This window comes from Acipenser ruthenus, chromosome 4 (assembly GCF_902713425.1).
Source record: "Acipenser ruthenus chromosome 4, fAciRut3.2 maternal haplotype, whole genome shotgun sequence".
NCBI classification, from domain to species: domain Eukaryota; kingdom Metazoa; phylum Chordata; class Actinopteri; order Acipenseriformes; family Acipenseridae; genus Acipenser; species Acipenser ruthenus.
Window position 1 is genome coordinate 70,563,863 of NC_081192.1, and position 509,155 is coordinate 71,073,017.

General features: G+C 38.6%; 6 protein-coding genes and 2 long non-coding RNA genes across 11 annotated transcripts; 4 read left to right on the forward strand and 4 right to left on the reverse strand.

Annotated features, from left to right (window-relative positions):
• Positions 1–13,608: 13,608 nt before the first annotated feature.
• Positions 13,609–32,398, reverse strand: LOC117400133 (catenin beta-1). The gene is made up of 16 exons (XM_033999580.3): positions 32,236–32,398; positions 20,621–20,678; positions 19,479–19,703; positions 19,025–19,278; positions 18,677–18,915; positions 18,157–18,358; positions 17,921–18,065; positions 17,736–17,839; positions 16,964–17,302; positions 16,670–16,828; positions 16,469–16,588; positions 16,169–16,319; positions 15,572–15,693; positions 15,425–15,485; positions 14,743–14,973; positions 13,609–14,304 (listed from the first exon to the last, which is right to left on the reverse strand). Exons 2-15 carry the CDS (start codon positions 20,631–20,633, stop codon positions 14,765–14,767), a joined length of 2,343 nt encoding a protein of 780 aa, XP_033855471.1. The 5' UTR covers positions 20,634–20,678; positions 32,236–32,398; the 3' UTR covers positions 13,609–14,304; positions 14,743–14,764.
• A 137,176-nt stretch (positions 32,399–169,574) lies between these two features.
• Positions 169,575–180,582, forward strand: LOC117400172 (tumor necrosis factor receptor superfamily member 16-like). 2 transcript variants are annotated; one of them, XM_059022717.1, is made up of 6 exons: positions 169,575–170,626; positions 174,742–174,874; positions 175,232–175,594; positions 178,344–178,554; positions 179,793–179,941; positions 180,243–180,582. In XM_059022717.1, the coding sequence occupies exons 1-6, from the start codon at positions 170,561–170,563 to the stop codon at positions 180,545–180,547; spliced, it is 1,227 nt and encodes a 408-aa protein (XP_058878700.1). In that variant the 5' UTR covers positions 169,575–170,560; the 3' UTR covers positions 180,548–180,582. The 2 variants fall into 2 exon arrangements, with proteins under 2 accessions (XP_058878700.1, XP_033855532.1); XM_033999641.3 differs by having other exon boundaries at positions 169,577–170,611.
• A 10,136-nt stretch (positions 180,583–190,718) lies between these two features.
• cmtm6 (CKLF-like MARVEL transmembrane domain containing 6) lies at positions 190,719–205,712 on the reverse strand. Its single transcript, XM_033999259.3, has 5 exons — positions 205,556–205,712; positions 205,037–205,148; positions 194,661–194,837; positions 193,828–193,926; positions 190,719–193,219 (listed from the first exon to the last, which is right to left on the reverse strand). Coding segments are annotated over exons 1-5 (564 nt in total). The 5' UTR covers positions 205,558–205,712; the 3' UTR covers positions 190,719–193,045.
• A 5,050-nt stretch (positions 205,713–210,762) lies between these two features.
• On the reverse strand, positions 210,763–233,046 carry dync1li1 (dynein, cytoplasmic 1, light intermediate chain 1). The gene is made up of 13 exons (XM_033998740.3): positions 232,848–233,046; positions 232,583–232,656; positions 226,251–226,367; positions 225,262–225,492; positions 222,229–222,395; positions 221,303–221,396; positions 220,713–220,848; positions 220,272–220,383; positions 218,365–218,424; positions 217,917–217,961; positions 217,156–217,273; positions 216,492–216,626; positions 210,763–211,619 (listed from the first exon to the last, which is right to left on the reverse strand). The coding sequence occupies exons 1-13, from the start codon at positions 232,940–232,942 to the stop codon at positions 211,495–211,497; spliced, it is 1,509 nt and encodes a 502-aa protein (XP_033854631.3). The 5' UTR covers positions 232,943–233,046; the 3' UTR covers positions 210,763–211,494.
• Positions 233,047–242,751: 9,705 nt separating this feature from the next.
• LOC117399631 (copine-4-like) lies at positions 242,752–397,416 on the forward strand. Of its 3 annotated transcripts, XM_033998924.3 has the most exons (17): positions 242,752–242,998; positions 254,523–254,712; positions 321,256–321,435; positions 326,987–327,058; positions 334,303–334,377; positions 337,041–337,124; positions 343,934–344,023; positions 353,330–353,428; positions 357,339–357,425; positions 367,411–367,470; positions 370,708–370,841; positions 380,091–380,145; positions 380,867–380,878; positions 381,390–381,441; positions 390,350–390,483; positions 391,229–391,465; positions 395,786–397,416. In XM_033998924.3, the coding sequence occupies exons 2-17, from the start codon at positions 254,542–254,544 to the stop codon at positions 395,915–395,917; spliced, it is 1,674 nt and encodes a 557-aa protein (XP_033854815.1). In that variant the 5' UTR covers positions 242,752–242,998; positions 254,523–254,541; the 3' UTR covers positions 395,918–397,416. The 3 variants fall into 3 exon arrangements, with proteins under 3 accessions (XP_033854815.1, XP_058878701.1, XP_058878702.1); XM_059022718.1 differs by lacking the exon at positions 380,867–380,878; XM_059022719.1 differs by lacking the exons at positions 242,752–242,998; positions 254,523–254,712 and adding an exon at positions 306,850–306,898.
• On the reverse strand, positions 328,112–330,040 carry LOC131736928 (uncharacterized). The gene is made up of 4 exons (XR_009328521.1): positions 329,694–330,040; positions 329,374–329,485; positions 328,599–328,702; positions 328,112–328,202 (listed from the first exon to the last, which is right to left on the reverse strand). It is a non-coding gene; the product is annotated as an uncharacterized LOC131736928 (long non-coding RNA).
• Positions 397,417–410,359: 12,943 nt separating the features above from the next.
• On the forward strand, positions 410,360–485,977 carry mrpl3 (mitochondrial ribosomal protein L3). The gene is made up of 10 exons (XM_033998868.3): positions 410,360–410,619; positions 411,624–411,802; positions 425,140–425,231; positions 425,822–425,920; positions 442,005–442,104; positions 442,957–443,017; positions 460,552–460,663; positions 471,244–471,321; positions 472,331–472,408; positions 485,558–485,977. The coding sequence occupies exons 1-10, from the start codon at positions 410,531–410,533 to the stop codon at positions 485,705–485,707; spliced, it is 1,038 nt and encodes a 345-aa protein (XP_033854759.1). The 5' UTR covers positions 410,360–410,530; the 3' UTR covers positions 485,708–485,977.
• An 18,276-nt stretch (positions 485,978–504,253) lies between these two features.
• LOC131737059 (uncharacterized) lies at positions 504,254–507,472 on the forward strand. Its single transcript, XR_009328624.1, has 4 exons — positions 504,254–504,436; positions 504,939–505,086; positions 505,397–505,485; positions 505,881–507,472. It is a non-coding gene; the product is annotated as an uncharacterized LOC131737059 (long non-coding RNA).
• Positions 507,473–509,155: the final 1,683 nt, after the last annotated feature.

The window sequence follows — 509,155 nt, forward strand, 5'->3', positions numbered from 1 at the left end:
CGCTAGCACCTTTGTGATCGCTGGTTGCCTGTTCTTGTCACTTGATTTGGCTGGAGTGATGTTCAATGATTTGTCCTCAGTCTTTGAAGCATGTTCAAATTTGGACTGTCTAATATTGTTTTTTGAAAACACTGCCCGCAGTTAGCTTAACAATTGGCCTACATGTCTAGAAGAAAACAAAGCACTGCCTGATCTGTGTAAAAGATTTTGGGAGATATGTAGGGTGTAATTTTGGCTCAACTGTTATTCACCCTTGTTGTTTATGACCCACTATAGCATTGTATCAGGGACTAACTACACCTCAATGAAGTTTTTTAGGTAAAAAATCCCCCTTCACACAGCACAAATTCTATGCCAGTATAATACCATCATAACCCTTTCACACAGCCAAAGGGATCCTGTGAGTACAACTTTCAAATCTGTCAGTCAATAGATTGTTTTCATGGCAACGGCAACGGAAACAAATCAAAACAAAATAAATAAATAAACAGAATAACATGGGTAAGCCACTTAAAAAAAGAATGTTATTATATATACATTTCCTATCTTTTAATGGCACTGGAGAACTGTAGTGTACTGTAAACTTCCCTGTGCTCGCTTTGTCCTCTCTATTAATAATATATATGTGGAAAATTGAAATAAAAATATTTAAGTAGGGATGCATTATTAATATTATTTTCATTCAGCCGTCTGATACCAACGTCAGTGTATTAAAAGTTGTAGGCTTGTCGACCATCAAAAAAAAAAGTTCTACCTATTGCATATACTGTCAACAGCTACAAAAAATTGCAGATATATATATATAATTCAACTGCCTGTTGTGTCTGTTGCACTGCATTCTCAAGAAGTCCCCACATTAACTGGATTTGCCCAGGGTCTGTGCCCCCAAATTCTACTGCACAGTTTAAAGTGTAGCATCTGTTTAGTAGCTGCCACTCCTAGAATTGTAAAGTTAGAAATTCCTTAACTTCTTCTGGTCTCCAATTACTACCTCGTTCTTGATCAGCCATTGTTTTTGAAAAAAATTAAAACGTGTAACACCGACTACAAATATAAATATGATGACGGTATAATTCACAGACTAAAATGCTGCATCGGTGCCAGTTCTGAGGGGTAAATGAAACTCAGGTTGTACATGCATGCAAGGTAGATGTTAACAAACCAGAGTAGAATTCCATTATCTTAGCTTTAAATAGTAGTGTTATAACTACTGTTGATGATGTACTGCTTAACTTACATGGAGCTACCTTTGCAGATTCAGTCAGGACAATCTTGCATTAAATAACCACCTTTATTATAATACAAAATCTTACAGATTTCCAAAAACATTCAACCATCATCCTTTGGGGGAGGCTGAGAGATTCACAAAGGAATGAGAGGCTGAGAGATTCACGGGGAATCCACGTTTGCTAAAAATTGGTGTGCTGTGTTTCCCGGTGAACAAAAACCAGTTGTCAAAAACAAAAATAAAAATATATGTAAATGCATATATAATTATGGCCACCTACACCACCTGACACATTTTGTTGAATGAGCAAAAAACAGTGAACTCCCCCCAAAAAAAGTTGTGACCGAAAGTAATGGAGGGAAGAAAAAAATACCTAAAAGGAAAAAATCTCCGGGGGCCCTAGACCTTCAGCCGCCTCCCCTCCAGGCATGAAATCCCCCATGAACATGGTATAATTATACATATTAATGATGGCATCATATAGCAAAACAACTTAATATACAATATAACAATATAACAGAGCATGTAAACAGTCTGGTACACAAAACACTCGAATAGACCATCCCAGTCTACAAATAGGTCTTTGTGTAAAAATGCATTTTAAGTTTACATTTAAATGTATTTAATGAATCAGCATTACGAATTTCGAAAGACAGAGTATTCCACAACCTGGGTACATAATGACTGAAGGCTCGTCCACCAAGAGAACTATGCTTAACCACTGTAGACACCAGAAGTCCAGCACCTTCTGATCTCAACTGGCGTCCAGGGACATAGGGTTTAAGCATGTCATTAATTTAAGTACGGGCCATTTCCAGAAACAGCCCTAAATTAACAATATTTTGAAGATGACTCTATATTTTACTGGAAGCCAATGTAACCGGGCAAGAACTGGTGTAATGTGTTCAGATCTTTTTGTGCCTGTCAGAATACAGGATCCTGGAATAAAGTCCTTCATTAGGATGCCGGTTCCAGGTGTTGTTGGGCAACGAGAATGTCTTTAATATTGCTCCTTGTGTAAATCGCATAAGCATCTGAAGACCACCGACCAAGCTTTTTGATGGCGTGTGCAGGAATGTTTGCTGAGTAGCTGTGGTTGCAGCTCCAATCCTGAAGGAATGGCACAAATAGTTCAATGAAGAAAGGTTGCCTTTTTGGAGATCTTGGAGTCTTGCAGAAAACCAGGATCTGTGTTACTATAACGGCGATGTAACATTTTCATTTATTTCTCCTGTAATCCTGTTGTGATTGCTCTTGCATTTGGCCCATGGCATTGATGCATCCCTGACGGACGCATTGGAAATGCGTCACGGGGCTGTGTCTGAGACAGCTAAGCTGAAACAAATCTGAAAAGTTACTTTTTTTGCACGAGGTGTTGCAGTCCTGAACTTGATGTCAAGTATTTAAAGGAGAAGTAACACTGACTAAATTTACGTTCCTACCTTGTGAATTTTGAGCATGAAGTTAATGGAACGAGAAGTTTAAATTCAGCAAGCTCTTTAGAGATTGTTCGCAAATGTAAGCCTTTCACTGATGGCAAATATGTGAAGAGCTGTATGCTTAATATAGCCAAAGAGCTATCTGAAGAATTTCCCAAAGACAAAATTGTGCAGCAAATACAAGTTATGCCTTTATCTGCAAAAACAGTTCACGATTGAGTTGTGAAAATGGCGGATTGCCATATTTTTGTTTGCTTTGGATGAGTCAACATATGTCTGTGATGTTCCAGTTATGGCCGTTCCTCTTATTATGCAATTGCTGTGGCAGTTATTATGGATTTCAGTATCAAATAATTTTCTAATCCAAGCGCGACATCTACTGGGCATTTATAATAATGCAGCTGATACTCTTTCTCATTTACAGACTTAGATCGCATTATTGAGGCGTTTGGTGATAAAACGAGTGATCAGGAGATGATTGATCGGTATGTACGACTATTATTATTATTATTTATTTCTTAGCATATGTGAAAGCGATAGCGAGCGAAAGGGTGGGGCGGGGCTGGAGATGCCTAGTGAGTGCTTTGTTGATATGCAGGGCCTTTTAAACCCGTTTGACTGTGGAAAAAAAATACTTTTAAACAGCTCGTCTAAAATTAACTGCACGTGTGAAAATAAATTAGACCTGACATGCCTGACACGCACTTAATAAATGGACTGCAAAGGGTTAATCCGACCCCATTCAACCAGGACTGGATTATGGCTTTTATAATACACGCAAAGGACTCTTTACATCTTGCACCAGCTACAATCCAATCCTAACTGTCAGGAATACAATACCAATTTCGCTTGATGTCCATTACTTCCCCAACTCTCCAGCTGTCTGTCTCCTCCTGAGCGGAATCTCTAAGAGCTCTCCATCCAACTGCTTCTCCTTCTCGCCTGCCTATTTCTATAGATATTCTGAGCAATTTGATTTCAATTCTCCGTCAAGGCTGCTTCTCTACATTTGATGACCTAACAATGGAAACTATATGTCTAACTGCATTTTTTGTTTTTCTAAGATGCTCAGAATATGCAGTTCCTTCTGTTGCCAGCTTTCCCATGCTGGGTATTCGCTGCAGTGATCTCACGCTCATCTTAGATTCCACTTCCTGCACATTTCCAAAACGGATCAGCTTCGGCAAGGTCAATTTATTCAGCTATTAAAAATGGACTCTCCTCTATGCCTATATGCTTCCATCCAAAAATAAATCGCAGAACGCAAATCTATTTCGAATTCTGACCCCTGTTCATCAATTCAAGCAGGACTGTTATATCCAGACATTGGTTCACATCTAATCTGTCTACGTTGGTTTCCAGACCAGGACTTCCCCCTCAATTCTATACTCCTCATTCATTCAGAATCAGGGCAGCCACATCAGCAGCAAGAGCAAAGATTAACCAGCATCTAATTAAAAATATGGGGCGCTGAACCAGCAGTTGAATCATACATACGTTCTTCCACATCTGAGATATCTTCTGCACAACAGTCTATTGCTAGTATGTCCGGAGTGGGGACGACCCTTCCGCTGGGACCACCAAAGGTTTTCCCCCTAAAAAGAAAGGTTTTTTTTTTTCCTTTACACTGAGCGGAGGGTCTTCACATAGTAAATAGGGAACCAGTTACTAGCATTCTTTGTTGTGTTAAAATGTTTTCTTTCTTTCTTTCTTTGTATATGCAGTGGCGATTTCTTTTGTTTGTCTGCACATATAGGATTCTTTAGCGGGGAGCCGGGGGTCCATTCTTTGGGGTGTTAGTGATCTCATTTTCTCCAACCCTTGGTTAAGCTCTGCTTCCTTTACCTCAGCAGGAGGTTTCTCCACGAGTCAGAGGGGACCCCCGGTCAAACACAAACTTTTAAGCATCTCATGATCTATCACTACCCTCGCAATCTGAGGGGCTAAGCTTATTCTTGCTAAACCTAGCTGTAGGAGCTCTCCCTTCGTAACACGAGGCTCTCTTCTCGTTTCAGGTTCTCAGGGCGTGCGTCTCTGTCTCAGCTTTGGAAGTCTTTTTTTTTTTTTTTTAATTTAGTCGTCGCCAATTTTTTACCCCGGTTTTCTCCCCAATTTAGCATGCCCAATCATTATTTGTATCCTCGGCCCACCGCTCGCAACCCCCCCGCCGACTCGGGAAACGGCGGCTGGAGCACGCGTCCTCCGAAACGTGCTCCTGCCAAGCCGTCATTTTTTGCACTGCGGATCCACAGCAATGCTACCAGACCTATAGTGCCGGAGGACAACACAGAACTGGCAGCTCCACTGCAGAACCACAGGCGCCCTATCGGCCACAGGGGTCGCTGATGCGCGGTGAGCCGTGGATTCCCCTGCCGACCTAAGCCCTCCCTACCCGGGCAGCACTCGGCCAATTGTGCGCCGCCCCCTAGGAACTCCCGATCACGATCGGCTGTGACATAGCCTGGATTCGAACCTGCGATCTCCAGGCTATAGGGCACATCCTGCGCTCCGCATGGAGCGCCTTTTACTGGATGCGCCACTCGGGAGCCCCTGCTTTGGAAGTCTTTAATTCACCTCATCGAGGGCATCTCTCCGAGCCAGAGTTTCCCCTTTTCTTTCTTCCTTCCAGGTTCTCAAGCTTCTATTTATGTACGCCCCCGCCCCCAAAGAGACGGGGACCCCTCTTTCATATGTCAGATCCCCCAAAAGACGGGGACCCCTTTTCTATATGTATTCAATCTTTACTAACTCTGTGTCCCTGAGGGTGCCGTGCATCCAGCCTTGGAGGTTGCCGCATCACGACGTGGTCTCACCTATCTGAGGAGGGAACTTCACCACGACGTGGACCTTGACCTGCCGAGGGCTTGACAAGGGACCTTGTCCTGCCGAGGACTCCAAACTGTGGGCAGCTCTCCGAGAAGTCAGGCGACGTCACTACAGGTAGCCTGGCTCCCGCCCCATGAAATAATACATTGTGGCAATGTGCCCCGCCCCTGTGTGCATTTGTGTGTTTATATGTTGTATGTTGCGTGCGTGTGTTAATGTTGGTGTATAGAGATTGGTACACGGGATATAAACGGGTCTGTGTTTCACGTGTATTTAAAAAGTGTAGATTTGTATTTAGGCACGAGGAGAGCACAAATCACTTCACGTGCTGGTTAAATGTAATATGTGGTCACGGGAGTACACTTAACTAATTCACGTGCTGGGATTCAAGTGAGTAATTAATTAGTAATTGAATCCCAGCACAATAGTATATATAGACGCACATTTCTTGCAGTCGGGGTTGGGTGTTCGAGAGTGGAGAACGGGAGAGAGAGAAGGAGAAAGAAAAGCAAAATAAAACGTAAAGTGTTTGTTCTCACCGTGTTTGTTTGTCTCCGTGCACCGTTTGTTAAGTGTTAGTTCGTTTTGTTTGTCTCTTTATTTTGGCGTGTAGTGCCGTGTCCAGTGTTTTTGTGTTTCAAACCTTTTATTTTCTGTTCTGTTTATTAAATGCTGAGCGCAATCACGCGCTCAGCCTCACCAAAACCCCAAGTCTCTGTCTGTTTATTTCCTGGCTCTGGTCTGACACCACCCACTCCGGCCGTCTTTGTGACATACATATATATATATATATATATATAAAAACTCAGTAGCTTTATTTATATCCTATAATTGAATTGCCTTAGAGTACGCCAAATTGCCTTAGAGCACACAGAAGGCTAGGCATACAGTTCCTTTGCATATATGCACCACATGGCTGCCTTTTTATTTAATAACAATAATAATTTATAAGCGCTTAAAAATGTTTTGTTTACTTTTAATGCATTTGAGTTTTGTTTTTTTTTAAATCCATCATTTTAATATTAACATAATTTGACTTTGCATGCTGTGACCCCCTGGCACATGCCAATAAATTGAATTTCAATGATTGCTGATTTATGATTTATGATTGTTAATAAAAGGTCAGTCACTTTAACAGGTCGATCACATTATTTATGTTTTGTTTTTATTTATGCAATGCTTCTATTTCCACTGTGATTAATATCAGAGAAACTTATGATTACAAATGGCATAGAAATGCAATGTTCCCTGCCCTGGTCCTGAAGAATAAAAGCAGACATGCACAGGATTCTTGCCATCAGCCTACATTTTATTCATCAAACATTCCACTGATGAAAACTGATCATGAGAAAATTCAGTGTGTTGGAAATGGGGATGCATTTTTATCAAGACATACATGTAGCTTCAAACATGTTCTTAAATATATTGACTGTTAAACTTTTAGGTTATGCTGTCCATTTAAATATCCTGCAGTACACCTCTGACCAGGTATTGAAAAAAATAAATAAAATAAAAGCCAAAACCCCAGAGATTTGTCATATGCAACGTTCTTAAAACCCATTACATCTATATCATAGTACTTACATATTTAAGACACAGTTTTATTTAATGGAACAAACCCACCAATACATTAAGTGGCATAATTTATGTCATGGGAAAGTTCTCAGATCATTGAAACATCACTGGAATAGGCTGTAAATGTCAGGTTATACAGTCACAGACAAAAGTATTGGGATCCATAATTCAAGGAAAGAGATGAGGGACAAGCATGTAGCAAACCTTTAACCATGTTTTAATAAAACAAAAAGCAAAATACACCATTTCTAGTAATTAAACAAATAATCATTATCAAAAAACAAACAAACGTATTTCATTTAAAGTATTTGTTCATGACAAAAGTATTGGCACTCCTGCTTTAGTATTTTGTGTGTCCTCATTTTGCTTTTATTATGGCGTCCATGATAATTCTTAATGGGTATGCCTCATCTTGTTGGTGAAATCTGGGCCCATTCTGTCTTGCAGAGTTCCTTCAACTCAGACAAATTGGATACACAATGCTTGGCTACGGCTTTTTGCAGATCAGTCCAAACATTTCTATTGGATTGAGATCTTGTGAATGCGAAGGCCATTACAGAACCTATATCTTTGTTTTCTTCAATAATTCCAGTTGACTTAGCTGCATGCTTTAGGTCGTTGTTGTGTTGGAAGACAAACTGTCTGCCAATCAGCCTACAAGCAGATGGTATCATTGTACATTGTAGAATGTTTTGATACATGGCTGCATTCATTCGATCTTCAATCACATGAATGTCTCCAGTCCCTGAACTGCTAAAACACCCCCATATCACGATCAAACCACCTCCATGTTTAATTGTAGGTCCAAAGTTTTCTTCATTAAAGGCTTTTCATTTTCCCCCCAACTGTGGTCCATTTTTTAGTTCTATTTTAGTCTCATTGGACCAGCAAATTTTGTTCAAGAATGCTTCAGATTCCTGTTCATATCTCTGGCAAATTTTAGATGGTTTTCTTTTCAACAGATGTTGGAAATAATTACTTCTTTTTCTGGTTATTGACTTCATAATGCAGCTTAATTACTGTGTAATGGTTTTCAATCAATTAATATATTTAATTAGTTCTATAAAAAAAAATACTGACTATTTTTGTAAAGGTGACAATACTTTTGTCATAAACAGATATTTGAAATTGCTAAAGAGTTTTTTTTAAAATTTTTTTATAAAGATTGTTTGTTAAACTAGCTGAAATTGTCTATATTGGTCTTTGTCATATTAATTTGTGGTTAATGTCCACTAAATGCTTGTATTTAACATAGTTTCTTTAATTATCTTATATTAAGTATAGGGTCCCAATACTTTTGTCTGGGACTGTAGATGCTTCATTGAGATGCTGGGAGGAATCTCCATGTTTCACAGCTCCTAGTCCTGAATCCTTTTTCTAGACATAGTCATAGATCAGAAAGAGAAATGTTAAATGTCCAGCACATATTTCTTTACAGTTGAGCTTTGGGGAAGATGTTATAGATGGTGCTCATACCACACAAATGATCTTGCTGAGATATTAATTATAAACTTGCTATTTATCGTTTCTGTGATATTTTGATGTAGAACATTCACCTCAGTGTAACACTTTATCTGAATGATTTAGCAAAGCTGGAATCTAAAACTGTGTATTTCATTTTTAGCCCCTGTCCAACTCTTAACTGGGTATTATGTGGAGTACATAATTAACCATATTTCGTTCAGTGGCAGGGTTTTATTTTTTTAATATAGCACAATACTTGGCATCACATATATAGTCAAAATACACCAGCTACAGTGGCTCTCAAAAGTATTCACCCCCCTTGGACTTTTCCACATTTTATTGTGTTACAACATGGAATCAAATTAGCAGTTTTTGCCACTGATCAACATAAATAAAGTCCATAATGTCAAAGTGAAAAATAAAATCTACAAATTGTTCTAAATTAATTACAAATATAAAACAGAAAATAATTGATTGCGTAAGTATTCACCCCCTTTGCTATGACACACCTAAATAAGCTCTGGTGCAACCAATTGTCTTTAGAAGTCACATAATTAGTTGAATGGAGTCCACCTGTGTGCAATTAAGGTGTTTCACATGATTTCAGGTTCAATACACCTGTCTCTGGGAGGTCCCACAGTTGGTTAGTACATTTCCTAACAAAAACTACATCATCAAGACAAAGGAACATTCAAAGCAAATCCGGAATAAGGTTCTTCAAAAGCACCAATCAGGGGTAGGATATAAGAACATTTCCAAGGCATTGAATATCCCCCGGAGCACAGTAAAGTCCATTATTAAGAAATAGAGAGAATATGGCACAACTGTGAATGTGTCTAGAACAGGCCGTCCTCAAAAACTATCCAGGCGAGAAGGGCACTAGTCAGGGAGGCCACCAAGAGGCCTATGGCAACTCTAAAGGAGTTACAGTCTTCCGCGGCTGAGCTGGGAGACACTGTGCATACGGCAACAATAGCCCGAGTGCTTCACAAAACTGGCCTTTATGGGAGAGTGGCAAAAAGAAAGCCATTGTTGAAAAAAACTCACATCAAAACTTGACGGAGCTTGAGCAATTTTGCAAAGAAGAATGGGCAAAAATTGCAGTGTCCAGATATGCAAAGCTGGTAGAGACTTATCCAAATAGACTCATGGCTGTAATTGCTGCCAAAGGTGCCTCTACCAAATATTGACTCAAGGGGGTGAATACTTATGCAATCAATTATTTTCTGTTTTGTATTTGTAATTAATTTAGAACAATTGTAGATTTTATTTTTCACTTTGACATTATGGACTTTTTTTGTTTTGATCAGTGGCAAAAACTCCTAATTAAATCCATTTTGATTCCATGTTGTAACACAATAAAATGTGGAAAAGTCCAAGGGGGGTGAATACTTTTGAGAGCCACTGTATATACTCACAACATACTAGTTTCATGAACACTTGTCAAGTAGTTCACATGATATAGCCTTCAATGACTCAGTCAAACAGTTGTCAGTATAGTAAAACAAACAAAAAAAAAGTTGGTCACAGTGACAACATCCACAGTAAGTTGAATTCTTTCTTGTAAAAATGTAGGGTGTTTATGTAGAGTTTTAGAGAAAGCTTCATTAGCCTAAACAATCAGACAACATAACTCGATCAAAACCAATTCACCTTGAAATGGATTCCAATAACCTTAAGAATGTGTTCTATAAAGGAATGCCCACACCACGCCAGAGGTAACAAAGGAATAAACCGTGATTAAAAGTGATAGTGATCTTTTCAGGGTCTTGTTTGGATAATACAACTAATCCACTGTCTTTTGATTCACTTCAAACAAGGTGTCATGTTAAATAAAAATACAGTACAATTTTCTATGCTCCCCCAAAGCCAGGTGCATTGTAGAATATTCATTGTCGATTCTAATTTCATGGTTTAACAAATTGTTGTTTTTATTTATTATTCAAATAGATTCAAATTAAACAGCACAATACTTTACTGCTTTGACACAGTGCATTGCATACAAACCATTAAAATAGAACACTGAATACACACAATACTACAAAGTATGTAAATTCAATGCCAGCCAGGTATAAATAAAAGTAAAGGAGGTCATGCCAAGTACAAAATAAAATTTATATTTGTAAATTAAATAGTCATAAATCCAATATTATATGCAATGTTTTTTGTTTTATTTATATTTTTAAATAACATTTAAAAATATAAATTTCTTGGTGTCTCGATACTGAAGACTGGGATTTGTTACAAGCTCTTTGTTAATTAAATATTAATAGTTTTCTATAGTGGAGAAATAATAAATAATGTCACATATCTTCTGAGCAATTAAACATCTGAAGTATTCCATATCCACAACATGATAGACAGAGAGGTATAGTCAATGATATGCTAGACAAAGATCACATCTCCTTCACTTTGTCTATCATCTCTGGACTGATATGGCTACCATTTAATATATCCACAACAGTAACCGTTAACAGTTCAGTAACATTTTTTAGAAGAAAACTACATTTTCAAGGCTTGAATATGCTTAGAGGGTTTTTAAGGGGTAATTTGATAAATGTATCCCATTAGTTTTAATTGCAGATCACTTCAAATGAGAAAAACATACAGTGCCTTAAGGGTGGGGATGATCTTGTCCACACTCTTGAGAATGGCTCAGGCAGTCAGGTGAGTTCCCTAGGGGCCTGCAATTATTATTATTTTTTATATGGCTTGGAAACATAGCGACAATGCTCTGCTATAATCACCTTCCATGCTCTACAGGCTTATCATGTTACCATTACCCCTTTCTGGCAAGGCAGAACTGTACTTGGAACTCCCCTTTCAAAGCTTCTCTGTACTTTTGTTAAGACTGACTTTGTTCCATTGATGTGGGAGGCCATAATAGGGTTGCATGATGAAAGATTCTTAGAGCTGGAATAGGCCAGATACTGGCCTATTGTTGAGCAGCTAGCTGCCTCAAAGCCCAATTTGCACTTGTTTTAGAAAAAAAAAAAGAAAAAAAAAAAAAAAGAGGCTGCCCTTTGATGTCTAGTGGTGAGACTAGTGCCAGCAGAAATGACTGGTAAGCTTCACTGTGTTGTGTTTTTGGAAAACCTGCAGTGGAATTCCTTTCCACTAAACTAACTTAAAATATGCCTTAAAGGTATTGTCTCCTCCCAAGCAAATGATTTGGATTTCCACCAAGTACAATGGCAAGACTGGATTAAATAGGATGGTGGATGTAAACTGTTTAAATGTATGTGGATTTAGCACGGTGTTTAAATCTTTTTGGTTTGTTGGATTCTCTCACCACAAGCACACTAGATTGTGCTTAAACAGTACCAGTACTAATATGTGCATAGAATGTAGCATTTTGAAAACTGGGTTGAGAGCAGCAACATTTTATTTTTTTTATAAAATAGTCTGTCTTTGGCTTGGTGTTGGAAGTAAAGCAATAAAAGGAAGACATTTTAACCTGTAAACCTCCTGTGATTACATTTGCTCAAGTAATACAATACCTTTAAATGATGTTGGTTTCCAAGTTCAAATGCAATAAAATCGGGTAACACCAATTCAAGCTGCAATATCTTGATTTTATACTGAAATGTTTTTTATTCTTAGATCGCATACTAATGTTGCAGTTGCCTCACTGGCCTCCAAAATCCTGAAAAGTATTGGCTATTAAGAAACTGCAGTGATCAAGACTACAACCAGTGGTGCACCTTAAGTTAAAGTCCTAGAACAGGGAATTACTGAATGTATTTTGGCTTTTCTATCAATAATTGTTTGCTGGTGTTGCAAAGAAAGCTGGTGTGTGAATGGGATTATATTATTTAATTTCAAGTAGAAATAATGCAATTTGTTTAGGAATTTAAAAAAAAAAAAAAAAAAAAAAAACACCCCTCTTTAAATTATGTATTTAACCATTATGCGATTTAATTATTTCTTCATTTAGGAACAAGTGTGACTAAGGTAGTCTCAAATGCCTCATTTCATTGGGACAGCCACTTTGGTATCGTTTTACTTCTCCCGAGGCATCTTGATAAAGTAGTGCCAACTGTACACCCCCTCAAATATCACTTTGCTTCCAACTGTAGAGGTGTTAATTCACATTTGAATTCCCCAATGGTACTTAAAACATGAAAGGAAAAAGTTTTTTTAATTGTCAATTAAGGAAGCCAGTTGTAAATAAAAACCGTTAACATTACCTACATAGACAAGAGCATTTGTGTCATTGTTCTTAAATGCCAGGGCTAGGACACATTTGTATTTCTTGCATAATAGTTCAATCAATAATTATTGTATACAAATTCATAAAAACAAACAAATATTGGGAACAAGAGGCTGTTGAGCCCACCAAGGCTTGCCCAGTCAAACAACCCAACTAATGTGTATATTCAGCCATCCCTGGACAGTCAGTAAATATGTAGTCATTTCCTAGAAAGAGCCTAAGGACAGACACTAAATCCAACCATGAAAGACAAAAAGCAGTCAATTTGGTACACACAAAATACTGCCCAGTCAAATCCAAGGGATTTGGTTCAGACTTCAATAAATGTTGCCAGGTAAAACAAACTCTACAACTCAAAACAGGCCCATGTGCCTTTTTTTTTCGCATGTCAAATCCAGCACTGTAACCTTTATTTTAGCAATACATGGCATGACTTGAAAGCCTTATTAGGTACATAAATGGTTGTACCCTTGATTTCGTAGGGTAAAGTTGAAAAGTGGTTTACTTTTTTAGGTATTAACAGCCAACAATGTGTTTAATGTATGAATAGATCAAGTTAAATACTAATCAAAATAAGTTACACTTCCTGTATAGAAGTAAACACTACATCTGCCTATTGGATAGGGGATTGATGTGAATACATGTGCTTAAGTTTTTGTAATTTAGCCAATTGGAGGCTTGAACTAATAAAGTAGTTTGCCATTAACACTTGAAGACCCTCAGACTTCTGGCTTTTGTCTACAGACCTACTGTCATTCCACCATGCTGGCACCTCATTCAGCTTAAACAAATTACATATATATTGTAGTCCTCTAACCTGGTAATAGTGAAATGCATTAAAGAAATCAGGCAGCATTGAAATGTCAGTTTGAGTATTTATTAAGCAGTTTTAACCAAGTTCCCATTAAGCACAGCAGGCTACAACAACTTTGGGATAAAAGATTTATTTAAAAACTACCTTAAGTTGTTTGCAAAGTCAATCCTGCCACCACCCACCCAAGGGCACCCTCCTTCGAACAATACTGCAACACTGGAAAGTTAAACCTGCTTACTTCAGCATTAAAAACGTATTTGGACCATCTAATTTGTTTTATACAAAAGCTACACTTTATTCAAGAATACAGTTTAATTGATTATGTATTAGTGTTCTACACCAGTACTTTATTCGTAAGTTAGAAATGGCTGGAACATTACCACTATAACTTAACACTACAAGAAAGACTCAATACAAAATTACTGCAAAAATAAAAGAAATTAAAAAGTGACTAGACTAGTTTAAAAGCAAGCTAGGTCAGTACCATTACAAAGACTGAATTAAAAAAAAAAAAAAAAGCTAGTTTTAAAATCCATCTTTAGATCCACTCTTATGCTTTCTTCAGGATAGACAGCTGCTCCCAACATCCATTCGCAGTTTACTCCTCAACCAAAAAAAGGACCAGAACAAATTTATTTCAACTGTTCCCATAGGAAAATCCACTTTAGTGCATCAGGCACTTTGAGATACTCTCCCACCCCAACTCCACAGGCCAAATCACAATGCAAGTTCATTCAGACGACAGCTATGGAAGAGAAAAAGAAAACCAAGGTAAGTACAAGTGATAATTCCTAAATGTAGCAAACTGTTAAGTACAGATGTGCCAAAAGCTTTAGGCTTAACCCTTTGCGGTCCAATGTCAGACCAGGTCTGACATTACAATTATTCCTTTCTGGGCCAAATACAGTGAACAAAGGTGTGGGGCTGGAGATGGAGATGCAGTACTGAGTGTCCTGTTGATATGCAGTGTCTTTTAAACCCGTTTTACTGTGAACTTAAACACTTAAAACAACATGTGTAAAATCAACTGTGTGAAAATAAATTGAAATAAATGGACCGCTAAGGGTTAAACTGCTCATTAATAAATAAAAAAAGTCCAGCAGTAGCATTAACATACAAAAAAGTGTGGTTTGTACATAAAGCCATTAAAAGCATGGATAACTAGTACTTTATTTTCTCTTACCTAAAAACAAGGCAGTAGCAATTCAGAGATCCGTATCAAACCAGGCCAGCTGATTGCTATCACCTGGGGGCAACCCATCAATCAGGTCCTGGCCATGTCCAAGATCTGGCAGCCCATCAACTGGGTACTCTGCACCAGGGTGATGACCACCCATGTCATGGTCCATCATTGGGTCCATACCCATAGCATCCTGCCCATATCCACCAGAGTGGAAGGAACGGTAGCTAGGATCTGCAATTACAGTGATTAGGAAGGAGAGAGGAGAGGGGAGAGAGGAGAGAGGAGAGGGGAGAGAGGAGAGAGGAGAGGGGAGAGAGGAGAGAGGAGAGGGGAGAGGGGAGAGGGGAGAGGGGAGAGGGGAGGTTAAAAGCAGCAATTTCAGTTTGAGATTTTAAATGAAAATCAAGCTTACATCATTTAGTTCAAAAGGAAAGGACTAAAAGGTTGTACAGAAAGGGCAGCACACCAACATGCTATGCAGTATGTTAGTCTTGTCTGCTGTGCTGGCTGAAGCTGGATGTCACTTCCAATTGCTTCCTCTGTAGCCACCAGTTGCAAAATGGATATTTCAGGTCTTTATGGTATGGGTGCATGAACCATAAAACCAAACTTTGTAATACATTAACACCATTTGGCTTTAACTGAACCCTCAATGTATTTCAGAAGTAGATTTGTCACATACCATCGTGACGGTATCCAAGAGGTTCTCCCTGGGCTCCAATATCAAGTCCAAGATCTCCAGTCTAGGAAGTTAGGTTATAGTAATACTTTAAGAAACATTGTTTCAGTTATTTGGCAAATCTAACAAAATGACTTGACAACTGCATACCTCATTCCAAGTCATAGGTTCAGTTCTGAACAGAGAGCTTGTCAATTCAACAGACAGACGTTTCTTGTAGTCTTGTGGTTTGTCCTCAGACATACGGAACAAAACTGCAGCAGCATAGGTGGCTGTAAATGTAAAAAAAATAATTACATTTATGGTGATTGAGGTTATGTCAACTGTATATTTCTTAGCAGAAGCCCTTATCCAGGGAGACTTGATTGTTACAAGATATCACATTATTTTTTACATACAATTACCCATTTACACAGTTGGGTTTCTACTGGAGCAAACTGAGGTAAAGTACCTTGCTCAAGGGTACAGCAGCAGTGCCCCCCCACCACTACTCATATTATTTATTTATTTATATATTATATATATATATATATATATATATATATATATATATATATATATATATATATATATAAAATAAATACTGGTCTTAAAGCAAAGCACCTGTGAATCGGATCTATACTTCATCTTACTATGAACAAGCAATGTTGTGCAGCTATATAATTAATGCTTTTATATAAAAAAAAACAAAAAAAAAACACCACATACTACACACAACCCATCCCAAACACCACACACAATACTTACCAACACCTTCATTCCTGGAGTGAAGAAGCTCAGTGAGAGGAGCAGTGGCACCCTCAGCCTCAATTGCCTCTGCAGCTTCCTTATCCTGAGCCAGTTCACAGAGTACTCCTGCAGCTACCCTCTGGATGTTCTCAATTGGCGAATACAGCAACTAAAGAGAAACATTTAGTTAATTGTGTGTTATGCAAACATACTCTTATCCTGGAATAAAAAGAGACCAGTCATTGCTTAGAACTCCATTATGGTTCTTGACCCCATCCCTTGACCAATACTAAAAGTAGACTGAGCTATGCTAGATACCTGAACAAAGAGTGGAATGGTGTTCAGTCCTCTGATGACAATTCTGTTATGAACATCTCTTGCCAGAATGTGCAGAGCTCCTGTGCAGCCTTCAACAATTTCCTCCATACGAACTCCCTCCTGCAATACACATTATTTGTTTAGTGGATGATTAATGCAACAGCCTTTTACTCCATTAGACAAGGACATATTTGAACCTACCACAAACTGCTGTTGTGTTCCACCCATAGAAGTACGGCGCTGGGTGTCCTGATGTGCTCTCACCAACAGCTGCACTAGTCTTGGAATTGCACCCTGTTCACGCAGGGGAGCATGGTTTGCTGGGCATAAAGCCAAGTTGCGAATAAGTCCTACTGTTGCCTGCAAAGCAAAAAAGATCAAATGAGTTCTACTAGGTGGAAAGATTTACATGTGATTAACACCTTCACATGTTTAAATGATTAGTGCAATATAACTTCTGGCGAGAGAGAAAAAGTTAATGTGCACCAAACTTACCTTAATCAGAGGCCAGTGAGATGGAGGATGCAGCAACTTTACTACCACAGGCAGGCCATAGTGGAGACGAACTGCATTTTGAGCCATCTCAGCATCCTGGTGTCTGCTGGTTAGGTGGCGAAGAGCACAGATTGCTGGCTCAGTGATATCTTCCCGGTCACCAGCACGGAGAACAGTACGAACCAAGGCCTCGATACCTCCTACTTGGCACACCATCATTTTGTTCTTGTAGTTGTTACAGGTAAGATTGGATAGAATACCAGCTGCACAAGTCACAACATTAATGTCATCAGAACCCAGGAGCTGGACAAGTGTTCCAAGGAGACCTTCCATACCCTCCTATAAAAATAGGAAAGAACACAATTTAGTTTACTGCAATCAGGATACAAAAATCCTTCAAACTGAGGAATCAACACTGATTGCCATTCACTTTAGGTCAGGTTTTAAAGACATGATCGCACATTTAAGTAGCGAATAGGGTATTGGCCATCTGGTAGCAATCTTTCTTCTGTAGCCAACTATTTTAAAAGGACTAAAGATTACAAGTACTACAATAGCAGTACTGTACTTGTTTCATTTACCCCTACTTATCCTTTAATTCAGGAGGACTAGAATATATTAAAAAAAGCTGACTTTAGAACGTGTGCAAAATTAGACGGAAAGGGTAATTTACTAAGAAATCAATTACCTTCATCACATCTACTTCAACTATGGCTCTATCCTCCTTTGAAATATTAAAGGAGACAAATTTTAGCAAAGTTCAATCTGTTACCTGCTTGGTAGCAGCATCTGAAAGATTTCTCAGGGTCCACAGACAGTTCTGCACCAGGCGCTGACTCTGGTCTGTTAGGTGGAGTCCCAAGGCCTGCATGCCACCTGATAAAATAGCAATGACATTAGGATTCTGAATTTCAGTTGTTTAGGAAACATACTGCAATAAAAAAATTGGAAACATACCAGCTTCAACAATGGCAGGCTTGTTACTGGAACAGACTGAAAGGACCTTCAAGACACGACTGGTGGTCCAAAGCAGCTTTTCATAGGTGTAGGTTCTCATGATGTTAACCAGTGCCTGTGGACCACCACTGGCCAAAATGATGAGCTTAAAATAAAAACACAAAATTTACAGAGAACAATTTGTGTACAGGTTGGGCAATCCCAGTACAACAGAAATTTAAGCCACATTTCCCTACCTTGCTTTCTTGGTTGCCATATGCCAAGATCTGAAGGCAATCTGTTGTGATGGCCAAGAATTTGACATTGGTCTTATTCAGTAGGGCAACCATCTTCTGGAGACCGCCAGCAAGGCGAACAGCCATCTTAGCTCCCTCCTGGTGCAGGAGTAGGTTATGAAGTGTTGTAATGGCATAGAACAGTACTGAGTCAACAGGCGATCTGATTTATAAAATAAAATGAAAGGAAATGATTCAGTAAGAAAAAAAACAGTAAGAAAAAAACACTTCTGCATTAAGACCAAAACTGGACACACTATGCTATAAACTGTAAATGGAACGGCTAGACTAAAGGTGTTTAAGCAATCCAGGGACATCAAAACTGCATGACGCAACAGAGGTCCTGCTACCCGATACAATATCACCCCTGCATTTTAGAAGTCTGCTACCGACAATTACAGCATAACTATTCTGGGGGGGGGAGGGGGGGGGGGGGAGAAAAAAAAAAAAAAAAAAAAAAAAAAAAAAAAAAAAAACTTACCCCAGCATCTTCACTAAGGCAGGGATACCTCCAGACTTGAAGATGGCAAGCAGGCCCTCACGATGGTGCGAGAGGTTATGGAGAGTTCCAGCTGTGCAGCGTGCCGTCTCAACGTCATTTGTGTTTTGCATGGTGCGGACAATGGCTGATACCATCTGGGGTGAGCGCATGATGGCATGGCGGGAGGCTTCTTTTTTAGACAGCTGATGGACCATAACTGCAGCCTTGTTCACAACAACCTTTAAAAGTTAATTTAAATTTATTTTATTAAGTTATTTTAAAAGTTATTTATATATAAAAAAAAAAAACACACACTACACCCAACCACACAAACTCTTGGATCTGTACCTGGTCCTCATCGTTCAAAAGTTTGGTCAACTCTGGGATGGCACGTGTTGCCAGTTCAGCATCATCCTGATAATTGATAAGATTGACCACGGCATGCTTCAGCATCTGGGATGGTTCAGCCAAACGTTGTACATTAGTAGGATGTGCGCCATCAAATTGTGTGGAAGGGATCTGCATTCCTTCATCCAGAGTTTCAGGGAACATAGCAGCTCGTACCCTCTGGGCTCTGGTCATGGCATACTGGCCATCAATATCTGAAAGGAACATCAATTGTTATAGTTCATGAAAATTAAAAGCAAGTCCCATTAAAATAAAACTGTGTTCCAAACAATTTAGTTCACCAACTTTCAGGTGCAGACATTTAGCTATTTTACCATTTTTTGTTAACACAAGATTCTGTGTTACTGCGCTGAGGTGACTGTTCATGTGGCATTAAATTAGCAAGAAGGCATACCAGCAACTTGATCCTGCGTGTAAGACTGTGTGAAGCCCTGCTCCCATTCATACAAGACTTGATTGTCCACATCCTCCTCTTCTGGGTTGCCTTTTCCACTCAGAGAAGGTGCTGTGGTTGTAGCTCCAGAGTGTATACCAGAATCCAAGTACGACTGCTGCTGCCAGTGGCTAACTGCTGCCTTACGGTCTGGCTCCATGGCCATGTCAAGCTCCATCAAATCAGCTGGAAAGAAACCAAAAAAATTATCCATTTATTGAAAGCAACCATCCTACCCAGGACAAAATGTACCTTTTATTTATTTCATATTTATTAAAAAAAAAAAAAAAAAATTCACATATATATATATACACACATATACATATATATATATATATATATACATATATATACATATACATATACACATATATATATATATATATATATATATATATATATATATATATATATATATTCTAGATAGATATAAAATTGCACACACCTTGGTAGAATGGAACTAGTAAAAAAACCAGGACAAATTAGATCATTTATGTAAATGCACATCAGGCACGACGAGTCAAGTACAATATTTAGTTAAGTTATACAATTCTAGTCAAACTTACAAAGCTTTGAAATAATTGCATGTACAATTTCCTTCATTAAATGTGCACAGTGGTGTTTCCACTAGGAAAAACTGGTCGCTAGATGGTTTTACCAGTCACAACTCAAAACAGTAATTTGTGCGACACCTGTCCATTCTTAAAAGCAAACCAACATGCAGCTTCAGTCTGCCTATCAATTAGCTTTTGAAGCCATCTGATGGGTAATTCAGTCAAACTGAAACGCTGCGCCATCTTCAAGAAATACATGTTGGTGCAGGTGTGGCTTTGACTGCATACTGTAGATTTACAAATTTACCTTCAAATATTCCAAGTAGTCTACTCAAAACACCAAATTCAATATTTAGACAATCTGTACACAACAGTTAAATGTTTCTTCCTTTCAAATATATTCCTTGTAATTGGAAACTAGGCATTAAGGAATACTGACTGATGAGAATTGCAGTAGAGCTAATTGAAATTATACTTGCATATATACTTGCATACAAATTGTGCAGGTTTAAAAAAGTTAAATGTGCATCACAGAAAAATGATTCTTACTCTGGGTAGCCATCTTCTCCCTTCAGAGCAACACCTGTGACCTGCAGAGCTTCCTTTTCTGCAGGAAAAGAAAAAAGGTTACACCAGAGGAGTGGAAAGGCAGTCAATCTGAACACACAGAAAGTTGCTAAAAGTTGAGAAGTTAACCACTACTTAGCCAATTCAAAAACCAAGCACAAACATGTCTTAAGTCTTTTTATGGGGAGTCACCCTGCTCACCAAGCTATGCTGTACAGTACATCTACCCTTGAACAAAGGAAACCCAGAACAAGGCCACACACAGTGCCAAGTGTAGCCAAGGCCTTGCAATTCAAAGCATTCCACTTGAACAAACCCCCCCTTTCTGTTAACAATTAAAGCATTTAGACTGCAAGAACCAATTTAAAAAGCAAGAGAAACATTAAGACCCGAATTCAGATTTGGACTAGGATTTGTCAAAAACCCCACACTGGAAAGCAAAATGCTTACCCCGACTTCACCTGGTTATTTAATAAAACATCAGGAATGACTGCCTATAGATTGAGCTAATGAAGCACTGCTCCCCATTTCAACTTAAATAGCTAAATTATCTTCCATTGTTCTCCGACCCCCCCACACATGAAATGTAATCTAAATACAGCAACTCAGAAAGTTGATACTTTAAATGCTGGGTTATTAACACCATGGTGGTCTGGTTTAATATAGAACACACACAAATAAAAAACTAACCCTGCACGTGTGCTCAGCATTCCTACAAGCCTATTCATTTATCACTAAATCAATTAGGATTTTTTTTTTTTTTTTACAACTTCACTTAAATCATAAGTGAAAGTTTTATTTTGATACATTGAAATATTCTAAAAATACAAATGCAATGCAGTGAAGTGTAATTCAACTAATTACAAAACAGATAGTCTTCCATAGTTAATTACAAAATTAAAACAGATGTAGAAATTTACTTGACAATTCCCGTGCACAGGACAGGATATACAAGTATGTAAAAGCTTACCTATATACAATTTGCTGGTGCAGAACATGTCATTAAACTTTACCTGAATAAAAGTATACATAGCACCAGTAGAAAGGCTGCTACACACTAAACATGACTGTTGGGGAACAAGATACCACAGTGACATGACCACATACGAAGCAACAGATTGGCAAACTACCTGATCTATAAAACTACACAAAAATTGCTTTTGCCAAGTGACCAAGACTGGTACATATTCGTCAACATCTGGAAATGAGCATCCTGACAGTATTTTAAAACACATGACATTAAAATCTTACATACCAGGCATATCCAGTTCCTTAGAACTAGACTCCCATGCCATCTTCCATCTATCTAATTGCAATGATCTTTGTCATACTGCTGAGTTTTCCGATGGCAAGAATTTCTCAGTTATTTTGACTTCTGCTTCAACACATTACCGAACAAAGGGTCAAACCTTCGATAATACTAAATTTGCACAACATACTGGTGACCACCATAGCAACTAGTTTATATTAGATTGAAATTATTAATTTTGCAGGTAATCCATATAAATGGAATAAGTCACATGTAGTTTAAAAACACATTATATTGAACAGTAATGTTATAATAAAAAATACATGCTTATGTACTTGCAGTAGTGTTGGACGAGGATGCAATTCTGTTACCGATTATCTGTAAATGACCACAATCAGGGATGTCAAGGTATCAAATTGACGGTATGGAAACAGTCAAAATATACCAGTTATCGTACTGCAGTATGTCATTTTTTTGTAATCCATTTTTAAAATGGCTATTTAAAGAAATACTCAAGTCAAGTAATTAAGAAAAATAAAAGCTTCAAAACAAATAACACTGGTACTACAGTTCTATCAGGCACTACCTAACTGGAAGTCGTGTTCACGCCAGCTCACACAGGCTCAGCAAAATAATGCTGCTTTTTTATTTCACCAAAATATTAACATTTTCTGGGCTGTCTGGAACGATAGGGGGTAAGGATGTGGCCACTGCAAATGAATACCCTCTTCATCTTAGTTTGGACGGCATCCTATTAGTTAAGAGAAGCAAAGTGTTACCTAGCAATAGCCAAAATCGAGAGTTTAAAAGACATGCAATGCCCGCCCACTGATTTCTCAGCAGAGTGCAAAACTTAATGATAAGACTGCAACTGCAAATTTTTTTTTTTGGACTGCATGTTAACAGCACACAAAGGAAAAAATAAAGTTAAAAAAAAGGTTGGGTAGGACACCGCTGCAAAGTAAAGCTGCATCTAGGGGACTTTTTAAATGGGAATAAAATCGTATTCATTTACTACATAAAACCAAAATCCCTACAACACTATCAACTCAGACGGCTCACCAATGGACAAACTGAATAATAATAAAAAAAACACGCTCATATCACCTTACTGTAAACTCTGTAAGCATGGTATAGAAAAATAGCTGCGGTTACAAAAGCGTGGCAGTTTATACCGTGGTTTACCGTGGCATCCCTACAGCTGAATAAACCAACTGTATGCAACGTGTCTTGTTGCTAACTTGTTTAGCAAACAGGTTTAAAAATGCTTCAGTTTAAACAATTTCTAAATTGAGATTCAAAATATCAGCTATTTAACAGTTTCACATTTCAAATAGATTGTTGTTGTAGCCCCCGGTTGGTCTCTTCATATACAACTCTTGGCAATTTATATATAGTTGCAACTTAAATGATCAATTAATACTTCCACCATGACCTGCAACTTCCATAATGCAGGGTACCCTTATGTATCTAACATTTTATTCCCCTGGTCCTAGTGTTAAATAAACGCTAATATTCTCCAAAACATAGCGCCGTGAAAGAGTTAACTGGGTGAACATCTTTTTGCAAACTGTAGATGAGGTTTCTCCCCCACCCCCAATCTGTCTTAACTTTCTGAAACCCGTTTCTTGTACACTGTAGAGGGGCCTGCCACTGTACTGTGACTTAACACTGGTTTGTGAAGAGATAAATATACAGTGGTGCTGTAGCCTATTCCGAAACCAAACCATTCACAACTAAGGCAATACATCAATGTATCGATGCATCATATTGTTTGTGTAAAGGATTAACAAAGAAACTTCTTTAAAATTTGGAATTTGCAATTTTATTTTTTTGCATTAAAGCAGAGCTTCTCTGCTTCCATCAGAGCTGACTCTCTGAATCTGCATGCAATTGAGCTCACCAAATAACGATACCTGTAGTAGAAAGACAATTTTTTGAAAATCCCCCATTCGACGTAAAAATCAGTGTTGTAGAACATGTACCAATGTCTCTGCGGGTAGCTGTTAACATTATAACCATTTACAGTTTTGCTACTGAAGTTACTTAATTTCTCTTTTAGCACCCAAGTCACTGCTCTGTATTTTTTTTTTTTTTTTTTTTTTTTAAATTAGTGAGTAGTTTCTTGATGTGAACTAGATGCAAAGAAATGCAAAGTCCTTTTCAGATTAATTTATTTCATTTCAATTTATATATGCAGCTTCATTCCAGAAAAAAATGCTCAAAGCAAAAAACAGTAGAGATCACACTTTCATATGCTAACTGCACAGAGCAAAACAAGTTCAAAACAAAATACAATACTGTAGGTTTGATCCTCCAGGACTTGATAGGTCTCCAATACTAGTCTGAATAAAAGTAAAAAGTGAGCTGAGCGAACCTTGAAGTAGCCACTGACCTCAGCCCCCCTCCTTCCTTCTCTTTGTGGGTTTAAAATCACTATGTGGAGGGTCTCGTACATGTCAAAGAAAACTGGATCTGGCTTGCACTGCCTAAGATGGTATTATCTTTGTGTGGCCCTTTGTTCTTAACCTATGTTATCTCTTGAGCGCATCAGTGTCTTCAGCAAAGTGCTGTTGTGTTTATTCTAGCAGTCAGACGGTCGTCGTCAGCGCAATTAAAATACAATCTCGCATTTACCTGCTAGTATACCTCCTCTGAAGAATCGCTTTTAAAAAAAAAAAAAAGAAAAAAAAAAGTACAAACCTGTAAATACGTGTATCTTATATTGCATTCAAACTTTTCCATGTTTATCCAACATGCGCTTTCCAAATTAAAGTCTTAATTCTCAGGAACTTCCATTGAAAGTCATTTTAGATGATCCTCATGTAAAATGCCCTCTGTTCCGACAGCCAAAACCCTCTTCTGCTGGTACACTACATGGCACTTTTTAAATGCAGGGAGCAGTGGAACCATTTACACATTGCACTGCATAAAACAATTGGATAGGGATGAAAAAGTAAAGGTCTTTTACATCTGCATTTTAGAAAATGCACTGCTGTTACTGTTTTGCGTTTTAATGCCCTGCCTCGTTTCTGTCGATTGGTTGTTACCAACTAGTAATGGATTTAAAAACAACTTATTTTGCTTTGACCCCCAACTTGTACAAAGTCAACATAAAGGTAAAAAACTATTCCTAAACTGATTTAAATCAATTTAATATGCATTTTTTTATATTATATATATATATATATATATATATATATATATATATATATATATATATATATATATATATATATATATATATATATATATATATATATATATATATATATGCGTTACTTGCAATGTTACACAGTAATCAACAGCTCCACATGTATTACTGCATTTTTTTTTTACCCTTTCATAAAATCTATGCACCTGGTTTTTTGGAGAACTATCAATAGCAAAAAATTAGGCAACAAGCTGCAGAAGGGTTGAAGAGCATATACAGCAGCACTTTACAAGGCAAACAAACTCTGGTGCTTTCAGTTTGGTCTACTGCCAAGGCTGCTGTGGCCACCGACTGTGTACAAGGTTTTTTTTGTCAACAGTTGAGAAGCTGGAAGCTTTAAATCGGTTCATGTCAGGAAATGGTTGAGAGTTCCACGCTGCCTCAGCAGAGTGGGACTTTATGGTAAAGGAATACTGCAGCTACCAGTCTCTGCTCTAACTGAGGAGTTTAAGTGCATCGGTGATATTATGGGGCAAGTTGAGCATGGAAGAGGGGGTCTTGGTCTCAGTTCAGCTCCTCCTACATGGCACAAGGCAACCCCAGCTCAAGGAAGGAAGCTTTTAGTCAGAGGTGCAAAAGCAGGCGGAGAGGATGAGGTGTGTACAGGCCGTTTCCCAGGCCAAGCACGGAGAACGGATGAGATGGGAGAGTGTGCAACAACGCAAGATCGGCTGTCAAGACCTATTTATTTCTTAGCAGGCGCCCTTATCCAGGGCCCTTACCCTATGGGCAATGGAACAGAGCAGGATCAGTTTCCTCATCAGAACCAAAACCTGAGTGGGTGAGGATCCCTCATGTCCTTTCTGTTTATCACCTGCAACATTAAGGCACATTGACAGGATGCAAGGTGGGTCTTAGCCAAGGACCGTTTACATGGCGCCATGACCAGGTTCTGCAATGTTTGGCCTTGGCATTGGAAGACAAGTGTAACATGACCAATAAGTTGCCACCAGTTCCATCAAAGCATTACACAGAAAATATTCCTCTGTCCAGGAAAGCAACCACCAAGAAAAGGTGTTAAAACCAAGCCTTGCCCAGGACAACTGGAAGCTGCTAGGAGACTGGAAAACGTTGGCCAAGGGCTTATTTTTCCACCTGAGATTGCCACCACTAAACTTCGACCAGACATTGTCTTGTGGTCTGGATCAGCATGCCTTGTTCATCGGGTAGAGTTAACCCTTTGCAGTCCATTTATTAAGTGCGCGTCAGGTCCAATTTATTTTCATACGCGCAGTTAATTTTAGACGCGTTGTTTAAAATTATTTTTGTCCCCACAGTCAAACGGGTTTAATAGGCTCTGCATATCAACAAAGCACTCACTAAGCATTTCCAGCCCCGCCCCACTCTTTCATTCGCTATAGCTTTCAGATATGCTAAGAAATAAATAGTCGTACATACCGATCAATCATCTCCTGATCACTCGTTTCATCACCAAACTCCTCAATAATGCAATCCAAGTCATTATTTTATTACTATAACATCTCAAAAAAGCTCTGCAAATGTCCGTGATAGTCTGTGCGCTGATACACTACAGCCACCTTGCTTCCTTATGACCGCCACTATGTAATGCCAGGGGCATGTATGACTATTCATGAGATACGCCGTTTTTTTGATGATGTCGGACAGGGTCCGACAATGGACCGGATAGGAATAATTGCAATGTCGGACCAGGTCCGACAACGGACCGCAAAGGGTTAACAGTGCCATGGGAGGATGCTGTGGCTGAGGCGTATGAGGAAGAAACTTTGGCACGCTCAACTAGCTGCTGAGGCAGAACAGCAAGGATGGAGAGTCCGGGATTACCCAGTGGAGGTGGGTTGTCAAGGCTTTGTGGCACACTCTACAACCCAGTTTCTCAGATGTCGGGTTCAGTGGCCAAGAGTGGCGTCACACAGTGAAGAACTTCTATTAAGCAGTAGAAGAAAGGAGTAGCAACTGGCTGTGGTTGAGACGTAAATTCTGGCTGGGGATCTCAAACAATAGAAAGAAAGCACCTCTGATGTACGGGAAAGCAAGCTGGGCTGAGGAGTGTGGGACAGAGGGGGGTGATGCTGGGACGCCAGAAATCACTGGTCGAGCCCTCTTGAGGTGTCGTGGGCTAGTCAACAAAACAGAGGATGGAAGGTGCCCACTTGAAGACCCCAGAGATGTACCCTACTTGGCTCAATCCAGACAGTTGTCATGCTGATACACTGGGGAGACCAGACTGTGGTTGTTCCCTGGAGCCAGCATCGCAGCAGTTGTGTGTGCTGATGCGCTGGGGAGGCAAAAAAAGCTGATCCCTGGAGCAGAGTTCAAATCAGCATGAAGTTTTAATATCTACTCATGTAATGGAAATCTTGATCTCCACAAAAAAAAAAGCTATTAAACAGGATACAACTCTGGGAGATTGTTCTTCCCAGTGCTATTTGTCTTTGAATTGGGACAGTTCTCAAATTAACGGAGATTGCTTTTCAGAGTAAGACAGGTCGCGTAGCACAAAAAGTACAGGATTAAATTAACAAGTGTGACTAAGGTCATCAACAGTCATTTAATTGGGACAGCCACTTATGAGGATATTTTTCCTTCTCCCCGAGGCATCCCGATAGAGGCACCAACTAATATACAGAGGTGTGTGCCATATTAAAACACTGAAGAGCTCACTCCAAACACTTACAAAAGCACAATGGCCAGTTTAAGGGGAAGTGGAAGACAAAAACATTTCAGGCCATGCCTGCCAATGACAGAGTTTCACACATTACAACTGACATTAACTGTCTGATAATCACCAATTGTTACCAAAAACCACATTACACACCTCATTCATATACTAGAGGTCCATTGCTGCCATTAAAATCCAGATAACTGGAACTAGTCACACATTAACACATACTATATCCAAACTGCTAAAATGCAAGGACAAACCACTCAACCCAGGATTCAACTAGACCACTGAAACATGCAATGAACTTACCCAGAATACTTTAATACTGTAAAAAGTACAAAGAAAACTAGTCTACAAAAGCAACACTGTACTACTCTCCTAGTCAGTTACATTAGTAATTAACACTAGCTTTTTCCTGCTATGACTTCTAGCAAGATTTGTCCCTGTGCACCATTTTAGGGCTCTGTGGCTGCAGCTCCCATCTCAATAGGTCCTCTGCTACACAAAACACAGCACTCTGGCTGCTTTGTACTGAGATTTGCAGCTCAGAGTCCTCTGTCAATGTCCTAAGGCAGCATTAGTAATATCAAATAAACAGTAAACATGTAATCATAAGAGCTGTCTGTTACAGTACATGGTCAGATCAGAACTTGACTAATGTGGAGCATTGAAGCTGCAGCACCTGGTTTCCCATATTACAACTGTACACAGTTTAAAAAAAAAGTGCATTCACCAATTCAACACACACTTTCTCACTTTCTGGGCTAAGTTGATACAAAAGGGTACAGGGCAGTATTAAATTTGCATACATATAAATTACTGGTATCTAGTTGTGGCCAGTAATTCAGTCTTAGCAGTGTGCGACACCCAGTCGGGAAAAACTCAATTGTGACGTCAAACCAAAACTGAGCACAACTGATCTGTGCATACTGTGTGCGGCGGGCTTAACACGTTTTGGTCAGGTGACAAATACAATGAACTGTTATGATCTACAATACACACCTGAAGTTTAATATTCAAATTATGAATGTGTTACTAACAGTTATTTTAACTGCACCAGGAGTTGCTACATGCTGTATTGAAGAAAGAAAACAAGCCTGTTTTTCATAATCTACTTTGTAATTTATTGGGACCCCCAAAATTTCAGCTGGGACCTTTTTTTTTTGTCGAGTCCTGGACCCTCTATTTTAATACAGCAACTTTTGTTTAAGTAATATGCATTATACAAATAAAGATTGAAATTTGCATGCAAGTGACATTTAATGTGTGATTTATAGTACTCAGTCAAACTATTTCTTTTACAGAAAATAAAGTGCGTGAATGGCGTCCGACGAACCTTTGAAGGTTCAAAACAATCTTCAAATTCCTGGCTAGCAAACAAGCCTTCAAACCTTCCAAAACAGCCCTAAAAGATTGTCAACTTCCTTTACTCCAAATACCTTAACTTGTTCAATGCAGACTAGTATAGAGGTGCAAGAGAGCAATTTAACTGGAAGCAGCAGACCGACAATTCTAGACTAGACAAACCCAAAACTACAATGAATTCAACATTTAAAAGTTCTGGAGTTGAATATAAATTAAATACCTACCAACACTGACTTAAACCTTAAGGAATTGCTTCACAATATCTGAAATGTAACATTGATAGACAGCAAAACATATGGTGCTGGCATCTTGCACATAGGCCAGTTATGACTGCCCAGAAATGGTCTGCATTTTGGTCTTAATTGCCCACACAGTCATGGAGCCATCATATTTTATGCAGTCTCTGAACCACCTGGGCTCTGAACTGTCTTAACTCATGTGTGAAATGCTATGCCGGTGGAGCACTTTTAAAATAGTTAACTGTAATCTATGGCTAATGGGTGACTATTTCAAGCATACTTGTTTAAGTTGTCTTGCTTCAAAAACTACAATCATTCTCTAGGTCTTACAAAATGTATCGCTACACAACATGTTTTGAATATGTTATCTTGTTTAATAAAACGTTAATGAAAAAATGTTTTAGAACAAATACCAGATAACATACTAAAGTGTAACTCTTGTACATATTGATAGAACGTGTATATTACAACTGTTTTTTCTGTGTACTTTGTACATTAGTTTATATATATTTTTTTTTTATTTCTTAGCAGACGCCCTTATCAAGGGCGACTTAATCGTAAGCAAATACATTAAGTGTTACAACACAAGTAATACAATAAGAGCAAGAAATACAATAACTTTTGTTCAAGTGTGACAAGTTGGCCATCTGTAATAAACGCTGGCATGGTTTCTAAAAATTAGCCTTTCCCCACTGTTCCCTTTAAGTGTATCGGGGTATTTCGCGTTTGATAAATAACTGAATATTTCTTTAAAGTTGGGCTCCAACAGCTTTTACCCATAGTGTTGAAACACTGTACGTGGTTGGGTTGTGATGTTGCATTGCATTTATTATATATATATATATATATATATATATATATATATATATATATATATATATATATATATATATATATGCGCAACACATTGACGAAATAAAACCAATAGGCTAAAATGTATTAAATGTAGCTGGTTTTATTTATTTAAGCAGTGATTAGAAAATATGGTATATGTGCGTATTATAAAACGGTTTATTGATTTGATTGTGTTACATGAAGTGTTTTCGGCGCACGTAGTTGCTAGTGTTTTGGTCTTTAAAAGGGAGAGTTTAACGTGAATTCAAAGTGCAGCATAGTGTTTTGAACGCTCATTACACTCGAGTGTTGTCAACTTCCATTCCATTCAGTGTTTTATACTGTAGTGTTGTGGGCGTCCTCCATCGATACTGAAGCGCTACAGTGGGCGTAGATTGAAAGTCAACATCCCGTGACCGTACACCGGACGTGACGGGTTTTGCTGTCCGTGTTACAATATATCTTTTTTCTAAATACAATTGCTGATCAAGAACGAGGTAGTATATGGAGTCTAGAATAAGTTAAGGAATTGTTCAACTTTACGGGCTGACGAGGAGCTGTTCACAAAACAAAAGGTGGTACTGTGTGTGCTGCTGTACTTTTATGGGCGAATCGCCGTTGCTATTTGGCTGACTGAACGGGTTATGGCGGCATTATACCGTATAGATGGCGCAATTTCGTTTTGTGTGAATGGGCATTTTAAATTTTTAAACCAGTAGCAGCATTTGTGCGTGAAGGCGCAAGACGCAGCAGCAGCACTTCTAACTTGCTCCGGTATAGTTCAGCAAGGGCCTTCACTGGCAACGTTACCCTGACAAGTCACTGATTTAGTTAGTCCATCACCATACATCACTTTACTACAACATTATATTTTGTTTAAACGAATACAGGACTAGACGTCTTAATTTCACAAAACGTTATATTAGTACATTTAAATATCGATTTGAACAACATGATCAGGATAATGGCCCGGCGGCAGCAGACTACGTACTAGACTGCTTATTTCTCACAAAGTTAAACTCACTTGATGAGCAGTACATCATTGGAAGTTTAAGGAACATATTTACAGCGTGCAAACAAAATACTCAAACCAATGACACTCCATTTTTACAAACGTGGTAATTTGTTGCTAGTTTGTAAAGACATATTCATGGCTTGACCTGCTACGCTTAGTCTTGATGTTCACAGCAGATCAAAAGCCACTACTCTTCAGCTCCCCACCCCCACAATCACATACCAACAAGCGCTTTAATTTCCAGTATGCAACCTACCAGTCTCCAGACAGACTTTTCACACATGCTCCTCTTCGACTTCCTTTCAAATCACAAAGGCTAAAGAATTTCAGCTCCAACTCAGGCCTCAGTTTAAAAAGCGTACTTGGTTTAAAGGCAACATTTGTATTCACCTTCTCCCTGGCTTTATGACGCTGTAAATATTTAAAGCCACATTTAATTTTTTTTTTAATTTTTTGTTGCAATTTATAACCATACCATGCCTGCATTGAATGTGCCAATTATATAAAAAATAAATTAAACTACTTACTGTAGCTAGGTAACGGTTTCCACCGGCACATTAACTTTCTAGTTACGCAAAAAAAGTGCCATTACAAATAATATAATTATAGCCATTTAAATGGACTAAACGTAGATAACGTATACACAATAGATAAAATCAACGTTGTAGATAACCGAGTTGATAATTATTTCGGGAAGAGGGCGGCGTTCTACGGTAATACAAATGTAACAAATCCCATTTAAAAAAAGCACCAAACAATAACACCGCGATAACCATACCCATCACAAAAAATGTTTATCAGCGGCCGCAGGAAAGTGAAATTCTTTCTTGGCATGGGTACCGACATCAATTTGTTATTTAATTTGAAGGCTTAATTTATAGACGCACAACTTGTATCGGTTTATATAAAACAATGAAACAAAGAAAATAACTTCTCCGGTTCCAACACAGGCGCACAAAATAGAAACTCGTTCTGAGACTAGGTTTCACATCCATGGCAGACGATCCTTTTCGACACGACGAGCTCGAAAAACTTACCTGACACAAAAAAGGTATTTCCCTCTTTCAGGCAGTAATATTCAACCACCAACTCGTTTATTTTCAGAAAACGATAAACCACCTTTTTGTGAACCCGAACTTCTCCAATGCTGCCGCAGCTTACCCCTTCCACACTAAACAGTGAAACTCAAAATGGCGTCTCTGAGAGAAAGCTCTTATAAGAACCCCGCGGGGCTGATGTATCCCGCCGCTCAAAAGAAAAATAGATCCCTAAATTGCGTTGACAAATCGGGGTTCGGGTGTTGACTCTTTTAAAACATTAATGTTATGTTTTATACTGTTTATTTTAAAAGCAGTTGTCTGGTTTTGCAAATGTAAAGTTGAACATTACACAGTACCATCGTAGCGAAAGGATACAGTGGATGTACTGACGGCAAGGTACCTATTCTCATTATGTTGGAATGTGTTTGTGAGGAGGAGGTGCAGATGAGCGAGAGTAGGTGCGACTGCGTGCAATACCACTACCTCACGGAAAACTGGAAAACGTTGTAAGCAAACTGCGGTCTGAGTTGCCAAGTCCGCTTATAATAAGCGGGATTAGGCTTGTTTTTTTTCTGAGAGTCGCGATTGGAATTTGCATAAACGCCCATACTTTAATGTGGGTTGCGCGTGTTTGGGGCTTGTTTTGAACGAGGTCGCGTTTTCTGTCAGAAATCTGGCAACCCTGACTCCGGTATTAAACTACAGTTCTTGTACTTTATACATCTCTTTGTGCTTCATATAGGAAAAAAAAAAAAAAAACGGAAACCTAAAATATTTCTTTGAGCTTTGATATTGTAAAGTGCATAACTTTGGTCGATTCGTCTAAATACTTTTGGTTTTGTAGATCTGCACTTATAGCTGAGCAGATGGGTCACGTTTTTTGAGTGACATAATGCCTGGACCCATTGGCCACACGCAGGACGCCGAGAGATCCCATATATTATTTGTTTATTTAGCAGACGCCTTTATCCAAGGCGACTTACAGAGACTAGGGTGTGTGAACTATGCATCAGCTGCAGAGTCACTTACAACTGCGTCTCACATGAAAGACGGAGCACAAGGAGGTTAAGTAAATATACTGGGATCTTCAAATAGTATTTCTCAGTCTTTACGCAGTTCAGTACAGTGAACCGGAGTTCTTTGTCTGGACATTTTAAACAGCGTTTACTTTAAGTCATTTGACTGATAAATATGTTTTTCAATTATGTTGTGTTTCCAAGCTAAATTTTAAAATATAATTGGAATTATAACACTTTAGTGTCAGGTTGTATTTTTTTTCCCTGAATTCTTACATTGGAAATCACTCACATTTTATTGATGCAAGTACAAAAAACAGTCTTAAGGCATGCTTTATTTCAGAAAAGAGAGAAAAGCCTAAATTAGATTTTGAAAACGTTTATTGAAACAGTATCAATTGATGGGTAGCCAATCAGCCAAATTATATTATAATATATAAAAGAATATAAATTGATTTGATGGCAGAGTGCAATTCAGAAACAAATATTTAAATGAGTAGAATTTTTAGAAATTGTACAATAAGACATTCAATGTTCAAATCAATTTGCAATGTTAATTTTCAGTGGTTTCATCATCAAATTGATGAACTGTTATGGGATTACAGCATCCCTCCCCTCCCTGGCTTGGGCAAATTTCAATACATTGCAGATTTTGCTGACGACAACTACATCTTGTTAAAGAACAGCAGAGACTGCCAGTACATACCAGATCCTGTAGGGCTCAGAAAAAGCACTGTCACTGTGCCAGTATCCTCCATTCTCCACCCCATGGTCTAGTGGAGATCATTTTTGTTTAGTTTGCCGTGATGCCGCTTCACATGTTGTTTGAAACTGTCCTCACATGGTGGTAGCTTTGCAAGGCCAGTATTATTTTTGTTAACAGTTTAACTCGCAGCTTATTCACATTTTCATGTTTTTTTCTTTCCTTATCTTTAGAGTCTTACGTGACAGCTGTGATTTTGAGAGTATCATCTCCCCTGAGCGATGTAAGATCTTTAAACATGTCTGGACCCTTTTCTTGAATTACTGTACTTTGAAAAACATATATTTTTTTCCATTTCCAAAAATAGTAGATGTTGTGTCACATCCAATGAGGGCATGAGGAGTAGGAAGTATATTACAAAATACTACAGACAAAGATCAACATATTTCATGGAGTGGAATAAATCATAAGTATCTGGTGTCTTAATGACAATTCTCCCCTTGCTTCCAGTTTCAGCAAAAAAGATGTTTACATATATGTTTACAGATGTATACATACTGTATATTCCAATACTTCTTGCACGCCATTAGCAATGACACATTTTGTGGCCTCAGGCCCAAATTTATAAAGGGGAAAAACAGACCTCAAAAAGCCACGTATTGTGCGTGTTTAGTACGGCCGCACTCAGCATCAAAATAACAAACTATTTTATAAGACTAATTAGGTGAAGCAGGCAATTCTGCAATCAAACCATTTAAATACCCCTCACCGCAATTAGCGGTGGAGAATTACACACCTCTCACAATAAATAGTGGGTTTGGGTCAACCCTGTGTGTGTAGGCTACACATTCCAAAAGAAAATGAATGGCACACAAAGACCTCAGCCTGGTACTAGCCATGGTGATGAGGATGCTCGGAAGCGAAAACTGAAATTTACCAATATGGAAGTGGAGATTTTGGTACAAGCAGTACTTGTAACACATGAAGATGTGTTACAAGCTCGAAATACATCACCAGGACAAATGAATAAAATATGGAATGTGTGGTAGCTTCTTAATAAACAAATGTACCACTTTAGAGTTTGTAGTAGGTTGCTTATACATTACGACCCATCATCCAGTTACTGTGCTTTGCATATTAGTTCAACTTCATATTTCATATAGAATAATTTCAGGCGTACAGACTTTTCAAATTTCAGAAACAATACGTTTTATTTACTTACATCCATGGCAGTGAAACGGGTGGATAATCCGTCCATTGTTGTACAGCAATATGTTTAGCAACAATAACTCCATACAGCTTCATACGAACAGTCTTCAGTTTAAGTACGACATATATCCATGGAGACATGGCGGCATACCCCACACTAAAAGTATATTTATTGGTAGGACCGATAAAAGATCACGTGGTAGTAGGGTGGAAGAAAGGTTGCCACACCCAGTTATTCTGGGCCGAGACTGGCCAAAATTCAAATAATTAATGCAAATAATGGCAGTCTCAGCCACACACGTAAACGTGGCAGAAAAAAAGAAAAGGGAACGAACTGATGTGTTTTCTTTTCAAGCTGAAATGTTTTTTCCTATTTTCCGTGTTAGAAAAATTAATAGAGAGAAGGACTGCAAAATGGGAGGCAGCATCATTGAGACAATGCTGGGGTCTTGTGGGAGAGCGCTCGGATGTTAACAAACGCCAGTCAAAGGGAGTCGGAACGCAGTGTGACTGAGAGGGCGAGGTTACTGGGCCATCTAGGGCAGATGCTACTTCAGCCCCTCTCAATATACCGGACATGTGGTACTCAAGCGCAGACATAGTGTGGGGCCAACATAATGACCCCTCACTAGTGCACGCTTGGGGGCAAGTCCGGTCTATTGAAGGTAAGGATGTTTATGGCGCTGGGGCGCTAGTATATCCACACTTCAGTATCAAGGGGCAATTACTGTAATCTAGCCACGGGCACAGGACAGCCTGTAACACAATTATTGGTTTCCCCGTCTTGTTGGACCGAGGTCATGAGGCTGGTGCATGATATCCCTTTTGAGGGGCACCTCGGAGCTGTCAAGACAAGGGAGCAGATATTGGCTCGATTCTATTGGGTAGGTCTTCATACTGATGTGTCGAAATATGTAGCCGCATGCCCAGACTGCCAGCGAGTAGCACCGGGTCGAGTGCGCCCTGCCCTTTTGGTTCCACTGCTGATTATTTCCACTCCTTTTGAACGCATTGCAATGTACATAGTGGGCCCTTTGCTACCTTCTGACTCCAGGTATACGCATATATTAGTAGTGGTAGATTATGCAACACGATACCCGAAGGCAGTTCCATTGAGGTCCACTAGTGGCGCTGCAATAGCCACAGAGTTAGTACAGATTATGGCTAGAGTAGGGATCCCCAAGGAGATTTTGACTGATCATGGAACAAACATTTTGTCTAACACATTACAGCAGGTATATAAAATATAAAAAATACATCCCATCAGGACATCTGTTTATCATCCACAGACGGACGGTTTGGTGGAGCGATTTAATCAGACCTTGACGCAGCTGCTGAGAAGTTTTGTAACACAAGAGCAAAAACATTGGTCATCGCTTCTTCCCTACCTCCTTTTCGCAGAGAGAGAGGTGCCGCAGAGCCCGACAGGGTTCTCCCCCTTCGAGTTCTTGTGCGGCCGACAGCCTCACGGCATCCTCGATCTGTTGAAAGAGGGGTGGGAGGAGCACAAAGGCTTGTCCAAAATTGTAGTGAAGCATGTGCTCCTGCTAAGAGATTGCCTGGATTTGGTCGGTCGTTTGGCCCAGGACAACCTCAAATCAGCTCAGCACCGGCAACCACAGCATTACAACAAGAATGCAGTAATTCAAACCTTCCCTTCTCAGAATTTATGTCGGCCAGGGTGTTCTCGGCTCACTGCGCACCAGTGACCCCTGTAGTCTGGCCTTGCGGGTTTGCCTGTAAGCTGCCCAGAGCTGCGTTGTCCTCCAACGCTGTAGCTCTGAGGTGGCTGCATGGTGGGTCTGCAGTGTGAAAAGGAGCGGTCGGCTGACAGCACACACTTCGGAGGGCAGCGTGTGTTCGTCTTCACCCCTCCCGAGTCAGCGCGGGGGTGGTAGCAGTGCGCTGAGCTTAAAAAATAATTGGCTATTCCAAATTGGGAGAAAAAATGCTAAAAACAATTGGTGACTACTAAATTTAAAAATAAATAAATAAATAAATGATGTACCTGGTTTTTCACTGAAAGTAAAAACTTTCCCAGTGAAACAATGAAGCAGCACACCTGATGGAATCCACGGTGATAACTCAGGTGGCATGGCTCAGGTGGCAACGTTATGGGTAAAGTACAGCCTTTTTGTTGGATTGCTTCTGTCAGGTGGTCTTTAAAACATAGTTTTCTGCTTGGGCAATGTTTAAACAATTTTTTTAACGGTTGCAACCAGTGTGTCTGCTTTCGGAAAATGATTTGCCCAGATATTGCTGGCAAGGGCTATGTGGGCATTACAAGTCAAATGTACTGAATTTGGCAGTAAACCTCGAAGAATGTCATTGTATGCCTTGATCATGTAACTGGCATTATCAAAGACAAATCCAGTCACATTATTAAAATTAACTTCAAATGCATTTAAACATTTCACAACGCCCTGTGCCACCGATGAGTAATTCACAGAGTGCAGATTAACTGTATCGGCTAATATTACTTTCAGTTCAAAGGTATTCGATAGACCTTGGAGAACAAACAAAATGTGTAAAACATACTGATCTTTTGCATTTGTAGACTTGTCAGTAACTACAGATACACTGTCAGACATCTTTACCAGTTGTACAATTTTCATCTTGTGCAATTCATCAATTTGGGGTAGATATTCCCTTCTCAGTTGACCTGCTGTAGGAATTGCTCCTGTATTTATTAAATGTTTGTTCAGAAATGCACATAGTTTGGGATTATCAGTTTTTTTTTCCAGGGGAATATTTGCACAAACAAATGTCTCTGTCAAATTGAAAATAACATCTCGTCAGCGTTCATTACTTTCGTTCCCCTTACGTTTTTTACTGGAGGACGTCGTATCATAGCTGTCAATCTCAGCCTTTGGTTTTCTGTGTTTTTCTGATGATAAATGTCGGTTTACTGTTGACTTTCGAGTGTGGTCCAAAGATAAATTGCAGGTTGTGCAAAATAAATTATACCCATCGGTGTACAGAACACCAGGTGGATATTGTTGTGTGCGTTCAGTCAATGAAATGCTTTTTGATTGCAATGTCTTTGACTCCATGTTTAGGTCTCTCGATTTTTCTTTTAACACATCAATTTATTCAATTACCATTTATACTCATCATAATTAGCTTTTATAATTTCAAATTAGTCAAAGCGTAATGTGTTGATTTCTTAATTGTGAATTTGATTACTATAACTGGAGCGGCTGCAGGGACATCTAGAGGATAGCAGTTGAATTACAATTGAAAAAAAACAGGTTGCGTAAAACGCAGGACCTTAAACATGGGGTCCTAATACTTCTGAGCAAGACTGCTGCTAATACTTCTGAGCAAGACTGTAATGTTTTTGCATCCACCTTCAGGTTGCTGAGATTGAACGAAGTTTACAGTGTAGGAATGTTCACTGCTGTTAGAAATGTATGTACACTTTTAAAATTATAAGCCAATGGTTGCGAGTCACAGATATTGTTGAATTAAACCAATTTTAAGACAATTTTTTAAAATGTATTTCAAAATAAAATTACATATTATCTGTCAGAAGAGATGGTGATTGAGATGCTCATTATTAACATTATTTCGTAAATCAGCATAATTTCCGAATTTACATTAGGACGATTATTTACAACCTTTTGAAAATCCTTTCCCCTATGTCTTCATAAGCTATTTATAACCAGTTAAAATAGTTCACTGCTCTATTCAAGCTTAGTTTATACTATTTTTATGGTTTAGGAATAAGCATACTCTAATATAATATAATATCAATATTAACAGTTTTAAATTAAGTTTCTGTAAAAATCATAAAAGGGTAATATAAAACACAAGGTTAGAAAGCTTTAACTTTGTAGTTAATTTTTGTTCTTCATACTTTCTTTCAATATCTTTGTGTTTTTGAAATATGCAGCATTAATTACAGTGGAACATACTTCTGGAAGGGTGGAATGTTATGGAGCAAAATGAAAAAAATACATAAAACATTAAAGGGCACACTGCTGTTAACAGGAGACTCTGATATGCCCAGCTTGTCTTCCATATGATCAGGAAGACTTGTGTATTTAGTTCAGGGGTATCAAACTCAGTTCCTGGAGGGCCGCGGTGTCTTCTGGTTTTCGTTCCACCCGAGCTCTCAGTTACTTAACTGGTCTAATTATTTGATTAATTGGACAAATGTAAAACCTCCATCTAGGTCTCAAAATGTTTCATAGGTCGCGTACCTTGAATCAAGTGCATTAATCATCAACTGTAAGACCTTGAAAAATATGAAATATGTCCAAATGAATAAATAATTAGATTAATTATGTTAATTGAGAGCTTAAGTTGGAATGAAAACCAGAAGACAATGCGGCCCTCGAGGACTGGAGTTTGACACCCCTGATTTAGTTGCATACATTGAATTGAGCATTTTGTTCAACAGTCTTCAATACAAGACTAACAATTGCCACATATTGCACATTTTATAGTCAAAATGATCTTTTGGGGGGGATGAAAAGGGTAAATATTTTCATGAGTAAGGCCTTTAAATGATTCAATTGTATCACATTAAAACTGTCATGTTTCAACAACCCATCATACCAATTTTGGTGAGAACAGGATTATCAAGGGTAATAAAATGGTGATTTCCACAATGTTTATGTTTTCCATGCATAGTTGTATTGTTTAAACCAATTTGTACAAAAACTGTACCACAGTGGCACAGTACAACATGGCTAATCTTGATGTGGACAAAGTTAGCTTTAAAATGATACATGTTGTTTATATAAACCTTTTTTTCAGGTTATCTGCTCATCTATTAGTGCACGTTGCGCTGGCAGGTTTCATAAGCCTACACGATGTTACAATTTGCATATGGATAATGTGCCCTGAACAATTGGGTTACTGAATCTTGAATAGAGTAACCTATACATGCTTGGTGAAAGTAAATCACAGAGCAAATAAAATGATGTGATATATATGGGCTAATGAGTGACATATGTGCATGTAATTGTTTTTTTTTTTTACTGTACTGTGCTAGCAGGCTGTATTTTTAAAGAATATAGCGGGCTATGTTTGTGTAGAAATAGCATGTTTATCAATAATGTTTTGTTTTTTAACTAAAAGACGATAACATTTAGATGACAACAGATTATTGTTATTATTATTATTATTATTATTATTATTATTATTATTATTATTATTATTATTATTATTATTATTATTATTAACAGGCTTGGTTAATATACTTAGATAAATGTCTGGAAATGTGTGAAAAATGTGTCAAAATACAAACTACTTTGGAAATACTATTTTCAATACAAAATAAAATTTGAAATTGCAAAATACCTTTTATAAAACAAACCAATATTTTCATAGGTCATCAAGAAAAATAAAATATTTTGTCAATAAAGGAACTGAAACAGTTAACAATGAACATTTCAAGCTACATTAAGCAAACATGCAGTGGGTCCTTGTTTCCACCAGGGGAACCACTATCTAATAGTGTGTAGGTCGCTCAGGCCCTGTTACTAACACTGGCTACTACATTTTGATAGATATCTGGTAGAATATTATGCCAATTCTACTTCAGAGCATTTGACATTTCAGTAAGGGTTGGTGGTCTAATGCCTAAGGTGGCATTTCAAAATGTCCCACAGTGGTCACTCTGCGCCAGCCACTGCACATTTTCAAAATTACTGTCCATGAACCACAGTCTAACACCAGTGGCTGGTTTTTCAAAATGTGTAATCTGCATAACAGTGATCCAGTTTTGTAATCCTATATTTTGTGATCGAAATTACTTAAAGAAAAAAAAAAAGGATTTCATAATTGTAATTATTTGTAATCTGGATAATTGTAATCCAGCAGTGATATTTTCTGAGAAAAAGAAATCTCGATTACAAAATATAGGATTACAAAATCCGGATCACTGTTATCCAGATTACCAATTTTGAAAAACCAGCCCCTGGAGTCTTCCAGTGAAAAAAGAACATCTAGGATCACGTGGCTTGGAGGGCCGCGATGGGCCCAGAGCTCCTCGGGCTGACAGGAAGAAGCTTGACTGGGAAACTGGTGTACATAGAATTAGGCACCACTAAAATCGTGAGGAAAACAGAAAATATTGGACACACTAAATAAAAACAAATAAATACATAAAAAAGAGACTACGGTGTTCTCCATGAGTTCTCCTTTAACAAAACAAGTTTCTGGAAGAGGTCATCCAACAGTCAGCATCTGTGAGAGCTGAAAATCATCCCAGCAAAACAAGCAGATGCTCAACAGGATCAGCAGATGAAGGAAGAATGGTATTAAAGCATTCAAACAGTTTCTTTATGAAAGGGTATTGCTCTGAAGATACCACACCCTTCCTCGTGTCTTCAAAAATATGAAGGATTTCAGCTTTGTTGTTATTGAGGGAGAGCATGACGTATAAGCTGATGGAATCTCTTTGTTTCTCCAGCAGAACGGTGTGGCAGCTAGCACATATTAAAAAATGTATTGGTGATTGTGGCCAAAATTGATTCATTAACCTCAGCCTTTAGCTCAAGAAAACTGCCAAATCGTTTCTGGAATCCAGTTATGATGGCCTGCAGTAGATGGGAGCACTGGCATAGGTTTGTGGCCTGCAATAATTTTGACTCCACAGCAAAATGAGTGGAGATTAGATCACCATAGTAACAGGTTTTCTGACCCTGAAGGTGAGCTATAGTAGTGGCAATGGGCTTCAGCACTTGGCAGTGAGTACTCATCAAGAAAGTCTAAGCACTTCTAAAGCTAGGAAGTTGGAGTTTTTCCATCAACTGGGGAAATTTCTCACAGATATCAATTAGTAGGTTCAAACTGTCATACAATTAATTCCATTGAGTAGGGCATGGACTAATCCATTGGCAATGGCAGATTTACAGAATTATTTATCAAGTTTTTGGTCGACCAGATGCATTTTACTTGAGCTGTACAGCGTTTTTCTCTCCTTAAATCAAAATCCGTACTCAACAAAGTATGGCAATTTTCTTTTCGCTTTTCTGCTATTACCTATGTATTTATCTTTTTATATTTCTACCCACCTACTTTGATGGGAATGCAATCAGATTTGTTATTTTTAAATAAGAACACGGTTGATTTTAACTCACATTGGTCTTTGTTATTATTAGAATGAAATTAAAAGTACAAATGTGGCAAACGGCACATCTTCACTCAAAACTTTACGTTCATTCCCTTCTGATGTTCTGTTTTTAAACATTGAACACAATTATAGATAATGCCAAATAATAATAATAATAATAATAATAATAATAATAATAATAATAATAATAATAATAATAATAATAATAATAATAAACTACTGTATATAGCATATATTTTTCTTACCTGATGTGCTAACAAGTTAACAGTTTTCTTTGGGCTACTGGTGGCAATTCCTTATTGGACAACTTATATATACACAAGGAAGAATTCAGGAGAAAATGTCACTTTTAATCAGATAATAGTCTACTTTTTTCAGCTAAAGACCATACAGGAACAGAAAAAGTACACATTTGTGTATACACAACGTTGTTTACAAAACTCTATGTTATTGTGTTCTCGCAGCAAAAAAGTTGTTTGCATCTGAAATCCTGCAATAAACGTAGATCCAGATGGCATAGCAGCAATGTATTACAAAATTACAAAATACTCAGGCATGTGTATTTTAAATACAAAATACAAAATACATTCAACTCCATCATTAACTGGCATGAGAATGTTACAACAATATTAGCTGAGCTAAGTTGCAATGTACATCGACTAGGCTTTTACTTATATATTATTGTTTATTTGTGGATGAGTCAAAGCCTTCAGCAGGGGTATGGTGTTATTTTTAGGTATGTGAACTACACTGAAATACTAAAGTGAATAGGAGATGCATTGTGGAATTGTTACCTGCATGGGACTGGGAGAAAACAGGTAGTAGAGACTGTAGAGAGATTATGCTATAAATATATAAATTAGACAAGACTGTTGCATTGAAAATTGGGAGGGTCATGTTGTTAATGAGAAAGTCTGTTGGACTGCTGACTGTCCACATATTATGACACTGAAGCCCACAATGCACAGCTTCCTGTTTCTGTGATTTTCACTTTTGCATCCGACCAGGGCTTCCTGGTGTTCATTTCCTACCCTTGCTATTTCAGTAACACCCCATAGAGACTCTCTTGCTAGACTCATTGGTCAAAGCAGCGACTATGCTGAGGGATGAGCATTTATGCCCCTTGGGAAGTCAGGGAGATCCTTCTGCTTTCAAAACTTGTTGCTGCATTGTTGCCCACAGCTCTCATCAATCACATGAGGTAGTAATAGCCACTTCCTTGCATCAAGTTTTAAGTTACTGTTACATGGGAGTTGATGCTTGTAAAACTGGTCTCTGAATAGAAGACATTTCATGACAAATATATAACTTTTCAATGTAGCTGGTTATACACCAGTTTGTTATATAATTGGGGCAGCAGTGTGGAGTATAAGAACATAAGAAAGTTTACAAACAAGAGGAGGCCAATCAACCCATCTTGCTCGTTTGGTTGTTAGTAGCTTATTGATTCCAGAATCTCATCAAGCAGCTTCTTGAAGGATCCCAGGGTGTCAGCTTCAACAACATTACTGGGGAGTTGGTTCCAGAACCTCACAATTCTCTGTGTAAAAAAGTGCCTCCTATTTTCTGTTCTGAATGCCCCTTTATCTAATCTCCATTTGTGACCCCTGGTCCTTGTTTCTTTTTTCAGGTCAAAAAAGTCCCCTGGGTCGACATTGTCTATACCTTTTAGGATTTTGAATGTTTGAATCAGATCACCGCGTAGTCTTCTTTGTTCAAGACTGAATAGATTCAATTCTTTTAGCCTGTCTGCATACGACATGCCTTTTAAACCCAGGATAATTCTGTGTGCTCTTCTTTACACTCTTTCTAGAGCAGCAATATCCTTTTTATAACGAGGTGACCAGAACTGAACACAATATTCTAGGTGAGGTGTTACTAATGCAGTAGTGGTTAGGGCTCTGGACTCTTGACCGGAGGGTTGTGGGTTCAATCCCAGGTGGGGGACACTACTGCTGTACCCTTGAGCAAGGTACTTTACCTAGATTGCTCCAGTAAAAACCCAACTGTATAAATGGGTAATTGTATGTAAAAATAATATTTTGTAACAATTGTAAGTCGCCCTGGATAAGGGCATCTGCTAAGAAATAAATAAATAAATAGATAATAATAATAATAATAATAATAATAATAATAATAATAATAATAATAATAATTGTAAAACAATGGTAAAGGCTGTGGCGATGCTATTGTCAGTAGTACTCACACCATGTATTCTTCTAAAGGATAAATAAAAGGAAATTAAACACATTAAACAAAAAAGAAATAACAGTGGTGCCTATGCTATTAATACAGCTACCTGAAATTGAAACTAGTACAAAATGACCAGTTTGTTGTTCAACTTAGGAAGAACAAAAATGAAATGTAATTCAGCACTTAGTAACCAACTGTTGTAATTTTCCAATTTTCCAGAAAGTTACATCAAATGCTATTTACGAGAAGTAATGTAAGCCTGTCAGGAATGCTTAAGAATGCATACTTCAACAAATGCACTGTTTAAAGGACTGACATTATTGGCAGATATGCTTTATCGTGTTTTGCATTGCTATTCAAAAGAAAAACATATTTTGTACCATGCGGACAAAAAACATTATTTAATTTATCTCAACATCGATACTGCTGTGGCTTAAATGATTTAGACAGGGCCCCTTTGTGTGTCCAAGTTATGAAAGACAACTCTACCAGGGTTAAGTCTATTTACTTCATTTCTGTATTTTTAAACATGTGTAGAATGCCAAGGAGTGCCTACATGTTAAACACACGGATAACACAAGGAGTGCCTACATGTTAAACACACAGATAACCCCCTGCACAAGCACATTTTATACATATATTTGGAGAGTCACTGACTGGTCATGTTAGATGTGTGCATGCAAAATTAGATCAATTGAATAGATCCTGTAAAGTTGAAATACAGTATTTTCCCACTTTAAGACAAAAAAACAAAAACAGGGTCACCTGCCATAACACTGTCAATAAGGTATTTGTCTACAATGGGAGGGATTTTATGTAAAGGAATACATGATAACTGTCTCTAATTCCTTCAAGGAAGTTGGGGTGGCAATCTGCAATATACCCTGTTATTCAGAAAGGCGTTTATTTATTTATTTGACTGGATGGCTCTCTGACTGGATGGTAAGAGCAGGTGACCACAAAGACAGGATATGTTGTCTGAAACGTAAGTTTGGGAGAAAGCTGCCCCCTGTATACAGAACCTCATCTAATTCTAACCTATCTAAAAAACATATAGAAGCAAATAACTCGCAATCTTGAGTGTTATATTCATCCCCTCCAGGTACCTCTTAGTCCAATTAAATCTGTCCTGTTGCCCAGGCAGTGGGCCCTCAAACCATGATAGTTTGTGGAAAATGTCACAATTTCATGTCATGTATGCAAACATCAACAAATTTTGGATAAAATGAATTACTGCATTCATAATCTGAATAGGAGATTGATTGTCCTTAGAATTTGCTACAGTTCTTCCCTATTTTCTGCCCTTTAAATGCATTTACCTTAAAGTTGAAAAATGACACAGCTGTAAAACATGGCACTACTGAGTTACACAAAATGCTTTTTTGAACACAAAACAGTGATTGTTTTTTTATGGACCTTAACCACTTTTCTGTGGTGTCTGTGGTAATCAAATATGAGAGAAAATAGAGAACATGTCATTTCTTTTAAACTAGTACACTGCAATCACATTAATATGCCTGTGATTGATCACCACTTCCTTTTTGAATATATAGTACAGGACTAGATGTGTTTAAAATGAAATCAGTCTATGCACTCATTCAGAAGCAACTGCAGTAAGTCAATCTTTTTGAAAATCACACACAAAACTATATAGTCATGCACAGCTAGTAGCCTGTGTGTACTTACAAAGGTCTTTAGTGAGCTGAATAATATATTGAAAAACAAAACCAGTTTTACCTAAACAAAAGGCATTGAGGAAGGTTGAGATACTGTGATAATAAAGTACTGTGAGCCATGGTTACCTTTTCTAGAAGTGTATGAGTCCTTTTCACAAACTTATTTAAAGAATAACTACCTTGTGACAAGCTGGCTTGTGCGGTGATGTCAGACCCAGAAGAAACACACAGCACTGTGAAATGAATGCGCTGCGTGCACGTTTTAATAAATAAACAAATAAAACAGTTGAACAAAACCCTGCACACAAAACAAAATGGCACGTTGGCCAAAATAAAGACAGACAACCAAACGGGACGAACCAAAACAACTATCGTGTGGGTTCTCCCGCACAAATAGCAATTGTTATTTAATAATTTTTCTCCTTCTCTCTCCTGTTCTTTCTCCCTGAACACACCAACCCCTAGTGAGGATTCAATTATTAATTAATCATTCACTTGAATTCCAGCACATGAACTAATTTGTGCAATCCTCGTGCCCACATATTAATACAGAGCCCAATTTATACCCTATACACCAATATATATATATATATATATATATATATATATATATATATATAGCAACAATAACACACCACATACAACATATAACACAAACTACGCACAGGGGCAGGGAACCCCATCACATACCTGTATAATAATAATAACATTAAAAGTAATCTATACATTCTGACAGATTCTTGATTATCAAACAGTATTATAAAACATTTATTAAATAACTCTTGAAGTAAGTGAAAGTATTGTGAACAGGGCCTGATTTTTTAAAGTTGTTCTTTTATGTATTCACACTCTGTATTCTGTTCATTTCAAGGTTATTCCCCATCTTGCAATAAATGTTTATTTTATTTTTCCATTCAGACTTTGTTCTGAATCCAGTTGAGCATTGCTGGATGGTGTAGAAGTTTGGTGAAGACACTCTGGCTACGTACACACACAGGCTAAATGCGGTTGTGAGTTTGCCTTTTGCTCTTAATACGGTTTGTATACACACAGTTTGGTTACAAAGGGCAGCGACAACCTCACTAGTTAATCCTGTTCGGAAAACAAGTATCGAGTGCGGTTATTAATTCAGTTTGGTTAGTTAATGCGCACTAACTGTGTGTGTATTATAACCGCACTAACACAACCTCAGTTGGTGCTTAGTGGATTTCTGCGCAACTAATGATGTTATTGTTTACCGGACATTTCCGTGTGATAAACAAAAAAAAAGTAGGTGCCTGATGAGTCAAGTTGATTTTGTAATATTGATGAATAGTAAATTCATAACAATGATAAATAGTGCATACATATAATACACTTTTTGTTATTTAATCAAAGGACAGTTTTGTAATGTTTTGTTATAAGAAAAAAATATATATTTTTGGTTTTACAACTTAAATAAAACAATATGGGACAATTCATATCCCCAAACGTCACCCAAATGTCATGGTACTGCAGATCGTCACCACTGTATTTAGCAGTGCAGAAAAAGCTAAATGGCGTCTCCGCTGGTTTTGCAGTAAAGAGCATAGTTGTGCTTGACAAGCTCTCGATCGATTACGTAGAGTACTTTCTTCCAAAAACATAAACAAAAACAGCCTCCATGTTCTCACACAAAGGGCATAAATAAAAGGTTAAACAAAAACAATTTGGCTGTCAGGCTGGACATTCGCCTTGACTGACCATTTTCTCCATAACAGTATAGACCCAACTCACCAGCACTAATCTCAAACATCAACTCCCTAACAAAGGATTTCTTCCCTTTTTATACCATGTGGCTGGAGCCTAATTAATCATCAATCATTCAATTAAGGCTCCAGCTACAGTACTGTGCAAAAGTTTTAGGCAGGTGTGAAAAAATGCTGTAAAGTAAGAATGCTTTCAAAAATAGACATGTTAATAGATTATATTTATCAATTAACTAAATGCAATGTGAGTGAACAGAAGAAAAATCTAAATCAAATCCATATTTGGTGTGACCACCCTTTGCCTTCAAAACAGCATCAATTCTTCTAGGTACACTTGCACAAAGTCAGGGATTTTGTAGGCATATAGTCAGGTGTATGATTAAACAATTATACCAAACAGGTGCTAATGATCATCAATTCAATATGTAGGTTGAAACACAATCATTAACTGAAACAGAAACAGCTGTGTAGGAGGAATAAAACTGGGTGAGGAACAGCCAAACTCAGCTAACAAGGTGAGGTTGCTGAAGACAGTTTACTGTCAAAAGTCATACACCATGGCAAGACTGAACACAGCAACAAGACACAAGGTATTTATACTGCATCAGCAAGGTCTCTCCCAGGCAGAAATTTCAAGGCAGACAGGGGTTTCCAGATGTGCTGTCCAAGCTCTTTTGAAGAAGCACAAAGAAACGGGCAACGTTGAGGACCATAGACGCAGTGGTCGGCCAAGGAAACTTACTGCAGCAGATGAAAGACACATCATGCTTACTTCCCTTCGCAATCGGAAGATGTCCAGCAGTGCCATCAGCTCAGATTTGGCAGAAAACAGTGGGACCCTGGTACACCCATCTACTGTCCGGAGAAGTCTGGTCAGAAGTGGCCTTCATGGAAGACTTGCGGCCAAAAAGCCATACCTCCGTCGTGGAAACAAGGCCAAGCGACTCAACTATGCACGAAAACACAGGAACTGGGGTGCAGAAAAATGGCAGCAGGTGCTCTGGACTGATGAGTCAAAATTTGAAATATTTGGCTGTAGCAGAAGGCAGTTTGTTCGCCAAAGGGCTGGAGAGTGGTACACGAATGAGTATCTGCAGGCAACAGTGAAGCATGGTGGAGGTTCCTTGCAAGTTTGGGGCTGCATTTCTGCAAATGGAGTTGGGGATTTGGTCAGAATTAATGGTCTCCTCAATGTTGAGAAGTACAAGCAGATACTTATCCATCATGCAATACCATCAGGGAGGCATCTGATTGGCCCCAAATTTATTCTGCAGCATGACAACGACCCCAAACATACAGCGAAAGTCATTAAGAACTATCTTCAGCGTAAAGAAGAACAAGGAGTCCTGGAAGTGATGGTATGGCCCCCACAGAGCCCTGATCTCAACATCATCGAGTCTGTCTGGGATTACATGAAGAGAGAGAAGCAACTGAGGCTGCCTAAATCCACAGAAGAACTGTGGTTAGTTCTCCAAGATGTTTGGGCCAACCTACCTGCCGAGTTCCTTCAAAAACTGTGTGCAAGTGTGCTGTTTTGAAGGCAAAGGGTGGTCACACCAAATATTGATTTGATGTAGATTTTTCTTCTGTTCACTCACTTTACATTTTGTTAATTGATAAATATAAACTATTAACATGTCTATTTTTGAAAGCATTCTTACTTTACAGCATTTTTTCACACCTGCCTAAAACTTTTGCACAGTACTGTACATCTTCACATGTTTTCTGGCAGGTAGAATTTGAACCCCCTTCCTGCCAACCCTATATCCACACACACCTTTCACCCTGCCACACACCTCCCCTCATGTGCGCAGTACACATGGCCGCAACTAGCCACCTACCCCATTGAAACACCAACTAATTATGTCTCAATTCTAGAATTCTCTGTGATGCAAAACTTTTGGCCATAGCTGAATTGTATTAACCACCTATCTGTGGTTATCCTGGGGTTACACTTAAAATTTGTGACAGATGCAATCAAGGTGGATTCCGTGGTATTGGCTTACCCCCTGCCAAGGCGGAACCTAGTTTTGAGGTGGCCTCGGAAGCCAGTGCTCCACTACTGTCGGACTCGACATCGGCGCTGATAGTGTGCGCTGCAGCGTTTCTGCAGGTCCCCTGAACACCAACGGCAGAGCCACGCCAGTCCATATTTCAGACGCAGGCGATGGCCCTGCACTCTCAAAAGTTCATGGCCTATCCGGACTTCATGGAGGAGGTCCACTCCTCCTGGGATTGTCCGGCCAGCTCCAAGCGTGCTGAAGCAGGCCGCACATCTTGCCTCCCTGGAAGGCGCGGACAAGCTGCTCCGCTGGGTGACCTAAGGCCTCAATGGGTTCTTTAAAGAAAGGAGGTTCCAGATGCTGACTCACCGTCATAATCTCCAGTCAGTCCGGCCGGGCGACTGGTTCACCACCGTGGACTTACAGGACGTGTACTTTCATGTTCCCATTCATCCAGAGCACAGGATGTATCAACGCTTTGCCTTTCAGGGAAGCGTTTAAGAGTTTGCTATGCTGCCATTCGGCCTCTCCCTAGCTCCTCATACATTTTCAAAGTGCGTGGATGCTAGCCTGGCCCCCTTGCGGCTGCAGAGTAGGGGATCTCAACGACTGGTTGATCTGTTCCCAGTCACAAGAGGGAGCAGTGGCCCACACGGCAGTCGTGACAGAGCATCTGGTGAGGCTGGGCCTCACCATCAACGATGCAAAGAGTCGTCTTGGGGCTCCGGCTGGACTCCAGTATGATGCGCACATACCTTACGGACGACAAAGTAGCAGCTATCCAAGAGAGCCTCCTTGTTGTAACAGGTCACTCTCATATTGTGCCAGAAACTACTGGGTCTGATGGCCGCAGCCATATCAGCCATTCAGCTGGGTCTACTTCGCATGCGCCCGCTTCAAGCGTGGCTCAATGCGTTCCACCTCCATCCCAAGCGTGACAGACACCGTCGGCTGACAGTGTCTCATACGTGCTCGGCAGCTCTACGCTGGTGGAGAGCGACCTCTCACCTGTGCGAGGGTGTGCAGATGGGAGTAGTGTTAAACCGCCAAGTGATGACGACAAACGCCTCCAACTTGGGTTGGGGGTCGGTCTGGGAAGGCAGAGGAGTACGCGGATCCTGGTCGGACCGCTGGATGTCCCTGCATATAAACATGCTAGAGTTGCAAGCGGTCTCCCTTGCTCTCCACCACTTCCTCCTGGTGCTGCGGGGTACACATGTGTTGATCCGGACAGACAACACAACAGTGGTGGCGTATGTCAACCGCCAGGGTGACCTATGGTCCCCGGGGTTGCATCGCATGGCCTTCAGGCTACTGACATGGGCTCAGAGGAACTTGCTGTCCCTGCAGGACATGCACATTCCCGGAGTGGTGAACTGGGCAGCGCACCTCCTCTCCAGGGAGGGTCTGCATCAGTCGGAGTGGCGACTCCACCCACAGGTAGTGCAGCGAATTTGGGACCGGTTCAGGAAGGCGCATTGCCCCCTGTGGTACTCCCTCCACCACTTAAGCGGTCCACTCGGCGTCGACGCCCTAGCGCATGAATGGCCCAAAGCATTTTTGTACACTTTCCAGCCTATACTGCTGCTCCCAGCCTTTCTCGAAAAGGTCCAGTTAGAGGAGGCGTCAGTTCTCCTAGTGGCCTCCAGGTGGCCCAGGAGAATCTGGTTCTCGACCCTGTGCTAGCTGTTACACGGCCAGCCCTGGCCGTGTAACAGTACGAGAGGCACTCTTTGGCAACCGGAACCGGGCAGGTTCCGGCTATGTGTCTGGGTCCAGTGCGGGCACTGAGATGCTACGTGGATAGAACAAGAGCTGTGCATCAGTCTGACCAGCTCTTTGTCTGTCACGGGACACAGACCACAGGACAGCCCCTCTCAAAGCAGCGTCTGTCACATTGGATTGTGGACACAGTCTCGACTGTGTATGATGGTGCTGGCTTGCCCCCACGTGGCAGGGTAGCTGCACACTCCACTAGAGGGTTGGCTACATCTTGGACCCTCTTCAGAGGGGCCTCAATATCTGATATTTGTACTGTGGCTAGCTGAGCTACACCGCATACTTTCTCCAGGTTCTACAGCCTTAATGTGGTAGATCCTGCCCTGCCTTCATTACTAACGAGGATCCTTGAGGATGTAAGCTCACACCGCTAACCCTTTGCGGTTCTGATGCATCCCTCACATGCTGCCGTTCCTTCTCCCTCGCGACGGCTCTGGTATACATTATCCCCTACACTGGTGGTCGTCTTCAAATTGAAAGGGAACATTAGATTACTTACCGTAACCCCGGTTCTCTGAAAAAGAAGACAACCACCAACCGCGAGGTCGCATCAGTCGCCCTCACGGGTTCGATGGAAAAAGAGAAATGGCTTCCTCAGGAGGCTTTAATCCCTCGGTGGGCAGGACCGAGTGCGTCATCCCAGGAAGGGGCCTATCAGGCAGCTCTGGTATAGAGAGCTCAGCGATAACTACCCAATGGGCAGGCATTCCAGTTACTGACACTTTATAGAACAATGTTTTTTTTGTTTTGATTTGTTTTTTTTTATCCCCATACAAAGTTATGATACTCTTCTATACCAAATATGTCATATACATTGTTTTAATTGTGAGTCTATTTAATGAAAGATATTAAACGTTTATATACAAACATAGAAATACTGTATATAATTCATATTAGTACTGTATTTTGAAACAAACTATTGAAAATGTATATTTTCTTAATGGGTAACATGTATGTAAGTGGTCAAATTACGTCAAAGTGTGCTCGCTCACCGGGGGTGCACAGTAAGGGTCACAAATTCCAAGTATCTAGCATAACATTTTGTGATGGAAGATACTGTTTTTGCATTATTAGCCACCATAGTTGTTTTTACCGTCAATATGGCGGCGTAGCCTGCTGGGGTCACGTGACTGCAACCCCTCACTTGGATGTTTACATCACGTGGATATGTTCGTTGTCAAAGTATGTTCGTTGGGACAAAGTAGAATGTACAGATCTGTACTAAACAGTACAATGCTATTGAGGTAGTGGAAATCCTTTAAGCGACTAATGTATGTCAAATAAAATATTAAAGGAAGGTTGGTGTTTCTCATGCGTTTCACTTAAAACTGGACATTAGGGTGTCTGGGCTTGTTAATTCCTGCCACCTGGGCACAGATGCCAATTTCCAGACTGTCTGGGTCAAACCCTACTTATAGCTGCTTTTAAAAAGTACATAACAACAAAGCTGTGATAAAGGCTTGGTTTACATGCACAACTAAAAATAAGTCTCACCTTTTTTGCACGGTTTGGGTAGGATCTTTCGGGCAGTTTATTTTAGGGAGAGAAATTCTTCATCAAAATTCAAATGGCCTAATTAATATTTTAATATTTCTGTCAGTGTTCCAGTTTGCCCTTGTATGACTCCTGATATTGTGTTTCTTAAACTAGGTTTACAAGGAGTTTTCAGGTTGTGTTGAAGAGCTGCAAGTGCAGCCTTGCCTCATTTGGCCTCCAACAAAACAAAAACCCAGAAATAGTGTTACACAAATACAAAAAAATAACAACATTATATCAGACAGCGCTTTGCACTATCCAGGTATTATTTGCTCAACAACAGTTTTGTTTGTATTCGAGATTTGTTTTTGTATGAACTTTTATTTTGCTCTGTGAGCATTATTTTTGTTTAATTATTTTGTTTAAATAAATACACGCAGCAGCACATTCACCCGTAGTACCTGTGTGGGTCTCTGTCAGGCAGCTTCCATTTCCCTTACAAACTACCATCACCTTAGTTATTTTATACATTGACTGCTGAGCTGGTAAATCTACACATTTACAGGAATATATATATATATATATATATATATATATATATATATATATATATATATATATATATACACACACATACATACTATATATACATACTGTGTGTATATATATATATATATATATATATATATATATATATATATATATATATATATATATATATATATAAAATCCTTAACCGCTATAAGAATGAGCCTTCAGTTGGATTCAGGGCCAAATTCGATATTTATTAAGCTTGATAAATGATCAAAGACAGTATAACAATTGTTAAATAACAATTAAACAGTTAGCTGTGGGCCACGACCTACTCCGCTACACTAATTAATTAGTGAAAAGGAATCTCAGGGTGGAATTACTTCATCTCAATCTGTTGTCTTCTCTCAACCACACAGCCACCCCCCCCTGTCACTGGTATTTTGCCCCAGTTATCCTGTGTTTCAGGTAATAGGATCACAAGTATAAGGCTCAGATAGGGGCTGTTTTTGGCAATTACATATGTTACACTCAATATCAGTTTTGTTTTTGGTCCAAATGTTGAATCTTGTTGTGGTGAATGTGCAACTTTTAACAGTTACAGTATTATACTAAAGAATAAACACACATGCCCTATATACAGGTCTCGGTTAGTACAGGTTAGTAAGATAATGTATATGTTACACATTGCTATTTTGAAAGAAAATAACATTTTTACAAATGATGTGTAACACACAAAGAGTTTTATTTTAAATATTACACTGGCATAGTACTGTTCTGATAGCTTTTTGCATTGTTTCATAATTAAACAGACATTCCACTGCCACTCTTTAGAGTCAAATTCACAACTCCTAGGTTAGACCTTTCAAAGGGCATGAGATTAAATGAATAAGAAATAAGAGAGAGAGAGAGAGAGAGAGAGAGAGAGAGAGAGAGAGAGAGAGAGAGAGAGAGAGAGAGAGGATAATGACCTGACAGTTCATAGCAATGGTCTTCCTACTTTATTCCATTTAGAAATGTCTCAGTATTGGCTTTAATTAAAAAAAAAAAAGAAATTAAGTTGCCCTTGATCAGTTAATGTTTTAAGTAAAGAAGATGGCGGGGAACTCCAGTTTAAACTATAAAAAGGCATTATTGATCATTTAGAACCCCAGTAAATACCAAAAGACTAAATAATGGTAATTCTTTTTATTTATTTTTTTCCAGATTACAAACATCATTTAAACGATTCGTTTTGGAAAATATTATCTTTAGTAGTTACTTCAAAGTGATACATCTAAATCACAGTGAAGAAAACAACATGTCGGTGTGTCCTGGAATTTCACATTTCCAGAAACACAAAATAGATACTGAAGAGATTGTAAAAAAATACTTGGATGTGTTTTGAGGTCATGCTTATTTTATTTGCATTTTGGGTTTCATATGACTTTAACTGTAGAATACAGGCTTTGAAAATACCTGCAAACAATATAATTATTAAACCACTGTGATGCCTAATGAAATGATTTTAAGCTCCTGCAAATGAGTGGGAGGCAGTAACTTTGGTCCTTAACTCATGGGTTTATCTTTTTGATGGGTTAAATAAAATATTTTTCAAACATGAAACTCTGACTGTTGTTAAAGAAACCATAACTAGAACAGTTTAATAAAAAAAGCCAACATGTTTTTTTTACTAGGGCCCATTGGTTTGTATTATAATAAGTTCACACCTGCCTGTAAGTCCCATTCTTGCTAACTATACTATGCAAACACTTAGTGGAGGTGTACTAACTTTATTCTTTAAAATATTTTAGAAGGTCACGAGTACATAGTTCTCAGTTTGACCACCTCTAGCTGTCTCTCTGTGTGTCACATTTCAAGTCAAAGATTCTGTGACAGCAGATGTTCTGGTTTGATTTGCTTACAGCAACACCTTCTGTGATGAGAAGTTGCCTTTTCTACATAAAATATTAATCTCAATGTAAAAATACCAATAAAAACCTATATGTAAAAATATTGTGAAAATAATTTAAATAAACATTAGTCTTATGGAACAGATTATAAACACAATGTAGTGTTTTCTTTGTTATTATTATTATTTTAGTCTATACGTTAGACCCATAAAAAACTAAACAAAATACTCCAAAAAGCACCTAAATAAATGTTACAACACTACATAACTGTGAAAAGTATGTAAAGATGAGTTTATGCTTAATTCTAATTGCTGTATTTTTGAAAAACAAAAAGCTCAGAGCTTTCCTGACATAGCCACTGTGCTGGGCACAGAAGAACAGTTTGTTATTCCTTTTGCTCTAGATATAAACAGACCTGCACTGTCTTAAGAAGATACTTTTTTTTTTCAACAGATAAAACTGTTTTGTTAGATAGTCTACGATACACATTTTAAATCAACCAATTAAATCCTAAATGGTAGTCATGTATGCTTATTTAGGAATTGACTACTAGAGTTTTCCTTTTACTGAAACAAATTTCTCATTGTCTTGAAAAATGTGAAAATTAATTAATCAATTCGAAAATATAGAAGGAAATATAATATAGTTCTTCCCAATGTTTTACATACAGAACTCTGTAGGCCAATGTCCACCATATTAAGCAGAAAAGGGTCTACAGGGTGTAAAGAAGCAACATTTAAACCTAAATTAGGAGGATGCATTGCTTCCTTTCCTGTTGTTCGCATGTTCTCTTATTTTACACTACAATGTTAAGAGTGCATGTGTTTTTTTTGTTTGTTTTGTTTTTTAACACTTACATCTTAATGTCTAATGTGAAAAAAATAAAATAATATTACTGGGACAGTGCTACCTCAATATATCTGTCTTACACATACAACATAAAATATTTAAACCAATGAAATTGTGAAAAGGGCCCTTATACAATAAAGTAAATATAGTGAACATGGTCTAACAGTGAATTAACAACATTCACGAATTATTGAACTGTGAAATAACCTATTTTATTTCCTATTGTATTTTGATAAAGTAAAAATCAATATATGATTTTTTTTTTTGGAATTTAAAATCAAACCATTTAATTGCCTTATTGTAAAGTGTGTATGTTGTTTCTAAATAGTTTTGTATTAGAAGGTGTTTTTTCATTTTGAAAAGTGTAGTGCTTAAGCTTATGTGGGAAAAAAAAAACATTCAAATTTCAAATGGCATCTTTTCCTTATTTAGTCCAATTATGTTTTGCTAGTGATACATATTTTATCACAACACAGTGTATTTTTAGAAGTTGGGTTTTTGTCCTGCTTTCCAGTAACATACTGGTATTTAAATAAAGTGTATATACCAAATGCCATATTTCATTCATATACGGTAGTATCTTTCATGAACAAGCTTCCCAGGACTCTTTGAGAAATAACAAATTAGCAGAGTTCAAGACTGCAAGCTAAGCAAGGCTATATCGGAAAATGTTTTAGGTGTGGCTGTAAAAATAAAACAGATTCAGATTATTTATTTTGTATGCAATTTGGGTAAAATGCATTCTCCCTGCTAGCAAACACTGAAAAGCTGGTTCTACACCCTAAATATCTCCTTTATTCAGTAGTGGTTAATTGTCAGATCATGAGGTTACAATGTAAGTAACAACAAGAGAAAACAATGGGAAGATTCTAAACCTTTAAATAGAAATCTGACTGGTTTTCTAAATCCACTTAGGAGACAAAAAAGAGTATGGTTCCTATTGAATGTATTTAATTTATTCATTAATAAATCTGTACAACAAAGCAAATGTTCTCTTTGTGATTAACATTAAAATGGTTTTTAATGTTAATCACAACCTCATTCAAAGTTTATTTATTAATACTATACTGTACAGTATACATTTTCTGATGATTTTTGAAAGGGATAAAAAAGTGTTAGAAAATAATACATTTGTATTTTTTCCACCCTTTTGAAAATCCTATTGTTGGTCGTAAAGATTAAAGTATTGTCAGTATTGTTATATAACATGAAAACAATGCATGAACCATTAGAATCCTAATAACTGTAATATCTTGCTTTTTTAGCCACCATTTTGACTGGATTTCAGTCTTTTCATCCCTGAATAGGTTAAAAATGTTTCTCTGTCGCAGAAGGGATTATGTACTGAGGATTCTGGGACTGCAGATGTAGACTGCGGCAAAATCCTTAAAATTGTCGTAATAACAACAATCTTTTTGAGTCCACGCCCCATTATATATTTTTTGAATTACTGTGTGAAATTATTTAATACACATTGCCATTGTTTGTGAATAAAATGTACTTCATAAGTTGTACTAAAGTAATTTTCCTTTGTGAAATGCACATTTCTTTTTTTTAAATTGCTTATGTATCCAGAGCACGCAGCGCCATGAAATCGATAATTTTTGATCTCCTGGTTAGTAGGCAACATGGTGAGCTACTGCAGCTACTGAGCTGGCAGACATCTTCTTGTCAACTAACAATGTGTAACTCGTCAGCCACAGTACAATATAAAATTATGACACTTATGCGTTATGAGAAAAAATAAAAAAATAAAAAGCCCAAAACATAACTCACAACTGAAATAAGCATTTATCCTAAAAAACTAAATAATAATAAAAAAAGTATAAGAAAAGAGTAAGTAAGAATATAATCACATCATGCAGGGTCTACGGTTCCTATTAACTGAAAATTCACAGAGGGCAAGTTCTTTAGAACAGCCCTGCTGTGCAGAGTGAAAAGCATGAACAAACCAAAGACAGAACACATCTGTGTTTATATTTTTCAGACAATGAAAAACCTACTCTTTGTATGCCTTTTTTTCTTTATTATCACATGAAAACTGCAGCTTTTTCCCTCTCCCACCCATCCTCTCCACCTCTTCTCCATTGCCTTAGCGTTGCAGATAATCAATGTCTTTCACCACGTTTTCGTTCAGATTTTTTTTATATATATTAAAAAAGAAGGAGAGAGGACCCATCTTCTTAAAAATCTGCATGCCTAATTTTTTGTCTGGTCTCCCTTTCATGTCTGCGTCTGATAGCTGTTATTTGACTGGAATGATTAATTTAATACACATTTCATCTACTGTTTGTGATACACATTGAGAAGAGAACCTAAAAAAAGACAAAATAAAGACCATGACCTTTCCAATGTGAAAATAACCTGTTGTGAGCTATTATGAGCAAACTAGTATGCCTGCTACAAAAGCAGCTGCTTCAATGCACATGTAGGCTATTTGATAATTAATGTGAATCAGCCAATTAATTCACTGCAGGTGCTAGTTGTAACTGGGAATTTCAATACTCTGGACATTTTGTAGCTTGACACTTATCTCATTTTTACCATACAATAACCAAATGTCAGATGAAGCATCTTTTTTTATTATAAATAAACTGTGACATACTCCGTCCACTACCTCTGAGTGTGTTACATCTTAACAGAATAAAATAACACAGAGAAATACAAACAGAAGCAATATATATATATATATACTGTTGCTGGCAGAAAAAAACAGTCTGAATTTGCTTCTTTTATGTTTTTTTTATTTAAAAAACTAAAGTATGTTTTTGTCTTTCCCTGAGGATGCTGCTTTTGTATATTTGATAAAATTAAAACATAGCACTGCATTCTGTTCCACATATTTGCATTCATAAGCATTGCATTTTTTTCAGATAGTACGCAATATTCAGGTTTGAACAGATCAGTTTCTCATGCAGTTATACGCCCCGTTTCAGTGATTGTCATAGATCAGATCAGCTGCATTCATGTGGGCACGATGATTATGCAGCCAAATTTCTCATCAGATTTGTCGATTAACTTCCAGAGTAATACAATGTTGCTATTTAAGCACCTAAGCATCAAACTGGTTTTAGCCATAACCACCTTTGAGAACGCGGACCCGTATCTTCATAATCTTCTTGCATGGCTCACTTCAGTTTTTCGTAATAAAACAGGTATATTTTTTACTGCATTGGTAGAATATTTTAGAGCAGTGCAGCATTCCCAGAGGCATAACCAGAGCATGGTATGTAAGAGCAATAATAAAGAGAAGTTTATCCATAAGATATACATAAGCAGGTGAATGAAATATTCACCCCAACATCTTTTAAGGCTTGTCCATAGAAATCAATTGAGTCTAAACTGAGAGTTACATTACCTGACACTATAGTACTGTATATAGTTGTGCAACTTTTTTGGCTGAAATATGCTGATGACCAGTGGCTTTTAAAGAGCCAACAAATCACAAATTATATAAAATGTAAACCTTAACCTTAAATAGAATAAAAACTTACTCAAACTAAAAAGCTACTGTACCAATAAAAGTAAAGAAATAACAAAACATAGAAAATTCACTAAGAAACAGTCAATTACATTTTGACTTCACCTTCTACCAAAAGAAAAATAAATATAAAAGATACGGGGTAGATACTGACTAACTAGATTGTGTACTGAATGTTTGTCTGATATATCTATACTAAACTTAAATTTAACCTAGCACTATATATCCTGTCTGCTTTTTAATAAAACTTTACATTTTGATAAATCATTTTTCAAATAGCTTTTCTTAATAAGATTCTGTTTCCATGGTTGATATTTCATTTGAATTTAAAAGAAGATTTCAATATTATTAATTAAGTAAATGACTACCATTGAACTCAAACATTGCTTTCTAATCTATTTGTATCCAAGATTTTCAAAGTTTAAGAAAACCAGATGATTCATTTTACTACAGTACTACTTTCAAATAAATAGTGCTGTGCATATGTATGCCAGCCTATGACTTTTTAATATACCCTAAATAAAAAAGCAGCATTGTTCTAACATGTAATTGTTGCATTTTAAAGATAACAGACAAAAATGTGATAGAAGCCATGAGACCCACAAAACAAAAAAAGCAACTCACAAAAGTTTCTATTACATTAATGAAATATGAAAAAGCAGGCAATTGCCAAACAGATTGCTGTGGTAACAGCATAGCCTTAGCCTTACTTACCTATCTTCTTTTTCAGTGAGCGAAATATATACATTAATTGTACAGTATATAAAATACTATGTTTGGAACCAGTGAAAGTACGGAAGACGGAAAAGAACTCTGAGCTCTACAAAGATGCTCTGTATGCTTATTCGGGACTGAGATCAAGCTCCCATCACAGATCTAATGGAAATTAATATGAATATTACAATCAAAGCATTAAACAACAAGTGTACCCGCTGGTAAACCTTCCCATTTATGTGTGAGACGCATGTAAATGTGGCAGCAGATGCCATGATACTTTTTCTACATCTGCCCAATATTTTAAGCTCACTTTCTATGCCTTTCTTAACAGGCTATGTTCTTGATGTACAGGGCTTTGAGATGGGACGCTTGCCTCAGCAGGGGCCATTAGACACAGTTTGGTGGGCAACATGAAAAGAGTTCAAGGTTGAAAAGCAATATCTTTAAAAGAAGTCTAAAATTAACCCAACTATATATATTTAAAAAAAAAATTAAAGAAAAATGCTTCAAAATGTTCTTCATAGCAGAAACCATCTGTTAAATAATATATACATATATATTAATACTTCCTGGAAAATTACAAAACAATATATTTATTTTAGAATTTATTGAAATGTATACAGTATTTGTATTTAATTAAAAATAGCCAATTGAATTGCTTAATAATGTGCAACTTGCATGTGAATAATTTAAATAGTGGTTTTAGTTCACATTTTATAAAAATAATTACTGGCAACAGCAGTCTTACTAACAGGCAGTAAGAAGTAAGGAAATCAGATACACACATCTGCAGGATGATTAATCAAAAATCATGCCATAGTTCCAAAGGCGGATTAATGTACGGGCCCACATGAAAAAAAAAACATAACATATTAATGACAGAATACAATTTTTTAAACTATTGTTGTAGACTGGCCTAAGACTTTTTTTGCAAACTATAAAACAGAAGCACAAAAAAAAAAAGATATGACAGATGCACAAGCGTAATGCGCGTTTTAATATGCAAATGACTTGCTGTGCGATTGGTCCGATGTGAACAGTGTGCGTCTGAACTCACCAGTGTTGCCAGATTGGGGGATTTTCCCCCAAATTTGGGGCATTTTTAAATGCCCAGGGGGAAATTTGGGGGCAACATTTGTATGGGGGGAAATCTTGGGGGATTATTTTTTTAATTTAGGGGGGTTTAGAGGATTTGCAATTTTTTCACTGGTGATTTACAATGCTCTGTCGGGGGCTGAAAACACTTACTGTCTCCGGATTGGTTGATGGAAAATTTATGGGAGGGTCTTGTGTCTAATACCACAACATACTCCCTCTAGATTGGTTTATGTGGTGGCGGGGAGTGTCAGTCTACCGCACATTCTGTACGTACAAACGTATACCTCATTCACTGTAATGTAAGAGCGTCAGCGTTCACACCGCGCAGTGCACAAAAAATACATCTTGCTCGTTGCCACTGAAGACAGTAGGCTAGATATTATATTAAATCAGCCACACACCTCATAAATACAAAATAACAAAAAACATAAATCAAAATGCCAAAGCAAGAAAAATACAAACAAAAATATAAAAACTTTGGGAAAGTGAACCTGTACTGAAAGGTGAGTTGAGGGCCATATGCTTAAGGTTTATGAATGTCTTGTGAAAAACAGTATAAGCGTTACTGTAATGAAAAAAAAGTTAATGAAAAAATAGTATACTGTAAAATTAAAACAAGTTCATTTTACGAGCAAGACATTTTTTTGATAAAATGAATGTGCCGTGAAAAATGTATTATTCATAAAATACATGCGCCGTACATTAAAAGAAAAGGCGCGAAATTAAGCTGCTGCAATTTTTATTTTATAGCTAGTAGTATATTTTGTATAGGCCTAAAAACAAACATTCATTAGAGTGCGATTCCAAATATTATATTAAGTTTTTAGTTTAATTATGAATTTCAGTCGTGGCCAGATCTTTGAAAATAATCAACATAATGAATGTATCATAATCCTATGTTATATTTCGTTATATTTTATTTTAAACTTTAATATTTTGTTTGCTATTGTTGTCAGGTAATTTCACACATTTTATAAAATGGAAACCATATACAGTAAATAAGGTTTCACGTCACCTGTGGTTTATATTTAGTATAAAATCAAATGGTTTATTATTTAGTTGTTCGCACCGTTTGTGTGCAGTGGTTTGAACACATCAACTTACCTAATATGTTTACAGTATTTTTGTATTGACAGTTAATGATTCCTCAGCACCATTATTTGATTTTTTTAAAATTTGTTTTTATGAATCTTCTTATGAGAGAAGTGTAGCTCTATATTTATTTATTTATTTATTTAGAGAATGGATATCTCCGGTTCTTGGAGACGATTTTTCAGCTCGCTGTGTAAGTACTGTCAGGCGGTTCTGAAAACACACAAAAAAGATTTGTTGGCCCATGCTAACTCAACTAAACACCAGAAGTGTGTTAAGTTAAACAGAGAAGCAAAAACGTCGTCTATGTCACGTTTTGTGGCGCCAGCAATATAACAGACAGTCGTAAAGAAGCTGAATTAAAAATAGCAGTTTTCCTTGCAGAACATGGCTCTATTGCCTCTGTTGATCACCTGACAGAAATGCTGCCATCTCTTGACCCTAAATCAGATCTACTGAAACAGATCAAAATACACAGGACCAAATGTACTGCATTAATAAAACGGGTAATTGCTCCTGCATTTACAGAGGAACTGTTGGCAGACATTGGAAAGAGCTACTACTCATTAGTTACTGATGAAAGTACAGACATCTCAACAGTTAAGCTACTTTGTGTGATGATTCGCTACTACAGCGAGTCGCAACATAAACTTGTAACTACATTTTACAAACTTATTGAGGTTGAAGTGGCAAATGCATTTTTTTTAAGTATTTGACAAACCTTATCATTAAAACACTGCATGCTGATGGATTAAAAATCGACCATTTAATTGGCATTGGTGTGGATGGTGCAAATGTGATGGTAGGACAACATTGTTCAGTGTCATCGATGCTTAAAGAGATGTGCAGTCATTTAGTTGTAGTGAGGTGCATTTGTCATTCTCTCCATCTAGCAGCAGAAAAAGCTTGCAGTGTGCTTCCAAGAAACCTGGAGTTTCTAGTTCGGGAATCTTACAACTGGTTTGCTCATAGCAGCAAGAGGCAACATGAATACAGGCAAATGTTCGATGTCCCAGGAAATGAAAGATGCATCAAACTGGTTCAACTGGCTAACACTAGGTGGCTTTCAAGACATGAGTCAATATCTGTAATTTTAGATCAATGGAATACCCTTAGGCTTCACTTCATGCTGGCCAAAGACAAGGAAAGATGCTACACAGCTGATCAGCTTTACCAAATGTACAATGACAGAACTTGTAAGATGTACCTGGTGTTTCTGAAGGGAATACTAAAAGATGTGACCAGGGTAAATACATTCTTCCAAAGTGATAATGTTGAGCAAATTAAATTACTTGAAGACGTTACTGACCTTTACATGTCTTTACTGACCAAGATTGTTGTGCCGGCTCAGCTTCAGACCGTGAAAAGGAATGAACTGGTAAACTACAATTTCAAAAATTACATTATGCCAATAGCAGCCATCAATTTTGGATACGAATTCACCTTGGAATGTGGGAATGCTGAAAATAATATCCTTCTAACGAAGTAAAGGAACGTTGCAAGGAATTCCTTGTAAGTCTCTGTACTGAAATTCAGAAACGTCTGCCAGACAATATTTCGACACTTGAAAAAATAACAATGTTGCATCCAAATGTTGCCACCTCTCAGGTACGGCCAAGCATCACGGAGCTTGCAGTGGCATTTAAAGCAGTGTGCCTTGACACTGATGCTACAGTAAAAGAATGGCAAATGATCCCAAATAAACTGTGGCTGCACACATCTGGAAGTGAAGAATTCTGGGCAGAAGTTTCAGGAGATTGCAACTCTGGTGGCAATAAAAGATTTGAGCACATTAGCACTCTGGCACTTGCCCTACTTACTCTGCCTGTGTCCAACTCAACAGTAGAACGAGCATTCTCAAACCACAACTGCATTAAAACAAAACTAAGAAACAAAATGCACGTCGAAACTGCAGAAGCCATAATGAGAATCAGATACAATTTGAGACGAATGAACACAACTTGTGTACTGTTCAAGCCCACCAGAGAAATGCTAAGACGTTTTACATCTCAGAGCTACGTAAGCAGCAGCACCCAGGGTGGAAATGAAGAGCAGTTTGGTATCATCGCTGACGCACTGGCATGCTGATTTAAAGGTAGGCTTTAGTTTAAGTTGTACTGTCGATTTAAAAACTCACACGTCATTTCACAAAGGGTGGGGGGTATAGACCAGTAGCAAATATCGGTAGGGCTATATATTCTATTAACAGTATAAAACCAGGTTTCAGTTTTTTTTAATCTTATTCATTTTTAAAATTTGGGGGGAAAATGTGTGATTTGGGGGATTTTTAGGATCAGTCTGGGGGGAAATTAAGGAGAGGACCTGGCAACACTGGAACTCACAGACAGTAAAAAATCTGGCAGTTATTAGTATTTGTGTACAAAACACCCAGTATGAATCGGCGGTACTTAAGAGAGAGTTCTAAGAGAAAGCTGAAGCATTTTTTTACATTTATGGCAATCCCATGCATCTAAGTCAATTAAGGTAGTTATTTTGTCAGTTTTGTGGGTGGCAGAATTGAGTAGTTAATTTTGACATTGCGTGTCGTGATTTGATTTGCTTCATTATTAATGCAATGTGTAAACATACATTTAACGGGTCTATTTATTCATGTTTTTAATAGGGTGTGGGGGCCTCCAATTTTCTTTGTGCCCAGGGCCCCAATACATCTTAATCCGCCTCTGCATAGTTCCAAAATCTGACACACTTCCAGGTATATAACTACACTGTAGCTACATACAATATAATTATATGAACAGGAAAATAGCTTCTTGTTAATATATGACATTCCACCCTAACAATCACATAATTCTGTGTAACAATGTGTAGTTAATGTACCTGGAAGTGTGTTAGATGGAGCATGTGAAGTGTATCCTTTTATCTTTGCTTCAAATCCAGAGGAAGATTATTGCTATAGCACTTCAAATGTGGGGAAGCAAAGATTGTGACTGGGTTCGATTTTGCTTGTTTTTACAACATGAATTTACAGTTTTAGCTGATTGACATACAATGCTATCCTGAACCTGTAGAAAGCAGATTTATTGTAGGTGCCTATCACCTGTATCATTGTGGAATCAAGGACCACTGTGTCTCACATCCTCAGGTAATGGCAAGCATTTCTAAATGCTGATCTGTTTACTTGTCATCGAAAGTGACTGGTAATAGTGTAGAACTAAGACTGATAATTGTGATATCTGAAAGTGTACTGTGTTGTAATATTGGGATGGACCTAAATAATACTGCTGTGCGTCATACAAAAAAATGCTTGTAATATCCCTGAACGTAAAGGGATAATACTGTCGTTGCAAAGTGATAATACTATTGTTCAGACCCAGTAATACTATCGTTTGGCTTATCATTTAAACACATCAGAACCAGAATTATCCTATGACAAATGGTCCCCCCAGAACAATTTTCATTATGAAATCTATTCCCCCCATGAAAAAAGTTCCACACCTTACACTGAATTTGGTCCCCCATTAAATATGGTCCCCCCACGAACTACTTACTATTTTTCATAGATTATTTTAATAAAAATAGTATGGGGGACTATTAGCGATTCAGTTTAGACTACATTTAACCACAACAAGGCTAGTTTTGTTTATCATTTTGGGATAATTCTGTATTACAAAATGCATCAAGTAGACTATTATATTTTGCGGTGGTATACCAACATCTGTACAAGCAAACAAATAAATATGTTTTTCTACTGTGTTGTTGCTTACTCAGTTCTAAAAAAAAAAATAATAATTGTCCGGGGGGACCATTTTCCAAAAGGGACCATTATTCGTGTGTCACCGGCTTTCAGTCTAACCACTGCCCAGACCCGAAAGCTGACTCCCCACTCAAGTAAAACCAACAACGTGAAGTAATAGCTCTCTCAAAGGAAAACAGTACTACCAAAGAAAGACTGGATTTTGTCCAAAAGCAAGAGAATCCGAACACCATAAAGAAAACAGTCTTCGACATTCGTCTACTGCAGTCCTACCAGTCAGAAATTGGTGAGTCGGGCAATTGAAACCATACCCACCACACAGCTCAACAGTATTATAGCAGACTTTATCTTTCAATTAAAAAAACAAAAACGTCTCTGAATACGAGACAAGCACCATTAGAGGAGTCCTGTGCAGCACAGACAGGCACTACTACTCTGCTTCAATTTTCCAGAGTCCCTCCTCAATGTTAAAGCAAACCCTAGATACCCTTATAGCTAAACAAAAGTACCTCAAAAAGCTTGGCATGGGGAACAGACCTAGGCAAGCAGAGCCACTGTCAGATGAAGACATTCATTTGCTGTATGCCAGTGGCACACTCGGATTCCACTCTGCTACAGCTCTGCACCACATGCTTTTTTAATATAGGGCTGCATTTCGCCTCAAGTACAAGTGAACAACACCAGCTGCATTAGAGGGACATAGTTCCAGGGAAAGACAGTGAAGGGAATGACTACCTTCTTGAATATTACGAAAGGTAGACCAAGCCCGGAACAGGTGCCAATATTAGAGATGTGCGCCCTGTGTCACCTCACATGTACCGAAACAATTCGACCCAATAGCAGCATGTGAAAAGTGTGCCCTCCACATACCTCCAGACATGAATAAAGCAGATGCACCACTCCATCTAGCGCCTAACCTAAAACTAAAATCTACAAGCTATTGGTACAAGTGCATGACAATAGGTGAGAACAAAATCAGAAGTATAATGAAGCTGTTATAGAAGTCAGCTGGTCTCCCCCCAAGACAAACCAATGGCTAATCATTCCACAAGAAAAAACACAATTCAGATGCTAATAGGTTCAAATATAGCACAAACTGATGTTGCCAAACTATCTGGCCACAAAAACATCCAATCAATCAGTAATTATAGTACATTGTCGGAGTCCAAGCAGAAGAAAATGTGTTCAATACTGTCAGGACACCTTGCTGAGTCATCAACCTCCCGAGCACCACCAGGATCTCCCACAGTGTCAAAAAGCACCCCAGGGACTGTCACATCAACATCATCAGTCCTGCAGGGATTGACACCAGCTAACAATCTCACTGATGAACTACCGATACTCGGGCACAGCAGGGAACATCTTCGGTTCCCATTGCACCTTCTTTGGAGACGTTTCAATTAACATAAGACTCAATCAAAGCCAATGAAATGTAAGTATGCCATCTACTCAGGCTCGGAGTCTGACTAAACAAACCAAAAGTGCCAGCGCTAATCAAAAAAACTTGTTCAGAGTTTCCAGTTGTTGTTCACGTTTCATAGCGTTTCTCAATTTCCCACACTTAGACAATGTTATCATTATTGTCACAATTATTGGCGAACTCTAGATGCTCCCATAGCTGCATCCAGTTGTCTGCATTTCCCTGCTCCCGACCAATAAATGTAACTCTCCCATGAAACGTATGACGCATATTTTTCAGACTCGGATCCATGTAATACAAAAAATAATAGCTGGTTCAGGGTGTATAACCAGGTGTAATACCATCTCTAGGGTCTGGGCTTTGCTCTTGAAGGTCCACTGTCCCCAGAACCTCCCAATGGTATTATTCCCTGGTAATACACACTGAACCAGCCATTATTATATTTATAATAAGAATAATGGAATAGTCAAAATGTAAACGTTTATACGGCTGCAATAATTGAAACACTAAATGCAGATAGTGAGGAAACTCTACTGACCAGAATAGTTTTTTCAGGAAGAATTTTCTGTAGATATGACCACTTATCTTAGGGATTTAAGTTTTAATTGGAATTATGTTTAACATTTTGCTAAATACAAATCATGAAGAAATAAGGACGATGGTAATCATGTAGTGTGTTGTCGCTTGGGATTAAAATAATGGTGCGTGATCTCCCTTAAAATCTTTTTTTTTCGATGTTCTCTCAGAAGGCTATTTTATATAGTGTGTAATAATGAAGTATGTAAACAGACATGAAAAGCAAACCACTGTGACTTACAGATATGAACAGCAGTCTCCACTATACTAAAATGTCTGCCTACACACTGACTGGCTGTGCACTCAGTCCAACACAACCTTTAGTCTCATGTAACAACAGCAAGAGTGCAATTTAGAATGTCCAATTATGTATAGCTGATCCCACGAACAAGTCACCTCTTTACATCCAGAAACTTTACAACTTTACCCTTTAGGTGTCTGCTGTGAAACAAATTTTATCCCCCAAAACCACAGGAGAACCAAGTTCAATTTAACACTACTGGGATCTCCAGCCAAGATCGGATTGCATACTATCCTGCCTATAACAGGTGAGCCAGATTATTTTCTAGCAAAATATACATTGAAAACATAATTCAAGTGTAATATTGAAATATCTAACCAAGCATGAAAATCTAGCTACACAGGTCTAAATGTCTGTGTTTTCCATTTGACAGCTGTAAACAAATAATCTGTGCTTTCAATTTTATGTCTATTCTGGGAAAGATAACATTTTTTATTGAGATCAGTAGTGACTGTTTACTGTTTTAAAACTGGTGACATTTCTGAGCAGGACTGGTGAGAATGCTTGCTGCTATCCTGCTAACCTCAAAGGGAGGCTGAGCTGTTTGGCTTCCTGTAGCTTTGATTGTGCTCTTAGTAGCACCCCCGTACCCAGCACCTTTCCTACCTCCCCGCCTCCTCAGCAGAAGCAGTCGTGCTCCAAAGTAAACACCACTCATGAGAAACAAAAAAAAATGTATTTTATCAGCTGCTTCCTGTTGTCAAATAGTACATTACTGTGCACTGCAGAAAAGCAGGTCGTCTTGTTGTCTGAAGCAGATTTCAAGGGCTGCCACTGACTGTATTTTAATAATCTAGAAAGTTAATTTAGCTATTTATACACAGCCACATTTTAACAGGAAGGATGCAGAGCATCTATCACTTTTGATTAATGCTTTTCTTAACATTTAGGAATTCACTGCTGGACATATTAATTAAGAAATTACTCAATCACCATTAAATTCATACAATAAAAACAAAAGCATGCAGACTCACTGGCACAGCTGTTAATGTGTATTCTTGTTTTGCTTGGAATAGCTAATGATCTATTAATATTCTCAAACTGTTGGGCGGATAGATTCTCACACAAATCTGGCCAAACCTTCTTTAGAAAAATACTTTTTTTTTATTTCCATGGAGTTAACAGAGAGGTCCCTTTGAAACAGCAGGACCCCAGTGACCTTAAACACATTCTTGTGATGATAAAAGCAAGGATCAACAGGGCATTTTATTTATTTATATATTTTCATTAGATCTGTAGATGCTTAAACAGTTATTGTCAACACCTCATTTCATTTATCAGATGTATCTATCTATTTACTTAGGTGGTAAACATAAAATAATATGACCAATATAGCAATATAGTTTATATTCTATTTAGTGATTTGTTTGGTGTACTGATTGTTCTCCATCCATACGAAAAATGACTCTAGTCTTTGTTTTTACGCTTTTGGTAACTAATATTTGATCAAAAATCAGTAATAACCCTTTGAACAAAAATATTGAGACAGCCTGTGACAGAGAGAGATGGAATTTGAGCTGTAAATCTCCCTCTCGACCTGAAAGAGCGCGGTGTTATGCTTCCCAATAGATGGGCTGACTCGACGGTAGGTGGAAACCGGAAGTCAGCCATTTTGGAGGAAGCGCATAGCTGCAAGTGCACTAAACAACTCCATTGAGATAAGCTGCCAGGTAGACAGCGATTGGATAGACAAGGGCACCGGGCTGATCACAGGGAGGAGTTTGGTAGTACAAAGGGGACACAGCTGTGTGAGTACGGCCCCTTACGCTGGAGATGAAACTAAGCCAGAGCGTTGTGTATTTGTTTGTTTGTTATACGTGTTGTTTGTATTGCAGAGGAGTACTGAGAGTGAGGAGCTGCAGCCACAGAGCCAGCACAAACCCTTGAGCAGTACCCTCACTTCACGGCATGGACACTCATCAGTTTCCCCACCGAAGAGCACAGTTTCGTGCACGGAGGACTGTGGTTATTGGAGTGTTATTTTCTGTTTGGGACTGTAACCCGCTGTGGTAACCCCAATATACCCTACATGGTAGAGGGTGGATTTATTATTTAATTACCTTTAATAAACATGGACGTTTTTCCCTGAAAAGCACTGTTAGGACATCGCCCTCTGTACCCACACCACTCACATCCTGACACGTGGGATCAGCAGCGACTGGAAGATGGACCCAGCCTTGACAGCAGTGCTGGAAGCGCAGGACCAGCTGAGGATTGTGGAGGACAGGAGGAGGGAAGACAGGGAGGCCCAAAGACAGACGGAGAGCCTGATGGAGAGGGTGGTCAACATGTTCAGGACCGGTCCTGAGAGGAACCCGACACCAGAAGCGGAGGTGGGACTACCAAAACCCAAGCCTAGTAATATGACGCTGGAGGATAAACCCAAGGCATACCTGGTCGCGTTTGAACGTCAGGCAATGGCAGCCAGATGGCCTCAGCAGTGGTGGGCCAATTAACTGGGCCCCTGCTTGATTGGGGAAACCCTGATGGCCTATCGGGCGATGACGCACCAGGCCACCCTGGATTATGTCCTCGTCAAGCAGGCCATTCTCCAGCATGTGGACATCACAGAGGAGACCTACCGCTGCCAGTTCCGAGAATACCAGCAGCCCTCGGGAGTCAGTCGGTATTGACCCACCCCGCTGGAGGCAGTCGTCCGCGTGGCTGAGGCGTTTGAGGACTTCCTGCCTTCATAACAGCTCACTCCTCTCTGCCAGCAACCCCGGGCTCCTTCTGTCCTGAAGACCACACACCCCCTCCACAACGCACACCCTCCCCCAACGGACTGGCACACCCTCAACATCCAATGGGTGGCCTCACTCCCCAACCACTGAGACCGAGGTCGACCCCCAGCTGGGTAAGGTCTGGGGCCCCGCCCCGCTGCCAGGCCGACAGTGAGACACACAGGCTCCGAGGGTGCCTTTTACCCTGTTTTGCTACAGTTGCTACTATCGAGCACCAGAAGCAAATAAGTCCAGGTGTAATTGTTGGGCGGGACTTTGTATTGTTGATGTATGGGGTGGTAATATTAGCACCCATGCATTAGTGGACTCAGGATACGGGCAAACCTTGATTGAAGAAGCTGTCTTGGTGGGGTGTGACAGTGTGCGTGTGTTTGTTAATTGTTCACGTGTGGAATGTGGGGGTGTTTATTGATTAATTCTCACGTCACTAATATATAAGGGAGGAAGGTGCACTGTTTGAGGAGAGTGTGTTGGAGAGTGTTGTGAGCCATGTAATTGTTTGTTTTGTTATAAATAAATAAAATACAGCTAAAAACTTACCATTTTGCCTCCGGGTCTGTCACATTTGGTGTCAGCAGCGGGAGAGAGCGAGCCCGACAGATCCGGAAGTGAGTAGGCGGCAGGAGCAGCAGCGGCAGCCACAGCAACCACAATGGCAGCACCTGCAGCAAGAGGGGGAGGAGCCCTGGGGCCTCTGGCCTGCATGCACGTGGTGTGGCCAGGAAAAGCACCACTGGTGCGGATGTCCGGAAGTTCCCCCAGACTGGTGCTCCCGCTGGAAGGGGTATGGGCAGTGCTGGATGGAGTGCCCCTATACAAGACCCGCCTTGGCAAAGCAACACCAGCCGGACATTCCCTCCCACCCACCCAAACTTTGGATATTTAGCCCAGAAGCATTGGGCTAAACTCCTTCCCTACCTATTGTTTGCAGTGAGAGGTGCCTCAGAGTTCGACCAGGTTTTCTCCCTTCACGCAACTGTACGGGAGGCAACCGAGGTGTCCTTCATCTTGTGAAAGAAGATTGGGAAGAGCAAAATAAGAGTTCTAAAAACTCTCTGAAATTAGACAACCTGATTACCATAATGAAACCCAAATTCATCATATTAATTTGCAAAAACCCTGGAAAGAAATGGAGGCCCTGTTTATAGCTAATGACAATATAGAAAAGGATTTTGGTCCCACTACTCTCTCTTGTCACGGAGCATGCTCCTTTTATGGTGGTTACACACAGTGAAGGACAACAACGCCCGGATAACTCGTGGTATCTAGCGCTGCAACCCTTCTACTACACAGGTATATGTACATACAAAACTGTAAAAACTAAATTATTTTTTAATTTAAAATGAAAGTAACATTGTGTCACTCGGTACAGCACTGAATCCAGGTTGAGCTGCAGCAGCCTGCTGCTTTGCAGTTATCTGATCAAAATGTTTCTGCCGAAGCGCTGTGGCTAGCTTCAAGATGAAATCTCTCCTACTGATATTTTCCCCGGTGCATTACTTGTACAAAACAAAGGAATTGATGGCTGCCAGGTCCAGTAGAGATAACAACAGGCTTGTATATACACGCAGAGTAATTTAAATTTGAAAACTTCAAACCATCAAAATGCCTGCCGTGGCGGTTCTAGTGTTAAACTCTTTTGCCCCCGGCACCAAACCGATTTATTTACGAAATGTCTATTACACTCACACCTGCATGCATAGTTTCAGCAAGTCATTTTCATTTGACTCTGACTTCATTTCACACACCATGCTGGGAAAAAAATAACAATCATATTATTAATATGCAACTCAAAATGCAGTAAGCTCCCTTATGTCGGCACTGCAAGCTCCAGTAGATGAGAAAAGCAGCAGTCCGGTGAGGAAAGAGCGTTGGTTTTTAATTGAAGAGCGGAATTCTGGGGAGGCTCCTGGGATTAGTGTTTCATTTAAATATGTGGTTTATTACATTGATTCATTGCCCAGTTGGTATCCTGGAAAGCCCAACAGCTGCTGGAAAGCTGCTGGCTGAGAAAGGATGCAATGAGTCCCATTGATCCAGATTCTGTACAAATGAAGACTGCAATATAACAGGTCTGGTCCTCTAAAAAAAAAACTGTTCTTGTTGTAGCTACCCAACTGTTTTGACACAAATCCTTGCCTGTATATTAACCAAATCTTTAGTAATACTCATGCTGGACATAAGAGCCCCCCACCCCATGTGAAAAACCTATATATGTAGTGTATACAGAATGTAAAATGCATTTCATATGTTTAGCCTTTTAAAAAGGCCCAATTCACAAAGCTAAGTCTCATTATAATAATAATAACAATATCTTTATTTTTACATAGCACTGTTTATAATGGACCACTACCTCTGTAAAGCATTTTACAGAGGTAGGCTGTGAACTGTGCATTATATGCATCTGCAGGATGGAACACAAGGAGGTTAAGTTATTATTTTTTTTTATTTCTTAGCAGACACCCTTATCCAGGGTGGCTTACAATTGTTACAACATATCACATTATTTTTACATGTAATTACTTTTACACATTATTTTTACATATAATTGCCCATTTATGCAGTTGGGTTTTTACTGGAGCAATCTAGGTAAAGTACCTTGCTCAAGGGTACAGCAGCAGTGTCCCCCACCAGGGATTGAACCCACAACTCTCCGGTCAAGAGTCCAGAGCCCTAACCACTACTCCACACTGCTGCCCTTGCTCAGGGTCACACAGTGAGTCAGTCAGAGGTGGGATTAGAACTGGTTATTAGCCCTGGACTTTAACCACTGGACCACACTGCCTCCTGAGTTAGGAGTTATTTAAAGTCTTTTTATGTCTCCCGCCAGCTGTCATCCTCCTGCACCGAGCACACTTCTTGACCTTCTTCAATGTGTTCCGTCCAGCACATTCCACAGAAACTGCCCTCCTCTCTGTAACTGACTCTCTCCTCCATTCTATATCTCCTTGACTTCTCCTCTGCTTTGACACTGTTGATCGTGCTATTTTCTCCTCTCTCTCTCTGACATGGGGATCTCAGACACTGCTCTTGCCTGGTTTTCCTCCTATCTCTCTAACAGTTTCTTAAAGGTTTCCTGGTGTGGCTCTCTCTTCTCCTCGACCGTCTATACAGGTGTTTCTTAAGGATCTGTCTTGGAACCCCTCCTCTTCTCACTCTATACCCATTCGCTAGGTACTCTCATCTCTTTTGGCTTCTTCTACCACCTTTGCTCTGATGATGCCCAGAGCAAAGGTGGTAGAAGAAGCCACCTTTGCTCTGACTCCCACATCTCCTCCCACATCTCAGAATGCCTCTCGACTATCTCAGCATGGATGCATTCTCACCATCTCAAACTCAACTTCTAAATCTGACCTCCTCTACTTTCCTTCTGCTTTCTTTCCCTCCTCTGAGCTCCATCTCAGTGTCCCTTGACTCTATCACTCTCTCTCAATCTCCTTCTGCTAAAAACCTAGGTGTTATTCTTGACCCCTTCTTCTCCTTCTCTCAACACATCTCTTCCATGACGCGCACTTACTGCTTCTTTCTTAGCAACATCTACTGAACCTGTTTTTTTCTCACTACTTATCCCACCCAGCTCCTGGTCCAAGCTCTTGTATTCTCTAAATTTGACTAGTGTAACTCTCATCTTGCTGGTCTCCTTGCTTCAGCTATCCGCCCCCTTCAGCTCATTAAAGATTCTGCTGATCGTCTTGTATTCTCCCAACCTTGCTACTCTCATGCTACTTGTTGCATCCTATTTCTTCTAAAAAATGGCCTGCCTCTTATATTTGAGTATAGTGTTGTGTGTACTAAAATCAGCAACAAAATATATGAATACCCAAGTACACAAACAGCAACATGACTGGCTGCTGAGAAAAGATGAACAAAGACATCACTGCCCGATCTCGAATCACCCATGACACAGGGGCAGCCATTTTCAAAGAAGCGTCATTAGCTTCCTGAGAAATTCAAAAGAAGCTTTTAAAGTTCAGCGTTTTGCTATTAGGCATCCATTCTAAAAAACAGTACGAGCTTGGCACAGATCAGCAATGCTGATCAGATCCCTGTATTTTTTGACATGCCAAGCAATACCACAATTCACAAAAAGGGAGAAAAACAGGTGCAAGTAATCATGAATGGACATGAGAAGCAGAACATAATTGTAATGCTCTATGTGACAGCAGACGGCCACAAACTGCCTCCATGCATCGTTTTCTTATATGCATAATTGAGGTTGTGTCTTTGTAAATGCAGCTTTATTTGATGTTTTATTTTTTCCTCAAATTGAGGGTGGGAAATTTGCACTGTGTCTTAAATTCGAGGACGTCTTAAATTTAAAGGAATTCGTAGTGCCTTAACCACCAAAACACAATAGGATTTACTTTCAAAGCTTTTTTCTCAATTTTATTGTAACTTAGAACATATGTTTCAGAAAAAAAAGTGAATTGCACCTTTTTTCTTAATTTTTTAAAATTATATTACAGTATATGCTTTGATTGTACATAATTCAATTTTAATGTTTTTCAAAACAGAGGAAGATAAACAAAATAAATATGCAGTCTGGTAATATACAGTAATACAATAGAGACAATCATTATTTTATGCTGTGAAATATGAAATAAAAATTATTGATACAAAGTGTACTTTGTCAGATGAATAAAATGCTTATGAAATTTAGTCACAATACAACTAAGTACCAGTGCTAGGATTTACTGGGCCCTGGTGCAAGACTGTGAAGTAATGTTGAAATGTTCCGTATTGACTGACCAGATTTTTTTTCGTTTTGTCTTCTCCAGGGCCTCCTTCGTGGCAGCGGGCCCCAGGGATATATGCCTGGTCTCCCCACACTCTCGGTGGGTCTGTCCATAGCATAATTAAACAATTTACATAAAAACAACACTTATTTTCCAAACCATGAACTGTAAAGCCTGGGACAGACAGGCACGGCACGCGAGGCATTTTGCGGCCTGTATTGTTGGTATTGCTTTCATATGGTGTTGGACAGATCAGCGGTACTGCTCAAATCGACACCAGAGCGATTTTTTTGGACTGCCACACGGTACCGTTGGTGGATTAACCAATCACAGCCAAGTGCTGACAACACGTGCTTGACAGAAAAAATAATGAATGAAACTGTTGTCTATGGAGGTGTCCAAACACACTGAAATGTTTGATCACTCCCATATTTCATACAAGGACAGGCAAGTCAGTATTTTATACATCACCCCTGATAAGCATCCTTCCTGTAGCCAATTAGATACTGTTATCATGTTTTGCCATTTTTTTTTTATTTCTGTAGTTCACTACTATTTTTACTAAATAACTGGCTGTAAAATTATATATTTTCTATCACTTTAGTAGTAGGCTATTTGCTGTCAGCAATGTATTGTATGTTTCTTTGCTAAGCTGATCGCTTATTTCATACACCTGCATATAGAGGACAAAAAAACAACTTTGAAAAACAAACCACTGTTTTTATTAGTAGATTATATGGGGGGCATTACAGATATGGCCAAAAGTTTTGCATCACGCCCTATAGAATTAATAATGTTACGTTGACATACTGAAATTACATATCACTTTCTAGTTTTCCAAAAATTGAAAAATGTGACATTTTGAAATCTAAAATGAAATACTGTACTACTATTGTAGACTTTTGAGATATCATTTTGTAGTTTCTTAGCTTGCATGATGTTAAATAAAACATAAAAATTATGTTCATATAGTTTTCTGTTTTATTTTAACTATGTCTGCATCCTAATATTCTACTAGGTGATGCAAAACATTTGGCCATATATGTAAATTATATTCGAGTACATAGCCTACGGTGTGGTACTGACAACTACTGTACCGCGTGGTGCATACCGCTCCTGTGTGTCCAGGTGCAGACTAGCGGTACCACACCCTGAAAATGCCCAGGCTTAACTGGCTGCAGAGTTCAGAAGCAGAATCTACAGTTATTGTAAATAAAAACATACAGCATACAAATTCTTAATATTACGTCAAATCAAAACTGGTAACGTTTTGTACCCAGTACCTCAGCACTGATATTTCAACAGTTGACCAGGTCTACAAATCCCCAGTCTGAAATGTCAACTCATCTTTTACAAACCAGTCTGTTGTGAATGTAGACACGTGAATAATTTTTAAAAGCCTTTCACAATTGATAGTCCAATGGATTAAGATCCTGGCAGCTCTCTGGTCTGGTCTTGCTGCAAAAATCAGTCTGATGTGTTATTAAAGTTTTCACAGACTGCCTTATAACAATATTCAAGTACATGTAGCACACTCCAAAACAACACCTATCCATTAATATCCTTCTTCACAAAACTCTTGTTTGCTACAGTACCTGTCGTCCCATTCTGCTTGGTCTTTTGAAAACTAATTATTTTATTTTAAGTTGATTTCTGCAAATTAGACTCCTTGTCCCCCTTTTGTGTTTGTTCCTGTGGTGTAAGTATGCAGAAGCATTTAAGATGGGTTTGCTTTGATGATTCTGTGGAGTATGGCATATGATTCCCGCCTCCCCTCCCCCCTGCCCCCAACTGTGCAGCCAAGCTTTTTTTAATTGTGTTGGTATAATGTTGATTTAAAAAAATGAAGCCAGTTTTCTTCATGATTGCTTAAACTTACAATTTTTATTTTTTTTAGCAGTAGTGTACCCGTTTTTACACAGTTTGTCTAATAATTACTCATATGAAAAAATAAGTACAGTGCTACCTCATTATAAAGTCATAGTCTGAAGCCAGAATTAGGAGAACATGCTATGAAAATGGGTTTAGCCTTATAATGAGAATGCATGTGCTACTAAAATGGCCTTATCTGGAAAATGGAGGCCACAGCTATTGCAACTTATGATGATGATGATGATGATGATGATTATTATTATTATTATTATTATTATTATTATTATTATTATTATTATTATTATTATTATTATATAGTTTAGTAAAATGCATTAACAGTATTTTTTGGTCTATTTATTTTATATGATTGTGGACCCTCATGAAAAGCCATAAATGAAGACTTTACTTCTTTGTTTTTAAGTCTTGTTGTGTATAACAAAAATTGATTCATATGTATTGCCCACCCTGTAATTTTAAATATTTGTGATTTACAGATTGTTTAAATTCAATTAAACTACCTAGATTGCTCCAGTAAAAACCCAACTGTATAAATGGGTAATTGTATGTAAAAATAATGTGATATCTTGTAACAATTGTAAGTTGCCCTGGATAAGGCTGTCGGCTAAGAAATAAATAATAATTATTATACCATATAGGTCATGGTTGTTTTTCTAGATGTTAGAAATGGATTGCATTTTATATATATATATATATATATATATATATATATATATATATATATATATATATAATATTAGGCAACCAGTCAGCGGTACCAACACTGCCATACTGCAGATAATAAATCCTGTCATCTTTACAGCCCTAAGCCCTGTTACAGAACACTGCATGTTCCGTTCTTCATTGTCAATAAAGGCTACTCTCACAAGCAGAACACACTGCACCACTGAGCCAGAATATATCAACCAATCAATCAATCTAATTTTATATAGCGCCTTTCATAGTGGACCACCATCACAAAGCGCTTTACAAGATGCAGTAACAAGAAGAAAATCCATAATACTTTAAATACAGAGAAATGCATAATACATTAAATACAGTGGAAAGTGCATAATACATGATAGTAGCATAATACATGAAAAAGTAGCAGTAACACAGCAGCTAATAGCAGATATCAGGCTTAAAGAGCATGGAAAGTAAGAGAGAACAGGTGGGTCTTGAGAGTTGATTTAAAGCGAGCGATGGTGGGAGCATCACGCACCAAAGCTGGGACAGAGTTCCAAAGAGTCGGAGACATGAAGCTAAACGAGCGTTATCCAAGTGTGGTGCACTTTTGCTTGGGGATAACAGCAGGTTGAAGAGGTACTCGGGACCTGTGTGATGAAGGACATTGTAGGTGAGCAGGAGAGTTTTGAAAATAATCCTGAACTTTACAGGTAGCCAGTGCAGCTGGGCAAGATGGGGGGTGATGTGATCACGTTCTTTACATCTGGTAAGGATCCTGGCAGCGGCATTCTGAACTAGCTGCAGTCAGTTTATGGTGCGTGCCGGGAGACCACCATATAGAGAGTTGCAGTAATCGAGTCGAGAGGAGACAAATGCATGACAAAGTACCTCTGCATCTGGGAGGGAGAGGTAGGGATGGACTTTGGAGATGTTTCAAAGACACATCTCCAAAGGGGGCATCAAAGAGGTTGCTGTCACTAAATACACCAAGGCTTCGTCCTGCGGGGAAAGGCAGCAGAAGACAGTTTCCGAGGTTCAGGGCAGCTATATTTAGATTCTTAAGTTGAATTTTAGATCCTACTATAGTAGGAGTTCAGATTTGCTAGTGTTCAGCTGAAGAAAATTGGCAGACATCCAGGCCTTGATGTCTTGAATGCAAGCCGAGAGACGGTCCAAGGCAGAGGGGCTTCCAGGGTCGAGTTTTAAGTAGAGGTGGGTGTCGTCAGCATAGGAGTGAAACATGAGGCTGTGTTGGTGGATGAGGTGACCCAAGGGAAGCATGTAGATATTGAAGAGAAGGGGCCCGAGAACAGATCCCTGGGGGACACCACAAGTTACTGGGTTTGCAACGCCACTGCATCCAGCATAGAAAACAGAATGCATGTGTCCGGATAGGTAAGAGGACATCCAGGAGAGACTGTTCCAGAGATACCAGCATACTTCTGAAGGCGGTCAAGAAGAATGCCATGATCTATGCGGCTGTTAGGTCAAGGAGGACAAGCACAGAGGGAGCACCAGCATCAGCATTAAGCAGGAGATCATTGTTGTCAGTGAGATGCTTCATTAGCTGACTGGCTACAGCCCTTTCAAGAGTTTTTGAGAGAAAAGGGAGATTGGAGATGGGACAGAAATTAGATAAGTCAGTGAGGTCAAGAGAGGGTTTTTTTAGTACCGGCGTAACTCGGGCTAGCTTAAGGGCAGCAGGAAGCCAGAGTCCAAGGACAGGTTGAGAGTGTGCATAATGGAGGGAGCAAGATCAGAAGCACAGAGACGAACAAGGTTAGTCGGCCAGGGGTCCAGGGGGCATGTGGCAGTAGTTGATTTCAACAGTAAGTTGGAAAAATCAGCAATGGAGAGAGGAGAGAAGGAGGAAGAGGGCAGGAGGGGCAACAGGATGAGTGTCAACTATATACTGTATATATATATATTTTTTTTTATTATTATTTGTTTATTTAGCAGACGCCTTTATCCAAGGCGACTTACAGAGACTAGGGTGTGTGAACTATGCATCAGCTGCAGAGTCACTTACAATTATGTCTCACCCGAAAGACGGAGCACAAGGAGGTTAAGTGACTTGCTCAGGGTCACACAATGAGTCAGTGGCTGAGGTGGGATTTGAACCAGGGACCTCCTGGTTACAAGCCCTTTTCTTTAACCACTGGACCACACAGCCTCCTTTTTTATGTATGACAGGCAGTATTGCCAGAGCCCCAGTGAGACACTAAACCAATATAGTATAGAGAGCACACTGTAGCAAGCCTAGTGTTATGCAGATTAGTTTTGCTGAGGGGTAGAATATTTTCAGGCTGTGACATCGATAACTTCCATTAACAGAAGATTAGGGAATGCTGGTGTTCTGTTCTCTTTAGAAACTGGTCTTCAGGATCTGCTTAATCCTCTCATCACTTGTTTTTCTTCTGGCGCTTCAATTTATAGGCCATGCTGCTCAGTTGCCAATGTGGATTGCTAATTATATATATATATATATATATATAGCCTTGTTAATGCGTATTTGAACATAATTTAATTTCCCAAATATGTGTTTGTATTGCAATGCATTACATTTAATTAGGTCTAGAAGCACATTCAGTGCTCCCCTGCATGTGCATCTCAGGTACAACACCAGGCTTCTCCTCCATGTTGGTCCGCACCTATTGGAGTTCTCCATGCTCGCTTTGCTTGACAGAGAACGGGTGTGTAGCAGCCCAACAATAACTTGTGCACATTTTTCCTAGAAAAGAAAAATGTACCTTGGCCAAAAAAGAAAAAGAAAAATGTAAAAACTGTAATAAAACACATAATGTAATAAGCTGCTGAGTTGCTCAGCAGGGTTCCCCACTGCTGCTATTGGAACTAGAGTAAGAACATTTTTATGTGGATTGATAGGTATGGCAAAACAGAACCATTTAAAACCACATTAGTGCAATTTGCATCATAATATGAAATTCACAAAATGTAAAAATTGTTTTTTTTTAATTACTAAATAACTAATTAGCAAATTATTATCTGGGAATTTCCTTAAGATGTTTTTGAGTTTCAGTTTTAATTAATTCACCATTCATGGCATGTGCATCTTATGCAAAATTTTGCAGAGCAGCAAAAAACAATTTCATTGTTTTTTTCTTTTCATCTTGTGTCATCAATGAACCTTTTTAATACTCTGCTACCTACAGCTTCTTATACTTGATCCATCGCACATGGTAAATCAGCATCCATGAGCGAAAGCAAGTAAACAAGCAGATAATTAAGCAAACAATTTAGGCTGGTCACTGTAGTATAGGTTTAATATGAATGTCTGGATATTGGGCTCATTTTCTCAAGCTGACCATAAAAAGCTGCTGCAAGAATTCCAATGCTACTAATTCTGGATCTCCGGTGATACTGGTAACAGCTTTCTGGACACAATAAACCTCAGCTGCTAAGTGTGCAAATAGTAGCTTTCTGTTAGTGTTGTCCAGGATAAAAGGCAATATAGGCAACTGTGGGTGTTACTTGATCCTCTAAACAAACCCAGCAAGGAATACTGTGCAAAAGAAACAGAGCTTTAAATATGCACTTAACTTGCTCAGCTGTTGATTTAAAGCAGAGATGACACAGAATGTAAGCTTCTGCTTTGAAGGGTGCAACGTTCTCAATAGCCCATTGGTTGGGTGTGGTCTGCGCAGAGCTCTGCCATTTCCCTTTCAGAGTTTCCTTTAATTTGTCCTGCTGAACTAAAACAGCACAGGACCGGGAAGGGCTGAGAGAAGGAAATGTTGGGGGGGGGGGTCTTAACATATTTATTTAGCTGAAGTGTGACATCCTTTTTGTCCAAATGCAGGATTGTGGTTTAATATGGCAAATCCAGCTGAAATGATTTTTTTTATGGTTGGGTGACCATAAAAAAGTAGTGTATGATCAGAGATATTTTGAATAAAACAGAGCTTAATCATTTTGCTACCAAATATAGACACCAAGTATTAGGACCCCAGTATTATTACTCCCTGTGTTATGTGTCTCTTACCTTGTTATATTCTGTTGAAAAAAAGGTAGCGGGCTAGCTTTATTAAGTGTTACTATAAATACTGAGTTCTTATTAAGTGTACATTAGCCTTTGGTGCATTGAGTAGCTTGTATATTCTGTTGTTGGGTTCAATTACAAATGTTATCAGGAGCAACCCTTGAGATTTGTTACTGAGTAGCTTCTGAGAAGCTGTGCATAAACAACATAGATACCATATCTGAGACAATGTGCAGTAAAACAACATTCAAGCAATAGCTGAGTGACATACTGACGCTAGATCATCCAGAAACAATTACCTAAATTCACAAGGGGAATGGAGAGCTTGTGATAACATTGGCATGTAGTTACATACAGTAGGGCCTGCTGCATGTTGAGAAATGAGGAATGCATGTGCATGTAAAAATAAAGCTGGGAGACTCCCACATTATCTATATTAGGTATGACATTGAATGCACTTTTGAAGGGAGAACCAGGAATGATGGAAAGCAGGTTAGGGGTTAAAACAAAAGACTTAATAAATGACATTTCTAGAAAGCTTTGTCACTGGATAGTTAACAATATGCTCTTCGCTAACGATAATCATTTGATGTTTGTCTACAACTCTTTCATGTGGCATTGTACTTAAAAATGTGGCTAGGCCATCAGGCTTTAACATGGATACTGTGGGGGAAGTGCATTAATGTTGAGCTGATATTTAAAGGTGTTTTGTTCTAAGAGGGACAAAAAAATCAATGGTGTTATTCATGGAAGACATTATAATTTCATCAGCTGGCAGAGCCCATCAATACAAACATTACACGTAGGGCATGATTTTTAAAACTTGGTCAGGGGAAACTGTGCCTTTGTGAAATCTTGCCTCAAGATTTATCTCTTTTTTTAGCTTTCAAAGTTGAATTTGAGAGGCGTGGAGCTCTTTGATACAGTCCGGTTATAAGGCGTTATATACATTTAATGTTGATGTTGGTGTTGCTGTTTTTTCTGTGGTCCATAAATGGTATAAATAAAAAGTACCACAAGCTTTGATTGCCAAAAACCCAGTAACAATGGGCTCGGTAGGTGAACCTGAAAGCTCATGAAATCTTTTCATTCATAAGCACACCTGGCACACTGAACTCCATTACCCATGATGTCATCTTAAGTAGTGTTATTATGTTTTGACTTTATGTTGCCACAGCAGCCAGCTATCTTTTACACTGGAATGGAATGCTTTGGCGCAGGGATGGAGAATGTATTGGCAGCCCTCTGACTGTAAATACAGTAGGCATGAAAGAAAGGGTCAGGGAGCTTCGGGGTGGGGGTAAATGAGATTTGCTGGGAAATATACTTGTGGCCCTTAAAAGGTTTACCATCATATATATGCAATGTAAGACAAGGCAGCTCTATAACTGCTCGTGCAAACATGCTCTGCTCATTTGTACAGTGCTAGACTCTGGAAGTGCTAGATGCTGAGTTTGCACCCAGGCTCCATCTATGAATCTAACTAGAATCAAATTGCTCTGTGCTTTAGCTAACCAATCACTGCTTTTCAATGTGTTTTCAATGTCTTTGTGTAGCTGTATGTGAACCAGAAACCACTACCTCACTACCTGTTTGCTGTACTTTTCAGGAAATGCGTTGCTATGTAGTTATGATTTAGGAAAAATGATATTTAAATGTCCGTGTCTGCTTACTAAGTAAGGAAAGAACGACTCTGAATATCGTGAGGAGAGCTTCATGCATTGCCATGAAGATAAAAACATTTAACAAAAGAAATTAATTCACGTGTTGTCGAGCACATTTTGAATTATGCCGCACATTAGCTACTTGTTTGACTGGTTACCTTTCTAACACACAAAATTATATAAATATAATTTCTACATGTTTTACTACTTAGAATTTATATTTGTGTTTGTGGGACATCTAAAAGTTACATTTCATCAACACTAGAACCGCCTTTTACAATACATGTTTTTATTTTGAATATAACCTACAATATTCATTTTTTTTTGTATATATACAAGCTTGTTGTTATCTCTACTGGACCTGGCAGCCATCAATTCTTTCGTTTTGTACAAGGTAGGAGAGATTTCATCTTGAAGCTAGCCACAGCGCTTCAGCAGAAACATTTTGATCAGAAAACTGCAAAGCTGCAGGCTGCAGCAGCTCAGCCTGGATTCTGTGCTGCGAGTGACACACACGCAAGAGAAATCATATGTTACTTTTGTTTTAGATTAAAAACTACTTTTGTTTTTGTGTGTGTGTGTGTGTGTGTTGGGTGTGTGTGTATGTTTTGTATGGCCTTTCTGCTGGATACTACATGATATTAAATCAGAAGAACTGGATCTTCACTGCTGAAACCTCGTGAGCCACAAGCACGATTCCTGCTCCGGCTTACATGGGTTTTTACAGCTATTTTTATCGTGAGAAAGCGATTGACCGTGCCCTTAAAGTCACGCTGCCAAAAGGATATCCTTTTGATGTTTCATGATGTATTCGCTTGACAGCGTCACCCAGTCATGACTGTAGAGTCGATTTTAAAGAGCATGTAAACCAGGCCATTGTATCCAGGCACCTTAGAAAGTCTATACTTTCACTCCACCGTCATTATTATTATTATTTGTTTATTTAGCAGACGCCTTTATCCAAGGCGACTTACAGAGACTCGGGTGTGTGAACTATGCATCAGCTGCAAGTCACTTACAATTACGTCTCACCCGAAAGACGGAGCACAAGGAGGTGAAGTGACTTGCTCAGGGTCACACAATGAGTCAGTGGCTGAGCCGGGATTTGAACCGGGGACCTCCTGGTTACAAGCCCTTTTCTTTAACCACTGGACCACACAGTCATGATTTATAGGATGTAGCACGCACATATCACACGTGAGTCTAAAACACTGTGCAACTTTAAAGGGTGGGAAAAAAGCCGTACAATTGACCAAAATCTTTTTTGTGTGGAAACACATCCAGAAGCCCTACCTTATGATTACAAGACTTCAGCAGTGAAAACCCCATTTGTGACATAACCTCGTGCAACTTTCTACTATAACAGGGGTTCTCAAACTTTTTTAGCTGGGCCCCCCTTTTGAAATCTTTCAGGCTGTGATTACCCCCCACCCCACCCCGGGATATCATATGAAATTACTGTACACCAGTGGACCCCAACCTTTGCTGGCCCATGGGAAACCACACTGAACAAGTAACTCACCGCGGGCAACATCATACTTTGCTCTACATGTAAACCTGAAGAAACATTTATTTGTGGCAAGCACAATATAGCAGACAAAATTGCTCTCCCTCAGCCTAAGGGGAAACATTTATGTGTGTAAAATAAAATATCTGCCTGTCACAAGGCTGGCTGATGTGGTGACTCCAGGCCAGAAGCAGGGACAAAAACAAAAAGGCAAAGTACTGCGGTGCAAAGGATCAAAATAAATAGTCAAATAAAAACAAAGTCTCAAACACAAAAGAATGCTAAGGTCAGGCTGAGCAACTGCCTTTACTGATCCTTATACATGTAAGTTAATCCAGTTTTCTTACTTTTAGTTTCGCTTTTGTTTTTCTCCTCACAACAGTTTCCCCTTCCAAACCCCCACCCCGAATGCAGAGAACTGCAGGCTTTTATCCAGGTGACCATCTCCCAATTAGCAACAATTAATCAATGAATTAACTCGGGAGATGGTCACCTTCTGCAGAAGGTTTTTCTAACTGGATGGGGCTTCCCCCTCCGCGCTGCCAAACAATAACAACATGGCTTTTCGCTGTCATTTTAAATACACATTAAATATAACATTTGGGTTTGGAAACTGGCCCCTTAGCAACAGCTCCAGGATAATTTAGCCATCTAACAGTGACAAATACAACAATTACTGACAGGAGAAAACAAACAAAACACTCACAGTTAGTACACACGTCTTTCCTCGTAGGTCTTTGCGTTACCATATACATTCAGTCACGAGTGAAATTATGTCTCCTCCAATCCATGACTGATACATCGCCTACCGCAGTAAGGCACTGACTTCTAGGATTGTGGCTTTGCACCATTTTAGGATGGCCGACTTCCGACTGACCTTGAAATGAACTGTCAAACCATTCAGTCCGGGGCACACTCTTCCTGTTATACCGTGCCCTCACAGGTCAGGAGGGAGATTGTTGACTCGGATTCATTCGCTCTCTGTTACAACCACAAATATAATATATTGTGAGCAAGAACAGAATGCACGGGCCAAAGTAAAATAGCACACACAATAATCATGTGTTGATTTGGACAACAAATTATTTATCGAAATCCAGTACTATCAGTACTGGATTACCTCTCACTGCTTCCTGTAGTGCTTTGAAGGCCTGGTTTGCTGTGTCATCCCATTTCACCATAACTTGGCCTCGGGCCTTTGTCATATCGCTTAGTGGAGCAGCTATGGTGGCATAATTCGGAATGAACCTCCGATAATATCCTGTTAAACCCCAAAAGGCTTTCCCTAATTCTAATAGTTAATCCACCTGGGGCATTGGGTAGGCACTGAACATCTTTACCTTCAATAGACCGGACCTGCCCCCAAGCGTGCACTAGTGACGGGTCATTATGTTGGCCCCACACTATGTCCAAGCTTGAGTTGACCATTTTCCCTGCACTTACCTATCTTAGGTGCCCAATTACACGTGGCCACATCACACGCCATGGCAGCAGGGCATGACCTGGCCAGATGTCCCGGTTGCTTGCACCTAAAACAAGTTGGGGGGACAGAGGGAGCAATGGTTAGATATCTGTCCCGTTGCTGGTATGGCAACGGGGCAGGTGCAGCACCTCTACCCCAGCTGGGGGCCAACCTTGGTCTCCATGAAGAGGAGGCAAAGTAGCCCACTGGGGTTGGCGGTCTCGGAGGTCTGGGTCCCGGGGCTGATGGTGGTGGTGGTGGAGGCGGAGGAGAGAGAGGAGGGGCTCGGGAACCGACAGTATCCTGGTCCAGGCGGAGACTAGGGAGTCCTCAAAATCCTCTGCCAGTTTCACGGTGTCAGGGTGTCGGGGTTGTGGCGCCGTATCCATGCTTCGGTATTGGCGACGACCACATGGCAGAATTGAGGTGATGGAGAATGGCCAGCTTGACCAGGTCATAACTGGCGGCACTGAGGTCACTCATATCCTGGTAGGCTGCCTGAGCCTCCCCCGATCAGGCAGGGTCCCAGCTGGCTTGCCCAGAGCTCCCGCGGCCTTGACGCGGTGGTAGTCAGCCGCTCAAAAGTAACCAGGTACACCTCTGGGTCATCCTGTGCCATCATCTTCATCGCCCAAGCCTTCGGGACCGACATTACTGGTGTTCCTGTAGGGGCTGGTGCTGTGGAAAGTGCCAGCCCTACCCGTTCAATGAGAGCAGTGTAACGCTCCTCCCTCCTTCTCTCCTCTGTGTCCTGTCTGATGTCCAGTGCCTCCAGCAGCTCCGCCAGTGCATTACGATCCGTGTCCCATGTCTGACACCACCTGTGACAAAGTGGCTGAGTGGATGCAGGTGCAGGGGTGATGTAGTGCGGTAATGAAACAGACAGAGAGATTTAATCCAGTTTGGAAAAAGGGGTCTTTTATTTTTGTATCCAGGTCTGGTGACCAGTAACAATAACAATAAACAATATCAGGTTTGCAGACTCAAACAGTAATAATAAACCACACGTATCCGCCCCACAATTATACAGACATGGTAACCAGTCCTGGGTAAGTGCAGTAGTGCTTGTGGTGGGTGGTACAGTTTATTGTTGTGACAGTAGTACAGTGTTGTTCTGGCTTTAGTGCTGGCCCTCGGCGACAGTGCCGGAATCGTGTTAGCCGTCTAGTGCAGTGTTACAAACAAGACGATTACACACACAGACAAACAAACAAAAAACACTCACGATACTGTTTCACAATACTTGGAACAGGGTCTCTCACAGTCCTTCTCGGTTATATCCATATAAACTAAAGCAAAGGGACAGATTGCGATTCTCTGTCCCCTTTTACGTCATCACACATTACCCCTTGGCAAGCGAGTGCAACCGCCTCTCCAATGCCACGTCGTTTCCCTTCCGGGTCAATGTGTTATTGCAACAGTCTCGTCCTCTTCCTGGCTGGCCGACTTCCCTTGAACCCTGGGAAAGAACTGTCGGACCAGCCTGTCCAGAGAACTCTGTTCTTGCTGCTTAGCACCCTCACAGGTCGGGAGGGAGATTTAAAACCAAGAATCATTGTATTTCTGTCACACTATCCTATCCTGCATGGCTGTCACATGTCCAATTACACTGTTGAACAGTGTAGCCTCATCCTCCCATGTTTCCCGCACAATATCTGATATCCCCGTGGGGTGCCTACCATAAATTACCTCAAAGGGAGAGAACCCCAATGATGACTGTGGGACTTCTCTGATCACAAACAGTAGGTAGGGCAACATGAAGTCCCAATTCTTCCTATCTTTCTTAATCACTTTCCTTAACATCGATTTCAATGTCTTGTTAAACCGCTCAATAACTCAGTCCGTCTGAGGATGATAGACTGACGTCCTTAATTGTTTAATTAACAACAATCAGCCATTGATCGGTTAAAATCTCTTTAGAGATTCCAACCCTGGTGGACATAAGCATCAGCTCCTTGACGATCCCTTTGGAGGCCACGGTTCGCAGGGGTATTGCTTCCGGATACCTGGTGGCATAATCAATTATCACTAAAATATACTGATGCCCCCTAGCGGATTTTGGAAGTGGTCCCACTAGATCCATGGCGATTCTATCAAATGGGGTCTCAATGATGGAGAGATGCACTAAGGGACTCCAAAATGCAGGTTTCGGGGCCACTACAGTGTTGAGCTACCTCCTCATGTATCTCTGGCCAATAAAACCATTGTATCACTCCTTCTCTGGTTTTGTCTATCGCTAGGTGCCATCCTAAGATGTGGCCATGTGCTAAATTCAATACAGTCCGTATAAAGGGTAGGGGAACTAGTAAGTGTTCCACCATCTCTACCCCAATTTGGTTAACGCGATACACCAACCCCTCTTTAACCATAAAGTAGGGATAACTGTTGGGCATGTCTGCTCCGTTTATTGGTCTCCCATCCACCACTTGGACGCTCGCTCTAGCATGTTGAAGCGTGGGATCCTACACTTCAGTGCAGTTCTAAACCCAGTGGGGGATTCGCCTATTTCAGGTAACCCAAGTTCACCTCCTTCGAGGTCTTCAATTTCTTCGGTTTCCCCTTCCCTCCCCGAGTCAGGGTCAATCTCTTCAGCCACAGTGGGCTCCTCTACATTGACCTCCTCCTCTTGCCCTAACAACACCCTGGCTGGGGTCTCCATAGAGACCACACCCTCTTCTAGTTTCAGGTTTGGACTCGAGGTTACTTCCTCCTCATTTGAGGGGGAGGGGCCAATTTGTTCCACAACTTCTCAAAGTTAGGGAAATACTGTCCCAATATTACATCATATGGTATACTGGGAACTACCCCGACCTCAAGGTACCCGCCTCTGTTTGCATGGTCACCAAAGCCATAGGGGAGGGGCGGATATCACCATGTATGCATGTAATATTGATATCATGGCATTTGTCCAATTTATGGATCGGTACTAATTTTTCTGCCACCAAAGTGATCATGCTTCCCAAATCAAGCAGTGCAGCCACCTCTTGTCCATTTACTTTCACATTACATACATGTTTCGACTGTACGGTTTCTCCTCTGGCCATAGCCATTATTACAGGGTATGCATACAGTACTTCATAACATTCTTCATGGTGACGCATGTTACATTGCATAGGTTCATCTTTGTTGGGACAATAAGCAGCAATGTGTCCCAGTTTATTACAATTATAACATATAATCACGTGGGGGCTTGACTCTTGGTACACTGTCCCCTTGGGGCCGGCATTTGCCGATACATTAGACCCCCAGTCTCTGTCTCTCTTCGCAACGGTCCGCTGGTTCTCCCAGGCCGGGGGAACAGATGTTTGTCAGGGTTGGTGATTTCCTCGACTCGGCTGTGTAGTACCTCTTGACAATAGCGACCAGTGCATCGGCAGAAAGTACCTCATTCTGCCCCACCCAGCGTCGGACCTCTTTGGTCAACCCCCGTTGAAAATGATCCAGGACAATGCTCTCCACCACCTCCGCTGCAGTGCAGTATTCAGGTTGTAGCCATTTCCTGGCCAAGTGAATTAGATCAAACATCTGCATATGAGAGGGGTGGGCCATCGTGTAGGTCCACTTCTGAAAACGATGAGCCCTCACTATGGGAGTTACTCCCAGTCGAGTCAGGATCTCTGCTTTCAGTTTGTTGTAATCCTGGGCTTCTACCAGTTCCAGGTCCTGGTATGCTTTCTGGGCATCTCCTGCTAGAAAGGGATAAATTAGACCGGCCCACTTTTCCTTCGGCCATCTTTCCTGTTCTGCGGTCCTCTCAAAGGTCATGAGGTATGCTTCCACATCATCTTGTGCAGTCATTTTCTGCAAAAAATGACTTGCGCGGATTGCTTGGCCCTGTGTTGGTTATGTTACCAACTGGGTGGCCAGCTCCTGTATACTGTCTCTCATCTCCTTTGCTACTGCCTTCTGCTCCTCCCGCATCATTTTATTAGTTTCATGTTGGAGTTGTAACGCCATCCTATTTGCATCCTGCTCTGGCGATTGCTGGCTTGTTATCACTTGTAACAGTGCTTACAGCATTGACTCCATTTTGTTGCGGGTGTTTTTTTTTTTTTTAAATCGCTCGGTTAGCAAGGTGTCCGCATTCTCCACCATGTGTGACAAAGTGAGGTCCGCAAAGTCAAACTTGTACACAAATCGTCTAGAGATACCACACCAACTACACATAACAGCAGTTCAGGGTTAAACAGAACTGTACCTGCACTTTTATGGTCTTTCAAGGTTCAGGCAGAGGGATCGTCATTTAACCTTTTCCAGGCCGGGTTTAGAATTCTATGCTGCAACTCAGAGCTGGGTTTTTTTGGGGGGAATTTTGAAAGAAAATGCTAACACTTATTATAAAGAGACACAAATAATTTAAACTTTATTCAATTACCTTCAACCATATGTCATTTAAAGCTTAGACCATGAAGAATATGACTGTCAAACAGTTTACAGAATCCAGAGAATGTAAAAATATTAAAAATTGGCAGAAAAAAGTTCAATCACAATTTATTCCCCAACTCCCCCATTTTAGTATTTTAACTCGAAACACATGGTGCTACAGATGATGGAATGTCTCGTAAAAGATACAGTGGTAGGATTTCCCTATGCTAGAAATCTGACCAAGGTTTATTCTTTAGAATTTTTAAGGAGAATGCAAACACTTGATTTTAAGAATCATAAATCATTCAAGCTTTATCAAATAACCATAAACAGTATATCATTATAAAGCTTAGGCCATGAAGAATGTGATTATCAAACAGTTTACAGAATTCAGATAATGTAAAATTATGAAAAAGGACAAAATTGGCAGAAAAAAGTTAAACTTTTTTTTTTTTTTAAAGATTGTCAATCACAATGTATCCCCCAACTCCCCCATTTTAGTGTTTTAACTCCCAAAACATGGTGCTACAGATAAAGGAATGTCCCCTAAAAGATACAGTGGTATTTCTCTATGAGAAGACCCTTTTTTGCCCAGTTCTTAAGTAATTCATAACACGCAAATATTCTGAGCTGGGTTTTATACAGCTAATCGATACCCCCTATCTAACAGTCCCTTCATAAACTCCATAACAACACAGAAACTAGAACCATGTTGGCCATCAAGCAGTTGTTGGTATTGCCCAGAATACAACATGTATTTCCATGTGTAGTCGGTCTTCGTCTCACATAGCTCATACAATTTCATTTTGTGTGAGGGTATCCTCCATTCAAAATACCCGCCCTCAGATATCTTCCATTCCTTACTGTACCCCTTGGTTTATCACAACGGGTTTAAATGTCTTATTACAGAATATAATGTAACCAACTGAGTAATTTCATAGTTATCTCATTTGTTAATAGGTTGATTGACCCAGCTTTCTCTCACCAGGCCACATGACCAAACAGGTGTCTATAAATGACACGTTTGCTCTTTTATCCAACAAAATTAAAGTTGCTGAACTCTTTATCTATTAAGTTCTACCAAAGATCGTCTTTGCTATAAGAAATTGCTGGCTGAAAATAGCATTTCTTGTTCCATAAAAAATTGGCTTACTGCAAAGCAGTGAGTGAAGATAACCTTGTGGATTATAATTGATTCTGATTCAATGAAGAGGACTTTGTTTTTTTTCTACCTAGGATCAGTTCTGGATGTCTATAGGAAATCGTTACAGAGCAAAGAAGGGTCGTGAGTTTGAACTGAGGGTTTAATAAGACACTTTATGGACTTTGTTAGTTTTACTTTACTGACTATTCATTTTGAACAATTTGTGAGCCGTTATAATGAAGCTAGCAGTAATTACAGTATTTTGTTAGTGTGCGTATATTATTTTGTACATTAAAACTCTCCCGTAGCTAGAGAGAGGAGAGAGAATGCTGGGAGAAAAGTAGGAGTTGTTGGTTGTATGGGAGACGTGGTAGAGTGCAGATCAATCCCGACTGCATCCCATTACTTTTATTATTTCCTAACTGTAATCGTATCACAGTTTCTATACTGTCTGCTGGCCAACTACGTTGTGTGTTTCCACTATTGCTGAGCCTGTATATTGGAGTCGCTGTTTAATAACAGCTGACAGAGACTGTACACAAGATCAAGCGCCTGGCCTGTTTCATTTGTCCACGCTACAGATCCCCGGGAACTGAAGGTAACCCACGGCCTTACAAATTGTTTTTTTCTTACAATCTCTGGTTAGTTACAAATGCATTTTATTTTTCAGCACTATAAAATTGGTTACAATGCAGTCTGAATTTTTAGCAAATAATACAAGGATAGTACACAATGCTTTCTTATGGAATGTGCTACCAAAATAATGTGAGAAAGACAAGACTTATTTATTTTCCATGGAAACTGCCCCATTGACAAGTATGAAAGTTTACTTGTGCTTATCTTTGTTTTGTGCATGTCACCTTTTCTCGGATATAATGTTTAGTCTCTTACTTGCTGTTGGAACATTAAAATAATTATATATCTCCCTCTGTGGAAAGGTGGTGGGCAATTCACTGACACACACGGGAGACAGAAAGTTTAGTTGAAAACACTGCACTGGTGCCCAGTTTTATTATTTTCCTTTTTTTGTTGTCCATGACCTGAATACCGACAACGGTAAACAGGACTACAGTAATACCAATACAGGTAAACAGTCAAATGCTGGCACACTCACAGGTGCTCTGAAATAATAATAAATAACAAAAGGCGAAAGAAAAAGGGAAAATAAAACACAGTAATAAAACTACAAAATAAAGGTGCTGCTTACGCAGTGGCTCCACTGCCGCTAAGTCTCCGTCCTACGCTGTGCACTATACACTGGGGTGGCCAAGGTTCCCATCTATTTACACACGTCCCCCTTGGGTACGTAACAATTTATTTTAATTATAATTTTCTTTATTTAAGACTGGCTGTCTTCTTCAGCCATGCTTGTCTGTTTCGTTCATGCTCGCCTCCTCAGCTGGCATCTCTGGGTAACCCCTATTTTGGCCACCCGAATGCATAACCAAGCATAGTACTTATGGGCCAAGCAACACCCCAAGGCCTGCCTCTCAGCCACTCAGAGAGAGGGAAAGCCAACACACCCTTTTCCCACTTCTCAGTGTCATCGCCATGACTGACAGGTGGATCTTACGAGGCTGCTGCCCTCTTTTTACAGAACCATGTATGCGCCAGACACCCCAATTTTCTTTAATAAACTTTGCAGTAAACTGCAGTTTTGTACTCTGATTTAATTTCCCTGTGCACCAAAAAAGAAGAAACTGTGTTTTTCTCAGAGCAGAGTGTCCTCCTCAAACCAGAGTGAGGTGTGGAGCTCTGCAAGAGTGCATCCAGTTTGCAAGAACTACAATCACTATTGTAGAATAATTAGTTTCATTAGTTTTATTTTAAATCACACAATTTTTTTTTACTATTGTGTAATTTTAAGGTTGTTAGTATGGAGTTTATTAGCTAGACATGCAAGTCAATTTATTTGTAAACTACATTGTTGTCTACGATTTTAAGTAGTCTACACCTTATGCTAGAAACATATTAATCCTATTTATCATATAGACCATATGTTCCCAACCTGGGGGTGTCAAACATGACAGGGGGTCTGTGAGGCTTTGGTAATATTTAAGTTTTGGTATGGCTTTTACCCACTCCCTCCTGTAAATTAACCTGTTCAGCTGCTGTCCTCAATGAAGTTACTTGTGGCCACTTATTTGTAACCAGTGGGTCCTCATAATCGCAAAAGTAAGAATGGAAAAGAGTGCATGTGCTGGTTAAATTATCTGTGTAAATGTATCAGGTTATATCCAAATCAATTTACAAAATCTGTTGAAGGCTAGGAGTGTATGATAAAAGATTTGTGCAAAATGAAGCCAGTTATTATGTTCATGTAGAGTGCAACAGGCAGGATGTATAGACAGACACGATTAGGCAAAATTGTGAAAGAGAAAGGCTGACATGACATTGCAAGTAGAGGTATGTTTCAGTCAAAAAGCAAAGTTACAGTTACTACTAGCAGTTTAAATTGCCCTTCCTGTTGGGCAGATCTGTTTTTAGGCATAACTGTTCTAATTCTAACATAGGCGAATATATAAAAATTGTAATACTGTATAATGGCAACTTACTGCAGAAGCATATGTACATTTTTGTTGTATACTAGTATTCCCCGGGGCCATGCATCTGAAAAAGCTTTATGGAAATGTTAGCAGTTTTGTATGGTAATTGCAGTTGTGTCCTCCAACCCCAAGGATGGTGTTCATTTTAAACAACATTAAATATAAATGATGTGCATTTTTTATTAATCACAGGATTCAACAAGAATAAAATCAATGCTTCTTTTTTTCTGCATTGATTTCTGATTGTTTTGAATCCCTCAGAAACAATTGCTAGCGGTAACATTTAAATTAGAGTACCTTTTTATTCTATGGTGGGTGTAATACGTCAGAGGTAATTCTTGTTGGCCCTGTACAGTCTTCCAAGGTTCTGAGGCTGATTGTGATAACTTTGAAAGAGCAGGGTGATGTATTATTGTTTTTATGTTCAAACTGCATCCAAAAAGCAGTGCAATGCATTGGAGTAAGGGAAAACTTGGACGCAAAGACGGCAAACTTTGTTTCTTAAGCTATCAGACCTAGAAATATTCCCTTTAAGCTTAGTCATTATAAACCAATATGAAGTTACAGCTACAGTTTGTATTACAGTACCATTAAGAACGTCTGTATGCATTGCATTATTAATGTGCATTATGTTGCCTTTAACAAAGTTTTATCAACATTTATTCCTGCAACATTACATAAAGTTAGAGGTTCGTATTAAGGTTCCAGAACTGGATGCCTACATTTGGCTATGAGAAACGGTGGCACAGCCTTTTACGACTATCACAAATCTTTTTCGGCTAAAGCAGCTGCAACTTTAGAACAATTCAATCTTATGATTAACTGGGGTATTCTAGACAAATCATTATTTTGTCGCCACTCCACAGGTCTAACGGTATTTTCTTGTCAGATCTGTGGCTCTGAACCACAGAGTTCCTTTATGTCCTCAATCAGCCCAATCCTCTCAAAACAGCGCCATACCCCCCTTTCTTCTTCATTCAACCTTACCAACCCTTTTTCCCAAACCCAGACTGCATTCATTCCATCCCGCCCTAGCCAATCTCTTCCAAATCCTTCATTTCAGATTTGCCCTCAACAAACTAAGGACAGATGGGGAAGACCGATAACGTTCGCCAGAGGGAAACAAATATGTAATAATTTTAACGAGAATGTCTGCACTTTCCAGTTCTGTTCGTTCCATCACATCTTCTGCAGAGACGGACTTAGCAAAAGTGTTTGCCCTTGGAGCAGCACCCGCAGAAGTTCAAATCATGTTACCATCCACTCCCATTAATCCAGTAGCCCTGGGTGCTTCACTAATTCACCACCCCGACAGAGTGTTTGTAAACTATCTCCTAACAGGTTTTAACGATGGATTCACCACGGGTGTGGAAAAAGACCCATGTGTCTTTTTCTTCCAGTAATTTAAAATCTGCTGTGAATGACTCCAAAGCGGTAGACATGCTTCTGCACAAAGAAATAACTAAAGGGTTCATGATCGGCCCATTTTCCGATGCCACTTTTCCGTTGTACCGCATTAGCCCTTTAGGGGTCGCAATTCGCAAATACTCTGGCAAGAAAAGGCTCATCCTCAATTTATCATCTCCGCACTCCAGTTCCATATCCAGCATTAACGATTTGATCCCCCCAAACAATTTTCCCTATATTATGCCAGAATCGATGATGCTATTCGTGTCATTAAAATAGCAGGCCAAGGTGCATGGATCTCTAAGGCTGATATCGCCGATGCCTTCAAAGTCCCATTCACCCCTCCCAGTGGCACCTTTTGGGGGGTTCAATGGAGATATGGAGTGCCTATAGATTAAATTCTTTGTCCGAAGCCTTATGCTGGATTCTCTTTGCGGTCCATTTATTCAGCACGTCTCAGGCGCGTCAGGTCCAATTTATTTTCACACACGCAGTTTATTTTAGACGCGCTGTTTAAAAGTATTAGGCACTGCATATCAACAGGACACTCAGTACTGCATCTCCAGCCCCGCCCCACCCCTTGTTCACTGTATTTTTCCCATACCTCTTCATAGTAGTGCATACCGATAAATCAACTCCTGATCAATCGTTTTATCACCAAACTCCTCAATAATGCCATCCAAGTCATTATTGTATTACTATAACATCTCAAAAAGCTCTGCAAATGTCTGTGATATTCTTTGAGCGCTGGATGCAGAAGCAGCTATCTTGTTTGTTTATGTCCGTGTTATCTCTGTGGTGCCGGGGTCTAAGTGTATTGCTCAGATCTGCCCCTTTTTTCCGGCTTTTCTCGGCTCCTATCGGTCTTACTCAGCCATTGAATGGGTTTTTTGGCTTTTCCCAGAGAAAAAACAACTAGAGACCTGTTTTTTACGTCTTTTTGATGATGTCATTTTGATGACATAAGACCGCAAAGGGTTAAACGAACACAGACTTCCATTCATGCTCCATTTATTAGATGGCTTTCTATTAGTAGACTTCAAAGACCATCCCTCCGCTCACTCCTTAAGAGCTTTGAAATCTCTATTTTTACCTCTATCAGAGGAGAAAACTTCAGGACCAACTACTAACCATAAATTTCTCGGATCGAATTGGATTCCAAAAAAATGGAAGCTCGACTCCCTCAATACAAATTATAGTGGATTATAGTTTTTTTTTTATTTCAGCTCTCAGAAGACTTGTACCAAATGTGAACTACTCTCTCTCGGTCATCTTAATTTTCCAATAAGGATCGTTCCTCAAGGCCGATCTTCTATTGGGTTCCTTCTGAGATTAGCCCATTCAGTATCTGAATTACATCACCATGTTAATGCTGAATGCCACACAGACATCACTTTATGACTCAGCTTTCTTTCAAGCTGGAATGGTATCTCATTATTTTATGACGACATCATCTCATCCCCCACTGCTCTCAATTTGTACGCCAATGCTGCTCCCTCGCAGGGTTTCGGTGGTATTTTAAGGAACAAATGGTTCTACGGAAACTGGCCCCCAGAGATCCTGCATCTACCCAAAAAAAGACCTGTATCCTATCGTGATTGCCACAGTAATCTGGGGCCATCAATGTTCAAGGAAAGTGATCGCATTTTATTGTGACAATTTATCTTCGGTAGCATTCATTAACAGAGGCAGATCCTCTTCCCCTGTCATTATGAAATTCATGCGGAAACTCACCTGGGTTTCCATGCTGGGTAATTTTAAAATTAAAGCCATTCATGTTTCAGGCTCAAAAAACACAATAGCTGATTCTTTATCTCGTTTTAAATTCCAGGAATTCCACACACTGTTTCCGGAAGGGGACAGTCTACCAACACCATGCCCAACTTTCAAAGAGCTCGTCCTCTCTTAGACAATTGGCATTCCCCAGATTCCAATCTTTCTGAACCAGCTCTCAAACTAATGGCTAACTTGGTTTCCCCAAGTACCCGAGCAAGCTATAACTCAGCCTGGCAGTAGTTTTGCAGATTCTGTACCCTATCCAAATCTCATGCTTCCTCTCCCTCCGAATGTTCCATCATCAAATTCATAACGTTTTGCTACATTAAACAAAAACTGTCCATTTCTACCATAGAAAGCTGCCTAGTAGGATTACAATTTAATTTTCGCGTAAACTACCAAAACTACCCATTAATAAAGAAGTGCTGCAATCTCTCAACATTCTCTGCGGCGGCTGCTTCACTCTATACAAAGACCTCCTGAAAGGAATGTTCATCTCAGCCTACTGCGGATTCCTTCAGTGCGGCGAAATCACCTCCCGGACCCAGTCTTTCGACCCCTCTTCCGACCTCTGCATCAGAGATCTCCAGAATACATGACCTTCATCAGGTCATGTTTTCCTTATATTTTAAACATTCTAAGACAGATCGCAAAAGGAAAGGGGTACTCTTTTATTTATTTAAAACAAATTATGCAATATGTCCTTATTCTGCTCTTTCTAGCTACCTGTCAATGCGCCCGGATGCTAGTGCATCCGACCCCCGCTTTCTCAATCCAGAAGGAACCGCTGTTCCCAGGATTTGGTTTTGCAACAATTTGCATACAGCTCTTCATTGCGCTGGATTCCCTCCCGATAACTACTCAGGCCATTCTTTCATGATCGGTGCCGCCACTTCAGCTGCTTCAAGAAACATTTCGTCACATATGATGAAGTTTCTGGGATGATGGACTTCTGGGGCATATGAGCTGTACATACGAAAAAATGATGTACATTTCTGCAGCACAAAAAGCATTATGTCTTTATATATATATATATATATATATATATATATATATATATATATATATATATATATATATATAGTAACATAGCAGGGAGGGGGTTAAAATCCTCCCTGCGTAAGACATGTGTGCAGGCACATTTTTGTTAGTTTACTTTATTGTTTAATAAATTGGTTAATTGTTTTATTGTTTAATTATCCCCTGCACCTGGGTAGTAATTGTAAATTAGGACCAGGTGCAGGGTATGAAAGAGAGACAGTCAGTTTGCTCAGGGCTGCTGAGGAAAAGGAGGCAGAAGGGATGTTCTGCTTCCAAGCAGTCGCGATAAGGACAGTAAAAGTAAGTTTACAGAGCATAGTGTTTTGTTGTTGGGCAGGTAAACGGCTTAGCCGTCCTGCCATTTAGTTGAGGTCCTGCGTGTTCAGTTAGTGCTCAGTGGAGCTAGGTGTTTGTTTTGTGTTTTATTTTGTTTTTGTGATTATTAAAAATAGCGCGTCAGCGCGAGAAAAATCCATTCTGTGTGGGTCAATTTTTAAAAAGGGCAAAGAACCATGAGTGGTGCGAGTTCATTTACTATATATATATATATATATATATATATATATATATATAATATAAAATTAAAACAAATTGTCTCTGATACAGCAGGTATGGCAGCACTCTCATGTAGATTGAAATGGTGATGAACAATTCAAAAAATGTGAACCGACAAATTTTTTATGTCAATAAATAAACTTTGATGGGATACCTGTCTATTCACCTTTTTTGTATTGTTCGTCACCATTTGGATCTACATGCGCGTGCTGCTATACCGTCTACTACGACTAAATACAAGTGAGCTTACTACCTGCTGTATCAGAGACAATTCATTTTAATTGTTTTTTCCTTTGTAGTAAGCACCTCACCATAAACTTGTTTGTGCACAAATGACATATATAATATAATATATATATATATATATACTGTTTGAACCTGGAGGAAGGGTAACCCTCAGCCATGGATTCCTTAAGGTTTCCCTTGGGTTGTTCCCTTGGGTGAGTAGGGGCTTTTCCTTACCTGAGTGTTGAGAGGTGGGAGGTCGAGAAGGACCAATTCGGGCGTAAGTATAAAAAAATATATTATTATTATTACTATTATTATTATTATTAATAACAATCTAATTGAGTAAGTGGTTATAGTAGCACAAGGCAGGCTGGGCAGCGCTCTTTTGTTGTTGTTGTTTTTTTTTTTTTGGACGGTAGGTGGCTTAGCGCCACTGTTCGTCACTGACATGATATGTTGGGCATAATAATACCATTAGCCAGTCACAAGCCTGAGGTGGCCTTGTCTTTTTGGGGGAAGGTGGCCCAGAGTGCCACTGGTCCTACTGCTGTCATGACTGTCATTAATCAAAAACCGTTACATCACAGTCAGCCAGTACACGGGGCAGTGGAATGTGGCCCAGGGTGCCACTAGTCCTGCTCACTGCTGTCATCAAGAAATAATCATTCACCTCAGTCAGCCAGCACACGTGCAGCTCTAGAGCTCAATGGACAAGGCCATGGGCCAAAAAGTATGTTACGTCTCTAGTCCTTTGTCAAAATACAATAAAGATTCGGTCAAATTGATCTTTGGTGAATGTCTCCTTTCTGAATGTGTTTTTTCATTGAATTATGCTTATACTACTTATACTACTAATATACTACTTCTGACAAAAAATTGACCACACTCAGAAATTAGCTTGTTTTTATTATAACTGTTTTTAAAAAATAAACAAAGAATAGATACATCACTAGAACAGATATATAAAACTCTATGTTTCAGATCTAGTCCTGCCTTTGTACAGATAAAATTCTGTTTACTGCTTGTTCAGTGCAGTTTTGCGTTACAATGTGAATCACTTCCACAGGAAGTTAGGGAAAAAAAAACAGGACATGAATAACATCTAGAGCTTATGACATTTTCAGATTGACAGCAAGTAATTTCCTTTTCATTCTGAGCCTGGGGAAAAACAGAGGATTAATTCAGCTGATAGGTATAATCAATTGATTTGTCAGCTTGGATAAAGGATACATTTGTTGTTGTGTAAAAACAGAATGGGACTGAGCAAAGGTTGTTATAGAGATTAAATGCTGTTCAGATTCTTTGTTTCTGGAGTTCAATGAATCAAAGTACCACCACTGTTTAAATATTAAATTAGGACCAAACCTTTCATTTTACTTACTTTTAATACATAACAGACTTACTAGATACACACACATATATATATATATATATATATATATATATATATATATATATATATATATATATACTGTTTCAGCACAAGCAGCAATTGTTATCTTTTATATCCTGGTGTGGTGTTAGGTCATTGATTAAGACAGGGACTCTCATCTTTGGTCCTTGGCAACATCCAATAGTCCAGGTTTTTAATCCAACCAGCACTTAATAGTTTGTTTTAAAATGTACTCTTCTTCCTGCAGCCATGTAGAATGCGGACCTGTAGTCTCCATGGTTACCACAGTACACAAGCTTGAAAAGCAGCTTTCCATGCTCAAAGGCACTGGATGTACTGTTGTCTCTTGCAGCCCCTGAGAAAAAAATATTTTAAATCTTTATATATTCACAAAAAATTGGCTATGGGTACCTTATACAGGCAAACCGGATTTGACATTGACCCGAGTTACAAACATTAACATCTTATTCAACTTTGTTGTTAATCACAGATTTAACTGCAATTAATTGACCAATATTAAAACATATTCTATTACAGTACTTGCAGTAACTTCATATTTGGATGCACAAGTTACACTACAGTTCAAACAGGGATGTGTGGGTTTTCTCTAAGATATCAAGAATGAAATGTACAATTCTATAAACAAAATAATGAAACATTGGATTATAATATGGAGGTTAATGAAACAATAATAGTTAAGTCTTAATTCTTAATAGTTACAGCTACCTTCCCTAGTTTGTTTTACTATGGTAGTACTACCCTGTACAATCAATGTACCATGCAGTACCACATACAACCATGGTAATCCCATGGTACTTTTTTGTAAGGGCCAAAACAAGCAGAATGTGGGCAAACCCAGTTGGTGCTTTTGGATTATGAGTTTGTGGGATGGACTGTGGTCAGTTCAGTTTATACATAAACACAGTTCATACATAAACACAGTTTAAACTTCTCTGCAGGGAGGGGGGTGTAGCAGTTGTAGTCATGGTAGTTATTATCAGCAGTTACCCGTCTTCAGTCCACTACACTTGGCTACATATCTTTACTTGTTCTTTGTTTTGGACGATGCTCCTGACAAAATTCTTCTGCAGTGAAATCTGTCTTTTATAATCAAATAAACTGTGGTTCACCATCACCTGTCTGCGGCTGATGTCAAGACCCCCCTTGCCTTTGATTACAAACGTGGCAGATTGAAAGCTGAGCACATCACCCTGTTCCAGACTCAGATCCACAGACTACCTGTAACGTTTCAAATCAGCTTTAAGATGTTATGACTAACAAAGCCCTTCAGAATCATGCAACCAGGCCTGGCATCATGGGGTGCGCGAGGGATGCGGGGACCCAGACAAATCCATTCTTTTTCTTTCTGTTTTCAACCTAAACTCAGCCCACTCTAATAACAAAACATAAGGAAATAAACATATGAGCCGTCGCCGACCAGCGGCAACTGTTCTTGGGAATTCAAAATAAATCGTGGCAAAGCCTGTCAGTCAAAACACACATTAGCAAATCAGAGCTTAATATTGTATATCTGTAGGTGGGACTAGATCAGTGTTGAGTATTACAAAAAAAAAAATCCAACGGATTATTCCATTTACTAATAATAATATGAGGATGTTCACTGTGTGCAAAGCATTCTTTGACAGCTACTGTTTGTTCGTAAAGTAAGATATCCCCAACAAAGAGAAAATATTATATGTGATCATAAATATTTCTGAACCAAAAAAAAAAGAATACCAGTCAAGTTAAATTTGTTATGCAAATTCCATGATAACAGCCGCCCACCCCCCCCCAACCCGACCGGCCCACCACCCCACCGTCTTTTTCACTTTTTCATAAAAGAAAAAAAGTCTGCAGCGGGAAAGTAAACGCTTTATTCAATCTGTTGTCAAATATGCTACGAAAGGAAAAATCGTGTTTGTATTCAGTGCATTTATACCCACATGGTATGTGTTTTAAATTGTACACATATAATAATAATAATAATAATAATAATAATAATAATAATAATAATAATAATAATAATAATAATAATAATAATAATAGGTTTAATGCTACAGATATGTTTTTTTTGGGGGGGGGAGGGAGGTTCTACTTCACATAGTTGCACCAGGGCCCAGTAAATTCTAGCGCCGGCCCTGCATGCAATCATCTATCTGCCAGCTATACAAAAAGTACTTGGGCTCCTGTCCTTTCCAGCCCAACTGGTAGGTAAGTGTACTGCCCTGGATGGCTGGTCTTCGCATTGAACCTTGTATGAGACCCTTACCCACTCAAACAAGATGTATGTTCGTTTTTTAAATGTGCCTCCCTGCCATAAAACCTTGGTGGTAGCTCAAATCTCAATTAACATGGAAATCTTGATAGTGAAAAGATAGATAAATAGATAAATAAATAAATAAATACATAAATAAATAAATAAATAAATAAATAAATAATAATAATAATTTGCTATGTGTTTGAGTCTTCAGTAATAAAAATGGAATAGGTTAGCTAGACTCTCTTTCAGGACAAGAAAAAAAAAATCTAAAGGGCAAAACATATTGCCATCAGAGTCATTGACAGATTCTCTATTGCATGTGCTTTTTTCTACTGTCTAAAACTGGAGCCACTCAAGGAACACCCCAGTCCAGCATGCAAACTCCTCTACCCTGGGGAATCTGCTCTTCTGATCAGTCAGTGTGGTCACTGTTTCCATTGCTCTGCCTTAACTGCAAGCAAGACATGCCCAAGTGCTGACAGAATCACAGTTTAGCTGGGAATCTCAATTATCAAATTATAGCCCTCTACAGAGAGGATGAAGACAAGGACTGAATTGAAATTGGCAGTTACACATGTACAGTAGTTTGCTGCAAGATGTTTCTTTTTTTTTAAAGCTATACTGCCTTATAAGATCGTACAAAAACAAACCTCTCCTTTCCATCAAAACAACAAAACCAACAGAATGATGATAGAGAACCTCCTTCAACAAGTTCAACCGTAAGGGCTGAAGAACAGCAAGGAGATGGTGTTGTGAGTAAAAAAAACATAAAGCCCTAATTAACCCTGCAAAATTAAGGAAATATGAAGACAGCTACTTGAATTTTGGTTATATTTGTACTGGAAGTGGACAAGTACTGTCCAATGAATGTTTGAAACCCTCAAAATTACAGAGATATTTAATTACCAAGCATGAAATATATAAAAACAAGCAAATGTAATACTTACTTTCTTGAACTCACGACGGATGAAGCTGCTACAGACCTGAGGGCTACAAACCCCATTAGTGAGAATATTGAAGCTAAACTGCCACCCTCTGTCCCATCAAAGCTGTTTGAAGAGCTCATTGACATTTCATCAGACAGCTCCCTCAGAACCAAGTTCAATGAAATGCCGCAGGAGACATTTTGGTGTGAGTGCTCTGATGAATACAGCACTGCTTCTTCTGCAGCACTGAAAGTGTTGATCCCATTCAGTATAACCTAATTCGACCAGTGTAGCTTTGGCTGTGTGCTTTGGGTCGTTGTCATTCTGAAAGGTGAATATCCGTCCCAGTTTCAGCTTTCTTGCAGACGGCAGCAGGTTTTCCTCAAGGACTTCTCTGTACTTTGCTCCATTCATTTTCCCTTCTATCCTGACAAGTGCCCCAGTTCCTGCCTGTGAGAAACATCCCCATAACATGATGTTGCCACCACCATGCTTCACAGTAGGGATGGTGTTCTTTGGGTGATGCTCTGTATTGGGTTTGCGCCAAACATAACGCTTTGCATTTAGGCCAAAAATTTCTATTTTAGTTTCGTCAGACCACAAAACGTTTTGCCACATGGCTACAGAATCTCCTGAGTGTTTTTTTGCATACTTCAAACAGGATTTAAGATGGGCTTTCTAGAGAAATGGCTTCCTTCTTGCCACTCTACCATAGAGGCCAGATTTGTGGAGTGCTTGGGATATTGTTGTCACATGCACACTTTGACCAGTCTTGGACATAAAAGCCTGTAGCTCTTGCAAAGTTGCCATTGGCCTCTTGGTAGCCTCTCTGATCAGTCTCCTTCTTGCTTGGTCATCCAGTTTGGAGGGACGGCCTGTTCTAGGCAGGGTCTTGGTGATTTGGTGACTTCTTAATAATCGTCTCGACCGTGCTCTAAGGGATATTCAAGGCCTTTGATATTTTTTTATACCCATCCCCTGATCTGTGCCTTTCAACAACTTTGTCCCGGAGTTCTTTTGAAAGTGCCTTGGTGCTCATCGTTGAGTCTTTGCTTTGAAATGCACTGCCCAGCAGAGGGAACCTACAGGAATTGCTGAATTTATCCTGAAATCATGTGAATCACTACAATTTAACACAGGTGGAGGCCACTTAACTTGGTGTGTGATTTTGAAGGCGATTGGTTACACCTGAGCTAATTTAGGATTGCTATTACAAGGGGGGTGGACACTTATCCAACCAAGCTATTTCAGTTTTTATTTTTAATTAATTTTCTACAAATTTCCAGAATATTTTTTTCACTTGGAAGTTGTGGGGTAGGATGTGTAGATAAATGAAGAAAAAAAACTATTTTAATGCATTTTAATTCCAGGCTATAGGCAACAAAAGGTGAACATTTTGAAAGGGGGTGTAGACCTTCTATAGACACTGTATATATATATATATATATATATATATATAATCAGGGATGGAAATAAGACTCCCATTGCATAGCAGTTTGATCCATTCTTAGTTTTAGTATATATAATTATTATTATTATTTATTATTATTTATTTCTTAGCAGACGCCCTTATCCAGGGCGACTTACAATTGTTACAAGATTTCACATTATACAGATATCACATTATTTTTACATACAATTACCCATTTATACAGTTGGGTTTTTACTGGAGCAATCTAGGTAAAGTACCTTGCTCAAGAGTACAACAGCAGTGTCCCCCACTGGGGATTGAACCCACAACCCTCCGGTCAAGAGTCCAGAGCCCTAACCACTACTCCACACTGCTGCCCACCATATATAATGTATATGGTGGGCTGTGGAATTTTTATAGCGGCGGGGTGGGGGCTCAGAAGCAAAAAGCTATAGAGATTTAGAGCACCCATGCTGACTAAAGACGAGTATTGAACTAAAATATGATATGATGTCATACGTCAGAGTCAGACTCAGTTACGATACTAAAATGATAATTTATTTTAATTGAGATACAATGACATTGTAAAAATAATTGTATATGCATTTCTGATTATTCAATAATTAACTGTAAGAGATATGTGGTTTAATTAAGGTATAAACTTAGACTTAAATTATAAATATTACAGTACTTTTATTTTAAAATGATTATATAAACAGCCTTAATAGGAGATCCACGATACATCAAGTGGAAACATTTGTTACTGGACAAAATTCTTCATGTGACTCACTCAGATTACATTTAATTTGCCTTGAGAGCAGCCCCCCCCCCCCCACACACACACACACTGTCCCATCTGAATTGTCCTCCCTTTATCGTATTACAGTTCTCCCCTGGAAGCTGAAAATGTTCTCCTCATGAACTAAAAGTAGAATATGAATATAATAAACGTACACTTACTGACAGTAGTGTTTATTTGATAGAAACCATTTGTTTGTACAAAAATACACAACTGGGGTCAACTTGGCACCTTCAGTTTGCAAATAGTAATGAAAGCCAAGTTTAAGTTTATTAATCAAATAAAAAGTAACAGAATTACAGTAATTATTATATAACGTGGACTTCTGATTCACTGGCAGACACGAAATTCACATAGGGAAATTAATTCAAACATGGGTTCCCACAGCCAAACAAATCAGTACGCGCAATGGCTAATGAGTGAATAAAGATAATGATTGCAATCATATAAAATCCTAAACGTTAGCCTGTTCAGTATGTAAAGTGTTTATATTGGGACTCACAGATATAATGTCACAAACACAGACTCAGCTGAGAGACAGGTGAGCTAAGAGCCAATGGAAACATCTCACAGGGAAGTGACGAGAGGAAACTGGTGGCATCTTAGAAATACGAGATCAGCTTTATAGATAGAAGCTGCTTGACTAAAGTGCTACCTTCTATGTCACACTTCCTCGCCTCGTATTTTCCTTTTCTCTCTCCCCTCCACCACATGAAATCCCTCTTGCCCCTCCCTCCCTCCCTCCCTGCATCTCTCTCTCCCCCTCCCTTCACCCCCACCACTCTCCCCTCTTGCTTGTTCTCTTATTGGCTGTCATATCAAAGGACCTAGTAGAGTCAGCCCACTGACCTTGAAATTGGCAGCAACTTTCCAAGACAAATACATCTGTGTGTACAGTCTGGAAATAAGAGATGTACATTTGCTTCTTCTAGTCATGAATAACAAATTGAATGAACCTGTCTGGTAAAGCTTTGTGGAAAGTGTCAGCAAATGAAATGTAATTATAGTATGTATGAACCAACAGATTATATTTAAAATGACTAGGAATGAATTGGTATGTGCAAGAGATATTTTAAATGTAACATATATATGGTTTGAATTCTCTTTATCCCTCTCTCTCTATATTTATAAACCGGTAACTATATGTCATAATGTATGTCCCACAGATTCCTACCTCAGTTGAAGTGGTGAGCGATATTTTCACTGTGGTTAAGCATTAAGGTGCAGGGATTTTCATTTTGTGGCAGAAAAACATTTTCTATTGTAAGTTAATACATAGTGTGTAGGGTTACTGTTATTATTATAAGAGATGTCATCTTGTACAGTATGGATGAGAATAATATAATAAGACATGACCAATTAACTCATTATAAACCACACAAAACTAAGATTGTTCTTGTGAACTACTATGAAAATAAAAAAAGGGTTTGTATTTTTTATTTTATAACGATGCCATATGTTCTATGCATGGGTTGATACGAAAGAGGGCTTTACTGTCTTTGCCTGTCTCATGTAGGCCTTTACAATACAAAAATTAAGTTCCTCTGTATTTTTTCTTTATTTGTTTTAGATTGTTAATCTCAGGGTTGTGTGCTATATCTTTAAATTACCAGTGGTTGATGATGTCACGACATGGGTATTTCCAATAAAAAAACAGTTCAGGCACCTCGCACACAAAGGGCAAACATGTTTTGTGATCTGTGTGTTTATAAAAAATAAAACTACAGATAACTTTACATTTTTTTAATTAGGATTTGAGTGCAGGTTAGTGTATTTCTGCAAATTTACTTTACCAGGGATTAGGGCCCTCATATTGGGCAATTGGAATAAAGGAAGCATTGTCTAATGTTTATTTGTTTATACTTACTACAGTATATTAAAAAACGTCAATTAAAATGAATCTACTCATTAAAGAAAGCAGCGATCTCATGCTGTCATCATGCAGGGTGTGCTGGGCGTTTCAGGGGTATTTTGCATTTAATTTCTTAGCCCAGCATTAACTGTTACTATGACTCCACTCTGTGCTCATATTGATTCTCTGTAATTAGATCAGTTGCACAACCACACAGATTTACGTGCTTTATTGCTATTCTGTTTTTGTCATGGGTCATCAGGGACTAATTTCAAGAGCACCTAAAAGGAAATTTACTAAATTCTCTTTACTTATTTAAATATTGGAAAAGCAGGCAGATATTATCTTTGAGTAGGGAACCACAGCATGCAGTGCCCTTTCCTGTAATTAACAGCTTGATTTGTAACTTTATTGGGTGAAAAACCAGTTTGAGAATGAAGTCCACATCACAGATAGACTTGAACCCGATCCCATGCTTTTCAGGGCTAGAAAGTACTTTTATGAGTCCCAACCAACAATATCATTTGTTCACTTGTGTGACTTTTTTATGTTAATTCAGTATATGCAACAGTATAGATCAACTGCTGCATCTAAGTGCTGCTTTGAACAACATTGCATGATTAGCAACTGAAAATGTTGGTAGGAAACAAAGGAAAGAACCAAAAGATCTTCAATAAAAAAAAAGAGGAGGGATAGCTTTCCTTTATGTAGTAAGTCAAAGTAATCAAACAAATTTGTTTAAATATTGCATCATTTTAATATTGTACATTGATTATCAGATCCTTCTTAATTAGAATGCTGATTAAGAAGGATCTATATATATATATATATATATATATATATATATATAGATATATATATATATATAGATATATATATATATAGATATATATATATATACACACACACACGTGACAGGATTGACCGAGGTTTGAGACTCAGAGACAGTTTGAAGTTCAAAATAAAGCTTTTTAATAAACGAAAATACAAAATAAACAGGCACAAGGGCCAAACAAAACAGTTTCAAAACACAAAATAATAAACACATAAAACAAAACTTACAAGATAAGTCTCCCAGGCTGGGCGTTGCCTTCACTGGTTTACCAAGCTCTCTCACACACTCTCTCACTCTCTCACTCTCTCTCACACACACACACACACACACACACACACACACACACACACACACACACACACACACACACACACTCACTCACACACACTCACTCACTCACTCACTCACTCACACACACTCACTCACTCACTCACTCACTCACTCACTCACTCACTCACTCACTCACACTCTTTTTCTCCTTCCAGAACTCTCCCTAGCCAGGGCCTCTCCCCTGGCTTTTATCCCCTGTGGCTGGATAAGCAATTATTGATAATTAATCAATAATTGCTGATTATTCAATTAGGGCTCCAGCCACATTCTCACATGTTTTCCTGGCAGGGAGGAATTTTAACCCCCTCCCTGCCAGTCCCAACCATGTTCATAAAGACGGGGCAGTCCCCCGTCACAATACAGCTCTGGAAAAAATTAAGAGACCACTGCAAAATTATCAGTTTCTCTGGTTTTACTATTTATAGGTATGTGTTTGGGTAAAATGAACATTTTTGTTTTATTCTATAAACTACTGACAACATTTCTCCCAAATTCCAAATAAAAATATTGTCATTTAGAGCATTTATTTGCAGAAAATGACAACTGGTCAAAATAACAAAAAAGATGCAGTGTTGTCAGACCTCGAATAATGCAAAGAAAATAAGTTCATATTCATTTTTAAACAACACAATACTAATGTTTTAACTTAGGAAGAGTTCAGAAATCAATATTTGGTGGAATAACCCTGATTTTCAAGCACAGCTTTCATGTGTCTTGGCATGCTCTCCACCAGTCTTTCACATTGATGTTGGGTGACTTTATGCCACTCCTGGTGCTAAAATTCAAGCAGCTCGGCTTTGTTTGATGGCTTGTGACCATCCATCTTCCTCTTGATCACATTCCAGAGGTTTTCAATGGGGTTCAGGTCTGGAGATTGGGCTGGCCATGACAGGGTCTTGATCTGGTGGTCCTCCATCCACACCTTGATTGACCTGGCTGTGTGGCATGGAGCATTGTCCTGCTGGAAAAACCAATACTCAGAGTTGGGGAACATTGTCAGAGAAGAAGGAAGCAAGTTTTCTTCCAGGACAACCTTTTACTTGGCATTATTCGAGGTCTGACAACACTGCATCTTTTTTGTTATTTTGACCAGTTGTCATTTTCTGCAAATAAATGCTCTAAATGACAATATTTTTATTTGGAATTTGGGAGAAATGTTGTCAGTAGTTTATAGAATAAAACAAAAATGTTCATTTTACCCAAACACATACCTATAAATAGTAAAACCAGAGAAACTGATAATTTTGCAGTGGTCTCTTAATTTTTTCCAGAGCTGTATATATATATATATATCTTATAAATGGTTCCCATCGTAAAAGAATAGTGGAAGCATGGCAAAGCATTGGGAAGCATATTATATGGTAAACCTTTGTAAGGGATATACAGCATATACAATTCATTTTCAGTTAAAATAATATGTGTGTAGATGAGACCACAGTTGATTGTACAGTGGCAGTTTTCCACTGAAAGTCGGAAACACAGGCACGGAAGGGTTGCTATGGGAACTCAGTAAGGGTTTGGAGGATGTGCCATTGTTTGTGTTAGCCAGGATATATGGTGGGGAAGGCCTCACTCAGTAGCTGTCATTACTGGAGTAGAAAACTCAGTTTAAATAATTAAAATAGAGATAGACATATTGTATGATGTCATCCTTGGATATTTTTATTAGTTGATTTGTTGCTGTGAATTTGTAATAGAAATCATGGAAAACTGGATAAATAGAAACCATGGCCCCCTCTGTAGCCAACTACACCTAATCAATAAAAAAAGTGCAATCCTATTTTTGAGTACACAACCCTTTTGAATAAGTTTCAGGTGCATTAGAAAATTAAATTAAAAAATGACTCAGTACCATCAGCCAATCAGCAGTAGATGCATGTTGTCACATCAACGTATCTGCTGTGATTCAAATCAATCCACCGGGCACTGTTATTTAAATAATACACAGTTATTGTGTTAATGGCAATTTTTATTGGCTGTCCTCTACCATTATGATTGTAAAAAAATATTAAATCAAAATATGCCAGGAGAATTGTAAAATGAAATGGTGGTAAATTGGTATATTTTAACATCTTGAATGTATTCTGTATTCTGCATTCTGAGTCTACTCATTGGGCACTGGCACTATTTAAAAATATTGACAATTATTATTTTCAATTAGTACTGAATAGATGATGCCAACTTGTGTGTACTATAAACTCCAACATAAAACTCTTTATACTGCCTTATTGGATTATTTCAACCAACCACCAAATATATTCTAAGTAATTTATCACCTTTTTAACTTTTTAACACATGCACTTCACATTTTTGAGCACTGCTGGCTTTTTCAAAAAAAGAAGAAAAAAAACAGCATTCTGCAGAGACTGCCAAGAGAAACACATGGCCGAGCTCTGTGCGGAAATGGCTGGCTAAGCAAAATGCAGGGCTCATTGTGGTTTGAGAAGGAAAATTGACTTTAGCTGCAGCAAAGGCAATTCATAATACACTGTAGTTGGGTGAGTTTCTTTTTGCAGCCATCAACAGTGAACAGCTAGACAATGTATCTTTTGTGAAGCACTTGATGTGAATCCAAGGAATTAACATTTTCATAGTGTTTTTGCAGGTTTTTATTACGGGTGTGCATACGGTAAAGAATTTGGGTTGGGATTAAAGCCAGATTTACATCCATGCCATTCATAGATAATCTTCCCTTTTTTCATTGCTGTATATACTTTACACTCTTGGACAGTAATGGGACTTAATTGAGGCTTAGGTTTACATTGGTTACTGAAGGTTCTGTAAAATATAGCACTTTTCATGACAAAGCACTTTACAGTTCTTACATAGTTTAGTGTTCTGTGCGTTCTCCTCCTTGAAACCAGTTTGCTGTCATGTTGAATTAGCTCATCTAATGAATGACTAATGAAAGTTGTTTTTAGGTAATCATTAAACATCTGTTTGCTAACTTGTTACCAAATGGTCTTCTGTTTATGCCTTCTAATCTGTAAATCGTGTGTTCACAAATTGTCAATAAATCTGACGTGCAGTCCTTCTCTAATTAGTTAATTAATTTAGAACTTAATTGATTCATTATACTTTCTAGTAAGATATGCAAATAGTTATTCAGGACTTATTCTAAGCCAATGAATTAATAATGTGTGATTAATATTTGCCTAATAGTTTTGCTGTTTAAACGGTTCAAAACAAATATCACCAGAAAGTATATACAAACTTTACAACTGAACATGACTCAGGAGTAGAGCTTCAAAAACCAACTATGTGACTGTTGTGAAGCAACTATCTAACGCACTGTTATCTCCTGGTATCACTATATGAGGACTGGAGTCCAGACAGGTTCTGGCTGTGGCGCTGTCTGTGTTTAGCATGACGGTGTGCATGTCACTGAACACAAACACCCTGAAAGGCTTCCTCCATATCTCTCACAACATTTCCATAAAGGGGTACAGCACTGGGAAATGCTGCCAGTTGCAGGATCAAATATGAAAGAAAAAATCCTGACAATTCTCATAGCAATTAAACATCCCATGCAATCAGTTTAGGAGGTGCCAAGGTCATTCAGTGAAAATTAGTTTTCTGAAGATTAAAAAAGCGAGACAGCTCATTTTCCCTATTGTATGTTTTTTACATTGTTTTTACCAACTCTGAAAGTGTAGATGGACTGTGCATATTTAAAACCAATTTGTTTTATCTAAAAGAATGCAGTGGAATAGCAGTTGTTTTTTTTAATAAAAGTAAAAACATGACCAATAATGCTCTGAATCAGTGAGGTTGTCAGATTTTCCATTGCAATCCCTTAACAAACTGTTTCAAGGGCAGAGAAAATGACTGCTGGATACTGCTTGTGGTTATTTTTATGCTGGCCTCATTATTGAGAATTCTACCTGACTCTAGTATTCCTTTAACATGCAGTATTACTCTGCTCGTGTTTTATAATTCCATAATTTATATTGTACAGTTTTATTTTACTTCAATTGCAATATCTTTCCTGAAAACTCAACTGTAATGTAATTTATACAAATTTGGAATCCCTATTTAATTGAAGGAGTTAGTTGCATTTTGCATCATATGCACAGCAGCACACATTTAAACAATATAATCTCAGTCTAGGCGCGGCACATCTTGTTAAGTCTGCTATTATCAATCAGTGCATCTGTCTCAGAAGGACTGAGTGCAATTTGCATGCAAAGGGGGGGGGGGGGGTTGGCAGGGAAATAGAGTAAGAAAGAAGAAGGCTGGTTGTTATCGAAGCCAAGCTGAAATAAAACTGTACGTATTCGGACCTCTTGAATGCCCTGACAGAAATGACTCAAGCAGCACTGAAAATAAATCACGAAGGACATGGCACACAGGTGAAGCATGGCAGGAGAGGGCCTATTATGTTTGCTACTGGCAAATGGCATGAATAAATTCCTAACTGCAGTTTCATTAATTTGTGTTTATGTGGGTGACCTTTTTGGGGGTGGGGTTTAGGTTTAGTTTCAATTATTTTATAGAATTATAAAAACTAGTCAGGAGTATTTAAAGTAAGAACCCTTTCTTTTAGGAACTGAAGTGTAACTGAAAAATATCTGCAACCTGCACAAAGCTTTTTATTTTTAATAATAATAACAAACTGTTGGGGACCTCTGTAAAGCAGCAATGGTAATCCACGGAAGCAATGCAGCACATTGTATAAAAAATTATCATAACACTATTCGGTGTCCCTCTGTCACACAGGAAGGTGTTCTTCTACAGATCTGTTTGTGCAGATGAGCACACTGAAAACCTGTAAAACAATTGCAGTCGAAATAAAGCACAATTACAGCCACAATGCGGTACGGTAAGGGAAAGAGCCAATTGAGAAATAAAAAAAATATGGTATGAAATTGAATGCAAGTTGGTATTTCAATCCAGCTATGAGATTGAGGGTATGATTGGGGCCTAAAGGAGACGTATCCCCATGGCAAATACTTCAAAGCTGCAATTCAAAGGGGTAATTGCTCAAACAGCAGAGCAGACAGTCTTGTCAGTCAAAGGCAAGGACAATATTAGAGGTTCCATCTGATATTTGTATTACCTTATAATACTTCCATAGCCTTTGATGCCCAGATCCCTGTGGAGTTTTACACTTGAAAATGTAACTCTATTGATATAGAACATTTTATGATTCTGTTAATTGGTGTGTCCTTGAATCTTCATATACAGTAAAAAACTAATTGGTATAATTATGAACAACCATCTATAAAACATGGATAGTAATGTAATTTTCAATTAATCCATTGCAATTTATGCCTGGCTGTCTGTCTGTCTGTCTGTCTGTAGTGGTTTATGGTCAATAGTGTAATGTTCAATTTGCAGCACTTTAGATTACAGAGACCTGCCAAAGCTATTAAGAAGTCAAATGCATTACTAAAACCTATGTCCACTTGATCGGTACATGTCAGATTCTGACCTGATTAAATTTAACCTGTTTTTACAAATTAAATTCTAAAAAACTATTCCATTCCACCCTTAACCCCTTAAGGCAAAGGAAACACATCCCGGGAAATTGGATATAGTATCTTAGTTGATCATATCTGGTTTACTAGCACGTTTGTGGCTTCATAAATAGGACACACATGCGCCTCAACCAGATGATCACGCAGTTTCAAATATGGACCAACTCCATCTACCCACTGTTCAGCAGGGTATCAGGAGGCTGTGAATTATTTTGAATGAGTCAACAACCTAATTCCCCATCTGCTTTGCAGATACTGAGATTGGTATGTCTACAGTTTTCTGTCCAAATGTATTGTCCCCACCTGGTCCCAGGTAAATGGGTACTGCTTGTGATTGTGATCAACTCACTTTTCACACAGAGAAACAGAGGGGCTCTAAACAAACCAAGCTAGTTGGAGCCACATCTGACTCAATGGGATAAGAACATTCTCTGCTAGTCAAACAGCTGAACAAAGTGTCATCAAGATTCAGTCACTGCGACTTGATAACTATTGATGGCCTGCATTGTGTCCAGCACGACTGGCCATTTAATTGTGTGCCAGATACCACTTTTTATTTAATCATATTGTATCTGTTTCTCTTTCAACACATTCACCGATTTGAAAATATAATCTCAACCAGCAGCTTAGTTTGTAACTTGTGATCCAATATGCAAAAAATCCTTAAAAATACATTTAAAGCATTGTTACAGGAATTCCAATTGGATAAATAAAAATACCATAACATACCTGCAGCAGGATAGCATCAGAAATTGGCACTCCAGTCCACAGTGCGTGCTCTAGTGCTCATGGTGAATACAGTTATTTAGTGTTAAACAAAAGTGCAGTGTTAATCCTGGTTTAATGCTGGCTTTTGGCGACAGCTCCGGATCGTGTTAGCCATCCAAATAATTACAAACAGTATTATTAACGACAAACAAAAACAAACAAAACACTCATGTTTCACAATATAGGTTCTCCTTGTGGTCTTTTAATATAACTATTCACAAAGGAACAGATCACATCACTACGTCCCCTTTTTATAACGTCACCCATGACCTCTTGGTCAATGAGCGCATCCACTCCTCCAATCCGCAGATGCCACGCCGTTTCCCGTCCGGGTTATTGAGTTTGTATACCATAGCTTTGCCCCCTTTCTAGATGGCCAACTTCCACCTAACCCTGGGAATAACCTGTCGTGCCATTTAGTCCAGGGTATTCTGTTCCCTTTATGCAGCTGCCTCGCAGATCAGGAGGGAGATCTAACACCAATAATCATTCGATCTCAGTCACAGGACCAAAAAGTGAAGAATATAAAATATACCCCCATGCTCCAATAGAGACTCCTTCCAGAAAAAATAGAAACACGTGACATGCGACATATAATTTTGTTGAATCTATTGGTGGTCGGGCGGAAAAACCTGTTTACTGAATTGTCAGAAAGCAAGCAACTGCCAACCGAGCATCCAAATGCATATACCATCCATTTGTGTTTACTGTACAACCGAATTAATGGTAATAGACTTGACAAGGACACCCTCAGAGACAGTCCACTTGTGTTCATTGATAATTCAACCCCAAACATGCAAATAAATTTGTAAACTGTATGATTCGGTTAGGCACAGTCATCATGATGTAATATGTAAAATGTGCAAGCTCTCGGAAGGTAATCCTCCCTCTGGTAAAATACCGGCGATCAGGGAACAACCCGACAAAAAGAGCTATAAACTTCCCCCATTCAGCTCTGAGCACCTTTCTGACTATACCAGCCAAAGAAACAGGCAGAGGAGAGAAGGCAGAAGAGAGGGCAGCAACCGATTTCGTAATCGAGCAGGAGGTGGCCGTGGCAATAATTGGCAACCACACCAGGGGCCCACCTACAGAGATCTCTTAAAAGAGATTCTGAAGTTTAAAAAACAAATGGAAGGGACAGATACGGACCCAGTACTGACTGGTTTGACGGATGGGAATGCCAAGACACCCCTGGGTGGATGTACATAAACAAAAGTGTAAAAAGAAACTCAGTAGCACAAAACAAACAAAACACTCATGGTTAGTACACAGGTTTTTCCACGTAGGTCTTTGCATAACTATGACACAAGGAACAGATCGCTCGGCCACACCCACAGATATACCTTCAGTCACGCCCCCCTTTGGTAGCGAGTGCAATACTGACTTCTAGTATTGTGGCTTCGCCCCCTTTTGGATGGCTGACTTCCGACTGACCCTGGAATGAACTGTCAAACCATCCAGTCCGGGGCACACTTTTTCTGTTATACCGTGCCCTCACAGGTCAGGAGGGAGATTGTTGACTCAGATTAATTAGCTCTCTGTCACAGTGATCTCCTCTGATCTATGTTTTCGATGTACTCTGGTTACTATATAAAGAAATTCACTGTTACCACAATACCCATTGAAAATTGATCGCGGAAGACACATGACAGCAAAGCAGTGTTTGGAATTACTGCAAAGTTTACCAAACAACGATTCTGAAGCAGCAGAGACAGACAATGACAAATATGTCTCTGAAGCACACTAGGTTTGCAAAGATGAATCTTCCAGCAGCAGTGACAGAGGATGCCAGCGAAGTGCCAGGACTTAGTGTGCAAATAAGGTGCAGGAGATCCTGTGAGAGAAGAAACAATCCTGTGGCAGCCCCTGCAAGGATTCCAGCCACTTCACCTGCATCAGCCCCTGCACCTGATCAAGCCGCTACTTCATCTGAGGCACCACCTGGCACTCAAGAGGCTGGTAATGATGGCACTGTTTGGAACACTACAAATCCTGGTGAGGCTGCAGGTAGAAGGGGTGAACATAATATTTTGAGGGAAGTTCCAGGGCCCACAGCATATGCAAAACGAAACATTGATAGGAGCACATTGAGTGCTTTTCGTCTATTGATTGACATGCATACGCTTCACCACATACAATGTTGCACTGAAGCAAAAGCCCACCGACAACTACAAGATGATCCCTGGTCAATGCCCTTGGAGGAATGAGAAGCTTTCACTGCACTAGTATATGCCTGTGGAGCATTTGGTGTCAGAAGCCTGTCACTGTGCAGTTTGTGGTCCAGTAAGTGGGGAGTTGCTTTTTTTTCAGCGACAATGCCACAGAATCACTTTTGTGAAATTTTGTGATTTCTGCATTTTGATCTGAAGCAAACCAGACGTGCCCGACTTCAAATGATACATTTTCCCTGGCATCTGAAATTTGGACCCGCTTCATTGACAATAGCATTCTCTGCTACAAACCAGGACAGAATATTACAGTGGACGAGTAGCTTTTCCCAACAAAAGCAAGGTGTCACTGGACTCAATACATGGATAATAAAACAGACAAATTCGGGATCAAGTTTTGGCTGACTGCGGACGTCCAGTCAAAATATTTGGTGAATGGTTACCCCTACTTGCTGGATAAAGAGTGTGTGAAAACGTGGTACTTCCACTACATGGACCCTATTTAGGGAAAGGGAGGAATGTTACCACTGACAATTTTTTTTACTTCATTGCAATTGGCAAAAGAGATGCAGAAGAAAAAAAAACCTGATTGGAAAAATGAATAAGTAAAGGAGAGATCTGCCACCATCTGCAAAAAACCTGCAAACACAACAGCACTCCACTAAAATCCTCAAACACTCTGACTGCACGCTGACTGTTTATAAATGCAAGTCGAGAAAGAATGTGATTATTCTCAGCTCCCTTCATCCATCATTTGTGATCATGACAGGTGAAAAAAAAATGAGAGACTGCTGAGTTCTACAATTCAACAAAGTATGGAGTTGACATTTTAGGTCAGATGGCATGGAAATATTCTGTAAAAGCTGGTTCTTGCAGGTGGCCTGTCCAAGCTTTTTACAATGTTCTGGCTTGCAGCTATCAATGCCTTTGTTCTCTACAAGGAATGCACTGGTGAAAACATAGGAAGGAGAGACTTTATATTGAAGTTAGCCAAAGAGCTTTGCCAGCCGCATTTTCAGCAAAAGACTGATAACCCAGTAGAAGCAGCTGCAGCTAAAGGTGCAGATGCACCCAGTGCCAGCCTCAAGAAACGACAATGCCAGATTGCAAAATGTAATAGCAACTGTGCCAAATGCCGAAAGAGAGTCTGCGGTAAGTGCACTGTATATGTTGAAAAGCACAGAATCTGTGTGATTTGTGCCAGCACTTAGACTGCAAATGAAGCCCATTCTGTTTATTTATTCATGTCATTTCGATTATACAGTGGAAGGTCGCATATCCAACCGTCACATAACCGCCAATTAACCACCTCACTAAATAAATAAATAAATATTAAAAGTAGGCTATGAGAGTAATGGCATTGGCAGCAAATGCAGCGATGGAAACAGAAAGAAAGCGTTATAGCAATCAGCCTTTTGGTGCGTTCCCCTTTAAGAGAAGCGGGCTGTGTACTTGTGTCAGTCAGCTGCGTGTAGCAGTGACGTTTCAATACAACAGTCGACAAAGCTTTTATTTGTGCAATGTGTTTATATGATGGAGCGCACGCTTGCACATACTGGCAGCATGTTGTTGTAGCTTTTAAATGCTGCTTATCGGCTGTTGGCAATATCAAGAAAGAGCGTAAAGTACCGTAGAGATATTGTAGCATGCACAGGGGGAAGGCAACAACAGGCCTGGTAGGTGACGTAATCACACTCTGGGACATAAGCCCGATATACGCTCCTTGCAAGGGAGCCGGCTCTTTTGTACACCAGTATCGGCGCTATGCTTTAATGCGAGGTCCCGGGTTCGTGCCCGCCCTCCGCCTGTGTGTGGATTGCTTCGCCCAGTGTGATGCGCCTGCCTGCCTGCATTAACCGAGATCGCTACATTGGAAGTGAGACTCAGGGGCTTCTAGCGTTAAGAAAGAAGCCATCAGTTGCAGGTTACTGTACATTTATTGTTTGTTTTATATTTTTTTTTTAAAAAAGCTTTTCATGGAGATGGCTTATAGCAAACCACATAGCAACACTGTGTATTTGTAGCCTAATTAAACTCGTTTACGTTTGCTTACTTTTAAAGCAAAAAATGTCCCCATGTTTAAAGCAGTTTGCGTGTTGTTTTTGTTCACTAACCTATTTATGGATGTGTAAATGCTTTTTCTATAGATGTTCGCAAATCCGACTTTTTCACATATCCGCCTATACCCCAGTCCACAGGGGGTCAGATATGCGACGTTGTACTGTATGTTTGTGTATAAGCACAAACCTCCTGGTTACAAGAGCTGGACTTTAACCACTGGACCACACTTGTTTATTTAATTTTTGACAGTTTTTTGAGGTTGTGCTTTATGTAATGTGTCTGTATATAAGCACATTTCTGTTCAAATGTCCTTTCATTATAATATTTATGTTGTTTTTAATACACCGGTCAAATTGAGAGTTCATGGTTGTTCTAGGTATATGTATAAACAGGGTTGCTCTAGTCTTAAAATATTTTTTGTGAAATGTATGTTATTAAATGGAACAATTGGGGCAGTCTCCCACCAGTATAGTTACCAATATACAGGAGATATTGACTGAAGGAAATATAAATAATAATATTTTTACTGCTCTTAGTCGAATTTGCTCTTAAATGTAATTATTTACTGTATTCTTTAGTTTGCTCTTATTTGTATTTGATCATACTAGCTACTGATTTTATTATACTTATAACTGCTCTTATCTGTAATGTGATGTTTTATAAAGTGATATTGTGTAATGTGATATTTTGTAACAATTGTAAGTCCCCCTGGATAAGGGCGTCTGCTAAGAAATTAATAATAATAATAATAATAATAATAATAATAATAATAATAATAATAATAATAATAATAATGCCATTGCTAATAATTTTCAAAAAATATTTAGAAGTGAAAGTTAGCCGGGGGTGAGCATACCTGTCACGTAATTTGGAGTGATCTCTCATTGGTTACTAGTGATGACATTATAATATATCAGAGAGAGAAAAAATACTGGTCTCTCTTGCAAGCCTGAATTATAACTGACAATAAAGCTGTGTGCAGTGCAGATAAGGCAAAAACAAGTTGATTATATGATTATTACCTGCAGCCTCTGGCCGCCTAGGACTGGCTCCTCCTGAACTCTGCCACCATACTACTGGCCTTACTCATCCTCCCTTCAAGTGCTTGCCTTTACAGAGAAGGCCATTCCCAATTAGTTTGTCCCCACAAGCCCAAAAAATCAGCTAAAATCCAAAAAATCACTGCTAATGCTCCAAAATGACTATTACGATTTCTGTCCACCCCTATTAACATCCAAACACTAGCCTCAGAATTACATAAGCACCCTGACCCTTCTTTTGTATTTTACTTAATTAATGGTCTCACTAAAGGATTTTCTACTGGTCTCTTTTCTTTCCCTGCCTCTTCCAGTTTTTGCAGAAATCTCCAATATGCCATCTTAGACCCCGACTGTGGATAATTTACTAAAGAAAGAATTAGACAACCTGTTCACGATTGGTCCCTTTTGAATCCCCTCATTTTCCCACTTTTCACATTAATCCCATCGGGGTTGCAATTAGGAAATACTTCAGCATCAATAGTTTAATCCCTCACGAATACTTCTCCCTGCAATATGCAACAATCAACCATGCCATATCTTTAATCAAAATTGCTGGGGAAAATGCATGGCTGGCTAAAGCAGATATGTCAAATACATTTAAAATCATGCCCATTGATCCTGCGCTCTGGCACCTCTTCAGAGTACAGTGGCACTCCAAATTTTACTTTTCCCTTCGCCTGACGTTTGGCTGCAGGAGCAGCCCCAAGATATTTGATACCCTGTCAGAAGCGCTGTGCTAGATCCTTCTTAACAACTACCACATTCCCTTCCTGCTGCATTTCCTGGATGATTTTCTTCTCATTGACTTTCACCACACACACCCTGCCCAGAACCTAACGATCCTCACATCATTATTTTCAAATCTCTGCATCCCCCTTAGCACCAGAAAAGACCTTGGGTCCTCTCACTTCCATCAAGTTTCTAGGCATCACCCTGTATTCTCAATCAGAGCTCAATACATTCACGGCCACCTGAATGTAATCTCTTTCTCATTTTCCAATGCAGAGATTCAGAGCATTAGCACTGGAAGCTGACCTCATTCCAACTTAGATTCCTCCCTTTTCAGACCTGACATTCCTCTGAACCACCCGCTGCATTCCCTGGTTCTGCAGGCTCAAGAAACAGCTCTTCTCAGAATCGCTCCATGCTCACTACAAACGTACTGGCCATCCTGGAATTGCTTTAAAAAATGTCACATTACATTCAAAATTCCCTTTCCTTCATTTTCAATGCCCGTAGTATCATCCTTTATTATGTCCCTTAAAAATAGAGCTATAAGAGTTTCCTCCATCAAAGTTTCAATTTCCAGTGTCCAGTTTTCCCACAAACTCATTTTCAGTGCCCCCAGCTCTACACTCAGCAACTCACAAATGTCACTAATTCTGAAAGGGCTTCTATGATCAGAACCTCCCTCTCCCCCTGCTCGCCTACCTATCAACGTCAATATACTCTCCCAGTGCATCTCATTCATTCGCTTCGGCTACTCTTCCCAGTTTTTAGATAAAACCTTAGAAGTCCTTTTTCTCGTAGCCTTCTTCGGGCTTCTTAGGTGCTCAGAGTTTACTTCACAATCAAATAAATTCAACCCCCAGATTCACCCCTGTATCACCGATCTATCTATCATCTCTTCTGATACCCTTTCCTTCCTGCTCAAAAGATGTAAAACTGACCAGGCAGGAAAGGATTCCTTAATCTATTTGTTTAAATTAAACTCCTATGTTATCCCCTACGAACCCCTTCTCTCTTTTCTCCAACTCCGCCTTTCTCAGGGCGCATCACCCTCAGACTCGCTGTTTTTTAATGAAAATGGAGCAATTGTCACCCATCATTGGTTCCTCTTTCACCTTCGCCAGATTCTTTCCAGGTCCAGATTCGCTGTATTGTCAGTCCTTGTATACCCCGGATTCTTTAATAAATATTTTGTATCTAAAGCACTTGTGATTGGTGTTTGTCCCGAACTACTGAACCAGCAAGATATACATATATATATATATTGTTATAGGTTCACAAACCACTGGAATATACCTGGTTATATATGGTTATTTATGTTTGTATAGTATCAGCAGAGCCCAGCTCCAATACAATACCTTGTAACAGCAACCAGTGTCGCTTCATTGAATTATGGTGAACAGTATCTGTGGCCATCAGATTGAATAATGATACAGGCTAGCCTTATACATATTATTAAACAATAAATAATGTATACATCATTTTCTTGCTGTGCACACAGGCACTAATGAAAGTGTCTCTTTTGTTTTTACATGCTGCTGTTGTTATTATTTATTTATTTCTTAGCAGACGCCCTTATCCAGGGCGACTTACAGTCGTAAACAAATGTTGCTGTCATGGGTCCACCATTGAAACAGGTTAGTCTTTTATTTTCCTTTTAAACTAACCGCCTTCTTCACAGGGAATCAGTATGATCAGTTATGGGATTAGGGTATGCAAAGTGAACCCGCACGCCATGGGATGGCTCATCGTCACAGTGAGAATACAGTTCCACAAGCACCACAAGAACATATTGAAGCAGATTGTATTTGTCATTTTTATTCAAATTAAAATATAACACTTTTGGTGCTTCAACATGTGTCAGATGAAGATAAATGTCCCAAAGTTTTTCTCAGTAGTTTCCCAGGATGACCTAGTGGGCATTACAGCTAGAGTTACGTCCTGAGTTGGATTGACCTGACCTAGACATATTTCAGCTCTGTAACTAATGGTCCAGGTGTGGCTATGTGACTGCCTGGAGAGAAGGCAATTCCAATTGGTCACAAGAATTATTCTGTCCCTTTTTTATTGTATGAGAGGTATGCCTGAAGCACAGTAACCCCCAAATCACCTGCTAAAACCTGATGAATACCTACAGTTTGTTGTATGAAATGTATTTGCCTTTTACTGCTTGTAAACTAATATACTAAAATCCTGAAATAATATTGTGCTGGGGTGTAGGTATTTACTCACTGTAAACATTACATTTTTTACTTTAGATAGGAAAAGTCTGAAGAGTTGGGTGTGACTCGTGAATTAACCAGCTAAACTATGAAATGTTCAACTTTAGCTCACCATTGTATGTGGATTGGACCTCTTTTGTTTAGCAAATTGAATGTCAAGTTTAGACACACAAGTAATATCCCCAATTGATAGCAGTGTGAGTTGCAAGAGTATTTTCTTGTTTAACCAGGAACATATAGAGTGGTCAAAGATGAGAGAATCTCAAAGGAGACAAATACCAAAAACAATTACAAAGGAGACTAATACATAAAACAATTTGTTGAAAAAGAATGTGACCTTGTGTGACAGAGAGCGAATGAATCCTAGTCAACATTCTCCCTCCCGACCTGTGAGGAAGCTGTATAACACAAACAGTGTGCCCCGTACTGGATGGTTCGGCAGTTCATTCCAGGGTTAGTCGGAAGCCAGCCATCCAGGAAGGAGGCGGAGTCACAATACCAGAAGTCATCGCCCTAGTACGGTAAGCGATGTATCAGTCATGGATTGGAGGAGGCGTGATTGAACTAGCTATCTATGCTTGTTTGTTTATTGTACTAATAGTGTTTGTTTTATAATTATTAGACGGCAAACACCGGGAGCTGCTGGTGTGAAGCCAGCATTAAAACCCGGAGTACAAAACACCACACCAGTCACTTTAACTGTGTGTTCACCACCAGCACTGGAGCACCACAAAAAGGACGCAGAGCCATGCTTGTATTATTGTATTTTTATTTCAGGACTGAAACCCTTATTATTGAGCTGTGCAAATACACATTGCTATGTAGTTGCCAGCATTATTATTTGATGGTGCCAAACCATGGCAACAATTAAAATAACTGTTTGGACCATGAACACTGTGTTATTGTCGTTGTTTGAGCACTGCATCACCTCTACACCTGCACACTACTAACCACTTTGCCACACCTTGTTACAATTTGACTCCAATGTGACACAAAGACAGAGATCCACAATTCCAGAAAATTGTTCCATATTTTGTCTATTGGCTCCATCATTTTAAAATGTTAGTCAGTAACATCATGTTTGTGCAGCGGTTATATGATTGCTGAAAAGTGATAATGTGATTCTAAAGAAGACAATTTGGTACTGAAATGAGTGCCATTGATTCTGGCTGGACTAAGGGTCTTGCTGCTGAAATACACGCACAATAATCAATACAATGCAATATGGAATTAATCTCCAGAACGTGATGTAAATACTGTGCTGCGAACAGATCAATACATTCTTACAAGATTTTCTTTTCTGGTGTGTCCTCAGTCAGACCTTCTTAGACCCCCTGCTGATCTATCATCTCCCAGGCAATCTCTTGACATTTCATCCTGAGAAAAAGTAATAAAATCCCTTGCAGATTCATTCAGTCTATAACTGTGACATTTAGTTTGGAAATCTGAGGTAAAATTACAATGCATTCTGGGAATTAACTAGCAAATAAATTCTGCTTCATTGCGTATTTGAATAGGTTTTGTGTTTACCTTTCTTCTGGATGGCCGTGTCAGTGACTTCACCCATCTGTCCTGATTTGGTGCTGTCGTCCTTGCCTCTGTTATCATTATACTTCAGCACTGTCACACATTAATCACCTCTGTGTGCTCTAGGGGATCACTACCCTTCAACAGGGCCCAGGATATTTTCTTTAGTTCAGAAGAGCCAGTCATGTCATTGTACAGAGAGCTGTGGCAAGGTGCCCGTCCCTTTTATTATTTATGTATTATTATTATTATTTGTGTTGTATTATTTGTATCATAAGTATTATGTATTGTATTTGTGTGCGGACGGACGAAAGCCGTCCGGCATTATTGTTTCTTGTTTGAAACCAACAAAAAGCCAGTCTCGTAAAGTGTAGCTGGTGGGGATGTTAAATCCCCATTCCAGAAAACCCTGTGGAAATGTGGCTGGAGCCTTAATAAGGTAATTGTCTAATGGGTAATGAAGGCTCCAGCCACAGTATAAAAGACCCACTCCGGGCTCAGACATCAGGAGAGTATTAGAGAGTTGTAAGGAGGAGGATAGTAAAGAGCGAATGCTACCAAACCAGCGAACAAGGTACTCATTTTTATAATAAGATTTATAATTGTTTGTGTTATTTTCACTTTGGACAGAGTGCCCTTTTCTTTTTGTATTTTGTTTTATTATTTAATAAATATATGGCTGCGGCCATTTCAGCCCCGTACCTTTTGTTTTGACTGCTGCTTCCTGAACTTGACGTCACCACCCACACGCCACACAAAGCCATCTGTGACAAGAGTAAGTTGCACGCTGTTGCTTATAAATATATATTTAAAATAAAATAAATCTAATAACACAAATATTGTATTTGTGCGTAGAACAATGAGGAGGGTTTGTGTGGTTTAAATTCAGAGAGAAAAATGTATTAAAATGCAGAAACTTATTAATCTTTTCTATAAAAACTTACTAAGGTATTGTGTATATTTCTGTAAATAACCTGTTAAACAAAACTACTTTGAGAATAAGTAGGCTATTCCACTGCAGTGGCTAATCTATGCTGAGACAATGTATTCTGTGTCGTTGACAGTTTCCTTCATTATCAAAAGACAGTTCACAAAAATATATTCCTCAGAGACTTTGCTAAGGCTGCAAGTATCATTTGCTGGTTTAGAAGCATGTTTGCAATAGAAAAATGCAAAGGCAAAATGGCGATCATGATAGTGATTGACAGTAAAGCCCCTTCTACAATGGCATACTCTATCCAGGATGTGCCACAGTGTTCTGCGGGTCGGCTATGTGATTTCACGTTGCTTTTTGAAGAAGGAGGGTCGACCTGGGTGACAGAAGCAAGTACACAATGTGCGTGTGCAATGCCCCGGAAGCAGAAACATTCACATGATCACCCTTTCATCTGTTTTTTCAAGGTTTTCAAGATGTTTTACAGACACTTCCATCCGCTTCTCTTGATTGAATCGTCAGCCCAAATATTGATTAGAACAAATGTTTCTTCCTCCCTCCTGCAGTCTGGCTTAATCAACAGAAATATGGCTAAACAGAATAAAATTAAATGGCTCCCAAGTTCCTTGCAGAAGTGAACCCTTCACCCAGGCGTAGCTGTTTGTTACATCTTCTGTTTACGAATGGGCATCGTGCCGGGTCAAAGCGTGTCAACCCACATCCTGAGGTGGGTCAAGTTAGAGTCGACCCGGGTACGTGGTTTCACACTACATGGAATTGTGACCCGGGTAGCCAGAACCAAAGTCGGGACACCCAGTGTGAAAGGGGCTTAAGATAGAAGTGGATGGAATGTTCAAGTGTGAGACTAGACGAGAAAGCTGAGTAGTGCTAATATACCATAAAACATCTAATGTTATATGGCGTAATAGTTGTGTCTATTTCAAAGCTAATAGAAATAATGTGCTGCTCCAGTGAACCTACAGTGGTATGCATTAAATTGAGCACATCTTTCCTTTCATTCTTGTACAATATATATTTTTTCTCATAGGCCTCCAATCTTGGCAGTCTTGCTCACTTGTAGCACGTCTTATTCTTGTTAATAGTGGCTCGTCCATTATTATTATTTTAACCTCTTTTGCGTATCTGTTAGAGAATATAGACTGATGGTTGTTGTTGTGCTTTGACTCTCCACAGTAAAATATAGCTATCGGGTTTCATTCTGAACCACAGCTGTATGAGTTGCGCATCAGCTGAAATGACAAAAAGAAAGCTGCTAAAAAATGTATGCCACTGGCAGCTCATGCGATTCACAGCACAGCAGGAGGGCTGGCTTTGATATTTCACACTCTCAGAACAAAATGCAAATGATTTTCTAAGCGAAAGGAGAAAGAAAATATCCTTGGCAAGTGAAAAAATCTGATAAAGAAAGATGCCACAGCTAGACTAAAGAGAGTGTTATTTTTTGTTAGTCTGCACCAATTCTGTTTTAAAAATGATAACAAAAGATATATACAGTTATGTAAATATTGTTTTACAATATGAAATTGATGTGATCACATTATGTAATTAGATGGTCAGCTGTTTTTTGGGAGACTGTGTTGAAAAATAAGAATATTTTCATTTTAAAAAATGTTGTTGATTGCAGAGACATAGATTGCTTCTTGTAAATATGCCTTCTGTGGCCTATCATCAAACGCTGCAGTAAAAAAAAAATCTATTCTTTACACACACACGCACACACACTAGGAGTTCTGTGTCTAGAAGTTCTGTGTCTGAGTGTGCTATTTCTGCAGCTGACCAGCCTTGACCGCCCGCCACTACGCCACAAGCTCTTATAAACATTTTACCAGTGAAATATGGTACAGCATATTAAAACATGGTAAATACACAGGATAACCATTGGAAAACTGCAAAATCACAATGCAAATTTACTGTGGTTACTTTTAGTAAACACAAGTACTTGTTACAGTTACAGTATGATAGGAACGACATTTTTAAAGCAAAAGGTAAGCGTCTGTCAAATGATTTTAACCACACACAAATATAAATTATAAAAATAAATGTCATTTTTTAAATTACATATATTTATTTTTTTGCTAAAAACACATTTCATTAACTATTGAAATACAGCCATTTGTTAAAGAATTAAAAAAAAATAACATTGACCTCTCCTGAAAATAAAAATAAATTAAACATGAATTTATTTTACACCTAGATAGATAAGATGACAAATGTCAAATATTTCAACAAAAACACCTTAACAGGAATTTGTATGACCCCCTTCTCAATAGAGTTGAGTGGAAATTATCTGTTTTAAAAAAAAGTTGCAATATAGTCTATATATCAATATTGAAATTGTATTCATTATTTAATTGAATATGTGTATTGTAGCAAACAGGCAGCGCGTCTCCCATCCTAGCTATCACTGCGGTCTGACGGCAGCAGAAACCATTGTTTGCATACCGCAGGAACGTTGCAAGCTGGGACCTAATTTGCATATGCTGGACAAGTGGACTGTTTCTATTTCCCTTTTTTGGACTTTAATCCTTGTGTTATTGTTTCCTTTTGTGTGTACCACCGCCCTGTCCTTTCTGGAGTAAGTGTGATGTGTTACTGTCAGATGTGTGTGAGTTGTTTGGTGTGATCCTTCTGTCTCACCGCACTGTGTGAAAATTCCTTGACTTGTGTTATGCTCTGCAGCTGTACAGGTTGGACGAATAAAGCTTGGTTGGTTCAATGCTGTTGCAGGTGTCATCATTTCCAGGTAGAAATCATGTGTAGTGAAAGGTGTTAGGAGTGGGATCGGGTAGAGGTTGAACAGAGATGGGACCAGCGGGAGAAGACCCTCACTGTGGCAATGCGCCCCGCCCCTGTGTGCATTTGTGTGTTGTGTGTTGCGTGCGTGTGTTAATGTTGGTGTATAGTCATTGGTACACGGGATATAAACGGGTCTGTGTTTCACGTGTATTTAAAGTGTAGATTTGTATTTAGGCACGAGGAGAGCACAAATCACTTCACGTGCTGGTTAAATGTAATATGTGAGCACGGGGTTGCACAGAATTAATTCACGTGCTGGGATTCAAGTGAATAATTAATTAGTAATTGAATCCCAGCACAACAGTATATATAGATGCACGTTTCTTTCACTCAGGGTTGGGTGTTCGAGAGTGGAGAATGGGTGAGAGAGAAGGAGAATGTAAAGTAGTAAAGTAAAAATAATATCTAGAAGTGTTTGTACTCACCGTGTTTGTTTGTCTCTCCGTGCACCGTTTGTTAAGTGTTTAGTACGTTTTGTTTGTCTTTTTATTTTGGCGTGTAGTGCCGTGTCCCGTGTTTTTGTCTGTTCAAACCTTTTATTTTCTGTTTATTAAATGCTGAGCGCAATCACGTGCTCAGCTTTACCAAAACCCCATCTCTCTGTTTATTTATTTCCTGCATCTGGTCTGACGCCACCCACTCCGGCCGTCTTTGTGACACTCACCCAGTGGAGTCCCGGGCGACGAGTACTCGAAGACGCAGCAACGCACTGGCTGCATCCTTGGGGTTAATGGTGACTAGTGTGAGAAGGCACACTCCATGGGGTCCATAGGGTGTCCAATCCCAGCTCCATGCCTCAGTTTGTCAGTTTCCTCGGCCTGGCGTCCTATTACAGGTGGTTTACTTTGCTCGTATTGCACTACCATTGCATCAACTAATGGAAAAAGGGCTCTGGTTCCACTGGAGCAAGGAGTGCCAGGAGCCATTTGACTGGCTGCGGGGCACACTGACCCAGACTGCCAGTGTTTGCCTTTCTGGATCCCCAGAAGGACTTCAACCTGGATACGACGGCAGCAACGTCGGCATCAGCACGGTCCTGTGCCACGATGACCAGTAAACTGTATATATATATATATATATATGTGTGTGTAAATATGTAAGTTATGGGTAGTTACAATTTCAGCAAAAAAATTACACAACAGATTAAAAAGGCAATGACAGATCGCCTAGTTATTATTATTATTTATTTCTTAGCAGACGCCCTTATCCAGGGTGACTTACAATTGTTACAAGATAGCACATTATTTTTACTTACAATTACCCATTTATACAGTTGGGTTTTTACTGGAGCAATCCAGGTAAAGTACCTTGCTCAAGGGTACCCTCCGGTCAAGAGTCCAGAGCGCTAACCACTACTCCACACTACGGCAGAAAAACATTACTTAGAGATTATTTTACGCACTCTATGTACAATTATTTAAATAGGTCTATCATTTATCTCCTATGGAGTCTCAAACTGTTTTTCTAGTCCTTTCTATATCTATGGGTATAGCTTTCAAACTTGTTGCCATGCAAAAAAAAACATTAGATTGTAGTCAATTTGCGTGGGTTTTTATCATGAGAAGGCGATTTACCCATCCTTTTTAGCTGTACCATGGAGTGGAAATTTGGAGTTTGTAAACCACATGTAAACCAAGCCTATGTGAACAAAAATAATCTTACAGTCCTTATTTTGAGGTTCCTTTGCAATCAAAATAACTCATACAAGCTTTGCATCTGTTTGATCATTAACCAGAGTGGGACTGTTATGCCAAACCAGTCTACTATATGCAATACAAATACAAAATATGATATAGCCAACATACATAAAGCCATGTTAACAATGATTGTCTTTTGCCATTGATACATGTAGCATAGGCTAGATCAGCATCTAGTGAACAGATACAGGGATAGATTTACTAATGTGTTGCGGCTGTAAACGAGTCGTTAGTCTCGGGTGAAATGTACTAAACATGTGCAATGCTGTTTGTGACTTTTTAGGGAATGCTTTGCGGCAGCAGTTTTTCTTTGCAGTTCAGCTCTAGATGAATATGTAATTATGGACTAAAGCTGCCGGCAATTGCAATACTTACAATTGCATCAATTTGTTAAGAATTTTTGCAAGCACATTTTAAACAGTCGCAATTGTTGCTGGCGTTTCTCAGTCAATTTTTTTCTCATGCGTTGCCAGTTGTCCTCAATGCATTTTTGAGGCAAACACCTAAATACCTATGTTCCCTAAAAGCAGGGTGTACTTACAAGCCTTGAAAACAAATTTCTGTGACATTTCTGCTTTCCCGAGCAATAGACTGCACACAAGTGCCGCTAACCCCTCCCGCTCATTCTGAACATCTGTATAGGAATAGGAAACACACCTATTCTATTAATGCGCAGGTGGTTTGTAATTGTGCACAATTTAGCACTGCACCCCTGACTAACTTAAATAAAAACTGACCGCATACAATTGGCTTAGTATAATGCAAAATTTGTTGCTGGTTCCTTCAAATTCATATTAACGAGAATTAACTGTCCTCCTGTAAGGTATCGTAACTTGTCAATGTGGCGCCATGATCTATTTTGTGTTAATTGTCTAGGCCAGCATTTCCCAGCCTTTTCCAGCCCAAGACACACATAAATAAACATTTCTGCGGCACACCACCCCCCCCCCCCCTTTATTATTATTATTATTATTATTATTATTATTATTATTATTATTATTATTATTATTATTATTATTATTACTGTAAACAAAACTTACTTTCAATGTGAAATCTGAGCTTGCCTCGATGTACACAGTCGCTTTATCCTGGCAGTGAAACTCGGAGCTCTTGCTCAACCGATCTCAGACATTCTCTTTGTTTGTTTTTTTCAAGACTTTTCAAATGCTGAGAAATTACATCTACCAAAACACTAGTTGGATCTGCTGAATTTGCCAGGGGGAACATTTCTAATGTGCCTTTTGCTACATTTTCACACCCTAGAGCTATCTTAGCTCTAAACCCATGTAGTTTATCAGTGCTGGAGAGAAGGTTCTCATTTCTTCCTTGCATTTTCCTGTTCAGATCGTTGAGGTGTCAGAAAACATCAGCCAGGTAGGCAAGGTTTGAGCACCATGCTACATCAGCAATCAGGTCCGCGTGTGCAGATTCCTCCGAAGTTAAGGAGGTTTTTAATTCCTCTCTCAGTTCATACAAACGTGATAAAACTTTTCCATGGGAAAGCCAGCATACATCCATGTGCAAAAGTCCTCACACAACAAGTATATCCTCACACAACAAGGAGAAAAGGCGGCTTTTCAAAGGCCGTGTTTTTATGAAGTTCATTATCTTTATTGTTCTATCCAACACTAAAGAGAGTTCATCAGGCAATGTTTTGGCCACAAGCGCTTCCCGGTGAAGAAAACCGTGGGTCACCAGCACATCCGGGTTTTGTTCTTTGACCTCCTTTCACCTTCCCCGTCACTGAAACAGTCCCGTTTGTGCAAACACTGTCTGTCAACGAACCTGACGTTAGCCAAGAGCTGAGCATGACCACTGATGTCTGTTGATTCGTCAAGCTACAATGCAAATTTTCTACTTGATTATTTTATTTCTGAACAACAGTTTCAATGTCAGCAGACGTGTCATCAATGTGCCGACTTATCGTATTGTCTGAAAGGGGAACCTTTCTGAACCTAACATTACTCTTACAATGTCTTTGCACGCTGGTCAAATTGAAGACGTGATTGTATGTGGCTTTGTTGTCTTCACAACAAGCTCAAGTAGCTTGCTTCCAGCGCTTTATCAGACACCATTACACTGTCGCACCTGTTTTTCATTTTGATCTTTCAAACGCTTGAAATAATCTTTATCCTTGTTGGCAAGAGATGGGTGCTTGGTTGTAAGGTGTCGTTTCAATTTACTTGGCAACATGGCGTGATTTGAAAGTTTCTGCCCGCACACAAGACATAGTGTAATAGGACAAGATGGTTAAAAAAAAAAATCCATAATGCAATTAACTCTCACAGTAGTGTTGGCTCACCGTTTTTACTTTCTTGTAAAGTAAAGCTCACATTCAGCTTTGTCGCTGCAAGTAGATGTGGAGGCATCAGAAGCATTTCTTTTCAAGTATTTATCCATTTTCACTCTGCACTGTTCAAAAATCACCACTGCATTGCACAACCCGCAAAAACTCTGCCCAGCACACGATTCAAAATACCACGTGAACAAGTCACCAGAGCGTAGCCTCTGTCTCACATCTGTACACTGAAAGAGTACACAACCACAAAATTAGTCTGGAACCAACTCCCCAGTAATGTTGTTGAAGTTGACACCCTGGGATCCTTCAAGAAGCTGCTTGATGAGATTCTGGGATCAATAAGCTACTAACAACCAAACGAGCAAGATGGGCCGAATGGCCTCCTCTTTGGCCTCCTGTTTGGAAACTTTCTTATGTTCTTATAGTATACTGTGCGAATTGTCGGAACAAAAATGCAAATTGCGGTATGTTTGGGTTGCGACTGACCCATCTTCGTACATCTACCCCACAGTATGGTGCACATATACTACATATTGTCAACAATACAAATCTCTAGATAACGCTGACTCTTAAAACTAAACAGACACTTTGCTGATCTAGCCTACATTACAAATATCAATGATGAAAAATAATCTAGCAATTCAGGTCAAAGCACCACAGAGCATATCCAAATCTGAATGAAACACAATGAGTAATTGCAATAATAGCCACTCAAAGACTACTTATTCTGTGAAGTAAAACATTCTATGGATATTACAGAAGGACAAAATGTGCACCTTTTAATACAGAGATGCTCTCTTGTGATGACATTTGTTAAATGTTGTTAAAGGTGAAGGGTTTTTGTTCAGCTGACCCAAAGGTCAAGCATTCTAATTAAATCAATTTGATTTGTTCAAAATGTAACTAATCGAAGTAGTCTCTTGCTGGAGAAAAAAAAAAAGTAATATTCAAAATAAGCAACTGTATCAGGGATTTGTTGACCTGACAAATTGGATTAGGAACCAAATCTGCACCTAAAGGGAGTTGGCAGACAAGTTGTCTGGCATTGCTTGTTGTAAGCTTTTAACTCTTTCTACGATATATTGAATATTTTTTTATTAGGATTTACAGTTTTTGTTATACAGAACTGAGAAGGCTGTAGCTGGTGTTGAGATGCACTGCTTTTTTGAATTTGGACCCCTGTAGGTTAATGAAGCTCTATAACCTGTCCTGCAGACGAGTCTGAATAGTGGTTAGCGTGCATCGTGTTTGGTCGTCTCCGTCCTGTTAAATTGGTGTCGTGATTCAGATCTCATAGATCATTGAAGTTAAAGGGAAAGGAGTTGAACAGGCAGTGCTGTGTGATATACGGCCGTTACAGATTTTGATCTTTCAGATTTCGCTGTATTTAAGAAGTATATTGCCTTATACACTATCACCTGTCTAGATAATAGTGTAAAACAGTTTAAGTCTTACAAAGAGCAGTTTAGGAAAGGCTTTCTCATAATTCCACAGAAGGAAGAATGTAGTAAGTGGACACAAACTAATTGTATTATAGTGTAAGCTTCAACATGATTGTGGGACAATGCATCTTTAAATACTTTAGTTGTACTTCTCATGTATTCATATGACGCTGTACTTGGTAGAAAGTGTCTAAAGCTAACAGTGAGTTTGCTGCTTCACAAGCCCACCCTTCTTTCTGCTTGAGTTTCAGTAGAGAGTTTTATGTTGAGCGCTTACTAATTACAGGGTAGAAAAAGCTATATATGTAACAATAAAAGAGCCAGACACACTCAAAATGACTCACGCATATACATCATGTCTCTGGATTTTTTGACAGCCACGGCAAAGTGCATGGAATTCAACTGATACGTAGCTTTTTACTATTGTCTATTTTAAAGGCTGCCACATGCAATGCAATTTTTTAATTGGCGACGAGATACTTTCGCAGCGACATGACCATACACACCAGAAGCGACAATGCGACAAGTTTGAAAACTGTCAGATTTATACAACTGTTAAAAATTGCTATTGACAAAACTATGATCAAGACTGGTACATATTTGTTTTCTGACGGTATTTCAACATATATGGCAATAAATCATACATTCAAGGCTTATCCAGATCCTTTGAAATGGACTCCCATATATTGTCTTTTAAATCTGTATCTTTATAATTGTGATGACCTTTGTCATAAAGCTCTGGGTATTTTTTCAACAACATTATTGTTTCCTCCGTCATTTTGGATACTGCTTCACCCTGCTGGACCATGTGCATTGAAGTTGTTCTCTGATTGCTCAATGCCCTAGTTGACAAATCGCAAAAAATAGAATTCAATCCTATTTATTTTGCATTGCCCACTCCCGCATCGCCTGTCGCATCGCTTGTGGTGTGAAAGATACTTATCAAAAGTATAGGTTCTATTCATTTTGTCACATCACTGCACAGTTTCGCTTGACGCATCGTGTCTGGTGGGAAGCAGCTTTGTATTAAAAAAAAAAAAACTAACAAAAACAAACAACACATTCTCAGAATCACATGTTTCTGTATCTATTCCCATACTGTGTGTGTGTGTGTGTATATATATATTTATAAATATATATAACCACCCCCCTCCCTGTGGTTTTTTGGCATGATGCATTTCTGTAGCAGATGTTTGTTGAGGGAGAAAATAGTGCATGCCAGATTGTGCCACACAGCTTCCATGATTGAATTGCTCTTCTCTGTACTTGAAAGCAATATAAGGTTGGAAAAGAATTCCAGTTGGCAAAACAAATTCTGAACAGTATTAATAGAGCAGCAGTGTCTATCTATAGTTTTTTCTACATTACAATATTCAGTAGCAAGGATAGCCATGTAATGTCATTGTAATAACCATGTAATTACAGATGGCCCTTGTTCTTGCGTGTGTAATTACATGCAAAGTCCATTGTACAAACATTTCCATGTAAGAAAAATGTTTGTACAATGGAAAGTTAGTTACCTACCTTTATGTGCACTGCTTGATGTCTTTCTCAGGACCTATCTGAGAGCAGCACAATTATGGACACACTACTAGAAATAGGGTAAGACAAAGATTTAACAGCATTCTAGAGAGGCATGATAGTGGATGCACGTCGAACAGGTATCACAGTAGCAAGGATGGGGTCTTCAAGTGGGCACCCTCCATTCTTGGTGTTTCGTCGACTTGCCCACAACACCTCAAGAGGGCTCAACGGTGACTCTGGAGTCCCAGCATCACCCCCCTCCGTCCCCCACTCAGCTCAGCCCAGCTTACTTACCTGTGCATCAGCGTTGCTTTCTTTCTATTGTGCTTGAAATCCCCAACCAGAATCTTTCCGTCTCAATCACAGCCAGTTGCTGCTTCTTTCTGCTGCTTCAGATAAGTTCTTCACTGTGCGGCGCAACTCTTGACCACTGAATCCAACATCTCTGAGAAACCGGGTTGTAGAGTTTGCCACAAATCCTTGACAACCCACCTCCACTGGGTAAACCCAGACTCTCTATCCTCGCTGTTCCGCTTCAGCGACTGGTTGAGCATACCACAGTTTCTTCCTCTCATACACCTCATCTACAGCATCCTCCCATGGCACTGTTAACTCTACCAGGTGAACGAGGCGTGCTGATCCAGACCACAAGACAATATCTGGTCGAAGGTTAGTGGTGGCAATTTCAGGTGGAAAAATAAGCCATTGACCAACATCTGCCAGCATTTTCCAGTCTCTAGCAGCTTCCAGTTGTCCTAGACAAGGCTTGGTTTTAATACCTCTTCTTGGTGGTTGCTCCCCTGAAGGAATGTTGTCCTTACAAGTTTATAGTGAACAATCGTGCAGTGCAGTTCAGGTTTAATACTGGCTTTGTAGCGGCAGCTCCCGGATAGTTCAGCCGTCTAATAGAGACAAACAAATATTAGTTAATACAACAAAACAACACAAAACACTCACGGCTCTTTTTCGCTTCACTCCTTTACAGGTCCTTTCTTAACCGTAACAAAGGAACAGATTGCACCGTCACATCCCCTGAAATACCCTTAGTCATGTCCCCTCCGATAGCTAGTTCAATCACGTCTCCTCCAATCCATGACTGACACATCGCTTACAGTACTAGGGCGATGACTTCGGGAATTGTGACTCCGCCCCCTTCCTGGATGGCCGGCCGGCTTCCAACTGACCCTGGAATGAACTGCCGAACCATCCAGTACGAGGCATACTGTTCCTGTTATACCGCGCCCTCACAGGTCAGGTTGGAGATTGTTGACTAGGATTCATTCGCTCTGTCATCAGAGAGTATACAGAGGGTTTTCAGGCTAGCGATGCAATGAGGTACCTAAAAAACAACCCCTTTCCCCCAGAGTGACTGTAGCGCAATGCACTCTTCGGGTGCCCAAATGGGTTGGGCAGCAGAGGACACAAAGTCCTTGTACCAAGCAGGTACCCAGCTGCAGCATTGCGGCCGCGCCTCACTTTGGGTAGAGTCCCTGCAGGTCCCGAGCTGGTGGCGTGGGTCTGTGGCGTTGTTGGAGAAACGAGAAGTTTGGTGTGGCACCTGGTGAGGAGACAGCTGGTAAAGTGGCTCTCACTGCTGGCTCCGGCCCATGATAAGGGGCGAGGCGGTCACGGTGGGGCACAACTTTTTGATTTTGGATGTAATGTTGCACCCGGTAGACCACCTCACCCACTCATTGCACCACAGTACAAGATCCAGGGAGCGTCCAGTTTTGGAGGCCGCTCCTTCCAGCGGAGGCTGTAAACCCACACAAACTCCCCAGTCTGAAAGTGGTGTCCTCTGTCTTACAGGTAGTAGTTTCACTGCTGTCAGACCCCGGCAGTTTGGAGCTGCTCTCTGGCAAAGGCATGAGCGCTGTCCAGGTGATCCTGCAAGCACTGCATGTATTCCTTCCCAGACGGCTGCTTTACCCTTGACAGTTGCCCATACGATAGTTCAGCTGGCGTTCACAATTCCCGCCCCATTATCAACAGGGCAGCGGTGCACTGTGTGAACTCCTGCATGGCGGTGTGACTCGGCAGCAGGTTCAACGGCAGATGCAGATCCCAATCCCATTGGTGCTTGCTGAGGGTGAAGGGGGTGGTGTGGGTCTTGCTGATTCCCAGCCACTTGCAGACATCACTGAAGACCTTACTCTCAAAGTTCCGTCCCTGGTCGGAGTGGAGCTCCTGGAGGACCCCCAACCTGGAAAAAACCTGCCTGTGAGTGCTTCCGCCACTGTCTGCACCTGTTGGTTTGGCAGCGCATAGGCTTCGGGCCACTTCGTGAAGTAGTCCCCCTCTGCCAAAACTAACCGGATCCTGCTTTCTGGGATGGGGAAAGGGCCCATCAGGTCAATGGTGACCCTCTCCTTCGGGTTCGCTGACCCTTCTTGGCAGTGCAGTCATCACAACACAGGCAGTGGGTCTCCACTTTGGTTCGGCAGCATCGCCAGTAGCACCAGTTACATAGTTGCGGCAGCATCTTGGTGATGCTGAAGTGCCCCGCCCCTGACGCACCGTGGCGTAAAGTGTGTTGGAGTGAGGCAGGCATCACCAGCTGCAGGCGGATTTCACCGGTGAAGTTCCAGGGCGGTCCACTGTGACCACAGTCCCTTCACGACTCGTGAGAGTGGGGCTACTTCAGCCCAGTCGGTCCACCGGTGCCCAAACACCTTCTTGCTGCACTGCCGCCACCGTCAGGTTGGTTGGTCTGAGGTCTCTCCTTGCTCCGGGTATCCAGTGCAGCACTCTGTGGGACCTAGCCAGGTCCCATGTGCTCTGCCACTGGTGAATGCTGCACTAGGAGATCTCCCTCGCTGGCCACCTGGGTGATCTCCCTCTCACACTGGAGCAGCTGCATCTCCTAAGTGCTTCTGCTTGTGAATCCTGCTTCTGAATGACAATGTAGCATTTCACAGGAGGCAGAATACTTGAGATACGCTTGTTTCTTTTCAGCGCTTTATTCCCATAGGGCGCCACTGAGTTGGCACCATAGCCGTATGCTAATGTCAGTATTATGAACTCATCAGCCGCTAGGAGGAGATTCATTACAGGTTCTAATGATGCATGACATCTGAAATATTAGCATTGTCCCTCCCTAAATACCATAAATAGACACCCACTGGTGCGGCACTTTAGAAGTTTGTAGTAAACCCATGACAAAAATAATAACAGGAACAATAGTGCTACTATCAGAGTGTGTTTCCTCTATTTTTGTTGTCAACATAGCTATTGTATTCTTTTATTTTAGGTCTGGAAAAAAATACCAACCTCTGCTTTTTCTTTTGCTCACAGCATTTTGGACTTTCATATTCTCCTTAATAATAACAATAATAACACACTCCCTTGCAACTGCAATACTTTCTCTTAGAGCACTTTAATTAATGTAGTGTTTCACAGGAGGCAGAAAACTTGTGAGATGCTTGTTTTTTTTTAAAGGTTTATTTCACCAGAGTCCACAGCTCTGCCTGCTTCTCAGGAGACACACAGATTGCCGGGTACAGCCCTTTTTATAAATTTTGGGCACAGACAAACAACAGCCAGTGGGGACAGACAGATAACATCCAATGGTAACAGACCAGGGAAAGACAAGGAGGCAGGCGGATTACATTACACAAGGTAAACAATGCGGTACATAAACACATATTCAAAGCGGGAATTACATTAACTCCCATGGTATTATCTTCCTTTCTCCAAGTTTACTCATCTGTAACCCATGGATTAAGAAATAAAAAATTGTCACAGAACCATCAGGGAGTACCATCAAACCTTTATATCCACTTTCAATTCTGCTACTCTAGACTGTGGAAGACATAAAAAAGAAACAATTCAGCAAGCTTAATTCGCTTTCTCAATTACATTTCAAGGACTATGTAATCCTCATTTTATAAAAGGTGTCAAAGAAGAGACCCATAAACCTGTAAGAGTTTAGATATATGTTTTCTTCCTGTGCATTAACTGTCACGGTATTGTAAGTACCCACTCAGATGCCTTTAATAGGCCAGCTGTACAGGCATACAGATTTGAAATGGTAATTATCTTTTAAAGGAGTAGTGCTCTATACTGTGGCAGCTTGTGTTGCAGAAATCAGCTCTCCAGTTGGTTCTTCTTCAGTGTACTTAAGATGGTTTCTTATAGTTTTCTCTTTTTAAATTATGGATTATGACTTACAGATGTTTCACTTAAAATTAAATTTTACAGTAAATTAACCCAGATAAACAGCTCTTTGTTTTCATTACAGGCACTTGATTTAGCCGCTGGTTGTTGCACCTTTAGTATGTCTTCTATATATATATATATATATATATATATATATATATATATATATATATATATATATATATATATATATATATATGTTGCATATAATATTTTTAATGAACAGTAGCAACAATCAATAGCTCACCCTTAGCTACAAGACACTTAGCTGTAAAATATGTAAAATGTAAAAATACCAAAAGAAACTACTACACTTCAGGGAAGGTAGTCTGGTTTTTGCTTCCATACAATCAACAAAGCAGTAATGTAATCTGTGCAGCACATGAAATATTGGATTCTCCAGCTCTCTACTGTTGATGTACTTGGAGGGGAAAAGCTCCAGTACAACTGGAAACAGGGGGCTCCTAAATTAGGTACAGGAAGTCTGTATGACTTCTCATGTTTTGACTACTTTTCCCACCGTCAATGATGATTCATCATTCCATGATAAATCATGCTGTTGCGCCAGAGAAGCTGCACTGTGGTTGATCCCTGGAGCCAGCATTGCAGCAGTTGTGTGTGCTGATGCGCCAGGGAGGCAAAATAGGTTGATCCCTAGAGGCAGCATTACATTTCAGCCATCAACACCAGGCAGAAGGATATCTACGTCATCAGATGGAAGGAAACGCAGATGGAATACATTAGTTTACAGTAAAAGAAGCTATGTCTTATTTGGTGCTTATCTTGGCGAGAGCCGAGTCCAATATCAGCATGAAGTTTTAACACCTACTCTCATGTAATGAAGATCTAGATACGTCCAGTGACTGCTGTGAATAGTGCAGCTGGCGATGAGGAAAGACCTTGTGAGTTAGAGAAAGGAGGCAGCTGAGGAAGCAATGGAGAAGAGCAGAACAAAGTCTTAAGGAGGCACTCAAGCTATTACAAAGGGTCATAAAAGCTAAGCTAGCGGCATTGCGTAGAGCTGAGCGCCAACGGAAACGCTGCAAAAAGAAGGAGCGTGCAAGAACTAACGTCTATAAAGACCCATTCAAATTTGCAAATAAGTTATTCACCAGGGAGAAAAATGTCACACTAAAAGCATCAAAGTCTGAGCTGGGTAGATATCTCGAGGAAACACACACAGATTCAAAAAGACAGGAGCCTATGTCAATTCCTTCAGACATCCCACCTATCAGTCCACCAGAATACCAATTGGAGGACTGCACACCTAAGTGGAAAGAAGTAGAGCAAGCTGTGAAAAAGTCAAGGGTGTCATCATCTCTTGGTGCCCCTGGTGTTCTACGAATCCTGTGGAAATTGATGAAAGTAGCATGGGAAAAACAGGTTGTACCAAGAGCATGGCACCGAGCAGGTGGGATCTTTATACATCAGTGTGATCTGGCAGCAAATTCAAACAGCTAAAAAGGAGAGGAAGGAGCTCCGTGTGATATTCCTGGATTTAGCTAATGCATACGGTTCAGTACCACATGAACTTCTTTGGGCAGCATTTAATTTATTTAGTGTGCCGAGGATAATAACAAACTTAGTGAAAGCCTACTTCGGCGATTTGCAATTTTGTTTTTCAAAATCATAATTCACGACTGCATGACAATGTCTAGAAGTTGGAATAATGGCAGAATGCACCATTTCTCCACTGGCTTTTACCATGGCAATGGAAGTAATTATTAGGATGTCAAAATGGGTAGTGGGGGGAGAACGCTTGGCTTCTGGAATGCGACTGACACCAATTAGAGCATACATGGATGACATGTATGCTCTAATTGACATGATGACAATGCAATTGACATGATGACAAATGCAATTCAAGCCCACTAAGTCAAGGAGCATCTCTTTAATTAAAGGTAAAGTAGTGGATAAGGGGTTCTACATTAAAGGTGAGGTAATACCAACAGTGTCTGAGAAGCCTGTGAAAAGTCTTGGAAGCATTAATCAGTTGATACGTCAGGAAATGGTTAGGAGTTCCACGCTGCCTCAGCAGAGTGGGACTGCATAGTAAAGGGATACTGCAGCTGCCAGTCTCGGCTCTAACTGATGAGTTTAAGTGTGCCAAGGTTCGACTGGAAATTACATTGGTAGAGTCACATGATGAATGTGTGAGGGCGGCAGCAACTGTGTTGAAAGCTAGAAGAAAGTGGGCGGCAAAGGAGGCTGTGGAAGAGGAATAGAAGGAGGAGAAGATGGAGGAGAAGATGAGGTGCGTAAAGGCAGTTTCCCAGGCCAAGCAGGGAGAATGGACGAGATGGGAGAGTGTGGAACAATACAAGATCGGCTGGCGACATCTATGGACAATGGAACAGAGCAGGATCAGTTTCCTCATCAGGTCAACATGTGATGTTCTCCCATCACCACAGAACCTTAATCTATGGGGAGGAGAGGACCTGTGGTGTCCTTTGTGTTCATCGCCAGTTACATTAAGACACATTTTGACAGGATGTAAGGTGGGTCTTAGCCAAGGACGGTTTACTTGGTGTCATGACCAGGTGCTGCGAGGTGTGGCCTTAGCATTGGAAGACAAACGCAGCATGACCAACAGGTTGCCACCAGTTCCAGCTATATGTGACACACGAAGAACAACATTCCTCCATCCACGGGAGCAATCTCCAAGAAAAGGTATTAAAAACCAAAACTCGTCTAGGACAACTGGAAGCTGCTAGAGACTGGAAAAAGCTGGCAAATGTTGGACAACAGACTATTTTCCCACCTGAGACTGCCACAACTAACTTTCGACCTGATTTTGTCTTGTGGTCTGGATCTGCACGCCTTGTTCACCTGGTAGAGTTAACAGTGCCATGGGAGGATGCTGTGGATGAGGCATATGAAAGGAAGAAACTTTGGTACGTTCAACTCGCTGCTGAAGTGGAACAGCGAGGATGGAGAGGTTGTTGACCTATGAACTAAAAAAAATATTCAAGTAAAACATTTTAATTTTTTTTTATGTTTCAGTTAAAGCAATATTTTTTTTTTAAATAAAGACTTTAGATAACTATAAAAAAATCTTGCTTAGTTATATATCTGTGAGCCCTTCCTGCATATTCTACATAACATTGTCTAGCATATACTAAACAGCGAAGGAGTTTAAGGTGCTTTGTTGGGATGAAGATTATTAATTAAATCAAATTGTATTTTTCTTTTTTTAGAATGCCAGTCATTTAAGCATTTAACAGCCCAATTTGTTTGTTTTGTGGTATTAATTTAATTTTGAGGGTTTTTTTTCTAGTAAGAAAGGCGAGAGTCAGATGGTTAAGACATCAAATGTAGTAATGTAAACACTGTCAAAAAATATAAAAATATCCACAGTTAAAAATGAATGAAGAGTCAGTTTCACAAAATGATGGCTCATACCAACTAAAGGAGGAAAATAAAACTGAATATCTGACAACTGGATCCGACCAAAGTTACAGAAAATGACTGGTACGTACTGCAAATAAAATACCAAAACACAGTCTTGTTTAAAATAGCAGACTGGTTCATAGTGGAAATTAATATAAACTGGAAGATATGACACGATACCTTGATGTCTTCAGTATCTTCCATGACAGGAGGTATTTTGACAGGTGTTTTCTTTGATTTTGGTGGTGCAGTGGTACGTGGTTATCACAGATGCAGTGATTTGCCTTTGTTCCTAAGTAGTTCCTAATCGTGACATTGTGCCGGATATTGTAACGGCTTGAAATTCTGATGGACCAATCAGCATACAGAATTCTAACAATCCATTTTATAATTTGTTTTAACACTAGAACAACCATGTTTATAGGCATACCTAGAACAACCATGACCGGTCAATCTGGCATATTAAAAACAACATCCATATTATAATGAAAGAACAAACAATTGAATATAAGTCGTAGTTTTATTGTAAATAAATGGACATTTGAACAGAAATATGTTTATATACAGACACATTACATAACATGCATCTTCAAAAAATGGTAAAAAAATGAAATAAACAAATATTTGAAATTAAATTTGCTGAAACAATGTAAATAAGTATCTTTTTTTTAAATAAATGAGTTGATATTGCCTGTATAACAGGCAACTGAAGCTTTGTGTTTATATACAGACATACTAGAATCGAAATAACATGAATAAATAAACATTTCAACAGAATGTGCTTCAGTCAAATGTGTATATATACAGTTATATAATGTACATACAAAACTGTACAACTGAAACGATGACATGAATAAATAAACATTTCAACAGAATGGGCTTCATTTACAATTGTTTACAAAGTCTGATAAACACAAATAATACCACAACATTTAATTGTTATAATATGTGTCGGTCAATTTGACTGCACCTGGTTGGAATAGGCATGACAGTATTTTATCTCGCTAATTTTTGCTGCTATGCGATTCTGTCTTTGTCAGGGGAATTAGTACATATATTTAGGGAAAGTCAGGAAAGCGCGGCTTCTTATCTTAAACACACGCACAGCAATTGAAATTGAAATTCCAAAAATTGTCAAAATGATCGCCTTGGTCGTTTAGTGTTAAGGTGCTATGGGCAGGATTTTCAAAAGGTTGTAAATGATAACTCCAGTGTTAATCAACAAATCAGTATGTAGCATTAATAATTAATAATGTTAATATCTTAACGAGCAGGGCTTTTTGCGACTATTTCTTTTGTTTGCGTGGGAATTTAAAAGCAAATTCGTGTTAATTGTCATAATTCATCAGGAGTTAATTTGCAGTTGGAAAATAAGGATTTTAATTAACGAAAGAGTATACTCATATTGAAACAAAAATGTAACAGACCGCGTCTGTGACGCTGACGTACAGAGAGAATGTATCGTAACTACAAATTCAATATTTGTAGTTATGAAAATATGTTTGCCTTTTCTATACTTGTAGCTATGAATGAGATTTATTCACTTGCTTTAACCATTTGTAACCTAACAGAATGTTTGTTGGTTTGCTAAAATTATATTATTATTATTATTATTATTATTATTATTATTATTATTATTATTATTATTATTATTATTATTATTATTGATTTCTTAGCAGATGCCCTTATCCAGGGCGACTTACAATTGTTACAAGATATCACATTATTTTTATATACAATTACATTATTTTTTCCACATTATTTTTACATACAATTACCCATTTTATATGTTATTTGCACCCAGTGTAAAGTTACTACCAAGAAATTATCAATGCAACTGGAGCCTATTTGAATTCAGCAAACATATGACCGCTGACCTCTACTGTAGATTTTATTTGAATTATACAACTGAAATCTTGGTATAGAAAACAGCATATTAGATATTACAATAAAGTTTCCTTAGGTGATTGCAGATTTGCAATGCGTCCCTGGCTTTTAACACTTGTGTCTTATCTACACAAGAACGAAGAACAGGCATACAAGGACACACAGATCCACTAGGAATGACATATTAGTTCCCTTTTAATTCAAAGATGACCAACAACATACTTATGGGATATGCCTGCCTATTTGTAGGTATTACTGAGCTCTTTATATCACAGCTGCCGATAGGTTCCTTCCTGGGGTGACGTCCTCGGTCCTGCCTACCGAGGGATCAAAACAGTCAACCCACGGAAACTATTCCTCTTTTTGCCTCTCAAAACAGTTCCCCTGCATTCGTGCTGAAAGCTGGCTTGCCTCGCTTCTGTTGCAGGCTTGCTTCTTTACTGTCTTTACTTTGTGCAGTGGATTAGCTGCATTGCAGTTTTAAAAAAAAAGCCCTACACTGCATTTCTACCTGCCCTGCTGCAAAGTAGACCTTGCCGGCTGCCTCGGCCCACCCACCCCAGTGTGTCGGGCCTCCAAAAAAAGAAAAAAAGTGTGTTTCTCCAGAGGTCATGACCCCAGTTATTGCCGTATAGCAACTATTTTGCAGTTTCTGCAAGATCTGTTAGAGGCGGGTCGATCCACCTCTATGTTGAAAGTGTACCTAGCAGCGATATCTGCATGCCATGTCCCCATTGTCTCCCAGGTGCTCATATAATAGCGACCCATTTTCTGAAGGGTGCTTGGCGGTTACACCCTCCAAGGAGGGTCGTTCGCCCCGAATGGAACCTTGATATTGTACTGGAGGCTCTCAGGAAGGCCCCGTTTGAGTCCATACACTCCATGGGTTGAAGTATCTGTCTATGAAGACAGCCTTCCTCTTGGCTATCACCTTCGTAAAGCAGGTCAGTGAGCTACAGCTGCTGTCGGTGAACAGCTCCTGCATGTGTATTTGGGATGATGTGATCACAGCCTTCTACATGAATCAGTCTGTGGAACTGGAGTCCTTCCATCCACCTCCATTTTCTTCGGAGAAGGATAGGAGATTGAACTTCCTCTGCCTGGTGTGGGCATTGAGGTGTTACGTGGATAAGACCTCTGTGTCCTTCTGACCAGCTCTTTGTCTGTCACGGACCCACCCAGTCTCTGAAAGCAACAAATAAATGGACTTTGGTTTGTCTTTTACTCAACATGGTTGATGACTAAACAAAGACTATTTTCTTTCATATTCTATGCCGTTTTGGGTCAGCACCTGCATGAAAAATTTATGAACTTGGGCTATGCACGAATGAGTTTTCCACTATAATTGTAATGTTGTCGGACTCCCCCCCCCCCACACTGTACACTGTAATACTCTTGTAATACTGTATGTGTTTGGTGGCAACTTCTAATCATGTTGAGTTTATTTATAAACAAAATTGTGTATTGGGTAAGGCCAGGAGTTCTATCATAATTTTAAAAGCATAATACATATATAATTAAGTGTTACATACATGGTATACATGCGTAATATAACTCACAACTACAAACTACAATCATACATGCTAAAATACATACAAAATTTGATTTCAACATAAGAAAATACATTTCAACCAATATACATAGATGGCCTTCGTTATTATTTTTTTCTTTTTAACCAAAAAAAGATTTCAAACTGCACATTAAAAGAGTTATCTAATGTTATCTAAATAAATGTACATTCTGCATGACAAAATGCACAATTTTAAATGAAGTTTTTAAAATTATACACAAAATAGATATTCCCATTATTTTTTATTTCCATTTGGCTGCTGCTCGCTGATAGGAAAGCTGTCTCCCTGTACAGATAGTAGTTTCCATAACAGATTATTCTGCTTCCATTCATTTTTCTTGACCTTGTTAACATGCATTTTGATTAACAAGTTTTCCTTATCTAGTCGTTGAGACTGGAAGTGATGTAGGGGAGACCGGGGACAGTTGTAACACAGGACGGTTGTAACACCTTGAATTTCTCCAATCAGAAGCTAGCTAGAGTGCCATCACTCACTGGAAGAGGAGCGCTCTGTGTCAATGCCTTGATATTTTATCTACAAAAATTGATTTTTGACCTAGAAAATTGTTTCCCCAGTTTCTTTTTGTGATATATACCTGTGTTATCCAGTTTATGGACCCAGGCTTTTAGCATTCTCATCCCTGATCTCTGTACTTATAATTGACACAATTGATTGCTCTTAGTTTGGTTGTTTCTTGCTGGAACATGAGGTTTAGTAATGGCTCCCTGGGTTCGGGCCAGTTGTAACACGTGTTACAATTGACCGCATACAACATTAGCTCAAATATATTTGGGCACATGAATCTTGCACTGAAGGAAACAAAATGTACATATATCACAATTGTGAATCAGAGTGACATATTCTTGCTTGAAAAGGAGGCCTATAATTTTAGGGATGTTAAGTTTTAAGAATAGGACAACAAAAAAAAAAAATTCAATAAAGATATCCAGTTTTTAAATTAAATAAAAACAAACATATTTGCTTCATGTGAAAATTGATCTTCAATAAAATATTCAATTCTTGAGTTAAAGTAAATTTGTTTTTATTTATTTAATTGTTCTTCACAGAATGTTACATCTGACCCCACCCCCTGTTACAACTGACCCTGGCCATGGGGTCATTTATAACATCGGACGCCTTACATTTCAAGCCGTCTTGCTGTATGTATATTGGTACAGGACAGATGTATGATTCTGATGTGAGTGGTGTGGTGTATAAATTGACTGTCCAGACAATATTTCTCCCAAAACGTCAGTGTTTATTCAAACAAAACAAAAGAGCCGTCCCTCTACCAGCATTGGTACCGGGGGGAACACGTCGGGCTTGGAAACCCAAACAAAAATACACAAGTAATTCCCCAATCCACGTCCATAGTGCACAAAATAGTGCTCTTCAAATCGGGGGAATCATGGTGAGTGTCTCTGTTTGTGCAGTGAAGCAAGTGCTCAGGGGGGTGTGCTGGCTCTGTAGCGTCAGCTCCTGGAACCCTACTCCTCCTCTGTAATAAACAAACACGTAACAAAACTAACACAAGCAAGGCCCCGGCCGTAGGTTACGTTCTCAGAGCAAGGGGCTGTACTCGCATAGCTGCGTCCCCTTTGGTCTACCCAACTCCTCCCTGCAATCAGCCCGGCGCCACTGTTTATCCAATCGCTGCCTGGCCCGCAGCTGATCGTATTGCATTCGTGCTTCCACCAAGATGGCCAGCTTCCCGTTTCCGCCCATCGTCGAGTCGACCCATCTATGGGGAAGTGTACCAACCTTACATAGCACCCTTTCTGGTCAGGAGGGAAATTTACAGCTCTGGTTTTTTTCTTTCTTTATCACAGTTGTTTGTAGCAAAGTCTGGTCAAACTAGCTCAAACCATCTGTGTGTAATGGAGAGAAAGGTAAAACGTTGCAACTGTCCCCGGTCTCCCCTAAGTGACCTGCGACAATTATACTTTTTAACAAGAAATGTGTTCATTAACAACCTCGTCGACTCAATTTCAAAGCATTAACGGATTGATTTAATTAACACATTTTGTTTGAAAATCACTTGCTACTAAAGTCCTCGTTACTTTACCACGAGATCGATACAATAACACTGTTTTTTGAAAATCCTGCCCTGTGTCTCCTTGTTGTTCAGGAACCCATGCAGTTCAAGAGAGGAATCAATGTTTATTGCCAGCTAGACCACTGGAGTGATTTGGTACCAGGAAGCAGTAGCCACATTTTATGTAGTGTTGGCTTTGAACTATTTGTACTTTCCGAATGTATGTACAAAATACAAGCATAGAACCAAAAGACGGAAAGGTTGACTTGTGACAATGTTGCTTTTCCTAAGAGATTCTGCTTTAATAAAGTAATAAAGTGGTTGATCCCCGGAGCCAGCATTGCAGCCGTTGTGTGTGCTGTTGCGCTAGGGAGGCAATAAGCTGATCCCTGGAGCCAGCATTACACTTCAGCCATCAACACCAGACAGAAGGATATCTACATCATCATATGGAAGGAAGCGCAAATGGATGGAGACACATATGGATCACATTAGTTTACTGTAAAGCTAAGTCTTAGTTGGTGCTTATCTTGGCGAGAGCCAAGTTCAAATCAGCATGAAGTTTTAACATCTACTCTCGTGTAATGGAAATCCTGGATATTTCACTATTCGATAAATCACTAATTTTGTTAAATCACTGTTACTGAAGTTTTAACATCTACTCTTGTGTAATGGAAATCAAAATAATAATAATAATAATAATAATAATAATAATAATAATAATAATAATAATAATAATTATTATGAATTGCAGTTGTTGTAGTAGCCGCAGTAGTAGTCTTGTGGATTTAAAATCATATAGTATAGTACACAGTGGAGTTCATCATGCTGTATGAATAATCTGTATTATATATAATTTTCAGTGTTGCTGTATACAGCCCTTATATTCGGTCAAGGGTACAACACTTCACTGACCAGTCACAGAGTGTCATTGATTAACCAGGATAGTGTTATCTCAGAAAAGAAACTGAAGGAGTCTTCAAATATTAATTGCCGGCTTAGAAAAACTATAGCCATGTACATCCAGCTCATTCATTATATATTTCTCCTTGATATATTACTGGCTACAATACTGTTAATCAACATGCAATTAAAAGTGCTGTGAACTGCAACATTACATTATTTGTCATGGTAAACTTTTATAAGGTAAGGGGAAAAAATTACCTGGGAAAATATATCACTTGTAAAGCTATAAACATGTTCTCTTTGAAATCCTTCTTCGGGAAGCCGTTATGAATATATTTGGCCAGTTCTGTTATTTTTCTGAAAGACCCCAGTTTTATTGTCTGCCATATTGATGTGTGTTGCTATCCCAGTTGCTAAGCTATGCATCTCAGAATACATTGCTGGCTGCCAACCACACACACTTGAGAATGATGTTGGTGGCTGTAGGTTTCGTGTCAGAATACATTGGTCAATACTGGTTTTGTTTTATTTACTGTTGTTATTATGAGGCTGTGTGGTCCAGTGGTTAAAGAAACAGGCTTGTAACCAGGAGGTCCCCGGTTCAAATCCCACCTCAGCCACTGACTCATTGTGTGACCCTGAGCAAGTCACTTAACCTCCTTGTGCTCCGTCTTTCGGGTGAGATGTAGTTGTAAGTGACTCTGCAGCCGATGCATAGTTCACACACCCTAGTCTCTGTAAGTCGCCTTGGATAAAGACATCTGCTAAATAAACACATAATAATATTGTGCAGTGCATAATCCATGCAAATGTAAGGGGGAACAGTTGTGATGATCTGAAGCATGCCGATATTTTAATCTGCATTGTATCAGAGTCTTGAATTTCTGTCGGTTTCCATATAAAATATTTTGCATTCAATTGGTCACAGTCTATTTTTCTTCCAATCAAAAAGGGTCAGGTAAATAATGTAGCAACTGCCTACCGATCAGGCAGGGTTTGTGTGCACTGCCATCTGGTGGTGAAATAGTTTAGTGGAGGTGTTATCTGAAATATTCTGTATGTCTGCCGTGTTGAAGTCTGAAAATTGAAAAGATATAAATAATTGTTTTATTTGCTGCAGGTTATTCGTTGATGTCTTGGTGCTTTGGAGAAATAGATGGCTTATAACAAATAGATAAGTACCTATAGTTAATCTAACTATTTTGAAGTGCATCTATTTTCATTTTTAAACTGAAATAGTAATTGTTGAAAGCCTTTATGAACTACATTAAGATAAAAATCACAACACACATTCTTGGTCAACAATAATTAAAAGAAAAAACAACCACATTTAAATAATTGTACACAGATGGAACAGTGGGAACCTATACTGACATCTACTGGCAGTTATAGCACTGCATTACTATATGTGAACTTTTGTTTAAAAGTCAAATTAAAAATAATATGGATAATCTTCTGGCTTTCTTGTTTTAGTTTTTTTTATTTGTTTTCATGATTGTAACAAAACACATGAAAACCTGATTCAGTAAATACTTAAGATACATAGAATTAAATATAAATCTTACTGAATAGATTCTAAACACATTGAGTACTTATTTTATGTGTAAAGTATATAAATACTAAAATGTGTTTATAATGTGTTGCATACTGTTTCTGTTTACTTCTTAAATTCTTGATTGACGGTGTGTTGCTGTTTAAGCAGTAAATTGAAGTAAAATAGCTTCTTAAAACAAGCTCTTATTATAAGCTGAATGAACAGGTGATTTGAAAAGCTTGTAGCTCTAACAAATCACTGTGTATTGTGATAGACCTTGAATATTCTAATGAACTCTCTCCGGTAGCTGACTTACCCTCGGATTACATTGTAATTATGGCACCACTACCTTTGTGGTAGATTTTAAGAAGTACCAAATAACAACATAAATGCCAACCGTGATAAAGGTAATGACTGTTTTTGGTACTGTATGAAGTGTTACCATTGAATAACTGCACGCAGTTATCATACTTTTTGTTATTTGGTATTTTTTTAAAAAGGTGCCACAATTAAAAATCACGCCTGTTTGCACTTAAAAATAATTTCTTGTAAATAATTAATGCCACAAGATTTTTGATTATTTAAGCAGCTCTTAGTTAGCAATTTATTAAAAATTGTACATATTATTGAACAGTTTTACCATTCTAGGTGTCATTTAGTTTTTTATGCAAACTGTTCTAATTTAAGTTGCATCCAAGTGTTTTTTTTGTTAGTTTACAGCATATTGCTCTCATTAGAGAGGTACTTTAACATTTGGGACTGCATCTGGTGGACTAAATTGACTACAAGTCTGGTTACTTTATTTTACATCAATATTAAAGAAACCAGGCAACGGTATGGTTAAGCGTCAGAATATTTATGTAAGGGAATGATAGCAGGTCAACCAATTGTTCAAGAGCTGTGTGAGTATGTTCCAGTTGTCATGTGTGACCGGGTAGCGTTAGCAGGGAGACTCAGAGACCAGAAAGCTCACGCACATTTATTTACAATTATAAACAAATGACCACCGCACAGCACCATACCTTCACCATCAAAATTCTCATCTAATACCCCTGATCAACCTATTTATGCACCTGTGGCACGTTCCATTTCCCACGTGTTTTTGCAGGGAGGAATTTAACCCCCTCCATGCCACCCAATATTCCTGGCATTCACCCTGCCACACTGCCACATTCCTGCCCTCGTGTGCGCAGCACACATGGCCACCATCCGCCACCTCCCCTACCCTTAAAACCACTACCCCCTCCCCTCATGTCCATCTTTCCCCACAGTGTGAGGCATTCCGGCAGTGGCAATGCTGACAATGGCACCGCGGGCAGCGACAATGCTGACAGCAGCGCGGGGCACTCCGGCAGTAGCGGTGGCGCTGGGTACTCCAGCAGGGTCAGCGGCGCTGGGCAGGGGGTTGAGCACAAAGTGCCCCCACTCCCCACAGATGAGGCACAAACATGTGGCTTCATCAGCGCTGAGGTAGTAGTCCCAGCTTCTCTCCCTTTTTGGTGCTGGAGATGGCTCTGGCTCCTTTGCTTGCCTCTGGGGATGGCCGCTCCTCCCCTTCTTCCACTTCGGGGCAGGTAGCTGGGGTTGGATTTCTCTCCACAGGAGCCATTCCTCTGTGTGCTCACCTCACCCCGCTGTAGGCCTAATGCTAAAGGGACACACGTCTGGGAAGTGCCCATACTCCAAACAGGCCTTTTGGGCAGGTGGAAAAGGGCAGTACCTGGTATAGTACCCAGGCTCTCCACAGGCGAGGCCCCATGAAAGCACTTTCCCGTCCAGGCTTCCTTTCTCCATTTTTTCTTTTCAATTTTTTAAAACTTTTTTTCTCAAATAAACCTGCCCTTCTATCTCTGAGTCTCAGGGCCACGATCCCACTCTGACACCATATGTGACCGAGTAGCGTTAGCAGGGAGACTCAGAGACCAGAAAGCTATAGTTTAAGCGCTCATGCACATTTATTTGCAACTATAAACAAACAACCACTACACAGCATCACACCTTCACCATCACAATTCTCAACTAACACCTGTGATCACCCTTTTTATACACCTGTGCCTCCAGCAACATTCCCATGTGCTTTTGCATGGAGGAATTTAACCCCCTTCCCTGTCACCCAATATTCCCCACACACCTGTGCTTTCACCCTGCACTGCCACATCATGTTACACAAAACTCTGTAGTGTTTTGTGTCAGGGATCACTAAGTCTGGAATGCAGCTGAATTTAGAAAAAAATTAAGTAATAACTTACCGATCTGCAAAACACAGTAACAATTTGCTTTAGAATGCTTTGATTACCATGATTTAGTTGATTGTACACCATGTTGCTGTTCCCTTTTTCATACTCAACAGGTAAGTTTATTAGGGAAGTGTCTTATACTAGGGTGAGTGTGTACTGGGATAAAAGGCTCTTCATTAAGCTTTAATAAAATCGTAATTGTCGGTGCAGTAAGCAGCATTTTGAAAAAATTCACTGGTTGATGAATAAATATTATTAATAGTACTTTCTCATACAATATTATTACTGGTGACCCTCTGGTTCTTTGTTTGATTATACATTGATTCAGGATATGCAGCTATTGTTTCAAATGCACTGCTACAGGATAGAATTAAAGGTTGCTCTGCCTCCTGCTAACTAATCCTAAACACTGTACTGCAGCCCAAAATGGCCTTGACACAATTTATTACAATAGGCAGGCTTATTGTGAGAGGCCCTGGGCTGAATGTGTGTCAAACCAAAGAGCTGTGCCAGACTATAAGCATACCAGTGTCCCTCTCCTTTCATGAGCTTTTAAGTTTTTATATTTCTAAAAAGCAGTCCAGAATGATAAGGGAGCTGTGGACATGATTGTGTAGTAGGCCATGCACACAATTTCTGACTATGCGAATGAGCTGGAACATGCAAATGAAACTGTAGTGGAGGAATTGTGATTTTAAGGTTTTGTTTTTTTTTTAACAAGGGGTGGATGCTGTTTTTGAGGGTCCAGCAAGAGATAGCTGATAGTGTGGATTGCTGGTTGTATGCATGTATGCCATTGGTTTAAATTAGATAAATGCAGACAAACATTAGATTGCAAGCATAAAATCGCAAACATAAAATTTAAACTGATGAAGCGTGTGCACATTTTGAAGAATTTTCTAAACCAAGAAACAAATAAAAATGCACTTTAATTGTGTGTCCAAGCAGTGCTACCATTTTCATTTAAAACATTTATTAATGTATTTGATTTATGACCGAAAGCTTCAGTACATTTTTTGGGTTTTAACATTAATTTGATATCCATTTGCTATATTGTTGCAGTCCAGAGGTAATTTGTTCAATAGGCTCTTTTACACTGAGTTTTCACTGCATGCAAAGGGCAGGGTGTTTGTTAATAAAAGTGTAATGGGCTTGAAATTGAGCCCTGAGGAACTGTTTTTATTGTTTTTACAGCAACATCTGAATGTCGTCTCCCTTTTGTATCAATTCAAACCATACAGGCCCACATGTTGGTTACTTACTTTCTTAAGTAATACATTATTGTTTATCAGACAACACTGACTCTCCCAATTAAATAATAACACTGATCAGGTGTTCACGCTGTCTGGTGTCAGATATAGTGAACAGCTGGTCAGTATTAATGATTTGAGCAGGAGAAGGTGATATACTATTAGAAACTATAAAGAAACGTTAAAATATACATTTGTAAAACTATTAATAAATCAGTATTGATGATGGTATTTATTTAATTTGTTAAAAGATATTATTGTATTGCCATGCTGCCTCGAGATAATGAATCAACAGAATCAATTATTATTATTATTATTATTATTATTATTTATTTCTTAGCAAACGCCCTTATCCAGGGCGACTTACAATCGTAAGCAAAAACATTTCAAGCGTTACAATACAAGTAATACAATAAGAGCAAGAAATACAATAACTTTTGTTCAAGTAAAGTACAAGTTTGACAAACCACAATTCAATAATACAGCAGGTAATAGTGATAGTTACATCAGGATATGATTAAATAGTGATAGTTACATCAGGATGTGATTAAATACAAAGTACTACAGGTTAAAAACTTGGCAGATTACAGTATTCTGAAGTACAGGATTAAATGCAGTAAAATAGGGGCTGATAAGAGCAAAATAAAGCACATTTACATGAAGGGTGATAGTGTCCCAGGATACAAACAGAGGAGTTCTACAGGTGCTCTTTGAAGAGGTGAGTCTTAAGGAGGCGCCGGAATGTGGTCAGGGACTGGGCAGTCCTGACATCTGTAGGAAGGTCATTCCACCACTGCGGAGCAAGGGTGGAGAAGGAGCGGGCTTTGGAGGCAGGGGAGCGTAGCGGTGGTAGAGCTAGTCTTCTAGTGCAGGCGGAGCGGAGAGGTCGAGTGGGGGTGTAGGGAGAGATGAGGGTCTGGAGGTAGCTGGGTGCAGACTGGTCAAGGCATCTGTAGGCTAGTACAAGAGTCTTGAACTGGATGCGAGCAGTGATCGGGAGCCAGTGGAGCGAGCGGAGTAGTGGAGTAGCGTGGGCGAAGCGAGGCAGAGAGAACACTAGGCGGGCAGCAGAGTTCTGGATGAGCTGGAGCGGACGGGTGGCAATTTAGCAAAGGTTTAGCACTCAGTTCATGTGTTGATTTCGTTCAGTTTAAAGGCAACTTCAAAATCCTGTTCTGTCTCGCAGTGTTCTGGAATTATGGGGCCAGGTGGAAACCCTAGTTGCATTCGATGGCATGTCCTAAGGATGCAAATGTAGTGTCATTTTTCAGCAGATGTATGTAGCTTCTACCAATAGGTTTTTTTATGTAGAGATTTTCTTTTAATGTTTTTGTATAATACATCTTTTTGTTTATCATCACTGTGGCAGGGCTAAAGCCCTGCTTGTGTAAATAGTGTGTGTGGGAATGTAAGGTTGGCAGGGATGGGGTGAATTCTGTCCCGGACAAAAATCACAGGTGTGGCCATTCCCCAATTAGGTAACTGAGCTAATTGGAGAATGGCCACCTGTGTAAAATCCTTTGTTTGGTGAAGCAAGTTAGGTGAGTGCTGCTGCTTTAAACAAACTTTATAGAGAAAGGGAATGGGAATGTGAATGTGAATGTGAATGGGAATGGGAATGTGAATGGGAATGGGAATGGGAATGGGAATGGGAAAGGGAATGGGAAAGGGAATGGGAATGTGACTGACTGCCCAGTCTATATTTTATTGTTGGGTGTAAACCTTTTGTTTTGCCCTTTTTCTTTGTGTCTTTTTATTTTGTAATTGTGTGCAGCAGCGTGTCACTGCAGCTTCTGTATCTCTCTAATTCCTGCCGGTAACATCTTGGGCCACAGCGCTATCCTGTCACAGTCACTCTTTTCTGTATGTCCGATACAAGCTACCTGATTAGTCATAACAAAAAAGCTACAAAACTGTTCCATCAGCTAAGCTGATCCACAAAATGCACTTTGGTAGATGTTTTTACTTATCAATCAATCAATCAATCAATTGTTATTTTATATAGCATCTTTCAAAGTGGACTGCCATCACAAAGCACTTTACAAGATAAAGTAACAAGAAAATCCATAATACTTTAAATACAGAGAAATGCATAATACATGATATACAGTAAAAAACAATGCATAATACATTAAATAGTGAAAAATGCATAATACATGAAATAGTAGCAAAAACACAACTTATAGCAGATATCAGGTTTAAAGAGCATGGAAAGCAAGAGAGAACAGGTGGGTCTTGAGAGCTGATTTAAAGTGAGCAACGGTGGGAGCAGGCCAGAGTCGGAGGACCTCAGCTTGCGGGCAGGGACATAGCGGGTCAGCAAGTTGAGGAGGTACTCGGGACCTGTGTGATGAAGGGCATTGTAGGTGAGCAGGAGAGTTTTGAAAGTAATCCTGAACATTACAGGTTAGGCAGTGCAGCTGTGCAAGACGGGGGGTGATCTGATCACGTTTTTTACATCTGGTAAGGATCCTGGCAGCAGCATTCTGGACTAGCTGCAGTCGGTTTGCGGTGCGTGCCGGGAGACCACCATGTAGAGAGTTGCAGTAGTCGAGTCGAAAGGAGACAAATGCATGACAAAGTATCTCCGCATCTGGGAGGAAAAGGCAGGGACGGACTTTGGAGATGTTTTGAAGATGGTAGAAGGAAGATTTGACCACGGAGGAGATGTGGGCATCAAAGGAGAGGTTGCTAAGAAGTACACCAAGGCTTCGTACTGTGGGGGAAGGCAGCAGCAGACAGTTTCCGAGGTTCAGGGCAGCTCTCTATTGAGATTCTTAAGTTCTGTTATAGATCCTACTAGAATGAGTTTAGATTTGCTAGTGTTCAGCAGAAGAAAATTTGCAGACATCCAGGCCTCGATGTCTTGAATGCAAGCTGAGAGCCGGACCATGGCAGAGGGGCTTCCAGGGTCAAGTTTTAAGTAGAGCTGGGTGTCGTCAGCATAGGATTGTAACATGAGGCTGTGTTGGCGGATGAGGTGACCCAAGGGAAGCATGTAGATATTGAAGAGAAGGGGCCCAAGAACAGATCCTCTTCTTGGGCCCCTTATTATTGTCATTAAATCTTTTCCAGTTTCCCATTTATCAAGGTAAACTGTGAATTCAGATAGCCTTTGGCTGAATTAATGATAAGAAAATAGCCATATTATTTAACTCCGCAACCTTTCTAAAGCGACAATAAGATTACATTTTTAGTAAGGGTTATCGAATCCTACATATCAACTGTAAAATGACGGAAAAGTGTAGCAGTGTAATTGTAACAGGCGTTTTAAAATAGATGTATTTACATTTACAGAAAAATATATTTAAACTGGCAGTTTTACATAGTTACCAGTGACTGTCTGTTGCACTGCTACATTTTTAAGGAATTTTACGGAATTCCCTGATGCCTGCTGTTTACCACATTTGTTCCATAGTTATCAGAAAGCAAACTGTTTTGTTTACATTCCCAAAGGTAATGACGTTTTAGTAGTATTACCACTCTGTGAGACAAATAAACGAATTAAAAAGAGACCCCTTCCCCAAATTGTTGTTTTTGTTCGTTTTTTCTTGTGAAACAGCTGCTTCTATTGTGCTAAACTATTGTGGTCTTGAGCGTCAATTCCAAGTAGAGCATTTAGAGGTGTAACAACCAAAGAGAAACAACCATTAGGTACACTGTAGTTTTATTGATCTATTGTATGAAGCTTAGAGTACATATGCTGCTATTTTCATACTGTGCTCTCACTGCTTAGAGCCTTGCAAAGCAAAAACATGTGTTATAATGCTGGTATAGCCTACATTATGGATGGTGCCAGACAACATTTCTTCTCCATTTTAAATGTGGATGTAGAAAAACTATAAAACCACAGTGAAAATAAATTTGGCAGCTGATATGCAACAATATTCTTGGGACCAGCCATATAAAGATGTTATATGTAAAAAAGTGACCATGTTACATACATGAAAGTGTAATGTAAAAATGAGACAACTGGGGTAAACTTCCCCCACCCCCATTTTTATAGCAGTAGTAATTAGTAACACAATGCAGTGGGGGCAAAGCTGTAGCAGCATTTAAAGGTGGTCTACTGATTAATATTATTGAGTTCACGTTGTACCAGCCTAGAATGCTTTTGTGTTTACAGAACTTATTTCAAAAACCAAACATTGCATTCCACAGTAAGAACCTCATACCAACGGTCAAGCATGGTGGTGGTAGTGTCATGGTTTGGGGATGCTTTGCTGCATCAGGACCTGGACGCCTTGCCATCATTGAAGGAACCATGAATTCTGCTCTGTATCAGAGAATTCTACAGGAGAATGTCAGGCCATCCGTCCATGAGCTCAAGCTGAAGCACAGCTGGGTCATGCAGCAAGACAATGATCCGAAACACACAAGCAAATCTACATCAGAATGGTTGAAGAACAAGAAATTTAAAGTTTTGGAATGGCCGAGTCAAAGTCCAGACCTAAACCCCATTGAGATGTTGTGGCAGGACCTGAAATGAGCAGTTCATGCTCAAAAACCCACAAATGTCACTGAGTTGAAGCAGTTCTGCATGGAGGAGTGGGCCAAAATTCCTCCATGGCGCTATGAGAGACTAATCAATAACTACAGGAAGCGTTTGGTTGCAGTTATTGCTGCTAAGGGTGGCGTAACCAGTTATTGAGTCTAAGGGGGCGATTACTTTTTCACACGGGGGCATTGGGTGTTGCATAACTTTCTTTAATAAATAAATGAAATATGTTTCAAATGTTTGTGTTATTTGTTCACTCAGGGTCCCTTTTATCTAATATTAGGTTTTGGTTGAAGATCTGATAACATTCAATGTCAAAAATATGCAAAAATGCAGAAAATCAGACAGGGGGTAAATACTTTTCACGGCACTATATATATATATATATATATATATATATATATATATATATATATATATATAAATAATCAGTGGTGTGTCGTCAGAATCTTCATGGTATTCTCTGCTGACCAGACAGTGCCAAGTAAACCGTCAGTCAAATGACATTACGTTGCCTCACTCACTTGCATACAGTGTGCTTTGTTATACTATGAAACATACTACTTTAATTATTATTTGTTCATTTGTCTGATGCCTTTATCCAAGATGACTTACAGGGTTTACTAGAGGTTTTTTAAGAGTCTAGGGGTTTCCTGAAGGGGGTGTGATCAGCCAATAACAGATCTGCATTTCCCCCGCATAAGTCTAAAACAACGATCAGACGCTAGAAAAAAAACAGTTGAGGGTATTCTCCGTTTCAGTTGAAGGTCTTGAGTGAGTTTAACCAATAGGCGAGTCGAAGAATGTCCTTTTTTTTTTTTAGACAGGCGACCAATCAGGAGTGTGCAGAGGCGGGCCATAAATCTCCAAGGGTATTCAAATTCAAATTCAAAGGTGCTTTATTGGCATGACCATTATTCACAGTATTGCCAAAGCAACGCATACACAGTACATAATCTGAACATTAAGTAGACAATAACACTGATGAGAATAATAATGATAATAATAATGGTAAACAAATATAAATAATAACCACGTTATTAATAAGTTAACAATAACAACAATGAAATATAACAAGATTTGAACTAATGTAGAGTGCTCACTGTTTGTCCCTCAGGCTGTGACAGGCGGCTGTGTACTGGGCTGCCAGTTGGACACAGCTGGACTCCTCTCCGAGGAGGATTGGGAGTTTTTGAGAGTCTGGCAGGTCTGGGAATGTTTTGCAGAGATTTTTTATTTGTGGGAAGAAAGTTTCCCTTATTTCTGTGTATTTTATACACTGCAGTATAAAGTGCATCTCTGTCTCTACTTGTTGGAGTTGACAGTGATGACACAGCCGGTCCTCTTTGGGCAGCCAGGTCTGCCTGTGTCGGCCTGTTTCTATGGCCAGGCTGTGCTCACTGAGCCTGTATTTGGTTAGGATCTGCCTCTGCTTGTTGTCTTTCACCCTGCTCAGGTATTCAGCCAGAGTGTAGTGTCTTTTTAGGGCCCGATAGCACTCTAATTTGCTTTGTGTTTTTGTGTGTGTGTCCCAATAGGTGAGGTAGTTTTGTTTGTGTTGTGTTATAATTTGGTTAACTCGAATTGTCTGTGTTGGAGCAGTGCTGTCCTGAGGCTGGTTGGTGTTAGTGTGTGATAGTGCAGTGAGCTTCAGGACCAGCTGGCTGAGGCGACTCTTCTTTTGGCTCAGTTCTTGGTACTGCAGGGCTTGACTGTGGTAGGAGTTTGGGTTGCTTTGTTTTAGATGAAGCCAAAATTTAATTGCTCTTTTTTGTATTGAGATCAATAATGGATATTGACCTAGTTCTGCCCTGCACGCGTTGTTTGGTGTTTTTCTCTGTATTTGCAGGATGTTTTTGCAGAACTCTGTGTGTAGGGCTTCTATTGGGTGTTTATCCCATTTAGTGTAATCCTGCTCTGTGAGCGGACCCCACATTTCACTGCCATAGAGGGCAATGGGTTTGATAACACTTTCAAAAATTTTGAGCCAAATTCTAATGGGGAGTTTTATATAAAGCTTTTTTTTTATGGAATAGAAAGCCCTGCGGGCCTTCTCTCTTAGTGCATTCACTGCCGGGTTAAAGCTACCTGATGCGCTGATGTTTAGGCCCAGGTAGGTGTAGTGCATGCAGTGTTCTATTGTGGTGTTGTGTAGTGTGAAGATGTATCTACTTTCCAGATATCTGGGTTTTTTCTGAAATATCATGATTTTAGTTTTGTTCATGTTTACTGCCAGGGCCCAGGTCTGACAGTACTGCTCTAGCAGTGACAGGCTCTGTTGCAGCCCCTACTCTGTGGGCGACAGCAGGACCAGGTCATCTGCGTAGAGCAGGAATTTAATTTCAGTATCAAGCAGAGTGAGGCCAGGGGCTGCAGATTGCTCCAACACTGTGGCCAATTCATTGATGTAGATGTTGAACAGTGTTGGACTCAAACTGCACCCCTGTCTCACTCCACGCCCCTGTGCGAAGAATTGTGTTCTTTTATTGCCAATCTTTACACCACATTTATTTTCCGTATACATTGATTTAATTGTGTCATAGGTTTTACCTCCTACACCACTTTGGAGGAGTTTATAAAATAATCCTTCGTGCCAGATTGAATCAAAAGCCTTTTTGAAATCTATAAAGCAAGCAAATAATTTATTTTTATTTTGGTTTACATGTTTGTCTGTTAGGGTGTGTAGGGTGTAAATATGATCAGTAGTGCGGTGTTTTGGAAGGAAGCCAATCTGACTCTTACTCAAGACACTGTGTTCGGTAAGGAAGGCCAGTATCCGAGTGTTAATGATACTGCAGAATACCTTCTGTCTCACTTGAAGGCCCTGCTTTAGCAACCAATGGGGAAGTCAAAGCTCTGACATTAGTGAGCAACCTCAAAACATGAATATTCCTTGGTTAGCACTGCAGTTAGGAGGATAGCTGGATTTTGCACGATATTGCTTATAAATAGACATTGATAAATACAAATACCTTTACAACAACGAATTATTTCGAATTTTATTATACACTAAAATAAAAAATATGTGAGAAAACGGAGACATCATAGTCGATTTGGTTACGAATACTTTTTCAAGGAGAACGTTCTCTGAAAAATAGCAGATTGTTAGAAAAAGGAAGATAAACACCACAGATCCCCGAGCTGACACAGGAAGGGAAAGGATATACTCGGCACTTTCAGAATTCAAATTATGAAAGGTATCTGTGGCTTACAGGTAGCTGCCACTTAAAAAAGTGTGTGTGGGGGGGGGGGGGGGGTTGCGACGACTCTGCTACCCCAGTCCATTTTGTCACGGTAGCTGGGCTCCTTCCTTCCTGACTTGTATCTCACATTGATTCATTCTGAATACTTCAAACCCATCCCAACTACTGAGTGGCAGCAACTTCCTACATTACTATTGGAGGATTGTAACACACTTGCAAGATTTAAAAATAGATGTTCTTGTTCGTGAGATTTAAAGCTTTATTACAGTACAAAGTATTTAGACACTCGTGGAATTTAAAACAGAATTGCAAATTGTGGCGAAATTTGCCTAAACACACAAAAAACCCCAGAAGAATACGCTCGTGCCCATCAGGACTCCATTGTGGAAGACAACAAAAGAAAGACGGTGCAAGTACTGTCGAGTTACTACACATGTTGTGACAGAAAAAAAAAACAATGTAACCGAAAACAATAATTTCATAAAGTACTGTATATAAAAAGCAAAAGCCCCTAAAAAACGATTTACATTTAACTCGAAAATAGCTAAAAATAAGCACTGATAAATGAAATGAATAAAAACCAAAAAACAGAAGCCCTCTTTATGTGTATCACCTGTAATGCAAAAGATATATGTACACATGCACTAACAGGTGCTTTGTTATTTTGAAAAGGAGTACCTGTCAATATACAGTTGTACTCAAAAGTTTACATACCGCAATTCAAAATTTATAATTTTTTAGAAATTTCTCAAAAACGAAGACTTATAGAAAAGATTTTTGTTACAAAAGTTTTGATTTTGTGGATGAGGAAAAAAAGTTACAAGAAATAATTATTTATTTCAGCATTTTTTTTTTTTTTTGCAAAACTCCAAAAATGCTAATTCAAAAGTATTCATACCTTTTGATGCTATTATAGTATTGTCTACAAGGTGCTAGAAATTTTAATATAATGCAGAACCTAATTCTAGAAAAGTCTAGAAAATGCTGGACATTGTAGGTGAACATTGTTAGAGAGTATAAAAGGATTAGGCATATGATGATTGCTGTCATTACCAATAAGTCAATATGGGAAAAAGTAAAGAGCTATCTGAAGACCTTAGACAGAAAATGATTTATTGTCATAAAGCTGGAGAAGGATACAAGAAGATTTGTAAGCATCTGAGCATCCCAATTTCAACTATTGTTTCTATTATCAAGAAGTATATATATATATATATATATATATTAGTAAATATGGACTGGAGAGGAGGGCTGTGGGAAGACTATTGTTACCGACAGGGGGCTATAATGCCCAAAGCCACAGGGTTGGATAGTAAATATGACTTATATATTTTGTTTAAATATAGCTGATACTGTATAAGTAAGTAAATAAATAACATACACAAATAACAGAACATGTTTTTGAAGTTCATACCGTATAGTTAGCAAAGCTTTTCTTTGTCTCCGTCTGGTTTGCTGACTGCTGCATAATCCAGTTTATATCCCGCCTGTCATATTTGTTGACATCATCAAGTTGAATTTAATTTTTTTTAGTGTTTGGAGCATCTTTCTTTTGTAATATGTTTTGTAATTAATTTTCTGTTAACTCGCAAAATCTGAGAAAGGCATTCCTTTGAAAAGGGTTGGGACTGACAGTGATGTGAACCAATCACATTACAGACCGAGACTATTGACCGGTGGTGTAAGGATGTCATGGCAATAGTTAAATCTAATGGTTTTAACCAATCACAGGCCAGAATTTCCAGTCGCTGATTCATATATATTAAAAAAAATTAAAATATTTGTTTGTTCAATTGCTTTTGCTAACTTTCAATCATGCCCATTCCACACTCCACACCCCACACCCCATACAAATTCACTTAGTATCACAGCAGATATTTGACTCAAGTAATGTGTCCTTCGCTTACATTATTGTGCCATCTGTTGTGCAACAGTGAATCCATTCAACACAGGCTCAGAGCATCTCCATGAAGCTGGTGTCAAAATGTTAGGATTCACATACATTTATTTCTCCTGATTTAGAAAGATGTTGTTTTTGCTGGTACTGTACTTTATCTGGAACACTGAAAATGAACATGCAGTATTATTTTACAGATTCTGTATGAGAAAGTACCACTTCTTGCAGAGTCTTGCCAGCATAGATTGAGTGTGTTGTATTAATGGAATATCACTGGGTTCAAACAAAGTATTTTACAGTAATTTAGAGGGTGTAACATCAGTAGGCGAAAAGGCTGATGTTCTTGATGAGTGATTATCTTGTACGCCAGGCTGTAAACATTATCCAAAGCCATTCCAAACAAAAATATTCCAGTTTAACACGTACACATCTGCGTGCATTCTTCTTAAATCATTCTACAGCATGTACTGTGCTAATCATGCTGTACACAAAAATAACAGAAATCTGCACTGGCTGTAAACTGCTGGGCACAAATTATGTTCACCCATTTAAATATGTTCAACAGTGTGTAAGACATATTTACCAGGACAGCATTTTATTAGAGAATACAAATAGTTGCCATAACCATACTGTATCACAGCATCTTTTGGCCAACCCCCCAGACGAGGCAGGAAATGAGATGAGGTTGAGGAGGTAAACTCAATAGCACAGCACTGACTGCAATACAAGGTAGGTTTCAATGTACCTGGTTTGAATACTATTGGTAACTGCCACTAAATGAATGTTGACATTTATGTGGGAGTTACCTCCTTGACATTTGGTGATGGAATTGTCCTGTATATCAAATTATATTCAGTTTCCTGAACGCAACATATCAGAACCTTCTGCTAAAGGATTACCACTGTAAAGATTTTAAAAAAGATTTTAAAAAATATTTTAAAATATTAAAAGACAAATTTGAGTTGAGGATAGCAGTAGTTAATATAACTAGAAGTTCAAACAACCTTTCAGCTTCCAAGGAGTTATTGTGAAATATAAGCATTTTGACTGGTTGCCATCATTGGTTGCCATTCAGTCAGTTGTAGACAGCACTTTTTAAAAAAAAAATTAAAAAAAACTTGACATTAATAGTAACAACATATCTGACCTTAAAGAGAGGTCAAAGGTCACGATCAAGGTAATTTTTGAATAGCGCCCATATGGGTTCCTATCTGTGCTCCATAACCCTATCTGCACTCTGTAATGAGTTATAAGCTAGTTTTACATTAAACCTTAAGGACAGGTCAAAGGTCAAGGTCAATATTAAGGTATTTTTTTAATAGAGCATACATTAACCCTTTGAGTAGTAGGAACGTACCGGTACGTTCTGCAACTTTAAACTTGAATTACTGAGCCTACACAACCCCTGATCACATAATATTGTAACAGTAGGTTTCTGTAACACATTTTACTGGTCTCTTGTTAACCTCTGAATGGCAGGATGCACTATCGAAATCCAATACACAGCGAGTTTAGTTATGCTTGTAGATTAATCCTGCCCTTCCCCGCCCTATAATTAAGGCCCTGTGAAAATCGCGATTTCACGGGCTGCGTGGCAATCATGAAATTAGCCCAATACTGTGATTTTTACAATATTCTTAAGAAATAAAAAAAAAATCAGAATTATTTGTATTTCATACAACAAAAAATCTCATTAACAAAACTGTACAGCTCTGCTATGTGTCTGCATATAATATTCGCCATGCACACAGTGCTGTGCAGTGATTATATGCAGAGTGACAATATGCAATCTAAGAGGTTAATTAAAATACTACACACTGTAAACAAGAAAATGGATGTCTCTAAAAAAGCTAAAAATGTGTCTGCAGCAGATCACGTAAAGCAGTATCCAGCAGGAGTTTTACACAGCGATGGAGGTAAGCTCTTTTGTATGTCCTGCAACGTTACTGTTGATCACTACCGAAGCTCGTCTGTTGACAGCAAGTAAGTATTCACCGAAAGAGAAAGGCAGAAATCCAGAGCAGTACTGCAACTGCTTTACTTGCAAAGAAACAAAAAACGGTGACTTCCATGTTCCAAGTCCATTTATTACATTTTGGCCTAACAGAGGCGTTTGTTTACGCAAATATTCCTTTGGAAAAATTGGACAATCAAAAGTTACGGAAATTCTTCCGACAGTGTAGCAAATGGTGGAGTGATTCCTTTATCAGCCCAGCTGAGACGTGAATACTTACCTAAAGTTACCGAGTATCACAAGCAGGAGATTATGGAATTGGTAAAATAGTCTGGTTGCTCGTCAGTGGTCACACTGACGACTCCACTGATGCACGAGAGCAGTATAGGTTACACGTTGTATTTGTTTTGCAAGACCTAAATGGTGAACATGCACCTGACTTACTTTACCTACAGGCTGTTAATTGCAACACCGTTTCACAGGCTATTGTAAAGTGCTTGAATAACTGTGATGTTAATTTTGATGTCAGTGCATTTATATGTATATCGGCTGTTTAAAAAAAAAAAAAAAACTGTACACGTAGCCTAATTTATAACATATCTCCGTGCCACTGCCGTGAATCTTAAAGGACATTTCCGCAATGTTCACAGGGCCTTACCTATAATTTAAACAAGATAGTGTTTCTCAAAGAGGTAGTAGTTTCTTCAGTAGCCCCTACCTGGTGATGACGTGGTAGTAGTAGATCTTGCCCTCGGGGTCCCGTGCTGCTTTCCAGTTGGGAGGGAGGACAATGGTTTTGGGTTTTGGGTTTCGGGGGTGAGGGAGGGGGCAGGTCCATCAAACTGTTTGGCACCAACAACTCCTAACACAGAATGAAGTAGACAGAATGAATGAGGATTGAATTACTGCCATTTGACAAATAAAAAAAAAACATCACACACACACACAATTATATTAATTACATCCATTATAACCGAAAATCCAAAAAGGCATGAATTTACTAGTCACTTACTCCATAATATCATTTATCATAGATCATATCTATACTGTGCTCTCTGGATATTTCACTATTCGATAAATCACTAATTTTGTTAAATCACTGTTACTCTATGTTTACAGTAAATTGTAAAAGTCCTATTATATAAAAGTCCTATTATATAAAAGTATATATATATATATATATATATATATATATATATATATATATATATATATATATATATTACACGTGCAAGTTAGATAGAGAAATAGAGAGGGCGCACTGTACTGTATATGTATTGCAGGAGCCAATAGTAGTGCCCTCAGCAGGGCACACCTGTTGCACATCTGTGCAGTTAAGATTGTGGTCACTGTTCCTGCCTGCTGCAACACCACCCCCTGCTGGTGAGCTGAATACAACTGCTGGCCCTGGATGTACGGGGCAGCGGGCTGTGCGTAGCCCTGAGGAGGTAGCCCACTATTTATTTATTTTTAAATCAAGAAATAACCAAACCTTCCAGCAGTGTGTTAGGGATTCTGGGCCTTGGATGAAACATTACATTCTTTCTTGTGGACCATCGTTGCCACTATAATTATATTTAGAGTGTAAACCAGGGAATTAACCCTTATATCCAAGAGTGTTTAAAGATATGAGCAATTTATGTATAACCAAATTAAAAATTAAATCAAAATGTTGGCCAATGGCTTCATCAATGTTACAACACAACTCAAACTGGGTCCGGATAACCCCAGAGAAGAGGAGCCCAGAGAAGATGGCGCCTCCTAGAGACACTTAAATCTCACAATAGCCTTACATCCAGTCCTGGGTTTTAGAAATTATCTTGTTTAGGTACATTATTGAAATGACTAAGTGCCAGAAGTCTGAACAGTCACAACACCTGGTAAATCTGCTCTGAACTGATCACATTTATATATCATCAAAGCATGAATAAATCACACCTTCTAGTCTGTAGATTTACTAATATCAGTCGTTTATGCAGCAATAAGGGACGGCAGACTGTGGCTGCATTGGATCGGAGAACTAAACCGACTTCCTCAAGCAGTTTAGTTTTGGATACGTTACAATTACCGCAGATTATCTGGCGATTGTTTTGCTCAGCCCTCACATATTTGGGGCTGCTGAGCACTGTGGTCCCACAAGGCGTAACTCTGCCCTTGAACCTGCTGCTGCCCTGTTGGCGTGGGCCCTCTGCTGCATGTACTGCGGAGTGCTGGATACTTCGATGGGTGTGGGAACATGCTGTATGGTTATGACGGGCCGCTGTGTGGGCGAGGAGAGTCTGGGGTGTCTTCTGTTCTTAGGTCAGTGTGCCGCATGGGCTTCACTGGAGGGGTGGGGCAGCAGGACCTTTCGTGCATCTGTCCGGGACGGGAGGGAGAGAAGCAGAAGCAGACAAAAAGACAAAGAAAGAAAGAAAGAAAGAAAGAAAGAAGACACACAGTATCTGAAACAGAGAAAGCGGCTCAACCAAGAAAACAGAAAAGAGCAAATCCTTTGGAATAAATAACAGACCTCGTTTTTTTTCCTTTCGAAGACGGGGAAGAAAAAAAATAAGAATGTTGCCGTTGTTTGTTTGTTTGTTTGCATTACTCGCAAACCTGGTTCTTAAGGAAAAATACACAAAAAAGTTGAATTAAATTTCAGAACTGTGTTTTGCAAGCGGATCGGATCGGAGAACTAAGCCGACTTCCTCAAGCAGTTTAGTTTTGGATACGTTACAAATTACCGCAGATTATCTGGCGATTGTTTTGCACAGCCCTCACATATTTGTATATATTATTATTATTATTATTATTATTATTATTATTATTTATAACAGATGAGACGACTGTTTTTCATTATCCGTTTCTGTGGAAAGCAGCCAACTATTTTATTAGATTACTAGCGGCACGCCTTGCTCTGTTTTAAAAAAAGACTTATTTACAAATAAGGGAAGAAGAAAAACGCAAGATCCTGGATTTCTATGATTTTTTGGAGGAACCCCAAAGTTCAGTAACTTGATCAGAGACTGCAATGGATTCGAGGAGGATCGCATTTTCTTGCTGTTTCCTGATTCTTGCAAAGGTACTGTATTTAAAAGTAAAGTTACAATTAAAGAAGTAGCGACATACCGTATTGCATGTAATATACCTATATCCATAGGCATATCCAAATTATATATATATATATATATATATATATATATATATATATATATATATATATATATACACACACACACACACACATATACAGTGCCATGAAAAAGTATTTGCCCCCTGTCTTATTTTCTGCATTTTTGCATATTTGACACTGAATGTTATCAGATCTTCAACCAAAACCTAATATTAGATAAAAGGGACCGTGAGTGAACAAATAACACAAAAATTTGATACGTATTTCATTTATTTATTAAAGAAAGTTATGCAACACCCAATGCCCTCCTGTGAAAAGGTAATCGCCCCCTTAGACTCAATAACTGGTTACGCCACCTTTAGCAGCAATAACTGCAACCAAACGCTTCCTGTAGTTATTGATTAGTCTCTCATAGCGCCATGGAGGAATTTTGGCCCACTCCTCCATGCAGAACTGCTTCAACTCAGTGACATTTGTGGGTTTTCGAGCACTTCTGACTCATCTGTCAATAGAACATTGTTCCAGAACTCTTGAGGATCATCCAGGTGCTTTTTGGCAAACTTGAGAGGAGCATTCATGATCTTCTTAGTGAGCAATGGTTTCCGCCTTGCTACTCTGCCATGAATCCCATTTTTGCCCAGTGTCTTTCTGATGGTGGAGTCATGAACACTGACCTTAGCCGAGGCGAGAGAGGCCTGGAGATCCCTGGATGTTGTTCTAGGGTTCTTTGTGACTTCCTGGATGATTTTACACCTTGCTTTTGGAGAGATTTTGGCAGGACGGCCACTCCTGGGAAGATTCACTACTGTCCCAAACTTTCTCCATTTGGACAATATGGCTCTGACTGTGGTTCGGTGGAGTCCCAGAGCCTTAGAAATGGCTTTGTAACCTTTTCCAGACTGATGGGCATCAACAACTTTTTTCCGGAGGTCTTCAGGAATTTCTTTTGTTCGTGGCATGATATGCCTCTAGAACCTGTGTGCTGACAACTTCACTCTGATGGTAAGGGCCAAAGTTAGTCTGATTTATATTGGGCAAGTCTGGCCCAAATCAGGCCTGGTTGTTAACCAAAGTACTCAAACAGCTGACCCTAATTATCCCTTTAATTGGGTTGAGTTAACAAGGGAGGGCAATAACTTTTTCACACCTGAAGATTGCATGTTTGATTACCTTGCACACCAAACAAATGAAAGAAGCACCAAACTTTGGTGTCTTTTTTTGTCTCAGACTCCCTCTATATACTACTACAACCCACAAAAAAATCTGACCAAATACAATGTGAAAAATGTGCAAAAATGCAGAAAATCAGGCAGGGGGCAAATACTTTTTCACGGCACTGTGTATATATATATATATATATATATATATATATATATATATATATATATATATATATATATATAGTGCATAATGTATATGTTAAACCGATTGCATTCTATAGCCATGTTACTTTAAATGACTCTGCAATATGATTTTATTGATTATTTATATATAATATAGCCAGCTATATTCAAATTAAACCAAATGTATATCACTTTTTGTAACTGTATACTAATATAGGAATCCACTGTACAATGGTGTAGAATGAGGGTATATATATTAGTTTACCTAATCACCGAATATGACCAAAATTCCTGCTGTATAGTGTGTATTCTGGTGTCCCTTGGTATTGGCCCCAGTTATAATATTCTCTGTTTCTCTTTCTGCCTGCTGCCGGGGTGTCAAGACAGACCTTCCCAAATATTTATATTAGATAATGCAAAGCCAAGCTATTTCTGTCCCGAAGAGTAATCGGTCTTCTTTAGTACTCCACTTTGTTCATATAAAGGAAGGGCTTGTGAGTGTACAGTATACTTGGGTGATGGTTAAAGACAGTGGAAAATAAAGTGAACTGGACAGACGGCGAATTGATACTGACTGGCATTCTGGTAAGAGCGGCCAGGTAAATATTATTGATAAGTCTTTGCATTACTTGGAAGCGGCTGGCTGTCTTCAATTACAATCTTAGTAATCCATCCCTTTGTTTCTGTCCTACAAATAAACTTAAAGAAAGAGACTCTTTGTTGAAACTGTCCAATGTTCACAGCTCTTTACAAGACAGATGCCTGCTAAAGTAAAGTTTAGGCGATAAGATTTCTGTTCTAAGTCTTAACTGCACAATAGGATAAAAGGTAAGAGTGCGTCTGAGAGGTGATTTGAACCCAGCTCTTCCTGTCTTTAACCACTGGGCAAAATTGTCTCCTGAAATAATAAATTCTTTGTTCACTGGAGTGAGACAGAGTGAGAATGTCTGAAAGGAATTTGAGACCGTCTGCACTCTAGGGAGCTTGCCTTTGATTCAGTTTATATGTTTGTATCGCTAACCACAGAGAAGCTTTCCAGGGAGTTAGTACCCTGACTGGAGCTTGAACCCACACCTCTCACTTTGCTGCAGTCCAGTGTTCAAACACAGCCTCCTGGCCTACAGAGGACCATTTGCTGTTTAGGGTCAATGTTTGAGGATCTTAAAATAAATAAATAAACAACCCTCCTCGCACACACCTTTCTCAACTCTAGAGGTGTCCTGTTTCAGAGACCATGGAGAGGCCCCGGTAGCACACATCAGGTCACTTTACACCATTGTGTACTGCCTGTTGAGTTCAAAGGACTGCAACCATTACAATTCAATTACAACCGTTACTTGGATAAAGCATCCGAAGCACAATTGCAACCTGTATTTTGATGGCCTGCTTAACTAGTTTGAAATGGTGCCCTTCTTTTTAGTCTAGTGCTGCTAGGTTTGAAATTGAGGTGGTTAACTATAGGAATAGGTACTGTACGTTTAAAAAAAAAAAAAATACTTTAAACGCTTAACCCCAGTCCTAACGTGGTTAATATGTTGTAGAAACTTTACATCGTCCCCATATACCATATAAAGCAACTTTCCATTTGGTCATAAGGCATCCAGATTTTGCTCTGCAATTCACTCTTAATTTTTTCACATGCGGGCATTAGACAGTGTGCTCTAGGACCAGGTGGAGGAGGCTTCCAGCTCAGTTCCTCACATGTTCCTGAGGTGACGCTGGCAGCCCCCCTGTGAATTTGTATAAAGATCAGAGGAATTTTTAGAGAGGGGAGGGCAGTGAGACATCTGTTTGTTCCCATCACACAGGCCCTGGGGCTGCCCAGTGCTTTTACAACTATGTGCATATTTAAGATTAGGGAGAGGGAAAGAGAAGGAGAGGTGCTAGAGGAAACTCTCGACAAACCTGGAGTGTGAAGGGACATCAAAGACTCCCCTCTGCCCAAACAAAACCACACAAACAAATAAACCCCGTCCTGTGATCTCCTCTATCACACAGGAGATAGTTTACAACTTAACAAACTGTGAAGCTGTTCACATCGGTCTGGGATATGGGAATCCAAGTTAAAACCTTTCTTCTTTTCTTTTGCTTCAAGAGCCTAATTAAAAACATTCGTCTCTCAATAGATCTGCAGGGGCTCCTTGTAAATCAACATTCAGTGTGGCCCTAAACCAGACTTCGTAGGTGCATTAATATGCATATCATTGAGCGAGAGCAGGAACTGCTTTGGTCTGTGGCCACCAGCACGGACTGCATTAGCACCTATTATAACAGCAGTCTACTCCTGGGTCTGCAGTTTACAACTTTATCTTTTAAAACCATCAATGTGAAACATCTTCGGAAGTTTCAAGTTAAGGTTGCTAACATCCATCAAACGTGTTAATTACCAGTTTTGACCCTTTACGTAGTGGTTTGTGCATTTTATTTATTGCAAATGAATCTGGAGTGAGCAGCTCTTGTATAGCATGAGTCGTTTTGTGTTCGCTACAAAATGTTCCTATGTTAGCTACTTATTTGTTTTTCCAACCCATATTTATTTATATGTTCTGTTTCGTAACAGATTGAGAGCACAGAGAAAGTCAGGTCTTCTTGAACGGAATGGAAATGCAACAGTGATCCACACAGTCTACAGCTTGCTATGACACTAACACTTTTGATTCTGTTACCTAATAACAAGTGGAGTTGACCAAGTGTTGCCCTGGGCGCAGTCTGAGTGTGTCTGTGCTTGAATCGCAGGTTGCTGCGGGAGACACCTGCGAGAGTAACCGCTTCACAGAGGATGGCGAGTGCTGTGACCTTTGCCCCTTAGGATTTGGGGTCACTGTCGAATGTGGCAAAACAAACACTCAGTGCAAAGCCTGCCAGGAGGGTAAGTTTCTGGGAACTGTGGTGTATGCCTACAGGGGTGACCTGCTCCACACCATCTGGTGGTCAGGATTGTAGGCTGGCATCGCAGTAGGGGCGGGTACTCCACTCAGGGCCAGAAGTGATCTAATACTCCAGCATGGTGTTAGAGGGAGGGAGGGGGGCTGAGCCTTTGGAGAAGATGTTGCACTGGCTGGGATCCAGTTGAAATACCAAAGAACAAATGTAAGAGTACATTTGTATTGTAATGTGTTGTTAACGCTGGCTTGTATACTTGTGAGATTTCTCCCTAGTGTTGTAAATGCACTATCCTCGTATCTCTAAATCCCTAAGCAGTGTCTCCCCCTGCTGGCTATTGCAGGTGTGACATTTTCTGCGCTCCCTGGCACCCCCTGCAGCCCGTGCTCGCTCTGCCCCCAGGGTATCCAGGTGACGGGTCTCTGCATGGCCACGCAGGACACGCAGTGCAACTGCGGCGACGGCTTCTTCCTCAATGTGGTGAATGGCTCTGACCCTCTGTGCGCTCCCTGCTCGTCCTGTGGGAAGGGGCTGGGTGTGGAGTGGGAGTGCAGGCCTCACTGGGACACCAAGTGCAAGGCCTGCCCAGCAGGAACCTACTCCGAGGAGAACAGCCAGACTGAGACCTGCCTCAACTGCACAACCTGCCAGGAGAGCGAGGTGCAGATCCGCGAGTGCACCGCCAACTCCGACACACTCTGCATGGGTAAGACAAAGACACACACTAACGCTGTTTACACTTACAGCTGGGACTTGAGTTGGGTTAGGTTCTGATCAGATTAAAATATTCTTATCATTTGAACCACCCTGTTTACACCTGAGCACAAACCTAAGATGGTTTTGGCTCCATAAGCACGCGCACAGCCCCAGAACTGTAATGTGTGCCCACTGGTGTCCTATCAACCTTGTGTAAAGACATTTTCCCTCCCCAAAACACAGATGCGGAAGTGTTTCTACTTCTTGGTGTTGTTCCATACTAATTAAGATTATTTGCCATCAGAAAGGGAGCGAATCATTGAAAACCTGCATATTGGTACCATCAGACTCCTCTGATATGTAATTAACACCTGTTTCTTTAAATTTCCACTTCCAAAGTCTCTTCTTCAGGGGTATGTGGACATTTAAAGAAACAGGTGTCAAAGTATATGTTTACACGTCAGTCCGACAACTCTTCTTATGTTAAACAATAACACCAGTTTATTTTCTTACCCATGAAAAATACTTCTTTTTGCTATTCAACAAAAGTGAAACTCATTTATTGAATAGTTAAAAATAAACATCTGCAGCTTTCAAAAAGTCCTCCCCCCAGAACTCAAGTCTCAAGTTTATTCACCACATACTACAGTGCATCAGGGTCCTATCTGATACAATTAAAAAAATAAAGCCTTTCATATATCATGGGGTGAATTCAGTCCTTTGTTTAGAAGTAAATTGCTTTTGGACCTGGAGCTAGTGCTTATACATATAGTCACATCATGACACATATGATGATAAAGCCTATACATTTAAATTGAATACACTTCCACAAGCTTGTGGCTTTATTTTATAATTGTATAATTGTGCCGTGATTCATAAAATTAAACATTTTTATTTTCAGGTTTAAAAACAGCATACTTTTATTTTCTTACCGACTTTACTGGAATTATTTTTTTAAATTCCAGATAGAGGTACCCAAAAAAAACATTTCCTCATAATGATACGTATCAAAATACGATCACAGGTTACGTTTGTAGATATGTGTGAAAAGTATTATTTCTGACAATAAAGTTTCGTGGCAGCTAGGCATTTATCTCACATAAATTATACGTGTTTCAATGTCTTTTGGAATCCTCTGCCTCTGCCTTTGTTTCTCTCGGCGTTCTGTCAATGATATCTTTTGGTTCTGTTGTCTGAGTAAAAATCCCAACTTCCTGTTGCTGTTGTCTGTGCCTGTTTGACAATGCCCACGAATGTACGTGGCAAACGTGAACCGTCTCGGGAACCGGTGTGTTCACAGTAGAGCAAAAAAACAGACCAAAGCCGTAGCAGAGCCCCCCTCTGGAGCAGACCACTTTCAGGACGGCTGCGTTTCAACTACAAAAAAATACCTAAGCCTGTTTAAGTGGCTATTGTAAATGAGGTATAAGACGCACACACACAGATGAGAGTACTTCTGATAATATTAAAGTGGCTGTTGGTATTGCTCATATTGAAATATATGTAATAGTAGAGACTTCTAGTGAAACTTTTTTCATTTATTAGGTTTCTTTTAGTATTTCTAAAATCAACACTATTGAGTGTTTTAGTAGTTACAGATAATTGTGCTCATGTTTATTGCAGAAACTCAAGAACGGGGGGAGGGGGGGTGGGGGGAGAGACATATTTACAGCTGTCCACTTGTCCCAACTACATCTAGTGAAGATTATTTAATCCTCTCTGCTACTTTGGTCCCCCCACCCCTTTTGTTCCCTATCTCTGTCTTTCTTACATGCTTCCCTATTCCCCTGGAACTGTTGAATCTGTGTGTTTGTAACAGGGTTGAAAGAGGACTTGGTTAATCAGCACACAAAGTTGGAGCAGCTCATATGTGAGGTGAAGGAAAGGTCATGACCTATGGCCACTAAGAAGGAACAGCAGCTTCCAGGGCTCTGGTCCTTAAAATAGCCATTCTGGAGCCAACTGGAGCAGGGGGGTAAATAGTGTGCAATAGCTGTGAGTCAGGAAAGGCTTATACCCAGCAATTTTATAGTTTCAGCATTGAATCCTGCTGAATGGGAAAGCAAATAGATCTATGAGGATAATGGTGCATCTATCCATCTAAACTTTCCACAACTTTAGTAACTCCTGTGGCAGCTACTTGGCCAGTAATTCATAATTGCATATCAGTGCTCGTCAAGTGTTTAAGAGCAGAGTAATCCCGGGCCAGGCTTGCCCTCCCCCCGGTCGGCGCATTAACACCCGCTCGCCACATGGCCTTTGGAATGTTAGCCCTTCCTAATAAGGGCAGATCACAGCCAGCCGCCAGCAAGGAGCTCTCACAGATGCATTCATTACTTCATTTTTGTGAAACAAACCACTTGGAATTATATTTAAACACTTTCTGCTGAATACTTTCTTAACCGTATTCTTGTTACTGAAAGTAAAAACAAACAAACTTTGGTAGCACAAGATTATGATCTTAATTTTGAGTTTGTGTTGTTTTTATCAGAGTTGCTTGTTTGGGGCACACTCTAGTATAGCCATTCCCCTAAACAAAGCTGATTATATTTAAATCACTTTAAATATAATCAAACTGTTGCTTTACTATATCGGAAAAACCTGATACAGTACCTATATAACCTTATAGAGAAGTCATAATTTGTCACGTGAAAGACTTCAAGGTGTCAATATTGAAGTATGAATCCTGTCAGAAGTTTCCACCAGTGTGCGTGTGCTTGCTGACTAACCCTCCACCTCTCTCCCTCTGCCCCATTCAGACAAGAAACTGATGATCTTGCAGAGACAGGGCACTGCCTCTCCAAAGGACTCATCTCGTCGTGTGGATCCCATGGAGTCTGAGACCAGCACCTACCCCAGCTCCCCAGACTTCATCCCTCAAGAGGACAACGGCAAGAACATCATCCCAGTGTACTGTTCCATCCTGGCAGCCATCGTCATTGGTCTGCTCATCTACGTTGCCTACAAGTGGTCAGTACAGCCTCTGTCCGCTCAGTCGCCGGTGTCGCCAGACTCAACTCAGTGTTTTCATGCTTTAAAAAGTGATGTGAATTTTTCCCCCCCGAGCCTGGGTGATTCCAGTCAAACCTTGATTAAATGAACAGACTGTCTTGTTGTGTGCTCTACTGCTCTGTTTATCACAGAAAAATTTGCTATTCAGCCTCCAATCTCTGGTATTTACTGAACAGTGCAGTTCTGTATACTGTATATTTAAAGGTAAAAAGATGAAATTATATCTTTTTCGGGGGGTTTGTTGATTGGGAAAGTCATATGAACAATTTCACAGCTGTGATTTGATTATCCGAACACCTCCTGGTCTCTGTTAGTCTGGGTAATAGAGGTTTTCCTGTATTTGCACAACCCTCCCCCTTCCTTTTTAACATCACAAAACACAATGTCAAATACAGTGGAAGGTCCGCATCAGGGCGGGTTAAAATCCAGAACTGTTTACATCATAAACCAGACCCTGGTATTTCAAAGTGCTTGACAGAATCCTAGTAGGGATAAGGAGAGGGATGTAGGGTTGCATCACAGTGTTTTAGCAGCTCTCCTCTGACACTCCTCAGGTTAGATTGCATTCAGAGCAGAGGTGGTAAGGTAATGTCCTCTGTATTGTTGATAGACAGGGCAGGAAGAGGAGGAGGGGGATGGAGGGTTCTCCACACTGTGCTTGCAGTGTGGATGGATAGACAGGCAGGCACTGGGCTTCTTTACGCTAGTCTCTGCCCCAGTGCTGTTGTGTTGCACACACTAGTATAATTCCTCTCCCCTGCACACTGGCTAAAGACTTCAAAGCAGAGGATTAAACTTCCCCCAAAACAGGTCCTGTCAGGGCCCCACTGTGCCAGGACACTGTCCCTCCAGGAGTTGGGGGATTTGGAACTGTTCAAAATGCTTCAGTCCCCTATTATTAAACTCATTCAAGCCTCAAACAGCACTCAAGTAGCAAGCTTGAATGGTCCGATCCAGCAGACAAACAGTGTATGCAGCATTAGTCTTGGTGTGTATGTACCAACAATGAAATACACTGTCTAAAATGCCTTCTGAGATATAAATAAGCGTAGATAATAGGGAGCTCTCTGTTTTGGTGTGTTTGGAGTTGATCACCAGCTGTATTTCCAGTGATAGTTTAATGATTGTTTTATTTCTCATCCATGCTGTGTTTAATAGTTTAATAAATAACTCACACTTCCCTCTCCACTTCTCAGCTGGACCTCATGCAAGCAGAAGCAGCAGCAGCAGCTGGCAAAAGCGCATGCCAGCGAGCTCAGCTGCTCCCCCGAAGGAGAGAAACTGCACAGCGACAGTGGGGTCTTCCCGGATACACACAGCCTGCAGGAGACACAGCAGCTCAAAGGTGAGGGGATGAGAGATGCAGGCAAGGGCTGAGGGACCGCTGTGAAAACCAGATCAGTCAAATCTAAATCTAGGTCTAAAACAGCGTGGTAAACACAAATCTCCAGATCTCCTTATCAAGCATCTAAAAAGAAAACCAAGCCAAGAAACTAGGATAGACAGGAATTCATAAAAGAGAAGGAAAGTGTTGGCTGTAAAAGGTACCAGTATTTATAGGAGAATCATGGGCTAGCAACTCACAATGCAGTCTAGTCTGGTTATTTTGCACTGTTTGCTGACAGTTATTGTTCTTCCCCTTGCAGGCAATAAACTGGAGAGCCGTCTGTACCTCAACGTTGCCCCCCAGAGGCAGGAAGAGATTGAGCAGCTGCTGCTGGACACCAGCGGTGGGAAGGGCTGGCGCCACCTGGCTGCTCAACTGGGGTATGAGCAGGATCGTGTGGACATCTTCGGGCGGGGTGAGGACCCCGTGCACACCCTGCTCTGTGATTGGTCGGCTCAGGAGGGCACCACTGTGTCGGCACTGTACGCTGCGCTGAACCGCATTGAGAGGAGTGATGTGGCCGTAGCTCTAAGCAGACCAGCTGAGGCCAGCTCTGTGGTGTGACCTGAGACAGAGAGAGAGAGAGAGAGAGAGGACTGCGGGGGAGCGGGAGGGAAGGAGGGAGGGAGGGAGGTAGGGGTTAACATATGCATATCTCCCAGAAAGAAATCCAAATGACTAGAGGTGTGAAGGTTGGAAATCTAAGAAATGAAACAGCTTGAATCTTGAGAAACTGAAAGGCGGGGCGCACCCTTTTGAAGTGACAAGCCAAACATCTGATGAGGCTGCTGGCGGAAGCTGACTGCCAAGTAAAAGCAGCAAATCTGAAATCTGCAGAAGGACCATACTTCACAGAATGAAGCGTTCACTTACTTTCCACTCCAATTTTCCCACTGCCCTGTATGTAACAGACTATTGTTAGTGCTATTGCCAGGTAATCCTGGTTAAAACCACCAAACACTATTGACGCCCAGAAAGAGAAATGACAGCCACCAAGAACTGTCCCGGGAACCTGGGATTCCAGCTGGTCAGTTGGCCCAGGGGAATCTGAAGAACAGACATGGAGAAGTCTAAGGTGGTCAGACAACAAAGTGGCAATATACTGGGACTGTAGCCCTGTGAGTCTTGGTTGGACAGTCAGAAGTACAAGACACAAGGAATGCTGTTTCCATTGAAGAATATTCTTGGATGTGTTCTAGTCTGGTATATTATAAGTTTAGTTCACATTGAACAAAATGGAAACTTAATGTTTTGAGACAGTGTGGCCCAGGGGTTACAGCTGGGGACTGGGGGCCTGTGGGGGCCTTGGTTCAAATCCCGTTTCAGACGCTGCTTGACATGTGTGTGATCTAGTGCCTCTTGTCGCAATATCTCTGGATCCAAACCGCAGCCCGCTGGAAAGGGATCTGTTGTTGTGTATTATATAAATGTATAAATATGTTTACATGTTTCAAACCTCATGTGTAAAGATGCTCTATGAATTGGGTGTGCTTACTTTCCTCAAGAGAATGGGTTAGATTTGCAAAGATATTTACTCCAAATTGTCATTTACTACATTTTTTTTCAGAAATAAATGCACCAAACTAGGAAAAAACTATTCAGAGCGTTTAGGGGCTTGTCTTAAGTTGTTGCTTATTTGTATTAAAATTGTAAGTGCGTTAAAAAGGAATTGCATGACGGTTTGGCGTAAAAATATTTGAGAATCAAGCCCAGAGTTTTAGAATGCTTTATGTGATACAACCTAAAAGTCAGACTGACTCCTTGAATTGTACCCAGTGCCATACGCATATAATACCAACTTGCAAAGAGTGCTACCCACAGTGCACTGGGCATTTCAAGAAACCCATGAGCTATTTCTAATGTATGCCATGTACACAAAGAAGCCTCTGAACTCTTGGACAGGAGTGTGCCATTCAGGGTTCGAAGCCCGACCACAGACCTCTGCACACCACCACCCTGGTTCTAGCTTTCTTTTTATATATGTTTAGTTCTTTCCATTCATTCATTCCTTCTCCTTTTTTATTTCTTACACTAGTTGCTATTTTCAAATTATTATGATGTATTTTTTGTGTGTCTGAACATGTTAAGGTCTTTTTATGGTTAATTTCATGTTAAATAAATATACAATTGCATTTTATTCTTGTATTACTGTTTGGTGGGGGGGTGGGGTTGGATCTCCCTAATCTGAAGTAGGACGTGAAACCTTGTCAACGTGTTCTGTTGCTGTTGTAAGATGACCTCTTATAGGGGGGCAATCTAGGTGGTAATGTTACAAATCTATTAACAACTAATAACTAACGACCTTAAATTAAAGGGTAAGTAACTTCAAATGAAATGTTCTTTTTTATACTGTTTTATGAATCTTTATGAGTGGTCCTCATTGCAATTACTCAAATATTGTTTGTATTATTTTCCATAAGTCTCAGTGAAGGTGCGTTGACTGTTTGAGTTCCAGAGCTGCTCTTCAGTTCTAGTTGCTTACCACAGACATATGGGTCATTCTGTGACCAATCACCCAAGAGGTGACACCCTAGCATTGCAGATTTACACCGAACTCAGTGCTAAGGGCTGTTTCAAAAACAAATTATTACATTTTTAGACTGATCCGGTCAAGGGTTCAAATGTGGTTGATGGGTCAAGGGGTCAAAAGTTATAGTGAGGTCAAATGGTATTTAAAACACATTTGGAAGACAACCAAGGAAAGTTACACCTTACCAAAGCTTTTGATCTTTGACCTTGAGGTGAAACTCCAAAAATATGAATCTCAAAAAAAATACAGTGCAGGAGGGTAATATTTTTGGTTTGCTGTGTTATTATCAGAACCCTGGTTCCCTGAAATAGAAATGTAACCATTACCCAATAGGATATATCTCTTATAGCCCAAATTACCTGAGCACTTATGTCAAAGCTGCTCCTTTAAGAGCCCTGTCTGCGCCAGGCATCGCCTCCACCCCTAGGAGATCTCAACGTCTGTCGCATAGGGATGAGCGCCACTGTTATGATAATAACCGTTTCCTTTTCAAATATAGCCATTACCGAATGGGATACAATGCCCAAGCCATTGCAAGTGAAGGACTTGCAGCACTGGCAGATGTGCTAAGAAGAAAGATAAACGGCCTTCAGGTCCACGGCATATGGCCCACAGTACAGCGAGAGAGAACCCTCATGCAGTGGATATGCTGCAAGGTTACACTGAGTAACATTAGCATTAAAACACGAGAAGTCCAATTAAGGTGTGTGACTAACTACCCCAGGACTTAAAGAGGAACACAATGAAAAGTGTGTTAAAGGGTGGAATGAGTGGCTGCTCTTAACATTCAAAACCAGGGTTCTGCTGATCAACGACATTCAGTCGGTATAATCTGGTAAAAGTATGAGGCTTGTCCCCTACTGCAGCGTTGCAAATGTCTGAGACAGATGCGCCCTGGAATAATGACCAATAGGCAGCACGGTCTCTTGTGGAGTGACCAGTGACCTTCTCTAGTGGAGGCAGGTTAGCTGGATCGTATGCAATCCTGACTGTGTCTACAATCCACCTCGACTGCCGCTGTTTGACATTTGACATATTTGTTTGTGGAACTTAGACACAAAGCAAACAAACAATTGCTCGGATTGACGCCAACTCTGGTACGGTCAGCATAATGTGCCAGTGCCCTAACTGTACAGAGTGTATGGAGTTTTCTCTCCCTGTCAGACTGGAAAGGAGGTGGATGGAAGGCCCTCAATTCCACTGGCTGGTTGATATGGAAAGCAGGATTAGTACAGAGAGTAACTTTAGTTCTAGCATCTGCAAAAAACAAAGGCTTCGCCGTTGAAAATGCTTGCATTTCACCTACCAGCTTGGCAGAGGTAATTGCAAACAAGACATCTTTAAAGACAGGCATTTAAGCTCTGCTGAATGTAGGGGTTCGAATGGCAGTCTTGTAAGTGCGAGATCTTCTCCACGCACAGTGGAAGCAGTGGCAACGATGGAAAAGCATAGAGAGGAGACTTGGGTCATCTGTGGGCCAGTGCGTCAATGCAGAGCAGTTGACCGCTCTCCAATAGTGAATACCGGTGGGGACAATAGGTGGACTCCTGGGTCATGAAGAGATCTATCTCCGCACACCAGAGCTGCCTTCTTGTCGCCACCAATACAGCCATACTCCTGCCCAGTGGCTGATCATTGTACTTAGACAACTGGATCAGGTGGTTGTTGACCAGGCTCAGCTCGTCCAACTGGAGGGACAAGGGCCTGTGGTCAGAGGACAGAGACTGTAACAGCATGGACTGGGAAGCCACCAGTATGCTACTGTAGCTACCAAGACACGTGCAAAATGCTGAGGCCGTATAGGCCTTCTTCAGTATCACTTCCATGATGTGGCATTGCTAATTGGGACATGAGATGTCCCTTTGCTGCAAGGCTAGATTGGGCATCTGCTCCAGAGAGGCAATGGAACACTCAACAGGCGGAAACTTGCCAAATCCCAGCTTATCTGTGTCTTGCACCTTATACCAGGGCAGAGCTCCTCTGATAGGGAAAGGCTTACTGCTGGAGCCAAAACATCAGATTCCGCGCCTTCAGACTGGAAAACGAATTCATGGGTGCCCAGGTCCTCAAATGCAGCAAGGGACAGGATGTCCTCCTGCGCTGGCTTTGGGTCAGCCAGTGTTACCTGAACCGTGAGGACTGAGACAACGAGGGGGCCTTGCAGCAACTCTGTCTAAAGGGACTGCTGCTGGGCCATAGCTTCGTAAAGCTCCATTTGTCCCGCAACCCGGTCAGTGCTATTAGCATGTCTGCTAAGGTGGTGTCAATCCCTCTTCCTGGGAGAAGGAGAGGGAGAGCTCTCCGAGCTAGAGGACGAAGAGGAGGATCTAAAGGAACACAGACTCTTGGTCCTGCTCCTACACCTATAAGGTTGCTCCCGGTATAACAGGGAGGAGAGACTCTCTGGACCGCACTGCATGGGATGAGTTTGGATGCTGTGCCAGCCTGCTTTCTAGTGTCCTCTTAGAAAATTGTGCACAAGATGCGCAGCAGCTGCAGTCTTTAATTGCTCCCTTCTCAGGCAGTAGATGCACCTGTAGTGCTTATCTTCTGCCGGAATGTTCCTCTTGCAAGCTGCACAAGGGTGAAACCCAGGCATGATGCAAAGTTGAAATAACAGTTCAGCCGGTGCGATATATGCGCACAAAAAACAGACAGCAAAGCTGACTGGGGTGCTGAGAACTGTTACACATAGAGATTGCACAAGAATAGAGCACTGGCAACGGTCTTGGTGCCGAACCGAGCCGTTGATACTGGTTCTAGTACTGAACCGGGTATACTGGTACCAATTCTGGTACCGACCTCGGTGTCGAGTAAGGTGCTTGGTACCGAACCAGGTCACTGGTACTGGTTCTGTACCACGAGGAGTGGCGTGCAGGTGAAGACCTGAAAGGGCCACTGCAGCTGCAAGCATGCACTGTTAAACAGACAGGGGCCTGCTAACTAAAAAAATCTAGTAGCCTTCGTTGGCAGGGACGTTAAAACACATCAGTGGCAAAAAGACCCTCTGCATAAATTCTGGTTGAAAAGGCTCCTGCCAATTCAACAGCACAGTGTAGCTAAAAAGCCCTCAAGACTGGCAGTGTCTCTGTGGTGCGAAAAGCTGACTGGAAAAACCAGACAGCTAATGCAGGATACCGTCTGAAAGAAAACAGAACATAATTAAAACTCATTAAAAATTCTATATATAAATGATAAAATCTATGTATGAAAAGGCGCTAGCAAGAATAATGATATAGACTCTAGAAGATCTGAGCAGCAAGAGAGAGAGAGAGAGTGAACTTAGCTGCAGAAAGGGACTGAATCCCAGGGAAGGGGTGGGGAGAGCCGCCTGCTTCGCACAGAAACACAAGGCCGTGGAGGGACTTAATGACAGCCTATGCTAAGATAGAATTATACGCTTAATATCAAAAGCTAAATTATTTCAGAATTTAAATGAGAGAGAAAAAGTGAAATATCAACTTATCTCCGTAATTTTGATGAAGAAGTCAGAGCTCACTCCTTTCTCAGGCAGCCGGAAAGAAAAATGGCCCTGATCCCTGTGTGACAGTTGTTGATTATTATTATTATTATTATTTGTTTATTTAGCAGACGCCTTTATCCAAGGCGACTTACAGAGACTAGTGTGTGTGTGTGAACTATGTATTAGCTGCAGAGTCACTTACAACTACGTCTCACCCGAAAGACGGAGCACAAGGAGGTTACGTGACTTGCTCAGGGTCACACAATGAGTCAGTGGTTGAGGTGGGATTTGAACCAGGGACCTCTTGGTGACAAGCCTGTTCCTTTAACCACTGGACCACACAGCCTCCTGGGAGGGGAGATGACGTCTGACACAGACAGGGCACTTAAAGGAGCAGCGTTGATATAACTGCTCAGGTAATTCGGGTTATAAGAGGTATCCCATTCAGTAATGGTTACATATCGTACCTGAAAGGAAACTAATTTGATAGGAAAGAACAATTGAAATTATGAATCATTATTTGATTTATAGATATGAATATAAAAACTTTAGAATGATTGATGAATCACGAATGGATGGATATTTTTACAGTACACTTTTAGAAAGATAAATGGAAGCACATTGTCAGTTCCAGTCACAGTTAGCAATAGAGCTGTACCAGAAATACAAGACTTTTTCAAGATTTCTTTCTGCCTGAGCTAGAGACTAGAAACAAATTAGCGTCAAGATAGTTGAGTACTCTGATGAGTCTCAATGGGGCAAAAGTAGCTTCCATGCACTTTGAGAAGGCACGTGGAGCTAGGGAGAGGCCAAATGACAAGACATGGAATTTGTAGGCGTTCCTTGAAACCCAGGTATTCCTGTGCGTTGGTTTTACAGGGATGTGGAAATAGGTGTCTTTGAGGTCCACCGTGGTGAACCAGTAGCCTGGCCCGATTGCCTGCAATAGTCGTTAAATTGTCAACATCTTGAACCGCTTTCGGCTCAGATACAGGTTGACCTGTTTGAGGTCGAGGATCGGTCAGAGGGCATGGAGAGGCAAAGTATGCGGAAGACCGTGAAGATAGCTTCCTTTGTGGGCTACTTTCCCGGGTGTGTCGTCCATTCTCTCTGGGCACGGAGCCATGGGGGGAGGACACAGTCACCTCTTCCAGAGGGTGATGGAGAAGAGCAATGTGCAGGAGTGAGGGAGGCAGAGCTCTCTATTAAGCTGCGGGAGAGATGTTTCTCCAGTGTACGGTACGGGTCCACTGGTTTGCAGTTACCACATGTAGCACTGTACAGGGATGCCCACCTGTGCAAGCTACTGGCAAAACCACTCAGTCAGTAATTAAACGAGATTGAGGGAAGCCTGCTTGTTAGAATGAACTAACAACCCTCATAATGGTGATGCAAAAGCTGTCACCAAAATGGCATCAAGATGCTGTGGTAGATTGTAAGCAATCACAACCGAAGCAGCCTCGTAGTCCTACGCAACGCTGCGGAACCCAGTAGCTGCTCTCACTTCATGTGGGCCGTAGACAGGCCTGCGCTTAGTCTGTGGAAACAGAAAAACAGAATGAGGAAAGAAAAATATTTTTCTCAACAAAATACAGTAATACCAATTACTTTAATTATACAAACGGTCTCGTCATTTTGGCCAAAGCCAAAACGAGAATAAAATAACTCAGCCAGAGCTATTGCAGCCTCGGGGGAGAGTACAAAGTCAGCCGACTTATGTTGCTTGATCCCTGGGAAGGAGCGACTCAAGCCGCTGGCTTCATGCGGGGCAAAAGGCCACAGCGGGATGTAACAAACAACAGCTGCAGTGCACAAATACACGTAGTCAAACTAATACAGCGATTACTTTAATATCACATTTGTGTAAAAACACAATAAATGCGAAGATCTATAGCAGAAAAATTAACAAGTACTTATCAGAATAGGCTCTCCTGTCAGGTTTGCTCTTGAAAGGAAAAATGGCACTGGGATCTGTGCATGCAATCTTTTAACCCTTTGAGTAGTACAAATGTACCGGTACGTTCTGCAACTTTAAACTTGAATTACTGAGCCTACAAAACCCCTGATCACATGATATTTTAAAACTAGGTTTCTGTAACACCTTTTATTGGTCTTTTGCGCCCTCTGCCAGATATTGACTGAATTACATATAATAAACCCATTCACAAAATGTCAACAGTGTTTATAAACTGGCAAAAATCACTCAGTGAGAAAGAAGTATTAGTAATAATACTGAATTCAGATTCCGATTTAAATTCAAATACATACAATTCTTCCACTGAATCGGATGTCAGTGAGTGTGTCAGTGAAGACATAAGCAAAGAATATTTACCATCAACATCAAGTGACAGTGAAGAGGCGGCACCCATCTCTGTGCGTCGCTTCATGCATTCAGGAGTATCATTCGCTGAAGCATTAGACACTCCCACTCCCTCTGCCCCCACAACCTGTTTACCCGGATATGATTTATTCATCTCTCTCTCTCTCTCTCTCTCTCTTTGTCTGTGGCCTTTTTTTTAGGACGTGTTGTTGTGGTTGTTCCACTGCGTTGTTTATTGCCTACATGTTACTTTTTAGTCAAAACCTTTCCCTATAACTAAATAAAAATATATATTTATTTGTTTTAATTATTTACAGTAAAAACGATTTGTCTGTATTTCGTCAGTATTCATTACATACATACAAACATATAGCTTTCAGCTTGTTTGTACGCTGTATTTGTAATAATGAAGCATGCAAAAAAATAAATAAATAAAAAAAAACTCACTCCCGTAGGACCGGCAGTGCATTTTAGAACTCACTACTCAAAGGGTTAATTCCCATAGGCCTCCACTACTCTGTGAAGTTTCAGGAGTTTTTGTTCAATGGTGTTCATTTTATAAGCAATATATGCAATTAGAGCAATGCTGAAATTTGATTGGCCCACGGCAGCCAGGTTTATTTTACTGAAGCAACTTAATTTGGGCAAACTTTAAAGAAAACCATACTTGGATCATGTATGTCAAGTTTTGTTTTGATCAGATTAGCTGTTCTGGAGAAGAAGACATTTAATTAGGTTATCCAACATGGCCGCCCTACCACTGAACCAATCAGCTTCATTTGGAGCACTGTGCATCTTGGACAACCCTTAACCATGTATATCAAGTTTCAGAACTCTTGTGATAAGTGGTTTCTGACAAGAAGATATTTTGTCCAAAATTTGTCGTAAAATCCAATATGGCTGCCAAATCATGTGACCAATCGCATTCATTCAGCTGTGGACATTGCCATGGGGGCTACAACTGAAATTTCAAGAGTTTTTGTGCAATGGTTTTCATTTTATGCAACTTTTAAGGTTTTGTTGACAAAGAAAAATAATAATAATCTTAACAACAACATTATTGTAATCCGGGTTGAATGCTGGCTTCACAGCGATAGCTCCCAGGTGTTAGCCGTCTAATAAGTACAAATCAGACATGTTGAATAACACATAAAATAAATACAAAACACTCACGATTGGTTTGTGGTTCATTAGCACTCCGTTCGCAACCATAACAAAAGGAACTGATTGTTTTGTCACATCTCCCGATATACCTTTAGTCACACCCCTTTGGTAGTGATTGCAATCACGTCTCCTCTAATCCATGACTGACACATTGCCTACTGCAGGAAGCGCCGACTTCTAGTATTGTGGCTTCGCACCCTTTTTGGATTGCTGACCTCTGACTGACCCTGGAATGAACTGTCAAACCATCCAGTCCAGGGCACTGTTCCTGTCATACCATGCCCTCACAGATCAGGAGGGAGATTGTTGACTCGGATTCATTCGTTCTCTGTCACAACATCCAAATAACATCCTGCTGGGTACAGCAGGTAGGAGAATCATCCATGCAGCTAAAACAAATCTAAGGTTAACAGCCAAGGACTGAAATAAAGATTTAGAAGCATCAGGCATAATAGTTCACAAAAAGGCATCTGAACACGCAGACCTTGCTGCAGACCACTTTTAATGAACATTCATAAAACAAATTATCTTAAATAAGACAAGAAATATGAACAGGAATTTGAAGTATTCATCAACAAAATGATCTGGTCCAATGAGACCCCAAAAATGGACCACAGTAAGTTTGTAGTATAAAAGAGAAAGCCTTCAATGAAGAAGGCCTCATACCTGCATTAAACATACAGGTGGATCGATCATGACATGGAGGTGTTTTAGCAGTTCAGGGACTGGAGACAATCATGTGATTGAAGATTAAATGAATGCAGCCATGTCTGATCGGCAGACAGGTTATGTTCCAGCACAACAATGACCCAAAGCATACGCCGAAGTCTACTCTGGAATTGTTGAAGAAAACGAAGATAAAAGTTCTGGAGTGGTCTTCACAATCACCAGATCTTAATCCAATAGAAATGTTTGGACTGATCTGAAAAAAGTTTCACCAACAAGATGTAACATACTGGTTAATTATCATAAATATCTGAAGATGTAATAAAAGCAAAAGAACACACAAAATTCTAAAGCAGGGGTGCCAATACTTTTGTCATGAATGAATAATTTATATTAAATCAATGTGTTTGTTTTTTGAGAAGATTATTTAGGAAATTACCAGAAATTGTGTATTTTGTTTTATTAACAAGTGGTTAAAGTTTACCAAATGCTTGTCTTTAATCTAGTACCTTGAATGATGGTATAATAAGCATAGGATGCCAATACTTTTGTTTGCGACTGTACATTAAAAACAAATGCATACATTCAGGTGTCTCATAGTTACTCTTTAATACAATTAGCAGTTTGAAGACAAAAGTTAAAGAAGATCAAAAATACTCTAACTCTAAAAAACATAAACACGACATTACACAATGATTCATTTAAAAGACATTAATACCCAATACGACAGTTACCGAACAGATTTTATCTACTGTGTTTACCTAATGGTTAATACAAGAACGTTACAAAAAGGCAAAATTGGTGGGATATTCATGTACAAAAAACATTGAAAGCTAAATTCATTAAAATTACTTTTTTTTAAAATAAGTTTTGATTAATTTATTTAATCATGAAAGGCACAACAGGAATGGTACAAAACACTGTGTATTCTTGTACATGTCGATTTAACTGTATGATCTTTTGCATTCTGATAGATCTTCATAAACAATACAGTTAAACAATAAGTTGAACTTAATATAATACAGTTAAACTATAATATTGTTTTTACCTAGGGCTTGAACTTTTCGTTTTTTGTTTTCCTCGCTTTAAATGTTAATTAGTCATTGTTAAGACGCCCCTGCATCCTAATAAAGTGAAAACTACTAATTAAAGACTGGGTTTAATATTTTTTTTTTTCTTTGCTACAAATCAAGTAGATTTTAAATGCTGGACTTGACATCAGTGTACACTCCGTACTGGGTATTTTATGGTTAAAAGAAAATCTTTCAGGACAACTCTGTAAACAAGTGAAAATAACAAAAGCACAATGTTAAACTAGGCAAGTGCAAGAATGAAATGCAATTAGGATCAGTGATGAGCAATTAACGTTTAATTAGGAAACGGAATTGGCTCAAAATAAGTTTAACCCTTAGTGGTCCATTTATTCAGCGCGTCAGGTCCAATTTATTTTCACACGCGCAGTTTATTTTAGACACGCTGTTTAAAAGTATTTTTTTTCACAGTAAAACAGGTTTAAAAGGCACTGCATATCAACAGCACACTCAGTACTGCATCTCCAGCCCTGCCCCACCCCTTGTTCGCTATATTTTTCAAATACCTCTTAATAATAATACATACCGATAAATCATCTCTTGATCACTCGTTTTATCACCAAACTCCTCAATAATGCGATCCAAGTCGTTATTTTATTACTATAACATCTAAAAAAAGCTCTGCAAATGTCTGTGGTTCTTTGAGCGCTGGTTGCGGAAGCAGCTATCTTGTTTGTTTATGTCTGTGTTATCTATGTGGGTGTCGGGACTATCAGTATTCATGAGATACGCCCTTTTTTTTCGGCTTCTCTCGGCTCCTATCGGTCTCAGTCAGCCATTGAATGGTTTTCTCAGCTTTTTCCGGAGAAAAAACGACTAGAGACCTGTTTTTTGCGTCTTTTTGATGATGTCGGGCAGGGTCCGACATTGGACCGGAAAGGGTTAAAGGGACGTCATGTGATCAAAAATAAAAACCCCAAACTTCAAGCCCTAATCATTCACAATGATATAAAATACATAACTATGTTTCATGAAACCATTCTAAATAAATGTACTGTACCCCTAAATAGAAATGTATACAGCATAAAAATATAAGAGGTCCCTCATAAAAGAAAGAGAAGACTGCACACATAAGACATGATACTCACAAGTATAAAAACAAAAATAATTATACAGCTTTTATAAATGCTTCCTAATAATTTTTAAATATCATCACTAAGGGTTTTTCTCATCTTTTATGCACTAGAATTCTTGAATATTGTGAATAATGTTGTAAGTAGTTTACAAACACCAACAAATGATCTTGTACAAGTCATAAAAGAGAACAGGATAGTGGTGATGTCTGGAATTCTGACCAATAATGCTCATAGTTTATTTCTTGTTGCACAGAACGAGACACTTTTATCATTTTCTAATACAGTAGTTATAAAATGTACATTTTTACAAAAGGACAATTTTAAAAGTCAATTTGTTTTTTAATAGTTTTAGTGCATCACTCCATGTTTAACAGGTAAAATGATACAATTAACTACTTCAGGGTCTGGATGGAGGTTTAATTGGTTCAATTAAACAATTTAGCACAGGGTTGGGACAAAGACCAGGAGTGGAAGGGCCAACTTTGGTCACCCCTGATCTATATTTTAAACAAAAATAACAATAAAGGAATGGGATACAGAAACTTTTTATCTCATTGGTTGTGTTGATCCACCTCAGCCATTTTACTCCAGGACATTGCCTGCTTGAAAAAAACCATTACATAATTAGATGATACAGCTGTATCTTTCCTGCTGTAATGCAGGTATCTACTTCAATCAGTAGTGTTGGAGATAAAAAATAAAAAAGGGCAAAAAAGCATATCTTCTCCACTGAAAATGAATCCCTAACTTGCCTAAACATTATTTGCTGTATTCCCATTGGCATTCAATTTCTCTTGCTCATCTGATTCTTTATTTTCAGGGTTGGGGGTAGGCACATGGTTCTTTGGGCTCCATGGAAATCCTTTGTCCTTATAAATTAGGACAACATCGATCAAAAATGCAATAGTTGCCAAAAATCCGAAGACCTACAACAGAAGTGAGAAATTTTGTAAAACGTTTTATTTACTTAACCCTCTACTGTACATTGTATGTTTAAAAAACACATGAAATGCTTTTAAAACATAAAAATCAGAAATTATCAAAAGGTTTGACAGAAATAGAAAATTCATGTTGAAGCGAACACAGGGGTCTTATTTTAAAGCAAGACCAATAACAAAAGAAAATGTACATATCAATTGAAATGTCATAAAGCTACCAAGAAACTACACAATAATTCACTTATCCTTCTTACAATATCATAGTTGTAAATTTGCTGTCTTACTAAAAACAAATGGCACTGTACTTCTTCTGAATACAGTATGTCATTATGCCCCCAAATAAATTAAACAATTACTACATTTCTGAAAAGTAAACAGAAATTTCCCCTGTAGCCACACTGAAATATGCCAAATGCCACTGAATATGCAATGAAAAAAGTCAAAAACAATACAAATCTAATTGCCTATATGTTTTACAACAGCAATATATTGGAAAACTGCCCTTCGGTTCCTAGTCCATACAAGTTGTAACCAATCCCCCCCCTACAGGGTCACTATTCTCTATAAATAAATTAGCAAAAATGAAAACTACTTACAATAGCAGTGCTCTCCAGAGTGGTTCCATAATTGTGGGCAGCAAATACACAAGATGCAATCAGGAAGAAAACTGCTATTCCAAGAGTAAAGATAAAATCCTATGGATTGACAAAATAGGGTATAAATAAAACTCATTCAAATTCCAGGTTTATTGTACAATGTTCATTATTATCATTTTTAATCTAACAGCTGTGCTCAGGTGGATAGATCACAGGCTCCCGAGTGGAGCATCCAGTAAAGGCGCTCCGCGTGCGCCCTATAGCCTGGAGATCGCGGGTTCGAATGCAGTCTATGTCACTGCCGACTGTGACCGGGGGTTCCTAGGGAGGGCTTAGGTCGGCAGGGCAATCCACGTTTTACCACGCACCAGCGACCCCTGTGGCTGATAGGGCACCTGCGGGTCTGCAGTGGAGCCATTCAGATCTGTGTTGTCCTCCAACACTATAGGTCTGGTGGCTTCGCTGTGGATCCGCAGTGCGAAAAATGACGGATTGGCAGGAACACGTTTCGGAGGACGCGTGTTTCAGCCTCCGTTTCCTGAATCGCCGGGGGGTTGCAGCGGTGAACCGGGATAAAAATAATAATTGGGCATTCCAAATTGGGGAGAAAACCGGGGTAAAAACCATTGGCGACGACTAAATTTAAAAAAAAAAAGAAAAAAAATAGGTGGCCAGATCACGAGATATATGGCAAACAGAAACAGCTGTGTGATGGATTCCCATCCCATCGTTTTCAGTTATGTAAATTTACACAACCGTCTCCCAGTTTTCACCATCGAAGTGATTATGATCAAAGAAGCATGCTACGTATATATTGGTGGAAGAATTCTTACCACGTATGGGAGGTGGTTAATTCCGACTGACTTGAACAATGTGGTTTTAAGCAGGATCAGCAGTAAAATGGTAAAAAGGAAGGCTGTGCAGCTGACGAATTCAAAGAAGTAGAGTGGTCCACAGTCAGAGCAATTGTTGACCACCTCTTCACATATAAATGCAATGAATGACAGGAGCTGTGGAGAAACAAAAGTACATTTACTGACTAATTAGGTCAGACCTGTGCAATTCATATCGCCTGACGCCCGGGACAAGATTTGTGTGAGGAACAACAAGTTTTGCCGTTATACTTTGCCCGTCGGACAAGTACTTTTTATTTATTGTTCTGCTGCTAGAAAAGCACTATATTTCTAGAGAGCCACAGAAATTTATATTATTTAAATTTTTTGTAATTTAGCAAATAAGTGAGACTGCTTTCTTAATACATGAACCTGACATTTAAATGCAGCAATCTAGTGAAGTTACAAAAAAAAACAAAAACAAAAACAGCATAGTCACTGAGGTATTAGCGGATTAGAAAAAATCATACTGTGTAATTTATACAATTATTTCTGAGTTGACTTTGTGGTCAAGCATGTATTTGTTGGAATGTTTTTAAAAAAAAAACTGTTTAGAAGCATTTCAAGACAAACTTTCCCTGGCAAAAAATGTAATGATTTTTTTGTTCTTTCGGTTTTAGTGTTGCTAACCTAGTTTGCCATTTACCATATTTACATTTTTTTAGATTTAACTAGATTTGAACAGAAGCAATGCCAATTATGTACTGGATATGAACAATCCATCGATTTGTGAAACTATTAAAACTAGATTGACAAAATATTTTTGATAGAAATGATATAAATATACACGACTCCTCATTGTAAATACTATATTATGTAAGTATTCTACAATTCAATGAAAAGCTAAATCAAAACAACATTCAATACTGAAAATATTTTTACTGGTATGTGTAATAAAAAGGATTTAAAAAAATAAAATAAAACAACTGCAGTATATCACTCAAAGTAGAGTTTAGTGAGAATAAAAAAAACACACACACACACACAACTATAGCATATAGGCCTAACCTGGAGAAACTGATGTGCAATTGTAGTTTAATTTATATTGCTTAGTATAGCAACAAGGGACTTCTTCTCTTATAAAAGTTTACCATAGTAAAAGCATAGCAAAGTGTAACAAAACACAGTGAATGCATTGGTAAAGCATTATAAAGAACACTGAGGTATGATATAACATATTAACAAACATGGCAAATCAGGGTAAACTATAGTAAATGTATAATATGAAGCGTGGGGAAAGCTTGGTAAAACTGCAAAAAATACTGATCACAAATACCATGGTAAACTTTTTCATAGCTATTGACAGACAAAAAGTCAACTTTACAAGACACTTCATTGTTTTAGAGGTTCTTGAACGGCTCTTGTTTAGTGTTTCCATCTATGTGTGACATCAAAGAAAAAAAAGTTTTTTCCATTTTAAAACTGTTCTAGATAGGGGTGCTAGATTCCATTTAATTTAATAAAGGTTTAAACTTAAAAAAAAGGATATAGTTTAAATGTTAAAATAAAAACATTTTGAAAAGACGCAGTGTAAGGGGGGTATTATGTGTCCCCCTTGATGTGTGGACTCGACCATCAAAGGCTCCCTTTCCTTTTCAAGCCCGAACCCGGTAATTCTACAAGGTACAGTATAAGGACACAGCTTTTTTTATAGTGTTATTTATTTTTCATTAATATCAGAGGCATACTTTCACAAGCTCAATCTGCATTCCATGCCATTGCCTGTGCCATACAGGTGTGGTAAGGGCAGTATCCCTTACAGGAGTATGAGTAAGGGATACACGTGCAGATTGGATCCACAGGTTTCTGTCATCGGGGCTACTAAATGGACGAGTGTTTTCGGCATTGTGGATTTGAATTTACAGTCCACGCATCTATATATATGTGTAGTGTGGCCGGCCAGGACAACAGGTTACAGTGTAAAGAGACGTGTTGTGTTTGTATGTAATGTAATTGTGAGCCACTAAAAAAAAAAAAAAAAAAAAAAAAAAAAAAAAACTTCCTTCTTGTTGACACTTATCCTAGCAAGTTGTTACAATATATGAATATTTAATTTTATTTAAGTTAGATTTTGAATGCATGCTGTAAGCTATTGTTTAATTTCTCCATTTAGTGGTTTCTTTCTGTATATACATGCTGCTGTTCGGGGTAATGCCACGATGTGTGTTGAGGTTTGATTCTGCATTCATATGCAGGTTACATTCATGTGGAGAGTATGAGAAATAAGGATGGATACACTGTACACCTTTAATAGCTGCTTGGCTGGGTGATGTTAACTATGGAGCGCCATTTGTGCCAAAACTATTTAATTTGTCAATTAATTTGTCAATTTGTTTGTCAATTCTTTTGGCAATTCATGAATTGGTCAATTTGTCCATACATTTATCAATTCATACAGTAATTATTATTATTATTTGTTTTTTCTTAGCTGACGCCCTTATCCAGGGCGACTTACAATTGTTGCAAGATATCACATTATTTTTACATACAATTACCCATTTATACAGTTGGGTTTTTACTGGAGCAATCTAGGTAAAGTACCTTGCTCAAGGGTCCAGAGCCCTAACCACTACTCCACACTGTGCACAAAAAGTGCCTCCTATTTTCTGTTCTGAATGCCCCTTTATCTAATCTCCATTTGTGACCCCTGGTCCTTGTTTCTTTTTTTCAGGTAGAAAAAGTCCCCTGGGTCGACATTGTCAATACCTTTTAGAATTTTGAATGCTTGAATCAGAACACCGCATAGTCTTCTTTGCAGACCGATTAATCAACTAAAGAGTTGATCACAGATTTCTTTTTTTTTTTTTTTTACAATTTAATTGTGCAGAATTTTATTTTTGTATATAAAATAAAATCAGCCAATGGAAGATCTGCATTTTCTCTTTAATCATAAACATGTGAGCGGAGGCGGGACATAAATATGCTAGGGCAAGGTGTAAGAATAGCTGAATTCCACGCGATAGCTTATTATCGAGACCGTTATTGAAAATTATATAGAGAACTTTGAAGTAATATTTTGAATTGCTTTTTACAAATTAAAAAAAAAATGTCGTAAGACAACAGAGACATTATAGTCAATTTGGTACAAATCAATTTTCAAGAAAAACTTTCTCAGAAAAAATTGAGGTATACACCACAAATACCTCTGATTTCTGACTACGACAGCATGTTAAGCAGTCACTTGTCAATAGCCACAGTATACTCGGGTACCTGTAACAGGGTTAGCAACTAACAATATACCTTTTGAAACTTGCTAGTCCTTATGTGAAGTGCCTAAGTTGGAATCAACAACAACAGTTGGGGGTCCCTAAAAATAGGCTTAGATTATAAATTTAGATTTTTTTTTTTTATTTTTTTTTTAACAAAGCACATTCGTAAACACTCAGATCGACCAATCACCTGTTTGCACCTCGTTACTGAGCAACTACTTTACTGAATAAATTCTCTCAGCTGTGTTACCTTCTGAAATTGACACAGATGACACAAGTAAAATGTTTATTTCATTGTACACTACATGTGTTGTTATTTACAAAAATGCTGGATGGCTATGAATTACTATCTACAATAATTAATGTACTCACGTACACATGCGGTCTTCACTAAAGTCCCAATTTAAAGACAGTACGTTTCACTGTAGCCCTCGGGATGAAATTGTTAACTAGTTTGCTATTTTTTTTTAAATTATCAGTGAGAGCAAACTGCTTCAGCAAGTACAGTAGAATCTGCCAGAACTGACAGACGCTGTATCTACTAGGTTTACATATTAATAAGAGTATTACAAATACAAAAGAAAAACGAGGGAATTGCAGATCTTTTCAAGAAAGCTGGGAGACTTTGTATAAATGGATTTTATATTTTCAAATGCTGCAATAACAGTTGTGCTTGTGAAGCATCCACACTGTAATTTGACATAACAGGTGGTTTATTTGCACTATGCGGGACCTTATTTTCCTCCATTGGTGCTTGAGCCCCGGAGCGCTCACGGAATCACTGCCTGTGCACCTATTATCAGTGATTAAAGCCTGGTTTTCAAACTAACTGATCATCGCTCACCAATACTGTATTGGTATAAGAAAAGTGTGTTTTAAAAAAGTAATTTCAGCTTCCAATCACTTAAAATATGCTGACGATAATGTAAACAACACCAAGCTACAGACAGAGAGTCCCAACTCAACTTTATTATGAATATATTGTGTTATTATGTTTTAAGCAACATACTACGATAATGTTCATTATGGTAATTGTTTGTTTATTAGTTTTACAATATTTAGTAAAACGTGACCTATTGTTTGACCTCGTTAGTGCAACCGGCCCCCTTTGCTATTGACATCTTCAGGTCAGGGTCATAACCCAGTATTATCTCCTTATTTTTGTAAAATGACTTTACACTAACTTCAAAAGATCCAACGTGTTTCAGTAAATTCAAACCATAAACTTCGCACCCCACGCAGAGGGAGAACACAAACATAAAACGTCATTAATTGAGGTTGGTATTGCAGGGGAGATGAAGGGAGGTTTCAGTTCCGACTGACTGTTTTCTAAGCATTATTTGTGAATGCTTATTCACCACTGCTACACCCCGTTAGAAAATTGATTTCCCTGCATTTTTTTAATGCAAGACTAAACGTGAGAGTATATGTGTACATTTGTTTTAAGTACTTGCCCAGAGGATTACTGAGACACAGACATCAACTCGTCCTCATCAGATTTAATTCGCCTCGGTCGAGCGGTTGTTTCTAAACCTACTGTAACAAGATTCCGAACTGCTTAACCTCTTCGGTGCCTCAGGTTCTGCTAGATGCAGAAGTACAGGAAGCCAAGTACGTAGCTGTAATGGTAGATTAAATAACCGATGTTGGAAACGCAGCTCAGCTGTCTTGTCTTTTCATTTACTAGTATGTGACTGACAGTGAACCGAAATAATGGTTGTTCTGTAAAAATGTGTTACATTTACTAAAATAATAATAATAATAATAATAATAATAATAATACTTTTAAAAAGACCAAATTCCCATTGGGCTTATTTATTTATTTATTTATTTATTTTTTAGATTATTTAGTATTACTATGCTAGCCAGGCTCTATAATATTGTTAACTTTATAAAAACTGCTTTATAAAAATCTACCAATTAATCAACTAATGTCCATAAATTAACCGGTCAAAAATTTTAATCAATATTTATATATATGCGTTTTATTTTATTGTCACACATTAACATTATTGTTGTCTTAAATATGTTTTGCAAAAAGTCTGTAGCCTGTTTATTTTTACCACTCTGAGAAATTATTTATGAAACAGTAACTTTATTTATGGAGCCATAATTAAACAGGTTTGTTGTTTGGCCAGCTAAGAATGCATTTTTTGTCAGAACCTTTAAAAAAAACATGCTAATAAATTCAGTTAATTATTTTGGTTAAAATAAGGGGCACGAGGTAAACTGATTTTCTAAATTGCATTTCATTTTTAATTTATTTATCTATTTAAACAAATTAGAATGTAACCTAATTGTCAGTGTCCAGTCAACAGCATACAATATGTTAAAATAGGTCATAGGGACAGTAAGTCAGATCTGTTCAAGACCTTAACTCTCACAAATAGGCCACCAGTTCTCAATCTGTGGGCTGACATAAGTACGTCATTAAAAAAAACAGACTGCAATGAGTAACCATCTTCCTGTGAGTACACAGCAAAGTGTACTAACTAATAACCACAGTCTCTAGCAAATTAAACTAATGAATATGCAGTACGTGGATTTGACCCTGTGAATATGGTGTAGAGACATTCCTTGATGATCACTGCCTCTAATTCCATCAGTGAAATTGGACAAATGTAACAGTGACTGTGGACCTTTCTGAAAAACAGACAAGCTCAAAACCAGTTTAATGGCAGATGTTGAAGAAAATGCTAATAACTCAATATCGGAACCCAGAACTACTCAGGATGATTGCAAACACCAAGACGGGTAAGAATATAACTGTCTCTGGGTCCCTTCCTGTTGTCAGGAGATGTGAAGCCTTTAAGACTTTTTTCACTGAACAACTGACTAGCAAACTGGTGTGCCTCTGAGAATCTGGGTTTTATTGACAATTGTGATAGTGAGTTCTTGGGTTCATTTAGATTGGTAGAAAACTTTGAGAATTATTGTAAATGCCTTTGACTAGGTATGTCTTCAGGAGAACTGACTCACACGCCTCAGTCATGTGGACAGACTCCACAATTGAAGCATTTAATCTATACAATTGAAGTAGTGTCAGTTCCCCTTTATGAACCAACAGCTTCCCCCTGGAGCTCTTGTCTGAAAATTTAGTTAAAGTTATGAATTTATCACACACTGTCAACTTACCGTGCACTGCACAAACTATGCTTCGTCTTGGCTTACTTAATACAAGATCTTTGGCAAAGAAGTCAGTTTTAATTAATGATTTTATTCTTGAAACAAATTTAGAAATGTTTACTTTAGTTGAGACGTGGTTGAAGCAAGACAAAAATGCATCCCTGGTAGATGCCTGTCCTTCTGGTTTTTTCTTCTATCAGAAAACGCGTCTTAAGGGACAAGGTGTGGTATTTCAACAATTTTTGGTAATGAGTTTAATTTTTGCAATGAAAAAACAGAGGTTTGTACATCATTTGAAATCCTATCTTTTATGTTTCATGGCCTATTTTGGCCAAACTCTTTTCTATCTGAATTCAGTGAGTTTTTATCAACAATTATTGTCAAACATGATAGAATCTTACTTTTAGGTGATTTTAATGTACATGTTGATGTCACTAGAGATCCTCTTAGTAGAGATTTACTGGCATTGCTTAAGTCCTTGGGTTTTATTCAACATGTTACTGGTCCTACTCATATTCATGGCCATACCTTGGACTTGGTTTTCTCTCGTGGTCTAATTATTCAGAATCTGTCCATCAATGATCTAACGATTTCAGATCACTATGCGGTTGTCTTTGATATGCTATTACCCAACCCTATGAAACAGCCACCATGCTGTATTAAAACTAGATCTCTAAATTTATCAACTTCTAAAAAGTTCCTGGAAGCTTTGTCTGTTTTAGATTGTACTCATTCTGGAGCGGTCGGAGAGATGATAGAGAAGTATAATGCCACTCTGACAAACACCTTGGATACTATTGCATAGGGCTGTATTAGCAGGTTTGAAGGTTCGAAGGTTCGTTCGCCAGCCAGGAATTCGAAGATTGTTTTAAACCTTCGAAGGTTCGTCAGACGCCATTCCCGCACTGCGTGTGTGTGTGGTGCTTTTTTTTCTGTTAACAGAAATCGTTTGACAATGTGTGAATACTATAAATCACATATTAAATGTCACATGCAAAATCCAATCTTTTTATTACTTAAACAAAAGTTGTTGTATTAAAATCAAATCAAATCGTAGCAACTCTATATGGCGCCGCTGCCATGTATGGAGCAGGGTATAGTATCCAAAGCACTGGGGCGGTACCTATAGCTGTTGTAGTGCTTCAGTAAAATATGTACTGAGTACCTAGTGTACAAGACAGTGTAAAAGAAGTGCTATGGTAGAATATGTTTGAAACATATACAAAATATACGCTAACACAAATAACTTTAATTTCGGAAAAACTGAGCACCGTCTGTCCCTCCCCCCTCCAGCTCGTGTTAATCAGAGGCAAATTTCTTCATTCAACATCTCGACAGCAAAGCGCTGTATAGCTTAAGCTGTTTTGAAAGAAATGTCTCAATACCCCTCTGCTGTTTGGGATTTTTTTAGTTAAATGCCCAGACGACCAAAAAAAAAAGTTGAATGCAAACTGTGCAAGCGTCTCGTATCATGGAGGTATAACCAATCTCTGGGGTCACTTGACAATCGTAAATTCATATTATTATTATTATTATCATTATTATCATTATTATTATTATTAATAATAATAATAATAATAATAATAATAATAATAATAATAATAATAATAATAATAATAATAATAATATTTTTAGTAGTAGTTAAATGTGACTGATTACCTGCTTTGAACGGTGACTGTTAAATTAAGTTTGTTTTGCCTCAGTCCGCTGCAGTTAGTGCTGCTGGAATTCAAGCTTACGCACAAGCAGCATCAATTACGTGCAAATAAACAACGTGTATTTTATTTTCATTTAAATTATAAAAACATGATTACTGTTCTATATATAATTTATCTTTAAACTACATATGAATGTTTTATTCCATTTATATCAACAAGTAGCTATGGTGACGTCACCAGTAAATTATGCAAATGAGTACCATCGAAGGTTCGAACCTTCCTTCGGTAATGTGTTCCGAACCTTCAAAAGTCAAAATGTACCCTTTGTTGCAGCCCTACTATTGCACCCTATAAACTTAATTAACTGTCTACAAAAAGATTCTCTCCTTAGTTCAATGATACAACACATATACACAAACGTAGAAACTAGAACGCAGATGGAGAGCTACCTGATTTCAGGTTCATTATCCAACATGGAAAGATAATCTTTCAAAAAACAGGGCTGCGTTGTCTCTAGATAGATCGGTCTATTATTCTGATCTTATTGACAAAAACATGAATAACCCAAGATTTCTCTTTCAGTCCATAACAAAATTAATAAATCCAGTATTGCAGTGAGTTACACAAAATACTCCTCTAAGCTGTGATAAGTTTATGAATCGCTTCAATAAAAAAAAGTGTTTGACATCAGCTGAGCAACTGTACACCAAATAGAGAGAGACATGTCAACTGACAAAAATAATGATGCAAATATTCTTGGTCTGTCTGAATCTCATCAAACCTTAGAGCATTTTTTATTGACGCTTAAACAAGAGCTGGGCATCATAGTTAAATACAAAACTCACAACATGTACATTAGTTCCCATTCCTACTAAACTTTTAAAAGAAGTATATCCAAAAATAAATACCACTGTTTTAAATATTAACAGCTCTCTTTCATCATTTTTTATTCCTAATTCGTTCAAGACAGCAGTAAAAAAAACCTTTGCTCAAGAAGCCCACCCTCTATCCCAATGTGCTTAATAACTACAGGCCTGTATCCAATCTTCCTTTTTTCTATCCAAGGTGTTAGAAAGAGTGGTGGTGGAGCAACTTAACAGATTTCTTGCTACACAGAATATTGCTGAGAAATTTTGGTTTTAAGCTGTATCATAGCACTGAGATGGTACTAATTCGAGTGAAAAATTATGTGTTGTGGTTCTCTGACATGGGCTCCACTTGTTTTACTGGATTTAAGTGCAGCTATTGCACCGAAATTACAGAATGACCTGCCCAGTACTGTTAGAGAAGCTCCTTCGATTGATGTTTTTAAATCTCAATTAAAAACACATTTTTATAGCCTGGCGTACCCAGTTATCTAAAATGCTATTCTCTCCTCTCTATAGGGCATATTTTACTATTTAGCATTATTTGACTTTTAACATTTATTTTAAATACTTTTGACTGTTTTATGGGTGTTCTTTTTATTATTACAATTACTGTTATTTGTTTTTTCTTTCTTTTTATCGTCATGTAAAGTGCTTTGTGGCGGCCCTCGTTAAAGACGCTATACAAAAATAAAGATTGATTGATAAAATACTAATGGAAACATAACAAAAGGCACTGATGCACCTCCCAGCTACCTCCACCTATTAAAATCCTTCTGATCTGCTGTCTTGCTCAGCATGACTGGAACTGTATTGCAACAGGGAGATGCAGCTTTACATGTCAGGGATTCCAGCAACACAAAATAATCAGTCCATCTTTCTCCTTGAAGAAGGGCACAGTTTTGGTTGTACGGCACGGTTGTGATATTCATACTGCACCGCGTATGAACCAAATTTGTCCCTGAATGTCTAGTTTACAGTCCTTTTAAATGCCCCAAAGTATTCCACTGTATTGTTTCACAGTACAACTTTTAATATCAAATTACAATAACCACTTACATTAGACCGAGTTGTTAACGTTCGCAATTTAGGCGATATTGTGTCAAATTTTCTGAATAGAAACTTTATGTTGTAATTTATTTAACAGACAAAAGCTGTCGAAGCTACAAACTTTCCTGCTCTGATGTTGACTTTATGCTAGCTACCGTTTACAATTGCAATGTAATCATAAACCTGTTTTTTTCCAGACAAAACTAGTCTCTGTATTTCAAGCACAATACATATGTATACACGCCAGTGTCAATGTTATTAATTAATTAATTTATTTATTTATTTATTTATTGCGCATTTGTATTACTATAACAATATAGGCTATGCAATATTCATAATAAAAAAAGAAAGATCTACGTTTATTTATTTATTTACATCACAGCGTCATAAAACAATATACTACTTACCACTTCTAGAATTTTAATCACAAGCCTTTTTTTGTCCACATGATCATCTGTTAGCCACTTCTTCGATGGTACTGGTTCTGTAGTATTACAGTATACTTTGGGTGCATCCATCCTGTCAGCAACCACATTGAAAATGATATTACAATGTAAAAAATAAAAAATAAAAAAGAAAGAAAGAAATGATGTTAAAGAACCGACAAAGACATGTTCTCAAAATGGTCACCTTTAGTGAAACCGAAACTGAATCTTTTGTCCTTGCAAAAATAACCGTCATCAAAACTTTACACAATACTTAAATAAAGGGATTCGTTAAAATACTTTTCCTCAGATATACTAGTACGATAACGACAGCGTTCTTAAGCCCATCCAGTCTTATTATAAAAGAAACACAGCCAATACTATTTACGTTAACCTTTACTACTATATGCTACTATATATACTGTATCATCTGGTCTCAAAAAATGAAAATGCAAGACAATTTACTGAATATCATACATAAACTAAAAGAAAATTGCTTACATTTCTGATTTTGATGGTTATATAGACTGCTGCGACAAGTTTCTTAATTGCTTCTCGAAGTTGTCTTGTGTAGCCCAGACGGTTATATAAAAACGTAATTCCCCTTTGAGCTGCTTCCGCAAAATGATAGAGGGTGTGTCGGTTAGGCAGCATCTAAACTCGTCTATTTATGAGGCCTTGGCATGACGCATGCCATTGTCCAGAAAAAGAAAAACAAAATACTTCAAATATGTGTCACTTAACCAAATAATTAATAACGGCATTGATATATGTCGGCAAATACTAAACCCCACTTTGCTGTTTCCACAAAACAACGCAGGAAATATCGGTTAACTCTTTCACAGGAAGGCCTGAAAAAAAAAAGAAAAAAGAAAAAGTGTGGTTTTGTGAACACGTTTAAATGACAGTAGCTCAAAACAATATAGAGCAGATATTTCGCCGGAAGACAGTTATTGCTTTTTTAATATTTATTGTTACAAAAAGTAGAACAATTCTGCCCTGTATTCACGAGGGGGGGGGGGGGGGGGGGGGGCTGCTTTACAGGTGCTTGCTCGGTTTAAATAATATGGTGTGCTAAAGTATTGTTGCATTGTTGGCTACGTAGACAGGATGGTGAACTTCCTTTTGAGTATAGGACAGTACAACATACCACACAGCTCTGACTGGTATACAGTATAAAACAAACACTGTCATTTTATCTACTGGCATGTACAAATCAAAATCAATGTTTCTGACAAGCTGTGGTATTGTTTCCACTGGTACTGCTACTTGAATCTGACTTTTACAAGTTATTAATTTAATTCATGCACGATTATAATGTAAGCCTACTTGGTAACAAGTATTATTCCCTTGTTTTCCTACTTTGTTGGTTTCAAATTACATTTGAAAATCATTCTAGGGGGTTAAGGGGGTAAAACAAAAACAAAGCATTCCCCTTACGGAAATATCCTATAGGAGTACTATTTAAAAAAAAAAGAATCTATAGGAAATCCTATAGATAGTCCTATAGTAAATTGGGCACAAGTACTATAGAATATCCTATAGCACTGTCCTAAAGGGTCCTGAAGGATTCAACTTTAGGATGTATTACTTTTATAACACTTCACATTGGTACATACATTGATTGGTAAATAACATTGTTGCAAATAGAGGGAGTGTAGACTTTTGATGACAACTTTATGAGAACAGATTACAAACCACTCAAAAATGACAGAAGATTATTATTATTATTATTATTATTTTAAATTGGTCACAATACAGTTAAAATTTTCAATATTCAAAGAGCACATACAGTTCAGTACATTGTATGTGTGTGAAGAAGTGTGCATGTGTGTATTCTGCAAAACCTATGCTTAAAGATTTAAACACTATCTAAAAATGGAGGGAATGTTAAAATAGTTGATAACCCTTTAGTTTAGGGGCTGCAAATGACAAATGATTAATAAACAATAATAAATGATTAATACCTAATATAATATTTACAATTATATTTATAATATTATATTTATTTGTTGGAAAAATATACTGGCACGGAGAGAACAAAAGAATACATTGCATATTACAGGTAGATTTGTTTCAATGCTTTTTTTTAAGGATCCCCAGTAAAGCTAGCTTGATAGTAAGGCATATCAAAGTCACATTGATGTAAAAGCAATATTTGTTTCCCTGTGACAAAACTATTTAATGCTCGAACTGCCAGATTTTCACGTGGGTCACTGTGACCCATACATTTTTAAATTGCTTCGTTATGAAAATTAAAGACATACTATCGGATACAACTGATAAGTTTTATTCATGAACATCTTATCTAACATTTGCATCGCAGAAACACCGTATAAAAAAACACGTGTGCTAGGAAAGGGGGCGGGTCTTGTTTGCTGCATTTACAAAAAAAAAAAAAAATAGAATATCTTACGTTATATTAAAAAGAGACATGTATTGTAATGCATGGGTCACATTGACCCACGTGGCGGTTCTAGGTAGAACTGTTTATAACTTTATAATTTTTGCGATTCTGGCTATCAAACACCGTCTGGATATTTAATTCATATATTTAGGAAAACTCAAAAAACGGACATACACATACGATTTACAACGGAAAAGTAATAAACATTTTAAATCCAAAATGTGCCAAATTGACCCACATGGCGGTTCTAGTGTTAAATACTTGGCGCATTAAACTGCACATAGGCCTGGACCAAATCAAAACTTTGACCCACCCGCTAATCACAAATGACAAACCCAGTATTAATGGCAGATTCCCGCTGGGGTAGAAGGAATAACCTGACAAACAAAAAAGCTGCCATCAATAGCTGTTTTGTAATTTGTGATTAGCGAGTAGGTTTTGAGTTTTGAGTAAGTTTTGATTTGGTCCAGGACATAGTTTGATTATGCTATGTGGAATTTTCATTTTCTTAAAAAGTCTAAATGGAATATGTATTTCTACTAATATGACTACTGCTAGTCCTACAACAACAACAAAAACACAATTCAAAACAGTAAACTATTCGTTCTTAAAACTGGGCTTATGGATCGTCACGCACTGGCGGAGCTGCTGGAGGCACTGGATATTATTATTATTATTATTTATTTATTTATTTCTTAGCAGACACCCTTATCCAGGGCGACTTACAGTCATAAACAAAAATACATTTCAAGAATCACAGTACAAGTATTAATACAATTAAAAGCAAGATAAAATACAATGACTTTGGTTATAGTAAGTACAAGTATATAACAAAATACGATTCAATAACGGAGCAGATAACAGTGTCAGTGATAGTTGCATCAGGATATAATTTAATACAAAATACTACAGATTAAATAACACTTGTGACAGATTACAGTACTCTAAAGTGCAGGATTAAATGCAGTAAAATAGGGAGCAGATAAGAGCAAGTAAGCACATTAAGGAAGAGTGATAAAGTGTCCAGAGGGAAAAGAGGAGTTCTACAGGTGCTGTCTGAAGAGGTGAGTCTTGAGGAGGCGCCAGAAGGTGGTCAGGGACTGGGCAGTCCTGACATCTGTAGGAAGGTCATTCCACCACTGCAGGGCGAGGGTGGAGAAGGAGCGGGCTCTGGAGGCAGGGGAGCGTAGAGGAGGTACAGCCAGTCTTCTAGTGCAGGTGGAGCGGAGAGGTTGAGTGGGGGTGTAGGGAGAGATGAGGGTCTGGAGGTAGTTGGGTGCAGTCTGGTCAAGGCATCTGTAGGCGAGTACAAGAGTTTTGAACTGGATGTGAGCGGTGATCGGGAGCCAGTGGAGTGAGTGGAGCAGTGGAGTTGCATGGGAGAAGCGAGGCAGAGAACACCAGGCGAGCAGCGGAGTCCTGGATGAGCTGGAGCGGACGGGTGGCGGACGCAGGGAGGCCGGCAAGGAGGGAGTTGCAGTAGTCTAGGCAGGAGAGTACCAGTGCCTGGACGAGGAGTTGCGTGGAGTAGTTGGTGAGGAAGGGTCAGATTCTTCGTATGTTGCTCAGGAAGAATCGGCAGGTGCATGCAAAAGTGGAGATGTGCTGGGTTTTAGGAGGCAGGGGTCCAGGGTTACTCTGAGGTTTTTGGCTGAGGAGGAGGGAGAGTGTGTGGTAGATTCAAGAGCAATGGAGATAGAGAGATCAGAGGAGGGGGAAGATGAGGGAAAGAAAAGGAGGTCAGATTTCAAGAGGTTGAGTTTGAGGTGATGCGAGTGCATCCAGGAGGAGATAGCAGACAGACAAGTAGAGATACGGGAGGGGATGGTGGGGTCAGATGGGGGGAAGGATCTGGGCATCAGCATAGAAATGGTATGAGAAACCATAGGATGCAATGAGGGGGGCCCAGGGAGCGGGTGTAGAGAGAGGACCCAAGACTGATCCTTGGGGGACTCCTGTTGAGAGAGGGTGAGGTGTGGAGGTTGAGCCTCGCCAGGGAGGTGGGGTCCAGGGTGCAAGTGACATGATTGACCACACCATTTCCTAATACAGGACAAAAGCTAGGACCAAGAAATGGACCATTAAGGTGATCATTCACATGCTGGATTTGCAGCAGCAAATTCATGGTTACAATACCTACAAGATCGCTATTCCTTAGGGGACAGAAAGGTGTTATGGAGTATCTAGACTTCAAAGTGGAACTAGACAAAGTTCTGATTGCTTGCAGAAATTCAAGGGGGACCAAAAAACAGACTGCAAGCCAGTCCAGCGATGATTCCAATGAGGACCACACCCATTGCCTGGAAAGGTGTTTCGTCTGAAGGATGCTAGCCACCTGTCTGAAGTGACAGAAATAAAGGTTGCAAGAAAAAAACAAAGGTCTGTTGCACTACATGTAATGTTTTTCTTTGCCTGACAGCACGCATAAAATTGTTACAAAGAATTTGACAAGTAGGTGGTAATGTGAATTAAGCGTTTTAGACCAAAGTTCAATAAATCTGTGACTCAACTTCCTGTGGACTGAATCTACACTCAGATGGATGCTGAACTCACAGAAATCAGTCTGCAGGACTGCACTTGAGGGGATGCTACTTCATTGGTTGCCATTCTAATTTACAATTAAAAACAAACAAAATAGCTGTGGGTTTCTCTTGTACATTGTTTGAAAAGAGATTTGATATTTTGTTGTAAATTATTTGAAAAAAATATCTTCAGTGGGTTTTTATAGGCACGTTTTAAATGCAAGCCAAAGCAACAATAATATCTTTAAAGATAGATCATTTTTGGTTTAAAAATACAAAATAAATTGTTAAAACTCTGCAAGTCATGTGCTGCATGGTTATGTTTAAGATTCAAAATGTTGTGTTAACCTGTTGTGAATAAATTCTGGTGTGGTTTGTATTGCATTAAACAGTGTTTCTATTAATTGTTGGAAATACTAAAGTAAGACCAACTTATCAATTTAAATGGATATCTTGCCCCCAAAAAGTGAATGTAGAAATTTGAAATTTAATGACACATCTCTTAACTCACCCCTTAAAATACAGTTTATTAAATAAATAATAATAAAAAATAACAGGGGACCCTCAGGTCTGAGGAGGCTAGACGTGAAACTAGTGTGACATACACAAGTAATGGGTTTTCTAAGAGTGAACAATTTCAGTAAATACATTATAAAAGACATATAGTCAGAGCAGACTTGCCTCACTGCTTTTGACCAAAGCTGCCTTGGTTTAATATAACAGACTTTAGAAAATAGGATTCCACACTGTTGTGAATACAAAAAAAAGTAAAATCTGACTGCTGAGAATAAATACAATTTTATTAAAGAGTTATTAGACTTGACCAATAGAAACATCACTACAATATTTGAACTAATGGGACCAACCATTTTAAGCTTGACAACTGTACATTTGTTAAATGAGGCTAACCTCTGGCCTTTTTCTCCTGTTACAGAGTAGCTGATAAACCACTGTAATACTGTACATATTACGCAATGTATTTGTTTTATTTAGTGCCTGCAAACAAAACATGTAATCTTGAGTTTTCCCAAATGCCAAAATGGCCAATAATAACACTGGTTTTTGTTCCTATGTAGTGTCTTTTTCCAAGTAATTTAACAAAGAACCAGGTAAGTGCACAATGATGAAAAAAGACATTTGCACTTAAACTTGCAAAATACTGTGTATGTAACATGTACTGCTGTTCTGCTTGAACATGGTAAACAGTCTCCTTTTGGAGAGTGTACTTTAAAAAACAAACAAACAAACAAAAAAAACTAAGCATCAATTTCATATGGAGAATCACTGTAAAACAGTAAGCCAGGCAGCAGGCCCAAGTTTAATCAGATATTTTCTGTAGTTTTGCTTTCAGTCACTTTATCAGTTATCTTCTGGACAACACATTAAAGATATAAGCATTTAAAAGGTTATTTCTCCCTTTAAACAAAGTTTGGATTTATTGTTTAGCTCTGTGATCCACAGTAACACATGAAGGAAAAGGATGAGGCAGACTCAAGTATTTAATGCAGTCTTCAAGATGCATCCCCTTCTGCTGGAGTTGGAGATGTAGGGCTAGTTGGGGATGACGCTTCAATTTCTGGTTTACTTGAAATTCGATCAAGTTCTGCTTGTACATCTGTTAAGCCAAGCCTTTGCCCTAGGACAAGAACAAAGTTAAATTTAGTGTATGTGGCAGCTGTTTAAAGACACTGAATATATCCCTTTCAATCTATTTATTTCTATTCAAACTGCATTATACAGTTCCCTTTTAGACTCTGGCTTACGACATGCAGCTACTGTGTGGGTAAACTGTGTGAAGACAAAATATTTTTCAAAGAAAGCGTAATGACAGCACTTGGTCAAAATAGGGCAATGTATGCAACACAGAAATCATATTAGTACGTATATATCTTTTAAACTATAATCCCCCCCAGCCTCCCCCCCACCCAAAATCATAAGTATAGTGTACTTAAGGGCCATATTCATCAGCTTGCCAATAAATACACTGGTATCAGAGGCTTTATGAATAGTACTCTGATATTTTAAAATAGTTACATAAAGAAAAAGCACAGGGGAAACCAAGTATAAGCAATTAAACTAGAATATGTATGCTTTAGACAAGAATACCATTTAAAACCCCCAGACCCTTGTGCAGGGAGAAAATAAGAAAAAAGTGGGAAAGAAATAGATACTCTATTTCCGGGTTCTAAACAGACAGTCATGTTAGAAAGGCATAGGCAAAGTGCTGGTCATGCAGCACAGACCTATTATAAGGATTACCAATACCAGGTCAAAGCTGAAAGTTAGTGTGAAAAATGTTAGTTTAAAAAGACAAGTTTGCCTTAGTTAAGAGCCATACAATGTTTTAAAGAACAAGCAGGTTTATTGGCAGGCAATAGAATGAAAAGAATTCCAAGCTGCAGGAAGCAATGGCAAGTGGTTTTGCTTGCATATGATATTTCAAGGCATACTTTCATGCAAGCAAGATAGTTACACAAACACCAAACTTAACGAGGCCAGTACCCTGTAAATGTTACCACAGAAGACGAATCCACATTAACACACACACACACACACACACACACACAATGAATCTGAAACGTGTACATGGTGATCACAAACCATACAGACGAATGGGCAAATATGGAGGGTGGACAATTCGGAAACCTCTTTCCAGGCATAGACTGTAATTCCAGATACTTGCATTTAACCCTTAATTGTTTGGAGCAGTGTCTATGACAGTTCAGAATACATCATAACTAAACATGTTCCACAAACAGACATAACACAAAAGTTCTCTTTTATGCTCATGGTACAAAAGTGAATCAGGATTATAAATAGAAATAATGAATACCTATAGCGTGATATTATAATTTTTACACGCCCCTGTGTAAAACATGCATTTTGTGACATTCATATTATGGAGTTCTGTGTATCACGCACTGAGGTGTTATCTATGAGAGCTCTCAGTCGAAGGAAAACAAAGAAAGTAAATAAAGAGAGAGCATGGGAAGACACATGATTTAAGAAACAGAAAAAAATGTGACTGTGTACCATGTAGAAAAGAGAAAAGAAAGTTTAGGAAGTCAACTTAGAAGGGAAACAGACAGAAGGTTTAAAAGCCGTCTATAGGACTTCATTGTATACTGTAAAATTCTATATACCTGGTTAAATACCGGTGAGGAGAAGTAAAACAAAACAAAAAAAAAAAAAGCTGAAAAGTGGCTTGAATCTGGGATCCACTGCTGTGTTGGACATTTTGCTCAGGAACCCAAATTGAATAAGATTAAGATTCACATGGGTGAAAGTGGCCAATGATCATTTTGTGGCAAAATCAATTTTTTTTTAGGCCGAGGGTCTGGGGACCTCATAGGCCCCCCCGAAGCTCTGGGGTTGTACATTCCCTCAGATGCATACATGCAAGTAGCACCACATGGCACAACCAGGACCAATGGCATCTCTGCACAGTGCTGCACCTTGAACTCCCACATACAGTTTATTAAAGGAAAGTGTTAAACAAACAAAAGCAGGTACTGTTCTTTTGAAAGCAAGTATTCCCCAAGTAAGGCAGTTCAAAATACTTGCCATGTCAGAAGACTTCATTCTGATGCAAATTTTTTTTTTTTTGCTGAATAAAGCCATTTCAGCAGTCAGTATATATTTAACTGCATAAATGTAGTTGCAGGAAGGACCAGTCAATAGTTGTTTCTTGTTTTATTATTCATCTAAGAAATTGTATCTCTAACTTTGTGCTTGCTTCTAAATATGGTCTATTGAGTTCGAGGACAAAGTTTGCCCACAATAAAATAACTTAAAACAATAATGTAAACTGCTTCCGGGGCATTGATACACATATTGGGAAATGGGGGGAAAAAAACAACACATTATAGCCTACTTCACTAAAGTAAAAACAGGCTTTTGTTATTTTGAAAAACCACAGCTTCAAATTATTACTAGCGCTTAATAACAGTAACAACATTTTATTTAAAGTTGGTGTTGAACTTAAAACTGTTTGTTTATTTAAAAAAATAAAATTACCTTTTTTTCAATGAATAATATTTTATTAATAGAGAATAAAAACAAACTAAACTAACAACTGCCTAGCCTATACTTAATTCATCATTTCTGTAGTCCCCACACACTGTCCAGCATCTTCAGCACACCGCTGCCAACATTAGCTGTTGTAAACAGTGGAGTGCGGACTATAGGTCAAACCAATGTTCGAGTAGTAGACTTCTGGTGTCTTCTGAATGACTTTCTGTTTTTTTGTATTACAATTTAAACCGTTTAAAGGCAAGACCATAACAAAACATAGAATAATATGCATACACAGGGCAAAAAACGTTCTCCCCTGTGCCCTATGGGTAAGTGCCTATGGTCTCAATCAAGTTACAGTTCAACAGGAGAAAAAGTAAAATGTCACAAAAATAAAGTATGTGTGAAAACATTTTAGGTTACCACGACAAAAATATATATACCCCCCTCCCCCACCCCGATTTTGACGTATTTACATCTTCAGACGGAAAACTTTCACCCATGGATTCAGATTACTCCTGAAATTAAAATGTATACCAAATAATAAGTCAACTTTAACTGCTGGTTTCACAAACCCAGAGATGCCAATACTTGACAGTGAACAAAACAGCACCTGCCAAGCAAAATTAGGTTTTTTTTTTTTTTTTTTTTTTTTTTTTATCAGGACGGTAAAATCGGGTCTGTGAAACTTGATGCAAGTATCCAGTCAAATAAAGCTGAGGTAAAATATATATTTAGTTTCAAGTGAAATCTATTTTTTCTTACCTGTGCACAACAAGGGCTGAAATAAATGTTGTACAGCATGTCTTTTCTTTTAATATTCTTGTTTCTTTGGATCTCAAATGCAACTTGTTTACATCAGAAAGTCACTCCCTTTTAATTGTTAAAAGGTAAAAAAAAGAACTATGTACACTTTCAACTGTTCTTGTTTTTTGAGCTTTAATAACAACAACAACAACAACAATAATCCTAAACACTGAACCTACAAAAGAAGCCACACAAAATAGTTTCAGTGCGGCACACACAAGGCAAGAGCTCTTGAACTTGAGCTAATGATCCACTCGTTTGGGCTTATTTGCAATACTAAGCATTTAACATTGTAAATGTTTATTTTAAGCACAAAGTTGACATTTTGTGCTTCATTTTATGTTACCATGGAAAAAAATGTAAGAAAATATAGTGCTAATAAAAACAAACACTAATTGCTTATATCATGCAAGTTTAATAAAACAAATTTTAAACTTAAAAAGGGTTGGTGCCCAACTTTAATCTTAACGTTCTGTTAATTAAAAAAGTTTAAAATGACCTCTTGATTTTTCATTCTGTCTTCTACGGGAATCAAATGTCTGGCAACTTCTTGTTTTTCAAAAGATGTTTGTTTAAACATGGGGTGTATTTTATAATTCGCTGGATCACCATGTTTGTCACCCTCAACATCAGGTCACAAAGAAAATGCAGACGACAGGCTGTAGTTACTGCGACGAGTATTTATTATGCCTGTATGTTTTCTGCAGAGAATATGGCTTTCCAACGCCTTGTACCCTCTTGATCCATAATCAGGGGTTCACATAACTGGTACGCAGGTATGCAAGCGGACCAATAAAAAAATGTCCTTAGTTATTGTTGTACAGTCAGCACTCACATACCCGATCCTAAAAAATTTTGACTTCAGTGATGGTTAAACCATCAGTGACCGTTCCAATATAAAAACAAAATCGGGAACATTCTCCCCCCCCCCCCCCCCCGCCCCCCCCCCCCCCCCGATAGCCCCGGGGGACTGAGTAAAAGCGGAAAACCACCAACCAGTGGAGATGAAATACATAATCAAATGTAGAAGTGAAACATTCCTGATAATTGCAGGTCTTGAAAAAATATACATATATAATAAATGTTATAAAAATGGTTATGTACTTGAACTGAAATTGCCCATATGTTTGCAGCTGATTCCTGTTTAAGTGGACCAATGGGACTAACTCAACTACTTTTGTCATTTTTTTTTTTTTTTTTTTTTTTTAAACTTTAAAATGACACTTATGCAATGTACTTAAATAATACCCCCCCCCCCCCCCCCACATGAAAAAAATATGCAAAAAGTCATCCACAAATAGACCTTTTATGTATCATTAACCACAAACAGAGATAACATCACTGTATCAGGATATACAGTATTTAGATGTAGTTTACTAAAACTAAAAAAATGTGTGAATGCAGTTACATTAACTTATTACAACTATAATACGAATATAAAACAGAAACCCACATACGGAAACCATGCATTATGATCACAGGAAAAGTATCACGAGCTGAAAACAAAAAGTGTGAATCATCTTCTAATGCCCTCTAGTGGACAAAACAGAAAATCATGCAATGCTCTTCATGCTCAGATCATGCATGCTCAACTTTGTCGACAAAGTACAAACTATTTTTCAACATGTTACTGCATTTTAAACACTGTTTTTGGTCGACTGGGTACAATAAAAAGAGAACAAAGTACCTGATTTCTTTGCAGAGCCTGACAGATTGCCTCCACCTCCACCAGGAGTACTGCCTCCACTCCCAGGAGAACCTGTCTTTTTACTCAGCAAGCTGTTGAAGAAGTTTGCTAGGACACCTTCACTTGTAGTTCCAGCTGCAATCCATAAAACAAAGACACCACAATACTTTAAAATAGACTTTGGAGGTAAAAGCTTTCCTATAGGACCACACTTTGTTTTGGGTGAAATTGTCCTTTTTTTCTATAGGTGTAGTCCTACAACATTTTTTTTTCTTTTTTAATTTTCTTTAAATGCAATTTTAATTCAAGGTTATTAGTCATATAAGACTGGTGGTCTATAACACAGTACCTTTAAAAAAAAACTAAAAATAAACCCTTATTCTTCCACCGACGTCACAGCATTATCATCCAGGAATATGCAGTACTTCAAGTGGCAAAAATGCATTTATGACTTTTTTTGTAAAGCATAAGCGAGCTGGATTATCAAGGAATTGGGTGTCAGATTGTAAAAGGGCATGCTGGGAATTAAATCAGTTAAAAAGTCTAGAACTGAGGCCCACAGAACATTGGCAATGAAACTGAACAACCCTGGGATATAGTGAAAAAGTTAATATCCCTTGACAACACAGGACTTAAAAATAGGGTTTAGATTGTATTTACATACCTTTCATATTGGGGTCAATTTTCTTAGTTCCTGATGGAATAGGTGTCACACTGGCAACATTTGTGGTACCAGATCGGTTTGGTGTTCTTGGAGAGCCAGGAACTCTGTTTGAAGCATCCTAATAAAAATCAAGACAAGTATTTAAATCCCCATGAAGTGGTTGTGGTTATGATTATACTGTATATCACTCAATAGACAAAGAGTACCCACTTTTCTGAGGTTTCTAAGTTGAAACATAGTAACTGCAATAATCTGTTACACTTATCGATTGTGCCAAATTCATGAAGCACAAACTAGAGGCCAATAACAAAATCTAAAAATAAAACCAATATTCAGAATTTGTGTGATTGCTCCCTATGTAGTAAGCAATACAGAATGTTTTAAAATAAAACTGTTCAAGTGATTTACATACCGAATTATTGGTTTAGTTCTAACCAATTGTAGCTAACAAAATAATTCCATAAATCCTACCAATTCTGCACTTTCATTAGCGATGTAGGTCTGAAATGTGCTTTTAATTTTTTTTTTTTATAAGTAACACATGTTTTAGCAGGGGAAAAAAAATTCTCTTTGCAAGTCACACCCTTCTTGTGTTTATTTTGAAACTGCAGATTTGAGACCTATATAATGAATGGATGTGATGGCAGAGAAAATGTATACAACTATTTTTTTAGCTACAATTACTTTAAGTCTATGCAATAGAGGTGAAAAACTAAAGTGAAATAATACTTTGGTTCACCACTAAATAAAAATATACTGACCACTGGTCTTCCAGCAGCAACAGGTGGCTGTTTTGCTAGTAGCGACTGAAAAAAATAAATAAATAAAAAAGATGTTATAGCTTTTATTAAAATTGCAGCTTTCACTTTGATCTTAAGCATATTCAGAATACAAAAGCAAGGGAGAATGAAGCAAAACATACAAAATCAAACCGATTACCATATCAAGATAACAATCACGGTGTTCCAACCGGCCTAAAGTCAAATGTGGCTGGTAACATGAGCTCAGACCTTGTCCACTTTACCATTACCATCAGACACATCCAGTAAGCAGGGAGGACTACTAACAAAGGCTCCAGATCATTATATCTCTTACTAGTTTTATATCACTAAAATTATTTTATTTCTGCAAGAAAATGTGCGTTTGTACTTGTTGCTAAAGAAAACCTTTACTCTAAGACTAAACAGGATAGGGTATATTATTTCTTACCTGTAGCTTTATAAGGAACACTTGATCATCTTCTGCTACAATTTCTTTTTCATGAACAAACTGTTAATAAAGAAATATAACAAAACAAATGTATTAATGTGTTTTAAACAATGGTCGTTGTTTAAGTGTGCTATGTTTAAATGCTTTGCAATCAGCATATTTCACATATGATATACCAAAAGTGAATGGCCTTTAACCACTCCAGAAGTGGTATATATCATGCGAAACCGCACGGCCCGAAGCGGTTTATACTGCTTATAAACACAGCTGTCATTTGGGGGAAGAAAAATAATTAAAATAATTAAAACACATTTTAAATTAAGACAAAACCAGCTTTTATTGTGTATACATCCACTGTGTAATATAGTGCCAAATGTAATGTAATTTAATTTACTGTTCACTTATTAAAAATATATTGCATATGTCTGTTTATTGTGAATTTCTGCATCGAAAGCGGCATCTCATGGAGCACAAGCTATGGGCGAGTTTCAAATGACACTGAGGAAGGCAGGGGAGCTACTGAGATGGAGGCTGAAGTTGGATCTTGGGGTGAGTTTGTGTCCTCGTTATATATGTCTGTTTTCATCCTTTTGGATATCAAAAGATGTTTTTGTTTGTTGTCTGTCACCCTCACGTCCAAGTCGTGCCAGATTAATTAGAAGATCGATCCAACCGCGGTGTGAGGGGACAGTGCCTCAGTTTCCCGCAGACACTTCAAATCCAGGCCGGTAATTCGGGGGGTAGTGTCTGGCCTTGTCTTTACCTGCTTTTCTAAAAGTTTTCATGACTGACAGAATACATTATTGCTGGTTTTAAACTCGGTCAGCAGAGATGTTAAAACTTCTACTGTTAGAATATCTATTTACTGTCCAGCTCAGCGTTAAAAAAACTGCAGACTGAATACTGATCCCCAGTTGAACTTCTTGCACTGGCACAAAATTCCCTTAATGTTGTTGATATTTTTTGGACTTATTTCCTTACAATGAACATCCATATTTTTTCTTAAAGTACAATAACAGCCTATGCTGTAGTGTTTTTTGTGTTTTTTTTTCAATCTTTGTTTTCTTCTATTTCATTTAGCTGGTCCTCATCTACTGTTATGTGTCTACTCTTGACAGTTGCTGCTGCACTTATTTTATTTGTATTTTTTTTTTTCAGATGGACTGCTGTCTTCACTCAGATAGTTGGTGTTGTACCAGTTATCTGTTTTAATACCCAAATATATTAAAGGATATGTGGAATGTCACTCATTTTTGGCAGTGGTTTTGTAACTTATAACAAATAAAATGGCATTTTGTCATGGAATTTAGAATGCAGTGGTGCGTAGTGATTTATTCCGTGTGAAGCGGATCGTTAGTATGCAAGCCATGGTATACGCAATATATACACACAGTCATGTGATGCTGTTTAACCAGTCAGTCATATATATATATACACACACATATAATTATGGTAAAAACCAGAATCTGGTCAATCTTAAATTTTACCAGTAAATGTCCGAAATTATGCAGAAATAAATTGCTTTTCGGACATTTACTGGTTAATCTTATTGGTAAATGCAGGTATATCATCGAAGAATGAATTTATTCCTGCATATAAATTGTAAATGTCCGGTAAATGTCAGAAATAAAGATTATTACATTATTAAGATACTATTTTGGACGTTTACTGTTTTGCTTGGTACCGGTAAATGTCGACATTTACCAGTAAATCTTTAGATTTATCAATATTCTGACTTTTACCGTAACATATATACAGTTGGTATCATTCAAAATATGCAAGCAGTTCATAAGCCCAAGAATTTACAAGAAAACCGGGACTATGGGAAACAATAAAAAAAAAAAAACAACAAAAACACAATCCCCAAAAAACAAATTTGTCAGAAAAAAATCTTTAAATCTGGTTACCTTTCTAACAGGTGGCTTAATTATCACATCTTCAAAGCTGTCCTCTGCTTTTAGTGTCTGAAAATTCTCATGCAAGATTCCAATCTTCTTTTCATTGTCCCATCCTGAGGGACTAAAGACAACATGGTGTCAGAATGAAGTATACTATATATATATATATATATATATATATAGTAATGTATCACTAGTTTATTCTATTGTATTTCCAGTACTAGTAATAAATATATAAACAGACTGCGAATACAAAATTATACCGTGACTTACATCTACTGTACTTCAATGTCAAAATGTGTGACATACATTACATACATAGACATGCCACTGTATCCCTGTTCTGGGGGCTATGCATCGCTGCAAAGGAAAATAGTATTCCACAACTCCACCCTCTCCCAGATAATAATAATACAAATATGTTAGTGTACATTTCAAATCAAAACTTACATAAATACTGCATCTTTTTCCACAACTTGAGCAGGAAAATTAAAAGAAAATCCATATAATCTATAGACAATGTATTTGTATAACAAATCTATGTTTTTATTTTCCTTTATTGAAGTGTATACAAGTGCTGCACCATCTGAAGCTCCAAGTTAAGGGATATAACAATTCTACACAAGGAATTAAAACAAGTTATGAGAAATATTAAAAAATATTTGTGTCTGTTTAAAAAGACTCTAGATCTGGATCATATAATATTTCAATATAAAACATATTGCATTATAAAGTAGATTACTACATTCTCAGGCAATTATCAAAGAGTACAGCATTGTTCAAAATTTGAACCTAACAAAATGTGTTTGGTCTGTTATCAGGAAACCAAAAAGTCACATAACTAATAGAAAATGATAGACAGCAGTGTAGTTCAAGGTCAGTTTCTGTAGTTGTGTTAAGTCTGAATGGATTTTGAGATTTGAGGTTCAGAAATAATAAAACAGATCAGCTTAAATGCACAACAACAATTTGGTTCAGTCATGAGTACTATAGTTATTGCACTGGTTGAAAAAAATGATGATCACAAAGGTAAAGGATACATTGTAGACAAAAGCGTCTGATATGTGACTGAATAAAGTCAAAGTGCTCATCTCTATAATCGTGTTCTTTTTCCAGGGCACTAATAGCATCACACTGGAAAGGGAGAGAAAAAAAGAGTTAAGATCTGTTTTGCTGGTTTTCCTTAAAACTCTTTCCAATAGAACAGTGGACAATGGTGTTAACAGAATGACTGATGGTTTGCACTTATCATGAATATTCTGACCTTAGCTATTAGTGCTAATTGTGGTCTGTGAAACCAGCTGTTGATATGCAAAGCAAAATCAACATGAAAAAAAAAGAAAATTAGACTGCAACTAAAACCAAGAGGCACCCTCTAGCTAGTGCACTTAAAGAGCAACTTGGCATGATGTGAAATACCAGTTATCTTATGTATTCCCCTGGGGCCTCAATATAGCTCTCAATCATGTCTAATCTCCTTGTACACTTATCATGGTTACTCTTCAGGTACCAAAATGTAACCATGGTTACTCTTCAGAGTACCAAATGTAATCATGGTTACTCTTCAAAGTACCAAATGTAATCTAAGGCCTCCACAGAGACTACCTGAGTGCTTTAAACTTATGAGTTTTAAATAGTCAACAGGATATGGGCCTATGGGCAGCAGTGTGGAGTAGTGATTAGGGCTATGGACTCTTGACCGGAGGGCTGTGGGTTTAATCCCAGGTGGGGGACTCTGCTGCTGTACCCTTGAGCAAGGTACTTTACCTAGATTGCTCCAGTAAAAACCCAACTGCATAAATGGGTAATTGTATGTAAAAATAATGTGATATCTTGTAAGTCGCCCTGGATAAGGAGAAATAAATAATAATAATAATAATAATAATAATAATAATAATAATAAACAATATGTTGACAAACAGAAAATCACCGCCCTGAACAAGAGGTTAAGAGAAGACATACCCACCTTTGTGCAAATTACCAAAAGTGGAACGCCTAGATTATGTGTAAGCGTATTTTCACCCAGAGGCAATACAACCGTCTCATCTTCCTCTTCTTGGAGGGATGTGTTTCTTCTCTGAGGAGTACCGAGGTCCTCACCAGGGTCTGTATACTCCTGGAACTGTCTCAGCACTACAGGAAAAGCAAAATTAAAGAGGATTTGGAATTGGGCTCAGTTTAGTTTGTTGTACAGGACGTAATTTAGACTTCATCGTTAAACAGATCTTTTGTAACCACTGTAGCAAATCCAGCACCTAACTAGTCCATATGTATATATTTTGTCAGGGCTTATTTTAGCACAAAAAAAAGCAATTTCTTTTTTTTACTTCAAAAACAGCCAAATTCTAAAAATAGTAGCCAAGGCCATATTATTACAATGATTCCTTCTCTCTCCTCAGACATAAATCGGGAAGACACATGTGCAGAAATCTCACTGTCGGGTTCAATTGCCTCTTTTTCTTCAATGTAGTTGGACATGTATTTTTCTCAGATACTTTTGTGCGATTTTTTGTTCATAACTAAAAAACACAATACAGCTTTACTACTGAATGTATTTTAGTCACTGAAAAAAAAAAAATATATATCCAAGCGTATTTGTTGGCAGATATTCACAGGAGTGTGGAGTAGTGGTTAGGGCTCTGGACTCTTGACCGGAGGGTCGTGGGTTCAATCCCCGGTGGGGACACTGCTGCTGTACCCTTGAGCAAGGTACTTTACCTAGATTGCTCCAGTGAAAACCCAACTATATAAATGGGTAATTGTATGTAAAAATAATGTGTAAAAAATAATGTAATCATATTACATAATAATAATTAATAATAATGTTAAATACAAGCATCTAGTGAACATTAGCCATTAATTAATAGAACCAATTTAAAAAAACATTAATTGAAAATCATTACACAGTAACAAAGTCAATAGCCAGAAAAAGACTTAATTATTTCCAACATCTGTTGAAGCAGAATGTTTAGGCAACACAACAGTTGGATTCACATTTGACAAAAGCACTGGCAGCAAGTTACAGCAAAGGAAATCGCTACAAAACACAGCATCAAAGAAATATAGAATACCAAAATCCATAATCAGAGCAATAATCAAGAATTACCGCAGAACAAATTCAACTGACCAATAAGAAACACGTGACCAATAAGTTCAGGGTGTTTTTTTTTTTTTTTTTTTTTTTTAAACGCATGGTTGAATCCACTCACTTGCAATGCGTGTTTGTGACTGGTGAATAAGCGACTGGATTCTTGATTCTTAGGATTTATCTGTGCTGTCTTCGTCCCCCCTCAACCCAACCTATCAATGTATCTATCTATTAACTGAATTTTTGGAAGGTGAATCTATATAATAAATACAATATTCTGTGTGGAGAGAGTCTGCTGCTTTACATTGCTATAGCAAGCTGATTAATAAGGTATACAAGATGATGGCTTCTTTATTTACATTAGTGCAGTATTGGTAGATTTTGAAAAAGATTAGCAATATAGTATGTGCATGCAGTTCTTTTGTTAAGTATATTCCACCTGCAGTGTTGGGGGAGAAACAAGGTCTGTTTCTGTGCTTATTTGCTTCAAAGCCATATTTGTGAGCAATAAAGCAAATAAGAATAATTGTTGTTTTTGTTTTTATGGTAGGACCATCTTTGTACAGTAGTTCAAAGTAACATTATACAGTGCACTCTGTTTATATGAATCACATCCATGCCGGATGATTTGATTCTTATAAAGCGGTTGATTCTTAAAAGCAGATCGATATGATTACTGTGAAGTGCTGCAGAATCAGTATGTTAGTTTGAGAATACAAGCTTTGTTCCCTGCAGTGTAATGGGTTGACCACTAGATGTCATGAGTTCCCACGTGTATGCACAGCTCCGAAAAATCCATAGTTGCTTTTTTCCTTAACGAATTAAGGATAATGATCAATTGGTTAACTGCTTGTTATAGTTAATGACACATTGATAAAAAGGGCTTAGCCGATAGCTTTGTGATGGGGGTATAGAGGAGTAAGGAAGTGGAAGTGTGCTGGCACTGCAGAAGCAGAAGTAAGAGAAAGAAACCAAAAGTTTCTAGTAGTCACAGTATATGTGTAGTTCTGGGGGGGAACATATGAACTGTTTTGATTTGTATTTGTTTAGTTGGGTAAACGGCTTATCCATCCTGACATCAGACAGGGACCACACAAAGTATTGTTTAGTTAGTGCTCCAACTGAGAACTAGCTTTATTTTGTTTGTTTTATTAGCGGTTGTTTCCCCATCGCAGTAAATCAGACATGTAAATCAAGACTCCAGCCTGATCATTTACACAGCCCTCAGCCACGTCACATTACAATTAGCAAAAGCGGGCCTCCGCGCATCAGCAGTTTAAATACAGTATCCAATTCACCTGCTGCAAGCCTGATTAGAAAGCACTGTAGCTAATTTTAACCACAAACTCTCACACATTATTCTTTACTTTCATTTCAGGTATTAGTTCTGTTGATTGTTGGATAGTTAATTTCTCATCCTGTATTGGTCATTCTCTGCTCCCACCCACATGACAGAATCTGTCCGTTCATATTGATGCAGATTTGGTATCTTAACGCTCTGCTGTTTGACTGACATGTCTGTTAGTGTAGGGCAGTGAATCAGCTCCCGGCAACCCAGCAGCAGGCAGATAGTTGGATCAAAATCAATAAGCAAGCATTATTTCATGCTCATGCAAATCTCCAAAAATGTATTAAAAATCCTGATTCATGAAAGAAATGGCCACTTAAAAAAAAAATTGCATTTGGCGATTTTGGGATGCAGTAAAATAAGCCCTGATGTTTCATATAATTCATTTTAGCTATATAATCGTTGAGTTGAATTTGATTACATTTTATAAACAATCATGTAAAGCAAGCAGCATAGGCAGCACTATAAATACTCCTTGTTTTACATACAGTGGATGGTTCTTACACATACTGTTTCAATGTTAATTACACTGTACTCTAATAATAGGAAGACCTCATACTTACACCTGTGCTCCATTTCCTTTATCTCCTCTGGGGGGATTTTCAGCTTATCAATATACTCTCTGAACACACTTGACCATTTCTGCAAAGAATCCAACACAGTCCAGGGTCTTGCCATGTCTACAACCAGTACTGCTAAAGTGTCCCGTATGTTGCTAGCTGATAAGGCAAATTTCTGGAGGCCCTTGTGGTACAGGTCACCGTCCAAAATCCAAGCATTACAGCGTGCATGATCTGAGGAAAGGATTGTGTAGCACTGTAAATAAACACTTTTGTGAAGTAGACTGTTGAGAAGCTGTATGCTCAAATAGACCATCAATGGTCTAGTTGAATACCGTAAAGCAGTTTATCTATAGAGTTGTAGCTCAAATATTTGCACATGAATTAACATTAAACAAAAGAGGAAACCAAAAGATTCTCAGGATGTGAAATGGGTTCCAGTAATAATGTTAACAAAGCTAATGGGAGGTAAGAAATGTATTTTAAATAATTGGTTCACACTCCTTTATTGATTTGGATTTGGCCAGGGCACAGGGCAACTGAGAAACTACACTAACTCCATTTCCTGCAGCATACAAATTTTCCTTCCAGGTACTAGCCACTTCTGATATAAAACAAATCCAAGCTCCATGGTGGAGTGGTTAACAAATAACAAATGTCAGATTCAGTAGTCCCTCATTAAAACAGACACTGTACATTCAGATATGCCGGACACAACATATACAGGTAGTAAACAAAAAAATGGAAACACCAATGTAAAGTCACTTAATAGGGCGTTGGGCAATATTTAGCACTATAAATGTGTGTGTGTTTTATTTTATTTTTTAAACCTCATTATTTCAGACATGTCTGTCTTCAGATATGACAGGTTTATTGAGGGACTACTGTAAAACACCAATTCATCAGTAATCACTTTGTAAAAATAACTGTTTAGTAAAATAGCAAAACACACAACATTACATAACAGTACAGTATTTAAATGACACACTTACCATCAATGTCTTCATCATGTACATTAAAGTACAGGTATTCTAATCCTCTTCCTTTCATATATTCTTCTATACCCTGGAGCCTTGCTAGCAAGGTGGTTTTACCGGCCCCATCTTCTCCTGTAGGAGACCACAGAAAGAGTTAGAAAAAAAATAGAAATGGGAGCCAATGGCTCCTAAGCCAAAAAGAATGTGGTTGCCAAATCCAATTGCTGGGTGCCACTATAGGAGCAAGTTGGTTGCTACCATATTCAACTGCTTAAAATACAACACCTTGCTAGACCCTAAGGGATACTAAAACAGTAACTCAATGTTTCTACTCACTTGTTTGATGACATATTATGATCAATGGTTAATCATGCAGCTGATGACTGCAATGAATTCAGAATGTTTAGATTTGAGATATTTTGCAAGTATAGCCATTTTTTTTTTTTTTTTTTTAATTTCGCCTTCGACCTTGCAAAGGTCAACCTAAAGTGAGAAAGGGACCTTGACCAGGAAAATCACCCTGGGGGCAATTTAGATGCTACCATCATGTGTAAAACCTCATTCTTCTCATAATGAATAGGGCTTCTCAGAAAAAAATACTAGGAGGTACCTACTCACTTCTGCCAAACGAGGTGTAACTCACAAACTTTATTCAAATTCCAACCTAACCCTTTACCCTGTAGGGTATGTGGGTCCTAAAATGTAAGTATTGATGTAAGACCCTTAGGTACCAGTCTTCCAAATTCTGTGAAAAACATTTGGTTTCAAGTTCCACCACTGGTCATTAAACCCCCTTGAAATTTGAATTGTTGCTATTTGTACCAAGTTTAGGCCATAATAACTTGCATGAGGGGACTCCAAGAATCACCCAAAGATATGTTTGGATAGATGTTGATGAGATCTACAAGCATCAAACAAAATATTATGGTATCCGGGGATTTTGGATTTTTGAAGTTGCATTTGTCATGCTTTCAAGCATTGCTTATGGCCACTTTGGTGAGGCTAAAGTGCCACATAGTTCTATACAAACGGGCTACTTCTATATAGGTGGGACAGACTGCACTTAAAACAGAAAGGGAACCAATCTACTCGGAGAAAGGATCCTTGAGGAGGTCCAGAAGCATTTAAACTAGAAAGGAAGGGGGGAAAAAACAAAAAAAACAGAAGGGAGACCACATCAAAACAAGGCCAACAACTCAGGTAAGACAACTATTAAATGTATTTATCTTAATGCTAGAAGTCTCAGAAACAAAATGTTAGAACTTGAAGCTACTGCACTAACAAGTAACTACGATGTGATAGGTGTTACAGAAACTTGGTTGTCTGAGAGTGATGGAGACGAATATAACATTAGTGGGTACACACTGTATAGGAAAGACAGGCAGGACAGAAGAGGCGGAGGGGTAGCGCTATACATAAGAAATAGTCTTGAAGCCCAGGTGTCAAATCAGGACAAAGAAAACAATGCAGAGACAATATGGGTCAGAAAAATGGACAAAAATTCAAAGGGCATAATAGGAGCATGCTATAGACCGCCAAATTCAGACGCTGAGCAAAATAATCTGTTATACAATGACATTCGAAATGCGTGTAGAAAAGGAGAAGCCATACTAATGGGGGATTTCAACTTCCCTCGTATAAAATGGGAGAAGCCGGTGGGGAGCACGACAGATGAAATTGAAATGGTGGAAATGACAAATGACTGCTTCCTAACGCAATTTGTCAAGGCACCGACTAGAGGGGAGGCATGCCTTGATTTAGTCTTTTCAAATAATGAAGACAGAATAACTAAAACAGAGTTCAGAGAGCCATTGGCAAACTCAGACCACAACATGGTCTCATTTGAAGTATTTTTTAAAACCCCAAAAGTAATGACTAAAGCTAAGGTTTATAATTTTAGAAAAGCAAACTATGAAGGTATGAAACAGAGACTAACAGAAGTAAATTAGAGTAAATTAGAGAAAACATCCACAGAAAAAGGATGGCTGTTTTTTAAAAATGTAGTACTAGATGCGCAAAACAATTACATCCCAAAAGTAGACTAATCTAAATCTAAAACAAAATGGCAAAAATGGTTTAATAGATCAATTAAAAAAAATATTCAGTGAAAAAAGGCACTTTACAGAGCATTTAAAAGGGACCAAAAACAAAGTACACAGAAAGAGTACTTGGAACTGCAAACACAAATAAAAAAGGAAGTTAGAAAGGCCAAGAGAGAGATAGAAATCAATATTGCTAAGGGGGCTAAAACCAATTCCAAAATGTTTTTTCCAATATTATAACAGCAAGAGAACATTCAAAGAGGAGGTTAAATGTCTAAGAGACACAAATGGCAAAATCATAGATGAAGAAAAAAAAAATAGCAAATATTAAATGATTACTTTTCACAGGTTTTTACAAAGGAGGACACGGATAACATGCCCCACATGTCTACCTGTTCCTATCCAAGTTTAAATAACTTTAGCATAACAGAGGCAGAAGTGTTAAAGGGACTAGGAGCTCTTAAAATAAACAAATCCCCTGGGACGGATGAGATCCTCCCAATAGTACTCAAAGTAATGAAAGAAGTTATTTACAAACCGCTAACCAAGATCATGCAACAGTCTCTTGACACAGGGGTTGTACCGACAGACTGGAAAATAGCAAACGTAATACCGATCCACAAAAAGGGAGACAAAACCGAACCAGGTAACTACAGACCAATAAGCCTGACTTCTATTATATGTAAACTTATGGAAACTATAATAAGATCCAAAATGGAAAATTACCTGTATGGTAACAATATCCTGGGAGACAGTCAGCATGGTTTTAGGAAAGGGAGATTGTGTCTAACTAACCTGCTTGACTTTTTTGAGGATGCAACATTGAAAATGGATAATTGCAAAGCATATGACATAGTTTATTTAGATTTCCAGAAAGCCCGCATAAAAGATTAATTCTCAAACTGAACGCAGTAGGGATTCAAGGAAATGCATGCACATGGATTAGGGAGTGGTTAACCTGTAGAAAACAGAAAGTACTGATTAGAGGAGAAACCTCAAAATGGAGCGAGGTAACCAGTGGTGTACCACAGGGATCAGTATTAGGTCCTCTGCTATTCCTAATCTACATTAATGATTTAGATTCTGGTATAGTAAGCAAACTTGTTAAATTTGCAGACGACACAAAAATAGGAGGAGTGGCAAACACTGTTGCAGCAGCAAAGGTCATTCAAAATGATCTAGACAGGGGTTCCCGAGTGGCACATCCAGTAAAAGCACTCGCTAGAGTGCAGGATGCACTCTATAGCCTGGACGTCGCCGGTTAAGAGTCCAGGCTATTCCAAAGCCGACCATGGACGGGAGCTCCCAGGGGGCGGCGCTCAATTGGCTGAGCATCGTCCGGGGGGAGGGAGGGTTAGGTCGGCCAGGGTGTCCTCGGCTCACTGTGCACCAGCGACCCCTGTAGTCTGGCCTGGCGCCTGCGGGCTTGCCTGTAAGCTGCCCAGAGCTCCGTTGTCCTCCGACGCTGTAGCTCTGAGGCGGCTGCACGGTGAGTCTGCAGAGTGCAAAGAAGCAGGTGGCTGACGGCACACGCTTCGGAGGACAAGGTGTGTTCATCTTCGCCCCTCCCAAGTCAGCGCAGGGGTGGTAGCGGTGAGCTGAGCCTAAAAATAATTGGGCATTTCAAATTGGGAAAAAAATCAATAAACTCTAAATTGGCAACAACTAAATTAAAAAAAATAATAAAAATAAATGATCTAGGCAGCATTCAGAACTGGGCAGACACATGGCAAATGAAATTTAATAGAGAAAAGTGTAAAGTATTGCATGCAGGCAATAAAAATGTGCATTATAAATATCATATGGGAGGTACTGAAATTGAAGAAGGGAACTATGAAAAAGACCTAGGAGTTTATGTCTTCATCTAGACAATGTGGGGAAGCTATAAAAAAGGCCAACAAGATGCTCGGATATATTGTGAGAAGTGTTGAATTTAAATCAAGGGAAGTAATGTTAAAACTTTACAATGCATTAGTAAGACTGGTCTGGAACCAACTTCCCAGTAATGTTGTTGAAGCTGAGACCCTGGGATCCTTCAAGAAGCTGCTTGATGAGATTCTAGGATCAATAGGCTACTAACAACTAAACGAGCAAGATGGGCTGAACAAGCAAGATGGTTTGTAAACTTTCTTATGTTCTTATGTTCTTCAACTTTGCATTCTCTGAGGATTGTTCTAGAGGAAAAGGTAACAGTATGTGCTTCCACTGGCTCTAGCTTGGAGCTGAGGGGTTGAACTTGCATGGGACTTCTTTGTTACAAATGACACATTTGAAACTACCAAAACCTTACTTAGTTGGGTTTTAAAAACTAAATTCAGTTTTTCTTAAAAAAAAAAACCAAAACACCTTCCCTGTTTACAGCACCTTTTAAATACACCTGTCTGTCATCGAAGACCTCCTAAACCAAAGACTTTCAGTTGTGCCTGATATTGACTGATTGGCTTTCTTTCTGGCAACATCTTTCTCGCAACTCTGCTTGCGTTGTGAATGTTTCACGTAAAATCACAAGTGACTGAAATCTAAATGAAACTGCAATTATCACAGCGCTGCGGAAATTAATAAATAAACACAGGAAATCAACCGCAAAACAGAGACACTCCACTACCTGGGATATTTAATTACTGTACCATTTACATGCCATAAAGATGACGCTGGCTGCGTAAGAAGGACTGCGACTCTATTGTCGTTTTTTTACACACAAATGAAATAAGCTTACTTGATTTGAAAAACGTCTTGAATGATACAAGCAAATTCCTACTACTTGGTTTGATTGAATGAGTAGTACACAACAAGCTTCAATATGAAAGCAGTTTTTAATGAAAACAAATATTGTAGCCTACTTCACTAAACTGAAAACTGGCTTCTGTTATTTTTAAATACCACTACTTCTGATTATACTACTGCTTAATAACAGGAACAACATTTTATTCAGGGTTAGTGTTGAACTTAAACGCGTTCATGCCTGCCTGTAGCCCTACCCCCATGCAGGAACATTGCCTGCTGACTTCCTCTATTCAGAAAAAATATAAAAACAATAACAGTCTGGTTCTCTCTTTCCATTTTTCAATGAATAACATTGACTTAATAAGAGAATAAAAACAAACCAAGCTAACAACTATCTAGCCTAAACAGAAATGTATTTATTTATGTATTCATTTATTTTTGGCACTCTCCACAAACTGTTCACAGCACTCATGTTAGATATAGCTAGATATTACTACAGTGCGGACCATGGGTCAAACCAATGTTTGTGTAGGGCGTGTGTATTTATTTTTTTTAATCAATGTCAGCCTTCTGGAGTCTCCTGAATGCCTTTCCACTTTTTATATGTTAAACCGTTTAAATGCCAAACCATAACAAAACACAGAATAATAGTGCATATACACAGAGCAAAAAAAAGGGGACGGGCAAAATACATAGTTGTTCCCTCCCCCCTCCCATTTAGCTCGTGGTGGTGAACTTGCAGGATTATTCATGACACCTCCCCCAAATTTAAGGGAAAAGCACTTGAAAAAGAACAACTTGCAAACCCATTTTTTCCAACGCAGCATCTATTTTGAATCTCACTCAAAAGCACAAATTTTTTTGCAAAAAGGAAAAAAATATCTACACTCTCCTTGCGACACATGCAAGGCATTTGAATATTTGGCCCCTAATTCTTTAAACCAGGTTATTACAAGTGATGGTGCAAAAAGCTGATTATAACTGTGAGGGTCAAAAGTAAAGTTTAATAAACAGAAGGTAATTTTAAGTTGGTTTGGTATTGGGTGAATAAAATGTATACACTGGAATGGACAAATAATTGCAAACACCTGCCACAGTAAACATTGTATAGGGCCAGGGCAGCCAAGGTGTCATAAAGCACACTACTGCCAGGTGTTGAAATTGCATTGAAATATCCCCGACCATTCCTCTGTGATTTCTAACACTAATTCTTCAGTCAAATTGGGTGTTGAAATCCACAGCTAAGACGGGTTTCCATAATGCCCCCGAGTTATCAATTCTGATACAGTGCCTTGTGAAAAGTCAGTAATTGTTCCCGTCTTGGAAACATAAGCTAAACAAGATCCTACTTATTTTTGTTTCTTTGCGGTCTCTTAGCAAAATAAATAATCCAATCTTAAAAGAACTACCGTATTTTATGGGATAACAACAAAAGCACATCAGTCACCAGCATCATCATCAGTCCCACTCAGACACACTAGAAACAGACACAGACCCTCCCAGGCATGCAAACACGACACAGTAGGGCCACTCCAACACGCACGCCACCATCATCTGCAGTCTTTACACAACAATACTCACCCATGACAAAAACATTTTTCCCTGACGGCAATTTCGAGCGGGAGTGCGTGGTAACTTCACTCAAAATAGACGACCTGTAAGTGAAGATTGATATACAAATATTGTTCACAAAGAGAGCCACCAGAGCGTTAACTGTCATATCATATACTTACTGTCTGACTGATTCGGGAATTAGCCTGGCAGATAAACCAGAGCTTTGGAAATAATGTATTGAACGCTTTTCCTGCAAAATAAAATATTCATGCAATCATATGACTGTACGTACCACAGGTCATCATCTTCCCCGTTTCGGATTTCCTGGGTGTTATTATTTATGTTAGAGATAGAAGACGAGGAGCCGGTTTTGTCCACGGCTGCCATCTTTGCTAGCGTATCACTCTGACACACAGCCTGAGTAGACCCGGATGTATAGCCAGCAGAAGTCGGTAACTTAGGGGCAGGGCGGTTACTGCGGGATACTGGTGATAACCACTGTTGGTTTATGTTTCTCCTCAGGGCAATCAGGAGGTTAGAAACGGGCAGAGGCTTTTTTTTAAAGGTACATTTATAAGTTTAGAGTATTTTCTAGAGGGTTTATTTTCTGCCTGAAATCATTTTTTTCCCTTAACATTTATTTACTTCACAAAGATGGGTAGGCTGTGATATCATTCTTCCAGGCAGCCACGACCACAGATCACTATGCTTTGATTGACTTCCTTTGACTGACACAATATTATAATATCAGTTCATGTGCAGCAACTATTGGGGCCCGTAGGCCCACACAGAGTGGTCTGTATAAGGTGCCATTTCTGACAAAAGTCTATCAAATACTACAAGAGAAGGGTCATGTTACTGAGGGGCACAGTTGGTGCCTTTATACTTGTTGCACAGGAAGTTAATTTAGTTGTCAGTAATGTCAGTGTGTTGTGCCCATCAGTGAATACATACTCAGAGATGGAAAAAAGATTCCTATTGCATAGCGGTTTCACCCATTCCAAGTTATACAGCAAGCTTGATGTATACAGTAGGTAACAAGATAAGGTGTGTCTTATTAAACTCATTGTAAAACCAGGAATATATCAAACTGTTATGCAACAGGGGTATTATTATTATTATTATTATTATTATTATTATTATTATTATTATTATTATTATTATTTGTTTATTTGTTTATTTATTATTATTATTATTATTTATTTCTTAGCAGACGCCCTTATCCAGGGCGACTTACAATCGTAAGCAAATACATTTCAAGTGTTACAATACAAGTAATACAATAAGAGCAAGAATTTAGGCAGCTTATCCAAGTTGTTTATCCAAGGCATTATTTCCACAATCGTTTATCCGATTGTGGAAAATTAAGAAAAAACATTTACGGAAAAAACTAAAACAACTTGAATGTTATTTTGCTGATGAGAGCTATGTAACTTGCCAATATTGTTGTCTAGCTTTTTTTTATGCCAATGATTTTACAATTTAACCATGGTGTGCCAATATACAGTAATATTAGATTCATTTGGAGGTTTAAGAATAATACAAGAATAATTTATTCCAGTTAATTGCATACCTTATAATTGCATATTCCTGTTAACTTAAAATAAATGTTAAGCAGTTTATTATGAAAATGCACATGCTGTAGATTCCTGTTAATTGCATATCCCATGTGCCTAACAGTTTTATGCATTTAATGAGAATATGCCATTATAAGGAACATTTGTATAAGAAATGTGCTTCACAATTGTATTCAATTACCAGCTATACAATTAAATATAATACACTGTATATGGTACTGATAATTGCATACTCGGGTTAATTGCATAAAACGTTTAGGCACTAATTAACAATAATCTATTGTAATATGACTTAACATGATGTGCTTCTGGTTTTATTTAACGTTGGATTTCAGTACTACTTTCATGAATTGTCTTTTAATAAGTATGGGTACAGTATACTTAAATGACACTCAAAAATACAAACTTCTGCAATTTTGCTGCACAGCTTGTCTGCCTCCCCTCCTGCCTCCCCTTGAACTTCCACTAACAACTACATCTCCCAGAATATAATGTCTTCAGTTACTAGGAAACTACACAAGAAAAACCAACCCAACAAACACCCAATCTCTGGCTAGCCCTGTTGTCTTTGCAGCCAATCACAGTAGAAATTGAAGCATAGAAATTGAAGGTTGAAGCATAAGCACCCCAGTCCATCTACAAATCCGACTTGAACCATCGTCAGAGGCAACTGCTAAAAAAAGGTGCCTATAATATTACACAAACTGTTTTATAACTTATAAATGCATGTCCTTATTTTATTTATCTGCATGGCTTTATATTGAAGTTTAAACATTTTCACTGAGTTTAACAATGTAATGTTAAAATAAGTAACTGTGAACGTGTGGGTTGCAGTGCGTAGGTGAAAGGGTTCAAGTTCTTTTTTTTTCTTTTTGGGTCTCCTTGACTCAGACACAGACACAGACACGTCTCCGGACAGTGTGTGCTCTCAGTGCAGGTGCGGTGCTGGAAACAGTGGTGCTGGTGTGTGTTCAGGTGCAGTGCAGTCCGGGTGTATCGCTGGCATAAAACGGCAGCTCTCAGATCCGTATTTAGCCGTCTGGCGGAGATAAACACACAGTTTAGTATAAGTGACATTTCACTCACAGTTTAATCGTCCTTGTTTCCTCCCATTAACCACAACAAAGGAACCGATTACGGCATCACGTCCCCCCAAAAGTACCCTAAGCCCCGCCCCCTCCGATAGCTAGTTCAATCACGTCTCCTCCAATTCATGACTGAAACTTCGCTCACCGTACTAGGGCGAGGACTCCTGGTACCGTGACACCGCCCCCTTCCTGAATGGCCAGCTTCCGACTGCCCCTGGAATGAACTGCCCAACCATTCAGTACAAGGCATGCAGTTCGTGTTGTACAATGTCCTTACGGGGCGAGAGGGAGATTGTTGATTCGGATTCATTCGCGCTCTGTCACAGTAACGTAATTAATTTTCAGACAGTGGCTGTTTTAAGCACATGCAGCCCATGCAATTGCAAGGGGCCTCCTGTTGTTGTGGCTTAGTTACTATAAAAAAAACAAAACAAACAACTTATATTCATCTAAAGTCTGCACCAGAATGAATTACTTCTTAGCCATTGTACTGTTCGTTTTATCTATACGCCACAAGCCATAAACAGAAAAAAACACGACGTGTAGGGGTTTAAAGCTGTGTGCAAGTTTATGTCAGTATGTGCCATGTAATCATGTAACCCACAATTTAAGATAAAAACGTCAAGACATTTTGCAAACGTGAGTGGAATACATGTATAGGCGTTTCACACACGTTGGGCTGCGTGTCTGAATGAACCTGGAAACAAATTTAAATAAATGTGCTTGCAGCTAATGTATCGTCCTCGCCTCTTGCTATGCTCGACTACATCCAAGTTGCGATTGCTGTAGTAAAATGCAATGCAAATCGTCGTTGTTGCCCTGTTTGAAAGTCATGGTATACCGTAGTACTGGTAAGAATAGGGAATAAGGGCCCCGGAATCGAGTTTTGCATGCGGACACCGTAGGACAAACACTGCCACTGTGTGATACCTCGAAAAAAATGCACTGAGCCCATGAAGAACCTTGTAGAACACATACGTGGTTGTACAGTAGTTCAATGTAACATTGCAGTTAAAATGGAAGGCTCTTTTTTAATGCCTGCCCCAGAGTTGGGGTCAATTCCATTTTTTCAGTTCCAATTCCATTTCCAATCCCAGTTCCCTTTTATACAATTCCAGTTCCTATTCTGTTTTACGGCATAGTGTTTACTTAGTGTTTACTTGGTTTCTGCCATAGGCTTTACCAGGTTACCTGGCAAGTTCATTAAGTTATATACAGTATTTGTTTGCTCAATAAAGCCTTTGTTGTAAAATGACTGGAATAGGAATTTGAATTGATTAAAAGGGAATTGGGATTAGAAATGGAATTGGAATTGGAATTGAAAAAATTGAATTGACCCCAACTCTGGCTTGCCCCATTACCATTAAAGATTTTATCGTATTTATAGAGATTACTCATGACTTCAAGTTAATGTTGCATTTTACCCCCCTAAAATACATTGTGTTAAAATTAGAGGGTAAATTACTCCCAGACCAAAAACCTTATCTGGAGCGCTTCCTCTACCCCTATCCCTAAACCTAACCTCTATCCCTATCCCTACCCCTAAATCTAACCTCTATCCCTACCCCTAAACCTAACCCTAACTGTTACTATCAAACTAACTCTCTTACTATTATTTCAAGACTAACTCTGTTACTATTATTTCAGCACCGTTTCTTTTGCACCCTCTAGCGGCTATTACATCCGACGCTCACTGCCCTGAACTAAAAGGTAATATGCAGTAATGTTTTAACCTATATTTCATAAATAAATTAATATCTGTATTTTCCTCACTTTATTTGTCTTAATGACATATTAAAGCTTGACGAGCAAAATAAAAATCTATTTTTGAGTGTGTGAGTTAAGTAGGGCTGCAATGCAGGGTACATTTTGACCTTCGAAGGTTCAGAACAGTTTACAGAAGGAAGGATCGAACCTTCTATGGTACTAATTTGCATAATTTACTGGTGACGTCACCACAGCTACTTGTTTATATTTGATTGAAAATCCTATTATTTTACAGGTAATCCATATAATTGGAATAAAACATTCACATGCAGTTTAAAAATACATTATATAGAACAGTATCATGTTTTTAGAATTTAAATAAAAATACACATTGGTTATTTACACGTAATTGATGCTGCTTGCGATATATACAGTAAGCTTGCATTGCAGCAGCACCAACTGCAGCGGACTTAGGCAAAACAAAGCTTTATTTAACAGTCACCATTCCAAGCAGGTTATCAGTTACAGTCACATTTTACTACTACTAAAAATATTAATAATAATACTAATAATAATACGAACTTACGCTTGTCAAGTGACCCTAGAGATTGGTTGTGCCTCCAAAATACATCAGGGCAGCAGTGTGGAGTAGTGGTTAGAGCTCTGGACTCTTGACCGGAGGGTTGTGGGTTCAATCCCAGGTGGGGAACACTGCTGCTATACCCTTGAGCAAGGTACTTTACCTAGATTGCTCCTGTAAAAACCCAACTGTATAAATGGGTAATTGTATGTAAAAAATAATGTGATATCTGTATAATGTGAAATAATGTATAATGTGATATCTTGTAACAATTGGTAGTCGCCCTGGATAAGGGCGTCTGCTAAGAAATAAATAATAATAGTCGCTGTAGGTCAAAAATGGCCTGGTAGCTTTTTCACTCACCAATAAAGTTTAAGTGTCTACAGACCGGTTTCAGGGTGAGGATTGAGGGACCTACTTCAAGGTTCTGAAACATTCCATACTATATGAAGTTCACAGAGGACACTGTATGATAATACTAAATTATGCACAAAAACTAGAAGTTGAAAGCTTAAGGCCCTGTAACAGGGGAGATCTGAGCTGACTGTCTTGCGCATGCATGGTGCTACAGGTAGAGGGCAGCAACCTCAAGATCCGCCTGTCAGTCATGGCGGTGACACGTAGAGGTGGGGAAGAGGGTGTGTTGGCTTTCCCTCTCTCTGAGTGGCTGAGAGGCGGGCCTTGGGGGATTGCTGGGCCTATAAAATAATGCTCTGTTGTTCCCTCAGCCATGCCCCTCTAAGATGAAAATGAGCCAGCGGAAGCTCTGCTGCTGGATCAAGCACGACCGGAGGGGAACGAGAACAAAACAAAATAAAAAGAAAAGAACTTGGGCAGACCCCCGGAAAGTATCTTTATAACAGGTTGAGGGAACGTGTGAGCTTAGGATGGAGACCCGGGCCATGTGGATAGTGACGATCGGGGTAATGCTGCACAGTGCAGCACCTTTATTTTGTAGTGTTTTGTTTTCTCTTTTTCCATTGTACCTTCTGTTTTGGATTATTATTTCTGGCACTTGCATGTGCATCAAAGGTGACCAAATAACCTGCTAATACCATAGTTGGTAGAAGCAGTACCACAGTGCCACCTTGTGGTAAAGAATAAATCGGGCACCCAAGTGGTGTTAAGAATTCCAACTTTCTGCCTCCGGTGTCAGTGAATTCCCCACCCTTCCTGGATTAAAATCATATCTGGGATGTAGATGGAAGAATTCTGCCTTTATTCAACTGAGCCAGTAAAACATGGTATAATGATATAAGTTTTATTGGAAATAATACTTGCTGTAATTAATTCTATGTATACTCATTTTAACTGTTGACAATGTGCAATGCGTTGGCTGATGTCTAAGTATTCTTGGTGTTGACCTTGATCCAGACACGCAGGCACAGCGTGTTAATATAGATCAGGATTGCCTTGCACACATAAAAGCTTATATGAAACAAGTTGTATAGTTCAGTTGCAGGAAATGTAGGTGGGTGTATTAACTGCTGTAGCCTGTAAGTTCTATATAAGGAACAGCAGAAGGGGGGAATGTGTGTGAAATTGGTATGTACATTGAGTAAGATTCCACTGACAGTTGAAATTGGTTTAGTCAGGGCTGGAGGTGCTTGGGTTGTGTTCTTCTACTTGCATATCAGAGTGTTCTTGGACATTCTGTTGAGTGCATATTAGTTACTTGCATAGCAGAGTGTTCTTGGACATTCTGTTGAGTGCATATTAGTTACTTGGATAGCAGAGTGCCCTTGAACATTCAGTTGGGTACATCCCATGTTATCAGATAATACATATGGTAACAATTGTCTACCTAGCATTTTATGCTAAATGTGCTGTAATACTATGAACATTTCTACTGAATAAAACTACTCTGCTGAGACACAATTAACAAGAGACTTTGTGCATTTTTCTACACAACTACACCTACAGTCACAGTCAAATACCACACAGTAGAGCCTTCATCAACGGCCACTATCGCTTAATTGGTATGTACATTTGAAGTTTCCAATAAGGACACACTGCACCTTAATTTGTTTTTACCACCAGTTTGGCTCAGAGACAGACAGGCTTGCTGAATTGCTTAGTGACTGTCACTCAACACAAACAAAGGTCAAAGCCTATATCTCCAAGTCTATATATGTATGTAGCGGCACTATAATAATTGTAACTATTTTATTTTTTTTTACTTTAAAATTATGAAAGTAGTCCTAAAATTATGATTTAATTCCCTTTGATATTTATGTTATGTAGCCTACTAATAAAATTACCATGTATCTCGATCAATAAAATGAACCCTCAATATTTATTTTCAACTTGAAAGCTACTGCCAAAGATTATAAACTTATCACACCATAGATCCAAACGGAATGTTTTTTGAAATACAGATGATGTTTTTACTATTTCAAAATGGCGACTGCAGTTAACTTTAGGTCAAGTTAATAACAAAGAACAATGTTGTCTTTTATGTTAAATGACCCATTAGATGTGATTTGCACTTACTGGAAAGATGATGATTACTGAAAATAGCTTATTTTTAATTATTTCTAAGCTGTAAAAAACTGTAAACACTGCAATTAACAAAATCCACCAGGTGTCATTATAAATAGAGTGGACTCAGTAACAGCCCAGTTTTACATCAGTGCTCTGAGGAGTTGCTCCAGACACGTGTTCATCCAGCATATGAAGTAGGTGTTTCAGCCATTCCTAAAAGACATGTGACACGTTGATCACGTTGAAATATTCATATTGGACAAGTTAACCACCCGCTCCCACTTCGCTACCAAATTACAATCGATTAGTCAAAACGTCCGAACAAGTAGCTCTTGATCCAACCTTTCTTCCTTTGCTGGATTATTTATTTTACACCCTTATTCAATGACTTTTGTAAGACTTTTGTAATGACTTTTGCATCTTTTATTATTTCTGTTTCAAACAATGACAACTCAAATCAACTTTTATTATATTTAATCTAGAGGTCTCCAAACTGCCAGGACAATCTTAACTCCTTAGACATTGGTTTATGTGCGGATTAAATAGCTGCCTCTGGTCTACTGGATAGAGTTGCTGAGTCCCTTGAGAAACACTAAGAAGCAATAAAGTACTGCACTCCACAGAACATTCTCAATTATTTATCATCAGTTAACATACAGCATGTTTCCAGTGGTCCACAGTGGTGAGATGATGAGCTGTATTATTGAATCCTGTTTTTTTTAGAACGGTTAAAGTGTTTGTGGTCATGTTGAAATCTGCAGCAACATCTTTTTTGTTTCTGTATGGTGGTGCATTATTTTTAAAAGAAAAAAATGTACAGTCTGCTGACTGCAAATTCCATTCATTGCACAACTGTTTGATCAACAGCCTCGTATAGATTAAACACACACATAGGTCAGCAAGAATGCTCTGTCCACTTGCCTTTTTGTAAGCTTGGGTTAAGACAGTCTTCACTGATAATATTTTAGCAGTAAGAACATAGCAGATAATGGTTACCACTGGCATTTACCACATACACTGTAGCTTTTTTTTATTTGTCTTTTTTTACTTGTGCTGGTGAGTATTTTTCTTTGAAGGCTCATTGGTGTGGAGCACCCTCGGAGACGGAGAGTCCCGGTCTGTAAGTCCAGCTGTCCCCCCATGCTCCGCAGAAAGTTGAGGCCCAGGATACAAGGGTCCTGGACTGCCACTACCCATACGGGGTGGTGCACCAGTCGCACCAGTGTGACGGTCGACACCGCGTCAGCTAGGGCTGTGCAGGAGACCCCTTCAACCTGGAAAAGTCCCCCACTGAAGTCCGCCCCTGCTGTGGCTCCTGTGGGGAGTGGGGTTAGTTGAAAAGCAGGGACAGGGCCGATGCCTGCTAGGTGGCAGGCGGTGGTTGGCAAATGTACCGCTTGGGCGGTAGTGTTATGGGTTGGAGGGTGTGGGGGGCTGGTGGTAATCCTGGGGAGACGATGCGGAGCCCGTGCTGTCCCATCTACATGGGCCCCGAGCCATTTCCCGAGGGTGGGTTTGCGAATCTTGGAGCCTGGGATATGTTGGCCCCAGGACACTGGTATTGCAGGTTATGGTTGTTTAATATGGCCGAAGCCATCTTGCTTATTATGGGTGCCGCCATCTTGTTTATTATGGGTACTGCCATGTTGTTTAATATGGGTGACACCATCTTGTTTATTATGGGTACTGCCATGTTGTTTAATATGGGTGGCACCATCTTGTTTATTATGGGTACTGCCATGTTGTTTAATATGGATGGCACCATCTTGTTTATTATGGGTACTGCCATGTTGTTTAATATGGGTGGCACCACCTTGTTTGTTGTTGTGCGGTGCCGGAGTCAAAATGGTGTTGCACCATGTGTTCCTCTCCATCAGAGGCACTGCTCACGTCGTTTCCGCCTCCTCAATACAATGTGAAAAACACAGAGCTTTGGGAAATATGTATCCAGAGGGCTCACCAGTTATAAGCTCAAAAGTAAAGGCACTGATAATTTCCTACCAACGTGCTTGTGCAACTTTAGTGTGATCTTGCACTCATCAATTCATTAAAAATTATACCATACAAAGGAGATTAACAGTTTGGTCAGAAACATCAAATGTCATTATTTGGGAAACAAGATTACATTGATTTCCCATATGCTACTGTTATCCCTTTCCATAGGACTAATTTTTTTGTTTTTGACTTATTCAAGTTTTCATTTTTGTGTCAGAGATGGAATAGAAACAAAGACACATGTTTATTTATTTTAAGTGGCACACTCACATATTGTGTGCATTTTTACTGTTTTTTTTTCAGACATCGTTACCTTACTTACAACCACACTGTTGCACAGTTCTTGCTCTCAGTCTGTATATTATAGTATATAATAGTATATATTAGTATAAAAGTTATACTATTAATATGCCACATACATTTTAAAATGTTTGTAAATGTTCACTGTTCTATTATTAAAGTACTATTCATATGGTCAATTGTGTAAGTCTTCTTCAATATACTAACATTACGTAATATTTATTATATTGCTTAATGTGCAGAGTAAAATACTTCTGGTCCGCCTACTCTTACCTTGTTTCCAATCTGGCCCACTTTAAAAAAATAGCTGGTATACAGTTTAGTAATGGATGCTCTGGTAATCGTGAATAAAACCTGCTAGAGGGCACTGTTGTCAAGAATCAGCACGAGCGTCTCCCCCTCCTCCCTCTCCTCCACACCTTTCTATATAGGCAGCACCAGCCGGTCAGTCACTGGAACAATCTGTATGCTGTGTGAAGAGTCTACTCTGCTAAGCTTCCTTCAGGAGGAGAAGCTGTCGCCGCTGCTGTGCCATCCAACACTTTGCCTTCGAGTGGACTGTTTCTCATTCACTTTTACAGTCCCAGTGAATTATGGAGCATACAGCTTCCACAGCCAGCTTTTCAGACATCTCAACCAACAAATAAGGAAGTTACTGGAAACACTCATTTGGGAATTTGGATATTTTATCATTTTTATTTCTCGAAAAGGGGTAAGTTTATCTTAATTATTATTATTTTGTGTTGACTGTTTTAAGTTTCGTGAATGCATGCGTGAGAAATACAGTTCAGTGTTTAAATGAACTTTTATTGGTGAAATATTGTTTTATCACTTAGAGAGGCATGTTCAATGTGTGCATAGTTGTGAGCTTTATATAAAAAAAAAAAGCTTGTGATCTAATTGCTAGCCTACTATTTCACAAAAGAAGGTGAACTTCCGTAATAGGTATTTTGTTAGACGGGTACACGGAGTAAGTTTCAGTTATATATTTCTGTGTTTAGTGTTTTAAGTGTTGTTAACTTTTTAGATAATGCTGTAATTCAGAACGTTGACGCTGTGGAGATGTATCTATCGATATCTCTCTCTATTTATAGATAGATATAATATAGTCTTATGTAAATATAAATTGAACCGATATTAGGACAATTTCTGAGGTACATCTTTTTACCAAGACAAATGTAAACATTTAACAAAATACTTTTAGAACATAAGCAAGTCATTCAGTTGTTTGTAAAGAGTATTTTTGATGACAACATACAAATAACATACACTTACTTTTCAGTAAAATGTCTGAGAATGAATACCTGTTGCAGTTTTAATCTTTTTATGACCAAAAACATACTTATCAATTTTACTCATTAAAACGGAGATATTTTCAGTGCTTTCATTTTATCACGTTTATTTATTTACTTCTTTAGTCGACATTGCTCATGCTTGAACTGAGGCTTAAATGGAAGAATGACATAGCACTTGAAACCCCAGTGTTACATAGGTATCAATGGAGACATCACCTTTTCACTTTTGCATATTCGCTCAAAAAATGTGTTGTGTTGCAAAACAAGACTGTTGAAATAAAATCGCAATTAGCCTATTTAATTAAGATGTTTTGCATGCATGACTTATACTGAAACACAATATGTATTATAAAAACACAACAAACAAACTTACAAACATGTATTTTTCTTCTGGCTATCTCTTAGATTTATACATATTAATTTTATTATTTTCTTGTGTAGTTGTAGTCTCACCCAAAATACAGTATATCCAGAAACTAAAAGAAAAAAAAAAAGACTTGCTGTTCAGTAAGTGACCAATAGGGGGCAAACAAATACCACTGTAAAGTATGGAACCCGACAAAGCTAAGACATTAAAAAAAGATTTTTTGTCAAAACGTTTGTCATTAAATTCATCACGTTTCCTTTAGTATTTCTCAAGCCAGTGTAGCGACGGGGAGTTATTGACATAATGACGTCCTCTCCAAAAAAAAATAAAAAATACCAGTTAAGTCCTTGGTTGTTGCCAGCCTATTCTGTCACTTGGTTTACAAATGAATTTAATAAATTACTGCTAAGACATATAATACAGACTTTGATGAAGTAATGAATATTTATATTTATATATGTATAATGGTATATAACTCACCCCTACTATAATATATAATGATTTAGACATTGTATTATTTTAAGAGTGCTTAATATTAAGATAATTTGGCCCGCAGCAAGCTGCCTCTTATGCTGGTCTATAAAAATAGTCGAAAAAGATATAAAAAATGTATTTACAAAACAATGGGGGAGTCGCATTCAAAAAATCAATCTCAGTTTCCCCCAGATACAGTGTGGACCCTTGGAACAAGATCCAGGGTAAAAGCAGTGACACAATTGAGGGGTGCTCTGGTAAAACATCACAGGCCACAATGTAACATTCAATCAATTTGCTTAATATTACCAACATAAAAAAGCTTCTGGAAATTAAAAACCTTTTTCTTTTCTTCAGAAAATTCAGTTGGTAATATGAAGCATGGACAGGTTATCTAAAGAAAATTTAAATATTGGTTCTGAAGTTTTTCCAGGACATCCCTCAATTCTATGATATAGCATTTTGACACCAACAGTTTGCACTTCTCAGTACATGTCATATTTAGTTATCAGTAATCAAAGAAGGTGGCTTAAACTGTGTCAAAATAAAAACCCTTCTGAGCATAGTCAGAGCAAAAATCTGTTATCACCTAACAGGTCAATTGTGCTTCAGGTCATTCAGGGTCCCCACTGTAAACACAATCTAAAAACAGCTGTCCCAATTATCAAAAAAAATAACTTATTTAATCCCAATTAAGTAATTTGTTATTTCCTAAGTGTATAAAATACATATTGAAATTCACTGCTCTGTATAGTACTGTAAAGTTTGGACCAAAAAAAGGAAACACCTGGGATATGTAGCACACGGTTTATACACACGTAAATAGGCTGTCTATCCCTTTCACAGGTCTAATTACAGTACTGTTTCATGAGTGATCACTCAGTGCTCCATACTGTATGTGGTAATCACTGATGGTCACATATCCTTCCAGAAACATTTAAGCACCCTGTGGGCTTGTCACAATGAATTCATCCGTGCCCATGGTGGACGTACACCCAATTGACAGTGATGTAATATTTATATTATTTTGTTCTGCCTGTATATGTATAAAGAACAATATGCTCCACAAAAAGCCTTGCATTGCCTTGAAAAATGTGTTGCTATTCATATCAAATATGTTAAAACCAACAGAGGTTTGTTTAGTCCCACCAACCAATGCATTCAAATTAGTCTTCCTTTAAAGAGCCAGACAGAAAGTAATATGACAGACAGTAATGTGGTTTTGACTTCATTCAGTGTCACCACATGATGGATGAATCGAGCACTTTTAATTCAGTGTATGTACAAACACTTAATTAGCTTGGTTTTGCATGTGGTGTAGCTATTAATTATTATTCAGGAATCTGTCAATCCACTTTAAATTCATTACATTCAAAGGCACTGTTAAAAACTATTTTCAGTTCCTGTGCATAACAATGCTATGATATGTAACTTGCATTTGCGTATCAGAGAGAAAAAGAACAAACAGCTTGACAAAAGCAATGTGCCCTTAATACATAATATACATGTACATGCAGCAGCAAATTAGGCTGAATACAATAGTAGAGACAGTATCATAATCCGGGGGTTTTCAACTGGGGGTACGCGTACCCCTAGGGGCATTTCTAAGGGTCATAGGGGGTACGCGATACGACTCGGAAATGCAAAAATGAAAGTAAAAGAAAAGAATGGTCTTGAACTGATATATCGGCCATACGCATACAACTTACCATCTCCTTGATCATGCCAGTAATAGTGTTTAACATGACAGTATTTCATTGGATGATGCATAAATGCCATTTACCGTCAAAAAACATTGCTCATCGCGAAGTTAGGATAAAGTGCCCTTAGATACCAATTTTCTCATTAGCATATGATGCGTCTGATTCATAAATCTATATTGTGCCGTTAATTGACCCTTACCGGCATCATAATTAACACATGCCTTAGACCAGGCAGCGAATGAGATGTGTCTTAATGTATCGTTTTGTAGCATAATTTCTGTGTTTAGGAACATGTATTTAAGCCTATAGCAATAATAATAATAATAAAAGTTTATGTTTAATAATCCAATACTTAGTTAATTTAAATATTTTGTTATTTATAGTGCATACATTAAATTGCATTGCTAACTCATCTGAACAGAATAGGCTACTTACTGGTTAGAGTACACATCTGTACATCAAGATATATTGGAAGATGATCCTCCTAATTTGATGTTAGCGAGTTTTTGCAGGTACTATCTGTGATGGCAAATCACATCTAAACCCATTACTGGTCGGTAAAATAACCAGGCAGAAGTTTTATAAATTGTGTGTTAAATACTGCCCATTAGTCTTTCTTTTAATGGCTGGAAATTACCACCATTTTCTATGCTTATGTGCCATAATCTTTAAACCACTGTGCATAAATATGTCAATTTTGTTTAGCAGCTCAAAGGTTAGTATATCTAATGAAGTTTTATATAATGTATATTATGTGAATTGGACACACATTTAAAAGGTTTAATGAGTAACATTTCAAAAACTATGTTTGTTAACTAACCTCATGTGTGATTTATCAGGTTGATCCATCTGGTAAAATGACAAGTTGTAAGTTAAGTCATTTCTGAATTTCTTGTTTTACAAAGTCAAGTTCAAATTTGCTTCTTAAAGTGGTCCAGAATGGCTTAGAATGCATCTAAAAGCACGTACAACCCCAGTGTGAGGAGGTAGTTGAAACATTGTGGTACTTTTTTTTCCTCCACTCATGTGTGAGCTTATCGATCAGAGGCTGAAATAAACATTAGGAACCACGTGATTTTTTTTTTTTTATTACAGTTACTGTACTTGAAACCTTCTATCTCAGACATTGTTGTGTGTGGCTGAGTTGGTGTTGGAGACAAATGATAATTTCGCTAGTTTTTGAGCATTCTTCACAGATTTGCATAAATATATATATTTTTGTTTATCTTATTTTTGTAATCCCTGTATAACATCATTTTCTTACTAATTTTACATTAGATTTCATTTCATTTGTCTATCGTCCCCAATGAAAAAAAAAATACACAGAATAACTATTTACTTAATAATATCTCAAACTTTTAGTCATTGTTAAATAGTTCATCTGATTGTTCCTGTTCTACGTTAGTACAGTGCTACCCCGTTATAGCGCAGTTATCGGGGGTCCGTAATTGGAGACGGCGTTATTTGTGTTTCACCTCATAACGAATATTTGTGTTTTTGTTCCCAAAATGACTTACAATGGCCAAATTAACATTGTAGCGTACGGCCGAAAATGAATGAAGGAGACACACACAATTTGCAGGTACTCAAATCCACGATTTATTGGGACGATTATTCCTGGCCCCTGTCAGCCTGGGCCACACCAAAAACAGTCTTGCACATTCACACAGTAGCTTGTCTGACTCAGCTTTCAGCTCTGCGGGCAGTTTAAGGATTGGTTAGCTGCCCTGACAGCCCCGTCCTCCCTATTGGCTAAAAAAGAGGAAGTAATTGGAGAGATATTCCCCTTTCGCGACCCGGACTGGTATTGTCATAGATTTAAACCCCAAAATCTAACTTAGAATGAGGGCTGGCAATGGAGGGACTCCGAGAAGTTTCAGGTGGGGGCAATTGGTGAAGTCTGGGGGGGAGGCCGCAGAGCCAGAGCAGGGGTCTGGCTCTGCTGGGGACCGACCTGATCCCGAGCTGAAAGCCATCGGAGCTGATTTTTTAGCTCGCTCCCGTGACTTCCGACTCAAGCAAGTGCGTGACGACGTGCTGGGCAGGCTGTTTGACCAAGTGTGGCAATATGCCCCGCCCCTGTGTGCATTTGTGTGTTATATGTTGCATGTAGTGTATTAATGTTGGTGTATAGATATAGCTGCATGGGATATAAATGGGGGTGTGCAGCACGAGTTATTTAAAATGTTAATTGTATTTAGACACGGGGATTGCACTTCACTTCACGTGCATTTAAAGTATTTAATATGTGAGCACGAGGTTGCACATAATTAATTCACGTGCTGGGATTCAAGTGAATAATTAATTAATAATTGAATCCTGGCACAACAGTATATATATAGATGCACGTTTCACTCACTCGAGGTTGTGTGTTCAGGGTGAAAGAACGGGAGAGAGTGAGGAGATCAATAATTAGAATAATCAATTGCTACGTCGTGCTGGAGGACCAGCACGGTACTTGTTTGTTTAGTGTTCGTCCCTTTGTGTTAGTGTCTGTTTGTTTTGTTTGTCTGTTTTATTTGGCCTCAAGTGCCGTGTCCTGTGTTTTGTTAAAACCTTTTTATTTATAATAAACCGGGGCAAGCAAGCGTCTTCATCATTTCATCTCATCTGTCCTGTCTGTGTTATTCATCTTCTGGTTCTGACATCACCACTCAGCCAGCCGTGTGACACCAAGCAGCTGTGGTTAATGGTTGGGTGGTCGAGCCCAGACGCGCCGCCATGTACCCTCACTTTGAAATTAGTCAAGACCTTTTGTAGTGTTGAAAAATTACCCCAGACGGGGGAAGTGTGTTATCAGTTGCTCATTCCTCAGCCCTTTAAGGAGGATTTGTTGCAACTTGCTCACGCTATTCCCCTGTCTGGTCATTTGGGAAGGGACAAGACCAAAGCGAGGCTTGTGACACGGTTCTATTGGCTGGGGCTAGATGGTGACGTCAGGCATTTTTGCGAATGCTGTGGGGAGTGTCAGAAAGCTAGCCGTAGAGCCGCCCCTTGAGCTCCATTGGTGCCGTTGCCCCTAGTGGAAGCTCCGTTTGAGCGTATTGGAGTAGATATAGTGGGACCGCTAAAAAGGAGTGCGGCGGGATACACACACCTATTGGTCATTTTGGATTATGCTATGCGTTATCCAGAGGCCATTCCCCGATCTGCATCTGCTAAGTCTGTTGCTAAGGAGCTTGTGAAGGTCTTCTCCCGGGTGGGGATCCCCAAGGAAATACTGACCGATCAAGGCACCAACTTTTTTCTGGCTTTTCTCGGCTCCTGTCGGTCTCACTCGGCCATTGAATGGTTTTCTCTGCTTTTTCCGGAGAAAAAACGACTAGAGACCTGTTTTTTGCGTCTTTTTGATGATGTCGGACAGGGTCTGACATTGGACCGGGAAGGGAAAATTGCGATGTTTCCCATGCTATTCTATGATCGGTTTCTCAGTCTAGTGTTTCAGGTTTCATTCTGTAAGGCAGTGCTAGTACTGTGGAATGTGCAATGAAAGTCGGGGGAGGGTCAGGTGACATTTGTATTCAATTGTGTGTCATTCCAATCTAGCTGTATGCGTTTAGAAGGCTGAGATATATTGCAGGAAGCCATTCAACTTTTACAAGTATATATACAGTGTTTTAAATTATTGTTTTTTGTTTTATTATTAGTTTTACTTGTTTAGTTGTAGTTTATATAGTTTTTAGCGGAAGATAAACATGGCAACATACGTGGTCTTTCTATAATGAACAACGGGAGTGAAGTTAGTTCGGAGGATTTCGATACCAGCGACAGTGATGCTGACTGATGTGGAGCCAAGAACAGGACAAATTATACAAACATAAGAGCATGCAGCTACTTTACAGGTAAGCCAGCTGCAAACGGGAAGCTGTTTTAGTTCCTCCCCTTCTCTTTGTGATCGGAGAGGTACCCCAGGCTTCTACGGGGCTTTTGCCATTCGAGTTGTTGTATGGGCGGAGGCCCCGGGGTGTGCTCGATTTGGTCAGAGAGATGTGGGAGGAACAGCAGGTACGTGTTGGACCTTTGCAAACGTCTTGAGTCTGTAGGAAAATGGGCGCATGACAATTTGCAGCAGGCTCAGCACAGACAGGAGACACAGTACAACCGAGGAGCCCGGTTACGCACATTTCAGCCGGGGGATAAAGTACTTTTATTATTACCTAGTTCCGAGTCGAAACTTCTGGCTAAGTGGCAAGGACCTTTTGAGGTTACATGCTGGGTTTGGGTGGTGGACGGAGAGAGAAGCACATTTATCATATAAACCTCTTGAAGCCCTGGTTGCAACAGGAGGCGTTGTTGGCGGAGCAAGCAGATGATGTCACAGACCTGGGACCTGATCTTTCTGTGTTGGGGAGAAAAGGGTCAGTACAGATTGCGGAGAATCTGACACCAGCACAGAAATGTCAGGCTCGGGCTCTGGTGACGGAATTTCCTGGTGTGTTTTCTACCGTCCCGGGGCAGACTCGAGTAGCCCATCATCACATTGAAATTGAGCCGGAGGCGCCTGTTCGCCAGAGGTCATACCGTATACCTGAACACAAAAGGCAGGTAATGAAAGCGGAAATTGATGAAATGCTTAGACTGGGGGTAATAGGAGAGTCCCAAAGTGACTGGAACAGTCCCATTGTTTTAGTAGATAAGCCAGACAGGTCAACTCAGTTTTGCATTGACTTCAGGCATAAGAAATCGGGTAGATGAGTTGCTGGAGCATCTAGGCACGGCTCATTTTATGACAACACTGGATTTAACGAAGGGGTACTGGCAGATACCCCTGATCCCGGAATCCAGAGAGAGGACGGCGTTTTCGACTCCCTTCGGGTTGTACCAATTTAGGACCATGCCCTTTGGGTTGCACGGAGCGCCAGCCACTTTCCAGCGGATGATGGATCGCATTTTGCGGCCCCATCAGCAGTACTCCACTGCTTACATAGATGACGCGGTTATCCACAGTGAAGACTGGCCGAGTCATCTGTGTAAAGTAGCGGCAGTGCTGCAGTCCTTGCGGGAGACTGGGCTCACTGCTAACCCAAAGAAATGTGCCATTGGGAAGAGTGAGTCGGAGTATTTGGGGTATCGAGTAGGGAGTGGCCAGATCAGACTGCTGATTGCTAAGGTGAAAGCCTTGGCGGACTGGCCGGTCCCTACGACCAAAACCCAGGTCCGTGCTTTCCTGGGACTAGTGGGCTATTATAGGAAGTTCATCCCGAGCTTCACCACGCTCGCTGCTCCATTGACAGACGTCACCCAGAAGGCGGCCCCAAATGTGGGTCAGTGGACGGAGCCGTGCCAGAGGGCCTTTCTCGCTGTGAAGCGAAGGCTGTGTTGCAAGCCAGTGCTGTGCAGTCCGGATTTCAGTAAGCGGTTCACCCTGCAGACAAATGCGTCGGAGACAGGTCTCGGGGCAGTGTTACCTCAGGAGGTCCGGGGAAGTGAGCACCCGGTCCTGTACATCAGCAGGAAACTCCTTCCCCGCGAGAAAAACTATAGTACCATCAATAAGGAGTGTCTCACGCTAAAATGGGCAGTCGAGTCACTCCTGTACTACCTCCTGAGATGACACTTCACCCTAGTTAGAGATCATGCTCCCTTAGCATGGCTTTACCGAATCAAGGATAGCAATGCCAGAATCACGTGGTGGTACTTGGCCCTGCAGCCCTATACCTTCAGGGTTGTCCACCGAGCAGGAAAGCTGCAACAAAATGCAGATTTTTTCTCTCGGGAAGGCATGGGGGTGTAGGATTTTTGAATGAACTGGTGGTGCCATTCTGAGGGGGAGTATATGTAACGGGGAGATCTGTGCTCTTCTGGTGCGTTCATAGTGCTGCAAAAAAAGGGCAGCTGCCTTGCAATATCCTCCGGTCAGTCATGGCAGTGACACAGAGAGGTGGGAGAGAGGGTGTGTGGGCTTTCCCTCTCTCTGAGTGGCTGAGAGGCGGGCCTTGGGGGGGATTGCTGGCTCTATAAAATAACGTTCTGTTGTTCCCTCAGCTCTGCCCCTGTAAGACGAAACAATGAGCTAGTGGAAGCTCTGCTCCAGGACCGAGAACGGCCGGAAAAAGAAAAAAACAAAAAGAAACCCAAAGAGAAGAAAATAAAAATATCGGTAGCGGGGAAACCTTGGGCACACCCCATAAGTGCATAGAGAGCAGGCTGAGGGAGCAGTGATTACTGTGTTTTATTTTGTCTTTTTAATTTCGCCTTTTGTTGTTATTATTATTATTTGAGAGCACCTGTGAGTGCTTCAGCGGGACTGTTTACCTGTTGGTATTTCCCTGGTCCTGTCTACCATCGCTGGTATTCAGGCCACAGCACACTCTGCGGGCTAAACAAGCACTTGAAAATAAAAGAAAAACAAACTAAAAGTCATAAATAAAACTGGACACCTGTGCGTTGTTTCAAGTACACCCTTCTGCCTCCCGTGTCGGTGAATACCCACACCCTTCCACAAGTACCTTTTCTCCTTTCCCCTTTAACTTGAAGACAACTTCCAGAAGTAGAAATTATTTTATAACCTCTTGTACTTCTTGGCTGCAGGACTGAGATAGACACACACAGACACACACACACACTACCCTACAGGGAGTATTGACACCCCTGCTGAAAACAAACAAGCAGTGCCTGCCAGTCTTCATCTCTGATAAGCTGTACAGCTAGACTTTTGTGAACAGTAAAACAAAAGTACTTTTTATCTTTATGGATACTGCAACATTTATATCTAAAATAAAAATGGCAAAATACTAGGAACATTTAGGCCCCTTTTTCGGGACACCATCTACTGTACATTTATTTCTCGTAGTCTATGTTAAAATATTACAGATCACGTTCAATAAATCAACCAACCACTCGTAAGGATTTGTCAGATTTCAGTACATCTTTTCTTGTGCACAGATGGCATCCTTTGTCTCTCTTCAGCTTCACGGTCCAAACTACATGAGATGATATCTCTTATAGATTAAGAAACCCTACTCCCAACGTATTCACTTATCGTGACACATTTTTCCTAAAAATATGTAGACAAGAACGAGCATAGATGGCTAAAATACAATATCTAAATTATTTTTTGATAAAATGTTATATTCATACAATTCATTAATATTTTGATCTTTAACACTTATTCGTTCATTTATTACAAACACATCTTACATAATTAATTGACAAATGTACCATAGTAATACTAGATCAGAGGTGAAAATATTTGGAATGCAGTTTAATTGAAGTCTATTTAAATTATATTGGTTTTATTATATTATTCCATGTTGCTGGCAAAAGCATCCATGTGAATGGGATAATACATCTCAGTGGACTTCTTTATAGACATGCTGTAGAAATGAATAAATAAACTTGAACACTTTGAATCCAGTCTCTTTCAAACCCTGATGCATTCGTGGCATTTCAGCAGATAAAAATAGCTCAAGTTTTGCCTCTAGAGCAGTTCACTATAACTAATAGCGGACCTTTGGGCTTATGACATTTCTGATATGCTTATTTTACCCTGTGCTTAAAAGTAATACAATGTAAACCCAAACAAAAGTAAACCCTTTGTTATTTAAGGCGACAACATACATCTTTTGAAAGCTTGAACCCTTTTGACCTGTTCTTCTCATCTAAATCTGCTGGTTGAATCTGATTCAAATATTTATGGTGTCCCTATGCTTGCTGGGGGTGCATTCAACTGCAAACATAAGACTCTTTTTTTAGTGCTTGCTGTTTTGCCTAACACAATATATAAATCTCAGCAGGTATACCATCACTGTGGTTAGGTAAGAGGCACTTAAATAGGCCTCAGGGTTTCACTTGACCTTTCCAGTAAATGTCACCTCCTATTTGGCCAATCAAGACAGCTCAATGGTAGCTGGGCTCATTTGATCCTGTGTCTCCTGCCATAGCCCAGCTAGCATTGCCCTTACACCCAGTAGTGTGAAAAAACAACAATAATAAATATCTGAAATGCACATCTTCCTTGACAACAGCTTCCATTGAAATCATAGACCCTCGGGATGTGTTTTAGCAATCGCTTCTCTGTCCGTTGAGCAAAATCCCAATGTTAGTTGAGCCCAGAACCAATGTAATGTGATAGGAGGCTGTGTGGTCCAGTGGTTAAAGAAAAGGGCTTGTAATCAAGAGGTCCCCGGTTCAAATCCCACCTCAGCCACTGACTCATTGTGTGACCCTGAGCAAGTCACTTAACCTCCTTGTGCTCCGTCTTTCGGGTGAGACGTAATTGTAAGTGACTCTAGCTGATGCATAGTTCACACACCCGAGTCTCTGTAAGTCGCCTTGGATAAAGGCGTCTGCTAAATAAACAAATAATAATAATCTAATATTACTAGAACTGTTGCATTATTGCTTTGCCTTAATACTCTCCTAATTCTCATTTTATTGTTTTTTCAATGTCTTTAGCACACATTATTTGAAGAAAATGAGCAACATATACGAATCAGCGGCAAACACACTTGGACTTTTTAACAGCCCTTGCCTGGCCAAAGTTGAACTGCGAGTGGCATGCAAAGGGATATCAGACCGGGATGCACTTTCCAAACCGGACCCCTGTGTGATCCTTCAAATGCAGTCTCATGGCCAATGGCTAGAGGTAAGTGTACGTGTGTGCTTGAAAGAAAAAACGAACAAACATTGGGCTGCTAATGATTTGTCTATATTTGTATGTGTATTTTTTGCCATTCTTAAAGAAAATCAAACCTGATGCTCTAACTGTATAATCAGTAGTTTTAGATTCTGTTGACCGTCAGTTCTTAAGTTTTGTCCGAATGGGGAGCTGAGAAACCACAGGTAGCTTAAAGAGTAAGTAGCGGGGTTCCAAAAAATATAGCGTTATACTACTCCATGTTATGCTACAACTGGTTAAATAACGTACCTGTCATTTTTCTTTTCATTGTTAACATCCTGACAACTTTTTACACTTTAACTTTGAAGTCTGTATTAAAGCTCTTTTCAAAATGTCTGCTCTAGTGGACTGGGGTTTGACATATATGTCCTAAATCACTGTACCACATCATGGATCGTTATTGCTGTGTTTGACAATGTGGGCAATAATTCTTAACCTGTCAGTGCACTAGAGCAGACATTTTGAAAATAGTTTTGAAACAGACTTTAAAGTTATGTGTTACTCTTTAAAACAAAACTGATATTCCATTGGAAATTGTTGGCATTAGTTCAACATGATGATTTGATATTTAATTTCAAGAGTTAATTGAATTACATGGTGACCTATTTTTGTCCTATAGCTGCCAAAACCAACTTAAATACAGAAACAAAAATATTAAATTCTACACGAATTGTAAAATATTAATTAGTGGTTTTAGGGCTCGATTTTGATGACGGGACAAACCTCTAACACAAGAAAATGAGTTTGCCCCTGATTTTGGTAAAACAACGTGTCTCAAACGGCAGGAAACTGCCTTTGTCCTGTAATGTGATTTTGGTTACGTGCTTTGCCCCATCCTTTTCTGTCCGCATTAGTGCCAGTAGTCTGCATAATTGCAGGATGAGTCCTCATTTGGATGTTAGCTTTGAGTAATTTTGATGGCGGTGCAGATGGGGGCGGCTGCATCTCAAACTAACCAGGTAAGGAGAGGTTTATTTGAAACGCAGACACAGCCCATACCATTATGAAATGGGAACAGCAAGCGAGAGGGAACACACTGTTTCCAAACAATGTTCTATGTTGTTTATATTTCTTATATTTTAAAATAAACAACAAATAATATAGCTGGGGAAACTATGATGTGGAACGTGGTTTCATTAACTTTATGGCTGCTCTGAAAAAATACAGATTCATATGGAGAAAAAAAAGCATTAAAATATATACCATACTTTTAATTACTGGAATCAATTTGTTCCAAAGGGTTTTATATTTGAATATGCATTTGCTGTGTGGATTCTTTTGGAATATGAGTATATATAAAATCCTACACAAGCAGACAATGTTCTCCTACAATAATACAAGATCAGGAGTGGGTTGCACCAACTGTATTTACGTCTGACTTTAAGCTACGTCCAGCTTAAAACTAGGAATACTCCAGATGTAAAATGTACGCCTGTTGCACCACCAGGACATAAGTGTCTTTGAGTTACACCTGGGCTTAAATCCTATGCCTTAAAAAAAATTAGGTCTTAGGTGTATTTCCATGAACATGTCAGTTTAGAGCTACATTTCTCCACCATGAAGACAAATACAACTGAAAAACGGAATGACACATCTTGTCTGTAAACTCCGAAACCAGTATCAGGTATGAATAGGTGTTGAGGGACAGGAGTAATAACTTGAATATTTTCAATGACAGAGAACTGTTTGAAAGATTTCAATTTCATCGCCGAGAACTATTTCAGTTAATTGATGAACTTTCAGACGATTTGCAATACGTGTCATATAGAAACGGTGCAGTCTCACCGGCCATACATACGCTCATTGCTTTGAGGTTTTATGCCAATGGGGCTTTTCAAAGCGCTGTAGGGGACATGATAAATGTGCACAAATCAAAAGCTTGTGCCTTTCGGTGTGTTTCAACAAAGCACGTCTAGGTATGTCTACTTCCCCACTAATCAAATCCAAATTGCTCATATAAAGCAAAAACTCAGGGAGAAGTAAGGGATTCCTGAAATTGTGGGTTGTATCAATGGCACCCACATCCGCATACAAGCCCCAAGCGATCATGAAAACCTTTACGTAAATTGGAAGGGTTATTATTCTCTAAACATCCAGCTGCTCTGTGATTCAGAAATGAGAATTATTAATTGTGTTGTGCGATTATCGGGTTCCACTCATGATGCTCGTGTTCTGTGAGAAAGTGCCATTTACTGGGACTTTGATGCTGGCATATTAGATCACATCCTTATTGGCGACAGTGGCTATCCACTGAAAGAATGCTTGATGACTCCTGTGTATATTATCGGCCGATATTTGGGGTTTTTATAAATATCGGTATCGGTCAAAACTTCACTGATATTTGGCCGATATTTGTTCTAATAAATTGCATGAAACAAAATGTCTCAGGTAAGTTTCGTTTTCCCTGCGCATCAACATTGCATTGCATTGTGGCAGTTGATGTTGCCTAGCAGCAGCGGTACCCACAAGTCCTCATCACGAGTTCACCTGGGAGTTGTCGAAGAGAGGTTTCACAGGCAGAAACTAAAAGGTAAGACAAAATCTTTATTTGGTTCTAAATTATGAAAACTTACTGTTAAGCATGAATTCACTCCTCTGCAACATGGCATAAAGTAAATGAAATGTATAATTATTTGAGCTGCCCCTGCTGCTTTTCTTATTCAGTAAAATTATGCTAGAACTTCACTAAACATACTCAAATTGTTGCATCTAAGTGTGTAATCATCAGTTTAAACACTCTTTGTGCGCAATTTAGGTCACTTAAAAATGTCTTCTGGTTCAAATAACCTGAATTTCCTCATCTTGTTTTTTCCCTGAGACTTATTTTTTTAAAAATGTAAAAATGCTTCCAACCTTATCTCAGTCTGTGAAACTAAAACTCCGGAATGGGAACTGAAATGCATATTTTTCTTTTTCTTTCTTTCTTTTTTTCTTTTTTTGAACTCAGCCACTAAATAAATAAAGAAAAAAAAGATGCACTACAATGACTGACACAGGCACAGTTGATGTAGCAACGAAAGCAATTGTACCTCTTTTAAATATTTACAGCCAACATATTAGTCAGTGTATATACATATTATATACGATTACATATTACAAACAATATAACTTGCATGATATTACCAAATGTTTTAATTCTTTTTTCCCAGAGCATAAAAATAAATACAAATAAATATATAAAAAATTGCAGGAGTGTGTTTTTTGGGGTGGGGGGAGGGATAGTAATGTGTGTACTATATAAAGACATTTTGCTTTAGCAGGCTTTTCTGGAGCAACATGAGTTTTAATTATTTTTTTATGTTTTATTTTATAGATGGTAGAAGAGTCTCATAAAAGCAAAGTGTGGCAGTTTTTAAAGAATCTGATGTTGGTACAGTAGACTGCACCCTCTGTGCTGCAAAAGTGAGTCTAGGTTCAAAAAAAAGGAAAGCAGAAAAAGACTTCCAATATCTGGGCTCACCTAAAGATTCACCTGCAAAATAATGGAAATTATTGCAACAGATGAGCAGCCACTTACAGTAGTGTTGGATGTTGGTTTTCAACGCCTTATTAATGCACTGGAACCAAGATACAGCTTTAAAAGTGAAAAATGTTACCATAAACATATGCTTGAAGAAATATACTGTAAAGTGGAACAAAAAATAAAATCTCTCATGACAATTGAGAATGCTGGCCACAGTATCTCTTTTACTACTCTGACTGCTGGTCAGGAGAAACAGAATCTCTTATGAGTCTTACTGCTTACTGGATTGACAGTGACTGGAAGAGAAAGTTAACTGTTATCGATGTACGGGCAATGCTCGGATCTCCCACTGGAGAGTACATTGGACAGACTTTCATGGATATGCTGAAATACTGGGGGAACTAGTCCTGAGAGACAGTGGAGCAAACATGATGAAAGGAATGAACTTAATTGAAATCCCTCATCTAAGCTGCACTGTGCATGCACTACAGCTTGTTTTTAATGATGGCATTTCTAGTCAGAGGGCAGTGGTGGACATTCTGGCAAATCTAAAACGAGCAGCCACCCATTCCAATCACTGAGCTAGCCAAGCAACGTTTACAGGCTATACAGGGTGAGCTAGGGCTCCCCAAACACAGCATAATACAGTCTGTGCCAACACACTGGAATTCAACCTTGCACATGCTACAGAGAATGCTTGAACAGAAACATCCACTTAATGTTTACTGCACTGAATATGGACAATGTCCATGCCTGAGTGCTGGACAGTGGGACATTGACGCAAATTTAGTAGAAACTTTGACTCCTATTGAAGAAATTACTTTTGAAACAAGCCCTGTGCATCTTGCATAATCCCCAGTGTCACTGTTCTCAAATGGCTACTTCAAGAAGAGGGACCTTCCTCCAGAAGAATCCAGACTATGCGTAAGGTGATACAGAATAGCCTTACCAGGTGGTTCACTGAAAAAGAATGCATTAAAAGTGTTGTACTTGCTAGCCTGCTTGACCCCCTCTATAACGCATGCAGATTTCTGTCTGCGTCTACTCTAAGCAAAGCTTGAGTGTGGCTTAAGGAAGAAGCAGAGTGTGTGGGGGTTGAGAGTGCTTCAACGGCAGGAAGCACAGATGAAGAAAGCAACCTGAAAAGGCAAAGGAAACAAGCTCCTACAAGTTTATTAGATAACATATATGATGATCTGCTTGGAACAAATAAAGCCAAAAGCTATGGAGCTCTGGAGTTAAAGGATCAGATTGATCGGTACTTGAATGAGCCACTCCGAATCTGCCAGTGTCAAGTCGCTGGAGTGGTGGAAGGAGAACAGTGAGATATACAAAGCACTGGCACAAGTAGCAAGAACATTTCTTTGCTCTCCACCATCTTCGGTGCCAGTGAGCGTGTCTTCAGCACTGTTGGCAACATCTATGATGACAAAAGAAACTGTCTGAAAGGAGAAAATGCTGAATTCACCTTTCTTCATTATAACCTGCAGCTTAAATTGGAACCATTAGAAACAAATAAACAGATCTGTCATTTGTTTGACAGAAGAAAAACTGGACTGAAGTTTGTGAACTTAATGTTAAGATGTTTAAATGTTTATATATATATATATATTGTGACAACTCTGAAAATGTGTGTTATGGTTGTCACTTCCTCCGGACCTTTTACACTGTCCTCTAGCATTAAAGAAAGTCAAAATTCCAGGAATGTGGTTCAAACAGGTCGGCACCTGTGCGTTTATTATTTACAGTGCTTAATAAAACAAAATATCCAAGATAAACAAACAAAAACCTAACTCCTTTATGGATTTCTAACTAAACAGCAAGTATCCCTATCTAACAGTCCGGGCAGCTAAGCTGCTTACCGGCCCCAAAACACCAGGACTTTTAAGTCCCCCTTTGCACACAAGATTTGGTTCTTGTTCCCCTTTTCAAAACAGCTCACAGCTCATTCTCCAACTCTCTTTCTTTCTCTTCAACAGGTTGACCCTGCCCTTTTTAAAAGGTTCCCAATTGTTAAATTGAAGGCAGCTGTTGAATCAATTACCCAATCACCTATGATAATTGTGCCATCTAAAATGGCTGCCCATCAGTCCCATGGCCTCCTGGGAATTGAAGTCCTGTTGCGCCAGACCAACAGGACTACATTTCCTTAAAAAGGGTACAGACTGCGCAAAATCCGAGGCCCAAAATACCGGCCCTCGACCACAGTGCCCCACACCTCATCACACATCCCCCTCCCCAGCTCAGACTCGAGGGGTTGAGCGACACCGGACAACAAACAATGAACTCTGGATAACCCGTCTGCATTCCCCTGTTTTGCACCAGCTCTATGCTCAATTACAAAGTTGAATGTCTGTAAACTCAAGAACCACCTTGTGACCCTTGCATTCTTTTCCTTGCTTTGGTGCATCCAAGTAAGAGGGGCATGGTCAGTAATCAATGTAAACTGCCTCCCTAAGAGATAGTATCTTAACGTTTCCAGTGCCCACTTAATGGCTAAGCATTCTTTTTCTACCACTGCATAGTTTCGTTCCTGTGGATTAAGTTTCCTGCTCAAGAACATAACAGGGTGTTCTTCGCCTTCCACCTCTTGTGATAATACTGCCCCTAGCCCAACCTCAGAGGCATCAGTTTGCACAATAAACCGTTTGTTAAAATCAGGTGTGATTAACACGGGCTGTGCACACAGAGCATTTTTAAGAATTTGGAATGCGGATTCAGCCTCCGCACTCCACTTTACCATTAATGGCCCTTTTGCTTTGGTCAGATCTGTAAGGGGAGCAGCAATTGTGGCAAACCCTGCGATGAATCGCCTATAATACCCAGCCAAACCGAGGAAGGCCCTCACCTGTTTTTTATTGACAGGTCTGGGCCAATTCCTAATGGCCTCCAGCTTGTCTATTTGGGGTTTTATGACCCCACGTCCAATTGTGTACCCCAAATACTTTGCCTCCTCCAGACCAATGATACATTTGGTTGGATTCGCAGTTAGCCCAGCCACTCTTATGGAGTTTAAAACAGCCTGAACCTTCTCTAAATGTGTGTCCCAGCTAGTACTATGCACTACCACATCATCTATATAGGCGGCGGCATACTCCCTATGAGGTTTTAAAATCTTATCCATTAAACGCTGAAACGTTGCGGGAGCCCCATGAAGACCGAAGGGTAGTACATTATACTGGAATAGGCCCTCAGGAGTGGAGAATGCCGTTTTGGCTTTGGCCTGTTCAGTGAGTGGTACTTGCCAGTAGCCTTTAGTTAAATCTAAAGTGGTGAGATACCGTGCATTTCCTAACCGGTCTAATAACTCATCAACCCTGGGCATAGGGTAAGCATCAAACTTTGAAACCTTATTTAGAGCCCGATAATCATTGCAAAACCTGAGCGACCCATCTGGTTTTGGCACCAACACAATGGGACTGGCCCACTCACTGTCCGATTCTTCAATTACCCCCAAATCTAGCATTTTTTTTACTTCCTCCCCTATGGCCTTCCTACGGGCTTCTGGGACACGGTAGGGTTTTAGGGTTACCCTTTTCCCGGGCTCTGTTACAATATCATGTTGAATAACATCTGTTTTGCCCGGCTTAGTTGAAAATATATCACTATTTCTCAGAACTAGGGCCCTAACTTCCTGCTTCTGAGAACTAGACAAACCTTCTGCAATCCTTACCGTGGGTTCAGGGTTCTTAGGTTTGGGAGGTAAGTTATCATTAACTGCAACCAGTACCTCTCTGTCTTTCCACGCCTTTAAAAGGTTTACGTGATATATCTGTTCCGGCTTCCTTCTGCCTGGCTGCCGTACTTTATAATTGACTTCACCGACACGCTCAATAACTTCATACGGACCCCTCCAGGTGGCCAAAAACTTGCTTTCTACAGTGGGCACCAAAACTAAGACCTTGTCCCCTGGTTGAAAAACCCGTACTTGAGCGGTGCGATTGTACGCACTTCTCTGGGCCTCCTGTGCTTGACGCATATGTTCACGTACAATGGGCATCACTGTGGCAATGCGATCCTGCATTTGCGACACATGCTCTATTACACTACGTAAGGGGGTAGGCTCACGTTCCCATGTCTCCTTGGCAATATCCAAGAGACCTCTGGGATGTCTCCCATATAAAAGCTCAAAGGGAGAAAACCCGGTCGAAGCTTGCGGTACCTCTCGGACAGCGAACATTAAGTAGGGTAACAAAAAATCCCAGTTTTTCCCGTCTTTATCTATTACTTTACGTAGCATAGACTTTAAAGTCTTGTTGAACCTCTCCACAAGACCGTCACTCTGGGGATGGTAAACAGAAGTTTTTAAGTGTTTAATTTTTAACAACTTGCACAACTCACTCGTGACCTTGGACATGAATGGGGTCCCCTGGTCAGTCAGTATTTCCTTCGGGATACCGACACGGCTAAACATGAGCATGAGCTCTTTAGCAACCGTCTTAGCACTAGTGTTGCGAAGAGGTATTGCTTCGGGATACCGAGTGGCATAGTCTAAAATGACTAAAATGTGTTGGTGCCCCCTAGCGGATTTCCCCAGGGGTCCTATGAAATCCATTGCTATTCGCTCAAACGGCACCTCAATTATTGGCAGTGGCACTAAAGGACTTCGGAAAGCTTTAAACGGGGCTGTCTGTTGACATTCAGGGCAAGACGTGCAGTGTCGTTCTATATCGGCGTGTACGCCTATCCAATAAAACCTTCTCAGAATTCTGTCCTTTGTTTTCTTGATACCCAAATGACCTCCAAGAACATGACCATGGGCAAGATCCAGTACTGTACGTTTATATGAAAGCGGCACCAGTAACTGTTCTGTTATATCTTGCCCGTTTTTCTCTACACGATATAACAAATCATTTTTTTGTATAAAATGAGGGTAGGTCAAGGGAATCTCCGGGTTAACAGGAGTTCCGTTTATTATGCTTACACCTTTCCTTGCACTGTTCAAAGTGGGGTCCCTTAACTGGGCAGTAGCAAAATTCTCTGAGTTAACCTCCGGTAAGACTATCTCAGCGACGCTGTCAGTGTCATTATCATGGGAGGTACCTGGGACCTCTTGACCATGTTCTTCTCCTACTAAAACCTTCACTAGCTGGGTTTTCTCAAACACATCAAAAGGAAACAATTCCCCTAGCTCACCACTCTGTAGCTCCAACTCGGCCACGTCATTTACATTGGGCGGTTCCAATTCACCCTTTTTGTCCCATAACTCCAAAAAGTTGGGGAAATCCCGCCCCAGTATTACGTGATAGGGTAAAGTTGGTACCACGCCCACTCGATAATCTACCGACCCGGCGTTGGTTTGTATGTGGACTACAGCAGTCGGATATGGGCGGGTATCACCATGCACACACGTAATGCTGAGTTTACGGGACTGATCCAATTTAGTGTGGTCTACAAAATGTTCGGCCACCAATGTTACCATGCTTCCCGAATCAAGTAGAGCCCTGGCCGTGTTTCCTTCCACAGTTATCTGACAGAGATATTTAGTACCATACTGTACCCCCATTAAAACAGTAACAGTTGTGCAAGTCAACAAAGAATACTTCCGCTCCCCTTTCCCCATATTACATTGCATGGGCTCATCCGCTAATGGACAATTACTGGCTATATGCCCTATTTCCTGGCATCTAAAACATTTCACATGTTTTCCAACAAACCACGGTTTAACCCGGTCGGGTTTATCATATTTATACCAGTTCCCCTGGTTCATTTCCCCATAGTCCCCAAGTCCCTTCACAGCCCTGGGCTGCTCTTCGGTTCCCCCTGACCCAAGAACAGTCTTACCGGACTTGTTGACACTCCGGGCCTTCGGGTTCTGGGGTCGCTCTGGTCCGGTGGTTCGGAGTAGTTCGCCCGTTGCGGTGTATCGCTCTACAAGTGCAACCAGCTGCTCAGCAGTTGAGGGGTCCCCTTGTCCAACCCACCTCCGCAAAGGTGGCGGTAGACCTCTCAGGAAGTGATCCATCACGATCCTTTCGACGATTTCTGCAGCAGTGCGGACCTCGGGTTGTAGCCATTTTTTTGCCAAATGTATTAGATCAAACATCTGTGACCTTGTAGGTTTCTCTGGTTGATATGCCCAGTCATGGAACCGTTGAGCTCGGACAGCAGTGGTAACTCCTAACCGAGCCAGTATCTCTGCCTTGAGTTTAGTGTAGTCATTAGCTTGGGCTTGGTCTAGGTCGTAATACGCCTTCTGAGACTCCCCACTCAGAAATGGGGCCAGCAATCCAGCCCACTGTCCTGCCGGCCATCGTTCCCTCTCTGCCGTCCGCTCAAAAGCCCTTAAAAATGCCTCCACATCATCGGTGTTAGTCATTTTCTGTATATAATGACTGGCCCTGATAGATGCAGAGGGATGCGGCGCCTCCCTGGTCATCTCATCCAGCTTCTGGGTCAGCATTTGTAGTTCCTGTTGGGTCTGAAGTGCAGTACGTTGCTGCTCCTCCCGAAGTAATCGGTTTGCATCTTGTTGTGCTGCAGCCATTTGTTGCAGCGCTGCCGTGCCTTGCAGCAGGGCCTTGAGGCACTCCTCCATATTCCGAAAGTTTTTCTTTTATGCACAGACAAGTTAATGTGTTGCCCGCATTCTCCACCATGTGTGACAACTCTGAAAATGTGTGTTATGGTTGTCACTTCCTCCGGACCTTTTACACTGTCCTCTAGCATTAAAGAAAGTCAAAATTCCAGGAATGTGGTTCAAACAGGTCGGCACCTGTGCGTTTATTATTTACAGTGCTTAATAAAACAAAATATCCAAGATAAACAAACAAAAACCTAACTCCTTTATGGATTTCTAACTAAACAGCAAGTATCCCTATCTAACAGTCCGGGCAGCTAAGCTGCTTACCGGCCCCAAAACACCAGGACTTTTAAGTCCCCCTTTGCACACAAGATTTGGTTCTTGTTCCCCTTTTCAAAACAGCTCACAGCTCATTCTCCAACTCTCTTTCTTTCTCTTCAACAGGTTGACCCTGCCCTTTTTAAAAGGTTCCCAATTGTTAAATTGAAGGCAGCTGTTGAATCAATTACCCAATCACCTATGATAATTGTGCCATCTAAAATGGCTGCCCATCAGTCCCATGGCCTCCTGGGAATTGAAGTCCTGTTGCGCCAGACCAACAGGACTACATTTCCTTAAAAAGGGTACAGACTGCGCAAAATCCGAGGCCCAAAATACCGGCCCTCGACCACAGTGCCCCACACCTCATCACAATATATATATATATATATATATATATATATATATATATATATATATATATATATATATATAGTTACCTTTTATTGTAACTGTTGTGTTCTTTTGGTTTAATAAATATCAGCATATCGTATCGGCTATCGGCTGTCTGATTTTTAATATATCGGTATCAGCTTTGAAAAATCAATGTCAGTCGACTACTAATTGGCACCCTGAACAGAGTAGGAATGCCATTACAATGATGCGCACTCTGCAACAAGATGTGTTATTGAGCGTTATAATGGTGTGCTAATGCGGCGATTTCACTGCCTTCTTGGAGAAATGAGAATGCATTCCAAGACAGCATGTTCCGTAATAGCCGCTGTGATTGTGTTGCACAATATGTGCATTCAAAGTGGGATCCCACTGCCACAGGAAAATTAGGCCAAACAAGAGGACGATGAGGATGACAATCCACAAGTTCCAGCTGAAGTCTGGGATGATCTGAATGGACGATTAACAATTCTTTTTACAAAATTGACATTCACATATTCAGCCAAGATGTGGACCTGAGATAAACATATAAAACTTTTAAGTATAACCCTCATTGTTTACAGTGTAGCTTTCTTATACCCCTTTCACACAGACGAGTTATGACGGCTCAGAACCGGCACTGATGTGGCATTTTGGTCTATGTGAATTGCCTATACCATCACAGAGTTGTCACATTTTTTGCCTGCCTTTGTGAAATGGTATGCTGGTACTGAAGCACTATAGCACTATAGTGGGCATGGATTGAAAGTCAACATCCCACGTGACTGTATACCGGACGCAGTTGTTCATCTAGGTACTAATGTTTCTCTTCCCATGCAGAATTTTTTTTTCAATCACTATCCGAAAATCTTGGGAGTGTTTGGTAACAAAATACATCACCATGTTGGCATTCCATTACCCAAGTCGAGCGTTCACAGGAGCATCTTTTATACATAGCAAATACCAGCATCCACCGTATTTTCGCTCTGCTTTTGCCTGAACAGCTGGACTGTCTTTCTTTTAAATATATTGTATCTCCTTATTTGCAATAAAATAGCCAACCTACATTGTGCCTGAAGCTCCTGCAATTTGACACTTAACAGGTTATTACATTGTATAACAGGGGTACTCAATTGGCAGACCGCGGTCCGAATCCGGACCGCAAGTACATTTTGACTGGACCGCCAAGTCATATGCCAATCTCTGTTTTACTTGCATTCACATTGGAAATGCTGTGAATTTTTCAGACAGCACAGTTATTATGGGAGTGTGGTAGGCGAGGGTACAGTAGGTGTCACTGTTATAGCAAGTAGCAGATACTCGGAGTGAGCTATGAATGAAACAAAATGTACAAGTCATCAGTATTAGCAGCTCAAATGAAGTGAAACTGTGGCGTCATCATATCCCTTCTTTATGGCTAATAAAACAACCGGCATTAGTAACTTTTTTGAAAGTACACAAGAAATATACAATTTTCATACCTTATGGTATGGAAATTCAAGACCAAGGAAACAATGACAAGTACCGGTGCTACAAAGCCCATTTTTTTAAAGTAGCTTTTCCAAGCTGATTAAAAAATATTACCAGTAAAACAATATAATGCTCTTTTTAAAAACACATACGAATCAATGCGTATTTGTGTTCCTTTTCGTACTCCTGACTCGGGGAAAGCACACAATATGGTACCGTACTGTACTACTCGTGTGTGTGAAACTTCACTTTGCAAGCAATGGTAGCGCAACGGACAGAACCCGGCCACGACAGATATCTCATCATTCCACCATCCACCAAAATGTGCTGTGTGTGCAAAGCTTAGCAATGAGTATGCTGATTGTATTGGCGATTAAAATTGTCAGATTCTGCGATCCAAGTCAGGCTTACAATACATGCAAGTGTTGTAAGTGCATTTATTGAGTGCTTTTCGCCTATTGATTGACATGCACATACTACGTTGCACTGAAGCAGAAGCCCACCAACAACTACAAAATGATTCCTGGTCAATGCTCTGGAGGAATGAGAAGCTTTCATTGCACTAGTATATAGTATAGTATATGAAGGAATTGTTCTCACGAAAAAAGCAGCTGTTCTGGCGAAAATAGAAGTACTCTGGCGAAATAGGAATTTACACTGTAATTTCTTTTGTCATGAGGGGGAATCTTCTTTCGTGGGGTTCTTTTGTTCTCGTGAAAAAATAAGTACTTTGGCGAAAAAAGAATGTGGACTCCTCGTGAGAGGTTTGCCCAAGACAGACAGCACTTCCCCGGGCAGCAGTGTGAGGTACTTCCCTTAAAACTGAAAACCGAAAAAAACTAACGAAAACCGAATAAACAACCATTAACCACCACCGGGTCCTTGGCTCATAATAAAAGCATTGTAGTGGAGCGGTGGGGCAGCCATGGACAATGAACTATACTGATTGACTTGGGGTGGGAGAATTTAGGGACCCATTATTTTTTGTTGTTGAATGTATGTTGTTGTGCTTGTGTGTTACTGCTCGCTCTGTATCTCTCACTACACCGGCTCATTCTCCCGACCTGCCTGTCGGTTCTGTGTGTGAGGTGATTACGTCACTATAGTGTCGTGGTTAACACGTTTGCCTAGCAAGCCAAAGATCACTGGATCAAAAACTAGTGAAAACTTAATATTGCAAAAAACTTAGTTAATGCATGGATGGATGTCTCTTGTTTTATCTGCAGAGTTGTATGTTGTTCGTCTTAACTGATGATGTCTGTCTGTGGTTTCTTGTGATGCCTTGCCCCTTCCACTGCTTGTAAGGGGGTGGGAGGGAATCCCGAGTTAGGGTTAAAAACCCTAACATTGCATATCCCTACTTTTGTTGTTTTAATATCAACCCTAACTGTTGCATTAACAATTTTTTTTGCACAGACTATATATATATATATATATATATATAAAGGGCTGTCACTCGATTAAAATTTTCGATTGGTTAATTTATGGACATTTGTTGATTAATCGGTAGATTAATCCGTCCACATTCTTAATAAAGGTAACAATCTTATAACAGCTGTCCTGCATAGTAATACTTCTAAATCAATAGAATCTAAAGAAATAAGCCCAATGGGAATTTGATCTTTTTAAAGCATTTTTTTTTTGTAAATGTAACAAATTTTCACAGAACATTCGGGCCACTGTCAGTCACATACCTGAAAACACAAGACAGCTGAGCTGCATTTACCATTATAGCTACGTACTTGGCTTCCTGTATTTCTCCTTTTTATTGCATCAAGCAAAACCTGAGTGTTGTGGAGTGTCCCGCCCCTATATATATATATATATATATATATATATATATATATATATATATATATATATATATATATATATATATATATGTATATATAATGTGTGCACTGTTTTATTATTATTTGTAGTATTGTTTGCAGCTTGGATAAAAGCGCAGCATATTTGTTATTGTTTTTATGTTTTTAAAAACCTTGTGAGGATGCGTGATTGATCAGCTAGTGATTTATTTAGCTAGCTGACAGTCCTTATTAAACTCGTGCAGACAGTGACCATCTCCCGAGTTAATTCATTGATTAATTGTTGCTAATCGGGAGATGGTCACTGTATATAAACCTGCAGCTCTCTACCCTAGCGGAGAGTGTCAGAGGCGAGACGGGGTTTTGAGAGAGTGAGGAGATTAAAAGCTAAACAACTGCTAAGCCTTATTTGTTTATTTGTTTGGCCAACACACTTTTTTGTTTAGTGTGTTTTGTGTTTGTTCAAACCTTTTGTTTATTTATTATTTAATAAAATAGCTGAGAGCCGTAGCGCTCAGTTTCACATCCGCCATCCATTGTTTGGTTTCTGTTACTTCCTGGTCCGTGACGTCACCACTCGCACGCCACTCAACAACAGCTCGGCCACACTGAGACACCGAAGAGATTAAGTCATTCTGAATCTTGTTAGAGGTACCCGAGAATACTGTGGCTATTGACAAGTGATTGCTTAAAGGATACATAAGGACCTTTTTATTTTATAGTGTTACATGTTCCCATGTGTTGCTACAACTGTTTACTATTATATTAATTTTTAACTCTAATACTAAAATGAATGTATCAATACAGCATTCAATCTTGGATTGATGTTAATATTTGTTTAAAAATGTTCTTAACAGTGCAGCAGTATTTTAACAGAATAATAGATTACAGTGTTTCCCAGCCAAAGATATACAGGAGCTACCAAGAATTACAATCTGATTACAGTATTATTGTTTTTACAAGACAATCTTTCGTTCATTAAAGTGTTTGATGCAAAGGTCGCTGTCACTGGGGTTGGAGAGAAGAAAGGATGTTATCTTGTTTTCTTCACTTGGGGGGGAAAGATTGTATCTATTAATTCAACAGCTATCCTTTAAAGCCTAGTGCACTGTATTTATATTTTTTCAGAGTTTTACTGCACTTTCAAACAAGGTCGAATTTACTTTTTGCATCATACTGCAACTAAACAAGCAGGCCTTGTTGACAGTCCAGCTTATAAATAATGTTTAGCTCTGGAAGCAAAATTGAAATAGAAATGGTGTTAAACCTTAAATTTGTAAAAAAAATAAATAAATAAATAAATAAAGACAATGTGGACTTTGAAGGGCAAAGCTAACAGCCAGTTTTCTACAGCATGTCTCAAGTAATTGGGCAGGGATTTTTCTGTTGAAAATGCCATGGAAAGTCTGCTTATTGCAGATAAGCTTGAATGCAGGCAAAACACTTTGCTGTTCCGCTTCACTGAACACATACTGTATGCAAGTGTGTAGGAATGAGAAACCCAGTATCTGTAACTTCGGTAAGATCTAAGCTACAGAATGACATGTGTATGGAGCATTATAAGGGTCGACATTAAATAGTTAATTTGTTATAATTTGTCAATTCATAAGTTGATTTGTTAATTAATTTGTCAATTCATAAGTTAATTCTTAAATTAATTGATCAATTCATACATTAATTTGTAAATTAATTCTTATATTTCTAAATTCATTTTTAAGTTTATAAATTAATTCTTAAATTTATAAATTAATTTAAGTTAATTTGTCAAGTCTTACGTTACATCGTAAATGTGCTGTTTGCCAGTTGAACTTTCAATTTTATTTGTCAATTGAACTTTCAAGTTCATTTGGCAATTTAACTTTTTAAAGCGTATGTTTGAACATTGTCAATCACACAAGGGGGTGTCTACAATTGACAGTGCTGCCAACGGTTGTTTATGCTTTAGTGATGTTGCTGTTTTCCTAGCCGGGGGGGGGGGGGGGGGGGGCATGCATGAAGATTATTCTATCTGAAATAATACAATATGTTACACAAGCATAACAAAGCATCGAATCCCTTGTATGTCTAATTAAAAAGATCCAAAGACATTCCTGCAGCAATCATTCAAAACAATGCATTGTTGGCACAGTGTTGTCATGAGTGATGCGTGGGGGAAATAGCTGTATTCAGTTCTCCTTACGAAGCCATGACTTTAGTCTTTGAAGAGCACGAAGCTCCGCTCAGATCAAGCCTGGAAAGGTCATTTTGCTGTTTTAAGTTTACTGTTTCAATTTAAAATGAGAAGTTGCACGGTAAGTAGACAGAAACCTCATTGTGATAACATTAGTAAATAACACAAGCTATGGTAAATTACAAACTTAAACGATTTCCTGTGTTTTGGATACAGCAACATAGTGCAAGCTCCTCTATCTTTGTCCATCCGTTTGCCATTTTCCCCCAACATTACTGTGATCTCAGGCTGTATACAGATCTGTCAGCCAGGGCCTTTAAAGTACGCGCCCCTCATGTTCACTTCTCATTGGTCAGTTTCCCTAGTTAAGGTATGTGCAGCTCCAGGACTGGATCAACATTACAGATCAGTGGAGCCTGATCCAGATCCTCGTAGTAAAACACCATCTCATGATCCGGCTTCAGTGATCCCTTATCCAATCTCATTTTTCTTCCCATTGACTTCTATACTGACTAGTGAGTATACCAATACATTTTAGTAAAATAAAAGTTTTAGTCTCCTGCAGTGTGAGGGGGATTTTTACCCATAATTGAAAAAGTGAGGGGGACATATCCCCCATGTAAATTGCCTTATTATATATTTGGTTTGTGGTGTGTGCGCACCACGAACCCAATATATAAAATAACTGCTTAGTAATTATCTATTAGTTTACATATAATATATATTATATAAAAATATTTAAGTGATTTTTTTCAGCTATTTAAAATACGTTTGTACTAACTATGCCATTCTGTTACAGCCTGGGGGTAAACATGTGCATGTGGTTGGTTTACAAATTAATATACTACTTACCTTATTTGAATCCAGTTGACACCACACATGCTAACGGTCTTCAGCTGTACAGTTCACGAGACTCCGGTCTGCACACATACACTAGGAAGAACAACGACATCACAAAGGCATAAACAGCCGTTGGCAGCACTATCGATTGTAGACGCCCCCTCGTGTGATTGAAAATGTTCAAACATACGCTTTAAAAAGTTCAATTGCCAAATTAATTTATAAATATTATATTTAAGAATTAACTTATGAATTGACCAATTAATTAACACATTAACTATTTAATTTTACAATGCTCCATACATGTGTGCCATTGTGGTTTTGAGAAGCCTGGTGCTTCCCTTAAAGAAAAATACCATTGGGATACCATTATAATATCTACCTTTGTATTACCCTGAAGATGTCCCCGCAAGACTATTTAGGCCACAGTAGTACTAACAATCTGAACACAATTAGGTGGACCTGATAAGGTACTGCGTGGATCACTAGAATTGTATAATGGTTCATACTATTGTTATATCATAAAATTCAGTATGTTAAAAATGTACATGTTACCATTCCATCAATGGATCAATGGATAGCTTTCCTTCAGCTACCCCTTTGTACAGAAGTATTGCCATCGGGGATCATTTGATAAGAAAACATTTGTTTTAAATTTGTTTTAATGGGGGGGGGAGGTACTGTGGACAAAACATATTTCAAAATACAGGGTCAGCTGTGATGGGAGTTGAAATACAAAATCATCCAGATCTCACATACCGGGTAAACTTTAATTTCACAAGAAGGCAATTTTGGACATTTGCAATATTGTAGGCATTATAATGGCAAGATTATCCTTAAGGTATTCAGATGCAGTGTAACTAGTGGTTTCCCATGTGCAACAGGGAGTATTTTCAAAGAGCTGAAGCATTTATTTTTCATTAGAAAGGAAAAAAATACCTGTTAATTTTGAAAAACTAGAACCATACAACTCAGCAATATAATTACATTTATTTTGTAACAATAATAGATTTTTTTTATTTTTAAAATAATAATAATAATGCATCGGCTAATGGCCAGCATTTATGAGCACTGGAGCTTTCTCTTATAGAGTGGTATTTATCCCATCACCATGAGAAATGTCATTCATATGCTTTGATAAATTGATAAGACTCAGTGGTCTGGAAGATTCGGAGCTGTACATGCTATTTTCAGTAATGGTGTTGTTACAGTCCAACAGACTCAATTTCAAGAAACATGTTTACTGTGACTTGATGCTTACTGAGGTTTAACATTTGTGGATGCCTGTCAAACTTTATCTGAACATGATACCATGAAAAATGTAATGTTTTTTGACTGAAATATTATTGGCCATTGTGAGCAATTAAGCCTTCACTGCTGAGGTGAGGAGGGGTGTCTGAATGATGTAAGCAGTGGTAGAGCTAATACTACCACTTTTAACTTTGTATTAATCATTCTGGTGTGTTCACTCCTTGAGTGATTTATATACCAAAACACAATACATTTACAGTAAAAATGAGACAGTTAAATATCAGGTTTGTACATTTAGATCATTAAAATAGACCCTCAATATGTGCCAGGGCCAGCTTAATGTAAATGTTCACAAATGCAATTATTAAACCACATACATGAATGGGACGTGAGGCTTATAAAATATACTCAGAATGAGAACAGTAATATATATATTTAGAAATACTTACTGTTCCGTCTGGTTGAATTTTTATGAATGATTCTTGGATTCTCTGACGTGTTGGTAGGTGAGTACACAACCTGACACCATTCAACTTTGGACTCCCGGTTTGTGAGTAATAGATTTTTCAAGAGGAATAAAACAATTATAATGTCATAACGCTAGCAAGAAACTACTTAAACAATTATAATGTCATAACGCTAGCAAGAAACTACTTAAACAATTATAATGTCATAACGGCAGCAAGAAACTACTTAAACAATTATAATGTCATAATGTGGCAAGAAACTACTTTAAAACAAACTTGCTTCATAAACAAAAACAAACAAGAAACAACATTAAGTTGTGGTTCTTAACACTAGAACCACCACAGTTGTACTCATGCCTAGAACCGCCGCCAGCAGTCATTATGATGGTTACATTTTAAACACCATCAATATTAAAATGAAAACAAACTATCAGATACAACTCAAAAGTTTTATTCAAGCACGTCTGTCACAAAGACGGCCAGAGTGGGTGGCGTCAGACCAGACAGGAATTCAAAACAAAGACAGTGGTTGATGATGAGCTGAGTGCAATGGCTGCACTCAGCGTTTATTTAACAAATAAAACGGTTGTAAACAGCACAAAACAGGACACGGCACTTGCGCCAAAATAAACAGACATACAAAAACGGACTAACACTAAACAAACGGTGCACGGAGACAAACAAACACGGTGAGAACAAACACTTATATTTACGCTCTTTCTTCACTTTACTTTTACTCCTCTCTCTCTCTCACCCGTTCTCCTCTTCCGAACACCCAACAACCACTGAGTGAAAATGTGCATCTATATATACTGTTGTGCTGGGATTCAATTACTAATTAATTATTCACTTGAATCCCAGCACGTGAATTCATTACGTGAAACCCCGTGTTCACATATTATATTTTAAATGCACGTGCGTGATGTGCAATCCCGTGCCTAAATACAAATATACACTATTTAAATACACGTGAAACACAGACCCGTTTATATCCCGTGTACCAATGACTATACACCAACATTTACACACGCAACATACACACAAAACACACAAATGCACACAGGGGCGGGGCGCATTGCCACATATACCCCCCCTTGTGCGCAGCACACATGGCCTCAACGGCCACCTCCCCCCTTAAAAACCCAGCAGTCCAGGACAAAGTCTCGGGCTGGGAAGGGAGGCTTCAGTGGGCCCATGGCTGGCCATGCTGTCAGCACCCCTGCCGGTAGTGGCACGGCTGACAGCCTGTTGGTCCCGTCCTGCAGCGAAAAAGCTGCGGGGGCAGGTGGTCCCCCGACCTCCCCCTTCTTCGTAGCCGGCAGCTCCCTCCTGTGGGGCTCCGGCCACAAGAACTCCTGCAGCGAAACTGCTGCTGGGGAAAGTGGTCTCCAGACCTCCTCCCCCTTCTTCGTGGCCGGCAGCTCCCCTTTCTGGGGCTCCGGCCACCGTACTCCCTGCGGAGGTACGGGCAGCAGAGGCAGCTCCTGCTCCTCTGCTCCGGGCGGTGGCGGAGGCAGAGGCAGCTCCAGCTCCTCTGCTCCTTGCGGTGGTGGTGGCGGAGGCAGAGGCAGCTCCTGCTCCTCTGCTCCTTGCGGTGGTGGTGGCGGAGGCAGAGGCAGCTCCTGCTCCTCTGCTCCTTGCGGTGGTGGTGGCGGAGGCAGAGGCAGCTCCTGCTCCTCTGCTCCTGGAGGTGGTGGAGGCAGAGGCAGCTCCTGCTCCTCTGCTCCTGGAGGTGGTGGAGGTAGAGGCTGCTCCAGCTCCTCTGCTCCTGGCGGTGCTGGCTCCCTCTGCTGTGGCGGCTGGGCATGTGCACGCCGTGCTGCCTTCAGCAGCATAGCGAGAGGCTGCTGGGGGACACCAGCATCCTGCCCTTCTCCCCCCCAAAAATTTTCAGGGGGTTGAGCCTGTAACCCCTCCCCTTCCGGCTCTTGGGGCTGAACCAGCAGGCATTTTCCCTCTGCTGGTGGCTTGGGTCCCAGGGCTGTGGAAGCCCCGACTTGCCTCCCTTTGGGCTGTGGACGCACCGACTCCTCCCTTTTGGGCTGTGGACGCCCCGACTCCTCCCTTTTGGGCTGTGGACGCACCGACTCCTCCCTTTTGGGCTGTGGACGCACCGACTCCCCCCTCTTGGGCTGTGGACGTTCGGGCTCCCCCCACTCAGGCGTAGGACGTTCGGGCTCCTCCCACTCAGGCGTAGGACGTTCGGGCTCCTCCCACTCAGGCGTAGGACGTTCGGGCTCCTCCCACTCAGGCGTAGGACGTTCAGGCTCCTCCCGCTTGGGCTGCGGACGCTCAGGCTCCTCCCGCTTGGGCTGTGGACGCTCAGGCTCCTCCCATTTGGGCTGTGGACGCTCAGGCTCCTCCCATTTGGGCTGTGGAGGCAAAACCAGCAGGCATTCACCCTCTGCTGGTGGAGATGGGGACAGCAGGTACTCACCCTCTGCTGGTGGAGATGGGGACAGCAGGCACTCACCCTCTGCTGGTGGGCCTGCTACCTGGGCTGCTGTTCCTTTTATCGTTGCCTCCAGGTAGCTGAGGAGAAACTCCACACCTTCCTCCAAGGTGTTTGGGGTGTGTTCCTCCTGATAGGCCTCCCATCTCTCACAGTCCATCATCCACAGAGCCCGGACGACCATGGGCAGAGACTGGGCCTCCAGCCCAGCATTCTCCAGGAACCAGCCCCGCAGTTTGATGGCGTCTTCTGCCATTGCCTCTTTTTTTTTTTTTTTTTTTTTTTTTCTAAACAAAACCCCTCCTGGTCTGACGCTTGGAGGCGCGGTTATCCCACGATGACACCACGTGTCACAAAGACGGCCAGAGTGGGTGGCGTCAGACCAGACAGGAATTCAAAACAAAGACAGTGGTTGATGATGAGCTGAGTGCAATGGCTGCACTCAGCGTTTATTTAACAAATAAAACGGTTGTAAACAGCACAAAACAGGACACGGCACTTGCGCCAAAATAAACAGACATACAAAAACGGACTAACACTAAACAAACGGTGCACGGAGACAAACAAACACGGTGAGAACAAACACTTATATTTACGCTCTTTCTTCACTTTACTTTTACTCCTCTCTCTCTCTCACCCGTTCTCCTCTTCCGAACACCCAACAACCACTGAGTGAAAATGTGCATCTATATATACTGTTGTGCTGGGATTCAATTACTAATTAATTATTCACTTGAATCCCAGCACGTGAATTCATTACGTGAAACCCCGTGTTCACATATTATATTTTAAATGCACGTGCGTGATGTGCAATCCCGTGCCTAAATACAAATATACACTATTTAAATACACGTGAAACACAGACCCGTTTATATCCCGTGTACCAATGACTATACACCAACATTTACACACGCAACATACACACAAAACACACAAATGCACACAGGGGAGGGGCGCATTGCCACAACGTCCTATCAAACATCTGAACAGCCAAAACATCGTATTTAAATGATCAATTAAACATAAAAGGGTTTATTTTCTAACTTACCACATGTAAAGCACTACTTCAAAAAATGAAAAACTATAATAAAATAAACATTTCAAAAGACACTAGTGTGTAAACAGGTACAGAACTGTAAAAACAAAATTAGTTTTTTTTTTAAGTAACATAAAGAAAATAACTCAATTCCCATTATGTAACATGAATGCGCTTTCAGGGAAACAGACTTCAAAGTAGCACCTGAAGTAGCACAATCCACACAGATGTAATGCTTCTCAACTTTTCATTTGCATTTAACACACACTGCTCTTTCACATTGGGCACAGATATCAGAATTTTTTTTTTTTAATTGAATTTAGCTACCTGGGATTGTTTTTTTTGTGTGTGTCACTGGGTGCAGCACTGATTCCAGGATGAGCTGCATTTGCCTGCTGCTTTGCAGTTTTCTGATCAAAATGTTTCTGCCGAAGCTCTGTGGCTAGCTTCAAGATTAAATCTCTCCTACTGATATTTTCCCCAGTGCATTCCTTGTATAAAACAAATGAATTGATGGCTGCCAGGTCCATTACATTGTAAAATACAGTAACTGGTCACGGACGAGAACCGGCTTTCACTGAGTACTGACGTGCCATCTGGTCTAAAACGTCCACTCCGTACTTTGTGTCATTGTAGAAATCCACAGTCTCCGTTTTTTTTCTTGTCAACAGTCCTGATGGCAACAAAAGTATAAAGGGAGCGGAGAATAATTGCATTCTTTCTCGACTTACATTTGTAAACAGCGTAGCACAGTCATTGTGTTTCCAAATTGTACTGGAGTCAGCTGTGGTTGCAAGTTTTGCGCAGATGGTGGAATCTTTTTTCTTGCTTTATTCACTGTTCTAACCAGGCTGTTTTTTTTTTCTTCAACTCATCATTTTGTATCCTATGTGCCTCTGCTACAGTACAGCGTTGAATGTGTTGATCAATATTCGCATATCAATCAATAAATGAAAAGCACTGAGACTGCTGTCGATGTTGCATTTTGCATATAGTGTGGGACCTGAGGTTTCAATCAAAACATTTTGTGCAGCCTGTCTTCCCACAGCGTCAACACAGAGATTTATAATTTCCGAAATAGTGCCACCCTTCCCATTCTCCTGAATGCCTGTTTGTACTGGCGATGCAGCTGGAGTCCCTGTCCTTGGTTGCGGGTGAACCGGTTGGCATGGCTGGCACACCTGCAGCTGCTGCAGGTGACGATACAGGCAAAGCAGCTATCACAACCTTTTCTGTACCTGGGGAGCCCTCTTTGTGGTCGTGGCACTTCAGTGGCACCTTCCAAGCTTTCACTGGTGGAACTGCCTGTTTCACAAATCCAGGATTCATTCGCTGTCTTGATCACTCACATTCCCTGCACCAGAATCAGTTTCAGACAAAGCGGTAAGCATAGCAATCACTTCTTGAGTGATAATGCATCTTCTTTGAGCCATTTTGAGTTTCAGCCTAGTCTCTGGCAGTATACCTGTGAGAGTAAAATAGTAATACTATACAACAGCAGACTGTATATGCTCACGTAGACAGCCAGACGCCAGTTCTCCAAGGAATTGATAGGATTACAATAGATCTTTGGATAATACACGTCAGATCAGTGGGGGTAGAGATAACAACAGGCTTGTATATAAAAAATAAAATAGAATATTGTAGGTTATATTCAGAATAAAAATGTATTGTAAAAGGCAGTCAAAATGACTGCTTTGGTGGTTCCAGGTGGGCGGGATTATAACTTCCTTATTTTCGTGATCCTGCCTTTCAAACACCATCAGGGAATTTAGTACACGTATTTAGAAACTTTCAGACACGCAGAGTAATTTAGATTTGTAAATTTCAAACCGTCAAAATGACTGTCGTGGCAGTTCTAGTGTTAAAAAGCAATGCTCCATTCCTGAAGTGTCTGATTCTCCACTTGTATGTGACAAAGTAACTCCTATAGTATTACATATAAGTACGGCTTGAATGTTTTTTTATTTTTCAAATCTCTACCTCCCTTTAAATGTTAATTAGTCGTTGTTAAGCAGTCTCTGCATCCTAATAAAGAGAAAACTATTAATTAAAGACTGGGTTTAATATTATTTTCTTCTTTGCAACAAATCAAGTAGATTTTAAATGATGGACTTGATATCAGTGTAAACTCCGTTCTGGGTATTTTATGCGGAAAAGAAACCTGTCAGGACAGCTGTGTAAACAAGTGAAAATAAAAGCACAACCATAAAATAGGCGACTGCAAGAATGAAATGTAATTAGGATCAGTGATGAGCAATTCATGTAATTTGTCACATCTGTTTGAAATAAAAATTAAGCGAAACAGAATCAGGCTCAGCCAAGATATGACGGTAAAAATAAGTGACATTGTTTTGTAATTAACAGCTTTTTCTGAGTTTAATTATGAAACAGAATCAGCTCAAAATAGTTTAAAGGGACGTTTCAAAAACACAACCCGAAAACTTCAAGCCCTACTTACAAGATATTCTTTAAAATGTCTTTGCAATGAATGCCATAAATTACCAAAATTAAAATAGGAACTGTTTAATAGCTTCCTGTGACCAACTCAAATTATACTGGATGTAATCAGATTAACAAAAGAAGTACCTTAAATTATTATTATTTATTTATTTCTTAGCAGACGCCCTTATCCAGGGCGACTTACAATTGTTACAAGATATCACATTATTTTTACATACAATTACCCATTTATACAGTTGGGTTTTTTACTGGAGCAATTTAGGTAAAGTACCTTGCTCAAGGGTACAGCAGCAGTGTCCCCTACCAGGGATTGAACCCACAACCCTCCAGTCAAGAGTCCAGAGCCCTAACCACTACGCCACACTGCTGTCCAAAAATATTTCTAGAACAGCTGTTAAACTAACATTTATACGGTAAGATATTTGTTATCTAATCACATACATGCAGAGATTTTAACTATATCATGGCTCACCTCTGAAGACAGATTTTTTGTGGCGTAAGTCTTGCTTTATGTGATTTTGGAACAAAGGAGGCACAATGGGGTTTTTGATTGGCTAGTTCATATCAGTTGACACTTCCTTTGAAGTGAAGATGTTAAGTACTCTCCTCTGTGTCTATATGAATTTCAGAAGGGTTTTCTTAAAATCAGTGCTTCTAACTTTGTAAGGAAATAAAACTTGCCACATCACTCCTAGTTTATATCAGGTCTTAGTTTGTGTTCCTATTAAATGAACCCTTCTTTTGGTATGAAGCATGTCAGTGTTCAATGCAGGCGGATCACAGCTTTTAATTTAGTTAATTTGAGTTATTCTTAATGTTATCTTATTTATTACTGATTTGTTTGATGCAGGATATCTACATTTAGTGTCAGTGTTTTCTTAATTCCTATGGAATTTCTTTATAACCTATTTAGTTTGAAGTCTTTTAATTTTCCTAAATATCTTTTGCATTTACTATGGTTATACCAGCCCTTCTAGGACCTATAAGGGGCCATGGAGTCTGGTAGTTATCTGGTTTGCCAAAAGGTCTTCCTTTGAGGTGTTAAGATTTATCATGCTTAGTGTGGGCTTAGTCAGGTTCCTAAATAAGTTACCTTGATTAAGAACATGTTTGTAGTTTTGATCCAATATTACACTGATTAGTGAATACATCTCCTCGATTAAAGAACCTTTGTTGGATAACTAGACAGCGTGTCTCTGAATTTGTAGTCTTAATTCATTAGTTAGATTTCTTATCTATCGGTATTGTTAAAATAAGGCAATGTGACTTATACAACACAGGAGGTTGGTGAAACTTCAAGGTTTTATTAACCTGCAGAGACAAGCAAACTGCTGCTAAAAAACAGTCTCTATGTAGAACTGCACAGTGTGTGCGTGGTAAGGGACCCTTGACAAGTGCACACTTTCACACACAATAAATTACAAAAGTAAAACATTGCTTCTTATTCTGCCCTTTAACTCTGATATCCCATATTTCAGGCCCAACAATCAGTCACACAAGAAGTAGGCAGATTGCTGACAGGAGTAACTAAGTGATGAAACTAAATGATGAAATTATTTCCATTTGACAAAAAAATGATAGTGCTTTATAGTTAGTTGTTTTATAAACAAGGTTATAAAAAATACTGGCTACTACAAATTTAAAAATTCAGTACTTTGCAATGAATAAATAAATACATAAATAAATAACAAAGCCCTTTGCAAACCACAGAAATATATTTTTTTCATCCTTTAAACTTTTGTTATCTACGTCATTGGATAGCTGATTGCTTTAAGCCCAGACTTTTCTGTCCCTTAGCTATAAAATGAAATTAATTGTAACCTAGCCTATAAGAGTAAGTAAGGGTTCCGAAAAATACAGAGTTATATATGTCCCGTGTGCTGCTACTGCGGTTTAAATAATGTACCTGTAATTTTTCTTTTCATTGTCAACTTTGTACACTTATACGTTTTAAAGTCTGTTTCAAAGCTCATTTCAACATGTCTGTTCCAGTGCACTTGGGTTAGAGATCAGGGCTGGGTTGCACCAGCTATGTGCAAGTTCTTACTTAGCTTAGTTATAGCATTTAAGTCTTTACTAACTTTGGTTTTACACATTACTAAATTTACACAGGTTGCACCAGGTAAGATAGTTATAACGTAAGGCTTAGTTGTTACTTAAATTTTACACATACCTTCGGGTAGGTGTAAACTGTTCGTAGAATCACATTCCAAGTTGGCACGGCAACTGTTACTACGTGAACTTCTGTTTGAAGATGATTGGGTTCAAAGTTTTCGGCGTCAGCATGTTTTGCGAGATCACGTACATCCTCTTGACAATTATGATGATATTGACCTTTATGCCCATTTTAGATTTAGACGTGAGCATATTTTGAAGATCACTAATGAACTTGAAAGTAACATAAAACATTCATCTTCCAGAAATGGAGCACATCCTCCATCTCTCCAGGTTTGCCTCGCTTTAAGTTATTTCGCTACCAGATCGTTCCAAAACCTGGTTGGCGACTCGATACAGGTGCATAAATCAACAGTCTGCAGAACAGTCAGTTTCGTTGCACTCTCTCTCTCTGTGTAAACTGTTGCAGAAGTATGTATACTTCCCCACTGATTCCAAAAGATTGGACCAAACTTTTTTCATATCGCTGGTTTTCCTGATGTTGTTGGCTGCATAAATGGGACGCATATAAAAAATAAAAACACCTTCCATGCATGAAGCAGAATACATAAATAGAAAGTGTTTCCATTCTTTGAATACACAAATTGTTTGCGATGCAGATTTGTTAATCAGAAATCGTGTTATAAAGTGACCCGGATCCAAACATGGCAGCTTTATTCTGAAGCATTCATATCTGTGGGATGAATTTGATGTAGGTCGATTTAAAGGGAAATTACTCTGAGATTCAGGTTATCCATTAAGAAAGAGGTTAATGGTGCCTTTTCTCAACAAATACCACAAACAATTTCTGCAAGTAACAACACAGACTCAGACCGGTATTACTATAAGCTTCGTATAATAGGTGCAATGCGGATGCAATTTCATTTACTGAAATGTACAACTTGTTATAATAAACACTTCTATATATTGTAATGTAGGTACCGGTATATTCATTAGCTTTAGATTAGGCAGTATTTTCATTTCCACACAGTTTCCATTGAAAATTGAATGCATTTTGAAAATATATACAGTATATGTAAATAGTTTATTCAACAATAATAATAATAATAATAATAATAATAATAATAATAATAATAATAATAATAATAATAATATACAACACTGCGTGGAGAGGTAAGCCATCTGCCAGGAAATGTATTAAATGTATAGAGTATTATAATTGCCATGATTTCAGCCTTAGCTTATAGAAATAATATAACTACTTCAGGCTGTCACTGGATGTATTTTTCACACAATGGGCCTCATTTACAAAAGGGCACTAAAGATTATGGTGCACCATAATTGCAATTAGTGTGTATGTTAATGATTTCCCTATTTACTATTGCAATTTTATTCATTATCGCGTGCTCTAAATGTAGTGCTTCACACTATGGTAATCAGAATGAATATGTGATTTTTTATGGTAATGCATGCTGATGTATTTAAATGAGCATCCAGCTCAGAATAATGAGATGAGCTGTATTCACATGGTATTTACTAAAGGGCATTCATTTTAGTGTGCGCATTAAAGTGCTCATTTATTAGTGCGTATAGAGACCAGGCTTTAACCACTGATAGGCGAGCTATATAAATCTCTTTTTCTAGCCTGAAAATTAGCGATGTGCAGTTTGATTCTTTTTACTGACTCGATTAATTTGATTCATTCAGTTTAGTGAATCAGTTCAACAGATTTGTTCGTTTGATTCACTGATTCACTAATGCAAAATACATACATTTTGCTGAATTGCATGGTTATGAAAATGTGTTTGAATGGAAAAAGTCCAGAAATTATAATTGATTGTCTAGGTCATGGGTGTCAAACTCATCTGGCAGCAAGGGCTATTTAAGATAAGACTGTTCACTTGGTGGGCCGCACCATAAAAAAAAAAATAAAAAAAAAATTATACATCGTAATGTAACTGAAAAAGTCTATAGAAATGGTATGTAGGTCAAATATAGTACTTTACACAAAACACACATTACCCCCACTGCACAGTTCCTAGTCATCAATAAGTATGCAGGCACGGTTTCAATGAATTAATCAACACATTACTTAATGTATTTTATAGAATAAAAATAGGCAGATATAACTAGAAGCAGCTTTCCTAGAACACTGACAAAAAAATTCAATATCACAAGTGTAATATAGTGTTGGAAATAGAGTATTTTGTTTCAATGGAAATCTCAAACAGTAAAATATATATATATATATATATATATATATATATATATATATATATATATATATATATATATATAATGTATATAATGCTAAGTCTCAATATTTAACTTATATTCCAAAATATAATGTTTTTAACAGCACTGAAAAAAAAGATAGTGGCAAGCCTTGAAAATGCAACTTAGTAAACATTACCACTAAGAAAATTGGGACTTCTGCATTCTTTCTTTCATTTTTTTCAGCACTCTTTTGTCCAGACATATATGGTGCACCATCTGTTGTAATCCCAGTTAGTTTCTTCCAAGGTATTTCTGCACTTTCAGTGGCTTCTTGGTTGTGTTGTTCATGCTTAAACTTAAAAACTCTTCAATAACATTAAAGTTGGTATTACCTGCCATTTCGGTAATACGCTCAGCAACTGTGTTACGAGACAAAGTGACGTTAGAAAAAATGTTCTATTTTTTCAGGGAATACTACATTAGCTGTTTTAAGCATGCACCTTTTAACAAATTCATCATCTAAAAAAGGTTTGGCAGCACATGCAATATCTTTGTTAAAAATAAAACTGGCATCCACAGCACTTTCATTTTTTTGTTTCATTTTCAGAAAAACCTTTAGTTGAGACTTCATAGCTTCATTCATTTCCAGTAAACTCAAAATACATTGCTTTGTGCAGCATGTCATAGTGACGTTGTATGTTATAATCTTTCATAACTGCAACCATCTTTGGAATCTTCTGTGTTACGCCTCCACCTTTCACTTCTGTGACATCTCCAACTACTTTTTAGCAGGGAACACTGACCCCTCACTTCTTGGGCAGAGAGAGCATTGGTTCTGTACTTCACGTGTAGAACTGTTTTGCTCCTATTAATATATGGAGATAGATATACGTGTGTATAACCCATACAAATAAGCAAAGAATACAACAACCGTAAGGAACCCTTGAGAGATAAATAATGAAAAAGTTTGAATATAGCGTGCCTGGTTTGGAACAACAGGTGTGAATAATGTAAAGAGGTGAAGGGGACCTGTATCAACACTGTGCTAAGGTGTCGACGTTTTACAATTAGATGTATTAATTGGAACAGTTGTTATTTTTAGACCCATATATCAGAAATCAAGTGAATAAAATAAGCTAAACATTTATTTAAAAGATAAAACTCAATCGCAACAAACAAATAAAGGGTAAACAAATCTGTTTTTGCCTCAGTCTCATTCGGTCTTAAGCGGCTGCAAAATTTCAAGATTGTATTCTTATTTTTTAGTTTAATAAGTTGTATGAAGGTCATGAGGTCCAGTGGTTAAAGAAACAGGCTTGTAACCAGGAGGTCCCCGGGTCAAATCCCACCTCAGCCACTGACTCATTGTGTGACCCTGAGCAAGTCACATCCTTGTGTTCCGTCTTTCGGGTGAGACATAGTTGTAAGTGATTCTGCAGCTGATGCATAGTTCACACACCCTAGTCTCTGTAAGTCGCCTTGGATAAAGGCGTCTGCTTAATAAACAAATAATAATAATAATAATTTCGCTTCGTAGTCCCCCACTCAAACAGCATGATATTACTGTACATTTCTTAATATAGCTAAAGTTAGAGATAGAACCCATTATACACTCAGTGTTGCGACTCGTGGGTTCAAGGTATGTAACTACTGTAGAGTGATAAATTGCAGTTGTGTTGAGTGTGTGGGAAAACGGGGACAGCAGGGGGCGTGGTAGGGTTGAGGGGGGGAGGTGGGGGATAGATAATAGTGACCCTTCTAAATATAGCAAGCACCCGTGATATGCATTAAAGGAGAAAGGAAAATGTTTTTTTTTTTTTTTTACATCAGAGAAGGAATACATGTTAAAAGGTAAGCAGTGCAGTTTCACATTACGTTGCCTCTGCCTGTCCCCTACTCAGTGTTGTCTGTTGATCACTCATTTCGGTCAATGTAATCCACCTCCACCTTTCACAATAAGCTACTGACCAAAAGATACACCTGGACTGCTGGGGCTTTTTATATGAAGGTGGTCACATGTAGTCTCGGACATTATCGTGCGCATTAAATTACTGCTCGCACTAAATCTAGTGCGCTCGCTATGGCATGTAAATGAGCCAAATAGTGTGCACATAAATTAATATACATTCTCCGTTAGTAAATGGGGCAGTATTGCACATGTTAGGCTCACTGCTTTACGTGCTCGTTAACTCTAGAATTAGTGCCCTTTAGTAAATGAGGCCCAATGTGCATTGTATTATTTTCAGCATAGTGTAATTTACACAAAGACAAAACTATACATGTATTCAGTCAGGTATTGACTACTACAACATCCCTCAGGCTGAATATGTCAGAAATATAATTATCACTTCTCACTAGCATGAACCATGTAATTACATGTGTAAGACTTCTATACTAGGTATCTAATTTGCCTTGTAAGCACAGCGCTTTTATAAGGGGGTTTGTTTAACTTTCAGCCCATGGATGGAAATGTAATCAATATAGTCTTTAGAAATGTGTCTGCTTTTAAAGGTAAACATAACTTTATTGAGATGAAACCAGAACTTTGGAGAATATAACTGAAATGAAGTTTCCTGTTCATTTGTAAACATGTGTTATGGATTTTCACAATTGTTACACTAGTAATATTTACATGTCCTGTTTATTTTTAAAGAAACACACTTTAGGATTGGTGTAAGGGTAACAAAGGTGTTTTAAGTTAAAATTGTAATATTAATCAATAGGAGAACAGTACAGTACATTAGGTGCAGGTAGTGCAGGTTAATGCTGTGTTAATAGTTATTAGGCTATCGTTCTATATTCCAGGTCAGGTTTTCATTACAGCCCTGTGGCTAGCTGGAGGGCACTTAGTATCTCAGCTACGCAGCGGCGAAAATGTAAAGCAAAAGCTAAACGCGGTGTATTCCTGTCCTGTGTAAAAACACTGCAAACACTGTCCCTCCTGTGTGTTTTATTTGCAGGAGGAGAAAATAAAGAGTTGGAAAGCAAAGCCTGAGAGTCTTGAGATTGTCTACACAATGCAGAGCAATCTGAGTAGATGGGGCCAATGCATAATGTATTCTGGTTGAAACGTTTTGACAAGAACTGTATGTCGATCTTTCATATTATATAAAAAAAAAAACCAGAAATAATTCATTTTTTAAAACTTTTTTTGTGACCTTTCCAGATTGAGAATGCTCAATAACCACGAGGTAATTAAACAGATTAATTTTTTTATCTGAAAGGTAACGCTGATAATTACATGAGAGGAAGACCAAAATGAGAATTCGCATAATGCATGTAGCTGTGCTGTTCTGTAATCAGAAGCCTTACCACGCAGTCATTAGTAGATTAACATTTTCTTATGACTGGCTAAGCTTGATATAGCAGTGGGAAATGAGACCACAAATGTGCTTTATATGAAATTACATTCATTAAATAAAAACAAATAAGTTACTCAACTGTATTTTTTTTATTAAATAAAAACTATATGATACAGTTCTGTATGCTGTGGCTACACAATTGCATGTGTAATTATTATATTGCAATAAATGACCAAATAAAGTATTAACAAGCAGTGTGATACGTGCATCGCAAGGCAGAGTAAAATAAGATACTGTAGTAAACGTTTTCAATTTAAATTGAATTACAGTGTTACGAAGAGCTTTGTAATTACTAATTTAAAGTACTGGGACAGAATGTAAAAAAAAAAAATCCAAAACCATGCTAATGAAGTTTTAGATTAAATAGATTTGAGGATCCAGCCCCAAAGTAAATGTGGACAACATTTTTAATTTGACTGTCCTTTACATACATCTGTCATACAGATAATGCATGCAGTTATGAGTATCACTTAATTTCTAAGCCCTGCGGTTGTATCAGACATCTTTATGGCAATTTTCTTGGGTAAGCCTTTGATCCAAACAGCTTCTCAGCAGACAGGATTTGGGACGCTGCCACTGGATCCTTGTTGATGTTGTATTAAGAATGAAATGTGCAAAACTGTGGACTAGTGAGACTGGAATTGAATTCTGACATTGTATTGACAAAATGTCAATGACAAGATGTTTGCATTGTTTTCAAAAGTTTGTGTCAGTGACTATAGCACCCCTTATAAAAGCTGACCACAGTAAAAACAATGCAAGGTGTAATAAAGCATAGTGAAAACATGGTAAAGACTAGGTACAGTAAGCACTGTAAAGCAGAGAGGTGTGGTAAAGCATATTAAAATCATTGCAAATTCCATAATATAACCATGGGAAAAACTCTATAAAACTGCTAAATTACCATTCAGATTTACTGTGGTAAACATTTATAATGCACCACTTGTCTTACTGATGACTAAAATACAGTACTGAAAAATAACTGAAAACAAGTTAACAAGACGAATAAGAAACAAACTACAAAGTAACTAAATTGTTGTTCATTTCTAAGTAAAGAGCTTTGAGAATGTAGCCAATTGTCTGCTTGTAGTTTTTCAATTAGCCTTCTATAAAATTTAAAGTAGACTTCTTTATACTTTCACCAGTGGTATTCTCATCAAAAACTAGCAGCAGTATGAGGTTATAAATAATAAAGAAGCAAATTATGATTTATGATTAATGATTTATGATTTTTTTTTTTTTCTAAAATCAGTTTCCTGATTATACTATACATAAACACCAACAGAGCTTATACGGTAACAATTTACAAAGCAGGTTGTCTTGAGCATTTTTGCTAGTTAATTAAAGAGGTGATCTCCCATGCTCCATTTGAGCTGGCTAATGAATGTGTAGGAACCATTTAAAAAGCTTTGACATGCATCTAATTACCAGTTCTCTACTCCTACTTAACATGTGAAATGCAGTGATGTAGTCTAGTGTTTTAATCAGTCAATCTAGATATTTTAAATTGTATGAGCACATTTAAATTTCACATTTACATTGCTAAGTGTAATTCTTCAACCCACACACAGCGATTTATGTGCTACACAATTTATATTTTGAAATATTGCTGATATCATTGTAAGTACACATACTGTATAAATCAGGGGTGTCAAACTCGTTCCCTTTCAATTCGAAGACGACCACCAAAGACATTATGTATGGGATATGCCTGCCCATTGGGTAGGTATCGCTGAGCTCTCTATACCAGAGCTGCCGATAGGCCCCTTCCTGGGATGAAGCACTGGGTCCCGCCCTCTGTAGGATTAAAACCATCATCCTGAGGAAGCCATTTCTCTTTTTCCTTCTCAAGATGGTAAGGTAAGACTTCTATGTCTAGCTGAGCGTGTTGATAGTAAAGAGCTTCTCAAGTCGAATCGAGTCGATTGTATTTCCCTCGCCGCTTTCCTGGAATCAATAACTCTGAAAAAAACGAGCCTTTCGCTTTTCTGTCTTTCAGCGACCTCCTCGATTGCGTGGTAAGCCACTCTTTTGTTATCTGTCTGTCGTGTGTGAGCGACTGCCTGTGCAGACACACGCGAGTGGTTGTCTGTTTCTTTCTTGAGAGTACACAGTTCCTCCATGAGGCTAGGCCTTGCCGCATCCCCACTGTCAAGTAGACCTCGCTGGCTGCGTAGGCCCGCCCACCTCGGTGAGTCGGGCCTTGTAAACAAACAGTGTGCTCTCCCCTATCTATTCTGCTGTTTTCTCTGTCTGACTTGGCCACCGCGGCTTCGGCCCTTGTGTCCCCCTGGTGCATGCTACGTGCTGACCCAGGTGTGTGACCACACGGTTAGGGTAGGCACAATTGCATAGCTGCCCCCGGTGCTTCCGTACCACGGTGCACGCATAGCCCTTGGTACTTCGGTATCACGGTGCGCAAGGTGCTTATTATATGGTGGTCGGTACGCATGGTGCACACGGTGCTTGGCCCACTGCTACAGCGCTAGTGCACGAGCGCACGGTGATGCACGGTACTCGGTGCGCATGGTGCTAGGCAGTATGCATGGTGCACACGGTGATCGGTGCCGATTGCAACAGCGTCAGTGCACGAACGCACCGTGCTGCACGGTACATGGTGCACGTAGTGCGTATGGTGCTCGTTAGGCAGATGTCTAGTACCTCGGTGCGCATAATGCCCTCGGGTGCTCGGTGCACGAGGTGCCTCGATGCCCTTTGCCTGTAGACGGTGCTCCAGTCCGCTGTAGGCTACGCGCTGCCCCGGTCGTGTGACTGCACATAATCCAGGCTAGAACCCCTGTCCAGTTGCTGTGATCGAGACTGTGTGAAATAGCTCTCTCCTGAGTTTTCTGGCGTTCCCCTGCAATTCCATTGCTGGAAGCCGACTTGCCACTTTCCTGGAATCAGAAACCCCGCTTCTGTGAATTCAGCTATAACAGCTGTACAACTGCACTGTGTTTACTCTTTTTCTTTTCAACAGCATACATCGCTTTGCGATTTGCAGTCTGCATTCTAACCTTACAGCGCTTGCTGTTTTGTGTTTTCCACTATTGCAGTAGATTGTCTTGGCCCGCCCTGTCGGTGCGCTTAAATTTCAGTTCACCTGTGTTGCTGTGGTGTCTGTTGTATTACCCTCACAGCTTTGCAGACTCAGCCTGCACCGGTGGTCGCCCCGGATGTTACAGAACCGGATGTCAGCATTGCTGAGGAGGACCATGGTGCGATTTTGATCACGGCCTCATGGGAAGGTAGCTCCTTCCTTCAGAAGCAGCCCCTACCTCTCCTGACCATTCCTTTGGACCAGCGGTTGAGATATTGTTGCAGCGTTCTTAACGAGAACACAAGGCGTCTCGGCAGGTAGCCTCCTGTACTCTGGTACGGGAGAGAACGAGACCCTGGCGCTGCTGTACCCATCAGGCTGTCCGGCCGGGCAAATGGTTTATCACAGTGGACCGAAAGGATGCATATTCCACGTCCCTATTTGTCCAGTGCACAGAAAGTATGTCCGCTTTGCCTTTCAGGGCAGCGTCTTTGAGTTTTCTTTATTGCCATCCGGCCTCTCCTTAGCCCCCGCATGTTTTCAAAGTGCATGGATATCATCCTAGCTCCCTTGCGGCTGTAAGAGATCAGGGTGATGAACTACCTGGACGACTGGTTGATTTGTCCCAGTCGCAGGAAGCAGCAGTGGCCCACACAGCGATTATGACGAGCCAGTTAATACCGGTGCAAAGTACGGTCTACTTGGGTCTCTGGCTGGATTCCCTCACGATGCGAGCCTACCTGTCGGACGACAGAGTATCTGCAATTCGCAACTGTCTGGCCCTGTTCAGCAAGGGTTCACAGTATAATTGGTGTTGTGTTAAACTATTGGGTCTGATGGCCGCAGCTTCATCACCCACCCAACTAGGGTTACTGCACATGCGCCCGATCCAAGTGTGGCTCAATGCCTTTTGGCTGCACATCAAGCACGACAGACACCATGTCTGTCGTGCACATCAAGCACGACAGGCTGACCATGTCTCACCTATGCTGCGAAGCTCTACACTGGTGGAGGCAAGCCTCTCACCTGAGCGAAAACGTAAGGATGGGAGTGATACACCACTGTCAATTGGTGATGACAGACGCATCCAACTCTGGTTAGGCACGAGGGTCCTTGAGGGTGTAAGCTCACACCGCTAACCCTTGGGTTATGATGTTCTGTTGCGACCCTCATATGCTGCCGTTCCTTCTCCTTCGCAATGGCTCTGGTATACATTATCCCATACATAATGTCGTTGGGGGTCGTCTTCGAATTGAAAGGGAACGTTAGGTTACTTACCGTAACCCTGGTTCCCTGAAAGAGAAGACGACCACCAACCATGAGGTCGCATCGGTCGCCCTCACGGGTTCGATGGAAAAAGAGAAATGGCTTCCTCAGGATGATGGTTTTAATCCCTCGGTGGGTGGGACCGTGTGCGTCATCCCAGGGAGGGGCCTATCGGCAGTTCTGGTATAGAGAGCTCAGTGATACCTACCCAAAGGGCAGGCATATCCCATACATAATGTTGTTGGTGGTCGTCTTCTCTTTCAAGGAACCAGGGTTACGGTAAGTAACCTAATGTTTCGTATGGCGGGTCTGATCCGATACCCTGGCGCTTCACACAGGCCAAGTGACAGTTATAAAAATACAAAGATGAACCCAAAACCTCATAGTACGTATTGATTATTTCACTCACCGTCACCTCTTAGAACACATGTGCAAACATGCCTCCAGCGAGTTCCTTCGCATGAGCAACACAATTGTCATGTTGCTGTGATTGCTGTCAATTGGCAACCACATGGGTGAGACGGCAGTGTGTCAGCTGGTTCGAGTTATGACACCAGTGATACCATGTGACAGGGCTAGGAGCCCTGCACATGAAAAGGGAGCAGAGCAGAAGCCCTGCTGTTAAAATGTATTGTTTTGTTTGTATTTGTATGGTATTATTTAAAACAGATGTGTTTGTTTATTTTTAAAACGGGTATTCCCTGCCCCTGTGCATTTGTATTTTGTATTATGATTTATTTATATGTATTTATAAATATGATGGTGAAACTGTATGTTTCGTTATTGTTTTACAGAGTGGATGGGAACCCCCATCCACATTAAAAACCTTGTGGAGGTGGCCATCTTCCGAATTAATTAAATGATTCATTTATTGCTAATTGGGAGATGGTATAAAAGCCTACGCTCGGGGTGGGTGTTCGGAGGAGCGAGCGAGAGTGAGAGTGTAAGAATAAAAATAAAAATAAGTAGGATCAGTGAAGGCTACTGCCCAGCCTGATCATAGTATTTTTTGTTTGTGATTTTGTTTTTGTATACCTGTTTTATTTGGTTCTGTGAGCATTATTTTTTTTTTTTTGAATATTTTATTTATTTTTGTTATTTAAATAAAAATGGCGCAAACGCCTTTGCACCTGCAGTACTGCCTGTGTGTTCTTCCTGCATCTGGCCTGACGTCACCACAAAGCCATCCCTGTCACATACCAGAAAAAGGTTTTCAGTTCTGATTTGTAAGTTTTGTATTGTATTTGAGTGTCATCATGTCTTAATCAGTGAAGAGAAAGGTGGACCAAGAGTGCCATGTGTTTCAAGAGAAATGGGGAATTTCGCATTTCTTTGTGGAAATGAATGGAAAGCCAACATGCTTAATTTATTAGCAACATGTGTCTGTTGTGAAATATTACAACATTAAAAGACACTATGAAGCAAACCATGGCAAGACATAGGATAAATATACAGGAAAGTTACATGAAGATAAATACTCTGAATTAACAGTCATTGAAGAAAACAACAATCAATGTTTACAAATGCTTGTAACATACTGGTAAGTGATGCTGCTGTTAAGACGAGCTATGTGATTGCCCATGAAATAGCTGTTTCTTCAAAACCATTTTCTGATGGAGCTTTTGAAGAAATGCTGCTAAAAGCTGATGAAATGGTGTGTCCTGAGAAGCAGCAAGCTTTCTCTGTCATGAATATTGTAGCATTTTGGGGTTCTTCTGGGAAAGCAATGAGACAGCAACAGTGAGTAGATGAATGTTCAAGCCATTTATTTTTGTACATCAATAAGTGAAAAAAATCATAAAGTAGGGGAAGGGAACTGGGAGTCAAACATGAAAATAAATGATTGTAATTGACAGTTTTACTGTACCCTTTGTCTCTCTTTCTATCTCACCCAAACACAACCTTCTGTCACACTTGTCTCCCCCAATGTCCCGGTCTTCTCCATGCACCCCCTTATATCCCCTCGCTCCCTCCGCCCCTTACTCAGACCCTCGCCCCCGGCTTTCGCGCCAAACCTGAACCCCAATTCCCCTACACACATATCCACACACAACATGCAACCCCTGCACACATACACACAATGCAACCCCCTGCACGCACACACACACAAAACATGCAACCCCTGCATGCACACACAATGCAACCCCCTGCATGCACACACACACACAACATGCAACCCCTGCATGCACACACAATGCAACCCCCTGCATGCACACACACACACACAACATGCAACCCCTGCATGCACACACAATGCAACCCCCTGCATGCACACACACACACACAACATGCAACCCCTGCATGTACACACACAATGCAATGCCCTGCATGCACACACACACAACATGCAACCCCTGCATGCACATACCCACCATGCAACCCCTGCACACACCATGCAACCCCTTGCATGCACACACACCCTCTTCACTGTCATGATTCTTCCCCCCTTCCCCCAGGATCACTACAATATCAACAAATCTAAATTTTGTTCTCAAATTACATAATTCAATACTCAAGATATCCCCAACCCAGTCATTTACTCCAGATGTTGATGCACTGGTTCAAGCAAATATGTCCCAGGTAGCAAGAAGATGCAGCAGCGGTCACTAATATTCCTTGTCTTTATCTTTTGTTAAATAAAAAATGGATCTGTATCTATTTATATTTTATGATTTTTTAAAACCTGTATCATACCTATCAACACTGAGTTTTCAAAATAAGGGAGCTTTTGTAAACTGAAATCTTAGTGGCCTGAATTGAAATGATCTGACTTCCAGATTAAGTTATGTTTAAATAAGATATTTCATGATTTGATATTGCATATTAGGTTAACTATGTACTGTATATTTAAAATTAAACACAGATACAGTGCCTTGCGAAAGTATTCGGCCCCCTTGAACTTTGCGACCTTTTGCCACATTTCAGGCTTCAAACATAAAGATATGAAACTGTAATTTTTTGTGAAGAATCAACAACAAGTGGGACACAATCATGAAGTGGAACGAAATTTATTGGATATTTCAAACTTTTTTAACAAATAAAAAACTGAAAAATTGGGCGTGCAAAATTATTCAGCCCCTTTACTTTCAGTGCAGCAAACTCTCTCCAGAAGTTCAGTGAGGATCTCTGAATGATCCAATGTTGACCTAAATGACTAATGATGATAAATAGAATCCACCTGTGTGTAATCAAGTCTCCGTATAAATGCACCTGCACTGTGATAGTCTCAGAGGTCCGTTTAAAGCGCAGAGAGCATCATGAAGAACAAGGAACACACCAGGCAGGTCCGAGATACTGTTGTGGAGAAGTTTAAAGCTGGATTTGGATACAAAAAGATTTCCCAAGCTTTAAACATCCCAAGGAGCACTGTGCAAGCGATAATATTGAAATGGAAGGAGTATGAGATCACTGCAAATCTACCAAGACCTGGCCGTCTCTCTAAACTTTCAGCTCATACAAGGAGAAGACTGATCAGAGATGCAGCCAAGAGGCCCATGATCACTCTGGATGAACTGCAGAGATCTACAGCTGAGGTGGGAGACTCTGTCCATAGGACAACAATCAGTCGTATACTGCACAAATCTGGCCTTTATGGAAGAGTGGCAAGAAGAAAGCCATTTCTTAAAGATATCCATAAAAAGTGTCGTTTACAGTTTGCCACAAGCCACCTGGGAGACACACCAAACATGTGGAAGAAGGTCCTCTGGTCAGATGAAACCAAAATCGAACTTTTTGGCAACAATGCAAAACTTTATGTTTGGCGTAAAAGCAACACAGCTCATCACCCTGAACACACCATCCCCACTGTCAAACATGGTGGTGGCAGCATCATGGTTTGGGCCTGCTTTTCTTCAGCAGGGACAGGGAAGATGGTTAAAATTGATGGGAAGATGGATGGAGCCAAATACAGGACCATTCTGGAAGAAAACCTGATGGAGTCTGCGAAAGACCTGAGACTGGGACGGAGATTTGTCTTCCAACAAGACAATGATCCAAAACATAAAGCAAAATCTACAATGGAATGGTTCACAAATAAACATATCCAGGTGTTAGAATGGCCAAGTCAAAGTCCAGACCTGAATCCAATCGAGAATCTGTGGAAAGAACTGAAAACTGCTGTTCACAAATGCTCTCCATCCAACCTCACTGAGCTCGAGCTGTTTTGCAAGGAGGAATGGGCAAAAATTTTAGTCTCTCGATGTGCAAAACTGATAGAGACATACCCCAAGCGACTTACAGCTGTAATCGCAGCAAAAGGTGGCGCTACAAAGTATTAACTTAAGGGGGCTGAATAATTTTGCACGCCCAATTTTTCAGTTTTTTATTTGTTAAAAAAGTTTGAAATATCCAATAAATTTCGTTCCACTTCATGATTGTGTCCCACTTGTTGTTGATTCTTCACAAAAAATTACAGTTTCATATCTTTATGTTTGAAGCCTGAAATGTGGCAAAAGGTCGCAAAGTTCAAGGGGGCCGAATACTTTCGCAAGGCACTGTATCCAGTGGAAGTGGAAACAGCCTCCGTTCTTACATGATGTGAGTGAAAAGAGGACTGGATAACGATAGGTTGCGGATGCAACCCCGCCCCCCTGGGAGCTTACTATACGCAGCGCGCAGAGACTCTCTGACTCTTTTGCTCTTCAGGCCGTGAAGGCTTCCGGAGCGACCTCGCGGCTTGATGGTTATTTTCTCTTTCAGGGAACCGGGGTTGCATCTGCAACCTATCGTTCCCTTTCAAGTCGAAAATAACCATCAAGGTATGGGAACAGTGTACCCAAGCTGTCGCGAGGGAGGATTCTCGGCAGTAGGACAGACTTACGTCATAACGCAACTGCGTAGGCAATACATCTACGCATATGCGGAGCTGCGCCTCATGTCTATGTTCGCAATGACACCTGTCCTAAGGTGGAATAGTCAACACCATGTTGTCAACCACTCTATATGTCCGCATCCTGAGGCGTCATAGAGTGTAGCACAGATGCTCCAAATAGTGGAGCAGAGGAATCCAGTACGTTCAACTGGTAAAACCTCATGAAAGTATGCAGTGTAGCCCAACTGGCTGCTGCGCAAATGTCAGACACCGGCACCCCTCTAAAGAGGGCCCAGGATGTCGCCATACCCCTAGTGGAATGCCTGGTGGCGGAAGGCCTGCTGATTCATAAGCTAATTTAATAACATCCACTATCCAATGGGAAAGGCGTTGTTTAGACAACGGCTGACCCAAAGTCCTAGAACCATGGCATATGAACAATTGTTGTGTTTGCCTCACAGTCGTTGTACGGTCAATATAACACCTCAATGCCCGCACGGGGCAGAGCATGTGTAACCATTCCTCCTCTGGGGAAGAAAAAGGAGGAGGATGGAATGCCATCAACTCGACTGATTGGTTCATATGAAACAGGGATATGACCTTGGGTAAAAAGGCTGGATTTGGGCGCATGGAGACCTTAGAACCGTCTCCTGCGAAACGAGTACATGATGAATGCACTGACAGTGCATGTAACTCGCTCACGTGTTTGGCTGATACCACTGACAGCAAAAACGCAGTTTTTATAGACCCAAGCTTCATATCCACGCTGTGGAGAGGCTCGAATGGTGCCTTGGTAAGGGCTTCTAGCACCATGTCAAGGCTCCATCACAGTAAACTGGTCATCCTTGGAGGCCGCAAACGCCTTGCGTCTTTCAGGAACTGTGATGCCAGAAAATGGCAACCTGGTGATAAATCGTCAATGCATACATGGCAAGCCGATATGGCGGCTAAATACACTTTAAGTGTAGAGGGAGATTTCCCTTTATCTAACAGTTTCTGTAGAAACTGTAATATCACTGCCATAGGGCAGGATATTGGGTCGTGGCCCTCTGCCAGGCACCAATCCTGAAACGTGTATTGCGACCTAGTAGAGGGTGCTCTGGCGCTCTGAATGGTCGAAATCACCGCCGTAGAAAGCCCTAGGGCTGACAGACGCTCCCGCTCAGGGGCCAAGCCCATAGCTGCATGAGCTTGGGGTTCGGGTGCCATAGCCCTCCTTGGGCTTGGGACAACAGGTCCGCTCGCAGAGGGAGCTCCCTCGGGCGACCGTGTAACAACTGCACCAGACTCGGGAACCATATTCTCCGAGGCAACCGAGGAGCGATCAGAATCACTGTCGCTTGCTCTACCCTGACCTTCTCCAAGAAGGCGGGAAGCATCAGAATCGGTGGAAATGCATATAGGAGCCCTGGTGGCCATTCGTGAGCCAGTGCACCGACTCCTAGGGGGCTGTCGAGGTCCTTCACCGAGAACCATAGGGGGCAGTGCGTGGTCTCTCGCGAAGCGAAGAGATCTACTTGCGCTGTGCCAAACCATTCCCAGATGTGCTCTACCACCTGAGGGTGAAGACGCCATTCGCTGGGAAGAGGGCCTCCTCTGGATAGGAGATCCGCTGCGTAGGTGAACCGCACGCAGAGAGGTTAAACGCGGTTGTGCCCATAGCAACACCTGTGTTACTATCCGGTGAAGACCGGGGGACCGCAAGCCGCCCTGGCGGTTGATGTACGCCACAACTGTGGTGTTGTCTGACCGCACTAACACATGCTTGCCTAGAAGCACTCGCAAGAAGTGCCGAAGGGCGAGGTTCACCGCTCTGAGTTCCAGAGCATTGATGTGGGCTGACCTCCAGGGTCCTGACCACACTCCACGAGTCCCTGACGCGTTCCAGACTGCTCCCCAACCCTGGTTGGAAGCGTCGGTCGTAATAACCTCCCTTCGGAAGATGGGACCCAAGCGTACGCCCTGGCGGATGTTTGACGGAACTTTCCACCAGCGCAGTGCTCCCCAGCAGGTTCGGGATACCCTCAACCTGCGGTGTTCGTCTCTCCACAGATGCAACGCGAAGGCATTGAACCAGGCCTGCAGAGGTCTCTGGTGTAGTAAGCCCAAAGGAAGGGCTTGCGAGGCGGCAGCCATCAATCCCAGCATGCGATGACACAGCTCCATGCTGACTGTTTCTCAACCTGAATAGGGAGAGACACCGCTCCAGTGAGGCAACTCTTTGTGTCGACAGGGTCGCTTCCATGGACACTGAGTCCAGATGCAGACCCAAGAATTCGGTCTGTTGGCTTGGCACGAGGCGGCTCTTTTCTGAATTGACGTTCAGACCTAGCCGCTGAAGATGGTCTGTAACCATCACTGTGTGCTGTGCCAACTGCTCCTTCGACTGCGCGCAGACAAGCCTGTCGTCCAGATAATTCAGCAGTCGGGCGCCTTGAGCCCGCAAGGGAGCTAGAATGGCATCCATACATTTCGAAAAGGTTCGAGGAGCTAGTGACAGGCTGAATGGAAGGACACAAAACTCGTATACCCTGCTCTGAAATGCGAAAGGCAGATACTTCCTGTGACCCGGGCAGATGGGAACATGAAAGTACGCATCTGTCAGGTCCACGGCGGTGAACCAGTCGCCATGTCGGACTGACTGGATGATGTGCCTGTGCGTAAGCATCCTGAACGATAACACCTGCAGGTATTTGTTCAGTACTCGCAGATCTAAAATAGGGCGGAGCCCGCCGCTCTTTTTGGGCACCAGGAAATATTTGGAATAGAACCCCTGGTCGATCAGAGCAGGGTCTACTTGTTGAATGGCATGCTTCTTGAGCAATGCCTGTATTTCCACATTCAGAGCTGAGGACTGAACCGAGTCCTTCGCTGCAGTTACGACCACTTCCCGGAAGGCAATATTCCATACCTTGATGGTTATTTTCGACTTGAAAGGGAACCATTTGCTACAGTACAACAGCATATGCTGCTGTATTTGTAATCCTTGAATTTCAACATAGCTATTACCTCCAAAATCCACAGATATCTACAGCCTCAAACTCTCTCCCCACATGCAAAAGTATTCAAATCAACCAAAAAAGAAAAAAAAAACATGTTAGGACAAAAAAAGTAATAATAACAATTTAACAAAAATCAGATGTCATGTTTTCCACCACATGTGAAGGTCTGATAAATAAGTAGAGGCAGACTTTATACATCAGATCTCTTTTAAATTAATGGTTTCATAGATGCTTAAAAAAAGGCAGTTTTGAAAGATTTCTGAAAGCTGTGTTAACCTGGAAAAGCAGGTCAAGTGCTGCCAGACTGCAGAGTGGATTATGCACCATATAGAAAAAAAAAATCATTGTTACAGAACATGCATACACATTTATTCAGGCTACAGGATAGAGTTCAAAGGTCGTGTAGATTGAGGGCTCCCGAGTAGCGCATTCTGTAAAGGCGCTCCGCGTGGAGTATAGGATGCGCCCTATATCCTGGACTTCGCCGGTTCGAGTCCAGGCTATTCCATTGCCAACCTTGGACGGGAGTTCCCAGGGGGCGGCACCACCTGGTGGGGGGGGGAGGGTTTAGGTCGGCCAGTGTGTCCTCAGCTCACCGCGCACCAGCAACCCCTGTAGTCTGGCCAGGTGCCTGCGGGCTCGCCTGTAATCTGCTCAGAGCTGTGTTGTCCTCCAAGGTGGCTGCATGGTGAGTCTGCAGTGTGAAAAGAAGCGGTCGGCTGACGGCACACGCTTCAGAGAACAGCGTGTGTTCGTCTTCACCACTCCTGAGTCAGTGCAGGGGTGGTAGCTGTGAGCTGAGCTTAAATAATAATTGAAGATTCTAAGTTGGGAGAAAATAATAAAAAATAATTTAAAAAAATTAAATTAAAAAAAGGTCCTGTGGATTGGCTTCCCAGCTCACTGTAGTTGAAGACCTTGGATTACATCATTGTGTCCCGCTGGAAGTCATTAGTGTACACTGACAAATCCTGGAACACACCAGACAAAGGTAGCTCAGAATGTCAAAAAAAAAATTAAGAGCTGATGCTTCACTTTGCCTCTAAGGAACTGACAAACAAGAGCTGGATAAATAAAAGAATACAAGCCGCTTCATTAGACCTCAAGTGTGTTATGATGGAACTCTCCATAATCACTTTTGAAAATGACTGCACTTGTATGTAATTAAAAAAAGAAAGATTTGACAACAGCACAAAGGCAAATCAGCAAATTTCTAGACCTTGCAGCTGGTTTGTTTAAATTTTTATGATACACTCAGCCCTTGAGTTAGGTCAATGTACCAGTGAATGACCAATTGTTCTTTCAGGCAAATAATTACTTTTGTCAGCAACATTTTTAAATAAATGTCATCTGAAACACCTAATAATGACTGGGTGGTTCCAGTAAATGACTAAAAGCAAAACGGTACATTTTAATATGAATGAAAATGAACTGTACAACAAGTTGTGCTTCTTAAAACTGAATATAGGATGGAACTATCCTTACCTACCAAGTATAGCAAATTATAAACAAATACATTCTTAACTCAAACTAAACAAAAATATTGAACTTAATTTTGGTTTGGCAACTATATTTATAAACGTGTATTAATGCTAAATAATACCAGTGTAAATTATATTTTCCTATAAAATCCTGTGCTTAATTCTCCGATTACAGGCTACTACTGACGTCAGTACTAGCCTGCAATCACTATTATGATGACAGATTGTGCCATGATATTTCTGATTACAGACGCAATCTGACGTGACGGTATCATGCAAAAATTGGTCCCCCATGAAACACTGGCCCCCCGGACTATTATTCATAAATCGAGTCTGAAAAATGGTCCCCCGGTACTACATTTTATAATGAAATCTAGACCCCCCATGAAAAAAGGTCCCCACCTTATGCAAAATTTGGTCCCCCATGAAATACGGGCCCCCCGGACTATTTTTCATATATCAGCCTATGAAAAATGCTCCCCGCTAGTAGTCGTAGTACTATTGTTGTTGTTCACAAAGCTGAATATTTAATTTCAATCTATGAAAATTAACTTTTACAGTCCGGGGGAACCATTTTCCCGGGGGGGGGGGGGGGGCAATTTTGCGTGACAACCCACTTAAGAAGCATTGTAAAAACAGTAAATATACTCTTACCTAATGTGATGACTGTGTTTGCACTCTCTTCACCATCTTTTCTACATCTGGGCGATACACTGTTGTAGCTGCACGAAGACAGTCATTCAAAAGTCTATCACTGAGAGATGTGCAAAGTTTTTATTTGATAATCCCCATAGATGCACTCTCACAGACATAAGTTGATTCAAAGGTGGTCAGCATTTAACAACGCCAGGATATGTGTGACTTGGTACACAAAAATACCAGTGTTGCTTTGAATGCAGAAACATTGCTAAGTAAAGTAGGTAGGATTTTGCCCTTTCCTTATAGCTTGAGGTTCATATAATGGGTGATATCGGTAAGAAATGCCACTTGCAGCATTAACGCTTTATCATTCAAGGGTGACAGTAGATCAAATTGGCTCTTCTCTTCCAAAAAGCTCTGATGGCAGAAAGCAGAGCCATGAAACGAGCCAACACCTGACCATGACTAAGCCATCTTACTTCTGCATGCAGCACCAAATTGCTGTCACGAGTTTCATACTGGATAAAGTTCACTATTTATATCCATTGTGGTTTTCAGAGATCCCTTCCTTAACATGCAGCACAAATTTTCCTGGTGTATTATGTATTGATAGAAAAAGAAATGTGGAATCTTGCCATTGGCTTTTAGCAGGGCAATCAGTCCTTTTTCTTTTCCAGCCATGGATGGTGTGTTGTCACTAGTTACAGAAACATGCTTCTTCAAGTCAATATTTTTGCCAGTTTGTTAAAAAAAAATATCAGTTGCTTGTAAGTATTCTCTCCCTGCGTTTGGCCAGTAAGGGGCAGTAAAGTAAACATTTCCTCCACACATTTTTCACCATTGTAAAAACGCACCCAAACAATTAACTGCTCAGTGTCTGAATGATCTGTGGTCTAGTGCTAGGCAGAAATATTCAGCATGTTCAAAAGCATTGAGCAGACCCAATCCGCTACCACTTTCTGGAGACACTCAGTTCCTTTGCCAGCATGCACTCGACCCCCGGACACTTTTCAGCGCCCACTGTAATTACTGCTCTCTCCGCTCACAGCTCCAGACTCTTGGACACTTTTCAGCACCCTTCGGAGTCCACTGTTCTCTCTGGTTGCATGCTGGCTCCAGTAGGTCTCCCCTTGGCTCCCTCTATTCATACCCCCGCTTTTGTTCCAAACAAAAGGGAGCCAGATGACTGCAGCAAGACCTCATTCAAGATTTTATTCACAAGGTCAGCACACCACAACACAGCCCACAGCCTCATGCAAGCTGCCCCTTTAATACCCCAAAACACTGCGAAAACAGGTGACATTTAGACATAACAAGACATACAATGTAGACATAACAAGACAAGTTATTGGATGCCACAAATCAAACGGGGCACAAACACAACACGATTGGACAACATTCACAAGCACACTGCGGCCACGACTCAATCATGCTACCCCCCCCCCTCAACCCACCCCACCCCACAGCTGACCTCGCTCATGCACAGGCACTCAGGACATAGACAAAACACAGAACAGCGACACAAAACGATACAACACATAACAGAAATAGCACAGATTGCTACATTATTATTATTATTATTATTATTATTATTATTATTATTATTATTATTATTATTATTATTATTATTATTATTGTTATTATTCTAAGAATTAGATGTAGTGGGAAACACAGCAAGTAGGGTAGCCTGGTTTACTACCAATATTTAAAAAAAATTTACTGTACTAAACATTTTGATTGGATTATTTTTATATCATCAACCTAAAGTGCTGGTATTTTAGCTCCTTTCATAGACTATAAGTAGGGACCTACCTAAATCGCGATTTTGCGGATTTCGCGGAAATCGTGAAATTGAGGGGTCACTGCGAAATTCACCTCTTAGGGGCCAATGCATACAAACAAGTACGAAGAGGAAAAAAAAAATAAAACTTGTTTAAATGAACTACTGCACAACACAAGTGAAGCAAACTACGTATCTTCCTTCTGCAGATAGCCCATTTTTATTCCTTCGCCGTCCTGTGTGCATTGCACTTAAGCAAAAAACAAACAAACAAAAAATGTCCACAAGTAACATATACAAAATAAATTCTCCAAAGCAGTTAACGTTCTTGTTTACTATTCAAATGACAAAGTTTTAATCAGCCTATCAGTGCGTCTTTACTGCTTTTATGTGATCTGTACTGTGCAGGAGGGGGCGGGACAAAGTTGGTGCTGCATTGTTTTGATTTAGGTTGCTAAAATCTAGTTTTCAGCATTGGAGGTAAAATAGTAGAAATGGACGACAAAAAAAGCAAAGTATATTTCGGCTGATGATCGTTTCAAGATATTTCCCAAATAAACTACATGCAGACTGAGGTAATTGTTTTCTATATCTTAATGTGTATTTGGAGAAAATACGATCGATCGCTATTTAGCTTCAGAATCACACATTAAACAAAAGGCTACTACAGAGGCTGCTGAACAGAACGTAAAATAAACAGCTTTCAGAAACCAAACTGGAAAGTTAGCCCAGACAAGAGGTATTCCTGTCTGCAAGTTAAATCAGTACTAAAACGATCCAGCACAGCCACCTCGCTTCAACCTGCTGCTTACAGTTGGAATTTTAGACCTGAATAGCCACGTCTTCTTTGTTTTGACTCGGTACTAATAAAATAAATTATTGGATGGGACAAATAACATGACAACGAACGTACTGCTTACATTGACTTTATTAAAGTATGCCAGAAGCTCTTGTGTAACCGAGTTTTTGGGCTGTTTCTATTCGATTTCCACATCTGTATAGCTTGGCAAAGCTTTGCCTTAACTTCCAACCAATTCAGTGGATGCAGATGTGCAGTCTCAATGTATGGGCAAGTCAACTGCAGGGGGATGCTGCATACTCGCCTTTAACAAATGACAGCACTCTGTTTTAGTACGGAAGCAAGTACCACTATTTTTAGGCTTTATAGTGTTCTGAAATACTGTCTACTTAGGTTTATTTAATGTTTAAACATGTCCGCGAAATCCTAATTTTATTCCGCAACATACCCGTGAAAAATACGTAAATTTACAGCGATTTAAGTAGACCCCTAACTAAGGATAGCTGAAGCTACAGTTCTGTACGAAAACTTGTATACAGGCAGCACTCAAATATCCGACCCGATAAAATTTTGACTTCAGTGACGGTTAATTTGGACTTTGTGTGACGCATATCTGATTATTTCATTTTGGCCCGTTCCAACCCTTGTCCATTTTTTCAGGGAACACAAAAAACATACAATGTCAAAAATACATAGCTGAACGGACTGTTTTAAAATAAGTAGGCTTCCATTTAGATACAATGTAGTTGGTTTTGTTGGTACAGTACAATATTTTCAACAGAAGTATTTTAATTCAGAACGATATGATTCTTACACATCACTTGAAAATATCACTTGTTCAAACGACTGTGGACACGTGGACTGTAATACAGTACATACTTTTAAATCCGGTATGTATTGTAGCAGTATGTAAAGTTCCCCATTAACTACCCAACAGCAAAATGAAATCAAAATGTTACGCATGCACAGAACTGCGTAAAACATAAAAGGCAATGCAATTTAGCAAAAGATTTTAAAAAAACACCAGTTTCCAGAATTAGAACAGTATCCAAAGTCAGTATTCAAAATTGCAGAATATTATTATTATTATTTATTTCTTAGCAGACGTCCTTACCTGGCCAAGTATTAAGTTCAGTTTGGACAGTTTGTCGAACAGCATTAGTTTAATTTTCTAAAATATACTGTTTATAACCCTCATTGTTACTTTCGTTGTTTGTGCGTGGTTCACATTGCTGAGCAGCTTGTATTTCAGGGTCAGCTAGTTTTGTTTCTTGAGTTTTAGTTAAGTCTTTAAACTTTTAGCCAAATGACAAACAAGTTTTCTTTTCAATGACATCTCTATTGCCTGTTCCTGGAAAGACTGAAGGAGTTGAGGCATCTCTTTCTCGAGCCCCTTTAATGTTGCTTTGTATTCAGACAGTCCTGCCTAATGTGCTGATTCATGTCCTACACCTAAGCTTGCTTTTCTCGAAGTAGTTTACACCTTGTATAACTACAACATTTATTGTAGTGAACAGCAGTAGCATCCAATGGAAACAGCCCACATTCCTTAAACACATTTTTAATTGTTTCCTCTTTCAAAGCCCTCTGGAAAACAGTGTGGAACAAGGGAGTAAAGTTAACTTTGGTGATAGAACAGGATGATATTTGCTTGTGTTCTCTAACCACCCTCCTCCATTCAACTTTGAGTGGATGAAATATGTCAACGTCACAGGGTTGATGTTGGCATATTAGAACACATTGGCAATGTATTCCTAGAAAGTGGCTAACACCATGCATCCACAGTCACTTCTGCCTATTGCGATGCCATCTGGAAATAACTTACATCTCTGGGGACCCTTTGATAAAGCAGAATGACCATGGGATCATGTGACGGGGTATGCCTGCCCCTATGTTTTATTTGTATTTTTGTATTATTATTGTTATTTAAATGTATTTTTGTATTATTGTTGGTGTGGTTTGGGGTTAGCAGGGAACAGACAATTATCTTCCCTGCCAAAAATAACACGTGCAGAATGTGGCCGTCTTTAAATTGTTTAATTGTTTGCCAATTTGAGATGGCCACATGTATAAAAAGAGAAGCAGCTGAGAGCTGCGAGAGGAAAAGAGAGGAGAAAGAACGAGAGAGAGCAGAGAACAATAACTTCACAAACAACAACTGCTACTCGTGCTGGATTTAGACCAGCACAATATTTGTTGAATTACTGTAATTGTTTATTTTGGCCACTGCCATTTTGTTTTTGTTCAGTTTGCTTTCTTTATTTAATAAAGAACTAGTGTATTTGCGTCTAACCCTGCAGTACTGAGTGTGTGTATTTCCTGGTCTGGTGACATCACCCACCCAGCCATCCGTGACAGATCAACTTCTTTCCCATCTGCTGAGAAACTGCAAAGAATTGTGACACATTGCTTCTCAGGACCAGGAGCCATTTCATTAAAAATGTATCTATTGCTTCCGTCCAAGAAGCTTACCTGTTTTGTTACAGTATTGCATCCCTGCCTCATCTGCATAATAAATACAGCTGGTAGCCAATGCTAAATTGAATGCATCTTCTTTTATTATTATTATTATTATTATTATTATTATTATTATTATTATTATTATTTAGTGATTTGCTTTTATCCAAAGTGCCTTAGAGACGTGGGGGTGAACTATCCATCACAACTGCTGCTGCAGTCACTTACAATTGGACCTCAGTTTTACGTCTCATCCGAAGGACCAAGAACAAGGAGGTTAAGTGACTTGCGCAATTACACACAGTGAGTCAGTGGCTGAGCTGCGATTGAACCTAGAACCTCCTGGTAACAAGCCTTTTTCTTTAACCAATGGGGCACCAAGCCTCTTCCAATGTTTTATTGTTTAATTATCCCCTGCACCTGGGTGGTAATTGGGAATTTGGACCAGGTGCAGGGTATAAAGGGCAGGCAGTTAAATTATTCAGGGCTGCTGAGTAGAAGGAAACAGAAGAGAGGTGCTCTGCTTCTGAGCAGTCCAGAGAAAAAATAGTAAGTGCTGTGATAAGCCTGTGTGGTTTTTGTTTGTGTTGTGGTGTCAGGTAAACGGCTTAGCCGTCCTGCAAGTTAGTCAGGGAATAACCTGTTTTGTTAGCGCTCCAAAACGGAGTTAGGTTTTTGTTTCTGTTTTGTTTGTTTTGGTTTTGTTTATTAAATATTAGCGTGTCAGCGCGAAGAAAGATCCATTCCTGTGTGTACTGGGTCGTATTTTTCAAGGGGCACTAACCCATGTGGCAGCAGTTCATTCACAATATATATATATATATATATATATATATATATTATGATGTGTGAACTAGAGATCTTTATCGCACATTATTTTACATTTCACATAGTTACTGGGTGCATTAAGTAACTGAGCCACTCAGAGCAGCGCAGTGAAAAAACCTATTTAACGGCATGCCCAGTTCCGCCCCCTTGAGCAGCTCAGAGCACTGCAGAGTGGATTTCATCGGTCATCTGAGTGAGTGGAAAAATTCTCGCTCTGAGCTGCTCAGTTCATGCACTGTGTACTGCATATACCTCTGTATGCTATCTAATTTACAGTTTAAACTTTATTTAATATAGCACCTTTCACAATAAATTGCCACAAAGTGCTTTACATGGATAAAACAGTATATTGACAACTATAAAAGGAGTAACAATAAGCAATACAAAGCAAAAAATACAATAAAAGCAGTACCTATAATAAAACTGTCAAAAAATAAGCCAATAAAAGAAACAAAAACAAGAGAAAGAAAAACACGTTCATTTTAGGATAAATAAGATTGATTATAAAAATGTGTCTTTAGTCTGGTTTTAAAAGCTGCAACAGTTGGTGCTTCCCTTACAGAACTAGGCAGATCATTGCATAGTTTAGGGGCCCTGTAGCTGAAGTCACTGCCACCTGGATTCTTTTTTTATAATTTTTAGGAATAGTAAGCAACCCAGCATCCTGGGATCGGAGTGGTCAAACCATTTAAGGCTTTAAAAGTTCTAAGCAGGACCTTAAATTCAATCCTGAACTGTCCATGAAGCCAGTGTAGGGCTGCTGACACAGGCGTAATGTGATCATGCTTTTTTGTTTTTGTTAAAATCCTGACAGCAGCATTTTGCACAAGCTGCAATTGTGATAAAACATAGCTTGGAATACCAGAAAACAGGGCATTGCAATAATCAATTCTAGACGTTACGAAAGCATGCATCAATCTCTCAGCATATTGCAGCGAAAGAGAACATCTTATTTTAGCAATATTCCCAAGGTGAAAAAAATACACTTTTATATGAGGCAGAGATAGATATAGTTGAGTATCATCAGCATAGCAGTGAAAATGTACCTCATGTCTACGGCCAATATCGCCCAGGGGTAGCATATGTAAGGATAACAAAATTGGTCCAAGAACAGAACCATGTTGGACACCACATGTAACCTCAGATAAAAAAGAGGAATCTTCCCCAATTCTAACATATTGTAACCTATTTGAAAGATAAGATTTAAACCAAGACAGCACACTACCTGACAATCCTACAAGGTTCTCAAAATTGAATGATCAATAGCATCAAACACTGCACTTAAATCTAGAAGAATAAGGACCAAGAATGAGCCTGTATCTGAAGATAATAGCATATCATTTACCACTATGATAAGAGCAGTTTAATACTATGACCCGGGCAAGAAACCTGACTGAAATTTCTCATATATATATATATATATATATATATATATATATATTATGTGCTGCAAGGAATGTATTAAGTTGGTTAGCTACTACTCTCTCCAAAACTTTGGATGAAGAGGTTGGAAATAGGCCTAAAACTGTTAAGAACTTTTGGATCTCGAGTAGCTTTTTAAGCAATGGTTGTACCGCAGCGATCTTAAATGATTTTGGAACAATACCAGTTGAAAGGGAACTGTTAATAATACTTAAAACAGTAGTATCGATCTGTGATGGGGTACACCCCGCCCCTGTTTATTTGTATTATTTTGTATTATTATTATTTAAATGTACTGTGTTGTTTTTGTTTTAAACAAAATAAGTTTTTTGTTATTGTTGTTTTACAGCATGGATGGGGTTAAAATCCCCTATCCAGCTAAAGTCATGCATAATGTGACCATCTCTCAAATTAATTAAGTAATTACCAATTGGGAGATGGCCACGTATATAAAAGCAAAGCAGCCTGTCATAGAAGGTTGATGAGTGTGGAAAACAGGAATGAGAAAGAGAGACAAACTTTAAAAACATTTGCTATCCGCGCTGGGTTAAGACCAGCACAATACTTGTTTAAATGATTGTATCTGTTTATTTTGGCCACTGTGCCGTTTTGTTTTGGGCTCAGTGTTTTGTTTCTGTTCCAATATTTTATTTATTTAGTAAAGTAAGGAGCGCATTTGTGTCTCAACCCTGCAGTACTTGTGCCTGTGTCTTCCTGGTCTGACGTCACCACCAAGCCATCCTGTTCAAACAATCCTAGAGAATACTTCTTTAAACAGTTTAGTGGGAGTAGGGTCTCAGACACATGTAGTGGATTTTGTCTTAATAACTAGGTCAGTATATTATGTCTGGTTAATCAAGTAAAAAGATACAAAGGTTTGGTCTGATGTAGCAGGACCCAAAGAAGTAGTTTTGTTGTAAGATGACTTCTCTAAATTGAATGTACCACCTGAAATCTGATTTCTTATATCAATGGTTTTCTTGTTAAAGTGATTCATAAAATCATCATTGCTTGCTGGTAATAAGGCATATATGGAGGGCTCCTTCTGCTTGTTTGTTAGCTTAGCTATTGTTTCAAAAAGAAATTGAGGATTATCTTTATTTGTTTCTATAAGGGCTGAGTATAATTCAACAGGTGAGATAAAAGACCTGTAGTTTGGTGTTTTTTCCATTTACGTTCAAGTTTATAAACTATTTGTTTAAGTATATGTGTTGTATCATTAAACCAAGTGAAAATCTTAAAAAAAAAAACCCTCTTTTTATTTTTGATAGGTGCAACCTGTAGTCGGTAAAATCCTGTTTAATATGAAATGACTGATGACTCCACTCGATAGCAGTTTCAAGAAGCTTTAATACAATGTGCAAGGGAAGAGCAACAGCGGTTACAGGAACACACTCTCTCTCTCGATTATTGACAAGGTAGCACAATATTTATACAGGATTAACATAGCAACAAATAGGCAAATTAACACATCAGCATGATTATAGAACATTCTAGAACTTTCTCAAAGATGAAGACTCCTTTATAAGGGGTTGTTTTTAACCAAGCAGCTTTGCCTCAAACTAGACATAAAAGCATCCTAACTATCTTTTGAGAAACACATCTTGAGCAGTTCTCACCAGAATGTGCTGAATGCGCTGTGCTCAGAACACAACACGATAACGCACAGTACTCACAACACCACACAATCATTTTGAACCCTTTAGATATCACATCACGTATTTGCTGACTCTTCAAACCGTATCTAAGATATTACTCTGGGTGCTGTTATAATTATCTACCAACACATCTCCTGATCCTGATTGAGCAAAAGCGGAGGTGGACAATACTTCCAAGAATGTATCAGAAAAAATAATAGCAGAATTATCTGAAACTGTAAAATTAATGGCAGACAGATTCTATGCCACGAGTGATAAGTAGATCAAGTGTGTGGCCATGAATATGAGGCGGGCCAGAAACATGTTGAGTAAAACCAATGGACTCAAATAATAGCATAAAATCTTCTCCAAAGGGATCTCAGTCTAAATTAACGTGTACATTAAAATCACCTAACACCACAATCCTGTCATGCTTGACAGCAAGTGTTGATAAAAGTTCACCAACTCAGATAAAAACAAAGAGTTGGGCCTAGGAGGATGATAAATAACTGCAACCTGTTTAGCAGTTGGGCCACAAACAGCAAAAGATAGAATTTCAAATGATGAATAACCTTCTGTGTTCTCATAGTTAAGATGAAACTCCTTGCTGAAAATGGTAGCAATGCCACCACAGTGACCTATAGGACCCGCCCTCTGATAGAAAGAAAAACCTGTGGGACAAGCCTTTACTAGCGGTATAATATAATTCTGTTTCAGCCAAGTCTCAGCTAAGGTTGTGATATCTTGATTTGATTCCAGAATAAATTAAAAGAGATTTATTATTCAGAGATCTTGTATTTAGTAATGCCAACTGGATCAAGATCAGTACAGGGCTAGTATAACTGTCACTGCCTGATGTGTTCATTTTAATTAGATTTTCAGAACATTGACCCAGGGAAGAAGCTGGAAATTGATAACCGGGGACTGATACTGCTTTAATAGGTTTCAGTTGTAGAATTTGGTCACATGGCTGAGGTTTCTGAGTCATTTCTCCTGGTGGTATACGAAGTCAATTTTTTTAAATAATATTTCTCTATGTTTTCTGCCAATCTTATTGAACCTCAACTATTTGGGTGCAGACCCTTTATTAAAGAACCCAGGTCTCTCCCTGAAACTATTCCAGTTGTCAATGAATCCCAGATTCTCAGAGGCAGCTAGTCTGCTAGCCAGCTCCTGACAACAGGTAGGGGCCCAGAGACAGTTATATTCTTAACTAATTGTTTTTGATTTTTGACAAAGTGATTTAAAATGATTCTTGAGTGTCTCAGATTCTCGAAATCTAATATCTTTGTTGCCTACATGGCACTTGCCCATGGTTTTCAACCAGATTTTCCAATTGGGCAACAATATGAAGAATAGCACCTGGAAAACATTTAACAGCTACTTTCTGGATGTTCTTGAAAGCTGTGCTGGTATTTTTAACAATAGAGTCACCAACGAAGAGCACCTTGCTGGAGGTAATGTCATGTTTGTTTTGGTGGGTAAGAGCATTAAATCTATTTCTAATGTCAACTTTAGGAGACACAGGAGCAGAAACCCTGACCTTCGATCCCCTTCTGACAGCTACTCAACAATCTCAACCAACTTATTGTGATGAACAGACAGTTTGTTCAGACAGCCCCCTGGGAGCAGGGGAGCCGGCCAAGGTGGAAACAGGAGCCTCCAAATCCAACATAATATCTGCTTTAGCAGAGTCCCTTCACCCTTTCAACACTGGTATTAGAGGGCTCTATAGATGTAATGTTATTAAAGCTGTAGTCAATTAATTTCTCAGACTTAGTAATGTCTCTAAGGGTGGATATGCGTTCTTCCAGTGAATATGTTATCTGCCAGTTCTTGATTGACTTTACATTATCAATGTGATTGGCAACCATAAACATATAACATGATATTCATTGCATAGCTTTTGCATCAGTATCGACAGAATTCATAATTAAAACTAGAAGTTTTGCTCCAGTTTTGTATCCTGGGCTTTCCACCACTTGTATGCTACCAACTTCTTAGCTGTTGAATGTATGGTCCAGTGCGTCACACAACCACGAAAACACCCACAAACAGCCTGGGTCATTATTCTACTATCCTTAATCTGCTGCTGCTGAAAAACTAGTTTATTTATTTATTTATTTATTTATTTATTTTTATATAGCGCCTTTCATGTGGACCACCATCACAAAGCGCTTTACAAGATACGAGACTAGGGTGTGTGAACTATGCATCAGCTGCAGAGTCACTTACAACAACATCTCACCCGAAAGACGAAGCACAAGGAGGTTAAGTGACTTGCTCAGGGTCACACAATGAGTCAGTGGCTGAGCTGGGATTTGAACTGGTGACCTCCTAGTTACAAGCCCTTTTCTTGAGATTTGAGATTTGGTCAACCAGGCCTCAGAAAGACCAGGGCTTTTCCTGCTGCCTAGATCCTGGGAGTGTGTGGTCAACCAGGCCGCAGAAAAATCAGGGCTTTTCCTGCTGCCTGGAGTAAAGCTGCTGGAGGTTTAGCTGGGGTATAACAGAGAACAGGCTTTTTGTGCTACCTGGAGTACAGCTGGTGAAGATTCAGGTGGAATAAAACAGGTCTCAGAGAGACCAAGGCTTTTCCTGCTGACTGAAGTAGAGCTGTTGGCCTCTGTAAGCACAGAGCCTCCTATTGGTCTGGAATCTGTTGCTGCAGTGCAAGATTACCTTTGAGATAAAGCAATAGACACAAGGAGAGAAAATGCCCTTTAGGAAGTAACCATTGGAATGGATTATTTTACCAATCAATGCTTGCACATAGTTTCTCGTTGCTGGTATTGGGTCAGCATAGCTGGATGTTAATAGGTCAGCTAAGTGAAGCCCCAGTTTGTCAGAAAACCTATTGAATTGACTATATCAGCCGAGCAGCCCAGGCACTGCAGGACTAACATTACAAATTGGTGCAGAAGGTCAGGATATCCAGGGGGCTTTGGTTTACTTCCTTGGTCCTGAACTTCCACTGTGATGGCAGCTTCATGGCATTGAAATTATGGTAGTGTGTGTACTGTGGGGGCTTCCCTGAGGCGAGGTGGGGTAACACACATACAAAAATAGTTCCCTTACTGTACACTGTCTGGATAAAACATATCTGAAGGAAATTGGTAAAAGGAAATGGCGAGAGAGAAAAAAACCCAAGTCAAATTACTATTCTAAGTAACATTTTATTATAGCGATAGAACAGCACTGAAAGTTCAAATGTTAATGTTCCCGTCTGAATGTTTTGTTTGTTTACTAATATTATTGAGAAATATGACAGTAGGTTTTTAAAAAGATAATGATACAGCATATTTCTTTCTATGGTACTCAGTGATGACAAATGCTTCGTTAACGAGTGTACTGTCTGGCAGCCAGTGATGAGGTTAGCTTTCTGGGCCTCTCACTCAACAGTTGTGCCTTTTACGGCTGTGCTGGCCTAATAGTAAAAATAATAACCAGCATTCTTTTTTTTCCATTAAGATCTGTGAGATGGAGGGTTCTGTGCTTTGCTATTTCTATTTAGTAAAGGGAGAGGTATATACCCATTTGTTTTGTATGCACTAGACTGAATCTAAAGGGCATGATAAATGTGCACTGGCAGTAGCAAAAAAGGTTTTCAATTAGTATTGCACCTCAATTGCTACTCAGTTTCTCATATACTACACATGGAAAATTATTGGGACAACAGGTTTTTTTTTTTCTCAAATGGTTTACTGTTGTTTTCTGTGTAAGTTCAAAACACGAGATTGATTAATCATAAGAACATTTTTTTTTTGTAGATAACCTTATAGATTTTATTGCTATGGTTCCATTTGATCACACCTGGCAAAAACCGATGCAGTGCTACTCTTAACAAGAGCAAGGCTAAATTTAAAGTATTAGCCATATATTTAAGGATATGGGATTACAATGAAACACACAGTAATCTAATAAAATATAATTAATCTTGTGTAATGCGATACTAAATGTTAGAAGGAATTTCATCTTATAGACATATTGGGTGTAATCACTTCCTGTTGTTTAGTACTTCCATACTTTAGTATGCTCCAATACTGAATCATAAATTGAGATTTTTGGAAAGCATCAGTTTTGGTTTTGAACTTTCTTTTCCTGTTTTTTCACTGACACTACTATCCTTGTCATAGTGAGCATCTGATTTTCTGGTTCTAGTTTATAGTGGTTAATATTTGTTAATAGGTGAATTATTGTTTAGTTAGTCCAATAAAAGGTATCACCTTTCCTTTTTGTCTAATAAATTATACTCATACTGTAGCATAACCAGGGGCGGCGTCAAAGGAGGGCTTAGGGGGCTGAAACCTCCCCAAAATGTACCTTATCCCCAGGGTTGCCAACTGACTCCAGAATTTACGGACACTTCAAGCCAGGTCAGGTTTTGTAACTCGCCTCTCTAACCGCAAATTCATTGATTTTATTGAAACATGTAACATGAGTGTAAATTGCGTGAGTTGTCACTTAAGGAATGTCATTGTTTTTGCTAACTATTACTAAAAGCACACACCTGTCTGGGTGTGGGAATTACTTCCTGTGAGGATCGTTTCCATCAATCAGACCTATACATATTGCTGATTTGCTGTATTTGTCTGATTGGGGTGGGACTATGCGAAGCAGAAATAAGTATTACATTACCATAATAGAAACTTAACCTCAAGGTTAAACGAGAAAGATGCGGATGAGTACATAATTCTATATAACGACGGAATTGCACTATTTTGATACATATTCTTTACCATATAACATTTCAGGCAATATAATTTTAATACATGTTATGATGCTCTCCAGATAGAAATGCCACCGCAATGAAACAATTGAACACGTTTATTGAAGCCGCTCACGCAATTCAAACCCACTTTACTTGCTGTTTTAACATCAATTAATTTGTGGTTTAATGGCAATGAAGAGGAAGATGGGCCCCGGTGCAGGACCTTATTGTGAGCCCCCCTCCCCAAACGTTAATTTAACCCTTATTTATACACATCAAACATACCAAATCAAGTGTTCAATGCTGAACTATATTTAATATTTACGTAATAAGAAAGTTTTCTACTCACCTACTTTAATTTTATTTTGCATATATCTTTACATCCAACACTACACTAATTTGTAATTGAAAACGAACAGGTTTAATCACCAATCCTACCAGGATTCCCCAATTCTGTGATCACAGAAATGATTACAGAATTCAGAATTCTGCACAGACATTTGCAGAAATTGTCTCACATAGGAAACTGTTTTTTATTATTATTATTTTTAAATCAGAAATACAGGCATGTTGATTTGCTGTAGTTTATTTAGGTGCCCGCAGCAGCACAGGACAGCTTCCGTCTAAACTACAGGATGAATCGCGCTCACAGAATATAACTGCAAATGTCTGTGCTGAAGACGTCCCTCATACCAGCCTCCGCTGGAAAAAAGTTAGGATAATTAAGACAATAGCGATACCTGTTGAAATGAGGGAGGATACAATCTGAATTACTGGCACCGCACACCGGCAGCTACAGTGATACAAATGTGTAACATCTGCAAATATAAACGCGAAGGATATTATCATTGTTAAAAAAATAAAATAAAATATAAAATCAAAACTTATCCCCTCCAGGGCCCTCTGAGTGCATGGGCCCGAGCGCAGATGCACCTGTTGCACCTGCTATTGCTCCGCCACTGGACCTGGTTTAAAGTGTCCGTAGATTCTGGAGCCAGTTGGCAACCCTGCTTATCCCCCCTATAGCCCCCCAAGCGAAAGTACTAAGCATCTCTAATACCGCTGTTTTTAAGTAAGCACAGCCATATTGTATCACGCTGACCTAAGCAATCACAGAGAGAGACAACTTTTCTCTTGTGAAACTATATTGACACACCTCTACCTCACCTTAGAGCAAAGATTCCTGCATCACTATTTTTCAATATTACTACTAAATTACCTACTGGACACATTTATATTCTTGAACTTATAACTTTACCCAGCACAGCTTTTTACACAATTATTATACCAAATTAATCATGATATATTGCTTATTCAAAATAATTTTTGTTGTGTTTAAATAAATCACGCAGACTCTTGCATTTTTATTTGTGTTGCATTAATTTAAGTTTATCAATGTTCCAAAATTGCCACGCCTGTGCTGAAAAATTCCATTCCCAATTTACATACAAGATGTTCCTGTGTGTGCTGGTTTTAAGAAAATATATCATGTATCATATATCAAGTTAACTTTCTTTTTATCCTTTTCAAGGGTAAAATACATACAGCACATGTATAAATAACTGCTGTTCACACAGGTCGAATTATCTGACACAGAAAATTATTCAGATGTACACTAGGAAGAGGAACGACTGCCGGCCCCGATGAGAAAAAAGGGAAGAAGGGGAAGAAGCAGGTGCAAGCTCCAGCACCCATGAGGGAGGAGCCCAAGCGTCCAGCACCCACATGGGAGGGGAACAAGCTTCCAGCACCCATGAGGGGGGAGCACGAGCGTCCAACGTTCTCAAGGGAGATCTGGGACTGGCTGATGGACCCTAAGGGGAACTTTCAGGAGGGCCTCCCGATGGCGGTCGACCTACTGTAGGCCAGAGATGGGGTGCAATGGGAAACATGGGAGCAGCAACATCACCCCGGTGTCCCTCCTAGAAATCACAGACATGGTGCTCCCAGTTCATCACCGCCCAGGGATGCCTGCACATCACTACTCGGGGATGCCTGCACAACACTGCCCGGGGATGCCTGCTTGTCATCACCCGGGACCTTGTTGTGTCCAGCAGCAGCAGTTGTGCTGATGGAAATTCTGGTGCCGTAGTTCAAGAAAAGGGAACCGCCGGCTAGAGTTGTAGTTGTGCTGCCGGAGTACGCAGCACCGCCGCCACTGCCGGAGTGTCCTGCGCTGAGGGCAGCATTTCTGCTGCCAGCGTCACCATCACTGTCGGAGTATGGCGCCACTTTGGGAGTGCACCACACCGCTGTAAGACCTGCCTTTGCTGGAGGAGCCAACCTTGGCTCTGTCAGCAATTCCACTGGCAGCATGGCCTTTGTCAGCAGTGCCGCTGCTGGAGTGTGCCACCCCGCTGTCAGCCTTTCCACTGCAAGCGGGGCCACTGGAGGAGGAGCCAGCCTTACCACCGTCAGCAGTGCAGCTGTCAGCATTGCCACTGGCAGCATTTCCGCTGCCAGAACTGCCTATGCTGGAGGAGCCAGCTTGGGCGTTGTCAGCATTTCCGCTGACAGCATTGCCTTTGTCAGCATTGTAGCTGCCAGCGTTGCGACTGACAGCAATGCGTGGTCTCATCAGCGACTGCTTATTGACAAACTGGCTGGTGACCACATGTATGAGAAAACCCTGTGCTGAATGTGGTCGAGGGATAAACTAGGTAATTGATAGCCAGTTAATCCCTCTGCCACAATATAAAAACAAGCAGCCACGCACCTCAGGAACTAAAATATAAAATAGTTTGACAGGTGCACATTTCTAACTTTTTGAGACGTGATTGGGAGGGTTTTAGCTTATTAAAGCATAGAGTGTTACACCTTTTTGAAAAGCTGAATGTCTGTAGAACCTGAATACACTCTGACATTAAGTAAAATCAAAATTTACCCAATAGGAAAGCTAAATCTAAAGTAGAAAATGCATGCATTTTGTTCTTTTTTTGAATTGCTTTAAAAAGAGTTTAAATTTAAATAATGATATGTGTTTAAAATTTAAACACATATCATCAGTACACTTATGTACATACATATGTTACAATAGAAATAATGTCTGAGCAAAAACAAACATGCAGGAAAAAACCTTGCTATAAAATAAATTAAAAATATCGATCTTGACCAACAGACCGGACTAACTGTGTTTTCGCTGATTTCGTTGTGTGCAATTACGTCATCGGACAAATTTGTCTGAAATTATAATGGGCCGTCCATAAAGAGTTAATGGCTGCGACTGCACAAGCCGTGGCGCAATGCGAACTTGAAGTCTCATGACTAGTAAAGCTCTGTAAAGCGTTTTTCTTCCAATTTCTACACCATTCCTGAATGAAGTCCATATATGGATTTCATCCATATATCTTTTTCTCTAGAGGTGGTTGGAAGCAGGACTTTCTTTTTATCAGCAGAAACAAAAAACTAAAAACATTGTCGGTTTTCTGGTTTTAAGAAAGCCAATCAAAACGATTTGTTGTAGCTGTGCCCAAATCTGTGGTAATTTTCCTGTTGCTCTCGCTCTGGGGGGGGGGCTGAGCCCCCTTTTTATTTTATTTCCCGGGAGGTGGAGGCTTAATACCCTGTACCCACTCAAGTCTGCCTGTGGCACATACCAATAGTGACTGTCCGAGACTGAATGCCGAATCTGTTCACCCAATTCTTTCGATGCTTTCAATGTTCATAGTTGATTGGACTTTTATTTCCAAAGGGATTAAATAAGTATCCAGAGGCAGTCTACCACCAAGCAGATTTTTTTTTGCCAATGCTAATTCTACTTTAGTTTTTCACAATTAGTCTATCTTTTTTTTTTTTTTTTTTTACTCACAGTTTTTGGTGTTTGACCGACACCATATTTGCAATATTGATTACCAAATAATATCTCTCCTTGACTGGCCGTGTTTTGTTACTTGACTTCCATATATACATTTATAATTAATAATTTCTTAAACTAAAAGCATTAAGCTCTATCAACATGTATGTTTTAATGGGAGTGCTTGAAAGCCAGACTAAAGACAATACTGCCCAGACAGGGCACTAAGAATGCGAAACATCTTGAAAACTATACCACATAAATAGTCTGTACACACACACGCACACACACGCACATATATATATATACTGTATATATAATTGTCATTATAAGTATTTTTTTAAGTGCCCCGTCCAGGCAGTTTTTTCTTGGTCCAGAGCATTTTAATGTATTTAAAAAATATGAAAATGTATATAATGATAATTCTTTTTAATATGTAGACTATAGTGCCACTTCCGGGCTGTTTTGTCACTAACTAAATCACGGATTGTATGACTGCTGATTTTTATATATATATATATATATATATATATATATATATATATATATATTAGTGACAATGTCAGCCGGTGGCTGACTTCCCAAAACTCTGTGTTCTTCTTTAAATAAAGGTCCAACACCAGGATGCAGTAAAACGCTGTGACCTATATTTATTTGATAACAAAACAAAAATGAACAAAACAAAACCTAGCCCTTCTTGGGCCCTACCTAAACAAGGTTTCTCTGTGTAAACGTGGACAGGCTGGTCCCGTTTACCATGATTAAAATAAATGTCTCTTTCTGAAATACCTTTCTTTTGTTTCTTCACCACTATCTCCTCCATACACTCTCCCACATACCTTCATCTAAACAGACAAACACCCCATGTTTTTGAAGGCCCACAAACACTTACAGGTGTTCTTAATTACCCAATTAGTTGCAACAATACAATCAAATATGTAATTAACCAATTCAATTAATTGTTATGAGGCCCTCACCAATGTGGCCTCCTTATATAACCATTCTCACCTAATATGGCGTATATGTTCCTCAACCCCATGGTCCTAAAGCCCCACCACTATATATATATATATATATATATATATATATATATATATATATATATATATACAGAGAGAGAGAGAGAGAGAGCATTACTAATTTAGCAGACGTTTTATCCAAAGCGACTCAGAGGCTATGGGGTGAACCATGCATCAACAACTGCTGCTGCAAAGTCACTTACAATAGGGCTTCAATTGCTGAGCTATTTTTAGTTAAAGCAAAAGCTTTTAATTATCCCTATGTGGATACAGGCAGCTGTATGGAGGTATTACGCATAGCAATTTATTTGATGGAGATAATAAGGTAAGAGTCCCATTGTCATGGGTAAAAGTGTGGTATTACTGCAAATGAATTATTCATGAGAGCTGATCAAACGCCACGGAAAAATACCATTAAGACAGCAGAACCAAGGAGTACATTTCTGAGGAGTGATAATAGCACATCTCCAATCTTAACTCCAGTTTTACCACAGGTAGATGAATTGGGCCCAATGGAAGAAGGCCCTGACACTAAGAGGTCAATTCAAAGGCTTTTTGTATGGATCCATTTTCAACACTTTTCAAGAGTTTTAAACAAATCTTTTTTTTCTTCTAAAATTGTGTGCCCAGTTATTTTACCCAAGATTTTCTCCAATTTGGAATGTCCAATATTTTTCCCCCTCGCCACAGCAATTCCCCACACAGCTCCGGAGAAGTGAAGGTTCAGTGGGCATCCTCCGATCCCACAACCAAGCCAACTTCATCTTCTACACCCAAGAGTGGATGTCAGTGAGCTACCGGCCTCTTGGAGGACAAACGCCAGTCCTGCAGGTGTCCGCCTGAGCTCACTGGGCGCCTGGCCGGTAGAGGAAAAACAATCTCTGTCGGTTTTGCCTCCCTAACCCGCAGGAGCGCCAGTGCCAATGCGGTGCTCCCTCCCGAATCCCCAGCAAAGACCGGCGACTTCGCACAGCCAGGATGCAAACCTGCGTTCCCCTGACCCCATAAAAATGTATTTGTAATATGCTAAAAAATTCAACATGCTTCCTTTCTTCTCATGTACGTGTTTGTCATGGTGAAGGGAATGTACTTGAGATAGGAGGTAAAATAAATTCAGTGCTGATGGATGAAATGCAACCACCCATCCTAACATATTTGGCATGGTTTTTGTGGACACTTCTACTGCAAAATACTGTTGCAATAAACTTGTTTTGAATGTATCCAGATCAAGTGCTTGTATTAGAGTATTTCCCCACTAACAGTGACTTTTGCACTCTCATACTCCATTGTGTACTTGAATCTACTGAAAAAAAAACAATCAAAAAGCAGTAGTATTTTTTCTTTTGAGTTGATGCCCAAATTGATATTTTTATGGTTATGTTAAACCTCAGTTGGCCAAAACATTACTTATATAGTTTCACAATCCTGATGAATAACATTATTCACCAGAACACCAGAACCCAATGTAACGTTCATATGCTTTATCTCTTGAACAGGTTGACAGAACAGAGATTATCCGAAGCAGTATAAACCCAGTCTTCTCCAAAGTGTTTACTGTAGACTTTTACTTTGAAGAAGTTCAACGGCTACGGTATGAGGTTTATGACATCAGCAGCAACCACAACGGACTGAAAGATGCAGACTTCCTTGGTGGAATGGAATGCACGCTTGGCCAAGTAGGTATTGTGAAGTTTCATATAGACCCTTTTAGCTTTAAGAAGCTGGAATTCTATGACAATGAAAGCCAGTAAATTGCTATTCTACAGATCCAATTTTCCTTTGTTATGTAAACTAATTATTGAGCAAACCTGCAAATGGTTAAGTATGAGTCGATTTCAAGACACACAAGGCAGGATTTTCAAAAGGTTGTAAATTATAACTCCAGTGTTAATCAAGAAATCGGTATGCAGCATTGATTTTGGCATTTTCAAGTTGCCGTTATGCCTATTTTATTATTAAATAATCGTGTTAATGTGATTTCCGAAATTATGTTGATTTTCGAAATAATGTTAATATCTTAACGAACAGTGCTTCTTGCGACTTTCTTTTGTTTGCGTGGGAATTTAAAAGGAAATCCGTGTTAATTGTCGTAATTTATCAAGAGTTAATTTGCACTTGGAAAAGTGCAAAAGTGCAAAAATCTGAACTCTGGATACGTACATTATACGACAACTGACCTGTACTGTAGATTTTATTTGAACTATACAAATACAAACCTAAGAGTAAATAATGAAATATTGGTATAGAAAACAGCATACTAGATATTACAATACAGTTTCCTTACAGGCAACAGATCATTGACATGGATTCTGCCTAAATATATTTGTAATCTTGTCAGACCCCCCCACCTTCACACGAATGTATGCATATAAAATGTTCTTATACTACTGTAAGTGTTCAGTGTAAGTGTTCATGTTGAGTTTATTTATCGCAGAGGTGAGCAAAGAGTAACAATTAATTATAAACAAATTGTGTATTGGGTTAAGAAGTTCTATTGTAATTTTAAAAGCTTAATAAATATATAATGAAGTGTTACATACATGGTATATACATGTCTAATAACTAACAAATACAAACACAAATGACACTTGAAATGTATGTATTTATAGCCTACAATCGTACATACTAAAATACATATAAAAGTAAATGTCAACATAAGTAAAATAAATTCCAACCAAGCTTATAGATGGTCCCCCGCCCCATCCAAAAAAAGGTATATTTTTCTTTTTAACCAAAAAAAGATTGCAAAGTGTACATTAAAAGAGTTTATATAGTATGTTGTGGCAAAATATCCCCCCGAATGAGGGTAAAGACTAGTGGTTTTTTTTGTTTTTTTGAGAGTTTTTTGTTTTATTTTTTTAATCTGTGCCATCCGATTTTTACCCACACGCCAGATAATCGTAAATCAACATTTTATATGTACATTCCAGATGACAAAATTCACAATTTTAAATTAAGTTTACAAATTATACACAAAATAGATATTCCCATTATCTTTTATTTCCATTTGGCTGCTGCTTGCTGGTGGAAGAGCCGTCTCCCTGTATGCTAGTAGTTTCCATAACAGCGAATTATGCTTCCATTCATTTTTCTTGATCTCATTAACATGCATTTTGTTTGCTTCTCTTTATCTAGTAGTTGAGACAGGAAGTCATGTACTTGACCTGCAACAATTAAGCTTTTTAACGAGAAATGCGTTCATTAACGACCTCATCGTTAACGGATTGATTTTATTAACACATTTCATTTGAAAATCACTTGCTACTAAAGCTGTCGTTACTATACCGCGAGTTCGATGCAATAACACTGGCTTTTAAAGCATCCATTGCAATATGCTGTTATTTCACCTTTCGGTTGATGGTTCCAGCTCAGGGACATACTAAGTGAATTTCAGTGTCACCAAGGGACTCTTTAAAATTAATTCTACTTAATCTAATGTGAGTCGCCACATCACTTTTGTGGCTTAAATTAGTAGAAAGTCTTACCAATTTACTATACGTATTTGACCTCTAGAACTTTGATTTACTTGAGGGAAGTTTAAGCTTCTGCCAGTACAGTATCAATACAGAACCCTTTAGTTAATATTAGTACCAGTATGCTACAGTGCAATATTATTTCCAAAGGACCACTTTACAGTATGGATGTTTGGAAGTTTCAAATCCATTGTGTTACAGTGGACTGTCTCTGGTCTGCTAATGGCTCTGCTAGTTTCTTTAGGGTAATACACAGGCATTATTGTATAGATACCCTAATGGTGTTCAGTACACTTTTCTACTAGGGAACTAAACCAATATTCTGCGCTGTTCGTATTCACAGTTTACCAACTCAGTAGTTTAGGCTGGGATGACGACATGTTGGGAAAGATTGAGTTTAATTTTCATTAGCAGTATACTTATTTGATATCCAATGTCTATGAAAAATAATTGCAAGGTTTTGTGCTAGAAGTCCCAAGTCCTCGCCATTAATTTACATTTTTTAATAACCACACGCAAATAATGCCTGATGGGAAATATCGTGGCTCACGTGAATAGAAAAACTGCTTAAAAGTAGTTGCTCTGTGCATTGAATGATTCAGGGTTAGGGTTAAAGTTATCTTCGGGTCAGATGATACAGACGCCAGTCTGACTGATTACGCTTTCCTGTTGTTACACTATAATCTTTATTTTTTATTTTTATTTTGTTTTATTTTTAGACATTGTGTAACAGGGCGATATTACTTACGTGGGCCGTCACTGAATAATAGAGCAGTGGGTGTTGATGCCGCACAGGCACGCAGATTTAATAACAACACAGGTGTGGCACTAGGGTACCAGCAATGGTAGCCCGAGTGTCAGATTTAATAAACAAAACAAAACAAAGCTAAAAATAAAAGTTTGCCACACATGACGAGCGCTAGCCTCACTAAAAGAGACGTCACGCTCCAGGAACCTACCCTACGAAACCCTTGCTATACAGTTGTTGGGATCAAATCCCCTAAACTAACCTAGCCAAGTCCCAGAGTCCTCCCGGTGACTCTGGCCTCTTCCCGACAGCCTCAGCTGGGCAGTGCCTTCACAAGCACCGTCTCGTAGTGGAAGGGTTTTCCCACTGGACACTGCAGATTTAAAGTTCACTGCAGCAGCTTTGAATTGTATTTCACAAGTCATTAAATATGTTAACTACACTTCTTGATTCTTTAGCGTAACTGTGTGCTGTGCTCTACCTTAGAATTTTAAGCATGCCTAATTGTATATGTAATCTATCTTCCCAATGTTAAAACACTCTCTCTGCAATAATCCCCCCCCCCCCCCCCTTTAACGACAACTGTATGCCCCCTAGGTGTTGACAGGACAGAATCTGGTATATATATATGTGTGTGTGTGTGTGTACTGCTTTATACATGTAATGTTATTTGTATTGCTTAGATATTTGTATGTTGTTTTTAAAAATTATTAATGCAACATACTTTTAATTTAGATGGCTGATAATGTAATTATCACACAAATCTAAATGATCCTAAATCGCTTTAAAGTTCTATAAATTGAGATTTTTTTTGTATGTTGTTGTCTCTCTCTCTCTCTCTCTCTCTGTCTCTCTCTCTCACACACACACACACAAACATTGTACTGTTACTGGCTCCTCTTTCTACTATGGGAGAGGAGACAATAACAATACAATCAATCAAAGTAAAAAAATGTAAAAATCCATTTTTTTTCTAAATGGATTAAACAACGAACCAGAAAGAAACGACCTTTGGTAATGTAACTGCTGCTATTTGCACCAATGTTGTTTCTTACTGTTTTTATAATATATATATATATATATATATATATATATATATATATATATATACACACACACACACACACAGTGCCTTGCAAAAGTATTCAGACCCCTGACCAATTCTCTCATATTACTGAATTTCATTCTGTTTGATATTTTATTTAAAACACTGAAACTCAAAATCAATTATTGTAAGGTGACATTGGTTTTATGTTGGGAAATATTTAAGAAAAATAAAAAACTGAAATATCTTGCTTGCATAAGTATTCAACCCCCACACATTAATATTTGGTAGAGCCACCTTTCGCTGCAATAACAGCTTTAAGTCTTTTGGGGTAAGTATGTACCAGCTTTGCACACAGTGTCGGAGTGATTTTGGCCCATTCTTCTTGGCAGATTTGCTCCAGGTTGTTCAGGTTGGTTGGACGACGCTTGTTGACCGCAATTTTCAAATAGTGCCTCAGATTCTCAATGGGATTGAGATCAGGACTTTGACTGGGCCACTGTACATTCACTGGACATTCACCTTTTTGTTCTTGAGCCACTCCAATGTTGCTTTGGCCTTGTGTTGGGATCATTGTCCTGCTGAAAGGTGAATTTCCTCCCAAACTTCAGTTTTTTAGCAGACTGAAGCAGGTTCTCTTGCAGTATTTCCCTGTATTTTGCTCCATGCATTCTTCCTTCAATTTTAACAAGATGCCCAGTCCCTGCTGATGAGAAGCATCCCCACAGCATGATGCTGCCACCACCATACTTCACTGTAGGGATGGTGTGTCTTGAGGCATGGGCAGTGATAGGTTTGCGCCACACATAGCGCTTTGAGTTTTGGCCAAAAAGCTCTATCTTGGTCTCATCTGACCACAAAACCTTTTCCCACATCGCAGCTGGGTCACTCTCATGCTTTCTGGCAAACTCCATATGTGCTTTCAGATGGTACTTTTTGAGTAAGGGCTTCTTTCTTGCCACCCTCCCATACAGGCCAGTGTTATGCAGAGCTCTTGATATGGTTGACTGGTGCACCATTACTCCACTCCCAGCCACTGAACTCTGTAGCTCCTTCAAAGTGATTGTTGGCCTCTCTGTGGCTTCTCTCACATGTCTCCTTCTTGTTTGAGCGCTGAGTTTTGAGGGACGGCCTTTTCTTGGCAGTGCCTGGGTGGTGTGATGCAGCTTCCACTTCCTGATTATTGATCCAACTGTGCTCACTGGGATATCCAAACACTTGGATATTATTTTGTATCCTTTTCCTAATCTATGCATTTGTATTACTTTATCTCTAACTTCTGTAGATTGCTCTTTGGTCTTCATTTTCCTTCAGATTCACAGCCTGACCAATGATCCTTCAACAGTGGGGGTTTTATCCAGAAAATGTGACAGCAACTTTAATGGTTCACAGGTGGCGGTCAATGGTAAGGTAATTGTGTCCTCGTTGGGACAATTTCTTCCATCGGTGTAAACTGGGAGCTTCCACAGCACAGGGGTTGAATACTTATGCAAGCAAGATATTTCAGTTTTTTATTTTTCTTAAAAATATTTCCCAACATAAAACCAATGTCACCTTACAATAATTGATTTTGAGTTTCAGTGTTTTAAAATAAAATATCAAACAGAACGAAATTTCAATGTACCATTTGTAATTCAGTAATATGAGAGAATTGGTCAGGGGTCTGAATACTTTTGCAAGGCACTGTGTGTGTATATATATATATATATATATATATATATATATATATATATATATATATATATATATATATATATATAATTTTAAGGCAGTTTTCCTATCACAAACTATAACACAGTAACTAAAAGAAATGCCTTATTGACTTATACAGAAATGCATTGAACACCGTTCTCTGCTTTATTTGCTCTGCATTTCTATCATGAATTTCAAAGCTTCTTGATACTTAGGACTGTCCACATTCTGATAGCTTCTAACCTCTTTTTGTCTTTTTTTCTGTACAGATTATATCTCAGAGAAAACTCTCCAAGCCATTACTGAAACATGGAAACACAGCTGGGAAATCCTCAATAACCGTAAGAACATTTTCTCAAAGGGCTTCTCAAATCAATATGTGACAAAACAAAGACTTAATGACAATCTAAGTATCTCTTTTGAGTGGTATTTTGGTTCAAATTCGACATTGATATCATTTCATAAACCTTAACTCAATATATGGAACTACACTGGGGCACAGATATTCAGTCAGATTAATGATTATTTATTAAAAACAGACTAGACAGCACTGCCAGAACCATTGCTTTTATTAATTTTCTCAGTTTGCTAACCTTAAGTCTGTTTTTCCCTTCATTTCACCTCTGCAATGTCTTTGGGGGGCAAAACTGGTCAGTCAAGCTATTGAATGGATGGGAGCATTTTAATTAAAATTACTACCCAGCTAACAAAATTATGTTCCCAGAATGTTATGAGAATGTTATTCTAAGGTTAGGATAACATTATGAAGTAATGTTCAAAGAACATGTTTTTAGAAAGTTTTTGTAATGTTGTGAGAACATTCGCAACGAATGTTATGAAGTACCATTTACACTTACATTTACATTTACTTTCAGGTAACATTGGCGAACAGACAAAAACGACACAAAATCATTAACGTTCAGTCGCAGTTCATTAGATTTCCTTTTGTAAATATACTCACTACTATTCTACTGTAGTGGTTAAAGAAAAGGGCTTGTAACCAGGAGGTCCCCGGTTCAAATCCCACCTCAGCCACTGACTCATTGTGTGACACTGAGCAAGTCACTTAACCTCCTTGTGCTCCGTCTTTCGGGTGAGACGTAGTTGTAAGTGACTCTGCAGCTGATGCATAATTCACACACCCTAGTCTCTGTAAATCGCCTTGGGTAAAGGCGTCTGCTAAATAAACAAATAATAATAATAATAATACTGTGCCTGCCAATCTCCCGATCCTGGTCTCGCCCCTCCAACCCTGATTTACGTACATCCTGAAAATACTAATAAGCACAACCACCACCACTAATAACCCAATTACATTAGAATATTCTATCAATTGATATATCAAACGTGTTTAAGTTCTGGGTGCACAACAACAACGCAGACACGGGAAGGTATGGGTTTAGGTCCGATGACCACGTTTATTAGAAATTAAAAATGAACCATTTTCTTCCTCTGTCTGTCCAGCTTTTCAGTTCAAACTGCCCCCTATAGAAGCCAGAGAGCTTTATCAGCACAGTGCACCTGGGGCTCATCAGGCCATTCTGACCTGCCATAGGTGTGCTGCAAAGCCCAATAATGTCAGGTGCAGTCCGGTCAGCGACTGCCACAGAGAGGTTTTATTGTATTTAGTTAAAGCTGAAAACTAATTACCATATGGACAAATACTATTATCTCTTTTTGGTTATAAGGATAAAAGCCATTGAAATTAAGACAAGTTTTTCAGAAAATGTTGGCATAGCATACAGATTCAATGTTTTATAGGAAGCAATGTACAGGTAAAAAAAAAAAAAACTTGAAAATAACAGTTTGGAGAACGTACATAACCATACACAAGTAAAAAGGTACAAGGTAATTTTTTCAGTGAACATGACTGTGATTTACCTGTCATTCCTTTTCTCCTCGGTGAGGCACATATCTTAGCGTCTCTGCTATGAGGTCTTCCACTACCCTGGCCTTCACACTTTTGTCTGTTCGATGAAGTGCTTCTATAAAAGAAAAGCATTGGAGATGTAGCTCAATAACCCCAAAAAATAATCCCAAAAGTTTTGTTCACAATAATTCAAATTAAACTGTATAATGTTCATTTGCAGCAGCTTTGTCGTTTGTGTTAACAATTGAATGACATTGAATGAAAGGACTTCCCTCAATATGAAGACTATATATTTTCATTTACTACATTAAACAAAATGTAACTGGATGAGTCTTAAATGACCATATCAGAGTAGAAGAAATCCAAACATGGCAATTCTAAATATATATGAATATAAAATCAACCTGTGGCAAACTGTTACAGAGCAAACATAATTACTGAAAATAATTCTGCAGATGGGAAGATCTGTTATGGACTCCAGTTTCATCGGCACATTCCTCTGAAAGTCTGTCCAGAATAATGTTACTTTAAAATTCCTGTGACATATCACATTTTTCTGGAACTTTTAAGCACTTCCTAAACGACTAGTGATAGTAGTGTAAAAAAAATAAATCAAAATAATAATGTTTGAATATCTCTAGATTTTGGATGACTGTCCATATCAGCGTATATTTCTATAAATATATAACCTGTCATCAGTATTGTGGAAAATATGAGCTGTATATTAAACAAAGTTCTTATCCCAAGATTACACCCTTATAATCACGTGAAAAGAGATTAACTTACTATTATTAGGAGCTGTCCTCTGCTCACTTGGCCTTTTAGCACTCACATGGTGACTGCCTGGAGAAATGCTCCCATGGCTACTAGTGGTAGAAATCAGCCGTTTTTGGAGAAGCTACAGAAAGAAAAGGAAGAAACATAAATCAAATACCTGCATACAAATCACACGTGAATCTGCGATTACATCAAAATGTTATAATGTAACTGTAATTTCTGAATATGTTAAGGCACATGCATGAAACTAATGTGGTTTGTGATGGAGCACAAAAAATGCTTTTCTGTAATCAACATATTTACATTTGAAATAGAAGTAGTACACTTACTAAGCTGAGCAATGGTTCTGGGTGGCGACCGGGATGGTCTCCTGTGTGGAGTTTGCTGAGGTGACCTGCTCCTGTGTATTGGGACACTTGAATCACCAAGAGGTGTATCTAGACCAAAAAAAATAAAAAAATCAGTCTACATCAGTCCCAATATATGAGCTCACCTTTTAGATAGGAAAAACTTTGCTTTTAGACAACAAAAGCAAAGCCCAATTTGATTGGACTATACCATTTGCAAGACAATCCCTGTATTACCCACTCAAGAGGCCATATACAAGATTTACCAACAGAATTCAATGTAAAGTAAATGCAAGCGTGAGAACAAAACAGCAAAATTGACATTCTGGCAATGCTGACCAATCATTCAGCACTACTGCATCTGAGTCAGCAACACATTCTGGCAATGCTGACCAATCATTCGGCACTACTGCATCTGAGTCAGCAACACATTCTGGCAATGCTGACCAATCATTCGGCACTACTGCATCTGAGTCAGCAACACATTCTGGCAATGCTGACCAATCATTCGGCACTACTGCATCTGAGTCAGCAACACATTGTGGCTTCATTTTGTTATAACTGCATACAGTGGTCCCTATCGTATTGACATTTGAGTATGTCCTGAATTCTAAATAGGAACACATAGGAACAACATATTTCTTTGGGTTACAGGGACCATTGTCCACGTATAAAATTGTCTATACTTTACAATATCTGCTACCCTCATATTCCTTCCAAGCAAAAAGAGATATTGTAATAATACCCTCTTATCATTTATCGTCAAATATGACACTCAATGTGAACTCCAATGTTTTTTATTGCCTCTCATCGTTTGACCCAAGCTGTCTGCATCTTCTTCATCTGTAATTTGAAAAAAAATCAGCATACTTTCATAACCACAATATTGCCTATTGACTCTCTTCAGACTGATACTAGTAATTCAAAATTCATGTAGCATTTTTATTATTTACTGTGGCTAAGGTCCGGACTTTCACAGTCACTTTCAAAGGAGAGGATGCAGGTTGAAACAGAACTCCAAATACAAATATGGTCTCAGTGGCACATGTAAGAAAACAATAGCAGACCTCAGATAATGTAGTTTGATCTACTATGTAAGGAAATAATGCATTTTATACATTTTGGTTTATTTACACAGAGCTACACTTATTTTCAGCAAACCTAAGTAACATCTTTGTTTGAACCCACATGGGTCGTAAGATATTTTCCTATCGAACACCTTTGGAACACACCTGTGTCTGTAAAGATCCTCACAGCATGTCTGGTCCATTAAGCTCTATTGGGCAGTTCTCCTTTTTTTTACCCGTGCTGCCACATTAAATCTTGGCCAAAAGCAGAATGACCCCTAGAAATAAGTAGTGAGCAGTGTTACATCTGGAATAGTATGGCAATTGGTGGAAATTATATGTACAACAGAGAAACACCAAATGATATTCATTGAAGGTTTCCTTTAACAATTATTTTTTCTCATATAGGCTTTGGTTAGGGTATCACTGATGACTCATAAACTTCTGTATAAAAGATACATGCACTTAAACTACATATTTTCAACACATCCCATAATACAAAGAATTTCATTACAAGATAAACATAGCTAATTACCTTTTCATTTTCCTCTTCCATGACTTTGGGGCAACCTCTACTGCCTCGTCATTCAAAAACTCCACCACAGCATAAACTTTGTCAGACACCTGAATGCAAACATTAGTAAGTATGAAAAAAAAAACTTCATACAACATGCAATCTGAAATATGGGCACTTCAAAAACTAGAATGTTTTCAGCTAACATAACCAAACAAGAACTTTTTTGCGAATGTTACAAAAACATGCTGTGTTTGCTGGGTAAGGAAGTGCAAGAATACATGAAAGCAAGACTTGCAAAAAGAGATTTATTTGATGAAGAAACATTTGCTCTAATCAACATTTGGGCCGACGATTCAATCCAGAGAAGCTTGGATGGAAGCGTCCGTAACAAGCTGCTTCCGGGTATTGTTTACTTGCTTCTGTCACCGAGGTCGACCCTGCTTGTTCAAAAAGCAGTGAGAAATCACAACGGAGCATCTGCTCTATATATAACTATGCCAGCACACCCAAATACATATATGCATATACATACACATCCACATCCACCAGTCCCTGCTATCACAGAGACGTGTAATGAAAGCGTATATCGGCAAACAGTATAAAATAAATAATAATAATAATGAGAGAGAAAAAAATAAATAAATATATATAGAAAGGTAGATAAATTAGTTTATACCTCCTGGGCTATGTACGAGAGAAAAGGGTCCCATATCTCATAAATTCACTTGTGTTTATCCTGTAGCCTTGCTGTGAGTCTCTGCATAGATGAATGATCAGACATTATATTTAACCACTGAGAGACCGACGTAGCCGACTCTCATGACCCAGGTAGGGCCCTACACGGGTAGACCATGCCTGTGTGAAAGAGGCTTAAAGGGGCTGTGTTCCAAGACTTCCATGGTGTGTTCCAAGACTTCCATGATTTAAAAAGACAGATGAGCTTGGTTTTGCAGTCTAGAATTGTCCTTTAAAGTGGTTTGAAACAAGGGATTTAACATCACTCCTCTAAGACCTCTCTTTAAAGTCACTGCTGTCTGATAACATTTCATGTAATGCAAAGGGAGTGTTGATGTTGGGAAGAAATGAGTATTGATTGCATGGATATTATTTTCTAGGCATCTTGATACAGAGGACATTGAATAATATTTAATGAGACACTAAGTGGTAGGATATCAGTGGAATCACATTTAAACAAGCATGATGATTTCCTCTTTGCTGTCGATAAATATAATTACTTAAGCATTATTTAAGTTATTAAAGCATTGCCACTAGTATAAACATGCCTCATTTCTTCTCCTATAATACAAGATGTAGATGTTGGATCTTGGATCTAATGAAATAAATATTGCTGGTTTGGCAGGCAGATGAAGGAACAGTCATGAAGGGATTCCCTAAGTGGATCCTTAGCTTGCAGGCATGCTGTACCTATTGCTGTGAGGGCTCTCTAAAACATATTCTGCTCTTAGTCTGGAGCTCATCAAACAGAGCTCTGTGGCCCCTGCAAGGCTGGCCAGTGGTCTTGTTAAAATTCCAACATTGTATGCGTTGTTACAGTGTGTTAACATATCAACCCATCCTGTAAAACTCAATTTAGATCAGTGTATTAAAGTAATGTAACTTATCTACTGTACAAAAAGGAACTTGTCTTAGAACTACACGAAAACCACTTAACGTACTAAACAGAGGAAACAGGGTAAAGTTACAATAGCCCATAGCAGAGTAGAATGAGGTTCCTAGCATTCATGTAAACCTACCTGTTGTTGACTTACATGTAAATGTATAGGCATCTAAAAGTAGACACATCAAACAACAAAGATTTATTTTTAAATAATGTGACATTTGAAAGATTAGCCTAAACTTAATTTGAACAAAACACTACATTCCATTTTAATTACAAATTGTATAAAATTGTACACGCACTGTAAATAAAAGGCATGTAATTCTGAAGCTGGGTGCATTCATTAATTTGCATTTTGCTGCATTTCTTATTGTAACGCTTGAAATGTTTTTGCTTACGATTGTAAGTCGCCCTGGATAAGGGCGTCTGCTAAGAAATAAATAATTTCTGTTTGTTAAATTGTTAAAAAATGCTAGGAGTTAAATCACCCCAAGGAAAACACCAACAAGACAAACAGTTATATGTTAATAAGTAAATGTCTGCCTGTTGAGAGAAGTCTTTTGAAGAGTGTGAGTTTCTAACACTATTGCCATGCCTTTCTTAGTGCTAACTTGTGGATTAACATTCTGATAAGCATGATAAATCTAGTAAACATGTGTCTTACATTTTAGCATGAAAACACCTCCATGATGTTTCTCCTTATGATTTGCAAAATGGGCAGCTAGAGCTATGTAGATTTTGGATATTGGAGAATAAAGTTGTCACACTAATCTTGTCACTCTGATTTTAATGAGATAATGGCATAGGTGCTTTGGTAGCATATGGTTAGGCCATTAAACTTAATATTATTACTGCATGGACTCAACTTTAATGAAGGAAACTGAGACTGAGCAAGAATATAATTCAGTATTCATAGTCAGGACATAGTCAAGCTCTATTGCCACAGTCTTTATAAGGGTAAAGGCATGAAAGCACAATGACAGCATGACAACACTGGACTTGCACTGTAAACCTTATTTAAACATTGATGTCGTCATTACCTGATAGTTAAGTGACAGCAGTGACATTAGGTGCCCCGAGTCGAAGGTGAGGGTGCTTAATGTAAGGCCAATTATTTATCAGGTAATGACTGCTGAGAAGGACAGTAATGCTATTTTATCACAGCAAATGTTTTAGTTCATCAAGTCATTTTTTAAAATCTGTTTTTAGGTTCGCTTAGGCTTCTTGTCGTTATGAGTTGGTTGCATACACAGATGAATTATGAGGCATGTATTTAGTCTTGTTCTGTTTTTAACGCACTTTGAGATACCTATATCACAGTAACCTTGGAGATCGATTCTGGTCATCATCATGGGAAGAATGAAACATTAAGCACTCTTTCTCATTTAGGTGATTGCAGAAGAGCTATCTGGGAACGATGACTATGTCGAGCTATCATTTAGTGCAAGGAAACTGGATGACAAGGTAAGAGATTACACTATGCCCTAATCACCTTATTCAAACCAATTATAGAGGGTTTAATCAAAAGTTCCCTCGCTGATAATTATTACTGAAGACATTTTAAGACCAACAGGATTAATTAGTAAATGGTAGCTCAATAACGCAGAAAGAAATTCTTAATTAAATATATAATTTAAATATTGCAAGCAGCTTAAATGAGCTTAAAGGAGACAAAATGCCTACTCAATGTGGAATTTTATCCAATGTAACTGATTTTGTTTTACTAAATCCTTAATCAATTCTGTATATAGAAAATACAGTTTATCCCTTTTGTAGCCACATCCCTTTAAAATAACTCAAACACCTTGCAGATATATCACTTTGAATCAGTGCAGTCCTGGCTGGAGTCCTAATAAACTACTGACTGCTCGGCAGATTGTTTGAACATGGCAACACAACTGGCAGAAAATTGCCTACGGAAACAAGGTGTTAATGGTACAGCTGTTTGAATTTTAATTAATATTTTTTCAAAAAAATCATCGATCATTTAATATTTTAATTCTTCAATGGTCACTCCTAGAGCATTTTAATGTATTTGAAGCATTCAAGGATTCATAAATAATTAATTAAAAATCAACACCTGAGGATCCCCAGGTGGCTCACTGGGTAAAAGCACAGCCACATGGTGAGTCATACAGCACAGGTTCACGTCCTGGCTGTGCGAAGTCACCGGTCTTCACTGGGGATTCCCGTGGGTTAGGGAGGCAAAACCTGCAGGGACTGTTTCTCCTCATCACGCTGCTGCGAACACTGCTGACCAGGCGCTGAGTGAGCTCAAAAGCAGACACCTGCAGGGCTGGCCTTTGTCCTCTGGAGTTCGGTAGGTGGCTGATATCCGCTCTCGAGTGTAAAAGAGGAAGCTGGCCCAGTCATGGGATCGGAGGATGCACACTGAACCATCAGTCCTCTTGAGCTGTGTGGGGAATTGCTGCTTTGAGGGGAAAAAATAATTTGACATTCCAAACTGGGCAGAAAATCAGGGGTAAAATAACTGGTCACACTAAAATTAAAAAAACAAGTAATAATAACATACATACATACATAAATAAATAAATAAATAAATAAATAAATAAAATCAACCTCTGCTCCCAATTATTACAAGTAAGTTCTCTCCTGACGCAATTGGCTAAAAGAAGAATTCTGTCTTTCAGGGGTGGTTTAGCTCCTCAATTAGCGGGTCTGCTACTCTCTGTAAACACTGCAGGCCATATTGTTTGTCCACAGGGACCATATTGTAAGTGGTTCCAGGCAGTATGTAGAAATAAGGAAGCAAATATACCGTGCACACTGTATAGAATGTTGATGTGAACCATTCTTTGAATGCCCCAATGCATCACAATTAATGTGGGCAATAGCAGAAGTCAACTCACTTGTTGAACAGTATGACAAATAAAAGCCCAGTTTTTGACCATGTACAATCAAGAAATATAAAATGAAAATCCTGGCAAAGATCCTGTAGTAGGCATATATTTTTGTAATGTTTACAATACATTAGGTTTGTCTTATAATAAGAAATAACGATCTGGTTCACTGAACCTCTAAACGTGGCTTAGAAAGGCTAGTTGTCTAAGTCTAGATTATTAGTGTGATATGTGCCACTCACACTAGGGACATAACCTGAATATGATGTCCTTCTTACAATTGCTCTGATGTTTCCTAAACAAGATACTGTAATATCAGCTTAAATTTCAATCCCTTAAACCCTGAAGCTGGCTTTCAGATAAGTTTGTAGAATAAAAGGTTACATTGTCAAGGCCGGGTCCCTGATTAGAACTGATTCAACGGTTAGCTTCATTGATTGAAAAGCAAGCTTCATGTTTCCTTCAAAGCAGTGGAATGAATAATTCAGAGGAGCATAAGTGACATTGACCTGTCATATAGCAAAATAAGAAAGTTCACTGATCTGTGACAGCCATTACATAGCAGATCAAGAAGAGTGACAGGGCTGAGAGAAGTGGTACAGGGGCTGGTTAAGCCAGCCAGAAAGTTTGTCTTATCAGCAATGTATGATGTTTAAATGTGCAATACATTTTGGTAGGATCACATTTCCGATTCTAACATGGTAACTATAGGTGGAATTGCTTACTATAGTATGCAATTTCATGGTAATGGCCCAGGCCATGGTGTATTCATTTAATTACCTACAAGTAACTAATTGAGAAGTCCATGTAATTAGACAATAGTTAATGTGTAAGAACAGGGACACCGCTAATTACTTAGTTATCACAATGTAATTACATGTATATCCATGTGCTCCCAAGCTTTTTCACTATTTTGCGAATACAGTGGCGTTTGGCTTCTGGAAGTTTTATTTAATAGCTGTATGAAAGCTGAAAAAAATGCTGGAGTTGTTTTTTGTATTATTTGGATCTACCCCATAGTCTTAAAACATACTCTCAAAAGCTTATGTGAACTGTTTATAGAATAGCGAGTCTTCTCCATATGTATGAATCTAATCTTAGAACTGGGTCAGATACAGAAAGATTGCTTGAAGAAAGATTAGTGCATATGGAACTCAATATCTGAGAAACCCATAAGAAAAAAACTGTTGGCAAAGGCAACTGTCACTGTTCTTGTCGTCTAGCGTTGTATATTTTGTAAAATCACTCTTTCTATTTATTCTAAAGGACTTTTTCAGCAAGTCGGATCCTTTCTTGGAAATATTCAGAATGAACGATGACGCCACCCAGCAGCTTGTGCACAGAACTGAGGTATGACAGCAGCTTTCAAAACATTTGGGGAGTTTACACAACATACTTTAGTAATTTTCTTTTCTTATAAAAAAATGTATAAGACTTTTCTTGAACCACAAATTTAAATATTGCAAGAAGCCATGAGACAGAAAATGTAGGGTAAATCACAACAAGTAAAACTAAGCTTTCAAAAAGCCAAAAAGGAAAGCACCATGTTTAAATATTTAAAAACCTGTCATTTTTTGATGCCCTCTAACTCTTACTCTGTATTCTAACTGAACTGGGTCTTGCTAAGTGCTACTGTAGGTACACATAATGTATAGCTGTGACAGGATAGTGTGTAGTGGTGTATACAAAGTGAATGTCCAGACCAGATCTCAAATGTAAACGTCCTTGTTTATTGGAAAACACAGGATTCTTAAATAATAAACACACCCCTCTATCAATGTTGGTATCGGGGTGACCACAGTGGGTATACAGTCCCAAACATTCCAGTACTCCACAATCTGCTTGTGCATGAAACTGTGCTCTTCAAAAGTGGGAATGTGGTGCTTGTTCGTGGTGTGCAGTGAGGGTAGTGCTCAAGGACGCTGAAACACAAAACATAAACACAACGCTCCGGCTCGAGTTTACTTCCAGTGTAAGGGTCCGTACTCGCACAACTGCGTCCCCTTTGTACCACCAAACTCCTCCCTGCAATCAACCCGGCGCCATGGTTTATCCAATCGCTGCCTGACCCGTATCTGATCGCAATGGAGTTGTTTATACTTGCTGCTATGCGCTTTCCCCAAGATGGCCGACTTCCGGTTTTCACCCACCGTCGAGTCCACCAGTCGAGGGGAGAACATACAACCACCCTTACACAGCGCCTTTAATGGTCAGGAAGGAGATTTACAGCTCAAATACCTCTGCTGTCTGTCACAATAGCCAACTACAAGATAGTACAGTATGAAGATGTTAAAAAAATGATATTTAGTCAATGTTAGTTGTAAAGTTATATTATTATAATGTTTTCTTTTTACGTATTTGTAATTAATAGAAAATGTGTCTTGCTACAAACAGATTACAGAAAACACAAAGAACAGCATGTTATCATCCTGCTTTCCCACCTCGATCGTGTCGCTATAGTTATGGTTTCAACTTTCTTTCAACGTCAAACGCTGTTTATCAACCATTAATATCTCGGAAATGGTAGGGGGTAGAGTGATGTCCATTGAAACATAAACACTTTGTGACATTATCTCTTAACGTTTTTAAATGGTCTTTCAATAGGATTAGTATTTTACAATATAAAATGGGGGTTGAAAATGTTAATGCCCCCTGTGCAAAGTACAAATTATAATGTAATTTGTAATTACATTATAATAGCAGACCTGGAGAAAAAAAAAAGAGTTGATGGTTTTCCATCATGTCCACTCAGAAAGACATGTGCCCATAACATAATATGCTGTGTGAAAACGCTGCCAGCTCAGTGGGAATATTGGCTCTGTGCTGCCGATATCAGGGTGTTAATTTCAGGTCGCAGGCCTTCCGGTGTCATGGCAGGGTTAGAAATGATTCAGCTTTGTAGCGTAGTCTGTTGAACCATATCGTAATTAAACCATATTTTATGTATTATTTTATTTACTATAAAGTTTATCTATTTAATCACACACAGATCAATGTAATGTAAATGTAAAGCATGGGGATGATAAATAACAAAAGCAATATAAGTATAATACCAATAAAAAACACGAGAATCACGAAATTAAATGATCACGTGACTCATTTATAACTATGCCATTTCTCTCTCTCTCTCTCTCTCTCTCTCTCTGCCTGCCACACCCAGTAGCATGCCATTTTTACCCAGACAGTCTCACTACCGATTGGTTCCCTGAAAGAAACAAAAACAGATGGTCTGTATACGTAAGCAATAAGACCTGACACAGAGGGCATTACCAGGCATTATGGACTGTTTGGGTAATGGGGCCCGAGTGGAGGGTCTTATTGCTTGTATACTTCTATGTCACAGCACAATTAATTATAATTTCTATTTATTTTAACTGCATTTATTTCATTTTTTGTTTTTCATTTTGGGTGGTGGGCCTCCCATCCTCCCAGCCTCCTGGTGCGGACTTCTGTCCCCATTAATTTCCTATGGCGGCATTTTTTCCTGAACCCATTCATTGTTGTACTTTTAATGCAACGGTACATCAGTTGCTACAATTATATTAATTTGTCCTCTACTGACAATACAAATAGATTTATGTAATGATGATGTAATATTTTAATAGTCAAATTGAAATATTATGTGTTTGTGGTACTTTCATGTTTCTGCCATTCTTTGTAAATATTACACTATGTAACACAATTTTTGTTCCTGGATAGTAAGTGTTATTTCCTAATTGCTTATGCCTCAAAAGTATAGAAAATGGCTATTATTCCCCACAAACTTTGTTTTTGTGACCAGGACAGTGATATTTTGAAATTTACCTATTTCCAATGAGAAAACGGGCGAATTTGTGTCTCTTCGTTCACATAAAGTCCGAAAAAAACAACATATGAATCCAAATTAACATGTATTTATACTAAAGTAATACAAAAATGACTACAAAAGATTTAGAAGTGAGTAGTTTTTCGAGATTTACGATTATACTGTAAATCACTTTCACGAATCAGCCCCCAAATGTAGTCTCCCATCATGTTCTCGTTATACTGTCCTTAGTAGTGACATTCAAAGTCCAGTATATCCTAGTGGAAGCGCTCGCCTTGCTCCTCCGAGTACGCTCCTTGAATTTATCAAGATGAGCATCAAGGATATGAACTTTGAGGGACATCCTACAGCCCATTGTGCCGTAGTTCTTCACCAGAGTCTCAACCAGCTCCACATAGTTTTCGGCCTTGTGATTGCCCAGGAAGCCCCGAACCACTGCGACAAAGCTGTTCCAAGCCGCTTTCTCCTTACTAGTGAGCTTCTTGGGGTATTCATTGCACTCCAGGATCTTCTTTATCTGTGGTCCGACGAAGACACCGGCTTTGACCTTTGCCTCAGACAGCTTAGGGAAGAAGTCTTGAAGGTACTTGAAGGCTGCTGACTCCTTATCTAGAGCTCCGACAAATTGTTTCATAAGGCCCAATTTGATGTGCAGTGGTGGCATCAGCACCTTCCAGGGGTCCACCAGTGGCTCCCACTTGACGTTGTTCCTCCCCACAGAGAACTCGGTCCGCTGTGGCCAGTCCCGCCTGTGGTAGTGCGCCTTGGTGTCCCTGCTGTCCCAAAGGCAAAGATAGCAGGGAAACTTGGTAAAACCGCCTTGGAGACCCATCAGGAATGCCACCATTTTGAAGTCTCAAAATGCGTCTGCCAGATGCTTGCAGCCTCTTGATGCCATCTCAGAAAAATGCAGATATGTATCCACTTAGGCAGCTAGAACTAAACTGAACTGGTGGGCTTAAGGCCACTGTATTTATACTACTATTTATATTACTGGAAAGTTCTAGAAAGTTTTAGAAGTTACTCCAAGTTTACTCAGCACTGAATCTATCTGGAATGTTCTGGAAAATAGGTAAATTTCAAAATATCACTGTCCTGGTCACAAAAGCAAAGTTTGTGGGGAATAATAGCCATTTTCTATACTTTTGAGGCATAAGCAATTAGGAAATAACACTTACTACCCAGGAACAAAAAATAAATAAATTGTTACACAGTGTTATTCACTTCAAATGATGAGTTTGTAACTTTAGAAATTTAAGTTAAATTACATTTAAAAAAATGTATAGGGTATAACATTATGGACTTAAATGAACTGTAGAAAGATCAAAGTCTGCACAATGTACTGTTTTAAAGGAAAAATAGTACATTGTGCAGGTGGTTAAGAACTACAGGCCACATAGATTCAGCTTTTTTCATAATTATGCATTAGTCTAACAGTGTCAGAATGTAAAATTTATCGAATAAAGTAAAAATGTTAATTCATTTTCTTAAATCTTGAAATCTCAATCTGGTCGGCTACAGCGAGAGAGCCTTTGAACGAGTCTTTAGTGCAGAATCCAGCAGATCAACAGTTCCTGTAGCTGGGTAGAGCGTGGTTGCGTTGGACCTTCAAAAATTAGCTTCAGATTTTAAAGTGGGTGCAAGAAGTAATGAAATAAACAAAATTACAGTAATTGCAGACATCAGTGTGCATTAAAATGCAGTAACCAGTTTTGTTTCTGTTGATGACATCCAGCAAGCAAGCGAGCAAGCCTGTCTGTCTGTGAGCCTAACTGGTATTAAGAACAAAAGAAGGCTTGGCATTTAAAATTTAAACGTGCGGAGCACCATTATTGTAAGCATCAAATTTACATACCAATGTGTATAAAATTACGCAGCTAAGCAGTTTTATTTAACATTTTTGAAGTTTTACTTTACAGAAAAACAATACATTCAAGATGCAGTATAAAAATAAATTACTGAATAAATGTGCATACTTACAAAGATAAATGATCCACTAATTCAGCAATAATAAGTTATTCAAGCCAATTTGTTAAACACATTTTAAATTCTTATTGTTTTTTGTTTTCTTTTTACAAAATAAAATAGCCATTTTATAAGCACAATAACCCACAATAGGGTGTGTGGTAAGACATATCTTACCACACATCTGGGTGGTTGAAAGCCTAGGGCCTCACAACCCACCCAAGTGTGCATCAAGATGTCTTTCCACACACCCTGTTGTGGGTTATTGCTTACATAACAAATGCTAGTATAACTGCTTTTTACATAAGTCAGAGAATTCATTACAAACAAACAAATAAAATAGTTCTCAAGATATACTGTAGTTAAAACAAACATACAGGTGTTTCACCATTATACCTGGTGAGAAGTGTAAATGGAAATGTTACTGAAGCTAATGGAGAAGTAAAATAAAATAAAATAAATAAAATAAAAAATAAGACCACCCTTAATAAAACAGTATTCAACAGCAGATGATCAGGGGAGCAGTGAAAATGTAATTTAAAAATAGATTTTCACTGCACCCCTTATCGTTGTTTAGTGGAACCTTTCCTTGTTAAAGGTGTTGTTGCTAAGATTTTAAAAATAATTATCTTACCTTTGCCATTTTACTGCTCCCCTTATCATTGAATGCTACCCTGCCATTCACATGTCAGAATCTATGCTAAAAGTATAACCTGGATGCAGCTTTATGAGTGGTATGGCATTTCCTGACGTTTTGTGGCTTCAAGCTTAAACCACTTTTTAACTAAGTTTTTTGCAATGAATATTAATAAAGTAATTGCATTTCAGTTCGGCCACCCGAGCACAAACTGGCTTTGTCATCAAGCTATTATAACAATGACAGAAAATTAAGCAAAGCAATATTGATCCCCAACACAATAATGAAATACACCCATAATCTTGAGGAATCCGTGCCCCCAGACTGCAAATTAATCAGCACTCAAGTAGATGTGAAGTGCTTTAGGAAGAAGCAGCTGAGTACTGGGAGAAGTTGACAGCTTTGATCGTTTAAGGTTATTAAGGGCACATGACGAGCCAGTGGCAGGTTCAGTGGCCCATGTAATGCTTGTTATTATCCATTTGGTTGCAGCACTGCTTTTTTAGCAAACCATTTAAAACCTGAGCTACTGTGAGTAATTGAATCAGATAGCTTAAAACAGTGGGATCACAACACCTAGAAAAACAACAATTTCTGCTGCTGCAGAGTTTTACTGAGCAGCTAATGAGGTCAACAGCATACTATTGCTGTGCCCTTTTAAGTATTTCTTCCTAGCTAATATATTTTGTGATCATTCGCCTCTAACTCAAACAATGCTGTGGGTTCAGTCATATATTTTGTAATGAATTTTCCCATGGCTGGAATTGACGTGAACCTTGGCTATCCATGCTTCACCAGTAGGAGTAAGATACGCCTTTAAAGCAGGTTCATCCATTACTAAATGCGCCAGAAACATCAACATTTTGAATAGCACCTGTTGTGTAGAGAATAATATTGTACCTCTTGGGTACTGGATAGCAATTTTGCAATCTGATAGCGACTTTAAGGCAGGGATTGAAGTAAAGGTAGGGATTGAAGTAAAGGTTTGGAATAGCATTGCAATGTAAGGCTTGGATTAGGTTTCTGTGGAAGCAAAGATGTTCCGGGAGCATTTGGCTCGTGCTGAGTTAAAACGTGCGCCTCTATAACACATCACTCACTACATGCTCCAGAAACTATTACAATCTCCACAGAATTACTAAATATTTCCTTCATTTATATGTGAAAATGCAAGACTGAACCCAATACTGTAATCATTTTAAATATATATTTTTTGTTTTTAAATTGTTTAAATATTATTTACTTAAGTGAAACCAAGGATTGTGAACACACTATAGATTCTAATGAGCAATAAAAACACCTAGGAGTGAAACTAGCTATTTAATGTGTCTATAACACAGCCCTTTCAGAAATGTAGCAATCTAACTGTTGTAATTAATTGAAAACTCTTGAAGTTCAATGCTGCATATTGCCTTGTATTATGTAAGAGTACAGAGGACACCGTACTGTGGGCAGTTTCTAAGGGAAATACAGAAGTTGGTCTAGTAACAAGCTCACATTGTGATATTATTGATGGTAGATTTAGTAAATCCATATAAAATAATTAAACCGATATAAAATAGGTAAATAGGTACTAAAGAACTAACCACTATGCATTATGATTTTCAAACAAGTTAAAAAAAAATTACAACTAACAAAATAATGCTGTGATATATCTTCCTACTGTTGCTTGGCTTTTATTGATGGACTCTTATTTAAACCTTATTCAAACACAGCTCCAAGTAACCATCTCCCTTTTCTTGCGTTTTCCAGACTGTCATGAACAATCTAAACCCAGTATGGAAAACCTTCAAAGTCTCATTGAATTCTCTGTGTAGTGGAGATCATGACCGCGAACTAAAGGTAAGGAGTTCAGATTGCCTCGGGCCTTAAGCTGCCTATATCATTTTATTTCCCATTTGCTTTTTTAAAAATTACAACTACTCAGTGAAGGCCACTATCGTTTAATTAAATCACAATATTTAAGGATCCATTCTCCACTTTTCTCCTTGACAGTACTTTTTTATAATGATCTATAAATCAGTTTGAAACTACAAGTTGACAGCCTTAGAAGGCAGCCTGGAAAGACACTGTAGGTTGATGTTTGATGTTATAACACAAGAGAGGTTTAGGATAATTTGTTAGGTCTTGATCTAGTGGATGCTGGTACTTAGTCTGAAGATTAAATTCCGTATTTGCTGCTGAATTGTTGGTTCTAAATCATTGGCACTGCCCAAGCTTTGAAAAGCATATCTGAAGACCAACATAATGACAGCAGACTGTTCCTTTGTAACAAATAAATGCACCCAATACAATGATCAAACCTCTCTTTTAGACGATTATAAGTATTCTTAAATGGTTTATTATATGTTTTTGAATTATTCAGTGTTTTTTTTCTTCCTTTTATAAGACAATTGTGAATCTAGCGCTTTGTAACAAAGTTATGCAATAGACAGTTAAAGGGGAATCTTCAAGGGCAAATACAACAGTATTCCAAACCCCTTGTACTGAGTTTGCAAAAAACAAATTGCTCTCTACTAGAGACAGTAATACCAGTTCTTGATGCATTTGACGGGTAAATATCAGTATCAATTACAGGTTATTCTGCATTCTGTTGCAGGTTTTGTCAAGTTTAAACATGTACACGCTTCAGCTTAGTTTACTACTACGACTACTACTATTCTCTAAACGTTTAAGTAAACATTATTTATTAATTTGCTGAATTCAAAATTGTCTAAGCTATATAAAGTTAAATTACACAGCTTCTGAATGTTAGACCAGCTTTTCCAATGGTCATATGGTTCTTAGATGCTAGTTCTGTTTTTTTTTAATGAGGTGCAATCAGTGAATGTCTAGGTATAAAGTTTTTTTTTTTTCTGCAGCTATGTAGATTCACAAAAATGTGTTTATATAAAAGGAATGGCAGGGTTGATGTGGATTTCAAAAGTAGTGATAAAATATAATCATGAAAGGCATCGGCAAACCAAGACAACAGGATAATAATCATTTCAAAGCATTTGGAGAAGACATTGGGATGAACAAAATCCTACTTGCAAGTTTAGGCAGAATTTTGATTTTGTGAAAGTTTTAAAACAATAACAAATACAACCAAACTTCTATTTCTAGAAGCTCTCCATATGCACGGTCATATTTCCTTTTATACAGCAGCCGGGAGTGCTTTATGTAATTTAAAGATTTGTCATTGAAAGTTTTTCTATATGATTTCCATTTTTCTATATGATTTCATTCACATTCCTATTGTCTACCTTTAATCGCCACTCCACTCAGGCAACAGTGGGTAATGCAGCTGGTCAGAAACAAAATTGTTCCTATATCTGTATGGGGAAATCTGAAATGCCAGCTAATCTAAAATGGGATGGCATTAGGTTTAGGATTACATGTAGGAGTTTTTATAGCTACATCCTGCTGCAACTAAAGTATCATTTGGATAGCATTATAACACCAGTATTTTACCCTGAGGAAACACAAACGACGGAATCATAATCAACTAATCAGCTTTCTGAGAAAAGGGAAAAGTCCCAACAGAGACCCAATGTTAAAAGCTTTTTTTAGTACAATTTATTTGTTGCACCATTGAAAATGGTATTGATTTTCTTGGTCACTATGCAATTTACCTTCTCACCATGCAATGCATTTGCTAGATGTTAGAACTGTACTCCTTTCTGATAGAACACATGCTGTGTTCATATAATAATAATAATAATATTAATCTTTATTTTATATAGCGCTTTTCAAATATCACAAAGCACTTAGCAAATGAAAAATGACAGATAAAATAACAATAATACAATCATACAAAATGTACAGATAATACCAAGGTAGAACAGTAATAAAAACAAGAAATATCATAACAACTAAAAAAAACTACAAAAATGCCAATTTAAATAATTTTTTTTTTTAGAATTTTTAGGCGAGATTTATAAACAGGCAAGGAATCTCTGATCTCAGTTGGAAGTGCGTTCCACAGCAAGAAAAAGCCCTAGTGCCCACTGTTCACAGTTTAGGAGGAACAACCAAAAGTCCAGCATCAGAGGACCACAGAGTGCGACTAGGAGTGTAATTAAGCAAGAGGTCGCAGATATAAAGATATAAAGGTCTGTATTAATTAAATTGAATAATTTAATATAGTTTTAATATGTGCAATGGTGCATTCCAACCACCTGCGTTACCCATAGCTATAGTATTGGTATCACCCTGCACTTTTAAGAACACCTGTTTTTTTATGTCAGGAGCTTGAATAATTTACAGCTATAGAAAGAAATAATGATTTATTTAATATTTATACGTTGAGCTGCAGTGGCAGGCTTAGTGTGGTTAATGAGTCTGTTCAGACCATTTTTATTTGTTGTAATACAAGACAGAGTATATGATTAGTAATTTTCTAAATGATTAACAGTTTTCTAATTGATTGTTCAAATAAATGATTACATGTGCCCATCTCTATTTTGAAAATGAAAATGAGGTGCAATCAGTACACATTTGTTCGATCAACTCTGTAAGAGCTTGTGGCGGAGTGTCCCACCCTTTTGTTGATTATTTATTTATATTATGATTTATATGTTTATATGACGGCGAAAGCCAATATTATTTGTTATTGTTTTGTGTATATATTTTAAAAAACTTGTGAGGATGCGTGACTGATCAGCTACTGATTATTTAACTAGCTGACAGTCACGCATCCTTATTAAACTTGTGCAGACTATGGCCGAGGGGTAATAAGATAAGATAATTTATTAACAGCTAGTTAACCCCTCGGCCAGAATATAAAAGCCTGCAGCTGTCTGCGCTCAGGGGAGAGGGTCAGAGGAGAGACGTAAGTCTGGAAAATAAAAAGAAACGATTGCTACTTTCTCTGAACCATCCTGAAGGTACTCGTATTTGTGGTTTGTTTATTTTGTTTATATTTGTTTGGCCAACGTGCCCTTTTGTTTTGTGTTTGTTTAAATCTTTTGTTTGATTTTATTATGTAATAAAATAACTGATCGCCGTAGCATTTCAGTTTTCACCCGCCATTCATTGTTTTCGTTTTGTGTTCCTGGTCCGTGACGTCACCACACCTACGCACGGCAACCACTGTCACAGAGCTGTTTTCTAACACTTTGAGGAAATAATATGTGTTTTTTCATTCTCGCCACCAGTACAGCTGTCACTTGAGCAACACATCCTGACATTGATGACTGATTGTGTCAAAGTGGTTTGCAGTGCGCAGGTGTAGAGGTGATGCAGTGCTCAAGAGAATGACAAACAACAAAGTTCTGGTGAAATGGTGGTTTATTTATAATCCAAAGACTGATGGCAACAGTAAAGAAAAGGAGGGCTGGCAGTACACATCGATGGGTATTGCACAGTTCCATAAACAACGGGTTGAAGTCCCTAAACAATAGACACAATTATTAACCCTTTGCGGTCCATTGTCGGACTGGGTCCGACATTTCAATTATTCCTCACAGGTCCTTTGTCGGACTGGGTCCGACATCATTATAGCAACGCAATAAACGGGTGTTTAGTCGTTTTTTCTCCGGAAAAAGCCGAGAAAACCATTCAATTGCCGAGTGGGAGCGACAGGAGCCGAGACAAGTCGAAAAAAAAAAAAGGCGTATCTCATGAATAGTCATACATGGTATCGGGTATCAGATAACGGGGCATTCATAGTAAACAAGCTGGCTGAGTGTGTCAGCGCACAGAGACTATCATGGACAATTGCAGAGCTTTTTTCAGATGTTATAGTAATAAAATAATGACTTGGATCGCATTATTGAGGAGTTTGGTGATAAAACGAGTGATCCAGAGATGATCGATCGGTATGTACGACTATAATTATTATTATTATTATTATTATTTATTTATTACATAGGTGAACGCTGTAGCAAACGAAAGGGTGGGGCGGGGCTGGAGATGCCTAGTGAGTGCTTTGTTGATATGCAGGGCCATTTAAACCCGTTTGACTGTGAAAAAAAATACTTTTAAACAGCACGTATAAAATTAACTGCGCGTGTGAAAATTAATTAGACCTGGCGTGCCTGACGCACAGTTAATAAATGGACTGCAAAGGGTTAAACACACACAAGACACACATGCACAGTGAGTGCTAATGTGTAATTGGTGAATATACAATTAATCCGTGAACAATGGTGCAGTGTTGTCCGGGTTTGTGCTCACCATAAGCGACAGCTCCGAATCGTGTTAGACGTCTAATAAATAACAAACAGTACAATTATACTCAACAAAACAAACAAACACTAAAGACACACAGTAACATTTTGCTTGTCCTTTAGTGTTCTCTTAACCATAAACAAAGGAACAGATCACCTAGCCACGTCCCCTTCTTGTACATTCAGTCATGCCCCCTTGGTTAGTGAGTGCAGCCGTTTCCCCTCCAATCCGCAGTTGGCACATCGCTTTCCCTCTGGGGCGATGACTTAATGTACCGCAGCTGTGCCCCCTTTCTAGATGGCCGACTTCCACCTAACCCTGGGAATGAATTTTCAGGCCATCCAGTCCAGGGCACTCTGTTCCCTTTATACAACACCCTCTCAGGTCGGGAGAGAGATTTATCACCAAGAATCATTCTGTCTGTCACACTGATTTATAACCTACAAGTGCCAGCAGGGATTTGAATTACCCCATTTCAGGAAAAGCCTGAGAGACCCTTTCAGTTATACAAGGAGTGGGGGCTTTGCTTCAAATCTATGGAAATTATTTTAATGAACAAGCAATCCATTTTCTAAGAATAACATACAACTGGGTTTTTGATGCCCAAATAACCCCACTCCACCCCCTTGTTCTGTACATATCAAGGCATCCCTGAATCGACTCCATTTAAATAAAATAAGCAAGATGTCCCACAATTTACGTTCCTGCCACGTTGATTTGAAAACCACATTATATTATTCTAGGCTATGTGCCAACAACATGCATTGCTTGGTTGATTTTTAAGAGAGTACATTAGAATGTGTAATACAGCTGTATGTTTTTTGTTTTTTTTTGTTTATTTTGTTTACTGCTTTAATATAAATAATTAGAATAGCACTGTGCAATAGGTAGCATGTGCAGGGTGGGTCCACGCTGGCAAGCTGTTGTAACAGATTCTGACAAATCCATGAATGCTTTTATTCTGCTGTGGTATAACAGTACTTTAAGTGCTAATGTAACAGGAGTCAGGCATAGTCGGCAAAACTGTTTATGCATGGCTTTCGCTGACAAAACAAATTCAAATTGTGAGCAAAGTCTCTAGGTAGCCGTAATATTATAGAGACAGATTTATTTTTCCAGCCCCTGGGAAAAACAAGAAACTTCTTCAGTTGCAAATGGCTTTTAGTAGCATTTAGGCCTCATCTTACAGTACAATGTTAGATCTATCAGCTTGACATGTTTATTATTATTTTTTTTATGTACTTTTTTTATTGTTGTAGTTTTCAAAGTAAAACCATGTTTGGTGGATGTATCTGTATGACTGTATTGCACCAATGTAACACCATGACTGAAATGTATTGGTTTCATGAAGATATGTTCAGGGCTGTCATCAAGATACATGAAAAAAGTGAATCCAGTATCTGTGCTGGTTATCAATACAATAAATGTTTTATAGAACTGTATGTGTGAGCTCCCACTTCCAATAATGATGCAGACACGTTTTTTCTGATGTAGTTTCCTCAGTTAATTGTTAACCCAGAACATGTTAATAAAAATATCAAAACAATAACCATGACTCTTGATAAAAGATAATGCAGAAACATCTCAGGGGATGTCAATAGTAATGAGTTTGTTCTTAATAGTATTAGGTGTTCAGTATCACTTTCAAGTTAACAATGTCAATTTGTTGATTTTTACAATTTGTATTGTAGCTTGGTTTATCACCTAAAGGTGTGCACACTTGAGCAAAAGCTTATTAAACAATGTTTAAAGCTTTCATTTTTAAACGTAACGGTAAAAAAGTAATTGCTTAGAGAAAGTGATGACTTTTAATGTTTATGGATAATTTTAAAAATGTTCCCAGAAACTGCAAAAACAGCAGTTCTGCTTCATTTTAAGACGGTTTGGTCACTTTATCTCCAGCAGGTCTGGCAACCATTCAACATTCATGTTGGGATATAAGAGGCTGTTAAAAATCCCATTCTCCTTTAAAGAAGACCAGATATATAACCTCTGGTGTCCTGGCTAAATATCAATACCAGTAACACCAGCACAGTGGACAGCTGCTAGAACAGCTGCTATGACTCAAACAGTTTTTCAGTTATTAATGACACTGTTTCCGTGCTCTAATCCTGCCAAAAAATAAAAAATTAACAATGAATGACACAGTGGACTTTCATTCCCAGGTTACAGTTACAGTCTGCAATACAGTTGGGCATTCACTTTATTGTCATTTTCTCTCCTAAAATCTCAGTTTTATGTACCAAAATTTAAACAAGTAAAAACGTTTGCAACATTTCCTTTAGCACATAGTACTGTTCGTGTAAGGGACGTATTCCTCTCAGGAAGCAGCAGTTAGCTAATTGCACATTTCTGTCAATGTCTTTCAAAAGAATTCCCCAAAGTGACTTGTTTTATTTACTTCGTGCTGGAAGTCTATCTGCAATCCTTGAAACCACTAACAGAGTAAATTCTCATCTAACCACTTGCTGTTTAAACTTGATAGCTCATGGCAGATTCTGATGAGAGCCAGCTATCACATACTGTATTTGATAACAAGCTGTCAAAAATTATACAGTGCAATTATTTTTAACATAATTAAACAAAATTAAAAGAAATACACACATGGTTCTTGGGGGATATAGGTATTCCTGTTTCCTCTTCTAATGGAGGCTATATATTTAACCACAGAAAATTAAAGGGACACTTATTTTCTCCTCCAGTGTTGAAACTGTATTTTCTCCACTCTGTGTATAGTTGAACACATAGCTCCAATGCACAATAAGTAATAAGCACTATTACACCCTTTGAAGAAAGCACGGTAGACCACTACCTAGAATCGTCTGTTGACAGGCATTTGATTTAGATTCAAGTATTCACCCAAAGAGAAAGGGGAAATCCAGAGCAGATCTGTGACTGCTTTACTTGCAAAGAAACAAAAAAAAATGGTGACTTCCATATTCAAAAAGTCCACTTATTACATTTTGACCTGACAGAGGCGTTTGTTTGTGCAAATATCCCTTTTGAAAAATCGGACAACCAAAAGTTACAGAAATTCTTCAGACAGTGTAGCAAACGGTGGAGTGATTCCTTCATCAGCCCAGCTGAGACGTGAATACTTACCTAAAGTTGCCGAGTATCACAAGCAGGAGATTATGGAATTGGTAAAGTGGTCACACTGGCAAGTAGAATGATGCACAAGATCAGTATGGGTTGCACATTGTATTTGTTTTGCAAGACCTAAATGGTGAACATGCACCTGACGTACTGGAACCGAAAGCTGTCCTTGCAGATACACTTTACCTACAGGCTGTTAATTACAACACCGTTTCACAAGCTATTGTAAAATGCTTCATTAACTTTGATGTTCATTTTGATGTCAGTGCTTTTATATGTATATAATATAAATAATAATAATAAATAAATAATAATTTGTACACGTAATTTATAACATATTTCCTTGCACATACCGCGAAATACGATACTTTACCCGTGACACCGTCGTGAATTTTAAAAAAAATGTCTGTGATTTTCACAGGGCCTTACACATAACAAACAAAAACAATACGGACGGCACAGTGACTTGTTAGTTACCTTCAGGGCCCCCTTCACACAGAATGATAGCCATTATAGATTAGGAGACTCCACCCCATGATCACACCTGCCAGCTGTCTAATGCAACCCAGCTGATCACAAAGGTCTTGCCCCCTAATATGGTCATTCCGCCCTGTACTTCCACCCAGCGTCATCCTGGATCGGGAGAGAGATTTACAGCTCCTATCCTCTCGCTCCCTGTCACAGGTGTTCATTGATTGCAGTCCTGAATGCAGTTGTGCATTTCCTTTCCTCTCTTTCATTTATTAAAATACTTACGTCATTGAGCTTGGGTAAATGTTCATGTGTCTGTCTATAAATTTAAAAGCCCCCAAAGCGGAGATAATTTACAAATACTAGATGTGGTGGCTAAGATGCTTAGAAATGTATGCATTACTATACTTAAAGTTTATCATGCTCTTAGTTACATCTGAAGCATAAACATTTCTGTTTATTAAAAAAAAAATCAATGTGTTAGAAAGGTATTACTTAAAAACCCCATTGTAATGTAAATCAGCTACATGACACAAAATCAGCCCCGAGCAAGCAGCAGTGTGCATTTGAAAAAATAGATCAAATGCAGTGATTGGCTGTTCACCAGTCTATCTACCACATATAAAGGAAAAAGCAGGACGACGTGGATATGATTGGTTGAATATTAGTTCAAAGAAACACAACCAGTATTTACTTTCTTGGAGGGATTTCTATTACATTCTAAAAGAAGCACAAAACAAGCTAAAAAAAACTGCTTATAATACGCAGACTTGGTAAGACTGCTTTCCATTAAGAGAACAAACATGAAAATAGGGATATGGAGAATGGATAAACTGTTGAGAAATTAAGAAAATGTCTGTGCATTTATATTATGCCTAGTAGTATGAGATTTTTAACTTTCAAAATGGAAGAGGTTCTCAAAGGTGTCGGGTCACAAAAGCACTGGTGCTAAGAAATAATTAACCATTACAGTACATTCATAGAAGAACATGAAGTGGAAATAACTCATATAGTCTACATGCAACACTTCTGAGAATTACTAGATTGAGACATCTTTCAAAGAAGCCATTTACAATTTAGCAGTTTCTAGGTTGTCAAAACTATTTTCCAGGCCTCCAAGGGAGAAGCATGCAGATAGAGACATTAAGCACTCAAAACATTTTCATGCTAAAATTGACATTCCTTTCATCTTGATTGTAGAGCGGTACCCAGAAATCACCACTGGTGGTTCATATTAATATTTCATAAATATCATACAATTTTAATTGCCACAGTAATGTTTCTGAGCTCTATTAAAGTTTCATTAGGATTATCTTATGGAAGTCACTTGCTTTTATTTTCACTGAATGTAGTATCTACAGTATTCTTTTTATGTATACAAAAAAGAAGCATTGTGTACACACGCCAATAACTTTTATTATTTTACAGTGCATTGTTTGGGACTGGGACTCCAATGGCAAACATGACTTCATTGGAGAATACCATTCGACATTCAAAGAAATGCTAGGGGCCATGGATGGAAGACAGGTAAGAATTCACAAGTTTAAAGTGTATTTTGCAGTTTTTTTAAATGGATGCAGCAATGTTTATTAAAAATATATATATATAAAAAAAAAAACATTTTATACGTCACTAAAATGTGATTAATGTGGATCACGGACCACAACCTTTTAGTGCCACGTCACGCATGACGTTTCAAAAGGGAAACAGTTCTCGGCCTGTATGCCTGGCCTACAGGTTTGTAGGATTCAACTTGACTTGTAGGTTGTAAGATTCAACTTGACTGTTTATGAAACACAGGCACGGATCTATTACAATTTTGTATTTATCACAAATTACTTTAACACTATTAAATGTTTTTTTGTTTTTTTTTAAATAAATATATCATTGAGGCTTTATAGGAAACCACCATGAATACACACTAGGGTTGGGACGATAATCAATAATGTCGATAATCACGATAATTTTATTGCATAATTATAGTTATAATCGATAATTATTATCAGGATAATTTTAGCGCATTGAAATATTATTACTGATAATTATAATTATCGTCCATGACCCAATGAAGCAGGAAGCGGCTCTGCATTGAGCAGTAAGTAGCACTGAATTGTCTGCGTGCGGTGTAAAACATGATCTGTGTGAACGCTGCGTACATTGGGATGTTAAGTATTGATTTTATACAAAATGCTTACGCTTTTAATTTTACGTCATGGTTTCATTTTGATAATAAGCTGTACACTGGCAAAGCATGACTGGTTGTCTAACATGAAAACATAAATATTGCTGTTTGTAAAATTAAAAAAAGAAGCGCTGGCTCACTGTAAAATTACTGTAGAAAAGTAGCTCTTTTGACACAGGATTTTTTTTTTTTTTTTTTTCCTAAATTCAATGTATTGCAAAATGAAAACAACAAACAAAAACACAACCATATGGCACACCTGTAATATAGCCTAAACATTATAACATTATTTTAGACATGAGTACTATACTGCAGCCTATATACCGCATTGGGAAAAATAAGCGGGTGCTCAGAAGCCTTGTGTGTGTATATATATATATATATATATATATATATATATATATATATATATATATATATATATATCATTATCTGTTATCATGGTGTTGCTATTGTAAAAAAGGGTAGCTGCATAAATAGGAGAGTTAACTTTTAATGGAAGGATATGCAGTTGGTTTTATTAAACTGTCTGCATACAACCATATAGTATACAACTCTATATACAGAAACACACACACACACAAAAACTACCAGTAGTTTGATTCTCTTAAAGGCAGATTCACCACACAAGTAAAGAAAACAAATGTTTCCAGGTAATGTTAGCAATTTTGTTTTGTTATATTAATACATTTGGTGGCACTTTCTTTTATGAAAATGAACAATCTCGAAATAACATATATGTTTAAATAATAATAAAATATATGTATTATTTTATACAAAAACTACATAATATATTAATATACAAATTACATTAGATGTATTTTTATACTCCCGTTTGTTCTGGGCACCCACCAGAAATGTAAAAACTTGGTGCATACTGTGTTTTTTTTTCTTCTAAACTCTGTGACTTAGACTGGTGGTTGTCATGCTGCTCAAGTATAAATTTGATAAATTACAATAATGTTTAATATTTTTAATAATTGTGATTATCGTGATAATTTACAGACGATAATCGATAGCTGAAAATGTCATTATTGTCCAACCCTAACACACACCGGTATATATATATATATATATATATATATATATATATATATATATATATATATATATATATATATATATATAATATTGTAGCACAGTGGGGATGGGATTGGAATCATCCCCGCAGTAAAATGTGTGGTTTCGTTTTAAGGCACATTTGTTTAATTGGTTTTGTTAATTATTTTATTGCTTTTGTTAATTGTTTTATTAGTAATTATCCCCTGCACCTGGTAGCCATTGTTAAATTAGTACCAGGTGCAGGGTATTTAAGAGAAACAGTTAGTTTGCTCAGGGCTGCTAAGAAGAAGGAGGCAGAAAGTGGTACTGTGCGTCCTGGCAGTTGGGAGAAAACAACAGGAAAAGGTGTTGTAGTAAACCTGTGTGTGTTTTTGTTTATTGTTTTAGTGGGGAAACAGCCTAGCTGTCCCACTTGTAGTCAGGGTGTTCTTTTGTGTTAGTTAGCGCTCGTACAGAGCTAGGTGTTTATTTTGTATTTTGTTTTGATTTCGTTCTGCATTAAAAATTAGTGCAAAAGCGCGTTCAAACCCTCCATCTCTGTGTCTGGTCAGTAGTTTAAAAGGGCAAAACGAACCCGAGCCGCAAGGCTCGTTTATATATATATATACACACAGTGCCTTGCAAAAGTATTCAGACCCCTGACCAATTCTCTCATATTACTGAATTACAAATGGTACATTGAAATTTTGTTATGTTTGATATTTTATTTTAAAACACTGAAACTCAAAATCAATTATTGTAAGGTGACATTGGTTTTATGTTGGGAAATATTTTTAAGAAAAATAAAAAACTGAAATATCTTGCTTGCATAAGGATTCAACCCCCACACATTAATATTTGGTAGAGCCACCTTTCGCTGCAATAACAGCTTTAAGTCTTTTGGGGTAAGTATGTACTAGCTTTGCACACAGTGTCGGAGTGATTTTGGCCCATTCTTCTTGGCAGATTTGCTCCAGGTTGTTCAGGTTGGTTGGACGACGCTTGTGGACCGCAATTTTCAAATAGTGCCACAGATTCTCAATGGGATTGAGATCAGGACTTTGACTGGGCCACTGTAGGACATTCACCTTTTTGTTCTTGAGCCACTCCAATGTTGCAAGATATTTCAGTTTTTTATTTTTCTTAAAAATATTTCCCAACATAAAACCAATGTCACCTTACAATAATTGATTTTGAGTTTCAGTGTTTTAAAATAAAATATCAAACATAACAAAATTTCAATGTACCATTTGTAATTCAGTAATATGAGAGAATTGGTCAGGGGTCTGAATACTTTTGCAAGGCACTGTATATACACACCTGTATTAGCCCAAATATAAGGCAAGGATTTTATTTTTTTATTTTTTTTATGAAAACAACTCGGCTTGTGAAGTCAAGGCTGTTGTGAAAGTGCGTATTGAGTACAGTATACAGTAATGGAAATGGATAAAATTAGCTGCAGTGATCATGTGGAAAAGAGTGGATTGAAAAGGGGTCAAGTATCAAAGGTTTTTACTGGAGCAATCTAGATAAAGTACCTTGCTCAAGGGTACAGCAGCAGTGTCCCCCACCTGGGATTGAACCAACGATCCTCCAGTCAAGAGCCCAGAGCCTTAACCACTACTCCACACTGCTGCCTTAAAGTTATAGAAAGAAAGTGAGAGTTTGAGTGATTAGAGTGAGATTATTAAAGTGAACACAATTATTGTCAATTTATTGGCCAACTGTCCAAGAGCTCAGAAGACCTATAGTATGTTATGAGCTTTATTTTGAACACCATACGAGAAATATACGGAATGTACAGTTGTATTGAATTTATTTTTTTGTGAAGACTTGGTTTTAACCTTGTCTGTCTGTATGTGCCAAATTAAACCAATTAAACCAAACAATCAAAATATAACCTGATTTGTTACCGAAAAACAGAACAGAATCTGAACTGCTATTGATACTGTACCTGTAGGTGTTCTCAGTTTGAGACACATACTGGCCGCACCCACAAGGACCATCCTACCTGTATAGTGTTCCATACACTGACAACTCCTCCCACCCCTGAGATTCCCCAAACACTGCCAGGGGTGGGGTGGCATTCCTACCCCTCCAGCCCACCCATGCGATTGAACCTGTCCCCCCGAATGATGTTTACTCATAATCTTCAAAGGTGTGTTTTGTATATTTATGTATCTTTTAATTAACCTGTTTTTTTCTGTTTTGTAGGTGCAGTGGGAATGTATAAATCAAAAATACAAAGTCAAGAAAAAGAATTACAAAAACTCAGGAATTGTAATTCTAAACCAGTGCAAGGTAATCCTCTTTTAATATAATAGCAGGGGTGTAGTGCTGGTGGGTCGCGGGGGAGCGCCGCCCCCCCCCCCCCCCCCACTTCTCTTGGGCAGGGAGAGCACCGCTTCCATATTTCGCGTGTAGAATATTGAACTGTTTTGCTCCTGTTGTTAATATATGGAGATATACATGTGCATAACCCATACAAATAATCAAAGAATACAATAACCGTAAGGAACCCTTGAGAGATAAATAATGAAAAAAGTTTGAATATAGAGTGCCTGGTCTGGTTCTTATTTTAGACCCATATATAAGAAATAATGTAGATAAAATAAGCTAAACATTTATTTAAAAGATACAACTCAATCGCAACCAACAAATAAAGGGTACCTGTGGCCTTACACATCTTATTTTGCAAACGGATGCACTTCTGTTTCAAAAAGTCAGTCTCATTCGCTCTTAAGTGCCTGCAATAGGACAGTGAGATGAGTTGATACTGGACCAAACCATTCAATATATGAGAAGGGAGAGTGAGGGAGTGTTGCACATAGGATTAATAATAATAATGATGGCGTTTTAATCATGTGTGTATTAGTGTATGAAACTGGTTTTGAAAATATGTACAGTGTTTGTTTATTTATTTATCTTTAATATAAATAGCTGTAAGTCTAGTTGCTTTACAATAATACCTCAATACCTGATTGTCTGAATTTGTAATCAATTGGTGCACCTGTTAGCCCTTTTAAATACTGTAGCTACTAGTGATAAACTGCGGTTCTATTGAGTTTATGGAGAAACAGGGACTGCAGGAGGCGTGACAGGGTTGAGAGAACGGGGGGGGGGGGGGGGGTTAGATAATAGCAACCCCTCACTTATAAATATAGCACTACACCACTGTATAATAGTAATATTTAAAGTTATTAATGTTATTCATTTAAAATACACATAGACAGCAATTCCCTCCAGCATTTTGGATTCTCTTTCTTCAACTGCGTATTATTCTTTAATTGTATTATTTTTTAGTCGTATTATTTTGCTCATTTTTAAAGAATTCTTAAACTAATTTTAAAGCATACCTATGATAGGGAATGTGTTATTTTGTCACCAAGACTACTGTACCCACCATTGCTAATATCTTGTAAAAACATTTCAGCTGGTAATGCCTCTGGAAAAATCAATTTTTTTACATATGACCAAAGATGGCTAACATATTTGGTCATGCTACTTTATTGAGAACTCATTTGAATGACTTTATATATAAACCCTCCATGCTAAATATGTTGATCACATTGACTTCTGACCTATTACATTGATGGCTGCTATATTGAGGCCATGTGACTTTTTTAAGTTTCTGCTGTACAGTGCAGTACACTTTGATTTGTCTTAATGTTTGTAAGTCAAATTGTATTTTTTTTTCAGAAAGCCAGTCATTTAAGCGTTAACAGCCCAATTTGTTTGTTTTGTGGTATTAATTTCATTTCTCAAGTTTTTTTTTTTCTAGCACGTCAATGTTACATGTTTGTACCTGTAAAGAGAGTCAGTGAGCGGTACAGTAAAGGAGAAGAGAGATGGTGAAGAAAAGCGAGAGTCAGATGGTTAAGGCATTGCGTGTAGTAAAGTAAACACTGTCGAAAAATATAAAAATATCCACAGTTAAAAATGAATGAAGCATCAGTTTCACAAAATGACGGCTGACCGAATATCTGACAACTGGATCTGACCGAAGTTACAGAAAATGACTGGTATGTACTACAAATAAAATACCAAAACAGCATCTTGTTTAAAATAGCAAACTGGTTTGTAGTGCAAATTAATATAAACTGGAAGATATGACAAGACACCTTGATGTCTTCAGTATCTTCCATGACAGCAGGTATTTTGATAGGTGTTTTCTTTGATTTTGGTGACGCAGTGATACGTGGTTAGCACAGGTGCAGTGATTTGCCTTTGTTCCTAAGTAGTTCCTTATCGTGACATTGTGCTGGATATTGTAACGGCCTGGAACACTAATGGACCAATCAGCATGCAGCATTCTAACAATTAATTTTATAATAGGAATTATTTATTCATACATTATTAATTATATATACAAATGGATCTGCACAATAATTGTATTAACATGAAAAGGTATTATGTCACTGATTATAAATATGGGTTCTGATTTGAAGTTAAACTTGATAAAACCCATCTTTTCACATATTGCTTGAAGTGTTTGCAGCGAATGTATATATATAAAAAAAATCCATCACAGTAGACAGATTGGTGATTAAACATTTACAGCAATGTGCTGTTTACTTTGATGGGAGTAATATTTGAAGGGCCCAGAACAGCTGCCACCTGAGGTGTAATTATTTTTTTGAAATGCAAGAAAATGAATATTGAACATACATGAGCAGATGGCTTTAATAAGAGGAAATGAGAAATGAGTGAACACTGATTGTATTTGAGTCCTGTGCTTTTTCTTTGTTGTTGCTTCTGCTCAGCATCACTGTTACATTATCTTTTTCATTGTGCACAGTCCTAACATTATATCACAATGTACTGTAAATACAACAATTAGAAAAGGGGGGTAATTAAAGCATAGTCAGATTATTTTAGCATTGCTAATGGCAGATGTAATGTAATGATATGATTTGTTGAGTAAGTAGGTTCAAATTACATTTTCATAGTTATATTTTTCTCTTACAATTGTATGATGTTTGCTATCAATCTCAGTTGTTGTTTTCACTCAAATGCTGTGTGTGTGTGTTTTTTGTTGCTCAAATTCATTGTATATGGTACTTCCAGATTTAGCCCCACCAGCATTGTGTATCTGTACAAGTAAAGCCTGGCACCACTGTGCATTTTCACTGTGCGATACCGCTAGTCTGCACCCGGACACACAGGAGCGGTATGCACTACACGGTACAGTAGTTGTCAGTACCACACCGTAGGCTATGTACTCGAAAATAATTTACATTGTGGCCAAAAGTTTTGCATCACCTAGTAGAATATTAGGATGCAGACATAATTAAAAAAAAAAAAAAAAAAAAAAAAAAAACCTTATACACAATTTTGATATTTTATTAAACATCATGCAATCTAAGAAACTACAAAATGGTATCTCAAAAGTCTACCGGAAACTACAATAGTAGTACAGTATTTCATGTTAGATTTCGAAATGTCACATTTTTCAATTTTTGGAAAACTAGAAAGTGATATGTAATTTCAATATGTCAACGTAACATTATTAATTCTATAGGGCGTGATGCAAAATGCCCCCCATATAATCTACTAAATAGAAATACTGGTTTGTTTTTCAAAGTTGTTTTTCTGTCATCTATATGTTGGTGTATGAAATGAGCCAAATGCGCTCCACCGCTCATTAGCCATGCACTTTAAGGCATGTCAAGCATTAATTACATGCATGGGCAAATTGTAGGTGGGGCTCATTTGTAAATGAAGTCTGTGATATTAAAATGAGATTTAGGGGCCTGGAAAATTCACTGTATTTTTAAAAGAAATTGGTGAATTACAATAAAAAAACAACAAATTTCACGACGTGTCACAAAACCACAATTTTATTCATGGGACGGGAGCCAGGCTGCCTCTTAGAGTTAGCAAAGATTGAAACATAGGGCCGGCCGTTTGCTAAGGCCGAGCATATAGAAGGGGGGTCCCCGCCGTTTGGGGCTGTTCGCAATGAGGGGAATTATAGACTTCCAAAGCTGGGACGGAGATTGCGAGGGTAGTGATCGATCATAAGATGCTAAAAGGATGGGTTTGGCTGGGGGTACCCTCTGACTCATGGAGAACCCTACTGTGGAGGTAAAGGAAGCGGAGCTTAACCAAGGGTTGGAGAAAGTGAGATCACTAACCCCCCAAAGACTGGACCCCCGGCTCCCCGCTAAAGACTCCTATATGTGCAGACAAACAAGCGAACTGCCAATGCATACATTTAAGAAAGAACATTAAAGAAAATATTTAACATAACAAAGAAGGTTAGAAACTGGCTCCCTACTGACTATGTGAAGACCCTTTGCTCAGTGGAAAGGAAAAAAAAAAACTTTCTTTAGGGGGAAAGCCTTTGGTGGCCCAGGCAGAAGGGTCGTCCCTACTCCGGACATACTAGCAATAGACTGACGTACAGAAGATATCTCAGATGGGGAAGAACGTATGTATGATTCAACTGCTGATGAGGTCCAGCGCCCCATATTTTTAATTAGATGCTGGTTAATCTTTGCTCTTGCTGCTGATGTAGTTGCTTATAGCTGGTGCAAGATGTAAACAGTCATTTGTGTGTACTATAAAAGCCATAATCCAGTCCTGGTTGAATGGGGTCGGATTAATCCTGCTTTGAGAGCGGAAAGTCAAATAGGTGGTCCAGCCGGTGGAATAAGAAGATCTGGTGGAAGGGGCAAGTGCTACAGCCATGTATGCTTGCGCTGTATTGATAAATTCGCTGATAATTAGGTTCAGTGGAAAATTAGCTGGTTGAACTAGGGTGTCACTGCTGGAGTTGGCAGAGCTGTAGGGACCAGACTGTGAAATTTGGAAATCTGTAATCTAGAAAGTGCGTTAGCTGCATTATTATAAATGCTCGGTAGATGGCACGCTTGGATTAGAAAATTATTTGATACTGAAATCCATATTAATTGCAGCAGTAATTGCATGATAAGAGGTGAACTGGAACAGCCTTTATTGATAATATGAACTGTAGATTAGTAACAAGCAGACAAAATAGATTTTTTAAAAACAACCTTGAATGACAAATTCAGCAACATTTTTGAGTTTTGTAACCTTTAAAATGTATGTTGACACATCATTTAAAATGACCATGTAATTCCCATAGCCTATTTTGCTGCCTCTAATTCCAAAATATTAAACACGGAAGAAACATTAACTGCAAACCTAAAATGACAAAACTGAAGCTTTTGTGTTTTTCTTTATACACACTGTACATTAGTAGTATGTAGAAATGTCATTGTACAGTATGAGGAATTCACAAATCATGAAGCGGTATTTGTTTGACCCCGTTGCCGTAGTAACCAAATGCATGGCATTGAGCCGGACCGTGTACAGCTACTGTAGCACTGCTTCTATTTGATAAAAGTATGAAATGAACAGGGGAGGTGAATAGTAATGTAAAATACTGTGAGGAAAATAAAATACATATTGTTCACGGTAGGCAGTCAAATACACAATGTCTGTGAAATTTGTGATATCATGAATTTTCAGGGGCATTTCTTATGACAGAGAATGCAGGCTCCTAACCTTCCTGAATAACCCAGGAACAGAGGGAGAGTACTGAGAAGAAGGGAGAGTATTTAGGGTCTGCATTACCCTTTCTGATCTCCCTGAGGATGAAATTATAGCTTGATACCCGCTATTTCATTATGTACTCGTCATATAATAAACTTGGTTCATTATATCCAAGTTTATTATATGCCACTGTTTAATAAAACAAACCCAGCGTTTTTTTTGTTTTTTTTAGACCTTGGTTGATATCCTGTTATTACTTCTTAGTTAATTTTTTCAAAATTGTACAGCTTTTAAAAATGCAGTGAATACTTATGAACAAAACAGTTATTATAACACGCTAAATGAATCTTTTAATTGTAGCGGCACCGTGGTGGAATTAGCTTTCATTTTCAAAACAGCTCAGTTGTGGTTATAATTTATAAGGTCATACAATGCAGAATTCAATGATATTATGGCATGCATTACTTTTTTTTTAATCGCTGTCTTTATAGGTGTATGATTTGTTAGTTACTGAAATCTCAGTCAACAATTTCGTACCACTTAATTTGCACCGATGAAACATAACCTGGTTAACCGTACTGATGGCATATCAAATGCTTAGATGACAGATATGGTTGCATTCTCGTAGAATTTAAGGATAAAACAAAATACATTTTGACAAGGAATCGCATTAGTTCCATTACTTAGTTGAGCACAAGGTGGTTTCAATAAATACTTTCTGATTTAAATATAGGCCTATTATGAGATCGTTTGGGTTACTCAGTCTATTTAAAACAGTAGGTAGATGTTTATTTTTTAAATTATTTTTATATAGCAATTTTCTGTTACGTGGAATGTACTAAACGAGAACCAAAATGTTGAGTTTTTTTTCCTCTTCACTTTACAACGTCATTTCCACGTTTGTTTTTATTTGAAATATTAAATATTATTTGAAAAAATAACCTCATGTTATTACTTTATGAAAACGTGTCGGTGGCCACTGTTTACTGTGAAGAAACGGCAATGACAAAGAATAAAAAAGGAATAAATAAATAAAATGTGTTGTCAACTTTATGTACTATTTATTTTGGGAATAAACAAAACAACGTTTAACTTAACTGCTATTTGGCATCCTTTGTTTTGTAGTTAATTCACTGGGATAAAGCAAGTCCTACACAACTTATTACTTACTCCTGGGATATTTTTCTATTTTAGCATGTTACATATTGTAAGGTCTTGCTGTAAAATAAAGGCACACACCAGTGGCGGAGGAAGAGGAAGATGGGCCCTGGTGCAGGACCTTATTGTGGTCCCCCTCCCCAAACGTTAATTTAACCCTTATTTATAAAAATCAAACACACCAAATCAAGTGTTCAATATTGAACTATATTTAATTGTCAGAATGTTAGCATATATGAAACAGTATGTAATAAGAACCTTTCCTACTCACCTACTTTAATTTTATTTTGCGTACATCTTAACATCCAACACTACACTATTTTTTAATCTTAAACTAACAGGTTTAATCACCAATCCTACCAGGATTCCCCAATTCTGCGATCACAGAAATGATTTTGCAGAATTCACAATTCTGCACAGACATTTACAGAAATTGTCTCACATAGGAAACTGTTTTTTTATTATTATTATTTTTAAATCAGAAATGCAGGCATGTTGATTTGCTGTAGTTTATTTAGGTGCCCGCAGCAGCACCTGACAGCTTCCGTCTAAACTACAGGATGAATATAACTCAGACCAGTCAACTCTCCCGTATTCACCGGGAGTCTGCCGTATTTTGGACCCTTCTCCCGGACATCTCCCGGGACAGATTTTCTCCCGTATTCTACTGTTAAACCCCCTTATGTAGTACTAGAGGCGCAAAACAATTACATCCCAAAAGTAGACAAATCTAAATCTAAAACAAATGGCCACAATGGTTTAATAGATCAATTAAAAAAAATATTCAGCAAAAAAAGGCACTTTACAGAGCGTTTAAAAGGGACCAAAAACAAAGTACACAGAAAGAGTACTTGGAACTGCAAACGCAAGTCAAAAAGGAAGTTAGAAAGGTCAAGAGAGAGATGAACATTGCTAAGGGGGCTAAAACCAATTCCAAAATGTTTTTCCAATATTATAACAGCAAGAGAATATTCAAAGAGGAGGTTAAATGTTTAAGAGATACAAGTGGCAAAATCATAGATGAAGAAAGGATGGATACGGACAACATACCCCACATGTTGACCTCTTCCTATCCAGTATTAAATAACTTGAGCATAATAGAGGCAGAAGTGTTAAAGGGACTAGGAGCTCTTAAAATAAACAAATCCCCTGGGACGGATGAGATCTTCCCAGTAGTACTCAAAGAAATGAAAGAAGTTATTTACAAACCGCTAACCAAGATCATGCAGCAGTCTCTTGACACAGGGGTTGTACCGACAGACTGGGGAATTGCAAACGTAATACCGATCCACAAAAAGGGAGACAAAACTGAACCAAGTAACTACAGACCAATAAGCCTGACTTCTATTGTATGTAAACTTATGGAAATTATAATAAGATCTAAACTGGAAAATTACCTATATGGTAACAGTATCCTGGGAGACAGTTAGCATGGTTTTAGGAAAGGGAGATCGTGTCTAACTAACCTGCTTGATTTTTTTGAGGATGCAACATCGACAATGGATAATTGCAAAGCATATGACATGGTTTATTCAGAAAGCTTTTGACAAAGTCCCGCATAAAAGATTAATTCTCAAACTGAACGCAGTAGGGATTCAAGGAAATGCATGCACATGGATTAGGGAGTGGTTAACATGTATAAAACAGAAAGTACTGATTAGAGGAGAAACCTCATAATGGAGTGAGGTAACCAGTGGTGTACCACAGGGATCAGTATTAAGGCCTCTGCTATTCCTAATCTACATTAATGATTTAGATTCTGGTATAGTAAGCAAGCTTGTTAAATTTGCAGATGACACAAAAATAGGAGGAGTGGTAAACACTGTTGCAGCAGCAAAGGTCATTCAAAATGATCTAGACAGCATTCAGAACTGGGCAGACACATGGCACATGACATTTAATAGAGAAAAGTGTAAGGTACTGCACGCAGGCAATAAAAATGTGCATTATAAATATCATATGGGAGATACTGAAATTGAAGAATTGAAGAAACTGAATCTATGAAAAAGACCTAGGAGTTTATGTTGACTCAGAAATGTCTTCATCTAGACAATGTGGGGAAGCTATAAAAAAGGCCAACAAGATGCTTGGATATATTGTGAAAAGTTTTGAATTTAAATCAAGGGAAGTAATGTTAAAACTTTACAATGCATTAGTAAGACCTCATCTAGAATATTGTGTTCAGATCTGGTCACCTTGTTACAAAAAGGATATTGCTGCTCTAGAAAGAGTGCAAAGAAGAGCGACCAGAATTATCCCATATGCAGACAGGCTAAAAGAATTGAATCTATTCAGTCTAGAACAAAGAAGACTACACAGTGATCTGATTCAAGCATTCAGAATTCTAAAAGGTATTGACAATGTCGACCCAGGGGACAAGCTGATACCCTGGGATCCTTCAAGAAGGAGCTTGATGAGATTCTGGGATCAATAAGCTATTAATAAGCTATGTTCTTATGTGGGACATATGGAAGACGCAAATGCATGATGACCTCATGTGAGGATGCCATTTTACCCCATGTAAAGCAATAGAAAAAAATTGAAACATTTTCAATGAAGATATATTTATTACATGTCCAAAACAAACTACTTTTTCCAGCTGTTTTCATTATTTCATGCAATGAAGTGTTAAATTCTACTTGCATATTGTCAAGAAACTGAAAACTATACACCATTTTTTGAGTTACCTTATAAAAGGACAGCTAAAATTAAAAGGGGACTAACCACATCTGATAACATATTGAAACTATATATGTATTTAATGTATTTTTAGTAATAACTTCAACCTCTGGGACTGGATTTAAGGGTCTGGGTTAAATTCAATCACTTTTCTGTCTGTTTTTTACTGACAATAATTGAATTCAGTGAAACTGTCTCAACACCTGTAAATTGGCTGATAGCAGTGTAGTTTGTGAGCAAACTGGTATTCTCAGTTGTGAAAACTGTTCAATTTGCTTTCTGCTTATGTCGCCTTACAAGTTTTCCACCAGACTGCCCAAGGATGCCCAGTAAATGCCTTGCGCTGTCATCACATATTCTCACAGTTGATAACTGGAGGATCGGTGTACACAGTAAACATGGGTGCCTTTAAAGACAGTGCCCCCATGTTTTGTGGTAAACAGTCATTAGAAATAATAAATGTATACATACCCACAGGGGTCAATATAAAGCATAACTGACTGCAATATTTACCATTGGTACAATATTTTACACTTATCTGGTGTAAAATAAGAAATTAGTTTTTACTTTATTTTGCTGTAGTGTGGTGCTTGAAAAATCTGCAGAATATACAGTACAAAGAACAGAAATATACAGAGCAGTGATAACATTGGTGACGCTAACAAGAGATAAGAGACATGATTTTACAGCCTTGGTTTATTCAGAGTAAATCCAACATTAGAGCAGAAAAATGAAGATTACTGGTGCACCAATATATATGTTTACAATGAGCTATGCTACTGTAATTTCTCCATGTGAGAAAAACTATTCAGCATAACCATCTACTTCCCAACATCCCAATGTTTGTTCAAAACTTGGTACAGTATCTATTTGCCTTAGGGTGCATGTACATTGCTAATAACGTATTTGTTGAATATTTTATTTGCAGATCCACAAGATGCATTCATTCCTAGATTACATTATGGGTGGATGCCAGATCCAGTTTACAGTAAGTAAATATTTTCAAAAAAGTCACCTCAGTTTCAACCCATGTACAGTAATGGAATCTAGGCTGTAGAAGGATTCGCAGTTACACATCATGACCTTTGTGTGTGTGTGTATATATATACATATATATTTGTCTTCTAATGTAGTTTTAATAAATGAAAAGGATTGATTATTGGTGAAGAAGTTTAAGCCCAGTGTATTTACAGCTCTTGACCGTATTCATTTTGCCTAGATACTGTCAGGAAAAACAACAGTGACATTTAATACAATATGGTCATATCCGTAGCTCTCTATTTATGATGTGAAATTTGAAAATGAGGACGCACATTGAATAATGCATCACTGGAGATGAATTGAGGTTTCTAAGTGCTTTATATATGTGGAATTTTCACACCTTTCAATAACAGACATTTGTTTGAACCCTTTCCTGTGTACCGCCATTGTTTGATGTTAACATACAAATTGTTCTGGTGTCCTGTTGGATGTAAATGTAACAAACATTTGAATATTCAAATACTGTATAACTGCAAACTGTTTTAAAGGTAAATAAAAAATACAATGTACTTCCATCTGCGAAAACTGCTTTAACAAAATCCAGTCCTGGAACACCCTGGAAAATTGACCACAAAATTGGTCATGGAAAGTCATGGACTTTTTAAAAAAAAAATGTGGTACTTTTTTAATTTACTTGTTGCATTCCACATTTTTAAGCCCCAGCCCCCCCAATATATCGGGTATGACCAAACTCGATTTGGCTCACTGTTCGTGCTTTTTGATTGGCTCACTGCATTGTCCGTCAAGTGTATTCTCGTGAGTTTTATGCTCGCCAGAGCTGACGGAAGAGATTGCAGTTGCTGCTTGATAACAGTTTAGTAGCTGTGTATTTAGTCTTTAAACACTTTAAATTCACTCAAAAATGCCAGGCAAGTGCCATTTCAATTAACAGTGGTTCTGAATACAAGACCTACAGTGACTGGCTGCAGAAAGACAAAAACGATCAATACAAAGCATGATGTCGGTATTGTATGAAAAGCTTCGATATCAGCAACATGGGGGAGTCGGTGCTAAAAAGTCACATATGAGGGCAAAAACATTGTGATTTAAAAGTCAGCAACATTAAAGATTACTTTGCCTCATCAGTTACATCACCGTGTGTCACCACATCCTCACGCAGGGCTTCTATTTCAGGTTTGAGTGCGTCTGGGACAGTGTCGTCTTTTGTAACCAAAACTGATTGCTTAAAGTCTGAAGTAATATGGGCATTAAACGTAATTAAAAAACACTACTCATACAAATCATGTGAAAGAGTTAATATGCTGTTTCAGCACATGTTTCCAGACAGTGAAATAGCTGAATCATTTTCTTGTGGAGAACGAAAATGTGCCTGCCTTTGTTGTTTTGGTATTGCTCCCTATTTCAGGTCAATTTTATCGTAGTCTGAACCATAAATCTCAATCCAAGCAAATAGATGTGCATGTTCTTCTGTGGGAAAACGGCAAAGTAGCCACACGATATTACGGGTCCCAATTGTTAGGCCACCCTGACGCCAACACCATGCTTATGAAGTTCAATACCTGTGTTGAAAAAATCAATCTACGCAACCTTCTTCTGCTCTCTATGGATGGTCCAAATGTAGACTGGAAATGCTTTGGTTTGCTTCAAAATCAGTTAAAAACAGACTCCGATACAGAGTTGTTAAACATTGGGAGCTGCGGACTGCATATTGTTAACAGAGCTTTTAGGGATGGTTTTCTTGTGTGTAATTGGGGAAATCACCAAACTGCTATCCAGTATGTATTGGCTGTTCAAAGATACCCCAGCTAGGATGGAGGACTATGCCAGAGTCACAGGTAGTTAACGCTTTCCTTTGAAATTTTGTCAGCATAGATGGCTAGATAATGTTTCAGTAGTGGAGAGAGCACTTGAAGTTTGGCCTAGTGTCATTAAGTATGTTAATCAGGTGAATGAAAAGAAGTGTGCTGATCCAAAAACGAAATCCTTTGAAACAGTTAAGGCAATGTGCAGTGACAACCTGGTTACTGCTAAAATCAGCTTTTTTCTGTCTGTCACTAAACAAATCGCACCATTCCTTACTGCCTACCAGACTGATAAGCCTATGCTGCCTTTCCTTTGCGATGATATGCAACGTGTTATCAGAGGACTCATGCAAAGATTTGTTAGATCTGATGTTGTTAAAGAAGACACAACAGTTGTTAAGCTTATGAAAGTGGATCCAGTGAGAAAGGAAAATGACTGCAACCTCAAAAAGGTAGAAGTAAGACCTGCCCCGCTAAAGAATTTTAGTTTGATTTGTTAACTGCTATAATTAAAATCGGACGTGCAATTTAATACTGTCCTGCAGTAAATAGTTGTTTTGGCAGTTTTGTGATGACTTTGTGTGTCAAAGTGTTAATGCCGTATCTTGGACGTTTATGAGTGTGATTTATTGAATGTGCTGTTAAATACGGAGGGGATTATGTTTATATTCAACAGCTGTGTGACGTAAAGAGCTGTGACTGAGTTAGAATGTGTTCTTCTTCTGAAGCCAGTTATTAAACACACGTTACTTTCATTGTTTCAATACTGGATTTGCGTCTGCTATTCAAAAAAGAACTGCACACACTGGCGGGATTTAATAATAATAATTTTTTGTCATCGTCATTACAGTTTTAGTTTTTGCGATACAGCTGGGGTAACAGTTGTAGTTTTGACTGTAAAGCGCTTGTGCATCGTAGTATGACATTATTTTTTGGTCCTGAAAATTATAATGTGTGTGGTCAGGAAAAATGCTTGAAAGTCCATGATTTTAAAAATAGCGTACAAACCTTGTTTTTATTTTTTTTAATTTTTTTTTATAACATATCTACTTTTAACACCCTTACAATTTCTTCCTATCATGTAATAGGATTAAAATGAATACATCAATACAGCAAATGGAGCTACACTGTATTTGAATACTGATAACAGTATTACCAAGTCTAGATTAGAAAGTAATTATTTTTAGTTAATTGTAAGGTGGCATTAGTTAGAAAAAGGTAATTGCTGTTTTCAGACGATTATAACGGGCATAGAGAAATTAAAGGCAGTTAAAACAGATGCAGTGTCTCTAGTGGCTGTTCGATGGATCATTATGTAAAGCATTAATGTGCTTGAGTGTCTTTGTCCTGCACGGTATTATGCACAAATTAGAATTAAATTGATGGTGTACACCAAATGTGATTAATGCTTGTTTTTCTAGGTAGCTATAGATTTTACAGCTTCAAATGGAGACCCACGGAACAGCTGCTCATTGCACTACATCCATCCCTACCAGCCTAATGAGTATTTAAAAGCATTGGTTGCTGTGGGGGAGATTTGTCAAGATTACGACAGGTACGTTTAATCAAGTTGTAAAGGTGTGCTAACCAATGCCTTCAATGTTTTTCATTACCTCCTTATTAGATTTATTTATTAACATACTTTTGGTTTTTCTTTTTTAAATTGTATTAAGGCTGCACAACGCAAAAGATAACCTTTTGCATTCTGGTGTGTTTGCTGTAGGTCACATGGTCTTGTTGCAGCTAGACCACTGAGGTGGAGGGATTTTTAACTGTATCAGGTACTAGGAAGCAGAAGCAACACTACAGCGATAGTGTTAGCTTTAAAATATCTTTATGTTCCATTACAAATAATCTAAACATCTTCAAGCGAAGAAGGACCAGTGATAATATTGCTAGTTCTAATACGCAGTACTGTAATACATCATGTAAAAGCACAGTTAGAACTCCTTTAATTGTTTGTAAATAAAATTTAAATACATTATTGTTATTAACAATTACCACTTTAGTAGGGCTCCCGAGTGGCGCATCCAGTAAAGGCGCTCCACGCGGAGTGCAGGATGTGCCCTATATCCTGGAGATCGCAGGTTTGAATCCAGGCTATGTCACAGCCGACCGTGACTGGGAGTTCCTAGGGGGCGGCGCACAATTGGCTGAGCGCTGCTCGGGTAGGGAGGGCTTAGGTCGGCAGGGGAGTCCACGGCTCACCGCGCATCAGTGACCCCTCTGGCCGATAGGGCGCCTGTGGTTCTGCAGTGGAGCCGCCAGATCTGTGTTGTCCTCCGGCACTATAGGTCTGGTGGCATTGCTGTGGATCTGCAGTGCGAAAAATGACGGCTTGGCAGGAGCACGTTTCGGAGGACGCGTGTTCCAGCCTCCGTTTCCCGAGTCGGCGGGGGGGGTTGCGAGGGGGGTTGCGAGCGGTGAACCAAGATAATAATTGGGCATGCTAAATTGGGGAGAAAAACCGGGGTAAAAAATTGGCGACGACTAAATTATAAAAAAATAAATAAATAAATAACAATTACCACTTTAAATGTGGGGGGTATTCATCTTTCTCTTTTCTTCCTTTTTTTGCAATCACTAAATGTTTGGTGGCTTTGAGAAGCCCTGGGATTTACTTCTGGTAATTGGTTGTTTGTGTTGGTTCCAGCTGATATATCAGAGATGACCATAGACCACTCATGACATGCTTCTCGATTTGCCAATGATTGTTACACCCCAATCAAGGAAACAGTCACTTGGGGATATTAATTTTGGCTAAGATTAGCCTAAGCAATATACTATATATTGATTGTTTCACCAGCGTCTGACACAATAAAAGATGTGTTTGACCAGAGTATATTACAACATAAACAGTAGATCAATACAAAATGTTTCACATAGCAAGGTTTGCCACAGTAAATTTGTACAGAAATGTTGTAGTTTTCCAATGGTTATACTATGCATGTACCTACCTCAGGGCTTTACCATGCTTACCTGTAATTTACCATGTATTCACTATGTTTTATTACACTTTGCTGTGCTTTTACAATGGTAAACGTTTATGCCTCCCGTGGTATCTGGTGTAGCTGCGGCATGAGTTAACAGTGACTGATATAAGTGCTGTTGGGCCCCAATTTAACCTGAATTTTCTGTTTTAATATATTTTTTAATTATTTAGTTTTACACATACTAGCTACAACAGCTGTTTTTATCCTTTATTGGATAACAGTGATTTCTGTTTAAGCACATGGCTAATTGTAATTAGAAATAAAAAAAAAATAAAAAAAAAACACAGAACATGCGTGCGTCTCTCTATACCTGGGGTGGCCAACCCTAGTCCTGGAGAGCCACACTCCAGCATGTTTTATAGTTAACCCTTAATCATTAATTTCTGAAGAATGTAAGTTGTGGATCAATTTAGCAAGTTAGTCTGTTCAATTAAAATCAGGAATGGTCAGCTGTGGTCCATGAGAGCTGCAGGTTGTTCAGGTTTTTGTTCCACATTATCTCTAAATTACTTAATTGAACAAGTTACCTGTTTGTTGTTGAATACATTTTCTCTTTCTTTAGCAGTAAAAGTGTGGCTATTTTTGGTATGTTTTTGCTTTTAAAAATGCCCCAGTAGGTTCCAGAATATTAGGATAGCTAGGATTCCTGTATTGCGTTAGGTGAAGTACCCATCCCCCTTTTTTATTATTATTATTATTTATTTCTTAGCAGACGCCCTTATCCAGGGCGACTTACAGTCGTAAACAAAAATACATTTCAAGAATCACATTACAAGTATTAATACAATGTTTTAATACTTAATGTTTAAAGCTGCCTGACATATTACTGGAAGAGTAATAAGCAACAATAGTGTTGGTGACTTAATTGGCAGCACACTTGTTTTCTGGTTCAAAAGGTTAAAGGTTTTATATCTAGCCTGGGGATGACCTGATCGTATTCCATCTAGAAGATCAACACCACTGAGTGTAAATACTAAGGGCCTCATTCACTTAATGGCAGGGGGAAGCCACACCACGTGCAAAAATGAACTAGCGGTAGCTCTATTCACTAAGCTAATTATATGCACAAATAAAGCAAACAAAATGATTCATTTGCAAGTTGTCACAACGTGCAGAATTCAGCACACAGAATTCAACACACAGAATTATGCATGAGGTTTATACACACTGTATTATAGTATATATATATATATATATATATATATATATATATATATATATATATATATATATATATATATATATATATATACTGTGTGTGTATATATATATAAGTACGGTTCTGAGTTTGTCACAACGACAGCGACCCAGGAGGACAGAGTGAGGAATCGAAAGTTTACAGACCAGGAGCTAAATGTATTAGCAGAAGAAGCGGTGGGGAATTATGAAAGGCTTTTTGGTGCTGAATCAGCAAGAACATTAATGTCAATGAAACATTAAGGACAAAAATGCGCTCTGTAGGAGGAGGGCTGGGGTCTTGTCCCAAATTACAGCGTCCTGTGAGACAGTCAAAGCAGAGAAAGTTTTTGTTAATGGAACATTTGTTTAACTCTTCATATCAAATAAATATTTGTTTGTTCAGCTTGATCTCCCTCTGATTCATTTTGTAATGTGAATCAAAAGACAGCAACGCACTCGCTCAGTCAATTGAAAGTTCACTACATTTCAAAAGGTGTTTGGTGAAACGTCACTTTAACATTAGATGCCATTTGATTGCTTGTATTTATGTCTGCACTCTGTGTACATTCATTTATCGGACATTTACAGTTTCTTTTGTATATTTTAAAGCCGTTTTAAAATATACAAAAGTGCATGGTGACTATGTAAATATATTAACATAGCCAAAAGTGTTGCATATACACCTGCCTCATAATCTTCATATACCCCGGACTGTCTGAGGATGTACGAGTACATTGTAACATTGGAACTCAAGTCGCTATTGAAAAATATGAAATCTTTACAAATGAAACAAACTTGCTGGAAACGAGTCATTTAAAATGGTCTGTGTTGGTTGCAAAAAAAAAGTAACAAGCAGACAAAATAGATTTTTTAAAAACAACCTTGTGACAAATTCAGCAACATTTTCGAGTTTTGCAAACCTTTAAAACGTATGTTGACACATTAATTACAATGAGCGTGTAATTTTGACAATTTTGCTGCCTTTAATCCCAAAATATTACACACAGGAGAAACGTTAGCTGCAAACCTGAAATGACAAAACCAAAGCTTTTGTGTTTTTCTTTATAAAAACTGAAATTGTTAGGGGCTCCCGAGTGGCGCATCCGGTAAAGGCGCACCTCGTGGAGTGCAGGATGCGCCGGCTCGAGTCCAGGCTATTCCACAGCCGACCGTGGACGAGAGCTCCCAGGGGGCGGCGCACAATTGGCCGAGCATCGCCCAGGGTGGGGGAGAGAGGGTTAGGTCGGCCAGGGTGTCCTCGGCTCAACCGCGCATCAGCGACCCCTGTAGTTGGCCGGGCACCTGTGGGCAAGCCTGTAAGTTGTCTTCCGACACTGTAGCTCTTGGGTGGCTGCATGGTGCGTCCGCAGTGTGAAAAAAAGCGGTCGGCTGTCAGCACACGCTTCAGAGGACAGCGTGTGTTTGTCTTCGCCCTCCCGAGTCAGCGCAGAGGTGGTAGCGGTGAGCTGAGCCTAAAAAAAATAATTGGCCATTCCAAATTGGGAGAAAATAATAAAAATAATTGGCAACAACTAAATTATAAAAAAAAAAAAAACAGAAATTATTTTTTTTGAAGTTTTAAAACCACAGATACCGTCAAATTGTTAGTAAATGATATAACATCATATATGCCACTGGAGCTTATCAACCTAAAAAAATTATAATTAAAAAAAAAAAAAAAAACAAAAACATAAGAACATAAGAAAGTTTACAAACGAGAGGAGGCCATTCAGCCCATCTTGCTCGTTTGGTTGTTAGTAGCTTATTGATCCCAGAATCTCATCGAGCAGCTTCTTGAAGGATCCCAGGGTGTCAGCTTCAACAACATTACTGGGGAGTTGGTTCCAGACCCTCACAATTCTCTGTGTAAAAAAGTGCCTCCTATTTTCTGGGCTGAATGCCCCTTTATCTAATCTCCATTTGTGACCCCTGGTCCTTGTTTCTTTTTTCAGGTCGAAAAAGTCCCTTGGGTCGACATTGTCTATACCTTTTAGGATTTTGAATGTTTGAATCAGATCGCCGCGTAGTCTTCTTTGTTCAAGACTGAATAGATTCAATTCTTTTAGCCTGTCTGCATACGACATGCCTTTTAAACCCGGGATAATTCTGGTTGCTCTTCTTTGCACTCTTTCTAGAGCAGCAATATCCTTTTTGTAACGGGGTGACCAGAACTGAACACAATATTCTAGGTGAGGTCTTACTAATGCATTGTAGAGTTTCAACATTACTTCCCTTGATTTAAATTCAACACTTCTCACAATATATCCAAGCATCTTGTTAGCCTTTTTTATAGCTTCCCCACATTGTCTAGATGAAGACATTTCTGAGTCAACATAAACTCCTAGGTCTTTTTCATAGTTCCCTTCTTCAATTTCACTATCTCCCATATGGTATTTATAATGCACATTTTTATTGCCTGCATGCAATACTTTACACTTTTCTCTATTACATTTCATTTGCCATGTGTCTGCCCAATTCTGAATGCTGTCTAGATCATTTTGAATGACCTTTGCTGCTTCAACAGTGTTTACCACTCCTCCTATTTTTGTGTCGTCTGCAAATTTAACGAGTTTGCTTACTATACCAGAATCTAAATCATTAATGTAGATTAGGAATAGCAGAGGCCTTAATACTGATCCCTGTGGTACACCACTGGTTACCTCACTCCATTTTGAGGTTTCTCCTCTAATCAGTACTTTCTGTTTTCTACCTGTTAACCACTCCCTAATCCATGTGCATGCATTTCCTTGAATCCCTACTGCGTTCAGTGTGAGAATTAATCTTTTATGTGGGACTTTGTCAAAAGCTTTCTGGAAATCTAAATAAACCATGTCGTATGCTTTGCAGTTATCCATTTTTAATGTTGCATCCTCAAAAAAGTCAAGTAGGTTAGTTAGACACGATCTCTCTTTCCTAAAACCATGCTAGCTGTCTCCCAGGATATTGTTACCATATAGGTAATTTTCCATTTTGGATCTTATTATAGTTTCCATAAGTTTACATATAATAGAAGTCAGGCTTATTGGTCTGTAGTTACCTGGTTCGGTTTTGTGTCTCTTTTTGTGGATCGGTATTACATTTGCAATTCTCCAGTCTGTCGGTACAACCCCTGTGTCAGGAGACTGTTGCATGATCTTGGTTAGCGGTTTGTAAATAACTTCTTTCATTTCTTTGAGTACTATTGGGAGGATCTCATCTGGCCCAGGGGATTTGTTTATTTTAAGAGCTCCTAGTCCCTTTAACACTTCTGCCTCTGTTATGCTAAAGTTATTTAAAATTGGATAGGAACAGGTCGACATGTCAGGCATGTTGTCCGTGTCCTCCTTTGTAAAAACCTGTGAAAAGTAATCATTTAATATATTTGCTATTTCTTTTCTTCTTCTATGATTTTGCCATTTGTGTCTCTTAGACATTTAACCTCATTTAACCTCCTCTTTGAATGTTCTCTTGCTGTTATAATATCCTGGGAGACAGCCAGCATGGTTTTAGGAAAGGGAGATCATGTCTAACTAATTAACTTGACTTTTTTGAGGATGCAACATTGAAAATGGATAACTGCAAAGCATACGACATGGTTTATTTAGATTTCCAGAAAGCTTTTGACAAAGTCCTGCATAAAAGATTAATTCTCAAACTGAACGCAGTAGGGATTCAAGGAAATGCATGCACATGGATTATGGAGTGGTTAACAGGTAGAAAACAAAAAGTACTGATTAGAGGAGAAACCTCAAAATGGAGTGAGGTAACCAGTGGTGGACCACAGGGATCAGTATTAAGGCCTCTGCTATTCCTAATCTACATTAATGATTTAGACTCTGATATAGTAAGCAAACTCGTTAAATTTGCAGATGACACAAAAATAGGAGGAGTGGCAGACACTGTTGAAGCAGCAAAGGTCATTCAAAATGATCTAGACAGCATTCAAAATTGGGCAGACACATGGCAAATGAAATTTAATAAAAAAAAGTGTAAAGTATTGCATGCGGGCAATAAAAATGTGCATTATAAATATCATATGGGAGATAGTGAAATTGAAGAAGGGACCTATGAAAAAGACCTAGGAGTTTATGTTGACTCAGAAATGTCTTCATCTAGACAATGTGGGGAAGCTATAAAAAAGGCTAACAAGATGCTTGGATATATTGTGAGAAGTGTTGAATTTAAATCAAGGGAAGTAATGTTAAAACTCTACAATGCTAGTAAGACCTCACCTAGAATATTGTGTTCAGTTCTGGTCACCTCGTTACAAAAAGGATATTGCTGCTCTAGAAAGAGTGCAAAGAAGAGCGACCAGAATTATCCCGGGTTTAAAAGGCATGTCGTATGCAGCCAGACTAAAAGAATTGATTCTATTCAGTCTTGAACAAAGAAGACTACGCGGCGATCTGATTCAAACATTCAAAATCCTAAAAGGTATAGACAATGTCAACCCGGGGGACTTCTTTGACTTGAAAAAAGAAAAAAGGACCAGGGGTCATAAATGGAGATTAGATAAAGGGGCATTCAGAACAGAAAATAGGAGGCACTTTTTTACACAGAGAATTGTGAGGGTCTGGAACCAACTCCCCAGTAATGTTGTTGAAGCTGACACCCTGGGATCCTTCAAGAAGCTGCTTGATGAGATTCTGGGATCAATAAGCTACTAACAACCAAACGAGCAAGATGGGCTGAATGGCCTCCTCTCGTTTGTAAACTTTCTTATGTTCTTAAGACTAAGCATAGACGTAAACAGCTAGTGTTTCTCCCTCTTTTACATTGTCTATTACAAAGGCAGACACACAATTGAAATCAATGCCATTCTCCACAAGCGCCTTAGTGTATCTACTAAGTAAGCAGTAAACTCCTCAGAATTAGCAGTTGTAAAGCTCTGTGGGATGAAAATAATGTACAAAACAGTTGCCTTGACCATCAGTGGCCTCATCGCGTAGTACATTCATAACAATATTAAATAGTGCATACATACTTTTTTTATTTAATCAAAGTACAGTTGTATAATATTCTGTATAAGAAAAAAAAATGCAAACATTTAATTTTTGGTTTTGCAACTTAAATAAAACAATATGGGATCGTTCATGTCCCCAAACGCAACTTGTTTCTCCACCGGTACAGAACGTCTCATCTGTGTATTTTGGCACTCCAGGGAAGGTCTCAGTAAATGACAAAGACATATATACAACTCCTTAGACATGCATACATTTTTAATGCAGTCATTTGGAAACCACTCAAGTCGTTCCCACCAGCCTTCTGGTCGGAAGATCGCCCAAATGTTTCGATCTATGGTGCTGCAGGTCGTCTCCACTATATTTAGCATTGCAGAAAAAGCAAAATGGCGTCTCCGCTGGTTTTGCAGTAAAGAGCATAGCTGTGCTTGACGAGCTCTCGATCGATTATGCACTGTACTTCTTTCCAAAAGCATAAACAAAAACACAGCCTCCATGCTGCTGCCACACAGACCTAACGAATGTCATGTAATGATGGTCTGAGTTCAGTGGTTTGTTTAAACAGGGAGTGCACTCATTTCAGTAATGAAAGGCATGTGTGTACAACAAACAACTGCATTGAGTGCAGTTTGTTAATACAGTTGTCGCGCAAACCGCAGTCTGTGTGTACGAGGCCTTAGTAATATAGTAGCTAATCTAATCCCTGGTAGTCCAAATTGACCAATAATCTAAACCAAACTATTATAATGAAATGGAAGCAGATGCAACTGTGAAAAAACATCATCACCACAGTCCTATAATAAGAATGTAAAACCCTTCCAGATGGCAGTACAATGTATGCTGTACAGCCATGAAAAACAGTATGTATTGCTGATTCAGTTTATCGGCTTCATCCTGGGTATAGTTTCCCATTTGTGATACAGAAATCTCTTCAGGTGACCTTGACTTTGGCTTAGAATAGCTTAAGCCAGTTTCCATCGATCAGTATCTCATGGCTTTCTTAGTAAATTTGAAACCAATATCCAGGGACAAATGCATGACACACTGTACAGTTCACTGTTAAAACACCGCTTTTCATTATTTATCGTATTTTGGATCTAAAAAATACATTGGCATCTGACTATTAATATATTAGCTTCACTCTTAAAGAAGTGTTAAAATTCACTGTGTTTGATGGCAGACAAACATCACGTCCAGTTTTGTGACCCATTTTCAAAAGTGGTTTCATTCTGCCTGAAAATGAAAAATATCCAGTCCCCCCCTCCTGCCGTCAAGTCCTTGTGGTTTATTGTCCAGCGGATAGGGTTTCATGGGGTAGAGTTTCATGCATCATTTTCAGTGTTTTTATTGGGAGCTGTAATCAATTATTAATTAACATTTTGCCAGTTTTATACATTGATGTACCTTTCCAGGTCAAACTTTTTTGTTCAAAACTTTTAAACACTTTTGAACTCTGTAGGACAAAGATCAGGAAAATGTTATCAAAACCAAAGAAGTCCAAGAAGAAAGTAGGGAACAGTTAGTCTTATCCGACACAATCCCTGCATTTATCTTTGCAAAATATGTCATGAGCCAAGGTATATAGAATCACCTATAAAATTACAGCAGTTGCCAGTTTTTATTCACATATGCAAGGCTTAAAGTTGTCTATATTCAATTCTAAATATATTCATGAATTCCTTTTAAATCCAGTGACAAAATGTTTCCTGCCTTTGGTTTCGGAGCAAGAATACCATCTGATTTCAAGGTAATGTTTTCCTTATTCATTTTTTTCTCTTTTTTATGTATTATATGAAATAGATTATACAGGTAACTTATATAATGTACGTATTTTTTATATTTAAATTATTGCCTTTTAAATTTCCCATTAAGTGTGCATGCTTCTCTATTGTTTCGGCTTACAGTTTCAACAAACAGAAACAACAATGAAGAAGCATACAGAACACACTTCATGGGATATTTAACAGGGAAGACATTAAACATTAGGATCGTTTCAGGGATAAAAACTATGTATCTTCTCCTCTGTTATGGTCTGCAACTCTTTCTCCACCTGTACAGAACAGAATGGGGCTGTTACACTGTAATAAATAAAAAAATCAAAGTAGAGACGTAATAAAAACACCTAACAGAGTTTAGAACAAACTTGTGACTCCTGCGCGACATAATCACGGTTATTTAAATCTTTTTATTCACATGTTCTGTGACATTAATCAGCTGCAGAATATACAGTATCTAAGTTTATAACCAGGTTTAACAAGGACTAGGTTTTCAGCTGCATTCCCTATATTGGTTTATATACAATGGCACAGGATACAGCAATAGTCCAAATGGATTTTCAGATTTTCAGATCACTGCCATAGTTCTATGGTTTTCGTCCTTGTCTTTTATTTGCTATACATTTTTGTTTGCATGTTGCTTCTTTTCTGTTTTTTCACTTTTATGTCACATTTTTGTTTCCTCTATTGCAGCAGACATTCATGGTTAGTAAATAAACTATCCTTTTGGCAGACAGCATGACTGGTATCACAACTTTGGGGGCATTAGCTCCATATGTTAGTGAATTTTGGTGTAATTATTAATGGTGATTTGAGCATGTGCAGCTGACAGAAATGATCAGGATTCCTGGAATAATCAGCACAGGCAGCCTTCCTAGCACTGTATGTTTTATTTACCAAATCATGATTGAGTAGTCTAAACAAACAGCATTAAATAAACAGAGCAGTCATTATAAAATCCACACCAGATACTGTTTTTAGGTGAACTGTTTGGAAATAGTGGAAGACATACAGTCTGAATTACTATCTTTATGTTATTAAAGGGTAAGCTTGCATTGTAAAGTTAGGAAAAATTAGATGTAATAAAATATCAGTGCCCTATAACAGTGATTAAACTTTAATTGCATGTTACACATGGAACATTTGCAAAGTTAATGGAACTGTATCTATGATATAACCACATTTAAATCATAACTTGGTTTTATTTTTCCTCTAGGTCTCCCATGATTTTGCAATAAACTTTAATGAAGACAACCCAGAATGTGCAGGTAAGAGTTCAACACAGATCCAAGCTCAATTACTTTGCCATTTCTTCACCTGGGTAAGAGCCAGTGTATACAGCCAGTGTTGCGTGCAGTCATCCGACCTCTAAACTCACCAGATCTCAGAACATCAGGAAGTTAGTACTGTACTTAGATGAGAAACCTCCAAGGAAACCAATTGATTTTATAGGACATGGATTTGGGATTAGTCTCCCATAGGGTGAGAACTCACCCAGTGCCCCTGCAAAGTGTTAGAGTGATTGAAGCTCCTTCAAAGCAGAGATCAAGGTTGATACTACATGTAGCTTCAAAAAATGAAATCACAAAGCATGTTAAGTTTGATCAGGTTAGTGCTGCTGAATCTTGAACTAATTTGAGAGGGTGGTGTCAGTCAAAACCACCTGGGATCAATACACTGTAGCCTAGGGAAAGCGTAATCAAGCAACTACATTTTAATGGGGCTGTAAAATATACTTTCAAACGCAGTCATTGGGTTTTGATAATAGACGTTTTAGAGTTTACACATCCAAGCAAAGCTGTTAAAAACAAAGAAGTGTATTTATACTTTAGAAAATGTTAGTTTATTATAAATAAACACTAAACAAAATACTGTATACGGCAATAATACTTAATTTGTTTCATTGTGTGTAAGAAACTATTGTTTTTGACTTGTAAGTAAGATAATAATTTAAGATATTGAAAAATGAATGGGTGGTAGCTCTTTGGAGAGCTGGGCACTTATTAACCTTTTGCCAGTAAGACTGGGCACTAATATGAATAAGGACAGACAGTGGAGACTGCACACTATTTTGAACATATATGGTATATCGTATTTCTAACATTCATTTAGAATAGTGGTTGAATAATTCATATTTCAATTCATTCATCATTATAACCAAATATGTGCCTGTTCTGTTTGGATTTGCATTCTTTAAAGAAGTCTGTTTAGGCTGTGTAACAGGGTTGTTTTTTTTTTTTTACATGTGTGGGTTGTCACTGAACAATACTGAGGCAGACACAGAGCATTGGGTCTTGACACACCACCCAGGCGCGTAGATTTAATCAACACACACTAGGGTGCTCACACTAGGGTACCAGCAATGGTAGCCCTGGTGTCTCATTTAAGAAAGAAAACAAAACAAAACAAAGCTAAAAATAAAAGTTTGCCACACAAGGTGAGCGCTAGTCTCACTAAAAGAGACTTCCCGCTCCAGGAACCTACTACACTACGAAAACCCTCTCTATACACTGTTTGGGGTCATCCACCCATAAACTAACCTACTTCTGTGATCCCAGACTCACGGCGACTCTTGTCTCTTCAAACGGCCTCAGCTGGGCAATGCCTTCACAAGCACCATCTTGCAGTTACAGGATTTGCATAGTAGTTAATCCTGTGGAGCGGACGCTGTCCCCCTTGATGTCAGTCGCCTTGAGCTGTGGTGCAGACACTTTTTGAGCTCCGTGCAGCATCCCCGGGCTCGCCCCCAGCCAATCAGCTCAGCTCTGGGCGAATCTGACTGCTCAATTGGTTGCCCAGCAACGTGTCTCCTGTTCCGCGTCCCAGCTGCACACATTTGCGCACAATGACATAAAGATTTACAACTCTTCACTGGAAGAAAATCGACCATTTCCTCTATCTAAATTACACTACAAATATAATTAATCTTCCATAAAGAGGAATGCTATTCCTTTTCGACAGGCTGTCAAACTAGGCAGAATCTTTCTTGACCAAGCACAACTTTCAATCCAATTGCAAAAGCTGTACATCTTTCATTGAAATAGGAAGGAAACTCAAGCAGCATCATTAAGATCTGTGTATCTATTGTTGACACTAATCAGGATGTGGGACATTAACAGAAGATAAAGGAATAAAATAGTTTTGCTCTGTTGGCTTGAATCACATTATATTTATTGGCCATGCTTTAAAATAACACTATGTAACACAGTTTTTGTTCCTGGGTAGTAAGTGTTATTTCCTAATTGCTTATGCCTCAAAAGTATAGAAAATGGCTATTATTCCCCACAAACTTTGCTTTTGTGACCAGGAGTGATATTTTGAAATTTACCTATTTCCAATGAGAAAACGGGCGAATTTGTGTCTTTTCGTTCACATAAAGTCAGAAAAAAACAACATATGAATCCAAATTAACATGTATTTATACTAAAGTAATACAAAAATGACTACAAAAGATTTAGAAGTGAGTAGTTTTTCGAGATTTACGATTATACTGTAAATCACTTTCACGAATCAGCCCCCAAATGTAGTCTCCCATCATGTTCTCGTTATACTGTCCTTCATTGACAGCTCATCCAGGAGCTTCAAAGCCGTGCTGCTCCATAATGGTAACAAGTACCCGTCTCTTCCCCTGGCTTACTCGGTGCACCTCAAAGAGGATTACAACAGCATCAAGACCTTGCTGGACATTTTGAAGTATGATGAGTACGGCTGGGACCCCCGGAAGGTGCTGAAGCCACCACTGCACATCAAATTGGGCCTTATGAAACAATTTGTCAGAGCTCTAGATAAGGAGTCGGCAGCCTTCAAGTGCCTTCAAGACTTCTTCCCTAAGCTGTCTGAGGCAAAGGTCAAAGCCGGTGACTTCGTCGGACCACAGATAAAGAAGATCCTGGAGTGCAATGAATTCCCCAAGAAGCTCACTAGTAAGGAGAAAGCGGCTTGGAACAGCTTTGTCGCAGTGGTTCGGGGCTTCCTGGGCAATCACAAGGCCGAAAACTATGTGGAGCTGGTTGAGACTCTGGTGAAGAACTACGGCACAATGGGCTGTAGGATGTCCCGCAAAGTCCATATCCTTGATGCTCATCTTGATAAATTCAAGGAGAACATGGGAGCGTACTCGGAGGAGCAAGGCGAGCGCTTCCACCAGGATATACTGGACTTTGAATGCCGCTACCAAGGACAGTATAACGAGAACATGATGGGAGACTACATTTGGGGGCTGATTCGTGAAAGTGATTTACAGTATAATCGTAAATCTCGAAAAACTACTCACTTCTAAATCTTTTGTAGTCATTTTTGTATTACTTTAGTATAAATATATGTTAATTTGGATTCATATGTTGTTTTCTGACTTTATGTGAACGAAAAGACACAAATTTGCCCGTTTTCTCATTGGAAATAGGTAAATTTCAAAATATCACTGTCCTGGTCACAAAAGCAAAGTTTGTGGGGAATAATAGCCATTTTCTATACTTTTGAGGCATAAGCAATTAGGAAATAACACTTACTACCCAGGAACCAAAAAAAAAAAAAAACATTTTGTTACACGGTGTAATCTATGGAATAGATTTTGGATACAAACACGGGACCCTTGTACTGAAGATTATATTAAGAATCAGCATGTGTAATGTTTACTGTCTTTTTCCCTTCAGAATTAGAATTTAGCAGTAAAGCAATAATCTGTTATTATTGGTTAAGTGTGCTGCATTTTATAATGACAATGTGTTATGATGCCCTCTTCGGTGATCTATGAATCACGGCTCGGGTGACAGGATTAACATTAGAGTAACATAATTTGGATAGCAATCAAGGAGGTTAACCCTGCCCAATGATAGTAATAACTACACTGTGTGATGTTAATGAGGTACTATATTAGATACCGTTAGGTTATTATCATAACGCTGGTTCCCAGAGATAGAAATATAACCATTACCTCATGGGTATTTAACCTAAAGACGTATCACCTAAGATGTATCAAAGCTGCACGTAGTGCCTGTGACGCAGTCGTGCCCGCCTCCCAAGGGCATAAAAGGACTGCTGAAGGTTAATGGTTACATTTCTATTTCAGGGAGCCAGGGTTATGATAATAACCTAACGTTCCTTATCAAGTACGAAATGTAACCATTACCTCATGGGTATGAATTCCAAAGCTGTCGCAAGGCAATATTGCAGACCAACTGGAATGCCAAAAGGCTAGGCCAAGGCCACCTTGCGCATTTCCATGAGGAACCCCAGTGCAAGTAGCTAGGGCTAAAAAATTGAGGGAGAACTCACTTCTATGTTTATGATATAAGGGTCGACCCTGAAGCCACCCTTAACACTCTCGATAGAACCGTGTAAAAGTATGGGGAGTAGCCCACACTGCTGCATTGCAAATGTCTCTGACATGCACCCTGGAACAAAGCCCATGAAGCTGCCATGGTGGAATGGGCAGTGAACTTTTCTGGAGGGGACAAGTTGGCTTGCTCATAGGCAGTCTTGACTGTGTCTGTGATTCATTTGGATAGCCTCTGCTGTCTACATGATACGCTAATGCCCGCACCGGGGTAAAGCGTATGGAGCTGTCGTTCCCTGTCAGACTGGAAAGGATGCAGATGAAAAGCCTCCAATTCCAGAGTCTGGTTAATGTGGAATGCCGAGATGGTTTTTGACAAAAATGCAGGATTGGTAAGAAGCGTAACCTTTGATAAATATTTCAGCTCAGCTTAATGCAAGGGCTCAAAGGGTGGCTTCAAGCACCATGTTAAGCCTCCAACGAGGGACAATGTCCTTCATAGACGGCCAAAGCCACAGAGCTCCTTTTTAAAATGTCCCCACCAAGAAGCAGAGCTCCTGGGGAGAATGAATCAGTTTTGTTATGGCAAGCTGAATAGCTGCCAAATAGACATTTAATGTAGAGGGAGATTTCCCCTCATCAAACAGGTCCTGCAAAACATTACAGTATAACTGCCATGGGACAGGTCGTGGGGTCAAAGCCCTTAGGCAAGCACCACATCTGAAAAATGACCCACTTGTACTCATACTGGGAACATTTGGACGCTGCTGTGGCATTCTGCAGGGTATCAATAACCCTGTTGGAAAACCCCAATCGGCTCAATGTTGCTGTTCAGGGGCCAGACCCAGAGCCGCAGGCTCGATGAGTTGGGATCCACAATGTCCCCCGTGCCTGACTGAGCAGGTCACGATGTTCTGGCAGGCTCCACGACTGGCCGCTCAGGAGCTGCATGAAAGCTGAAAACCAGTCTCCTGGGCCAGTAAGGAGCTACTAATAGCACCCTGACCTGGTCCTGTGTGATTTTCTCCAGACACAGCGGGAGCATGGCGAGCGGTGGGAAGGCATACAGCAGCTGCCTCAGCCACTAGTGTACCAAGGCATCTATCGCCAGTGGGTCCCCAGTTATGGAGAACGAGTTGGGACAATGGGTCAATTCCTGGGAGGCAAGAGGTCTATCTCTGCTCTTCCGAACCATTGCCAAATAAGGCTCACCACCTCCGGGTGAAGTCTCCATTCTGAGGCACTGGGACCTCTCCTTGAGAGGAGGTCCACCACCTAGTTTATCACCCCAGGCAGGTGCACTGCTCGCAGGGAGTGGAGGTGATCATGCGCCCAGAGCAACAGTTTGTGGACAACTTGATGGAGACTGGGGGACCTGAGGCCACCGTGGTGGTTTATATAAGGCACCACGGTAGTGTTGTCCCCTTGAACCTCCTGTAAAAAAAAATCTGCAAGGCTAGAAACACTGCCTGTAGCTCCAAGATATTGATATGGAGATCCTGTCACGGGGGGTTCCATACCCCTTGTGCTCCCCTGCCATTCCACACAGCGCCCCAGCCAAAGCTGGACGCGTCCATGGTGATAACCGCCCTTCTGGTGACGCTGCCCAGCACTACGCCAAACCGCAGCTGGGCAGGCTGTGTCCACCAAGAAAACTCCTTCATACAGTGGTGAGACACTGTCACCAGATGGCAACGGTTCAATGCAGGCTGAAAAACCCTGCTGTCTAACCAGGCTTGGAGAGGGAGCATTTGCAGGAGACAAGCCCAGAAGCCTCTGGATTGTCACTACTGTGAGCTTTGTGTTAAGATGAAAAAGCTTCAGACAAGTGGCCATTCTCTGCACCCTGTCATCTGACAATGTGGACAGCATGGAGCTGGAGTCCAGGCGCACTCCCAAATAGGAGGCAGTCTGCGAGGGTGTGAGCTGGCTCTTTGCACGATTCACAGACAGGCCCAACCGATGAAGGTGGTTGGTGGCAAGGTCCGTGTGGGCCTCTGCCTGCACTGGAGACTGAACACAATTGAACCAGTCGTCCAGGTAATTGAGTACTCTGATGTGCACTGACGGCAATACTCCAGGTGGCTCCCTGAGAAAGGGCCCTGGACCTGTGGCAGCAAACCCCTAGGGCCACTGCTCACCTTGTGGCTTGGCCTGAGGCTCTTTCGCTGGGCGGTGGTCTGGCCACAGGCTCAACTGGCTGTGCTGGTCCCTGAAGCTGCTGGCACAGGGATAAAAACCCAGGCATTATGCAATAGCAATCACTGTCAGTAAACATGTACAGTTGCTGCCTCAGCTGCGAAAGACAGCAACAGGACTGTCAACAAGGCCTGCTTGGTACTAGACTGGGATGTAAATACACCGGTCAGTAGCGGGCCAGAAACAGATGGAATGGAGCAAACGTTGTCGCCATCAGGGATGCGTGCCTGTGGGAAACTGCTGCCCAGAGCTTCTCTATGCCCGGGTCCGTGGCTCTTCCTTGGCACAGAGCCATGGGGTGAGGACGCAGTCACCTCTCTATGAGAGGGTGATGGGGAAGAGCACTGTGCAGGAGTGAGGGATGCAGAACACTCTGTAGAACTGCACGAGAAACGTTTCTCTAATGTATGCTTGGAGAATGCACTCAACATTTGCAGAAAATGTGGTTTACCAGTGCCTCCTTTGCGTGCTGCTGCCTCAGGCAGGAAGAGCATCTGCTTGTCCACAGGCAGGCTGGCCTTGCATGTGTCACATGGATAAACCCCAGTCATTATGCAAATAGCAAGCAATGTACCGTAAGAATGTACAGTTGCTGCCTCAGCTTGCTAAAAACAGCAACTGGACTGTCAACAAGGCCTGCTTGGTACCAGATTGGGGATTGTAAAACCCCAGTCGGTAGCAGATCAGAACTGGGACTGTACCAGAACAGTACGGGTTGGTTTGGTACTGGTTCGGTGCCTGTAGCACGGGGTCGGTACAGTAGTGTACCGTACTGTTGCTGTCCTCAAGGGGACGTCTGCTCAAGCAGTAACGCCGCTGTACAGTAATGCAACAGGGCGGACGCTGTGTAGACCAGGGCACCTGCAAGACCGCAGTGGCCTCTTGATCAATGGCATAAGCTCTGCCATTACAGGGAGAGCTTAACCGCAGGGGATGCGCCACCTGACTGCACATCCTCAGACGGGAACGCCAGCTCCTAGAAACACAGAGCGCCACAAAACTTGCAGAAAAGCGGTTTGATAAAGACAGCAACTGGGCTGTCAACAAGGCCAGCTTGGTACCAGACAGGCAGGCTGGCCTTGCATGTGTCACAGGAATAACCCCAGGCATTATGCAAATAGTGAGCAAAGTACAGTAAGAATGTACAGTTGCTTCCTCAAATTGTTAAAGACAGTAACTGGACTGTCAACAAGGCCTGCTTATTACTAGACAGGCAGGCTGTAATTTCATGTGTCATAGGGATAAAACCCAGGCATAATGCAATGAGCAAGCAATGTACAGTAAGAATGTACAGTTGCTGTTTGGTACCGGTTCGATGCCTGTTGGCAATGGGGGTTACACATCCCCTGCGCCCCCACTGCCATTCTAGACAACGCCCCAGCCGAGGCTGGACGCGTCTGCTCAAGCAGCAACGTCGGCGTGTAACAGAGTGGGAGCTGCAGCTCCAATATACAGTATATACTGTGACCCACAGTTACTACAGAAGCAATATATAGGGATGCCCACCTATATAGCTTCAGGCAAACCAACACAGCCCTAAGACAAGCAGGAACCAAGGCGGCAACGAAACACTGTGAGAAGGACTGCAAGCCTTGCAGCGTCATGAATTGGAGTGGTAACCTCGTTCATTGTACAGTACTTGTACCGGTGAGAATGGGGTAGGTCTGGACCTACAGTTACCACTTAAGCAGACTATAGGGATGCCCACATATAGCGCTTCAGGCAAACCGACACAGTCCTAAGACTGATGGAAGCCTTATGGAAAAAAGGTAACCTCACTCATTGTACAGAGTACCCGCAGGAACAGGTGCAGGTCTCGGATCTACAGTTACCACGGGAGCGATTTATAGGGAAGCGCTCTTGGCTAACCAGCAGTCTGAAAACTGAGGAAAGGCTACTGTTAGAGCCCTAACTGTCTTCACAATTATTTTTCAAGCCGAACTAATTTGGCAACGAGACACTTTGGGAGAAGCTGTAAGCAGCTTAGCCCAAAACGCATGTCTCGGTCAAACGCAGGACTGCTGAGCAGCTGCGCTCATATTTCTGTGAAAAAAATACAGAAAAATACACACCGAGAAACACATTTTCTCACACAAAACAGTAACAATTTGATTACCGTTAATTTAATATATTTTTCGTAACAAAACACGAAAATGTATTTTTAAACTTCAAATGAAGCTAGCAGCCTGAGAGAGAACAATTAGTCTCAATACAGTCACAGCTGGAATAAGAAACACGAAAAGATGAAATGCACACCACACTGGGAAATGGATGACATTCCACCAGTAATGAAATGATAAATTCAGGATTATGTTGAACTCAATGGCCTATCGGTTTTAGACATATATTATTTGTGGAATTGTAGACACCACTAACTGTATACATCTTTAAACTGGCTGTATTTTAAGAAATAAGTGTAAACACAACACACGTTTTTTACAACAGAGATCTTTAAATTGGCAATTATACTGTTCTATATTTTTTCTGTAAATTAAAAAACATGTACCATTTGAATATTCACTCTTTCAGGGTCACTTTAACTAAGCTGAGTTCTAGCTGCTCACACACAAACAAAGAAAAAAATAAACAATAATAAAATATAATAATTATGTTAAATCATATTGCACTGTAATTCAAGGAAAGGTTTTAACCCTTGAAACACATGCTTTTTACAGCCATGTTTCAATCTGTTCTCCCTCAAGGTATACAGGGGGTTGTAGAAGCTTATCAAAACTGCCTTCCAAAGATTCAACTATATGGACCAACAAATATTGCCCCGATTATTCAAAAGGTGGCCAGTTCTGCTTCAGAAGAGATGCACACCAAGGAAGCAATGGTAAGGGCAGTATTCAAAGACACATTTCAACAGGTCCGATCCAGTGAGATCCGACACATTGTTTTCAGGGATTCCTTAGCAGTAGGTACATTTAAAAAAAAAAATTGGGTAACCCTTTAGTTTAAGGATCCATTGAAAACACTCCAAAACATATCTAGAAATGTGTTATAAAGATAAACAATATTATACAGTAATTCATAATACAGTATGGAACCTTTATTTTTGCATACATGACATTAAGTGTTACACTAGTAATGTGCTGTTAAGAACACATTTATAGATATTTTGTTAAACAGATCCTTAAGCTAAAATGTGAGTAAGCTGTGATAAGGGGAGTGGAGAATGTTGTGTTTTCTTTTAAAACGTGCCATGTCAGTCAGGACCTTTATTAAACATCTATTTCAGAGAAAGTCTTACAACACAATACAGCTGCTCATTAACTATATATTAATCCTACTGGGGTCTTCTCTAGGGGTGTTTCTTTAAAAATTAAGGTTTAAGTTAACTGTGTAGGATCCTCTACTTTCATTAAAAGAGACTCCAATGTGGAAGGACTGATTGGGTTCTGAGCCATCAAAACATGTACCAAGGTGCAAACTCTGATGTAGAAAGAAAGTGCATTAACCCATTGTGCCACTTAGCCCTCCCCTCTAAAGAGCCAATTTTATTGCTGTTTCTCAAATGTAATATCCATAAGACAAGCTGACAAGCTATCCTTTTTTTCCTGCTCGTATTTCTTTCTCAGCAATACTTCATCCTGCTGATTCTGACGGACGGAGTGATCACCGACATGGCTGACACCAGAGAAGCGATAGTTCACGCTTCTCACCTCCCCATGTCTGTGATCATCGTCGGGGTTGGCAACGCAGACTTCAGCGACATGCAGATGCTCGACGGGGATGATGGCATTCTTAGGTCTCCCAAGGGGGAGCCTGTTCTACGAGACATTGTGCAGTTTGTGCCATTTAGGAACTTCAAACATGTATGTGTTTTTATTATTTAGTTATAGCATTTGATATCATATGATAGCAAGCTTAATCAAGCTTAATGTTTATTAACCTACAAGTTTATCCCACAATGTATGTTTTTTTTTTTAATGAGAACAATACAAAGTATCAAATGATCTTTAATGACAATGCTTTGCATTGAGGGGAAATTATAGCTACCCACAGTGTGCTACAATGTATTGAGCCATTGGGAGAATATCTTAATGTTTTGACCAAATACAACTATGATGAACCAATTTACATTATTAATATATTTCAGTACCGTGGTAACATCCGTATTAGTACTAAATTTCCACTGGATCCAAACTTCTGCGGTATCCCAGTTTTATTTTTCCAACTTTTCTGTTATGAACAAAGCCTGTTAATTGTCACCATACCAATCTTAAAGTGTACACTCAAATGATGAAAATAGCTCTAGTTGATCATTTTCCTGTGCTCTTCTAATAATCCAGTGCATACATGTGTGCAACACTAATTACTGCATGTTTTTGCTGTATAAAAAATAAATTTATTGCTGAAAAAGGTAGCATGAGAAATAACACCAGTCTGGTGCTTGGATCTTACTGGGATTATACTCTGAAAAAGAGCATAACACTTTTTTTTAAAATTTGGAATGGCCAATTATTTTTCCTCATTGTCTCCCCAATTTGGAAAGCCCAATAATTTTTTTATTTCAACCCGGCTCACCGCTGCCACCCCCGCACTAACTCGGGAGAGACGAAGATGGACACAGGTGTCGTTCAAAACGTGTGCCGTCAGCCGTCCGCTTCTTTTCACTCTGCAGGCCTGCCATGCAGCCACCTCAGAGCTATAGCTTCAGTGGACCACACAGCTCTGGGCAACTTACAGGCAGGTCCGCAGGTGCCTGGCCAGTCTTCAGGGGTCGCTGGTGTGTGGTGACCCGAGGACACACTGGCCGACCTAAGCCCTTCCCACCCGGGCGGCACTCGGCGAATTGTGCACCGACCCCTGGGAACTCCTGTCCACGGTCGGCAGTTTTTATTAAAGCAGCTTACATTTTTTGTGGTTCTGCTTCTCTAATATTGAATCTTTTATTTCTGTGATTACTCAAATAATCTTCGTTAACAACTGTCTGTAGACATTGGTTAAAAACAAAAAAAATCATTACCCTGTGATATTTCACGTCTGTTGACTCCATCTGTTCAATGGTTCAGTATAGTTGAAAGGTCTTGCATGATTATTCTGGAATCAGAAAGCACACCATTTACTTTCTATATTAGAGCAAGAACTCAGTTTGACGCTACAGTGCATATGCCCTTTAAATTCAGTAATGACCTTGTGAGGTTGGCAGTGCCAAGAAAAACAATTATGATTCGCTACAACAGGGGACACAGCTGCTTGAACATGTGAAACTTAAAGAATGTGAAAAATGTATTTTAGTTTTGTGTTGTTTTGAACTACCATGTAATCTACTGGTATAAATCTACTTCCCCAGTCAGCTGATTACTGTCCTTTACCTAATCACTGCAAGAAAACAATGTGATGTGTCTCCCTCTGAAGGTTGTTTACTATAGTGACTGTGTAAGAGTAATATGTCATGATATAGTAATGCTGTTTTAGCATGTGCTTATTTATATACACCATTGGTTTGAAAAAAAAAATTTATATGAAAAATTTGAAATTGATGGTAAATTAGAGATTTTGTCAGTATTCATATCCAAGGAGGACATCTTCATATCTAAGCTCAGTTAAGCTGCTTTCCCCATTAAATCCAGGTTGCCTAGCTAGGTTTCAAGTACAGTACAATGTTACAGAAAAGAGCTGTAGACAAGCACTTAATGAGGATTTTCTTTTAGAGGCACATCAATCAACCTAAATATTACGTTTTGTGAGTATTCTAAAAAGTCTGTTGTGGGTCTTATTGACTTGCATCCTTTGTTCCAGGTTGCTTTTTCTTCCTCTTGCATGAGATACCATAATAATAATAATAGTAATAATAATAATAATAATAATACAATTTCCAAAACATCCATACCCTAGTAATTTTAGGCACCCTGGTAGCTAAAATAACATTAGGTTCTTCAAAAGAGAAGTCAAATAATCTCCCACTGTTCTTAGTACTTGCCTAAGGATTGAATTTATCTCTTGGCTTTGTCTATCTTCCGTTTTTGACTACTGTACGTGGGTGTCAAACACTATTTTCACTCAGAATGCTAATCTGTTACAGCACCAGTGTGATACTGTTTCTGCAACAATTGTTCCAAATCCATTGGGTTGCAAGGGCTTGGGTTTGCTAATGGGGTCTGATGGGGTCTCGTCAAGGTAATATGCCCAAATATGCTCAAATGTTTCTGTAAGGGGAAGGATATTGTTCCAAAAGACATTCTAATGAATCCCTGTGGAAAGCCTCAACATGACACACAGAGAGTCCAGGGTTTGAAATAAAAATGAAATTAAGTTTATTTACACAGAAGCCACAAAAAGTAGTTGCAAAAATAAATGGGTACTGCCTCTTTAAATATACAAAATATTTACAAAGCTATATACACAAGCCCCGGGAGGGGGAAGCCAGCACACGTTGAGAAGCGTATGGTTAGACAGTCTTGCAGTTTGTTTGCAGCACACCGTATCCCTGCAGCTGCCTGGGTATTGCTCTTGGTCTTCTGAAGCAGAGTTACCTTGTTACTCAGCAGGAGATACAGCAGGAGTGTCTCATGGCACCGCAAACATGTGTTGGTCTCGCTTCCCCGGTCCCAGGAACACTGTCCTGACCCGTGGAGAGGCTGCCCCTTTTGTACACCTTGGCTCCGCCCTTACCTGATTACCTGGGCTCTACCAGGGCTCCACCAGACCCCTACGGAACGTTAACCCCGCAGTTGCCAGAGCCCGCTGGATGGACAGGTTTCTCCTGTTCCCCCTGCTTTTCAGTGCAGGGATTTCACCTACACTGTCACAGTCCCAAAGAGGTTAATCTGACATATTCTGCTTGACAACGAGACAATTTGCATGCAGTGACTGTTGGGGTACCCACAGATGCCCCTTCAGGTGTCATTATATAAAAGTGATATTTGAGGAGTACTAATATTCCATTTGTCATGATTGTTTATATTTGACTAGCAGAGTTTTTTTTTTTTTTTTTTAATAACAGGGAAAAAAAGGCTTGTCTATATTTAATCTATTCAACATTTTGAATTCATCATTCAAAAATTGGACTGTCCTGCTTCATAATATCAAAACCAAAACACCTACGCGCTGCTCCCAGTACAAAGTTGTTTTTTCTTTTTCTTTTTTCCTATAAATCCATTTTATCAGGTATGCTGCTTCAGATTGAATTTGCTTTATTTCTAGTTACAGTCAGCTGCCATAATTGTTTTCTGAGTAATGCTTTTTAAGTGTTTGTAACTAACAGTGTGCAATATTGAAAAAAAGTATATGTTATAGCAAGAGTTTACTAGATTCAGATCCTCAGTTGGCTCCCCTTACTCTCAGGTAGTCTGTCACGGTTTCACCTTATTGCATTGGATGGGGTGGGGGAATTTTTGCAAAATCGAGGAAGTGCAAGACAACTTGAAAGTAAAGCTTGCAAACAGATCTGCCTTTTAACCTAACATATTACGAGATATGTTTCTTTAAATGAAATGACATGTTTGCCATAGCATGCTTCTTTCAAATCTGCACATTTGAGACCTGTACGGCAAATAGACGTGGACAGCTGGTGAGAGTTATGGAGTGATTTTGTAATCTACAAGCACTCTTAGAAACATGATTCAGGGGCTTTTCCTTTTTGCACTTGATCATTTTTTGTCTACATTGTTAGTCGTCCAGATGTCTAGATTGTGCAATTAATGGTAGCTGGGATAGGCTCATAGCTGTGTATTTAAATTGTATATCTGTAAGCAACCAATATGTGACTGAAGTGACAAGTGAACCTAGGCCCCTGCTGATTTCCATCTTAATGTTGTGTGAGCTGGGCTTACTTGTTACCTGGCTGGCTGTCTCAAGTTGTGTTTAATTTCCATTTTCTAATAGCACAGAAATGCAATGTTTTAAAGATGCAATTGAAAGGGACTAGGTTGTACAGTCAGCAGTGCTCTAGACATTTCATTTATTTAAATCCATTACGGTTTACAAGGTGGTGTCAGTTTAGCCCACATCACAAAAAAGCAACTCAACACAATTAACACGTGGGGATGTTTGCATTGGATTTTTGATTTCCTTTGTCAGAAATTACTGTACTTCTTGTGTATTTTGAAATATGTTTATGGGATTTAGATAAGCATATCATAAAAATAAGTTTAAGGCAACATTAATTTTATCCTTTTTTTCTTTTTTAGGCATCTCCTGCTGCACTAGCAAAAAGTGTTTTAGCAGAGGTTCCGAACCAAGTGGTGGACTATTACAATGGGAAAGGAATCAAACCAAAATGTCTGTCTGATTACGAGTCTTCTAGGACACTCGCACCCTAACATCTCAGCACACTTTTACATAGCTCAGAGAATAAAAATAGCACGTTTTGGTAATTTTTAACTAAATCATTTTTTTGCATGTGTAGCCTTAAGGCTTGCATCTGTTAAGCAGTTGTATTGGTGATTAACATTTTTACAGGGAAAAAAAATGACTTCTTTACATAAGAGCATGTCGCCTTGAAAATAATTAAAATACAAGTTATCTGTATCAGTTTTTATACAGGTTTGTTGAGATTTTGCTAAATTTCTTAATATTCTTACACTGTAAAGCATTTTGGATGAACTATTGAAAGTTGATAGCTATCTGTATTAGTACCATCTGCTCCAAATGAATGTTTTTGGGTTTTTTTTTCAGAAAAAAAAGCAGGTGCATGGACTGTATTTTGCATGTTTAAAATAAAAAGACACTGTTTTTAGTTCATTGTCCTTTTTTGTGTTGATGTAAAATAAGATGCTTCCAATAAGCAGCAGAATTATGAGGAAGGTATAGTAAATATATCATATGAATTAATTACACATACAGTGTTGCAGCTGTGTGGAGTGGAGTAGAATCCTGAGGAGTAGACTATAAAATGAACTATTGTAATAAACTACCATCTCAGGCCATTAAACTGGAAAGGCAAGGCAAGAGTGGACATAAACCATAAATCATACAGTTCTAAAACAAATGTCTCACTATTTAAATAAAGAGCAAGCTACTACGTAGAGAGGTTAATATGTGTCTTATGCTGATATCAGTATTATTATCTTATCAGCCGCTAGAAGGAAATCAATTATGACATACAGCATAAATATATATATACCCACCCATCTCCCACCTCAGACACACACCTCTCCCACCTCGGAGCTCAAGGATAGACAGCTCAATTTTGGGACCTCAGTAGTGGGGCTGTGGGTCACACTGAGTCAGAAAGTTAGTTCTGCTCCTGGAAAGTAACCAAGACCACAGTTATTTTTTGATAACCCTATGTATTTCAATTTTAGTCCAAAATAGAAAACTTGAAACCATAAATCAATCTCACCCGGACTTTGAGCTGTATTCCCATGTTTTATATTCCTGGGCGCTAAGATGAAAATCAAACACAAGTTTGGCTATGCAATATGTAGAGCCAAATAAGTAAAATTTTGTCACTAGTTAAAAATAAATAAAAAAATCGTCGATACTGCCTATTTTCTTGTAGCAGGCACCTCCCTGAGGAGAGCCATTTTATTTCTCTTGTCATGTGTTTACAGCACTCCCTCTAAAATTGATGGAAATCCCTGGTTTCAAACTGTTATTGGCATTGTTTATTTTATTTATTGATTTGTTTTTCTCTGGTTGTTGCACTGTCTCTCTAAGAAATGGTGTATTGCTGGGCTTGAGCATTAAAAATACATGCTTTCCTGTCAGGAAATCATACTGCCAAGTCACTGCATTTGAGAATATAACATCAAACACAACCAGTTGGAGCAAAAACACATAACTTTAAACTTAGGGAATTCTGTAACCTGTGATAAAAGACCAAAAAAAAAAAAAAAAAAAAAAAATGTACCAGAGATACAGAACTATATCATTTTAAGAATGTAAAGAGAACCCCTGTCATAATACTGTTTTATTTCATTTTTTCCCTCCAAGTGCAATTTTGTTTTAAACCTTAACATTATGTAATAATTGCTACCTATTTAATTGCTTCAGATAATGAACATTCATGACATCTGCTGCAACTCTGTGCAGTCTTGAGTACAAAATATGTCTGATGTGCTGTCTTGTTCATTGTGACTGAAACTTCTGGGAGATGCAGCTTTTATATATTGAAAAAAACATTTCAGGGATACCATTAACATAAACTAGCCTTTCATGTGAGGGACAGCATGTTGACTTACTGTAATGTATATCATGGGTGTTTCTATTTTTTGTGTTCAGCTCCAGTAGAAATTAACAGGGAATGATGAATGTGTCACTTTGTGCAGGTGTCATCTGTGCCAGCTGTTACATTCCACAGCTCACTCTTTCTTTTTTATGGCTCACAGCTGGCACTGTATTTTAACAAACTTGACACTTCTTTACCAATATATTGGTAACGGTACAAATTTTGATCTTTGTCCTCACAGAACTTTCTGCATTAAAGAACAGTCTCAGTAATATGGTTAAATGTGAGTGGTTTTAGTTTGTTAGATCGCCACAGGTTCTATATTAAATCACACTGTCAGATCGGGCAAGACGCTTGAAGTCCAAACTTTCTATTACTCTCAAAATTATTCTTAGTCATTATCCATTATTTCCTCAGGTAATGGGTTTATCTGCCTTTGTTCTGGTGCCTAGCTTCTCTTCTCTTCTAACCACTCCTCCTGTCAAGCCTATTGTCTATCACAGACACTTACAAATATGACAAGATTGCTGAATATTTGAACTTCAGTGTGACTCGAGGAGAAAATACATCTGAGGTCAAAATATCAAAAAACACCAAAAACACATTGGAAGTAGAAAGTTTATTAAAACAGTTTATTCACTTAATTACTACCGGTATACGATTTCTGACGTTTTTATCATTTTTAAATCAGATCATTTAAACTAGTGGTAGCAGTGGCAGATTAATTGACTGCCTTATAATGTAACACAACAGCCCCAGATCTTAACCTGGTATATTTCCTTTTGCATGCATCATTTACAACCTTATTTACACAGCTGGCCTTACACTTCACCACATATAGTTGTGGAGTCGAGAATCTTACAGCTAAAACACAGCAGTCTGAGCGCATTTCTTTTATGAAATTTCTTATTAGCCTCAGGTATAAATTGATGGGCTGGAAGGAGCATCTCCATTTGTTGGAGGTAAGTGTTTCTGGAAATGTAAAACCCATTACATTCTTGGGATAAAGGGAGGAGGTTATAAATGTTAGCTAGGAAAAAAAGTACTTTTCAAGTAAAGTTTGATCAAAATGTACCTGCAAAAGAAAGTATTTACCCCTCTGACCTTACTTTACAAGCAGGTAATTGAAACCAAAAAATTCAATCCTAAAATAGTAGCAGAAAGAACCCAATTCTGTCCAACTGTATGGCAGTTAATGCAATCACTGGCATTCAGCAGCAAGGAGCAAGGCAGCCAAAGAGAGAATATGATTCTCAGTGGAACAAGTATAAAGGGATGAAACCCAAATGGAAACAAATCTATACAAAAAAAGATCAGATGAAAAAATACGAAATGATTAATCATCTTTACAAAACCACAGGTAATATAATTAGAACAGAACACTCGCTGCTTTGCAACAGTGTGAAGTAGAAATTAACAATTCAGCCATCAGGAATGATGCAGCCATAATACTCTGACTATGCTATAGCACATCTTGTAAATAGGGACTCCAGCGTGGGTCTGGATTAACTGCTATTGGGGAATAAGGCAGAGGGAAAAAAACACCAGGGACACACAGATTAAGCTCCTGTATAATGGTCCACAGCTGCCTTAATAACCTGTGTAACTGGTGGAGTCTTACAGTGAACTGGCTTCTTCAGTGTCCCCAAGCGATTTTCTTACCCACTGATCAAAATACACATTCACATAGGTAGGTAGTGTAATTGGACTTTTATGTCATTACTGTGGGATCTCACCCACTGGGTATCGATTAACAAAGTCATACCACCTAGAAGGCAGCCCATATGGGACGGTGGACCTCCAAGGGAAATCATTTCACCCTCCAAGACAGTGTTAAACCAATGCCCCAGAATAGTCTTTCAGGTGCCAAATTTTAAATAAAACATTACACCAAAGTCCTGAGTTTATTTAAACTGGATGTCTTTGTCAAGATCAATAAAACTCAAACCTGGCTAAATTGCCCCACTTACTCTACTAATTCTGAAAATGCAAGTCTCAAATTGGTTCATTTGGTTCAAAGTAAATGTATGTGATTGACCAAATCCCAGTTCACACACAAAATTACCAGACTAGGAAAATCAATATTCATGATCCGTCAGGAGCTGCTTTAAATTGCTTTAAATTGCTTTAAATCATTAGCACGAATACATTGTGCTATCCACCTTGGATTAATTATCTGGACCTAATCAAAAGTAGAAGGGAAAAAATAATTACTTGCATCACAAAAAAGGGACATTCAAAATAAACATTTAGGGAGTGATGTAAGTATAGGCGCAGTGCAAATAATTGCGGATGCAAAATTCAATTTGCATTGCGGCCAGGTAATTATTGCACTGCACCATATGTAAGCATTCAGGCAAAACAGCATAGAGGATCAGGTGATGCTGCGTATACTACCCTGGCTTAGAAACCCTACCCGTCTGGACGGCTGACAGCTGCTGAGGAAGCATTCAACACCACGCTTGGGCAAATACGGGTAGTGGGCACTTGAAAGGGAGGTGGCAGATACTGATGAAACAGACTGAAGTGCATTAATTCCTTCCCAAAATTGCCACTGCCTGCTGCCTGCACAAACTCTTGTCAACAACAAAATTAGGTGTTCAGGAATCAGTGGCTACCTGTGAGACAGACGGGGAAGGTTACAGCCTCACGAGAAAAAAAAGCGGCACTGCCTTTCACAACAAGCCCAAAACAAGCGCAACCCATGTTAGAGTATGGATGTTAATGCAAATGACAACCCGCGACTCTAAAAATGTATTGTAAACGGACTTGGCAACTGTGAAGGTTACCTCAGCTGCCAGTATCAATTGGACAGCAGCAATTTGAGGAGGCTCGTGCTGTCAGAGATGCTCTCCTTTCTTTTAAGTTGTGTTCGATTTACTGCTGTGTTAAATATTAATGATGCAAACAAATAAAACACAATCAATACGTTCATTTGCAATTTTATTTGGTCAGTTCTGAGAGGGCATCAACAACTTGGATGTTGATGTGCTGTTTTTGGCGATCGAGCTGGCTTATGACATTCAGTTCACCAGCTATATTTATTAACATGGAGGGCAGACGCGCGTTGTCTTTGGACATACAGTAGCTGGGATCAAAACAAGGACAGGAATTAATTCAGTTAAGCAGCTCACTTGCTCTTTGTGTTTAACTTTAGCGTAGTTTTTACAGCAAGGGTATTCTCAAACAGCTGCTTTAATACTATAAGAAATGCATAATGCAGTTCGTGGTAAGTGGTTATATACAGAACTGTAAACCCACAAGATATATACAACATGACAGACCAGACACAGCAAAAAACAATAATAAAAAAGGCCGCCTGCATTAGCATTAAGGTGAACTACTCCACTACTAACCATAAAATCACCCATCTGCCACTACTTTCTACCGTCTTGGAATCCACAATAACAACTGACCTGATCCCTTACAATATTTATAGTTAAGGATAAACAAGCTCATTAACATTTACACGTGAAATGCGGATTTCCATTCGAAACTGGTTTTTATTTACACCAGTAAATAAGATTTACCCTATCCCTCTCTTTGGCCGTTTTTTTTGGCCACAAACCTGACTTACCCGAGTAATTCTCCCAAACGTGCACGCGCATCGCCATTTCACATGTACATTGACCCGCATGGAAACCCCATGATCCTTATATTGAGCTAATGCTTTATATTAACTACAGCATGTCCCAAAAGAGCAACATTAAAAAATGTGAAAACCTGAATGTTAACAGATGTATTTTGATAAGCATTTACAAAGTCACTTCTCAAAAAAGCCTGTCACTTCCATTTGGAGGCCTGAGCTTTTATTTCATAGAAGCACCTCTTTGAAGTCCACACCAGCAGGCCTTCAATTAAACCTGATATCATGCATAATTAATAGCATACCTCTTCCCTCATCGTTCCTGAGATAGACCCACAGGGGCACCAAAGGAAAATTTTCAAAGGCTAGAATATTAATGAGGAGGAAAGTATATTATCAGCTGCAGACATTAGTCAGAATATTCACGATTATATTTGTCTTTAAAGCAGCAGATTACTTTTGCATTGATGCACGGCTGAATCCTTAATTCTGCCAATAGCAGCGTTTTGTAAGGGGTAACATTAAACAGCTTCATCAGGTTTTTAAAAATCCATTCTGAAACCTTGGATACATTCTTGCTAATATACAGAATGTGTAACATTAGTGTATCTGTCTTGCTGCTGCATGTCAGTTGGACTGCAGCAGTCCACAAGGATTGTGAAGGAATGACAAAAGTTGATAGATCTGAGCACACCAAAATCTATTGATTTGCCTAAAAGGTTGCAGTGCAGTATCATGATACATGAATTTGGTGTTTCATTGACTGAAAGCTTCCTGGGTTTTAAAAGTGACAGTCCATTACAGTATGCTTGACATTTTACTGTTACAAAATCTTGGCTTTCATTTCTGAACATGTTTTATGGATTATTCATTTTGGGAGAAATCTAATTTGTTCCATTTTTATCTGTACCATGGCCATGTACTTGAAATTACAAATATTTTCTCTCTATCAAAAGCCTTATACATTGTAAAGTTGCTGGTCTTTGCTAGCCTGTCAAACTCTTTCTCTGGCTATGACTTGCCTTTACTATTGAAGACTAAATTAAATGTAAACACTGGTGATGTTCAGAAATTCCAAATCTTCGGTGATTCCAACTTGCATAAAATGTATTTGTAAGTAATTTATATGTGGCTTGGATTAATTCCCCCAAAATGTAAAACTAGAAAGAATTCCTCTGGTATCTGCAACCATTACCATAATCAGTCTTCATTATGGAATCTGAACTTCTGTTTGAAAATCAATAGCAACCAAGTGTGTACCTAACTATGTGCCTACACACAATTATGGCAAGATAAGATCATTGGTTTTACACCAGACAATAACAGAGGATAACTTACTTCTTTGATAGCTAGTGCGATCTACTTTTGGTGTAACAAAATAATGCCAATCTAGAGAAAGGAAAGTGATATACTGTGATATTGTTGAGTCTAATTAATTCTGCTATACGTTGTGTTAAGAGAGTTGGCAAATGATTAAAAACATTTTTCAGAGGAAGTCAATTCTAATGAAGATCACCAGGCAAAAATAATGTAGATTTTCTTGGAAATCTAATTGACATTTCTAATATATGTAGAAAGTTATTTATTTGATGTTCAATAAGCAATATGAAATCTGACAGTTTCTGTTAATTGAAATGTAGTATTACATTACATCAATCCAGATCATCATCTTAAAAGAGCAACTTGACATGGGTATGACATCAGAGTTATTCTGAACAATGTATTCTCCTTGTTATTTAGATTGCAATTGTAATAATAATCCAAACCCCAGTAATCTGAATTGACCTATAATCTGAACTATGCTATCATAGTGAAATGTATGCTGATAGCAGCTGTAAAAAATATCATCATTCTGAAGGTATGTACCTATAGTAAAGATTACATTAAATACTACAAACAAGTGATTAATCTGAAAAGAGTCCGGTCCCAACTGATTTGGATTAGGGAAAATCAACTTTTTCTATGAGTCATTCAATCCTGGTGAATTTTGAAAACTCAGAAGTTCAAACACCCTTCAATAGAGCTGTCAGAATCATGTCTAACCCTTAAGTATATATTTACCACTCACCTAATCTACATTAATGACTTAGATTCTGGTATAATATGCAAACTTGTTAAAGTTGCAGACGACACAAAAATAGGAGGAGTGGTAAACACTGTTGAAGCAGCAAAGGTCATTCAAAATGATCAAGACAGGTTTCAGAACTGGGCAGACACATGGCAAATGACATTTAATAGAGAAATGTGTAATGTCTTCATCTAGACAATGTGGGGAAGCTATAAAAAAGGCCAACAAGATGCTCAGATATATAGTGAAAAGTGTTGAATTTAAATCAAGGTAAATAATGTTAAAACTTTATAATGTATTAGTAACACCTTATCTAGAATATTGTGTTCAGTTCTGGTCATCTTGCTACAAAAAGGATATTGCTGCTCTAGAAAGAGTTTGTTAATGTTTGGGAGATTAAGAATGAATGTATGTTAATTGATCTCTGTAAGAATGAATGAAAATCCATGTGTGTGTTGTGTTATAGTGTCTGTTTATTGTTTAATTGTTCACGTGCGGTTGGGAGCTCCGGGGGTAAGTGTGTATTTAAGGGGAACGGGTGGAGAGTGGTGAGTGGTGAGAGGGAGAGAGTGCGTAAAACTACATACCAATTGCTATTTACTTGTTAGTTTGTTTTGTTTATTTCGGCGATTGCACTGTTTCTTTTGTGTTTTGTTTAAAAGTGTTTTCTTTTGTTTAAACAACTGTGAGCCCAGCAGCTGACATTACACCCCGCAATCACTGCATCCTGAGTGTTTACTTCCTGGTCTGACCACACCCACATCAGTCATCAGTCACCAGTTTGGGGTACATAGAAACTACTCTCCCAGCTGTTGACTTCAGCCATCTCCGCTGCTGGCTTTCTTTCTTCACTGCCTCCTACTGCTGTGAGGAACAGGCAACCTTCTTTCTTTCGTTTTCTCAATCCGTATCTGTTCTGTCTCTGGGGTATTCCACTCCTCCTGCCAGAGCTTCATCTGTGTTATATAATTTACAAGGACTAACCAAAGGAATAGGAGAGCGTTACTTTTATGGGATCGACCGCCCTCCCCCCAAGACCCGGCCCTCAACCAATCAAAGAGGTCCAAGCAACACACCCTCACTCAACCTCTTTGTATCAACGCCATGATTGACAGGCGGGTCCAAGTTTGCTTTGCGCTTGTCTGGAGTAACCTATATTCTATAATGACGAAAACAAAAAAAGAGAAACTACAGAAAATAAAAAATGCATAAATTTAAAACCATACATTATTCATAAGTTGTGGTAGCTTGCTTATTTTTTATGAAGTTTAAGATTCAGCAGCTGGTACCTAATTACCTCACCTCATCAGCTGAAGGTCACATGGAACCAGCCGTTAGAATTTAGCTCAGACCCATAAACATCTAAAGTCAACCACAATTTCACATGTTTAATTCCAAAGCAAAATACTAGCCTATATTAAAACCTTCCCTATGGGAAACAGCTGAAGTGGTGTTAAAGTGCTGTGGGCTGTATTGTTTCTTCTTCTATAAAACATTAGAGTGCAAGCATAGGGATGCAATGCATTTACATTAGAGTGCAAGCACAGGGTGCAATGCATTTACATTAGAGTGCAAGCACAGGGATGCAATGCATTTACATTAGAGTGCAAGCACAGGGATGCAATGCATTTACATTAGAGTGCAAGCATAGGGATGCAATGCATTTACATTAGAGTGCAAGCATAGGGATGCAATGCATTTACATTAGAGTGCAAGCATAGGGATGCAATGCATTTACATTAGAGTGCAAGCACAGGGATGCAATGCATTTACATTAGAGTGCAAGCATAGGGATGCAATGCATTTACATTAGAGTGCAAGCACAGGGATGCAATGCATTTACATTAGAGTGCAAGCATAGGGATGCAATGCATTTACATTAGAGTGCAAGCATAGGGATGCAATGCATTTACATTAGAGTGCAAGCATAGGGATGCAATGCATTTACATTAGAGTGCAAGCATAGGGATGCAATGCATTTACATTAGAGTGCAAGCACAGGGATGCAATGCATTTACATTAGAGTGCAAGCACAGGGTTGCAAAGCATTTACTGGCACATTAATGGTTTATATAACATTAAGATTTTATCATTTTTTCCACTCTTTCCTCTCAATCTAATTGGCTGCCATCTTGCTTGTAGGCCAGTGTGTTTTTGCTATATACACATAGATAATATTATCGGACCTCACACCTGCCAAATATCTATTATTATTATTATAATAATAATAATAATAATAATAATAATAATAATAATAATAATAATAATAATAATAATAGCAGTGTGGAGTAGTGGTTAGGGCTTTGGACTCTTGACCGGAGGGTCGTGGGTTCAATCCCAGGTGGGGGACACTGCTGCTGCTGTACCCTTGAGCAAGGTACTTTACCTAGATTGCTCCAGTAAAACCCAGCTCTATAAATAGGTAATTGTATGTAAAAATAATGTGATATCTTGTAACAATTTTAAGTCGTCCTGGATAAGGGTGTCTGCTAAGAAAAAAAAATAATAATAATATTTTGTGTACTAGAAATAACACACAGGAAGCCAGGAGTTGTGTTTAAGGCCCCTGAGGTGATTTATTAAGGCTGCTCAAACAGTAAGCCGCCCGCAACAAACTTGAAAAGACAGCGCACAAAACACTCGACCCTAACCAACACAAACACCCTCATGAAAAACAGTGCCAAATTACAAATCATTATACACGTAGACCCCAGTCCTGCCCCTAACGGTGATTAATCCCATATGAGCTAATCACCCCCAAACCCAACAGTTCCCCCCTAGAACCCCAGAATTCCTCATGCATTGCACATGTCTGCTAACTGCGGCTGCTCCCAACTCAGTGCTGCTCCCCACGCTACGATAATACTAATAATAATAATAATAATAATAATAATAATAATAATAATAATAATAATAATAATAATAATAATAATAATAAATTAAAAAAAACAATTCCCATATGTACCAAATCCTGTGTGCTGTGAAAATGTACTACAGAATTTTGGTGATTGTTCTAGGTCTACCAATTGATAGACGCCTAAAATATATCATACATATATATATATATATATATATATATATATATATATATATATATATATATATATATATATACACACACACACATATATATATACACACACAGTGCCTATAGAAAGTCTACACCTCCTTGAACTTTTTTCACATTTTGTTGTGTCAGTGCCTCAGAGTTTAAATGAGGATTTTTTCCACTTATCAACACACCATACTCCACACTGTTAAGGAGAAAAAAGTTTTTATTGAGAAAAAAATACAAAACTGAAAGATCATAATTGGGATAAGTCTCCACCCCCCTGAGTTAATACTTGGTGGAAGCACCTTTGGCAGCAATTAACAACTTTGCACACCTAGATTTGGCAATATTTGACCATTCTTCTTTACAAAACTGTTAAAGCTCTGTCAAGTTCCTTGGGGAGCGTTGATGGACAGCAATCTTCAAGTCATGCCACAAATTTTCGATTGGATTTAGGTCAGGGCTCTGACTGGGCCACTCAAGGACATTTACCTTTTTGTTCCTTAGCCACTCCAGTGTAGCTTTGGCTGTGTGCTTTGGGTCATTGTCATGCTGAAAGGTGAACTTCCGTCCCAGTTTCAGCTTTCTTGCAGAGGGCAGCAGGTTTTCCTCAAGGACATCTCTGTACTTTGCTCCATTCATTTTCCCTTCTATCCTGACAAGTGCCCCAGTCCCTGCCGATGAGAAACATCCCCATAACATGATGACGCCACCACCATGCTTCACAGTAGGGATGGTGTTCTTTGGGTGATGCGCTGTGTTGGGTTTGCGCCAAACATAACGCTTTGCATTTAGGCCAAAAAGTTCAATTTTTTGTTTCGTCAGACCACAAAACTTTTTGCCACATGGCTACAGAATCTCCTGAGTGTTTTTTTGCATACTTCTAACCTGTTGTTGCCTTATAGCCTGGAATTAAAATATGTTATCAAGGTGGGCTTTCTTGAGTAATGGCTTCCTTCTTGCCACCCTACCATACAGGCCAGATTTGTGGAATGCTTGGGATATTGTTGTCACATGCACACTTTGACCAGTCTTGGCCATAAAAGCCTGTAGCTCTTGCAAAGTTGCCATTGGTCTCTTGGTAGCCTCCCTGATCAGTCTCCTTCTTGCTCGGTCATCCAGTCTGGAGGGACGGCCTGATCTAGGCAGGGTCTTGGTGGTGCCATACACCTACTTCTTAATAATCGTCTTGACCGTGCTCCAAGGGATATTCAAGGCCTTTGATATTTGTTTATACCCATCCCCTGATCTGTGCCTTTCAACAACTTTGTCACGGAGTTCTTTTGTAAGCGCCTTGGTGCTCATGGTTGAGTCTATGCTTTGAAATGCACTACCCAGCAGAGGGAACCTACAGGAACTGCTGAATTTATCCTGAAATCATGTGAATCACTACAATCTAACACAGGTGGAGGCCACTTAACTTGGTGTGTGATTCTGAAGGCGATTGGTTACACCTGAGCTAATTTAGGATTGCTATTACAGACCCACCGAGAGGATGGGGAAGACGGGGAAATTTCCCCAGGCCCAACGCCTCGAAGGGGGCCCAACGCCCCGAAGGGGGGCCATGATGAAGGGGGAACTTTTTTTTAATATACAGTATATATAAAATATTTTAAAACAACTAGCCCTGCGTTCCCACCACATTAAAAAGAAAAAGTCCTGCACTGCACACTGAGCCGATGTGCTTCTGTTGTGTAATGATTGTGTATCCAGGCGCTGTCAAACACTTTCACACAATGATTTGAACTTTCGCATTTCATATTTTACTACACCAAAAAGCTGAAAAAAGGCATAGCAATTTTATGACTTTTAAAAACTTTAAAAGAACCCTAAAGTTGCACAATATATACCACAGTATGAATTATTCTATTATTAAGATCTATAATTTGCTGCAGCAGTTTGTTAGAAAAATGGTATCGTGTAAAATAAATAAAGTACATTCTTCAGCTGGTGTAAACACAATTAGATAATGATCCGTTATATTGCTTAAAATACAAATATATTTACCAATACCGGCTTAGTTAAGAGCAGAGATGAGTGGTTTATTTTTGGCACGGGATAAATAAAATAGTGTAGAGCAACACCATTAAAATGTAGTTTACGCCAAAAACATTTGTTATTTGATGTTAAGTAAGCTTCCAATTAATGACTATTACACGTGGAGTTTGTACAAAAAAATATTTATTCACTTACCTAAAAAAAAAAAAGATTGAATACTGTAAATAACTTAAACATAACTACTTTGAGAAAGAGTAAACTATCCTGCCGCAGATTTTAATTGAGATATTGAAACTTCTATGCGTCGTTGACAGTTTCCTTCAACATACTGTATCGGTTGAAATGATCTTGCTGAGATTGCAAGTATCATTGCTTGGTTTACAAGCTTGGTTTAGACTACAATATACTACAAAGTCGGGTGAATGGGGGGGGGGGGGTTAGGATGTGTAGATAAATGAAAAAATATATATTTTAATACATTTTAATTCCAGGCTATAAGGCAAGAAAAGGTGAACATTTTGAAATGGGGTGTAGACTTTCTATATGCACTCTGTCTATTTATCTATCTATCTATCTATCTATCTATCTATCTATCTATCTATCTATCTATCTATCTATCTATCTATCTATCTATCTATCTAATTTTATTTCATTATATGTAAACCCTAAATAGTCATACTTTCACTCCAACAGATTCAGATCTTAACCCTTTCAAAAGACTAGGCTACTATTTACATTTACCCTATCCAAACGGCAATACATTGCCTCAATAATAGGTTGAACAATTTTGCTATTCCCTTAATGCGTGTGTTATTATCCATTAAGTGAAAAAAGAAGTGATATCTGAAACAAAAACACATTGGAAATCTGAAAAAACGCCAAGTTATCAAAAGTGCTTTGCCATTTAAAGTGGAGATATCAAAAACACAAGCCAAGTTTCAAGAAACCATTGAGGCAACCTTGGCCAGCGCCAAGCGAATTGGCACAACTGTAAACACACAATTGGCACACAAGCCAAGCCAGAGCTGTACTTGGAGACCATCAGTTGTGTTGTGTTAAAAGAAATTTTTAATTTAAATGATAAACGTCTTAAGTAACAAAGCCCGATTGATATTTACGCAATGTGTGTCCTAAAATATTGTCTTGAGAAAGAATATTGTATAATATCGAAAACAGTAGAGGGTGTGTGTGCGTGCAGGGAGTTGCATTGGCTGTGTATGCGTGCAGGGGCTGCATGTTGTGTGGATGTGTGTGTGTGGGGGAATTGCGGTGCAAGTTTGGCGTGAAGGACTTAGGACTGAGGGAGCGAAGGGATATTGGGGGTGCGTGGAAAATACCGAGTGAGTGAAGACAAGAGTGAGAGAAAGGTGTGCGTGGATAGATAGCGAGAGAAATAGAGGAAGTATAAAGGAAAACAAAAACTACTTGTAATAATTTTATTTCATTTTCGACTCCCAGTTCCCTTCCACCACTTTATCATTTTATTAAATTGATTATTGTACAAAAATAAATGCTTTGAGCCTTCATTACTCACGGCTTCAGTCTCATTTCTGTCCCAGAAGAACCCAACAACGCTACAATATATGACATCTATCTATCAGACCATTATAAAAGAAAATTAATAATACAGTCACCATAACAATCTAACTTATTAGATTATGTTGTAAAAATGAACTGTTTTTATTAATGCTGTCTCTCGCATTCCTCTCCCTCCCTGCTTCAAAATTCCGCGCCTATCACTGCAACCGTCGCGTCACAGTTTGTATCCAATCACAACAGTCTCTCAGTTGAAACCACACCCACAGCTTCATTGCGGCTTGTCTGTTCAAGAATACGGGTAGGGAAAAAAATGACGCGCCCCGGACCGATTTTCAAAAAGCTGCGGGGACACATTTCTTAGACGGACCCGGAAGTAATCCCGGTTACATTTCTACTGTAGGACAAACGTGGGCTCTGTAGTGTGCACCCACAGTAGAAGGGCTTATGTAAATAAGTACAATAAAATAAATAAATAAATAAATAAAACCTCTGTATCTATACGCAATTCAGGTAAATCAGGATGGCAGCCTGGAGCTGCAGACTCTTCAGGTTGGGAGGCTCAATGATTAGAGGGAGCCATATCCTTGGTAAATCGACAGCACCAGAGAGGTTTGAAATATTTATTAATTGTTGATAAATTCAAGGTTATTTTGAAATTGTCGAGTTTGTTGTACGGCATGTATTTGTCTCATGTCCTTGTTGACAGATTCGTGTGAGAAAGTAAATTACACATTCATACTCTGGCAGATTAGGCTGCATATGAATTAATAGTAATAGACTAATTTTTAATCAGTTCAACCTTAATGCACCCCAATACGAAGTACAATATTGACAAACAGTACTTAAAATGGGGGTGTTACTTAGTCTTGCCTTAGGGGTCTCGTTTGCCCTAAAACAATGTTTGTTTATTTATTATATTGTAAGAGCTGTTTTGTGCCGTGCTTGACAACTTTAGCAACTTTGAACACCTGTGCCAGCCTTGATCTTTTTCTCTCACTAGCCCTCTTCCCATTCTTTTTGTCCAAAGGGGCATATGACACGGTCGGCCACATTTCCTTCAATAAAGCTTTAGTTTCTCTGTACTTGTAAGACAAGTAGGATCTATGTTAAAGAAGAAGGTTTTTCACTTAAGCAGTATTATATAGAAGCTGATCCATTACTACTCTTGCCCCGGTGACCTTTATTTTCTGAGATATGAGGTCACACAGTTTTGGACAAAATTGCAATAATTATTTGTTAGTTATTTGTAGGCTGATTTGAAGGCACTTTTCAAACATTATTCTAATTTCAGCACTCAAAAATATTGTACAATCCCCCCAAAGTTATGACCTGAATTTCACCTCAAAAAATCTCTTCAATTTTGATTTAAGTTCATATGCACATTATTTTATTTAATAATTTGTGTTCTTGATATACATTTAACACACCCATGTTTGGCAAAATCTGAGTTGGAGACAAAAAAGTGTACTCTGGCATGCTGTTTCCACATGGAATAACCCCAAATAACTAATTCTTATGTCTCTCTTAGGTTAACCTAACAGTACACATGACTCTCACAAAAAAAAATGAAATGTGCAGTATCAATAATTTATTTACTTGTTTATTTTAAACAGGGCACCATGTGTACTTTTTGTCAGAAGTGTTAAGAGTAGTACTTGGTGGGATGAACATCTTTCAGAAGAAAACAGTGAGTTTCTCAGAAAACTGGTTCCAGAGGAGTACAAGAGCCAAACCACAAGCAAACTGTGTCCACTGAAAGATGAACCCTGGCCAAGAGAAGCATGGCAGTCAGGTATTTCTATATTTATTATAGTTGTGTAGAAACATTTGTTATCATCTGACAGTTAAATGTGTGCTTCTTTAGAAAAAAGGATTGTAGGGATGGAAATCGAGCAAGTAGGTTGTTACAGATGGAATGTTTTTGGAAGGTATGATGAGGAATTAGGCTTGACCTGTTTCCTTTTAAATATTGTTATATCATTTCTAAGTTAGATGTTTAACCTAATTTTAATATTGAAATTATTTGCTGTATTGTTACTCGATATTTATATTAGGTACACAGGGCTCTAAATTGGCAACAACAAGGGAAATGCTTAAATGGGCTTCAGTTCAATACATTCGTTGAGGGCACCAAGGCCACCAAACTTAAGTCAAGGCCGAAGTGTAGGGTGTTGTGTAATTTTGCTTATCATACATATATACAGCTAATTTATTAGCCACAGAAAGAAACAACACAGTTTAACTATTTATTTATTAAAAAATGCAGTTTTTTTGGTCAACCAGCAACATAGATTCAAGCTTGCGAGGACACAGTCAGGCATGGGCTTTTATCACTAATCCATGTGACCATTTCTGTTACATTTTAACTGTAAAGCATTTTTTGCACGCACTTAATTGTGGTGACCTTTTAGAGCCCCCCCCCCCTGTTGAACTGTAACTTGACTGAGACCATTGGTGCCTAACCTATAGGACACAGGGGAAGCAAGCTATTTGTTTGCTCAATGTATACACGCTATTCTGCGTTTTGTTATGATTTTGCCTTTAAGTGGTTCAAAGTCATTCAGAAAAAGCCAGAAGTCCAACATTGATAATAAAAAAGCACAATAAAACGCACCCTACACGAACACTGGTTTGACCCGTAGTCCGCACTGCACTGTTTGCAACAGCTAACATTTGCAGCGGTGTGATTGCAACAGAAGATGCTGGGCAGTTTGCGGAGATTACAAAAAATGATTAATTAAATATAATCTAGGCAGTTGTAAGTTTAGTTTTGTTTTAATTCTCTATTAATTACATCATATGCATTGAAAAAAGGCAAGAGAGAACGAGACACTTTATTTATTTATTTATTTTTTTTAAAAAAGGAAGTTAGTAGGTTCATGTTGCTATGGGGTCATGAGCGGTTTAAGTTCAGCACCAAAATGTTGTTACTGTTATTAAGCACTAGTGATAATCTTAAGCAGTGGTATTTCAAAATAACACAAGCCCGTTTTTACTTTAGTGAAGTAGGCTAGAATTTTCTTTTTCATTAAAAACTTGTCGTTCTTTTATTGAAATTTAATTAGGAATTTAAGGGCAGCAGTGTGGAGTAGTGGTTAGGGCTCAGGGCCCTGGACTCTTGACCGGAGGGTCGTGGGTTCAATCCCCGATTACTCCAGTAAAAAAAAACCTAACTGTATAAATGGGTAATTGTATGTAAAAATAATGTGATATCTTGTAACAATTGTAAGTCGCCCTGGATAAGGGCGTCTGCTAATAAATAAATAATAATAATAATAATTTGCTAACTTGTGTATAAAAAACAAAAAGTCGCAGTCCTTCTTCTGCAGCCAGTGTCATCTTACTTTAAAGGCACATACCTGAAATCGTAAGATAATTGAAATATTTTTGCTTATACAGTAATGCGTCACGTATCTGCCTGTCACATATTCGCCCTAACTGTTTATCCACCATAATCAACCTCTTCAGCAACATTAGTTTATTATAGAACAGAGAAGATTGGTTCAGATATTACATCCTACCAAAGTTTTCGTACACTGTTGTATGTGCGCTGCCATTGCTGGTAGTGTCACTTAAGCTGTTCAGTGTGTTGATATGTAAATAAATCCTGTTCACCTGCGGGACATATCAACGTCAACCTCCGTCTCGATCTCCTGTCTGTCGCTCAGCAGCGAATGCACGTACCCACGTGGCAGACGGCTACTGTCATAAGCAATAATACCCTATATCTTTCTAAACAAGAGATTTAGGGGAGCTCCCTAATAAAAGCTAAATCTCAGCTAAAGCTGTGTAGAATGGTATTTTAAAATGGGATTCATTCATCTGACTTTTTACATATCCGATTGTACTCTGGTCCCACTGCACGGATTACTGTATTAGTCTTAGTCTTTCTCCGCACTGTCAATAATGTACCCGATCCGAAGCAAGTGCAAAACTTGCCCCAATATTTAATGTAAAAATATAAATACAGTATTTTAAAACTAGCAAAAAAATTACTTGGTTGCAGTAGCAGCAGTTACGTTATTGTTAAGTTATTTTATTATGGGCAAACTTTGCCCTCTAACTCAATAGACCATATTTAGAAGCAAGCACAAAGGCAAAGACTCCATTTCTTAGAGGAATAAGACAATTTTAATGGTATAAAATGAGAAACAACTCTTGACTGGCCCTTCCTGCAACAAAGTTTATACTGTTAAATATATACTGTTGAAATTGTTTTATTCATCAAAAAAAAAAAGTCTGTGCATTTGTTTGAGTAGTCAGTTTGCCCCCTCTTTTTAACAAAGTTAGGTGCCTATGATTGAGACATAAAATTATTGGACTATTGTTTCTGACCTTCATTAAAAGACTTGTAATGCTTTTAGTACGAAACACTCACCTATAGGTACCAAAACTGACTTGGTGTTACTGAATAAGAATGTTTACTGGCCCAGAGCTTATCTATACACGAAAAAATGAGAATAATTTAGATTTTTGTTATTCTACAGTTAAATAAACTGTTAAGGGAAAATCTTTATTTTTACAGTTTGTTATTAGTTGTCAACATTGAAAACTCCTTAAATTAGGTTTTTGAAAATTGTCAAAATGGTCCTTAGGTCTTTAAAGTCCTTGAAACTTGTATCAGAAAAAAACTTAACTAACCTCATGTGATTTATCAGGTTGATCCATCCGGTAAAATGACAAGTTGTAAGTGAAGTCATTTCTGAATTCCTTTTCTACAAAGTCATGCATATCTGCTTCTGAAAGTTGTCAAAAATGGCTTCGAATGCATCTGGGAGCGTGTACAACCCCAGAGCTTTGGGGGGCCTAGACCCCTGGCCAAAAGATTGGTTCTACCCCAGGAGTTTCAGTCAAAATGATCATGGGAGGACACGGACAACATGCCCCACATGTTGACCTGTTCCTATCCAGTTTTAAATAAATATAGCATAACAGAGGTAGAAGTGTTAAAGGGACTAGGAGCTCTTAAAATAAACAAATCCCCTGGGCCGGATGAGATCCTCCCAATAGTACTCAAAGAAATGAAAGAAGTTATTTACAAACCGCTAACCAAGATCATGCAACAGTCTCTTGACACAGGGGTTGTACCGAGAAACTGGAAAATTGCAAACGTAATACCGATCCACAAAAAGGGAGACAAAACCGAACCAGTTACAGACCAATAAGCCTGACTTCTATTATATGTAAACTTATGGAAACTATAATAAGATCCAAAATGGAAAATTACCTATATGGTAACAATATCCTGGGAGATAGTCAGCATGGTTTTAGGAAAGGGAGATCGTTTCTAAGTAACCTGCTTGACTTTTTTGAGGATGCAACATTGACAATGGATAATTGCAAAGCATACGGCATGGTTTATTTAGATTTCCAGAAAGCTTTTGACAAAGTCCCGCATAAAAGATTAATTCTCAAACTGAACGCAGTAGGGATTCAAGGAAATGCATGAGCATGGATTAGAGAGTGGTTAACATGTAGAAAACAGAAAGTACTGATTAGAGGAGAAACCTCAAAATGGAGCGAGGTAACCAGTGGTGTACCACAGGGATCAGTATTAGGTCCTCTGCTATTCCTAATCTACATTAATGATTTAGATTCTGGTATAGTAAGCAAACTTGTTAAATTTGCAGATGACACAAAAATAGGAGGAGTGGCAAACACTGTTACAGCAGCAAAGGTCATTCAAAATGATCTGGACAGCATTCAGAACTGGGCAGACACATGGCAAATTACATTTAATAGAGAAGTGTAAAGTATTGCATGCAGGCAATAAAAATGTGCATTATAAATATCATATGGGAGATAGTGAAATTGAAGAAGGGAACTATGAAAAAGACCTAGGAGTTGACTCAGAAATGTCTTCATCTAGACAATGTGGGGAAGCTATAAAAAAGGCCAACAAGATGCTCAGATATATTGTGAGAAGTGTTGAATTTAAATCAAGGGAAGTAATGTTAAAACTTTACAATGCATTAGTAAGACCTCACCTAGAATATTGTGTTCAGTTCTGGTCACCTCGTTACAAAAAGGATATTGCTGCTCTAGAAAGAGTGCAAAGAAGAGCAACCAGAATTATCCCGGGTTTAAAGGGCATGTCGTATGCAGACAGGCTAAAAGAATTGAATCTATTCAGTCTAGAACAAAGAAGACTACGCGGCGATCTGATTCAAGCATTCAAAATCCTAAAAGGTATAGACAATGTCGACCCAGGGGACTTTTTTGACCTGAAAAAGGAAACAAGGACCAGGGGTCACAAATGGAGATTAGATAAAGGGGCATTCAGAACAGAAAATAGGAGGCACTTTTTTACACCGAGAATTGTGAGGGTCTGGAACCAACTCCCCAGTAATGTTGTTGAAGCTGACACCCTGGGATCCTTCAAGAAGCTGCTTGATGAGATTCTGGGATCAATAAGCTACTAACAACCAAACGAGCAAGATGGGCTGAATGGCCTCCCCTCGTTTGTAAACTTTCTTATGTTCTTATTGGCCACTTTCACCCATGCTTAAAACACTGCCTATGTTTTTCTACTCGGTTCCCCAAACTAACTTGCTTATTCAGTATTGCGTGCTCTGCTGTTTGTACCAGGACACAAAGCTCTAGGAAAGTGGGAGGTGCAGTCCAGCTTTCGTTACATTTCTTAAAACTGCATCACCATAATTAATATCAAACTTCACTCGAGGGGAGCTCATTTTTTAAACATTTAATATGATTGGCTAGTAGTAGGGAGATGTAAATGGCTGTATTTCTTTCTTTTCTCAATATCAAGTTACAGTCGTTTGAATAGACATACATTTTGAGGGGAATTGTGGCAATTGAGAGGGGCACCCACGGCAATTGCCTCATGGCTGCCATTAATTTCGAGCCCTGGGTACATATTTTATGTTTATATGTATGTGTGTAGTGGTGCACGAAGTGTGGGCTATGTAGCACGAGTGATTTTAAATGTATATTTGTATTTAGGCATGGGGATTGCACAATTACTTCACGTGCAGATTAAAAAGGTATGTTGGTGTGTGAGAATGGGGATGTGTGTGTGATTTGAATAAGTGATTAAATTATTAATTAAGGCTCCAGCCACATGTGTATAGGGTGATCACAGGTGATACGAGATTAGCGTGTTCAGAGGCAGAACAAGACGTGAGTCGTGAGATAAAAAGAAAAGCTAAAGATACAAATAAACGATTACTATGTGTGCTGGTTCTAAACTTGTTTTATTTAGTGTTTGTTCCGTGTCTGTTGTGTTTGTCTGTTTTGGCCATTATGCTGTTTGTTTTGTTTTGTTTAAACTTTTTATTTGTTATTAAATCTGTGCACCAGCGCATTCATTACCCCAGTCTGGTGTTGATATCCATTCATTTCCTGGTCTGATGTCACCACCAGTCATCCTGGTCACAATTGGCAAAAATAATTCACTGTTTCGAGTGCCGTATTGTTTGTTAAAAGAAACCGTGTTCCCACTGGAAAAGGGACACCGCGGAACAAACAAACATACAGGTATCGTCCTGTTTAAACCCATCCTTTGTTGTAGAGAGTGCTTTATCCACCAAAGATGTATTAGGAACACAGAACTGTGTTAAGTTATACTGTAAATGAAGCTTTGTCGCAATTTGTAATTATGAAAATGTTTTGTTTTGCATTAATGTATAATTTTATTATTTTTAGCAAACCATATGAAATGCTAAACTGAAATCGCAAGACCTTTTCTAAGTGTTACATTTGAAATGATTCTAACTGTGGAAATGTTCTGACTGTGATTTCGTTGACAATTCAACAGTTTTCTGTGGTTTTGTAGCACAAACTGGATTAGTTTAATCAACAATATATCTGCCCCACACTCCCCTTCTCTTCAAAGCCACACAGACAATTTGTTGCTTAAGATATGGTTCCTATCAACATCGTAGAAAAAGAAGGCGCTAGAAAGTTGTTGAAAACGATCGACAAGAAATACCAACTCCCAAGTTGCAAGTATTTTTCACAAACATCTTTGCCAACATTGTACAATAAATGTCGTGGGCGAGTAGCCGAAGAGTTCATATATAATATATAAAAATTTGCAACTTTACTGTCTAAAATATGTGAGAATTCATGTCTCAGTTTTACAGCAGACTTAACCGAGCCCTGTCTGTTCCCATCCTACTCGCTACTGTGTATCCAAATGCTCTACGTTTTCTGAAAAATGTTATCCATGTATACAGTTGAATTTATTATAATTGCAATTGGATTATCTATTTCAAGTCATGTAGACACAAGAAAATTTAATTTTCAGGAAACCAATTTTCTGATTCAGTTTTCCGAATACATTTGTTTTCTGAACTTGATCTCATGTAAAAGAACCGTGACAAACTGAGGATTTCATTTCTATTTCGGTGATTTGATTAGTGACGTGCCCTTAATGAATCAGTACGTTTACATGAGATCAAGTTTTCAGAAAACTAATGTAATCGGAAAACTGAATCAGAAAATTGATTTTCTGAAAAGGACACTTTTTTTCTGTGTTTACTTGATAATCCAATTACACTTTCGACACATTCAACTGTGTACATGGATATAATTTTTCAGAAACCATAGAGCATTTGCGGCAGTGAGTAGGATGGGAGCCGACAGGGCTCAGGTAAGTTTGCAGTAAAACTAAGGCATGAATTATCAGGTGTTTTAGATTTAGAGAAGTTGCAAATTCTTCTGTTGTATTCAACAGATTATTATCCTGTACATCTCTCTTGCTCTAATTCCACAGCATGTGCAAACTGTCCACTACTTGCAACAGAGCATCCGTTTCTTCATATAAGCTACTGTATCTTGCATACGGTACTGTACATTTTCAGTGCATTTTACCTAGCTAGAATTAATTTGCTGCGCCACCAGTATAGGCAATTTCTGTTTAAACAACTATAGTTCTAATAAATAGGGGTGGGTGTTGGGACTGAGGACAATATTGTGATATGTATTGTGATACATATTGATGCTAATGTTGATCTTTTGCTACTAAAGTAAATCTACATATATAAACTGGGCTTTTTGTCAGTTTATGGAATTTAAAGTATTAGAATGTAATATGACAAATTAAACTCTCATATGAAATGCCTAGTAACTCATCAGTTTGAAAAATAGATAAACAGTGCTGGTTTGAAAGCTATTTAAAATGTTCTAAAAACAATTTTAAATGTAAATTGTATTATAAATATATTTTATTTTCATTTTATATGAAACATGTTTTTCAAAAGTGCATCCTATGACTGTGGCCATAAACACAGGTTTAAAGCTGCTTTATATATCAGTCAGTGCAGAGACCCGGGGTTTGGAATAAACGACTGACCTTGCTTTTAAGATTTAATATATATTACAAAAGCATAAGTAAGTGACACATTTATTTAATAAATACTGACAAGTAATGTTATAAACTGTTTATTTATGTATCTGCTTTGCTTGTTTTTTTTCTCACAACTTGCAGTACCAGAACTTTTTATTTTTTTATATAAATCTGAGGAGATCAAATGTGATAGGTCCAGGGAAAAAAATATATTCAGAATATAGTGAAACATTACATTGTCCAGAAGTATTGCCTATTATGTTACTTCAAGTTCAATGTACAAATAACATAAATTTACTTAATTGTTTTAGAAAAATCAATATTGTAATTGGTGTTCCGGTACTTTAAGATGTAGGATTACACCACTGTATGTAAGGTTGGTACCTTCAGCCTTGCATAAACAACATACCGCAATGTTTGATGCTATACAGCCATCCTTTTTATTTTATTTTATTTTTTATTAGGAAATGATTCCACACATGTGACTTTGCAGAATTTAAGCAGCTCAAAATCTCTGTGTGCTTCTGCCATTTTTTCTTTTGTGTTCTCAGTGCTCGCATTACGAGTTCCCACGGGAAGTGATTGTCTCGCAAGATAATAGCCGACATTTTCCAGTAGACATTTCCCTGAATCAGTTTAACCAAAAATACCGGTATTATTGTTCAAATGTTCTTAATGTCTGCTAAGTAATAAATAATAATGTAGTTGCCAGGGTCCTCAGATTCCTGAAACATTAAAAACACATTTTAACTAAATAAGAAGAAATAATTTACAGGATAAGAAATTAGCAGCGATCCAGCATCCAAATCTTTATTTGCCAGACTCCCTTTGTAGTTTGTAGCTCCTACCTTGGTTTGCAGGTCACTAATCAGTTACCCTTTGTAGTTCTCTAGGAAACTGAGAGGAACAATTTATTTAACTATTCAAAGCAGACAGGGACTTGATTGCTAAACTTTCTGACTACTGGCTATGTATGTAATATGTCTAAAGATGGGCAGTTTTGTAACCCAAGACTGGGTGCCAAGCTACTCATAATTTATAGTTGATTTAATAATGCAAAAGCAAGTACACACATTTCTACACAAATATTTTTCAGGTACATATGATTGCACCGAGTTTGGTACATCTAAAGCATAAAGAACTGTATTTACAAGTAATTTTGTATATGGTGAAATATTAATATGAATACAGAAGCTAGCACTTAACACTAGAAGGACCGGAGATATACTCATACCTAGAAGCCCCGCAGCAGTCTTTCTGACGGCTGTATTCAAAACACTGTAAATAGTATAACGAAAGGAGAAACAGTTGGATGTAATATTTTTTATTTTTTTTATTGAGTACGTTACATAAACATCTGAAAGAGGTGTTGCCAGCTTCAGCTGTGGGTACAGGCTTGGCAGTTTCTCTCTGTTACAAATGCTTCTTGCGAAGTTCCTGTGCTAACTGTAAAATATATTCTCTCCTTGGTAAATTCTGCTCCGTGCATTCTTTGTAAAGTACCCAATACATTGTAAAACACCTGAACAGACCACTGTCGGGAGCCAGCTTTCACAGAAAACTTCCGTGCCATCTGATCCAAACATCAATTTCATATTTTGTTGTGCTGTAAAACTCCACGGTCTCTGGTATTTATTTTCACTAGTCCCGATGCTAATTTACTGACCAAAGCAGCGCAGCTGGCAAGCATTAGAGACTAATCTAATTACAGCTAAACACACTGTGGACTGGTAAATAAAAATAATAAAGTAGAATACCGTTCTGTATAATCACAATACAATTGTTTTCTGTGTGGTCGTCAATGTGACTGCTCCCAGGGCTTGTAGGTATAATGTAATATATCTCCTTTATTTCTGCACTCCCGTGTTTCATGCTTTGCGAGAATATTTACATATGGACAAAAAGGTACCTGAGTAAATATTTCACATCATAAATACTTTTCAGTTTTCCTTTTTAAAATATGAGGAATGTGCTGAAATTGTGAAAAGTGTTTTCATTAGGCCATAGTAGAACAACTAATCTTGAAGAACACACCATCTCTGTTTTACTGCAGAAATGTAATTCGGGTCTTCTTTTACCACAAGACGTATGACCTCATCTAGTACCTGAAGTAAATAACATAAATAAATAAATAAAATATATGTATTTGGTAGTGCTGATGCTTAATGTGTAAAGAAATCACTAAAATGTGACTCGGGTATACAGTCAGGAATTTGTATTTTGCTTTTTTGTGAACTCCTAAATTGTTTCCAAAACTGAAGAGTTACAAGAAAGATCTAATCATGTTTCAAGCTATGTAAAAAAAAAAAAAAAAAGTGTAGTTACTGAGAAATTAACAGGAAAGAGGTTATATTTACATTGACTATAACAAAAATGTTTTTATATGTTACACGTAATGCAAAAAAAAAATGAAAAATATATTTTTTTCTAGAACTTACATAGTCCAAGTCTTTAAAGCATGGATAAGCCGCCAGCATTTTAATTGACTTTTCCGAATCTTTAACTATGTCTGAAACTATAAAAGCCTTTATGGCTTCCAATTCTAAATCAAGCAACTGTGCTACCACTTCCTTATTGGGTTTCTGCTTCTTCATGACTTCCTGAAGAGCTCTGTAGTGTCTTGCTTTGGCCTGCTGACTGTCTTGAGGTCAGCCTCTTTGAATATTCTGAAATCATAACAGACCAATGAAGCCCACTGTTTACAAGAAAACTTCCAGTTTGCTTTCATTACATTCCATTGAAAACTTGTTGCAGAATTCTACAGTTATAGCTGCAGTACTCGTCTCCTTCAGTATCAAGGTCATTGCAACTTGTGCCAGGTAAGTTTTGTTGCAACATCTTCATTCTTCTTCCCGCTGAATAAATCGGATGAACTGCTTGTTTCAAAATGGTCTATTGAGCTATTATCTTCCAAAATCAAAGTTGAGCAACTGGAATCTCTCGCTTCCTGTTCATCTGATGTGAATGAATTGCTTTCACTACTGGTTACATCAGGGTTTGTAGCATCCCACTTGAGTTTCTTTGCTGGTGCTCTTTCAGGAGTAGGACCTTGCCTCTTTTTGGGATTTCGTATGTTTTGCAGTCGTTTTACAAGCTGCAGAGTCAGCAAAATCCTTTAATAAAATAAGACACTTAGTTATTATATATGTATTTTGCATTAAAAGTTAATACATAAGTAGTATACCTTATTGTCCCTAACCCACGTCTATACATAAAGGACATATAAGATCACCTATGCTTAGTTTAATATTTATTGGCACCTGCTGAACAATATGTTTATCAAAGCATTATGACATCCCAAACACAACAGACCAAGGATTCTCAAACTTTCTGTTGAGGGACCACTTTCAATGCAATTATGAATAGGAAAACCTTTCTTAAAAGCAAAGGACACATTTTCATTAATTTAATTTGTATTTCAGATAAATAATATAATCCTCTGAAATGAAATTACAATGAGGATAAGATGGTGAAATTGTAACATACAAAATCTAGATATACTGACCCAAGGCTTGCCAAAAATACATAAATAAATTTGTAATATTGGATAGTATTTGATCAGTCTCTTTACCATAACAGTTACTTCATGTTTAGAAGGATATCTGGCATCTTCAGCTGTTGCTCTCAAAATGAATACCTTCAGCTACTTCTAGAAGTACTGGAAATTTCGCAGATAATGTTTGTGCCAGTGCTTTCCTTGACTGCTATGGCAAGGCTTACGTTACTTCTCAAAGAACATTTGACACATTTTAAATAACTTTTTCCAGACAATAACATCATCCTGAAGCAATATTATTTGCTTCATATACCATCACAAATAAAAACAATAGGCACTAAGGTGAGGCATATGTGCATGAGATTTGAGTCTAAGCATTGCTATTTTAAAAGATGGCATTCCAAGTTAAATTTAAAAAATGTCTGCAAATCACTGATTAAACATAATCAGATCTTTTGAGTGCTGTAAAAATGTTAGATTATCAGGACGCTATTTTCTGAAGTGAGAAAGAAATCGGCCCAGTTTCAGATGTGCAATATGTTCAAGTAAAGCTAAAAGACTTCTTCACTATGGATGAAATACAACACATGGTTTCAACTAAGTGGCTTATTCTAAATAGAAAGTTAATGATGACCTCCCAGAATTTTCCCTTATAAAAAACATTCACCGTTAATGGCACTTTCATGAGGTTGAATTTTAAAGCAAATGAAACAATTTGCCTTAACTGTGATTGACATCCCATGCCTCGCACAGGCCATTGAGCTAGAAGTACAACCAGAATGATATAACACTTCATAGGTTTTTTAACAACCCTCTTCATACTTAAATTGTTTTGATTCGAAACAGAAAATTGTTTTATGTGAATCTATCCTCTGCGGCACTCTTATTCTTCAGTTAATTTGAAAAATGAATGTATTATAAAAACTGAAAGAATCTTCCACTTAAAACAAAAAACAATATTATCTTAAATTAAGAACCACATCATGACCACTTTCTAAAACTAGATTCCTGCTCTTAAAATCTATAATGTCAAAAAAAGTCATAGCCTGGTTTGGTTTTCTGTTAAATCTTAAATTACAAACCCAAACCTAAAATAACCACTATAAAATAAGTGTCATTGTCCTGGCAAGATAATTATCTTCAATTACAAATCCAAGGCGACCTTTAATCGGATAATTTTACATGTCCTATTTTCTTTAAATTCGTTGGTTCTCATTTATTTTCATTGATCTGACTGTCCAAATTAGTACAATCGCCACCGCTTAGAACAGGCGTGTTTGTGTTAACCTGATTCACCCGCAGTAAGCGATGGATGGTATAAACTCCCACACAATAACCTGACATTCAAAATGTCCCCCAATCACCAGTACAGTAATCAAAACAAACAAGCTTGTATGCAGTTAAAAATCTTTATTAAGACAGTGTAAGTGGTGGTTACTGTAGTTGATTTAATAATCATGTGCGTGGGCATGGTGTCAGTTTTCACATGTGCAGTACACTATCAGAATAAGTTTTCTGAGATGTGTGTTACTATGACATAAATTGTTAGTTTTCACAATACTATTGGAATATTGTAGGTGGTGTTTTCCAAAAACTCCCTTTCGGAATTTTCCGATACGATTTCGGAAAACTGTTTACATAATATCGCATTACATGACATCGGAATTACTTTTCGGAAAACAATGTGTTTTCTTATGTTCATGTAAAAGCACTGAATGATGCTGAATTACAGAGCCTTTGTAGTACAAAAAGCAAAATAACCCTGTGCATTCCAAACGGTTCAAAAAGTTGTTTTAGCAAATAGGCCGTTATTATTGAATCCTGTTTTTTCAGAATGGTTGACAGTGTTCGCTGGAATGTTTAAATCTGCAGCAACATCTATTTTTTCTTTTTTTTTTTTTTCTTTTACCCTGCAAGGACAATGCATGTTTTTTTTTTTGCATTGGTCAGTCCTTCATAGAAATAGCATTGATGCGTGAGCACAGTGGCAACTCAATGCATCATGGGAACAGTAGTCCCAAAACTGCAGTACAATACAGTACTAATCTGGATGTAAGTTAGTGCATTTCCCAATATCCTGTACACTCAACTGTTTGAACTCATTTTATTAATTTGTTTCTTCCCTGGGGAGGCTCCAGAATAGTGGTGTTATGTCTTCTTTTGCTGCAAACAGGATTTTGTTCTTTGTTATTTTTTTTGATGGTTCTAACTTCAGTTTGTGACTATTTGGTCAGAACTATGAATAGAATTGTATCCTGAATTTAAGTACAATCAGGGTTAAAAAAAAGTTGCTGACTTTCACAGTTTTAAAATTACACTACAGGAAGCCGTCGAGTTGGTCTGATTGCTCTGAAGCTGGGAATGATGCCTATCTGGACTAAGACAGGAGAAAAGCATGTTGTCACAATGCTTCAGGTAAACTATTTGTTATATCTGGATATTAGCTAACAGATGTAGATGTACGGATTCCTGCTGACAAACAAATTATTGCAAAGTGAAAAAGATTTGTCTGCAGCACATTGCTATCTATTCAATTGTTCTAAACTGTGGTGGATCCAAATACAGGCACTGCTTAAATATTAAAACAGCAACCAAACCTTTCATTTTATTTACTTTTAAAGACAACTGTACTTCAGAGGCTTGCACACACTGGTAGAGATGTTGGTTTTTACAAGCCCATTTTAAAGATGTATACTGGCAGTATTTAGATGAAATCAGTAGACCTCATTATGTTTCTTCGAGTATCTGACTGGGTCTCACTTGTGGGAAGTACCAACCTATTTGAGTTCTCTGATCAAAGACTAAGATTGTGATTTCAGTACTAAGATTTGAACTTGCATAACTCTTTGCTACAGGGTAAAATTGTTGATGTCCCAGTACTTTCTTCCTAGGGTCATTGTTGCTTAATAAGGCTTACTCACTTTGCAGGTACCTGCAATCCCCTGAAGCCTTGCCATTAAATTAACTGTGTTTGTAATGGCCTTTCCTTCTCTTTTGTTGTTTAGGTACAAGATTGCCATGTCCTTAAATATACACCAAAAGAAGAACATGATGGAATCTCTGCTGCCCTTGTTGTTGGAGCGAAAAATGTATCTCCATTTCATGTAAGTTTTCAGAAAAAAAAAATAGAAAACTTGTGCTTTGCAGGTTATTTGTGCATTCAAATGGAGAAATGCATTTGGGCTTCCACCCAGATTACGCAAATGGTGCTGTCTGAACCACTGTAATGACGGCTCCTTTTGTTCTTCTCAAAACATCCAGCTGTTTGTGGTTTAAAGTGCAAAATACGTTGTGTTTTGAAAAGTTCACTGGAATACATCAGAAGTACAGAAGAAGAAAAAAATGACTTTGAGCACTTAAGTAAAAGAAAAATAAAGCTGTAAAATAAATACATCTTGATATGGGGTGTTAATGCCACAGTACATTCCAATATAACCCCTTTTGGGGAGAGCAACTGTGGAGCAGCTGTAAAAACTTCAATTTTTTTTTAAATTCACAAATCCCAGTAGGAGAGCTCTTTGCTCTTTCTTGATGCTGTATAGTTATTCAGTACTGTACATTTGTAGGAGCTGCGTTCCCGACCACATGCACTCGTTCCAATTTTACTTAAATTACTTCAATGCTTTGACATATTGGTTAACACGTTTAAGACCACAGGGGCACGTCTCTATTTATAAGCAATTTAAAACTGAGTATTATTAGCAGTAATATTTTACTGCATATGCATCTGTTTATGCTATTTCAGTAATACAATAGAACTTACTTAAACCCATAAATGGTGTGATTAAATTCCATACTATTCACTACTTTGTAGAATGTTTCTTTTTTAAAATACACACACACGTATTGGGTATTTATTGTGGGATTTAAGAGATGGGGCTTTTTTATTGTTTGGTATGACATTAAATGCAATCAGGCTTACCCCTAGGATCTACAGTGGTAGCCATGGCCAGCTATAAAAATGGTGAAGTATGTTGCTTTATGCTCCACGATGAAATTGAGGTCAATGCGATCTGCAGTTTAGTTAACCTGGGGCCCGTTTCACAAAAGCGATTTGCGACGATTCACAAGCACCTCGCAAATAAAAAATTGTTTTTCATAAAACTTTTATGAGGGCTGTGACATCGCCGATTTTCATCAGAAACCTGCGACTGCTCATACTAGCTCGCTGTGAAACTGTACACTTTATTGAACAGATTTCTCAGGCAAAACATTCTGATGACAATGTGAACTTGTCTCTGGATCTTCTAACATCCCCCCCCCCACCCCCCCACACACACATTTTTGGAATATATACAAAAGGTTTAAATAATTACAAAACAAAATTATTTCTTTAATGATGTGTAACCCAAAGTTATGTGGGTGAAAAATAACAGTAATAGAGGCAAGGTCAAGTTGTAAAAACAAACACTGTTTATTTATTAAATACAATCGTATACCAAAAGTACCGATTTTTATTCAGTATGATAATAGCATTATTGGGCAGATTGCCTTGCTTTAAACTGGTGACAATGCCGTGCAGCAATAATACAAACAAAATTAAATGTGTACAGTAAAGAAGTTAAGTAACACACAAACGTGATGGAAATAAATAAAATGGAACAAACTCATGTGACAAAAATAGTGACAAGCGCCTCCTTCTCACAAGATAAAAAGTAATCTAAAAGAAACCCGGCAGATCCCCAAATCACAAAAACAAAATGCACTTTCCTCAATTCATCTCAGCTACAGTTCACCATAGCAATACAAATCTATGTTGCAGCAGCGACCTCCATGTTATTACCTGCCCCACACGTGTAAATAATGAGGCTAAGCAGCTTAATTATCAGGCATGCCTCCTAATAAAGACTAATAAGGTCAAGGTAGTGAGTGTGCTTACAAGGCTACATATACTTTGGCCAAAAGCCCCATTTTTCAGCTGTGTAGAAAGAAAAGTAAACACAGATCAGTAAACTTTTTCTTTTAAATAAATTTGCTGCACAGCGTTGCCTTTTTTTTCACAGCTGAAGGACTTTCCTTATGCATTATGTATAGAACTTCAAAGTACAGCCTGTCAATTCTACGCAGCTCCAAATCTCTGTCGACGGTGAGACATTCTGGTTTTCCTCAATCAACTTTTTAAAGCTTTTTCATTTCCCTTTTTTCTTTCTTATTTCAGCTACTGTTCTTTGCTCCTCCCCAACCTCCAACAGTGTTTACTTCATCAGTGATCATAAACTTTTTTTCTTCATAACTAAAACTTCCAGAAAACTTGCCAAATATAACAGATTTGCACCAACCAGCCATTTCAATAATTTTATAATTTGTTTCTTAAAAAAAACCTTTCCTTTGCAACCCTGCCACTGTGTACCTAATCGGTCACTGTGCCTTATAATTGATTACCGAGTTGGTGATTTCAGTCATCGCAGATCGCAAGAGTGAGCGACAGCACTTGAAGTGCTTTACGAAGCGCACACAGCGCTGACCTTTGCGTCCTCGCAACCTCATCGCATGCACATCGCAATCGCACGACTTTTGTGAAACGGACCATGCATCTTTTGCATGCTAGAGCTTTCTGACAAGAAACTGGTTTGTTACAGATGAGTACTGAAATACAATGTCTCACCAGGTGGTGTCACATGCTGAAGATCAAGTCATTACTGAAGGCTGTCTTCTAAAATTAACAAAAAGAACATGAGTGCTCTAGCTTTTCTCTTCCATGGATCATTACTGCTGTGTTACCTGTTTGACAATGTGAGCATTAATCCTTACACTCTCAGTGCACTAGAGCGGACATTTTCAAAAAAAGCTTTGAAACAGTAAAGTTATACACATGTAAAAAGTTGTCAGGACGTTGACAATGAAAAGAAAAATTACATATACATTATTTAAACCGTTGTAGCAACACGTAAAGACGAGTAACGCTAGATTTGGCGGAACTCCTCTACTTACTCTTAGGGATGGGAATTTTAAACGTTTAATAATATGCTAGACGTATAACCGGTCACGTGACAAATGTCACCAAATGCATATTTTTTTATGCATTAATTTTAGTAATTTATCGTCAGTAGTCCGTCGCGTATCAGAATGCTCTAGTGCCACAGTAAGGCCGGATATTATAAAAAGGAAGGGGTTTGGCAATTGCCTCCAAGTAGCTTTTCTAATTGGTGCAACAGAAAGATTAACACTGGTGCGGGTTTCATTCTTGGTCGATCTGGCGCTTCATTGCTGCTCTGTGTGTGTTTATGCCTGTAGTAGGCGTGGTATGGTATGAATTCCACGGCAGGGTTAATTAACGTTAATGACCAGCGGCTTTTTCTGACTTGGTTCTATATTTAAAATGGCATCTCTAAACAAAGGAAGCCACATTTTGAGGTACGGACGAGAAAACCGTGGTATGTAAATAATTATGCCAAACAAAACTGCCGTACCACAAAAACACAAGTTCAATGCTTCACAGTTTGAAATGAAAACATTCCGAATTATTGTGGATGGAGTTACTGATGGCAATAAAAGGCAAACATCCATAACATTTGCTGTAGATTTGGCCGAACATTGGGCGTGATCACGTTATCCCCTAGAGGACAGTGCGTGTGAATCGTGAATGCTGCAGTTTTGACATCTATGGAAGATTATCTCAATACTGTGCCGACCCATAAAACAGTAACAGTGAGGCTGGAAAAACTTAAAGAAAGTCGTGCTGCAGCTGTTCACACAAAAGTTTCAAAGGGAGAAAAAGTTGAAATTACCACAGACTCATGGACCCCATTCCCCAGTCTTCACATAGGCGGAAGGCTTTTTTTGCTTGAAATTGTTATGTAAGCTTTTGGACCGAATGGCTGTTATATGTTTAGTACAGTTTTTATTTGTATGTTGGAACTACCGCACTAAAGTAAAGGACCACTGACACAGTTCAAACAGGTAGGCCAGGCATCTCTTTTTACAATTTAATGTAAAGTTGTGTGGATACGTGAATTTGAATACTTTACGTTATTTAGTAATACTTGACTATATACAATTAACTGCACAAGAAGGCAAACATTATATTAATTACTTAATATGTTACTTGATTGTGTGTTAGTGGCATTTAAAATAGGACTAAAATGGCAATGTTTGGGAGGTTTATGTACACTAGTACAGTATGTAGAGGAGAGTGGCGTTTGATTCGAGTACTCGGAAATTGTAATGCTCAAGTACTCGTCTCGAGCAACAATAGATCTCAAAAATCCCACCGCTACTATCAAAGACTGCAAACTTTTAAATCTCTGAGGCAGACATTAATATCGGTCACAGTGCTCTTTAAAATTCCAAAATATTGTGCTATTTTATCCCTAGTAATTACTTTATCCAGAAGTGTAAGTATTTCCAACTTTTTTTCAACTGTAAACATAACTCGCTTTCGCGCTGTACAGTGAGTAATGTTCGTCTCTTTTTAATTTATTATTATTATTTTAAACCATATAATTTGGAGCAAAGTTACTTATAACAACAACAAAAAAACTGCAACAAACATAATAGGTTCCTGTTTTGTTGTTAAATGAACCTTTAAGAAACACACTATTCTAAAAACATTATACTATCCGAAAATGTGTTCAATGTGTATATAGCATAAAGTTACATCTTCACTAGCAACTTTAATTACAACCATAAATCTAAACATTTCAATATATACTTTGATGTGTAGGTGTTTTTTTTATTATTATTTTTTTACTTTGTAGTTAAGTCTTTGCAATGTTAAAACGTTACTTGCTTATTTAGGATTTATTTGCTTAGAAAATACTAACCAGGGCTGTCTGTATCAGAATGTAATATAAAGTGTGTATGTAGATATGGTTTAAACACTGACATTGCAAAGAGTTTAAACGTTCATAAATATTTACCAAAAGCACATCTGTACTTACTCTTTAACCCGTTTACAGAGCTCACAGCTTAGGTTTCATTTTGAGTCTATTGCTCCATCATTGTAGCATTGTAGCAGCTAGACTGAAAGGGGCGCTATTGTTAGAAAGATTAGAAGGTCGACTCCGCCCCCGCCCCCCCCCCCCCCTTTTTTTTCTTAGCCATCTATGATTACAATATATATATAGCAGTGACCAAACATGATTTTTCTAACACGTATTCTCATCTCTACCACATATAGTGTGCCTGATCCTGTTGAAACTTACATAATATGAAAGGGAATTTTGTGGCCTTTCATTTGTTACATGCATGCAGTACAAACTGTCCAGTAGTTAAACATACATAAATGAAAACAGTAAAAAAAAAAAAAAAAACAGGCAGAAATAGGGCTGAGTGTAAACAGTTAAAAAAAAAGAAATGGAGCACTGGTTTAAAAGAAAAGCACCTTTTTCTTCTGCTGCATGCAAAAACTTCACGTCAGGCAATGGCAAAAGCAAAGTGCTCTGTCTCATACTGATGTCTTCTGAAAGCAGCTTATTTTAAAGCAACACCAGTGTGAATGATGATGCAGTAAAATGTATATAGTGGCTTTTTTTTGCCATTCCCCCCTAAAATTTTGGAATCCCCCCCGCCCCCCCATTGGCTGCAGCATAGGGGGGAAATCCCCCCCAGCACACAAAAATGAAATTCAAGCCCTGATGTATGATGTGGTAACAGCGCGAAGTTTAGCATAAGTTGAACAACAGTCTATTCGACTAAACATTGCCTAATAGTAGCTCTCTTTCTCGCACTTGGTTTGCTTGTCTGTCGCTTCGAACTGGACTCCCGACCACTGTTTAGCCAGGCTATTTAAAGTTTAAACACGGTTTATTAAAATGATCCACGAGTGGTTATGTTACCTTTTTTTTTTTGTAAAAAATATAGCTTTGATTACATGGTGCTTTATGCATGGTTAATTCACTGTGTGTTGTGTGTACCGCGGCGCCCCCCACCCCTTTCCCCGTTTATAATGCTCTGCGGGTATTATGCACATATTGTATGTCCCCTGAGACCCGTATTATAGCGAGGGAGCACTGTGTTCTACAATTTAGCATTTACTCTTTTTCAGGTAAGCATTGAAATATTTAGGAATATTTGATGTGTAATAAACAGAGATGCCTTGAAGTAAGGTTTTTTTTTATTTTTTATTTTTTTTATTACAGTGAAATACATTCCTGACAGTCAAACATATATATATATTTGCCATTAAGTTATACAGCCTTGTGTGGTTTGAAACGACATGTGGTTTCACGTTACTTTTGTTTTGATCCATCGATGGGTATTTGACCGATTTTGATGCATCGATCCATCATTCCAGCCCTACTTCGCAGCAACTGCTGGAAACATGGTCCATGCCTTAAAAACGTTTCTCTAAAATCACAGGGTTGCTTCTGAGAATATAAATATAAATACACTGCATCTGTAAACTGCAGGAGTTGTATTAAAATGTATTTTTATGTGAAATGTACATAGTTTCCAAGTGTGGTGTACAGATAAGTGAAGGCGACATTAAAAAAGAACAAATGCACTTTTTTTTGTAATTCAGTTTTTTGTGCTTAATTACTAAATATTCACCTGAAATACAAATCAATCAATCATTACCTTTTAAGCGGGTAAAACGGTCAGCCGCACTGGGACTCACACTTCCAATAAGCAGTAAAATTAATTACACTGTGGTTAATGCAAGCACCATTTTCAATGTGAATGGTTGCCGAAACACGACTTTTGACGAGGACAGCAACAACGTGTTCTGCCAAGGTCATTTTACAACATGTAAAATCAAAGGACCACCGAAATGCTGTTCTTGAGAATTACGGCAATACCACAATGATCAAAATGCTTTACCGGGCAATGAGACATATTGTAAACGTATTTGTTATGCCTGAACTGTCAAGTGGTGATCGATTAGTTTTTGGACTGGAGAGATGGCCCCTAGGAATAGACTGGCAAGTGACAAACTCAATTCCTTCCTTGTTGAGGGACCGCACTAGAAGGAGTTTGATTATGGAAAGGCCCTGGCATAGTTCAGAAATGAAAAGGAAAGAAGGATCCTCTGCACAACGGTTGCAAAAAAGTGACTTGTAATGTAGGGACACCTTGTCTCTACCAGTTTTTGTTTTTAATCAAGGTCATTTCAAAATACATCATTCTTACTGACTGAGTACTAAATGAAAACATTGTTTTTACATTTTTATTTGTTGTTGTTCTTCAGAAACACAAGGTCAGTAAACTGTTGGCATGTATATAAATACTGAGGTTGTGTTGAATTCTGAACAATAAAACATATTAACCCCCTCACAAGTATTTATACTTGGAAGCACTTTTTATAAAGCCTGCTATATTGATTTTAGTTTTTATTTTAGCCCATTTGAACAAGCGTAAACAATCAATTGAAGTAAAGAGCAGAACTCCAGACCATGTGCAGTTTAGCAATGCTCTGACAAAATACATACAACAGCATTGTGACATTTAAATAGCTCGCTCTGGCTACTACTGTAACTTCTCGGAGACAGTTGAGTGAAAAAAAAAAAAAGTGTTTTATATTTCCAGACCCTGGCCAGAACACTCTACTACATTTTCATCCTAACAAATTATTTTTCACAGATCACAAAACATATATATATATAAATTGTAAAAGAACCGCTGCCACTCGGGTTCTTTTTAAAGCGCGGTTGCGCTATTTTTAATGAACCACACAAAAACAAAATGAACAAAACAAACACCTAGCTCTTTTATGAGCACTAACTAAACATATCAGGAACCTAAACTAAAAAAACAGGACAGCTAAGCTGTGTACCTGTAGCAAAATAAACAAAACACACACTGTTTTCACGCAGATCACACCAAAAGGCTTTACACTACCTTTTCCTTTTTGTTTACGGCTGTACACACACACCAGCACAGTCGGGCTTCTACACACATCAGCAGCCTCCAGCAAACTAAGTGCTTCTGTTTTATACTCTGCACCTGGCTCTAATTTAATAATAATCACCAGGTGCAGGGGTTAATTAAACAATAAAACAATTAACAAATTAAATAAAATAATAAAAGCATATATATATGTGTGTGTGATATTTTTATTATTATTGTTATATTCTATCTTTAGGAGATTTTTTTGAATAATAAAACATTTATTTTCTTTTTATAAATTGTTATCTTAGGTACCCTGGGGTAAACTGAATTCCCCCCCCCCCCCCCCCCCCCCCCACACAATTCACTTAAATTGTTGAACATATATTTATTTTAGTTCAACATAACCAATTTCACCACATGGTAAAATAGTAAACAATTGCAATGAAAATATGAACAGGTTTTGCATAACAATACACTCATTCATTTGATATATATAAAACATGACATCACCCCCTACTAACTGCTTAGATCGAGTCAGAATCTCATTGGACAGAAAAAAGGCAAGCACATCATTCTGAAATGCCTGGCTTAAACAGTGCCCAACTCACTGGAAATGTTGTGTAGGGATTTTTATATAGATTGTATATATTATATATTTTTTGTTGCAACTTTGTTTTGTGGCATGTAATAAGAGAGCCAAACCAGTTTTTTCCCCTTCATTTTACAACGCCATTTCCACTTTTGTTTTATTTGAAGTGTTTAAAGTTAAATTTCTGTTTTCGTTTGCTTGTTAAGCTACAAAAAGGCACAAGGAAACCTCATGTTATTACTTTATGAAAACATGTCTATGGCCACTGTTTACTGGGCAGAAACGGCAATAGCAAGGAATGAAAAAAAAAGTAAATAAATAAAATGCTGTGTCAACTTTATGTACGATTTATTTAGAAAATAAACAAAACAGCCGTGAAGTATTGATGAAGGCAATAAAAAAATGTTCTGGTGCCAAACTGCAATTTTGACCCAAATGTTGGCCAAAAACATTTACATGCATTGCTTGCATATGGTGACATTATCAGCTTGAAGCATATGGAAGAAGATGAAAGTCTTATGATACCTTTTTTATTTTTTTCTTCAATTTTGTTCAACATTTCACAATCAGATCAAGAAATGTACAGATTTTAGGGTCTTTTGTCCTCTAGGGGGCAGTAGGATCAGTCTATCAGCTCATATAAATCTAAGGTGACCAATGGATTTAGCATCATTAATAACTCCAGGTATAAGTATTTAATTGTGTATTTATCAATGTTGGAATACGAATATATGTGTGATTTTATGTTTTTTGGCTGTTAGGGGGCGGTAGGACATTGGTGTTGAGTCTAAATGAAAAACTGATGTCACCAATCGATTTTTCAGCCCAAAATACATATATTTAGCTGGTGATCAGACTAACGGCACAAAAAGAAATGAGCACAATGCCCCAGCCTACTTGTAAACTAGGTATTCAGTACATATTTTACTGAAGCACTACAACTGTTATAGGAACCCCCCCCCCCCCCCCAGTGCTTTGGATACTATACCCTGCTCCATACACGGCAGCGGCGCCATATAGAGTTGCTATGTATAACGATTTGGTGGTGGATTTTTAATTCAACATCTGTTTACGTAATATGCATTATACAAATCCAAAAATCAAATTTTTGCACAAGAGTGACATTTAATGTGTGATTTTAGTATTCACACAATTGTCAAATGGTTTCTGTTAACAGGACAAAAAAAAAAAAAAAAAACAGTGCATGAATGCTACCTGACGAACCTTCTAACGTTTAAAACTGCCTTTGAATTCCTGGCTAGCGAACAAACCTTTGAACACAGCCCTTCTCTCGCATATTTTTTCCCCCCCTTTCTAAATTTGAACAGACGCTGCATAGCCAACAATTGCTGCATGACAAGAAATGTGATCATGCATGCAGTTTGAAATTATATTAAGTGGGGTGCAACTCAGTTGAATAGCTTATACATTTGAAGATATTAAGCAGAGTGTGGTAATAACTGAAGTAATATTATCAGGAAGTTTTTTCTCTTTAACCCATTAGAAAATGGATCAGAGATTTCCTTTAACCTGATTGGTCAGTACGAGGGCCTACTTGCTGAAATAAAATCTGAATGTTGTCTGTCAGTGTAGACTAAGTTGGTTTCACAAAACAGGGTTTATCATCTTGCTGCGAGACTTGCAAAACAAGGTTTCAGCAAGTTTACATATTAGCATCTACTGAGGAATTTGTTGAATTTGTATGGACTACAGGTATACTGGATTTGGCCTTATTATTATTATTATTATTATTATTATTATTATTATTATTATGATGATGGAGTGGGCAATGTGGGCGAGTAAAGAAAGTAGCCCATTGTAGATTTACTACCAGTATTTTGAATGGATATTTTTATATCATTAACAAAGTTTAAAATGTATGGCCCAGTATAATGTTTATTAATAGTTCACCACAACTGTGGAGTTCGTGTTGCAATGCATGTTTAATATTACCTCCGAACTCTGAGCTTGAATTTGCTATTCGACACTTCCGAGACAGATAATCTCTTCTTCTGATTCATATCCGAGACAGACAAACTAAACCTGTACGCGCTCCCATCCTACATGATCTTTTTTTTAACTTTTTTAAATTTATTTTTTAAAGTAAATTACAAATACAGTACTCATGTGTCTGACTGGATTACTGTATTTGCGAAACAGTATCTGAATGTAAGAGCTGCATCATAACCGCATGGAAGTGAAACATTAATCCATCTTTAACTGTGCATATAAAACATTACCTCTAGGAGCTGAAGTATTCAAATAAACAAGCACATAAAAAAAAAATTATGCAGGTGGGAGAGGCTTTTACTGTTCCACTTCTAGCATCCAGCAATACCAAAACCTTTTCCCTGATAAAAATGACATGTAATAAATTAGAGCAACCATATCCGTCACATGTACAAAAAGTTAACATAAAAGAAAGCTAAACCAAAAACAACATTAAACAGTAATGGAATTTAATCAGTAAAAATGTCTTACAAATGTTTCCTCATATAATGATAATTATTTTTAATGTGTAGATTATAGAGAGGAGTAATTTGCGTGCTATAGTTTTCACATGGTTTTAGTGCCCCTTTGGGCAATTTTATCTTGGTCTGGCTGTCTGAAAGCTTTTTCATTCTGCTCAATGATGCTCATTTTTATCTTTGTGAAAATGAATGTGCGATATGTGCTATAATTAGGGCTTCTGTTTTTCAGTTTTTATTAATTGTATTTTTCGGTGTTTATTTTTAGCTATTTTCGAGTTTTATGTAAATCGTTTCTTTTCGGGGCTTTCGTTTTTGATATACTGTATGAAATTAGTGTTCGGTTACTGTCCAAAATGCTTGAGCGTTTTTTTTTCTTTGTGTGTGTGTCAAAATATGTATAGTAGCTCGACAGTACTTGCACACTTAAGTTGTACTTTCCTTCCTTTGTTGTCTTACACAACAAAATCTCTATGGTCACGGGCACATTCTTCTGGGGTTTTTGTGTGTGGGCATTTGTGTACATTTCGCCACAATTCTGTTTTAAATCCTCTGTATCTTAACTGTAATACAGCTTTAAATCCCTCTAACAAGCCTCCGTCCTGATTTGTAATCTCGTTTTAAATCTCGCAAGCGGAGTCTCCAATAGAAATGTAGGAATGTGCTGTCACTCAGTAGTTGGGGCGGGTTTAAAGTATTCAGAACGAATCAATGATAGATACAAGTCAGGAAGGTGGGACATTGCCCAGCAGCACTTGGAAATGTATTTATTATTATTTTTATAGTAGCTTCTATTTTTTAATGGGAAAAGGGTAAAGTCAACATGAATAAATTAACCATTTCCACAGTTTTTCTGGTGTTTTCCGGTGTTTATTGTCTATCCACCAATTTTAGTTTTTTTGGTATCAGGGGTGTTTTATGGGGTTTTATCGGTTAAAACCGAAAATCAGAAGCCCTAGCTATAATGCATAGCGGGTCTCCATTTGTCAAACTGTTACGAGTAAATCTAGGCTTATGATCTCCTTACCTCATTGTCTACCTGTGTGATTTTGTAGGGTACTTGAAATGTGATAATTCTTTAATATAATAAAACATTTCCTTGTATGAAATTCAATCTTTTTTGAAATTGTAGGTCTTCACTGGTTTCATTTAAGCTGCTGTTTTATTTATTGGTCTTCTACATAATAGTCCTGTACATTTATATTTCGGTATCCTCCAATACATTGGGGGGAAAAAATAATACAATCTGCCCAAGAGGCTGTGGAAATATTAATGTGTCCCATCTAAAGCCGAAATTAAGAACATTTAAAAAATCACTTACTATCCACACCCTGATTTTATAGTGGATCCCATGGAAAATGTCACCAGTACTGTGGTAAACTTGCGGTACCTTGAGGCACGTCACAGTATACCGTGGTTATCATGCGGTGCAGCTTGAAGTGTAAAACCAATACTTTATTTTCCCCTGCCAAGTTCAGCCGAGAGCTTCTAGGAATTTAGTGGGTTGTATACCGTTGTTCATTAACAAGGTGATTTCTGCTGAGGTTTAATACTTGTAAATGGGACGGGATGCAAGTAAAACAAATAAATAAATAAAACACTGAACAACATTTAAATTTAAATCACATTTAATACGGGCAGGGGAAAGTTATTGTTAATGCTTTTTGTAGTCTTATTGCCAATCAACAAATGTAATTATAAAAATACAGTAATAAATACAATGAATGTACTTGATTCACATGCTTATATATCCCATGATTGTAGTAGCTTTTTAAAAGTAACACAAATAAAATAATTATATCTATTCAATGATTTAATGACAGTACTGCATAACATGTCAAATAACATCTGTTATTTGTATCGCAAGTGTTTTTTAATTGGTGTTTGCTGCAACGCATATGCTATCTATCTGAAAAAACTCTGCAGTGCATTGGAGCATTGTAAGAGAAGTGTCATGGTAGAATAGGTATGAAACATGAAACATACAATTTTAATTTGAAATAATGAGCACTCCCTCCCCACTCTCCGATTTTATTTTATTGCATTGAAAAGCTATTGATAACCCAATATGATTGGCCTACGTTTAACAGTAGCTCAGCATTGAAGCAGTAAGTGGCACTGAACTGTCTGTGTGAGGGGTAAATGTCCTTAAGCATCAAAGCGAGCGCAACATTCATTTTTTTAGAATAGCTGTCCATCTTGTGGGGCTTTCATATCGGTCATGTAGCGTAAAACAGGCGGCGTCCGACGTAAATGTACTTCTTTAATACTTATTTATAAAAAATATACATCAATGTGGCAAATAACTGTTTGTTTTTGTTAGTGTTAAAAATTAAACCATTGCCCCCCCCCCCATAATAATAATAATAACTAATAATAATAATAATAATAATAGAGACATTCATATTGTGAATGGTTGTTTGAGTAGGCTACAGCACTGCACCTTTTAAAAACAATAAAATAAACAAACCAGAGTTGAAAGGTCACAGCACATTGTCCAAGAAACAGGTTTTAGAAAGGTAGAAGACAGAAAATAGAGAGATCTCTCGTTTTATGTACACTTTGTAAAAAGGTGTTTACCCAGTCTGAAGTATTTTGTTGAGCTGTGTTTCATTTTGGAGAAAATTAGCATTTATTTTCAACAGAATAGGATGGGACCAGGGGAATAAATGTTATAAAGATACATGGAGGGTGCGAAGCAGAGGGGTAGCATGAGAGAAGCGTGGTTGGGAGAATACAAGACGATCAGCAGAATCTTTAATGAGCTGAAGGGGGCGGATAGCTGAAGCAGGAAGACCAGCAAGGAGAGAGTTACACTAGTCCAGTATAAAGAGTACATACAAGAGCATTAAGTCGGGTGGGATAAGTAGTGAGAAAAGGATGGATTCAGTAGATGTTGCCAAGAAAGAAAAAAGAAATATATATATATATATATATATAAAGTATTCAGACCCCTGACCAATTCTCTCATATTACTGAATTACAAATGGTGCATTGAAATTTCGTTCTGTTTGATATTTTATTTTAAAACACTGAAACTCAAAATCAATTATTGTAAGGTGACATTGGTTTTATGTTGGGAAATATTTTTAAGAAAAATAAAAAACTGAAATATCTTGATAAAGGAAAATAAAATTGTTAGTTTTTACAAAACCTGTAAACATCATAAACTGTTAATTTTTTTACATTAACAGTTTATGATGCATTTAATATAACACACCTATGTTTAGATACAACAAAATATAAAAGTTATCATGAAATATTAAAATAGTAGGCTAAAATTCCGCTAGGATAGAAATTCAAAGAAACATAAGTTTAATGTTAGGCAGGTCGTTGTGTAGAAATACAAAGATGGATGAAACCACAGCATGACATTTAACTTGGGAAAACTATTTAGGCTACTTGACAAGACTATAGAACCCCCCGACCCTGAACCCCCTGACCCTGCTCCCCCAGAGCCTCACATTTTGCATAAGCTTAGCTGTATAAGACCTACCTAAATAATAATATTTTCATTTCTACTGTAGTAGGCTTGCGTTTTGTTTTATGCTACAAGCGCTAACCTCACGATAGGCATTGTTGCAATGTAACATACACCTAGTATTGATATAATAAATATAATTTTGTTTAATCAAAACATCTTGCAAACCTTCTGTCCAAGCTACTATTTACCTGCCGTTGTGCGACAACACAAAAATGTTTTCTGACTACATTAAATCAGCAGCACTTCCTTAGTCCTGCCACCAGGTTGACATTGGGAGCAGGTGGAAGCGCAGAGGCCAGCAGTGCATTTTGTCAGAGCGTTGCTAAAACGCACATGGTTTGGAGTTCTGCTCTTACCTCAATTGATTGTTCACACCTGTGTAAAAATTGCTTACAGGTATAAATACCCACAAAACTCAGCCTTTTTTTAAGATGATCAGCAGCATCCTTTCTATATTCCTGTAAATATGTATTTCTACTACCTGTACAGTAATTGTACACTTCCATCTATAATGATTCACTACTCTGTACCAAGCAATTATACAGTCCTGTTAATTTTGTATTTGTTAATACTGTATACATGAGAGGTGGAAAAATGTAAGCACTGAAGTCATGAGATATTCGAAAGCACAACAGTTCATATAGTCTTAAGATGGCAGTGGCACAGATCTTGTTATGTAACCGGAGTGTGGAAAATTGCTATATAGGTTATGCATATTTGTCATAACTTGTGTTCTATGAAAATACAGTGGATCGGCGGTATGTTTTTTTTTTTTTTTTTCACCTTTTATTCTGACTTTAGCCGGGAAGCATTTTAATGTGTCCGTTGCCTCTTGGGCAGATCGGGAATTTAGGTACTGGAGGCTACCAAAATGACAGCATTTACAAAGTGAAACTGAATTCCCAAACGCATAGTCTTATTTTATGTGGAACTGAATCAATTATGTCCTGCTAAGAGCTACATATACATTTTTATTTATTTTATTTTTATTTTTTATTTATTTTTCTTTTAAATTTAGTAGTCACCGTTATCACCCCCGCACGCGGGAGCAACGAAAATGAACACATGCTATCCTCCGAAGCGTGTCCTGTCAGCTGACTGCTTCTTTTTCACACTTCAGGCTCACCATGCAGCTACCTCAGAGTTAGTGTCAGAGGACAATGCAGCGAACAGGCAAGCCTGCAGGCGCCCAGCCAGACCACACTGGTCCTTGGGGAGCATCCTACTGAAAAACGCTTGGTCCTTTAAAGGGTTAACCACATTTTCAGATTTTCAATTTTCAGATTGCTTCCCGCCAACCTCGTCATCGTATTTCGGTGTGTGATTTTATATGTACAGCTAGGGAAGTTGGAGACTCAGTGAGTGTAATACGTTGCGTTAGAAATTGATAGATTCATTTGCTTCACGAGGTTGTGGGGACCAGCACTGGTATTTATATTTACTGGGTCTGAGGACGACCCAACCCCAGTGCATTTTGTCAGGAGGTTTTGTCAAATAAAACTCTTAATCCTGCAAAATGTAGATGCCATTTATCTACAAAGCATTCAGAATGTAAAAAAAAATCTTCTTTGAAACAAAAGAAGGAACTTTGCCATCAGCAACTTTCAATGCGTAAAATGACAACATTCCTTGATGAACTGGTAGCGAAGATTCAAGCCCAGGAATCTCGGTAAGGTAGATACGTTATATAGGTGTACATACTTTCTACGTGTACATGTACCAATACAAATTAGTTTCAAAATGCTGTTGTTAAATAATGCATGGCAAGTGGCCCGTGGGAAAAATCCAAGGTAGTCCCTAAATTGAGTTTGCAGTATTAGGATATTTTCCTTTATTGCAGACATAATTTCATTTTGATTATTATTTGTTTTCTCTAGAGGACAGAAGATTCAATGGAGATGTTTCGTAATGCTGGAGTGCCTCCAAAACAGAAAATAACATTTTTTAAGGTGTCAAACAATGCTATAATTAAGCCAGGTAATGTATGTATTTATTTATTTATTTATTGGAATAAAAATGTGTCCTTCCTTGGAACAGCATGACTTTTTAACTGATTTGTTTTTGAAGTACTTGATTTTGTGATAGGGGTGTTATTTAAATGAATTACATCGTGGCATCAGAGTAAAATAAAATGAAACAAATGTTTGCTTAAAAAAGCCAAAAGAAGCTTTACTGAGGAGATTCATGAAATAAATACTTGAAGCAGATTACTTTTCTTTAAATATTAAAAAGAACAGATACAATAGACTGCTAATAATGTGAGACATTGAGTGAGCATGATTTGTGCCAGTGTGGGGGATTGGGGTGACATACTTTTACATGGAATTTGTGATGATACTTTGTAAGGACATTCTTTATCACACATGTTATGCAAATCCCCAGGTTATGTGGAGGCTTCTGTCTGTCTGCCCATATGTAGATTAATACAGATTTCACCCCTCTATCTCTATTGATTCAATTATTAAACTTGCTAAAGGCATTGTTATTGAAAAATGGCAGAATTATTTTAATGTATTTAAATCTTGTATGTGTTTTTCAAAGACTTGTAAATAGAAGATCACATATTTACTGTATAACCTAAATCTAGAAATTCTGCTTTGGGAGGGAAAAAAAAAAACATTCATACACACAATTGCAGGCATTGAAGGTTACTGTTTTGTAAAGATGGCGCTGTCCCCCACTGGCCTCAATATTACAGTTAAAAGTTAAAAAATGCCAACCACCAAGCTTCATTATGTTATTACAATGCTGTGAATATTTTTTTTTTTTTTTTACTGCAATAACCATACCAAGTATTTGCATTTTTTTTTTTTTTTTTTTTAAATATAGGTACACCATTGTATGCTGCCCACTTTCGACCAGGACAGTATGTTGACGTGACTGCAAAAACGTATGTAAATCTTTCTGAACATGGATCTGTGCTGACGTTTTCACTAGACTACATGCCCTTTTTACCACTTTGGATTGCTGTCCATTCGAAAGTTTGAGATAACCACTGAGTAACTTAGTGGATATCCCTGAAAACAACAATTAAGACTGTGCCAGAGCCTTTGTACATAGTTTTAGTTTCACAAGAAAGCCAGGCAATGTCAAGGATAGGATTTAATTCTCCACGAATTAGGCACTCTCATTACTAAAAAGATATCTTTCATCATGTCTGCAAGTCTGTTAAAGACATGCTAAAAGAGATTCTCCAGCAGTGGTTTGAGATATGAATTAAATGAGTTGGGGCTAATTTGCATATTTGCCAGGAAGTCAAAACACTACATCAGCATTGCCCCCAGCTGTTTTTGTACATTTTAAAATTGATTTGCATGTTATATTAGTATCTAGTTCTCCAATGAAACAAAAGTAGAATGATATTCAAACTTTACAATGCCTCTCAATTTTCAATTTTGATATCGATTCAAAGATGCTACTGTAAAAAAAAAAGATTTTTTGTGAGTCAAATAAAGCCAGAAAACGCCTGGTCCCAGGGGAGCATCCCACTGAAAAATGCTTGGTCCTGAAAGGGTTAAATCCATTGTACTGGAATGTACAGTAGTAGTCTTATATCTGTATGTTGGTGTAGTTTGACATTGCACTTAAATTTACTTCAACCAATTATTTTGAAAAACAGAATAGTTTCTATTAGCAGTTTAACCAAAAACGAAAAACAGCACATTATTAATGGAAAACAATTTTGCAAACTAGGGTTATTTCAAAGCTAAATATGTATTTGTCTTTATCTATTGGCGCTGAGCATGTAGGGGGAAAAATTAATTGTAAAAAAAGTATTTTAAACACAAAAAAGGTGTTTTCCTAAAATTGAAGTCTCAAAAAGGGGGGGGTGACTTTTACACCAGTACGACCCATACAACGATTTTTACGGCAAGTAAATAAATCCCATGCACTATAACCCACTATTTTACTACTTTATAAAACTGAATGTTCGGATGCTGCACACTGATTGGCTGTTCAGGACTTTTAACCATGCAGATATATAGCACAGTGCATGTCAGAACTTATTTTTGCATAAGTAAAGTTGGATTAATAAATTATCAATACATGACATATTAAACTCGCAATAAATGTACACATTGTTGCGAGGTCTTTTTTTAAAGTTTTTCAAAATGAGTGACATTGCTTTCGGTGGCATGACTGTAGACAAATGGCTAGAATTAAAAAAAAAAAACCCAAGAGACACAAAGATCTAACAAGTCAGCAACTTAATGAAATCCAAGAAACTGCTTGGGCAGCAGCTGGTGTTTTTATTCATTGGATTAAACAAATGGTAATCAACTTAAAAACAGCACTGTCGGATATGTACCCGGGATCCGAAGCAAGTGCTAAACTTGACCCAAAATGTAAAGTAAAAAATATACATTTTTTTAAACTAGCAATAGATGACAGGCAGCAGTTACATTTATCATGGGCAAAATGTGCCCTCTAACTCAGTGGTCCATATTTTAGAGCAAGCAGAAAAGGCAGACACAGTTTCTTAGAGTAATAACACAATTAAGTTTATACTGTTAAATATACAGTATATTGTAGAAATTGTTTTGTTCAGCAAAAAAATGTCTTTGCATTTGCTTCAACCATTCTTTCGGGCCAATGTCAGTCACATACATGAAAACACAAGACAGCTGAGCTGTGTTTCCATCGTTGGTTGTTTAATCTACCATTACAGCTTTGTACTTGGCTTCCTGTACTTCTGCTTTTATTCATTCTGAATCTTGTTAGAGGTACCCGAGAATACTATCTATTGACAAGTGATTGCTTAGCATGCTGTCATAGTCAGATAGTCAGAAATCAGAGAAAGTAATTCCACATAATTACCTCTATTTGAGGAATTTTTGCCTTCATCATGCCCTCTGAAAGCCAGTTCTTGCTTGCCAAGGTAAACAGAATCAGTCAAGTGTTTAAGAACATCACGATTTTTCCTTCCTCCTCGTTGTGATGTATCCCTACGCTTCTGCTCATTCAATTGAACATCAGTCCGGGTTTGTCCAAAAGTTTTGAGTGTAACAGTGGCTCACAAGTGACTTTGGGAGCACTCATGTTTTTGTGCTGACTTCGATAGACATCCTAAATTGCTGTAGCCAGTGCTGTTCCATATCGCCTTTTCTGTACTGAACAATTAGGTTGTGCTGTGTGTATAATCTCCAAAGTGCTTTCAATTAAAAACAAATCGTCGCCTTTTCTGTAGGCAGGTGAGTTTCGTGTGGCCGATGCAGATCCACATTATAAACACATAAGCATAACAATAGTGTGTAATGTCTTCATGTAGGGTTTAAAAAAAAAAAAAAACTGAACCGACATTTATTTTGAACATGGTGACGCTCTTAAATTATGTCATTAGGTTCTGCAGAGTGCTTTTGATTCAAAGGGATTTGCCAGCTTTTAACTGGCTAATTATCATCATGTATGCTTTGCTTGATCTCGGTTTAAAACTTTGAAACCTCAACATCAATAGATCACAGAATTGTAACAAGGGATTTTCTTAGAGACATACCTGAAGACGTTACACACTATTGTTATGCTTATGTGTTTATAATATGGATCTGCATCGGCCACGCGAAACTCACCTGCCTACAGATTAAAAGGCAACCAATTTGTTTTTAATTGAAAGCACTTTGGAGATTATACACAAGCACAACCTAATTGTGTGATTTAAAAGTTTAACCGGCTTTCAATTGAAATGTGTCGGTTCAGTGAGACCTTAAAGGAAAGTTATTCGGAACCGCTGTATTTGTCCTATCTAACTCTGCATTCTCTCCCACCCCCTTACAAGCAGTGGAAGGATCAAGGCAACACAAGCAACCACAGACAGCCATCATCAGTTAAGACGAACAACATACTCTCTGCAGATTACACAAGACATCCATCTGCAATGCATAAGGATGGATATTTACCAAACGCATGTGTGTGCTATCTGCCAACATAGTCCTAAAACACTGGAGAATACAGAACATACTAGTATTACAGCACAACGTATACAGCCCAAATATGACGATGAGGCCATCCCTCCCATTAAACCTGTATTTTGATGCTCATCCAGTATGACACTGATCTGTGTTGTTGAACAATTCGAAATCAAAGAAATAACAAATTAAAAAACATGTGCCGTTTCAGGCCCCTCCATCCGAACCAGCGGTTCAGCCCAGTGGACAAAACCGTGTCCGACAATCCACACAGATGCTGTGAAGAAAAAGTTATTTAGCGTCAAGAAGGTTGAATTTAATCACTACAAACACATCAGTGGTCAATAAATTGAAGCATGTACTTTTGTTGTTGCATATATCTACAGTATGTGTTCTCAGAATCAGGTGAATCAATTTGATTAATAACTCAATTAAGTTAATATTTAAACATATTAATAGGCAGGAGTGGCGGTAGGTATCGTCTTCAACAAGGCGACTTTAATCAGGGACCAACAATACAGTACAGACATTCAACGTGAACTCAGGACTGGGCGCTTGATGTGTGAGCACCGGCAACAAGCTACTCGCTTTCGTGCTGAAGGGGGAACTGCGTTGCTCCTAAACGTTCCCTCCAGTAAATGCTATCTCACAAACTCTTATGTTGATTCCATTTCAGTACGTTTAGAAGTTCCTACTAGTTTCTATTTAAAAAACACATTTAGCAACTCTTACTGGTTTACTTTTAAACATTGTTTAGTTTAACTTTTAGTTGTTAACAATCAATGTTATTTAAAGTTTTTAATTATTTAAATTCTACCCCTTGCTTAAACATTTAAATATAACCTATAAATGTTAGCTGTTTGACCACTTCATGACTGCTTATGTTATTACAGTGTAACGGGCTGTGTTGTGTGAGCCCGGCTCTTTTGCATTGTGACTTACCCTCCATTCCCACGGGGGCAATTGATTTTTATGCTGCACCGTATTTTTCAATGTGTAGATAGTGGCGAATAACAGTGAAGTTTGGAGATTTTTTATTATGTCTATGTCATTTGTGTTTAAGTTTTTACTTCAACATTGTATCAATGTGCGACATAAGTGGGCAGTAAAAGTGATACAACAGATACACAGTTCAAAAGGCGATGAGCTTTACAATACAAGAGAAAAAGATGCTCAATCAATGTATTTGCCTTACAAAAACGTTTCCCCAGCGCAGTGAAATGTCAAGGTTTGTAAACTACCTGCAACCACGTCTTTAAAAAAACATTCTTGAGATGTATTCTCCCATAACTAAAACATTTAATCAAACAGATAGCAAACTAGTGTTCCCTTTCAAGTAGGGTATATTAACCATTACAAAATAGGTGTTCCCCCTTTAAGACATCCGAACCTAAAAAATTTATACCAAAGACACTCGGAGGAGGGTGACGTAGTGCTGCTTCGCCACCGTGAGCATAAGTCCTCTGACAGTATCGCCGTTTTCCTTTTCAACCTAACCTGATCAACATCGGAGAGTTGATAAGTATATCCTCTTGTATATTTTCGTAGGGTTTTTCTTCTTTGCAATGCTTTTGAATAATGCAGCATGCAGCAATACAATGTAGCAATTATGCAAAAATACCATAGTTGAAAATTGTAACTTTTTTATATAACTGTGTACCGAACCTGACTTAAACAAACAGCATACGTGTATCCATTTTACAATCTGCTTGGTCTACTTTAAAATATGTATGCTTAAAAACCCAATTCAAAATAATAATACAAAATGACAAATGAAGGACTGGGACTACTATTAGCATCAAACTTATTACCAAATGACTCCATAGAATAGATCTGATTTCCAGAGCTAGCAGAAACTTCAGAGTGTATGAAGACTAAAGTGTTTAAATAAATAAATATGATCATACATGCCGCCTGAGCCCTGGGCTGGTGTGATTACAAACGATCCGCCCCCAGACAGGTTAGCATTCACACAGGGCAAACAGAATAGATCCACACCAGGGTCAATTGCCCAAATGAGCCGAGACCACCTGTTTTTCTGATCTCGGATCGGATCTTTTGCTCTAAGGCCCCATTTACATGGGAGCGAGTGTACGTGACTGAACCAAGGTGAAAATGGTCAAGGGTCTGAAGATTCATCAAGGGAGAAAGAGATGCTTGAGCGAGAAGGGGCAGGGGCCTTGCATTGATCAGTACTTCCTATGAGGTCAAACAAGTTAAATCCAGCGGCAGGATGCACACCACAGTTAGCAGGACATCAGCACCTCTGTTATAGACGATAGTAGTTCCAATAGAAGTACAGCTAGTGATGAATCCAGTGATCCTAGCGAGCCTAGTCAGGTGAACCAGCCTAAGAGAGAAAGGACCCTTAATGGGTGCAAACCAAGGGTTAATTGGCCAAGAGCCTCTGAGAAAATGGCTTGGCATATGGTTGACACAGATCTCTGCATGTTGGAGAAGTTAAGTGGGACACTAGAAAGGAAGCTGGATACGTTTGGGGATACCATATACGTGCATGGGTGTGAGAGGTTTGGCGTAGAAGATAGAAAGCCACGAATAACTACGATTCCATGAGTCTAGACATCAGCTGGAGATTGAACGCCTGGTTAGAGAAAGGAGGCAACTGAGGAGGGTAGAGGAAAGTCAGAAGGAGGCCCTAGATCTTATGCAAAATGATCTTAAATATAAAATTGCAAAGTTGCACAAAGCTGAGTGCCTACGGAAGTGTTGTAAAAAGGAGCATGCAAGAACCAACTGTTATAAAGATTCGTTCACGTTTGTGAGGAACTTATTCACCAGTAAAAAGAATGGTATACTTACAACAAACCCGAGTCTTGAAGAGACACACACTGATCCAAGAAGAGGGGAACCTATGTCGATTCCCTCTATGAATGCACCAAAAAACAACAAAAGGAGGACTCTGCTCCTAAGTGGAAGGTGGAGCAAGCAATGAAGAAAGCAAGGACTTCATCATCATGTGGGCCCAATGGTGTACCGTACCGAGTTTACAAGTAGTCCTAAGGGCATGGCACAGAGCAGAAGGTGTCTTTATCTCCAAAGAAAAATAATCTACCAGCAGCTGCCAATTCCGTCCAATTTTCCTATTAAACGTGGCGGTTATGATATTCTTCAGCATCGTGGCACAAAGGCTGTCTATTGAAGAACCGCATGATCGACACCTGCATACAGAAAGCTGGTATCCCAGGCAGTGGAAGGGCTACAGTGAATTGACAGTAATGCACTATGGGGAAAGCTTAAAGTCTGGTGCTTTCAGTTTGGTCTTCCAAGGTTACTGTGTATGAGGTTTCCCTGTCAACAGTAGAGAGACTGGAAGCCTTGATTTAGGACATGGCTGGGAGTTCCACGATGCCTTAGCAGGATAGCAGCCTATGGTAAAGGGTAATGCCTTGCCGAGGTATTGTGGGCTGGTCGACGAAACACCGAAGACAGGAGGTGCCCATCTTATAACCCTTGCAAAGTGCCCCACTCAGCCCATTCCAGAAGGTTGCCATGCTGAGGCGCAAGGGAGGCTGCACCTTGGTTGATCCCTGGAACCAGCATTGCACTTCAGCCATCAACACCTGGCCAATAGGAAATCCATGTTACCTGTTGGAGGAAAAGCACTATGGGTTCTTCTACATGTTAAGATTATTTAAGAATCAATAAGTCGTGTAATTGTTACAGCACAGCAAAGTGCCATAACCCTTTTGGCAGTGCACTGTTAGTGCAGACTCATAAAATTGATTTGTGCCATTCATCTTTTAAAGCTGCCTCTGCTGAACTTTGGATCTGCAAGTAAAGGTCCAGGGAGATCCATTAGCCCCACAAATGGCAATTACTAGGACTGGAATTACCTGGATGTTAAAGGTGAGGGCCTGAACCATATTTATACCATTGAGGAAGTGCTTTTGTAAGTCATTGTTTCCCCTTATGTGCTTTCCTTACCTTTTCATAAGTGGCAAGACAAACCCCCTTTTCAGAAAAAAAAGGTTCTCACTTATTCTTAGCTTGTTCAGGATTTGGCAAGTCTACTTTTAGTCAAGACAACATACAAAGCAAAATTGTGAAGGCGCAAAAAACATAATTACAGGTTTCCTTTGAGTATAATTACAGTATAGCTTTGTTTCAGTAATTGTTTATTGATTTGAACATGGGTAATCTGTGGTTCAGCAGTGTCAGGAAATATTAACTTTTTTGGCATCAGCAGCATGCATCAACCTTAACAGATATGTGCTGGAGGAATAAAGTTGGTTGGTAGATTTTCACATATGGTTACTTTTCAAATCAACCCAATTCACCAATGTGTTTACATAAAATAAAACCACAGTTTTTAGATTTGCATCACACTTCAATGCCAATTAACTCTGTCAGTTTCACTGGTTTCCTTCCACATTTTTCTGAATTGATTTTAATTATGGCTCAAGAGGTTTATTTATGCTAAGGTGTCTCAGTTCAGTTTGATACAAACTTCTTATTTGTACTAAACTAAACAAATGTTCACATGTCAAATGTGGCAACTTTATCTACAAGTACAATGTAATTGGCTTAATTGTTCCCATTCCTAGCTAATATGGTCAAGTAGATGGGACTCTTATTTTTAACTCCAGCGATTTCATTTCTGCTTCAGAAAAAGACTAGAAGGAAATGATAGAAAATAAGAGCCGCTATTTCTTACGAGTGGGGAAAAAAAATATATATTGTCATGTCTCAAGCCCAGTTTATTCCTGATCTGTTGTCAGAAGCCATTATTTTATTTTATGAAAAGACCTGCTTAGCCCTCACTTGTTTTATTTCTCTGGGTTCATAGATGTGAAGCAAGGTGTTCGGTTTCACATCTGTGAATGGCCAATGCAACTTGAAAACCAATCTTGCCACATGTCAGGGTAATTGAACAGTCACCGGCCTCTACTATTTTATACAACTAGAACCTGTTTCTGAGAAATTGCCTTTCAATTTCTAGAAGCACATCTCTAAAGAGGGTTGCCTCTTCATTTGAAAGTGGCTTAGGCAGATAATATTGAAGCCGTCGCTCAATTCCAGATCCTCAGGGATTATGTTAGTTGATTAATGTTGACAGACTTGTTTTTATAACCATTGCTGACTTCAATAATTTTCTTTAATTTAAAGTGTTTTAATTTGACCGCGCAGTATAGTTTTTCCTTAATGGGTAAACAGCAGTACTCTGTTTTATTATATAAGTTAGACTAGACTGAATTTCTGTTTTTTCAAATCAGTTTCCATTGAGTATATGTTTATGGGGCTGCTATCAAACATGTACTTATATCTCAGATAGCTCATCATATGAAAATTTCAAACTGAAGTTACTGTAAACTACACATTTACCTAGCTATATATTTAAACAACAACCTGTAGCAGGCACGATAATGTAAAATTAAAAAAAAAACACAAACCTGAACCTCCTTTAGCAAATGCATTGTCCAGTTTAGAATCTGTACAGATCGTGCAGCAAAGTCTTCTGTGTTTGTCATTCTGTATTGAAATCATTAACAAGCCAAGTACATTTGGCTTCTTTTTATGAGCGAGACCCAAGAATGTAGGGATGTCACAGTTTAAAATTTTGACGGTAAAGTAACCATCAAATATACCACGGTTATCGTCGTACGGCGGTATAATGTCATTTTTTTTGTTTTTAAATAGCTATTTAAAGAAGTACACTGTGGTCAAGTCACTTTTTAACAAAAAAATAACTTTACTTTAAAGTTTTAAAACAAAACAAAAAAAGTTGCTGTAGTTAAATTTCTGCTCCAAAACTTGTTGAGAAAATAAAAAGTTTCCATCAATTTAAAAAACAAAATATTACAGCAGAATGTCTATTTATTTATACCACGCTAATTAACTGGTCTGGCTTTGAAATCTCCATTTGCAAATAAAAAAGGTGCTATACATTGTACAACAAATCAAATTACAGAGGCACGGGGGTTGTTTTAATAAATTTGCACACACCTACATACAGTGCCGTGAAAAAGTATTTGCCCCCTGTCTGATTTTCTGCATTTTTGCACATTTTTCACATTGTATTTGGTCAGATTTTTTTGTGGGTTGTAGTAGTATATAGAGGGAGTCTGAGAGAAAAAATGACACCAAAGTTTGGTGCTTCTTTCATTTGTTTGGTGTGCAAGGTAATCAAACATGCAATCTTCAGGTGTGAAAGTTATTGCCCCCCCTAGTTAACTCAACCCAATTTAAAGGGATAATTAAGGTCAGCTGTTTGAGTACTTTGGTTAACAACCAGGCCTGATTTGGGCCACCCTGCCCAATATAAATCTGAGTAACTTTGGCCCTTACCATCAGAGTGAAGTTGTCAGCACACAGCTTCTAGAGGCACATCATGCCACGAACAAAAGAAATTCCTGAAGACCTCCGGAAAAAAGTTGTTGATGCCTATCACTCTGGAAAGGGTTACAAAGCCATTTCTAAGGCTCTGGGGCTCCACCGAACCACAGTCAGAGCCATATTGTCCAAATGGAGAAAGTTTGGGACAGTAGTGAATCTTCCCAGGAGTGGCCGTCCTGCCAAAATCTCACAAAGAGCAAGGCGTAAAATCGTCCAGGAAGTCACAAAGAACCCTAGAACAACATCCAGGGATCTGCAGGCCTCTCGCCTCGGCTAAGGTCAGTGTTCATGAATCCACCATCAGGAAGAAACCGGGGCAAAAATGGGATTCATGGCAGAGTAGCAAGGCAGAAACCATTGCTCACTAAGAGTGCCAAAAAGCACCTGGATGATCCTCAAGAGTTCTGGAACAATGTTCTATGGACAGATGAGTCAAAAGTGGAACTTTTTGGCCGACAGGGGCCCCGTTATGTCTGGTGAAAACCAAACACTGCATTCCACAGTAAGAACCTCATACCAACGGTCAAGCATGGTGGTGGTAGTGTCATGGCTTGGAGATGCTTTGCTGCATCAGGACCTGGACACCTTGCCATCATTGAAGGAACCTTGAATTCTGCTCTGTATCAGAGAATTCTACAGGAGAATGTCAGGCCATCTGTCCGTGAGCTGAAGCTGAAGCGCAGCTGGGTCATGCAGCAAGACAATGATCTGAAACACCCAAGCAAGTCTACATCAGAATGGTTGAAGAACAACAGGACCTGAAACGAGCAGTTCATGCTCGAAAACCCACAAATGTCACTGAGTTGAAGCAGTTCTGCATGGACCAAAATTCCTCCACGGCGCTGTGAGAGACTAATCTATAACTACAGGAAGCGTTTGGTTGCAGTTATTGCTGCTAAAGGTGGCGTAACCAGTTATTGAGTCTAAGGGGGCAATTACTTTTTCAGACGGGGGCACTGGGTGTTGCATAACTTTAATAAATAAATAAAATATGTATCAATTTTTTGTGTTATTTGTTCACTCAGGGACCCTTTTATCTAATATTAGGTTTTGGTTGAAGATCTGATAACATTCAGTGCAAAAATGCAGAAAATCAGACGGGGAAATACTTTCACGGCACTATATATATATATATATATATATATATATATATATATATATATATTAAACTTCGGGTGAGATTTTGTGCAAACAGCTGATCCCTACAAGAAAATAGTTTGAACATTAATTTGAAGAAAGTGTAACGCGTGTTTTTATTTATTCCACACCTCTAATGCAGTGGTTTCATTTGCATGGTAGTTTCTATACTGTCATTTATAAATTCTGTGACGTGAATAGAAAATACATTTTAATTAAAGCTGTGTATCTGTCCCAATGCTAAACAAAACAATTGCGTTGCACGTTTGTTTTTGCCAAGATCGTAATATTACTACTGCATCATAAAGAAAATACAGCTGCATAAGGATTATACCTTTCTGCCACAGAAAACATTGCGTGAGAGAAGTGACGTAAGAACAGTGAGTACACAAATTTCTTATTATGTATATAAGTTAAAGCTGCCAATTGTCCTGGGAAAATATAAATCAAAATTCTGTTTTTACGTAGCTTGTCCCTGCAAACTGTACCATATTACTGAGGGTTACATATTAATTAATTTAGCTGCTTTGAAGTGTTTCATATTCAACATTAAGCAGTGTACATTTTAAAACAGACTTTGAGTTTGTTTTAAAATGGATGTCACCAAGGACCAAAGTTGAGAGTCCTTGTCTTAAGCAATGACCTAACACACCACCTGGAAAGGTTCTCTTTGGCCTTGAATCTCACTCTTTGGGGCTGTGAATCTCTCTCTTTAGGACAAGCCTTGGCATCTCTGTCTTGCATATAAAAGCGTGTTAATATTACCTTGGATATTACCTCCTAAATGTCTGCTATAATAACATATTAGGCTACTGAAATAAATAAGCAAACCCATTGTACACTGTCTGTAGGTCTCATGTGGTTTATGTATAAACAGTCCCGTCACAAGATGTTTTTAGTTAAGTAATTTAAATTTGCAAAATGTTTTATGTAATTCTCTGTCAGAACGCAAATCCCGCATTTTATTCTTACTAAGTATCGTCACAGCCTCAACATGGTCCGGTGCACTTTAAAATGCCAGGGCCGATTTTTAGTCCCAGTCCGTCACTGGGGTTTTAATTACCAAAAGAATAGTTTGGAGTAATTGAGATCTAAAGTTTTCATAGACAACATCTTAATGTTAAATAGCATCTTTACCTGCTATATCCCTGTGTATTCAGTACCTGAAAGGCAATTCACAGCCAGATAACCACAGGCCCACCATTTTTTTTTTTTTTTTTTTTAGGGGGGTGCTTTTGCAGATAGAACCATATAACTGAGAGTCAAGATAGTTTGAGGTACATAGTTCTGTCTGATATTGTACTATATATTTTTGTCTTTTATACAAAATTTAGCTTTCACAGCACTGTTCATGCAAAGCATATTGAACTCATTTAACTAACAATTTAACATTTAGTTATTTTTAAACAAGAAATACATGAAAGGATTTCATTAGGTCTTTTTTTTTTTTAAATCATTAAAAATAAACCTCTGAACTGAGGCGATATTCTGTCTTTTATACAAAATGTAGCTTTTCACTGTTCATGCAAAGCATATTGCAAGCCGAATGGTCATTTAGAGCAGTGACACTCGTTTACTACAGTGTCTGAAGTCATTTCTTGGAAGTCATTTCAACATATCTGGAAATTAATTGGAGATAACTTAAAATTAATTTGAGATCTTTTCAAATCAAGTTAGAGATATCTCAAATACATTTCAAGATATCACAAAGGCAGTGAGCACAACGTAAGGCCCTTGTCCCCTTTTATCTTTTATATGTTGCATATAGTTTTATAGTACTCCCTGTCCACAATTCCCATGAACTTCATCATGGACTTTAAGTCTTTTTGTTTGGCATCAGGAAGAATGTCAGATCAGTAGGTTTTCTGATCGCGTGCCTATATGGCATGGCCGAATGTCTGCTTGAACAGATACAGCTGACTCCTGATGAGACGTTTTGTAGCTAATGTTGTAAGGGCACTTTGTGAAGGTTAGTGGTACAATAGCTGAGAAAGGAGTCACTTTGTACTTAAAGGTTTTGGTGCATGCCTTGAAATCTTGAAATTCATTCTTTTTAATCTGTATAGCAGTATATGGACGTTTTCGATTTGCCTTTAGTAGCACTCTAAGAAATGATATTGGTGAGAAACTCAGAAACTGTCATTGCCTTCTCAATATTACTGTGCATATTGTCTACTTCTTGCACACTCGAATGTCCTGGAGTGGAATATTTCATGGTGATTTTCTGAATCCCTGGATGCTGGGACATAAAGGAAGCAATTGCAAAGGCCATTATAGAGTTGTGATTCTGGGGAACACAGTTGTCACTCCATGTAGTAATCTCAGTCACATCTTCATGGTCAGTCACTACTTTTCCAGGATCTTCACAAAAGCACTTGCAATATCATTTCCAGAGTGTCCTGACATTGCTTCACTCCACACAGCACAGTAAACTTTGCTTGTAAGAGAACTATGTGCAGTCAGATTATACAGATTTAGTTTCTGCTTATAGAAGAATGAACTAACCTCAGCTTTGGGGCAAGTTACAACATTTTCAAGGTCAAAAGGTACTGTCAGCTTTTGTTTGTTATCACAGTCTTTCTGCCTTTCATTGCGCATAGCTTCCTTTTCCAACACATGTTCCTGGTGGTGTTTTTCAAGGTCAGGAGTAGTAAAGCCTTGTCCTTCAGCAGCCTTATATTCCTCACAGTGATCACACCTATCTGACTTTGGTACATCAAATGAAAGATTAAATTCAGTGCCGGTAGTATGATAATTTCACAGGATTTTCCCCAGTTTGACTGCACTGCGCCTTGTACAAATCATACATTTTTGCTACATTTAGACTGGACTCTAAATACAATATATTAGTTTTCGCCCAGCAGTAGTGTGATTCCACCACTGGAAAGGAGTTGATGTGAGTCCTAACTTTTATCTTTCATTGCGTCTAGTACAGCTTTTTGGGGATTTTTTTCCTCTTCCATCTCATTTTGGAGTCCCTATTAGACTTTTATTTTTATGTTCATTGTACATTGGTTTCTGGCGAGATTTGGCTTGTTGTAGCTCTTGCTTTGGTCTGGTACTCTGTGGTAGTAGCAATAAAATAAAATCATACTTTCTGTCCTGAGGTAACTGTAGTAGTTGTCAAATATTTATTTCCGCTCATTCTCTGAGATCTTTTTCAGGCAACTGTACTTGCATGTATTTTGACAGTCTTTAAATGATTTAACATTTTTAGGAGCTACATGCTTTCCATTACTACTTATGTATGCCTTTCCTTACTGGAGGAGCATCTTATTTTTTATTTACCTTCCATTCCTTTGTGTTTTTTATTTACCTTCCAGCTAGGGAGGGACTTTCCTATTGGTGGAGATGGTGGTGCAGACAAACCCTTATAATTCTAATTCTATGGGAAGATATGTAGTTCGAACATTTTACAACAACCATTTTACCTTATAGCTTGCATGTACTGGACATGTTGTTGTATAGCAAAAAAAAAAACTTCAGATAGAACCTTCCTACATCAAAATCTCAATTTTTACAAATTTGTCAGTTAGAACCCTATAATTCCAAGCTCTCGAGTTATTGGTTGTGACCTGAAACTAAACACTTCCTTTCTGTACTACTGTTAAAGCGACAGGTCGTATCTGTTTTTCCTCTATTTTTTGGTGGTGTAAATGGCTGTTTTTCAGTTGGTAATTACGATGGTACACCCCTTATCTGGAGCACTAGTGTTAAATACTGTTCAACTTTGTTTTATTCAGCAAAAAAAAAATTCTTTACATTTGCTTCAGAAAAAAAATATCTTTTTTGTATTGTAAACCAGTGCTTCTGACATGGCAAGCTTAATATTCATAGTCAGACTCATGACCAGATCCTGCATTATAAATACACTTGACGTAAAACTTCAGAAACACAGTAGTTCATGAAGGTCAATGTGGTATTTTTTCTTTAGCAGCACCATTATTTTTCTAGTCTATAAAGATCCAAGGTGTTGTGATTTTGCAGATTAAAAATTACAGAGATTCATTTTTCAGAGAAACTGGTAGTTTGAAAGTACAGGTTATTTTTAATTATAGAAAGTTCAGGGTGTGTGGGGATACTCAGAGAAAAACTGTTTAGCTGCAGGCAAGCAAGCTCTTTTCTTGGGGGTCAAGCTGGACCCCTCTTTTTCTGTCTTCTTTGGCCGAGGTTCATTCAGTCAAGGCGTAACCCTTGCTTCAATCTCCTCTCCTTGGCAGGCAGCAGAAATGGCCCCTGTAATGCACTAAAACCTCCTCTGTGTTCTCCCCATACTTTATGCACCACTAAATTAGACAAAGATCCTGCCTGAACCTATGCTTATTTTTGTATATTTTTAGGCCAGGCCTAAGGATCTTAACTAGCCTCATGACATTGTGCTCAGTAAATACATACTGAACATTTTATGCTGAAACACCTGCCCAATTTTGTTGGTTTGCAATTACTGAAACTGTGAATCCACAACAGCAAGGTTTGCTGGGTTTTTTAGAGTTTTTTTTAAAAATGTATTTAATGTTTAAACAAAGTCCCTCTATACACTCAGCAGATAGTCCTTCAGTTTGCCCCCCACATTTTAACAAAGTTAGGTGCCTATGATTGGACTACTGCTTCTGATGTTGATTAAAACACTGAATTGCTGTACTGCTTTTAGAATGAAATACTCACCTATAGATACCAAAACTGTCCGAGTGTCACTGAATAAAAAAAAATTACTGGTCCAGAGCTTATCTATACTCTTCAAAGTGAGTTGTTGTTATTATACTGTTAAATAAACTGTTAATGCAGAAGCTTTATTTTTACAGTTGCCTATTAGTTATCAACATTGACAATTGTCAACTCCTTAAATTAGGTATTTGAAATGTGTCAAAATGCTCCTTAAATTTGTATCAGAAAAACTATGTGAACTCTGCAGCTGATGTTTTATAAAATGTCAAAAACTGTTAACTAGCCTCATGAGTGCATGTACAACCCCAGAGCTTTGGGGGGCCTAGGCGGCCCCCAGACACCCAGCCAAAAGAGTGGTTTTACCTCAGGAGTTTCAGTCAAAGTCATCATTGGCCACCTTCACCCATGTGTTTATAAATATCTTGTGTTTTAGATCAGACAGTCCTTCAGTGTCCTTCAGTTTAGTAGCACACAAAAAACAACATTTATAATGCAGTATTTTATGTTCTGAAAAGAACTATATAAAAAAATGTATTAAGCTAAAACGTGTTTTTCAACATTATAAACCAAATTGAAAAAAATATGGTGCTTAATTATAATACAACAGATATTTACAAAACTATTTTAAATACAGAACTCTCAGCACAGTTTTTAAACATCTACAAAACATAGGTATCAATTACTGTAAACTAAAGTGCCATTTTAATCAAGATTGGTCCTTGTGTTTTTTTTTTTTTTTTTAAAAAGGGTTTTGTGTTGTTTTTTACCGGATTCGTTTGGATGTTTCTCATAATTGTTAGTCTGATTTTAAGGATGTTAAAATGTGTTCCCAAATCCAATAGCTACACTATTATTGGGTTGAACGCATTTCTAAATGGGACTGGTCACGTCAGTCGGACCTAAGTTTTACTCCAGTACCAGCAATTGAGCATATGAAAATGAATAAATAAAAAAAAATATGAATTCAGACTAGCAGTGGTGAGCCTCTCCTTACAGGTTTTTAAAATGTTTCTCTTTTAGAACTTAAAAAAAAAAATAGGCAAAATAACTGCGTAAGACAGCAGATTTTAGGACCACAATAACAACGACGCTAGGAGTCAGAACCCAGGGGGTTTTAAAATGCAAATGGTTTTTGACTTTACTGCTGATCTGTACATCAAAATATTAAATGTTAATTACATTTATGTTTGAAAATGCTAATATTTAGTTGAAAATAAACAGAACTAGAAAACAGCTTCAAGGATATAGTGAGTGTGGTGTGCACTGAGCGTTTAGGGAGTAGCCTTTAAATATATTGGCGTTCCTGTTTGAATACATGCCATGCTCACTATATCCTTGTGTCTGTTTTAAATAGTGTTAATGTTTGTCCTCCTTAAGCTATGTAACTTAAACATATGTAATTTTTGTTTTTAATCGTAAAACGCATGAGGATTATTATTGTACACGCAGTTGGTTCCTTACCAATGTTGCTTGTTAAGTGCTTGGTGGTGATCTAGAAAATGCATGAACATATTCATCGTGTTGCTGCTCTGAAAGAACAGCTCGACAATTTACAAATTGGACCTCCCTCTTCAATAACCTGGCCATCATTTAAAAAAACAAAAAACAAAATGATCCCCGATAACTGATTGTATTGATTGTAACTGATTGTTTTGTAGGAGGAAATAGTTTGTTTGTCGTTCTTGCTGTCCTCCATATTTGTTGTGTGCTTCTCTTGTTGATTATTGTGGCGAAATAAAACCCAGTGAAAGGTTCATTATCGCCATCTACTGGATGTTCCTATTAGTTTTTTCTGCATTCTGTCCAGTTGATGCGTCTTTCTCAGAGTGGGCAAAATCATAAATATAAATAAATAAATTACCGCGATAATTAAAACTATTGTCGAGAGAATAATCATTAGAATTTATATCGCGATTATCTTTTTTTATCATATTGCAACACCCCTAGTCAGAAGTTAAGGGCACTTTGCAATAATGTTTGTTGGTATAATTCTGAAATGTATTCGTAAGTTACGGCAGTTTAAACTCCTTAACAACTGCTCAAAGGACTGAAAATGCTCCTACAAAATAGAAACCTTGAATATACATTACTTTTATTAAAAGTGAATATGTACAATTCATTTCTGTAGTTTTTTTAATGTTTTACAGCAGTTATACAAAATCGAAAAAGGCATGTTTGAGCAAGGAGAAAATATTAATAGTTTAGAAAAGTTACACACACCGAGACAAAGGCAAAAAACAGGTTGTACTCAAAAAATAACCACTTAGTCAGAAAAAGCAGGTGTTCTTTATAAATAGTTTTGCCTTCATAGTTACAATCATTGTTTAGCAATAATTATCATCTTTATTTCTTTGTCCTCTCTTAGCATTGGCAAGGGCTTCCAAGGTGTAATGAAGAGGTATGGATTTAAAGGCCAGCCAGCTTCACACGGACAGACCAAAACACACAGAAGACCAGGGGCATCAGGCCCTGGTGGTGTAAGTATATATTATAAGTTATATCCCATTGTAACCTATTAGCAGCAACAACACTTACAGCTCTAGCCAAAAGTTTTGCATCACCTACAGTTTTAGGATTGAGACACAGTTAAAAACAAAAAAATATGAACAAATTTAACATATATAATCAAAAAAATAAACAAATGATATAGCAAAGGTCTACCGGAAGCCATAATAATAGCACAGTATTTCATGTTAGATTTCAAAATGTCACGTTTCAATTTTTCATTTACAAGCAGAACGTACAAACGAGATAGCAACATGTTATTAAGCGACTAATCTTTATTAAAGCTATAATGAAAAATAAAGTATTTCATGCTGGACACGCTATTACAATTGCTATGTGTAACTGTATTTTCATTAATATATGTGTCGCTTCTGCTTTTAAATGAAAAATCAAGACTTACGATTTAAAAGCCCATTTTATTTTCACCAAAAAAAAAAAAAACGGATAACAATAGTTAAATCCATTTTACTATTTGACATGGTTCTCAGTTGTGATTGAGATACACGAATGGCTTAACAGGTATGAATTATATTATAATGTTCAGTAAAACAAAAATACTGTCTAAAATGCAAGAATAAAAAATAACATTTTAACAGCAACTCTGGCTATTAACCACAGTACTAACAACAGCAGATGACGTGATTTGAGCACAGGTTTTAATTGGAGGAGTCCAGAGAGTTTTTGCCTCGGAGGAGACAAGCCTCTGTTATCCTATCTGATATAATCATATGGCTCTGGCTCTGGCTTTCTGTATCCCAGGCTCTGCTCTTTCAATTTACGTCCCCGGCAGGGAAAATAGATTTTGTACTGACAATGTCTTTCTGCTGTAAAATGTCATTTATACAGGTACTATTACAACATTTTGCATATGGTATGGTAATTATGTGTACATACGTACAGTACACTGTCACTCAGGTTTTTCATTTAAATATTGATTAGGAATCAAACATTTTGTTTGGCAATTTTTGGTTTGTAGCATTATAAGCGTACGTTGTTATTGCTTTTAGTTATCGATAATAATAAAACGTGTTAAATGACAGTTTTGTTCATTTGTCTGACGAGGTGGTTCAGAGACGGCATACAACATGGCGGTTCTGTGGCGGTATAGGCAATTCACACAGACCTATAAGCCGCTTCAGTGGCAGTTCTGAACCGTCATAACGTCGCTGTGTGAATGCACCTTAAGGTTATCAGAGTTACTTCCATGAGCATCTTTATAGTGTTTGGCCATGGGATATTCTAAGTTACCAGTTCTAATCGCATATTTATGTTTCGCAACCCTTTCTTTTAGTTTTCTTTTACTTCTCCCTACGTAAAAACAACCACATGGGCATTCCAAAAGATAAACAACATAAGTGGTGTTGCAATTAATGAAGTTGTTGATCTCATATGATCTATGTTTCTTAACATCACTAAATTGTTTATCTTGCACAACATTTTTACAGTGATTGCAAAACCCACATCTGAATGTCCCTTTTAATTGTATAGAAATCCAGGAACTCTGTTTCTTATCCCCTGGTAGATAACGATGAACAAGTTTGTCACCGATAGTTGGAGCACGTCTAAAACTTCTCGGGGGGGGGGGTGTCAGTGAATACCTCTCTTAAAGTGGGATCACTCTTTATTAATTCCCAGTTTGTTTGTATAATTCTCCATAATTTTGGTGCTTCTGTACTAAATCGAGTGACAAAATAAGTTATTTGTTTATTTATTCCTTGTCGTTGTTTTTTATACAGCAAATCTGCTCAATTGTTTTGCTTTATTACACGCCTTATCAATTATTCCATGTCTGTATCCCCTCAGAGGAAATCTTTTTTGCATAACTTTTGTTGTATATCAAATTCAGATTCTTGATCGCAAATGTGTCTTAATCGTTGAAATTGACCAAAAGGAATATTGTTTTAACCAATTAGGATCAAAAACTCTCAGCTCTTAACTCTATTGAAGTGTGCAAGAATCCTTCACTATCTTTTGAAATTGCTAGATCCAAAAAATTAACATGATCTTTACTATATGTAATACATAATTTGAGATTATTATTAGTACTATTAATATATTCATGAAATAACAAGAGTTCACTTTCTGTACCTGACCAAATAAGAATATCATCAATATAACGCCCCCACCACTTGATTTAGTCCAAAAAAAAATTAGAGGATTTGTATATATATATTCATTCTCCCAAAAGTAAATTGGCATAATTAGGCGCAAAACAAGCACCCATTGCTGTACCCTTAGTTTGCCTATACAAGTTTTCTTGAAACAAAAACACATTATTTTTTAAAGTCCATTCAGTCAAATTAACAATAAAGTCATTGGGAGGCAAACTGTCTGCAGGTCTTTCTTGTAAATAATATTTTAAAGCTGTCAAACCTTCATTGTGATCAATGTTAGTATAGAAGAGATTCAACATCCAAACTAACCAAAAAAAATAAGGTCCCACATGTCCCATATCCTTAATCTTATTTAAAACATGTGTTGTATCTTGAATATATGAAGGTAAGGAGGGCACAAACGGCTTAATAAAAAAAAAAATCAACAAACTGCGACGCTGGTTCAGCAATGGATCCATTACCCAATATAATAGGTCTTCCAGGTGGATTTTGGAGATCTTTATGCATTTCAGGGAGCATATAAAAAGATGGAAGTCTGTGATGTTCACACTATAAGAAACCATATTCTTTCTCAGTGATCCATCTTGCATTTTCTAGCGTTTATCAACATTTCTTTAATTCAATTTTTCATATTATCCAAAGGATTTGCGGAAAGTGTTTGATAGTATTCTGAATTGTCAAGTTGTCGATAGGCTTCTTTAACATACATTTCTTTATCCCATATAACCACAGCGCCCCCTTTTGTCTGCTGATTTTATCACAATGTTTTCATTTCAAGACAAAGTATCAATTGCTTCCTTTTTCTTTTTTTTGTTAAATTGTAACAAAAATCATTTTGCCTGTCAAACAGTTTTTAAACCTTTTTTGTTAAAGCTGTTAATGTAGCATTCAAATTTTGTAGGCAAAAAATGAGACTTGGGTCTAAAGGGTGTTAAATCTTCAATCAGTTTGGTTTTCAGCACTTGAGATGGATGTTTGGACCACATTACGATGAGTGTTTTGATGATACCATACTTTCAAATGTAAATTCCGATAGAAACGAATTTTTTTTTTTTTTTGTATGAAATTCATTAGAACTATATAGAAAGTCCTGTAGCTAATAATGACATGCAATCACTAGAGATTAGGGCATTAGATATATTAATTACCATGGTTCCCTGAACTGGCTCCTGGTGCCCGGTCTCTGAGCATTGTTTTTGCTGTTGCAAACTTCTTTTTTCTCCCTCTTCCTTGTTTCTTTTGTTTCATGATGGGTCTTGTCGATCTCAGTTGATCTTCTAAAAAACTTTTGCGTATCTGATGTAGTTGAAGCAGACAAATTCTCGTCGTCACTACTAGTGAAATTAAAGGACACCACTCTCCTTCTTTGTGGTCGTTGAAAACGATTAGGGTCGTTCCACTGGTAAACTCTTCCTTGCTTGTAGTCAATTTCAACCCTTTTATATTTCTTCAATTTGAATTGTTTCAAATCAGCAAATCAGTGAATATGTCCAAATCCTCTAAGTTTTGCTTCAAATGGCAATTTTAATTCAGTCGCTTGTATTTGAGAGATCTTGGCTTTCATTTCGACTCACGCTAAAAAGCCATACAATTGACCAAAAAAGTATTTTATTTTGCATGGAAATATGTCCGGAAGCCGTACCTTATGCTTGCGGGACAGCAGTGAAAATCCCGTTTGGGACATAACCTCTCGCACCGTTCTACTAGTAAAGGCTGTACCAAGCAATCCTTTATTATCTGAGATCTGCTGGAAGGAGCCCTGAAATGTTTGACCAAATATGGAAAAAAAGTATACAGTACGAGGGGTTTAGAAACCCCTTCAGTCAGAGTTTTTTTCACCATTTATTCACCGTTTCAGATTATTGCCATTTGACTCATGCATGAAAAGTGCTTTTATAGTGAAGTTGTTTTATAAGCAAGGCTATAAAAAATACCGAAGCTACTACAAATACAAAAATGAATACCCTTTGCAATAAATAAATAACAAAGCCCTTTGCAAAGCATTGAAAGATATTTTTTAAACTTACTTGTGTTATCATCTTGATTGATCATTGGCTAGCCGATTGCTTTAGCCAAGACTTTTCTGTCCCTTAGCAATAAGATGCAATTCATTGTACAGTAGCCTTAAGTAGCATCTATCATGGATACCTACCAAGGAGGAAAAAAAATTACAGCATCTGCAGAGAAATGTGTTGAACTTGCATGGATTACCGGTATACTGGATCCCCAATAACAACAAGAACAAAAATATATATAACCACAGCCTTGCACTGTCACTGCGGAATTTGGTAGCCTATTGTAGATTTACTACCAATATAAAAACAATGTAATGTACTAAACATTTTGACTGGATAATTTTTATATCATTGACCAGAAGTGAAGCTACAGTTCTGGAAATGTGTATACAGTAATCCGTCGCATATCCGACTGCGGTGGGACCAGAGTAAGGGCAGATATGTAAAAAGGCGGATGAATGAATCCTGTTTTAAATACCATTATACACAGCTGTAACAATTACTATATTCACACAATTATTGTTTTGAGATTCAGCTTTTATTAGGGAGCTCCCCTAAATCCCTTGTTTAGAAAGATACAGGGTATTACTGCTTGTGACAGGGTAACCGTCTGCCGTTTAGGTGCGTGCATTCAAGTTGAAGTTGATGTGCCTCACAGGCGAACAGGATTTATTTACATATCAACACACTGAACAGCTCACGTGACACTACCAGCAATGGCAGCGCACAGAGCACATACAACACAGTGTACGAAAATTTGGTAGGATTTGCAATATCTGAAAAAAATAACGTACGCTTGCAGAGACTTTTTATTGCTAATACTGCTAAAAATACAAACGCAGTATAATCAAGTTTATTTTATATTAAGATGCAACAAACTCTATACATACCAAGCATTGTCAGTCTTGTAGGCAAACAGCATACACAAAGTATGATTTAACCATTTAATTCCATTGATTGGCATTTAGATACCAAACACTATTTATATGGTTAAGCACTATTGGTATTCAGCGGTTCATTGCATTTTGTCTGTGTGATTACTTACTCTATTATTAAGGCATTTTTAAAATGTGAACTTTAGTCCCTAAGCAAAATATCACAAAGTACATTGCCTAATTGTATGCAAAACCTTTTAACCTTGAAATGTGTGAATAAATAAAAGTACAAAATGCAGTTAGTTGTATTCAATTATTCAATAACTTTGCATTATGAAGATAAATATTTATATACAAAAGTTATCGAATTCAATATGAATAGCAAATAAAAAAATTAAAAAGTATATAGAAAAACTAATTATAATTATAATGTAAATGGCAATAACACAGTAAATCTACAGTTTTGGGGTCCTGCAATAAATGTGGCCACCACTGTAAGCAAGGAAACAAATAAATACATTTTATTTTTGGCATATAAACACATTGTACTGTATTTCCTGACTTGCAATAATTTTGCATTATGAAGCGGAAAGCATATTTATATACAGAAGTTATAGAATTCAATATAACAATGAACAGCAAATCAACAATGACAAAAAAAGTATAGAAAAACAAACTATGGTGATCATAAAACAGTAATTGTAAAAAAATAATGGGGGTGTTGCAATAAATGTGGCCACCACTGTAGCAAACAAACAAACAAATACATAAATAAATACTTGGTGTAGTGTGATGTATGTACCGTCTAGTAGTACAAATAAACATTGCTGTTTTCTCAAGTCGACGGTAAAATGTCTTAACTCTTAATACTATTTTAACACTATTAATAATTTGGCATGCAATTTATGTATCATTAAACTAAACCTGATTTTATTATGTATTGAAAAATCGGTATTCTTAAATTTAAAGTACAGTATTGAAAAACTATTACTACATATTAGTTAAGTTAAATAGACATATCTATGGATTAGTAATATATGACAGAATGCAACACAATTACATAAACTCTGATTGATTATTAATAAAGCATGTCACTTGCCACACCTACTTTTTACAGCTTGTTTTCTGTGTACGCAACTTAAGTTAATAACAGTACCTGTTTATTTTGAGTGAATACAAGACTGATCACATAACGTGGATCCAGCATGTAGCCGACTGCAAGGTGGAAGCCTGAACTGAAGGAAATATAGTGCCGTTTGATTCACTGCTGCCTGCTCCGAAAAAGCAAGCTAAATGTAATGTTGAATTGAATTAGCTGGCTGTGATGTAATGCTTTGTCGTTGACCATTGAAGTTTTCAAATTATTGTATGTTTGAAAACAATGGAAAGACACCAGGTTGAAAGGGAACTAAAAAAAACTGTTATTAACCAATGAACAAAGTCTTGGAATATCATTTTTGTTCCAGAACGTAGTCAATTAATTTCGTTTTGTTTTTTGTTTCTGTTCCATGAAAAATGTCAGTTTTTCTTTTCCGTTTATCGTTCCTATTCCGGTTCTGTTTTGAATCCCTGATTTCATAAGATCCCTTTCAAGTAAGAAATGTAACCATTACCATATGGGTATTTACCTCCTAAGACCCAAAACCAGAATATTGATATACTAAAGCTGCTCTTTGAGCCTGTGATGCAGTCATGCCCCACACCCTGAGGGTACAAAAGGAATGCGCTCACAGATCTCAGCGCCATTTTTCCTTACAACTGACCTGATCGGAGAGCCTGGTTCAAATAAGCACTTGTTGCTTCTGACTGTATAATTTTTCGCAAATTATTGTGATATTACATTAACACTGTAATCCTTTTTCTAGTAACGCGTATATTGTGCACTACAGCCTGTTTCTAGTTGCGTCCCACTGCGTCCTTGTGCCCCTAGAGTCGCTCCTTTCCAGGCATCCTGCAACATAAGTCAGCTGACTTTGTGCTCTCCCCCCCAGGCTGCATAGCTCCAGCTGGAGTTTTCCCCCAGTTTTGATTCCCCACACAACACAGACGTTCTCAGGGCGTGTGAGCGTCCTCCGATCTCACAAGCCTAAAGCCAGAATCGTTTTTACGCAGAGCAATCCAGAACAGAGGTGGGCAGGCTACCAATCCCAGAGAACAGATCAGCCCTGCTTTTTATCCACTCAATGTGCTCTGTGTCTGGCCAGTAGGGTTCGCTGTTGCGTGATGAGGAAAAGCAATCCCTGCCTGTTTCCCATCCCCCACCCTGGGAGCGTCAGAGCCAATGTGACATCCCCTTTAGAGTCCCCAGCAAAGTTTGTTCTCTTTGCACTGCCCGGACGCAAACTGGCACCGTCCAAGCTGTGTGACTCATCCTGCGATCACAGGAGCAGCACTTTAGCTGGATGAACCACTCGAGGACCCCTTGGTTAGTGTTATTTTATTCTCGTTTTGGCTTTTAGCTAAAATACGAGACATTTTATATTATTTAAGTAATTTGTTATATTACTGTGTTTTGGTTAGAAAGATTTTTGTCTTGCATGTTTTTCTGTTTTTTACAGAGACTACACGCAGGCCTGTCTGCAACGCGGTGCTACAGCACAGGTGTAGCAAGAACAGCGGCTGGTCTCAATAGCACTGCGCAGGACCAAGATACCTGCTTCAGTTGTGGTTGCTTGCAAACTCTTCCACAGTATCTTGATGCCGTTTTGGTGAGAGCTTTAGCATCACCATTACGAAGACTGTTGGTACCATTCTGACAAGCAGGCTTTTTGGTGGTTTTGCCAGTGGCTTGTAGAGATGGGCATCCCTGTATCTTGCCACCCGAACTGACTGAACCAGTGGACCCGTACAGTACCATTACCAAGGTCACTGACCCGAACCAGGACCGAGGTTACCGCACCGGTACCGATCCTGTGCTGTCCTTGTACCGACCCGGTGCTAAAGTCACAGAACCGACCCAGTACCATCCCGGTTTATACCCGGTCCTACACGGCCCGTTACCAACCGATGCTCAGGTCACCGGTCCGGTACTAAACCATCTGGTCGATTTATCTATAGGCAGATTAAAGCAGCAACTGTACAAATTTACACTGCATTGCATTCTTCTTGCATCATGCCCGGGTTCTATCCCTGTGCGACATGCAAGGCCAGTCTGCCTATGGAGGACAAGCATGGCAGATGCTCTTCCTGCCTGGGGCCAGAGCACGGCAAGGAGGCACTGGCTAATCACAGCTTCTGCAAGTTTTGTGCACCTTTTTCCAAACACGCTTGAGAAACATTTATCCTGCAGTTCTACGGAGCACTTAGCTCTGCCTGCCCTATCTATGAGTGCAGATTGACCACAGGAGGACATACTGTCCATCGCCGCCTCGGAGGAGGTGGGCAAACAGTCCTCGTCTGAGGATACATGGAGTCTTCACGGTGCATCCCCTGCAGAAGCTCTCCCTGTCGGCAGAGCTTCTACTGCTGATCAAGAAGGCCACTGTAATATTGCAAGTGCCCTGACCTACAGAAGCCAAAACAAGGCAGTCGATTTTCGATTTTAAAAATCCAGTCTTCCTGGGATCATCCGACAAACCGCTCCTGCTGTTTCCGCTGGTTAAAGCTTCTCTTGCCGCCTTGGTCCAGGCACCTAATTTAGCGCTCCTGTCTATGGACGCTACCTGCCTCAGTAAGCAGTGCCGGGTCTTCTGAGGTGATCCTCAAGTGAGCCTATTCAACCAGTGTGTTTGACACAAGGCTACGCAACTATAACAGCACCCTGGTAGCCTACCAGTGACATTAGCTGAAGTCCCTTTCTGAGAGCCACAGGCCCTCACCACAGCAGTTGGATGTGCTGCGTCTGGTTTACAAGAACCTGTTCCGTGTGTCCAAGCTCAACGGGCAAGCCATTGGTAGGAACTTGGCTCCGCTGGTAGCTGCATGTAGGCAGCTTTGGCTTTCCCAGGCACATGTCCCTGACAGGGACAAAGCACCACTGTTGGGTGCCCCGATTACACCTGGACATACATTTGGTCCCGTGGTGGAAGAGATGCTGCAGCACTCTCACCGCCTGTTGGGATCCACGAAGGAGCTGGTTTGTCAGCTTCCCGAGTGACCTCCTCCAGGGCGTAAACCAGCGGCAAACTGGCACCCTAGGCCCCAGCAGCCTCAAAACTGGCACAGCTGGCTGCATCTGCTGCCAGAGGTGATGTTCAGGACCGGCCCGCGGCGAGGCTTTAATAGGTTCCACCGCCCTATGCAGAAACAGAGGCTGCAGGCCAAGACACAACCCTAGGAGTTTGCTGCAATAGGCTCAGGGCTCCTTTTCAGGGAGACATCTGTAGTATTTGCGTCAAAGCACCACAGACAGCAAAGGTGTAGCGCATGGCAGTGTCACCTCTTGCCTTGCTCCCTCTGTGTCTGGAGGAAATCAGGCATGACTGGGCCAAGGTGCTCCTAGTAGCTGCTTATTGGTCCTGGAGACTGGGTTTAAACCCTGATGCAGCTCCTGAGTGGCTAGCCGTAGAGTCTGCCCAAGCGCGGTGCTCTGCTCAGTTAGGCACAGGGGACCTTATGGCATACCGACCCATCAAGTCTGTGTCTCTGGGTCTGGCCCCTGAAAGGCTGCATTGAGCGGTCTGGGTCTGTCCAAAAGGGTAATTGTCACCTTACAAAATGCCAGAGCAGCGTCCACACGTTCCCAGGATGGGTACAAGTGGAGCATCTTATAAACATGTTGTGTGCCTTGTGGGTTCGACCCCATGACCTCTTCCATGGCTGTTATACTTCAATTTTGCAGGACCTGTTTGCAGGAGCTGAAATTTGTATCGCTCAAAACGTCTTTCTTGCTCGCAATCACCTTGGCAAAGCGGGTGAGCGAGATGCAGGCGTTTTCGATAGCAAAAGCCGGCTTAATTTTTGCAGAAGCCAAACATAAACATAGAGGTGAGCTTCTCCCTCAGTTTTTTTGCCCTAGCTACTGGTTACTGGGGTTCTGTATTGTGACACACAAGCCAGCCTCTCAGCTTAGCCTTGTAGTCGTTCTGCAATATTGCCCTTGCGACGACTCTGGCATACTCACCCATACAGTAATGGTTACATTTCATACTTGATAGGGAACGTTAGGTTATTATCATAACATTGGTTCCCTGAAATAGAAATGTGGCAATTAACCTTCAAGGTCACTGCGTCTATGATTGCAGCAGGCTTGAAGGAAAAATGATCCTATGATCTGTGCGGGCAGTCCTTGTATACCCTCAGGGACGGGCATGACTGCGTTACAGGTACTGCGTGCAGCTTTAGTTATATCTGTTCAGGTTTAGGGTCTTTAGCGGGTAAACACCCATACGGTAATGGTTACATTTCTATTTCAGGGAACCAGGGTTATGATAATAACCTAACGTTATCACACATTTTTAAAAGAAATGCAGCTGCTGGTCTAAAAAATGTGTGTAGTCTCAATTACTTATTGGTTTAAACTGTACTGTATGTTCTCCATTCATCCCATATCTTTCTAGAACAGAAGAAGAAATGCTGTCCTTAAACATTTTATTTTTATTTTTTATAGGATCCTGCCAGAGTGTTTCCAGGGAAAAAGATGCCTGGGAAAATGGGTAATGTCTATGATACTGCCCATGGGCTGAAGGTTAGTTTTGATCTTGTTTTTGACATCTTTCAGAGTGCTGAGAATCAGATAGTAAGTATGTATTTTAGTGTTATGTATGTAGCATTTCTTGAATTAAGAGGGTCTTAATTCAAGAAATACTGTAAGCTATTTATTGTTATTTATTATTTTGCTAATTAAAAAGTCAATCCTTTTAAATAATTCTTCCTCTGCTTTAATGGTATACTTCTCTTCCTGTCAGTAGAGGGAGGCTTAACGTGGTAAATAAATAATGTGTTGAATTAAGCAGTAGAACCATTTTTCGTGATTTTATGAAGCACTAGTTTCTGTTGCTAATAAATACAAACGCTTTCCTCAGTATTCTGAGTAATGCGGTTTGCTCCATTTGTTGTCTGATAGCCTTCAGGCTTCAGTATCCCAGCATTGGACGATGTCAAGTCGTGGGTTTTTCCAATAGCTTAAATAATAACTCAATACTAAAAAAAAATCTTATAATTACATATAGCTGTTCTGCAGTTCAAGTACCTTGTACACAAAAGCAAACGTTTTGTGAAGGGTTTGATTTCATCTACCTCTTAAAAATGACAGCGAGGAAGCAGACTTTAGTCTACATTGACAGACAAAATTCAGTGGTTGTGTACTTGAACAGAGATTTTTCTTTTATCAAGAAGAAAAAAGTGAAATAACATACATTTTAATACTGTATTCACATATTTTCCGGCGATTGATTTGGAACAGATTAAACATAGTTTGAACAATAACTTTTGAGGTCTTTTACCAGAGATTGGGGACCTCATAATGACCAATCAAGTTAAAGAATCTCTGATCCATTTTTTAATACATAAATCACCTATGAAAAAAAAAAACTTTAAACAACCCAGTTGTAAGAGCGTCAAGGAATTAAACCGACATCAAGGAATTACATTTCCATTTTAAATTGATTGTTAATCTGTATTGGTTATTTGGTTAGTCTGCAAAACCATTCATTTATCTAATTGGAAGTTCATTTAACCTTTTTCTTCTTATTTAGGTATGGAGAGTGAACACCAAGTTTAACATTATCTATGTAAACGGCTCTGTCCCAGGCCACAGAAATTGCTTAGTGAAGGTGAGTGCATTCTAACTACAAGATCAGTTTTGATACATTATACTGTACCAATGTTTTATGTGGATAAACTCAATATCCTAACCTGCACATAACAACACACATCTATTAAAAGGGCCTAGAAGAGCCAGCCTAACTTGATTAGGATGAACACCTTGTAAGAAGCTAGTCCTTTTTTGTCAATTAGGAAATGTGGCTGTGGAAAGGTTCTATTTAATATTCATTTGGGGGTTATTGATCACCTTTGTCGGCGCTTTCTTTTGTACTCATTAATCTGAATTTTCCATTTCAAATATCCCAGTAAACAGTACTATTTATCATTGTGATATTTTTGTTCCTACGTTCTCAGTCCTGACATCAACTGTAACAGATTGATTGCCATTATGAAACTTCAAGGACTGCTGATCAACACTTTTTTAATTGATTTTCCTGCCTCTTATACTTATTATCCTTATTTCTGTTCCTCTTTTATTGTGCTGAGAATCTGTTTGGTTCTTCACTTGCTTTTTTAATGCTATGCAAATACAGATGAACCCGTTTTATATCACCTCGCTTAATATCGTACCCCGTTTTATTATCAAGATTTTTCAAAAACCACTCGCCATGCACCCCAAGTTCTTTGAGAAATTTCTTCTCTTAATATTGTATCACAAACCTGCTTATTGTCATATTTTGTGCAGCCTGTCAAATGCTGCGTGGTTGGGCTTTACTAAATAACCACAGGATATAATTAATTTCCAACGCAACTAACAACCAATAATCAGCTCAGCTGATAAACTGACATTTTGTGCAGCCTGTCAAATGCCGTGTGGGCGGTCTTAACGGGATACATTTCAGTTACAAAACACCAAGTGCAACGCCTAATTGATAACTCTTGTCAGTCGACAATTCATGCCTTTTTTAGATAATGACACAAAATGTTTTGTTCCATTTAGTGATACAAAATGTATTTGTCCTACAGTAAACCTATATGCATTTGTTTAAATGTAAGGAACGACTAAATGTACAGTATTAAAACACTGCTCTTTAATTCACCTTTTAGTTTCCTTTCTTTTTCTCGCACTCATAATGTGCTGTCATAGGCAAACATGAAACTCTGTTTATATCATGACCCACTTTATATCAGGAATTATGCCTTCACGGCAATCATGATATAAAGTGGGTTCATCTGCATTTCTTTTTTTTTTTAACCTGTCAGTTTTAGCCCATTATTAGATGCATTTTTGGAATTCACATATCTAAGGCCACATTGTTTTTAAGTATTGTCGGGTGAACGAAAACAAAATAGATTTTAAAAAAGTGTTTGGTGTGGGTAAGTTGCATAAAATAAAATAATATACCAAAAGCTTTAATTTTGTCCTTTTAATATATATCATGTGCAGCTGTGTTCTTTTCAGTAGCTGGTCTGTTGGGTGCAATTACTGTAAAGTTATACTATTCTATATGTTCCGTGCATTCTGCTGGGCTTTTTTCATACCATTGCAGAAAGTCAGCATTACAGAAATAACAAGCAGAGTGTGCATCATTAGTGACACTATTGGAGGAAGATAATTTGTGATTTTTATTTAAGGCACTCTTCAGAATGTTAGGCATCTGTGCAATGCAAAATTTTATAAAATACCAAATTCCTAGACAAGCTTTGTGTCCTCTGAGGTCTAGACACATATTGGTTTAAAGTATGGGTGAGACTTTTCTAGGCAGCCAGAACCATCTCATTAAGCATCCCTGCAGGCCACACTACTGCTTAATAGCTCATAAACCATTAGAGGCCAACTTCATATTTTCAATGTTGTGGAAACCACTAGAAAAATTGAACGTGGGTTACATATTGATGGGTGTCATATTGCAGTCATGTAACTTTGGTTTCCACATATAATGCTTTTCAGATATTGGCTTTGTACTTAATGGCCTCATATTGTCTTACTTTGCGAATGCTTGTATACGTTGGATCATGGCTATCGTACTAGGAAGTTAACCTTTTGTCGCAGTAATTTTACAAAGTTGCAGCTTCCTCACTGCCAAAGCCTCATATCTCAGGGACCAGTTGAGGTAGTGACTTAATATGTAAAGGGTTATATAATCACAGCATGCTAATGTGATGTGACCATATGACTGCTATGTTGACATGCCACAATTTCTTTTTAACCCAGTACTGTACTTCTATAAACGTGGCAAAAAAAAAAATTACAGCAATATAAATAAAATTAAGTGTATGAGGCAAAAACATGCATATAGTCCAAGGCAGTTTTATTGTGTTGGTTGGAAAGTAATGTTAGTTAGGGGCTGTAACTGAGCAATATTATAAAGAAAGAAGACTTTTCATTGGTTGATTACAGCTTCCTGTCAAATGGGGCGGTACAAACTGTACTGTATTTTCGTTGGGGGCAAAAGGGGAGGGTTAAAGAAAAGGAAAAACAGATCGTTGAAGCTTTATGTTAGACTTCCTTTTCAACACACCACAGGGATATAATGGCACACACTTCAGATTTTCACATGGACTACTGATGGCTCACTATTATAGTTTTACATATCAGGGCTCTACAGTGTACCCAATTTGGTCACGTATGCGTCCAAAAAAATTGTTGGTGCAACCATCAATTTTGTTTTAGGCACATATGTGCGACCAGTGCTTTCATGACTTCAAAAACTGATTAGAAATTAAAATTGATTTCAGCTAAAAATACAAACTCATCCAAAAAACAAAACCCAAAGTTTTCTGGATAAGTTCTAACTTTTATGAGTGTTTTTATCACTGTTGTAGTCCCTGGTATTGTAGCCCATTGTATTATTCTTTCTTACCTCATCTGATGAACTCCTGGTCTCCATTTTGGGTCAGGAGAACTCTAACATCATTCAATATAGTCCTTTTTGGCACCAAAGTCGGTATCCTTCTCCCATAAAACCCCGTTCCAGATAAGCATTCCCTGTGTTTGCATCCTCCTCGAGGGCTACAAAAAGACTGGGCAGCCCAAAGGAACAAAGAAGCTTTGCCATGTCTACACCGAAGAAGCGCTCCAGTAAATCTGCGCATGGGGCATGGCAGCAGGGAGAGATACACACCTGCAATGGCAGCTGCAGCCGCTGCTGAGACTTCAGCCACTCCTTCACAGGTCACAATGCCTCCCATAACCAGGGATCAGTTCTTCCAGTGGATGGGGGAATTCGAAAATCTTAAACAGGCTCGACCTTCACACACATGCCCCGATTTCTGGTACTGCAACGCCAACAGATATGAAGAGTCAGCATCACTCTGCAGAGGAGCCCGACCTGGTGGGGGATGATGTCATCAACTCCTTTTCTAACAAACTGGCAGAACATAACATCCGACCACTGGGTACTGGCCGAGGTAGCAGAACATCTCAGAGGTATGAATATCCACATCTACCCTTATCTAGACGATTGGTTACGAGGGCTCCCTCCAGGGAAAAAGCCTTAGAACATAGGGACAAGACCCCAGATAAATCTCTTGTTTTTCTGGGGGGCCAGTTCAATACACTATCAGGAAGAGTGTACCTCATGGAGGAGAGGGTGACCACAGTTTGTCAACTGGCAAAATAGGAGCCACACCAACAGCACTGCTATTCTAGCAGTTTTTAGGGCACATGGCAGCAGCAGTTTCCCTTGTAAGGGACACAAGATTACCCATGAGGCATACTCAAAGATGTCTGCTTTCTTTGTGGAACCCCTCCCTTCCAGATTCCCTTCACAGCAAAGTTTCCCTGGGAGCTGCAGTTGGTGGCGAATTTCCACACGGGTGAATATGGGGCTGTGTAACAGGATGATGTTACATACGTGGGTCGTCCCTGAATAATACTGAATCAGAAACAGAGCAGTGGGTGTTGACACGCCGCACAGACATGCAGACTTAATAACAGCACAGGCCTCGATGCTAGGGTACCAGCAATGGTAATCCTAGCGCCAGATTTAATAAAGAAAACAAAATAAAGCTTAAAATAAAAGCTTGCCACACAAGGCAGCACTTCTTGGCAGCCTCGGCTGGGCAATGCCTTCACAAGCACCATCTTGGAGTGGAAGGGTTTCGTGTAGTAGTTCTCTCCATGGAGTGGATGCACTCCTCCTTGGTGTAAACAGCAAGCTTTCGCTCGGTGCCTGTCTGTATGGCTATGGCCGTGCAGTAGCACCGAACGTTGGCGCTGCTACCTTCTTAAACAGGTCTAAGCTTCCCAGGCACGCCCCCCCCCCCCCCCCCCCCCCCCCCCCACCAATCAGGACCTCCCAATCAGCTCAATTCTGGGCAAGCCTTCCTGTTTACCAAAGTAGCAGCGCAGCTGAACCACCAAACCGTCCTCCCAGTAACAGCCTGCCACTATCTCCAAATCCCCCTACACTTCGTCTTCACACAGGTGCCTCCCTAACAGAGTGGGGAGCACACTCAGGTTCAGGTTCAGAGCACCTGGGCACCAAAGACAGACACCTCCACATCAATCATCTAGAGCTCCTGACAATCTTTCTAGCACTGAGACACTTCAGCCCAGTTTTAAGAGAAATGGAGATTAAAGTTTTTACTGACAACACCACGGTGATAAAATGCGTCAACCACCAGAGGGACACAAAGTCTTAAAGATCTGGAATTGGTGCAGAGCACAGGACATTACAATCCAGGCAACCTATTTACCCGGATCTGAAAATAACTTTTTATAACTTCCACGAGTGGCAGATCTGCCCAAAGGTAGTATACACTAGGTCATCCACAAGTAGACCTATTTGCGACAACAGAAAACACTCAAAGGTCACTTTTCTGCTCCCGGTTTCATCAGGAAGCAGCGATGGCAACAGAGGGTCTGTCCATTTCGAGGCCAGTCTCATCTTGATAGCAACTTAATGGGTTTTAGTGGTCCACTATATAAAATAAAGTTTGATTGGTTGTCAGAAATTATTATTATTATTATTATTATTATTATTATTTGTTTATTTAGCAGACGCCTTTATCCAAGGCGACTTACAGAGACTAGGGTGTGTGAACTATGCATCAGCTGTAGTCTCACTTATTACGTCTCACCCGAAAGATGGAGCACAAGGAGGTTAAGTGACTTGCTCAGGGTCACACAATGAGTCAGTGGCTGAGGTGGGATTTGAACCGGGGACCTTCTGGTTACAAGCCCTTTTCTTTAACCACTGGACCACACAGCCTCCTGGAAATGGCTGAGGCGGGGGGCCTCTGCATTTACCAGTGAGCTGCAATCTGCTGTCCCAGAACAACGGGAAGATACTCCACCTCAGTCTGTCGCTATTACCACTGACTGCCTGGAGGTTGAACGGCAACTGTTAAAAGAACAAGCACTATCGGATGAAGTAATAAACATCCTCATTTAGCTTCATGGCTCCGACTCTGGAACTCTCTCCCAGCTTTGGTGCGTGATGCTCCCACCGTTGCTCGCTTTAAATCAACTCTCAAGACCCACCTGTTTTGTCTTGCTTTCCATGCTCTTTAAGCCTGATATCTGCTATTAGCTGCTGTGTTGCTGCTACTATTTCATGTATTATGTTACTATCATGTATTATGCAGATTTCACTGTATTTATGTACTATATCAGTATTTATGTACTTGTTACTGGGGTACCGAATGGTAACGCACAAGGCAGCCTCTCGGCTTAGCTTTGTAGCATTCCGGTCGTTCTGCGATATTGCCCTTTCGACGGCTTTTTTACACTTACCCATTCGGTAATGGTCACAATTCATACTTGAAAGGGAACGTTAGGTTATTATCATAACCCTGGTTCCCTGAAATATAAATGTAGCAATTAACCTTCAAGGTTGCAGCATCCATGATTGCAGCAGGCTTGAAGGAAAATGTGATCTGTGCGGGCAGTCCTTATATGCCCTCAGGGGCGGGCATGACCGCTGTGCTTTTGTGCCCTCGGGGGTGGGACATGACTGCGTCCACAGGCTCCACAGGCAGCTTTCATATATCTTATTCAGGTTTAAGAAGTAAATACCCATACGGTAATGGTAACATTTCTATTTTAGGGAACCTGGGTTATGATAATATGGTTTCCTATTGAGCAGAATTTGGAGTTTCATGGCAGTAATGTATTTGAATTAAATGCCAAAGGTTATTTTAGCAGAGCTCGGCTATTACATTTCTATACCTTTTGAGTTTTGCTGACTGAGTCAGCACTTTGCATTTTCAAGGTCTTTGATATCCCTGCTCCCAGCAATCTCCAACTTCGCTATTAACGAAAACTAAAGGAAGCATCATAAGCTGAAATGGGATATTTTTTTCTGCTGCAAGAACTGATTTTATTACAGAGGAGAAAGTGCAGTAAATCCGTCTTGGAGGTTATCAGAGCTTGGAGAATTGGCAATGCGAAAATGCTATCTTATGGTCTTTGTGCTTCTAGTTAAAATATAACAATAACTGTACACTTGAGTAGTGTATCTCTACCCAAGTGTAAATGCAGTATAAACAAAATATAGTGAGCCCACTATACCCAGATTGATGCATTGTTCCAAGTTTCTATTTTTTGTTGTTTTATTTTTGTTTTGGGCCATTTCCAGTTTGTGCAAATTCTTTAAACGCTATGCTACTAACACACGCAGTCTCTATTCTGTCTCACTAAGCTAAACCTTGTCCCTTTTCTTTAGTCTTCCTTACCTTAGTTTCGCTTTTCTTTCTGATCAAATTAACACCCTTTAATGTCAGTGCTGCAGTGTTTGATAGAAGTAAAAAAAATCTGATCACGGAAACAGGAAAAACGTTCAAGCATTAGTTTGACTGTGTATCAAATCAACAGAAGGCAATTTCTTCATTCTAAAGATAGTGAGATATATTTACGTGGTGGTGTTGCCCCTTAGCCCATTTTTGATAGTTTTGATTCTGAAGTACATTATGAGATACAATAGAAAACACCTGACATTTGTGGTTACGTCTACTCAAGGACTATACCTTTTGGTTGTCAAAAAACATTTAACCTACACAATTTCACTATAAAGGAGCATACTAATGTAATCTTTATAATGTTGAAAATCTTTATTTTGGGCTGTAGGGTTACAGTATTCCTTCTTTCTTTTTCTATTAATTTGCAGCTTTTTGTTCCTCCACTTTTACCACCCCCCCCCCCCCCCCAAAAGAGCAGTGGTTCCCAACCTGTGTTCCGTGAGTAAACTCCTAGTGGTCCGCAAACAACTCCCAAAATTCGGTTTCGCAATTCTTGCAAAAAGCTATTTCTACACAATCACACATTGTGCTACTAATATTACTAAGCAGCACAACAAATAGCGTTAACTACTTGATACATAATTATAAGATATGTATTTAGTCTGCATTTTTCGCCTTTATCTGTTTTCTTTTATTACGGGTGTGTTTATAAATTAATATTACCGTATATTACAGCTCCCTTTGATGCAATACCAAGCATCGCCTTCAAAGCCGCAATTAGCTGAAACCGCTTTCTAATGTGAAACAAATACTAACTAAATAACTTACACATTATGAAAAAACATTTGCCTTTTTTTTTATTAGCTAGCATTATTTAAAAAACAAATCTACATCTAGCATTCACATAAATGCACTGCTTTCTAATCTGTGCTCATTCTACTGCTTGTGTTCACGGAACTTAAGGAAAGTAAAAAACATAATCTGGCTGTCCCAGCCTTTTCGCTCGGCACAAAAGTAGCGTACTGCGTTGAATATTCCAAACTCAGTTTGAATAACTAAAAAAAGAAAAACAACATGAAAACCACAGTTTTAGTACTTTTCATTTTCAACAATAACAGTGTACAGTGTTGCCAGGGGTATAGGAATATATAGGAGAGGTTAGCTGCATATACTAAAAGAAGTTAATGTAAAACAAAAATAGGCTATATTTGTAGCTTGACTTGTGAACTGTACTGTACTGTACTGTACTGTGAATGGTCGATTTCAGCTCCTTGTTATATGGGTTTATTCAGGCAGGATTAATATCTCACAAGACTATATGCCAAAAGGAAATCCTCTTAACACCACTTCTGGAAACAATGTGTACAGTCTGTTCTGACGTCGTCATATTTAACCAAAATGCTATAAATCCTAGACTGTGCGCCTCCAATCCTGTTTAATTTACACATCACAGCCCACCAGAAGTGGTAACATCCTGTACACTCTCCAATCATTTTTTTTAATTTTTCAAATTGCTTCCCACCCACCTTGTCTAAGTATATGTTTTTTATATGTACATCGATTGAAGTTGGCGGTCAGTGAGTGCAATAAGTTGCATTAGAAATGGATAGATTAATTTGCTACATGAGGTAACAGTTGCGGGGACCAGCAGGTATTTACATTTACTGGATCCGAGGACGACTCAAGCACCAGTGCATTATTTGTCAGGTTTTGTCAAACAAAACTCTTAAACCTGCAAAACTGAGACGCCATTTATCTGCAAAGCATACAGAATATGAACAAAATAAACAATTTTAAACAAAAGAAACAGGAACTTTGCCATCAGCCACTTTCAATGTGCAAAATGACAACAGTCCTTGCTGACCTGGTAGTGAAGATTAAGTAGTCCTTTTGTAAATCCAGCTTTGCATATAAGCCTTGGAGCACCTGCTTTTACAAAACGTTATGCAGGAGGTTTGATTCTACACATTTCTTCCTTGTCAACACAGGTTCATTAAAAATAACAGGTTCATTAAAAATAACAATCTAGCCCTTCTGTTACATGCTATGTGGAGAGCTGTGAAGCTTTTGGGAAGTGCATAAATTAGCAGCTTTGCTCAAGAGTAATAAATACATTGCTTAACATCTGTGAATCTGGCATGTGTGCTTCTAGTTTCTGCTAACATTTAATTGGAAAGGCACTGCTCATCAGTTTGGCATTTGGTTCTGGAATGGGTGTATTTTCAAAAGTAAATACCAGTTTTAGTTACAAAACATTTAGTAGACTGAAGAATAATATGTGAATCTGGGCAGACTTGACTTAATTCAGACCCAAATCTTTACCTCGTGAAAAGGTTTTTAATTAAAACGTTGATGTCAGGTTTTACAGATGTTGCAGTAGTTTTTAAATATAGTAGTAACACATAACTAGAGCCCCTGGTTTTTCGCAAATACAAAATAAAACTAAACGCAGCATATAAATCAAAATAAAATAAAAGATCCGTTATAAAGCAAACATAGAATGACTTTTTTAGATTGGGAGGTTTATACCAGAAATACTTGTATAATAAATACTTGCAATCATAGTTGTTTGCAATTGCTGTTTTGATTTTTGAATGAATGAATGAATCTGCTTTGCTTAATGTTTAAATACTGAGAAACTGCTAGCTTATTGCATACTGGAGCCGTGGGATTGAAATACAATTCCTTTTGTTTTTTTAATGGATAGATTGCTGTATGTGCAATTATTATGACAGCCCCACAATAGTAGAGCAGTATAAATATATATTTTTATTTTGTCTTATTGTATTTTTATAAAGCGCATGGGCAGTATTTACTGTAAATAGGCAGTTAGAGTGGTGGACTTTACGTATGTTACTGTTGCTAATGAGAAATTATGGTAACTAAACTATTCTGTGCTAGGTCTGTTTGTCAATGTGTTTTTGTTTTTTTTTTTAAGTGGATGATGTTTAATAAAAAAAATATGTATATAGTCAAAACATGATGTATGCTTTGTTTTTATTCATATACATCTATTTGAGTTATTTTATTAATGTGTATCTGTAATAAAGCAAAATAAAACAACATTTTTACTGTATAAAACAACATTTGTGAAACATAAAACGAAAAATTATAAAAAAATAAAAATAATTTCACGGGGCTTTACCTATAACCCATAACATGAATTTAAATCCAAAGTTAAATCATTAGTTTCATGAAGTGTGACCTGTGTGTGTCTCCTTATATCCCCAAACCCCATATGTTTAAAAAAGCAGTGGCTCTCTTAAAAGTGTGTTCACCTGACCTCTCCGCAACTTAAGTTACTTCTCATATGTTCTATGGGCAAGGCCTTAAAAAAAGTAAACAATGAAAGGAAAAGCAAAAGTGTTTTCATAAGTTACAATATGGAGGTGACTTGAGTGTAGATGTAAAATTGTGATTGTGACAACTAGCGCTACAACAAAGGGTACATTTTGACCTTCGAAGGTTCAGAACACATTACCGAAGGAAGGTTTGAACCTTCGATGGTACTAATTTGCATAATTTACTGGTGACCTCACCATAGCTACTTGTTTATATTTGAATGAAAGTCATATTTTACAGATAAAACATTCAGATTTAGTTAGTAAAAATAGATTATATAGAACAGTAATCATGTTTTTAGAATTAATAAAAATACACATTGGTTATTTACACGTAATTGATGCTGCTTGTGATATATACAGTAAGCTTGCATTGCAGCAGCATCAACTGCAGCGGACTCTGGCAAAACAAAGCTTTATTTAACAGTCACCGTTCCAAGCAGGTTATCAGTCACAGTCACATTTTACTACTACTAAAAATATTAATAATACTACTACTAATAATATGAACTTACGCTTGTCAAGTGACCCCAGAGATTGGTTATGCCTCCATGATACGAGGAGCTTGCACAGTTTGCATTCAACTTCTGTTTTTGGTCGTCTGGGCATTTAACAAAGAAATCCCAAACAGCAGAGGGGTTTCGAGACATTTCTTTCAATACAGCTTATGCTATACAACACTTTGCTGTCGAGATGGCGAATTAAGAAATGAAAGGTTTGCCTCTGGATAACACAAGCTTGAGGTGGGAGGGGCTGATGGTGTTTTTTAAATTAAAATGATTAGTGTTGGCGTATATTTTGTATGTTTCAAACATATTCTACCATAGCACTTCTCTCACACTTTCTTGTACACTAGGTATTCAGTACATATTTTACTGAAGCAGTACAACCGCTATAGGTACCGCCCCAGTGCTTTGGCATACTATACCCTGCTCCATTACAATTCATTAGATATATGTTAGTCGCCCACCATTTCCTGTTGCCTGGAGCATGCATTGCTTGGGGGATAGCAGTGTCATAGTATCCAGGGATTCAACTTGCTTCCAGGATCAGTGTTATGTAAGGATGAGTTATAGCCTTAATATCATCTACCCCTGCAGAGTAGATCAAGTCAGTTTATTGTGTTGTGTAGCCTTAAGACTTGTGTATCATTGGCATCCCTCTAAGAATCGGGGTGGGGAGCTGTAGCAGGGTTGAAGCACTGCACATGAAAAGGAGGTTTCTGTATGTATTTATTGTAAATAGTATTGTGTTGATGTAAATAATAGTGGGATTATTGTATGTGAATGTTTAATGGGGCTACAGTTGCACCAGCTGTAGGGATGTCAGGTATTTATCGCTTACATTACATGATTTATTCATTAAAGCCTCATTTTAGAAATACAATTAAAACAGCACAGGCTTTATTGCCATTGAAGCACATACCTGCAAACAATAGAACATTTCACAAGGTTGAGGTTTACCATATGTCTGGGAGGATTGTGTGTCCATAATTTGTGGCCAGTTTGGCTGTATTGGTAGGGCCCCGATTTCCTTTGGAAACCGCCACCGCATACGCTGTTTTATGTGTACACCAATTTTGCGGTATCGCCCCTCACTGCTCCTCGCTAGCGGTGCCACAGCGCTCATGTGTTCACAGTCCCACGTAGTGTAAAACCATGTACCTGGGTCGTAACTGGTTTAACCTGGGTCCCAGCAACCCACATCAGGATATGGGACCCGAGTTGAGCGAGACAAACTGCATGACGGCCGTTCTTAAACCGACAACATAACAAACAGCCACGTCTGCGTGAAGGTTTCGCTTCCGCAAGGAGCCTTTCTGTTTATTCTGTTTATCCATGTTTTTGGATGGAAGCTTGGAACAAGCTGCTTTCGGGGCATTGATACATGCATTGTGTACTTGCGTCTGTCACCCAGGTCAACCCTGCTTTATCAAAAGCAGTGTGAACGTGCATATCCGACCCGCATGACACTGGGTCCTGACCCGGGTAGATTCCGACCCAGGTAGAGCATACCAGTGTGAAAGGGGCTTTGGTTGCACTAGCAGCAGTTACATAATTGGTTTAACTTATTTTATTATGGACAAACTTTGCCCTCTATCTCAATGGACCATATTTAGAAGCAAGCACAAAGGCAACGACACAATTTCTTAAAGGAATACATTTTTAGTGGTATAAAACAGGAAACAACTCTTGACTGGTCCTTCCTGCAACTAAGTTTATACTGTTAAATATATACTGTTGAAATATGTATATATATATATATATATTTTTTTTTTTGCTGAATAAAACAGTCTTTTTATTTGCGGGGTTCTGAAAAATATAGCGTTGCACATCCCCATGTGTTGCTACAACTTTAAATAGCATACTTGTATTTTTTCTTTTCATTGTTAACATCTGACAACTCTTTACACATAACTTTAAACTCTGTTTCAAAGCTCTTTTCAAAATGACTCTAGTGCACTGATGATAGTGTAAGGATTATTGCCCACATTTGTCAAACAGATGAAACAGCTTTAACGATCCATGATGTGGTACAGAAAAGAAAAGCCAAAGTACTTGTTACATTTTTTTAATCACTCTTCCTGCAGTGATTTAGAGGACAGATCTCAAACCCCAGTGTACTAGAGTGGCCATTTTGAATAGAGCTTTGAAACAGAGGTTTATGTTACAAGTGTAAGAGTTGGCAGGATGTTAACAGTGAAAAGAAAAATTACTGGCAAGTTATTTAAACAGTTGTAGCAACATGTGGGGACGTGTAACTATATTTTTCTGAACCCCACTACTTACTCTTTAAATTTATTGATTTCTGTTCGAGACGAGTTGCTGTATAGATTATCATTAGGAATTAAAACATTTTCAGTTTATTTTTTGGAATAAGAAGAAATTGCCTTTGTAATCTCTTATCCATGTTGAGTGCTCCACAGTAATTTACATAATTTCCACTAAGGTATAAATTTCAACTGTTCTGTGTTGAAATCTAAAGGTGTGGGGGTTCAAGCAGTGTCCCATGGAAGGTAATTGTGCATCACCTGTTTCATATTCATTGCTGACTTTGCAAACTTGGTTCACAGGGAAAGGAATGACACAAAACATGCTGAATGATAATTAGGCAGTTATGATTTATAAACCGTTATATCTTTATTGGCTGGGGAGGACAGATTGATTTATTATCAATGTTCTTTTTTTCTAGGTCAGGGATACAGTTCTACCTTCACACCTGGAGAAAAATCTAAATCCACCGTTCCCAACCTATTTTGCCGATGGGGATGAAGAGCTGCCAGAAGATCTGTATGATGCTGAAATGTTTCAGTTCACTGAACCCTCTGTTACTTACACTTAAAAAAAATTAAATAAAAAAAAAACATTCCTCTGAATTTCTAGCTAGGGAAACCTGGACCCTAGTATTGCTGGTCCCTAGTATTGCTGGTAGATTTCTGGAATGGTTGGTAATAAATGCTTGGTTGCTGCCCTTCCTACAGTAAAACCCACATACTGTGAAGATGTGGAAGAGAAAACTGTCATAAAAAAACGAGTTATTAAAGAGTGGGTAATTAATAACCCCTATTAGCTGTGCACCATCAATCTATACTCAATAAAGTATTTATACAAATTGTTTGTGTGAAGGTTTTTACACATAGTTTGTTTATTGCGGTGTCTGTGCTGTGTACCTCTTGTGCTGTGTGCTCGGTATGTATTTATTAATTCTGCAACTTCATTATATGTTTGATGGACTCTCACTTCACGGCTTTCAAACCACTGAATCAGATCCACCAGTCCCTTGGCATGCGTTGCAATTAGGGAGAGTTGAGATTTTAAACTCTGCACATCTCTGCAATTTCTGGAGGTCCTTTAACACTACAGTGTTTGGTGAAATGTTAATTTCCTTTTCCACAAAGCCTGCGTAAAAAGGGATGTATTTGGAATGATATTCAGCAGCAGAATACCAAGTGCCCCATCATGGTATGCATGGCTCAGGTGGCAACTTTATGGGTAAAGTACAACCTTGTTGGATTGCTTCTGTCAGGTGGTCTTTAAAACGTAGTTTTCTGCTTGGACAATGTTTAAACCCTTTTTTTAACAGTTGTAACCAGCTTGTCTGCTTTCTGAAAATTATTTGCCCAGATATTGCTGGCAAGGGCTATTATGTGGGCATTACAAGTCAAATGTACTGAATTTGGCAGTAAACCTCGAAGAATGTCATTGTATGCCTTGATCATGTAACTGGCATTATCGGAGACAAATCCAATCACATTATTAATATTAACTTCAAATGCGTTTAAACATTTCACAACGCCCTGTGCCACTGATGAGTAATTCAGAGTGCAGATTAACTGTGTCAGCTAATATTACTTTCGGTTCGAAGGTATTCGATAGTCCTTGGAGAACAAACAAAATGGGCAAAACATACTGATCTTTTGCATTTGTAGATTCGTTAGTAGCTACATATACACTGTCAGACATCTTTGCCAGTTGTACAATTTTCATCTTGTGCAACTCAGCAATTTGGGGTAGATATTCCCTTCTCAGTTGACCTGCTGTAGGAATTGCTCCCGCATTTATTACATGTTTGTTCAGAAATGCATGTAGTTTGGGATTATCCATTTTTTCCTGGGGAATATTAGCACAAACAAATGTCTCTGTCAAATTGAAAATAACATCTCGTCAGCGTTCATAATTTTCGTTCCCCTTACGTTTTTACTGGAGGACGCCGTCTCATAGCTGTCAATCTCAGCCTTTAGTTTTCTGTGTTTTTCTGATGATAAATGTCAGTCTACTGTTGACTTTCGAGTGTGGTCCAAAGATAAATTGCAGGTTGTGCAAAATAAATTATACCCATCGGTGTACAGAACTCCAGGTGGATATTGTTTTGTGCGTTCGCTCAATGAAATGCTTTTTGATTGCAATGTCTTTGACTCCATGTTTAGGTCCCTCGATTTTTCTTTTAACGCATCAATTTATTCAATTACCATTTATACTCATCATAGTTAGCTTTTATAATTTCAAATTAGTCAAAGCGTAATGTGTTGATTTCTTAATTGTGAATTTGATTACTATAACTGGAGTGGCTGCAGGGACATCTAGGGGATAGCAGTTGAATTACAATTGAAAAAAACAGGTCGCGTAAAACGCAGGACCCTATTTATAGGTGTCTTTACATCATCAGTGGCTAATAATTTGGAACACCTGTTAATCTTGACTAATTAAGCCAATAATTGGTTCAATTAAGTAACTGAGAGACTGGTTGAAACAAAAACCAACTGCCACAGTAGCTCTCCAAGACCAGGGTTGTAGACCCCTGATATAGACAATAGAAATGCAAAATGGGTAGGATCCATAGAATTCATTTGTTAGCTACAATCACTTTAAGGATATTCATCTTGGCAGGGTTTTTGTTTTTATTTTTTATATATACACATCATTATATATTACACATTATTTCTATTATTATTGAGCTTAGATTTATTCTCAGGAATCTTCATTTTCCGAGAAGGAAATATGTTCTTAATGAGTAGGAGAGGGTGCTACAGAGAGAGCAATAATCACAGGAAGTCACATATTGACTTGAACAGTGTGGTGCTGCACCCCTACACAGCTCTGTGGAAGAAAGGGCTTCTAATGAAGAGCATATGGTTCAGCACTGCTACTGAATAAATGGCCAAAAATAAATGTGATTTCAGTACTGATACAAATATACTGGTAGTTGTTAAAGAGTATTTATGGATGAGCATAGTCTGTGTATCAATGCAACAGTGAAACATGTTAGTTCTTGGTAATTGGGTGCAGACTATACAATGACCACGACATATCCCATAGGAATACATTGATAACTAGAATAAGTTAAAATAACGTTAGCAACGATGTTGCTGGCTCACCTACTGTGCAGCTTTACTTGTTTTAGGGATATTCAAATATTTTAAATATCATGCTGTATATTAAAGTTTAAATGACTGTTTCCTAATCATGTTCTGTGCTGTAACCATTGTAAAAAACATATCAATGTGTAAAAAAAAAAAAAACACAAGTGAAAGCATGGTAGACTCACATACAAGACAAGTGCTGTAAAGTATGGATTCCGAACATGGTTATCCATGGTAAACTGTATACCTAGTGGTAAATGCTGTCTGATTGAAGCCACACAGTTAGAGTAAGACTGTCGTACAACACAGGAAGTGATTAAGCACCAGGAAGCAGCAGTTAAATCAACTCTAGAAGAAAAAAAAAATGTCATACTGTATCTTATTATTCAGCACAGAAAATTGTATCCAGTGGGCATGCAGCCAGTGATAATAAGATTTTAAAGCCTTTGAAGAATGGAACAAAAATAATATTTGATTTCTCAGCTGGGATCATACAGCCTGTGTTTGTTTCTCACTTATTATCACTAGCTGCTTGCCCACTGGCTCCCATTTTCTGTGCTGAAGAATAAGATACGGTATGCAGATATTGCTGACATGGTTACATCAGTTTACTAAATCAGGAGCATAGGAGGCTTGGTGGTGCAGTGTTTACAGAAAGGGGTTTGTTAACAGGAGGTTCCCAGTTCAATCCCAGCTCAGCCGTTAACTCACTGTGTGTCTTCCTGATGAGCAAGTCTCTTAACCTCCTTGTGCTCCGTCCTTCGGATGAGACGTAAAACTGAGGTCCAATTGTAAGTGACTCTGCAACAGCAGTTGTGATGCATAGTTCACCTTTAGTCTCTGTAAGTCACTTAGGATAAAAGCACCTGCTAAATGATTAATTAATAATAATAAAAATATAATACAGGGTGCCGTTCTAAAAGTTTCCTATGGTAAAACCATAGAAAAGTGCAAGTGAAGCATAGGTAAGGTTTGTGTATATATATGTGTATATATATATATATATATATACACAGTGCCGATAGAAAGTCTACACCCCCTTGAACTGTTTTCACATTTTGTTCAGGACGGCCTGATCTAGGCAGGTTCTTGGTGGTGCCATACACTTTCCACTTCTTAATAATCGTCTTGACCGTGCTCCAAGGGATATTCAAGGCCTTTGATATTTTTTTTTACCCATCCCCTGATCTGTGCCTTTCAACAATTTTGTCCAGGAGTTCTTTTGAAAGCTCCTTGGTGCTCATGGTTGAGTCTTTGCTTTGAAATGCACGACCCAGCAGAGGAAACCTACAGGAACTGCTGAATTTATCCTGAAATCATGTGAATCACTACAATTTAACACAGGTGGAGGTCACTTAACTTGGTGTGTGATTTTGAAGGTGATTGGTTACACCTGAGCTAATTTAGGATTGCTATTACAAGGTGGGGGGACACTTACTTACTACAAGAGGAAATTCTACTTCTGACTCCCATCTTCAGGCTAAGAAGGAATGGTTCATCCAAAATAGCATGAAAGCACCACCTGTGGATTCAAATTATTATTAATAGTAGTAGTAGTATGTATTTGCTTACCAGATGCTCTTATTTGGGGTGACTTATGGTGGTTACAAAGTATTACAATATAATTAAGTGCAAGTACAAAAATGTATAAATATATACTTACACATCGGCATACTACATAGCACCTAAATAAATAAAATATCCAATAGAAATTTCCTAACTTGAACATGGCAATTGTTTAAAAAAAAAAAAAAAAAAAGAAAAAAATGCATTTTCTTCCTTTCATTTTTTCTTTTTCTCAAGTCACATTATAGGTGAAAAACGGTCAAATAAAATTGACTTAATTTAAAAAATATATATTAAAAACATTACGGTCAACTAAAATAAATTGAGTTTACAATAACAACTTCCTATCTTTTAGCCTATTCTACAAGTAGTTTCTAAAATAAAATACCCCAGGGTGTATTAGAATAAATGTGATGAGCTTGTACAGTATATGTATGAGAATGTGTGTGTGAAGATGTACAAACATTGTATAGGCCTGTGCCTAACATGCTTTGCAATAATTATGATACATACTTTGGTAACTTTGTGAAATTCTTTCAGTTCCATGAGGTAAGAGACAGCTTGACTCATTCTCTTTTACTCCTTCCGACTGGCCTTGATCATCAGACTGCATTTCTGCATCTCCTTCAGGCACACACTTAAAACATTTTATACAAAGATGCTGTCAATTTGTAATACAGTATGTTGGTCAATTATTTCTTATTATATTTTCGATTAAAAATGAATCACCATATAATGGTGAGAGTTACATTCTTACAAATTTCAGTTTACTTAAAAAACAATGTTTCACTGATTATAGACTTCTCCCAAGTCAACAACAATGTACTCGTTATTTATTTCAAGTTTCCCAATTGTTTTACAAGTATGGTATATTTTAACCCAGAGACCTTAATATTGTGGTTGCACTGATAATTCCTGGAATTATTTTCCTATTCTGGACATATTAAAATCACCAAATCTCACAGTTGCTGGTTTCTTCCTATTATAGTTTACGGTTTTTAAAAGATTATTAGGCTTACTAATATCTTGTGTAAAAGGAGAACATTACCTCAACTAGTTAATATGAACATACTTGAAAATTGCATTTTAGGAGTACTTATCAAGCTTAATTTGGTAAGCTATAAAATTAATACTATAAAACTAAAGATGTCTTTTTTCTTTAACTCAACTCTAAATTTGCAGCACGAAAGCAAAGATTTCTTCTTCTTTCAAGTGTGTTACATATGAAAAAGGCAGACATTGAATTAAATCAAATTTACACCCCTTCCTCCTTCATAGATACTAAATATAGCTAAGGCTATTTTTTCTACCAAACATTTTAGTAAAAGCATTTGGAATAACTAATAGCCATTAGTATCACTTAAGTTCCTTTTACTGATTCCAAAAAATATGCAAACCAATTATGTGACTAACTGATTAATCTCAGACAATAGTATCCACACATATAGATGTAGTGAGTGATTTATTTTTGTACACTGTTAATTCTGGTTGCGACAACAAAGGTTTCAAACGAATGCTATTCAAGGGCGTGACACATTTGGTAGGCCAACGTGATGTTATCAGCTACATTTCACCATTTACCATGTGTAAATTATATAGAGCAAGGCTGTTGTTACCCACTCGGAAGTAATAAAATTCCCAAGACTAAAGCAAACATATTGTTTTTATATAGTCTGAAAAAAATAAAAAGAAAACACTTCTTAGTACAGTACATTCGTAAACTTCCTGCATGGCTGCCCTGCCAGGTGTGCGTCTCTTGCTTTCACTCACTTCATTGACCGGCACACTGCACTGCAGCGCCATCTGCAGTCATGACTATACTAGAGCAACTCCAACAAATGAAAATTATTTCTACCAAAATAACAAGCTATTTTTTTTTAGGGGGGAGGTAGATATTTTCTACATATCCTACACTATTCTTACTCATTATGGGATGAACTTTGAGTAGACATCGTTGGAATAATTATAATGTCCATTTTAGATCAAACATTTTCACACCTTTACTAATCTATATTAAAACCATATCCAGTAATTTAACTGATTTATGTAATACAATATCCAAATCATATACACAATCGATACAAAAAGATTCTCATAATTAGTCAGAATAACTAACTGTGTATTGCAAAATATTAATGGTAACCTTGCAGATCACACTCATGACAGCAGCTCGTCAGCACACTAGTCGGTATACCTTATCACTGTGTTCCCACAGGATAATTAGGTTATGTAACATCTTTAACAAGTGAAATACTTTACTCCTTAAAATGTCTGGAATTCAATCTAGCTACATTATAAAACACAAGGCTAAGAAAGTTTACAAACTTTCCTGAACAACTTATTTGTTCATTAAGAGAACTCAATCTCCAAGACAGTATCCATGTGACACATCATAACGCCTCTGGCAATGAAAGCTTTCTACGCTTTCGGGAACAAATTGCTTGCTTATCAAGAGAACTAAATCTCCATGGAGAATTAAGTAATCATTGTATAAATCCATTCATACCTTAATGCTACATCACATTGTTTTGCACCCGTAAGTCTCATAACCCAACTATCGAAAATATCAGTTATACAATGATAGGTTACTTATCATTAAAGCATCCTTCACAAACACCTCTGTATTGTTCAGTATATTACATTCAATAATTTTCAGAAAATTATTAATTGGTTTATTTCCGAGTTTCCGAGGTTCAGGGCAGCTATATTTAGATTCTTAAACTGAGTTTTAGATCCTACTAGAAGGAGTTCAGAGTTAAGCTGAAGAAAATTAGCAGACATCCAGGCCTCGATGTCTTGAATGCAAGCCGAGAGCCGGACCATGGCAAAGGGGCTACCAGGGTCAAGTTTTAAGTAGAGCTGGGTGTTGTCAGCATAAGAGTGAGATATGAGGCCGTGGTGGAGAATGAGGTGACCCAAGGGAAGCATATAGATATTGAAGAGAAGAGGCCCAAGAACAGATCCTTGGGGGACACCACAAGTGACTGGGTTTGCAACGCCACTGCATCCAGCACAGACGTTTACTTCATTGACTACTCAATAAGTCAATTACTCAGGATTATATTGCATGATCGCTTTTTAATCTTGGACTTTGAATAGTTGTATTCCTACAAACTATATTAGTCCAGCCTTACCAGTATAGCATGGGATATCAAACTAATTGTCAAATTAGCAGTGATTTATCTACTTCATTCTTGGGTTACTAAACACTGCATGTACTCAGGTTATTAAGTATAACTCCAGATTCTGGGCATATGTTAAACTAGCTAAAAGAGCAACGCTCTGATTACTCCGTTTTGAGTGTCGCTGCCTGGCTATTGTAACCTGATTCACATCTACCTCTGACCAGAGAGAGAGTACATCTGTTTCAAAGCTTGTCCCAGCTGCGCCCATGTCAGACTGACTGGCTGCCGACTCTTGGGGGCTCTGTTCATGCTTATCCCTTTTCTCAATTTTACCTGGTTGCTCTTGTCTCGATTTAGTGCGATCATTACTGCTGTTGTGGAGATACGATCGTACTCGAGGAAGGTTTCCTTCTTCCTCTGTGGGTTGCTAACATAGGGTCCCCCCTGTTGGCTGCTTGCGAGGCACAGCTTTGCCGGTGTTTCCACACGATCTGTGCCATTTATAAAATTTCTTGGCTGCTCGTGCAGCCATAATCTACAAGTAGCATAATGTTTTCTCTGTCTGAGCGAAGCAAGTTAGCAGCAATCAATCTTTTAAAGAAAATGTCCTCTTCCATTCCTAGATAATTTTGTCCACAGAAATACGTGTTTCTCAACCTCTCATAATAATTCTTGGGACACTCATTCTGTTTTTGCCTGATCTGCAACGCAGCCCTCTCATCAGCGACCCTGTCCAAGCTGACTGAGAACTCTGTAATCAGGGCTTGACACAGCTGCGTAAAGTTATCACGTATTTCTAGCTTCTGTCTAAAAATCCAACCATGCAGTGTAGGGTCATTCTTGATTCGAAAGAGATACAATTTTTCCAGCTCTGTAGCTTTTGGCATGAACTGCAGGGCAAAATTCAAATCTTTAATGTACATTGCTACGTTACAATGGGGATTTGAGGGAACAAACGTTTAAATGTTTCTAGCCAATTCTCTCACTTGTTGCCAATGTAAGCTCGGATCCCCTTCTCTGTGAGAGGTAGTCTGAACAGAAAGTGGAAGAATGGACGGGCTGAACTCAATTTTGCCGCAGTCTGTCGTGCAGCTGCTAGGAGAGTTTTTGTTGTTAGTGAGAATGTCTCCCGGGCTGACAGCGAGAGATCGCCATTTACTGGGAATGAAGGGATTTGATTGAGAGATGCTGCAAGGCATGGAGAGTGAAAATCATTCCCCCATTCTTGTAAGTCTTTTGATTGCAGCGGGTCAGTCTGTGTGGCATAGCTGCTTCTCAGTGCTTGTGCTTTGTTTAGCAAAGAAAGCTGATCTTGAAGAGACTGCTTGTCTTCAATCACAGTACACAATGCCTTTTTCAGACAATCTCTCTGATTTACCAATCCGTCAAACTTATTTTTCAAAGCATTTTTTTTTTTTTTACAGACCACTGATAAATATTTCAAATTTAACTCATCTCTCTCCTGAACTACCACCTCGCTGATTCGGGCAGAATTAACTTCTGCTTATTTTGCAGTTCAACCAAATCAGTTTGTTCACATCCAATATTTTTAGCTTTCTTTAACTCCTTCAGAGTAAACGCTAACTACTTTGACCATTTCCATCTCTTATCCGAACCCAGGATCTCCTTTTTACCAATTTGAGATGCTGTTGGTTTAATGCCACGCTTAAAAACAATATCCAGTATACTTTCAATGCGAACAGGGACTTCATCCTCTGCTACTCTCTGGACTAAACGTTCAAATTCACAAAACAACGGTGCCATTGTTATTCAAAGCAGTACCAGCAAAATAATTATATCTAATTACTTTCAACCAAAATCTGCTTGCAGCTGACTTAATGTGCACAGCACTAAACTCGCTTTCACAGTATAACTCACACACACAGACTGCAGCTCAGTGCAGACACGCAGGCCACGCCTAGTATCAGAATAGTGCTATTTCGGTTAGTATTTCTGAACATGTGTTTAACCCTTTGAGTAGTGAGTTCTAAAATGCACTGCCGGTCCTACGGGTATGAGTTTTTTTTTTTTCCTGTCTTCTGCATGCGCTTGATTATTATGAGTACAGCGTACAAACAAGCTGAAAGCTATATGTTTGTATGTATGCAATGAATACTGACGAAATACAGACAAATCATTATTACCATAAATAAATAAAACAAATAAATATATTTATTTAGTCATAGGGAAAGGTTTTGACTAAAAAATAACATGTAGGCAATAAACAATAAACAACGGGGTGGAACAACCACAACAACACGTCCTAACAAAAAGAGAGAGAGAGAGAGATGAATGAATCATATCCGGGTAAACAGGTGGTGGGGGCGGAGGAAATGGGAGAGTCTAATGCTTCAGCATATGATACTCCTTGAAGCATGGAGCAACGCACAGAGCTTAGCGCCACCTCTTCACTGTCACTTGATGTTGATGATAAATATTCTTCACGTATGTCTTCACTGACACACTCGCTGACATCTGATTCAGTGGAAGAATTGTATGTATTTGAATTTAAATCTGAATCTGAATTCAGTATTATTACTAATACTTCTTTCTCACTGAGCGATTTTCGCCAGTTTACAAACACTGTTGTTTATTATATGTAATTCTGTCAATATCTGGCAGAGGGCACAAGAGACCAGTGAAATGTGTAAGAGAAACATAGTGTGATCAGGGGTTTTGTAGGCTCAGTAATTCAAGTTAAAAGTTGCAGAAAGTACCAGTACATTCGTACTCCCTGGGGACCAGAAAGCAACGAATGTACTGGTACGTTCGTACTACTCAAAGGGTTAAGAAATTATTTTTCAAATTATTATCGATGGAATCCAGTTCATTTCAGTCTATGATCTCCCAGCAGAACCTCCAAAATGTAGTGAATTAGGTATACAATTTATTTAAATATAAATGAGTCTCTAGTCGCCCACTCAGTGACGTCAAAATGTAAGAAATGAGACATACCACCCTGTTTTACTGTGAAAAAAATACTACAGTGCGTGTAAAATAAACTGCGCTTGTGAAAATAAATTGGACCTGACACGCCTGAGATGCCCTGAATAAATGGACCGCAAAGGGTTAAGTTCTGGATCTTGTAGAACTCGGATTCCCTTGACAATAACCAACATTCACACAGGGGCAGCAGTGTGGAGTAGTGGTTAGGGCTCTGGACCTTTGACCGGAGGGTCGTGGGTACAACCCCAGGTTGGGGACAGTAAACACAGTAAAAACCCAACTGTATAAATGGGTAATTGTATGTCAATATAATGTGTAAAAAATAATGTAATTGTATGTAAAAAATAATGTGATATCTTGTAACAATTGTAAGTTGCCCTGGATAAGGGCGTCTGCTAAGAAATAAATAATAATAATAATAATATAAAACAATAGTTTATTTAAGAATAAAAAGGGGTGCACAACTAATCTAATATTACAGAAAGGAAAGGCTATTGGTTAGATATGTGTGAATAGTATACAGTTCATTGATTTCATAGTCAAACGATTACAACGACCATAACATTATTAGCATACATGGTTAATATACTAATATTAATTATGGCTGATCACACAGTGTCTACATTGAATTAGTATTTTCGATACTCGTTTCTCATTGTAATCGATCATGTTTCATATCCATTCAGAACGGAATCCAACATTCCAGTAGTTAATTTATTTAGTTTAGACATAATCTTCCAAACTAATAATATGTTATCAACCTCAATTGATTATACATTCAAATTAACTCAGAGATTGGGCAATGATCAAATTCTCTGCATTTATGAGGCAACTCCTTTGAGTTGCACATTTCAACAAACAAAATACATTTCTTACATATTCTAAAACAGGAAGTTATATTCTATTCCTAGAACAATTTATCCATTAACTTGAAAGCATTTGCTACAGTTAATTTCTCAAGTCATAAAGTATTTAATATGTTGAATATTTATCGATTTTCAACAAAGCAGAAGTCGATCTGCTTTGTTAATGAATACTGCAGCTTCCCTCTCTGGATCTGAAGTTCCAATGAAAGAAGACGGTACTTTGCTTGAAATACGCATTGTGTTGCGTCGGCTCGCAATAAACAAATAGTTATTTTCAAATGGAGATCAGCTTGTTGATCTCCGAGTCTTGCAGCATTATCTTTGACTTGTCGGCAGTTTTCATCAAAATAACTCTGTCCACGCTGCTTAGCGTCCTCACAGGTCGGGAGGGAGATTTACAACCAACATTCATTATATTTCTGTCACAGGGAGTTTGTGACCAGAAACCAAGTAGACACAGAGAATAGCTTAGGACCCCCCTCTACATAATTAAATTCTGTTAATTTCATACACAGAATGATATTATGACCCACTCTGACGCTACACACACAACCTTGAGGATACTCAGACCCAAAAGTCCAAAAGTGAGCCACATCTGGACACTCTCAAAACATATGCAAAAAGGTACCCATAGCACCCTGAGGGCAGAGCATGCACAAAGGGCTGGGGATATGAGAAAGTTTTCAGTGAATAATTTGATGATTAGGATTCCTGGAAGCTAGATTTATGTCGTCCTTGATAGTGTCCCAGCAAATCTCGTCATCTTCAAAGTTCAAATCCCTAGACTACTGCAACTCCCTCCTGGCTGGCCTCCCTGCGTCCGCCACCCGTCCGCTCCAGCTCATCCAGAACTCCGCTGCTTGGCATGGTGTTCTATCTGCCTCGCTTCTCCCACGCAACTCCACTGCTCCGCTCACTCCACTGGCTCCCGATCACCGCTCGCATCCAGTTCAAGACTCTTGTACTAGCCTACAGATGCCTTGACCAGATTGCACCCAGCTACCTCCAGACCCTCATCTCTCCCTACACCCCCACTCGACCTCTCCGCTCCTCCTGCACTAGAAGACTGGCTCTACCTCCTCTACGCTCCCCTGCCTCCAGAGCCCGCTCTTTCCGCAGTGGTGGAATGACCTTCCTAGAGATGTCAGGACTGCCCATTCCCTGACTACCTTCCGGCGCCTCCTCAAGACTCACCTCTTCAGACAGCACCTGTAGAACTCTTTTTTTCTTCCCCTCTGGACACTTATCACTCTTCCTTAAATGCGCTTTACTTGCTCTTATCTGCCCCATATTTTACTGCATTTAATCCTGTATTTTAGAGTACTGTAATCTGTCAAGTGTTATTTAATCTGTAGTATTTTGTATTTAATTATATCCTGATGTAACTATCAATGACATGGTTATCGGCTCCGTTATTGAATCGTATTTTGTTATATACTTGTACTTTGCTTGAACAAAAGTTATTGTATTTCTTGCTCTTATTGTATTACTTGTATTGTAACACTTGAAATGTATTTGCTTACGATTGTAAGTCGCCCTGGATAAGGGCGTCTGCTAAGAAATAAATAACAATAATAATATTCCATATGGTGACAACTGCTAGAGGTTTGTAAGAGGTCCTTAAAAGAAAGGTGTAAATGGCGGAAGCCAACCCTTTTGTTTTGCCCCTTTTATCTAGTAAAATGTGAAGAGGATGCAGAGGCAGCTGTGTTCCCCAGGGAACAACATAGGCATGCATTGCAGAACGGAGTCTTAAATAGAAAAAGAAAGAAGATCCTGGCAAGTTATATTGAGATTGCAAATCACGGAACGCACGCAGGGCACTGTCATAAAAAATATCTGCCAAATGATGTATAGCACTGTTACTCCAGTGTAAGAAAGAAACATGAGAATTAAGGAGTTTTTAATTATGAAAAATGAGTGAATGGCAATGTCATTTAATTTGGGAATTTGTAAGTCTCTCTACCAAATGCCAAAGTTGCAATTAAATGTGAAATTATAGGGCCAAAGCGCAATTTACACTGTCTAAGGGGTACACTGGCGTAAATTCAATCTAAAGTCTATAAGGGGAGATTAGGTCTTCCTCAAGAGAATGCCAAGATATAGGAGCATCAGGGGCAAGCAAGACAGAGATTGGGTGTAAAACAAACAAATAGCAGTAGAATTGAAAATACAGGAGAGACATTTTGAGCAAAGTCATGGAACATAGTCCCAGTACTGTAGACAAAAGAAATAAATAAAATAACTGCATCCTGTAGTCATTGGAGAGAATAAAAGTATTTCCAAAAGAGAGTCTCACTAATCCATCCGATGAGGAGAGGTGATGTTGTCATGCAGGAAAGCTTCAGCTTCTTGTGGCGATTGCAGTAAGTGCTGACTCCCGTTATGGAGGACTTTGAGAACAGCAGGGTACAGCAGAAAGTTCAGGACACCAGCCTCTCTCAGAGATTTCTTCACCTCAGAGAAGGTATTCTCATGTTCGCTGTCATGGAGCTAAAATCCAGAAAAAAGCTTAAGATGGAGCTCGAAGCGGAGCAAACAGGACTGGCTTTCCTATTCTCCTGTAGGATGATTTGACGGTCTGCATAGCGGAGCAGTTTAAAAATAAATACCTGAGGCTTGTCACGGCCTCCAGCTTAACTGTCGCCACAGATTCGATGTGCACGCTCAATTTCAAACTCACGCTGTGCCATACCAGGAAACCAGACAGGGATTGACTTTCTCACAAATCCTATGGGGTTGTCTTTCTCAACCCCAATACGGATATTCAATCTCTGCGATCTGTCTTCCAGGGAGACCACCTTGCGTTCCAAAAACTCCAGCTTCCCAGGGTGAACATTAAGAATTTTCTTTTGTTCTCTTTGTTCGCCGGTAACCAGATCCAGTTTCAAAATCAGCTTCTAAACAGTTGACATCTGGACAGTTAGGTCAGCTCTGACAGCAGAAATCTGGGAGTGGACAGTAGCAATCTCAGTTTTGAAAGCAAAGCCTGCTGCTCCATTGACTGAGAAAACAGCTCAGCCCTCTTAGTTCAGGGGAATCAAATTCCTTCACTTTATCATTGGAGATAAAGTCGGTGAGTCACAATGCAAAAGTAGAATAAAAAGGAAAAGGGAAATAGCAAAAATAGCCAATAAGGGCAGTGGGCAGAAGGAGCTCTAACTACTCACTAGCATCCTGGTAAACAGGTCATGTGATCTCTCCCATGGAGAAACATTTCTGTCTGACAGAGACCTGAAAGATTTATCTGAAGAATTTCTTTCAAGGAAGAAAATTAGAGACTTACTAACCTTACTGAACAAGGTCAAATATTTATTCTATTGTCTGTTTTACAATGATCATTATCCCCTTAAGTAAGTTAAACATTTTACATTTTTACATTGTACATTTTACATTGTAGCTAATTATAATCCTTTAACTTGTGTAGTACACTTGCTGACCAATATTAATTGTGTTTTAGGAAGATATTGAGATAATTCCTGCCAAAAGTGTATAAATGGAAAAATAACCAGCCACACACCAGAGGAAGAGTAAGCTACTATATTTGTGGCACATACAGACGTGCTCAAATTTGTTGGTACCCCTCCACAAAAAACGAAGAATGCACAATTTTCTCTGAAATAACTTGAAACTGACAAAAGTAATTGGCATGTTTATTCCATATTTAATAGTAATCAGACTTTGCTTTTGATTTTTTATTCAACATAATATTGTAAATAATAAAACAAATGAAAATGGCATGGACAAAAATGATGGGACCGCTAACCTAATATTTTGTTGCACAACCTTTAGAGGCAATCACTGCAATCAAACGTTTTCTGTAGCTCTCAATGGGACTTCTGCACCTGTTAACAGGTAGTTTGGCCCACTCTTCCTGAGCAAACTGCTCCAGCTGTCTCAGGTTTGATGGGTGCCTTCTCCAGACTGCAAGTTTCAGCTCTTTCCATAGATGTTCGATAGGATTCAGATCAGGACCCATAGAAGGCCACTTCAGAATAGTCCAATGTTTTGTTCTTATCCATTCTTGGGTGCTTTTAGCTGTGTGTTTTGGGTCATTATCCTGTTGGAGGACCCATGACCTGCGACTGAGACAGAGCTTTCTGACACTGGGCAGTACGTTTCGCTCCAGAATGCCTTGATAGTCTTGAGATTTCATTGTGCCCTGCACAGATTCAAGGCACCCTGTGCCAGGCGCAGCAAAGCAGCCCCAAAACATAACCGAGCCTCCTCCATGTTTCACTGTAGGTATGGTGTTCTTTTCTTTGAAAGCTTCATTTTTTCGTCTGTGAACATAGAGCTGATGTGACTTGCCAAAAAGCTCCAGTTTTGACTCATCTATCCAAAGGACATTCTCCCAGAAGGATTGTGGCTTGTCAATATGCATTTTAGCAAATTCCAGTCTGGCTTTTTTATGTTTTTCTGTCAAAAGTGGAGTCCTCCTGGGTCTTCTTCCATGGAGCCCACTTTCGCTCAAAAAGCGATGGATGGTGCGATCAGAAACTGACGTACCTTCACCTTGGAGTTCAGCTTGTATCTCTTTGGCAGTTATCCTTGGTTCTTTTCTACCATTCGCATTATCCTTCTGTTCAATCTGGGGTCGATTTTCCTCTTGCGGCCGCGCCCAGGGAGGTTGGCTACAGTTCCATGGACCTTAAACTTCTTAATAATATTTGCAACTATTGTCACAGGAACATCAAGCTGCTTGGAGATGGTCTTGTAGCCTTTACCTTTACCATGCTTGTCTATTATTTTCTTTCTGATCTCCTCAGACAACTCTCTCCTTTGCTTTCTCTGGTCCATGTTCAGTGTGGTGCACACAATGATACCAAACAGCACAGTGACTACTTTTCTCCATTTATATAGGCTGAATGACGCAAAACAAGATTGGAGACATGTGTGATACTAATTAAAGAAACTAATTAGTTTGAAATACCACTATAATCCAATTATTTATTATCTTTTCTAAGGGGTACCAACAAATGTGTCCAGGCCATTTTAGAATATCTTTGTAGAATAAGCAATAATTCATCTCTTTTCACAGCTTCTTTGCTTTATTCTATGACATACCAAAGGCATGCAAGTATACCTGATAAAATAGCTTTTAATTTCATCACTTTTCAGGAGGAATGAAGCATTATTTCAATGAGCTGTAAGGGTACCAACAAATTTGAGCACGTCTGTATCTCCATCTTTAGCAGTCCAGAGGAATATAGCCAGTAGGAGTTTGATGATGCCAGGAAGAGGCTTATAAGAATAAGTTTGGACCACCTGTTTACACAATTGGGTAGAAGACCAACTGATGGTGAATTTCATGATCTTGCCAGTGCTCACTGCGGGACAACCCAGCACTTGGAGTGAGACAAAATGATGTAAGTATAATCAGCAATCAGCAATTTGTTTTGATTAAATAGTTGGACAGCATATGTCAAATATAATAATGATATTTAAAGTTTCTCTCTCTCTCTCTCTCTGTATATATATATATATATATATATATATATATATATATATATATATATATATATATATAAACATAGTGCTACGAAACCTGAAATTTTTCTTTTGTGTTCTCAACAGACTGGGATAATTGCATTCTTGAGGAGGCGGATATAAATATAGCATTCCTTCAGTATTGAAGTATTGAGGCAGAAAACCTGGTATTAAACATCCAAAGTTAGAAAGGGGAGAAAGTTCACATTCAAGTTCTGGTAAGTGTTATTAGGACCATTCATATATAATCCAAAAAATGATTTGTGTTTTGTTTTTAAACTTGGACTGCTTATTGTCTTCTAAGGATAGTTAAAGAAATAAATCATCTTTCACAAAACGACAGTTTTATGTAATTTACCTCCCCGTTTTTAGAATTCCTTAATTTACAATATTGTACAAAAATTTTTTTTCATTCTTCATGTATGGAAGCATCATCATCTGAAGAAGATTATGTTCAAAAAGATGATAACTGCAGAGACGCTTTGACGGATATAGATTACCTTTAGAAACAATGTATATGTTTTAATGTATTGGCATTCAATTAAAGTACTGTATTACTTCATACACTGTATTACTTCAATTTGGCGCCGCAGTGTTTATTTTAAATTGATCAAAATGACTGCGGCCCTTAAACGAGGGCTGCGATTATACGAGGGCGGCCTTTATTAATAATACTATGCTTTACAAATGCTGCAATATTTTATTAAATAATTTAAGGCATTTTAGAAATGGCGCCATGAGGGGCTCTGATCTGCAGCACTATACTCGTGTGTTTTGGGGCTTGAATACAGTACATTTACTGACAGTTAACGAGAGCCTATTAGGTGGGAGTTGGGAGGTCAGGGGAGTACTGTGCCAGCGAATCAGGAGTGTGTATTGGTTGCTATGGGGCGGGACAAGAAGAGAAGAGAGAATGGTAGTTTATCGGTTTGATTTCTGTTAAAACTAAAATATATCCTACTCGGTTATTTTTTTTTCTCACTGTAATTTACCTGCTTGTTTGTAATTTATCTGTAAGAGAAACCGAAACTAAATCTTCTCATAGATAGTAAGCACGTCTTTTTTATACATAAAATTGTACAGGACTGAGTAAAATTCCAATTGAATAAAAAACAAAACAACTAAACCCCCTACAAGCAGGTATCTTCAGCCAGCTTTCGGATAGCGCTTAGAGTGACCGGCAAAGCTCTAAGTTACTCTGAATTTAAGTTTTCACCATCCAAGCTGACGACGAGGTAAACAGACAGCCCTTGTTTTATCCCCTGCTGTGTTGGCACTGAACTCTGCTGGGAAAAAAAGGGACGTGAATGACTGCTGTGCTGTAAGTAGTTCATCTTGGGTTGTCTGTCGGGACTGTACTATAAAATAACATTTGCTTACTAAGGTGGATGTACATTAGTTTGTATTACATGCTGGGTTGAGCTTGCAGTCTCTTCGGGGGTGTCATGTACATAGGCAGAGTTGCACGTTTCTTTATTTTTTGAGCTGGGGTTCTTTATTGAGAGTTTATTCGAGGGCAGCGTCTATTAAAAAGCTGATATCTGAATGAGGCATTAATTCAAGGGCGGCGTTAATTAGAAGTAATACGGTGTTTAGGACTTTGTCAGGGCAGAATTTAAATATGAAAAATACAAACTGGATTATTTCCATATTTCACATCTCAATTTGAGTTATATTTACATTTAACAGAATATATACATTTACTATGTTACTATATTAAAAGAAATGTAATAAATAAAAATCCTGATTATGATTAAAACATGACTTTGATAATCAGCTTTTCAAGACTTGTCTCCATGAGTGTAGACCAGCACGTTTTAATAATATATTTTGTGCATATTTAATAATCTTGTTTACAGTTAGTAATTTTGTGTTTCCTGGTATACTTTGTCAATCCTAATATTAATCATTTTGGAAAATGTTTATAGCATAATAAGCATATAATTCTGCATCTAACTGGTTCTTTAACATTCATATTGGATTTGTAAACAGTATGCTACTCAAACTATTTGACATTTCAAAGGTAAGAAACCCCCAGAGAGCCCAGGAGTTACTTGATGATGACCTGAGTAAATGCAGTAGAAATTCCTCACCTGAGAGGATCAAGCAACTGCTACGTCTTTCTTTCGATGTCAGACGAAAGAAGATTGAAAACCTCAAAGTGCGACGTGTGGAGGAAATTAATTAAATGTATCCTTGCTTCAAGAAGCTTTGCTATGTAAGTTCTGTATAGTGACAACTAAGCCTCAGCATGATGGGAAGGGACCATCTAGACCATCCAAAGTTAAAACAAGATTTTATGTTGACAATAAAGAACAATATGTATTATGATTGGGTCATATAGTTTATTATTTTCTCTTACTGGTATTTATTAGAAATATGTGAATTTATTTTGTATCATTATTTTAAAGCATTAACATACTAAATAATATATACTATCAGTCACAATTATGTTGTCACCATGAAAACCAGATATACTGAAGACAAACACTTCAAATGCAAAAACGGTTTATAAATATTTGAATATATTTGATTGGTATTTTTAGATATTCGTATTGTATGTGTTTCTAACAACTCAATATTTTTGTTACCATTAAACTATTTTTGTCTGCTATCATTTTGCATGGTAACACCATAATGAGCATTTATATTATTAAACAAAGTGGTTAATAACTATTATCACATTTGTCAGTAATATTAATGTTCAAATTGTATTTCAGCTGAAGACAGAGCTTTATCTGATGTTGCCACATGCCAGAAATGAAGACACTGCAAGGTGAAACATGATCAAGGTTTCAGCAAACATTCTCGAATCTCTTTATGCCAATAACATGATCAAGATAGCACGATCAGCAATTACAAATGCAGGTAGGTGAGAAAGTGCAAGCTATGAACTAACTCCATTTGCGAGATAAAGATAACTATTTAATCAAGCAAATGTAATGCACCCAATGATGCTGTACATAATAGACTTTAATGTAGAACATTGCTGTACATAAACACTGCAGGTATTCATAGTAAAAACAATGTAGATCACCTTCTAGAAAGTCAAAATATGTTACTGTTATTCATTTTATGTTTTACCTAAGAAGTATATATTACTGTCATTTACTATAAGCTAGTTCATAGTATAATATAAACACTATATATACTATAAAATAGTGTTTCTAAATTTTAGAACTGCAGATACTTGTTGCCTTCAGCTACCTCCACAGCTCATCTGCAAAGTCAAAAACTGCTGCACACCACATAGTCCACATTGTCAAGGTAAGAAGTATCTAGATATGCTGTAATATAGATCATACATGATTACAGCACAGAAAATGAAGGGTCACAAATATGAAAAACCAGTTGGACAAAAATATATAAGGACACTTGTTTGCTTGTAACTTTACTAATTATTCTAGAAAGTCTTCACTCTAGCAATGTAATGCCTTTATTTCTGTTAAATCACGTCAAATGTAAGTTACTGACTTTTTACATTTATTTTGTCTACCCTTGAAAGCTTGAATGGTGATAATGAAATGCATTTTCATGGTTTAATCTTGTTATATTCCTGTTTTGTAGAGAGATATTTTGTGCATGCCGACCTTCAAAATAAAGCAAGTTTTTTTTTTTTTTTTTTTTTTTAGATATACTAATTACAGTTTATGTCCTTTTAGACTGCAGAAACCTGGCAAAGTGTTGCTAGTGCCCACAAAAACAAAGCCACGTTCATCACGAAGAAAATTCTAATTGAATAATGCTGATGTACAAAGACCAACCAATTGGTAAAGCAGAAGATTCTGCTGATGCAATTCTGACACTGAAGGAAGTGTTATAAGATAACGTACACAAGAGGGTTGTTGTGCTACTTGATAAGTCATCAAGAAATTTAGAAAGTTTCTTGTGTAAGCGAGTTACAGGACAGACCGTCTTTTGAGATATAAATAATGAATATAACATCAGTTACCACAGAATGAATCTTCTGCTTTACCAATGTAAGCACCACACATTCAATTTAAACAAAAAGATGTACCCAAACATTCTTTTTACAAAAAGAAAATACTTTGGGGGAAAATGGCATGTCAAGGAATTAAAAATAAATAAATAAATAATATATTTAAAACAAATTGTCTCTGATACAGCACGCAGTAAGCTCACTTGTATTTAGTAGCAGTAGACGGTATATCAGCACTCACATGTAGATCCAAATGGTGACGAACAATTCAACAAATGTGAAGAGACATGTATCCCATCAATGTTTATTCATTGACATTAAAAATTGTGTAGAACTACGCGTTTCGTATACTTGAAGCAATGTCATATTATTCTTCATTGAAGCCAACTGATCAACAAACTGATTTACAGTTAACTGAATATATACTTACATCAAATAATTTCTTTTTAATAACAAGTATTTGCAAATCCAAGGTACTGCTATGGGCTCAACATTTGCACCTAATTATGCAAATATATTTATGGGTTATTGGGAAAAGCAAAGCATTGATGATATTACCATCAACCCATCATTGCAGTATGTGGCCCTATGGAAAAGATATAGCTATGACATACTGGTTGTTTGGACAGGTACTGAGGAGGATTTACACTTATTCAAAGATTATATTAATGGAATTAGACCCGCATTAAATTTCACCATGGAGTATAGTAGATTTGAAATAAATTCTTTTGGATTTATTCATTTCAATTTCTGATTTTGGAAAAGTGAACACATCTATCTTTAGAAAACCAACAGATAGAAACGCTTTGTTATGTGCAGATAGTCATCATCCAAAACATATGATTAGAAATATACCGTACGGACAGTTTTTAAGACTAAAGCGAATTTGCAGTAAGAAATCTGATTTTCAAATGAAAGCTTCAAAAATGCTGAAACGCTTTCGTGACCGAGGTTATGCTACACAGGTGAATGACACAGCCTTTAAGAGAACGGAGATTAAAAATCTAGAAGATATTTTGGTAATTATCTAAGAATATGCATACAAATAAATCTGATAGCGTTTCCTTTGTCACTGAGTTTAATCACATGTCCAATGATATTAAGAGTATAATATACAAACACTGGAAAATACTGACATGTGACCCTCAACTTCATCCTTTTGTTAAATCTTTTTTAAAAAAAATGGTTTAGAAGAGGTAGTAACATTAAGAATGAATTAGTTTCTTCTATGTCTAATAGATAATTGGCTTCACAAATCTTCTGAGATAAGATAATTTTCGTTGTGGTAGATGTATATTTATTATTTTTTCAAAAAATGGGGAAAGAATGTTTTTGTAATATACTTTGTCAAAAAAATATATATATATACATATATGATTGCTCATTTTGTTTTCATACATTATCAACTTTATTTTTGTCATCAAGAAAGGTGTACATTCTTTTTTTTCAATTTACTTTTTTTTGTGAATTTGACTTTGCTGTCAATATTATTATTATTATTATTATTATTTATTTCTTAGCAGACGCCTTTATCCAGGGCGACTTACAATCGTAAGCATATATATATATATATATATATATATATATATATATATATATATATATATATATATATATATTCCTTGGTGTGCCATTTCCCCAATGTATTTTCTTTAAGTAAAAAGAATATTTGGGTAAATATTTTTGTTTAAATGCTAAGGAAAAAATACACATTTAGTAGTCGTTTTAGTTGGTTTACTATAAAAGTATATGTGCAAGTTCTCCTGGATTTTTGTTTTATATGGTTTAGAAAATGCAAATGGCATTTGTTGCTGGAACAGAGACTCTTTTTTGACTGTACTTAAACTTTGCTTGAGAGGTGAATAAATAAATACACTTTAATTGTACTTTTTCTTTACATCTCACACTTCATTAGGTTAATTTTTTGTTATTAGCTCAGTTGTATAGAAAATACTTTCATATTGTTAAATTATAATAAATATATTTTATTTACAAATAAGTAGTTTTGAGTAAATGTTAACTTATTTTACAATTTGTAAGTAATTTTAATTATTTTAAGTAAATTGTTTTTCTTGTGTACAGTAATTGGATAACTTAAATATATCTTCCTACTAGAAATCACTTGTGCAATAGATTTATTTTATTATTTAAGGAATTGCAATTATTCTGTTACGCAATAACAAGTATTTTTTTGTTTACTAACCTAAGTAATGTATTTACTTGCACTTTCCATTACTAGCAATTACTACCCGCTACTACAAATTACTAGCAATTTTATTTTTTACTATTTCTGAGTAATTTGTATTTATTAATTTAACAAGTATTTTTTTTAGTAGTGTTCTTTTATCCATTTGAGATAAAATCATTTTAATTACACTATCTGATTTCACTTCCTTATGCTAAATTGTATATTATACTGTAGTTTTATATATGACATGCTCATAAGAGAGAAACAACCACAACTTTGGAGGAACCATCTGGTGGTCCCAGCACAGAGACTTCTGAGCCTACTAGGAAAGGTTTCTCAGTTACCAGTGGACAGTTTTAGATGTCGTGTCCTTGCCATGAATGAGAAAACAAATCATGAGATTAGAACAATTCTAATTTAGTTAAATATGTTTAAACTTAATCTTGATCTTTAAAAATAACACTCTCCTGGAATGTTCTGCTATTCCAAAAAAAAAAAAATAGTAAAACTTTGAATAGACTTTCTTGACCATGTCTGGCTTGGGGATTCATTAAAGCTCCTTGTTACTTGTAGTTGACATTGCATTGCTTAGAAGATTTAAAAAAAAAAAAACACACACACTTTAAGACAAAACGCTTACTGGGGTGCAAATACAAGCTTCATTTTGGAGCAATCCCTTGAATACTTAAATAATATTGTCTGTCTGATTATATTAGATAATCTTTTGGAATTGATTTACTGACCATATGATTCCTAATGTCTTTGTGAAACTTAAAGGAAAATAAGATGTGACCAATGTACTGGCTTAA

What these genes read in the sequence shown, in the direction of transcription:
- mrpl3 (XM_033998868.3), top strand. Translation starts at nt 410,531, where the DNA reads ATGGCAGCCTGGAGCTGCAGACTCTTCAGGTTGGGAGGCTCAATGATT. An exon ending in GTTGACGTGACTGCAAAAAC is followed by an intron (nt 443,018 to 460,551) that starts GTATGTAAATCT and finishes GTCCTCTCTTAG; the next exon opens with CATTGGCAAGGGCTTCCAAG. An exon ending in ACAGAAATTGCTTAGTGAAG is followed by an intron (nt 472,409 to 485,557) that starts GTGAGTGCATTC and finishes CTTTTTTTCTAG; the next exon opens with GTCAGGGATACAGTTCTACC.
- LOC117400133 (XM_033999580.3), bottom strand. An exon ending in GCCTGCCATTGTTGAAGCTG is followed by an intron (nt 17,840 to 17,920) that starts GTATGTTTCCAA and finishes CTATTTTATCAG; the next exon opens with GTGGCATGCAGGCCTTGGGA. An exon ending in GAACACAACAGCAGTTTGTG is followed by an intron (nt 16,589 to 16,669) that starts GTAGGTTCAAAT and finishes TGTGTATTGCAG; the next exon opens with GAGGGAGTTCGTATGGAGGA.
- cmtm6 (XM_033999259.3), bottom strand. An exon ending in TGATTAAAATTCTAGAAGTG is followed by an intron (nt 194,838 to 205,036) that starts GTAAGTAGTATA and finishes GTTTCTCCACAG; the next exon opens with CTCCTGTCATTCATTGCATT. An exon ending in TTAACCACCTCCCATACGTG is followed by an intron (nt 193,927 to 194,660) that starts GTAAGAATTCTT and finishes GTCAATCCATAG; the next exon opens with GATTTTATCTTTACTCTTGG.
- LOC117399631 (XM_033998924.3), top strand. Translation starts at nt 254,542, where the DNA reads ATGAGCAACATATACGAATCAGCGGCAAACACACTTGGACTTTTTAAC. An exon ending in TAATTCTAAACCAGTGCAAG is followed by an intron (nt 357,426 to 367,410) that starts GTAATCCTCTTT and finishes TTTTATTTGCAG; the next exon opens with ATCCACAAGATGCATTCATT. An exon ending in CATTTAGGAACTTCAAACAT is followed by an intron (nt 391,466 to 395,785) that starts GTATGTGTTTTT and finishes TTTCTTTTTTAG; the next exon opens with GCATCTCCTGCTGCACTAGC.
- dync1li1 (XM_033998740.3), bottom strand. Translation starts at nt 232,942, where the DNA reads ATGGCAGCCGTGGACAAAACCGGCTCCTCGTCTTCTATCTCTAACATA. An exon ending in TTTTGGTAATTTGCACAAAG is followed by an intron (nt 221,397 to 222,228) that starts GTGGGTATGTCT and finishes CTCCCTTTCCAG; the next exon opens with TGTGATGCTATTAGTGCCCT. An exon ending in TTGCTGCTGGAAGACCAGTG is followed by an intron (nt 217,274 to 217,916) that starts GTCAGTATATTT and finishes GATTTTTATTAG; the next exon opens with GATGCTTCAAACAGAGTTCC.
- LOC117400172 (XM_059022717.1), top strand. Translation starts at nt 170,561, where the DNA reads ATGGATTCGAGGAGGATCGCATTTTCTTGCTGTTTCCTGATTCTTGCA. An exon ending in CAAAGGTACTGTATTTAAAA is followed by an intron (nt 170,627 to 174,741) that starts GTAAAGTTACAA and finishes CTTGAATCGCAG; the next exon opens with GTTGCTGCGGGAGACACCTG. An exon ending in GTGCAAAGCCTGCCAGGAGG is followed by an intron (nt 174,875 to 175,231) that starts GTAAGTTTCTGG and finishes TGGCTATTGCAG; the next exon opens with GTGTGACATTTTCTGCGCTC.